Source organism: Sphaerodactylus townsendi, linkage group LG05 (genome assembly GCF_021028975.2).
Source record: "Sphaerodactylus townsendi isolate TG3544 linkage group LG05, MPM_Stown_v2.3, whole genome shotgun sequence".
In the NCBI taxonomy this organism is placed as follows: Eukaryota; Metazoa; Chordata; class Lepidosauria; order Squamata; family Sphaerodactylidae; genus Sphaerodactylus; species Sphaerodactylus townsendi.
Window position 1 is genome coordinate 81,536,160 of NC_059429.1, and position 537,139 is coordinate 82,073,298.

A 537,139-nucleotide genomic window follows, 5' to 3' on the forward strand; every position below is an offset into this window, starting at 1 on the left:
AGTCCAACTGAAATGAACAGTTTGTTTTAAAAGGCTCCTTCTAACATGTTGTAGGCAGCAACCATGAGTCTAGATGAAATTGATTCAAGGCCTCAGCCAATATCCTTTTTGGTGGGGGCAAAGACATACTGATTCCTGTGGCATAAGAGGTACATAAATTTTCTTTAGAATGCACAGACACATGTTTAGTTCATTGTTGAGCTAGAAAAGCTGACTAGCCTCTGGAATTTTTCAGCTGCTTGTCTATTTCTTCAAATAGATTGTAGTCCATCTGTAGATCTGCACGAATCTCTCGAGCATGAGTCTTCAAGACACAGCTGTTAAAGGTTGTAGCATGAATGGTGCTCAGCTAGCATTGTGAAGAGCCAAATCCCCAGGGAGCTGCTCATATCCAGCTCAGGGAGCATGTCAAGTTATTGTTTCCGATAAATGTTGCCAGCCTGGGTGGGTTCCAAGGCAACCAGGAGCACAGTGTGTGAAACAACTCCTAAAGGATTTGGCACTTTACAGGCTGACTGCATCTGTCTGAAAGTACCCTGAGAAAATGAATGTACATGGCCATGTACCACATTACCAACTGTTGACTCTGTTTTCACCAACATAAATGCAAGCCAAATTCCTAGTTTCCCAGCTATAGATAAGTTATGTTTTTCACAAGTGAAATGTGATGATTAATTCATCTATGCAAAAACCACCTGACAGAATGTAAAGTTGTAAGTAGAGACCTTAGACCACTGGATAAATACAGTGAGGCCTAATGAGACCACCACAAATGAGACCACCACATATTTTTTTGTATGGCATCTTCTTCATCTAGCCAACTACAACTTTGCCAACAATGTTATAGACAATTAAAAGCCTGATCACCAGCTGATTTCCTTCTCCATCTAACTCTAGTATCTTTAAGAGTTGCCGTTTGGTTCTGATAAAATCTGCAGAAACAAAAGAATGCTTGCTTGCAATGCTCCTTTTCTCTCACATCAAGTATGCCATATGATTGTACCGGTAATTTGTTTGCAATGTCCAGATTTTCTCACAACAAGATTATCTTTTGATTTTCTTGAAGACTTGATCATGAACTGCATTGCAAATAGTTTTCCGTCTGCATGCTGGAAGCACTTTGTATGGTATTTCTTTCTTGTCCTTTTCATAGCCAAGCTCCTTTCCTTGTGTGATGATGGTTGTTGTTGGATATATCCCAAAGAGAAATACTTCAATAGCTAAGGAAAACTTATTCCATGTTAGTTCAAAATGTTCAACTCATTAAGTTTCAAGGTTTATTCCTCCTAAATAATACACAGACAGAATTCATCCCAAATATTCGAGGTGATGTTGACTAAAGCTTTCCAGCTATTGAACCCCTTGCAGCCCAATCCGGGGGGTGGTTGGGTGGGAGGAATCACCATTTGGATTCATTTTTACCACCTCTGTCATGTAAGGGGCACCCCCACTGGCAGAGAGGGCAAAAGCACCAGTGACCAGGCACCCATGGCAGCAAAACCTAGAAGTGGGTGCCACTGTGGTGCAATGCTGGCAACCAGTTGGACACAGATGTGGGGGCGGGAGAGCTGTGGTGTTCCCAAGGTTGGAGCTGACTTTAGTTAGCTTTCATCTAGATTTTAGGGTCAGGACCCTTTGGGATGGCATGACTTTCAGGCTGCCAAGTTTTTTTTCTTTCAGCTGCCTCCCCAGGCTGCCTGGAAACCCTCTGGAGGCAACAAGGCGATGTGGCAGCAGCACCATCTCTGGCTGCCTCAGGCTTTAGATTGAGCTGCCCATCAATTTCCATTCTGTTCTCTGTTTGATCATGATCACTGGTAGTTGATTAGTTTGGAGGAACACAGCTTCTAAATTGAAAGTCTAGGAATTTGAAATGAAATTAGTCAAAGATTTTTTTTAGCCATGGTGGTATGCACATTCTAGAAATATAAATATTTTTGAAAGTAAATTTTCCTGATTGTGGAGAGTTTATCGCTAAAGGAGAAAGCCTAATTTGATTTTCCCCACCCCTGACAGAAAAGTGAAGAGCTGGGGCAAAGATTGCAAAAATGCATATGCCCAAATTATTCCCTGTCCAGATAGTTCACATGCTTTTTCTTTCTTTCCCTCTGTCTGTCTGTTTATTTATTTATTAGATTTCTAAGCCACCCATTCCCACAAAGGGCTCAGGGCAGCATACAACCAATAAAACAATATTAAAATACAATTAAAACATAAAACCATAAAATCAGCAATACAGTAACAACCCGATGTTCAAAGATGGCAACCTCCCTACACAGACCCATGGGAGACCTAAGTATAATATAATTATTCATCCTGGCTGGCCAGATGGAAAATCCTGGTAGAACAGCTCTGTATCACAGATCCTGCAGAACTCATTTGGATCACGCAGGGCCCTGATTTCATAGGGAGCTTGTTCCACCAGGTAGGGGCCAGGACCAAAAAGGCCATTGAGGCCAGTCAGACATCTTTTGGGCCAGGAATTTCCAGAATGTTCACCTCCAAAGATCGGAGGGACCTAATTGGGCAATATGGAGAGAGGCGGTCCCTCAGATATGTGGGTCCAAGACCGCTCATGGGCTTAAAGGTTAAGACCAAAACCTTGAAAATGGCCTGGTACTCAATCAGCAGCCAATGCAGTTGATGAAGGACCAGAGTAATATGGTCCCTGCTCGAGACCCCAGCTAGGAGTCGAGCAGTTGCAAGCTGCATGAGCTTCACTTTCTGGACCAAATTAAGGGGTAGGCCCACATAGAGTGATTTACAATAATCCAGCTTAGAGGTGATCATTGCATGGATTACTGTGGCAAGGTCAGAAATAGAGAGATATGGGGCCAACTGACAAGCCTGCTGAAAGTGGTATAAGGCCGTCTGGGCGGTTCTAGAAATCTGGGCTTCTAAGGACAACTTGGAGTCCAGAATCATGCCCAGACTGTGCACTGATTAGGATAGCTGTAATCCCTCACCAGCTAAAGCAGGCAATCAAAAGCTGACCGGCATCTCCCCGTGACCAACCCACAGAACCTCCATCTTCGCTGGATTCAATTTCAGGCTGCTCGCTCTCAACCAACCAGCCACGGCCTCAAAACAGTACTGAAGAGTCTCGGGGGCTGAGTGTGGGTGGCCCCCTGTCATCAAAACTAGCTGGGTATCATCTGCATACTGATGACACCACAGCCTGAAGCCCCAGACCAGCACAGCCAGGGAGCACATATAGATATTAAAGAGTATCAGGGAGAGGATTGCCCCCTGTGGCACCCCAAAATCTGCGGAGTGCTGATGGGAGCTCTCCTTCCCTAACATTACTTGCAGCCCCCTGTTCCATAGGAACAAATTTTATCAGCATAAAGCTGTTCCTCGTATCCCAGCCTCCACAAGATTGTGGACCAACAGGTCATGATCAATAGTGTCCAATGCTGCAGTGAGGCCAAGAAGCACCAACAGTGCCTCCCCACCTCGGTTAAGCTGGAGCCAGAGCTCGTCAATGATGGTGAGCAAGACCGTCTCGGTCCCATGACCAGCATGGAAACCAGTCTGGAAGGGATCCCACACCTTGGCATCATCCAGAAATTCCTGTAGCAGCTCAGCCACCACTTTCTCAATTATGCTAGATGTGAAACCGGCCAATAATTGGCCAGATCTAAAGGATCTAAATTTGGTCTCTTCAGAAGAGGGCGGACCACTGCCTCTTTCAGCCAAAGCATCTATTTGTAATACAATTTAGAACATTTGTGAAAAAGTAACCAAAACGTGTGTGTGTGTGTGTGTGTGTGTGTGTGTGTGTGTGTGTGTGTGTGTGTGTGTTCAAGTGTACTCCTGGTGTCAAATTGTGATTCAAGCAAATGCACAGCTCATCATTGGTGTTTAGCTAATGTTGCTGAGAATTCATTAGAGATCTCTGCCCTCCATATGAATACTAAATAGAACATTTAAACTGCTTCCTGAGGGGAGCGAATAGTGGTTCCCTCCCTCCAGGTTTGCCCTAAGTCAGCACACTATGTGGTTTCAACCAGCCAGCCATTATTTACAGCTAGAATATCTCCCAAGAACACAAGACAATGAATTCAGATCACTGCCATGGAAACTGGCAAGGAACAAGTGGCCGGCACAAGCAGCATTCAGTCTTTATGCTTTGGACGCCCAACTGAATTCCCAGGTGGATGAGATTCTCATAAGGCTTGTAAGCTGCACTGCTGAAAATGCCTTCTCTGGGGCACATATGGTACAGTTTGTGTCATTCAGTCATGACACATACTGTCATTCATGTTTGTGCCAAGCAGAAAGTATATGTTGTCTGCAATTTGTTCGCCTTCATACCACTAGATCATGCCTGACAGGCAAATATCACTGAAAGGGATTCTTTTCAGTGGGCTGTGACAAATCTTGAAAGACAAGGGACAACTGGGTTACGTAAGGATAACTGATAACCTCTGAAGGGCTAATCTGAAAACCAACAGAGGTTATTGAGCCAATCATGCTGTATTTGTTAATATGCTTTAGCTCCGTGGTTGCTTTTTAGGAATATCAATTTATGAGAGGAAATGATGTGGTGGCAGTGACAGTGTGATATGATCAGTTAAATCTCAAAGGCGATGTAATAAATTCCTACACAAATGTATCCAAACAATACCAGATACATCTGCATTATTTAAGGGGGTTGTTATCATAGTCTCATGCACAAGATTATTGTCTTTTATGCTAAAACCAGACCCCAATCCTCACTGTCCACAGCTTTCCTGTATAACAGCTTAAACATGACTAGCATGTTAACCCTTAACCTTCTCTTCCAGTTTGTTGCTAGATGGCCATATGTTCATCTTTGAAATCTGCCTGGAGTCTTCATTATCAGCACTTAAGTATCAGGCAAAAATGTTTTGTTTCACCATGCTTTGACCCTGAACCTTTCCTGTCTTGTATTCTGCTTTTTGGTTTATGCCAAACTGTTTGTCCCTGAAGTCACTTTGAAAACATTCCCTCCTTGCTGTGCAGACAGCAGGAAATGTTTTATTTTTCCCACCCAACTTGTGACAGCTCTCACTTTCAGTTTGTGCAGCTCACACCCGTCATTTTCTATTGCTTAAGGCTTCTCTGTGCTGCCAGCCACTTGCAGAAGTTTCCCATGGATGTTTGCTCTGCTTACAGCTCATCTGCCTGCCATTTTCATTTGTAAAGTATATGAATAAAGTTAACTTTTACTGCCAATTCCACGCACGTGTCAGTTTCCCTTTTTAAAAATTTTCAGTGAGGTCTTCAAAGCTACGAAGACTCAGTATGAATCTAGTTCTCATTTGAATCAATTTGTCAAAACTAATTATATTCATGTACTTTTCAGATAGAAATAGTGGGCGGATGAGCTGCAAACAGCAAACATCCATGGAAACCTTCTGGAAATGGCAGGCGGTACAGAGAAGCCGGAAGGAGCAGAAAATGGTGGGCACTAGCTGCACAAACGGAAAGTGAGAGCTGGGGGCGTGGGAGTGGACAAACAACTGTTTTACCTTGAACTCTTTTTTCCCCATGCTGTGCAGACAAAAAAAGCCAAATGGTTCTTTTTAAAACGTCTACAATGAGTTTTATTTGTGTTGTGCAGCATGGGCCTGTATTTGTTATTCATTTTGAAAATGTATGGTTTGACATTAATACTCTTTGACCATTGACTGGTTTGGGCAAATTCTTCTGGAAAATTAGGATATAAATATTTTAACATAAATGAAATACATTTTACCACATGTACAGATCTGCTGCCATAACAAATCAATAGCCAACACTGTGCAGTACAGGAACAGTCAATGGACGCAGATTCTGCTGAAGAGCCTCTTTCACTTTGCCTGATTTCAACCTGAAAAGATGCTCCTATTTGCAAAAAAGAAATAAATGGTGATTGGTACAGCAGCAGCTCAGCTGTAATTAATCACCATGCCAGCTCAACCCTGCATCGCCCTTGAATTCTCTTCAAGCTAATTGTAATTTTAATTTAATTTCACAAAAATGTTGACTAACTCATGAAGATGTCCCTAAGTGCAAAGGGGGCAGTGGCAGCATTGGGAGCAAGTGGGCCTGGATTAATCATGCAGTCAACAAGGCATAAAAGCATACAACGCGTTTGTCAAGATTCTGTAAGCAAATTTACAGCTGGTTGATGGATTGTTTTTTAATGTCCCCTTTTCCTCTTCTTCGAGGAACCCATATTATTTGTTGGTGCAAAGGGTACTATAGACAGGATTTTGGTTTATGATGTCCCAGCAAAGTCAGTTTATCATGACTGCCCACAGGATGCTTATTTTTACATTTTAGAGGAACAAGAGTCAAAGAAAACCCTGTTCATAAACTCCACAGGATTGGAGGGTCTTTGGGATATGTTTTGCCCTCTCTCAGACGCAGTAGCTTCAGTAGCAGGGATCTGAGGAAGTGTGGATGACTGAACGTGAACAAATTTCTTTTTCTCCTCCATTCTTATTTATATATTCTTAGCTCCTTTAAAATGTGCCAATATATGGCAACGCTACTTCTTAGTACACTGAGCAAGCAGATTTTAATACAACTCAGCTAAGATCAGCTCTGGAGACCCTAATCAGTGTGCTCCCATTGAGCTGTCCTTTATTTGGTCTTGCCTAGTTCTGCTAACATGAAATCAGCTTTTGGAGAGTCAAAAACACAGATGCAACATGGCAGTTTAGGAGTAGAAGATGAACTTTGAACTGTAAACAATTTAATTTCAAGATATTTGGCAGCAATGAATTTGCTCAAGGTATTATCAATGAATTTGCTCAAGGTATTATCAATCAAAGAATCACCCTTCTCTGAGTCTTTGGGAAAGTGCTTTTCCTTATCCTGCTCAGGCACTTGCTAGATGCAGTAGGTAAGAAGATGCTGTGAGAAGAGCAAGCTGGATTCTGTCATGGATGCTCCTGAAGTGAGCAAATCTTCACCCTGTGCAACATAATCAAACAGAGTCTTGAATTTCAATAACCACTGTCTAGTAACTTTACTGATTTTAAGAAGGCATTTGACAGTGTGCACAAGGAATCACGATGGAACATCACAAAAAATGACATCCTCCAACACTACATCAACATTTTCCTAAACCTATACCTGAACTCCAGCTGCTGCATGAGAACTGACAATGGCACTACTGATTTTTTTTAAATATTGAGACTGGTGTAAGACAGGGTTGCATCCTCTGATCATTTTTTGTTCCTTCTCGTTGTGGACTTTGTTATGAAGAAAGTGATGAATTGAATGAATATTGGCATTCAGTGGAAAGATCAATCTTGGCTCAATGACCTGGACTTCGCTGATGACATCGCTCTGCTGGCTGACACCAAGGCTGATTCCAGAACATGACTACTAACCTGGAAAGGAAGGCTGAGAAGATTGGTCTCAGGATCAGCAGTGACAAGACAAAGGTTATGCAGATTGCAAATGCTCCCATGAACATACCACTTTTGGTCAGTCAACAACGTATTGAAGAAGTAGAATCATAGAATCATAGAGTTGGAAGAGACCACAAGGGTCATCAAGTCCAACCCCCTGTAATGCAGGAACACACAATCAAAGCACTCCCGACATATGTTCATCCAGCCTCTGGTTTAAAACATCCAAAGAAGGAAACTCCACCACTCTCCAAGGAAGTGAATTCCACTGTTGAACAGCCCTGATGGTCAGGAAGTTCTTCCTTATGTTTAGGTGGAATCTCTTTTCCTGCACCTTGAATCCATTACTCAGTGTCCTACTCTCTGGAGCAGCAGAACACAAGCTTGCTCCCTCTTCAACATGACATCCCTTCAAATATTTAAACATAGCTATCATGTCCCCCCCTTAACCTACGCTTCTCCAGACTAAATATCCCCAGCTCCCTAAGTCTCTCTTCGTAGGGCATGGACTCCAGACCTTTTACCATTTTTGTTGCCCTCCTCTGGATCCATTCCAGCTTGTCAATATCCTTCTTGAACTGTGGTGCCCAGAATTATGCACAATATTTTAAGTGAGGTCTAACCAATGCAGAATAGAGAGGTACAATTACATCCCTTGGTCTTGACACTATACTCCTGTTGATGCAGCCCAAAATCGCATTGGCCTTCTTGGCCGCTGCATCACACTGCTGACTCATGTTTAGTTTATGGTCTAGTAAGATTTCTAAATCCCTTTCGTATGTAATGTTGTCAAGCCAGGTGGCACCCAGCCTATATCTGTGGATTTCATTTTTTCTGCCTAAGTATAGAATCTTACATTTATCTCTGTTGAAATTAATTTTGTTAGTTTTGGCCCAGCTCTCCAATCTGTCCAGGTCATTTTGAATTCTGAATCTGTCCTCTGGGGATATTAGTTACCCCTCCTATTTTGGTGTCATCTGCAAATGTGATTAGCATGCTCTCTATTCCATCATCCAAGTCATTGATAAAAATATTGAAATAGAACAGTTTACTTACTTTAGTAGCACACTGGCTTGTGATGGAGATGTCAAAGCCAATGTGAATTGTAGAACTGGAAAAGAATCGGCAGTGTTACAGAGCATGCACCAAATCTGGTTAACCATCTACCATCAATATTAGGATGAAAATATGACTCTTCAGCACCATCATCGTACCAACTGCAATTTGCACCAGTGAAACATGGAAGACCACTGCAAAAGCCCAAAAAGTTGAACGTATTCCAGCAGTGGTGCCTTTACAAGATTCTTGGAGTCACTTACCCTGACCAAATTACAAATGAGGAAATTCTGCACAGAAGTGGCATACAGAGGCAGCAGGACATTGTGACAGAGCAATGATTGCATTTTGCTGGGCACATCCTATGTCTACTAGGTCACCATAATCTGAACTCCGCAATGCAATGGCTACCATCTGGAGGAAAGTGAAGGCAAGGTAGAACACGGAATACATGGTGCCAGACCTTCAAAGAAGACCTAAACAAGGCTCGCATCTCATGGAATGAAGTTGAACTCATTGCAGCCAACCAAAATTGTTAGAGAATGCTTGTTGCCCAATAAGCCCAGATTCACAGGGAGAATTAAGTCTAATAGCAGTATCCTCAAGCATTATGGAACACATGCTGAACAGCATGTTCTATCTAAATGCAGAGATGAATGCTGCAACAAATTAACAAAGACACTTGAAATATTGTTCTTGAGAGCTGATTTCAAACAGTACCTGGAGACCTTTCCATTGTGTAGCTATGTTGCCCCCCTCCCCCTGGGATTTAATTTGCAGATAGCTCACTGATCCTGTGACTCAGTGACTTTTCACTACAATTGTCAAGTATGGGTATAAGTCCTATGAGAAAATCCATACAGACATTTGAGCACATACCAGTGATTAATTCTACAGTGGAAATATATATATACCAATTTTTCCCCAAAGGTATTAAAAAGGCTAACAAACATTATGTTGTGGTTCCTTTCAGGAGATGCACACCAGCAGCCCTGCAGGAAATTAGATGCCCCTACCCCCCAGAACAACCCCCCCAAGCCCTCCCCCCACCCCAAATCTCCCAATATATCCATCTTTTCCCAAAGGTATTAAAAAGGCTAACAAACATAATGAACCAAATAATGTCATTAATAAAAAGACGTCCCCCAGGAAAGTCCTACCCACTGACTCTATGAAAACCAAACTCCCAAAGGAAGCAATGCTTTCCACTCTCAGCAAGAGCACAGAAACCAGATCCATTCACAACACAAATGTCAATTAACATCAGCATCAACAAAAGACACTTTAAAAGGGAAAGGCCTTCTTAGCAGAAAGCAGGCTTAGTGGAAAGCAGAAGCTTGCCTCAATGCTGATGATAAGACATCAGTCCTTGGGGAGCCACACCATCCTGGTGAGTGGGGCAGTAAGCTCCCATTGAAAATGAAAACAATGGGGGATGGGGGCACCCACTTTGGGGATCCATAACTTTGGTCCCCCTCAACCAAACGTCATCAAACCTGAATGACATCATCAGGAATGTCTCTGGAGGAGACCCTGAAATTTTGGTGCTGCTAGCTTTAAAAATGCACCCCCTAAAGGCCAAAATGCAAAAAACCACCAAAAATACAAAACAAATCAGACGGACTTGAATTTTTCGGTTATTCCTGAATATTTGGGCATATCCGAATACATTATTTGTCTTATTCGGACATACAGATAATTTTACGTGACAATGACCAAAAGGCACATTTCACCTGCATGTTCTCCTGTCCAAGCTTCACCTTAATTCAAAGCATTTCCATATTCTTTCACAGTTTCCAACTCCTCTCAACAGAGCTTGTGCTAGAGAATATTCTGATGTTAGATTCGTAGGTCTCTCATTCAGAAAGAATGATCAGATCTGCTTTCTCTTTAAACTTCTAGCTGTTATTGGGTGGAGGGGGCAGATAAGATTGGTGCTTGAGGAATATGTGTAGTCTTACTCTATTCTTGATATCAGTTGATTACTGCTTCTGGTCACACAATCTCATCCAAGAGTTCCAATCCTGGGGGCCCCATGCTAATTAAAGATGGGCATTCTAGTCATGGATCCATATTTCACCTAATTTTTAAGGAAGCAACAGAGCTGTCTTTAAAGAAGTACAGGATCCTCCCACCTTTCCCCAGTCTCACAAGACTTTCTCTTGCACTACTGATGATCATCTGGGTAGTTCACAGATCCTACTATCCAGGTTATCAGAGGTCTTTCATGAAAATACTAGGAGGTCAATCACCCTGATTCTCTGTACCCATGGAATGGATCTGGGTGGTAAACTCACATTCCTCACATAGATCTGATGTGGAGAAAAATAAGAGAATGGTTTTTGCAGCTTGAAGAAAGGAATTATCATTCCATTTCCATTTGAATTGAGGAACTTTGAGAATTTTTCATCATATTAATCTCACCTCTGTGAGGCCCAGTACCCAGACTGAACCCCTGACCACTATTCAATCTTGCTTCTATCATTGCTTGGTGATCTGTTTGGACTTCCAAGGTTCAGAAGGACTGAGGCAGGCTCTCTTCAGCAGAACAGCAGCTGAAGGACTGAGGCAGGCTCCCTTCAGTGTTCAGCTGGGGAAGATACAATGATTTACTTTGGTGCATTTTAACCAGCTCTATTGTGCATTTCTCCCAGTGCATAAATGAAGGGATTTTTGTGCAAATTGACATTGAAATTATAGTGTTGAGAAGACCCAGACCTGTCAAGAAACAAAGCCCTGACCCCCAGGCTGTCTCAGGAGTGCTGCCGATTTCTCAGGCACTATTGTAACAGCTTTTGTTTCTTTTTGGATGGATGAAAGAATTTCCCCTTCCTCCCACTTAGCTCCCAGCAGGTAAAAATCTGGGGATGGCAGAAATGGCTTGCAAGATTAATGGGAACACTTTCCTTTCCCTTGGTGATAAATAGAAAAATCCACAAGTGAAGAGAACTAGAGAGACACAAACAACTCCTCCACCATCCACCCACTTCTTTTTTTCCTCTATTTGACTTAAAGCACTAACATCAGGCAATGACACAGCCCAAAAAAGAGGAATAGGAATATGAAAATTAAGTTTCTGCTCATAGTATCACTAACAATCTGGCATGTTATCCATAATGTCACATAACCCCCCCCCCACCCCCCCACCCCGGTTGGGTGCACTTTCCATATATCCATAGTTTTCACATTGTTTTTAGGGATTTCTTGAATAATAGCAGTAAGACAAGTAATTACTGATGGTGGAGATGATTCCATGGAAGTCAACTTTCCTACCTGCTACTTATTTTCTCCGGCAATGACTGGACAAAGGGAGATATTGGGTGTTTTCTAAGGCACACATTCAGTTCGTGCAAGAGGCCTAATAGACCTGGCTTTTATGTGAATTGAGGATGCTCTTGAGACTGTATCTCAGAAACCGCTTTGTGCAAAGGTTTTGTGGCAGTCACCTCAATTGTTCTTTAAGGTAAAAGTTCTGGAAACCTATGAACTATTGTCTTCTGCAATAATAAGAATTTGCAGCTAGTTTTGCAGCTAGGCAGTCTGTATGTACCAATACAAGACAGTAAAAAATGTGGAATGGTGAAACAGAGTGTTGAACTGGAGCATGGAACATGATTTGAATATCCTGCTCTGCCAGAGAAGCTCACTGGATGAATATGGATCTGTCACACTCTCTCACAGGCTAGTTGCTGTGAGGATAATATCTCCCATTGTCCAGTCATTGTCCAATCTACCTCACAGGGTTGTTGTGAGGATATGGGGAAGGAAGGGACAAAGATGTAATAAGCTATTTTAGGTCTACTTGAGGAGAAAAAAAGGGGTATTAAAATTAAGTAAAATACTTTGCCTTAAAGAAATGAACAAGCAGAGCTTGAGATACCGGGATTATGAGACATACAAAATGAATAGTATAATGGCTTGTACACATATTGATGAAACAGCACACAAACTCTTTGAGTTACACAGAACTGTTTGTCAAAATCAAGAACAAAAAAGGAGCTGCTAACTCCCGGGTACATGGAGAGAGATCAATTTGAGAATAGTTCCAAAAGTAATTTTTTTCATCTTTGTCAAAAAGCTTTTAGCTAAAGTTTTTTTTTGAAAAATGTTAAGCAGCTGGGGGTTTACAGATTGATGCTTTGCCTAGTAACACAGTACATAGTATTTGAGATGCTAAAATGTTTCATGATGTTGGTAATTCTTTCTAGTAAGAGATACCTTTTTCTTTACAGCAGAGGGCATGGAGGGCAAAACACAGCAGAGCTTATCCAGGCTGGCAACAAAAGAAAGAACCAATTCATAGTTTCTAACTAATAAGAGCAGTCTTTATTAGTGAACTCCATTCTGTATAGAAAAGTCAAGTCTAATCTGTCTAGTCAGATGATGAGAAAGGCTGTTTGCATCTCTCTGCACACATGGTAGAAGATGGAGTAATGTGCAAGAATGATGGGGTGTAGAGAAGCGGAAAGGAAGAAAGTTCCCTGAGAGAAGCAATCTAGACATCAAAGGGATAGTGTCAGAGCAGTAACAAAAAGGTGCCCAGTGTTTTGATTCCCTCTAGCTATCTGACTCACTGATCAGACCTCCTTCGTCATTGAGGCACGAGACAGTGTGAAGTCCTTCACTTCCAACATATGATTAGAGAAGCACAAGTATGAAAGTAATATAGAACAGAAGAAAAGTCACGCTGGATAAGACCAAAGCTCATTAAGTACCGCAGTCTGCCTCTAAGAAGCACACAGAAAAGACAAAACTACAACATAATTATCTTGCCTGTGTTTTATAGCACCTAATATAATAGGCATGCTCCTCTCATACTGGAAAGGATAGAGAGCCAAGGAACTAGAGATATGACATCACTATCTCAACAGCTCAATAACTGAAGTAGAAAAACATACCATTAAAAGTTGAACAAAGATTATTTCACTTAGACTACATATCTCATTTAATTGGGTCAACATGGCTATCAAAACATCCTGACATGTATTCAAAGTAAAATTTGAGCCAATTGGTAGGTGACAAAGGCAGCTGTATGGCCCAAAGTGTTTGGAAAGTGCAATCCTATACATAGCCATTCAGCCTAAATCTACAGAGTAAATCTGCATGGGATTTCATTATAAATGTGGCTGGGAATCCAGTTGACCAATAGGAAATGAATAAAGGGAGGATGCTATTTCCTAACAGGCAATAGTTTACTGTTTCCATATGAAGCCAGAGCTTTTTGAAAATATAAGCACTAGATTACCTTATGCTGCTTATCCACCCCTAAAATATCTGTGCACCTCAGAAGAGTTAGAATCATCCTCAAGTTGCAGCTAACTTGTGATGACCTTGTACGGTTTTCAAGGTAAGAGACAAACAGAGGTGGTTTGCCATTGCCTGCCTCTGGATTTCCCTCATGCGATCCTTTTCAAGTATAAACCAGGGTTGACTGTTTAGGAGCCAAGATCTTACCACATTGGGCTAGCATGGACCAGGTTATAGAGGAAAGGAATTAAATTGGTTCAGTCCATGAACCAGTCAGAAATGTGACCAAAGTAGATAATTACTGGATTACATCAACCCAGCTACACTCTTCCCCTCTCCCGCACAGCCAAGCTCTCTTGTGTGCTTTATGCTCACAGCCTACCTGCCTTGAAAAGCAACCAGGTTGGCAGACCTGACCTGCATTCTAGTGGGGCTTTGATACCAGTGGCCAATACCAGCAGAACTATTAGTACAAAGAGATTAAACCAACCGTGCTCACTTACATGGTTACCGTGGTAACGCCTGTTCTTTACAGTGTGTGAAACACTCCATTCGTTTATTGATTGAGCCCCAGTCAAATTCAATCACAAGTGAAAATGGATTTTTTAATGCGACTATTAGCTGCTTTTGAAAGGCAAATTGAGTTCAGTTATACCGAGTCAGCCATCAAAAAACAATTTACCGTCAGCCAGACAGTCCAGATCGGAGCCTGACTCTGGCAAAAGTGCGGGGAGGTGGGAAGATGGGAAGGAAAAAAGTGGAAGAAATCTAGGAAGATGGAAAGAGCAGAATCATTCTGAGCAGGGATATGGCATTTTGCATCTCAGTTGTGTGCTACTTTGGCTACCCATTAAGCTCTGATCCAGTTTAAACTGAGAAGATAGAAGTGAGCAAATAGGCTTCAGTTTTCTCCTGCCGATGCCACTGCTAAATTTCCATCATCCAATTAAAGAAATCTTAGTTGATTAATCATTGTAACCAGTTCATCATTTAGTCACTTAACACTACTTACATTTACATATGAATAAAGCATCAATTTTGAAAGGGGGGGGAGCATTCTCCTTTGTTTTCAGGTGATGCAGTTGTCTCAGTATGGCACCATCTTAAAGGATGCCTTCCCTTCTGCCTGACAGTGAACAAGCCAACCCTTTTCTAAGGCAGCAGCTGCCATCTGTGGGTTTTGTAAGTACTCATATTAAAAATAATTAACTATTTAAAAATAGATTGTTTAGCTCATCAGGGGAACCTTTCTATTTGATCAAAAGGCTTTAATCTAACTATTTCTCAGTTAAACCCTGCAGTCCTATTAAATGCCCATGTAGATACTAGAGTTGTGGGTCAAAAGTGATCAACCAAGAAGAAAAGAGAGGCTATTGTCAATTACAGGGGAAGTCTGAAAGAATCTGTAATTTCTTATCCATTTGGTTAAAGATGGAAAAGCAAAAAAGTAAGATCTGGAAGAGTTTGTGAAAGCAGAGAGAACATGAGAAGATAGACACAACCCATAAGTTACATTCAATTATTTCATGGGCAATTCATTCTAAGACTCTGCTAAATTTGTTGGTATAACTATGATGATCTATTATTTTAATAGAAGTACTACAGGTAAAACCATTGATGATAGATGGGTTTGCACTAACAGTGTAATCCTAAGGTCACTTTCATTTGAGTAAACCCCACTGAATAAATAGGATTCTGAGTAGACCTTCTTAGTATTGCTTTCTTACATTGCATCCTATACATTTATTCTAGAACTGCTTATTTTCAGTACAGGAGTGCTGTTTCACCTTGTCTCTGTAGCTGGTGAACACATTGATTCATTTGGTAATCTGTTTTATGTAGTCATGGAGTGGGTGCATGCCAACCTGACCTCCAGTACACACCTAAGATGTGCATGCATTCATGAATAATCATCCTCTAAATTACCCTTCTTCAAGAATCGTTTTATGGGGATCCATGCTGAATACTAGTTTTACTGCAATTGGTGGAGGATGGAACAAATTCCTTAGACACTCTCTATTTTTCCAATACATAAAAATGATCCATGTGCAGATGGCCACAATTTGGTAACAGGCAAAACAGCTTATAGCCTGGAAATTCTGGTAGTCTCTAATGTCCTACTGGATTCAAATCTTTTTCTTCTGCACACCTAAACAATTAGCAGAAATATATCAAGCTTTTATTGGTATTTATTGGCCTGTCAGAAGGATATTTTGCAGGTGAGGTTACACAAGGATGAGAAAAACCTCTCCCATAGAATATCCCCTTCACAGGCAGCTATGCAAGCTGTTGCTCCTCAACAGAAAACAAAGCTGGTAATGATGTTTCCAGTGGAAATCTGTTGGGTGGCCACATGGAATAGGCCAAGTCTTCTCAACAGCAGCACTAGGAATGTGGAACCCCTTGTCTGGGAAAATCAATCTTGTACCTTCTCTGATGACATAAGCATCAGGCTAAAAAAGTGTTATTGTGGAAAGGATGAAATATACCCTGAATATACCATAGCTTTCTTTGACTAGGAGGCCCTTTCCGCGCTGCGGAAAGGCTTCCCCTGCACCGGCAGGAATCCTGCCGGTGGAGGGATGGGGGCCGTTCGCAAGGGAGCGTGCAAGCTTCCCCGTCCCCCCCCCACTCACCTCGTCATCCTGCGTCACCCTGCTGGACTACTAAGACCCGCCCACGCTGCCCTCTGACCTCCAGGGGTCGGACGACAGCGAGGGAGGGTCTCAGCAGTCCAGTAGAGTGACGCAGGATGACGAGGTGAGGGGCGATGAGGTGAAAACAGGCGATGGTTCCCGGCGGTGCCGATTACGCGACCAGCGCCCGGGCGTGGGCTGCCTTTGTTTTAAAAAACCTCCCTCCAGGAGGGAGGTTTTTTTTGGCTGGCCTGACACCGCTCTGGGGAGGTGGAGGGAAGCCAGGTCAGTGCTACTGCATTTCAGCTGCGCCGCCTCGTCGCTGATACGGCGCCTTTATTATGGGGACAGCATTTTGCCATCCCATAAAGCCGTAGCATTATTTGGGCCATGTGGAAACAGCCAGAGAGTCATTAAAACGTTAAGTTACTCCAGGCAATGGGAAACAGTTTTTGTTTGATATTCGGTTTGACAGCAGGGACAAGCTTCAGAGTTGACTCCAACTGTTTGGTGAGACACTGTCACAAGGCCAGGATGCATGGTTTTCAGTATCTAATGTCAAAGTTAAAAAATCCATTGATGCCATCCCTGCCAACTCTCTCCCTAGTTGCTAGGAGCGGGTGTAACAAGAAATCCAATGTGGTTCATTGTTGTAAGGGGAGTTGCAAATCTTGCTAGCAAGTCTCCAAGAAGTGAAATCTTAGTCCAAAATGTTTTGCTTAAGCAACAAATCTGCAGGAGAGCAATTAAAGTGTAACAATTTTATTAAAGGAAAACAATACAGGTACTAGCACACAATAACCAAAGTAGCAGAACACACACAAAGTCCTAGGATGTAAGCAGTATTGTATTAGAAGTGGGGTTGCTTGCCATGGAGAGAATGGAAAGTGAAAACAGCGTTTGAGGAAACCTGTCTTTATAAGAAATCTTGCTGTGATGGACATTCGCCCCCATGGTGCACCAGACACCTTGTGCATAATTAGCCATAGTTAGTATGTGAAGTGGAATTTGTATTGTTTGTACTACTGCAACACCCCTTATTTTTATAAACTGGTATATAGGTTTTTTTCCCTTTAAGGTATTAGAGTTGAATAGTTTCTATAACCCATTGTATTGTTTACATAGACAGCCATTGAGACAAACTCATGCCTATATTTCATAACTCTGCCCCCAGCTGGAATAAGTTGAGCAGTGGGAAGCTACTTGTTAAAGAAACATTCTTTTCTGAGCATAGATTTCCTAGTCTGGGTTGGGAATACTTGGCAATTGGGTGGTAGAAGGCTAGAGATGGCAGGTTTTGGGGATGGGAAACGCTTCAACAGGGTATAAGTCATACAGTTCACTCTCCAAAGCAGTTATTTTCTGTAGGGAAACTGATCTCTGTCATTTTTCCTAGCATGAGCTAGATAGATAAACTTCACATTTGAGCAGCTATCTGTAGGTTTCAGCCAAACTAGGCCATCTGCCTACTGTCTGCTATGGCAATCCCTAACAGCAGTAATCCCCCAATCACCTGTGAGCCACCACTCAAGAAGAGTTCTTCTGTTCTAAGGACAATTCGAAAACAGCCCTTTTGCAAGGACATTGGGTTTTCTTATTTATTTATCTGCCTCAACATTTGCAGAATTTACATTACACATTACTCAGCAGTAGCAGCATAATTCTAACAAGCATCTAGAAGGTTTTGCATTCTCCTTCCCAAAGCCTCTGATCTGATTGAGAACAGATCTTAAACTCTTGTCTGCAGTGGAGGAAATAGTATCATTTTACAATTATTGTCATTCAGACATTATTTATTTAACCTCAAGCCACATTATATCGACAGCAGAATTGCTTTCATTTTTATATTTGATGGCTTACTTATTGAGCAAGGTTTGAGTAATTTGGCCTTGCAGACCCTATCATAAATGCTATTTTCAGATGTACACACTGAAAGAATAAATAATAATGCTTTGGGAATTTTGTGCTGTTTCAAAAAATAGTTATTTAGTTGGCAACAGCATTTCACCTTCATCCTTGAGGAAGAGGTAGAGCTACAAATATACGATTTCACATTACTTAGAGGTACTGATTGTTGTATCTAGAGCAACAATGAGCACATGGCTCATAGTTTTAAAATATGGCTTCACAGTTTTAAAACAAATGCAGAATTTAATAAACAAGTTGCTTTTTGGCAGAAAGTTAAAGCAACAGTTCATTTAACTTGCTTCTAGGTATTCCTTTTTGGTTCTTCTGGTCCACTGTATATCCTGGGAAGGAATATCAGGTTGTTCATCCAGAAGTTAATTCCAAAATACTGGCCTGGATCAAGGATTACATCACTTTTGGGTTAATGATGGAAGTGACATAGCATATTCAGAGCAACAGCAACTTCATCATTGTGGCCTCTGTATAGTCTCAGATGGGACTGCTCTTGTGCAGGCCAGCCATAGAGCATTGTAGTTTTAAAAGCTTTTAGTCACTAATTTAGTCTCCTTCTGCAGTCACAAGCCTGGGCTAGCTACTCTTCCCTCCCAGGATCACGTGATTAGGGAAAAGGGGTGCACTCTCTCCCTTCAGATCTCCCTTCGCTGCCGAGGGGAGCCACCACTTGAGCTAGATGACAGTTGTAACAGGGTGTTTACATTCAAGGCGAGGAAGAGATATTATCCCACCACTAGCCACCAATTGAAACGGAACGTGTGGCCTACAATCAAGGTTCCCACTAAACTGACCAGTGGGGTTTCCTTTGCTGCCCAAAATATCCCAGGCTAATGTTCAGGGATCTTCTTTTTACTCTGCTGCCACCATTAAAGAGAAGGAACTAGGAATCCCAACACTGCTGCTGGCTGCCAAATATATAAAGAATCCCACCTCACATTCGCTCTTGGTCTAAGGGGAATGTCCTTCAGAGTCCCATATACAAAAATGGAGGGAACTCAAAATTGGCTGGGATTCTAGTCTCTCGACAGGCACTCTTCAACCTCTCACACACAAATGCAGGCTGGCACGAGGGTAACTTGAACACAACGAATTAAATTTATTTTAAAAACAAAAGAAAGGCTTCTTAAACTGGCTCAGAGAGGTACTAACGCTTGATGGTTTCAGAGAGGTTCTTTTCACTTAAAAATTACAGAGCTTCAGACGTTACTTAGGTTTTACACACAGAGAGACACATGCAGGTGTCTCTTCAGGAATGATTTTGCTTTAGATCTACTAACTTTCTTCACAGACAGACACTAGTCCTTTCTGATCCACACCCCACTGAATACACACATAAACATTCTATGCCCTGTGAGATTCTGGCATACAAAGCCTCCCTCTCTCAGACTAATCTCAAACTGGCCTCACTGCCTCTGGATTGGGCTTTCCCACGACTGGTGTTGTACTGGGGTAGGACAGACTCTAGGTCTGGACAGTGTTTACTGTCAAGCCACTGACCTGACTGCCGCGTCACTTTGCACCAAACTCAGGGCCTCCTTTCTCTGACAAGCCTCCTCAGCTTCTAGAGTGACTGGACTTCTGTCAGCTAACACTGCTGAGACAGAATCTTCAGTTCAGATCTGACAGACTGCTCTCTGTCAAACTCTGGCTGTTCCTGAATCTCTCTCCCAATCTTGACTCCTTCTGATCTCTGTAACAGAATCTCTTCAGGAAGAGTGTACCTCCTGACAGGCTCTGCTCTGTCTATTTCTACTGCCAGCAGTCTGGCTCCCCCTATCCCCAGCCATAGGCAACTGTGCCTTTGCTCAACCAATCAAATGGGGTCCTTAATATAGTGGAGCCTGCTGCCTTAACTCTGGCTGTTACTAAGGCCTTTTCATTAGGCCTTTTACACACACCAGCCCTTCAGTGTGGGGCAAGTCTGTTACAACAGCCCACAGCAGAAGTGTGTGCCTGCAGAGAGACACTAGACACAGTTTTTCATCATCATGACCTCTGTGCAGTTCCATGTGTGAGAATGGCATGCTTACATGTTATGGAGGTGGGTGTGGTGCTAACTCATCTTAGCCCTGGCATTGATGTCCACAGCATAATGCTTAACGAAAGTCAAAGGAGTGGACCATGTAGCCACTCAGCATATATAATTAAGATCCACGGGTTATGTAAAAGCCATAGAAGCTGCTAGGTAGAGTGCACCCTAATGGCAATTGGGCAAGAAACCCTAGCCTTGCAGTAAGCCATTCAAATTGCAGATGTTATTCAACAACATAAGGTGGGAAAAGGTGCCACAGATCTCTTCCTCTGAAACACAGAAACATGAGCAGTATCCTTTCTAAAGGATGTCATTCTGGTAATATATATAGAGAGAGCCATGTGCTCATTCAGGGAGTGCATAGTCCTGCCTCAGCGGACCGAAAAACACTGACAGGACTACATCTTATGCAAGATGAAACCAAGACACCACTTTAGATAAATGTTCAAGGCTAGCCCTCAGGACTACCTTGTCAGGGAAAAAAACTGCCTGAATGGAGGGTCACAGCACAGAGCCTTCAAATCACTGATGCTGCGTGCAGAGGTAATGACCACCAGGAAGGCCATTTTGTATGATGAAAACCTCAATGGACACAAAGCTAAGGGTTTGACTGGAGCATGGGTGAGATGTGTTAACATTAACGTAAGGCTCCACTGAAGTACAGAGGGTTTAACAGGCGAGTACATGTTATTAAGCCCTCTTGGAACCTCTTGGAAAGAGGTGGAGAGACTAGTGAGCAGAAGCTGACCCCGTCGTGAAAAGCAGATATTGCTGCCAAATCTACCTTAATAGAAGAGTTGATTTGACCAGAGCTCTTTAGAGAGAATAAATAGGAAGAAACACTATCAACATGAGTAGGGATCCAGCCTTTTAGATTCAGTCCACTCAATAAACCTATTCCATTTAGCTAAATAGGATCTCCTAGGTGAGGACTTTCTGAGAGCCAGTGTGGTATAGTGGTTAAGAGCAGGTGGATTCTAATCTGGAGAACCAGGTTTGATTCCCTACTCCTCCACCTGAGTAGCAGAGGCTTATCTGGTGAACCAGATTTGTTTCCGCACTCCTAAGTTCCTGCTGGGTGCGTGTTTGTTGGGGAGGAAGGGAAAGGAGCTTGTAAGCCACCTTGAGTCTCCTTACAGCAGAGAAAGGTGGGGTATAAATTCAAACTCCTCCTACTCCTTGAAGCAACCAACACTTCCAGAACCTCATCTGGCCAACCTGTCAGGATATGATGAGCTTCCTTAAGGAGTGGAAACTCTTTGCAGACTACTTACTGGAAACATATACAAGTAAAGAAATAATGGCAGGATTCAAGATTTAAATGAAAACAGCAGATTGGACTAAAGTAATTTTATAAGGACTAAAAGTGAAAAATCTGCAGATTATAACCAAAAACACAAGACTAGGTTTGCATTAGGATCCATAATGAGGTAGCTGGAAGTCTCCATCCATCCATCCATCCATCCATCCATCCATCCATCCATCCATCCATCCATCCATCCATCCATCCATCCATCCATCCATCCATCCATCCATCCATCCATCCATCCATCCATCATGCATCCATCCATCCATCCATCCATCCATCCATCCATCCATCCATCCATCCATCCATCCATCCATCCATCCATCCATCCATCCATCCAGTGATGTGGTGTTTTTTTTTTTACTATTATTACTATTGGGGAGGGGAGATCAGATTTGGGCTTTTTCCCCCTTCTTTCTGTATGTGTTGTCTACATGTATAAAATAAATAAAATTTTCTAGGAAGTGAGGAGCCAGGCAGAGAGGCATCATCATGATGATGAACCTGACCAATGCTCAGAAGATCTGCTACCAGGGGTAAGCAAAGGTGCCTCCCGTTGGACAAGTTCCAGAGGGAACTGAACCAAAGCATCCTGGACTGGAATGGGGCAATCAAGATGAGACTGGCCTTGTCTGACGTAGCCTTGGCAATTACCTTGAGTATCAGTGGCAAGGGCTGGAAGACATACATCACGGGTCCTGACCAACTGATCTGGAAAGCATCTCCCAAGGAGGAGGAAGAGAGAGAGTAGAAGGGGGAAAAACAGGGAATGACAGAAAAGGAGAGAAGGGAAGCAGATAGAGGGGTGGGCAACTTGGAAGTCATGGCAAGGAGGAAGAGAATAACCCCTCAACAGTCAAGCTGTGGGTCATACAGGTGCTTGACACCTCATGGCCTCAGGACAGTGGGGCCCAGGACGGGCAGCCCATCGCCTGGGCAAGGGAAGGAGGAAAGGCAGAGGGCTCCTCAGAGTGGGCTGACACAGGATTTCACCACAGCTGTGTGTGTGTATTCTGCAAGTCTCTCTTTGTTTCTCTCTCTGTATTTTAGGTGCTCCTGGAAATGTCTTCTTACTCAAATTCAGGTTTAGTGTCGTTTGGCTATCTTAATCCTTTCCAGGTATGCTCCTTGTTCCCTAGTTCTAGGGGAGATTTACAAAGAACTTCCTTTCATTCCTTTGGAACAATCAAAGTATGTACACTACACATTACGCATATACCAAATTTCAACTTTCTGGGTGTTCAGGAAAAACCCTTAACCATTTGGGATTATCTTTTCTGTCCCATGTATTTTTTTAAAAAAAGGCTTGCAGATGCCTGCCTTTCAGAAATGTTTAATAATCAGCATGTTTTGCAGAGGCCTTTGTTTCACTTGTGTAATGGGAATTTCATGCCTCCCAGACATACATTGGTTCTTGTCTGTAACCACAGCATGCAGGAAGAATTAACTGTAGTCTATCTGACACACACCACTGATTTCATATTCTTAAACTATCCCAGTGAGCTGCTATTGGCTTTGTGTGACTTGACAGGATAGCTTTCACTCTGGCCTCTCTCAGTGTTCCTTCCTCCATACTGCTGCATTGCCCCTTCTGTGATGATTTTATATACATTTTATTACACCTATCTTCCAAAAAAAAAATCCTGAGAAGATCAGAACAATGGTATACTTCCAAGTTCTTGCAGAACTTGAATCTGAAACTTCAGATACAGTTGCCAGAATCTATTCAGCTGACAGAAGCTACCAAGGTACAATGCTGATTTAGTAGCACTAGAGCAGGGGTCGGGAACCCGGGGCTCGCGAGCCTCATGCGGCTCCCTCTCACTTGTACTGTGGCTCCCAGCACGGCTGCCCCTTCCAGAGGCGTACCAGGTCCAAGTGGTGCCCGGAGACAAAAAACCCCTCCGGGCACACCTCCTGCGGAGCTCCACTTACTCGTGACTAAGCACTGCAGCACTTACTCCTTCAGCCTGGCCTCCTCAGCAGCCACCCCGACTTACCCAGGCTTACTCAGGCTAGCTCTGAGCTGCTGCTCTAGGCAGCCAGCCAGCCTCTATGACTTTCTTAAAGAGGCAATTCCCCAAAAGATTGCTTAAAGGGGAAAGCAATCTTTAATCAATCTTTGGAGAATTGCCCTTTTAAGAAAGTCACATAGAGGCTGGCTGCCAGAAGCTGAGCCTCAGAGCCTGCCGTGGGAGGGTAAGTGAGGGAGAGGAGGGGAATGACGGCCAGCTGGCCATTTGGCGGGGGTGGGGGGTGGGGGGTAAGGGGGGGCAGGAGCCTGCTGGGGAGGAGGCACTATCCCCTTGTTTTGAAAGGGGGGAGGAGGTGCTCTGCCGTTGGCAGCAGCTGGAGCTACAGAGCTAGGGCTGGCTGGGGGTGGGGAGGCACCGTGGGGCGAGGCGGGGGTGAGGCTCCCCAGCTGCTGCCACCGGGTCCAAATGGCTCTTTGGGTAGCAAAGGTTCCCGACCCCTGCACTAGAGGTAGAGCTTCCACGGGGACATCTGGGGACAAATGCCCCAGGCAGCCACTGTTCAGTCACATGGGGGGGATGGAAAATCACCCCCACATAGTCACACCCCACCCCAGGGCAGCAGTGCTCTAAAAGCCCCATGGCCCCCTCTGCCCCCCCTCTGCCCCCAGCAAACCCTCTCAGGCTCCCCTGCCCCCCACCCCCGCAAGGAAACCCAGGCCCATGGAACAGCTCTGTGGCCCCTTCCTTGCCTCCCCCCACCCCCATGAGGAAGCCAGGCCCTGCCACCCCCACTCTAACCTACAGCTTCCCACCTCCCTGCACCCAAGTCTCATTTTCTAACCTTCCCCCACTCCTATCCTCACTTTGCCTCCCTCCCCAACCCCAATACTAACTCCCCACCCTCATACTCACCTACCTTCCCCCAGCCACTTTCCACCCTCCCCCACCCCTAGTCACACCTTCCAATCCTCCCACCCAAGCCTGACCTTCTAATGCTCCCCTGCCCCAAGTCTCACTTTGCCAATCCTCCCATCCCCGGCCCTCACCTTGCCACTCTCCCCAACCCCAATACTAAACTACCAACCTTCCCCACCTTTATACTCACCTACCAACCCACCCCCTCCCTAGCCACACCTTCCAACCCTCCCACCACCCAAAGCCTTACCTTTCAACCCACTCCTACCCCAACTCTCACCTTGCCACCCTGCCCCACCCCAACATTGACCTGCTAACCCTACCCACCCTCATGCTCTCCTACAACCATCCCCCACCCCTAGCCACACCTTTCACCCCCACCACCTAAGTCTTACCTTTCAACCCTCCCCATGCCTCACCTTGCCACCCTGCCCCACCAGAACCCTCACCTTTCTGTCCTCTCCCACCTGAAGCCTCCCATTACACCATCTCCCAATCTGCCACCCCAAACCTGCCCTTTCAACCCTCCCACCACCCGAAGGCACTCTGTTCCATCCTCCTCCATTCCAGCCCTCACTACCACCCTCCCCTCACCCCACTCCTCTCCACTCTCTACCTATCCTCACCTTCTGTCCTTCCTCAAGCCACACTCTTCAACCTGTCCCATCCCTGAGCCACAAATGCAAATCCAGGTAAGTGCCCTCCTTGAACAAGTGTGAAGTGGGGGCTGCTACAGCCCCACTTAGGCCCATTGCTGGGGAGATCCTTCCTCTTCCACCTTCCACCTCTTCCACAATTTCATCTCCCCAGCAATGGGCTTTGCTGCTAGTAGATTGCTTGGTCCAGGTGAGGGAGGGTGGCCGCCCATGGAGGGTAGACTCAGATTTTGCCTGGGGCTCCATTTTACCTAGCTATGCTTTTGAGCAGCACTTACTTTTTCATTCCTTCATTCCTTCATTCATTAACCTTTAATGGCATAGAGTAGCACTTGTTTTTATATACATTTTAATGTATGATTGTATATATGTTATTGTAGACACAGGACTGTAATACATTACAATATCCTTATCAGAAGGTAAGAGGGATGTTGCAAAGAAGGATTCAGGATGCAGAGATGCAATACACATTGTAATAAGCTTGATTAGAGCAGAGGAGAAATGCTTAGGGGTAGAAAATTAGCATCTGTAGTGAGATAAGAATCCTGTGTCCCTATTATTCCACAAACTATGGGGAAAATGTGTGCCACAATTTCTCCAAGAAGCTGCTTAAACATCTTATCAGTGACATGAGCACTCACATGTCACCACAATATACCAACATGTTTATGGCTGATCCGGAGCAGCACTTCCTCAGCTCCCATTTGCTAACACCCCTGTTGCACCTGAAATTTACTGATGACATTTTAACAATTTGGACAAATAGGAAAGAAGCACTGAAGAAATTTCATCAAGACTTTTGGCAACTTCTAATCCGAGACATGAATCGATCCATGCAAAAAAGTTCATTGTCTAAACACCAATGGAAGCATAAAAACCACTTTATACCTACTGATCACCAAACATATCTATATCCTTACAATCACCACCAGACCAAACAATTCATTGTCTATAAACAAGCTTCAGCGGCATTTATTCCAATCCCTCAGATATTCTCACCTGCAGCATTTACAACAGACATTTTTTGGAATTACAGTTCCCACCTGAAGTAATAAGGAAACTGGTCAATAAGGCCAGAATGATATCAAGGGATAACCTGTTGCCAGATAGGCCCAAATGAAACAACAGCAGAACCTCACTGGTGGTCACATACAACTCTCAACTCATACTGGTTCAACACATCATCAGTGACCTGCAACCTATGTTGACTATGATAATTCTCTCTCACAGGCATTGCAAGACAAACCTTTTCTTGCTCACAGACAGCCTCCTAACCTCAAACATCTTCTCACCCACAACAATACCCATCCTAACATGAACACAAAGATGCCCCCATATTTATTCTGACAACACAAAAAATCGACATAACAATACCAGTCATGCCAAATTCATTCACTTGTTCATCTTCCAATGTTATACATGCTATCAAATGTAATCAACGGCTCCTACTCCCTATATCAGACAGCAGGTCAGTTCCTACACAAAAGCATAAATTACCATGCGTTCAACATTAAAGACCACAATACTCAAAAACAAGCGGAAGAACATTTTAATGTTACAGATTATTCCACTCCAGACCTAAAAGTGGCATTCATCAAACAGAGAAGCTTCAAGAGAATATTACAGTGTGAGATTCCTGGACTTGAGTTTATTCACAAATTCAGAACTATGGACACCACACACCCCAGGGCTGAATAGGGGCACTTGATTTATCTCACTATGGATGCTAATCTTCTGCCCTGAAGTATTTATCCACTGCTTAATCAAGCTGAGTACAGTATGTGTCGTACTGCTGCATCCAGAGACTTCTTTGCAACACCCCTCCCACTTTCTGACTGGGATGTAAGGACTCAGAAATCTCCATTCCAACTTCTGACGAGAGTGTCGATGCTTGAAGGTTTATGCCCTGAAAATCTTGTTGGTCTCTATGGTGCTACTGGACTTGAATCTAGCTGTTCTACTACAGAGTAACATGACTACTCTGAAAGTTTGAGGACACCAAAATAGCAGTAGTCCTGGCAGAGGCCTAAACCTGCTTCAGCTTGCATGCTGTGGCTGTGAACAGCAGTGTGCATCTGAGAGCCATGAAACTCCCATTGCACCTGTGATGTGAAGTCCTTGTAATTTTCCCGAACAACCACAAGGACTTTGTAATGTGCAGGTTTGCATAGGGACTGTTAGGAGAGGAACATGCTCAGAAATCACTTCTTACATGGAATGATCTTATTCTGCTCTGAGGAAACTGACATGAAACAGGACTCTGCAGAGCCCTTGGCATTGTACCAGCCACATTCTATAGTGGTATCCTGCGCCCAAGGCGGGGTCCCCACTGGGACCCCTGTTGCCAACCCACCTTCCCCTGCCCAGATGCTGGAACTTCCGGCCTCACTCCCATTGTCCGGGGCGTGGACTAAGTGGGACAGCCGCTTTAGCCACAGCTTGTGCCAGCTGCCCACAGCTGCCCCCAGGGTTCGCAAGAAGCTAGGGAGGGAGAGTAGGGTAGCCCCCCCTGCCAGCCTGTGGACTGCTGGCTTCTCCTCTCAGTTCCTGCCCCCTCTGCCCGACTACCAACTCTCCTCCTCTCCAAGACCTTCCTCCCTAACGTCCTCTCCTCTCCTTCCCTTGGACTTCCCCACCGTCGTCCTCCTTGTCCCTTCATGTTTTTTCCCTCTTCTTCCCACACACGCGCACACTCCCTCCTTCCCTCCTTCTCGTCTTTCCTCTCCCCCGTCGTGCCGAGGTTCCTCCCTTTTATCCCTTCTGCAGCCAACCTCCGGGTTGAAAACCTTGCCCCTGCTGGCCCTGCTTGTCCGGCCCGGCCTCTTCGGCATGTCGCTCCCCGCCGCCGAGGCCCCTGCCTGCCTCATCAGCTGGCGAGAGAGCAGGGAGTCGCTCCGCTCCTTCGTCGCCGGTGCAGCGACAGGACTCCCCTCCCGTCACGACGCCCCGTGTCATGGGGGATGCGCCCGCTGGCCACAGGCAGGGGCGCAAGTCCGGGGCAGGGGTGGGGGCTACCCCCGCTCCCGGACAAGTGAGATGGGTGAACAAGCCTTCTCAGAAGTATGTTCCATTTTATTCTATGGGCCTTACTCCCAAGAAAGTGTTCTTAGAAATATAGCTTGAAACAATGGGAGACCTGAAACAACTACACACATAAGCATGTGTTTTTGCTATTTAACTTCTAGCCTGATGAAGAGTTTTGGGGACCTCAGAAGCCTGCATTCAGGATATGCTGATTGTTCTTAATAAAAAAAGTATCAAACTATTGTTGTTTTTGGATTTTTTCATCGACCAACATGGCTACCTACAATTTAAATCTATCGTGCTGTAGCAACTATTTTAAGAAGCCTGTGGTGCAGAATAACATAGTCCAATCACAACCACATCTAATTACACAGAGGGGTAAATCACTAAACATTTCTTACAAAGCATCTGAAATATAATTTTTAAAAAACCATTGCCAGTCAGCAGTTTTCTCAGCTGCCTCAGAAACGCCAAATATGTTCAGTAAGATGAAGCCTTCTAATGCAAATAGGAGAAGAGACATATTGCCAAATACTATGTGCAGCAGCAGCAGAAAGGAGATGGTATGCATGCAAAGACAGAGATACAAAATGACCAACACCAATAGATATAATGGGCAAACAGTAGAGCACAACAGGAACCACCCTATCAAGGCTGTTAACAACCATATACAAGGTAACAGTGTAAGTGTTTTAACAAATAGATAAAATGCAAATAGTGATCAAAAATAGCATATACACACAAAAAGCACAATAGCAGCTATGTCTCTATATCAGCAACAAGCTGTCAACCAGTAATATACTATACCTCAAAGTCCACTTATTATAAATCCTGAAATGGGTATGGCCATATGTCCCAAACAGTTCACAAGTATATCCAGCCCTCCAATGGCACATAATATTTGTTATTGGTGTTACTACACTTTGTATAAGTGGAAGAATCCAATCTTCCAGTTTAACACAGGATAGTAGAGAAATTAATCTCCTGGGTAGTTGGCAACCACACAGAACAAAGATCTATAGAGAAATTAGTCTCCCAGATAGTTGGCAACCACATGAAGCAATCACAGGAAGAATACCATTTGTGATAAGACAGCATTTTCTTAATCTTCAGTTCAACTGGTAAAGCTAGTCTCACATATAGGGGTCTGTTAATCTTTTCTGCCCTCCCCCACCCCAAGCCTCACCTTTCCACCCTCCCCCAAGCCACTCATTTCCACCCTCCCGCCCAAGTCACAGACTCAGGACCAGGTAGGTGGGAAGTGTCATGCTGGGATCAGGGGGCCACTACAGCCCCAGTAAAGCCTATTGCAGGGGGAAATGCTTACTCCCCCCCCCCATTTGCTAGGGCCCATTGCCTCTCCCCCCACAATGGGCTTTGCTGCTAGTACAAATATAATAACAATAATAGATACTATATAGCTTAATAAATACTGATGAAAATCAATAAATACAATAAATAGGCAGAGAAATTGGTTCATTTTGCCCTTAACAGAGATAACTGTCATTGGAAAATGGATTCTTCATCCAGACTTCTGGGTTCTCTCCAATTTCCCCAAATCTGGGTATCTGTTCCCTCCCAACACCACTAACACTTCTAACACTTTTCCCATCAATTATAAGTAAAGTACATTGCAAATAAACATTGTACATATTCATTGATTTTTTTGTCAAAGAGTAGTGCTTAGTAAAAATTAAATAGAATGGCACACTGTAGGAAATTCCAGAATACCAATGCCCAAATGCAAAAAGAAAGAAAGAAATTTAAAAGGCATTTGTCTTAAGGCTGCAGCTTCAGTTGATTTGATTTTGTTTTAACAACTTCCAAGAGTACATTATATGGCTTCACATGTGTGCAGTTAGAAGGAGGGGCACATGCCCCACTCCACTTAGAATAGTTCTTCACAAGATTGATTTTTCATTGAATACCTGTGCCCTTGTAGTGTTTTTAAAAAGTACAGTTCTCATTTACTTACAAATACGGGGGCATTAATAGGCCTCTTTTGCATCATGATGGTTCTTCCTGGCAATCTTAGCTGAATAGTATGGGGAAAGCAAATTACTAAAATGTTGTAATTTCCCAAAGTTTCCATCTTTCCCATTCTTTATCCCCAGAAACCATTTTCCCCAGGTGTTTTGTGCACACACAAAAAAATCAATTCTGGCAAATGAAAACCTTGCTGGAAAGAATACAGATAAGGATTTGAATTCAAAAGGGAAATTATTTCTGCAATGATTTGACCAGATGTAGCACTAAGCTCATTTCGTCTTCCACACACCATCTGTTCAGTGTTTCTCTTTAAAACCTATACTAAAATCTTCAGTTTAATGAATTCCAAACATTGGTTTGGGGCCCACCAGCGAGTTGCAGGATTCTTTGTCAGTATCACCAAGCATGTCTTGAGACAGTGTACAATGTAAGAGTCTATGGATATCAATCCCAAGCCAAAGGAGAAGATTAGTGTGGTGAAATGAAACTTTACCCACTGTATCTCTGTAAACATCACGCCTCAGCAAAATAAAGCTGGAAAGTGAGGGGGGGGTGGGGGGGTGAACAGAACCTGAAACAGAAATATGATACTTTAAACACTAGTCTGCTCATCTCTTAAGATTATCAGAGTGCAAATTTGAGATCTAGGAAGAAATTATTGCATTTATTGCTCATTTCATTGCATTTATTGCTCATTTTATTGCATTTATTGCTCATTTTATTTTCCTTTTTTTAGACAATTGATAGTAAATGATTAAAGTTTAACATAAATGAACATATACAAATACACACAATACAAACAACATATTTTGAATCATTGCCATCACCTGAATTAGAGATATATCTGTCTCTGGATTCTAGATTTTCTGTCTCAAAAATGTTCTTTTTCAAATTTGTTTGCCTTCTGTGTGTGTGTGCATGCATGCATGTGTGTGTGTATGTATGTGTAATAAAACTGAAAAGGTGAACTCATATTTAGAGTCTAATGCCTTAGAATCAACAGCTCCAAAGTCAGAACAAGGTGGCAGTAAGCTTATTTTGCCACAATCTATAGGTGAGTTTAAAAAAATGACATTATTTGGTTGTAGCTCCTTCATGGAGTATATGAATAAACCTGGTACAGGGCCAGAGGAGGAGCGAGGGGAAACTGTGCCTAGGGCGCACACATGTCCTGCACTCCTGTTGCGCTCCACCTGCCCCCGCCCCACCCCGGAATGCCCCCACCATGCCCCCTCCACGGACTGGCCATGCCTCCACCACAGCTTCGCCCGGGGCATCACGCCCTCCGTCCTGTTGGTGGTACGCCACTGTACAGGTCAGTCTAGACCATTAGGCAAACCTTGGCAATTGCCTCTCCAGAACAGGTGCTAGTTTGATGGGTAAACAAAAGACCCATGTTGATCTGCTCCCACTTCCTCTGGGCTCCTCATCGGCCTCCATTGTTGTGCTGCTGAGAGGCTGTCACTTCCACCTGTGTGCCCAGCAGGGCTGGTGGAAACACAGGAGGGAGAAGAAAGGTGAAGCTACTGTGCCTGGCTATGCCTGTGCAAAAAAACCCTGCTCACAAGGAGGTTCCACCTAGACAATGAGGAAGAGTCATGACTGCTATCTGGGCCAGCCCACCCTCTGAACTGGTTCCCTGCCCCCCCCTCCCAGGATTCCTATCCGCTGTGGTGTTCTAGGAGGCTATGCCTCTACAAGCTGTGTTGGCTTCCTGACTGCTGTTTTCACTGTGCCTTCAGGCCACAGGAAACAGGCAGGTCATTATCAGGAGGGCCATATTGCCAGTCCCTCCATGCTATGTTCTAACTGCCCTGTACATAAAGGGGAGACCCTTCACCTCCAGACAAGGCCTCTCTTACCTTTTGGTATCCTAAGCTGTCAATCCAGTTGGGCTGCCCTACTCACTTTTCTCTGTATTGAATTAAGGTGTCATAGTTTACCTTTTTTTGCAGTCAAGTCACAGCTGACTATGACAAACCCATAGGGTTTTCAAGGCAAGAGATGTTGGGAGGTGGTTTGTCATTGCTTCCCTCCATGTCATGATCCTGGTATTCCTTAGAGATTTTCTATCCAAATACTTGCCCAAGGTCCCCTGATTTGAACCTGGGTTTCCCAGGTCCTATTCTGACACCTTAACCCTGGGGTGTCAAACATGCAGCCCCTCTGAGGCAACCCCTTCTTACTCCTCGCTCACCTGTCCTGATAGCCACTCCACCACACTGTGTACTTGCCAGTTCAGGCACCCACTTCATCCCACTCCTGATCTGGCCTGGCAAGCCAGCTTGAGGGCTTGCCAGCTGAGGGCTTTTCCCCACTTCAAAAGTGAAAGTGGAGGGGACCCCTGCTCTGTGTTCGGTGTGCAGTTTCAAAAGGGCGTACTTCCGACCAGGATCCAAAATGACGTGCACTGAGGGGGGGAGGAGCAGCAGAATCAGGGTTACTGCTTTGTAGCTGCGTTGTCGTGGCTGGTGTAGTAGGGAGTGCTGCAGGACCCCGGGGAATTTGCCTTGAGGAGCGTGCATCTAATGGTGGGTGGGGAATTGATCTGAGCCAGCCATCCCCCTCACCAGTGCTGACCACTTCCCCCAGTTCCATTTTGGCTGGTAAGCCTGCTGCAGGCTTGCCAGCTGAGGCAGCCACCTTCCTCCTTCACTTAGCCTAGTTACATTTATGTCATACCCAGTCCTTGTAACAAATGAGTTTGATATCCCTTCCTTAACCACTATACCACATTGGCTCTCACAGTTCACCTAGCCTGCCCAAAAATCTTGAGTGAGCCCTGCTCGGATGAATTTTTTTTTGTAAGTCAGTGGAATTTGTTTTATTTTAAAATGTGTGCAGAAAAACAAATAACACCGGTATATATCATGCTAGATCTAATTTCAACAGGCTCAAATTTAATTTTATTATGTTGTTGAAAGCATCAGGGAAGGTTAGATTCACTGTCAATCTGGAGATTCTTTTCCCAAAAAAGAATCCCTGCACACACCCTGCAGCAATAGTAGCTCAATACAACTATCAATTGATAACTACATTAATATCACCGCCCAGAGCCCCTAGAGGATGGGGCGGTATAAAAGTTTAATAAATAAATAAATAAATAAATAAATAAATAAATAAATAAATAAATAAATATTGTAAACCCTTCAGAGAAAGGCCCTACCTTTTCCCCATATATTTTCCTGTAAAACTCTAGATACATTGATACCACTGTAGAAACATTAATAATAAAAATAATTACAATGATGATGATAATGATGATTGTTGCTATTGTTGCTGCTATTATTGTTCATTGTTATGAAGGGGATTTGGCTCTACGGTAGCCTATGTGCTTTGTCTGCATAAAGTCACAGATTCAGTCTCTGTCATCTCCAGTTAAAGGATCTCAGGTAGCAGATTTTTTTTTCTACCTATGATTTTGGAAAACGTTTGCTTGTTCGCACAGGCAAATATTGAGTTAGCTGAAATACTAATCTGGACTACACAGCTTCAATTTTTTTAATTGTGGCAGTTGTTGTTTCACCATGTTCTTCTCCTATACTGCTTCGTATATCCCATTCCAGTTTATACGATTCTGTGATTAGTTGAGGCCACATCCATAGTAGCTGGTCACTAACCTCAGCGAGTGTGAAACTGACCTTTGTGCTTGTAATAACCAAATTGCAAGATCATAATAAAATCGAGGATGTTTACTGATACAAGCAAGTTCCAAGGGAAGGTCTGTACAATTTTCAAACCAGTGTTGGCACAGAGCTGTCCAATGGTTGGCCACCTTGGAATTTAGATACACAAGGTCAGGGATGTAGGTAAGGGGGGGGGGGTTCTCGAGTTCAAACCCCTCCCATTACATGTCTGGCTTGAAACAATGCATGGAATGGAACAGCCGGAAAGCCTTCAGTCACCGAACCCACACCATAAAAAAATCTATACCTACATCACTGCACAAGGTATCGTATATCCAGTGGTAGGATTGAAATTATGTAACAACTGGTTCTGAAAGGACTCAGTGGTGGGATTACAACCAGTTCTCTGAACTAGACAAAAAATTAATTTCCGGTTCTACCAAATAGGTGCAAATAGGCTGAATCCCACCACTGCTTATATTCATCCATTTCTTACCACTTCAGAATACCAAAACTGCACACTGCAGCCTAAGGATGAAAGTCCCTAATCCAGATCTCATCTGAGCCACAGCCTGTGATATAAATATAACTATAGTTTTAGAGGGTACCCATGTTCAACACCAAGATTCAAGTCTGTTACCATGTTAGAGATCAACAAGATTTTCAGAGGATGAGCTTTTCAGAATCAAAGCTCCCTTCATCAGATATGAGTAGGAACGGAGATTTCCTTTATATCCCAGTTAAAAGGTGGGAAGGGTGTTGCAAAGAAGGAACTCAGGATGCTGAGTGAGGTATGTTGAGAGAACTGATGAGATAATGGATATAAAACAGTGAGAGAGATCACTTTATAAATGCTAAGGATTATAACGTTTTCCCTGTACAGTTTAGGTTATTTTTTGTTTGCCAAAGAGTAAGACCTAGCTGCAGCTGAAGGTTTATTAGAAACTGTTTGTCTGTGATTTAAGAAGTATTATTAGCATAAGGCATCTAAACATTTATTCACTCCCAGTGTCCAAGAAAGAGAAAGTAAAAGCCTGATTCTCTCACATAGTATTGTTCTCATCTGGGGAACATTAAACATGACTGCTTTTAGCTGGGATAAAACCAAGCACTGTAGAGAAAAAATTATGCCTTATCATAAAATAGATGCATGCCCATTCTCTCAGGTTTTGTTATTATGCATTACCTCCACAAAACACCAGCCAGTTTATCATCTGAGAAAGTAAATTCTTTTTTTCCCCAGTAAAGAAATTGATTTTTTTGGATGAAAAATTATAAAAATTATGACCCCTTTGTGCCAAACCAACAGCCTTTCTCCTAACCCCTGTCCTGTCTACCTTTCCTTTCCTTTTTAGATATTATAATTGGTAATGAACAAAGAATTATGGAAGTTGCTGCTAAGTATTTTTCTGTAGCTTTGAAAATTGATGCTGAAGTTTTAACATCTCTACGTTAATGTTATGTTTTGAATTGTAACTATAAAATATTAAAGTAGTTAAGTGTTTTATCTAATACCAGTTAGTTTTGTATGTTCTGTGTCTGCTAACTACTATTTAAAATAGAAGCACTCAATAGGTCTTAATTTACTTGCAAAGCTTTTCTTGTTTCAGTGATATCAGAGAGATGTTACCTGTAATGATAAAATCCAAAAGCCCATGTGCTTTTGGGACAATTCCTGACTAAAGAATGCTATACTATGCACCACCACCCAGTTTTCTGCATAACTGTGATATTACTTCCTTCCCCAGGTTTACAGTGTTGGTCTGCAGTAGAAAAGCTAGATTCAACTCTTGAAATCTTATACCCAAAAAATCTCTGTCTCTACAGTGCTACTGGACTTGAATCTAGCTGAACATCCTTTCCTGTATGCCATCAAGGAATCTAGAATTGACCAAGAATGACCTCTTGATGCTACTATCAGTGTACAAATCCCTTTCAAAAGAATACAAATATATGTTGCTCTGGAGATAGGTAGGGAAGCCAGCCTCTAGATGAAACCTGATCTCCCAGAATTGTAGCTGATGTCCAGACTACAGAGATCAGTTCCCTTTGCTAAATGGACTCCTTACTATGTACTGAGTTCCCTGTCCTCCCTAGGCTCCATTCCCAAATCTCCAGATGTTTTCAAACCTAAATTTGGCAGGGCCCTGCCCTAGCACCCTAGAGGGAAAAAAGCCTCCCACACTACAGAATAGCGATATGATAAATCGCAGTGATTTATCCTGTAAGGGAAGCAATATGCCCTATTGCAAAGATCCAATGTAACATTCAACCTAATCAGTTAGAAAATCATGCAATTCCCTAAGCTCTGAATATGAATTAGGTCTCTTGCAAATAAGTATGGCTGAGCCAAATTTTAATGAAAGTCAGTATTCACATGGAGAAAATAAATCACCTTTTTCCTGAGAAAATGGGACCTCTCCCTCTCTCAACAAAGCACTTGTCAATAGAAGAGGAAAGATTCTGCTGACATCACGCTGTGGAGTGCCTGGTTTAAAACTGTTGTAGCTGTGACTGCCACCTTAACTGAAGAGACCAGCTGCTTCCTAAAGATCACTAAATGGAACCATCCTTTGCAGTAGCATAACCATGGCAGGTGTGGGGGGCTAGAGCAGAGGTGGGATGCAGCCAGTTCGCAACGGTTCGATGGAACCGCTTGTAAAATTTTCTTCAGTTTGGGGAACCGGTTGTTAAAGATTAACTTGAACTCCTTTGATAAATCTTCCTCAGTTCTGCCAACTGCTGGTAAATGATTAACTTCAACTGACCCAGCAAGTCTGTTAATGATTAATCCCCCTCCCCTCCATGGGAGTTAGTGGTGTGAGGCTCTGTTTTAAGAAGTATCCAATGAAATCCCTTGGAGGAGGGGCATACAAAGCCTCAGTTGCGAGAGGAGTGGGTGAGCAGCAGGAACACCAGGAGATAATTGAGCTTGTTCCTCCTGGCTATTAAAGTAAGTAACTGCATTTTGTTAAACGTTCCACCCTGGTGCCTTGGGGATGGGGAGGGCAGAGTTTGGCCAGTGCCTGGTTTCTGCTGGCAAAAGTTCTACCCTGGTGCCACGGGGATGGGGAGGGCAGAGTTTGGCCAGTGCCTGGTTTCTGCTGGCAAAAGGTTCTGCCCTGGTGCCCTGGGGATGGCGAGGGCAGAGTTTGACCAGTGCCTGGTTTCTGCTGGCAAAACGTTCTGCTGTGGGGATGGGGAGGGCAGAGTTTGGCCAGTGCCTGGTTTCTGCTGGCAAAACGTTCTGTCCTGGGGATGGGGAGGGCAGAGTTTGGCCAGTACCTGGTTTCTGGTGGCAAAACGTTCTACCCTGGTGCCCTGGGGATGGGGAGGGCAGAGTTTGCCCAGTGCCTGGTTTCTGCTGGCAAAATGTTCTACCTTGGTGCCATGGGGATGGGGAGGGCAGAGTTTGGCCAGTGTTTGGCTCCGTTTTGCAAAACTGTCTACCTAGGTGGCATTGGGGCGCAGTGGGGAGATTTTGCCCAGTGCCCCTGCTGCAGTACCGCCCACCCTGCTCTGGACATCCCTTCACCCAGAATGCCCAGACCACGCCCCCGCCATGTTGTGCCCCACCCTGCTCCGTTGGCACTACGCGGCTGTTTGAATCCCACCACCATCGGAGCCTGTTGTTAACATTTTTGAATCCCACCACTGGGCTAGAGCCCTGAGTGCCACTTGGCCAGATCCCCAACTACACCCCTGTCTGAACCCCACATGGAGTTCAGGAGCAGGAATGCAGTTGAATGCTGAGCTGGCTAGTATGGGCTCACCCTGTCCTGAAGTTTGGATTTGGAGCTAGATCAGCCCATTCAATGCTGGGCTTAGCTTGCCCAGGTCCAGCTTCAAACTGCAGGCTTTAAACTTTCAGGTTAAAGCTTGACCCAAGACATGCTGTGCCCAGGATCAAACTGAGAAGCCTGGCTGATTGTCGCCAGCTGTATACTGTTGGCTCTGCCCCCAAGCTCCACCTCTGGGCACCATTATAGTTTGTTACACTCGTTGGAGTGAGTGAGAACCTATTTAGGAAAAGAAGCTTCCAGGATGGCTCAGCCCAAAATGAAAACATTTTGATCCTGTTTGCTACAGTTGGCCTGGCAACATCTCACCCACCCATCCTTGTCTTCCTTTTCTTTTCTGGATTGGTCAAATGCAGCCACAGTATTACAATTGTCTATAGATGGTAAGTGAGAATGAAGGCAATGGTTCTTGCATCTGTCACATGGAAAATCACAGTAAGGAGTCCTCCACCAGCAGGAATGATGCTGGTGGAGGGGAGGGGGCCGTTCGCATGGGAGTGTGCGAGCGGCCCTCGCAGAGGCCAGCGCAGAAGAGGCAGTTCCGCACAGAGCCGCCTCTCCTGCGTCCCCCCCCACTCACCTTGTCCTCCAGCGTCGGTCTGGAGGGCTGCAGGGACCCGCCCATGCTGCCCTCCGACCTCCAGGGGTCGGAGGGCAGCGTGTGCTGGTATCAGCAGCCCTCCAGACCATCGCTGGAGGACAAGGTGAGTGGGGGGGGGGACGGGAAAGTGGCGCCTTCGGCATGGTGTGTTTCACACCGTGCCGATGGGAAGGCACCGCTTTCCAAAAACCTCCCTTGGGAAGGGAGATGGAAAGCGGCGCATTCACACCACTCGGGGCCGCACAGGGCGGTGCTGCTGCATTGCAGCAGTGCCGCCTGTGCGAACAGCTGCCCAGGGACCAGTGTTTTTCCATCCCTGGGCCGCTTTTTTTGGCCCTGTGCAGAAAGGGCCTAAGTGAGAGATTATACAGTTAAGAGAATGACAACAGTAAAACAGGTCAACAAGGTGACTTGAGGGACAGAAAGAAAAATGCAAGGCAATTTAGTAGATAAACTTAACAACATTCCTGAAAATCTTCCTGAAAAATAAAAAGATTGGCCCCAGTGGAAGCAAGTTAAGATTTCTGAGTGGTTGTTAACTGGTTAGTAAAACAAGCTATATCCAGGCTACAGTACAATGATCACAAATGGGCCTTGTTAGTTTACCATCACTGTAATCACAAAAGCACAGATGTTGGAGGCTACAACACCCACTTGCACAAGTATTGGAGTTGGAGCCTGAGCTGGAAACAGACATGGAGATGGAGGCTACAGTCACAATAACAGTGGAAGATCTGGACCCAACCCAAATGGCAAGGTTCTAGTAGTTTCTGGAGACCCCAGTCTGAGCTCAAAGGAAAACAACTTGAAGAGTGGATGGGGCAGCAACCTCCAGCCTTAAACATCAGAGAGACAGATGGGGATGGCCATTGGAGCTGAAATAACCAACAGAAAGAATAAGAAGAATATACCATTTGTAGCCAAGCCATCTCCCAGGCTGAGTGGCAACAGCCCAATATACTGTGGTTGGGAGGATAGCAGATAAGTAGTGCAATTATCATTGTTCTGGAACTGGATGGGTTAAAGTCCCTGTTTTATTTCTCCAAGAATATGGAGGACTGAGCTCTCTCAGTAAACAAGTGCATGTTGAAAGCACTGGGGAAGCACTTCAAAGCTGATCGGCTGTTCGGAACTGATCGGCTACCCTCTGTTAATATTGAGAATCCCAGCGTGGAATTACCATCAAAAACTCCCTCTCTGCAACAGTACTGAGAGCATAGTAGCTCACTATCTCTGATTGGGTGACTGTTCCAGAAGGGTATTGGTATTAGTTATCCCCTGAGGTTAGGTTTGTTAATTGCCAACTATTAGGGTTTCTTTGTTATTGTTGAGTGTTTTTAAGTACATTTTTAAGTAAAATAAGTAAATTATTGAAGGAACACCCTATGATTTTATGTTCAGGTGGGAAGAGTGTTGAATAATTCTGGTGTAACTCCAGTTAAAAATTGTATGGGGCTTGAAGGAGGGTGCAAATATGGTCCATTTTAGGGAGGTCAGTAGAGGGCTAGGGATTCCACTAATTATGGGGCTGGGAAAATATACTGGGGGAGGAAGGCTAATTGAGAGACAGAGGGGGAGATGTAGACAAGCTCTCCTCCCTTCTTTCACCCTACCAATAGACATGTGTGTGGTAGGCCTAGGACATTATACTCTAGGACATTATACTCTTCAACACTGGTGTTGTGCAATACCAGTTCCATAAATAATAAGACCACAACACTACAGGAGTGTCTCATGATGCAAAATGCAGACTTGGTGTGCATGACTGAGACCTGAGAGAAGGCAAAACAGTTGCCCTGAAAGAACTTATCCTGCCAGGTTTCTCAGTCCTCCACCAGTCTTGAACTAAGGGCCAGGGGAGGGGGTGGTGATTCTCATCTGGGACGATTTAGGACAGTTCCCACCCCAATGATCACCAGTATTGATTGTGTTGGCCTAGTGTGCTAGATGCTGTGCCAGAGTGGACCTTGAGGTACCCCAAGCTTCTTGTTCTGGGAGACTTCAACGTACATGTAGATGTGGCCACATCATCACAGATAGTGGACCTGGTGTCTTCCTTGGCAGAACTAGGACACTTCCTGGTTAGTATGGAACCTATACACCAAATGGTCCCCATGCTGGATCTCATCTTTGGTATGGAGATAGATGTGATCTTAATCTCCATTGATTGAGTGCCCTGGTCTGACTACTTTGCTCTGAATGCTTGAGTGCATGTCATTGTGCCTCCTTGTCTAGGCGATGGGCTTATTTATGCCAGTCTGTGGAGACTTATGGTTCCACTTGGTTTCCGGAATGCCCTGAATAATCCAAAGCCTACTGGTGGCTCTTGTGATGAGCTGGTTAAGGACTGGAATGCTTGACTCTCCAAAGCCTTTGAATTTATCACACCCTGATGTCCTCTTTGCTCTCACACCAGCTAATGAGCTGAAGGGTGCTTATTACCATCTGTGATAGGAAGAGAAATGGGATTGTTTTGACTTATTTTAATGTTGGTTTTATGTGTTGTTTTAAACTGAATATAAGCTTCTCTGAGCTTGGCTATGGCCAGGGATGGGCCGGATACAAGTTTAATAAAGTTAAAAAAAAGAAGTGCTAAAATATTTAATATAAACATGCACATGTGCCTGTAGAAGCACAGAAACTACAAACTCATGGGGAACATCAAAGTCAAGAATCTCCACAATGCACCATAGTCATACAAATATATTGTGCAAATGTGGCATAAAGTCCTCAAGGAGAGAGTCACAATGTCCACAATAAGTCCAAAATTAAGATGAGCTCACTGGTTTTTTTTCCTGTTTTATGAATAAAAACCACTTCCTCAGTATAAAAGTTCCAGCTTGCCTGTTCAGTTTTAAGGGACACTGTCTTTCTGTATTTAAATCAAAAGAATGCAGCTGAAAGGCTGCTCAATATTATGCACTCAGCTTAATCATAAATTCCAAAGTAACACCCATTTTTCTCATACCTAAAATCTTACTAATGTTAGATATTCATAAGTAAGCATATAAATATACACAAATGGATAAATACAATAAATACATTAAATACAATAAATATATGTTATAACAAGTCATTTTTTAAATATTCCTGTCATGTTAAAAAATGAGCATAGCCATAGTTACTTCCGTAGATTTAATCAACAGCAGGTTTTCATATTTAACATTTGTCCCATCAAAAAAAAGGCTGAGATTGAGTGCAGGTAGTTTTTCATTCTGAAGTTCACTGTGCTACACATGCAAACTTATGTCAGTTAATGTAAGTTAATTAGTGGCAGCTGGTGGTTTGCATTTCTTTCTGATGTCATCATGTCTCTACTCTGTTTTTATTTTAGGTCCATGCACTACTCATGAAACTACGAAGGCTGCAGCACAATATGCAGAGTATTTAAAGGGACCGTGCATGTTTGTCACTAACCAAACAGTTTTGTGCATACCATTTAAAGGAAACTGGCAAACTCTATAGACATATTAAGACCCGTTGGTGTACTGTTCTAAGTTAATGAATCCACCTGGCTTTCATCTGTTACATATGTCTCCTGATGTCGATATGATTGAACCCCTTGGCCTTATATCTATACAGTACAAAAGAAGAATGTCATTTTCTGAGTGCTCTTTTTCCACAAAGTGCTGTACTAGTGGAAGTCAGGATGGGGCCTGACATCAATACAGGGAACTGAGGTGCAAGTTCTCACATCTGCCTATGGGGAGGGGGTAAGCTATCTTTCCTCTGATATGTTAATGGACCTTTCCTGCTCTTTCGTTTTCTTTGATGCTTTCAACTATAGCTGAAGTAGCCAAAACCCTGACGCCGACCCAGCAGGGCAGGCAGCAGATAGCTGGACACTATCACTGTGCTGTCCTTGAGATGCTGTGCTGTCCCAAACATCTTCTTTTCCGCTGTAACATTCCCACATTTCATGAGAACCAGGGAGAGGGGATTCTGGTGGGAAAATCAGGGGGATAAAGGTAACCGTTTTACCATAGCCTGCCAGAACTGGCTTTGCCAAGCCAGGTACCAGCTGAGTTCAATAAAGACTTCTGATCAAGTATCCAGAGCCTGTTTATTGACTTCAGTCTGAGACCTGACAGTGAGCATCAAGATGTCTGTTTGATTTTTCAGCAATGCTCAATAATTCTTGTGTGAATGAACCTGCAAGATAGTCCTGTATTTGCGCCCAGATGGGCAGAGGTTTCATCTGGTGAATAACCACAGGACACGTCTTGGAATTAAAATGGGCTGCAGCCCTTTTTATTATTAAGGCAGAAGCTGGGCAAGCAAGAGGAGCACATCTGTCAGCAGCCGGTCAGCACCCCTGGCTGACCCCCTGGCAACAACCCCAATCCCTATTGGGGAGGACAGAGAGGTACTGGGCCACCGGGGCGCCAGCCCTGTGTGGCTCCCTAACTGCTGGGGTTCGAATTGCAGAGGCTTCCGCAGCATGCGCCATGAGCCCACCCCTCCCCAAGCCTCTTATAGAGGCCCCCAACTGTGGCGAGGTCCGTTGTGCAAGCTCGGCCTCCCCACCAGGATGTGCTCCTCTGCCCAAACCACCAAGGCTGCAACAAATAGAGCAGCAAACCCTTCCATTTTTAAAATAGGGAGGGTTGGTGGGTCAGTTTGCTCCAGGCTTTGAAGAAGGCTGGAGCAACCATGTGCTGCCTAATATATAGCCTCCACCCCTCCATTCGCGCGTATCACACAATCAGGCCGGGTGTGGCACAGCTGCCCAGCCGGCCCAGGGCACGCATGCTCACTGCTCCGGAGCTCACCATGTGCCCTGCCCCCGTCGCAATTACGGCCTAGTTGAATCTAGTGCCGTTATTTAGTAATATACATGGGAACTGAATCACATACTAACATTTTTTTTAATCTGGCATGTGGTGAATTGCTTCCATACCCATTTAAAATCCATGGGAGATATATGATCTCTTTAATGTTAATCGAAAGGTCACATACTGAACAGTGGCCACAACTAAAGTGCCCCTTAGTCATTTCCATTGAAGCAGGTCTATACACAAAATCCGATTTTACCAGTTTTTGCCTTAAATTGTCCAAAACCTACATGAAGGCAGGAGGCATATCCAGGGATATCAGCAATAATATGGTAGTGTTTGAATATTATGTTTTTAATTTTGCCTGCCAAGGGTGTGAAATTAATGGCACAGGTAATATCCTGTTCCAGTTTCCTTTGCCAGAGCTACACAAGTAAGCCACATCTCCACCCCATTACAAGAATGGATTTTTTGGTTTTTCTTTTCAACAAACAGAGGTATATATGCAGATGCTCTTCTGTACAACATGTGTGCTTTTAAAGGAATGGTGCTTTTAAAGGAATGGTGAACCATATATATTCGTGCTAGGAGCTGAACTCTCATGCAACTAAAATGTAATCTACCAGAAATTATTTCTTTCATGCGTTTCTGTCGTTGTGGATATGAACCCCTGTTCAATCACATGGAAATATTTATTTTATTTAATTATTTGTTAGATTTAGGAACCGCCCACCCCTGAAGGGCTTTGGGAGGTGTACAATAAATACAAATACAGATACAACAATACATAATAAATTAAAATTCATGGTTCAGTTCCATAAAACATATTGAAACATAGCAGCATAAAAATGGTTCCCCCCAGTATAAAAATACCCACACAAATAATAGGGAACATTTTTACGTCTTGTTAAAGAGTTGTCTCAGCTTGTTTCAGAGGCATAGCAAGCAACCTTTACCTCAGGCTGGATTTCAGGAGAATTTGTATTTAAGATTTTAATCTGGTATTGATTTCTTTGTTGGTCTCACTGTCACTTGCTTCCAGCTAAGGTGAAGAAAAATCAGAGCCAATAGACACTAATGGAAAAACTAGGAATGACTGACAAAAGACATATTTTGACATTATAACATCTTCACTTCTGCTTGTCAATGGATTATGATCCTCATATTTTCCTAATAATAAGTTCACAAATGCCAGCAAACAGGTGTTTGTCAAGAGTGAATAATATACACACCAGTCCTTTTGTAAAGTGCACACTTGCAACACATTGTAGAAACAGATGAAGTGCAATGACCCTGAAGCTACTTTGAGAAAAATTAATACATGGGGAAAGCTCCTGTCACAGCACAGCTGGTTTTCTTGTGTTGCTACAGAAAGGTCAGTTCCCCCGGCCTTGTAGGTCTGCCAAGATATCCCTTCTGCTGGCAAAATGGCTCTGGTCTTCTTAACGCTTATGTACATTGTTGCTGTAAGTTCTCTCCTAGGATCTTCCTCCCCTCCTTTTTATTTTATTCTATTTTTGTGAACCAGCACAAAGGCTCATTCCCATGCAGTTGGGGACAGAGGAAAGGAAAAGATCAGTGACCAGACTGGAGAACCGAAACCTTGTGGATATGGAGAGATGGCAATGTATTACGGTGGCACAAAAAAGGGGCATGCTGCTGAGAAGCTTATAAAATAAATATAATGAGAAGTACAGCACACACTGGAACAAGGGAGTCAACAATATGCCTTCCATTTCCAGCTCTGATGCTCTTTGCTTCTGTGACCTCAGATGTATTCCTTTTTTCCCTTCTCTCTCTCTGCTTCTGGTCTCTCTCCCATTGTGTGAGTCCAAACAAAGCTTGGTCAAAAATGTATGAGGGCATTTGGTTGTAAATATTTGTCTTGCCATCCAGCATCTGGCTTGTCTCTCTAGCACTTGGGGGGAACCATCTGCTATGTGCAGGGCTGATTCACTGGTCCATTTGAGGCCACGGCAGCTGCACATCAGGCCATGTGATGAGCTGAACCAAGATCCTAGTTTGCAGTGCTATCACAACTGTTTAGAAACTACCCTGACACGGAAACTTTCTTCGGGCTCAACGCAGCTCACAGCTGTAACAAAACCAGCTCAGCCCATGGCAGAGTAGTTAAAAGTTTGCTAAAAATGGGGCTGTCAACGACAGAAATGACCATATGAATGGCAGTGGCACAGCTAGCACTTGGGAGCTGGGGCAAGGCACATTATTTCCCCTGCACTCCTATTCTTTGAACAAATACATTATTTCAAAGGTATGTCTATATTTAACTCTAAACCTACAGTTCTTTTTTCCTAGTTTTCATTGCTGGTATCTACTTTTTTGGTCCTGTGCAGCCCTGCAGGCATTGTGCAACTGACAAATAAAAACCCCAAAGCTGTAAAGCCTTTTTCACTGCATAATTTATTACACAGCATGAAGAACAAATTACATTTTACAAAATGCAGTATATTAATGTAACTAAATATTTCCACAGTGCACTCAATAACAAACATGAACCACGCCCCTTTGGCAAGTTGTGCTGTATCTCTTGCGATATGGAACAGCTCTCTGCAACCTGACTTTGGGTAAGGTCCTGGTCAGAGTATAGACCTATATTAGCAGGAACTGCCTGGATTAGTTCTCTTGGTCTAGCTATCACAGCTAAATGTCTCACCTCTGGTTTCTGAAGCAGCCAGGGCTGGACCTAACAGTATCCCCAGCAGTGCTCAAGAGTAGTTTCAGGATGGCAATGCAGATACACTACCAGTCTGTGGCTTCTTCTATGGAGGAGGGGCTTATGGTGCAGTAGTAGCGCACAGCAAACACTTGCCAAACCACCACAATGAGAAAAATGTGACAGACAGAAAGCCAAAGACCAACTGCCCTGTCTTGCATTGTGGTCATTCTATCATTGGGAAGGAGGAACCACCAATCAGAAACAAAGCACTTGTACTTTGCCTTTCACACTTTTCTGCATTTTCCTCGCTAGCCTACCAGGGAATCCAAAATGGCACCAGAGAACTAGAGCATAGCAAAGACACTCCTAAACTCAGATTCCAGATTTTATGTGACAGTCTGGAAATGACTGGAGTACAGCCTAGAAACGGCATCTGTCAGGAATCAACTTTAACCACATATTAAGCTGATTCCGCATGGGCCTAAAACAGCAGTGTGAAAACGGTGTGAAAATGGTGTAAAGGGGTTTAAAACGGTGTAAAAGGGTTTATACTGTTTTCACACCGTTTTCACACCGCTGTTTTTGGCCCATGCGGAATCAGCCTTAGTTTCACAAGAGACATTGCAATCTAAGGGACATGAACTGCCCTTTAAAATCACCAACAGAACCAAAGATCTCTGGTCTGCCCTTTTCCTCAGACTTAAGTAGGGCAAATCTGGAGTCCTGCTTGTCCATGTAATTGAAAAGGAATGCTTAAGAATCAGTGCAGCAGATAAGAATACCATGCTGACAGTGACGCTTTGAGACAGGAGGAGAGATGACAATGATAAAATGTGTCAATTTGCAACCAACTTGTGGCAATTCTATATGGGCTTTTCCAGCTAACAGATAGGCAGAGGTGGTTTTCTATTGCCTTACTCTGCAAAACAACCCTGGTCTTCCTTGGTGGTCTCCCATCCAAGTACTAACCATGGCAGCCCCTGCCTATCTTCCAAGCGCTGTCTAGTCAGGGCTGTCCAGGCTGCTACAACAAAAACAATGAGGTATTGTGGGTTTTTCAGCTTGTGTGGGTATGGTAGGGTAGTTTTTGCTTTTAACATTTCAACTGCATCTAAGGCTGGCATCTAAGGAGGCATATCATGGCAAGATGTTTTTCTTAGTGGCACAGAAAATGGAGAAACATGTCTTGCTGTGACATACCTCTGAAGATCAACAGATGCAATGTTAAAACTAAGTATACACGAAAATACAACAGTGTGTTGCATCTACCGCTTCATGTGCTGAAAAGTGCAAAACAAACAATAAAGTGCATACATACAGTGAAAACAAGTGCAATAATACATACAACTGCACTCTGTGTGCCAAGCTAGGGGACAAAGCTCTTAACTGTTAGAATTTTACACTGTTAAAGTATCCGTCCAGAGGGGGATATGCAGGAATGTGAAAGTCTCACCAAGAAATATTGACCCCAATTATGGCTGACATCTGAAAATCTCATCTGAAGAAGATGATTCGAAAACGGCTAAGATAGCGCATTCCATTCATCTTACACAGACAGAGTCTGCACAGACAAGTCTGTCTATCTCTCAAGTATTACGTTTATTTATTCAACTTGGGAGGGCAGAGTTTCATCCAATTGAAAGTGCGGTATGTTCATGCATGCATCTTGAGAACTAAGAGCTTCGTCCTGGAAATATCAAAGACATAAGGGATTGCTGTATATATTAAATGAGAGGACATTGTTGTAAGAAACCGGAAGTACTGCGTGTGAATATGGACACTTTAACAGTGTAAAATTCTAACAGTTAAGAGCTTTGTCTCCTAGCTTGGCACACAGAGTGCAGTTGTATGTATTATTGCACTTGTTTTCACTGTATATATGCACCTTATTGTTTGTTTTGCATTTTTCAGCACATAAAGCTGTAGATGCAATGCGCTGTTGTATTTTCGTGTATACTTATGCCTCTGAAGATGCCATGCAGATGCCCTCACTAATGCAACTTCAGTGTTTTATACATATGCTAAAATGGGTGGATTCCACTTAACACATGCAAACTACACTTGCAAATTGAACCCTTAACACTTTTAACCAATGCAAATGGTTCTTTCTCCCACCCTGGACATTCCGCAGGTATATACACTCCATTTGCTTTACTACCATCAGATCCTCTGAAGAAGATGCCAGCTATAGATGCAGGTGAAATGTCAAGAGAAAATACTATTGAAACACAGCCATAAAACCTGGAAAACCCACAACACCCCATCTTTTTTCTCTTTGCAGTGTTCAGCTTCCTCATGAATTTTGGCTGTATCGTTGTGTCCTGTCCTGTCAACATTGTTCTTGTGCAAAACATAGCTGGTTCTCCCCTCTTCTTATCAATAACTGCCCAGTTTAATTTTAAAGCCCAGTTCAAGAAACGAAAGGTGTTTTCTCTTGAGATACATCAATGCCACACTGGAACTTCAGTCTGGCTGGGGTTTTGCTATAGCTAGTTCTTATCATACTGATTAAGTCAAGCTCTGGTAGAAATGAATACGGGACTTTTTAGGTGGAGAAACCTGACATTATATGAGTAGTAACAGATGGCTAATTAAGGTGAGTATACTAATTTACAAAAAGTTCATTAGTCATGCAGCTATGACTACTGCTACTTAGTCCATGCGAGGAGAAGGTAAAGTTCCTGCCAATTTGTATGTGCTAACCCTTCATTTTTAACTGAATTGCCCATTTGTTGGATAACAAGTGGTCCACTGGTATGTCAGAATCGCAACCAGAATTTGTGACTGCAACTTGGGGAACTATGTTGGGTTTTTGTAACCGTGCCAGTTTAGGGGGAAGCAGCGTATACCTCATCTATTTTTGAGGTCTGAGTGGCAAATCATGTACAAGAACTAGCCGACCTGTACTACAAAAAAAGGAGGAGGCAGGCAGAGCAAGTCTCAGCTATGAAATCCAAGACCTGCATTGCACTATATTATCCTCTGTTCTGTTGTTGAGATAGTACAGGTTAAGCCTGGTTGGTCAAATGGCATTTGAAATTCATCAGAATTCAGCCACCCAGGACACATATGAAGCTCCAGGTCAGACCAGCAATCTTTCCCAGCATTATTAAGTTTGACAAGAGCCAGGCATTTGCTTCAGTTAGTTAATTTGGTTCAGAGATATGATGTGATCTCACAGTGTAACATCTCAAATAGCTGGTTTTTTTCAATTAACTCTTCAGTAATTCTTCAATAAAGAACCGCCATTTGGAAAGTCAATCAAACAATTCAGAAAATTTTGGATGAACTTCACCGTACAGCCATTATGTCAGGCTACCCTAGATGATAAAATTTGGCTGAAAAGTACCTGAATGTAATTCCATGGTTGGGACATTGGGAGCATGCATATCCCACTCTTTATGTGTACCCTATAGTGTTCCCTAAACTCTAGTGAGACTATTTGTTCATTCTGAGAATTTCCATGGTAATATTTTTATTAGGACTTTTTAGAAGAGATAGAAATAAAGAACAAAAAAAAGAAGGGATCACAATTTCCTTTGCACTAAATATACTCAACGTTAAACATTTACCACTTGCTCTCTAGCTGCAATAATGAAATTATAATTGAATTAATGTTTAATTATTATTACTATTTAGTAAGATCCACACTTTTCTCTATTATGCTCATTGTGAGAATTTGGCCACCATTTTGGTTGTCCTGGTAACACACAATTAGATGTGTTGGCTTAACTCTTGTGAAAATAATATCATCAGAGTTTGGGAACTGGAATGTGAAGCTTGTGATGGTATTTTTAAAGAGGCCTGGGGAAGCAAGAAATTAAGAAATTTTCCTCTAGCTTCCAGGCAGGGGTGGCAGAGAGTCAGACAAAGGGAGAGCAGTTGGTGGCTTGATAGCTGGAGAGAGACAGCTGGGAGTTGGTGGCTGTGAGGGAGGTTGTACTGCAAAGGCAATGGTCTCATGTCATCTCATTCATTATTGAGATCTGGTTTTAAACCAAAATTAGAAATTGGTTTGCAAATTATGTTTACAGCCACTCTTGGTTTTGGTGCACCTGCACAAATCACCCCTTCCCTGGTTAACAGGTTGGTTAACATTAAACTGGTTAACATTAAACCTGGCTAGCCAGGAAAGGGGGGATTTCTGCAGGTGCACCTATTTCTCAGCATTATGCACATTCTAGGCCAATATCAGATAAATATATTTAAAATGGTCCAATTTTTATTTCCTTTTGTCTACTTATTGGATGCCTTCAAAACATCTGAAAAACCACTTTTATTTAAAAGCATTTCCCACAGAAATAAAGACCAATCTTGTGCTTCAAGAACAGTTTGTGATATTTTAAACTCCTTCTGAAAAATTTAAAACATTTTTAATGCCACTTCTCAACAAAAATTTCCCTAGGCAACATTCTTTTATAGCTGCATTTGAAATACTATGACCCATTGATCACTGTAGATCTGTAAAAACAGCTGAACAGTGCAATCTAAGGCTAAAGGGCTTCAGCCTTGTCAGTTCAGAAAGAAGAGGACTAAGGAGGGACATGAAAAAGTTGTACAAATGGCATAAAGAAAGGAGTTTTTCTTTTTCTCTTATAATACAAGAACTTGGAGTCAACCAGTGAAACTGATTGGCAATAAATGCAACATAAAAAAGAAGGTATTTCTTCATACAATATAGAATTGACTCATAGAATTCACTGCCATAAGATGTGGTGGTGACCTCTGGTTTAGATGGCGTTAAGAGGAGATTAGACTGATTCCTACAGAATAGCTTTATGATGGAAAAGCCCTTTCTTGACCCATTTTTCAATGATTTCATTGTAAACCTGCATCTACAAGAAGACGCTAACATACCACATGTCAGTCCCAAGAAAATGTGAATTTCAGAAAAACTATTGCCTTTTCTTTTGGTTTGAAAATTATTTGTTTGATGTTCTTGACAAATGTAGGTGACTGTCCGTTGCAGGGACCTGTCCTTATTAAGAGATAAATCCTACATGTACAAACTGTTTAATCCTAGAAGAAATGCAGAGCTAATTAGCATAATAAGGAGTATGTAGACTTAAAAAAATGGTAGCCTCATTCACATTTCCCACTCAAGTTAGGTTATCCAGACTTGCTGATGTATCTAAGATTGTTGGGCTGACTACTTAAGCAGGAGAGTTCGGTTGATAATGGAAGGCAGAACTCCTGATGTGTTGATATTCCATCCTTTGGAAGGCAGGTTGTATCACAGAGTTTCTGGATCTTCTCTGCCTTTTCTTCCAGTGGTGGGATTCAGCAGGTTCACACCACTTTGGCAGAACCGGTTGTTAAAATGCTGCTTGTATCCAACTTGTTAAGTTATTTGAATCCCACCACTGGGACCGGTTGTTAAATTGTTTGAATCCCACCACTGTTTTCTTCACTTTTTCTATCCATACTCTCCAGAACACCAGGCATGCCCAGTTCTTCCTCAGTACTAGGTATTCCTTGTTGAGCATTTTGTTGCTCTTTTGCCAGCCCCATCAGTTCCAACCAACTTTGCTATTTCATGGCCACAACACTAATGGGTGTGGGGGGGGGGGGGTTAAGGAAAGGCTTGGCTTGCACAGAAAGGTTCCCAATTTCTCACATACACCATATCAGGGTCTGTTCTAAACCCTGGTCATAAATGACAGTCCTGATATTTGGTCTAGATACTTCTGCTGTACACACCCACATTTTCCTTCACATACAGACAAGCACGGAATAAGACAGTTTATGATTGTGTTTCTCTAGATGATACTTCTGCGGTACACACCCACATTTCCTTCCCATACATACAAGCACTGAGTAAGGCAGTTTATGATTGTATTTCTCACAGGTAGGTGTTCTTTGTCTCATTTATGACAAATGTAATTTACAAACCCCATCTACATGCTTAACCATTTGATAACATTATTGATTTGAAAAATACTGAAAATGTGAGGTGAATATTCTTGCAGAAGGCTTGGAAGGTCAGAGACCTTGTCCACTCCTCTTTTATCTCTCTGTAGGCAGATGCTCGTTTCCCAAAGAGTAATTGACTTGTGGAATTCAGTGTCACAAGATACAAAGCTGGATATTAGTTTAGCTGGGTTTAAAAGAAGGTTAGACAGCTTTGTGGAGGAAAAGCCCATCAGTTGTTATTAGCCAGAATGGCCTAAAAGCATCCATTCAGCCACTGTTGGAAACAGGATGGTGGACTTGATGGTTCGTTGATCTTACCCAGCAGGATTCTAAGGCCGTTTCTGCACAGCAGCAAAAGCAGCCTCGGGACCGATCATACAGTCCCATGCAGGTAGTCCTGAAGACAACACATGCAGAAATTAGGAGTACAAAAACCCCAAGCAAAGGCAACCACTGAACTTTTCCCAGAAAAATCTAGTTTACATGAGTTTCAATTTATTCAGTGGTTACTACCTGAGCGGATTAACCTTCACACTATGGGTACCAACACATATAATGTTGCTTTGATTGCTTAATTAGATAAGAGCCTCATAAATGGGTCTGTGAGTGGGAACTGACAACAGCCAGGCCTGAAAAGAAGTTGAGGGGGGAGTCAAAGGGCCCCAGGAGATCATTTTTCTCCCATGAATTGTTATCTATGATCACATTGCCTCTGATTATGGGGCTTTTTACATGTGTAAATGAGACCATCCTTCCAGTTGTTACATGGCAATCAGAGTCAAATTACATTCTAGCTGTTTACTTTCTGTGTCCTTAATTAATCCGGCTATTAGACAATTAATGAAGCTTGTTTGGTGAGAAACTCTCAGTGTTTGGGGAAAAGGAGACCTGCATATGAATCTATTTGTGGCGGTGCCTGGGGAACCCTCAATATGACAGTTCAGATTCTCTCAGTAGCTTCCTTATATTTTGAATCAGAATCTTGGCTTTGCTGGAGTCCAGATTTACATTAGGAACCAATTTCAGTTGTATTGTAAGTTAGATGCAAACATCACAGTAAGGGATTCATAGTTTGCTTTTACTGTATAAATGAAACATTCTTCCAGCCAGCTTTGAGAACTTTTCAAAATTTATGGTTCACTTTGCACAGCACAAATAAGACTTCCTGAGGATGGAAAAAATGGCATCTTCGGGAGGAACTCCACACAGCTTTTTTCCCCAAGATATCCTTGGGATGCCTTATTTCAGCTCAAGCCACCCTATTTTGAGGATGCAAAGCTACTGATCTTTTTTCCCCCAAGTTATCTTCAAGTTGTCTCCTCTTGCTGTGCAAAGCTCAAGAGTTGAGAAGATGTCTTATTTTTCTTGCCTAATCATTAAACCTGCCTGGTCCGTTTCCTCCACATCACACCTGACATCTTACGGTGCTGCAGGGATTCTCTGTGCCTGCCACCATTTGCTGAAGGTTTCCTCAAGATTTGCTCTGCAGGCTCTGCTGCAGGGATTTTCCATGCCTGTGGCTATTTGAATTCCGGCAATATATAGTTTCCCCTTTTTTAAAATTTTTGATGAGCTGTCTTTAAAGACACAATTTTAGAATCCATGCCAATTTTCATATCAAAGACAGCTCATTGAAATTTTTCAAAAGGAAAAACTATATATTGCCAGAATTGGCAGGATGAGCTGACTATAACGATGTACGTTTTGGGTTGAAAAGGTGCCTAGCAGTGGACAAGTGCCTTGGGGGAACCTTCAACAAATAGCTACAGGCATGGAAAATTCCTGAAGCACTGTAAAATATTGAGTGCAAGAGCTTCAAACTTAGGTGAAAGAAATGGGGGGGGGCATTTTAGTTGTGCTGTGCAGAATGGACCTATGTCATCATTAAGGAGCAAGCATGCTGTAGACATTTTTTAATGATGTTTGATTCCTCTTGAAAATAGAGATGTTCATCCTTACCTCAAAGTCACAGCACTGGAGCAACACTTAGAAATCATTGGTTGGTTATTCAAATAGTTTGGCTTTGGTTTGCAGACTGATAATTAATACAGAACTGATGAAGGGTTTTTGTGCCAAAAGATGCGAGCTCCCCTATCTAAGGTCAGTTTATACAATCAGTAGAATCAGGTAGTAAAGCCTTCTGTGGAGTATGTTTTTCAACATTGAGCAACAAATCTCCCTGCATATTGTAGTAAAGAAGCATATCAGAGAACTTAACACACTACTTTTTTTTCAGAAAGTGGGACATATGTGTGTTTCTGCATGCTTATACGGTGGCTTCAATCTTCCATCTTACAAGCATCTGATTCTCTTCTGCGTGCCTGCATAGCTAAAAAGATAGCTCCTTGAATTTTTTTTTAAATAGGAAAACTATATATTGCTGGAATTGGCAGGACCACATGAGTACAACAATGTACTTTTCAGGCTGAAAAGGCACCCAGAATTGGAGCCTGAAGTGCAAACATCCTGGGGTAACCTTCGGGGTAACCTTCGGGGATAGGCGGCCTATAAGTTTAATAAAATAAATAAAATAAAAATAAATGGCAGCATGGAGAATCCTTTCAGCTACACCCAAAATTTCAGGTGTGAGCTGAGGGTGAAACTTATCAGGGAGAAAAACGGTGAGGCGGGAAACAGCCTTTCCCCCTCTCTGATGCCTTTGCTGTGGAAAGCACACCAAAAGCCACCTCTTTCTAAGGCCCTTTCCGTATGGGTGAAATACAGCTACCCAGGGACGGCAAAAACGCCATCCCTGGGCTGCTGTTTGCACAGGAGGCAATGATTAGTCTAATGATCCTGGCTGCTTGGGAGCAGCGTGAAACCGCCGCTGTAAACCTCGCTCGTTGAGCAAAGTTTTTGCAAAGCAGTGTCTTCCCATTGGCGCAGTGTGAACTGCACATCTGGGAATACACCGCTTTTTCCACCGCCTCCCCTGACCTTGTCTTCCAGTGTCGCTCTGGAGGGCTGCAGAGACCCATCCATGCTGCCCTCCGACCCCTGGAGGTCAAAGGGCAGTGTGGGCAGGTCCCTGCAGCCCTCCAGAGCGATGCTGGAAGACGAGGTCAGTGGAAGGGGCTCTGTGTGGAGCCGCCTCTCTGGCTGGTGGGGGGGAGTCAGGGCTGATTGCAGGCTAGTGTGCGAAAGGCCTCCCAGCCTCCACCGGCACAATTCATGCCGGTGGAGGTTCATTTCCGTGTGTGTGCGGAAAGGGCCAATGTCCCCCAGATGTCTAATTTTGGGTGTGCAGAATGAAAAGAAGCAATTGCCTCTTTTTAAGATGTTCCACAGGTGTCTTTTTTTGAACTGTATAGAATGGACCATTATCATGAAAGCTACTTCATCTAGAGAAAAGCAACTTTACGAAAGGATGATTTGGAGTGGAGAAATGTGCCACTGCTTTTCTCCTAAAAACCTAACACACATCCTTCACTGGTACTTCCTCAAAAGTATATGCATGTTCATGAGGAACAACTCAACACAGAGAAAAGTAGTTTGTGATTGGTTGTGGCAGTGGGACTGCAGTGAAAAAGTTGCCAACAAGAAAAACTTAAACACTCCCTCCACTTCTTGGCTCTCTTAACTTGCTTGCTCTGGTTGCTTTCCTTACAGAAGCAAAAGATGAGGCTTTGTTACACTTGGATGCATTCATTAGACATTGCTGACTGCTACTGCAGCTAAAATTAAACTGAGCCTTCGACTGAGCTCTACTATGCATCTCCTCAAGTTTTCTGCCCAATGTTTTCTGCTCCACAATCCTCCCCCACCCATTGGTCAATCTCTCTTACGTTGGGCTAAACCTCTGATGACTAAATGGCATGTTAGCCTAATGATCAAATTGCCATAATCCCAAAGGAATAAGAAGAACTAATTCAGGGAACTCATTTACATACTACAGTGTTTCTGGTCTGTGAACAGGGTGTATGTGAGTAGTTTCCATAGAAACTGGCACAAAAGAAGCTCACATGAGTTTCCAATGCCTTTTCTTCTTTTCGTGCATAAATTCTCATTGTTCCTGTGAAGATAGTAAAGGCTTTTTAATCAAGGAAGCTTGCTACCTAGGAAGCGGAACTGGAATGAGAAGAAGGCATCAGAAACATGTGGCATAGGGGATGTAATGCAGATGCATTCTTCTTATACCTGTATTTGGAATAAGAGGACCAGATGCACAGTAAGGCAAGACACTTATAAGGGCTATATTGAAATGGGAGTATAAGCAGACATGGTTTGTCATACAGAGTGTGGAGAAAAGCTGCTGTGCATTCCAAAAAATGCTTCTACATAACTATTGAAGGTGGAGCCTTGCCTACTGTGATGGACGTGACGCCCTTGTCTTAGCTACACTGTCTACTGAAAATTACAGGTCCTGTGTAATCCCTCCTAGCTGGAAACAAAACAGTATTCCTCCCATCTTTTTTTAACCAGGTAGTTGAAATGACCCCACCAATTATTGCCCTATAAGTCTTTCAATTATTTTTTAAATTATTTCTTAGAAACTATATGTGCACCATTTACTTAACAAGCTGGAAGAGTAGGCAGATGTGATCAATTTATCTGACCTGAACAGGCTGGTTTTAGGAAAGACACAGCATAATGAACCATTGCATGATCTTATTTGCTTTAGTTCAGAAGTACACACAAAGTTGAGTAGCCAGCTTTAGGTGGCATTTGTGGATCTCTCATCAGCCTTTGAATCTATTGATTGTGCTAGATTATGGCATAAATTTAATAAATCTAGCATCAATAGAAGACTTTTCAGGCTGTTGAGGGAACTTTAAGCTGATACCAATGTTAGGATAACAGCAGGTGCATTAGAAAAATTTATGGAACCAATCTTGTTGAGGAAAGGGGTTAAACAGAGTTTCTTTCTAGTCCCTTTCCAGTTTAATTTTTATATCAATGAAATAATTCGAATACTGGAATTTCCCACTCTAGCTGGTCAGAAGATACCCATTTTCCTTTATGCTGACAATATGGCAATCCAGTCCCTTACCAACGTAGGACTAAAAAGAATGCTAGCTAGTCTGGCTACCTAATGTGATAAGGAACACCTAAAAGTGAATTATAAGACAACAAAAATTATGTTTTTGGTAGATCTAGATTTAAACATAAATGGTTGTCAGGCTCCACCATTCTGGGCCTGCCAAAATGCACAAGACATGTCCGGGCATGTCTGGCTGCAGCTGGACTCATATTAGCATTGCCCAAGGCCAGAGGCCCTGCCTTTTGTTACTGCAGTAATGTAGTGATTGGAGTCCACCGACTCTCCCTAATAGCCCCTTCCCGGGGAGAAGCCAAGCCATTCCCAAAACAATGTATCTACCGCAACTGTCTTCAACTGTCCTTTCTCATGCTGATATGGGGGGAATGCAAAGGTGGGGGTTAACTGACAGTAACTGTAAGGTTTATACTGGGGCCAGGGAGCTGGGGCTTCAGTCTCAGCTGCCTGGCCATAGGGGTCAGACACAGTTCTAATAAAGCTCCTAAAGCCATTCTCAAGTCTTGTTATTGACTGGGGTACCAAACCCTTACAATGGTCCATCAGTAATCATAAGCACAGACTGATTCAATGCTTTTATTGGCCTGGAATAGGAAGAATTGTGGCAGACTTCTAAAAGACTGTGATGTTTGCCATGGGACAGATGTTTGCCAAGGGACAGAACTGAAACAAAACTGCAGACTCTGCCTATTATAGACATATCATTTATGAGAGTGTCAAATCATTGGTCCATTAAATAAGCCCACGAAGAGAGGACACAGAAGCATCTTCACACTAGTTTGCTTCACTACAAGACAAGTGGTGCCTTTGAGTGATATCAGGGCTTTCACTGTAGCAGATGCCCTGCTGTCTCTTTTCTTCAGACTTGGTTTTACTAATCAGACTGTAAGTGACGTTGAAATTTCCTTTATGCCCACCCTAATGCAGTGGCTTTGGCAGGGCCGAAGCGTGGGGAAACTGTGCCCAGGGCACTCATGCACCCTGCACCCCTACCACACCCCTGCCCATCCCAGAATTCCCCACCATACTCTGGAACACCCCCAGAATGCCCACACCATGCCCCCACCACACTCTCACACCATGCCCAGTGCATCACGCACCTCCCCCCAGCCGCCCCCTTGGCGCTACGCCATTGGGCTTTGGGCCATGGGTAGCATGAAACATGTGACTTCCATCCCATATCATCCAGAAATGAATTGCTTAATAGAAAGGTTCGATGGAACTCTGGGGAGGATGATCAAATCATACATTGCAACACATCCAAATGACTGGGACACCTACAACACCTTCTGTTTGCCTACAGAAAAGACCTATAGGAGAGCACAGCCCAACTGATCTACTGAATAGCAGATTCCACATGGGTCAAAAACAGCAGTGTGAAAGCGGTGTAACAACCATTTTAAACCTTTTTACACCGTTTTAAACCCTTTTACACCATTTTCACATCACTGTTTATGGCCCATGTGGAATCTGCTAATGATTGGCATGTGCAAGGCACCTTCAACATAATCAGTGAGGTATGGGAAGAAACAGACATTCCTGAATCTGAGACCATCATGCAATATGTGGAAGAATCACAGAATATTCTGTATGAAATGCTGGGAGCTGCAGGCAAGAATCTTTATTGCATACAGAAAAAGAATTAGTATGATGCAAGGGTCTGAGACAAAAAGTACCGGTGTAAGAAAAATGTCTTGAAACAGGAGACCTGAAAGATTTTGTGACCTAAAAGGGAAAACAAATTTCAAACTGTCTGTGAAAGGGCCTTTTCAATTGTGGCTAAGATGACTGATAAAAAGTACTTTGAGAATGTGTTCTCTGAGGGTGATAAAGATCAGCTGCACCATGTTAATATGTTAAAATCTTACTTTGAAAAAAGTGAAATGGTTCTCCTGGCTTGTAAAGAGGGTGAAATAGGACAAGCTCTGGAGAGATGGAGGGAAACCTCACCTAGGGAGGGAGTTGGGACTGTAAACATTTTCTCTGCTCTCACTGATGAACAGTTAGCACAGGTGAAGATTATCTTGGCAGAATATATGTTCTCCTCCAAACCAGGGAGCACTCAATTAATTCAGCACAAGATCACAGGTAAGTTTGCCCCAATATCCACAACCCCTGAAAAAACCCCAAAGAAATACTAGACCTAGGGATGATGGTGCAACATCTGATTCTACCTATTATGATACACCCCATCTGATACATCCCTTGGTTTTTTTATTTTTGTTTTTTGGTGAGAGGTGGTGGTAGTAATTCATTCATTCATTCATTCATTCATTCATTCATTCATTCATTCATTCATTCATTCATTCATTCATTCATTCATTCATTCATTCATTCAACTTAATAACCCACCCACACCCTAAGGGCTCTGGGCAGTGTACAAACAGTGCATAACTACAGTACATAATAAATAAAACAAAATATACATGTGATATTGAAACCTTAAAAACACAGCAGCATTAACACAACCACCAATTCCAGAGCAGGGTTTCAGTTGAATCAGAAACATCATTATACTGAGATAAGCAAAGCACATAACTGTCCCAGAAGCCCTGGCAAATGTTAAAATAGGGTAGGGTGAGGGGCGTCAGTGAAGAATTCATTTTCTTCTGCATACCTCCTGTTTCCTTTGCATTCCATAATATCAGTCCCATGTTCAAAGAATCTCATGATCCCGGGGAAATAATTGATTAGATAGGTTTCCCTTTGGTGTGAAGTCCAAATGAGCATTTTGCTTTTTGACTGGGCCCAGAGAAGCTCCCTTCTTCATCTTTGGCTCCTCTTTTGCCATGATCTCTTCCACATGCCTGCTGTAGGAAAGGTCTATGGAAATGAGGGCATCTGAAATCTTTTACATGCTCAGGCAGTAATACAATTTTTGTTTTTACTTTCTGTATTCTTTATTGTTCACCACTTACATTGCCTTTATGTGTGTAAAAATCCCTTCCCCCATTTTTACTGTGTTACTTTCCCTCAGATGCCTGCTATTCAAGTGCACTCTTCCAACTATGGGTGTAAAGGGGAAGTGGGATCTTCTCCGCAACCTCACACTGCATGCTGTCTACATCAGGAGGAGGATTATTGGCTGGTAATGATGACAACCTCCAGGTGGGACCTTATAGCTCATTACAGACTACAGATATCAGTTACCCTGGAGAAAATGGATGCTTTGGAGGGTCCATATACCCCACTGAGGCCCCTATGCCCCACAGGCTCCATATCCAATTCTCCAGGGGTTTGACAACCCTGTCTCCCATCCCCTGCCAGGGAAGACCTGACCCAGAGAAGTCCATTAATATACTTAAAAGCTCTAGGTGATACTAAGCTCCATGTTTTCCCGAAAATAAGACAGTGTCTTATATTAATTTTTGCTCCCAAAGATGTGCTATGTCTTATTTTCAGGGTTAGGGTTAGGGTTAGGGTTAGGGTCTCATTTTTCTGTGTTCTGTTCGTCGGACATGCTTCCAAACAAAAACTTTGCTACGTCTTGCTTTTGGGGGATGCCTTATATTTCACACTTCAGCAAAACCTCTACTATGTCTTATTTTCAGGGGATGTCTTATATTCAGGGAAACAGGGTAGTAGCCCTTCTGCAGGGTATTTTGGTCCAAGGGTCTCGACTGCCTGCATAATCTCTCTTCTCTCCTCCTTGGAAGAACTCTATAATTCCCGAAGCCTAAAAAAAGCCCAAAATATTCTGAGGGACCAGTCTCATCCAGCACACTCTCTTTTTGAACTGCTACCATTTGGTAGGCGATACAGGACTATCAAATCTAGGACAAAGAGGCTTAGAGACAGCTTCTACTGTAGAGCTGTGGCGATGCTGAACTCCGCGGCTTCGTGTTGATGTGTTTGGGGCTGTGTAGGGATGGGTGGAGGAAGGGCAAAGTGAGGATGGGGTATGAGTCTGAAATTGTATGAGTATGATGTATTGTATGAAATTGTATGAGTATGGTGTATGAGTCTGAAATTGTGTGCATCGAGGAATGCTGCTGTAAATTTCGTTGTGCGTGCACAATGACAATAAAATGCTTATGCTTATGCTTATAATGTGCATCACTGAAACAGGTAACTTTAATACTCCCTTTTTTGCAGTAGCTCTGTGAGGTTGAGAGAGAATGACTGGCCCTAGATCACCACATGAACTTCATGGTGGAAGGAGGATTTGAACCCAGGTTTCTTATGACACTCTAACCTGTAATTCATGTTGGTCCATGAACAACTGGTGTGTTTCCTTCCAGCATTTTGATGTCAACTCTAGTCAATTATTACAGAAATCTAAATACTGACACTGAATATATGAATTGTTGGAACCAGTATGGACAGGCAATAGATGGCCTTCCCCTTTGTAACAGACTAATTAAACAAATGCACTCCAGTTGATGCTATTGGCTCCTGCTCAACTGACAGCCACATGATCTCAGCTGAGATGCCTTTTACAGCCTTGGCCAGCAGATTTTGGCTCCCAGTTCCACCTGTATGTCTCCTGCCTAGAGATGGCATTTTTAAATATATTTTGATTTCTAACCCATCCTTTCCTGACCAAGTCAGGCTTAGGGCTCATATTTACAATTCAGTCTTTAATACCACTCAATGCTAAAACTCTAAAAGCTATAATGGTGCCAAACATATCACATTGTGGGAATGTCGGGGTGGGGATGGGGGACAAAGGCAGGCATCAGAACTCAGTACAGGGAAGGCAAAATACCATAAATTCATAATATTTAGGTAGAAAAGAAGGGCCGGGGGAGATTTGGGTAGGCCAGTTGAATGAAACAGCACCCAAAACTTCAATCTGATCTGCTACTCCACCAGGAGCTAATGCAGCTCACAGAGCATTGGTTGAACGTGCTCCCTCTACAAGGGACCCAAGCTACTGCATTCTAAACACAGTTGGAGTTTCTGGAGCAAGGGTTGTCCTGCATAAAGTGAGTTACAGTAGTCTAACCTGGAGGTGGCCATTGCATGGATCACAGCAGCAAAGTCAGGGCGGGACAAGAAGGGGACCAGCTGCCAGACCAGGCACAGGTAGAAAAATGCCACTTTGCCTACATTAGTGACCGGTTCCTCCACTAAAAAGACATCCAGAGTCACACACACATATCCCAACTCTTGACAGTTGGTGCTAGTGTCAATTGCACTCCATCAAGAGTTGGTAGTTGGCACTCCAATCCTAAAACTCTAGAGCCTGCTTGAAACTTTTCAGTTCTGAGAGATGCTAAGGAGTGACTGGGTAACAGTTGAGTATAAATAAGGGTTATCTTGATGTACTTGGGTTTTAGGTGATTGCACTATTTAGGTTGTGTACATTTTAAAGTTTGTAAACCACTGTAATTCCTGTGATCCAGTAGAAAAGCAACACGTAAGTATTTTAAATAAATAAATACACTGTGTTGCCTACAACTTACCCAGCAATATACTTTGAAAGCATCTGTTGTATAAAAACAGCTCTTCCACCAGTTCTACGTGTTCTCTCTGGTGGGATATTTCACTAAACTAATTTGGGAAAGTGGATTTTACACTCAAGAACCTGTACAAGACCCACATACAAATGTCCTTGTGTTATGCCCATGTCATATCCACAGCCATGCCCATTTTTTGTTCCTTGATTTTCTAATGAGAGTGTAACCTCAGCTTGTGGGTTCTGTGGGGCAGTACTTGGAATGAGTTGCAACAACAATTTTTAACAATAAAATGGTTTACTTTTCTTTACAATTAACACTTTTAAAACATCAATATTTAACGTTACAATTCAAGGTCCTGTTCAGGTTGCATTTCAAGTCCTTCTATTTACAGTCTACTGATATTGCCAAGTCCAAATCTTCTTTGCAAGTTGGCTGGCTCCTGAAGACTCCAAGGGCTTGATGAACAGGTTGCAACATGATGAAGGTCTCCAGGGCCAAAGCTTCTCGCAGACGGCCAAAAGCATGACGCCGATGGACATCGCAATCATTGCACGACGATAATGGAAAAAAAAAAGCTGCTCACAGACAGATTATAGCGGAGGCTGCGGGCGTCCCCAGCCCCGCGAGAAATGTGACGGTTCGCACTGAAGCGCTATGCGAAGCGGGCGGCCAAGGACGCTATGCCTGGCGCGACTCGTGAAGCCGCAGGCCCGGACCGCCATGCCCTACGCAGGGCAGTGCGATGGACAACGTGACTGCCCTGATGTCCTGCCCGCCCTGTCTGTCAGCGCCTCCCCCCCAGCTACTCGTCAGTCCCAGTGCATGGTCTGGGAAAGGTGCTTTGGCCAAGGCGGTGGAAAGCACCAGGGACAAACGTGTGTGTGTGTGGGGAAAAGGTGACCCAGCTTACCGCTCTGGCAGTCGCCATTTTGAAGACTTGCCCCTCTTTAAGCGGCTGTTCGCCAAGACGAAAGGCAAGGGCGCTTCATGCGCCACATGGGGAAAAAGAGTGGTTTAAAGTGCCAAAGCTGGAATAATGGCGCTTTCATGGCTACCGTTTACGCGTTTCTCACAGGGACGGGCGCCATCGCGATTCGCGCTGCGCTAAGCGTAATGCTCCTCGCTATATGTAGTTCTTTACCGCTTCCATCGACGCCATATTTCACCTGCAAGGAAACGCCCAGGAGAACTCTCACCCATTACAACCACAAAAGAAAACCCTGAAACAATAAACTCCAACATTTACAACATAGCAAAAAAAAAAACAACTACCTTCCCAGTAGTTTCCAACAATATTGCAATTACCTTAACAAGGTGTTAAGGGCTTATAGAAATCAAGGTCCGAGTCTGGTAGCCTTGTTCTTCTGCAAAAGAGCTCTTTCAGCCTCTCTGCTGCTCCGAGTCTCCACCCCCTTACTGGGTCAACCCATTCTGGGCCAATCCATTCAGGGCATGGGGGTTACAAGAGCACTACAGATGAAGGAAGGGCTAATATATCTGCCTACCTCACTTCATGTCTTAAGATGATTTTCCTTATCCCAGAGGACCTGGGCAAGAAACAAAATGTAGGCTGTGAAAACATCCATCAAAACAAATCACAATTTTGATCATTGTGCTGTTTGCAGCTATTTTGATCACACATCCTAGATAATTAGATTCAGTCTCATCCTGGTTTATCTAATAGCCATCACAATAAAATAAAAACCCAGCTTCATCCTTTATGAATGCTTCTGTCTAAAAAAAGAAGTTATGAAGCAACCTTTAGACTCCTTCTAGACATACGGAAGCTCTTTATTGAAGAATATTTCCAGTGAAATATTATCTACCTTTCCAAAGACAGAGTGATGTGACTACTGTGGCATAAACAATATGACAGATTTTGCCTTTTCTAACAGTGAATTGCTTGTGAGGGAAGCACTATTCTCCTCAGATTTTCTGAAGATTATTCACCAAAGGATTCCCTGTCTCCAGACTGCCAAAAAGCTCCCTGAGATGAGCTCTCAATTGTACGTTTTATATTATCACAGTGCCAGTGGCTTCAGTTGATCAGGGTGAATGCTGATGACCCATCTGTATGACAATAAGCTTTCTGTCTGTTACTTCTCTTTTCTACTGTTTGTGAGTCTTAGAAGAGCTGTCATGAATTAAAAAGTTAAATACATGACAGATATTTCAAACTTCCAGATTCTATTTTGATCACACATCCTAGATAATTAGATTCAGTCTCATCCTGGTTTTCTTTTCCATTAAAGATTCAAACAAGTTAAATAAGTTTTTCCCTTTCTTTTGAAATGTGGCTTTAAGTGAAGAGAGGTCATGGGGAACTTGGGTGACAGAAGGACTGACATTATTTAAAGACTAGCAATAAAGCCCATTGTGCAAAAAATTACAATGGGCTCTAGAAAACTTATTCTGCTGGGGCAAGCGTCATGGCCAGGAGCATAACTGCAGGAAATAGAGGCCGGGCCAAACAAAGAAATTGTGCCCCCCTCCAGACATCCCAACTTTGATAATGGGGCAGCATAGTGCCTGTGATGCTGGGGAAAACTCTGCCCATCTCAATAGCCCACCCCCACCCCACCCCCACCCCAGTTTGCAAAGCTGCATCCTGGCTTTGAAAGGGGAGAGCTAACAGGGTGCCTGAGAAAATGAAGAAAGTTCTCTCCAACTCCTCAAGCACCTCCCCTTGCAAAGCTGACTCCCAGCTTTGCAAAGGGGGGAGGGAAGCTGCTGGCTTATTGGAGAGTTGGTTCAGGCAAAAAATAGGACAGCACTGTGAGGACCTTTAATGGAGAGTTGGCTCAGGCAAGGAATAGGACAGCCCTGCAAGGACCCAAAAGCTTTAAGATGTGTTACTAACTGAATTAGAAGGATTGTGGGAGTTGCAAGCCAGGCAGCCCTCCTTTTATTGGAAAACTGAGCCCTCTGGACTACATCTTCCCAAGTCCTTTGCTTCAAGGAGTGAGTCACCTGAAAAATGCTGGGCTTTTATAAAGTAGGAAGTGAGATTCCAATTGTCCCATATCCTGGAGATAGTGAATGCATGACCAATTCTGTCTAAGACAAAAACAAATCTTCCTCTTTTTTCACTGTTGAGAAATCAGGATAGTTTGGAGACCAGAGAGTTAAGCAAAGGAAGGTGAAGTTTCTCTGTCTTTCATAGAAGAAAAAGAGGGAATTTTAACAGATGCAGTTTTTGTAATTTCTAATTGACATTTTTATGACCAGTTAAAGTACACATATGCACATGAAAATGCTCTGTGCTGAATCAGACCATTGTTTCGTCAAGGTCGATATTATCTATTGAGACTGGGAGTTGCTCTACAGGGTCTCAGGCCTCTCGTCCTTTCTATTTCTGCAGCCTGTTTTCCACTTTATGAAGCCCTTGGCTTACATAAACTGAGAAACAATCCGGGGAGTATACCTGCTATGGGGCTTCTCACTGCTGCCCAGCTCTTTCCTTCGCTCGACTCAGGGCCAAATGGTTCCTCACAAGCCCAGGGCTTTCCCATAATCACCACTTAAGCCTCTGCAAGCTCTTCCATAGTCTCTTTCACACATGCACGGGCAGCCTCCATTTCCTGCATTCGGATTGGCTGCATTTTGCCCCATTCCCACCACTCACTTTCACTATTTTAGTTTTAAATGACTCTGAACACAAAACAGGTGCTGAGAATCGGCACCCTTGCCCCCCACCCCCATCTGAAATTCTTGCGTGTGTGATGGGATCACTGTCCTCCACCCCCTCCATCTAAAATGTAAATCTAAAATCCTTGCATGTGCGAGAGAATCACCACCCTCCCATTTGTGGCACCTGCACTCACTGCTTTTCTTCCCAAGGTTTCTCCCTCCTATCTAAAAACCAAGGTTTCTCTATTTTTTTCATTGCAATGTGGGGAGGATGCCTGACAATTGATGGGGCATGCAGGGTGGGCCAGAATGGCAAGGCAGGAAAACTGGCCCCATTTCTGCTTCCGGAGCAACAAAGGGGCATTTCAAAAGAACCTCAACCTTTGCAATTCAGGAAATTCGTGGAGCAAAGCTAATGCCGTGGGGTGGCTCCAGGGCAGAAACATGGCAGCCATGCTGCAGCACCGGGGGCAGTGCAAAACTCCTGATTGCATCGGGTCATTCCCTGTGCCAACAGAGGGGCAATTTCGGCATGCAAAATCAGCCTTTTTTGGATAGCAGCAGGCATCTGTAATGTAAACAATAGGACAATCTGGCCAAGATTTGAATAAACACATGGAATGGATTTGAGGTTCTCTTCAGCACAAAGTGCCCTACCTTTAAACACTAGAGTTAGAGCCCCACATATCACATTACCTTCCTCTAGCTTTAAGAAATAGCTAGCCTAAATTAATGTTTATATAGATGGACTTGAGGTGGTAAAAACCTCAGTCAAACTGATTCATAATTTTCAGGTGGAACATATTTGTGTTGTGTGAGCTCCCCTAATGTTATCTCAGGGCTGGGTGTAGGAAGTACACCATGGTGTTATTTCATTTAAGTTCCATATTTGAATTAGGACAATAGATTTAACTGGTCTAATTCCTGCCATGACAGTTCACCAAGATTCATTGAATGATTTATTATTACAAAACAACGTATGTTATTTTATGAGGTGAGGGGCTCAATGATACAGTGTCTGATTTGCATTCAAAATGTTCCAGGTTTGACCCCTGGCATCTTCAGCTAAAAGGATCATGTTATAAGTGATATGAAAGACCTCCAGCTGAGAACCTACAGAGCTCTTACCTGTCAGAAAAGATAACACTAATCTTGACAGACAAATAGTCTGAGTCAGTTCAAACATCTTCAGCTGGAGAGTTTGTTTATTTATTTAGGCACTTATAACACACTTTTATCCCCAGTTTGGATACAAAGCTGCTTACAACATTTCTCCCATAAAGTTGAAAGTGAAAGTGTCATAAGGAAGAATTTTCTCATACTATTTTACTAAAATTGAGGCTATTGTCCAGTCAATATTTCCCAACTTGTGAAGCCACTAACCTTTCAGTCTTGAACTGAGCTACTGAAGTCCACTGAAGTCAGTATGTTTAGAAAGGTGTACTGGATTGTATGTATATTGGCCACCAGATTTATGCTACCATTCTCAGAGTGAAACAACATGCAGGCTTTACATATATCTCTTTTCTAACACTGTGTGTATGTGTGCAGCTTTTCATACCAGAAAACATAAAACGTGGAATAGCCCTTAAGGAGCAGTTACAGCTTGAAAAAAAAACAGTGCACTTTAGTGGGTAGAGTGTTGGACAGAGAGAGGACACTCAAATTTAAATCCCTGTTCAGCCACAAAACTGACCTGGTAGCTGTGGGCTAATGCTATCGTTCACTACTTCACAGGGGTTTTGTGAGTATCACATGAAGGTGACCATAAATATCACTACTCTGCATTTTTGAGGGAAAGGCAGAATAGTATTATCATAACAAACATAAGCAATTTCAAACTCTATTTGTTTGGAGTATGACTTGGCTGTTGATCTACAAAACAAAACTGCAATATCACAAATGCTTTCAGTGTTTTCTCTGAAAACGAAACCAGCACAACTCCTAAAACTTCTCACCATTCAGAGAAGCAGGAAAACCTTCAACACTAGGGAAAGATGAAAATGTGTTATTTTATTTGAAGGCCATTTTTAAAAGCAACATTTTCTGGGGTTTTCTTGTCCTCTCAAGAGGTAGTCAAGTGTTGTCTAGGCTGATTGGCAGCTGTTCGCCAAAGTTCTAGAAGGGTCTCTTCCAACATAACTACTTGAGCTTCTTTTAAAAGGAGATGCAAATCATGTGCTCTGCCAGCAGGATATAAGGCAACTTCCTAAATTGTCTCAGCTGTTCATATAATTGTAATTTCTCTGTACACACAGACTGCTGAATTAGGACATCAGTCCCAAATCAACACTGTGGAACAAGCTCATCCATCCCTGTTGATTTTTTAAAGCTAGAAACCACTGAATATAGGTAAAAGTTGCATTTTTTTCATGTTTGTCAATTGTTTAAAAATTGCAAAGCATCTGGATGTGAATATTAATTAGATCCCATAGTACAGATTATGAGTAAGCAACACCACAAACCTAAACAGAGTTATACTCTTTTAAGCCCGTTGAAATAAATGGAATTAAAAGGATACAACTCTTAAGTCTTACATTGCAAGTGAGTAGCTTTAAATCCAGTCCTGGCTATTACTCTTATCCTAACCTCATCCATCCTAGGAAAGCTCCCATAAATCAAAGTCAGGGGAAAAAACCCCACTTAGCCAGCTAAATGCCTTTCCTGTAGTGCCGTTGTTTTCATTTCCTCCTCTTTTTAAAAAAATCTCAGTAAAAACATAATTACAAGCCTTTTAAAAAATCCCAACAAATTATAGTGACATACTTTAATTATCTCTGAGCAATAGAGAACTAAATTACACAGCCAGGGAATCTGAGGTTACCTAAAAATAAAAGGAAGAAGTCTCATTAAAAACTAATTGCATCTTTTGCCACTAAAGGGAAATTTTAACACAATTTGCCTTTGAATCACTCGGCCATTTATGAGAGCATTTGTGAAAATCTGGTTTGCAAACTGAGACAGAGAGACTCTCCAGAAGATCTTAGGTTTGCAGGAGGTTTGCATGGGAGCAGCAGTGGCATAGGAGGTTAAGAGCTCGTGTATCTAATCTGGAGGAACTGGGTTTGATTCCCAGCTCTGCCGCCTGAGCTGTGGAGGCTTATCTGGGGAATTCAGATTAGCTTGTACACTCCCACACACACCAGCTGGTTGACCTTGGGAGCTCTCTCAGCCCCACCTACCTCACAGGGTGTTTGTTGTGAGGGGGGAAGGGCAAGGAGATTGTCAGCCCCTTTGAGTCTCCTGCAAACTCTTCTTCTTCTCTTCTTCTTCTTCTTCTTCTAGTTAGTTACTCACATGGCATAGTGATATTCAGATAAAGTTGCCTTGATTAGCATACCTGTTTTTCTGCGTACGTAAAAATACTTTTTCTGATTTTCTTATTTTTAAAGGGGGAGAAGGTGAAGGAGAAGCTTTTCCAATATCAAAAAGGCATCACTCGTGGCAATAAAGTTATATACGTTCCTAACACCACCAAAAGAAAGGACTAGAAGCACAAAATTCTAGATGACCAGTTGCTATGATTGCCAGAAAACAAGGCAAGGTGCCACTGAGAGGACTGTAGCAACATACTTGTTTAAGGAGTCCAAATATGATATTGTGAGGGCAAAATAAATATTTGTATAAGTGCCTTTCAAGATCTTTGCCTCTCTATTACAGAACAATTAGGAACTATAACTTTCAAACTAGGAACACTGTGTGGATCAAACATTGGGTCCTGGCACCACTAGTATTGGAAGAGAAAAAAGCTGGGAATTATCTATTTTTGAGGTGGCTACAATCACAACCCACAGTTCTTGTAGTCTGAAGAGCCAACTAATGTTAAATGGTCAAGTTTTTTGCCAGTCACCTGGGCAGATCAAGCATAGGGTGGAGGAACCGAGATCCATTTTGGATTTTTTTTAAAGCACACCAAGGTCTTTGCTAGAACTGCTTTTATTTTTCTGTTCCTGTTGCATATTCGTGGGAAGCCAAGTGCTGTGATGACATGGGAAGGAAAAACCACAGATCAGATGGCTGCTCCACCAATTTAGCTTTCCTGAAGTTATCCTACCCCTTGCATAGCATTCTTACTTAGGATTGCCTTCCTTGATTGCCTTTTTACTTCTATTTTGTGGTGGGGTGTTTATTGGATTTCAGAAAGCGAAAGTTTTACTTCCTTCTCCCCTCACAAACCTCCCCCTTCCTCCGCCAGGTCCCAGTGTGATAATAGTGTAATTATTTCAGGGAGATTATTAGCATTAAACCTAAGACCTAGTTTTGGGAAGCAGTGTAGGTAACTCTGTTAAGCACTGTTAAACCCCACTGATTTTCACGGGAAGAACTAAAACGCAATCCTTTACCTGGGAGTAAGTTCGGTTGCTGGCAATGGGGCTTGCCTCCTAGGGTCGTGATTCACCCATTCAAAGCATTGCACAGTTGCTTCACCAAGCCTACTCCGGAGTAACGCGTGCCTTGGAGCCAACCGGTTTTTCTAAACTAATACCTCAGTATTCAGGTTAAATTGCCGTATTGGCACTTTGCGATAAATAAGTGAGTTTTGGGTTGCAGTTTGGGCACTTGGTCTTGAAAAGGTTCGCCATCACTGGCCTAGGTGATCTTGAAGGCCATCTGGCCCTCCAGATTTCCTGCCAGTCAATTGCCAGCCTTCTTCCTGTTTATTTGCCTGTTTGTCTTTGGCTTGATGTAGTGTTGCAAACCTCCAGCTGGTGCCTGGAGAGCTCCCAGAATTACAACTGATCTCTAGAGCATGGAGGTCAATTTCTCTAGTGAAAATGGCTGTTTTTGGAGAGTGAAATCTAAGGTGAAATCTACCCCCTGCTGAGTTGCCTCCACTTCTCAAACCTGTGCCCTCCACTCGTTTCCCCTCCAAAAAAATCTCCAGGAATTTCCCAACCTGTAGCAGGCAATCTTAGCCTCCGCCCAGTTGATCTGTGGTAAGCCTATTTGCAGTCTGTGCATCCCAGGCCTGCCGGTCATTACCTTGCCAAGATTCATACCAGATTCAGAACCTGACATCATCAGTGGCCACTGGCAGTTACAACAGCCTCTTCAGGATTGTAAATAGAATTTGTTTCAGTGTAGTCTGTGTATATGAGCCTTGCTTAGCTATCCCAGTTAGTAACAATTAATTCTGCTTCCACACACTCCGCAGGGAGCGGGGCGGGGTGTGCGTATGTGTGGAGTTGTGGATTTGCTCCATCATCTGCCAAAGTGCTCCTCCTTATCTCTTGCTTTCCCTGATTCTATAATGTACCTCAGCCATTCTCATGTTCATATCCATCTTCTTTATGCATTTATCCAATTCTGCTGATTCACACATCTCATTCTTCTCAGAGAAGCCAGAAGAACTGCCTGACTGCTCCACTGCAGGCCCAGCAGCTGATTTTTGTAATGCCACAATAAACCCTTTAGTAAGATTTTGCATGATACGTTAAAATGGGAAGTTCTGGGATCAGTGGCAAAGTTTTCTATTAAGAACAGCTGCAAACTCAAGTAAAGACCAAGCCATAACTGGCATATTGGCATTGGGAAGGGATTTGGTATTGTGAGGATGAGTGGCTGCTGGAGCACCGCTCCAAGACCCACCTTTGAAAGGCCTCATATGGAATGGTTAAGAACAGCCCAGCTTAATAAAATGGCACCTGGAGCTTACACCAGGAATACCCCACACACACAGTTGTGCCCCAGTCCCAAACTCCTTGCCCAGAAAGTCCAGGGTGAGGCACAGTTGCAGGCCAGCAAACAGGACTCACTCCATGGGAGATCAGGAATGAAGCGAGCCAGGCTTCCCTGTCCCCATCTCCACATGGAGGGCTTTTTTGAGCCCAGCTGAGCCCAGACTGACCATGGGTGCTGTCAAGCTTCCAGCTTCATACTGTTGGCTCTGCCCCCCAAGCTCCCCCTAACAGACTCACCCCACTCCACCCCCCAAGCTCCATGAGATGGCTTGCTCCACTCCCAACCATCATGTAGAGATGGGGGTGGGATGAGGCTGACTGGCCTCTCTCCCTATCTCCACATGGAGATTGGGAGTGCGGGAAGCCCTGCTCACCACCCCAAATTCCCCACAATTGCGAGGGGGTGGTGCTGCCTTGCTGTGGGTCCTTGGGAAGTGGTCACGGGGGCTCCAGCCCTTCACATCCCCAGCTATACCACTGCCCCAGAGTTTGGGGCATAGTGGGGGGCATAATGGGGGGCACTGCCCTACTCTGCACCCCTGGGAAGTGGGTCTCAGGGCTCCAACCCCCGTGCCCCCTAGCTATGCCACTGGAACAGCCTACTTAGCCAAAATAGGAAATCTGGACATCTTAGAGTCAGGCTGGACACTATATGCTGTGCTCACTGCCTTCTTATGTCAGATTGATAGAAGTGAAATAGTCAGTCAATTTGTAGCCTGTTTTTTTTAAAAAAAAAACCAGTAAACTTCAGGTCACTATGTTGGCTCTTTATTTCTCCCCCCTGTTTCACAGAACACACAAAAGGGAGAGAGGGACAGTGCACTGGCCTTGCCCCCACCTCTGCCTGATCACCTGGTTGCCTGCAAAGACTGCACGGAAGAAGTGGCTGCTCAAATTCTCCCTCCTGTGATCAGTAATGTCCCCAAACAAGTGTTGCTGATCACAGGGAGGGGTATTGGCATGGCAACTTCCTCCACATAGCTACGCCCGCAAATAACCAACCAACTGCACGGAGGTGTAAGCAGGGCCAATACACTCATTCCTCCTCTCTCTCCATTCAGTGGATATTGGAATTGTTATGTGAGTGACGACAAGGCTAATGCTTAGCCACTGCCTCAAGTTTCATCCATGACTGGTGCTTTCGAAAAGCCCCTGAGAAATCTCCCTAATCTCATTGACAGGTTTAAAGTCACAGTTCCTCAGATGTTCTGCTCAGGCCTGAATTTGTCTTCCTTTTGAGAGAGTGATATTCATTGTCTATATCAGGTTGTTTGAAACCCCTCAGGCATGTTTTGCTACTCCTAAGAATTTTTTCTTAGCTTATTCTTTGATCATTGGATTGAAAAGGAACCGCCAAATTCACCTCAGATTCAATAGAGATGTCATTTATTTATTTATTTTCTCACTTCATTTATACCCCACCTTTTCCCCCCAAGGTGACTTACATGAGTCTCATGTCCTCCATTTTATTCTTACGACAACCCTGAGAAGTCGTTTAGATCGAGAGTTGCGACTGGCCCAAAGTCAAGCAGCAAGCTTCCATGGTAGAGAGTGAACTTGAACTTCATTTTCCCAGATGTTAGTCTGGCATTCTAACCACAGCACTAATGAATGACCTGTCTAATCCAAGGTTTAAAAAAGTTTAAAAGAAGTTACCAGTGACAGGAAATATTGGGACAGGAAAAGCTAGAGATCACCCTCCATTTGTGTCACAGTTGCTTCAATTTTCCCTGCCAAGATTTGCCACCTAATGGAATAATGATTTTGCTGTCACTCCCACTGGCTGTGCCAGTTCTTCCCCTTGCACACACAAACCCCTTGCCAACAGTGTCTATCACCCTCTGTCAAAGAAGAACAGCAGCTAATTTTACTCAGACTGTCATACTCAAAGCAGGGGGAACAAATTCACAGAGAAATGATTTTGTTTTTCTTTTTCCTATAGCACTGGCCTAATTGTGTCGCTAAGTCTGTAATTTGCCTCTCACAGAGCCAAATTAATGATAGGCCCCACACTGCTGCCTTGCCTCCCCCGCTTTTCACAGATGAATGTGGAGACATGCACACACAGCCGGTGCCATCCCAAGATTTACAAGCCAGTGATCATAAGGAAGAACATGCTAACAATGGTCCCTCCTAGGTGCTTTGTTTTCCCTCCTTCGTGGAAATAGTGTAAGGTGATGAACAACCTGCTGAGATATCCCACTGATAAAACATTACCACTGAGAATTATAACAGTACAGCCAAGATGTATTAATTAATGTGCAATAGCATGAGTGACCTGTTGTGACCTTTTGAGACCACATCTTTCTATGTCAGACTAATAGTTCTTTTTAATGTATCCATTTCATACAGACTAAGGATAGATGTTGGATCAACAATGCCGTCAGCTGGAGATGTGCTAAGTCTGTGAGCAGGGTTAGGTGCTGCCTCTAGTACAATGGAGCCATTTGTGTGATGCCACTAATCTAGATACCTAACCAAGCACTGAAACATAGGATCAGCCTCTTTGGCTACTACCCTGGTTCTATGCACACTTACTGGGTTTCCATTTACATATATGGGCCTTTCAAGTAACCACTTAGAACTGGGATGGAACGCCATAAAACTGCAATAGTGATGTTAAAATCTATGGGATTGCTTAGAGTCAGGGAAGTGAGCAGCATAAAGAGCTAGTATCATATCTTTGCTAAGAAATTGACCATTAGGCCCAGTTTCAACTTCACATAGGCTATGAACTCCTGGGGTGGGTTGGCTAGCCATTCTCTCTTGAACTGGTGCCGCCTACTCCCATATGAGCAGGGCGGAGCGAGGAGGAACTGCGCCCAGGGCATGCATGTGCCCTGCACCCCAGCCATGCACCTGTCCACCCCGCCATGCCCCAGCCACACCCTTGCCACGCCCCTGCAGGGGCACACGTCCGGTGTGTTGCGCACCCATTCCCCTTGGCTCTACGCCACTGCATATGAGTCAACTCAACCACTCCAATCATCTTCCAAACACCTGAGTGCCCCCACCATCTGAGATTTGATGAGTGGCAATCCAAGAAAGGGCCTTCTTGGTTGTGGTGCCAAAACTTTGGAACTCCACTGTGTAGGGGAGCCAGCCCCCAGGTGGGACCTGGGGATCCCCTGGAATAACAGCTCATCTTTGGAACATAGGGATCAGTTCCCCTGGAGAAAACCGATACTTTGGAAATGGAGGGATGCAATGGCATTGAATTACACTGAGATCCCTGTCCTCCCCAGGCTCCATTTCCAAAGCTCCATGAGTTTCCCAACCTGGATCTGACAACCCTACCTCCCCCATCCCCCGTTGGTGGCCAGAGGGGATCTAGAAACTCTATCCCTGGAAGAGTCATCTGCCTGCCTCTATTATTGTCTTCTGTGAGCAGGTGAATACTTTTGTGTTCTGTTTGGGCATCCCCTCACAAACTTTATTAGTTTTCCTCAATGTCTGTACATTTTAATATATTTATTTTTGCTTACATTGTGTTTTATTTTTGTGTGTGTGCATGCGTGCACGTGTGTAGGATCCAAAAATGGGTAAATAGGCAGCAAGAAATGTTCTAAATGAAAAAATAAAACTCAGTCCTGCCCACTCTAAAATATAACATTAATATTAATTTTTATTTACAAAATTTATTCCCAGCTTTTCTTCCTTCATCAGGATGCTAAGGCACTTAGCAGATTAAAACATACATAATAAAATACATATAATAAGAATGTGTCTTAAAAACAAAAATACATTAAAACAGAAACCAAGGTAAAATACGCACACACAAAACAATTAAAATAATTAAAAACTGGGCAAAAAGAGAGATCACTGAGGGAGCATCAGATGAAACAAAACAGTTTTGTTTTGCTTGGCTGCCATAAATTGGCAACAGGAGGGGACAAGCAGGTCTCTCTAGGGAGGGTATCCAGAGTTTTGGTACCATCACTAAAAAGTCCTTCTTCAGGGATGCCATCTGCCTAATTTAAGAAAACAGGGGCACCCAAAACAGCTGTAGATAGTCCTTCAGGTAATCCAGTCCCAAGATATGTAAGGCTTTATAATGCTGATCTACCATACTGGGTTGTTGTAAGAAATCCTAAAATGATGCCTGTAATCTTAACTGAACAGTACATTTGTTGCCTACATGCCAAGTATTATTAAGTTAGTGGGTCAAAATGTCAATGTGTTTAATTTCCCAAAAATGAATCTCCCCCACCTCTTTGTCTCAATTCCACCCCTTCCTTTCTTTTTCTCCCCAAGACCCTCTTGGTTATATTTAGCTTCCATGAACCTTACACAGGCTCTGCTGGCAGTATTAAGATCACCTCCTTCCCCTGTGAATCATGATCAGCATCTTTATTCATTACACAAATTAAAACCTCCCCATCTGCTACAGCTCAGACAAAAACCTGCAGCCTGGCTGTGCCAGGGCAGCCAAGTGGGGCTGCTAATAAAGCCAACCCTCAGAGCAGCTTCCTGATTTCAGTTGTGGGACTGCAGCCAAGAGCCATGGGCTGCAGAAAACTTCCTGCAGAAGGCTTCCCTTAACAACTATTTTTGGGATTTTAGTACTATATTCAGTCATCCCCTCCATTTAAGTACAATAGTTTTTGAGCTGTAAAAGGGGAGAAATATCTGCAGGTGTCTTCAAAGTGAGAGAAAATCTGCTTTGGGAGATCTCTGTTATAACTTCTTCATTTTCAGAAAGGGTTATGAGGACCCATTCAAAATGAATCCAGCTCGGTGCTGGCACTCATCACACTACTGTTCCCAAACAAGAAGCAACACAGAGTAGGCAAGGTGGCCAATCACATTGCATCTGTCTCTCCGGGTGCAGCAGGAGTCATTAAAAACGCTACTGGAGATTGCCCACTCAAATGTTTGCAGATGGTTGCCAATTTCCTGGGGAGGAACTATCCTGTCCTTTAATAAAGGTTTAATGGAATGTTATTTTCCAAGTAATATTATTTACCTCCATGCCATGAAAAGCTTCCGCTACTTATTACTACACATTAAAGGGGCAGGATATTTTTTTCTCCAGGCCTCTTAGCAACCCCACCATGAGTCTTAAAGGAAGAAGTTTGTTCAGTTCACATGTTGTTATTCAGTGAATCAACTTCATTTCAAACAGAATATGTTCAGTCCTTTTTATTCATTTAAATATATATGTATTCCTCCTAAAACAGGGTTTCAGGGCTGCTTATAAAATACATGTAAGAATATATTTATAAAAACAAAGAAATAAAAACAACCAACAAATTTGGTTAGGCTATGCTAATCAAATTTGCTGTTGACACCAAAATAGGAGGGATAGCTAATAACCCCAGAGGACAGAGTTAGAATTCAAAATGACCTGGACAAATTAGAGAGCTGGGCCAAAACTAACAAAATGAATTTCAACAGAAATAAATGTAAGATACTACACTTAGGCAGAAAAAAATGAAATGCACAGATATAGGATGGGTGTCACCTGGCTTGACAACACTACATGCGAAAGGAATCTGGGAGTCTTAGTAGGACATAAACTGAACATGAGTCAGCAGTGTGATGCAGCAGCCAAGAAAGCCAATGCACTTCTGGGCTGTATCATTAGGGGAATAGTGTCTAGATCGAGGAATGTAATTGTACCTCTCTATTCTGCATTGGTTAGACCTCACCTTCAAGAAGGATATTGACAAGCTGGAACAGGTCCAGAAGAGGACAACTGAAATGGCAGAAGGTCTGTAATCCATGTCCTATGAGGAGAGACTTAGGGAGCTGGGTATATTTAGTTTGGTGAAAAAAGGTTAAGAGGTGATATGATAGACATGTTTAGATATTTGAGGGGATGTCATATTGGTGAGGGAGCAAGCTTGTTTTCTGCTGCTCCAAAGACTAGAACCAGGAGTAATGGCTTCAAGGTGAAGGAAAGGAGATTCCACCTAAACATCAGGAAAAAACCTCCTGACGGTAAGGCCTGTTCGACAGTGGAATTGTAAGCCCTCTGACCAATCCTATTATATATATATATTATTTCATAATATTTTCCTGTTAAACTACATAGGCAGAAGCCACCTCTCATATTTTTGTGTGGTTAGCAGAGTGTCCAAGCTGAAGGCAGACCACAGCAAGGTCAAAACTACTTTAACAAAAGCTGAGTTAATGAGTTACCCCAGCATATCCTGGAGGCCTCATTTTGTTTGTGGGCATGATCTTGATTACCACACCTTGCTATAGAGACTGTTAAAGACAAAGAATATGGAAAGCCAACTTGCTATCAAGTACCGCACTTCCTATCTCTTCTGGAAACCAAGTTAGCAACAAAGGGTTGCTTCTTTGCATCTCCTCTTCCCATTGTTATGAGTTTTCCTAAAGCACCCACCTTTCCCCGGTCTAATGTCTCAGCCCAAAATCAGAGTTACTTTGCCTAAAGCCAGTCTGTGCTTCCTGATATAATCTAGGACCAATTGACTCCCATTGTCCCAAGGTGTAGAACAATAGAAGAGTGACTAATTACCTCAGCACCCCCAAGCCCAGCATGGGAAATTCCAGAGAATTTAGAAAAAAGGAAACTTAAAACTCACTAGTTCCGCCTCTTCCTGGGCAAAAGAGTATAAGAGGTCAGTTCACCCCAACACATGTGCTCTTACTAGCCTGTACCTTCCTTGGTCTGGTCAGTTTGAGACATGAATTCGTCCTTCATTGGGTTCCTGTGCTGGCATGGAATCCCTGCCTTCTACTTCTACCCTTCTAAGAATCGTTAGGTAATGTATTACCCCACAACAACCCCCATTCCCTTATCTATTATCCAATCTATCTTTCAAACCTTTTTTTATATACCAGGAACTTGAATGTATGCGTCCTTATGACTTGCTGTGTGTGTGTATTTTTGAACAAATCTATATAAAACGTTTAAACTCAATTTGGACTCTTGCTTCTCTGTGGAATATCCATTGCTAGAATTCCTTCCTCGTATTATGCAGTCTAAAAGATCTCCTCTCGGCCCCTCTCACTGCCAACGTGAGAGCTCATTCCCCTTTGCTACTTTTAAAATCCTATGTGTGCTGTTTACACTTTTAGCAGCTGGTGGAGAATCCCTTTAATAAAACCCTTACCCCTGTTAAGGCCATAACAGAATGCACTACCTCAGTGTGGTGGAGTCTCCTTCTTTGGAGGTTTTTAAACAGAGACTGGATGGCCATCTGTCAGGAGTGTTTTGATTATGTGTTCCTGCATTGCAGGGGGTTGGACTTGATGGCCCTTGTGGTCTCTTCCAACTCTATGATTCTAGATTTCCAATTAGGTAAATAGCCCATGACTGCCCATTTACACATCTGGGATTCCAAACATGAATCTCCTACATAATGTGTGGGGTCTACAATAGAAAAAAAATGTTTAGAAGAAGGAATGTTGAATATTTCACAAATGAAATCATGAAGTATGTTTAGGTAAGAAGAATGTCACTAGCTGTGTTGCAGGATTCTGGAACCTCTATTTAAAACACTACTTAGATATGATATGCAGCCCACATATCATATCTATTCATATCTTAGATATGATATGAAACCCATAGCATCAAAATGTATGTTGGCTGGTTGAACAGTAACTTATAGGACAAGCTACTAAATCAAAATGTTGCTTTCCTGCCATCTGCTTCATCCCACTTTCAATACCTTCATCAGTCTGATCTCTGGTCCCATCTCAGCAAGGTGCAGATAGATAGATGTTTCTGCTTCCCTTGGACATCCATCATGTAATTCCGCCATTTCTTTGATATTCATCAAATGTTTGTCCATTCTTGCAGGCCACTGACAGGCTTGCAATTTCATCTAGCTGCACAGTTTTCCAAAGTAACTTTCTTCTGTTCTGTACCCACTCAGTTTAGAAGCTCTCTGGGTCACCTTGGGCCAGTCATATTTTCTCAGCCTAACCGACCTTACAGTGTTGTTTTGGAGCCAAAACGAAGCGATAGAAACACCAATATGCTACTATCAGCTCTTTAGAGAAATGTGAGATACAGAGACACAGATACGCAAGTGCGTTCTTCTAGCAAGTTCCAGATGAGTGACCTATTGGGTCCTAGCAATAAAAAATAAATAGGAGTTTTGTGGCACGTTAAAGAATGCATCTTTATTTCAGAATAAGCTTATGGGGGCAAGAGTTCTCTTCATCAGATACACATATAGCAGTAGTTCCTAACATGGAGCCCATGGGCACCATGATGCCCACTGACACCATTTATGGCACCCATCAAGAATTATTTAGGAAATGAATGAGGCCAGGTAGGGCTTTTGCCCAGCAAAGCTTCTGACTGAATACTGGAGATTTTATTGGCTGTGTAGATTTTTTTTTTTAAATACAAATGTTGCTTTGGCTGCAGTTGCCATCACAGCACAAGAAGCTACATTGTGGCTGATTTTTCATGGTCAAAATGCCCCATGGTAGATCTGGGAGTTTACCCATCACAGTTCTTTTTGCCCTGCTTTTGATGCTTCACTGCTCCCCGGTTCTTCCCGGGATTTGATGCAAGGCTGGCTGTTATGCCCCAGGTGTTTCTTCACAAACCTGGTGCTTTTCCATTTGCACCGCAAGCTCTTCTGCAATGTCTTCCACGCATGTGCAGGCAACCTCCGTTTCCCATGTTCTGATTGGCTGAATCTCCCCTCGTTTCTCCCAATCACTTTCACTATTTTAGTTTTAAATAACTCTGTACACAAAACAGGTGCTGAAAATTGGTGCCCTTGCCCCCCTGGTCTAAAATCCTTGCGTGTGCGAGAGAATCACCATCTTCCACCCCCCTCTGGCTAAAATCCTTGCATGTGGGAGAGAATCACCATCCTCTCATTCGCAGTGCCTGCACATGCCACTTTTCTGTCTAAAAACCAAGGGGTCTTCCTCAGTGGTTTTTTCCCACTGCAAGAGGGTGGAGGAGGGTGCAGATTCTCATCACCTGTTGATTGGTGGGGCGGCCCAGAGCAGAAAGGCAGGAAAAATGGCTCCAATTCTGGCGCCAAGGAGTTTTTCACGACAGCAGAAGTCACCGGAGCAACAAAGGAACATTTCAAAAGAACCTCACATTGGTAGTTTTTTTTAATTCATGGAGCAAAGCCAATGCTGCGGGGGGCAGCGGGGCAACAACATGGCAGACACGCTGCAACACCAGGAGCTGTGAAGAACTCCCGACTGCATTGGAGTATTCTCCGTGCTAACAACGGGCATTTTGACTGTGAAAAATCAGCCTGTGTTACTGAAGTTAAGCAGTGGCAATCATTTAATGACTGGCTTCAACTACTGGGGCAGCCATTTTATGGCAGCCATTTTGTTGCTGTACCCACCATGCTGTGTCAGAACTATAAATGTGCCTTCAGGCTCAAAATGTTTTGGGACCCCTGAGGTTCTGGGTCCTTTCTAGGCAAATATTTATATGTGGGTTTATGGTGGGGTTCCCATCATTGCCTCACCGAGTTGCACAAGTGGGAAAGAGTCTGAGGGTGGAGTTTGAGGAGGATGTGATGTAACTTCTGGGTGATTCTCTAGGGCTAGGTTGCCTGCTATAGTCTAAATGGCCTTGACCATAGAGACTAAAATTCCTAGAGCACCACTATTTAGAGGCCGTTTCTGCCTTTTAGTTAATGAGGAATGGGAAATTGGGGCTGGGAGTGAGTAAATAGAAGTCTAGGCTTTGCAGAAAGAAAAAACCCCAGATATGCCCTTATCTACAACCTCATAACCTCATATGTAAATATTAGCCTAGAGATGACCCATCAAATGAGTAGGCTTTGAAAGCTGCTGCCAGAATAAAATTCCAGTACCACAAGACTTCTGTTCATATTTCCTATCAAAGAAGTTCAAATCAGATAGAGCAGCATGCCAGAGCATTTTGACTGGCACACAAAGTCAGCTCTTTGCCTAAGCAATTGAAGCAAGCCCCTGAGATGCTTGTGGCAGTGCTGCTGGAGATGATGGCATGAGAGAAAGTGATGGACATGACTCATGTCCATCATTATCTCCTGGATCTGTGCAGATTCCAATCGGGCTCAACAAGAACCCCTCAGGTTCTGCCAGGAACACCGGGGTTAGTCTTGCTCCCAGTGTGGCTGGTCATGTGTGCCAGCATACCAGCATCCTCAAGAGTCAATTTTGCAATGTGTGGCATGCAGGTCAAAAATGTTGCCTACCTTTGGAGAGATATTAGTTCAAACTTTTCCTTGGCCAAGAGCTGAACCAAACCTTCACAGAAAAATGGAATTCCCCCTTGTACATCATCTTACCCTGAATGCCCAGGACAAAGCACAGAATATAAATATGAAAAATGCATTTATTGTTAGGAGGTATCCAAATGAAGTAACTGTACTGAAATTTTTTCAGACTACTTGAAAACAAACAAAGAATCCATTGCTTGAGAAAAAAAATATCGGAACACAAAACTTGCAAAGGCTTATATATTTCCTAACCCTTCTGACTAACTCACACTTCAAAGAAAGAAACAATACCTGCAGCCACTAAAGGGTAATCAATGCCAGAAGGAGAGTGTCTACTCACTATTTGTACATGCTAATATTCCTTGCCATGTTCATGAATTGCCTTGTCTTGTGTAAGAAAACATTAATACCTATGAAAGAACAACAGGCTTCCATGACTCTTCTGAACTAGCTGATCTATCACACCCAATCGGAAAATGATGAATGTGGAGGGATGGGGTAATTTTTTTCTTCCCAGAAGCTCTTTTGACAAGTCTGATCTTATCAAAGTTTCAGGCTTTTCATTATCTCAGGGTTTTTTCACAGTTGCTCTCAGCCCTGCTCTCTCCTTGCCTTGGCAGTGGCAGAACATTCACTTTTTCTTGTACTGATTGATTGTGTTTGCGGTCCCAGCCAGACCTGCCTTCAAAACAGACAGCACCTTGTTTCCTTTAGCTGGAATTCAGGAAAGAAGACAGGCAGATTTAGAACCCAGACCTTGTCACACATTTCAGAACTGGCCCACTCTGACGTTGAATACCCAGCTTGGATCAGCAGAGAGCATGCTGTACTGCAGCTTGAATAAGAGTTTTCTTGTAACCATTTAGTTGAGAGTTGTACTATTTATGTATGCAAGTGAACAACAGTGTGAATTAAGCTTGTGGAATGTAATCTACATTTACAGGAGAATTGTAAATGGTATTTTCACACACTTTAACACACACACACTTTAACACACACACACTTTAACACACACACACACACGCACACACACACACACACACACACACACAAAGTTCTACCAATCCCAGGCATATGAACATCCACATATTCACCATCTGCTGACCGACAGCCAAAGTGACTCACCTCTTTTTCAACATTTAAACCTTTCTTTCTTTTGTTCGATCTGATTTTGGGACCCATACAATTGCTAGCCACTTCTCATTACCTGATGATTTTCCATTCCACCAGGTAGCCACATACATCAGGATACCAGTTCTTAGGCTTTTGCCGAAGGCTTAGATTGGATGCTCATCAGGAACACATTTTGCAAACTCAAGACTATTAGGTAGCTCTCATACTTGATGGCTTTGGTCATGAATCATGGACATAGATGCCACTGATTCACTAGGACTTTTTCTATTTTTTAATTTCTTTCCTGACTCCCTGTGCTTTAGTAGGAAAATGAGCCCAATCACAGCCCCAAAGCAGTCCTCGTCAAAATCTGTAGAATTCCCCTTGAAATAAGCACAGGTGTGAATTTTCCTGGAATCTGTCAACAGGGTGGTTTTTGTCATTGGGAAGCATAACTTGACCTAAGAGATTGTGTGAGTTTGGCAGCTCCCAGATATGTTCAACAGCACTGACGGTTTGGCCCACTAATTGGATTTAAGGAATGGTTTTGAAAACAAGAAAGTAGGATTAGGGAATAAGTCCATTTACTCACATTTGGAATGTTTCTGTTGTTTTTTCCTTTTGTTTTAAATCATTTACCCAAGTTGATTACTTGTGGACAAGCCCCCATTTTGTGTGATAAGGTGGTTATACTGTCAGATTAGGGTCTGGGAGGCCCATATCTCTACTCTGCCATGAAAGTCTATGTGACCTTGGACCAGTATCACACTCTCAACCTGACCTAACTCACAGGATAAAATGGAGGAGAGGAGAATGTTATAAGCCACTTTGGTCTCCAGCACAAAGGAAAGGAGCATAAGTGAAATAAATAAAATATTGCTTTTCTTTACAGAGCAAAAACATCATTCCACCCCCCACCCCCCCACCCCCTGTGCAAATTGATCAGCTGGTCTTTCCCTCTATGTATCTACATGAGCTGTCCATCTCCTTACAGTGACCTTGTGCGAATTTTTTGTCCTGACTTGACTTTTTATGCAAATATGTCATCATTTCTTTTATGCAGGTTATAGTCTGCACCTTTAGCTTTTCTATTTCAAGGGCACGCTTTTAATAAAAGCTTTAAAAACTCTGCTGGGGTTTGCTGCATCTCAGACTCACGTGCTTCCTAGCTGCTTTGTCCCTTAGAAAAAAAAATTAGTGGCTGAAAATAAGGGTAGGGGGAGGAAAACTTCCAGCTTCTTCCAGAATAGCTCCCCAATTCTCTGGAGTAATAATCCCTAAATCACTAAAGGTGGGGCTGTGGATTATTTACCCTATCGGTCCAAGGGTTAATTAGGAAAGGCAGAAGGGGTTAGAAGGGGGTAAGATATGTAGGCCTGTCTGTTCCCCTCAGAAAAGGGCTTAGCTGGACCAACACAACTGTCCACATCATTAGTCTACTTTGGGGAGACCGCAAGTTAACTTACTAAGAAAGGAAATCCTTATTTGGAGTGGGAGGAGTGAATCTAGGGTCAAATAAATAGGTAATACTACCTCAGTGTGACTCGCACTGTTTCCTAGTGCATCTACTAAAATTAACCTCTAGTATTTCCTACAGGAGTTTTGCCATGTTTTTCCAATGCTTTAAAGGCAGAGGTGGGATCCAGCAGGTTCTCACAGGTTCCCGAGAGTAGGTTACTAATTGTTTGTGTGTGCTGAGAGGGGGTTACTAATTGGTGATTTTGCCACGTGATTTTTGCCTTCGTTACGCCCCTCCTCTCAGCAGTAGCGCACAGAACTTGAAGCAGTCTAGCAGGAGGTGCGCCTGCGTGCATTCGTTTCCCGCCCAAAGACTGGGGCAGCGGCTGCGTCCTTGCCACAGCCCCGCCCAGGAATGTCCCGCTCCCGGAATGCCCGGCCACACCTTTGTCGTGCCCCGCCCAGCCCCATTGGCACTACACCACAGTTTGAATCCCACCACCATGGGAACCTGTTACTAAAATTTTTGGATCCCACCACTGTTTAAAGGGATCTATGCAGCATCAGAAAGACATTTGATTAGCTGTTGGTTTTTGTGTTTTTAGCTGGAGGAGATGTATTTTTGTTCCATTCTCCTCAAAGGCTAGAGATTCTACCAGATTCGAGCCATATCCTGTGCCAACTGGAGTCAGTATAAAATTCTGTCCAAGATGTGGACAGGGGTGTTGTTACCATGCTGCCTGGTAACTTTTAATAGCTTCAGACCAACCAGCTATCGGCAGCGCAGGGGAACAGAAACGGGACCCAACACAGAGAGTATAGTGAAATAATAATAGGTTTTATTGAGATGCTGACCTATGTGTCAGCACCTCCACACCACCGCAACTGCCGCAGCCTAGCAGCTTTACAAGACCTTAAAAAACCCTTTCTCCCGCCGGGAGTCCAGGGGAGTCCAGGACAGCCCACCACCATTCACTAACAAAATACAAAGTAACCAATCATGCATTTGCAATACATGGGAACCAATCAGAGTTCGATGGGCAGCCCCTTCTTGGATTTCGCGGCTAGAGTAAGGCGAGGCGATGACATGTACACTGGCGGGAAGAACACAAAGGAGTCCCTTGGGTGCTTGGGGTCAGGAAACGAAACTTGATGACAATGGCCCCCTTATCTGCCTGCTGGTGAGATTAGGCAGGGTGAGGCACTTCTTCCAGGGTCCCCTTTGTCAGCGTCCATCAAGAGTTTTACAAGGGGCAGGCTCAGGTAGAGCAGGGGTGGATTCCTGCCTTGAGCCAAGGAGGTTCCATGCAGATGCAAATACAGAGGATACAAAAGATAACTATAAATCCTACTTCCTATCTAACACAGTTGGCTTCTGCCTACCTAATACAGAAAAGAAACATAGTTTAATCTTTATTCAGAACAAAGTCCAGAAGTGGAATAAATTCACTTCTGGCTCCGCTATCAGTCTTAAGATCATGGCCTGAAAGATCTATCCCTTTCCTATCCCCAAACACACTCTTTTTTAGTATTCATTTTGGCCTGATTAAGAATTCTAGAAAAAAAGTTTGTTCACAGTGTGATGCTATTGGTTAATCTTGATAAAAGATATAACACAACTTTTGTTTGTGTATTATGAGAAGAGTTCTTAACGTGTAAAACTACATGTCATGGAGAAAGCTAGAAGCACCCTTGTCTCTAACATCTAGTGTTTTAGGTACAGATATATTGTTTGTGTTGAAAAGCATTGCCATATGGACGTCAACTATCATTCTGAGGTAATTCAAAACAAAAACAGGTTTACCTATCAGCTACTATTTGTGAGGCAAAGTTTCAGCTCATAACCTTCCTGGTTCAAGCCAGAGTACTTGAGAAATGATCCCTATCTACTGCCAGGCTCTTCAGCAACTTGCAAGCTCTCCCCACAATTTTCTATAGTTTCAAGGTTCCAGACTTCCCTTTATGTTATGATTCCCGTGTGCAATAGAGCTGTCAGCTTAAAGGTAATGCTAAAACTAATGCTGCCCTCCCCAGACTTTAAAAAACAGTTCATTCGCTATAAATGTATTGTCCCACATATTATAGCTTCACTGAAGAACAATGTTGAACCAAAAACAAAGCCCAGGTTCTATGTTTTTAAATTTTCAAATCGTATTTGAGAAAGGCTTGAAAGCATGACTTCAAAGGAATGCCACCCTCAAAAGCCTTAAAAACCAAAAGGACATCTCATTTGAAAAATCTCCTGCCTTTTAAACAAAAGGTGACATTTAACTTTACATATGAAGTCCATTCTTATTTCCTACTGATCACTGTACTGTATGGACACTTCACCCTCCAATATTTATAACTATGTAGACATTAACTTTGAAAACTGTTTTTTCTGACTGGTTGATTTTTTTTACAAAAGTATCTCTCTACAGAGGAACAGAAAATCCATACTAATAAGACACAAGCTTTCACTTAACTATGTCCAATCTGGCTAAACTTAAATCAGTCTTTGACCATTCTATGCTGTGCCATGCACAAGACCTGTTTTGTTTGTTTGTCTGTTTGTTTGTATTTTGCAGATTTTGTATAATTGCATCTGCCTAATTTAATTTATGTTTCTTTTGTTTATGTTATTTATAGTCTGCCATTCTCACTAGTTGGACTCAAGGGGGATTATACAAAGTGAGTCTGTACAATGAAAGGAAAAAGTATTGTTAGTCTCTGAGATGCTACTGGACTCAAATCTATCTGTTCTACTGCAGACCAGTATGATTACCTTCTGTAAATACCAATTCCACTATCTCAGTTTCCAATCTGTAAAATGATAGTGATATAGCCTCATCCCACAGAGATGGTATATAGATAAATGAACTTAGCCACCTTTGTGATCCTAGTTTCAGTATGCTAAACACAGTAGTATAGACCACCGCCACTAATAATTTATCTAAGTAACTTTGTGAATAATTTAGCACAGTGCTACTCTATTGCATGTGTAGAAAAACCTTCTTGAATAATTCAGTTCTGCATAGTTTGCAGAAAGTCAGGGGAGTGGGAGCCTTCCTGGCCTCCACAGGCAGGCCATTCCACAAGGTGGGGGCCACAACAGAGAAGGCACATGTATGGGCAGATGTTGATTTGCCCATTTGCAGCTTGGCACCTGCAGAAGATCTTGGTCAGATGAGCAAAGCTGTCATGACAGTGCTTGCGGGGGAGGGGAATGAACAAAAGCATATGCTGGAATCAACTTAGTATTTAAGGTACTGGTGGACTCCTGTTTTAGTTTACTGAATGAAAATACAGGAAAAGAAATGACTCAGAAGAGCTGCTGCCTATCCTTTCTAAGCGTATCAGTGTGAGAAGCAAAAACAACCTTAGGAATGTGAGCTTCATCGTTCATAGGCATGCTCAGCAGGAACAGATTTTCTTAATGAGTCCCATTCAACTCCCACCTATCTTAACCTGTGCTCATATTGAAACAAGAAATCCTTACTCTTCTATATTTTTCTATATTTAAGAAGCACATACACACATATTTCCCATCTGTAGCAAACAATTTGCACATGGTTTCTCCAATTAAGCTTTTGCTGCAGAGCAAACTCATGTCACGCTTTTCTTGCAAGTATAACAACTGGCAGAGAGGCTGATAAGAATTAAGGCCATGACATGGAGGAGGGGGATCCCCCCCCCTCACACACATACACACTGCCAGTTTCCCAACTACAGCTACTATTATTCCTGCAGAGGAACCATCTACTTCCCTTAAGTGCTATAATTAGACTGGGGAAAACATGATGGATTTCCCAGAAAAAAAGCATTCATTATCATTGTCAGAATTGCAGTATGGATTGTGGTCATGCAAGTGTCACCTTGTGGTGATAGTTCAATGATGGAGAATAATGCAAGCCTCCACCCTGTTCAGCTGCATGGCCTTGTGGAATGTTTTTTCTCAAGCATTCTATTTTCAATCTAGGAGGGAAGGCAGCATAGTAGAGTTCAATCTTGTCAGATCTTGGAAGCTAAGCAGGGCTGGTACTTCGGTGGGAAACCATGAAGGAAGACTACGCAGAAGAAGGCAATGGCAAACCACCTCTGCTTCTCACTTGCTTTGAAAGCCCTTTGCTGGGGTTGCTATAAGTCAGTTGTGACTGGATGGCACGCACACATATATTTTATGGGTTTGTTTTAAACTAGATGTATATCTTATGCTCCATCTCCTTCACCTGCTCTACCAACATCCACTTGTCCTCAAATTGGCTGCTATGCCACATATCAGCAGGCCAGTGGCATAGGTTCCTGTGGTGGCGTGCTAGCAGGTGGGTCAGGAGGTCATGGGAGGAGGTAGTCAGCTCCTGAAAGTATTTCGCCCTGAGTGGAAATACTCAGGCAGTGGAAGAATGTTATGCCAGCCCACCGTATCTCATAGGCGCACATGCAGAACTGAAGTGCCCCCCCCCCCCACTAATATGGACTCACCCGAAAGGCCCAAAGGAATACAGGATTTGGCTACCAGTACTTAAAAAACACTAGAATTAAGACATTGGTTAATGAACACCACCATGACTCAGGATGTCTCTCTGCAGGAAGAAATAAAATGGATTGCAAATGAGTACTTAAATGCACAGGCAAACTGCTATGCAATTGATTATGCAACTTCTGTGTTACATACAAATGCTAAAATGGGGGAATTCCACTTAACACATGCAAATTACACTTGTAAACTGCACCTTTAACACTTCTAATAATTGCAAGTGGTTCTTTATCCCACCCAGGGTATTTTACAGGTATATATACTCCACTTGCTTTACTGCCATCAGATCCTCTGAAGATGCCAGTCACAGATGCAGGCAAAACATCAGGAGAAAATACTACTGGAACACGGCCATACAACCTGGAAAACTCACAACATCCTAGAACACAGGATGCCAATTACAATCCAAACAATCATCTTCCTTCGGTGCTGTGTGGTTTCCGGGAGTGTCCAGGGTGGGTGAAGAAACATTGTCTGTGAGTAACAAAGAAGACTGCCAGTGTTGAAAAATACTAGAGTCAAGACAGTGACTAATCAGCTCCACACAAACATAGGATGACTATAGACAAAGGAAACAAAGGCCAGGATACTTCTATTCAGATGCCCGCACCTATTGACCTGGCTGTCTTCTTTGTTACTCCCATGCTATAGACTTCATTGTTACTCATACTTCTATTCAGATGCTCCCACCTATTGACCTTGCTATCTTCATTGTTACTCACAGACAATGTTTCTTCACCCACCCTGGACACTCCAACAGGTATATATATTCCACTTGCTTTCCCAACATCAGATCCTCTGAAGATGCCAGCCACAGATTCAGGCAAAACGTCAGGAGAGAATGCTGTTAGAACACGTTCATACAGCCCGGAAACCACACAGCACCCAAGTGATTCTGGCCGTGAAAGCCTTCAACAATACAATCATCTTCCTTCTCAGCAGCAGCCAATCCCACACCCCCTGCACACAATTGCTGCTCCCCAGCCCTACAAAAACCAAGACCAGAATATCGACGAACAAATTAGGTAGGAACATGGCACAGGACTTTGTCTCAGAGCATCTTGCTCTGTAGATTTAGTGAGCAGTGAAGCACTTTTTTAGTGAGAAAAGCACAGTAGGGCACTTAGTACTAGTGGGTAGGAACTCAGCACATACTCCCAAGGGGGAGAATAAAGTCCATACTGTATTGTTAGCATGTAGCATTTCAGAATCCTAACAGGTACCCATCTCCAGAGGTTTGACCTGAAGTTGACAGGTAAGCAGGGCCAGGAAACTATAGAAAATTTCCTGGGTCAACTGGTGTGCGTGTGGTGGTGGTGAGATATTTTCAGCCCCACACCAGGCTGTAAATCATTCTTCTGCCTGAAACCCACCTCCCAGAATAGAGCAGGGCTCACTGGTGGTTCAACAGGTCTGGCAGGAACAGCCACTGGGAACAATGGAATATTATGGAATGCCCATTGGATTTAATGGGAGGTGGGAATGGCACTAAACACACACATACACAGAAGTTTGGTAGTGATGTAATAATTGCAGCAAGAATGATGATCATGCTTATATGAAGACTGCAGATTGCACCAGGGAGACCGTTTGGTTACAAACACTTTTGCAAATCATATTAATGGATAACAGCACAGCTTATAAATATATGCGGGAAAGTTAACAATTCTAGCAAGAAAGGGCCTCCATTCATTCAGTACTAGAAGACACACAACTTATTGGATGAAGTAAAATCAGAAGCAACAGTTTGTGCTTTGTGTTCCCTCAATGCAAGAGGAAGGGATATTCCCCTGGCTTTCAATTTAAACACTCTCTGGCATAATTCTTCTCCAAATGCAGCCTTATAGTACTTTTGGAGACGCCTTCCCTTGCAAGGGGAGGGAGTAGAGGAGGCCATGGAGCAAAATCTAGGGAAAATGGAGGGAGGGGGGAGACGAGGCTCAGATTTTGCCCCAGGATCCATTTTTCCTAGATACCCCTCTGGATCGACTCCAGAATATTTCCTGGTATTGATGTCAGGCTGACTGGACGGTAATTGTTTGGGCCCTCTTTTTTCCCCTTTTTGAAGACGGGGATAACATTAGTGGGAGGTGGGAATGTCAATCGACTTGCATGGGCTCCACCAAAATATTTAACTGCATACAAAAGTTACAATGAATGAGGAATGGATTTAGAATGATGGTCTCCGGGCACAGATTGGAATCACAAATCTGGGGTTGGAAAATCAACTCCTAGAGAGAATGATGGATATTGGTGGATCTGTTGGCACTACTGCATGTCACCAGTTGCCTCCCAACTGCACTGCCTGTGGGCTGGCCAAAGAGTGCCCCCGGCAGCACAGCTGAGCTACCAAGGGGTACCTCACCAACCAGTGAGCACCAGATATCTTAGGCTGGGCACAAACTCCATGTCATTTCCCTGTGCCCCTTTTTTGGTGATTGCAGCCTTTGGATTGTATGGGCCATGGACCTGTTTGGGGTCACTGCCAGTGGGAGATTACCTGGGCCCTTGCCAACTCTTTCACCTGTCTTGTTAGTCATGGATCTGTTCCTTTACAAGTTGTATGGGAGGGGGGATTCCAGTGGACTAGGTCCCACAGGTTGTGGCCTTGCCTATCCCCGTTCCTTGTCTTGACATATACACATGTCTTGGTTCCTGGACCTGCCTGTCTTTGATCCCACAGGGCCTTGGTCTCCTCAGACAGAGAATTTTACCAGGCAAGAGCCATGGCTGAAAAGTTCACAAAAAATGAAGCTCTTGCACATTGCTTTGTTACTCTGCTCAATGAATAGTGCCTTATTTTGCTATATAAGCCTCACTCCAATAAAATCCACCTTCTACCAGCAAAATATGCCATCCTTAGCTGAGCAGAATGGTAGGAATTAATGGTAGGGGGAAAGTCTGTGGGGAAAGCCATGGGGTGAAGTTGGTGTAGCCACTGGCCTTAAGTCTCTTGACAGGTCAGTCTCTCTGTGAGTCTCAGTTGTGGCACAGAAAATGGACACAGCTCACCTCGTTTTTCCAGTTGCCTGGTTAGGACTGAATGCGCTTTCCTGTCTCATACAGGGAACCAGTCTTTAGTGCAACACACTCATGGCCTTTGTGCTGTTGTCTACTTAAAGTGCTGCTCAACTAAGCAAAAAGGTAAAGTGATGAAGATAATAAATTATGCTCCTCTTGCTGCACAGATGACTTGCTGGCCCTAGGGAAATCATGAATCACGCTTTGCAGAGACTGTGTTCATCAGTTTCTATTATCCTAAGTCTAGCCAGAGCCAATTATACTACATGGAATGGCAATTGAACTCTTCAAAAGATGTGGTTTTAACCAAATCCAACTGTATATAAATGCCTGGCTTTTGAGTCTTGAATTTACTTATTTTTCTCCCTACCATCTGGCTCTATTCCAGACTAATTCAAATACCTCTTTCTGGTTAGTACATTCGAATCTAAGGTCAGTGATCCATGGCCAGCTCTGCCCTGCCCTTGCCCTGCTGTGGCACAGAAGTTGTGCCAGAAGTGCTCTCGGTTTCATGGGGAAAACAAGAAGCACAGGCGGGGCAAGAGGAAGTGTGCCACAAGGAGGAAGCACATCGGGACAAGATTTTTCACCCTGAAGCACTTCCAGTCCCAGCACGTGCCAGAGAGGAAGTGCTTTGGGACAAGATTTCTTGCCCCAACATGTTCCAGGTGCCAGTGCATGGCAGCTGCCCCAGGGGTAATTGGCCTAAATCATTCTGGGTCTTTCAGCTAGTTTATCCATTCCATGCTCAGTGAAGGCCAGATCTGGTGCAGCTTCATTGGAACTCTATGTGGCCTTGCCAGTTTTGCTGTAGTGAGAGTTTTCTCCAGGGACTGGTTTCAGGCTTTGCGCCATCTGTGTCCAATTGGACCTGGCATTTCCATTAATGGCCTTTTGACCCTAATCTCATTTTGTTACTTCCTGCTTACCGAGTGACTAAGATTTCTCATGGCTAGTGCAGCAGTTCTAATCCAGGTTCTGCAGCAATACACTCTCACTGCTTTTTTCAGCTGACATGTTTGGAGGGGGGCAAAGGTATCAGCAAATGTGGGGGTACAATATTGTCATTAAAGGAGACTGCCTGACATGTCTTACTATTCCTGAAGTGCAATATCTGGGTGGGAATCTGGTAATATTCCCCCGAGAGCCCCTCGGGGATTGGGCGGTCTATACATTTAAATAATAAATAAATAAAATAATAAAACTAACTCACAGGATTGAGAGAATGTTCATAATTTAAATTCTATAAGAGAACAGAGTGATAGTTTTAATGTCTGTGAAAAAGTAGGAATTTTATCACATTGTTTATTGTATGTGTTATCCTGTTTTATTGCATTGCTTTTTAATGTTGGGGATTAAGTTATTGTATGCAGTTATTGTATTTTATGTATTGTATGCATTATTCTATTTTGTTGTGTTTTTAATTATGGTTAATTTAATTGTGCAATCTACCTTGCATGTCAGTGAAAGGTGGACTATCGATGATGTAATGAAGGAAATAAAACTGAGAAAGACTTGGGCCCCTTCCGCACATGCAGAATAATGCGTTTTCAAACCACTTTCACAACTGTTTGCAAGTGGATTTTGCTATTCCGCACAGCTTCAAGGAGCATTGAAAGCAGTTTGAAAGTGCTTTATTCTGCATGTGCGGAAGGAGCCTTGCTGAGAACCCTGACATGTGCTTATGTATACATGTAAATATTAAGTTAGGAAGGGGGGAGGTGTTCTGATCTTAGGGATGCCAACCTCCATGTGGGGTCTGGAGATCTCATGGAATTACAACTGATCTCCAAATGATAGAGATCAGTTCCCTTGAGGAAAATGGATGTTTTGGAGGGTGGACTCTATGGCCTTGGTCCCTCCATTGCCCAAACCCCACCTTTCCCAGGTTCCACTTCCCAAACCTCCAGGAATTTCCCAAGACAGAGTTGGCAACTCTGACTCCCTGCTCTTTTTCTACAGTGGTAGAGGGTCCTACCTGTGGTACACACCCAGATCTCTCTGTAGCTGAAGCCTGGCCAGAATGATCACATGCAGGCAATTCACTTTAGAGTGATTAGTTGTGATTTCATGACAAGGATGCAAGAAGAACCATCTGAAGTTTTGCCCTATGAGGCACAACTAACATTGACACCCTGAACGTAATGTTAAAACCCTGGGGTCCCTGTTTGCTTCCAGCCCCTCCAGTGATGTGTGCTGTGAAGTTTACCATGGCTGTGAATCCATCTTAACGATAAAGTAAGCTGCACAGCGGGAGTAAGGCCAGCTAAGTAGGTGGATGGAGGGGGAGCTGGAGCTCAGTCACTTGGGAAAGTTGCCCTGTTAGGTTGGGAACCCCCTGCTGAGGTAAGAGGATTTTGAAATGCCAGCAGGAAGAGAGGCTAGCTGGTGCATTAACCTTCATGAATGATGACGCGAGTGTTGCTAAATTAATGCCAGACAAGTTGCGTTACTCCAGCTATATATACCTTGCAAATAGGAAGCTGTTATGTTGCACCTTTGTGTACAGTCATCCGGAGACAAAAAGACCACCTGGGGTGAGAACATAATTAAAATGCTAATAAACTTGACTCAGAGTGAGGCTTTTCTCTTGGTGCCATCCTAGGGGATGCATGTACCATTCTGCAACAGTAACAAGAAGCATTGACTGTAAACAGGGGCATGAGAAAAGAACCTTTCAAATGTTTCCCATTTTGGGAAGGAGGGGCAGCATGCATTCTCCTCACAGATCACTCTGCTGATAGAACATTGCCTCAGTGGCAAAGTTCTGAATTGAGTGCGACCAGTTACAACTGCTAAAAGCTGTGACAAGCAACCCAGCAAAGAAAAGGTAGTGGTCATTTTCACAAGGATTTTTCACTGCAGCTTGGCTCATAACAATATCATTTTCCCCCTTCACCTTACCCGCAGGCTAATTATGCACTTGTGGTCTGCCCTGTGTTGCTGTATGTTTCCTTCGAGGTAGATTTTCTATTGCACACAGGTTTCCTCTCCTCCCAAACTCACTGTGCTGCACATCTGATGATCCCTCGTGGTTTTTGAAAATGGGGAAAATGTGATTATTTCCCCATGGCCTGTGCAGGGAAAGTGAGGCAGAGCAACATCAATTTGCCCAGCTTCAAGTTTTCTGCTCTTCTCTGCCTTCCCCTGCCCATGCAGGAGCAGTTCTGCCCACTCCTTAGCAGGTATTCAAACGGCTCACCAGAAGGAAAAAGAGCCAGCATTCATCCAGCTGACCTGGCAGCAGGGCCAGGCAAAATGGCAACTTGGCTCAAAGCAATCAGTGAGGTCTCATCACATTTAAACAGAGAAATGTGGGGGAAAACCCAAAATGTGGGGAAAACGTGGGAAAAAACCCAGGTATGTAGGGCATGGATAAAGGGCAGAGGCGTAGCACCAATGGGAATGGGTGGGGTGCAATGCCCCAGGCAGAGCCGTGGAGGTGGCATGGCCAGGCTGCAGAGGGGGCGTGGCGGAGCTGTTCCAGGGGCATTCCAGGGTGGGGTTGGCGGTGCTGCAGCAGGGGCGCAGTACACATGCACACCCCAGGTGGAGTTTCCCTTCAATCTGCCTCTGACAAAGGGCCATGGTATCATTTGGTAATTGTTGTTCAGCTGATTTCCTCTCCACTTTCCACCATGTCTTTTCAAACCACCTTTGTGCTGATGTTTCCAGAATGGATTAAACTGAAGATTTTGGTGCAGTCTGTACATTTTACTGCACTTTTAAACATCTCCCCACATCCAACCACTTCCATGCCCTCATGAGCCATCTTTTTTTTACTTGAGTGCTCCCATTTTCTTTGGCTGCCCTTGCCATTTAAAAGAAGAAAAACCATGTTAATCATCTGCTGCAGATGACCATACACTGAGTTTCTTAGGCGATGGGTCCTGTCTTACAGTGGAATGGTATGATTGGCTATCAATGTTCCTATTTTCTATTAGGATTAATGATGTACCAACCAGGGGAAGGTGGTCTGAGATCCACACTTGTTTGTTTACTTTCACACCAGTACAGTTCCTGATTCTCTGGGACACCAGGGACTCACAGAATAGCTGGAAATTGGGGAAGGGCACAGGGAGTAAGACAGCATATCTGATGGTGGTGGCAGCTACTAGAAAATTAAATTTCAACCCCAGTGGCTTGGAGGGGGAAGACATTTTCCATAGCCAAGGATGAGGGACTCAGAAGGTGAGACTTGAGTGATGATTTATGACATGGCATTTGCGTGTGCATGAAGAGAGAGAGAAGCATAGAGCCGAGTCCTCTTCCCTTCTTCTGATCTATTAAAGGTCACAGTAAGTCTGTATTGTGAGTTAGGTTTTCTTAGCCAGGGGAGTGGGCTGTTTCAAAATGCACCACCAGATCTAAAAAAGGTACAACACCACTTCACATTATCCTGTTCTATTGATACAGCATATGTCCAAGAGAAATAACAGTGGCAGTGCATTGCCACCTCTATGATGATGAAAGAGATGACGGAGCTAAAACAGGATCCTTCAGCAGATCATGTGCAATGAACAGCACAATTCGCCAACTGAGAAAAAGCCGAGGAACAGAAAGGAAACCAACCATGCAAATGGCCAATGTGGTGAAGCGAGAAAGGAATGACTGATCTTCACAGGACTACTGTTTCCAGGAGTGGCATGCTGGAAGCAGTGAAGGATCTTTTATTTTAAAAAATCAATTTTTAGGAGGACTTGTAAAACAAGTCTCTTTCCAAAGGGTTTTTGTTATGGGCTGTGCTTTTGCATTTTTGCAGTGTATGTGATATTTGTATTCTGAAACTATTGTTCAAGGGAAATTGAATTTGTTTTTAGGTTACTGCCTTATTTGTTTTCCAGGCATACATATATTTATATTTCACCTTCCTTTGGGGATTCAAGTTGACTAACAAAACGCCCATAGGCAAAGGATACATTAAAACTTGTAATAAAACATCTATACATATGACCCTACAAATAAATACCATATAGCCCTGTTTCAGCCCTCCTGCACAATTCTATAGAATCATATACCCATCCATTTCAGATAAAGTCCTTCTGACATAGGATCTGTTTGCAAACCTTCCTAAAAATGCAGTTTGATGATATCTTTCAAACCATCTCTGGTAAGCTTAAACTATTCCACAAAATTTGCACAAATGTTTGAACATGTTCTAGAATGTGCAGAGTCTGTGCAAGGGCACAATCAGAAAGTGATAACTGGAAGCATGTAACTGGTGCATAAGTACTTACAGGAAGATGCAGCCCTTCAGATCTGTGGTCCCCAGATCATAAAGGACTGTAAAAGGAAAAAAAATCAGTCTTAAATTGAATGCAGAAGCAAACAGGAGATAAATGAAATGTTTAAGAACAGTTGTGATATGTTCAAAGTGCTGAACTACAGACAATACTGGCCTCTTGTATTCTGCACTCGCTGAAACTTCCAGGTCATTATAAGGTCTGTTCTATGTACAGTGTTACAGTACTCCAGTCTGAAGGCTACAAGGAAAATTTCAGTGTGAATAGTAATATTTTGTTTTAGCTGGCGCTCTAGAAATGTTTTCTTGTAGGTATTTCTTTCCCAGTTATGTTTTGCATTCATCACCAGCAGAGAATGTACATGGCAAGAATAGTGCAATAAGTAACCCCCCCCCTCCCCACACATACACTAACTTAAGAGAGTCTGATAAGATCCTTTGGGTAATCAAACTTATGGACAGCAAACACTCCTCCAGTGATATGTGGCAGTGAACATGCAAATAATAAAGGTAGTGAAAATCAGTTTCCAGGTTTGTTTGTTTGTTTGGATGATGCTGGTGATAGTTTTAAATATTAGCCACTGTGACTGGACTCATTACATACTTGAAAATCAGAACAGGGTTTTAATATTTGACTGGAATAGACCACAGAATCCAGCACTTTGCAGAAGGCAGTACCCTAACCAACAGTACAGATGTTGTCCATGTTGCATTGAAACTAGTGGTAAACAGATATTTGCCTCAGTTCCCAGATCTTTACATCCATTTGTGGGTCCTCTGCATGCACTTTGTTCTCAGAATCTGACACTGGCATATCAATTGTCTGTTTCATTTGGAGGAAGGAAAGGTGTTAGAGCTTCTCTGCCCCCAAAACAAAACCAAGATGATAGGCCGCTGTTGGCACCAGTCATCTATTAAAGAATATGCTTACAAATCTGATCCAGCAAACAGCTATGTAGCTTTATAGCTCTCTAGGGTTAGTGATATCCACAATGGCGCCACTCTTGTGATTCCTGGGACATTTTCTTCTTGCCCAAAGCATCTCTGCTTTAAAGGAAAAAAATCAGTCTTTGGCTCTCTTCTTCCTTATTGGAGGAGAAGATGCTAGGAGGACACCAGAATTCAGAACATTTGGATCTGCAGAGACTCAAAATTTGGAAACAGTTGCTCCTATCTGAGGGGGATATGTGACTAGGAACCCTCCAACATTTTGTGACTGGTCCCAGCCCCACAGCAACCATTTTATGGAGGTACCCAATAACTGTTCTCAAAATCCAAAGATGCTCTAGCTCCGTGGTGGCGAACCTTTGGCACTCCAGATGTTATGGACTACAATTCCCATCAGCCCCTGCCAGCATGGTCAATTAGCCATGCTGGCAGGGGCTGGTGGAAATTGTAGTCCATAACATCTGGAGTGCCAAAGGTTCGCCACCACTGCTCTAGCTGTTCTAGTGCAGACCAATATGATTACCTTCTGTAAGTACCAATTCCACTATCTCAGTTTCCAGTCTGTAAAATGGTAGTGATACAGCCTCATTCCACAGAGATGGTACATACATAAATGAACTTAACCACTTCGTGCACCTGAACAAAGATTTCAGAAAGCTCCTGAATTCATAGGTTCTTCCATTTTTACAGATGCTTTCTGAAATTGAATTTACAGGCAAAGAACACACATGAGGATCTAGGGTGGTGATAAACCAAGCTGATAAAGTTATAATATTCTATGTATGACCACAGCATTTACTTCTGTAAAGGAACACTTTCTTTGCCTTTGATTCACAGACCAACATCAAGTAAGACAATACAACTCCTGAGTGCAAAACCATGGTTTTTATTAGAAATAATCTGGTATAAAAATGATCATGCTCTACACATCGTCATCGAATAAGTCATAAACATCCAGGCACTGAACTTTTGTTTTTTTTGTTTTTTTTGTTTTTTATCTTTTTTGATTGGTCAGTACATTAAAGCAGACATATTTCAATCCATATGGTCATCACATACATTAATTTACCACCTATAGAAATCAGCACTTGAACACAGTCTAGGTTTGTTTTCATTTTTTGTTGTTGTTGATGGTTGAGGGTTTTTTAAAGGAATTTTTACTATTTTCGCAACACAGAATTTGGTAAGGAGGAGAGGGGGAAGACAGAAGGGAAAGTAAGCAGACAGGGATGAGAAAATTAAAAATAAAGGAAAAATGGGAGAAAGAAAGACTCTTCACAACCACAAATCATCTCACAAACTTTTGGGAAAAAGAGAAACTTAACCTTACTTTTTTTTCTTTTTTCCTTGTTGCCAAGATATAGAAAAACAAAAACAAAAAAAGTTGCTAAAGATCTGCCACCTTCTTTCCCTGGGTATGGTGTTCACCCTCGTGGCCTGTCCTCTTCCTCCAGTAGAAGGCAAATAACTCACATGAGGGTGGTTTGTTCTTCTTGTTGCTGTTGGCAGCTATCTTCTTGAAGACCTGCCTCTCAACAGCCCAGCCATCAGAATCAGGCACCCCTGATGCCTTCTTGGAATCCTTTTTTCTTTCACTCCCTCCCCAGCACCACAATATCTGTGTGGAAGGGCTTAACTCCATTTTCTAGTTCCTCCATTTCAGCAGCCCTTTTCTGTGGTCAGCTGCCACTGGCTGTATTTAAATTGCATGGTTGCTATAGCTGACGTAAGTCTGTTTGGTAGCCAGAGCTAGAAGAAGAGAGAAATCACAGTTGTATTATTAATTTTTACTGCTTTCCAAATATGGAACCTCAAGTTAATATTCACACCATAACAGAAGACCGTTATCTTAATAGTCCCTCTTATGGACTGATCTACAAAAGTGATTAATAGGTGATTAATAGGTGAACTTTGTCTTTAAGCTGCCAATATGGCAGGAAACAGGGGAAGTGTGATTACCGGTAATCAAAATCCTGGCATTGTTTAACCCCCAGCCAATTACTTTCTTCTCACATTGAATTCAAAATGGTCTTTACAAACACAAACTGAACTTATGTTCTTCATTGGGCATGATCATGACTGTTTTCATTGAACTTGTATGAACAAGGAAGCTGCCTTATACCAAGTGAAAGCTTTGGAGCATCTAATTCAACACTGTCTACCCTAATTAGCAATGGCTGGCCAAGAGCTCAGGTGAGAAGTGTCTTCCCAGCACCTGCTGTTTCAGATCCTTTAAATGGAGATGACAGAGATTCAGTCTGGGACCTTCTGCAGCCAAAGCAGGTGCTATGTCAACGAGCCACAAGCTTTCCCGTAAATTTTTATTTTTATTTGTAACCGGCCTTTTTGCCTTCATAACAGCCACCAAGGCAGCTAATAAATTAAAGCGTACTAATAAAAGTATATCTTAAAAACTATTAAAACCAACAAACCCCCATATCATTAAAGCTAGATCTTATATACATGCAAAAACATAAAAACAATTAGAACTTTAGACAGAAAAAAAGATGTATTGTCGAAGGCTTTCATGGCTGGAATCACTTGGGTGCTGTGTGGTTTCCGGGCTGTATGGCCGTGTTCTAGCAGCATTCTCTCCTGACGTTTCGCCTGCATCTGTGGCTGGCATCTGATGTTGGGAAAGCAAGTGGAGTATATATACCTGTTGGAGTGTACAGGGTGGGTGAAGAAACTTTGTCTGTGAGTAACAAAGAAGATAGCCAGGTCAATAAGTGAGGGCATCTGAATAGAAGTATGAGTAACAATGAAGTCTATAGCATGGGAGTAGCAATGAAGATAGCAAGGTTAATAGGTGGGAGCAATGCTATCTTCATTGTTACTCCCATGCTATAGACTTCATTGTTACTCATATTCTATGAGTTACTCATACTTCTATCAGTAACTTCTATTCAGATGCCCTCACCTATTGACCTGCCTGTCTTCTTTGTTACTCACAGACAATGTTTCTTCACCCACCCTGAACACTCCAACAGGTATATATACTTCACTTGCTTTCCCAACATCAGATCCTCTGAAGATGCCAGCCACAGATTCAGGCGAAACGTCAGGAGAGAATGCTGCTAGAACACGGCCATACAGCCCGGAAACCACACAGCACCCAAGAAAAAAAGATCACTGAGGGAACACCAAATGAAACAAAAAAAAAGCCTTCACTGGCAAGCAGAAGATGGCAACAGAAGGAAACAGATGGATCTTCCTAGGGAAGGAGTTCCAGTGTTTCGGTGTTTCAAGCAAGAAGGACATCTCCCTGTTATCACCCCACCCTCAGTGTCAAAAGGCACTTGCAGCAGGGCCTCCATAAATTATTGCAGTTGTTGTGTAGTTTCATAAAAGAAATAGGTGGCCCTTCAGGTATGTTGGTCTCCAACCATGAAGGGTTTTAAAGGTCAGTATTAGTACCTTGAATTGCATCAGGAAATGAATTGGGAGTCAGTGCAGACAGGCCAAGACTTAAGTGATATGGTCCCTATGACACACTCCAGTTAACATCCTAGTAGCAGCATTTTGCACCAAATTAAGTTACTGAACACTTCTCAAAGACAGCCTCATGAAGAGCACATGACAATAATCTAATCTAGATGCAACCAAGACATACATGAAAGTGTTCAGATCTTTTCTAACCAGAAAAGGTTGCAGCTGATAAAATAGAAGCTGATAAAAGGCACTCCTGACCACACCTGCCCCCTGCTTATCCAGTAGTAGGCCTGCATCCAAGAGCATCCTTCTAGAACTGTTCTTTCAAGGGGAATGCAACCTTATCCAGAATGAGTGTCGTCATAAATCCTGGGTCAGAACTTCTGCCCACCAGTAGCACTTCCATCTATTGGAAATTAACTTCAGATTATTAGTTTCCATCCATTCTAAAACTGCCTCCAATTCTAGGTTTCTACTTCCTCCTTGAGATCAGCCAGAAGCACAGAATGGAGTTGAGTATCATCCATATATTGGCAACAACCCAACCCAGATTTCTGGATAACCTCACCCAACCATTTCATGTAGCTGCTAAAGAGCAAAGGAGAAGCTTGAGGGATTCAACAGGGTTGCCAGATCTAGGTTGGATAATACCTGGAGATTTTGGGAGTCAAGCCTGAGGAGTGCAGGGTTTGAAGAGGGGAGGGATTTCAGTGAAGTATAATGTCATGGAGTCTACCTTACAAAGCATCCATCTTCTCTAGATGAACCAATCTCTGTTGCCTGGAGATCAGTCTCTCAGGACAACCAGTCTAGGGATCCTCAACATCACCCCAAAGACCACCTCCATCAACTCAGCCATGGAGAGTGTTAGGCAGCAGGGTGGTTAGTACAACAACAGAATCCCAATCCTGTCTCCCTCAAACTGAATTGCTTTACTTTGCATTTGAAAAATAGGGGAAATCTGAAGAGAGGAAGTGGACTGTTTTATACCTGGGGAGAAACTATCACATACTGCACTCCTTCAGTGGGGGGAAATCAGAGAGTGAAGGAGAAATGAGAAAAGACAATGTAAGTTACAAATGAGCAGCAGTGCTTGGAGAATAGGGCTCACACTGAGCAATTTACTTTTCCCATGGGGTGTAATATGCATTAAACTGCAAGAGATAAAAGAAGGAAGAAGAGGGGGGAAAAGAAATTATTTCCCTAGTTTTACTTTAGGCATTGAAGTCTGTGATGAGTTGCTCTTAATTAAATACCCACTTCCAGATGGGAAGCAGACTCTTGTGAGATAATGGATTAGCATCCCTTATGGATATGAGAGCAGGACAGCCAGCCTTCTTGTATTTGTCCAATGAACAAAGACGAAAATGGGTCACACTTGGACTACAAGAAAACTTTAAAATGGATGGGTGGAGGAACCTCACTACAAGGATAGGATTCCACAAATCAGCTAAACAGGAATGGAGTTCTCAAAGTGTGCAAGACAGTCCAGATGTACACCCTTCTAAGATCTGCAGCTTGAAGAGATTTTGTTCTGAAAAAGTACAAATCTTCCAATAATTAGGTAATTCCACCCATTTTAACCTGAGCAGCTTCTCCACCTACCTTGTGTTATTCCCTGTTCTCTGCTCTCTTAATACAAACTCTAATTAGTTTGCTTTCTATTTTATCAGGACTTCGTGAATCTGGGATAGCATTATTTTATTTATTCTATTAAATTTGTATACTGCCCCTTCCCTTTCGGGTTTGAACAGAAATGTCTTGCAAAGTACTTTGTAATATATTTCCTTGCTGAATTCCCAGTCCCTCCAGTTTGCTTCTAATCTGGTCAGTGCTGCTCAGTTTTAAACCTTCTTGCTCTTTCATATTATAGAACACTGAATTTTATTGGATTACCATCAGCCTTGGCATGTATCTTCAAGCTTTGCATTGTTAGTTTTATCTTCATTTTGCCTTGAACACCTGAAGGAAAGTTCTTTTGTGAGAGCTAAAGTTTGATTCAAGCATTTTAAGCATTAATTGGTTTAGGAAAAATATCACCTGTTTTCTGTGCCTTTGTATTTTAGTTCACCAAAAAAGTTCATAATGTAAAGTTTGCATAGTAGGACCAATAACTCTTTGTCCACACCATTTCAGAGCCTATGAACAAACTGACCCCTTGGTTGTGGTGGGTTTTCCGGGCTGTGTGGCCATGGTCTGGTGGATCTTGTTCCTAACGTTTCGCCTGCATCTGTGGCTGACATCTTCAGAGGTGTATCACAGAGGGAAGTCTGTCTTCCCTCTGTGATACACCTCTGAAGATGCCAGCCACAGATGCAGGTGAAACATTAGGAACAAGATCCTCCAGACCACGGTCACGCAGCCTGGAAAACCCACCACAACCAGTTGAATCCGACCGTGAAAGCCTTTGACAAAACTGAACCCCTGTTCAACACAAAGTATTCAGAGTACTTGAAGCCCCATAATTAGGGAAATGGTGCTATCCCTGGGCTGTTTTGGGTTGGGAAGATGACACAGGGGAAAAACAGGAGTCCCTCCCTCTCTGAACTGTGGTCCTAAATCTAAATTGGCTTCCTGTATACATGGGAACTTATTTCACACAGGCCAGGTTTGACTGTGAGATGATCAGAGTTGGGTCTGGGAAGCCAGAGCCAACTACCATGAAAATCTTTGAGTCTTAGAGCCCAATCCAGCTGGGCGGGGGAAGCAAATGGCCTTAGGAAGTGGCAGAGGGCCACACCAACATTTTCACCCCCTTTACCAGTATAAGGGTCATCCTTGCCAGCGGAAGGAACAAATGAATCAGCATCTGGCTGCCCCGCCCCCCCAGCTCTACAGCAGACAAACTTGAAAATGAGCACTGCCACAGAGCTATGCTGGTATCCAAGCAGATACCGGCATGGGAAGGGCAGGCCAGGATGTTCCCGGGAGTGGAGCCAATGTTAGTCACCTTCCACCATTGTTTCAGCCTGGGAATGCTGCTCTCTAGGCCACAGAGTTATGTTGCAGTTTTGTAAAGCATAAGCCTGTTTCACCTATGGGGCAATTCCATGGCACCCAAAGCTCCCATGGAGGCAGCATGGCAGAACCTTCGCAGTGCTGTCCCCATCCACCTCTGTGGTCCCCCCCACATTTGGATTGCAGTGTTAGATATATTAAGATTTTAAGAAGCTTTAAAAAATGGAGGAATGGAGGGAGGCAAAGATCTACCTACATGCCAAAGAGAAGAAAATAGTGCTCAGGTACAGTTTTTAAAAGTATGATTGGCTCCAAGATGAAAATATAAACTAGACTTCTGGTATTAGCAATTTTGATTATATATATTAAACCTAAAGAAAGTTATCTGGATAGATGCAAAGCCAAGAGTGCTTTTATTTTATTTATTTTTATTTTATTAAATGTATAGACTTTTAAAGCTGACTATAACGTCATTTTTTTCCTTGCAATCATTTCCTTACACTCAAGCCTTAACTTTTTCTTCCCCCTGCCTGGTTTGCACTATAGGACTGGCATCCTGTCATTCCCTATACTGCTGACTCTAGAAAGTGGGACAGCTGTTTAATTTCAGACAGTGCCTCCCATATCCTGAATTTGAAACATCTTCTCAGCCTTGTCTGGCAAGTCTAATGCAGGAAGCAGAAGCTGAATGGTGTTGGTTTTTCTCTACCTGTGATGATGTCTTCCTGACAAATGAACCTTATTGAAGATTTCAGTCCCTGTTACCCTCAGATAACGATTAGATGGGCCATAAGAAATTAGAGCTGACAGTGCTATTTGTTAGCCACAGTGTTTTGGTAGCCAATCTGACTGCAATCAAGCCCTGTAAATTATTTATTCTCTTGTTTATTTAAAGATACATGACCTGCCATTGACAGAGTGAAAAATGTCCCTTCCTTCGCCTGCTGACAACCCCATAGCATCTCTTGTCCCCAGCATTAACCATGCAATTGCTGTCTGATATGTTCCCCAAGTTGCCTTAGCATTCATGTAACAAGTAGTGCCAGCTTCCATTTGGACTGAGCTGCCACATTCCAAATGTGAAGCACATGAGATTCTGAGGTGACACGGATGGGTGGCTAGCTTGTCCCTCTTCATGGCTCTCTGTCTGAACTAGAACATACCATCAGAGGTAGGTAATTGATTCAGACAAGGGCCTCCCTCTGAAACCCAGCATTTTGAAGTGCAATGTGGAAGAAATGCAGTTGGCAATCATGGCTGGGCCCTATAGATAAGGACTGAGAAACTCATGCCTACGTTCTGTAATCTCTTCCACAACAGGAGCAAGATGATCAATTGGAAGCTGCTTATCAAGGAAATGTTATCCTTTTCTGAGTTCAGGCTGCTCACTCCGGGTTGGGAAATTCATAGAGATTGGGTGATGGAGCCTACAAAGGGCAGTGTTGTGGAAGGGCTTGATATATTGCCGCAGAATCCACCCAAAGAACCATTTTCTCTGTCACCTGCAAATCAGCTGTAATTTTGGGAGGTCTCTAAGTCCAAAATACATCTTGCTCTTCTGAGCAAGATCCATCAAGTCTGGGATCTGACATCACAACATTTATTTTCAGGCTGGGAAATTATTTTAGATTCCTTAACATCTGCAAAAAACATTTAGGCGTCCAGATTTTTCTAGCTGTTTACTGTATTACTGAGTATGTATGCTTTTATAGAAATAAACTGATTTCTATTCCCTGTTCTACCACTGAAGTCTTGCATGGCCTTGGTAAAGACACTGAGGGGAGGGGGGGGGGTCAAAGTCTTCTAGATGATTAAAGTGTCATTTCAGTGGAAGTTGTCAAACGTAATTCATGAGATGGTTCTGATGGAAGGGCTGCTTCACACATCACAGTGCATAACACTGTGCATACATTGCATGTGATGATGACATGAACAATAACATCTGAAGGTGATATGCATACACTGAGATATGAGGGCAAAGAACTAAAACTCCTTATAGCAGCCTCAAAACCTATCCAATAGAGACGAGCCTCTGATATTGACATAACACTTCCAGCTCTGGTTCGACTATGATATCTTCTAAGGTCATGTTGACACTGCAGCTATCTATCCACAAGCTGGTGTGGTATTTATTTATATTCTTATATCACCATGTGTCTCCACCATCTGCTCCATTCTGAATGTGCATTTTCTCTTCCCTGTGTCTTCACATGCAGCTTTATGTCTGCTCTCTCTTACCATTAATTTTTGCCTAGCAGCCCTTTCCCATAAAATCAGATACAGAGGGAATGGCTATGTTTACTTGAATGAGGGGAAGGTATTTTGTATAAGATCCAAGGTGCTTCTTTTGTTGTTATTTCATGTGCTAAGAATGGGAAGAACTCTGCTGGGATAGGCAGGGGGCCCAATGTGGTCCAGCACACAGCTTCTATCAGTGGAATCCTAAAAACTGGCCATGGAGGCAACAGCTGTCTCACATGGATTGCTTCTCAACAAGTAATCAGTCTTTTCAGATGTGATTGCATACAGCCATGGATAAACTTAGCTGCCATGAGTTAGCACAATCTTATGTAGGTTAAAACCAACTGACTTGTGTTGGAGTAACTCAACATAAAAATGGATGATTCGTCCAGGCCCTGTGACAAGTCTTTTTCCCTACTGAGGAGATGCATACAGCCTCCTAACATTTTTGGTATTTAGGTTTTTTTTTAAACTATAAACCTTCCTCTCAGCTTCCAGGTATTCTACAGGTAGTGAGCGTATAGGCTGGATTAATATATATAAAAAACTAAGAAGATTTATTTATTTTCAGGTTGGCTTTAATGGAGCAAACCAGCAGCACTGGTTTCCAAGCAGACAAAGCAGAAACCTGGCTGAGAATTTAAACTGGTTATGTCTTTAGAGAGTAATTAGACTTTTCTACAATGCTTTCAGGCACGAGCAGACTTTTAATGACTAGCCACTAGGTTGGATTCTCTCTCACACCCAGGACTCCCATTTACACTAGCCTGCCTTTTACCCAGAGTCAGAGTAAATTGTACAAGGTCTGCTCATCACCAGAGACAGGCCCAACCACCAAGCACTTTCTTTTCTCCTAGAGGTAGAGCTAAACAACTCTGCCACCACCAGGCATGAATGGCAATTGAGGTGGCAAAGAAATTCTTCTTAGCCTCCTTAATTGCCCTCTCATAGATGTTTATAAACGTTCTAAATGAGTGTCTCACCCCTTCATCCTGAATATGTCGCCATACTTGCTCTAGCCATCTCAGTTCCTGTTTCATCCTCCTCAGCTCCTCTGTGTATCAGGGGGCCAGCCTGGCATGGGGATGGAGAGGGCGTTTTGGAGCAACAGTCTCAATTACTTCTGAGAGTCTGGTGTTCCAGCTCTCTATCAGTTCCTCGAGAGAGTCGCCAGCAGGTGGAGATTTCCACAAAACATCCTGGAACCTCACTAGGTCCATTAAGCTGCACAGGTGGGTTCAAATAAGTCCGTCGGCTAAGCAGGGGGGATGCAGCAGTCTCAACTCGGGCCTTGAAAATGAAGTGATCAGATCCCAGCACTCTATCTACTGAGGATAAGACCACATTCACACCGGCCGCAAAGATCAGGTTGAGACTGTGGCCAGCTTGATGGGTGGGACTCTTGATGGTGATAAGTGAAAAACCTAGGGTTGCCATGGATGACAATAGCTCTGCAGCTACTGAAGAAGAGGCAGCATCAACGTGAATGTTGAAGTGACCCAAAATTATTAGATTGGGGGATCTCAACACCCACTCCGACACCACTTCTAAGAGCTGTAGAAGGCTACTCTGTGGTGCACTAGGTGACCGGTACACCAACAGAGCGGCCAGTCTCTCCTTGGAGTCCCACTGCAGGCCCAAACACTCTATGCCTATGATTGATGGAACCGTGGTCGTCCTGAAGGGGATCAACTTCCGGGTGAGCATAGCTACACCCCCCCCAAGCCCTGGGTCCAAGGTTGATGGATGATAGTATACCCAGGTGGGGTGAGTTCTTTCAGGGCAACAGTTTTGCCCTCCCTCACCCACATCTTGGTAATGCAGGCCAGGTCCATATTTTGATCTACAAGAAAATCATAGATGGTTGCTGTTTTATTATTAATGGATCTGGCGTTCATCAACTTCAATGGCGGAGCAGGGTTAACACCCCACTTGCAACCTGCATGTCTCGGGATAGGATGTAGGTCAGACAGAGATTGACCATTCTCATATCTCGGTCTCTGTCTATAATATGGCCTGTGCCAACTGCCCAAAATGATTAGATTTCTGGGATTGGATGTTTCTGGATATTTCTGTGCCATTTTTTTACTCCATGTATATTGAATTTATATGCAATTCATCCAAAAGCAGGCAGGCATCAGGGTTTTTTTAATAGCATTTTGATCAAGTTTTGTGAGTATGATTGGGGAAAAGGAAGATTGCAGTTCAGTCCCAGGTGTAAATTAAAAAAAAAATAATGAACTCTGATAGGATGCTTTCTTTCACCACAATGTGCATATAAATATAAACCTCTATCATGTTCCTTCTACATCAACTTTGTCTAAACTAAAATGCCTCTGATGCTTAAAACTTTCCTTTTTCTGTGACTTAATGTATGGACTGGTTAGCTTTTCAACTAATGCAGAAACAATTGCATCCCAACACAAACAAAATAAATAAAATCCAGATATCTGACTAAGAAGGAGTTTGGATTTATATCCCCCCTTTCTCTCCAGTAGGAGACTCAACAGGGCTTACAATCTCCTTGCCCTTCCCCTCTCACAACAAACACTCTGTGAAGTGGGTGGGGCTGAGACAGCTCCAAAAAGCTATGACTAGCCCAAGGTCACCCAGCTGGCATGTGTGGGAGTGCACAGGCTAATCTGAATTCCCCAAATAAGCCTCCACAGCTCAAGAGGCAGAGCGGGGAATCAAACCCGATCCCTCCAGATTAGAATGTACCTGCTCTTAACCACTATGCCACTGCTGCTCCACTAAGAAAGAAATAAGAATATCATTACCTCTGTAAATGGACAACAGTTTGTAATGTCTGATTTCTCTGTCCACTGTTTAATACCATGCCTAATTTTGAACAGGTAAATGTGTGCCTCTGCAGGTGTGTATAGCATGAAGCATTGCTGCCGTGGTTCTGTTATTTGTCTATACTAATACACAAATATTTTTAGTGCAGACAGTGCTGGTCTGATACGCACTGAAGCAGGCCTAAATCACAAAGCATTTGTAACTCTCACAGCAGTTTACACTGAGCACTTTTCATCTGCAGATCTAAAAGGCCAAGGCAAAGGCAAGCCTAGTGAGACAGATGACTCATAATCCGATTTAATAGAAACTTTACCTGTGGACTGTCAGGGTAACTACAGGAAGACAGAAGAGAAGGGCAGACATAGAGAATTAAGCTGGTAGAAAAGTAGTTATTAAAAATGTAGCTAAGCCACTAAACTACCTGCTTCCCTTCAGAGTTGGTTTCTTTAGAAAAAGACACACAGTGAGTTTTGCATAAGCAGTGTTCATTGATTGTGACACTTTTCTTGTTGGATCATAAGCCTAGGAAAAGTCTAGAAAGTGCCTTTGAATATTCATGCTGACTGCTTAGAGTTTCATGATTGGAATAAGTGTGGGCCTTATATTTTGCTGTCACAAGCTTATTTCCTATGGTATCAGTAACAGCAAAGCAGCGCCATCAACATACTGCACCAACAGTATCTTATGAAGCTGTGTGTAAATGTGCAAGTAATGTCCAAGCCCTTTTGGTGGATTTACGCTCAGACTACAAGATCAGAAATGGAGCACACATGCATTGCGTGGTTTGACCTTATCATTCAAAAAACCAGTGGTTGTGGCAATGAGAGTAGAAATGTTTGGTATCATGATGGCTTAGTGACTTCAAAACAGCAACATGTTTAACACCCCAAAGAGTTTTTGGGAAGTCCGTTTTGCAAGCTGTTAAGGCATGCACCCTGCAGCTATTCTATCCACTTTTTCTACGCAATTAGTCCATTAAAAATAAAATAGGATCTTTCACCACGATCACAAAACAAGGTGGTAAAAGATGTGCAGTAGGTGACTGAGTTTAACACTTCTGTATTAATTCTGCTTGTCTTTTCTTTCTGTGATACTGACTATGATTCCAGCTCTATGACCCTCTGTGGCAGCTATACAGTAATAAAAATGGGCTGGATCTCATCTAATTTAACCCCAAAGTAGTGCTTTTCTACAAGGAAGCCAAAAATGCTCAGTATCCCATAATGAGCTGAGCAATCATGCATGGTTCCTTTAACTCAATACATAAGAGTGCTTGAAGTGTTTGGATAGCATAGTAAGTGGACCAATACATGAGCTCATATTTGTAATATGCAAAAATAAGCTATCCTTTTTGCTTGCAAAGATTTTGGACGATGACCTCAAATAAAATCGTCCATTTGGCACTGACAGTGTAATCCTATGCCACATTTCTCCAGTCTAAGCCAACTGGACTGGAGTAATTCTGCATAAGATAACAATGTAAATTTAACATGCTGATGCTTGCCTTTAAAGTTCTAAACCACCTGAAATCAGAGTGTTCAAAGAGCTGCCTGTTCCCATGACAATTCTGACCCTCAGTTATTATCTTCGAAGCTACAGAGACCCTGTTCTGATAAGGTGGCTACCAAAGAGAGGGCTTTTTATGTTATGGTATCTTGACATTGGAACTCTCTTCACTGCCATGATTTTCTCACAATGTTACTGTTTTGTGTTACTAAAAATATGGTGTGTTACAAACATCTTTTTACTGCTGGTTTGTGATCATATTTTAATCCAGTGTTTATTGCTGGACTTCTTGCTGCTTTAAAATGTTTCTTGGTTTTATTCTTTGAATTGAATAAGATTGGAAGCCTGTGTGCTCAAAATATAAATATTTTGGAAAAAACACGTGAATGAATAACATGTAGTTCTGACTTATTAGTTTGCTTGGTACAGGTACAATCCAATCCCACCAGGAAGCAATTAAAGCAGTACCATCCCATTTTTCACAGAATGCCACTGTGAAGCTAAGTGTACAAATATAATTGTAAAAAGGTCTCATTCAGATTTTCCAAAATCAGTGGTGCTTTACAAGGAGTTCGACCTAGGTTGATTGTCTTTCAGGAGGCAGAACTGAAACTATTATTTGTGTGAATGAGTGTGCAGAAACAGATTTACAAAGGCAATAACCCCCACTGCTTCCACTGAAGGCAATGGGAGTTTCAGGTAATTGGTGCCTCAAAATATCTGGTCTTGCTGGATTCGCTATACCTCTAAGCACTATTGGATTTTGCTAGGGTTCCCATCCCATGGGGGATATAGGGGGAGTTGCCATGGAAACAGATTGCTATGGGAAAGTATGCCTCATTTCCCTTACATTTTTCTAGGTTTGGCAGCACATACTGCATACATATACTGAACAGAGATGGGAGTGCTATATAAACAGGAGAGAAAATAGCCTCTGTCACGGTGTCACCTCATACATCTCATGGGCAGTGCTCTCCTTCCACACCAGACATGCAACAAGCAAGAATGCACGCCCAATACAATTTCTTCAAACCATTATGTGAAGGGCCAAGAACCTGCTTTTGGTTCTTTCAAAATATCACCCCTCTACCATAAATCCATTAGGAAGCCAAACAAATATTACATGGTCAAGATTCTTCTCCTGTGCTTTCCAAATTGTAGGAGTTAGAAATGACCGGCTCATGTGGCACAATAGCTAAGAAACCCAACTTGGAGGGGAGCAATTGAAGTCCTCAATTCACACCTTCTATCAGCCATTAATTCACTGGGCAAGCTCAAGTAAGCCAGGACCTCACAGCTTAAGCACCTTGGTGCTGATCTACTTTACAGGGGTTTTGTAAGAATTACTAAAACAAACATGATACAAATGCAAAATACCTTTATTAATGTTGGTTTCGGAATCTGACCCTTATTCCTTCTATAGATGTGTGTTGTGCCATCAAGTTGCTAGAGTGGCTGCTTTAAATTAGTTGCACACCAGAATTTTGGGACAGGGTTTAGGTACAAAGTGAGGGTAGAAGCACAGAGTTAGGAATAGTACAGTAACATCTGCCCCTTACCTCTCATTCTCTGACTTATCTATGTGCTGGGTAGGGTCGGCCCTGCCCCCACCAGCAGCAGCAGATCACCACTCCCCATCCCAAAGCAGTATGATGTGATGGATGGAGACAGTCATGATTGATGGTACATTCTGGTAATGAATAAGTTCTTCCATGTGCACCACTGGCATTGCACTTATGATTCACTCCAATCCCATAATGAAGAACTTCAGAACAGCAGCAGGTGGGGTAGTGTTCCCTTCCTGCTTCCATGAAGGCATTATAATGCCATAGAGGAAACAAATATAAATGAGATAATTTCACGAGAAGACAGGAAGGATAAAAAAACACTCTCCCCAGTTTTACAAAATTTAAAGTGTTTTTAAAAAACATATTTATTGCAGACAACCCACACGTTATTACTTCTCCAGCATCAATTAGTTTTTCAAACTTTGGGGAATGTGACACTTGCAAATATCTGACTTTGAGCAAAGTATTCCATGACACTTGCTTGGCTTGGGATTTTGTTGATGATATGGCCCCATTGATCCCAACAGCACAGTAGCAACCTCACACAGTAAGGGTGCAACTGTGTGGATAGGTTCAATTATGTGGATCTTTCCAGGGAACAAGCACTCTTGTTCTTGCTCTGTGAGTTCATGCTAAAGCAATTCCTACATTGCCAGAAATGCAAGTAGATGGGGCCAGTGTCAAGTAGAAATTCAAAGAATAGAATACAAGTCTGGAAAAAAGTGGGATACCTATGACGTTAATCCCAGAAAATACAATAACTATTTAACTGAAAATTAGAAACCCTAAGGAAGATTTTACTGTACTTTGAAGTGCTTGGTGCTAAACAGATTGGTGAATTCTTGCTTCCCCCTATAATGTGTTTCTTGCCTCACTTCAAGAATTGTAGCAAATTTTTTGCCCTATAAATGTTTTTCTGAGGGTACAATTAGATAAGGTGCTGGAGATATGTGGTTAGGTCTCCAGACATTTTAATTTTCTTTAAAAGTAGCCACAAGGAGATTTAGACTGAGGCCATGCAAAAGCGGGAAGGTTAATCCTTTCATCCCATGCTGCTACTTCCATGAAAGCGATCACCCCTCTCCCTTTAAACCGCTAACAGCAACTTGAAAGGAGGAGATTTCTGTTGGGGACAGGGAGGAAGACAGATTTCAACACTCCGCAAGCCAACACTGTAGTTTATAGTTTTATTTATTGCTGCACTGCATGATGTTGAGCAGCATAAAAACAGCAAACAGTTTTAAAAAGAATGGCTTCGTGTGCTATTTCTGGTTTTATTTTCACTACTTTGACCATGTTTTCTATTTTGACTTTACTTAATTGATCACATTCTGCAAATTCAATGTTAAGATTCTGTCCATGAGAATCCTGCCTCAGTATATATAATGTTGCTAGTAATATAAAACTGCCCCCCCCCCCAGATCTAGAAACTCTCCATAGTTTAAATGGGAATATGAGCTCTTTTACGAACAAATGGGAACTAGTGTGGTCATTGTGATCTCCTAAAAGCTTCCTCTACAACAGTTTCAGTCACCTGCTGAGCTGTTATTCCATCTGGGTGGTCAAACAGTATTGTTCAAAGGGCTTTAAAGCTGCATCCTGAATATAGTCATATGGGATATTTTAAAGGTGAGGGAAAATCATAGACATCAGTGGACTCAGAAGCTTACCTTGTGTTTCAAGATTTTCACACAGTTCTGATTTGGCCTCTCCATTGGGGCGGAAGCCTCCTTTCTGAGTAAATTTGTTGGACATGGTGGCTGCTGTCACAACAGCTTTGAGGCTGCGCTTCCGCTTAGGAACATTTTGCTCTGGGTGGAAGAGGATGATGTAGACCTTGGGCATGTAAAGCATGCCCAGGGAGACAGAGGCGCTTAGGCTCACTGAGATGGTCAACGTCGTGGTCTGAATATACATCTGAAAGACAAAAGGAAAGAGAGGCTGCTCAGAAACCACTCTTCAAAAAATGACAACTTTCTTTGTTCTCTGTTTAATAATCATTTGGAGAAAATGAGCATAATTCCAGAGTCTGAGATGGTGAAAACATTGCTGAGTTCATAGTTCAATAAACCTAAATGGAAGAATGAATTAACAGAACATATACATCTAGAAACATTTCAGAAATGTGTGTCCCCATGGCTGACTGGTTTCATTTAATAGTTTTTCTATTGGTTACCAAAGTCCCCTTCACCCACACACTGAAAGCTACAATACAGGGTGTGACATTTTGGACAGCAACAGAATGGAGGAAAATCACCCTTTGCAAGCTAAAATCTTTCCATCCGTGGTAATACTTTGGTGGACTTTGGTAAGCATTCATTACTTCGGCCCATCCCATTCCATTTCAAAGGAAAATGATTTAAAAGACACCTGATATTCAAAATGGTCATTTTGATACAAATAGATAACGTATGCTCATTCTTAACCAGCATTATCTACAACCCCCCATTGCCAGTTCAAATATGAAGGCCACAGCTTTCAACAAGAGGAATGGAGTCTTGGGCTTCAGGTGGCAAATATTTGGATTAAATGGACATTGAATTCTCCAGCTGTGAAATGTTATAGTTTAGAAATCCTTTAACATTTGCATTACCAAAGCCTAAATAGCAGCGCTGTTGTCTGATGAAAGAATACTTCATGAATTTCTTAGTCATATACTGTTTAGGTCATCTACTTGACTTTAAATTTAAATACTATTGCATATTACCAAACCTCAATTACTGAAATATGGAAGAAATTATGACATTGTTTGCAATTTAATAAGCGAACACTGTCTTTCATTGCTAGGAGGAAAGGCCAATGCAAATGTTTCGATTTTCATTCTATGATATTATAGTAACATGCTAGGAAAAAACTTAAAATAAAATTAGTATTCTTACCTTGAAGTGAATAATTTGAACAGAAGTATTAGGTGATTAATCTACTAGTTAAATGTTGCAGTTCATTGAATAGTAATAAAGAATGCTCATTATCCTTGAATGTACTGTGGGCTGTAACACAGTGTAATCCTAAAAATGTTTTTCTGGAAGTAAGTCCCATTTAAATACACTAAAACAAGATGTGAGTAAACTTGCTTAGCATTGCTGTCACACACTATGATAAGAGTTTATTCTGCATGACATTCCATTTGTTCTTTAAAGGCATATCAAGTTGATAACATAAACAAAAGGATAACATAAATAAAAGGGGAGGTTTCCAAATACATACATAATCACTCTGTTCCCTACAGGCTGCATTGAATTTCTGCTTATTCCTTCCACACAGATCTGTATTTGCATAGACATAGACATCTATCATGTGTTTTGCTTTACTAATTCACCCTCACTCCAGGCAGGTGCTTATCTTCACTCTGACAGCATTGGACACAAATATGGGGGCGAGATATGTGTGCAGTCACTGCCTGGGTGTGCATTTCAATCCATCCACCAGTATCCATACCTCATCCCTCCTTGCTGAATAGGTGTGCAGAAGAAGCCAGTTCTCCTTTCAACAGGTAATTCTCATTCACCAGCTCACTTCCTGAGCCGTTGTAATGTTAGTCACATACTACATACGACGTAGCCTTTCTACAGTCAAAACTAATTTCACGCTCACTGTCCAGGACTAACGGTGACAGATGTTTTGCAAAATGAAAGCCCATTAATCTGACTGTAGAATAATCCATTTTTCTTTGGAAAGGGCCTGGCAGGCATCTTGCAAGTAGGGGGATGTGTGAATCAGATAGTACCAGAGAGGGAAGTTCTCTTCATTTTGCCTAATCAAAGTGATGAGGCAGGGCAATACAATCCTTCAACATCCCAGACCACAAGTCATCCTCCTAATGTGGCCATTGGTTTCCCCCTCTTTTTAACTGAGTACAGTCATGCAAAATCACTCACAGGTAGGGTTGCCAACCTCCAAATTGACCTCTAGACTACAGAGATAAGGCCCCTGGAAGGAATGGCAGTTTCTGAGATTGTCTCCTATGTAGAGTTGCCATCCTCCAGGTGGGAGATGGAGATCTCCTGGGATTACACTAATCTTGAGGCAACAGAGACCAGTTCATTTGGAGAAAATGGCCAATTAGGTAAGTATACTCCATTGCATTATGCCCAACTGAAGTCCCTCCTCTCTCCCAAACCCCACTCTCCCCATGCACTGTTCCCAAAATCTCCAGGTATTTCCAAACCTGGTTCTGGCAATACTAATGGCATCCCATCCCTGCTGAGTTCTCTGCCCTCCCCTAACTCCGTCTTCCCCAGGAATGTCAAAACGTGGAATTGGCAACCTTATCTGCAAGGCACCAGAGGTGACTCCAGCCCTTTCCGCACAGGCGCTGAGCGGGGGTACATCGGCATAAATTATGCCGATGCACCCCCCTGGGACTGTTCGTACAGATGGCCCCAGTAGGGGCACAGGTGAGGGCGCAGCCTTTGCACAGGCTGCGCCTTCCCCAACCAGCTTACCTGCTCCTGCTGGCTCCCAACGCATTGTGGAGGCCAGGGGACATGCCCCCCTGACCAGAGCAACGGCTCTGGAGACAGGGGCCAGGGGGCGTGTCCCCTGGCCTCCACAACGCAACAGAAGCCAGAAGGAGCAGATTAGCCAGTTGGGGAAGGTGGGAAGGAAACGCCACCTGCCATCCACTGCCGTTCGAATAGCAGCAGGTGGAAGGCGCCACTTTTGAAAAACCTCACTCATGGAGCGAGGTTCAAAAGTGGCGTGTGTTGCAGCGGTGCCTGTTGTGCAAACACCTCCCCAAGGACGGCATTTTGCCATCCCTGGGGTGCTGTATTCTGCCTGTGTGGAAACAGCCTCAGTTAAATAAAAAAGAAATTGTAAGTTAGGAAAAGAAGTTGCAATGTATATTCAGGGGTATGTGGGATGAGAGAGGCAAGCTTTCATATATAACGAGCTTCACAGTCAGAAACATATGTCTGTCGGTATGTTTATACATATGCAGGGATGGGAGTCAAATTATTTAACAACCGGTTCTAATGGTGAGATTCAAATAATTAAACAACCGGTTGTTTACAAGCATCATTTTAACAACCAGTTCTGCTGAAGTGGTGTGAACCTGCTGAATACCACCACTGCATATATGTAGCACAATATATGCATGCATATGCAGCACAAGCAAGCAGGGGTTATAATGCAAAGTCTGACAGAATAATATCAATCAGACTTCATGGAAAGCTTATCAATATAACCATCATTCAAGTTTACACCCCAATGACAGATGCTGAAGAGGAAGAAACTAAAAGGTTTTGTCTAGGAAGAAATTAATTACACATCTAAACCATATGTGCTAATAGTCATAGGTAACTGGAACCCAAAAGTGGGAATCAAAGTAGAACCAAATATTATCAGAAAATCTGGGCGAAAAGCACAAAATGAAGCAGAAGAGCAACAACAAGTTGTTAGTTAAAAACATCTTTCAGGGAACCAAACAGATGATTGAATACATGGACACCACCAGATGGCCAATACAGAAATCAAATACATTACATAGTTGGAAGCAGAAGATAGAGATGCTCCATTCTCTCTGCTAAAACAAGACCAGGATATGATTGTGATACAGACCCTGAATAGCTGATATTGAAAATTAGAATAAAGCTGAAGAAAAAAACCCAAAACATTCATAGTGCCAAAATACAATCTAAACAACGCTCCTGGGATTAAAAACCATCTGAAGAACAGATTTGCAGTACTAAATTCAAGTGAATGGCAACCAGGAGAATTGTGAGTTGAAATCAGAGTTATTATGAAAGAATAATGTGAAAAGACTATTCCTATAGCCAAAAGAAATGAAAAACTTCAATGGATGACTGGTGAAACTCTTAAAATTGCCAAGGATGTATGAGAAAGAAAAGTAAAAGGTGGCAGAAATAGAAGTCCAGTAACAGAACTGAAGAGAACAAAAAAAAAGATCACGTTTTCTACAAGATCCAAGAAATCAAGGGGAAATGTGATTAGGCATACTAAAAGACCAAGAAATACATTAACTGAACAGGATAGATGAAAGAAAGGATGGAAAATATACTGAAAAACTATACAGAATAGATGAAAGGATGACAGATTCCTTCAAAGAAGAATCTTTTGAAGAAGAACCTACAGTTATAGATAGCAAACTGAAAACTGCTTTAAGAGCAAACAGGAGAAAGAAATCACTAGCAGTAGATGAAATGTCAACACAGCTATTTTAAGCCACAGAAATGAAGCCCATAATAATCTTAAAAAGATTATGCCAAGAAATATTGAAAACAAAACAAAAGCTGACAGACTAAAAACACTCACTCCACATTCCAATTCTGAAAAAGGAGATGTCAAATAATGCAGCAACTATTGGACCATAGCATTAATTTCTTACATGAAAAAATGATGCTCAAAATCTTACAACAAAGGCTGTCAGTATATGTGTAATGCAAAATGCCAGATGTTCAAGCTGGGTTTAAAAAAAGGAAGAGATACTAGAGACTGTATTGCAACTTTATGTGGGTTACTGGAGCATATGAGAGAATTTCACAAGAAAATCAACTTGAGTTTCATGGCTTACAGCAAAGCCATTGATCACACAAAAAGTTGTGGTTGGTTTTAAAAGGAATGGGTGTGCCATTGTTTTGATGTGCAACCTATACTCTGAACAAGAAGCTACTGTTAGGACTGAACCTGTAGAACAGAATGGTTTCCAATTAGCAAATGCATCAGACAAGGATGTATTTTTTCTCCCTATCTCTTTAATCTGCATAACATATAAAGAAAACCGGATTAGACTGAAATGAAGGTGGAGTCAAAACAGGAGAAAGAACTATTAAAACAATTTGATGGTGTGATGTTCAGTGTCACGTTCCATTGCCGGTGGGAGGCAGCAGCCACATGCTGGCAGGATCGTCCCCCCACCAGGGTAAGGATCCCAGGGACAGCAAAAATGCCGACGCGGCAGCACACCTTTCCCAAGATCAAATTCCACTCTTCCCTTGGATGGAGTTCTGAGACTGGGAAAGGCAGCCATTAGGGATCTAGAAAAGATCCTTGTGTAAGGATGTGTTACTAGTGAAAGCTGGACAATGACAAAAAACTCACTGGAAAAAAGCAAATCCCTTTGAAATGGGGTGTTGGAGGAGAATGTTATAGATACCATGGACAGCCAAAAAACAAAGTAGGTTCTAGATCAAATCAAGCCTGACCTCTTTCTGAAACCTAAACTACGGTACTAAACTGAGGCCTTCATACTTTGATCACATTATGAGAATACAAGAGTCACTGGAACAGACAATAATGCTAGGAAAAATTGAAGGTAGCAGGAAAAGATCCAACATGAGTTGGATTAGCTTAATCAAAGAAGCCACAGCCATCAGTTTACTATCTGCCAGTACAGTGTTGCTGCTCATCTTTAGTGTAGCTGAAGTGAACCTAGCATTGAATATGGAACATTGTTAAGGATTCATGGGAGAATTAGGCAGATATCTGGGCCAGACATTTGCACTGGAGATGTACACTGATTGACTGTCAAGGGGATCCTATCTAGGTGATTGAGATACATTCCCAGAATAGTGCAACTGCTTAAAATAACAAATTGCTGTTAGAAAGATATATGTAACCAGCCTGCTCTATGTATCCACTGTCATCTGTGAATTCTTTCCTTGATCTTTACTTTATGGCTTCACATGCTTGTTGACAACTAGGCTTCCCCTGGTACTCCTATATTGTGGGAACTGTGTTATATTCATTATTTTGTAGGGCAGGGATCCAGGTGGCTTTCTCAAGCTATCTGCTGCCAACCTTGGGCTGCCTCAGCTCCAAAATCTGTTTTTCACAAACTCTTGGGAAAATGAGAGGGGGGTTCTCTATGTAGGATAAAGGGGACTGTGGATGCCAGCTTTGTCAGAACTGGTTTTGTCAAGTACGGTGCTTCAATGCCTATTCAATAAACACTATGGATCAATACTTCAGAATCTGTTTATTGGATTAAGGTTTTGAGACCTAACATTGACACAATTGTCTTGCACCTCAAAGTTCAGGGCATTTATTCTGTACCTCTGTACCTATGATTTCGTGATTAAGCAGCAGCAATGAAAACCAAACTCAGGAGGATGGTGAAGCATACAGATTGGGAAGAGAGGGGTCTGTTTTTTCCCTGAAGAATTTTCTTTTCAAATATAACCACTATGAAATATATTCTTTGTAGGAATGGGTGAAACACTTTATAAAGAGAAGGTTTTCACACTCTGCTTTCTAAGAACTGTGCAATATGAAGATATTGTTATCATGCAAGACAATCTACAGCATTAAATAATAATTCCTGCATATTCTGCAGACCTATACAATGTGTTTTCAAACACTGTTTCAAAACAATGTAAGTGTTTAATTTTATCCCCAAGTAAACCACTTCTGCTCTGTATGTTGCTAATACAATACTAAAGTGCTCAGTGTTTCAGTGCTGTTAAGTGTATCCCAATCTGTTTCTATATCCAAATAATAAATCATTCATTTACTGCAAAATATGTGCTCTTCATTTTCAATATTTTCCTACTTCTTAAATGGCAAACACTGAGACATACAAGAAAAAGGGTACAGAAGTTTGCATCTCTCTATCTCAGTCTAGTACTGGGCATATTTGCAGTTGTGTCTGAACAAAATTAAAGCATTTATGCTTTTAAAATTTACAAATATTTGGAACAGTACAATTTTATATACTAATACAATTATTGATGATGTACTTTTGCCCTTAAAATTACATTTGGTAAGTATTACATATGTTGACCAATAGTTCCTTTCTGACCCAGCCCCCCCCCCCCTGTTTTCTAGAGAATTTACATCTCCAAACAGGTTACTGGCAATGTTGTTCAGATTAGCTAGTGGGCCGTTCATGATTGCTAGTGTTGTTATTGCTGGTCTCACAGAATCAGTTTGACTGCATGGTTGAGCACATAATCACATCACAACATTTTCTATGTATTGGTCCTTTGTATTTAGTAGTCCAGAATACATGGTGTGCTTCATTTTTCTCATGTTGATTTAAATGTATTCTGCCACTCTCAAAAGCAGCGGGATTCGGAGATGGTAAGCTGACTCAGAAACCATAAATCCCATAGCCTTGGGGAAGTCTCCTAAACTTACAAGTGGAAGACTGTGAATCTGAATCATATTCCTATTGTGCTTTTACTGGATGCAAAGGAGAGTGAGACTCCTGTTCCTGTTCATGTACAGAACAAGGAAGTTTTCCTCACCCTTGCATTGCAAACTTTCATTCAAAGGTACAGGAGCCCCCACCCCAGCCCCAGCTAGATTGCTCTGTCCATGGATCACAGGATTCATAGGCAGAGCAAGCTCTTCCAGACTCCCCCCATCCCCAGCAAGATTGCTCTGTTCATGGATCACAGGGTCCATGGGCAGAGCCAGCTATTCCAGCCCCCATCCCATCCTCAGCAAGTTTGCTCTGCCCATGGATCACAGAATCCATGACAGAGCAAGCTCTCCCGGCCCCTCCTCCCCCCAATCCCCTTTGAAATGACCTGGTGCAAAAAAATGTTGTTTGGTCATGGTGGGGGAGGGCGGTCACCTATGGGAGGGGAGAGGGGGCACAAAACTCAGATTTTGCCCCAGGCTCCATTTTTCCTAACTACGCCTCTGGTGTGGGGGGATCACATTTTCCTTCTTTTGTGGTTGTCAGAAACTGATGTTTTCAGGAACAAGATATTAGGCAGTGTGGGGTTGTAAAACACAACTCCTTCCTCTCCAGTTCAGAGCTTGGGTTTGCTTGGGTGGCAGAGGAAAAATTATATATTGCTTTCTTTCTAGCAAATGGTTTGGCTTTCTTTTGAGCGATCTGGAGCTATTTTCTCTGTCAATAGTCTTCTGCAAGACATCCACTTATAGTACATGGGTTTTGTTATGTAGAGTTAGCAATACTCTGTATTGCCTCAGCTAACATATAATTCTCTATAAAGTTTGCATCTACCTGATACATTACTAAAGGGCTAGGGATGTTGTTTTTTTTACCGTCTGCCTCTAACTACTAGTAAACCTTTACTGTCCAACTGGACAAGCCTGAACATACCTTGCCTTGGGAGTCAGTTGACTTTAGATTGCCTTTGTTAGGGTAATTCTATAATGGAAAACGCAGTTTAGTCCCTAGAGCTACCAATTTCAAGGTGGGGACTGGAGTTCTCCCAGAATTGTAACTGAACTTCAGATTACAGAGATTAGAGCCCCTGGAAGAAATGGCAGCTTTGCAGGACAGACTCTAAACTATACCATAGAAATGGAAGTCCTAGAGTGGCTGTGGAGGATGGATGCTGTATGACCTGGGTCTCCTGTGGTGTATCAGACGAAGAGGTTTTTTCCCAAAAGAAAAACAGTGCTCAACTGGGGGAAAATGGATCAGAAGGTACAGTAGGGGAAATTCAACATGGAATAAATAAAGAGCTAGTACAGGAATACATTAATACTTTAAATGAATTCAAATCTCCAGGGCCTGATGAACTACATCCCAGGGTATTAAAAGAACTGGCAGAAGCAATCTCAGAACCACTTGCTATAATCTTTGAGAACTCCTAGAGAACAGGAGAAGTCCCAGTTGTCCCCAACTTCAAAAAGGGGAAAAAAGAGGACCCTAACAACTACCGCTCAGTCAGCCTGACATCTATACCAGGAGAGATTCTAGAGCAGACCATTAAGGAGACAGTCTGTAAGCACTTGGAAGGGAATAATGTGATCACTGAAAATCAATAAAGGTTTCTCAAAAGACGAATCTTATCCTTTTTTTTGATAGATTGACACACTTGGTAGATGAAGGGAATGGTGTGGATGCAGTATACTTTGATTTTTGTAAAGCCTTTGACAAGGTGCTCCATTATATTCTTGTGAGCAAGCTGGAAAGATGTGGACTAGACAATGCAACTGTTAGATGGATTTGTAATTGCAGAACATAAAGAGTGCTCACCAATGGCTCATTTTCATCCTGGAGAGAAGTGAGTAGTGGAGTGCCACAGAATTCTGTCCTGGGCCCAGTGCTATTCAATGTTTTTATCAATGACTTGGATAATGAAATGGAGGGCATGTTAATCAAATTTGCAGATGATATTAAATTAGGAGGGGTAGCTAATACCCAGGAGGGCAGGGGTAGGGATCTGGTCATATTAGAGAGCTGGGCCAAAACTATTGAAATGAATTTAAACAGAGATAAATGTAAGATTCTACACTTAGGCAGAAAAAATGAAATGCACAGATATGAAATGAGTAATACCTGGCTTGACAACACTAAGAACATAAGAACATAAGAACAAGCCAGCTGGATCAGACCAAAGTCCATCTAGTCCAGCTCTCTGCTACTCGCAGTGGCCCACCAGGTGCCTTTGGGAGCTCACATGTAGGATGTGAACGCAATGGCCTTCTGCGGCTGTTGCTCCCGATCCACACCCTGGTCTGTTAAAGGCATTTGCAATCTCAGATCAAAGAGGATCAAGATTGGTAGCCATAAATCGACTTCTCCTCCATAAAATCTGTCCAAGCCCTTTTTAAAGCTATCCAGGTTAGTGGCCATCACCACCTCCTGTGGCAGCATATTCCAAACACCAATCACCGTTGCATGAAGAGTGTTTCCTTTTATTGAGTCCTAATTCTTCCCCAGCATTTTCAATGAATGCCCCCTGGTTCCTAGTATTGTGAGAAGAGAGAAAAATTTCTCTCTGTCAGCATTTTCTACCCATGCATAATTTTAGTAGACTTCAATCATTATCCCCCCTCAGCGCCCCTCCTCTCCCAAACTAAAAAAAAAGGAGTCCCAAAGCGCTGCGCCCCTCTCCCTCATAGCCAGGAAGGTGCTCCAGTCCCTCAATCATCCTTGTTGCCCTTCTCTGCACTTTTTCTATCTCCTCAATATCCTTTTTGAGATCACGGCCGACCAGAACTGGACACAGTACTATAGAGTGCGGTCGCACCACTGCTTTATATAAGGGCATGACAATCTTTGCAGTTTTATTATCAATTCCTTTCTTAATTATCCCCAACATAAGAGTTTGCCTTTTTCACAGCTGCCATGCATTGAGTTGACATTCCCATGGAACTATCAACTAAAGAGCAGCCTAAATCCCTTTCCTGGTCTGTGACTGATAGCACTGACCCCTGTAGCGATGTTATGTGAAGTTTGGATTTTTTGCCCCTATGTGCATCACTTTACATTTTTTGCTACATTGAACTGCATTTTGCCATTTCTGGAGCCCCACTTTCACCTAATTTATCAAGGTCCGCTTGGAGCGCTTGGCAATCCTTTGTGGTTCTCACCACCCTACATAATTTGGTATCATCTGCAAACTTGGCCACCACGCTACCCACCCTAGCTTCCAGGTCATTTTATGAATAGGTTTGAAAGGGAAACACTGGTCCCAAAAGCGGATCCTTGGGGGACACCACTCCCGACATCTCTCCATTGTGAGAACTTCCCATTTACACCCACTCTTTGTTTCCTGTTTCTCCAAACAGTTTTGAAATCCATAGGAGGACTTCCCTCTTATTCCCCTCATTGCTGAGGATTTTTCTCAACAGTCTCCTGGTGAGGAACTTTGTCAAAAGCCTTTTGGAAATCCAAGTAGACAATGTCCTTGGGTTCACCCTGTCCACATGCTACTTACCATTTTACACCCTCAAAAGGAACTCTAGTAAGTTTGTAAAGACAGGATTTGCCTCTGCACCAAAAGCCATGCTGACTCTCTTTCTCAGCAGGTCTTGCTTTTCTACATGTTTTATAATTTTATCTTTAATGATAAGATTCTACTAATTTACCAGGAACAGATGTCAAACTGACTGGCCTGTAATTTCGGATCCCCCCTAGATCCTTTCTTAAAGATTGGTGTGACATTGGCCATCTTCCAGTCTTTCCAGGGATGGAGCCTGATTTCAGGGATAAGTTGCATATTAAAGTGAGAAAGATCAGCTTTAAATTTCATGCTTGAGCTCTTTAAGAACTCTTGGAGTGTTGGTACAATCTGGAGCCCAGGGGATTTGGTAACATTTAGTTTATCAATGGCTGCCAGAGACTTCTTCCTTATTGTCTACCACTATCTTCCGCTAGTTCCTCGGATTACGCCTCTAGAAGCTTTGGATTTCAGGTGCAGAATGTTCCTCACCTCACTCTTGGGTGAAGACAGATTGTGCAAAGAATTCATTCAGCTTCTCTGCCAATCTCCCTGCCATCTTTTAGCACACCCTTTGTTCCCTTTGTCATCCTAGGGCCTACCACTTCCCTTGCTGGCTTCCTGCTTTTGATGTACTTGAAGAACTTGTTTGCTGCTGGTCTTGATGTTACGCAGCCATCGCGTTCCTCATAATCCTTTTTTTATCCCTTACAGCTAACTTGCTTCTCTTTTTGCCACCATTTGTGATTTCCCCTCTCATTATTCCTTCCATCAGCCAAACTGGACTTTTACATTTTTCTAAAAGACATTTTCTTTTTTCTGATAATTTCCTCAACCTCTCTTGTTAACCATGGTGGCTTTCTTTTGGACTGGGTGCTGCCTTTTCTATCCTGTGGAACACATTCCAGCTGAGCTTTTATTACTGTGTTTTTAAATAACCTCCAAGCATCCTGCACAGTTTTGACTCTCTTGATTTTCCCTTTCAGCTTCCTGTGCACTATCCCCCTCATCTTTGAGAGATTTCCCTTTCTGAAGGCGAATGTAACTACATTAGTAGTTGCCACTTGTTCGCATGCTGAGATACTGAATCTGACAGCATTGTGGTCGCTGTTCCCTATCGGCTCAACAACACGCTGTTCCCTATCGGCTCAACAACACTACATGTGAAAGGGATCTGGGAGTCTTAGTAGACCACAAATTGAACATGAATCAGCAGTGTGATATGGCAGTCAAGAAAGCCAATACAATTCTGGGCTGTATCAATAGGAGTACAGTGTCTAGATCGAGGGATGTAATTGTAGCACTCTACTCTGATTTGGTCAGACCTCACTGGTCTGTTCAGTTCTGGTCACCGCAATTTAAGAAGGATATTGACAAGCTGGAATGTGTCCAGAGGAGGGCAACCAAAATGGTAGAGTCTGGAATCCATGCCCTATGAAGAGAGACTTAGGGAGCTGGGGATGTTTAGTTTGGAGAAGCAAAAGTTAAGAGGGGATATGATAGCTATGTTTAAATATTTGAAGGGATGCCATGTAGAAGAGGGAGCAAGCTTGTTTTCTGCTGCCTTAGAAACTAGGACATGGAGTAATGGATTCAAGATGCAGGAAAAGATTCCACCTAAACATTAGGAAGCACTTTCTGACTGTCAGGGCTGTTCGACAGTGGAATTCACTTTCTTGGGGAGTGGTAGAGTCTCCTTCTTCGGAGGCTTTTAAACAGAGGCTGGATGAACACATGTTGAAAGTGCTTTGATTGTGTGTTCCTGCATTGGGGGGGGGGAGAGAAAACTAAATGGGGAAACAATGTTATAGAACAGAAAAGTGAGTTCAGAGATATCCAGTCTGAATATATACCCGAAAAATGCCTTATCAGTATTTCTGAGTGTGTTCGGGTATTCAGAGTAGTATTCAGGATTCTCGGGAATACTGGATCAAGTATATTTCTGAAAGTAGTCATGAATATCCAGGGCCATAGTTTTAAGGATCCCAGGTCTGCTTTCCCCCCTGTAACAAGTTTCTCAATGGGAAGGTGGCTTGTAGCTGTGGATGGTACAAGTCTCTCTTGGCCTATGGATGGAGATTTGTGGGTAGCACAAGTCTTTCCCAGGCTATGGAAGGCAGCTCTTGGTTGATGTAAGTCTCACCTGGCCCAGGGACAGTGGTTTGGAGGTGATGAGAGGCAGAATGCTATCCCTGTGGTAACCAGATGTTAGGCACTTGGAGACACAGGAAGGAAGAAAAGACTTAGAAAGGCAATACAGGGAAGAAAAACTGGCAGCCCTTGTCTTCTCTGTGAGCAATTCCTACAAATGCCAGGTGGTGACAATGGTTGAATCAAGAGAAGTAAAGAAGGTCCTTCCAGGTGTTGGGTACTTGCCAGACAGAGACCTGGGATGGCTACTAGTTCCCAGATGGCTCAGGGGGCAAGGCAGAACAGGGCATGCATGTTAGGGGCAGTTCCACCATAGAGGGAATGGAATTACCGATGTTGTGATATCACTTCTGGGTGAGTAATGTGATGGTGTCTTGTGTTATCCTAAGAATCACATCCAATTGATGTGCAGCATCGCATGACAACATTTTCCCAGTCACTGTCTTCCAAATATTTCTTCCCCACCAATATTAGTTGCTGGCAACCCTAGTACAGGCTGAGAAAAAGCACAAGACGTTTCTCCTGGCTGCATCAGGAGAAATAAGGTGATGGCAACCCCTTCCCTTCTCCATTCTGAGGCCTTTTAGGTCCAACCTAACATGGTGATGGAGGCACTGATGCCTCCCCCTCCCTCCTGACCCCCTCCCCCTCCCTTGCATGCCACCCCTCCCTCCCCCTCCCCCTCCCCCTCAAACCGGTCAGACCAGCCCCAACTAATCCAGAAAAGGGTTCGCAACCGCATAGCTAGTGGGTTTTTTTCCTATTTATGTGAAAGCCTTTGATCGACTCCAGCTCCTTGATTCCATAATTCTACTATGAGGACCTCTGTGAGATGATGAATAGAATTTTTTTCAAATCCCATGTTGGTGGCCACAAGCTTGCTAATCTCCCCCCCTGCCCCCCGCCCCCCGCCCCCACACATATATTTTATGTTCCTCCTATGCATTTAAAGGCTGTATGACAATCAGAAATCCAACACATATTTTTTTTCTGGCATGCAGAGATTGTTGACTACCAAACTGCCAGGTTTTGCTCAGTTGTTGCATGCATAAGAGTTCTAGCAGAAGAAAAACACCAATCATAAAACAGAATAGATTGCATACTTTTTCTCAATTTAACCTGCCTCACAGGATTGTTGTGAAGACAAAGTAGATACCATAAAACTTCATTTTGTCATGAGATGAGCTAGAGACACAAAAAACAATTACTCCATCTTAATTTGACATCTTTCATCAGATATGTCAGTGGGCTACTGGCTTTTCTGATGTCTTAACAATAGAGAGAAGAGCAGAGTGGCCATCAAAATGTAGTAGTGTTCAGGGTGAGAGCCTGCAAATCTTAATACTAGAACTGTTCTGTGGCCTGGTGGGACATTTTTTGATGAATCATTTTCTATATTTTTCTCTCTGAAACCAAAAATAATATGTCTGCAATTAAATGTTCCTTGGGGAAAGATGTGTTCTCAATGCACACCTCAAATTGGTAACAGGAGATGAAGCATCATTCTACTCTCTACAACATATTCATTAGAGAGTTATATCCTCCCTAATCAAGACAGCTATAAGATGACAATGACTCAAGGGAACAGAGCTAGGGCATAAGGTGATGAAATTTATCATACAGTAAAGTTCTTTGAAGAGAACACAACGTAATCAGCAATGGCTGCATTGAGATAGCTACTCTGGCTTCCAAAATAACAGTATTTTGTTTATGTAAAAACTACAGATGTTCCTCTAAATTATAGCACAGTTTCCAATAACCTGAAAAAAATGTTCTTCTCCTTTAACTGAGACTTAATCCACTCTGACCTGGATGGCTCATGCTACCCTGATTTCATCAGATGTTGGGCATTAAGTGGGGTCAGCCTTAGTTAGTATCTAGATGGGAAACCACCAAAGAATCCTGGGGTTGCTATGAACAGGCAAGGAATGGCAAACCACCTCTGTTCATATCTTGCCTATGGGGTCACCATAAGTCAGCTGCAATTTGAAGGCACTTTTCACAACCAGTGTGTGATTATGGGCAGGTGAAGCTTTTAGGGAGGTAAATAACATCTCATTAAGCCTCTGTTAAAAAGACAGCACATTTTTCCAAGTCATTGGCAACCCTAATTAACAGCAATTTCTCACAAAGTTAATTATATCTTAGTGAAAAATTAATACAGTTTACAAGGCAGGTTTTTTGTAGGAAACATTTGGTAGCATTTAAGTTTTTCATCCTCTCTCACTGCATTATCATTTATCATTTATCCATGTAGATATACCCTGTTTCCCCGAAAATAAGACAGTGTCTTATATTAATTTTTGCTCCCAAAGGTGCGCTATGTCTAATTTTCAGGGGATGTCTTATGTTTCCGCTCCACAGCTGCATGCTCTGGTTGACGGGCATGTTTCCAAACAAAAACTTTGCTACGTCTTACTTTCGGGAGATGCTTTATATTTAGCACTTCAGCAAAACCTCTACTACGTCTTATTTTCAGGGGATGTCTTATTTTCGGGGAAACAGGGTATGTGGTCAGTGACAGGGGAAATGCAGGGATTGGTTATTTTATCCTTCTCAAATGATCCTAAAGAAGCATGTTTGGTGGTCACATTTTTGACAGGAGCCATTGTTTGGTCCAAATGCTCTTTCAAAAGGGGAATGGCTGCAATAGACCACTGGGCACTTTTGCAGCAGCACGTGAGGTGGACTGTGGATAGTACAGAATATACCAACTCTCAACGTTGCTGAAGGGGGAGGCAGCAGTATTCCTTAGCACAGTGTGATGCAGGGTATCACACTGGGTAGCTACTCTGGGGAACATGCACTAAAAGGGGAGGGAATGAATAACTGCGGTTCAGCTGTTAATATTTAATCATATTTAATAAGCTTAAGTCTAACCCAATGTTGGTTTCTGCAATTTCCTTTTGGGGCTGTGGGATCAAAACCTATACTTCCCAACACAACAGGTAAGAAGGTGGATTGTGCTACCTTCCTGTTTACATTGTATTGTTTTGTATGGCTGGACATGCATACAGGCTTTGATTCTAGAACACTGCTGGAGAAAATCTGCCTTAGTCCATTTATTTCATCAATCATACCCTTTATTCTGTAAGTAAGAACCACTAGACAAGCTTGGACAAAGTATCTGAGCCAATTCAGGATTACAAACCTTGCTGAGAATCCCACAGGCATCTCTGCAAAAACTTGTTCGAAGATTTTCATTCAAATAGTCCACGATGAAATGTCATTAGTTGCATCAGACTTAAGACACAGCAAGATCCGTGAGTAAAGTTTAGCTTTCGATTTGTGGAGGTGAATTTTACCTGCCCTTAGTGCTATACTACTGCCAATTTCCTTTCATTTTCAAATTCTGCGCTTACATTCCCAATGATTTTCCATTTTTAATCTTTACAAACTGTGACACTGGACTCCTTACCAAGTGAATGATACACATTTTACACACTCAGAGTACCTACCTATTAATCTTTGTCAGTTTGAGAATGGTCAGCTGACTTCTACCCTGGCTTAACTCCCAGATGTTTTTTCTAATGCATCCATTCCTTATCCTTTTGCAACTTGTCAAAAACTACTTATCTTCTACACCAAATCCAAAGGTTCATTAGAAGTTGAGGAACTCTTTCAGTAACTGTACAGTGCACCTCAGAACACACAGCCCTTAAAAAAAAACACCCAACCCTCATATCTTGAGACTCTATAAAATCTAGAGAGCTAGTCATCTTGGCCAGGATGCATATAACAGGTAGAAGGTGAGAGATTAAGATCTGTTGAGGAAAGACAACAAAGGTGGTGCTTCTAGCTATATATCCTTGTACTATCTTTCTTTGCACATATAAACACTGATCACATTCAGGGGACTTATGGCCCCATCCAGGGGCGGGGAAGAAGTGTAGAATCCACTGGTGAAAATAGCATGTAGCCACACCAGTAGACTTTCCCTCCCTGAGGCACTTGCCCCAGCAGAGGGGCGAATCCACTGGTGTGCAGCTACTGCCATTCTCCCCAGTGATAGAATGTGCCACAAGATGCCATGTCAGCATCTCTGCAGTGAGGGCGTTCCAGGGGCATGGTTGGAGGAGGAGCTGACTTTAGACAGCTTCCTCCTAGCCATTTGCCTTGCTGGCCGGTGACCGGGACAGCTGACCTATGCCTCCAAAAAGGTGGAATAAGTTTATTCAGCCCAATAGGTGCTTCATGACAGTAAGGAGGCTTTTCAGCATTTAACAACTCCCCATGCCACTGGAAGCCTCTTTTGGGGTTGTGGCCCAGAACAACTGCGGTGCCATGGCCAGGCACCCAGCCCCTGGATGGGGCTGCCACCTTACCAGAAGAGATGCATTTGAACAAGAAAACCATACAGATATTAAGGACACAATCCTAAACCCACTTTATTTACTGCTTAGGATAGCACCAAAGCAGTATGCTGGTATCTGAATTTAGGGTTGAGATGCCTATAGCTAAAGGGATATATTGGTACAGTTTTCACTGTCTCTATTGGTCATGGCAAACATTCCTTTGCTACTCTGTCCTTTACTCTTGCTAACCCGTCTATCTGTTTAGTTATTCCTTTTAGGTGCCAGAGACCAGTCCCTACAGTTACAGCCAGATAACTATTAGTGGCACCCAGCTGAGAACTTGGGTGTATGGAACTCACATCAGTTAGTGGCCTTCTTCCTTTTTTTGGTTTGCTAATCTGTGTTTGCTTTTGCGCAGTCTGGCATTTCCAAGAAGAGCAATTAGTGTCAGGTTGTGCCAACTGCAGTGTCTCCATTGATATGGTTTGAGCCAGAGACTGGGTGCGACAGTACCAGAGCCTGCCTGAGTGTCACAACATCTAACACACCACATATGCATGCATGATTGGCCTTTGCACATGCATGTTGTATAACACTTGTAGTTTCACAAAGGACTATGGGAGATGTATTTTCCTCATGTCACTAGTTAGCATTAGCATCTGTCTTTATTCCTCCTACCTATCACCCACTCCATGTCTCTCACAAATGCGAATCTCTCACATTCTGGTGCTTCAGAATATTGACCCCATTTTAGATGCAAAGAAAGGACTCAGCAAACACTAAGATTTTTGAAGAAGACCATGTGTGTGGGTTTGCAAATAAAATAGAATGTCCTGCTACCTAGCCTACTAGATACATCCAAAATTTTCCCCCTCGCCCCCTCTTCTGGCTCAGCATGTACCCATGCAAAGGCATGTGATGTTCCAGGGCTGGGCTTCACATACTCTCCCTCCCAGATCCCGAATGACCTAGTTCAGCATGACACCATGTCCTTTTGTTAATTATGCCCAGAGATCAAACAGCTGCTCAGTAACTCTATCTGGCTGCACCATCATCCAGAGCTGTGAGATCTGCTCTCAGGCTTGTCCGCAACCTCTCAGAAGGAGTCAGGAAATCACCTTCCCAGCTGCCCTTCAGAAAACAATGCAGGGTGGTTATATTTAGGATGGGGTTTTGATGAATATACTAAGACACTGGGACTCTTTGTTTTTTTAAATTTTGGCATAAGCTGTCTTGAGCCACATATTAGAAGGTAAGTCGGGATATGAATGTAGCAAATAAATAAACAATAAATACAATATTGAGTTATCTTAATTGAACTGAGGGCATAAATCTCTCAAGCGAATGAATTGGTTCCCTTGGGTCTCTTTGTAAACGTAAACTATCTGTATTGCACGGGAAAAGCAGATGGAACAGTTTTCAGAGATTAGTTTAACCTTATAGTTATTGTGGAAAATTTTTGGTTTGCAAGAAGTAGAGTTGTTTTATACCACACTTTTCTCTACCGTCCTCTCCCCACAATAGGCATTTTGTGAGGTAAGTAGGGCTGAAAGTGTTCTGATAAACCTGTTACTGGCCCAAGATCACCAAGAAAACTTCATGTGGAGGAGTGGGGACTCAAACCCAGTTCTGCAGATTAGAGTCTGGCACTGTTAACCGCTATCCCACGCTGACTCTCACCAGGTTCGGCAAATATCCCTGTCTTTCTGCATAAAGTGAACCAGCGCATTAGAAAGAAAGCTTCATAGTCCCCTTTATGATACCTGTGAACAATTAAGTTCCCACATGAGTATCTTCTATGTAGAAGATATGACTGTTATATACAGAAATGTCAACCAACCACCCGGCTGTTTTGCCTTGGCATAAATATTAGGCAAGGAATGCTAACTGCACACAGATATTTCAAATACACCTCAATTTGTCTATGTTGTGAAGAAGTCAAAGTCCACAGACCTGTGCACACCCTCCTTCCTCTTCATCTCATGCACAGCACTGAAATGGCAAACTAACAAGATTTCAGTGTGGTTACAAAATTATTTGGAAGCAAAAAAATACCCGCAGTTTGTATAAGTAGTATCTTAGCCATGTTTGCCTAGGCACAGGAGCTCAGTTTGTTGTAGGCAACTGAGCCAGTGTGTGGATCAGAGGGGAAGGAAGGAAGGAAGGAAGGAAGGAAGGAAGGAAGGAAGGAAGGAAGGAAGGAAGGAAGGAAGGAAGGAAGGAAGGAAGGAAGGAATGGCAGAGGGAGACAGGCAGAGGAAATGTATGAAATGGGCAGATAGAAGTGTGAAGAAGACAAGCAAGAGACCTGGAGTGAAAACATTCAACAGACACTGCTCTTTTGAATACAATCTGTTTGTTTAGGCTAGGATTACCACTGGCTAATCTGCACTTAGCCATGTTTTTCTTAAATCAGGCTTCCTGTACCCTTAAAAAGAAGAAATTCAACTGGTGATGTATTCCTGATAAGGGAAAACTTTGCGTACTGAGAGAGAGATGATAGCATGGATACATCCCAAGGAAGTAAGGCTCTTCCTGGGGGCTAAATTCTGCAGGATTTTTGGAGATACTGGAGTGTGTGTGTGTTGGGGGGGGGGATACTTAAGAGGGAGAGAATAGTTACCTGACATGTTAATGTTTACTGTTTGCCAATGATCTTTAGAATTGAAAGTGCTTGTCTCTTCAGAAATGTGGGTAGAAGGGTGACACGGGGCCAAGAAGGGAGGAATGGCAGAAGAGGTTGGTCCCCTCAGTGGGCACCATTAAGCCAAAGTTTTCTACAGCCCATTGTATTTGTTCGTACAATGGGCTTTAGTGCTAGTCTTTACATAAAACAACATCAGGTGTAACCATAGTGTTGCGTGTAAGAATGCAGGTGAAAGAACAGAGATCCAGGACATTAATTCCAAGTTATCCATCTGTTCTCAGATTTAAGAGAGCAGATAAAATGTATATCTAGATGGTATTCTACTTCTTTTCAGATTAAACATATAATTAAAACGAAAGGTAGCTGTATTGGAAAGGTTATGCAAAACCTGGTGGCCATGGATGTATATTAAGCTCTTTGAAGCAGAAATGTGGAAAGGTCATTCAGTAAATTACAGGCTACTCTGTTCCTTTGGATCTTCATTTTGTGTTACTGAGTGGACAATGAAAAGAACTCCCATTTCTTGACCCATAGCAAATTAATTATGCAAGTGCTACTTGGAATAAAACTTTGCATTACATAACAATAAATATACCCAATAACTTCTACGTGCAATCCTGCATAAATTTACTGAAGCAATTCAAAAGTAAGAAGACCTGTTACAGAAAATCAACATAGGAATACATCATACAAGCTCAGAGTGGTGGTTCATATAGTTTAGCATCCTGTTTCACAGAGTGGCCAATTAATTGTTCTGGAGGGCCACCAAAGATGACATACAGGCCAAGGGCCTCTCCTAATGTTGCCTCTTAACAACAGTATTTAGAAATTTGGTGTTTCTGGTTATGGAGGTTCCCATTTTAATCATCATGGCTAGTAGTCATTGATGGACCTATCCTGCATGAATATGTGTAATCCCTTCTAAAGCATCTGTGCTTGTGGCTATCACTGCATTCACATACAGGGAATTCCACAAATTACTTATTGAGTAAAGAAGTACTTTCTTTGGATACTTTCCTGTTTGTACACAAATGAGATTAATAACTATAAGGTGGAAATGAATAGGAACTTTCACTTTAATTTATTTATTATACAGTAAGTTGAATTGCCCAACCTTGATGACCCAGAAGGTAAGAGGAGCTGGCCCTGGCAAAGATATAGAAGGGAGGTCACCAAGAATACCAGAGTCACTATGCAGAGGAAGGCAATGGCAAACCACCTTCATTAGTCTCCTGTCTTGAAGACACTGCTGGATTGTCATAAATTGCCTGCAAACTGCTGGTACTTCATGCAAACAAGTTGCATTAATACAAACCATAATTGCGGGGGGGGGGGGGGGCAGATGTTCTGCATTTTCTTACTTTTCTCTCTTTCTCTCTGTCATTTGCTAAAATTTAATTGGTGATTTCCTGTTGAATCAAGTATTATAGAATTTGTAGTATTTTATATATATTGCAGTTTTGATATTTCCATTCCTTTAAAACAAATTTTACATATATATTTTTTAAAAATCTCTTTCTGAAATCGCTTAATAAAATTTAATTAAATATAGAAATACTACTAACAATGTGCTGCTGAGAGGGGTGCATTTGGCGACCTTCTATCACAGGCTCAGGGATACTAATAAAAGTTGAAAGGCAAGAAGCACCTCTTAATGAGCAGAGCTGGAGAAGGAGAAGGAAGGATGTGCAGAGTGGATGCTAATGGGTTTGTGTAGGCAGCAGCCACTGATGCTCCCAGTGTAGCGCTTTCCAAAGCCTTCAAGCATTCAACTTTAAACAATAATGTTACCTCCTTTGAATACTTAAGCATCCATTGGGCATGATGCAATATTTCTAAGGCAAACACTGCTGTTTCTAGAGGCAGGCTGTAAGACTTCCAATAGAAGCTATCTGTGGCTCATACTGTCACTTTTCCAGTTGTTGCAGAACACAACGAAGTGCATGTTGACCTGTCCCTTACTACATAATGCTTGATAGCTCCAGGTTGGAGAAGCACATTTTAAAAATATTCTAAACCAGGCTACTCAACAAGGTCTTCAGGGGCTATTTTCTTCCCCAAAGTGGGAGAGAATAGGAAGTTGGCATGAGAAATACTCAGATCAGCTGCTTAGTTGTATGCCAGTAGAGCGTCCAATGCTGATCTAGCCCTGCTGATCCTCATCCCTAGAACTCCCCAATCAGACTTCTATAATGTATTGAGTTCTCTGTGGGGCTACCCTTGAGGGTAATGGGCAGCCCAATCCGGGGGCCCTGGCAACCAGGGACAGTGCTTCTGCCTTTCAATCCTCCCAAAGCAATGTTTTAAGTTGTGGAAGGGGTGGCATGCAAAAGGAGGGGAAGGAGGGAGGAAGGGAGGGGTGGCATGCAAGGGAGGGAGGGAGGGAGGGGTGGCATGCAAGGGAAGGGGAGGGAGGGCTTTCTACACCATCTACAGAGGGCTTTCTGGTGGCATGGGCAGAAAGAAACAGACCAAAAAACCACTGCCCGAAAAGCCCTCCATAGGGCTTAATGGACTTACACCACCCCAAAAGGTGGTGTAAGTCTAGGACCCCCCACCCTGTTTTGAGAAGCTGGGGGAAGGCAGAACCTCCTTGCCCCCACACAGTTTCCAGCCAGGCTCATAATGGATGGGGCTGCCCTGTTTCCAAACACAGTGTCGCTAACCAAGCCACCAACCTTGTGAGGTGGTCTAGGAATGCCCTGTCAAGAAGGGGTGCTTTCCACTGTGTTTGCTAGAATCATCTACAAGATAGGATTTCTGCCTGGGAAAACCCTCCCCAGCATCAGCTATGCAAAACACCTTGCTGCACCTTTCTCTAAGGAGGTTAGAGAAAGACAGTGCCTCTAACATGGGAAGGCCGTCCCCATCTCCAATTCTGAATCATATACCTCCACAGAAACAAAGAATATGCTAAATTCATTCATCAAAGAAATTCCTGCATGACATTTGTACTAAATATTAAGCTTATGCTTCCTGAATAACTTCTCCACAAGACCACCTCCCCCTATTGGCTTTTGTCCCAATGCTGATAGTAAATTAGCTTCATCGCAAAACAATATTATCCTGGCACTCCTTGGTTTGACCAATCAAGTCTAAGTGCCAACTGCTAGCCTCCACTTAACATGAGCATCTAAGTACTTAACCTTTTCTCTCCTCTCTGAACAAGCTAGCCTTGCCTTTGTCTGGGATATCAGGGTCACTTAGGACCCCAGCCCCCATTACTCCAGCTCCCAATGTTCAGAGTCTTTCTTGGACACATCTCTGTTTGGTTGATTCTGTCCCCAATGGGTTGTTTCATCTTCCACCAGAACTCAGTGCAGGCCGCTGACTCTGAGACCTAAAGATTCATCAGAATTTGGTAAAGTATCACCTTTAAAATCCCCCAAACCCTCTCCCTATCTCCAAACCTATCCCCTCAATGCTATCTATTTGTTAGGACTGTGTGAATTCTCTGCTGCTTTGCTTGAATGCTTGTATATTTTTATTATTTTTCTTCAATAAATCTGTTAAACTTTTACTCTGTTCTCCTGCAAATTTCTTAACAGAAACTGACACAGATGGAAAAGATTTGAATTTACCCGGCCCATCTTTAAACAAGGTCTGCCCTTGCTAATTCCCCCACTCTAAAAGGGGCAGACCTTAGCATTTTGGGTAATAACACAAATTGCAGTTCCAAGCCAAAAGGGCTCCCTCTGATGGTTAAATTATACTCTTTGTAGCTGCTGTCTGACTACAAGGAACACAAATTAGGTTAGAGGAACCTAGACACAACTTGTCAAAAAAACATAACAACTAGCTTGCCTAGTTATTCTCCTAGAGACCAGTAACACTCATTACTGTAGCAAATATCAAAGGCATCAGTATACACTGTTTTCAGTTCCTCACCCTGTGCAATAGGGAGCTTGAGGTCACTGGTGTATTTCCAGGAAAGTGGGGATTCAAACATGGGTCCTTTCAGATGCTACTCCATCATTCTACCTGCTACAGTACACCATCTACACAATCCTCTAGCAAACTCCTCCATATATCCTGTTGCATACATATCTGTATGGGTATATTATTCTCCTGCTTTCTCAAAACCACTGTTAAAATTGTTTCATGAAAATGCTCTACTGTCTCCAGATGTGTCGTTGTGTGCTGCCTGTAGAAGTGATGAGTACATAATGTGTGTATGTGGGGCATGGTTGCCAAACAGGAATGCAATGTACAGAGGCAGGGACTGTGTTTCTCTTAATTAAAATTTATTTGTTAATCAAGTTTAAGCCCTCCCAGTGCAGATAATCTTAATTGGCTTTAATTTCCCTGTACAATCAAAACCTCTATTCCCATTGGTTGATATTATGCCTCTTTTTCTTCCTCCCTCTGTGTTAAAACACCATGGGGGTATTGGTTATCTAGGCAGAGTGCCCAGCTATCCCTTTTTTATTATTTATTATCACGAGAGCCCTCACTAAAGAAACAAATGGGACCAGAAGCACCAATGTATTCCCCTCCGCTTCCCATATCTGTGAAAGCTCAGGCGATAAACAGTGAAATAGACAATGGTGCTGCTATTTGGCTTCTGCCTTATCAGCACAGGAAATTGTCTCTTTCTTTAGATCTTCGGTTATTGCTATTTCTGTAATCCACTGGGATCTGTTAAAATAAGAGGCTCCTTTGAGAAAGGGCTTGGGGGACTTGTTAGAATAATCTGCTGCCTCCATGTAAAGTTGTAGACACAGGGTGGGAAAAATTAATAAAATAACACTGAGATCTCATCAGCTGCTCCCTCAGGGGCAAACAATAAGGCAATTTCACTTGGGCACACAGATCAAGCAATGCTTCTGCACAGATGCTGTGAGGAAAGAACTGGAGTGTAATTTTAGCATCTGAAAGTGCAGTGCTTGCTTATAAGAGGGCACATGCACACACCTTTAGGGTTTTTGAAAGGGTACCTGAATAGAGGACTGTCAGACTAGGGAATATAATAATCTAGCACCTTGGGGCCCCACATGAGTTCTGAGCCCCCATCTGCAGTGCCTGCCTTGAATATTTTAAGAGACAAGTCTTAAAGAAGATCTTCTGCAAGAGACAAATCTTATGGAAGAACCGGCATGAAGCAATTTATCCAGCAAAAGGGGATGTCCACTAATCCAGACCAAGAATCAGAATGATTCTATTATGATTCTATTATCAGAATGATAATAGATTCTATTAGAATGATAATCAGAATGATGCTATGATGCTATGATTCTATGATCAGAATGATGCTATTAACCCAAGTTGTATTTTTCAGTCTCCCTGATGAACAGGAAAATCCTAGGCTTTTGCCTAAGATAAGCGTTTCCTGAGGGTCCTCCAGGAACCTTCCCAGGAAGATTAAAAAGCCAGCCTATATCTGCTACAGCTACTGGACTTTGTATGCAGAATCTTGTTTGGGAATGGTTGCCAACTTCCAGGCGAGATCTAGAGTTCTCCTGAAATTACAACTGATCAACCAGAATACAAAAATCAGTTCCACTGAAGAAAATGGCAGCTTCAGAAAGTGGAATCTCTATCACATCTTTATTCAGTTCCTTCTCCTCCTCAGACTGCAGCCTTCCCAAACTCCAATCCCAAATCTTCAGAAATTTCCCAATCTAGAATTAGCAGCCCCATCTACAGGGATGCTCAACTCAGACCCAGGTGACAATGGGTAGACTCTTGCTTGTCTCTTCCTATGCCACCCCAGCAGTCTCACCTGATGGCAACATATAACATGGGCTATGCCCATCATTGCTAGTTGAGTCTAAGGTGAATGATACAAGCGCAGCCAACAGCAGTGTGGACAGATGCAATGTCAGACAATTTCACATTCAGAAACCCTGTGGGCCCTTCAGGGCAGCCAGACTTGCTAGTAGTCCCTAAACTTTGCATTAGTTGTATTGTTGAAGGCTTCCATGGCCAGATTCAACCGGTTGTTGTGGGTTTTCCGGGCTGTGTGGCTGTGGTCTGGTTTGCATTAGTTGTCTTTAAGGTTTGGCCTGAAAGAACTGGAGCAATTGCCCAAGAGAATTAAAGTTCCTTAATATCTATAGAGAAGCTTGGCGCCAATGAGGAACTTCAGAGGTGGACTAGGGAAATAAATTTATGCAAGCTCCCTTCCTACTCAAAACTCTCATCAACTTTAGCAGACCAAACTCCCCCCTCCTCCCCCAATCTTCCTCTGATTTTTTTGCTCCTTTCACAAACCTCAGGTAGCTTTTTGATGACACAAATACTTTTGGAATTACATGTTTTCATAACTTCTCAACAATTAGAATGTTTGATGATTCTTAAGAATTTGTAATTTCTCCTAAGTGTTTTGTTTCCTTTTGGTGTTTGGTGATTAAAAAGATGAAGAGTTTGGATTTATATTCCACCTTTCTCTCCTGTAAGGAGACTCAAGGTGGCTTATAAGCTCCTTTCCCTTTCTCTCCTCACAACAGAAACTTTGGCTCATTCCGCACATGCAGAATAATGCACTTTCAAACTGCTTTCTGTGCTCTTTGAAGCTGTGCGGAATGGCAAAATCCACTTGCAAACAGTTGTGAAAGTGGTTTGAAAACGCATTATTTTGCTTGTACGGAAGGGGCCTTTGTGAGGCCCGTGGGGCTGAGAGAGTTACAAAGAACTGTAACAAGGTCACCCAGCAGGAATGTAGGAGTGTGGAAACACATCTAGTTCCCCAGATGCCACTCAGGTGGAGGAATGGAGAATCAAACCCAGTTCTGCAGATTAGAATCCACCTGCTCTTAACCGCTACATCAGATCTAAAAAGAAGACACTGGACTAAATGCTATGAACCATGAGGAAGAACCTCAGGGAACAGAGCTCTTCTTCTCTATTCATTTTCTGAAAAGCTGATCTTTGGGTTGTGGATGTGCAACTTGTGGCTCCAAAGCTACATGCAGCTCTTTTGCTGATCTACAGTGGATCTCTACTCAAGTAGACGACAGGCCAAGCAGAGCAGTGGAGGAGGCCAGGTCTGGCCCACAGGTCACTGGTTGATTGCCGGTGGAGGCCACAGTGCTGGGCAGGAGGGGTGGCCAACAGGGCACCCAGCATTGAGGGTAGGATTGGGATTGAAGGTTAGGTTTACTTTTCATCAGATGGCAGCAAAAGACAGGGAGACAGGACACCTCAGGCTCTCGAAGCTGTGCCCCATCAGCAGCTAGACTTCCCTGTGTTTTGGTCTGGCAGTAGGTTCCTGGCTGATGGAACCTCAAGTGGGTTCCTGGCTGGTGTTCCCCCCAGCAAAACTACAACAGGGGTTGTTTGGTTTCTCCGGTACTGCCCACCTGCTCTGTTGGGAAGGCAGTGAGGAGAGGGGGTCGTTCATTCAGACTGGTTTGGAGAGCTCCCCAGGGCAGCGTGTTTCATTTTGTGTTCAACATCATTATTGACCAGCAGTCGCTGCCTTCTCCAGTAGACCTTGGCCAGGCAGTCTTTGATGGTCTCTAGACAGGGTGATCCTGTGGCAGTTGGTAGATTAAGAGCAGAGGAATACTGCCTAAAACCACCATGAAGAACAGCATGGGAGGTTACTTTGGGGACCACATAGATATAATAGGTGAGAGGTAGAAGGTTACAAAATGATGCCTGGGTTGGAGAAAGTGGAGAGAATGTTTTCTTTCTCCCCTATAGTACTACCAGGGGGGTGACATTGGGCATCCAAGGGTTTAGATTTAGTAAGACTCTAATTTACACTCATTTATTTATATAATTCATCTGTACCAACCATTTCTTCCCATGGGGACCCAAGCAGCTTACTTGGCTTTCATTTTATCCTCACTATAACCCTTTATAGGCTGTGCTACCTTCATTATAAGGCTTGAATGTTTTCTGGCTCCAGTTTTTTGAGGGGGGAATGGCTCTTTTGCCAATCCCAGGGGGGAATTTTCCAAAATACAGTAGGGTGCACAGCACTCTTGAATTGGGTGGCATAGAAAGCACCCCTCATTCAGGGGCAGAGGCGTAGTGCCATCAGGGACATCCAGGGCAGCTTGTCCCAGGCGCTGCGGGAGGTGACGGCGCCGGGCAGGCCATGGCCACCATTTCAGGCAGTGGGGAAATGGTGGCCACAACCTGTCCGGTGCCGCCACCTCTTGCTCTGCGGGAGCTGGTGGTGCTGGGCAGGGAAACCCTCTCTGCCCAATGGAGCAGGCAGCCACCTGCTCCGTCGAGCGGTGGGGAAATGGCGGCCACGGCCTGCCCGGTGCTGCTGCCTCTCGCTCTGCCTCTGAACCTATTGATAAAATATCAGTCAAGATGGAGGGAGGCAAAGAAGAAGAGTTTAGATTTATATTCCACTTTTCTCTCCTGTAAGAAGTGTCAAAGCAGCTTACAAACTCTTCCCTTCCTCTCCCCACCACAGACACTATGTGAGATAGCCAGGGCAGAGAGAACTGTAACTAGCCCATGGTCACCTAGGTGACTTCATGTGCAGGAGTGAGGAAACAAATCCAGTTCACCAGATAATAGTCCACTGCTGATGTGGAGGAGTGGGGAATCAAACCCAGTTCTCCACATCAGAGTCCATCACTCTTAACCACTACAGCAAGCTGGCTCTTCCAAAGGGACATAACTTTACAAATGCTGGAGGATGAGGCACTGAAGCAAAGCAATGCATGGTCATTCCCACTCCTACCTCCACCCTCCACCTTTGGCTTATACACTTGTAAGTAGGACAAATAATACAATTTCTCCACTGCTCTGTCATCCAAAGGCAACCAAACCTGGTAGTGCTACCTAGGAACTTCTCATCACTAGGGGAAGTTGGGACTGCATACCAATATCCTTTCTACACAGTGTTCAAGCATTAGGAAATTCATCTTATTTCAAAAGAAGGGCTTCTTTTGTCTCCAAAATGTTCTCCACGTATAACAGATCACTAGAAATCCTTATAGAATTCGCTTTACTACCTACTACCTGTTAATGCAACTGCAGACTTTGCAAGTACAGCTAGAGACAAATCTACCTTCTTTCTCCACCTTCCCTCTCACACACTGTAATTTGTTTTATTTACTGAACATACCACCTGATGAAGAGTTTCAGAGCATTCATATGCTTGCACACTGTTTTTGTTGTATTGATTGGTCCTCACGAAAGGTATTACACAACTTTTGCTTTTGGAATTAAACTCCTACAAAATCCCAGCTCCCATCTGCCACAATGACCTTCTACTCACTTAAAAAACAACAGCCTCCCCAAAGAAGCAATTTATTTTCTTGTGAATAGAAAGTTTGATGCTCCTCAGTTCTTTACTTCAAGGTGTTTGTCCCTTGTCTCTCGTTTAGAGAGCTTCTGTCCCTCTGCTGGTAATTAAATGTGGTTGTACAAACGTTTTCTGCTGCCCTGTTCCCTCAACAATGTTAGTCAGCTTGCTACGTAGTCTCCTTATTATCCACTTCCTTTTTTGTCTTAATTAAACCTTAATGCTAATCAATGGAAAAAAGTTCAATGTATAAAAACTAATAATTCAAAAACCACATACAAAATGCTGCTAGGTGCACAAACTATTTTGAGAGGTGTTGTGGAATCCCTCTGAATGGTATGCAAATACCTTTGCAGTAACATTCTGTTACTTAGAGAATTGTAGCTATCACGAGATATGACTTCTATGATCACATTAATACTTCACACAGAAGCTGTGTGACTGTTTTTCTGTAACTGTTTTTCTATATTAAAAATGCACCAGCCTAAAAGATGAGTTGGAGACCAGCTATTTGGATTCTTGAAAGTGAAAGGAGAACTAAATTTTCCTGGTGCTCGGAATGGACATGATTCCATTAATATGCCATGAAATACAAGAGTGGACACATTGTTTAAAGGAGCAAATTGGATTTTAGAGTTCTTCTGGGTTCATTTGTGGCGTCAAGCAGGCAACATAAAAAAGTCCACACAGACAAATTCTGATGTAAAATTCATGATATGGTTATTTGAAATGTTCATTCAGCCTTGGTCACCGTGTTCTTTTCCTACAGACAAATCTATGAAACAAGTTTGGCAGCTCTTCCTCAAAAAATGTATATAGACGGCCAGTTCCCATGTGAATGAGTTCACCGAATCCTGATAAAAAGTCATCCAATGAACATAATAAACATTTTCTCAGTACAAGGCATCAAACTTCTATTTGGGATTAGAAAGTGAAAGGATTATAAGGTAAAAGGAACTTAACTCTCACTGGATTCAATAGATTCAGAGAATCAAAAAAGGACCATCACTAATTTCACTCAGGAGAAAATTATCTTATATGAACCACAATAAGCCACAACAAAAACAGGCATAAAGTATGCAGAGAGAGCAATTCTAGTGCAAGGGAGAGCAATCCTAGTGACCAGTTATACATCGATCAGTCTCCTAATTCTAAGTAGGAATCAGTGGATATCTACTGAAAACTGATCTACCTTTCAGTCACTTATATTTATCTAGCTATAGTTTAGATATTATCAACCACTCACTTTAAGAACATGTTCTGGACATTCTATGCATGTTCTGGACATTTAGTTGCACTGCATCATGGGTTTGGGAGTCCACAATTAAAGGTTAGCTTGTCATAATGAAGATTATATATGCTGTCTCTGAAAACTGCTGGGGCTGTTCAGTTTTCAGAATGCAACTTCAAGGCTACAAAGTGGTTCACCATCATGGAAGCATATCAAACCAGTTACAAAAGGACTTGGGAGCCCCAAGGTCTCCTGGGAACTGTAGTTCCTCAGGCTGTTTTTACTGCAAACAGGCCTTTTGCAGCCTGAAAAAGTTCAAGAAAAAGGAAAGGAATTAAGGTAAGTGTGAGAAGGGGGTGGGGGGCTGCCACAGAGGGGCAGGGGAAAGAGGGAAAGAGGGAGGGGCCTGGGGGCGATTTTCTGCACCCCCAGGTGCACGGCCAGTGCATGGCGCACCCCCACCTTCTTGTAGCTCCGCCACTGCTCTGTGTATCTCCGTCAGAAATGAGATGGATAGCTACAAAAATTGCCTTTTCTGTAGAAACATCTCACTTATGGAACTTCCTCCCTGTAACAATTCATCTGGTGCTGGCTTTGTTTTTTACATTTTATTGCCATAAGAGGACATTTGTGTGCTTACAGATATAGGGTAATTTAGTTTTTCTATGCATAATTAGCATTAACAGTTATTTTGCTGGCTCAAACCATGTTTTAAATGCTGGTTTTAGCATTAGAATCTATTTAGTGCTGCTCATTTATTGATGTTGGTTTTAATTTAATGGGTATTGATTTGTTTGTACTTGAATTATCTGTCTTGTCATTAACTGCCTGGAAAAGTCAGTTGAGAAGTAGTCAAGAAATATTTAAGTTAAAAGCTACATGAACATTTAATGGTTTTTTTGTTTTCTTTTTGGAACATGTCACTTTGGGTTTGGGGGGTTCTTTTGCTTGTTGCACTACATCTTACCAAGTAAACCATGACCATTTTAAAACTAGCCTTGACACAAGCTTTGAGATTGTACAAAAACAAAAGTGAGCTGAATGAAAAAAGAGCTGCAATTAGAAAGTGTTTTTATATTAGGAGGTATAGAATGATCATAATCCTTCGCAAAGGATGAAGATAAGAATGTAGAACATTCATTGCCTTGAGGTTAAAAGAAAGATCCCCAAATGGAGTGTTACTGATAGTTGCCAACACCAGGCTGGGAAATTCCTGAAGATTTGGGGGTGGAACCTGGGGAAACTGAGGTTTGGGGAAGTGAAGGTATAATGCCATAGAATCCACCCTCCAGACCAACCATTTTCTCCATAACCTGGAGATCAGTTCTGATTTTGGGAAATCTCCAGGTTCCACCCAGAGGTTGAAAAGCCTTGCTACAGATTCCTCGAAAATCAAATGGTCATTTAAAAAATTTAAATACTTCTTTAAAATGTCAATTCAAATTTCATTATATTAGGAAATCAATGGTAACTCTAGCTTTTGGGGGAGGGGAAGGGTTTAACCGTTGCAACAATAAATAATGGTAAATAGCCCAACTTTACAGCAGTTGAGTATCAACCATATCAAGAAAGCAAAAGCACAATCTGAGCAGGTTTGTATGTCGCTGGAGGAGAAATGCACTGGGTGGCTACTCTGAGATTGCTGCTTTTTTCGTGGGTACACAAAGGGCCAGAGAAATCCTTTATGGGGAAGGGCCATTGTGTGGGATCCAAAGGGAGCCAGGAACATTCTGTGCTAGCCTCTAATCAGCTTATTAGCAACCGAATAGAAGAGGAGCTCTGCATCCTACAAGCCCCCAAAGTGAGGCAAAGCTTCTTGTCGAACTGCAACTTGACAGCCTGCTTTCAGCAGCCCTAAATTATCCCATGACAAGCTGCAGTGAGGAGGTGAGCAACCTTGCGCATAATCTACAGTCATTATCATTTCCATTTTTATTACCCACAGTATGCTGAGCACATTAAACTAGCTTTAAGGGGAGCTTTTTGTTTTTGAAATAATTTCTTCAGAAACCTCATTTCTTATTAGCATCTCCCCTGCAATTGCATCAAAATGGAAATTCTGCTAAAGGCTCACATTTGTTTAAATTTCCCAAGCCATTCTAAGTAGACCACTGCAGCTTAGAACCAATTTTGCCTCTCAATCATGAGACTGAGAAGCAGGTGAAACCACTTACAAGGACAGGTCGTGATATCCACACTGAAGGTGTCATCTTGATAAGAGATGGCTGTATTTTCCAAAGTTGGGGGTAGACCCTTTTGAAGGGGAAAACCACAAAGGTCTCATTGCATTTTCATAGAAAGAAAGATTTCAGCGTAATGTAGACTTCCTAAAAAGACTTCCTTTGAGCCAGGGTTTGGAGCCAGAATATATATTTAATGCCAGAAGACTGGTCTCAAAGCATATGCAAAAGAATATCTCTGAAAATATCCATTTACTTCACGGCTTCACACATTAGAAGGGCCATTTAGGGATGCCAACTTCTGGGTGTAATCTGAGAATCCTCTGGTATTACAGCTCATCCCCAAATTTTCCCAACTTGACAAACCTACCCCCATTTCCTGGCAGCAACCAGGGGTATTGAGCAACCCAAGTGCCATTCAAAGCAGAGTTATACCCTTCTAAATCCATTGATGTCAACAGGCTTAGAATTGCATTGCATGTATTCTTGATGAATGCAGAGAATACATACATCTAAGATCAGATGTAAAGTCTTGTTGTGACAAATCAGTATTTCCTACATATAAGATGTGAAACAGATGCTGTAACAGCTTACTGCCACACAACTAGGACAATCAGCAAACAACACCGAGCCTGAACTGCCTCCAAGACAGTCTCAAACAAGGCATATCTCTTAACTGTTCCCTCTGAGTAGCACAAATTCTAAGGGCTGAGATTTCCCGGAGCTGCAGATGCCTCCATGAAAGCTGAGCACACCAGGGGCCTACTTAGTACAAAGCTCTTTTGAAAACATCAGGTTGTTAAGTGTCACAAAGACAATATAGAAAAGAGACATTGATACCATAGATACCACACAGAAATAGATAATTACTATATCAAACTCTGTTTTTCCTTTTGGAGACTGTGTCTCACCCACACCGCTCACAAAATGACACTTCTAAAGGATAAGAGAAACACAGGGTAACACACATACAAGCACATAGAGTAACTGAGACGGCTTCATTCAGTTCTTCCAAGCAGAAGCTTATGATACATGCCTTACAAAGCTAAAGAGTAAACCCTTTTCCCCCACATGCTCCTTAGATTCCAAAAAGAATTTCACTTCAGTGACTCTAGTGACTCTAGTAGTGACACTTCAGTGAATCTAGTGACTCTAGGCATTTTCTGAACTGAGGATCAGCAACAAGGGCAGCCATAACCTGATGCCTTTACAATAGCCATACATCTATAAAAGATTTATTTATTTTATTTATTTATAATTACATTTGTATACCGCCCCATCCCCTGAGGGCTCTGGGCGGTGAACAACAAAATAATATTCCAGAAACAATAATAACAATAAATAATCAATATAAATATACATATTTAAAACATGAAACTACAGCATTCCACTTGGCGTCCAGGATTTAAAACTAACAATAAAAACCCCTCCCAGAGAGTGGGCGGTAGATCTAATTACAGCTCCCAAGATGTTAAAAGGGAAAGACAAAGAGGGCGCTCACCCTCAACAGCTGGCCTCCCCAAAAGCCCGGTGGAACAACTCGGTCTTACAGGCCCTGCGGAACTCTCCAAGATCCCGCAGGGCCCGGACAGCTGGAGGAAGAGTGTTCCACCAGGCAGGGGCCAGGGCCGTAAAAGCCCTGGCCCGGGTGGAGGCCAGCCGTGTCATTGAGGGGCTGGGAACCACCAGTAAAGGGACATATGGGGTAAGGCGGTCCCGCAGGTACGAGGGTCCCAGGCCGCGCAAGGCCTTAAAGGTTAACACCCATACCTTGTGGATGATTTGGAATTCCACTGGAAGCCAGTGCAGCTGGCAGAGTACAGGCTGAATATGGTCACGGTAGGCACCTCCTGTAAGTAAACGCGCCGCTGCATGCTGGACCAGCTTTAACTTCCGAATCAGGCGCAAGGGCAGGCCAGCGTAGAGCGAATTACAATAGTCTAGCCTGGAGGTGACTGTTGTGTGGATCACAGTGGCCAGGTCCACTTGGGAGAGGAAGGGGGCCAGCCGTCGGGCCTGACGGAGGTGGAAAAACGCAACCTGGGTTGTATGGGCCACCTGGGTCTCCATTGAAAGAGACGAATCCAGGTGGACCCCCAGGCTGCGAACGGAGGGGGCCGGTGCCAATGAGGCCCCCTCCCACACCGGATACAGCCCATCTGTGTTTTGTCATATGCTTCTTTAAGGTAGCTTCATCAGGGCTAGACTGACTGCAGAAGCAACCCAAGTGACTACTTAGGGCAACAATGTTTTTAGGGTCACTATTAGGTGGCGTGTGCAATGCAAGAGATAAATACTGGGGCACATCACTTGGATCACATGGAGCAGCTATTTGAGACAACAAAATGGTAGGAAACAACAGTGTAACCTGCTATGAGCACAAAAACACATACAAAAAGCCGTATTGGCTTTTTCCATCTTTTGCTTTTACTGATTTAAAAAATACAGGTAGAGATCTCCCCCCACCCATGTTTTTTAAGCGCAGGAGGACTTGAAAAGCATGGATGAAGGTGAGAGACAGACAAATCTCCATGCTTCGCTGAACTTGCTCAGTGCAGCATGGAGATCTGCCCCATCCGGGCTTTCCAAGCTCTCCAGGGCTTGGAAAGCACCAGGGAGTACAATTCTTTTCTACCCCCTCCGCCCCCCGGGGCAATATTTTTAATAATAGTCAAAGCTGTTACCAAAATTTTCCAGTTTAAAAAAATTTAAAGACAAAATGTACTGATCATTTTTCTAATTTCTCATGCCTAGCTACAATTCAAGCAGTACTAGACTAGGCCTTTTTATGCTTCCTGTGTAATCCACAAAGGAAGAACTCACAGATATTTCCTGGAGAGGATGCACAATTTTACATGTATTTCTGGAACCTGCACATTGCAACAGAGGAGATCTGTTTCTCTAGCTTTGCATGTTACAGGAGGCGTTAAAAGGGGAAAGTGTAAGCCAATCAACACCTTTTGAGTTACTGCTTGATTGCAATATCCAAAGCTACCCTAGTTGGTATCTTGAATTGGAAGTCACAATATAAATGTTCCATATGTGTTTTCCTACCTTTTTGTGTTGATTTGTATCCGAGTTATGTTCCTACACCCAGGCATTTCTAGATTTTTGTCAACTCATTTTAGAGGACTTTTCCACAGCCATGAAGCCTACAACAAGATCTTGGGCCAGGCTTTACGGCTACTAGGTAAGAGACCTCCAGTGATTCCTGATCATACATACTCTGCTGTGGGAGATTGCTGCTGACCTAAACTGTGAGCATTTAGGACGAAAGGAGGTAGAACAGTGGAGGCTATTGGTTTGTACTCACTGCCGCCGCCACTGAAAGTGACACAGAAGTCCATTCTGCACAGCTGAAATAAGATGTCCTAAGGACACACACACACAAAAAGTAATCCTGGGAAGGCACTCCACACCACTTTTTTCCCAATGTGTCCTTAGGATACCTTATTCCTGCTCAAGATGTTTTAAAAAAAACACTTCAAAATGCAGCTTTCTCCCTAAGCCCCCTGCAAGACATCTCCTGTGCAGAATGCAGAGCTCAGGAGGCATCTTATGTTTCCCACCTGACCATTTTGCTCTCTTGTCAGTTTCACCCTCAGCTTGTGCCCAACGTTTTGTGTGCACCTGGTAAGATGTTCCCTGCCACCATTTGCTGAAGACTGCCCCAGGATATTTGCTCTACAGGCTCCGATCCTGGATGTCTTTTCAGCCCCAAAAGAGCATAGTTGCACAGTAAGGGGGAAAAAAACTCTTGGTCCTCAGAGGGCAGGTCACCCCAATGCTTTTCTATGGCCGGAAGACCCATCTTCTGAGCAGCTGAATTTCTCTTCTGTGTATCTGCGAAGCTACAAAGATAGCTCCTTGAAAATTAAAAAAAAGCAGGAAAACAATATGTTGCCGGAATCAGCAGGACCAATTGAGTACAAATATGAACTTTTTGGCCTGAAAAGGCACCCAGGATTAGAGCCTGCAGAGTAAATATCCTGGAGCTATCTTCAGCAAATGGTGGCAGGAGAATCTTACCAGCAACACACAAAATGTTGGGCACAAGCTGAGGGTGAAATTGACTACAGAGTAAAATGGTTGGGTGGGAAACAGCCTCTTTTTCCCGCTTTTGCTGTCTGGAAAACACCAAGAGGCTGCCTCCTTTTAAGATGTCCTCTGGACGTCTTATTTCAGGTGTGCAGACTGAAAAGAGGCAGTCGCCTCTTTTTAAAATGTCCCACAGAGATCTTTTTTGTGCTGTGTGGAATGGACCATTATTACTGAAAAATGTATTAAGAACAGGGATGCTTTCTGAGTAACCTGTTCCCAGGCAGAGCACCTACAGTGTACAAACACCAATATGGCAGAAAGGTTTCCAAACTTTTCCTAAAATATTGGAAAATATAGTTTTTAAAATGTCCCTATTTTAACAAGAGAACACATCCACACCATAGTGGCTGCTGCAGAAAATGATATTTTAAAAAGACCACTGAAATATTAGGAACTGATGCTTTGCTATCTTTACCTAAATGAGACTTCCACAGGAACCCCAAGCAGCTTTGAATATGCAAACAGAGCTTGTGCAGTATCCATAACTGTTGGGCTTTCCACTCACTGTCCTTAATAAACCTGTATTTCCAACAGATTTATACAGATGTCAAGAGACATTAGGTCAAAGATGCTCAGGGCCCCAAAGAATGCTTTTCTTTGTGTTGCTAATAGAGCATGAACGGACAGATTCTCAACAGGACCCAAGCAGACCTCACAATCTCTGGCTTTATGCTGATCTACACCAGCTGTGAATCAAGCTTAATGCACTCCCTTCTCCACTGACTGCCAAGTTGTGTTTAACATTGGATTAGCTAATGCGATTCCTCCGGGTCACGTTCTAGCACAACCTGATCTGCCACTGAAGACAAGACCCTGGAGAGCTTGTGACCAGAATGATGGAATTATTTCGTTTGCTAGCTGTGCTGCTGCACGATATGCCATCTCTCCTGCTGCATTTGAATCTGTCACAGGAACTCATTGTCACCAAAACACCCAGGTGTTAATTAAATCCCAGCAACACAGTAATTGAATGAGGAACTACACAGTTCAATGAATACGCAGAAGCTCTTTACTATCTTCCTTGCCCAGATTTCTTGGTTCCAGGTTCTCCTGCACAGTCTTCTACAATGGAGCTGTTGGTTTATGAGGGTACCAAGCACTGGGTTGGCCAGTAGGGGGGTCCTTCTGCCCCTGGTCCACTGCTTGCCCCTCAGTTATGCCTGCTTTTTATTGCTAGAGGACCAAGTAGGCCTCATTGAAGGGTGTTGTGAGAAGCAGGATCCTCCTCTGCTCTCCAGTTCTCTGAACAGGATCAGCTACCACATTCTTGGCCCTCTTCTGAGCACTCTTTGAATAACCAGTGGGAGGCCACACCCTATTTGCCATTTCCACCCCATCTATGTGACCGGGATATACTGGAGATTGGAGGAAAACTCTCATTTGTCTGGCCAGGTACCACTCGCCTCCATCCATCTGGCATTATGCCAGATGCCTTTCCCCAGTACCTGTCAGCCAAGCTGCCTCTCACTTCAGAGGCCAGCCCCACCCACCACATACAGCCCCATCCCCATCAGAGGTCTTCTAGGTTTCTTCATTCCTCAGGAGCCATCCCTGCAGCCTACCTGCAGCCCATACTCTTAGAACCCCATCCTGATTGACCTGTGGCTCAGGCGGATGGTCCCAGGTCAGCCTCACTCTTAACCAGGCAAGGACAGTCTGTTACCATTCCAACAGAGCATGGAATGGTTGGTGGAGCAAGAGGGTCCACTATCTGCTGTCATCATGGAGGGTGAAGGAAGAACTTACTAGATGTAGCTTGACTGGTGTCCTGACCCCCAACAGTTTGGTCTTCACACAAGAAATAAGAATGAGGTCACAGTAGTTGTATCTATAGAGTTAGATGGGACCCTACTATTCCCTTTTGACTTATTGATCTAGGACAGAAGTCTGCAACCTGCAGCTCTCCAGATGTTCATGGACTGCAAATCCCATCAGCCCCTGCCAGGATGGCCAATTGGCCCTGCTGGCAGGGACTGATGGGAATTGTAGTCCACAAACATCTGGAGAGCCACAGAATGCAGACCCCTCATCTAGGAGACCTGGCTGGATGCATTGGTAGCACTGAGGCAGAGCAGAGGGCAGTCCAGCTGCTAGGGACGCCAGTATCCTGGTGGAATCTGGGGACCCTTTGGAATTACAGCCCAGGTTACAGAGATCAGTTCCCCTGGAGAAATGGATGCTTTGGAGAGCAGATTATATGGCCGTGTACCCCACTGAAGTTCCTGTCCTCTCCAGGTTCTACCCCCAAATCTCTAGAAGTTTCCCAACCTGGAACTGGAAACCTTACCCCCACCCCCACCACCACCACCACCACCACCACCACCACCACCACCACCACTGGCCCAGGGAGACCTGGCAACCTTACCAGCAGCTCTCACGTCTAATAAGCCACCAAAATAATACAGAAGCTCTGTTCAACAGTTACAGTGAACACATGTATAATCTGTGTATATTGTACACTTGATTTTCTCTATATGTGCACTCTATATGTGCACTTCATTGCATGCACAGCTGAATGTGTGACTGAAGCCCCACATATATCCAGGTACTAGTTTCCTATTTCATTTGTGAAGTGAACACACATTGGCTTTCTTACAAACAAGTACATAAATGTACATTCTGCAAACATATAAACTTCTATGTGTTCATACACTGGGAAACAACAATTAGACAAGATTTGTTTCAAAATATTCTTTAGCCCGGTTTAGAAAAAGTGAGTAGTGAACTTAGTCACCAAAGAAGAAACTGAATGAAAGGAAAGGGCAGCAAGCCTAAAACCAACACTACATACAGTAAATATGTGGAACTCCTTACCACAGGATTTTTAGACTGATACTATTATTGGATTCAAAAGAAAGATTTGATATCTAAACGGAAGAAACCCAGTAAGGAAAACGGATTGTGTTACACAAAGAACAGTTGTGTATATTTTGATGTTTGCCAGGGGTGATGTAATAACAGGGTTACTGCAGGGTTCTGGCCTGGGTAAAGTACTATTGAACACATCCATCAATGACTTGAAGAAGAAAAGTAAAACAAAAACACAGGAACATCCCAAGGATCCTGCCGTAACAAACCATAGATCTCTCCAGTCCAGCATCCTATCTCCCACAGTGGCCAAGCAGATGCTCCAAAAGACCCCAAGTAGGGGCACAGAGACCAAAGGCTCTCTCCTCTGTTGCCCCCAGTAACTGGCATACAATTTCACATTCAAGTGTTAGTCAGGAAGGGCTGTTAATTCTTGCAGATAAAAGATCATAAAATTGTGGTTGGATAAATCAAAACGAACAGAACTGTCTGCTTGTTGACTATGCCTACCCCAGAAAGCATCTCATGTGTGCTATTCTCGCACTGCTTTTACTGTGCAAGATGTTGGGGTTTGTTTGATACTGGTATTGCTTTGATTTGTGTTTGTCCTATGCTGCCACCACCTGATAGGGTGGTCCTTCCTTCAGCCTTTAGTAGAGAATCTGAAGATGGCAGAATGATACAGGCATCTTCGAACAAAATCTAACAGTAGGCTCTTCTCCACCAGAAGCATTAAAATAATGGATCTGTGCAAATGAATGGTAGTGCTCTTGCAGATATCTCATTCACTTTATGAAAGAAGCTTTATAGGAGAACTATATGAGAAGATCCCCCCCCCCCCGAGGCACCAATATATCTGTGCTTCTATAGACACTTTTACCCCACATCAAACAAGCATTACATTCTCATTACTTTGAAATACATGTACAGTAAGGGTGTCATGTAAAGAAAAGAAGGTCTCAAGGAAGAGAGGATCAACTTCTGATTCATTCTAAAACTGACCATGTACTTAATGATTTACAAGGCACTAGGATGAAGAGAAGTGAGGAGAAAATACCCTAAGCAATGCAAGGAACTGCAGGGAACGGAAATGTTTGAAGTCGTGATGGGATTAAAATAATTTAATAACTGGTTCTGGCGGTGGGATTCAAATAATTTAACAACTGGTTGTTTACCAGCACCATTTTAACAACCAGTTCTGCTGAAGTGGTGTGAACCTGCTGAATCCCACCACTGGTTTGAAGGCAGTTCTTAACTGCACAGGGAGTGAATCTGCTATGTATAGAGAAGGACCCAAACTCAATCCTGGGCATCTCTAGTTAAAAGGCTAAGGTGATAGGAAGCACCTCTACCTGAGCCTTTGAAGAGCTGCTGTCAGTCAGAGTAGACAATAGTAACCTCGACAGAACAATGGCTTGGCTCAGTATAAGGAAGCTTGATGTGTTCAAGGGTGTTTAACATGTGATGAGAGCAAAGGAGCAGTGCAATTTGCTTCATTGTTCTTTTTGGAGTTTTTCAGTTTACTCACAATTCACCTCTGGTCTGTGATCAAGTTTACTAAGTGCCAGGAAAGATCTTTTCTTTTCTTGTCATCTGCAGCACACAGGTGATACTCCTAGGTTTACAAACTCAGCACCCAGGAGAGCTGCCCTAAGTTATCCCTCTTTCTCTACAAGTGATAGTCTCTGAAAACAACATATTGCGTAGACGCTGCAAGCTTCTATTCCTGGATCTAGTGGCCTTATAGTGGTGAATAGTAGCAGTGGCTAGCAGAGTTTTTTTAACGCACTAGGCATAACTGTTGCCACAGACAAGGGTTTGTCTACATGGTCTGGTCTAATTTTCAACAGACTAGATCAACAGATGAGCATCTGTCCCTCTAATTCAACACTGTGACTATGTTAATGCTGGGTCCCCTACCAACATGTGCCAGAAGGTAATGATGGTGCTAATGTAATGGGCATGTCTGCACATTTACATTTATGATGCTGTTAGATTATTCTCCCACAGCTCACTCTACATGCATTCTAGGCTCCTGCTACTAAACTACAAAGCCCCCAAAAGGTTGGCAAATTTGGAGAAACATTCAGCTTGTCCCGTCAAGATGCATGATCCTCTGCACCTTCAAAGAAAAGAGTACTAAAATTCAAGACTAAGATTACTCAGGAAGCATAAGATAGAAAAAACACTGTGAGATCTACACATCCTAACAAGATGTCAGGAACTTCAGGATCTAGGATGTGCTGTAAAATGCTCTGTCAGTATTGGGTTTATGCTCTTTATGGAGCTGTTTCTATATGCTCAGTGGAAAAGGTAATCCGAATTCTACACGAAAAGTAACCAAATATAGGTCAAATTTGCATACATTTGCTTATCTTGCATGATTTATTCTGCTTTTGATAGCCTAGGGGGTAGGCAATTATGCAAACACTGAAGCTCCCCTATCAAATCACTTAACTCCCTCTGTCTCCCTCTGGCTTTTTAGAAATGCCAAGTATTACCAATGCATTTTCCTGTTGATCTCTGAACCATGAGGACAGGAAACATGATTTTATCAAAAGAGTGAAAGCTGAGATTGTTAGGCTATTCTATTCTACATCAGATTCTAAATCCTATACTTGTACAGTACTGTCGCAGAAGTCACTCCTGCCTTTGACAGTTCTATAGGACATAGAATCATAGAGCTGGAAAAGACCATAAGGGCCATCAAGTCCAACATGCTGCCATGCAGGAATACACAATCAAAGCACCCTTGACAGCCACCCAGCCTCTGTTTAAAAACCTCCAAAAAGGAGGCTCCACCACATTCTGAGGCAGTGTATTCCACTGTCAAGCAGTTCTTACCATCAGGGAGTTCTTCCTAATGTTTATGTCTCTTTTCCTGTACTTTGAATCCATTACTCCATGTCCTAGTCTCTGGAGCAGCAGAAAACAAGCTTGCTGTATCATCAACATGGCATCACTTCAAATACTTAAACGTGGCTATTGCGCCACCCCTTAACCTTCTCTTCTCCAGACTAAACATACCCAGCTCCCTAAGTCTCTTCTCATAGGGCATGGATTACAGACCTTTTACCATTTTGGTTGCTCTCCTCTGGACCATTCCAGTTTGTCATTATCCTTCTTGAATTGTATTGCCCAGAACTGGACACATGTGACACATCTCCAGGTGACACATTTCCACTTGCTATCACTGCCTAAAATATCTACTCTCCATATGACAGGAGGACAGGAGGGCATGAGGACAAAAAAGGCAGAAGATTTTGCAATAAAATAGCAATGGAAAGAGATAATAATAAGGTAGCAGAAGGGGAAATAACAAGAGAAGACTGAGAAAATCAAAAGCAGTAGACAAAAAGTCGGAAAAAACAACAATTCTATTGCATCATAATACCAGTGAGTCACTATATCAGGTACAGAGTTATATAGCCTGCATATTCACATATACCACAGATATTTCATTATATGTGTACCTGGGGAAACAAATCAGATCTCTTAGTAATTTCCTCCCTCTTCCCCATGCTCGATTTCCATTACCTTCTCTGCTGACTGTGATGTCCCGAAGAAGATGGGAATGAAGGCTAACCAGACGATGCAGGTAGTGTACATGGTGAACCCAATGGGCTTGGCTTCATTAAAGGTCTCAGGAACCCCTCGGGTCTTTATAGCGTACACAGTGCAGGTCACCATGAGCAGCATGCTGTACCCAAGCAAACAGATGAGGGACAGATCTGAAATGTCACACTTGAGGACTCCCCGGGCAAAACGGGGGTCCGTAGTCCGCTGGTCCTCATAGTCAATGATAGAGTGTGAGGGATCCACAATGAACCAGATGCAGACCCCCAGGAGTTGCAGAGAGATGAGGCTAAAGGTGATGACCAGCTGGGAAGCGGGACTGATTAAGCGAGGAGCACTGACTGACTTTTTACCCTGCTCAAAGATACGGTAGATGCGGTTGGTTTTAGTCAGCAAGGCAGCATAGCTGATGCTCATGCCCAGCCCCAAGAAGACACGCCTCAGTGAACAGGTGCCTATGCCAGGCCCAGCAATCATCAGAAAGGTGGTGGCATAACAGAGAAAGATGCCCGTCAGCAGCACATAGCTGAGCTCTCGCCCTGAGGCCTTTACAATGGGCGTGTCATTGTAGCGCACAAAAGTCACCACCACAAAGAGAGTGGCAATGATGCCCACAATGGCAATGAAAACTGGCACCATGGCCCAAGGGGAGCTCCACTCTAGCTTGACAATGGGGATGGGGATGCAGCCTGTGTGGTTCTCGTTGGGGCGCTCACTGAAGCGGCACACCTTGCAGTGGAACTCATCATGCTGATACTGGTACCCATCGCAGCGCTCACAATGCCAGCAGCAGGGAATACCTTTCACCAGTTTCTTCCTCTCTCCAGGCTTGCATGGCTGGCTGCAAATTGAGGTGGGCACCTGGTTGCCTCCTCCGGGCCAATGCAGGCGCTCCATCTGCAGTAGAAACAAAAAGAATCTTACTAACCAAAATGAGCTCAGCATGCTAGGAGCAATGGCCAGACCAAACAGCCCATCCCACCAGGACCGTTTGCTTCTACCAGCAATATTTATCACTCTGGCACTGCTCTCTTCACTTTAGCAATGGCCCCTGGTAATTTAAACCTCAGTCGCAAATAAACAAACTTTTGTACTAAACAGAATTAGACTTTCTTCAGAGAATGCCAGTCTAGCATTGCTCCCTTAGTCTCCCACCTATGCAGATTTGCAGCACCTCTCCTCTTTCAACTTTGTGACACTCTGCTAATTCCAATGCAGTCTCTCTCTGCCCTGAAATATTTTTTTGCAAAAGGTCCTGCTAATCAACTTTACTTCCAAAGTGACCTAACTGACCTACACAGTAAACCACCCACTAAAAAGAACATTGCAAGCCCTGTTCTCAAGGCGCTTACCCATTGCAAGGTCAGTGGCAGCCAGAGGCAGCCATGTTTCCTGACTGAAGAATGTCTTCCCCTTGAAACTGTTCTATTTTAAAGGGTTTTAGATGCTACCAGAAAACATTTTTCTTCAACCAGTTTTTAAATCAGGGTTTGTTTGTTTTTAACCATTTGGGAGACATTTTTACCTCACTTTCTTACAGCCTGTCCTCTGTTTGTCAATAAATGTGTTGTGCTGCTGATTTTACTAACTGTTGTTTTCAGCATGGATCATTTTAGTATCTGGAATTGCTTTGTTTTAAATTAACTGCATTTATTTTCTTTCCTTGTTCTGGATGCTTTGAACAGCATAAATACTCTAGTCATGCCACTTTTATGACACATGGCCTAGTCTATCTATGATTTTCATCCCTAAACTAGACAGGCCTACATTACATAGGGTTGCCAACCTCCACGTGGGGCCTGGCCAGCTCCTAGAACTAAACTGATCTCCAGATTACAGAGATCAGTTCCCCTGGAGAAAAGACTGCTTTGTAGGGTGCAGTCTATGGCATTATAAGCTTCTGAGGTCCTTCCCCAAACCCCATCCTCCTTAGGCTCCCCCCCAAAAAAATCTGCAGGTATTTCCCAGTCCAGAGCAAACAACCCTAATATTTCCCATGAATGCTCCCTCCTGAAAGGCTACTCTTTGTTGTTGTTTTGTTCTGAGCTGCACAAAACTCTGTCACCATTCTTTAATTAGAACTGAAATGAAATTCTGGACAAACTCACAACTGTATAATATTTCAGAATTGGGATTACAGTTTCTGAAGGGACAAACATTTTTAAATTTTGTTGTCAAAATTTAACTTTGTAGAATGGTTAGGGAGGACCCCAGCCATGGTCAGCACTTTTAAGTACCATTACATTCACTGAGAGTGTTAAATGTGTTCTTAATTCTCTTCACTTGAAATGGTGCTCTTAAGTCCCTTTATGAATAAAGTTAATAACATAAGTATCAACCTGCCAAGGAAAATACTTTTACACCTTTTATTTCTCTAGAGACCTCAGTTCTGACCTACATATGTTACAAAAAACCAACTGACACAGAACAATAAGCAATAAATTTTGTTTTTAATTTTGTTTTTAATTATCACTCTGTATGATGTTTACAATGCTTGTGCACAAATAGGCCATTTTGACTGGTACACTGGCTAGTGGTACTAAGAACATAAGAACATAAGAACTAGCCTGCTGGATCAGACCAGAGTCCATCTAGTCCAGCACTCTGCTACTCGCAGTGGCCCACCAGATGCCTTTGGGAGCTCACGTGCAGGATGTGAAAGCAATGACCTTCTGCTGGAGCTTCTTGCAAGCCCAACAGTGTTTCTTAAGGAAAACACAGGAGCTTCAAGTTTGGTCTCCTCACAGACTCTAGGCAAATCCAGACTCTGGTTAAAAGCATGCTTACTTTTAAATTCAAGTGATCAGCCCAGTGCCCAATAACTTTGTACTCAGGAGTGGTATTCTTGATCTGGTACTGATAGATATCATAGCGGCCTGGGGCATCTCCATTCTCGTTGAATGTCACAGGGGTCCCAGCAATTCCTGCAAGGCACAAAGCATTTATGTTGGAGAAAGAAAAGAACTGCTGGCCTGAGCTGTGCGTCTGATCTTCCATGGAAGTTCTCTCTCTCTCTCTCTCTCTCTCTCTCATTTGCATAGCATCAGTGGGAAATCTAGTGCAATTGTAAGCCTATGTTAAAACGGATTTCAGTGGTTAAGCAAAGCAAATCATGTACTTTAGTCTCCCACTAAAATCAATAGGGCTTAAACATGTTTAATCTTAAATCTTACATCTTACTCAATGGGGCAAAGTTGTTTTGTGCCTTCATTACGTGGCCAGAAGCTGCTCAGTAAATGCAGTTGGATAAGTAAACTAGCCTTACAGAATTGCCCAAGTGAGACACTGAAATCACCCTTCCTATCAGTATTAGAGGAAAATAAAGAGACATAGTTAGAGAAAGAGAGAGGCTCAGCTGCTATATACACAAACATTTCCACTGTAGAAATAGGGCCATATTTGCATGTTAGTTAAACTGCTTTGTTCTACTCCATATAAAAGGTCTGTCCAGGCACTGAATGAGGTACTTCTATTGTGGTGAGAATCTAGCCCACAGTCTTGTCTGAAATATTTAAAAATTATGTCTTTGTCACTGGCAACTTTATTTATTTATTTATTTATTTATTTATTGAACTTATATACCGCCCCATCCCCAAGGGGCTCTGGGCGGTGTACAACATTAAAAAGACAATATAAGCAATTAAAACATTTAAAAGCAGCGAAAACCATAAGATATTTCCAATAATATAATAAACTACAGTAAAATAGATGGCGTTCAGCAATCTGCTATTGTTATTCTGTCCCTTCCCTAAAGGGGGAAACAGTATCCCATATTCCAATCTAAAAATCCCTCCCCCTTCCAAAAGGGAGGAGTGGCGAGTCTGAGATGACAACTGACCCCGGTATCAGAGCCGGGGGCAAAGGGGGCAAAGGGGCACCATCAGCGGCTGGTTCCTCTGAAGGCCCGGCGGAGAACAGCTCCGTCTTACAGGCCCTGTGGAACTCACGAGGTCCCGCAGGGAACCCGGACAGTTTAATGGAGGGAGAGCGTTCCACCAGGCGAGGGCCAGAGCTGTAAAGGCTCTGGCCGTGTGAAAACCAGCCCGTGTCGCCCGAGCGTGCCAGGGACCACCAGTAGATTGGCCTCCACTTTGATCCCGAGAAGAGGCTAGGTGCAGGGGCGGTATGGGGGCCCGATGCGGTCCCGGAGAATGCGGCGGTCCCCGGAGCCAGCATAAGGCCTGTAAAGAGTCAGCAAGACACCAGCACCTTGAAAGTGATCGAATTCCACGGGAAGCCAGTGCAGCTGATGCAGTATAAGGCTGGATATGTATATTGCCCAGGTGGCGCTGCCTGTAAGCGAGGCGGCGCCCGCTGCGTGCTGAGACCAGTTTTAATCTCCGGATCAAGCGCAAGGCCAGCGTAGAAGCGAGTTACAATAGTCTGAAATCTGGAGGTGACCGTTCGCGTGGATCACAGTGGCTAGGAGTCAGCTTGAGGAGAGGAAAGGAGCCAGCCGCCGGGCACAACCTGGAGAGTGGAAAAAAGCAGCCCAGGTTGTAGCGCTGGGCCCACCTGGGTCTCCATTGATAGAGACAAATCCCGGGTGGACCCCCAGGCTGCTTGAGCGGAGGGTCGGCGCCAAAGTGGCCCCACCTCCCACACCGGCGGCTGGAAAGACCCTCCCCTTCACGGCCGAGCCAGAGGATCTCGTCTTCGATGGATTCAGTTTTAACCTGCTCTGCGCCAACCAACCAGCGACGCCTCCAGACAGTGCTGTAGAAGAGCCACAGAGGCGGCGTATACCTCCATCAACAGAACGAGCTGTGTGTCATCTGCATACTGATGACAAATCCAGCCCGAAACTCCGCTACCAGCTGAGCAAAGAGATTAGCATATAGATATTAAATAGCAGCGGGGATAAAAGAAGTGCCCCTGGGGTACACCGCATTTAAAGCGGGCACTTCAGGGAGGCTTGATCCCCGCACCTCACTTGCTGACTCCGGCCCCGGAGAAACGAGACAATCCATTGAAGGACAGTGCCTCGCACTCCGGAGGCAGCCAGGCGGTGGGTCAAAAGATCGTGGTCGACCACGTCAAACGCTGCGGTGAGATCTAACAACAAGCTGTCAAGCTGAATACGGAGTGTATCTGTGACAGCGACGAGAACAGTCTCCGTCCCATGCCCAGCACGGAAGCCGGACTGGAAGGAGTCAAAAGCCGATGCGTCATCCAGAAACCCTTGAAGCTGCTCCAACACCACTCTCTCAATTACCTTCCCCAGAAACGAAAGATTCGAGACGGGGCGGTAATTGGCCAGATCGCTCGGATCTAATTATGGTCTTTTTAAGAGTGGGCGGACCACTGCCTCCTTCAACCCATCCGGGAAGACTCCTTGCTCAAGGGAGCCATTGATTATACTCAACAGATGGGGTCGTAGCTCCGCCTGGCAGGTTTTCACAAGCCAGGACGGGCACGGATCCAGAGGACAAGTAGTAGGTCTAACAGCAGCTAAGGTTCTGTCAACAGCGGCTTCAGAGAGCAGGGAAAACTGGGCCAAACAAGGGCCCGAAGACAGCAAGGGAGTCTCCAGTTCACTAATTGTAGCCAACGTGGGTGGAAGGTCATGGCGGAGCGACGCGATTTTGTCCGCGAAAAAGCTCATAAATGCCTCACAGCTAATGCTCAATTGAGAATTTGAAGATCTCTCCGATAAGGAGGTCAATGACCGAATTATACGAAACAATTGTGCTGGGCGAGAGCTAGCGGATGCGAGGGAGGAGGAGAAGAAAGCCCTCTTCACCTCCTTCGTTGCCACCTCATAGGCTTTCATAAGCGTCCTATAAGATGTTCGCGCAGCTTCGTCACGAGTTTTCCTCCACACTCGCTCTAGACGTCTAAGTTCCCGCTTCATACGGCGCAACTCCTCAGTATACCATGGAGCGCGCCGTGAGCGGGGGCGTAGAGGACACCGGGGGGCAACAGCATCGATGGCATCGGAGAGACGGGAGTACCAGTCCTCCACCTGCTCATCGAGCGTGCCGGCGGGTTCAGGGTCCCGCAGAGCATTCAGGAAGCCAAGTGGATCCATAAGTCTCCGCGGGCGGGCGTAAATCGGCCCGTCGCCTAGACGGGGGTGATGCGGCAGGTCCACCCGCACCTTCAGGGCATAGTGGTCGGACCATGGCACTCTTTCAGCAGATTTCAAAAAAAGTAGTCCCAAATTCCGGTATTGCCAAGTGAAATGCCTTTATTTTTAATCAATTCCAAAAACCAATGTTAAAACCTCCATTAGTACATATCCCCCCCCCCCCCAAAAAAAGAAAAAAATCTGTCTGACTTTAACATTCATTAGTAATACATAAATGATGAGAAGGGCTGAAATGGAGTTTTGGGGAACATAAAGAGCACGCACAAATCTCTAAACAGTCTGCATACAAAACAAGAGGCAATCAGATCCAGAGACCATAAATCTAAGCTCAAATTTTATCAGTTAAAATCTTAGGGGGCACCAACTGTGTGAACTTAGTGACCTTTATTTTGCAGCAGAACAAAGGAAAAAGAGGTTCATGACAGGGTTACATGAGGTATTGGGGCAAACGAAAAAAGAGACAGATAGAAGGGCTTTCCCCTCCCCTTGTCATTCACTCAATCAGCTCCAAAAGGCACCAGGCAGCCTGGCTTCCCTTTCCCTCTTAATCTGTCTGCATGTTGCTACACCTCTGCTGGATGCTCATGCACATTTTTCTTCTGAAGCCATTGAGCAGTAAATCCATACGCACTGAAAGTACATCTTGATGCTGCATCATTCACTCACTGAGATAAGTAATTCCCTCTCAGTACTCAACTACAGCGCTTGCAAAGGAAAATAACGACACATTTATATAGAGCCAGGAGAAAGTGCACTTCATGAAGTTGCAAGGATGAAAGCAAGCTGAATAAAGAGCAGGTACTGAGAGTGACGTTGCTGCATAACCTTTTGGTCCACCTCTGTGCAACTGTCCCTTTCGCATCCCACAAACTGCGTCCAGGAGGTCACGTGCCCTTCCCTCAGAACTGGGAAAGCACTATTCAGCCCTTTCTGTCTCTCTCCAGAACATTTTGATCTCGCCTTTCCTCTAAAGAGATTAGGGCAGCGGGGGCCCAATCAGAAATGGGCATTCACAGAATTTTCAAATCATCTCATTAGACTTTGAAATGGTGGCAGTGCTCCCAGTCAGACCTGGGGACACCGCCATGTCTTAAACTGCCCTTAAACTTAAGATTGCCACCTTTTGCTGGTCCTGTTCCTATGGTTTCTGAAGTTTACAACTGAGGAATGCACATGACGCTGTCACACTGATTCAGACCCTTGGCCCATCAGTTTTGTCTACTCAGCTCTCCAGGATCTCAGGCAGAGGTCTTTCATTTCACCAAATATCTGATCATTAGCTCAACTCTTGAAAGCTCATATCCTCAAAACCTATCTAAGGAGCTACTGCACTCAAATTTAACTGTTCTCCCTGATCCTTTTAACTGGAGATGGCAGGCACTGGAGCCAAGACCTTTGGCAAGTAGAAGCTCTATCACTGAGCAGCAGCGCTTCCACCATGAAGATCAAATGTTGAAGAAAGCATTGTCAACTAATATCTTTAAGGCAGGTCACTTTAAAGACAGAGAAGAGATTCAGAATAAATGTGTGAAAATGTATTTCACATGTGTAAAAATGTACATCAGGCCTGCACAACTTGTGACCCATCAAGTCAAACACCAGCCATATATAACAGCCTTTCAGGAACATAGCAGCTAAATGTGTGAGGGAACGCTGCAGTGTTTGAGCCCCTCCTTCTCTCATAATACTGGAACACTGGGTCACCCTGTTCAACTGAAAGGCAGCAGATTCAGGGCAGACGAAAGAAAGCCCTTCTTCAGGCAACATGTCACTAACTTATTGAATTTGCTACCATTGACTGCAGACAAATTTTAAAATTAATTAGACAAGCTGATGGTGGTTACACCTGTTGGCAACTGGCCACAACAGCTAAATGGAGTCTTGATCTATTCCGGCAGGGTTCTTACTTATGTCCTTAAATGACTTATGTTTCCTAGTGAACTGGGGTTACTAATATAGGAGAAAGGGGGCATGGAGCTGCTCATAGGATTGGTGATACCTGACAGTTTGATGGGTCAAAAGTTAGGGAGGCCTGTGGCTAGGTTTGGCATTTTACACCGCTTCTCCCCTCCACTGCCCCCAGGGATTAGAAAGTGAAGCTTGTCAGGGCATGGAGATAAAGATAATTGCAGAACAAGCTATTGTTGAGAGCACAACTACAGGTGTAAAAGATGGCAGCCCAACCTTCTGTATATACTCAAAAACCTCCCTGCAACATTCCTGACAGTAAGCAAGACCAGAAGTTGCAGATGTTGCAAGTCTGCATTGTTTAATCCCCTGCACAGTTTGCAGGCAAAGGATCAGAGGCTGCCCTCAGTAAAGATCTCTCTGCCAACATCTGTGGTCCACAGTCAATGGCAGGCAGTCCTGAGTGAGGCGGCCAGCTGCTCTCTTCAAGTTCTGTTAAGCTGATCCCCACAGCAACACCTGCAGTCACAGGCAGACCCAGGCAAGTTTAAAGGCAAGCTGAGAGGCAAGACAGCTAGCTGCCTTTCCCCATTCTGGTTCTGAATGCCTTTGCGGACAGCTCATTACACTTGATGTACACAGAGGATGATTAGCATTGACATCCCTGTCATTCATGTGCAAAAGGGACAGTCACAGAGGACTGCTGAAGGATGCAGCCCGGGAGGAAAAGGAGTGGGGAGCAGGACACAGCTCTTAAGTAAAACAACAGTCAGCACCTGATCATGTGTTTGCACCAGCTGCTCAATAACCAGAAACCAGTGGGCAGACACTGGGAACAGTTTAATCTGTCTTCCCCCTTGAGCTGTGTTTGAGAGTTCTGCGTCTCTTCCCTTGGGGTGGCACATGGACACACAAAAACACACTAGAGCAATGTAAACATGGGTTACCCCATTCTTAGGACAGTACCAAACAGATTCAAAGTGCACTTGGATCTTTCTAAAACTTTAGACAGAACCAAACTGGTCTCCCCTTTCCTCTCCTGTGTTTTTCTTCCTTTGAAGAACAGGGCCTAAAAAGAACATAACAACACCAGAATACAGAAAACCATTCTCTCACAGGATGAGCGGAAGGGCTGCTGGAAGCGGCCCCAATAGGATTTTAACATTTTGGATCTTCTTGATATCTCTTTCCAAACCTCGCCCATAGATGAGTGGGCTTTGGAATGCATGGACAACAGTTGGAAAACTGATTGCAAGCATCTCACAGAGCTCTCTGATAGGCTTCTTGTGTCTGTCATGTGTACAATCTTCAAATCACAGTGCTAGACTATTTGCAGCTTGATCTCAGGGGGCTTCAGTATAACAGCAAAATCCAAAGTGTTCCACGGGAGCAATGCTCCCCAAGTTGCACCTTTGCATTTTTCATAGATTTTCCAAGAAAATGCAAACTTAACTTTTGCTATATAACAAAATGCTCAGAATACACCCACAACATGCTAAAACTGTTATGTGTATGGGAAAAAATCCCCTTCATAAAAAGGGGGAACTACTAAGTGGTATCCTAAAACATAAACCAGTTAAAAGTCAGACCACTGAAGAGAAGAAACCCAACTGCAGACTACAAAGCAGACTACAAAAAGGTCTAAATGTATTTATCCACAGAAGGATGTGATCAGATGAGAAGGACTATGAAATCTTTAATTACAGTGATTTATTTTGCAAGTTGCCTCAAACCAAGGCTTTTCGCTGTTTCTTCCCCCAAAAGTTTATCTTAAAACAAAATCAAACAAATTGCATAAATAAAATCCAATAACAGAAGAAAGCAAGAAAATCAAACAACCTGATAAGGAAGGAATAAATAAAAGGGACAGATTGCAGAGGGGAGATAAATAGATGTAATAAGAAAGAACAGAAATATATATTAAGGAGATTTAATGTAAGGAAGTGATGACTTTCTAGAAGATGTTAAAAAATCACTAATCAAGGGAGAGGGAATATATTCTGCTAAAGAAAAGGAGTAAAAGTGGAAGGGAAGTAAGGAAATGCACAGTATTTAAAAGGGGATTGTTTGTGTGGGACTTTAAGAAGATGTAAGTTTGGTTCTGGCTTGGCCAATGTGGATTCTGCACGGGCCCAGGCAGTGGCGTAAAGGCAGATTCTGAACACGGCATGCCACTTTAAAAAATCTTTACCTCTGTTTCTGGGGGTCAGAGGGCAAGGGGAGTGTCCCCTTGTCCTGATGGAGCTATACAGGGACATGGAGGCAAGTTTTTTTTAAAAAAGAGCAGTGCACAGGGAAACAACGGCATCCGCCTGGTGCCATTCGCTCAGCACCGGGTAGATACCACTGTTTTTCACCATGGCGGGGGGGGGGGGGGCAAACCAGTGAATACGGCTTGCGCAGAATCCACCCAAGTCTTTCCTGGTTAATCCATATGGACAGGGCTAGAAAACCCTGAATATCTTAGTCAGCTACATATTATTCAGTCAACTAAATGCAACTATATATTATTTAGAATTAAAATGTGTTTCTAATTCCAACGTTGTGCATTAGTTGGTTTGTTCCAAAGGTCCAGTGAAGTCTGAGATATTATCTTCAGAGAGGGAGGAGAGAAAGTAGCAATCACATTAAACTCTGGTTTATACATTTAATCTGGGCAAGGATGCCATGATAACCTGCGGAGGTCTAAAAATGTACTACAATTGCATAAATCCTTCCCCTGGAAATCATTCTGTAGCCTTGAGGACAATCCCGTCCACTTGGACAAACCTGAGAAATTGACGCTACGGATGTATTTGAGCAACTCTGCACCATCTACTGGATCCATCTTAGGGCAGAGGCCAACCTTCCCAGGGCATAAGTTCTTGTGCATGTTGTGCAGTGCATGACCCATGGCATAGACAGCATCGATGACAAATTGCACCTTCCCCTCCTGCTCATAGGCAGAGTCCTGGCCAATCCGCTCACGATCTGAAACAAACAAAAAAGACACAGCCTTGGTTCTCTGTCATGTTTATGATGGAAGTTATAGTCCTGGCCATGGTTATATAGCTTCTGCATGGTACTGATGGCAAGATTTTAGTTGTCTCAAAATTTCGAAATTTTGCCACTGTCTGAGTGAGCAGCTTGGTGACTTTTTTTTGCTCTTTCCCTTGCAATAAGTATTCAGCGAGGCATTGTTCAATGCAGAAAAGATGCACTGAGAAAACAAAATGCAGTAATTCCTGGGGAAAAAAGAGCAAACAAAATTATTGCCTGAAAATGTAGGAAATAAAGGACTATTTACCAACCTAAGACAGAGAGGTTACCTCCATAGCAACGAAGTGTTGTGCTTGTCAGTAAAACACTAGCAATGCCACAGAAGTATCTAGCACAGCACATTGTTTCCATTACCTTTTAGATTGCTTTCAAATGGAGGAGCAGGACTGGGCATTTTCTTACCTGAACCTTAATTTTTTCACATATTATCACAGATAAAGGCTCAAAGTTAATTTAAGCATTGAAGTTAATTTAATGCTTCTGATGGTATTCTATGATGTTACCAGTTAAATTGTCCAAAGGCCTTTGAGATAAGGGGGCACAAACAATGGTGAGTCTTTTATGGTCAGTAGGTGGCCTTTATCAAACAACTGAACTGAGAACCTGTTTTCTGCAGACAGACTTTCCCGAGCCCTGCTCACTATCAGCCCCTCAAGGAGTCCAACAGGGAATGGGCTCTTCCCACATAACATTCTATCTTAAGTTGTTGTGTTTTGCATTATCTCACTGAAAGCACAAATCCCCTGCCCCACATTTAACAGTTTGTTCAGGTGGTATTGATTTTTGATCACCAAAACTATCCGTGTGTTGCATTCTGCTTGGGCCTGCTAAGTGTATTCTCATTTGCACATTATGGCCAGACATTATGTAGTCTCTTTTTAAAATAGGTCTATTCCTTGTTGTCCAATGGCTTCCAAAAACAAATTGCACTGCTTCACAGAGAAGACACGGTGAGGCTTTTAGTCTGTTTTCTGCTGTCCAGAAAGGCCATTTAGTCTGTTTTCTGCTGTCCAGAAGGGAAGCACAGTTTTCTAGATCACCCATAACATTAAGTAAGATGAATAGAGAGAATCTTATTTTCATCTTACCAATAAGTTTCCCAGTGGAACTATAGATAATTAAAGTTCTGTTAACTGCATAAACTGAGGATGTTGCAATACACACAAGGAACTGCTTTACTGATTCAGACCATCAGTCCATCAAGCTCAGTATTATCTACTCAGATTGACAGTGGCTCTCCAGGTCCTCTTAACTGGAGATGCCAGGGATTGAATCTGGGACCTTCTGAATGCAAAACAGAGCCTCTTCCACTGAGTCACAGCCCCTTTCCAACATCCCAAATTCTACCACACCAGGTATTGCAATGAATTAGCAGAGTAAACGATATAGCAGAGAGGCAAGTGTTTTGTTTTGCAGAACTTTGCTGGATAACAAAATAAAGTTACACTAAATAAAGAAACAGCAAACTCAATCTATGCAAGTGCTCAGTCTGGGTATATATGCAGGCTATCTGTGCCTGTGTGTCTGTTTCTCCTCTTTTTCTGGAAGAAGAAAGGAGAGATCTTTCAAGAAGTTCATATGATTCTAGTCCTGTGACTTCAGCAGTTAACTCATGCTTGACTGAATGAAGCAGGCACTTGTAAATTCTAGCACTTGCTTTATAGATTGCGCCCACATATGCACTCTTGTAATATAATTGAGTTGGCCACAGAGAACATTTTTTCTTGCGCTCCCAATCTGTGTGCCCCAGTCACAGCCCAAGTAGTTGAAAATGCAAATATTATTCATCTTCTGGCATCATCCATCTCACCACCAGTTGTTCAGTCTCTCAGGCACTATCAGCTGTGTCAAAGGATGGTCTGTACAACATCCATCAGTTCCAGGATGTGCTCTATCAAGTCTTGCCACTGCCAGACACTCCTTCAGCTTTACTCCCATCCCTGTCCTTCTCCTCCCTGGCCCAGCTAGCCTGGGATTACAGGATCCTTCAAGCATATGGTAATTACTCATGACAGCTGCCTGCCTCTTCCTGTCATAACCATTCTTAATGGGACTTGAAACATTTTAATCATTCAGCAAAAGATACGATTAACATTGTGTACTATTAATCAGAGCTAAAAGAGGAACCCCCTGTGCTATGGTGTGGTGTAGTATTTTGCCAGGAAGTAATAGCCAGAGCTTCCCCTGACTCCCAAAGAATGTCCCTCTCCACAGAATTTCGTAGAGAGGAAGAGTATTTGAGCACATAGCAATAGGACTCACAAGGCAGCACAGACTTCAGAAACTGGGAACATTCTGAAATAAAAAAGGCACTGACCTAGCAGAAGTGAGACAAAGGACTGTCCATTCTCTAGGATCTGTAATTATCAGCTGTTGGGAACTGAGGATCTAATTAGATTTGGAGACCCATGGTCAGACCTTCCCAGCATTTAAAAAATAGATAGCAGAATTGCAGGTGCCCAAGATTCAGACTGCAAATATGCAGAAAGGGGCAAGGAGTGTAACCCTTCCCCCCAACCCACCCCCACACATACAATTTCACCTGCTAAATCTCCCCCATCTCCCTCACATACATCCTGTACACATACATCCTTTTTTTCCTTTCAAGGCTAATAATAGTGGGTACAGAGGAGGCTAAAATGGACAACTATGCCGATATGAAAGAGATAAACTCCTCTTCCATCCTCACCTATGACCCAAATCCAAGTTGGTGTCCCGTAGCAGCTGTTATATCTATTTTTAAAGGATAGGAAGATTGATGACAAATCTCCCAGCTTCACATCTGGTTAGGTTCAGATTCTGGTACAAAATACATATGCAATTTACAAATGGCAGCCACATGTTTTAAACTGCAGCTTCAGTCTGCAAAATGTACAAGTAAGCACTGGGAAAGGATTGAGCTTCTGAAGGTGTGTAATTTTTGTAGGCAAAACCTGAAATTTATACAATTGTCCAGTGTTCAAGAGGACACTATACATGTGAATGTGGTATTTAAATCTGACCCCCAAATGTGGTTCAGGGGATGTCTTTCTACTCCAGGTTAAACTGAACTGGCTCTGTTCTGTATACTTTTCTCCTGGATTGATTAAAGTGAATTTGCTGTTCAACATCTGCAGCAGCATCAAATGTGGACTTCCTTGTCCCCTCCCACCTCCTCTCCCATCCAGAGGTTTCTGCATTTGACAGTAACAAAGGTAATATGTGTCTAGAACAGGGGTAGGGAACCTGCGGCTCTCCAGATGTTCAGGAACTACAATTCCCAGCCTCTGTCAGCATGGCCAATTGGTAGGGGCTGATGGGAATTGTATGGCCAATTGGTAGGGGCTGATGGGAATTGTAGTTCCTGAACATCTGGAGAACCGCAGGTTCCCTACCCCTGGTCTAGAAAGTGCTCTCTACAACCAGCAGGTTCTTTCCAGCAGTATCCTACAGACCACACTAATTGTGCAGAAGATGTTTGTGGAGTGGGTAACCCTCATGTTACCCTATGAGGTGTGATGATTTGTGTCAAAGGAAAAGGAGACACTTCTGTGCTCTCAATTTGAGGCAGTGAGATCAAAATATAGCCAGCGAAATTTTTCATTAGTCATTCAAACTCTCCCTCTCTCTAACAATGTCATCCTAATCAAAGCTACACCCTTCTAAGACCTTTGACTTCAATGTACACTGGAACCTCAGTTTTCGTTGGTAATTCGTCGGCAAAAACCGAAACTGATGAAAACCAAGGCTCCCATTGGCAAGCAATGGAGCCTGCATGAGTCACCGGTTTTCGTAGCGGAATTAGCGCACATGTGCAGATGAAAAACAGCGAAAACCAAAGCAACCGACGAAAACCGAGACAAGATTTTCGCCCAAAGAATCAGCAAAAACCGAAACCGACGAAAACCGATGTCAACGATAACCGAGGTTCCACTGTACTTGGATGGGCCTAACTCTGTTTAGGAAAGCTCATTGACACTCAGTTTATTAACATTTAAGATTACGTTTTTAAAATGTCAACCACCAAAAAAATATTAAAAATAAAACATATTATCAAAATCATTCTGCTTCACTCCTTAGTAATCAATGCTGGCCCATGTTTCAGAAAAGTCTTGCATCATTTCTGCATCAGCTTGGGTTTTTCATTGAAGCTCTAAAGAGTGTTTTCAAAGCAGAGGAGGAGGCCTCTTTGTATTCATTCACTGTTAATGATGCTGTTTAAGTTTCAAATAAGCTCAGACGACAAACTTTGATGACTCATAATGTGAGCCTTTAAGCCAATGAGAATTTTAATCTGTTTTGCGCTGTAATATGAGAGGAAGAATTACTCTCCCTCCCCTCTCTATTTTTTCCTGCCCATCCCTTCTCAGCCAGTTATTTCTGTCACTGCAGCCCTCCCTCTCCTCCAGGACATTTGAATGTTAGGATGTCAGGCACATAGAGAACTACATTTCCCAGGCACCTTGGCATCAGGGAAGCTGGTCTCAGCAATGCTTAAGGTGCTGGGAGAGAGGGAGGGAGGAGGAATACTCCCATCATTGCATGTTGCTTCAGCAGCAACCAAATCCAGTGTAATGGATATGGGAAGAATACCTGGGAGAGGTGAGGGGCTCATTGGGTGCTTGGAGGCTCGTGGAGGTCAGAAACTCTTCACCATTCCTGATGACATCACTAGGACTGTCATTGGGATTCCAAAGTTCAGAACAGGACCAGGTGCCACCCACATTGTCCGATCCTCCCCCAGAGCACAGTTTACCAAACATAAATCAAATTTATCATTATTCTTGATTGTTCTAGCCTGATGTTGAAAGTGACAGCTGACTGACTAGTGATTTAGATACAATACATGGAAGGGAGATATTTCTATGCTATAGAAAGCTCAGACTATTTACAGTTGTAAATGTTGTTTTATCGTCCATTTCTCAAAAAAGAAGAAACATCTTGCTCCGTATCCATGTAGGAAGAATACTGGAGAGTTGTGGTGTTTTTTGTAATATCTTTGTGCTTATAAAATATGCACTGGGCAAGGGAGGGCATGCAGACACTCTGGCCCCTTCTGCACAGGCCAATAAACCCAGGGTAACAACAGGATAAAACCCATTTTTGGGGGGGACTTTGCATGGTTCCTGCCCTTAATGTGAGTCCACCCCGCGTTTCCTCCCCAAAACAAGTTATTCGAGAATCATACTATCCATGATTCTTTGGTGTTAATCCGGGTTGTAGTCGATCGTGAGCAAACGGCTGCCCTGAGTAGCATGTTACTTGGCTGCACTTCCCTCTTTTCCCCAGTCCCTGCCTCTCTGCTGCGAAGCTATGCAGGGGCGCAGGGGCAGCAGCATGGCTGTGGAGGTCCATGCCTGCCTGGCCCCATAGCTACACAGCAGAGGGAGGTGTGTGTGGGGGAAGGAGGGGTAACATGCCTCCGTGCAAAGGTGCCACAGCAACCCATATTGCCTCCACCAGCTCTGTTCACTGCCTGCACAGAGGCATGCGAATGCCCAGACAGCAACGTGGGTTGCTTTACCCTGACTGCAACCCACTGGTCTTTGCCTGTGCTGAAGGGGCCTCTGACAAGCAGTGAAAATCTCGGAACAGCACCAGTTCCTTCAGATCAACTTGCAGGTACCCAGCTGCTATTCCTACCCCCTTGTTTCAAAAACTCAGGCTTCTATTCTTTCTAAAACTCTTTCCTTCACTTCCTGTACAAGTGTAATGCAGATTCCTGCAGCATGCAACAGCCATCAAAGATAATTAAGGAGGCACCTATCAAGCAATATAATCGCTTAAAGAGAAGGTTTTTTGCTTCACTGTGCAGCACTGTCAAATCCTGCATGGTGAACTGTGTCTCAAATGCAATAAAACTGAACAGAGCAGTGCTGCTATATTAGTTTGCCGTAACAAACCCAGCAAGCCTTCTTGTAGCACCTTAACACATAAGGCTTGTAATTTGTTAGCTGATGTTCCCCAAAACTAGGGGTTGCCCACAGTACCAGGCATCAGAAGTAACCCCTGAATAGCAACCAAGATTGCAATCATAAAAGACTTAATTAGGAATAAGCCCCACTGAATTCAGTGAGACAATACTTTCAAGAAACCTAGGCTGCAAATGAAGAAGGACAAAACAGAGGAAAACATTTAGAAATCCAAGCATTTGAGTGTAAGGGCAGAAAGAACTCTTGAGGAAATGCCAAGGAGCTTTAAATGGCTGTTTTAACAGTCTAACAATGTTTTAAGTAATGACTCCATTTATAGGTTAAAGTGATTACAGTTGCAGCTGAGTATGTATTCACAACATTCCTAATTTGCAAGTGTTTGGTTTTTGTAGTCTAGGTCATGTAAATTTTACTTTTAAAGGGAAAGGAAAGTATAAACCAAGATTGTTCTTGAATATTTTTTCCTGAAGTACTGAAAATCATGAATAAGACACTTGTCTCCTTTACGCTCCATGTTATCCCTTGCTTCAGAATCACATGAAAATATGGGGATATAAATAGAAAAAGCCCCTAGCAGTGTGTCTTGCATAGCTACCCCTGGGTTCACTGGGATCTGGCCCATCCCAGGAACAGGAAAATGGGCCACTGTCCTGGCTTCTGCCCTGGCCAGGAGGCCAGTCCACCTTGGATGAGGCTGGCCAGGTGCCACCAACATCCCCAATAGACTGGTAAGGGCCAGAATGCCCTCCCAGTAGGGACACATCTTGGCCTGGCAGCCCTGGCAGGACCATAGCAGGGGAGGATGGGAGAAAAGCCAGACAAGAGAGCCAACGTGGGGATGGGGAGAGAGGAAAGATTCTGCCAAGCCCTGATGGCACCCTTCCACTTTCCTCAGGGCAGGTCCAGGGGCCATGCAAGGATTGGATTGGTCATCTTGGAGAAAATTTAAGGCGATCTCCTGGAAGCAGGCCGGGGAGAAAGTGACTGGTCATCTTGGAGAAAATTTAAGGCGATCTCCTGGAAGCAGGCCGGGGAGAAAGTGACTGGGCGGTTCCCATGTCAAGAGGGAACTGAGCACCACAGGGGACAGGAGGAACTAGGCAGAGCAACCCCTCTCCCTACTCTGAAGCTTCACCAGCCCTCAGGATGACAAGCTGACACTGCCAAAAGGTCGGGACCCATACCACAGTATAATAAGCACATTGCCCCAATTCTGTTCTGTAGCTTCTGATAACCAAACAGGAGAAGAGGAAGAAAATGTGACCTTGCAAAGATACCAACACAACAAAAAAGGAAATATGAACAACAATATAAACATATAAATTACATAGCTCTATCTGTCTCACATTGATTATTGTGATGGATAGTAGTAGAGTCTGGCCAGATAGATCCCCATTTATGGAACTCTCCTAGGGAAGATTGACTTGGTACTTTCTCTGGGCATCAGGCAAAGTCCTCAGTAAAACTAAGGTAGATTATGAAAAGCTATAGAAGATTTCTCTAAATTGGGTGAATGTGCAGCAATGTGGCAAACGAAGTTTGGTGGTGCACACTGGAATAAAAAATCCTAAATTTAAATATATACTAATAGGGTCTGAACTGGCTGTGACCAAGACTGAAAGAGATCTTGCAGCTGTAGTGGAAAAGTTGATGAAAGTGTTAATTCATTGTGAGGCAGCACTGAAAAAGTCAAACTCTTTTCATCATCCTTTCGTTATCAAGAAAAGAACTGAAAATAAAACTCAGTATTGTAATACCGATGTATAGAGCTAAGATGGATTCTCATTTTGAATTATTCAGGGGTTAGAGCACCTTTTCTTTAGGAAGTTTTGAAAATGTTTAAATAAAAATTATTTAGCAGGGGAAAAAAAGAAAGGCTAAAGAACCTGGGATTTTTCAGTTTAGAAAAAACGTTGGTCTTTGTGCCCTGTTGGGCAGCTGTGTGAAACAGTATGCTAGACTAGACGGATCACTGCTTTGATCCAACAAAGTTCTGCTTATGTTCCTCAGCTTTCTATGGATTTTACGGTATTGTCTTGTGCACTGCACTTAAGCAGCCTTGGATGACATATTTGGAGATAAGCAGCATTTAACATTATTAAAATAAATAAATCAAAATATCACCCCCACCCCCCACCACCCCATCTTGCTAATGCTTCAGCTACTGGTAGAATACACAGATCACTTGAAGAACTGTCAGAAAGGCTTTTCTGATGTCCTGGTGGAGAAAACAGTCAATACCAACCACTCATACTATACATAGCCTACTCAACCAAGACAGGTGACCTTCAGGAATTCCTAAGAGACAACTATTGGAAGAGGAGCTCACTTACATGATTGATTCAAGAGCAGTCAACATAGTTTAGCTCCAATTTTTCAAGCACCCAGCTGGAAGTAATTGAATGATTACATTTCAGAAGCCTGAGCTTAACATAGAGATGATGACATGTTTTTTCACGAGTTCCTCCAGCATCATCACCGAAGCACTGTAAAATATCACCAGAAGTTGCAGATTCAAGTGAAGGGCCAAGCGGAGACAAACCCCACTTGGCCACAGAAATGATGATGGATAATGATTGCTCTTTCTTTTCAAATAGGAAAGATATCCTTGCATCCACCTCCCAATGGCAAGATTTTGTACCTTAGCGTTCCTCGAAACATAAATCAAATTCATAGCACTAGACATTTTCAGGTATCTGAAAAATCTATTTATGCTCGCATTTAAGCTTAGAGATTTCTATGCTTACTACTCCAGTGGGCTGCATCTATATGCAGAAGCCACAGTATCCTGAAAGAACAGGGAGGTTTTAAGCACTAAAAAAACCTGCTCTTTGCTGCACAGATACACCTTGTATCTGAGCAGCAAATTGGTGAAATAACTATCCAGAGAAATTTTCCTGTGGGAAAACAAATCATGGAAGGGGAAGGCTTTTCCTCTCCTTGTGGTACCATCTACTGCTTTTCAAGAGTTAGTCCCTGCAGCTGCTGAATAGCAGCAAGGAACACAAATTGGATCTGGAAACCCTTTAAAAACAGTAACGTGTAGTTTGGCTCACAGCAGCATGCAGTGCACATATCTTCTCGCTGACATGCCACTTCATCCCAAATCAGAGGCCCATTGGACAAAGTGGGCAAAGTGGGCAGTTGCCCAGGGTGTCCCCCTGTGGGGGGCACCAAAAAATGCAGGATTGTTTGTGGGATTTTTTGTATTTTCAGTGTTTTTCTGTTTTTGGCCTGCAGAGGGTGCAGTTTTTAGGCTAGCAGCACCAAAATTTCAGGGATTTTTCGGGAGACTCTCCTGATGATATCACCCAGGTTTGGTGAGGTTTGGTTTATGGAGTCTAAAGTTATGGACTCCCAAAGGGAGTGGCCCCATCCCCCATTGTTTCCAATGGGAGCTAAGAGGAGATGGGGGCTACACCTTTGAGGATCCATAGCTTTGGACCCCCTAAACCAAACTTCACCAAACCTGGGTGAAATCATCAGTAGGGTCTCACGAAGATACTCTGAAATTTTGGTGCTACTAGCTTAATAATTGCACTCCTAACAGCAGGCACCCCCTAAATTTCCCCAGATTCTCCTTTTAAATCCCCCCTTCCTGCCAATGCTTGTTTTCTTTCTTTTATTCTCTCAATAAAGGTTTTTGTTGTTATTGTTATTGTTATTGTTATTAAATCCACCCCCTTCGGCATGGATTTAAAGGGAGAATCTGAGGTCCCTAGTTTAAACATTAAAAGTGATGCTGTTTCAGGGTGGGGGAGAATCCACCCCAAGACAGCATCACTTTCAATGTTATTTAAACTGGGGACCCCTGATTCTCCTTTTAAGGTGGATTTAAAAGGAGAATCTGGGCTCCCTAGTTTCAACACCATTGAAAATAATGCTGTTGGAGGGTGGATTCCAGCATCATTTGTTTAAACTAGGGAGCCCAGATTCTCCTTTTAAATCCACCTTAAAGGGAGAATCTGGGGTCCCCAGTTTAAATAACATTGAAAGTGATGCTGTTTCCCCCAATTGGGGGGACTGGATATAACACCATAAAATGTTTTCATAGCAGTAATAAAACATTTTGAAAGCATTTTGAAAATGTTTTCAAAAAATTATTTCTGCTGTGTGGCATGGCCCATTGCTGTGTTCATGAGTTGGGACATGTTCTATTTGTGAGTTGGGACATTTGTGAGTTGGGACATGTTCTATAATATGATTGTGACTTTGAAACGACCTGGTGGAAAAAATCATTGTTTGGTCACGGTGGGAGAGGGTGGCCGCCCATGGGGCGGGGGCCTCAAACTCAGATTTTGCCCAGGGCTCCAGTTTGCCTAGGTTGCCACTGTCCCAAATCCATGCACAAAACAGCAATCACTCTGCAGGCAGCCAGACGACTTTGCAGTAGTACAAAAAAACTCCAGAGCTGCACAGATGACACCAAGTTGCAGTCCCATTCTCAGCCCCTGCAACCTTCACTTTAGGGTAGGAGCACCATGCTCAACAGCTAATGTACCATTCAGAGGAGACACCATAACAAATTGACAAAGAACTGACCAACAAAAAAAGATTATATTGATGTGGTAAACCTACAGCCCATTCTTCAAAGTTATAAAAATGTTCTTGGACTACATGGAGATTATTCATGTGAAACCCATCAAGTTATCCTTTCTTTCCCATTATTGACAAGGACTATTAATCTTCTCCCTCAGCTTAGAGGCCTTCCTGCATTCATCCTTCAATGAGCAGATACGCTACTCTATCTTGTCAAGATAATTACACATTTTTCAAAAAAGGTTGTAATATACTTTAGTCCTGTGCAAGAACCACTGGGATTTTCCCCTAGCCTTTTGTTGCATGGGGCTTCAGCCTCATATACAAGGTGCTATTTATCTAATATACCCAAACAGTGAACACTGACATTTGAATGTACGTAGGCACCTTTGTAATCTGACAACGACAGTAAATCTCGTTCATGTATTCCATATGACACTCATAGTGTGGCCCATAAGCATAATCATGTCTACTGGAGCATACCCACTCTGTAGATAAACAATTTGAACCAGAGTCTTGTGATTACTGTTTTCATTTTTCATTTTAAAACAGTTTTGCTTTCCATCACAGAAAAAAGCATATTCTTTTATCAGAATCTACATGAGACAAAAGTACAATCAGTTTTTTAAAAAGATACTATTGGGAAGGCAAAGGCTTCCTTGTACTGCCAAACTCTTATGAGGTGTCAAAATATAATGAACATTGCCCACTAGTGCTTGGATTAACTATGAATATTGGGTTGGATCCAGTATAGAGTTTCTGTGGTTGCAAGGACTTTCACCCACAGGACATGTTGCTTTCCACACAGGGACAGGCTTGCATTGTTCACCCATTGCTGGAGTTACTAGTGATAAAGTATAGCAGCCATGAGCTTTCCTCATAGAAGGCTTTTCTGCATTTTCCACATGCTGGTCCCTTGACATCAGCCACTATGGCTTTTTCATTCAAAATGGCACTAGACTACTATTATCATATCTATGTGAAAGGCAAGACATTTTGGCAATGCCTCACTTTTTAAAGAGCTGTGCAAGCACGCAAGTGGAGGAGGTAGGCCGAACTGTCGCAAGCACATTGTATAATGTAAAAGGGGCAAGGCCCAATGACCACTGCTGTGAACAATGAAAGAAATGACTGACAACAGTTTTCAAGAGCCTATTGTATTTTTTTGCACAACAGGCTTTATTGCTAATATGAATATAATTTATAACAATATGTATACCAGATTATATGAATACTCAGCTTTTATTTTTTCCAAAAGTAAACCTCTATCTCCTTTCACTGCAGACATATATCTTTCCACTTATACCCCTGCAATGGAAGGGACTGAAGGCTTACCTTTTTAAAAATGAAAGCTGGGCATTTAACTAACCTGGTACACATATGGATACAATATTATATCTATATAATGATACTCAGGAATGCTAATTTTTAAAAATTAAAAGTCTCTGGAAACGGGGAAAAACAGTGACTGTGGGAACAAGATTAGGAGAAATGGCTGCCACATGGTCAGGAAAATGCTAATTTTCCATCCAACATAGGCCTTTTCCCCACTTACCTTAAGCCCCGCGCTACTCTCCGCAAGTAGCGCGGGGTCCCACTGCACTCCCCATGTCAGGGGCGGCAACAGCGCAGCCGCCCCAACGCTGCCGCTCTTGCACCCGCTCAGCACGCGGCATCCCTGGCGCTGGCGAAAACGGCGCCTTTGGATGACCCCGCGCAGAGCGCGGGGTCGTGGGGATGCCGGAACGCGCGCCAGGGATGCCGCGGGCTCAGAGCAGCGTGCAGCGATGGCAGCAGCAGGAGAAGTGGGGAAAGGCCCATAGTAACCATCCAGGCTTTACTGTGATCCATTCCCAAACTTTAGAAGATTTTATTGGATCCAGGTTTGAAAAAAATTGGAATTAAACTAAGGAAACCCAAGGAAGTACACAATTAGGGAAGCAAGAAAACAAAAACTCAGCTGCCCAATAATATTGAACCCAAGGCAAAAACAACCCATTACTTTGTTGGCTCTCCTCTCCTTAAGCATGAGATGTCTATTAAAATCCCCTTCCTGGGGGCTGTGGGATTTGGTGGTGGGGGCATTCTGGGCTGCCCCAGATAGCAGATCCAAGGAAGTCACACTCCGCATGCTGAATTCTCTCCACCCATGGAAATGCTACTCTGGATCCAAGCAATTCTTGACAGTGCAGGAACTACAAGGAAAGATCCAGGACAAGATTTCAATTACAATAAAAAATCCTTCCACAGTCAGAGTATACTCAGAATCAGGGCTGCCAAAAAATGTCCTGGACCATTAACAGAATTTTACTAGGGTGTTATCTACCTATTTCCACATATGTATTAACCCTCTGTTAAAAGAACAGGACTTTTTTTTTCTCCAGGCCAGTTGGCAACACTACCCAGAACAGGATCAAAATTGTAAATCAAAATTGACAGACATATTGGAGCTGGATTTCAGATGTACAACAAGCTCAAGATTTCAGATGTACAACAAGATTTCACTTTTTAATGCTTCGAAGAAGCCAATCAGGACTCTAGAAAAGAAAGAAAAGAGATAATAGGGTTCTAATCTCGTCATAGCATTATTGTTTGTCATTTGCCCCCTTCCCCCAGCAAGCAAACTAGGACAACAAGGTAAAATATGGCATATTTTGGGATCTAGTTCTTGACGCAGGAATCATTCTGGCTCCTGTTCTATCATTTCCCATTGATGGAAGATGACTTCTGTTGGTAAAGGGGGTATGTAGTTTTTGTCACCTTTCTCCATCCTCCTCCATCTTTCTCCTTTCAGTCTCCTCCCCCATCCTTTCAATTTTGAAGATCCCCTGTTCTTCAAAAAAAATGTTCAGGGGGCCCCAGTGGAAGAGACGGATTTGGGACATTTAAGTTCTCTGAGTTTTGTGCTACTCATGGTTCCTTGGATACAAACTTTTGTGTTACACATCATCTTGAATACTCCCAAATTAAAACAATGAATCAATTTAAACAAAACAAATAAAAGTAAAATACAATATTTCTGTTGCATTATAAAAATGATGCAAAATCATGTTCTTTTATATAGATATTTTTATGTGAAGATATTTTAAGGACAGACTTCTGGTTCATTACAAAAATCAGAGTGTTTTCCTATCAATCAAATCTAATGCTGTCTCCAAATAACTCTGATGCTAGTAATTCCTATTTGAAAAGTATTTGATCATGAACAGGTTCCCATCTCATTTTAAATCTAACACAACAAGCCAAAATACAAATCACATTGCTTTGCATTGTCTCATAGGAAATCAAATGAACCTCTCTCGCCTTTTAATATGATTCTGACAAGTCTTTCTACCATAGGATGATATCTAAAACAATTTTCTGAGGGACAGAACAGGCAGGACTCAAGCACGGAAGGGGGAAAGGTAAACACTTGGGGAACTAGGCGGATTGGCTTGGACATCAAGCCCCCTATCATATCTTCTATTAATGCTACCACACAATATTTTTTCCATCTCAAGATTGACCCACAAGTCTACAGATGCTGGGTATGTAGGAATCAGGGGAGGGGCAGGCCCCCAGCAAGGTTCAACACAGTATCCAGTAGGGCTGGGGCAAGACACCAAGTCCCAGAAGTGACTATCCAGTGTACCTTAGGGTCCTGCGGCCAGTAGAGAAGCAGTTATGGCTGAAGGGACACAGTCAAGGCCAGCTGAGCAGTCAGAGAGCCAGTTGTCAGGCACCCAGTTCTGGGTTCGCTGCAAGGAAGGGAAGGGAAGGGGGCAGGCAGCCTAGGCTTGACTGAGCTTAGAGCTCAAACTGGGAAAGGCAAAAGCAGTGGGTCAAGAAATGGCATTCACACAGATGCCCACTGGACCCAGGCCCTGTCATCAAGGAAAGCCCAGTCCCCAGAATTGAGAGGATGGAGGAGCTTGCGGTTGCCCCCACCCTAACCTCCTCCTTCCCAGGTAGCTCTTTCAAAGGCGGGCCAGGGAGAAGTCAGAAAGAAAAGGAAAGGGCACTTATCAGGTTGCAAAGAAGAGGAGTGGCATGTACATGGAAGAGGGAGTAACCCCCCCCCCTTTGAAGTTCTGAGGATCCACAAGGACACTGGTCAGGAAAAAATGACACCTGGAAGACAACACAGCCCCAGACTCCATCCCTGTCAAGGGAGACAGTCATCTATATTTTTGGTTTATATTGGAAACAGCTCCATGAACAAGGCATTCAAAAGTCAGCTTTAAAATAAATAAATTTATTTATTTAAAATATTAATATCCCACCTTTCCAGTAAATCCTCTAAGGCAGCTTATGTTCATTAATCACTATAGAACAGTCTAGTGTCATGATAAAGCATAATGATCAATAAAACAGTAAACAGCAAATGTATAATAGAATCGTAATCTTATTTGGCACCTCTAGGGAAAATATAAATGGCTGTGAACTGTGACTTTAAGTGCTGAAATCCCCCGTTCTGTCAGCTGTTCGAGCTTGATGCTATGTGGTGCAGTCTGGGAAGTCTGATCACCAAATTCAGTTCTTTGAATGGGGGCATGGAGACTGCCCTGCCTTATTTCAGGGCAGAGCAGCAAATCCTCCTACACTGGAGAGCCTATCAGAACACCTTTCAGTGCTGCTTATATATAACATAGAGTCTACACCTTTCTGCAAAATGCCAGCGTCTACTTAACAGGGTTCTTAAGGCTGAAATAAGGTTGGCACTAACAGCAAGGAAATGCACATTAGAAAACAGAGTCATGCAATGGCATGTTCCTGACAGAAACACAATAAATCTCTTTGAAACTCACAACAGATTAGGCCAGCAGAGGGAATGTGACCCTGCTGATTATAATAACAGGGTCATGCATCGTTCTACCTATCTGATAATTAATTTTCAAGTACGCAACCAGCCTTGCCAGGCACCCCTCTGAGAATAAACGTAGCTATCTTTTCAAGCACTGGATGAGAAAAGATTAGCATCAATTCTGATCACATCCCAACTCTGGAAGAGACCTTCGGTATAAGTTAATCAAATGCAGTCACTATGTCATTCTCCTGAGAGCTCAATTGATGGCCCCTCCATACCACCACCAAACTTTTGAACTGTGACCTTGCCTGCTGTGAAACATATCAGGGAATGATAAATGGCTATGGACACCAGATGGGCAGCAGTAGAGGACCAGGCACAAGGAAAGACCTTGCATTCTCAGAGTGGCATTCTGTGGGGGCATGCAAGGATAAAATATTACTTTATTATCTTCTACTCAGACATTTGTTAAAGGGGATCACCTGTGCTAGCTCAAGCAAAAACCTAGAATCCTATTCAGAGAGTTGCCTTGAAGCAAGATGAATGGATAATGCAATCTGATCAAACATTTTCACACACTCCATATCCCCCTACTCGGCCTCGGCTTCTGCAGAGATGAATTTACTGGTGATGCAACTGGCCTCCACCCCGGCCAGGGCCTTTACTGCCCTGGCCCCAGCCTGGTAGAACGCTCTTCCTCCAGCTGTTCGGGCCCTGTGGGACCTACATGAGTTCCGAAGGGTCTGAAAGACAGAGATGTTCCACCGGACCTTTGGTCGCTGATTGTCCCCTCCCCCGCTGCAATATCCTCTTATATCATTCAGCCGATGGTTATATCTATGTCAGCCCCTCCCGGCGGGAAGCATAGGGGCTCTGGGGCACCACCTGTAACTGGGGTTTTATCTAGATTAGATTTTATTGTATTTAGCTATGTATTGATTTTATTGTATTACTTTTGTTTGTTTTTGTTGTAAACGGCCCAGAGCCCTTTGGGGATGGGGCGGCATACTAAATTTAATAAATAATAATAACTATACATCCAGGCAGTCCTCCCATAGAAGCAACAAGTGGAACTTTAATTAAGTGCAGTGTAGTTCAGGAGGAACTCACCAAAAACCCCATATGCTAAGGAGCACAATACTGTCTGTGTTCATCTTGCCAGCCCTGGCATGGTGGGGCTGGCAAGAATGAGCATTGGAGTGCATACTTCACCCCCACCCCGGCATGCTTTTCAGCCCTCCATTAGGTGAGAGGGTGTGGTGGTAGGAGGGGCATGGCCTTTTCCAGGGCCATTCTGGCCTCTCAGTATGCCCCTAGTTGTAGATCATCTGCTTTGCATGCAGAAGAGTTCATTTTCAATCCTTGGTGTCTCTGATTTTAGAAGTATTAGGTTGGAGATGATGATGTAGACCTCTACCTAAACCCTAAAGAGCTACGGTGAGTCAGAGTAGACAATAGTGACCTTAATAGACCAATATTCTGGTTTGACATAAGGTAGTTTCATTTTTCATGTTCAGATGAGTACAGAGTCAGCACAGCACTGGTGACTTATGAATCAGAACATTTGACTCTCAAGACAAGCCCACCTTTGTACCACACAAAAAAAAGAGTCTCTGATTACCTGTTGGATAATGATGGAGATGCAGTACAGTATTAGAGATAATTATGATGAAAGCATCTTCTGACTTTCCAGTCTAGGTGGGCTTTATAATGGCCTAAATCCCATCCACCCCCATTTTTATAACTACATGGTCTAAGCAAGGGGCTATACATGTTTCATAAATTTAAAAGATCTTGGTCACCTTGTACTTCCACATTGCAAAGAAGAGTCCTGATGAGATGACCAATATCTCTCATATAGAGAAAGTTAAAAATGGAATAATTGTTCCAGGTGAGAGATGGCAAAGGCAGAGGTCAAAGAGATCTGTAAGACTGGAGCAATATTTCTCTTGTTTGCTGGAAGAATGAGGAAAATGCCTGAAGGAAAAGGATGGAAGGAGGAGGCAGAGGAAGGACTTTGCTGGTTCATGAAGCTATGAAGGGCACTGACTCCTGTAGCTGGAAGAAGAGATACATTCAAGCAACACACAGCACTGATTAGAGCATAACAGTTTGAAGATGTCCTAATTGTGTCCTAGAGCACAATGAGTCAGGCAACAGAAAGGAGTGACAATTGGGGAACCAAATGTGAAACGTCAAAGCACAGCAGTTGCTGTTACTACAGAGACACACACTCTTTGTTTGCAGGTTGTAAATTGTAACTGAAATGAATTTTCAAGGCTGAAACAAGTAGTCACTAACCCTTTCCTTCCTCCTTCTGCCTACCCCAAAAGGAAAGAACACAGCCAAGGCCCTAAGATGGAAGAAACATCATTGTATCACTGGCACTGTGGGTTGTTCTGGTATTTGGACAAAACCTCTATAGTAAAAATGGCTTCAACAATAGATCTTTTGGCCAAATACTAGTGTCCCTGTGCTGTCAGCAATGTGATGCCACTCCTAGATTGTGCTGAGCTAGGCCTCCCTGTTGACGGTATGTCCCATCCACACCCTGCAACATACTGTGAGCTGCCTTGAGCCCTTCGGGGATGAGGTGGCCTATAAATCTAATTAATAAAATAAATAAATAAATAAATACATACATACATACATACATACATACATACATACATACATACATACAAACAAACAAACAATTAGGACATCAGAACATCAGAACAGGCCTGCTGGATCAGACCAGAGTCTATCTAGTCCAGCACTCTGCTACTCGCAGTGGCCCACCAGATGCCTTTGGGAGCTCACATGCAGGATGTGTAAGCAATGGCTTTCTGCTGCTGCTGCTCCCAAGCACCTGGTCTGCTAAGGCATTTGCCATAAATCTGTCCAAGCCCCTTGGACAGGGGTAGCTAATACCCCAGAGGACAGGGTCAGAATTCAAAATGACCTGGGCAAATCACAATGCTGCGCCAAAATTAACAAAATTAATTTCAACAGAGGTAAATGTAAGATACTACACTTTGGCAGAAAAAATGAAATGCACTGGCTGGCTGATCCCTGGCTTGACAGCAGTACAGGTGAAAGGGATCTGGGAGTCTTAGTAGACCACAAACTGAACATGAGTTAGCAATGTGATGTGGCAGCCAAGAAAGCCAATGCAATTCTGGGATGCATCAATAGAAGTCTAGATTGAGGGATGTAATGGAAGAAGAAGAGGAGGAGGAGGAGGAGGAGGAGGAGGAGTAGTTTGGATTTATATCCCCCCTTTCTCTCCTATAGGAGACTCAAAGGGGCTGACAATCTCCTTGCCCTTCCCCCCCCTCACAACAAACACTCTGTGAGGTAGGTGGGGCTGAGAGAGCTCCAGAAAGCTGTGACTAGCCCAAGGTCACCCAGCTGGCGTGTGTGGGAGTGCATAGGCTAATCTGACTTCCCCAGATAAGCCTCCACAACTCATGCAGCAGAGCTGGGAATCTAACCCGGTTCCTCCAGATCAGAGTGCACCTGCTCTTAGCCACTACACCACTGCTGCTCCTCTCTATTCTGCACTGGTCAGACCTCACCTACAGTACGGTGTCCAGTTCTGGGCACCGCAATTCAAGAAGGATATTGTCAAGTTGGAATGGATCCAGAGGAGGATGACCAAAATGGTAAACGATCTTTAATCGTTTAAGAGGAGAGACTTAGGGAGCTGGGTATGCTTAGTATGGAGAAAAGAAGGTTAAAGGGTGACATCATATCCATGTTTAAATATTTGAAGGGATGTCATGTTGAAAAGGGGGAAAGTTTGTTTTCTACTGCTCCAAAGACTAGGTAGGACAAGGAATAATGGATCCAAGGTACAGGAAAAAAGACATTAGGAAGAACTTCCTGACAATAAGGCTGTTTGACTGTGGAATGCACTGCCTCAGTGTGTGGTGGAGTGTCCTTCTTTGGGAGCTTTTAAACAGAGGAGGGATGGCCTTCTGTCAGGAATGCTTTGATTGTGTATTCCTGCATGGCAGGGTGTTGGACTTCATGGCCTTTGTGGCTGTTTTAACTCTATGATTCTATGAAAGCTGCACCAGCTGGCAGAGAACATTAAGTTGATGATCAGCAATGCCAAAAAAGTTTGCATGCACAAACAAAATGGAAGCATAATTTCTTGTTCATGTTCCCAGTTTTTAGAGAAGCAAAACTATAAAATTGGAACTGCCCTTCAGGCCAAGTTCTGCTGCTGGGTTTACAATTCAAAGCCCTAAAGGGAATTACCAAAGGTCAGGACCCTTCCCAGACTGATGATGGAGACAGTATTTCTATAACCCTCTGGGAAGCAAAATCAACAAGCTCCATCTGGTTGCATTATTTATTTCAGTCTGGGCAGCAATGAAGTGATTTTCCCCCTGTCTGTTTGGTAAGCAAACATTCCACAGACAAATGTGGAGATAATTTATTTGCTGTCAAACTCAAATAATTTAAAGACACTCCTCAGATTGCCGAATTTCACCTGCCTCTGCAGAAACAATGCTCTTAAATTATTTTCACCTAATGCTAAGTTATCATTAAGATGAAGTGATCAGCAGCTTGTAGAACTTAATAATGGAGCCAGTGGGTCGCTTTATAGCATTGGAGATTTTCAGAAGATGCTAGTGCCAATATCTTTTGTAATGATCAGCCTTCCCAGACCATGAATGTGAAGATGCAATGCAAATATAAATATAAGTATATATCTCCAGAGAGTCTGAGGCTATCATTAGGTCTTGGACCCTTAAGCCAACAAACGAACTCTGAGGTATTGATCAGAATCGTTTATTGAGCAGGCATCGAAGTACTGCACTAGAAAAGTCCATTCTGGCGAGGCTGGCATTCACAGTCCCCTTTATCCCCCAAGCGAGCCTCCCTGCCATTTTCCCAAGAAGTTGTGAAAAACTATCTTTGGAGATAAGGCGTCCCAAGATCACAAGCAGATAATGATAGAGAGCCACCTGACTTCCTGCCCCAAGAGATAAAGAATGGGACTTTTCTCATGGGACTGGGGTGTCATGGAAAGCCTAGTTATCTACAAAGCATGTGAAGCCATCAAGGAAAGATCAATGAAAGAATGCCCCAAATGGCAGTGGTTGCATATAGCAGGCTGGTTATATATATCTTTCACCAGCATTGATTTGTTGTTGCAAACAGTTACATTGAGTTAGGAATGCATCTTAATCACATAGATACCATCCCCCTGACACATTAAGAGCAAAAGGCAGAAAGAGACTGAGGAGGGGATACAGGAATGATGGAGGGCCATGCCTGAGTTAGAGGGTGTTTATCTCTTTCCTGCTATTCTACTACTAATTAGAGTATTGAACTAGGGACTGGGATTCAAATCCCTACTCAGTTATGAAGCTTATTGGGTAACGACTGAACTAGTCACACTCACTCAGTCTAACCCACCTTGTAAAGTTGTTTTGATGATAAAAGAGAGATAGAGAAAACCATGTACACCATACTGAACTCCGTAAAGAAAGGATAGCAGGAAAATGTGATAAACAGACAACATTCCATTATTCAAAATACCTTTCCAAAGGTGAAATTAGCTCTTCTTGGGGAGAAAGTCATATTCAATCCTATGTCCCTGCCTTCCCCCACAAGCACAGCTAACTGATGCTTGGGGAGGGCATTTTAAATATTGGAAAAGGCATTTGAACAAATATGCCCTTTCGCCCAGTGATCCTTTTGCAATCTCCAAAGGAGCAACCTAAGTCTTCTGGAATCCCCCCAGGGGATGGGGCGGTTTATAAATCGAAACAATAAATAAATAAATTAAATAAATAAATAAATAAATAAATAAAAGCATATCCTAGTTATGAAATTTGTTTTTGGGCCCAATCTGTGTTTTTATGATTGATTTTTTTAAAAAGACAAAGGAACTTTCCCAAATATAAAGGACAGCAATGGAATTGGGGTATAGACCAGTGGTGGCGAACCTATGGCACACGTGCCAGAGGTGGCACTCAGAGCCCTCTTTGTGGGCACGATTGTCACCCTAGTTTGGCCACTCGGCAGTGGCATAGCACCAAGAGGGTGAGGGGTATGCGATGCATACCCTGTGGGGCATGGCAAGGGCAGTCCAGGGACGTTCCAGGGCAGGGCAGGGGCAAAGGGTGCACACGTGCCCCAGACAGAGTTTCCCCTTGCTCTGCCCTGGCACTCGGTCTCTAAAAGGTTCACCATCACTGGTACAGACTATGCATGAACAAGAAAATAGCTATCAGTTTAGCCATATCAGAATTGTTATCAGAATCAGATTAAAGAGCATTTAAATACTCCACATATATTAGTTCTCAATAACCTTTCAACAGTCCCTTGAAGCAAGTCATGATCTCCATATGAAGATTGGTGGCTGTGAGAATGTGGGTTTTGTTTTTTTGTTGTTGTTATTACTCTTTTCTCCTTATTCCTTTTCTTTGGATGATGCATTGTATTTGTTTACAGGCCTGGAGGTTAGTCACCTTAATTTCTTTTTTTGGCATGCTGGTATAGCAAGAATAATAATACATGGGACAAGAGGGGACCTGCAAGAAACTTGTAGGGAAGGGGCATACGCCCACTTTTGTTCCTCCACCTCCCCTTTCTTCTTTGACTCTCACTCTTCCTCCATCCCATCAACCCTTCTCTTACCTTCTTCCTCATGCCTGCCACTCTCTCTGCCCCCTACCCATCACTCTCTAGTATTCCCTTTCTGCCCCATCCCATCTCCCTCTCTTTCTGCCCCTACCCACCACTCTCTCTTGCTGTCTGGTTCTGCCCCCCACTTATCACTCTGTCTTTATCCCTCTTTCTACCCCCTATTTCATCAATTTCTCTTTCTCTTTCCCAGTCCTCTGTCTTCCTCTCTTTGTCTGTCCCCACCCCCCACCCCATGTTTCAAGCTTCCCCTCAACATTGCCCCTTGTGGCAGCTTACTCAGAACTGCTCTGGGTCTGCCACGGCTTCTTTCCTCACTGCCAAAGCAACTGTCAGGTTCCTGGGTGCCACTGCCACACCCTCAAAAGTATTTAACTAGGGAGAAATGTTACCCCCGCCCCAATGCATTTTTGTAACATTTTAGATTTTTCTGCAAACCAAGGGTGTCCCCCAAAGGTTGCTGAAAAATCTGTTTTGGGTAAGTGTGGCCTTGATGTGAGGATTTAAGTATCCACAAATAAGAACACACTTGGGAAATAGTACATAGTACATAGACAATTAATAATGATGACACCAATTGGGGTCATCACTGAGATTTGAAGCAGAAAAATCCTCCTGAATGATGACCCAACCATTACATTATACTAACTCAAGCTCCAGCTAGTTTTGATTCCATATTTAAATGATAACCCATCCCAGGTAAATAGGCTAAAATACCCTAGAGTAGATTGATGTAAGAAAATTGCATAAATGGCCCTGTCAGTTCCCCAAATAAAAATTGCCTGGATAACATACAACACAGAGAAGTGATTTAATCTCAGTATGTTTGCGCAAACAGGGAAGGTATATGTATAGAATTGCCCTGGCTTTCCTCTGCTGACATGGAACACATTAAAGCCATAAAATGCTTAGGTCCAAAATTCTTGATATGTGTGCCACGAGTCTGACCAACCCAACTTGTAGTAAGAAAAATGATTGGGGGAAATCAAACAAAAATGACCAGTAGTAACCCAACCCAACTTTTAGTAACATAAATTATTGGGGGAACTCGCTTTCAAAATGTTCACTTGTTCCTTATTTCTCAGGAGCACTGTGCGGGGGCAGGAGGGGCTTCAAGTTTCTCTTCCACTTTGTTTTTACTAGCAGAAATGCCTAGGTCTTCCTTCCTTCCTAGGAGTAGCAGTGGCATAGGAGATTAAGAGCTCGTGTATCTAATCTGGAGGAACTGGGTTTGATTCCCAGCTCTGCCGCCTGAGCTGTGGAGGCTTATCTGGGGAATTCAGATTAGCCTGTGTACTCCCACACATGCCAGCTGGGTGACCTTGGGCTAGTCACAGCTTCTCGGAGCTCTCTCAGCACCACCCACCTCACAGGGTGTTTGTTGTGAGGGGGGAAGGGCAAGGAGATTGTCAGCCCCTTTGAGTCTCCTGCAGGAGAGAAAGGGGGGATATAAATCCAAACTCTTCTTCTTCTTCTTCTTCTTCTTCTTCTTCTTCTTCTTCTTCTTCTTCTTCTTCTTCTTCTTCTTCTTCTTCTTCTTCTCTCTCTCTCTCTCTCTCTCAGCACTCCCAAGCCCAACAGAGCAAAAAAATACCCTGATCATACTTGTGACTGCAAGTCAGGTCAGGCACCTGTGACCCAGCTCATGACACATACTGTGTATTTTGATCCTTAGAATCCACTACAGTGCACAGAAACCAAATCATAAGGTAGAAATGAGTTTTTTCTGCAAGTTCTCATCTGAACCAAACTGGAGCAATAACAAACTGACAAATTTCATGTGACAGATAAATATAGGTCTGCATGTCAGCCTGGAGAGAAACTTCCATTCACTGTTATACATCTATGGCTGCTGTAGAGTGCTCTGATCCTTAAGTTTTGATGGTTGCCAGACACATGCACTGACCCCCCCCCTCCCCAAATCACTTCTTACAAGGATACAAGGCAAAACGATCATAGCATCCCCCCCTTTCTATTGACAGAATCTTTTGGGCTGACTTCAACAAGAAATAAAAAGCACAGACATTTCTTTTCACAGTGCTGATAAATAATGGGCCATTTTCCTGAGTTTGACGTTGGCCTCCACATCTGATTTCACTCCATGAAAAACAACATTCTTCACATTAGAGAGGAGAGAGCCATCACTACCCAGGCGGGTTTTATGCGAACATAGCAAGTTGAGCTCTTGCAAGGTGTTTAAAAACAAGCCATGCTGTGCCAAAGCAGACATCCATCACCTTGGACATTTTGACAGCAAACTTGACCACCTGGGATGCCTAATACACAGGTATCGTTTGGCTCTGTCTAGTTGTAGCCATGCAATGGTCTTTTCTTTCTGAGAAACTGTGCCATATATTTTAAACACCTTTTAAGTTATTTTATGTTATTCTGGTCTGTCCTTTATTCTCTGACTACACATACTTATATACCTGCCAACTTTGAATATTGTTTCATGTATTTTGCAAACTGGGCTCAAATCCACAAAATATTATGCCATGATAAATATGCCTTTAAAGTACCACAGGCCTCTTTGTTGTTTTTGTTATCAACACACTAATACAGACTATACCTGTGGAATTCCATCAATAAAATGACTCACAGGGAGCCTTTTGAACTACCTCCATGGTCATCACACACAAAGTGAATTCCTAGATCATGTTTAATAACAGGGAATGTCCTGAAAGTCAGTGTGGTATGGGACATACATTATTAGACTAGGAGTCCCAGGGACAGATCCCCACTCTGTCACAGAAGCTTGCTAGGTGACCTTGGACCAGTTACACATGCTTAGCCTAACCTAGGTGTTTTCCCCACAACCAATATATCCTGGGATAAGGAGGTGAAACATCCCAGTTTGACCATTATTTCCGCATGGCTTCTGGGTTGAACTTGGACCCTCCCTGAGAGCATTTCCTGACAAGAAAAGTAGTGAAAAACAGAGAAGGAGCATCTTCTATGCTTGGCTGCTTTTGTGGGACTCTGGATCTAGTTTCTTTCACACAAGACCTGTGTCAACATGACACATGAACAGACTTCACACAGGATCAGGGTTGCCCTTTGGGAACCCTGAATTAACCTGAGTTTTTCCAAAGAACACCCTATTCCCTTAACTCCACAGCAGTAGAGTCTTGGCATCACAGGAACTAGGATAATAGGGTTATGGAACTAGTTGTTTATTTCCATTCATGCAAACTAAAACTGGTAATATGGCCTATATGGTATAGTAGGTAGAGGGTAAAATTAGGACTCAGATCTGGGTTCAAATTCCTATTCCACCAAGACCCTTATTGGTTGGCTACTTTGAACCTGTCACTGTACTTCTCAGAGGACAGGTGAAATTTAAAAAGATGCAGATAATAGACAACCTAGATGGAGAACACTGCTCCACACACTTGTGCTGAAAAGTACCATATAAATAAAATAAATAAATAGTGCATTCTCCTATCGCTTTGGGGCAGCAAAAATGAAATGAGCAAATGATGACTAAGATATACAGCAGATAGCAGTGGTTGTGCTCAATTCCTCACAAATGCAAAGACAGAAAGAGGAATATGTTTAACAGACAGTAAACAGCCCCCAGCCCCACCACATCTTCTTAGCCTGAAAGCCCAGACACCTTTATCTGTCTTCCTTCAGCAAGCAGACAGCCAATCTCTCCCATCTTCAGTAAACATGCCACCTGCAACCATCACCTCAACAACGTTGCTGTCAACAAGAAAGATTCCTTGTGCACCTTGTTTACTGGTCTAATCCCTTGCAGTCACTTTTAACAGCAAATAGCTGAAAATACACATGACAACATGATGATAGTAAGGCTGGGCCCACCATCCGTCATGCACATACACATGCACACACACTGTTCATTACAGTCATCCCAGGACAGGAAAGAATGTGACAGATGCATCTATTGTTGCATACACAGCCACAAAGTTAGCAATACTGATTCTCTTCTCTGATATGTAAGCAAAAGGGCAAAACTGTGTTAAATGCTTAGAAGACCAGGCCCGAAAATCAGTAGGCAGCACTATTTGAAACAGATGTAGAATTTAATAAAATACATTTCTTTTCAGCACAAGGCTAGAGCAACAGATCACGTCATTTGCTTCTAGAACTTCCTTTTCAGTCCTTTTAGTCCACCAGGAATTCTTGAAGATATCATGCGATAAATCCAAGCCAGTCTAAAATTCTGGCCTGGATCAAGGAATGAAGTTGATATAGACACTACGGTGCTTGACGGTTTTACTTCAGTATATCATGGTTTAGGACATTGGATTGTGATCTTCACAGACAATGTTTGAGTATCACATCCCAAGTCCATATATTATTTTCTGCCAGCATAAAATGATAAAATCAGTGACTCACATATTCTCATTTCAGTGAATCATGAGCAATATTTGACTTCTACAGGAAGGGAGATTGAAGATTCAGTAGGGAATAGAATCTGCTAAGTGCAGGACTAAGGTTCAGGCTGGCAAAGGAGGTGATACAGACATAGAGTGCATGGAGAAGAATTTGTTCCCTACCCCCCACCTCAGTGCAACTTTGCTTCTGATCTGGAATGACAGAAGCCCTGGTGCTGGGCACCTCATGCCTCCAGCACCAATTAAAACATTTCACTCTATAAAAATATCCAGACATGGAAAATACAGTGCAAAATCATTGTTAAAAGGAGAAGAGGAAACCCAGAGAAATCGGCTGCCATGTAAATGACTCCCAATCTTCAAGTCCTAAGTACAGAAAGTGACTGGAACCTCTCCTTTATCTCTGCGTTGTCACATCCACTCACCCTCCTCACCAGACACTGTGGCTCTGTGTAATCCATGGGTGCCACAGCAGCTCACAGGAGAAAACAGAGAAAGTGGCAGGGACAGAGCAACACGTTTAGATGTCTGTCTCTGCCTGTCTTCTTGCTCTCCTATCCAGGATGTATCCAAAGTGCACAATCATTGCTTAAAGGCCACTCTGTGTTCCCTGCAGCCACCAGGAGGAGATTTCAGGTCCTTGCCTTTTTGGTCCTCAGTTCTCATATTCTTTAATTATAAACTAAGAAGCTGGTTATGGGTTAATTATGTATACAACATCTCTGAACAGGAAGCTGTGCAAGTAGAGGCATGTACTCAGATTCATGAGTTCTGCTGACAAATATATCAAAGAGGAGGTGGGATTGTAAACAGACTCTGAAGTGGAAAGTATGACTTGGGAAGGAACCAGGATCAGCCAGGTATGTGAAAGGCAAGAGCCCCTTAAGTCTGCTTCTAGATGGGGGCACAGAAACATGTCCGTACTACAGTGGCGGCGGCAGCAAGTGATATGGGAACAGTTAGGAACAGCATTACAGCTGCCAACCTGCAGTTGTCTGGTGTCCTCCTAGAATTTTAACCGATCTCCAGAGCAGTTTCCCTGGAGGAAATGAAAGCTTCAGAGGGTAGAATTATATCCCTACTGTCCCCAAACCTTGCCCTCCCCAGACAATCCCCTCAAATTCTAGGAATTTCCCAACCCAGAACTGGCAATCCTAAACAGCAGCCATATTCCCATGCTCTGTACTGACTTGCTGTACTACCGCCTACCCCACCCATGCCCTTCTCTGTGCATTGTGTAGCCCCCCCCCCTCACACACAAGCATCCCTTGAAAGGGCTTTCCCCCTTTCTTATCCTCAGCCATGCTGCATCACTACAATGCAGCTTGGTAAAAGGTATATGCAAACAGAAAAAGGCCTTTAAATTGAGAAAAGGGGAGGACTCTGATCTTAACGTTACCATTTTGAAGGTAAAGCTTACCTCCATCTCTCCTCCACAGGGTAACTATGGGTTAGCAACCAAAGCCTCAGGCATCCATAGCTACCCTGCATTTTTTCTTATTTTGTATAAATAGCATTTCTATTTTCGGTAGTACAACTGGTGAAAGGATCCAGTCTAGTCATATGTGGATTATGTCCAAATGTTCCTCTTTAATGTGATGCTTCCTGCTGTCAATGCAAGGATGAATCCCTCATGGAAGCAACTTAGATGGGAGGAGGTCTCTTTCGTCTGGAGAAAGGTTTTGAACTTGGCTGAATATAGCAGTAGGATACAAACCACCATGTTTAATGGAGCATTCTTAAATGCTAGTGGGCATATGTGCATGAATACTAGCAAAAGATGAAAGCTGTGAGTTGAACAGACTCAACCTATATATACCCTCTGTCTCTTTTAATCTGGGTCTGGCAAAATATCTTTGTGGTGTGTGTATACCTGGAAGATCCTTTTTATGTTTCTTGGGTCTGTGAAAGGGAAAAGCTGTCCAAAAATAAGTATATGAGTAGAAAGAGTGATCATGCACATTCTGCATCATGTGCATCATGGACGGCACATATACATTCATATTTGGTAGTACTATATTTGCACACGTGATCCCAATCACTCAATAGCCAGAGTTGCATGCCTTCTGTTCCAGTTACTGCTTTTTTGTTCCTTCAGCACACAGAACAAGCCAGCATTCCCAACTGAGGGCAAAGCATTAAATGCCAAGTAGGTACCAAGCAGAGGCAGCTGGAGCACTTTCCAACTGTCAGTTCCTGTTTCAGAGAAGAATCAAAGGCAACAATACAGCAATAAGGAAAGAAACTGGGCTAATCTGAGAGACTGAAAGAAGAAACCAAATGAAACATTTTTAAAGCAGCCCCAAGTAGTATGAATGCCTTGAATATTTTATGTAATCATCTAGTGGGAGTTCGGGGTACATTTCCATGGTATTGCATCCCTTCTCAGCATAGTTCTACAACCTGTTAGAATACATTTTTAAATTCATTATTTTAAATGTGTCTTTGTGTGCAAAGATGCACACAAAAATGCAGAGAAAGAGCTGCTAAGATAGATCTGGAGGCTGCTGCTGTAGTGTAATGGAAATTTATGAGCAAATGAGGGAAGTATTAGCATGGCATGGAAAGAGGAATGATAGTAATCAATGCAAAGGAAAACTAATGCACTGGAGGGAGATGCATGTTTAGCAAGGGAAATGGCAGACAGGGCGCTGGGGAATGCACCCAGTGTGTCAGTTTCGTCAAATGTGGTTTTGGTGTTATTTAATGATCACAAAGAAAAATAAAGTAGTTCCTTGCTTCATCCACTCTTTTCTGAAATACTCTCTCTGGGCTTTTCAAGCATCCACTTTTCCTCCCAAGTTCTCTCTTTTATGCACCACAAATCATGATACAAAATGACACTCCTGTTTCACCATCCCAGCTACCAAACATCCCTACTGATGTAGAGACCTATTTTAATCTTGTTCTATGGAAGTCTGGTTCTTCAAACTTTGCCCTCTATTCCCTTTAATCTAAATCTGACATTTTATCTTGCTTCAGAAGATCCACTACTTTCCCAGATTTCTTAATTCATAAAGAGCAGCTTCAGCACAAACGACTTTAATCCAATCATCATTAACTAATCTCCAAAATTTTACTGCTAAGGTTTTCTTTCTCAAACCACTAATGTGCAGATTGCACCCAGCTCTATTTCTCTTTAACAGTTAAACCGGGTGGGTCTGTGGAAGTCCTGAGCAGGGGCCTGGAGAAGGTAAAGGATAGGTGAGTGCCAGTAAACTAAAGTTCAGTCCAAACAAGACTGAGGTGTCCTAGCCACCAGAAAGGGGGCAAGTCCCATTAACCACAGGGTCTGACTGCAGGGGCTCTCAGGTCACGGTCCAGGGTCCAATAACACAATCAAAGATAAAGTCAGAAGGAATCCTAAGGTCTCGGTTAAAGTTATATATTCCAAAAGACAGAGTCAAAAGCAGTCTAAGGGTCAATTAACAAGAATGGCTAAGAATTGGCAAGGCGGGCAGGGACACTGCAAAAAAGTTGAGCCCACACTGACTGCAGCCTCTTTGAAGCCTGAGATAGGAAGTTTTCCTCCAGGTGCTGTTGGTTCATGACAGCACTGGGGCTAGGGTTGCTATCTCTGGATTATGAGATTTGTGGAGATTTTGGGGGTGGTGCTTGGGGACCATGGGGCTTGGGAAGGGGAGAGATTTCAGAGGGGTATACTTTCATAGAAATCCCCTCCCAAAGCAGCCATTTTCTCCTGGTGAATGGATCTCTTCTAACTGGAGACCAATTATAATTCAGAGAGCTCTCCAGATACTCCCTGGAGGCTAGCAACTCTAACTGGTGATTTATCAGTCTCTTCAAGCACTTTTTAGCAGAGGCAAGGCCAGAGGTGCCAGGTGCACAGTCCTGTGCCTAGGCCATGCCTAGGCCTTAGCCCTTTGCCTCCTCTGCTGTTGGGGCACTTCAGGAGACTGTAGCAGGTCTAATTGTAGGCAAGTCCATGGTCGAGCCTTCAGGTCTGAAGACTGTGCGGCCTCAGGGGACAATATCAATGTTGACTCAGGACCCCTTATGGGAGACCCTGAAACACCACCCTCATTGGAAGGGTCTGCCAAAGTCAGTCCTACATATGAGTTGTCCTCCTCTTCCTCTGGTAAAGACTTATCCTCCATACTACATCAAGGCAACTCATGACACCAGATGATGTTGGTCAATAGAAAAACTTCTAAGGGACTGAAGGGACAGCCTGTCCTGGAGGGGTTTGCATTCTCCCAAAAGAAACAGTTTCATAGTTTGGGGGTACCACTGGATCCTGGCCTACACTACTACTTAAGTTCATAAAAGATCTGGAACTGGAGCCGAGAAGTATAGTGGTCAGGTTTGCAGAAGACACATTATTCAGAATGGTGAAAAACAGTTTGACGGTGAAGAGTTTCTGGAGGATTTCCACAAATTGGGTGAATGGAGTATTAATAGAGAGACATTTAGTAAATAAGTTACAATTTTGGTTACATTTACTTGAGAAAATGACACCTCGTAAAAAGAATGCCCAAGCATAGGGCCTGATAGATATACTGCTTGGGAATTCCTGGCTAAAATTGACTTAATGTCAGAAACTATACTGGATACCAATAGAAAAGTGAACAAAATAGATGATGATTTGAATAACATTAAAAAGGAAGTTGCAAAGATTACTATTTTGGAACAATGTGTTAATCATTTATTGAATGGCTTTAAAACCATGAACATCAGGATGGATGGTTTGCAAGAAAAACTCACAACTTAGGAAAAAGAGAAAAAGAGAAACTCAAGATTTACTGTTATTGGAAATGAGACAAAAAGAAAGTTGCTTAAGGTTTAGTGCTATACATGAGTTAGATAATGAGAATGTTACTCAATGAACGATACAGATTCTGTGTATTGTCGAAGGCTTTCACGGCCGGAATCACTTGGGTGCTGTGTGGTTTCCGGGCTGTATGGCCGTGTTCTAGCAGCATTCTCTCCTGACGTTTCGCCTGCATCTGTGGCTGGCATCTTCAGAGGATCATGATCCTCTGAAGATGCCAGCCACAGATGCAGGCGAAACATCAGGAGAGAATGCTGCTAGAACACAGCCATACAGCCCGGAAACCACACAGCACCCAAGATACAGATTCTAGCTGATTTTCTGGGAAAATCTGAAAATGAGATGAATGTAGAAATTAATGAGGAATTTAGGATTAATTCAAAATTTGCTGAAGAAAAGAAAATCCCCAGAGATATTTTAGAAGGTTTTCTAAGAAAGTCTCTTAGAGATGAAACATTAAATGACCACTGTGAAAATAACTAAAAGTAAATGGGAAAGTGGTCACAGTAATGAAAGAGATTCCTTATAAACTATTGAAAATGAGAAAAATAATAATGACCTAATAGAAGTTTTAAAGAAAAATAATATTTACATTAAATAGGAAATCCCAGAAGGCTTATTTTTCCAATTTGAATGTGTGAGAAGGAGGATTTTAGATGTGCAGGGGGTTAAAGACTTTTTGCATAAACATAAAAAAGAGTTATGTCAGAAGTACTGGAAATTTGAAGTAACCTAATATTTATGGCAATGTTTCAGAAATTGAATTTTGTGTCTTGGAATGTTAATGGTTTAAACAGTCCAAAAAAGAGAATAAATGTTTTTGGTTATTTAAATAGGATAAATTTACAAGTAATTTGTCTTCAAGAAACACACATTGTGATGAAAGCCATTAAAAACTTAGAATTAACGAATGGGAAGTTCTCTGAAAAGAAGGATAAAAAATGTGGGGTGATTATTTATGTTAAAAAATGGCTGAAACCTACTGCGTTATATTCTGGTCCAAATTGACTTTTTTGTTGGTAAAGATTGAGTTTAATGGAAAGAGGGTATTAGTGATTGGGGTGTATGTACCAAATCAGGGGAAAAGTTCTTTTTTTTTAAGACTTGTTGAGTAAAATTTTTCAGTGGTCTTACATCATTATTTTTCTGGACGGAGATTTGAATGGGGTAATTGTGCTAAAGCTGGATAAGTCAGGTAGAGAAAATATAGTTAATGATAATGAGCAAGGGAAATTGCCTAAATCTTTTTTTTAGTTAGTAGAGGTAAGAGACATATGGAGAGATAGGAATAGATTAGTGAAAGATTTCATTTTCTCTTCAGAGAGACATAAATCATGGTCTAGGTTAGATATGAATTAGGGCAGAAGCGATATAATGCTAGACATAATTAAACCTGAGATTTTTTTCCAGCTCTCTCTCTCTGATCATAGACCAGTTACAATGGTAAATACAAACTATGGCCCTTTCCACATGGCCAGCGAGTGCCATGCACCCCCCCAGGGACCATTGAAAATGATGCTGTTTGGGGGTGGATTCCAGCATCACTTGTTTAAACTAGGGAGCCCAGATTCTCCTTTTAAATCCACCTTAAAGGGAGAATCTGGGGTCCCCAGTTTAAGTAACATTGAAAGTGATGCTGTTTCCCCAATTGGGGGGACTAGATACAACACCATAAAATGTTTTCATAGCAGTAATAAAACATTTTGAAAGCATTTTGAAAATGTTTTCAAAAAATATTTCTGCTGTGTAGCATGGCCCATTGCTGTGTTCAGATTTGTGAGTTGGGGCATGTTCTATAATGTGATGGTGACTTTGAAACGACCTGGTGGAAAAAAATCATTGTTTGGTCATGGTGGGAGAGGGTGGCTGCCCATGGGGGGGGGCATTAAACTCAGGTTTTGCCCAGGGCTCCAGTTTGCCTAGGTACGCCATTAATCCCTGGTGCGCTGTTTTCACAGCTGCCACCCCTGAAGTGAGCAGTCCTGAGGCTCCAGGAGCATAAATTATGCTGGTGTGCAGCTGTTTCTTTGGCCCGTGCAGAACGGCCCTTTGTTAGTTTGGATTGGGGTTTATTATTAGATGTGTTAGAGAAAAGGGGTTGTGAAGAGAAGTTTATTAGTTGAGTTAGGGAAATTTACAAAGAGCAGTGGGCTAGAAATATCATTAACTGGGATCTCACCCAATGTATGATTAACAGAGGGATTAGACAAGGTGTCCTCTCTCTCCCTTACTCTTTATAGTAGGTCTTGAAACATTTAACAAAAAAATTAGGAATCATGAAAGTATTAAAGGAGTGAAAGACAAACAGGACATTTTCAAGTTGAGATACTATGTTCATGATCTAGTTTTGATTTGACCCAATTAATTAAGTAGCATATGTGAAAGAAAATTTAAAGAGTTTTGGAAAAGTTTCAGATTTGAATGTTAACAAAGAAAAATGTAAAATATTAGTGAAAAATATGGTTGGTCCAAAAAACAGCAATTAATGGAACTGATGATGACAACAAGGTAAAATATTTAGTAATTATGGTATCTACAACTAATTTAATGCTTTTTCAAAACAGTTATGAAAAATTATGGAAGGATGTGAAGAATGATTTAAAAAGTTGGGAGATATTAAAATTATAATTGATGGAAAAAATCTCTGTAATAAAAATGAATATTTTGCCTAGAATTTTATTTGTTTTTCAGTGCATTCCAACAATTAACTCTGACACACCATTCAAAAGCCAGAAAGAGATTTAACAAAATTTATAGGGAGTGGTAGAAAGTCCAGGGTTATATGTAAAATATTGTGCGATGAAAAGAACAGAGGGGGCACGATGCTATCAAACCTTAAATTGTATTTTGAAGCTACATGTTTAGTTAGGCTAAAGGAGTGGTTTATATAACAAGGACCAAGGTAACAAGTAATTTCTCCATCATTCTGTTAGGTTTGCTTTGTTAAGAGTCAGGAAGAAATATAAGCAAATATAATCTTCACCTGCTGCTTTGAGTCTCACTACATGGTAGATACTTATCAGATAAGAATAGATGGATATGGTGTTCAGATATAGTTGAAAAACAAGTAAGAAGTGGAAAATTAGAATAAATTAGAATATAGACTAGGTGATAAACGTATTAGGGAGAAATTGTGACTTTTGGTTATAAAGACAGCCCAAGAATTGTTTTGATAAAGATAAGAAATCTTTTAAGATTGCAACAGACATAGGTGTATTAGAGAATCAATGATTGAAGATGGATTTACATTTGATTTAAAAAAAAGATGTATGGAGTTTGCCCAGCTTTAGATATGGAGAAGGAGAATGTAAAGAATTATATAATTAGTTGGCCTAGAAATGTGGAACGTAATATGATAGACACCTGGAAAAAATCATGGACCAAAGATTTAAGTTTCACTAACAGTTACAAAGAGAATTATTATAAGATGTTTTATTGCTAGCACATAACACCTCACTAGTTGGCTAAGATCAAAAAAGGTTCTGACAGGTGCTGGAAATGCGGAGAAGAAATAGGTACTCTATTTCATCAATGGTGAACATGCAGGAAAGCTAGAGTTTTTTTGGCAATAGATCCATAAAGTAGTATCAAAGATTTTGAATGATAAGATGGAAATGAAGCCTGAAATGTATTTGCTAGGTATTTTAGTGGCAAAGAAAGGTAAGAAATATGCTGACCTGTTTAAATACTTATCTACTGCTGCAAGAACTGGAAAACTTCAAAGATTCCAATGGCAATGTAAAGTCATGGAGTTTGTCATATTGGCTAAATATTATGATATGATAAATGATATGGAATTCAAATTAGAGTGGAAAGAATGGGCAGGTTACATTGTACAAGATTATAATGGGGATTATAACATTGTAGTTGGCTGTGTAATGCTAAAAATAGTTATAAATATAACATTACAAAAAGATAATTATATATAAGATTGAAGGTAGTTGGTGAAGGTAACTGGAAGCAGAGTTCAATGTTTTTAATTGAAGTTTTTCTTAGTAATGTTGGACAGCAGTATTGTCACGTAATATATGTTATATATGTCACATCATTTATATTGCAACTGTATGACAAAACTTATAAAGGAGACATTCAGAAAAGAAAGGAGTCTGAACTTGCTGAGACTGAGGGGGAAAGACACCTTGAGGTCAATGAAAATATGAACCCAATAGGATAGGTCAATGAAAATATAAACCCAATGTGCAGCTACAAAATAGGTGAACTCTATGCTACAGATTATTGGGAAAGAGATTGAGAATAAAACAGCAAATCTTATAATGCCTCTGTATAAATCGATACCGCAGCCTATTTGGAAAACTACATAAAGTTCTGGTCACCCTATCTCAGAATGGGCATTGCAGAGATGGAAAAAGTCTGGAAGAGGGCAATCAAGATGATTAAGGGGTTGGAAAATCTTTCCTGTAAGGAAAAGTTGAAGAATCTGGGATCTCTCACTTTAAAAACTGAAAACTAAGTTATGAAAGTTTATAAAATTTGGCATGAGTAAAGAAAACTTTTTCTCCCTCTCCCACAACATTTGAGCTCACCCAATTAAGTTAATGGACAGTAGATTAAGGATAGACAAAAAGAAATACTTCTTTATTCAACAAGTGGTTAAAATGTGGAATTTGCTGGCAGAGAATGTAGTGATGGATATTGGCATGGACGGCTTTGAAAGGGAGAGTCATGGAGGATAGGTATATCAGTGGCTACTAGCCATGGTGGCTAAAGGAAACTTTTGCATTCAGAGGTAGTAAACCTCTGAATAGCAATGGTAAGAGACAATGTCAGGAGAAGACACTATGGACTCTATGCTAGGGATGCTCATGCTGGCCTCCAGAATTACAGAGCTAGGGATCCCCCAGAATTACAGGTCTCTATAGTCTAGAGAAAATGGATGCTTTGAATGGTAACACTAGGGCATTGAGGTCCTGGTTCTCCCCAGGCTCCATCCCCAAATCTCCAGGAGTTTCCCAACCTGGATCCGGAAACCCTACCACCCCATCTCCCTCTGGTGACCAAAGGAACCTGGGCAAGCCGACCGTATACCCCAGTGATGGCGCACCTTTTCGAGACCGAGTGCCCAAATTGCAACCCAAAACCCACTTATTTATCACAAAGTGCCAACATGGCAATTTAACCTGAATACTGAGTTTTTAGTTTAGAAAAAAACGGTTGGCTCTGAAGCACGCATTATTCAGGAGTAAGCTTAGTGAAGCAACTGTGCAACACTTCAATTGGGTGAATCACGATCCTAGGAGGGTTTACTCAGAAGCAAGCCCCATTGCCAGCAACCGAGCTTACTCCCAGGTAAAGGATCATGCCAAGGTCAGCCTAGAAGTGTGTGTGGGGGGGGAGGGAGATTTTCCACCCCCCTCCCTCATGATGAACTCTGTGCGTGAGTGCCCACAGAAAGGACTCTGAGTGCCAACTGTGGCACCCGTGCCATAGGTTCTCCACCACTGGTATACCCTGTGGTTGGACCTCCAAAGGAATTCGCTTTTATAGCATGAGGGACCTTTTAGTAGCTCCTACTAATTCACCAGCTCCAACTGTTTCTCAGATAGTGTGACCCAGCCACAGTGAGCCATGCTCTGATCACCATGCTCTGGTTTAAGGTCCTCAGTGAAATAGTTTGGGGCCAGTATACCTAAAGGACTATTTATGCCTTTAGGATGAGCCTCTTAAGCACTGTTCTCTGTGAGTTCACCTTCAGAGGTGATGTGGGGTGGTGACTAGAGACAGGGCATGTTCTGTGGTGAAATTTCACCTTTAGAATGCCCTCCCCTTGGTGGCTTGCCTGTCACCTACTTTTCTTTCTTTTAGGTGGCTGGGCAAAAAACATCCTTTTATTGAAGCTTTTAATTAGGAGTTTAATCTTGCTAGCTTTTTGATAGTATGATTCTGTTTCATGGCTTGTTTTTAACTTCTTGTTTAAAAATTATTTTTTTTGATGTGGTTTTAATTGTAAGTTGTCTCAAGCAGGACTCTGAAGAGATGGCACAGAAATAGCTAAAATGAATAAATATTAACAATCTCCCCATTCAGCAACCAGATCCAGTGAATCCTCCAGAGAACTCGGCATTTGCATCTGATCCACCATAGCAACCATTATCTCCTTCAGAACTGAGAACTGCCTGCAAGCTCCAAATGGACAGTGCTCATGTGCATGGCCAGTTAAGCAATGAAACTTCTCTTTGTTACAAGCTGAGGAATGGGAAATCTTCCATTGATTGATGCAATATTCTGAGAGATTCTTTCACCCTCCCTAGATCCTCCCCATCTCTTTATAGCCCCTTACTTGTACACTTCTTGATGGTGCTTCCTTTCTTCAAAGCATGGCGACTCAGCTTGCAATGGAAGTTATCCTCCCAGAATTCAGCAAACCAAATATTCCGACGGTTATTATCCAATGTCCTACTAGAAAAATAGCGATCAAAACCTGAGAGAGAAAGAGAGAAAGAGAGAGAGAGAGAGAGAGATGATGATGGAATCATGAAGGTTGGGAGTCAAAACATATGGAAGCTGATGTCTCTGAAAAGAAAACCTACCACTTTGGCTGTCTGCAAAGGTAGAAACACTCTTTTGCCTGAAATACCATGCAGATAAATAGGACTGGAGAAAACAGAATTTCCATTATAAGCCTAATCTACTGACTAGTGAATAATGAGGACCATGGTTTAAGTCACATGTTAAATTTGCAACACAGATTTCATCCAAAATAGAATATCTGTCAGTATTTAAAAAGAAGATAAAGGGACCATTCTGACCCAGATCCTCAACTCACTTAAGCTGGGTTTTTCATGTTACCCAACTAATCAAAAATGATTTGGGAAACAGTGAGGGTCTGGATTTGTTTTTTATTCCAAAAGCATTGGGAGGGGGAGTGGAACCTGACCTTTTTTTAAAAAAATTGCCTGTATACCCAGGTAAGTAGCTCAACATACTCTTTTAACAATATGGTTCTAAAAAGTGGTAATTTTTATTAATGTTGTTAAAGGTGTACTTGCCTTTTCCTTCAAAGAGCTCAAGGCTGGTGACATTTATGCTGAGAATTTTAGATATTAAATTGTAAATTGTACATCATATGATATTAATTGTTGTTGGAAATTGTTCTAAGCTGCCCTGAGCCTGTCTTGGTCAGGAAAGGGTGGGTTAGATGTCAAAGGAGTAAATAACTATATCTCAAGGATCTACCATCAGACATTAGTCAAGATCAGACCTGCTTCATATTAGCCACAGCTATGCTCCATGAATTGTATTACAAAATATTGGTCACTATATAGAGTGACACTTGTTGAGTTTCTTTGTGTAGGTACACAGACACTGCAGTTCAGAACTGTGAACTATCTAACTCATAGCTGTCAAACTCATGGCCCTCCAGATGTTATGGACTACAGATCCCATCATCCCCTGCAGCATGATGCTGGCAGGGGATGATGGGAACTGTAGTCCATAACATATGGAGGGCCGCAAGTTTGACACCTGTGATCTAACTGAATGCCCTGCATGGCAGCAAGATCCTAATAGCACATAACTTTACCAGATTAGCTTGCATTGCTCAGTTTTTAAAGTGCCATAAACAGGTAGCCAGAACTGAAATGCATTATTCTAAAATGCCCTGGGGTAAAGCAAATGTTTAGGCGGCTCCAGAAGTAGAACTGAGTCACACTTTTCAGCAGAAGGCCAAGCCTTCCAGGCTTAATATAAATCAGAGTGGACAAGGAGGGGGAAGAGAGACCTTCTTATTCCAAAATGTATCAATCAATGAGTTAGTTCCTGAATGTGAAAGGAAAAAAAAATGGAGAAAGAGTTTGTGGTTCAGAGTTTCAAGACATTTACAAAAGGAATACTCTCCCTCCTCAACCATGTCATTACCCATCATATGCTTATTTCCATAAATGCAAAAAAGACGAGAAAACAAAAAGAAGAGTGCATAAAAGACTCTTTAAAACTATAAGATTTTCCTTCCATGAAGTATCTTTCAACTTGTGAAGAAACGAAGGAACCCAAGGGATCTCCAACCAGAGATTTTTCAGTGCCACCATACACCATCAAATTGACAGGAGATCTAGGATCCAGCCTTGGGTGTACAAGGTTGTTAGGGAGTGTAGGCATCCCTTTCTGAAGTTCATTCCAGCCACTCTACCTCTCAAAAAGTAGAGCTGTAACAGTAGCGTATAGGCAAGACATGGGTCAGAACCTTCTGAATTCCCATGGTTTTCCCAGGGTTAAATAACAAAGAAACTGGGGGAGAAAAGACTGACAGTAGCAAACATATGATAACATTACCACAAAAGTATAGTTGACATGTAACAAAAAAAAACTGAAAAAATTGGCAGAATGTTTACGGTTAGTTACTTGGAGAAGTTGGTTTAAGATATATTTATGTGCCCTTCAGACATTTTCCCTGGGGCCAGGAACCAAGCCAAACTCGTTGCACCCACACACATTGTGGGTTTCAGCAACTGAAATCGGCTGCTTGACAGATAAGCAAAAATGATCAGGCAGCCTCAAAACATTTCTTCGTAAGGGACAAAAAATGAATATGGTTACTAGGACTACACTAGATTATGTTGCTCCCTTACAATTTTCATGATATCAGAGGCTTAATTAACTATACAGATTTCAGTCACGTAGAATACAAATCTAATTTCCTTGGTATAAGTGGATATCAGAAGGGGGTAAGGAACAGACAGGAAGGATGGTGAATTTGTCTCCCACTAGGGTTCTGTCTAACACAGACTTATTAATTGAATGGATCCTTCATGGGACTTGGGGCACTTGATAACTCTTCCCCTTCTAATGAATGATACCTCAGCTAATGAAGCTATAACTGTGAGCTGAATCTGTCAGTACAGGTACATGGATGGAATTTGGTCAAACAGAAAAAAGTAATACCATTATGAATAGGAAGTTAAGTCTTATCAATTTGGTGGCTCATGAGAACTGTCAAACCTCCACTTGGACAATACATCTCCACTATATTCTTTCAGCCTCTAGCTCGTACCCTTTCCTCACCTCCTGATTAATCATCTGTTCTGCCTTCAAAGTGATCTTGATTATGCATATTTGCCATACTCCCTCTACAATGAAGCTCCACCTTTTATTAAGATTTTTTTTGTAAGCATTTGGTTCACAGACTAAAACCTCCTCCCCCATGTCATAAACTTACATGAGGAATTCCTTTGTTGTAGATTGGTCGAATTGGAGATGACACTGGAGGTTATCAAACCCAATTCTCTGCTCAATGTAGATCTCCAGGTGCTGTCCAGACTCATATCATGTGTCTGCCACCTAACAGGAAAAGTTTCCACTTCTTGTCTTGGCCAAATAACCCCCCAACAGAATATACTGTATCTTTGTTTGAGCTAAGTAGAATACAGGATGAATTGAAGTCTAGTGGTTCTCAGGCACTGAATCCAAAGCTACCTTCATTTATATGAGTTTTTAAAAGCTGATCTGAAAACTCATTGATTGTCAGCTTTTAACCCTTATTAGAAAGGTGGACTATAAATTAAGCTGATAAGTAAACAAATAAAAGTATAGTTTTTTATCTTTTGTTTATTTTGGAGCATTTTTCTGAGCTTTTCAAACATTAGAAGGTATGTACTTGGGGCTAGTTCAGCCAAGATATCTTGACTTCCCATTTCTTCTTGTTGTTTGCTCAGAGAGTGTCAGTACTGTTGGAAAGTAACCTAGAGAATGAGTTTTACCAAAAAAATAGGTTTCCAGAAATCTTGCTCAGGTAACATCAGAGATGGGATTCAGCCGGTTTGCACCGGTTCTGCCGAACCAGTAGCTAACCAACTGAATCCCACCATGGCACCACCCCAGGGTGGTCGCCAATCGGCCACCAGCCCAGAGGCGTGAGGCCCAATTGGCAGCTTCCCTGGGGTGGTGCCAATCGGCAGCTGCCCTGGGGTGGCGCCATGGCCTTTGGGGGAGAGCCAGGAGGCTTGAATTTTCTATTTTTATATTGTTCACAAGTTTTAGAAGATTTCTGCATTTTACTTGTAAATATCATGTAAAGTCTGATTTGCCTTATATAATAAACTAGAAGTCAATCCCATTTCATGGCCTAGTAAAATTAGTGGGGATAGGGGGGAGGTGCACTGTGTTACCTACCTGCCTTCTCCACCCCCCACCACTGCAGCTGCTTCTCTGCCCCCCCCAACTCACCTCTCTATTTGCTGCCAGCAGTAAGAGGGTTAAGAGAGGGCATGGGGGAATGGGGAGCGAGCTGGGAGGGCAGCGGGCATGTTGTTGAGGGAATTGGAAGAGAACATGTAGAAATAGGGAAGAGCAGTGGGAGGTGTCTGGTGGCCCAGGGCAGCGGCAGGGGTGTTTGGTGAGCCAGGGAAGCACTGGGAGGAGCCTGGAAGCTGGGGTAGTAGAGGGGGTGCATGGCAGGCTGGAGAAGTGGAGGCAGTGGTGGGATTCAAAGAATTTAACAACCAGTTCCGGTGGTGGGATTCAAAGAATTTAACAACTGGCTGTATACAAGCACAATTTTAAGAACCAGTTCTGATGAAGTGGTGCGAACCTGCTGAATCCCACCACTGAGTGGAGGGAGGTGTCTGGCAGGCTGGGACAGCGGTGGGCGTGTCTGGTGGGCAGGGGAAGCACCGGAAGGTGTCAGGGGGAGCAAGGCAGTGACAGAAGTAGACCTGGGAAGTGCCAGGTGTCCAAAGGACAATTGAAAAGGTTTGGAGGCATCAGGCAGCTTGGGGAAAAGGTGGAAAAGGAAGCACAGAAGGATGGGCCAATCTCTGCGCAGGACTCTTACAGCTTTGTTCCAAATGAGTCCTTCACAGGAATTTGTAGATAGTTTGTTGTCGCAATATTCCATCTGTTAGCCTTTTATTGTTTAGGATGAGATCCCTTTTGAAGAATAAATCTATCCATATAAAGTTCATAAGGTTACTGCATAAGGTTTTCTGCCACAAGAGCTAGGATGGTATAGTGGTTAAGAGCAGGTGGACTCTAATGTGGAGAACCGGATTTGATTCCCCATTCCTACATGATTTGATTTGATTCCTACATGAGCTGTGGTGAAGCAGATTTATTTCCCCACTCCTACATTCCTTTTTTATATAATATTTTTATTATTTTTTTCAAATATAGCTTAAAAACAAATAAGAAAATATAGAAAGAGGAAAAAGAAAATACCTTGGGCTTGTCACAGTTCATTCAGAACTTTCTCAGCCCCACCTACCTCACAAGGTATCAGTTATCAGAAGAAGATGAAGGAAAAGGAGCTTGTAAGCTGGCTTGAGTCTCCTTACAGGAGAGAAAAGGAGGTTATAAATCCAAACTCTGCTGCTGCTGCTGTTATCTAGGTCTTTGCTCATGGTACCATTATTGTTTCCTCAACTCTTTGGCTTTTTTGAAAAAGGGTTAATAATCATCTTTAGTGCATAGTAAACAGGGAAGGTGTTAGCAGTTTCTACTATTTTCATAGATTTTGGCCAATTGGAGAGAGGCTGGCAGTAAAGGGCAGGAAGTCAACCTAGAAAAAACTCCATACATACCAAGGAGTTCATTCTTCATACCCCTTGGTTACCATTTGCTTACAATTTTTCTCTGCTTTTGCCCAGGGTATTGAAGGGCAACTTTGAAGTCCTTACAGTCTTCACATTGAATCTTACGAGCAACCAAGGTGAAACTGATCCTTTTCTATTTCAGTGCACGTTCCAAACACAGATCAGTTCAATGGTGTCTAAGCCCTTCACTAAAAGATGGATGGGCGGGCAACCCTTCATGATCACATAAGTGAGATTGCACAGATAAAGCAATTTTCTCCACAGGCAGGGAGTATGTTTTGAGCTATACAGACACTGCAAATGCAGCACTATGGAGAAAGAGTGAATTTTTCAATGGGCTTTTGTTGATGTCCTTCCTAGGGCCTTTAGATAGAACTGGTAAGCGTAGAAGTGATGACTGCAAACTGATAGACACAAGAAGAAAAGAATAAACACTTGGGCTTTGAAATACATGTCTCTGTGGGTAGCAAGAGAATTTCAGAATGTTCTAATTGATACTAAGTGATATATCTGTCCCTCAGAGGTCTAGAGCAGATGTTAACTCAAATTGCAAATATTTAGATTAGGCAAGGCCAGGAATGACAGAGGAAGAAATTAAGTCCAGAGGATAATATGATGTGCTAGAATGCAATCTAGACAAAACACAGATAATTCAAAATGGAAAAAATGACACTCTACTTCAGATCTCTCTTGCTCCTCCCATTTGTTTCAATGAGACACAGGAGAATTTCTCACTGGACTATGCTGACAGATCCAGAATCAACAAAAGATATCTAGGTGATATTTGAACACCATTTAGAAGAAGGAGCTGATTTCTGAATATACTTGGGTGGGGAGTGTGTATGTGTATAAAAGGTATACCACTTGGGTTCGTGTGTGTATATAAGTGTATAAAGGATATGCCAAATCTTTTTCAGCACCCAATTTTCTTGCCTTTTCAATTAAGAGTACGTCTAAAAAGCAGAATGAAAAACTTCTCAAAGCAAATAAAATGATGCTTTAAGCCCTAGAAAAAGGATTTACAAGCAAAAAAAGAACAAACATAGACAACACTGATGGGGATATGTTTGCTAAAATGCAGAAGGACTCGCTTCAAAAAGTTTAACCAGGTATTGAAACTAGTGCCTAATTTTTCTGCAAAGCCAACCCAGGGACTATGGGAGCATAAATAGACCATTCAGTGTAAAATCCTTAAAAAATGTTCATATAGTTATCTTCATTGTGAAAGATGGGATGATGAGCATAAAAGACCACATTTAATCAACAATGAAACTAGTAAAAGGACTGGTCAAAATGTCCTTGAAGTTATTTAGTTATCTAGAAACTAACATATATATTCTATGTGGCTGAGCAAATTATTGAAAGAATGTTCCAGCTAGTCAAGCATCTACATTGTTTGGATGTTATTTCAAACTCATCCATTCTCCTTTTAAGTGCTATTTCCCTCTGCTCTCAGTTCAGTTGCCCACACTTCCATTTAATCTGATTTAATAGTTTTAAGACATGACATTTCTATTGAAAATTTTATATTATTACAATCAAAAATATAATTAAAAACAGCTCCCAAATCTGAGAAGGAGGAAATGCTAATGCATACCGAAAGCAAGAAGACTGGTATTGGAATGTCAAAAGACAAATAGAAACTTTGAAAAAATGCAAAAAGGGTTCCTAGAGGTGAGAGATCTATTCCCTATATGTTCAGATATTGCCAAGGATCTGGCTTTTGTCACTGTGGCTGGCAGAATACAAGGGCAATGATTGCTTATCAGGACATGCAGAGTGTTTGGGTCATACCACCAAGGGAAGATTGGAAAGCCAAATGACCCCCATTCTTAGCAAGTTGTCATGTGAGTTTGACCACAGCAACTGGGCATGTCAAGAAGTAACACCTCAAATTTTCGACTGAAGGAAGAGGAATTGTTAATTATGTATTTATTACACTCATGGAGATGTCCTTTGCTAATGCACATGAGTTAACCTCCCACAACAAAGAAATGGTACATTTTACTGAATATCCCTGACACCATCACCTCCAATTATAAGCAACAGCCCTAATATTACCTTCATTTACTAACCTTTCATCCAGTTCAGCTGTGATCTGTCACTGTCAGCAAAGTATCATGATAATTACTGGGCTGTTATGGAGGAATTTTCTACAGTATGTGTGGAGGGAGGGGAGGAGGGTTTCGCTAGCAAAAAGAGGAGGTGCCATGTGGTCCAGTATATCAGAAACTTGCTCCTCATTATGCTCCTCCATAGGCATTACAGCTTCGAAGATCTACAGACATCTCTTTTAAAATGTTCTCTGGATATTATTTTCATGAAAAGATGGAGGGGGAGAAACCATTGAGAGGTTTCTAGGTAAGCAGCTTTGATTTGTACAAAAGATGTAGTTCAAATTCAGTTAGGGTTGGAGATTTGGATGGTCCAAATCTGGATTTTGACTGAATCTGCATTGATTCGGACGGATTCGGACGAGCAGGGTCCGAATTTGAGCTGTCCGAATCCCATCTGATCCAAATCCATGGGATTCGGATCACCAGTCAAATTGCGTTTTAATTTGTTGGGTGTTTTCATGTTTTGGCCTGCAGGGGGCGCATTTCTAAACATATCGGCACCATAATTTCAGGGTATCATCAGGAGACTGTCCTGATGATACCTCCCAGGTTTGGTACAGTTTGGTTCAGGGGGGCCAAAGTTATGGACCCCCAAAAGGGGTGCTCTTATCCCCCATTCTTTCCAATGGGAGCTAAGTAGATGGGGGCTTCCCTTTTGAGAGTAAACAAAATAATCCAGAAGGTAAATGATTGCTACAGCACAATACCAAAATATCACCAATATCTGAATGTTGCCCATAGCAGGGGAAAATGACTATATAACATTGGCCCTTTCTGCATTGGTGATTCCGGCCCGGTAAAACATCGTTTAGGGGGGACACTTCACACAGGCAACGCTGTGAAAATGATGCAGTGCCGCTCTTTCTCTTCCCAAACGTTGTTTTCAAACCTCACTCGGGGAGCAAGGTTTTCGGAATACACTGGCTTCCACCCATTGCCAAGTGAACAGCAGCAGGTGGAAGTCGGTGTATTCCCTGCGCAGGCCCCAAACGGCTTCTTACCTTGTCCTGGCTTCCGTCATTCTGAGGCCGTCGCTCTGGCCATGGGGGCATGTCACTTGGCCTCCTCGAAGCGACGGAAGCCAGGGAGAAGGTAAGAAACTGTTTGGGGGGCTGCGTGGCTGTGAGGAGCCTGCTCCGCCAGCTGCGCAGCCTGTGGGGCTGTTCGTGCAAACGGCCCCAGGGCTGGCATCGGCATGAATCATGCTGATGCAGCCTCGCAAATCTGGCTGTGCAGAAACAGTCACTGTGTTAGCTCTATCATGTTTTAAAACCTCCACACTCCTCCAAACCTTCAACAGCAGCAAGCTTACAGACATACCTCTAACAGATGCCCTCTTGGGCAAGATGGTAACAGATCCCTCAGCCACCTCTTCCAGATCTCTCACTGGGGCAATTTTGGAGCCCCAGCTGTCAGACCCCATCCAGATGAAGTGCCCAGTCTGATTAGCCCTCTTGGCAGCCATCAGCACATTCCTGTAGAGAGATCAAAGAGCCCATCTGTGGAATCATCACGTTCAGATTAAGGTAAAAACCATAGAACAAAAAGGAAATTAAAGCAGTAAACACATTTACTGCAAGCAAACATGGACATCACATCAGAAAGCTGATCATTTAGCTACTAATTTACCCTGTACCATGAATATTTGCCACATTAGACTTAGAGCTTCAGGTAAATTGGGAAATACTGTGTCATATGATTTACATTGGCTGACCGTAACCTATTTCCAAAACCCATTTGGGATCAGCACTTAGGAATGCAGCACACTCAAGACACAACTATATCAGTCATTTCTCACGTTCATTGTGCAATGGTCCCACACTCCATATTCACAGTGCAAATGGAGGAACATGAAAAGTGTAGTCAGACAGCGTCAGTCAGACAGGACTAGGTACATAATGTTGATGGAATGCTCTCTAGTACAAGGCTAATGAAATTTTCTTTCCAGTACCATATCACCCTGCTACCCAGCCTATTACTTTTTGTGAAGTTGCTGGCAAGACTTAGATCATTATTGCTCACAAGCATGCTGTTTTTGATGTGTTTAGTAATGGCCAAGTCTCCACTAAGCATAATCCTGCATAAAGGATGTGTTTCTTATTTAAAATATTAATGACCATATATTTTGTGAGTGACCTTATTAATGACATAGCAGCTAGACCTAATGCAAAATTATTTCAACAGAATCAGAATTTCCAGCTAGATCCTGCTGGATGTCAGGAATATTATCACATAAACTTCCCAGATCTGAAGTTTCCTTTCTGGACACAGAGTTGTTGCAAACAGATGGACATCATGACACACATGTACAATAGAGCCCTCTTGTACTAGACCAAAACAATGTGTTTGTGTGCTCACATGAAACTACCATCAGATTCTAGAAAATCCCCTATTCAGTTCATGGAATCCATCATATTGACCTGGAAATTGCAACAACAATTTTCCTTTATTCCAGAACTCAGCAACATATCTATTCTCTCTTCCTCCAATTTCTCCATCTATAAAGTTAAAGTACCTGAAGCATAAGAAAAACGCTATAGGAATTAATGAAGTAGTGGCTGTAAATTGCTTCACCTGCTTAACACTCTTTGTAAACATTCGCTCTTGCAGCCTATTTTCCTATAGGCATTGGACCCTCCTATTTATCTATTTCATGAAGTCAGCTTCAGTGAAGGTAGACTCATTAAAGGGAAACAACATCTTTGCTACATTTGGCTCACTAAGGGACAAAGGAACAAATCTGAGAAAAGTTAAGAGGGTCTGAAGCATTTTTAATGGACCTTTCTGATGTCAAAATTGTATCCCTATCCAAGAAAGACAGCAGTAAGTGCTTTGGCAATAAATTAAAAGGTTGTCTAGCTCCTTTGAGGCTCAGTGAAGGTCTTTATGTCCTTCAGTCCATAACACACCATGGGCCTTATTGCATCAATGGTATCTAGTGAACTCTCTTGCCATCGAGATGTGTCAAATGCTTTACTGAGAATGGAGATGAAGGCAAACTGAAAGGCACTTCCATCCCAAAAAGAAATCAAACCAGCCCAATCTGAGACTGGTGAGAGTTGGGTTCAAATCCCCATTCAGTCATGAAGCTAAATGGGTGGTCTTGATAATCATCATTATTGATCAGCCACAATAGTTGGGAAATCCAAAATGACAAGCCCACACATATTGCCATAAGCACCAGGAGGGAGGGCCAGATACCAGTTTAATGACTCCTTTGATTTTGGGAGCTTTGTACCAAGTGGATTTGATCAGCCTGAGACCAAACAGCAGGACTGGAGAATACGAAAGAGGCATGGTGAGCCACTATGCTGGGACTTTCCAAAAACAAAAGGCTGCAAAACCATGGTACTGTTCCTGGTGTTTCTCTTGCTTGAGAAAAGCAAAACAGCTCCAAGAATGGGCTGTGTTACCTAATAAGAGAGGAAGGAGGAAGAAGAGGATCAAGCACATGCCTTAGGCAAAATATCTAAGGCAACAGGCATGCAGGGCTAGTAATGAATAAGGAGAAAGGGCTGAAATCATTGAGGAGCATACAATGGCAGATCCTTGGGGGGGGGACAGAGGGTGTTTGCATCCCGGGGGCCACTTGATCACATGGGGATCCATTTGTCCAGCTGCACCCCTCCCTCTTTCCCTCTTTAGCAGTGAGCCTCAAGGGATCAGTGTGGCACACTGTGCCATGGAAGATCCCTCCCCAGGGATACCAGGCCAAGTGCATATGTATCTTGGGGGGATGGATCTCGTGATCCAGGCACCACTTGCCAAGGTCATATGGGGGGACACATCTGGCCACCCGCCCCCTCCCACCCTGCCTCGCTGTCCTGCTGTCTGTCTCTCGCCACCTTGCTCATTCTTCTCTTGTTTGCTTGCTGTCCTGCCTGCCACCGCACTCCCTCACTGCCATGCTTTCCCGCCTGCTGCCTCAGTCTCTTGCCACACTGCTCTCCCATCTGCCACCTTGCTTGCCTGCTACTTTGCTCTCTCACCACCTTGCACCTGCTTGACCCTACTTTGCTCTCTCACCACCTTGCACCTGCTTGACCCTACTTTGGAGAGGTAAGGACATAATTTTTGGGGGGAGGGCACAATTTTGGTGGTGGGGTCTGTTGGGCATAGTTTTAGTACTTGACCCAGGGACCATTTTCTGGTGGTACACCACTGGCCCTCATACTGGGTGAGGGAGGGTGTGCGCACGTTCTGCTAGGTGCTGCTGGCCTGACTGCAGCAGGAATGTGAGGTGCAATGCAGCACTGGAAGTAAGAGTCCATGCCATGGTGATATGAGGCAAGCTGGGTTCCACCTGCTCCTCCAGGGAGTCACCCTGTTACTCGGCAGGGGCAGCGTCAGTGAGAGGGAGTAGCTGGGGAAGTGGGGAATGTAATCCCTTTGGCGTGTCTTTATCTCTGTGTCTTGTAGCCTTCTTGTGTTTCTCTCACTGTCCCTTATGTACCTTCCATATTATTAGAGAATAAATTTATTTGAGTTTGTGACCCAGCAAGCCTTTGATATAGTCATCATGATTCTCACTTGTCTTAACATGGGCTGTAAGGGTGGCATTCCCAGCTTCCCTCCAGGCTGGGTCCTTTCTCTTTCAGGGGTAGGGCCTCACCTAACAGGGTCTGGGGAGATGTGAATTGGCTTGGACCCGGAAGGGAGAGAGGTGATGGAGGGGAGAGAGGTGCCTTTCCTTGGAAGGCCCCAGAGGAGGTTAAGCAACTGGCAATCTGGGAGCTGTTTCTTCACTAACCTCCCTCCCTGTGTGCTCTTTCTTCCCTGCCCTCCTTGGCAAGGTTTTCCTCCTGACTTTCCTTTGCTTTCTTCAACTAGGGTGTGGAGGGGAATGAGAGATCTGGTACCCTAGATGGAGTTGTGGAACTTTCCAAAGAGCTGCTTGTATGCCCAAGCTGGGCGTTAATATTAACTTGGGGAAGATGGGGGCAAGAGAGAGAAGGCAAACAGAGCAAGCCATCCCTAAGACCCATAATGGAGAGAGGCAATGGAGAGAGGCGATGGAGGGGGGTAAGAAGGCTCAATTTTAGTTCTTACCCTGGCTTTATTTTCTGTAGTTATGTCCCTGGGATATACAACCACTTAGCTGCCGTGTGTTTTCATGTGAGTTTTTATTTTAAAAAAACCCTTAACAAGAAAACAAGAGCGATCAATGGAAACTTCATCAATAGCAAGGTTGATTAAAAAGTGATTAAGGAAGTGGTGGCAGCAAGACTGAATGACAGGCAACCCCCGTGGCCTCTTGAAAGTCAAGTGTTTTTGGAAAGTCATGGAGCATAAGGGAGGGGGAGAGAAATAGCGGAATCAGACAAGGGGAAAGAGCAAATGTGATTGTGATCTTGAAACAAAAAGCGACGTCCTGAACATGAGCCCAATTCCAATCACGATTTTCCTCTTATTACTACAACAACAATTATTTTTACTACAGCAGCATCTTTAATAGCCATTGTGTTATTGTGGTACCTCATAAAAGCTACCCTTTGGCTCGATGAACTTTGAATGTGTGAGTGGGAGAGAGACCATAAGCAAGAAAGCAAGAGAAAATTGCTCAAAGGCACCCAACAGATCAGTAGCAGAACTGGGCCCCAAAGGGTCAAACCTGAGACCAGTGATCCACCCACTATGTTGCTGAACACAGAGAAAGGAAAAACCTCAATAATATGTAGTTCATGTAAGCATTACCAGCCAGGATGGACTGGGAAATTGGCCTTGAAGAAAGGCCCTGCCCCCAGCCCACCCAGGTCCCATAAAGGAGGAAGGAAAGAAGGGAGAAGGAGCCAGCCAGCCCTGTTGCTCTGTGCCTGGCTGGTCTGGACTGACAGCAGCCTTCTTCAGGCCAGGCAAGGCTCACGTTGACCAGAAGCACCCTTCTAGGTTAGGAGGGACCTTCCCCAGGCTGGGCAAGACTTGCACTGACCAAGAGCAGTCTTCCTTAGGTTGGCCACAACTCTTCTACTTGAGTTGGACTGGTCCAAGGGGGGAGCAGGTTATCAACTCACTGGAAAATTCCCTACCAGCTGCATAGGCCAATTAGTCCCTGATTACCAGGTATATTCTGTTTAGGAGTTTCTCTTTTGAGCAAAATTTGATTGATGCTACACCCACACTGGCATGACCTAATTGGCCACTGAGCTTGTAGGGCATTCAGGAGTCATTTAGTTTATCCAGAGGCTTTTCTCCCTCTATGGGAGCAAATGAAAACAGAGATTGCCAGCAAATAAAAGCACTAAGAAAAAGACCAAAATACTGTTTCAAGAAACCATGAAATCTGTGATAACACTGAAAACCTCTTGATGAAAAAGAGGAAGCAACAAACTTAGGGCTTAGAAAATATTTAAGGTTATTTCATACAATAGGCTGCATGGAGATTCATTGTGTATATTAAGATACTGGAGATGTACTGTGAGTACTTTTCCAGCATCTACACAGATTTGACTGCCTATTTGTGCAGTGGGTTAATGTCTCTGTTCAGGGATTTGCTTAAGGAGCTGGCTCAGCGCAGCTTAGAAGAGGAGGAGGAGGTAGTGGTGCTGCTAATCTTGAGATGTATTCATTGGGTGATTTGGGTGATGTCACGCAATTGAATGACTTATATTCTGAAGGACCCAGACTCCATCCATCATCCATCCCAGCCTTGCACCTTCTCAGAGAAGATTTCCAGGTGCTGTTAATCAGTACATCACCACTGAAGACAATAGATTACAGTTCCAGCTAACACAAAATTGTTTTATTAATTGTTACACTGCTTTATACTTCCAGAGGATTTGGACTCACTTGTCCTAGATGGTCCAAAACTGGAAACCAAAGGGAAAATAATACAAATGATACAAAATAATACAATTATAACTAGTAACATAGGATGGTGGATAACTTGGGATGGTTTAGAGCACCAAGTGATGAAGAAAGGATTATGTATGAAGGTCAAGATGGCTGCAATTGATCCAGGGATGCTAGATTCTTTCCCCTGAATTAATTCTGAAAGACCTCTCATATGATGGGCTCCAACCCACTTGTTTCTCCCAAAGTGGCCTCATACTGTTTTCAAATACACAATGATTCTCTGCTTTTTGGGGAAGAAGGACAATGTGGTCTTTAAAATGAGTGTGCAGGTTGCATATCTCACTGTCCGCCTATGCTCCCCACCAAACCTCCTCCTGAAATTTGGTGCTGTGGGAACAGTCTAATTGTACAAAGAACAACAGAGGACCAGCCTCTATGCTGTCCTCTCTTGTACTTGGCCACGTGTGTTATGTTCCGCCACTGCCCTAAAAACCTATAATATTTTTTACTCAAAAAGTGATTGCATGGAAAAGGCCTAAGAGACGTATCTGTGTCAGAAGCAAACATCAGCCTATCTCGGCATAAAAAATACAAAGATTCCAGATGTGTAAAACTGCTGCCAACAGGGTGCAGTTCTGCAATTTACGAACTGTTTTCTGATAGGTAAATGTTTACAAACCCCTGTTTAATGGTGCTTGTCATTTACACTGGAAGGCAAATCCCTGATTTTCCTGGAAGGAAATGAGAGTAAATGACTGGGTTTCAGACATTTCTATTAACCAGCTTCCCAGTAACTTAATTTGCATATTTTATGTAAACTGATTGAAAATGTCAGTTTACTCATATTTGCATAATGTTTGCTGATTAATAAATTAGACTCTTCCAAAATCAGATATAACTCAGTGTAAATTACTAGGCTCAAAAACAAATACAATCAGAAGCATTCTGGGGGATTGCCTTCTTTTTTGTGTGCATTGCAGCTCCATTTATTCTGCGGGAATGGACCAGACTTTGGTTTACCATGAATGATGGAAAGTACCCAAACTACTCTTTTTATGCCATGGTCAGAAAATCCCAAGAGAGCAAGGATAAAAATTAAGACATTATAATATTTGTGGAGAATGTTAAAAGTAGAATGTGAAAATTATATTTCTCTCTCTCTCCCTGGATGGACTGACAATCTTGGTAGATGAAGGGAACGCTGTGGATGTAGGATACCTTGATTTCAGTAAGGTCTTTGACAAAGTCCTCCATGATATTCTTGCAAGTAAGCTAGTAAAATGCAGGCTAGACAGTGCTATTGTTAGATGGATTTGTAATTGGCTGACTAACCAAAACCAAAGGGTGCTCATCAATGGCTCATATTTATCCTGGGGAGAAGTGACTAGGGGGTGCCACAGGATTTTGTCCTAGGCCAGTGATGGTGAACCTTTTCGAGAGCGAGTGCCCAAATTGCAACTCAAAACCCACTTATTTATTGCTAAGTGCCAACACGGCAATTTAACCTGAATACTGAGGTTTTAGCTTAGAAAAAATGGTTGGCTCTGAGGCATGCGTTACTCGGGAGTAAGCTTGGTGGTAGTCAGTGGCTTTGCTTTGAAGAAACTGTGCAACTCTTCCAACAGGTGAATCATGACCCTAGGATGGTTTACGCAGAAGCAAGCCCCATTGCCAGCAACTGAGCTTACTCCCTGGTAAAGAATTGCGCTTTAATGTATTGTCGAATGTATTGAGCTTACTCCCTGGTAAAGAATTGTATTGAGCTTACTCCCTGGTAAAGAATTGTGCTTTAGTTCTTCGCATGAAAACCAGTGGGGTTTAAAGTGCTTAACAGGGTTGCCTATACTGCTTCCCCAAAACTAGGTCTTAGGTTTAATGCTAATAATTGAGCCCAGCAGCCCAGGCCAACCTAGATATGTGGGGGGGGGGTGACTCTGTTTGCGTGTGCCTACAGAGAGGGCTCTGAGTGCCACCTATGGCACCCGTGCCATAGGTTCGCCACCACTGTCCTAGGCCCTGTGCTATTCAACATTTTTATCAATGACTTGGATGATGGAATAAGGGGATGCTAATCAAATTTTCAGATGACTCCAAATTAGGAAAGGAAGCTAATACCTCAGATGACAGGATCGAAATTCAAAATGAGCTGAGCAGATCATAGAGCTGCGCCAAAACTGTCAAAATGAATTTCATTAGAGATAAATGTAAGATACTACACTTAGGCAGAAAAAATGAAATGCACAGCTATAGACTGGGTGACTCCTGGCTTAACAACAAGAATCTGTGAGTTTTGTAGATCACAGACTGAACATGAGTCAGCAGTGTGATGCAGCAGCTAAGAAAGCCAATGCAATTCTGGACTGCATCAAAAGGAGTATAGTGTCTAGACTGAAGACACGTAATAGCACCTTTCTATTCCTCATTGGACAGACCTCACCTGGAATACTCTATCAAGTTCTGGGCACCACAATTCAGGAAGGATTTTGATAAGCTAGAAAATGTCCAGAGGAAGGTGGCCAAAATGATAAAAGGTCTGGATTCCATGCCATATAAGGAGCAGCTTAGGAAACTAGGAATGTTTAGTCTTGAGAAGAGAAGTTAATGGGTGACATAATAGCCATGTTTAAATATTTGAAGGGATGTTATGTTGAAGATTGAGCAAGCTTGTACTCTGCTGCTCCAGACACTAAGACAAGAAGTAATAGGTTCAAGATACAGAAAAAGGGATTCCTTGTTCTAGTCTTCCTCCCATCACCTTACCCTTGTCTCACTCTCTCCTTCCCACACAATTCCTCAAAACCAGACCATTACCCTCTTACTTGATATCATCTTCATTGGCAAAGATGATGACAGCTCGAGCATGGGATGTCTCCAGGAGGCGCCGAATGATCTTATCAAACTCTCCTGCTTTGGGTTCCCGTGGAATCTTGACAGATTGTGCCACACACATGCTCCCTATGATTGGACAAAACAACAACATTAGAGAACTGAAGCACCCAAATAACCCAATGCCTGGGATGGCTCAAGAAAGCCACCAGAGGAACATCCTGACATAGCCCAAGGTCTCTTTCTCATACTCTTTTGTTGCTTGGTCTTCCCCTGTAGGGCACTGCAGTACTGTACCATCCAAGGAGGTTTCCTAGTATCAAATGAAGTGGGACAGGTGAGACAGGCAAGAAATTCATTCTTAAACATCCTGTTCATTGTCCTTACAGCGGCAAACAGGAATCCTATATTACCATTCCTTGATTGGTAGGTATTTTTAAATGCCTGCATCACTTAGAAGTATTTACCATTTCCTAGTTCTCCGAGTGGACAGAAATTACAGTGGCTGTACTGCTGAATTTAGTTTACTTTGGATAAGGCAGCCACAATACAGGTTCTCATTTTTCCCAGCCTCCCCATTCCACCCCAGGAAAGTTTCACCGCTGTAATTTTTACGTTCACATTTCATTTCTATTAAAAGTTTTAGACTTTAGGGCCTAGGGAGTCCACAGGTCACTGTACATGGGCAGTTAGTAAAGTTGATTACATGTTACCAACTGCGAGTACTTCACCCCCTCAGTCAGTTTGGTCTATCATAAGAGAAAGAAGCCCAGAGATTAACTGAGGGAACTGTTGATTTCTTTGCAGGTTTGTGGTGGGCCCAACCAGGGAGAAATTGCATGCTAGAATTTTCCCTTTAGGAGCTGTTATAAAGAAAGGGTTTGTTAAGCTTTAGCTGAGTTGTGGTTAAATATATGGTTTAAAGCTCTTTCTCCTGAGAGAGTCTGGTTTGCAGCAGCAAAGAAGTGACCCAGAGTAAGGATGAGAATAAAAGTTACTGTTACTGTTACAAAACAACAATATGGGTTTAACTAGTTTATTTAAATGAATGATCTACATCATAATTTATTGAAATATTCTGATGGGGCAGTCTGTGATAGGAAGCCTGTTAATGGCTGCCTTTGTTAGGCAGATCCATACTGGCTCCAAATTTGGCCAGCAATTGTAGCATTATGTGCTGAGAGGTGCCCAGTTACATTACCATACCCTGATGCACTGTAAGCCACTACCAGGTTTAGGTGATGCTGCTTAGCACCAACTGTGCTTCCTTCCAACTTACTCATCACAGGGTTGCCAGCTCCAGGCTGAGAACTTCCTAGAGATTTGGGAGATGGAACCTGGGATTTGGGGAAGGGAGGGAACTCATTGGGCATCCACTGCCCAAAGCAACCATTAAATTGGACTGATCTTCATTGTGTGGACATCAGTTGTAATTCTGAGAGCTCCCCAAACCCCACCTGGAGGTTGCCAATCCTGGTCCCATCATGAGACACAATGGCCTATTCCAGAGACAATCTTATACCATCACACTCAGTGTCTAAGGATCCTTATTAATCCTCCCACTCTATTAGGGTTGGAGATTCGGACGGTCCAAATCTGGATTTTGACCGAATTTGCATTGATTCGGACAGATTCAGACAAGCAGGGTCCGAATATGAGCAGTCCGAATCCTATCTGATCTGAATCCATGGGATTCGGATCACCAGACAAATTGCGTTTTAATTTGTTGGGTGTTTTTTCATGTTTTAGCCTTCAGGGGGCGCATTTCTAAACATATCGGCACCATAATTTCTGGGTATCATCAGGAGACTGTCCTGATGATACCTCCCAAGTTTGGTAAAGTTTGGTTCAGGGGGGACAAAGTTATGGACCCCCAAAAGGGGTGCTCTTATCCCCCATGCTTTCCAATGGGAGCTAAGGAGATGGGGGCTACCCTTTTGAGAGTCCATAACTTTGCCCCCCTGAACCAAACTGCACCAAACCTGTGGAGTATCATCAGGACAGTCTCCTGATGACACTCTGAAATTTTGGTACTGATACATCTAAAAATGCATTCCCTACAGGCACCCCCAGAAATTTGCCCAAGCTTCTTTGTTCTGCAGTGACTTAGCTGCATTGCTGTCAATGGGAAATTTCTGATAGAGGGCTATGGAGTGCACATTTCTCATGGTAAACCCACAAAATGTTCAGGGTATCTTCAGGAGAGTCTCTGGATGACACCGTCCAGGTTTGGGGAACTTTGCTTCAGGGGGCTGTGGAAAATGGGCCCTACCCTTTTTGGGTCCCATAGAATTGAACTCCCTGAAACAAAGTTCCCCAAACCTGGATGGCGTCATCCAGAGACTCTCCTGAAGATACCCTGAAAGTTTTGTGACCGTACCTTCAGAAATGTGCACCTCACAGCCCTCTACCAGAAATTCCCCATTGACTGCAATGCAGCTAAGTCACTGCAGAACAAAGAATCTTGGGCAAATTTCTGGGGGTGCCTGCAGGGGGCGCATTTTTTCACTTGGTCTCCCCAAAATCACCATCACTTCAGGGCACAAGTCCTTAGACACATGTCTGCACAAAGCAATCACACATCCCACGCTTCATGGCCCAACAGTGCCCCAAAAACATGGTCAAAAAGCATGGATCCTCATGGATCCTAATCCTAACTTTGGCCCTCCTCAACCAAACTTGGGGGATATGATCAGGAAAGTGTCCTGAAGATACCCTGAAATTTTGGTGTCACTAGCTTTAAAAAAATTTGTTGTAGACCCTCCATGTGCAAGAGCACTGAAACACACAAAAGAATTTTAAAGCTAGTGACACCAAAATTTCAGGGTACCTCCAGGAGACTCTCCTGATGATACTCCCCAAGTTTGGTGAAGTTTGGTTGAGGGGGGCCCAAGTTATGGACTCCCAAAGGGGTACTCCTTCCCCCATTGTTTCCAATGGGAGCTAAGCAGATGGGGGCTACCCCTTTTGAGGGTCCATAACTTTGGCCCCCCTCAACCAAACTTGGGGGATATGATCAGGAAAGTGTCCTGAAGATACCCTGAAATTTTGGTGTCACTAGCTTTAAAAAAATTTTGTTGTAGACCCTCCATGTGCAAGAGCACTGAAACACACAAAAGAATTTTAAAGCCAGTGACTCCAAAATTTCAGGGTACCTCCAGGAGACTCTCCTGATGTTACTCCCCAAGTTTGGTGAAGTTTGGTTGAGGGGGGCCCAAGTTATGGACTCCCAAAGGGGTACTCCTTCCCCCATTGTTTCCAATGGGAGCTAAGCAGATGGGGGCTACCCCTTTTGAGGGTCCATAACTTTGGCCACCCTCAACCAAACTTCACCAAACCTGGGGTGTGTCATTAGGATAGTCTCTTTATGATACTCTGAAATTTTGGTGTGGATAGGTCCAAAAATGAGTCCCTTGCAGGCACCCCCAGAAATTTCCCATTGAGAGACATGGAGCAAATTCACAGAGAAACAAAAAATCTCGGCCCCTTTCTGGGGATGCCTGCAGGAGGCTCATTTGTTGACCTATCCGCACCAAAATTTCAGGGCATCATAGAGAGACTGTCTTGATGGCACACCCCAAGTTTGGTGAAGTGTGGTTAGGGGGGCAAAGTTATAGACCCTCAAAAGGGGTAGCCCCCATCTGTTTAGCTCCCATTGGAAACAATGGGGGATAGGGGCACCCACTTTCCGGGTCCATAACTTTGGCCCCCCTCAACCAAACTTCACCAGACTTGGGGAGTATCATCAGGAGAGTCTCCTTAAGATGCCCTGAAATTATGGTGCTGATACCTCTAAAAACGCGCTCCCTACAGGCCAAAATGCAAAAAACACCAAAAAATAAAAACGCATCCGAGAATCTCGGATGCTGCTGTAATTTACACACCTGAACTGGGCCCGAACCCAAACTGGGGCCAAATTTTTTCCAATCTACCAACCCTACACTCTATCATGAGCAACCCATCCTACTCCCGTCAAACTAATTATGGCCTAATCAACTGTTGGCATGCAAGTTCATGGCAAGATGGGAGTGGGGGGTCAGTTTCTGAGATATGCCCTACCAGTCACTTCTCTATTTATATCATAGACCCTATAGTTCAGATTAAGATGATGCCAAATCTTAAATCTGGATTTTGATACTAACGGGGGGGGGGCTCTGCTCACCACATTCCTCTCTTCCTCACTCCCTAATCAAGTATGCATAGCAGTAAATAATGCAATCAGGATAACAAAAGCCACAGCCTTGGAAAAGCCACACCTGTGCTCTAGCTCACAAATGGTATGCAAATGCTACTCAGCCTCAACACAATTAGCTTTTCTGATTCCTTTCTTCCCAAGCTGATCTAATCATAACTTTTCCTATCCTACTACCAGATAACCACCAAACCTTACTTCAAATTGGAATGCACTGAGTTGTAAATTCATGAATTCTACCTAAAACTTAATCAAGAACTAGACTCTTCCTGGCTCCAACTTATTTGAGCCATTTTCCACAGTATTGTTCTCTCCTGAGAATGGAACCTTTCTTTGTCAAGGAAAATTGCCTCTTTTAGCATCCTCAGAAGGTTAAAATTTCCTATATCTAGCCCTCAAATATAAGGGCCCCTTGTCCTTTGGACACTGAGCTGCCTTTGGTTCAATTCCACTGTGCCCGAGGTGTCCCCCCCCCTCTCTCTCTCTGCTGCATCCAGCATATGCATTGGATCCTGCTTCTTCAGACCATCTTCTCCTAGAACTGGTAAATATCACCCATCCCACAATGATCTCTACTATTCCAAACCTATCTTTCACCTCTGTCCAAATTCTAGATTCCTTGAAACTGTGTGTGGGTGTTTTGTTAAACTGTGTGTGTACCTTTTATTATTTTTGTTCTTTAATAAAATTGTTAAACTACATTTGAATTCTGGTTTCCTGTGGATTTCTAAAGGGAAAATCATAGAATCATAGAGTTGGAAGAGACCACAAGGGCCATCAAGTCCAACCCCCTGCCATGCAGGAACACATAATCAAACCACTCCTGACGTATGATCATCCAGCCTCTGTTCAAAAACGAGGCAGTGAATTCCACTGTCGAACAGCCCTGACAGTCGAAAAATTCTTCCTAAGTCTCTTCTTTTTCTTTTATTAATATTCTGTTTTCTATACATCACTTATCCTATGGTTCTTTGACACTCTGTATTAATAAAACTTAAATTAAAAAAATTAAAAAGAAAGAAAATTCTTCTTAATGTTTAGGTGGATTCTCGTTTCCTTCACCTTGAATCCATTACTCCACGTCCTAGCCTCTGAGGCAGCAGAAAACAAGCTTTCTTCCTCTTTGACATGACATCCCTTCAAATATTTAAACATAGCTATCATGTCACCCATTAACCTTCACTTCTCCAGACTAAACATCCACAGCTCCCTAAGTCTCTCTTTGTAGGGCATGGAATTCAGACCTTTTATTATTTTGGTTGAGCCTCTGGGCACATTTCAGCTTGTCAATATCCTTCAAAAATTGCGGTGCCCAGAACTGAACACAGTACTCTAGGGGAGGTCTGACCAATGCAGAGTAGAGTGATACAATTACTTCCCTCGATCCAGACACTATACTCTTATTGATGCATCCACGAATTGCATTTTCTTTCTTGGCTATCATATCACACTGCTGACTCATGTTCAGTTTGTGGTCTACTAAGTCTACTAAGACTCCCAGATCCCTGTATAAATTGGTGGAGATCCCAAAACCCAGCCCTTCGCATTGCATGGTCTGTTTCCACTAATTCCTCCAACCAAAAGGGAAGAGACCAGACTAGTTCAGGTAACACAATCAAAGGACAGGCCTATTTATACTCTTTCCTTGGAGATATCATGATGCAGACCAAAAAAACCCACATTCCTTGTGATTCAATTACTGGAACTTGAAAAGTTCCTGCTTGTTGCCAAAGTGCCTGGCTAACCCCTTGGGAGGGCAGGTTGGTAGCAGCGTCTGAGTGGAAAGTGTCCCTTTCTACCATTGGCTGTGGAACACCAGCCCTAGTCAATATGCCCCCCACATTCCTCATTTGAACTTGAGAAGGGATCACAGTGATGATTTTTCCCTCACTGGGGTGAAAGCATTTTAAAACACTCAGATTCAGCAAAGGAAACAACATGAAGGGGACCATATCATCCCCACAGTTATTTGTTAAAGCCAAGTGACATGTCAAACTCTGACCTGGGTGGCCCAGGTTAGCCACATCTCAGAAGTTAAACGGGCTAATTTTTCACTTTTGAAATGCCCCATGGCATATCCAGGAGCATATTTGCTGCAGGGCTTCCCACCCTGCTTCTAGTTCCCCATGGCTGCCTGGCTCTTTCCTTCTCTCAAGTCAGGGCTGGTACGGGAAGCCCCAGCTAGTTCCCTACGAGCCTAGAGCTTTCCCAGGGCTTTCCTGTAAGCACCGAGCTCTTCTGCAGTCTCTTCCAGGCATGCGCAGGCAGCCTCCATCTCCTAAGTTCAGTTTGGCTGAATCTCACCCTATTACCCCCACTCACTTTCAATACTTAAAAAAAAAATTAAACAGAAAGAATCACCCTTCCCCCCCTGCAAACTCCTCACATGTGGGGGGGAGGGGGGATTCTCTTGTTTTGGTGGGGCAGACCAGAGCAACAAGATGGGAAAAATGGCCCCCGTGCTACTACCCTGGAGTTCTTCATGGTAGGGAAGCCCTTAGAGCAACACAGGGCCATTAAAAAATAAGCTCCATTTCAGCAATTCTGAAAGGTCATGGAGCTAAGCCAATGGTCCTGGGCAGCGCCGGGGCAACAGCGTGGCAAATACGCTGCAGCAACAGGGACAGTGCTTGCACCAGGGCATTTCCTGTGCTAACAGAGGAGCAATTTCGCCATGAAAAACCGGCCAGTGTCAGTTTTGACTAATGCTTGAATGTGAGACCACCAAAGAATACCAAGGTAGCTATGCAGATGAAGGCAATGGCAAACCATGTCTGTTAGTCTCTTGCCTTGAAAACTCTATTAGGCTGCCATAAGTTGGCTGTGACTTGATGGCACTTTATGGACTTACACAATTGACTTATCAAGAGATCCAGTCACAGGTATGGTTTCCTGTTGGAGAAACAGGTGTCAGTGACATCAAAAAATGTTTTTTTCCAGCTCCATCCTCTTAGAAAGATGTCTCCCTATTCACAGATGTGTTATATGATCACACTTATCCATACATCAGTAACCTCAAGGCTAGATTAGCAAGGCACATTCCACCTGGGGTTGTCCTTGAAGACTATCTAGAAGCTACTGGTGATAAAAAAATGCAGCAACCCATTTGCTATCTGAGATTAGCTGGCAGGATCATGCAATCCTACATCTTGAGATCACTTCACTGGCCACCAACTAGTTTTCAGATCAAATCCAAGGTGCTACCTAGCCCTTCATGACATGGAGTCCACATATTTGAAGGTCTGCCTGTCCCTATGCAGCAGCTTCATTCCTCCCAGCAGGGTCTGTGCCCCTTGACCTGTGCATCTGAGCAGCCATCTGGGCACAAGCCTTTTCAGTGGCAATCAATAGGATGGGACCTCTAATAAGCAATGCAGTCAGAGTAAGATTACAGAAATGTGGATCAAAGGAAAACATATTAGACAGAAATATATATGTGCAATTTTGGCCTTACAGTGGGATACATTTTCAAGTTAACATAATAACAACTTTGGCACTGGTTTTTGCCTGGCTGTTTCTGTAGTTTGCTGAACTACAATGCCAGCAGTTGTTGTGTCTTTCCTATGCTATTGCTCAATATGGATCCTTCCTGCAAGAAGTTCCCCATGGAAATAAAAGTAGCATATATTTGCTTGATGGGGAAAAAATACTTGATAGTTTTTACTATCTCTCCTTGAAAGATCTGGCTGTTTGTTGGCCAAGATGGGATATGACATGTGTTCCAGCAAAGCAACTTTACTGCAGCCTTTCCTGGATTGGTTTGACCTTCTGACCATAACAATTAAAACCTTTAAACCTAATCACTGAACCAAGTCCTGGGGATTTGTAGAAGGAGCTAATTAAAAATTAACAAGAAGAAAAAGAAACCAAAGGGAAAATTGGATGAGAAACTGTTCTGGCTTGCTGAGAATTAACCCCCAACATCTGTTTGCTCTGGTCTGCTCAAAAATACCAGTCACTCCTGCTCCATGGAAATTTCTGCAGAGGCCTGTCAGGTAGAGAAGGGAGATGAGATGTTTCAGGAGCTTCCAGATATAACTGATGGTCTCAATTTGCATGTGTAATAACAATATTGGTGCCTTACTTGCCATAAAAGAATCTCTATTTATGCAAAGCTCGAAGTAATTAGCACAGGACTATGGTAACAGAGACCTAACTCCAGCACTTTTTAGCTGAAGAAAGTGACTCTTTTCAACAGAGAAAGAAAATAAGAAAAATAATTACAGCAAAAAAAGCAAGAGGTCCTGAATATGTCCAAAGCCCTTACTAATATTGGAGACTGTTTACTGATGGTACCAAAGGGCACCTGTTGAAATTTCACTGACTTTGTGTTAGCATCATCTTTCTAAAAACCTAGTGACAGAGTTCAAGTTGGTCTGTAACCATGCTCTTTGGCTTGAAAGCAGATTTTTCAATAGCTAATTGTGGCTCTATATAGACACAGGAGCACTCTTGCTCTGTAAAGGAACCTGTGCCTTTTTGTTTTACCTAAACTAGCCTGGTCAAACCTATGTTTTATTTCAATGTCTTTGAATTAATCTTTAGTGATGAAAGTTTTACAGCTATCCTCCTCAGAAATCCTCCTTTCATCACACCCACAGTAATACAAAGATTAGTATCGATAAATATACAATATGATATATTAAAAGGCCCTTCCAGCTTTATAATTCTTTGGATCAATGGGTTGCACACCAGAGCAATGAATAGAGAGGTGGTCTATCACTCTCATTACATTGAGGAGTGGTTTTGGAGCAATTCACCACGGCTTCAGGGCAGGAGGAAAATGCCTAGCCAGCAATAGACTGCATGAAGACAATGAAAGAGAGTTTCAGCCTGTGTTCCCCAGTACCGAGGAGCATGTCTTTTTAGCGCAGTAGTTCTCAACCTGGGGGTCGGAGCCCCTTTGGGGGTCGAATGGCCCTTTCACAGGGGTCACCTAAGACTCTCTGCATCAGTATTCTCCATCTGTAAAATGGATAAATGTTAGGGTTGGGGGTCACCACAACATGAGGAACTGTGTTAAGGGGTCGCAGCATTAGGAAAGTTGAGAACCACTGTTTTAGCGGGTATGGCAGAATTGTTACAACTTCAGATTTCACTTATCACCAAATCCCTCCTTCTTTGTCCAATAATCTGCAGGGCTCTCATTTTCCAGACCCACACTCAGCCCCTCAGCAGACTTAGAAATGGCAGTCATTCTGGGTCATGTCCCCAATCATCCATCCCAGTTTCTGGAATATCAGTGCTGCACCTTCAGTTGAATTAAACCCAGCCATAGTCTCCCTGACAAAACCTGATTTGCACAAATTCAAACAAAACAAAATAATTTCTTGTTATTATAACAGCCAGAGAGTGAACAGGGAAATGGTTTTCCATAGTGAGAAGAACCCCTGGAGGTAGGAGGTTAATGGAGAGCAATTCATGAATAACCATGAGTAACAACTATTTATGAAGGGAGCACAAGCTTAGAAATATCTGATATTTTAATTATTTTGTAATGGTTACAGGCGAAATGAGTGACAATAAGCAAAGCCTCCCATCAATGTAGTCTCCTTCTTCCAAATTCTATCAAAGAACAGTCAACTTTAAGAAACATCAATCAAAATGACCTCATGGAGATTTCTTAACATTGGGCAACTTTAATAGTCTCAATTCAAGCTTATCAGCTGATGGCCAAGTAAACAGGTGAACTATTCAAGTGGGTAGTTACGGTATTATTGCATGCACATTCCCACCAGTTGCCAGGTACCACTTGTAGGTAAACAAAAGGACTGCGTCTATGAGAGTTGGTACAATCAAATTATAATTCTGGTTATCAAATGAAAAATGTGAAGTTATAAATCTAACTTCAGTTTAAGGCCACAGGGGATGCCCATACAGAACTTGTTTTAAGGACTAGCTATGCTTGTGCCTCATTTTGCAAATGTTCCTTCATATTGTGGCTGGTGGGAATAACTGTAGGGAAAGGCAAGTTAGCATGCTATCGGGATTGACTGGGAATAATATGAGGAACCCTGGGTGTGGTTTTGCCAATAAACACCCCAAGAGTCATGAAAAGTTTATTTTTAAAAATTAATGCTCATACATAAAGACCATCTGTATCAATGGGCCCAAGCCACAGAAGAAACGAAATAAGGCTGTGCACATAAGGGGGTTCATTTTATGCTAGTACGTTTACATGAGCCCTGCCCTTGGGTTACTCCCAGGGCATTGCAACCTACACTTTTGAACTTAATCTAATTATTGACTTGCTTTGTAAAGCAACCAGTGCTTAGTGCTAGCTAACTAGCTAGCTATTTGTTTGTTTCATCAAACTTACATGCTGCTCTCCCCCATAGGACTCAGAGTGGCTTACATTCAAGATTAAAATAAAATATATTAATAAAATATATTAAAATACAGATTAAAATAAATAAAGTACCATAAAATACATTAAAATAAAATACAGTAAAATACAGTACACTAAACCCTATAACTGGCATCATTCCTCACAACCGTTTCCTGAGGAGAGACTGGCTGATGTTATGCAGAGGCCAATTGATGCAATGGCCTCAACCAAATGCTTTAGTTTAAAGTTTCAAAAGTACTATTCTTGCAAAGCCCATTTCCTGTTATTGCCTTATTTTCTCGCTTGTGCCTTCTACTTGCAATAAAGCTGGTTTTGTCTAGCAAACCCACAAAACATTCAGAAAGTCCCCAGCTTTTTCTGGCCCATGACTACTTCTATAAGCAGCTATATTATTCTTTATGTGAGAAAAGCAAGGCAAATGGTTAATGCACTTTTTCCTATTGCAATTTGGCTGCAAGCAGAGATGTCCAGGAGAAGAAAGGCTACCCGATTTCCCCAGGAATATTTCTCATGAATGTTTCAGTATCCAAACTGGAAGGAAGACTCTGGCCATATGAAAAAAAAAGTCCAGTAGCGCCAGCCATGTAGACATGTCCAGGTAAGAAGTGAACAATTTGCACCTTCATGTATGCTGTATCTCCAACAAGAACGCAGCAGGACCTTCCTATCTCTGACAGCAGCTTCCCAGGCGGTTTTGTCAAGTGGGAAACTGGTCACGGTATGCTGGTGTGTTCTTTATATAATGCTTTAGGCTAGAAGAGTTAAGAGACCGTAACTATCCATCTCAACACCTTGGCTTAATCCCTGCATGTTAGCAAGGGTGTACAGAACATGAAGACAAGAATATCATGGTAGCGGGTTACTGAAGGGCAGAGATAAACAATAGATCTGTTTTGAGAACAGGCAGCTCTGGAGATTTAGCATTTAATAGTTTTGATATATATTATGTTTCCTTTTTGTGTTTGTACTTTATATTTTCTTACTTGGTATAATAATACAAAAGTTTTAAAAATATAGGGATGTAACTGTGCATATGGAAACAAAGACAGGAAGGCCTTCCTTATCATCCTTTGTTTATATGAAAGTCAGTTCTGAGAATTATGCCATGCTCCCGGGCTGTCATGCTGGAGCACGACTGAGGAACTTTGTCCAGTGAATCACAGGGATGAAAACAAGGAGGCAGTAGCCTACTTCTGAGAACTAGTTTCCAAATAGGTAATAATCAGAGAGAAAAATGGAGTTTAAATAGCTAAAGCAATGGCCTTTTTTCCACACAGCAGAAATAAAACATCCTGCAGACATCTTTAAAAAGATCCGTTGTGGCTTTTTGTGTTCACTCTTTACAGACAAAAATAGCGTTACCAGATGCTTTTCCTGCCTGCCACCCGATTGCACTCTTGTCAGTTTCATAGTTGCACCCACCATTTTCTCATGCCTCATGTCTGACCCACCATTTGGTGAAGGTTTGTGATGAAGGTTTCCTCTGCTTGCAGCTCATCCATTGTAAAAAGTACATGAATAAAGTTCGGTTTGCCTGGCAATCCTGCACATGTGTCATTTTTCCTTTTTGTTTGTTTGGTGGGAGATGTCCACTAAGCTATGACGTCTAAAATATGAGCATATTGCAGATTCTTGTGTTGTCATAGATTTGCAAACATCTCTCTCAAAACAAAACAAAAAAACGGGAAAGTGACATGTGCATGAGATTGCCAGGCAAAACAAACTTTATTAACGTGCTGTTTACAGTGAAATCACGTGCAGATTACCTGAAAGCAGAGGAAACCTCCATCACAAACCTTTACCAAATTGCAGAGACAGGAGGCTCCTGCTGAAGAGGGCAGAAAATGGTGGACGCAACTGCAGTGAAAATGAAAGTAATAGGAGAGGTTACATTATAATAGGAATAGTTACATTAGTGCTGCTTAAAATAGTGTTTTTAGGAGTCAGCAAGGAAATACAATTTGAACAACACCCTCTTGCCACTTGCCCGGTAGGCAAACCCATCAACGTAAACAAAAGACCTTTTGGACTTACAAACTAACAGGATTAAGGTGTGTCAGGGCCGTTGGAAGACAGCATCCTACTTTCCCATTGGACTATTCGAACTTTCATTCACAAAACCTCAAGCTCCATTGGATTATTTGAAATTCCCATTGACAGAATCTCAAGGCGCGGATCTTCAGGAAGAGGGTGCAACCTTGCAATGTTCCCCCTGTTATCAGCATACCAGAAAGAGACTTTCCTTTCCCTTTTGTCTTCTCTGTGATTGCCCAACGATCTTGAGATTACACCAGCCGTAAGAATCAGCCAGGACCCATTAATAAAACTCTAGGGTGTTCTTAATGTTTCCTTTTGTTGTGACCTGTTTGTATTATGTGGCAGGGGACTGCCTCCTTCCTTGCTTGTACTATGGGGCTGGGGACTTCCCCCTTTCCTTTTTCTTGGTGTAAAACTGTATAAAAGGTGTGTGTTTTGCTCTGCCCAGTGTGGTCTTGCCTGGAAAGAGCTTCGTGTCAGAATAAAGAATCCCTGTTGGATGATCCTCGCCTCCATGTTAATTCATTGCCGCCAAAGCTGAAATCACTTGAAATCACTCTGAAATCACTCTGAAACTTATTGGGGCGGCCGGTAACACTAGTGCCCAGTGTAGTTTATTCTTGTAAGATGCATTTTTATTCTTATAAAGGTAAAGTTTCCCATTCAGTCGTATCTGACCCTGGGGTACCACTGAAAGCTGTGATTTTATAGGCAAGCCGCCTTTGTGGGGTAGTTTGCCATTGCTTTCCCTGGCTATTCTTTACCCCCTAGCTATGAGCTAGGTACTCATTTCCCAACCAAGAAATGGATGGATGGCTGAGTTGACCATGAGCCAGCTGCGAGGATATCTGACCCACAGGGGGCTCGAACTCCTGACCATGTGAGTGGCAGTGCAAGAACTTAACCACTACGCCACATGGCTCCTCTTTATTCTTATAATGGATGGATACTTCCTGTGTTTGATGAGATAAGCTTACAGCCCAATTACGGTATAATTTATGTATTTTAAGCCACTGCCATCAGTTTTTAACAGCTATTAATTGTTTTGTATGGGATGCTGTTTTTGTTTTCATTGTTCTATTGTTAAATTGTATTGTTTTAATTGTGAAATACTGGATTTGTTTTGTTGACATGATTTTATGAGTGTAAATTGATTTTATATTGTAACCTGACCTGAGCCCCATGGGGACAGGGTGGGATAAAAAATCCAATCAATCAATCAATCAATCAATCAATCAATCATCAATCAATCAATCAATCAAAAAGCCCTCTGGAGGCAGCAAAGCAGCGCCACAGTGGTGCTGTCCCTGGCTGCCTGGGATTCTGGATGGGGTTGCCCAACTAACAAAAGCTTAGGCTAGGATAAACTCTGATGCATCACTGGACTCTTGTTTCCTTTTGCTGATACAAAGCAGCATGGCTGCCCTTCTGGAGTTATACACACAGTAGTGGAAATGGATGAGATGGTGGGGAGCAGAAGGGGGGCACATGTATGCATATTGAACAGTGTTTGTGGCAGCATCAAGGCTAGGACAAGCTGCACTCTGCCTGGCAGGAATAGTTTCACAGCCAGGAGTGAAAACGTGAGCTGTGTTTGATATGCTGGTGCCTCACTATTGACTGAGTAGGTACCTGCAGGCTGTTGCTGCCAGAACCAGGCATCAAGGCTAGTTAAGTTTTTTTTTTCACGTACATGGAAGGGAGAACTGAAAAGGAGCTTTTCCTTCTGTGTAGATGAGCAGGAAAGTGGGACTATGTGAAGGACAGCATCCTCTTTACCATACCCCCACTTGCATCTCCCAGTGGGCAGGAGAGATCAGATGTGCAGAACTGGTAAGCTTTAGATACATTAGCAATCTGTCCATTTTCATTTCTTTTCTTAGTCTGCACTCTAGTCCTGTAATCTGTATTTACTTTGGAATTTTGCCAGTATAATTTGTATTAGTGAAGAGAAAGCAACTGTCTTGGTTGCCACTATACACTTTGCTGTACCTCACAGTATGAAAGCATTGGTACTAAGCTAGAGGGGGGGCATGGGTGGGCATGGATCATGAGGCAGTGGAAACCTACTGGAAGAAAAGGCTCTGCACCCACTACAGAGGTGGTTGTGAAGCAGCAAGGGATGACCACTGGGACCAGTTTGGAAGCTCCTCAGCCCGCAGAGGCATGAACTTCAATTTGCTCTTCCCCTGGATCCCCTGAACCCCAGGAGCAGCATCAGAGTTGGCTGTACAGTGACCTACAGGGCCAAAAGGGAGTGCTTGCTTGGCAGCCATACACTCCCCTAGCTTCATCAGCGAAGAGGAGTGTTTGCAGAAGCAGGATTGACATGATGGCCAGGTGCCAGCTATTGTTAGATTCCCCATTCAGACAATAAATCACTTGATGGGTTCAAGGCTTTTACTGAAGACATGTCAGGAACATAGAAAGAGGGTTCTGGTGAAAGCCGGGCCAAATTCTCGATAATATGAGTGCAAGGTCCCCACCCCCACATGAGAAGTAGACAGTTCACACTGTCAGGCTTGGAGTCTCTGCTCAGCCACAGAACTCCAAGGCCACAGCTAGAAGTGATAAAACTGCACCTGCAAAAGTGAAAGTGATCCCCCCGCCCCATGGCACCATCATGGCAGCTATCTCTAGCTACTAGGGCAGCTCCCTGTGAAAAGAGGCTGGAGAAGAGACTGGGGAACAGGAGGTAGCATGGAAGCAACAAATCTGCTTGCTGCTGTCTGAGCTATGTGCGTCTGCATATTGACCTTGGCCTGGACTCCTGTATTTGGGCTGTTTGGATTGCTTTTGTTTGGACTTGATGCTGTTGAGTAGGCACCATCATTGTTGACTTTGGACTGCACTTTGACTATGAACTGTGTGTGTAGGATAGACTGGGTCTCGCTTGCTCAGAGGTTGTTTGCATGAACATAAAGCAGGGGTAACTTGTTGGGCTCTGGGACAGAAGCACAATTGTGGAAACCCACAAAAGATGCAACAGTCTTTGCAACAATGGGCTAAAATTGTCTCAGCACAATGTTAAAATCAAAAAGTGACCTTTCAGCTGTCAGGTAGTATTTAGCACTGCAGGTCTCAAGCAGAACATATTACATTCTTCCACTTGATGAATAATTTTCAGCTAACTGAAATGTGTGGGACATTTTTATTGTAGGAAGTTTAAAAATCTTGCACTTCTCATAGGTTTCTATTGAGGTATCTTAGCCCAGTGGGAAACTGAAAAGCTTGCCTTAGGGAATCTTTTTCCATTGGTAGGTGTTTCTTTTAGGTACTACCCAGCTATCCATAAATGTCTGCCACTAAGAGGAATGACAGGCATAATCCATCTGTTAAGGGCCAAACTAGATGTGACTGCGTCCATGGGTCCAACCCATAGATGTTGCCACCATAGTCAGCTCTCATCCAGGCTTTCACACCATGGGCACCATTACCAGTCCTCTGCACTTATGCCATCCAGAAGGGTGGTTTAAGTCCATTTAGCCCCAGGGAGAGCTTTCAGGCAGCCAGGGAGGTGTTTTGGGGTTTTGCCTCCCCGCACTACCTAAAAGTCCTATGGAGGTGGTGGGGTGGTACAGCAGCAGTGCCATCACTATCTGCCTCAGGTTTAAGGGTAAAGGTATTCCCTACAACTTTCCCTTCATAATTTGGTGGTGGACAGGGCTAAAAACTTCACTTTTAGAAAAAATAAAAGCTGGAACTTCAGAGATAATGGCAATATATCATTCAAATATTAATTAATTATAGTGCAATTGCAATTAGTTGTTTTTTTTAAGAAAAGCATTGTGGTAGCAATGATTTTGAATTTAAAGAATTCCTTTTCCATGGTTGTCTCAGTATATATATATTTAAAAATAACACATGCATGATTCTCAAAGGTTCATGAACTGAGACAAAAAGGCAAAATAATGAGATTCAGGACAAAACTGTGAGAGTGGTAAAACTAGGACATTTGCCCGTACAGGACTAAAGGATATACTGGGTATGGGTTTTCAAATACCACAATGGTGGCTCTTCAATTACAGTTTAAAGCAAAGTAACCACTCCCAATTTATTGGCTGTTCCAGTCTACAGGTCAGGAATAGGAAGATTATATTAGCTGCAGCCTGCTGGGAATAGGTAAGGGAAAGAAGACAAGGAGATTAAATCCACTCGTAAATAACAGGATTTGCATACTTAAATTCTGGTATTTGTCTTTTCTGAAAAGAAAGAAAGAAAGAAAGAAAGAAAGAAAGAAAGAAAGAAAGAAAGAAAGAAAGAAAGAAAGAAAGAAAGAAAGAAAGAAAGAAAGAAAGAAAGAAAGAAAGAAAGAAAGAAAGAAAGAAAGAAAGAAAGAAAGAAAGAAAGAAAGAAAGAAAGAGGCGGGCGGGCGGGCGGGCGGGCGGGAGGGAGGGAGGGAAGGGAGGGAGGGAGGGAGGGAGGGAGGGAGGGAGGGAGGAAGGAAGGAAGGAAGGAAGGAAGGAAGGAAGGAAGGAAGGAAGGAAGGAAGGAAGGAAGGAAGGAAGGAAGGAAGGAAGGAAGGAAGGAAGGAAGGAAGGAAGGAAGGAAGGAAGGAAGGAAGGAAGGAAGGAAGGAAGGCTTTGCAGAGATGGAAATGCTATATTAGCCTATTAGCTAAAAGTACAAGTACTTGGTGGCTCCCAAAAGACAGACAGACACACAGACACACACACACAGAGAGAGAGAGAGAGAGAGAGAGAGAGAGAGAGAGAGAGAATGTACACTGTACTGTTATTAAGCCCCTGATGAGGAGAGAGACAGACTAGGTGGGGCTCCTCCTAATATTCTACCTCACGAATATTTCTCTGTCCTCCCCTCCCCTTTCCCATTTTGTGGAATAGCTCATTTGCTCAAAACCATCCTCCAGAGACTCCAGTTCTGATTCTTGTTTTCTATCCTCTCTCCTGCTGTGTGCCTTCTAATAACTAGCACTGGACAGCTGCAGAAGAAGCAGTCCCAAAGCAATGAGTGATGGCCCTGAGCATTCCAAACCAATTGGTGCCCTGGGATTCTGGGGGTTGTACCAGAATGTATAGAATACAGCCAGAGACAGGTCTTGACTTTACAGCCTTAAACAGGCCAGAGAGAGAGGACAGTTTTTTTAAAGCACATGTCTATATTAAAGCCAGAAAGAGAGCCAAAATCTAAAGAGCAGAATCCCACAGCTTCGCTGATACCTAATCTGCATCCCACAAATTCTACCTGCCAGTCTGTGCCATGTAATTTATATTTTAGATAATAGCCAATACCTTTTATTTACTAGCTGGGAGCTGGGCCAAATTTGCTGCTTTCCCCCTTATGGGGAAGCATATGGACAAAGAGGCAATTGGATCAATAGATTCCAAAACTGATAGGTCAGCATCACAAGGGAGCCAAAGAGTAGAGCCTGAGTAGAAAAAGTGGGTAAACACTTTTCTTACACACATTAGAACATGTTGGGGCTCACATCACCTCAGCCCCCGAACAGGCAACTCTTTAAGGAGCTCCAGCAGCTTATGACTGTTTCCATGGCAATAAAGAGGCAAATCCAACATCAGCTGCAGTTTGCAAACATTGTAAGCTCAGGAATGCCAGCATTTCCTCTATGCGGACATTTGTATTTCTACACATGCAAGTGAGTGTCGTGTAAATATGCACACCACAGTATGGAAACAAATCTTGTACACACGTAAACATTTTTTCTGCCATGCATGCAATAATTTTATATTTAAAGGTATATGTTGTTTTTGAGGTAGACACTTTCCAGAAAGTTAGCTTGCTACTGAATGCTACACTACATCATTTTAGGAAAAAAATGAAAGATTATTTACTGTATACATTATGAAAATCAAACAAATTGTTTTGCCCAATTTAGTCTACATTTGCTAATGACAGTGAGAAGCTAGGAGATACAGGGCACAGATGGCCTACCTGCTTGTCCTAAGATCTTAGTAGGCAAACTGGCTTCAGAGATTTCAATTGGAATGTCCTAATAAACATAATCTTTGCAACCATATTGGCAAGAAACCATTTTAAAAACAAATGAAATGCTTTGAATGCTGAAATCAGTGTCTATTATAAGTTTCTTTGTTCTTTTAAAGGCACACAGAATATATAAAACCCTAACTCTCCATAGGACATCGCTGATATTTCTGTGCAATAACTTCCATCTAAATGGATGGCTTCTTCAGAATGTTATCTTCACATCAGTGAAATGTTTCACATTCTAAATATAGGTGGAAGAATCCAAAGAGCCATTCAATCCCTTTCTTCATTGAGTCCTGATGATATAAACAGGATTTCAAAGGCTCATCTAGCTGTGCTAGTTTCAGAAGATTTTTGTCTACTTACAGCAAGCATATGCTGAATATCTGCTTGTGCCCTTCAGCAATATGTGGGAATTATGTCATATAGCCCAGTGTTGTGAACTAGCCATCAAAGAACCAGTTACATCGTCTCCGATTGCAAAATGGGGCTTGAGTAAAAATTAGGTTAGTGCATGGACTTTTTGTCTACATTTGGGGATTCGCACTCTGGACAGTTCTGTTGTGGAATGGAAAGGGTTACCTTATACTAAAAACCAAGACAACACCACATAATAGAAGAAGAAGAAGAAGAAGAAGAAGAAGAAGAGGAGGAGGAGGAGGAGGAGGAGGAGGAGGAGGAGGAGGAGGAGGAGGAGGAGGAGGAGGAGGAGGAGGAGGAGGAGGAGGAGGAATGTTGTGGAATGGAAAGGGTTACCTTATACTAAAAACCAAGACAACACCACATAATAGAAGAAGAAGAAGAAGAAGAAGAAGAAGGAGAAGAAGAAGAAGAAGAGGAAGAGGAAGAGGAAGAGGAGGAGGAGGAGGAGGAGGAGGAGTTGGAGGAGTTGGAGGAGGAGTTTGGATTTATATCCCCCTTTCTCTCCTGTAGGAAACTCAAAGGGGCTTACAACCTCCTTGCCCTTCACCCCTCACAACAAACACCCTGCGAGGTAGGTGGGGCTGAGAGAGCTCCGGAAAGCTGTGAGTAGCCCAAGGTCACACAGCTGGTGTGTGTGGGAGTGCACAGGCTAATCTGAATTCCCCAACTCAAGCTGCAGAGCTGGGAATCAAACCCGGTTCCTCCAGATCAGACTGCACCTGCTCTTAGCCACTACGCCACTGCAGCTCCCAAATGGCTATGCTGGGGATCATTGGACCTGCATGGACATCTGTGTGGGTTGCGGACTGTGATGAGAAGGACAATTGCCACAGCAACGCTAGTTGTTTATAAAAATAGAAGTGCTTTCCCTTATCTGCTTGAGATTTGGCAAATTGGATAAAGGACGCTATGGATAAAGGTGCAATTAGTGCAGATTTCATCCTATCCCAATTTAGTGGGAGAACATTGTAGCCAGACATTCATTTTAACTTGGAACAAATAACTAGTCAGAATTAAAATTAAATAAGTGTAAAGGAAAATATTTTAATGGAAAATGGATAAAAATGAAAACAAAAATAAACTATTGTTCATATCCCTGCAAGTCTCATTTGTCCTCTGGAAGAGTCATTTCATTAACCTCTCCTATTTTGCCTTTCTTACTATGCTATAGATCCAGCCCTGGCTCCAATGAAGATTCTTTGACAGGCTGGCTTACAATCTTTCTTGGCAGAGAGCCAACAGATGGCTTTTTCACTTTCCCCTGCAAGGACTCCTGAGGTTTACATCAATGTAGCTGCCAGAAAGGGATGGATTCAAAATCCCTAAAGCTGCTAGACTTTCAATAAATGATGGTTTTACAGAAAAGCATGCCAATAGTCCTTCTGCAAGCAGCCCTGAAATACAGTTTTTCCCCCTACGTCAAGATCTTTTTCTGTCCAAATGCATCTTCCTATGTCAGTTCTAGCAGACTATTACAAGTTACCTCACAGGTCCCAAGTTGAGAGAGTCATGGGAACAAAGTAGCAGGCAATTAGGTGCTAATGAAAGGAACCAATGGTCGAATCAATGTAACAGTAATTTTACCAAACATGAGCAAACATCTGTGTTTTAATAGTGTGGCAGCAGAAACAGACAGTCCCATGTGCTAGATTTTCTTACATTTTATCTCTCATCCCATTTAAAGAATTACTGCATATACATAACACCTACTGACACAAAAGAAAACATGTGTGTATATACACACACATTTAAATGTGTGCTACCTTGCTGTGATTACAAACTGGTAAATGGAAAAAACTCTACATATGCTTAGGGGCATTCTCCTCCAGGTAGTTAGCAAGTACAGCTAACATCGCATTTTGACTCAACTGTGTACTGAACAACTATTTTTAAAAGCCATGTTAATGTAATTACTTTATACATTATATATACCTTGACTCATTCAAGTTTCACATCCCTTTAATTGATTATATTGCTCTGCCCTTTTCATGTACAAGTTCTGGCCTATTTTGAAAGAGGGCTGAAATATTTTTATCAAGGTTTTCCTTTCATTTTTTCAACAATGGAAGAGGAAGAGAAGTTGAGGGAATGGAGAGAGAAAAACAGAACTGTTCTACCTCCAATAAAGACACTATTCTGTCTTTTTTTTGGTGGAATGCAGCAGCAAACAGATGCGGAACATTTTATTTATTTTATTTATTTATTACTTAAACTTTTAAACCGCCCCATCCCCGAAGGGCTCTGGGCGGTGTACAGCACAAAAATATAAATACAGTTAAATAAATTACTAAAACCATTAAAACAGCGATAGCAGTAAAAGAGGCGTCCGCCAACCCCAATTTTAAAATTCTCCCCGGGAAAAGAGAGGGGGAGGGGGCGAGCCTTGTTAGATGGTAGGCCCAGGTGTAGAGCCAGCTAGGGGCCAAACTGGGGGGGCACCATTCAGCGGCTGGACCCTCCGAAGGCCCGGCGGAACAACTCCGTTTTACAGGCCCTGCGGAACTCGTTAAGGTCCCGCAGGGCCCGAACAGCCGGAGGAAGGGTGTTCCACCAGGCCGGGGCCAGAGCCGTAAAGGCCCTGGCCCGTGTGGAGGCCAGCCGCATCATTGAGGGGCCAGGGACCACTAATAAATTGGCCTCCGCAGAACGAAGAGGCCGTGCCGGGACATACGGGGTGATGCGGTCTCGAAGGTACGAGGGTCCCAGGCCGCGTAAGGCCTTGAAGGTCAACACCAATACCTTGAAGATGATCCGGAACTCCACCAGGAGTTCATCAGCGTATGCAGAGTCCCTCACTGCCTCTGCTAAAGCCCTTATGCTAATTCTTCTTTAAAGCTGGGAGCTGTTCCAGCAGCATCCAAATTTAGAAAGAGTTCCAAGGTGTTCCACCCTGAGGCCAGAGGTATGTTGGTTGGTGGGATACAAATCGGCAGATAATTGGAGTGGAAAATTCTGCCTTTTTAACATATTATGACCTTGCACTTCCCTGGCACTACAGCTGCTTGAAAGGTAGGGACAAGCAGCATGTCTTTTCTGTTGCAGCAGGAAGAAGGTTTATTTTATTTATTTATTGGGTTTATAGACCGCTCTCCCCCGAGGGTCTCAGGTTGGTCTTCAAAATGTCAGGGAATGATTCTTGGCTGTTCTGCTCCTGCTGTTCATGTATATCTTGGGCCTCTGTTCTGTGTAGCATGCTGCCAGGGGTGTATCTACCTAAAACAGTGTCTGGAGAAAACCTGGGTGATGCACCTTCTCCCAGAGTTGTGCACCCCTCCAGCCGCCCACCCACCATGAAGGGTACAGTAGAACGCTGGTGCATTGGTTTCACCCCTGTTTGCTATTTGCATGTGGAGAGTGTAAATGGAACAAGCTGGCTCACCCCACCTGAGAGGAGTAGTGGCAATGGGGACATCCGGGCAGCTTGTCCTGGGTGCTGCCATTGCCATCATATGTCAGGGCGGGGCTGGAGAGGAGGGTGTTTGGGGGCCTTTTCGGGTGCGGGGTGGGGAGGAGCAGGGGGTGGGGTTCATGGCCAGCTCATGTCCCGGGCGCAGTTCCTCCTCCCTTCGTCACTGCCCCAGCCCTCTGTGCACATGGAGGGGGGAGCAGCAGGGGCCTTTTCAAGCTGGGATGTGGCCTGGCTGCAGGCTTAGAGCTAGATCTAAGACTGTCCTCAGACAAGCTCAAACTGAAGCCAACTGCTCTTCAGTTTCTAGCTGTATACTGTTAGCTCCAACTCCCAAGCTCCACTGCTGATCAGGTGGAGTTTGGGGGGTGGAGTCAACAGTATAAAGCTAGAGGGACCAAAAGCAGCCAGTCTCAGTCTGAGCTCAGCTGAAGCCAAGCTCAAATGGGCCCTTGCTGCTCCCATCTCCATGTGGAGATCGGGTGTGGCACAACCAACTTTCAGGTGGAGATGGAGGCAGGGTGAGCCTGGCTGGCCCTGTTCACAATCTACACATGGAGCTCACAAATGGGAGGTGCTCCACTCACTGGTCTTCAACTGCACTCCTGAATGGAGTGCAGTTGGGGAGGCAGGATGGGGGGCAGCCACAAAATGCACTCCCAGAGCTCTGCAGGGCCTGCAGTTTACCCCCCTGCCCCCTAGATATGCTACTGCAAGTTTCGTATTGATCTACTCCTTCCCTCCTTCATCCCTATGTAGAATGTCTTGGAAGAATGGTGACCTAGATTCTTCAAGGTTTTTTTAATTGATTCTAAGATCTAATATGTATGTGTGTAGATAAATACTGGTATTTCTACTCACCCCTTCCTAAAACTTAGTGGAAGTCATACAGTCTGTATAATTCCCCATTTGCAATTCAGAATTTATGAATATTCAGTTAAAATTGGATGCAAGGTGCCCAAGATGGCACTCAATCAATGCAAAACTCTAAGGGCTTTGAATGAACTGCAGCATTAAACTCTGTAACGGATATGGGAGAATGCACTCAGTCAATAACGAACTCCCAAAAGACTGAGTCCTTTTATGTCTCTGAATCCAGTCATGTGAGTTTCACACTGCCTAATGAATTATGAAGTTATGAATTGCCTAGTAACAGTCGGCAAATAACATCTATCACATTAATGAAATATAAATTACCCAAATTTGAATATCCAATTGTAAAGTCGTATAATATAAATGCGCAAAAATGCATACTTTACTTGTCAACACTGCACAGTTATAAGAAAATTGCCTTTTTATCAGACTGTATAAACCAATCAAATATGTATGTGTCAAATGGCATAATTAAAAGAGTGCAAATGATTTTTTTTCTGACTGTAAATAAGGCATTTTAGTATAACAACAACACAAGTCAGAGGTCTCAGTATTGGCTTCCATTTATCATCTATGGATACAGGCCTTTTAAAGAAAATAAATTACACTGTTCCTATAGCCAAAAGAAACGGAAAGCTTTAGTAGATGACTGAGGACACTCTTAAAATTGCTAAAGACAGACAAGAAAGAAAAGTAAAAGGTAATAGAAACAGAATCAAAAGTCTAAATGCAGCATTCAAGCGACTTGCACATAGAGACAAGAACTATTGTAATAACCAATGTAAAGGAATAAAAGAGAACAATAAAAATGAAAGAACAAGAGATCTGTTCCACAAGATCTGAGAAATCAAAGGGAAATTTAAAGTATAATTAGGTATGCAGAAATACATTAACTGAACAGGACAAAATAAAAAAGGTGGAAACAATGCACTGAAGAACTATGCAGAAGAGGTGAAAGGATGATAGATCCCTTCCAAGAAAAATCTTTTGAAGAAGAATATACAGTTTTAGAAAGTGAAGTGAAAGCTGCAGTGAGAGCAACAAATCAACACAAGAGGATGTGATACCAATAGAGTTATTCCAACACAGAAATTGTCCATCAAAATCTTGACAAGAATATTCCAAGAAATACATTCCACTTTCCCAAAAAGGAGACATCAAAGATTGCTGCAAATATCAAACCATTCAGATTAATTTCTCATATGAGTAAAGAGATGTTCAAAATCTTTCAACAAAAATCATTGCCATATATGGAACAAAACATGCTGTATGTTCAAGCTGGATTCAGAGGAAGAAGAGAGACTAGAGATCATACTGCAAATTTATATTGGTTACTGGACCATATGAGAGAATTTCAGAAGAAGTTCTAGATCAAATCAAGCCTGGACTCTTCCTGACACGAGTTGACAGCGTAGGCGCAACTGAGCATACACAGAGTGCGGCAATAACCACTGGAGCCAGGGAGTTCACTCAAGGAAAGGATGTATTGACATTGATACAATATATACAGTTTAAACGGACAGAGCCTTCGGCTTAGGTCCTGTCCCCAGCAAGGAACATGCTTAACTGAGTTAGCTTACTTATATACTACTATGAATACATTACTTAGCGCGTATGAAACTAGTACAGTCAAAGGTCACATGACTCTTATATATAGCTGATGCAATCATGCTTAGTCATTCCCTTTGGCTGACTGCTTTCAGTTGGTTGTTGGCATCGTCTACTGAGTACGTTGACAGCATGTGAAATATCTGGTCTGCTAATGGAAGCAATAGTACGCGTGCAAAGATCCCCAGTTGCACTTCTGCTTAGAGACCAAGAGTCAATCCGCCCACATTCTTGTGTCCTGTCTAGTTCTTGGAAACCTACTACCATGGGTGTTTGCTTGCTGCTGGAGGTGAGTTTCAACCATTTGTGATCTTCTCTCCAAGAGCTCTCTTTTATTTTACCTTCTTGGTGCAGTAATAAACCCTCAGCAGTTTGTACAAATTCCATGCTTAGGTAGGATTTTATTTCACCTAGATCGCGCACTTTAATGTGTTTACTTAAAGTCTGAAACACTTTGTTCAGTTCCTTTTCAGTTTCTGTTAGGATTATGATGTCATGCGAATTCCACACTCACTAGGGAATCGTTTCTTGTGCACCTGGTTTCCCTGTTTTATAGTGACACAGGAATCAGTGGCAGCCAACTTTGAAAACCCTCTTTCACCGAAACAACAGGTCATCTAAATGGTTTCTCCACATATGTGCTGGGATTGTTTTTAAAACCATAAAGAGCCACAAGCCGTTTCAGTAACCAAACCTGGATATTTGTTTTACACCTGTAACCAGGTGGTGGTCTCATTTAAGATATATCTCCCTCATCCACCTTTGCATTCAGGTAGGCGGTTTTACACCACATCTTAGAAAGTTGCTTGGGGGGGCATGCACCCCTTGTTCCCAAAGCAATAGCCAAACACAACTCCTGATTTTGATTCTTACCTAGCTGTAGCAAAGCATTAGGTTTTCAGGCGAAAAGTCCTCAGGAAAATTTTGTTTGAAACCTTGAAGGCTACTAGCCTGGCTTTAAAAAGCGTTTCCACCGATAACTAAAAGCTTTCTTTTATAGACCCATCTGGAGTCCAACAAGGAGTTCTTCCTTTCTTGCATATCGAACCTCCAGTGAAAACATCTAGGTCAATTAAAGATTTGGAACTCTGTGCTCCCACTAGCTCAAAACCATCGCTTTTGCTTCCAGCTTTCATCCCTGTGCAAAACCTCTTGATAGTTGTTTGGTTCAAGCCATTCGATCAGTATTTACTTTTGCTTAGAAAGCGATTCACCACTCCATTCTCTGTTTTCATTTTGCTGTTTGCTGTGTCCTTACTTAAAACCTCTGGGGGTGGATTTCCTCTTTAGTGGCACGATGCAGGACCTTGGGGGAATGTCGGTTCTTTCTCTCTGAATATCACTTTCTGAGTCCGATTCCAGCTTTAGAACATTTAGGGACACTAGACTCAGGCCTGTCTTTCACTCTCTACCTCAGAAGAACTTTCACTTTCGAGCTCTTTGTCTCATTCTCTCAATATGTTTATCAGCGTATGGCAGAATGACAAGATGGACTTTCTTTAGCGTAGAAAGCGGGGAGTCCTAGAATTGCTATGCAGGCCAGGACCAACCAAGGAAATGCTTCTCAAACTCAGCACTTCCTGGAAAATAGTATACGACCATTGGGTAGTGGCCAGGAACCACCAGAAAGCCTTCATGCACCGCCCCTTGGAGGCACCGCCACAAACTGGAAGCCTTTTGTGGAGTGCACTTTTAGTTTTCTTTCTGCTGGAGGCACTGAGAACATTGGCATATGAACCGAGAGTGCATGGAAGGTGGTCTAGCAGGTGCCTTACCATGCCAGCTTTCCTAGGTCATACGGGATGTCTACTTTGGAGTGCTTAGCTGAATAATCTGTTGTTCATGAGCATGCATTTACGAAGTAAGCCCATGCCTCCACCAGCTCTGACTCATCCTTTGCAGATTGGCGTCCTAGCATGAGCACAGCGCGTGACCATTTGTTTCAGTATTGCCCCAATCTTTCTCTCTGCTAAACCATTTTTCGGTGAATGCACATAGGCATTGAACCTCGAATCTATCATTACTCGTTTGTTTCCCAGCCACTCAGTAGAATTAGTTATCAGAAATTCTCCGACACCATCTAATTTGACGATTGTTTTCAAATTCAGCCATCCAAATTGTTTTACATATGCAGATCCTTGTATGCCATAATTTAAATTACCATGGAAGGCTTCACTTCTTCTTTTTTTTAGAAGTAATAGGGAGAAAGTAAGGCGTGTGGTATCAGATCCACAATTACCGAAACAGTCATATTTGGCACCCCCGATGGAAGTTTCACCATACGATTGTGCTATATCGCGAAGTGCAACCAAAGCGAAAGAGTCCTTAGATTACCCACATTGGGCTTTGTCTTGCCACTGGACGCGTTTCACTTTCCCACTCAAACACACTACGCACTCTAGAAAACAATCACATTTGGCAAATTGCATCACCTGCCACATTTTGTGCTGTTTGTTTGAGTACTTTTGGAAGCTCACATGCCCACATTTCCTGTGGAAGAGTTTGTGCACACAATTAGCTGGAGTGCGCAGTGGGTCATTTACCCCGCACTACACAGTAGTTGGAACATCACAGGTCACAGGGGTGTTACTGTCCACGAATCAATTTATAAAGCCCTCTGTTGCTTTAATACACCTGTGCGGCTACAATGTCCTCTCATCCCTGGCTATGGGAGCACCCTGTCCCAGTAAAAGTAAGCATACATACCCATCCAGGTGCCAACCTGGACGGCTTAATAGATTATGCGCCATACTGGTATGCGTAACACGTTCTGCAGGGTAATCCCCATTGCTTCTTGTAAAACACTTCTCCTTGGGACTGCATAACAGCTGCAGCGGCTGTCAGCAAGAGTCGCTTCTCCAATATCCGGTTGCCCATAACTGAGCTTCTGCAGCTTAACTTTTGCTCCTTGCTACTATATGTTTCTGTAGACCCGGTGTCCAAAAGCCACGTAGATTTTGGTGCTTGGGTAGTGCCGTTACTGCCAGAAAGGCGCTTCCTTTCCCGGTCCTCTGCGCAGCCTCCGTTGCTTTGACCTCTAGGTTAAGCTATCGCTTCGCTGAAAGCAATTCCTGCAAAGCTAGGTGGTTGAGGTTGCTCCACAGGTGTAACATCTCCGCGTAACAGCATTCGGCTTCGCCAATTTGTCACCTCGGTCCTTGCTGATGCTGTTCACTGGAAAGTGCTGAGGGTAGGCACGTAAATCCCCTTTGCCCCTTCTGCATTCCAAAAGCCTCCTCGGACACGATAGATCCAATGTTAAATCATCATCCTCTGGCAATTGACTTTGTAAAACCACATCCACTAATGGGTCCTTCATTGTGTGCCGAGAGAAGAGAGCAAAATCAAAGCTTGCAGATTATTATCGTAAAAGCCAAACCTCTATCGGACAAATCAGCAAGAGTGCTCTCATTTGTTGTAGGATGGGAAATCACATTGCCTTCATGCAACTTGAGATTAAAGAGTTCATTTACGCACCAGAATCCTCCAGCTTAGAGCCCGCTGTTGTCCTCTGCGTACAAGCTCTTTCCAGAGCGATTAGCACTAATCAGCTGTTCCGGTTCTTATCTCGCAGGAACACCAATTTGGCTGTTTTCCACTGCTAGAACAATGGCTGCTCTTGGCTTTCTACTCCATCTAGCCTCCACCCTCATCATCATCGTCCATATCTGGAGCTTTCTGTGCAGCTGTCCAGAGTCCTTCCCGGATGAGGAAGCATTTCATTTTTCTCCACCCATGAGACGTAATTGGACTCATTGAGACCTTTCAAACAGCAGCCCCATGAGTAGGACCCGTCTATGGACTACACACCGCACTCTTCGCCTCCGCCTTCACTAGGCAATGTTACTTCCTACCGTAGTGCGTTGTACGAGTATGCCTAGCAGCAACCTGGGGTCCCATAACACGACGCCGGAGTTGAAAGCTGGTAAGTATGACTGAGCGAATACACAGAGTCGCGGCAATAACCACTGGAGCCAGGGGGGAGTTCACTCAAGGAAAGGATGTATTGACATTGATACAATATATAGCCAGTTTTAAGCCGGACCAGAGCCGCCCGGCTTAGGTCCTGTCCCCAGCAAGAGAACATGCTTTTAAATTTGAGTTAGCTTTACTTATATACATTATAATGCATTAAATACTCAGCCTTATGGCTAGTACAGTCAAAGGTCACATGACTCTTATATATAGCTGATGCAATCATGCTTAGTCATTCCCTTTGGCTGACTGCCAACAGGTTACTGTAGTTAGTCCTTCAGCAGGCAATTAAGGCAATCAAGGGTTTTGCCATGCAGCTGTTATACCTTCAGCTCCTGACACTTCCTAGAAGCTAAAATGGCCAAAATTGAGGCTATCATACTTTGGTCATATTATGAGAAGTCAAGAATCACTGAAAAAGACAATAGCTAGGAAAACTTGAAGGCACAGAGGAAGAACCAACATGAGATGAATGGACTCTATAAAGAAAGCCACAGCCCTCACTTTGCAAGACCTGAGCAACATGGTTAATGATAGAACATTTTGGAGGATGTTGAGTCATATGATCGCCATGAGTCAGAAGCACCTTGACAGTACTGAACACACCCAAATATAGAGAAGGTCATATCAACACTCACAAATATGTTACCATCTGAAATGGTCGTACTAGTTGCCTTCCAAGGCAGTAACTCTGATCAGTGAGAAATCTAACCTCAGGATCAGGACTATTTCTACACCATGAGTCTGCCTCATGCTCCATTCACTTGGAGGGGTGGACTATTGGTTCCACCTCTCCAATAAACAGCTATTCCTAGCTATTTAAGCAACATATATGCAACTGAAATCTCTCTTCCCCCCCCCCCTCACCCCTGCAAAGCCAGGTGATACAGTAGTTTGGTGGATAGTTTGGCAGAGTACAAGGTAACAAAGCCAAGAACAGTAAGGAACACCTACTGACTCTACAGGCCATCTAATTCACCTAATACACAACTCCAGACTGACTTTGCAAGAAACCACTATGTCAACTGTGTCCCCATATCCACTCAGATGATGGTGTTACATACTTAAGAGTATCAGCTGTACCATTTTGAAATGATCTATGTGCTCGTCATCCAATGTGATATATGCTCAAGTCCTGATGTTCTTTTCTGGTTATATCTGAATTTCATGTCATTACATATCAGCCAGTACTTCCTACCCATTGTTTCTGTGTGTTTTTTCTGTCATAACCTCACATATAAATTGTACATTTTGAGGAATACATGCATCTGATAAAGGAGATTCTACTTTTAAAAGCTCATACTACAATAAACATGTGTCAGTCATTAAAGTGTCTCATGGCACACGTAACTAAACAGGCACATATTCTTTCTGTGTCAGCCTCCACTCCATCTTCCTCCTCTCCCTCTAAGGCTAGTTGAGTTAATATACAGGCAAGTGTCAAAATTTTGCATGCCATGCTCTCAAACACTAAGCACATTAATGTTTCTAAATAAATATTTATGGAAGATCTGTTTACCGGTAGTTATAATAGTTAATAACTTTTGATAAACTCGTTCTTTCCAAAAATTGAATAAACTTTTTTTAAAAAAGCTCTTCTTGTGACAATGAATTTTGTGCAGTAATTCTGTGTTCCAGAAAGAATTTAGCAGCATGAACTGGCCCTGAGGACTGTAAGGAAAGAGATATATAGAGTGCCTGTTGATCAGAGAAATATGTAGTGGTGGTGAAGTGTGAGACCAGAAGAGAAAAACATAATTTGATACCTTTAGGATTCTGAAGACTTTGTCCTATTGTCAGATATGCAGCTTGGTTAGAGCCATCTGGCCATTAGTAACATTCTTCCCTGAAAGTAACAGCATCATGGGAGTTTTCTGCCAGTATTTTGCCTGGAGTCTGGACCCTGGCTGTGACTGCTGCCGCCTCTGCCGCTTATCTCATCAGCCAGCGCTGAAGGCATCAGACTTGGTGCAGTCTTTAATAACCCAGAAGCGTGCTGACAGGAACACTTTGTTAACAGTCTCTGAAATCTAAATCCACCTTGCCTTTCACCCTCCTATTCATTTTCCTCAACTCCTTTGAAATTTATAGCCCAGCAACACACTCAGTCACATTTCCTGGACTAATGTACATCTCCTGAGCTCTAGCTAATATACAGCCCCAACGCTGCAGCAGAGAGGGAGCAAAATTCTTTTGCCCCCTATCCGACCACCAGAAACAGAAGCAAAGAGTAAACATCCCTCCTTCCTGCTTGTAAATCTTCAGGCATATTTCTGGCAAATGCTGGTGCTGAAGGGTATCAGACCTTTTGCAGATTATGAGGTTGCAATAAAGCAAGGAAAAGTAGAGGTTGCCTTCTTTGACAGCAAGGAGACACTAACTAGCAGCTACAAATATGGAACATAAAGAATTGGTCTACACCCATGGTGGTGAACCTTTGGCACTCCAGATGTTATGGACAACAATTCAATTGGCCATGCTGGCAGGGGCTGATGGGAATTGTAGTCCATAACATCTGGAGTGCCAAAGGTTCGCCACCACTGGTCTACACTATGATTAAACAGGGACACTGAACTGAGTCAAGTGATGCTCTTGAAGGGTCTTCATTCACCAGGAGAAATCAGTTCAGGGGGATTTATCTCCCAGGTACAATAACTGAGGGACTTCAAGGGAACTGATAACAGTTTGGGCAGCATCAAGAATTTTCACTGGAAGAAATTCTACATAGGATAAGATATCATCTTCCTTAAATCTAGAGTTTGTTGGTTCCTCTTCAGCCAAAACCTCTGAGAAAGCGGAGACTGCTTTAGTAAGACTCTTTAGATGGAGATGGCAAAGGCTGAACATTGTGAGTTTGAAGTAGAGGAACTTCCTCAAAGCTAATAGGGTTGTAATTTAATAAGCCTGGAATCAAATACCAAGTAAAGTACTCCAGAACTGTATGGTTTACTTATATACCCACAACCTAACTACCCAATACACTTTTTTTGCATATGTCCCTAAGTCTGACCAACGTGCATAATTCCCAGGCACGTGGGAAGCCAATTTGAATTATGACCAGAATATTGAGAGAGAGAGAGAGAGAGAGAGAGAGAGAGAGAGAGAGAGAGAGAGAGAGAGAGAGAGAGAGAGAGAGAGAGAGAGAGAGCTTAAATCCTGAAACAGCTCTAAGGAGACACTATTTGCCACTCTGGAGAAACTTAGGTTTTTCAAATAGGACAAACAGCAGTTCAGCTTAGGAAAATAGCATGAAGGAGAAGGATTAAGCTCTTTGTGCTTGCATGTTGTGACTCTGATTTGAATTAGATCCCAAGCAATTTGTAATACAGTTCCAAGCAGGGATTCCAGATTGTATTTGTTGATCTGATCCAGGGACATATCCAAGAAAAGTGCATCATATAATCAGACCTCAGAAACAGTAGTAGACTTCATCATGCTATTAGTGCCATTTCTTTCCTTGTCCAGTCTCTTTCCTCCTCGCTACTTCATTCAGTTTGCCTTCTGCGACAGAGTTTATGCTACAGTATAGCATGCACTTATGTGTAGGTAGAATGTTGTTAATATGAATGAGATTTATCTACACTGGGGTAGAATTGGAGTTAGACTTTGCTGCAAGAGTTCTGTAGCAGCTTTATTACCTAACCTCGTCTGTGGTAACTAAACATTCTTGAACACTTCCTTTTTCATGTCCTGTTGCCAAACTCAAAGAGAGAGCCAATGTTTCAATGGACTGTTCACTGACTGTGTCTGTTTGGCAGGTTGCTCCACCACAATCCTTTCTACAGTGAAGTTCACAACAGCTTTTCACCCATGCACCTTCTCACACAGCCTAATTGAGTTCTGCTCCTTCCCCTACCTTGCTGAACTACCACTCTGCTTGGCAGGCAATTGTTTAAAGAGGTTACTCCCACCACCATGACCAAAGACTTTTCTCAGGCCTTTGATGGCCGGCCAGGGCACGTGGTTGGAGCACAAAGGCCAGCTCAACCTTATATAAGCTCCAGCTGACCTCCCCCTGGTGATGCGCCCCGCCCTTATGGGGCATGGCCAAGAGGCCCTCATCCGCCCTTACTAGGGCGGATGCTAAAGACCTCTTCATGCCCATCTGGGCAGCAACTTTGGTCACGGTGGTTCCCGGCTGCTCTTTTCTCAAGCTTTTTTTGATGGCGATTGCTATTGAACACTATTGTTCTAAATTATATTGCTGATTCATTAATAAACAATTCCTGATTTTTTTTTTCATTGGAATATCTCTGTAGCATAAAGCCATTCAACTGGGTTTTACTTTTGTCAACGACAAGAATATCACAAGCCCAATATATCTTCTATAAATTAAAGGAGAAGGAGGAGGGCAGCCTAGTTCATGTTTATCAAAAGGCTACATAATTATGGAGAGTAAATGGAAAATGCATCTATGAATCATGGACACTCAAAATAGGTGCCTGTCTAACATAAGAAATGTGATTTCAACAATTATGTAAATCTAGTCTAATTAACTTTTTCTCATTTGTTATGAATCCTACATCAATTAACTCTAGAAATCTTGTGTTTATTCTTGGTTATTCCCACCCCTCATGTCTTATTCCCAGGCTAATTTTGCATTATTTCTGGTCTTTGCAGTATTAGTCAATTTAATATCATTTATAAACTTAATCTGCCTGATGTTTACTTTTCCTTCCAGGTCACTTAATACAGAAGTTCTATAACAACAGGTACATCTGTCCATTCCTTTCAACTGATTAAAGTGATCACATTCCTCTGGTTAGAATCCACTTCATATGATAATATCTCTCCTTCAGGATGATATAGATGCTCACCTTTAGCCTCGATTACAGAGTTTGGAACTCACCTACAATTACACCCTATTACAAAACCTCTTTCCAAAATTGGGTTGGATGCAAAGTTCTGTAAGTTTGAATAATGGAACTTGTCTGGCTCCTCCTGCCCACTAAATCCCTCTGAAATTCTGCTTCTAAAGAATAGCATAGAGGACAAAATGAAGGCTAGCAAAAATAAAATCCTATTTACTAATGGGCATGCCTGCATAGGTGCCTTTATGCCAGTTGAAGAGCACCTTTGGATCCAACTCATTATTTTCAACTAATATAGTCACATTGCACAATCCCTCCCCAAATGATTATCATACCTCTAGTAATAATTCTGGCACTATTAAGCGAAGAGCTGTTTCACACATGCACCAAATTCATTTCTTATCCCTTGAATCTTCAAGGATAGCATGCAACAAAATGTGCAAAACCCTTATGAACTGGCATCTAATTGTACAAAAATAATGCATAAAGTTACTTCAGAGGACTTTTGACAATATATTATTTCAGACGATTTTAATACGTCAGACCATCTAGCTGCTGTGATTGACAGCAGCCCTACAGAATCTCAGGTGGCAAAAGGTGTTTCCCAGCATCTGCTAATTGGAAACATAAGGATATTTGTATAAGATACATGAATTCTACTATTGAGTCACAGCCCTCCCCCACTAGTCTAAGGATTAGTCCTCCCCTTCTTTCCCAAATTGTTCTCAGGATGTCACAATCAGGTAAGTCCAGATAGATGGACATTGGAACTTTTGTGCATCTGAAGTTTGAATCAACTTTTTCCTCCTCTGTCTCTCCTTCCTTTTGAGTCATTGTAAGCCACTGGCAAGATTCAGTTTCTTTAATTCTTTGTGCAGTGCTTAGTAGTATCTTCAGCACTTAGTTAATAATAATGGTTCAGATTTCACAGCTATTCCACATCTTTCTGAAGAGGTACAATGAGTCATCAAGCTCACACTAACCTCCTGACCCTGCAATGTAGAGATCTCCAATCTAGGTTCAAGACTTGATAATTTGTTGAGATCCTTAGCTGGGCTGAGCTACAACAATGCCTAGAATGCTAGAGTACCAATTTGAAGCACTTACTGTTCTGAAATAAGTCATCTTTTCTGGAACATAAATAAGTGAGCGTTGAAAAATTGAGAAAATACTTCAGAAAAATGTAACTTTTTAAATCTATGGAAAAATGGGGGGTCCTAAGAAGCAGAGCAAAAGAGCTAAGAAGGATTCCCGCACCCATCTTCTAGCAGCCACTCATGTCTCTGCCACAGGAATGATATGTCAACCGCGGAAACATGTTTTATTCTTCTTTTCCACTGCTGTCTCTCTTGCAAATTTGTTTTCATAACATTCCCCTAAATAGTTTGCCTATCAATTCCAGTATTTAGTGGCTCTGATGAAATTTACCATACAGGAAAAATAGGGAAAGCAGCTTTCCAAGCATATTTCTGGATCTTCTACAGAGAAACAGTTTCTCAGATCTGGCACATCCAAGTATATTTTTGAAGATTGTAAAGTTGAAGTTATATTATAACTGTAATTATGATAACCTGAATATGTGTAATTGCTGTACCTATTATCACAGGATCAGGAATTACAAATCACTTATCACAGCAGGAGGTGTTTTGTTTTTGTTTTGTTTGTTTTTTGCATAAAACTGAGATCTAGGAAGTTAATTCCATTGGTGATGATTATTCAAGATGAGCAAATGGCCCATCATTATCACTTATAAGGCAGATATGTAGAGCTTTATACAGGCACAGTGCACATTCTGTGAACAGAAATTCATTGCACCATCCTGCACACATGCCTTTAACCAGCTGCAGCAGGGGACTCCAATTTTTATGATCCTGCAGGCATCTTTGAAATTCACGCACATGATGAATACACAAACAGAATTCACACACAGCTATAACATGGATGCCATTGGAGGCAAACTCACCCACAAAATGTCAGGGAGTTAGGTTACACATCATTTTAATAGCAATTCTTCAACATTTCAGGCAGAAGGTCTGTTTAACAGGATTTGTTTTTAAATAAACACATGGTTTAAGACAATTCTTTGCATAAAAACAACATGCCTTCAGTCCCACAGTGAGGATTCTTGCGCTGTAGTAGAAGCTGCTGCCAAAGCAACCTTTAAAAAAAAATCTGCAAAGCCAATCAAATCTCAAATGGCCAATCAGGAGCCCTTCTGGGCAAAAGCTGCCTCTGGCCCTGCCCACTTTTGAGAAACACTTGGTGGGCATGATGAAAAGGGCTAAGGTCACCAGACTGGGAAACCCTGCACCCTCTCCAAGGACAGTGCTTCGCTTTGAAAGAAAGAATGGCATCCATTCCCTTTTCAAAGAGATGTAAAAGGTTAGGAGCTCACTTAGTCTCTCCATACCTAGAACTTCCATCCTGAATTCTGTTCCTTTGTCATGTGATCGTTAGACTGCTGGAAAATAATATAGAAATATTCCCTTTAGCCTACCCTTCATCCCTTATTTCAGGCAGTGTACCTGGTTGTCTCTCCCCCTGCCTGCCCCAATTTTATCCTCACAAATACCCTGTAAATAGACAGAGACAGAGAATGGCTCGAGTCATCCAGTTAATTTGTATGGTAGAATTAAAATTTGAATGCAGTTCTCCCTGGTTCTAACCCTAATCACTACACCACTCTGATGATCTGAGAGAGGGAATCCCTCTGAATATTACTTGGTCCAACAGATGATAGTTGACCTCAACCAAACCATCTAAGAATCTAATCTGTAAAAACTGTAGAAGCCATGATGTTGGCTATATCAGTCATGTTGGCCAGAAATAGGCTAAGATGAAAAGCATGGAAGGGGGAAGCTGACAGGCACCTCAGTTTCAACTCCTACCCATTCCCTCCACCACCACCAGTGTTATGCATCTCACACACACCAACATTTCCTCTGAGTAAAAATGTGTTAGGAATCTTCTGAATTATTCACAGTGTCAATTATTCAATATAGCTCTAGCAAGCATGGCAAGCTTATTGAGTACCATCATAACTTGATGCTCTGATCTCAGCAGATTCCTGAATCATTCAAGCAATTTTTCTGATGAGCCAAGTTCAAGCAGCCCAACAAAGCTCATAATTTTGTACCATAAGTACAAAATGCATACTGTTTGGCACATTTGTTCATTTTCTTCTGCCTACAAAGTTTATTATGGACAACTACTGTTATATGCCAAAGCCACCAAGACTGGTTTCTTTGGCATTTCCCACAAGTTGCTGTTTTGCTATATTCTAAGAAAAATACTTCTCCTGAGAATCAGATAAGCAAGCACTATAGAATTGATTAGAAGGACAAGTGTTGAAATTGAAGTCACATTTCTTTAATAAATGTTTGGCGTACAAAAACCTGCAATAATACTGTACACTATGCTGAGGAATGGTCACATTTTCTCAATGGAAATTACATGCTTCCCAGCTGTTTGCAAAAATCAATGTGCCAAGCCTGCATGCTCACCAGGGAAAATGAAATCAAAATAAAGAAATAGATCAGTCTGAAGACTTGTTTCCAGGAGGATGAATGCAAACTGTGGCAACCGTTTCTGCAAAAGAAAACTCAGGTGATAATGGAATACCTCTATATACCACTCATACAAATCTTATCCATTGGCACAGCAACTCTATCCATATGAAACTACAGGGGTTGGAATATGGAAGACTGATTTGTGATGGGTAAATCTCTCCCTAGCTCCCATCAGAAACCATTCCATTAGGGTTGTTAGGTTTGTGTGGGCTTTTAAAAGAAAAGCTTGCCTTGTTATATGCATTATTGGGAAAAGAACCAAATCCTGACTCATAATGCTGGCACATATGTACTGCTGGTGCCATATTTGCACATAAGACACAGGTATAAGGTCAAAACTTGTCTTGCACCTTTGCCTTCTCCCAGCAGGTGCAAATCAAGCATTTTCAAAGCTATGCAATCATACCCAGTAGCTAGAATGGCTCTGAGGAAGAGTACCCTGTACCACAGAGAATAAAATCTAGCAGTATGTCAGTTATATATTTGTAGGGAACACAACACAGAAATGTCAATCAGAGATGATGACATACAGTATAAGGATGGGCTAAATATTCTGGTCGTATGGTGTTCCTGTCGGATAGGCATGCTGATAACTTCATGGTGAACATACTGGCCAATCAAACTTACCTCTAATCAAATTCTACAATCTACACATGACCTGAGCCTTAGACTGCCTCTCCTTGATGTCACTATTAGAGTATACAAGTAGGAACCCACAAGGATTTGCAGGAGATAGCATATTTCCTCCTTCCCCTTTATTTTTTCTTTTTCTGAAACCACCTACTTTCTCTTCCTTTTCTCCTGCCTGGGTTGCCAACTTTCAGGTTGGGCCTGGAGATCTCCTGGAATTACAACAATTCTCCCACACTACAGAAATCAGTTCCTCCATATGATTGCCAGATCCAGGTAGGAAAATTCCTGGAGAGTTGGGTTGGAGCCTTTGACAGGCAAAGTTTGAGAAAGGAAGTGACCTCAGCGGGGTACAATGTCATAGAGACCACCCTCCAAAGCAGCCATTTGATCCAGGGGAACTGATTGCTGTCAGCTGCAGACCACTTGTAATTCTAGGTGATCTCCAGCCCCCATCTCGGGAGTTGGCAACCCTAGTTTCATTTCATTTCATTTTAACCTTTAATGGCATGTAGGCAACCCTAGTTGCCATGGAGGGAATATTTTATTTATTTTATTTTTTATTTATTTTTTCAATTTCTATACCGCCCGATCCCCGAAGGGCTCCGGGCGGTGAACAACATAATATAAAACATAAAACATTGAACAGGAGCAAATCCAGCACACAATACATAGGCTCCATCAATAAAACGTCTTAAAATACCTAAAACCAGCGGTTAATAATTAACATTTAAACATTTAAACAAAGGCGTCCAGCCTCAATTTCAACCCACCCCAAAAGTGGGGGACGGCAGGCCCCTCAATATGAGGGGCTCTGATGTACCAGTGCCAGGGCAAGGAGCAAGGAGGGGGCACCATATCAGTGGCTGGGCACCCCAAAGGCCCGGTGGAACAGCACAGTCTTACAGGCCCTGCGGAACTCACCAAGGTCCTGCAGGGCCCGGACAGCTGGAGGAAGGGTGTTCCACCAGGCCGGGGCCAGTGCTGTGAAAGTCCTGGCCCGTGTGGAGGCCAGCCGCATCATTGAGGGGCCGGGGACCACCAGCAAATTGGCCTCTTTGCTTTGGTGGGTGGAGAGTACAGCATTATACCCTGCTGAGGTCCCTCCCCTCCTCGAACCCCACCCTCCCCAGGCTCCACTCCCAAATCACCAGATATTTTCTAACCTGGAGTTGATAACCCTACTCCTTCCCCCTTAACAACCACACTACCTTTATCTCCTTTCTGGTGATTTCCTCGCTGGCGATTTATCCCAGGACAGTCCCCCAAAATATTGAGGTTTCCTCGTGACCTCCCCACTGCCAAACCTTGGAACACAGATCAATCCCAGCTCTGTCGCTCCCCCCCCCCTTTATCCCGCATTCCCCCCCAGAACCTGGTTGATTGTACAACTTTTTTGCAGACACATTACCAATCCAGATTCGTGGGGAGGTTCAGGCATCTGATTGCTTTTCAACTTCCCACTGTACACAGTGACGCAAATGCTTCCAGCCAATCAATCAGAGTGTGGCATCCAATGCGCGACGCGTGCACAGGTTTTTTTTTAGGTTTCATTTTCGTTTCACTCGGCTTCTAATGTTCTTCTGATTTTGTCTCACGTTTAACCACTCTGACGAGGGAACGAGAAAACGGGAACACTTGGTAATAAGACTCTCTAGTTCTTTGTTTAACTTACCGGTATAGCTCCATGTGAAAGGGATATCTTTCTTATTTTTTACAGTTAACAAACTATTAAAAGCCGATGTTTAACCATATGGGGGAAATGAACTATTCCTAAGAGACTGTGCAGGAAGGTACAAGGGCAAACTAGTCTGGATCTGGACAGTTTGGCAGCCATTAATATTTAAGTGGTCAGAATCAGAACTGACAGTATAACAGACTCTTTTTGAGAATTCTTTTATTTCAAACATCAACTTTATAATACTTTATACTGGTGGCAATGTGTGGCTGTGGCAGAGAGGGAATTATTGCATTTCTGCGCTTGTGAAGAGGCACTTCCCTGACAGACAGGCTTGACCTTGGCAGCCTGGTGAATTTTCAGCTGCTATTACTGTGGTAAACAACCATAACATGAACCAAACCAGTGGGCACTTCAACACATCTGCTGTTCAGGACCTATCTGCAGAGTTACTCTCTCCATGTACTGACCCTTCCCCAGTCATGAACATTGAAACTGAAAGCAAAACGCAGCCGCACACATCCACCATCACTCCCTTCCCACAAAAATGTCACCAGGCCTTGTCGGTTCTGATTCCAGACTCGGAGGTAGTGTTGCCACAGAGTTTCAGGTGAATCCTAGAACTCCCCACAATGCAATGATGTCACTTCCAGTCACACAACTGAAAGTGACATCAAAGTGTCATAGGACACTGTCCCCCCTACTGACCTATCGAATCGAATGGTGACAGAGGAACACGCCTGATGGCAGACAATTTGGTCAGCATACTGAGAGGGAAGTTAATTTATTTTGATTGATTACATTTCCAAGACTAGCAAGGGTGGTCAGGTTGATTAACATGCATCCCTTGTACTAGCAAATTATAGAGTTTAAGAAAATTCAATTGATGGAGGAATAATTGACTGAGAATGGGTCAAATGTATTGGGGCAAACTTAGCCATGTTAGTAGGCACAATGAATGGCTGGGGTGTCAGGACTGAGGATGGTGAAAAGGCTTATGTAGGTGAAGGAGTCATCTAGACAGACAAGAGTAGGCAGTAGAAGAGTTTACCTTCTGCAGGCCAGGCTTTTAGCACCTACATTATTCATGGTCTCTCAACTGTTGTAGCAGGAAGGGGAATTTTCTGAGTGATACTCCTAATATCTTAACACAAAATCCATTTAGTCACAACACCGCTTTGAAGAGAGAAATAAAGCAAGGAGACATTACTCCCTCCCATGGTGACAGCTGAGGCTAGCAAGGAGATTAATATTCTAATTTGCTTCACCCCTTGGCACATTTGAAAATCCAAGACAATTATGTGAGCGTAAGAGCTAACCCAGTGGACCCAGCAGACAAGCCCTGCTTTCTGGTATAACCAGGAATGATGGGAGTCTTGAATCTGCTATCAGCGTTGGTGTGCCAGAAATAATTCTACCACAACCAAACTAACAAGGTTAGACTTCAGACGGCTGACTTTGTTGACAGCTGATTTAACATTGTGCAAATGGTTTTATATGAAATTTAAGATTTTCCTTCTTTGTTGGCTCCCTTTCTCTCTGCCCATTTTTGCTGCTACTACTACCTCATCTCAAATTTCAGAGTTCCCTTTCTTGGATATCTGAATGGTAATTATAAGTAGCTTAAGAGGTGGTCAAAAGGAGGCGCTATCACAACTAGTGATGCTACCCAATTTTGTTGGTCCATCCTTTCAACTAAAAAAAGTTTCAATGTATTGTCGAAGGCTTTCACAGCTGGATTCAACTGGTTCTGATGGGTTTTCCAGGCTGTCCCACCAGAACCAGTAAAAAAGTTTCATTTCTCACTGGTGCAAATAAAGTCTGTCATTATTTTATGCTATTTTGTTTTCTTGCACTGAATTTTTTCCCATTCCATTTATGAGCTTTTAATTACACGTTTGTATTATTTTAGCATATGTGACATGTAAATGATATTAAAATCATTCTAAATGCTTTTGGGAGCACCCACAAAAATAGGCAAAATGAAAAGGCTCATAGTACATGAAAAAAAAATCATCTATGTCCAGGGACTTACCCACCCTCAACTTGTGGGTGCTGCAGCAACAGTAAAGCCTTTTGAACTACTGCTACTGCTGGGCAACCTGGGGCTAGTCACAGTTCTCTCAGAATTCTCTCAGGCCCACCTACCTCACAAGGTGTCTGTTGTGGGGAGAGGAAGGGAAGGAGTTTGTAAGCTGCTTTGAAGCTCCTTAAAGATAAAGAAAAACCAGCTCTTCCTCTACCTCTTCAGCGGAGCAGCAGCCACAGGGAGAGGCAAAGAAACACTGAAACATTGTGAGAGCCTGACTTCACCCTTGCAAAACTTCACCCTCACAAAACCCTTACTCTCCTGGGTGATGTGCTGTGAGCAATATGGGGTGCTTGGCCAAGTATGTTATTCAACCGCCTGCTTGTGGCAGTGTAAAATGACAGCTGCTGGAAGGAAGGATTAGAAGCTGTAAACCCTTTTCTTTCCCTTCTGTGTTGACACCACAGAACACTGGGATTGTCTATAAATCTCCAAGGATGGGGTTTTTTTCTGTTTCTTTTTGCCGTCAGCATCTAGGAGATGAGTTTGCTGGAGTTGGTCAGAGTTGCTGAAGTTGCCGGAGCTGCTGGAGTTGCTTGAGGAGTGTTGTTCACATGCCAAGCCTTCCCTTTGCCAGTCTGAGTTCCCCCCATCACTGTTGCCTGAAGCTTTGTTTTTGCACCTGGCTTCATTTTCTGCAAGTGCCTTCAGGATCACTGTGTAGAATTTGCTGGTTTTCTGGACGGAGTTGAGAAGTATTTGTTTTGAGCTTCTGAATGGGAATTGTGCCTGTAGCTGCTGTTCTCTTAAGTTATCTTGCCTTCATTGTCAGCTGGACAAGCAGGACATGCTCAGCTAATTAAGAGCTTCAAGGTCTTGTTAAACTCTTTGGACCCTCTCTGCTTTTTTCTATACTCTTTTCCGCAGAAAGATGTAAGTGCAGTCAATAGCGATGTGGCAGAAGTGTGTGCTTCCACAATAGAATATAGTCCCGGAGGATTATGAGCAGAATATAGAGGCTGTTGCCAGGCCCAGTGAGAGAGCAGCGGCTTGCCAACAGTCTGGCTGGCCTGGTTTGGTGTTTGGGACAAAGGCAGGATGGGTGGGGGGGGGAATGAGGAGGCTGTTGTTGGGCTGGGGTGACCATCACTGTTCAGCTGGCCTGGCTTGGTGTTTGGGCTAGGGAAGGGTGGGCAGGGGAATGTGAAGTCTGTTGCCAGGCTCAGTGGTAGAGCAGCTTGGTGTCTGGGTAAGGTACAGCATGGCTGTTACCAGACCCAGCTTGATGCTTCTGTCTGGCAGGCCCAGCTTGGGCCAAGGGGAGGGGGCGGGGTGGGAGAATGCGGAGGCTGTTGCCAGGCCTTCTGGCTTCAGTGTAAGGATTGAGGGTCTGTACCTATATGTGGCCTGACAATTCCAGCAACTGATTCTAGCATAAACATAGGCCTGTGCGGGTGCTATTGGGGATGCTTCTTTGAGATATCCTGAGAGTCAGGGTGCCTTTTTTTACTTCTCATCTTCTTCTTGCTCCTGTGGGTCTGGCTAAGGAGCAATCTATGGGGCCAGAGGAGGTCATGAAGTAGATCCCTATTAGCAAGGTGACAGGTAATGGAGATATGGCATTGGGGGGAAGACTGGCTAGGTAAGGGAAATATGGCCTAGACAGTTAATGATTGTGTCACACTCCAATTCTCTCCCACCCGTTGGTTTGACGGTTGCCATGTTAACCAACTCTCTTGTCTCCAGATACTGCTTACTGCTTTTAAATGCCAGATCAGTGCAAAATACATCCTTCCTCATCCACAATTTAATTTAAAGATGGTGCTCTGAATACAAAATACTTTGATTCAGTCCTTTTGTCTTGATCAGATCTCCTGTTGAGACTTAGATTTACAGCACTGTAAATGGAGGGGACCTATTAAAATGGTCCACCTCCAGGAGCTAATGGATACAGATGGTTTCCAGAGTTCTGGGGAGGGGGGCTCCAGCTGTTAAAGCCTTGGCTGCTCTGTGGAATACAGAAATGACCCAGGCAGTTAACACAATCGCTCCTAAGTGCCCTCTCCATTGTAGATCCCATACAGCTCCATGGTATACCCTGTAGCTGAAAGCTGTGAAACACTTTAGAAGACTACTAGAGTGCAGTTGGAGGTCAACTCCCAATGCACGCAACAGAAACCTGGATAAGCCTACAATCGGGTACATTTTGAGGTAGAGAGGACAAAAGCACAATATTTCACTGCCTGTATTCAATCTTCTCTTTGCTGCTGAGTGAAGCTTTTCCAGGTGATTTGGGTCTTGCATTCTGCAGTTTTCGTTGATTTAATATTTTTGTATTTTGAATTTATTTATTGTACTTTGATTGTTTTATACTTCATGAAAACTGCCCAGAGAGTTTTGGCTATAGGCGATATAGAAATGAAATAAGTAACAACAGCAATAACAGCAGCAGCAGCAACAACAACACTGCAAACAAAAAAAGCTTTTCACAATATGGTTGAACTAAATCAATCAATCTGGGCCTAGGGAAGAAGCCTCTAGGTGGGGCTTGGGTTGCCAGCCACATGGCTGGAAATTTGAGAAGATATGGGGATAAGACATTGTGCAATGTGGTGACATCACTTCTGTGTGAGGACTACATCACTGTATAAGTATTACATCACTCTATAATTTTTTTCCAGTCTCTATGCTAAGTACCAGGGAGCCAATATGTTACCCAAAATGGTGGGGTCTGCCCAGTGGTGGAATTCAAATAATTTAACAACTGGTTGTTTACAAGCACCATTTTAACAACCTGTTCTGCCGAAGTGATGCGAACCTGCTGAATCCCACCACTGGGTCTGCCCCTTTTAGCGTAGGGGCCTTTAGCAAGGGCAGACCTCACATAGTGAGAGGCTGGGTAACTATTACAAGATCTTTTCCACCAGAGTTTATGGAGGTGGTTTCTGCAAGAAATCTGCAGGAATCCAAACTTTTAACAATTTTATGAAGAAAAAGTAAAATAAACATATAAGCACACAAAATGGTCAGAGCACACAGAGAATTCTCACAGTCCTAGGATATAGATAGACTTTAAGGCTATAGGTCTAGACTAGGTCAGAGTTTGGGGAGAAAATAAGCAATAATTGCCTTATCCTGAAGAAGTGATCGAGAGATCAATGTTCACACTGAGCTCCAAAGAGATGGGGTGAAAGCAAATGACACTCAGCACAACTGAACCAGGGTCCAGAAAATGCTGGGCACTGACTTCAGGGTGGACAGCTATTTTATAGGGAAAATCCAGCACTCTGGCCATGCTTAGAGACCTGATCTTCCCAGGACAAAGGTGGCTCTTGTTCTCCAAAAGGGGGACAAAAGGTCGGCACTTGGCTCAAAGGTCTAAGTATGGGGAGTGACTAGAAATGATTAATTTTGGGGTGGATGTCAGTACAACTCTGGGATAATGCCAGTGCAGATGAAGATGGTATTTTGGAGAGGTTCGTCAGGAAACTAGAAAATGGGATTAGTTCATTGGACAATGACTGAAAGGAAGTCTTGATAATGCTAAATTTTTGTATATCCATGTGCTTTTTGTCTTATAGAGGCAGATCTTCTGGCATCGAGGTGAGGACTGGTTTTCCCAGGATGGAAACTTTGACTCTTCCCAATTGATATAGGTGAGGTAAGGCAGGCTATTTGCAAGTTCATGTTTGCAGAAAATCTTTGCCCAGAAGGTTTCTGCCTTAGTGTTAACACTGAGTCAATGCAGGGGTGGTGTCCATCTTGGTACTGCATTGCTAGTCCACCTCTAAGGTTGGCAGGATAGAGAAACTGCTGTCCTAAAAACAGATCTCCCCTACCCATCATGGGTCTGTCTGGTAAAAAATGTGGTTGGTTAACATACTGGACTAGAAGTGGTTAACATAGAACTGGGAAAACCTTCATTAAGTGCCAGCAAGAAAGGGGGCGCACAGCTGGGAGTTTGCTCATTATAAACTGGCAATCTCTACATGCAGCCCAGAGCAGATCTAGAGTGGAATCAAGGACAAAGTCCAATTTGTTTGAAGTGAGACTGAGACAGATCCAGTCATGCATTTTTGATGGATTGAGTGGACTTTAAGTATAGAGTTCAGCAGAAAATATGTCTAGTCTCCTACACATACAAGCAAAAATTAAGAAGGCAATGGCAAAACACCTTTGTAGGTCTCTTGCTTTGAAAACGCTATGCAACCATTGTAAGTCAGCTTGACTTGCTGTTTATACCCACACACTAATTCAAGGTGCTGGTACTGAGCATTAAAGCCTAGGTAGTATGGGACTAACATAGCTTTAGGACTGCCTACTTCCATATGAACTTACCTGACCACTACAATGATCTTTGAGGCCCTAACTTGGGTGACCCCACATTCCGAGACTAGATGAGTGGCAGTCCAAGAGAGAGCCTTCTGAGCTGTGGCGCCAGACTTATGGAACTCCTCCCCGGGGATATCCGCCTGTTGCTTTCTCTATGCCAATAAAGGCTTGCTTGCTTGCCTGTTGCTTTCTTCCACTGATTTGATGTTTTGTGTTGTTCTATCTGGCACTCTCTTAATGATGCCTCCTTATTTTGCAATTTTTTGTGTGTTTTATAGATACATTTTAGCATTGTTTTAACTGGTTTATGATGTACTTTTGTAATATTGTGTTTTCAGTTGTTAGCAGTTCCTGATGGAACAGAAAGGCAGGGTACAAATTTTGTGAGTAAACAATAAATGTAGAATCTATAACATTTGAAGTTGTCCTACAATTGAAATCCAAGCAATCATTTATATGACAGCCACTCCTGTAACTTTTCTCCCCAGCTTTTACAACAAGGTTCCGTTAGACTGCAAATGACTTGGCAAGGCAGGGCTCTTGGGATTCCTCTTGTTATGGTGGGGTTAATGTATGTTGTCAAACATAGGTCAAGGTTAATCTCCAGCATTAAGGGCTCTGTGGGAGCCGCTGAAGCTCACAGAAGCACACCAGTAAAATGCTCTCTTGATTGCAGGTAGATAATAAGATTTTACTGCCTCCAACATCAATCAGTGACCAGTTTGACTGGGGCTGCCTACTGAGATGACAGCTGTACAAGCTTCAGAATCAAACAACCTGGGAAGGTGTCTTGCCAGGCAAGATACACAGGGAGAAGTGGCGACTTAGTTTCTTCTTAGAAGGCAAGAGAGGCAATGGTAATAAGTCTCTCTCTCTAACCTAGCTTTTGGAGCTCTCTTACTTTACTTCAGGCTTAACTGTATACTGCCAGGGTCAGAGCCAGTGTGGTGTAGTGGTTAAGAGCAGTGAACTCTAATCTGGAGAACCAGGTTTGATTACCCACTCCTCCACATGAGGGTGGACTCTTATCTGGTGAACTTGGTTTGTTTTCCCTGCTCCTCCACATGAAGCCTGCTGGGTGACCTTGGGCAAGCTACAGTTTTCTCAGAACTCTCTCAGCCCCACCAACCTTACAAGGTGTCTGTTGTGGTGAGAAGGAAGGGAAGGAGTTTGTAAACCACTTTGAGACTCCTTACAGGAGAGAAAGGCAGGGTATAAATCCAAACTCTTCTTCTTTGTCTTCTTCTTGCATACATATTACTTGATCTGCAATCTATGGCTTTGCTCACCTTCTTGAGATACCTGCTTTGCATGCTTTCTGCTTGGAGTATGTTGTTTTAATTGTGAAGCAATATATGCAGACATGATTTTGTATCTGGAAAATATTGTTCAGCAGCAGAAGACTTGTAAGAACTTGTCGTTACTGTACATCGTATGAACAGGCAATTCCATGACTGGCTCCAAGTCTGATGTCTATCCAGCTGTTATTTACCAGGTGCATGAGTTCTCAGGAGTAGTTAAGGACTTCATAGCTGTCATGACTACCCAGGGAGTGTGCCACTATGTCATTCATCCAGCATATACTGCAGGCCACATTCTGAACCAGGTATCTCTTGTGGGTAGATACATGGTATATGAGGGGAAGGAAAATGGTTTTGATGGCTACACTGTCATGGACAGATGATTTTCTGATAAGGTTAAGGCCTAAAGTGGTCCTATTCCTCTACAATGTTAGATACGGTTGAACCCTCCCCTACTGCTGCCTACCAGCACTGGAATTTAGAGGTTTGCTGCTTCTGGATATGGAGGCTCCAGACTACAGGCTACAGACCCCCAAACCAAATTGAAGAATTGGATATTGCCTTCCTGGAACAGATGACTAAGTTTTCAGAAAGGAGAGAAGTAGTAGCAATAGGAGGTTTCAGTTATCCTAATATTGGTGACAGTCAAACTCTGTCAAGTCTATAAGGCCCAACAGATTCCTCACTTGCCTTTCAGACAATTTCATGGTCCAGAAAGTGGAACAGGCAACAAAGGGATGAACTATTTTAATTTGTTCCTAATAAACAATGATGATCTGGTTAATGGGGTAGAAGTGGTAGGATCCTTAGGTGGTAGTGACCATATTCTCCTGGAGTTTGTTATACAGTGGAAAGGGATGCCAAGCTTAGTCAGACTCACTTTCTATACTTTAAGAAAGAAGATTTCAGTAAATATAGGAAACTACTGGGTGTGATCCCACAGTTAAGAATACTAAAAGAGAAGGCAATGGATGAGAGTTTTTTAAGTTAGATCAGTCTTGAAAGCACAATTTCAAACAGTTCCAATGAGGAAAAATGGAAAGTGTCTAATGAAACCAAAATGGATACCTAAAGAACTTTCAATTGACCTGATATTTAAAAGGGACATGTACAACAAATGGGAAAGGGGGGAAATCACCAAAGAGGAATTCTAACAAGAAGCCAGGAGGTGTAGGGGTAAAGTCAGAAAAGCTAAAGCTCAGAATGAGCTCAGCCTTGCCAGAGAGGCTAAAAAAATTTAAAATACTTTTTTAGTTATGTCCATAGCAAAAGGGAGAAAAAGGATATGATAGTAGTTCTGCATGAAGAAGATGGCAAAATGCTAACAGGGGATGGAGAACATGACTGCGTGCTCAGAAACCCCCGCGGTTAACGAAGCCCGGTAAGCCTCACTTTTCTTTTCAAAGTGGGGAAATGGCCTAAGAGAGAACAAAGCCCATTAACTAGATCATGCATTGGGTTACCATCTCTAGCCCTGGACCTGAGAAGACAAAGGATTTGTTAATGTATTTGCCTGCAGAGTTCCTATCAGTATTGTATTAACGGAAGACTTTTCCTCTGCCTAATCTCTCTTTAATGACCTTATTTACATTGCCATTGTTATGTAATTATGATTGACTCAGCACTCTGCCCATTTCTGGGCACTCTCAGCTTAGCCCATCAGGGCCAACAGTGCAGTGCTGCTAAATTTCTGTCCAGATACTGTAGATAGTCCATCACCAGTGTTGAACCCAGTTGAGAAATCTCAGAGAATTAGCAGACTTTCCAGCCTCACCAATATCTTGGAAATCTTTGAACAGTTTTAAAAGTATGTGGATAAGGATGATCTGGTAGACATCGTATACTTGGATTTCCAAAAAGCTTGAGACAGGTACTTCACAAAAGATTCCTGAGTAAGGCTAGCAATTACTGGATTACCGGATGTGTGCTCTTGTGGACTAAAATTGACTAAATGACAAGAAGCAAAGAGCAGGAATAAATGGACAGTTCTTGCAGTGTCAGGAAGTAAACAGTAGGTTCCCACAAGGATTGGTGCTAGCTAATTTGTTTATAAATTATTTGGAATTGGGACTGAGCATTGCAGCAGCCAAAAATCTCTCTAAAATGGTGAATGGAAAAGCAAACCATATATGGCAAAATGTGGGGAGTTAATGCGTGGGAAAGGTTTAAGGTGATGCCTATTGGAACAAAAATTACAATTTTAAATACAAACTGATGGGGTCTGAACTGACGGAGATTTAAAGAGATTGTGAAATTTTTGTCGAAAGCACAATGAAAATGTAGATCCACTATGTGTCAGTGGTAAAAAAGGAAACTCCATCCAAGAATTATTAGGAAAGAGGCCTTTGAGGAAATGCAAAGTTTCAGCCACAACAGAATGCCCTTGTATAAAGCTATGGTGCGGCCTCATTTGGAATACTGTGTGCAGTTCTCATTGTTGTATCTCAAAAGGAGGGCAACCGAGATGACTAGGAGATTGTAGCATCTTTCTTGCAAGAAAAATCTGGAAAATGTGGGACTTTTCAGGACTTTTCTGCATGCACATGTTACCACGGATTTTCCCAGCAGTCATACCTTGTTTTGGAAACATTTTCTGTGAAATCTTTGAACAGTTTAAAAAGTATGTGGATAAGGATGATCTGGTAGACATCATATACTTGGATTTCCAAGAAGCTTGAGACAGGTACACCTCAATTCCCCTTCGTCGTTTTTCTTTTTGTCTTTTTAGTTGCATTTATTTCACGTTATTGCTAAAAGTGTATTATTCTTCACAATGTTGGGATGTCAACTGTAGCGCAGAAGAACAATCCTCCTCCATTATTTCTTTTGGGCAGGCATTCTAGCAATGCACAGTTACATTGAAGTGGTAATTCAAAAAATTGAGAACTGCCTACATAAAATGGTAGCCAAGAAAACCTTCTGGTGCAGGTATCACTTTCTGAGGGTACAGAAGCGCATAGCCCCCCCCCCCCATTTTCTGGCCAAATTAGAACTGCAGTAACCCACAATTATTGCTGCAGAGTTCTCTTATTAATTTCACTCACTCCTAACTGGGGACACAGTTTATCTTAGCCTTAACATTGCATCGCTAGTTCAACATGACATTGACATAAAATTGATCAAACTGCCCCTGCTTCTTGTGCTCAAGGTTAACATCACAAGCTCTATGTGAAATTGACAAAGATGATCTAATTTCTCCTGTCTCAACATATAAATCATAGAATTATACAGGTGTCCCCCATGCAATATCTGTGCATTTCATTTTTTTCTGCCTAAGTGTAATATCTTACATTCATCTCTGCTGAAATTCATTTTGTTAGTTTTGGCCAGCTGTCTAATCTGTGCCTCCAGACTGTTCAATTAGAATCTTTCCAGGTACTGATGTCAGGCTGACTGGGAGGTAATTGTTTGGGTCCTCTTTTTTTTCCTTTTTGAAGATGGGGACAACATTAGCCCTCCTCTGGTCTGCTGGGACTTCCCCAGGAGTCCTCAAAGATTATTACAAGTGGTTCTGAGATTACTTCTGTCAGTTCTTTTAATATCCTGGGATGTAGTAGACCAGGCCTGAAGATTTAAATTCATTTAAAGTAGTCAGATATTCCTGTACTACCTCTTTATTTGTTCTGTACTGAATTTCCCCTACTGTATCCTCTCTTCCATTTCCCCCTGGTTGAGCACTGTTTTCCTTTTGGGAAAACAGTGAGGCAAAGAAGGTATTGAATAGTTCTGCCTTTTCCCCACTGCCCGTGCTCTGCACAGGGTTTTGCAAAAGGCGCTGTTCTGAACAGGGGCAGAAATGACGGGCACTGAGGGGTCGCGAGGGTGGCAGAATCGGGGCGGCTGCGTTGTCGCCGCTCCGGGAGTGCCGCTGGACCCCGCGTTACTTGGAGCGAGTAGCACGCAACAAAAGGCGAGTGGGGAAACGGCCTTAATCAGTTTAGAAAGGGTGTGAGGCAGGCACTTTGCAAGACAGATATTGGGTGAGGGCAAGTCCAGACAAGCTTTTACTTTGTCCTTGTTTGTGTGAGCAACGCTGAAGAACTGGAAATTATGCTTTAAAGAAATACAATCCAACTTCCTTTGAAACTGGGAATCAAACAACCTGGGAAGGTGTGTGAGCAAGATACACAGGGGAGAAGTGAGCGACTTAGTTTCTTCTTGAGGCAAGAGAGGCCACAGTGGTAATAAGTCTCTCTCTGCTTTACAAGCTTTAGACTCTCTTACTTTACTTCAGGCTTAACATACTGCCAGGGTCAGAGCCAGTGTGAATTGTAGTGGTTAAGAGCAGTGAACTCTAATCTGGAGAACCAGGTTTGATTACCCCTCCTCCCACATGAGGTGGACTCTTATCTAGTGAACTTGGTTTTATTTCCCTGCTCCTCCCACATAAACCTGCTAGGTGACCTTGGGCAAGCTACCGTTTCTCAGAACTCTCTCTCAGCCCACCAACCTTACAAAGGTGTCTGTTGTGAGTGAGAAGGAAGGGAAGAGTTTGTAAACCACTTTGGGGCGCTCCTTACAGGAGAGAAAGGCCAGAGTATAAATCAAACTCTCTTCTTCTTTGTCTTCTTCTTGCATACATATTACTTGATCTGCAATCTATGGCTGCTCACCTTCTTGAGATACCTGCTTTGCATGCTTTCTGCTTAGGTATGTTGTTTTAATTGTGAAGCAATATATGCAGACATGATTTTTGTATCCCTGGAAAATATTGTTCAGCAGCAGAGACTTGTAAGAACATGCGTTACTGTACATCATTATGAACAGGCAATTCCATGACTGGCTCCAAGTCTGATGTCTATCCAGCTGTTATTTACCAGGTGCATGAGTTCTCAGGAGTAGTTAAGGACTTCATAGCTGTCATGACTACCCAGAGTGTGCCACTATATGTCATTCATCCAGCATATACTGCAGGCCATTCTGAACCAGGTATCTCTTGTGGGTAGATACATGGTATATGAGGAAGGGAAAATGGTTTTGATGGCTACACTGTCATGGACAGATGATTTTTCTGATAAAGAGTTAAGGCCTAAAGTGGTCCTATTCCTCTACAATGTTATTAGATCACGGTTGAGACCCTCCTACTGCTGCCTACCAGCACTGGAATTTAGAGGAGTTTGCTGCTTCTGGATATGGAGGCTCAGACTACAGGCTACAGACCCCAAACCAAATTGAAGAGAGGTGGATATTGCCTTCCTGGAACAGATGACTAGAAGTTTTCAGAAAAGGAGAGAAGTAAGTAGCAATAGGAGACAGTTATCTAATATTAGTGATGAGTAAACTCTGTCAAGTCTATAAGGCCCAACAGATTCCTCACTTGCCTTTCAGACAATTTCATGGTCCAGAAAGTGGAACAGGCAACAAAGGGATGAACTATTTTAATTTGTTCCTAATAAACAATGATGATCTGGTTAATGGGGTAGAAGTGGTAGGATCCTTAGGTGGTAGTGACCATATTCTCCTGGAGTTTGTTATACAGTGGAAAGGGATGCCAAGCTTAGTCAGACTCACTTTCTATACTTTAAGAAAGAAGATTTCAGTAAATATAGGAAACTACTGGGTGTGATCCCACAGTTAAGAATACTAAAAGAGGCAATGGATGAGAGTTTTTTAAGTTAGATCAGTCTTGAAAGCACAATAATTTCAAAACAGTTCCAATGTGAGGAGAAAATGGGAAAGTGTCTAATGAAACCAAAATGGATACCTAAAGAACTTTCAATTGACCTGATATTTAAAGGAGACATGTACAACAAATGGGAAGGAAATCACCAAAGGAATTCTAACAAGAAGCCAGGAGGTGTAGGGGTAAAAGAATCCAGAGAAAGCTAAAGCTCAGAATGAGCTCAACCTTACCAGAGAGTAAAAAATTTAAAATACTTTTTTAGTTATGTCCATAGCAAAGGGAGAAAAAAGGATATGATAGTAGTTCTGCATGAAGATGGCAAAATGCTAACAGGGGATGGAGAACATGACTCTGCGTGCTCCAAAGAGCCCAGCAGTTATGAAGCCAGTAAGCCTCACTTTTCTAATATTTTCAAAGTGGGGAAATGGCCTAAGAGAACAAAGCCCATTAACTAGATCATGCATTGGGTTACCATCTCTGGCCCTGGACCTGAGAGGAACAAAGGATTTGTTAATGTATTTGCCTGCAGAGTTCCTATCAGTATTGTATTAACAGAACTTTTCCTCTGCCTAATCTCTCTTTGTGACACTTATTTACATTGCCATTGTTATGTAGTATGATTGACTCCAGCACTCTACCCATTTCTGGAGGCACTCTCGAAACAACCCATCAGGGCCAACAGTGCAGTGCTGCTAAATTTCTGTCCAGATACTGTAGATAGTCCATCACCAGTGTTGAACCCAGTTGAGAAATCTCAGAGAATTAGCAGACTTTCCAGCCTCACCAATATCTTGGAAATCTTTGAACAGTTTTAAAAGTATGTGGATAAGGATGATCTGGTAGACATCGTATACTTGGATTTCCAAAAAGCTTGAGACAGGTACTTCACAAAAGATTCCTGAGTAAGGCCTACTTAATTACTGGATTACGGATGTGTGCTCTTGTGGACTAAAATTGACTTCGTATTAAAGAAGCAAAGAGCAGGAATAAATGGACAGTTCTTGCAGTGTCAGGAAGTAAACAGTAGGTTCCCACAAGGATTGGTGCTAGCTAATTTGTTTATAAATTATTTGGAATTGGGACTGAGCATTGCAGCAGCCAAAAATCTCTCTAAAATGGTGAATGGGCAACCATATGGCAAATGAAGTTAATCGTGGAAAGGTTTAAGGTGATGCCTATTGGAACAAAAATTACAATTTTAAATACAAACTGATGGGGTCTGAACTGACGGAGATTTAAAGAGATTGTGAAATTTTTGTCGAAAGCACAATGAAAATGTAGATCCACTATGTGTCAGTGGTAAAAAAGGAAACTCCATCCAAGAATTATTAGGAAAGAGGCTTGAAATGAAACAGCCAATAACAGAATGCCCTTGTATAAAGCTATGGTGCGGCCTCATTTGGAATACTGTGTGCAGTTCTCATTGTTGTATCTCAAAAGGAGGGCAACCGAGATGACTAGGAGATTGTAGCATCTTTCTTGCAAGAAAAATCTGGAAAATGTGGGACTTTTCAGGACTTTTCTGCATGCACATGTTACCATGGATTTTCCCAGCAGTCATACCTTGTTTTGGAAACATTTTCTGTGAAATCTTTGAACAGTTTAAAAGTAATAATGGATAAGGATGATCTAGTGGAGCATCATATCTTAGTTCAAGAAGCTTGAGACAGGTACACCTCAATTCCCCTTCGTCGTTTTTCTTTTTGTCTTTTTAGTTGCATTTATTTCACGTTATTGCTAAAAGTGTATTATTCTTCACAATGTTGGGATGTCAACTGTAGCGCAGAAGAACAATCCTCCTCCATTATTTCTTTTGGGCAGGCATTCTAGCAATGCACAGTTACATTGAAGTGGTAATTCAAAAGGTGAGAACTGCCTACATGGAAATGGTAGCCAAGAAACCTTCTGGTGCAGGTATCACTTTCTGAGGGTACAAATAGCCCATTTCTGGCCAAATTAGAACTGCAGTAACCCACAATTATTGCTGCAGAGTTCTCTTATTAATTTCACTCACTCCTAACTGGGGACACAGTTTATCTTAGCCTTAACATTGCATCGCTAGTTCAACATGACATTGACATAAAATTGATCAAACTGCCCCTGCTTCTTGTGCTCAAGGTTAACATCACAAGCTCTATGTGAAATTGACAAAGATGATCTAATTTCTCCTGTCTCAACATATAAATCATAGAATTATGCAAGGTGTCCCCATGCAATATCTAGTAGAACTCATTTTCTGCCTAAGTGTAATATCTTACATTCATCTCTGCTGAAATTCATTTTGTTAGTTTTGGCCAGCTGTCTAATCTGTGCCTCCAGACTGTTCAATTAGAATCTTTCCAGGTACTGATGTCAGGCTGACTGGGAGGTAATTGTTTGGGTCCTCTTTTTTTTCCTTTTTGAAGATGGGGACAACATTAGCCCTCCTCTGGTCTGCTGGGACTTCCCCAGGAGTCCTCAAAGATTATTACAAGTGGTTCTGAGATTACTTCTGTCAGTTCTTTTAATATCCTGGGATGTAGTAGACCAGGCCTGAAGATTTAAATTCATTTAAAGTAGTCAGATATTCCTGTACTACCTCTTTATTTGTTCTGTACTGAATTTCCCCTACTGTATCCTCTCTTCCATTTCCCCCTGGTTGAGCACTGTTTTCCTTTTGGGAAAACACTGAGGCAAAGAAGGTATTGAATAGTTCTGCCTTTTCCCCACTGCCCGTGCTCTGCACAGGGTTTTGCAAAAGGCGCTGTTCTGAACAGGGGCAGAAATGGCCAGACGCGAGGGAATTACTTGAGGTGTTAGCAGAATCAGGAAATGCGTTGTGGCTCGGGGAGTCACGCTGGACCCAGCACGTTACTTGGGCAGTAACTTGCGCAACAAAGGCGAGTGGGGAAGCGGCCTTAATCCAGTTTAGAAGAGTGTGGGCAGGCACTTTGCAAGACGGAGGACTATTATATTCATACTAACAATAATTCTAATCTGAACCTTGCCAACATTTGTACACTAGTCAATACAGAGAATGGGCTCCCCATTTTGGCCTGGCACTGTTAGGCATCCCAAGGGTTGGGAGGATGGCTACACATTTCGTTGTCTTAAAACAGAGCCCCCACCCACCATGGGTCAATCTGGTAACACCCCTCCCCCAGATGGGGCTCTTAGTCATCAGCGCTTTTTAATAGATTGATTCATTATGTGATTGCAGTTTTAAGTACTGTTCATTTGATTGATTTTATTGATGTCAGTGCTATTATCCATTTTTATTTGTTTCACCGCCCTGAAAGTCCTTTGAACTAGGCAGAATATAAATATTTTACATAAACAATTATAAATAACTAAATACTACTTAAGCCCTTCTGTGGCTCTGACCATAGCAGTAAAAAAAAGGGCACAGCTGTTGATCCTGCACCTTTCGCCCCTCACTCCCTTTAATCACTTTCCCCTCAAACTGACATGTGGTCACCATAGACATAGCTAGTGAAGCCATAAATCTTGCACACAATGTGTTTCAACTCTAAACTTCACCCACTTATAATGCATATTGTTCTGTCAAACTGCTGATCTATTTTGCAATAGGAAATGAGCTGACTTTACAGAGTATGTGCTGTTGGTTTTTTGTCTGTGCAGTTGTCAGCATTTATCATAACACAAGGCAGCTGGCTAGTTGTTGCTGTTGCCGTGTGCTTAGAACTTACTAGATTGCTGGCAAAAGTCACATTCTCCAAGGGCGGGATAGGACAGGACATAGCATGCATTACTAATATACTCTTTCAGAACATGCTTTCAGAATATGATAATAAAATGAAATCATAATAATTAATATTAGCATATACAACGAGTCAATCATGGGAAAAAGTGTTATGACACAGAGTCTCACACAATTGGATAGGCTATGACAGATAGTATGGTGTAGTGGTTAAGAGCAGCAGGCTCTCATCTGGAGAACCGAGTTTGATTCCCCATTTCTCCGCATGAGACTCATACTCTAATCTGGTGAACTAGGGTTTTTTCTTGCTGCTACACATGAAGCCTGCTGGGAGATCTCAGGCTAGTCACAGTTTTCTCAGAACTCTCTCAGCCTCACCTACCTCACAAGGAGTCTGTTATGGGAATGGAAGTTAATTGTAAGCCACAGTCTCTTTCCACATAAACCTTTCAAAACATTTTGAGGCAGGAAAGAAAATGTTTCCTCCATGGAGTTCTGTATTGCTTTTTACCACCAAATGTTTAGCATGGTGAGAACCGCAAAAGATTGCGAAGAGCTCCAAGTGGACCTTGATAAATTAGATGAGTGGGCTAAGAAATGACAAATGCAGTTCAATGTAGCAAAATGTAAAGTGATGCACATGGGGCAAAAAATCCAAACTTCACATACATGCTACAGGGGTCAGTGTTATCAGTCACAGACCAGGAAAGGGATTTGGGTGTCTTAGTTAATAGTTCCACGGGAATGTCAACTCAATGCATGGCAGCTGTGAAAAAGGCAAACTCTATGCTGGGAATAATTAGGAAAGGAATTGATAATAAAACTGCCAAGATTGTCATGCCCTTATATAAAGCAATGGTGCAACCGCACTTGGAGTACTGTGCTCAGTTCTGGTCACCACATCTCAAAAAGGATATCGGAGAGATAGAAAAAGTGCAGAGAAGGGCAACGAGGATGATTGAGGGATTGGAGCACCATCCTTATGAAGAGAGGCTGCAACGTTTGGGACTCTTCAGTTTGGAGAGGAGACATCTGAGGGGGGATATGATTAAAGTCTATAAAATTATGCATGGGGTAGAAAATGCTGACAGAGAGAAATTTTTCTCTCTCACAATACTAAAACTAGGGGGTATACATTGAAAATGCTGGGGGGAAGAATTAGAACTAATAAAAGGAAACGCGTGATTGGTGTTTGGAATATGCTGCCACAGGAGGTGGTGATGGCCACTAGCCTGGATAGCTTTAAAAGGGGCTTGGACAGATTTATGGAGGAGAAGTAAATCTATGGCTACCAATCTTGATCCTCCTTGATCTGAGGTTGCAAATGCCTTAGCAGACCAGGTGCTAGGGAGCAACAGCAGCAAAAGGCCATTGCTTTCACATCCTGCCTGTGAGCTCCCAAAGGCACCTGGTGGGCCACTGCGAGTAGCAGAGTACTGGACTAGATGGACTCTGATCTGATCCAGCAGGCTCATTCTTATGTTCTTAATTTCCAACTTCAAAATATTTTAATGAATCCCCCTTTAAAATGATTATCTGGTTGAAACATTTTGAAAATGTCTTCAGTTGCTGTGTGAGCTATTTACTACATTTCCCATGCTTCTCTGCTTCCCTGAACCATTTTCTGAGCTCACTCAGTTCCCCCTCACCTGTTTATTTGCAACATTTCTGTTTGTTCTTTTATGGGGGGCCAATCTTCAAAGTATTTATACAAGGAGTATAGAATACAGCATGAGACTGTGAAGCATTAAAGTATCAATTCCGCACAGAACTCAAAAAAGGAAAAAAGAAAGAAAATATCACCTAACGGTGGACAGGAATCGTTTTGAGGGGGCAAATGCAGACATACATTGTTGTAAACGGGTGGGGGGCATTGAAAATGTTTTAGAAATTTTTAGGGGATTTGTGCTCAAAGGGCCACATTGAGTCTCCTTAAAGGCCTTCCCTTACAAGCAAACCAATTTCCCCAGTGGGAGCATGCACACAGTACTGGCAATCTACTTTAGAGAATTCAAACAATATTCAGCTTTCTTCCTGCAAGAGTGGGGTTCAGGCAGAAAAAATAGGCAACTGGATAAAAATATTAGACAGATAGCTCCATATTCCAATTAAAGAAATGCCTAAATTGGCATTATAAGTATGCCAAGCAACCACCACAGAAGGACTCAGGCACCTGTGATTATTTTTATTATTTTTCTCTAGACTCTGTTGGGTGTTTTGGAAGGGAAGAAAATGGGTGAAACCCTATGATGTCAGGCAGGCATCATGTTCCTGCATTTATGCATTGTGCTTCTAAGTGGTAGCACAAGAGTACACACCCATGAAGTATATGCAAATCCAGTTCAAAACAGCAGTTCAAAAAAACTCTGTGTGTGTGTGCTGCTCACAATTTGCAACAAAGTGTCATCTGAGCAGTGGGATGCTCATTCCATTCTAGTCTGCCTCTCATAGTGTATTTTCCCTACGAAAAGAGAGGGCTTTCTTTCCCGCCTTTTGGGAGTTCAATCCAGTCTTCTGGGGCGAAAGAAAGCTGCACAAAACAGGGTTGTCAGACAGCACTTCATAGTAACAGACAGAAAAGAGAGATGCTTCTCCCAAAATATGCACCTTCTAATGAGGAAAAATAAATGCAAATTCCTGTGCTGTTGAGGAAAAATAGAGCCAGAAGCTGCACTGTCTGGATATCAGATTTACACTCCAGTATACCCCCAGCCCCATAGCTAGTTGTGCTCTATTAGCATTTGCCCCAGCAACATGCCTCAATTAGGAATAGCTGGCTGCTCCCTCAATGGCATAGGGTCATTTCCATCACAACATATAAATCAGACAGCAGCTAATAACTTTAATTTAATTTAATTTCTCCTTCCCAGTGTGGGTGCTCCCTTTTCTAGTTTCTAGTTTCTTTCCCTTTCCAGTCCACATTCTTCCCAAATAAGGCAGCGTGAAATAGGTGTTTTAATTGATAAGTTGGATTGAACACTCCCATATCTAGGCAGATTCATTATTCTTGTCACCCATAGGCCCTGGGAGACTAAATCTTTTTTTAAAAAAAAAGTGGGCCAGATCCTACTGCCTGTGCTTGGTCAATATTCCTAAGTGTACTGCAAAGCAGAAAACTTTGATAAAAGCAAGCAGAGAATGAGGCTGCTGCACTGCCCATAGCCTGCTTGCACAGTTCAATATGGATAGGGTTGGTTTGCAAATAGAAGTTTGTTATGCTTTTTTAAAAAAAATTGCCTCTACAAAACCCCTTAAGCCACAGCCAGTAAGAAAAGTCCCCATTTTGCTCTGCTGTGTGCAATTACAGGAGTGACTAAAAGCAATTCTACAGTGAGTTTAGCATCAGGTTGAAGAAAGAGAAAGCCAAGCAAGCAGGTTGCTGCGCCTGCTGTTTCCCAGACAATGTGCTCATTTCAGCAAGGAGGGGGATACCAATGTGCTGCCCAAGTCCTTTATTCACTGAGGCTCTAACCTTTCTTTTGTCCTATCAAAGCCCCAATAAGAATGATACCCAGATTAGCACTACGCAGAGGAGGCTAGTAAGTGCAGCCTACTAATTGTACATACCCAAGGGTGCATGTGCATGAAAGAAATTAGAACAGCAGCACAGATGGCTTGTCATTTTGTTGGTGACTAGAAAGGAAAGAGACACAGTACTCTGGATTCACAGATGTTATGGTAGGGTGCCCAGAGCTTTAAGACACAGCCTGACCACTGTGGAATGGTCATCTTTTGTGGGGAATTTCTCTATTAATGATTATATTGAGCCTAGAAAAATCATCAGGACTGTTCAAATTATGTGGGTTTTGCACCATAGATAACTTAAACTGACTCACCAACAAAGGAAAATATGGAGTTTCCACTATAATAGGAGACCTCCTGCCCCTGGCCTCCAGTTTCCTACTGTTGCTTAAGGAATCAGCAGGAGAAAAATGGGGGAGCAGGGAGTGCCATTGCAGTGATGCCACAACACCACTTCTAGTTGCATAAAGGCACAAGAACAAATAGGCTGATCTCGTCAATGCAGTGGAAACCATACATTAATGTCCCAGAGAAGACGTGGGATAATTTCTCATGAAACATACTGCAAAAACTCCAAGTTTTTAAATTCCAGCTACAGGAAGCCCTAAATCTTCCTCCCTGGTGGGAGGTATGACTTTAAAGCTTCCCAGATTGCAAGCCTGAGTTCCTGACCTCACAACCTGAGTTCAGTCCCAATGGCACAGGCATATCTTGGGGGACAGAGGGTCTTGCAACCCAGGTCCCACTTGCTTCAGTCACAAAGAGGGTACATTTGGTCACCTGCCCCCTTCATCCCCACACAGAGGCTAGGAAGGGCAAGCAGTGATTTACCAGGCTGGCAATCAGGCAAGAAAGACAGGGCAGTGAGCTGCAGTCCGCAGGCTTCTCTCTCCTACCTACCTCCCCACAAGCTTGGAGGCCAGGAACTTGGTGCAGGGAGGGCCATCAGGCAGCACTCCCCACCCGCCTCCACCCCCACACTTCCACTTGCCACTGGGCCAGTGTACAAAGAACTTTGGCAGAGATGCTGGGGAGATGCATGGTGCTACCAGTCAGGCCGCAGCTGGCCCTGGGTGCCTGCACCTCGGAAGACCCCTATGCAACCAGTGGTCGAGAGCGAGTGGGCTAGTCACTCAATTGTCAACCTGCCAGTGGGCTGCCAACTTGCCGCTTTCCCATCCAAGTGTTTTTTGGCATTGCAGAAGGGGAGGGCCTCCCCTGGGGATGCTGCTGTCTTCCAAAATTGCAACAAGGGACATATCAGTGATTCTTGGGGATTCCATATACCCAGGCTGTGATATATGACTCATGTTTACAGGACAATAGCAGTCCCTTTCACACACCAGAATCTTTTACAGTGCAGATCTGCCCTGTAACCCCATCAAATATTTAATCAGGAAGGTAACTTATCTCCTGACACACATTACTTTTAGTGGCTGAAATACATCTTGAGTTTCATTTTCCTGGCACAGCAAAAAAAATGGGGGGGGAGATGAAAGGGGCCCATTAGCCCCACCATTTTGCTTTCCACACTTTCTTTCACAGCCGACATGACATGACAATCCCAATTCTAGACATTCAGGATCTGACCTAACTTCTCCCCACCTACTTTCCTACCCTGATCCTTAGTTCCATATCTTGCTTCCCATCCTTTCTGGCTCCTTAAGCTCTGGCTGTCCCACCCTCCATCTGGTCAGGCCAATAGGCTCCCTCCTTCACTAGGACTTCTTCTCATCCCCTGTTAGGATTCCTGTCAGTGACGTAGGTATGGATTTTGGGGGGGGGAGTTCGGGGGGGCATGGCCATGCCTCCCCAAGCCCCGCCCCGGGCCTCAGTGCTTATAACAGCAGCTCTATGAGGCCAGGGATGGCAGATGCCCCTACCCCTCCCCCCCTCCCCCCCACTGGCTGGGGTCCCAGCCGGCAGCTGGCAGTCCCTTCTACCCTCCACTCCAGATAGAGGAGTAGCTAGGAAAAATGGAACTTGGTGCAAAATCTGAGTTTTGCGGGGGGGGGGGCATGGGTGACCGTTGTGATGCTGGATTCCACCCCCAAACAGCATCACTTTCTTTTTTTCCTGTTTTAATATAATTTTTATTAACACTTTTCAGTTTTTAAAACAAATACCAACAAAACATTAAGTACACTATGAATATTAATGAAAAAATAATCCCCCCTCCCTTTATTCAGAATATTTTAAAAGAAAAAATAACTAAAAATCTTTACTAACTAGACTCACTCTTCCATCTATACCTATTACTTAATGCCCTCCTAATACCTAAATATACAATCTACCAAGAAGCCCCCTAATTTTATTCTATTCTACTTTCTTAATCAAGAAAAACTTCACATATTTATTCCCACCTAGATACAAAATAGCCCATCAACAGAACCATCAATATTGTTGTTTCCATCTATACCCCTACTGACTTTTTTTAAACTACGGAGCCCAGATTCTCCTTTTAAATCCACCTTAAATGGAGAATCTGGGGTCCCCAGTTAAAACAACATTGAAAGTGATGCTGTTTTGGGGTGGATTATCCCCACCCTGAAACAGCATCACTTTCAGTGTTTAAACTGGGGACCTCAGATTCTTCCTTTAAATCCATGCTGAAGGGGGTGGATTTAAAAGGAGAATCTGGGGAAATTTGGGGGGTGCCTGCTGTCAGGGGTGCAATTGTTAAGCTAGCAGCACCAAACTTTCAGGATATCTTTAGGAGTATTTTTAGGGTTATCTTTAGTATCTTCCAAATTTATCTACGGACAAACAGAAACTTTCTCCCTAATCCCTTCCCCTGGGTGCCTTTTCCCCCCCAGCCATCTGGGAAGTGCACCATAAGGTGAATGGGACACTAGGAATTTATACTAGTTATTGATACAGTATGTTTGGAACAGCCTTGCATTAACTGCCATTGTCAAATGTTTAGAACTGCCTCCACATTGATCATGCAGGAAATCCAAAGTTTCACAGCCACTGCTATACAAATATAGCCTTAGCCTACTGAAAAGAAGACCAATAAAAGATTCCTGAAATGTTAGTTCTCACTGTGTGCCACACTTCAGTGTTGGTTGTTTTTTCTTTTACAAACAGTACCTCCACATCCGCTGTAACTGTGAGAATCTCTATTAACTTACCTCTCTAGTAATATTGTTATGTCCTTCCTTCCAAGCTCACAACAGCATTTTAGATTTGCCATAGTTGTTAAATATATTTTCTGATATTGCAAACTTGAAATAAGAGTAACTGTGAGTTTGCTCACAACCACTCTATGATCGATTCTGCACAGCAAATGTATAATGGATTGCAGCCATTATAAAGGAACCTGTTTTCCTTTCTTCTGTTCACATGTGTGCCATGCAGGCAGTGATTGGAACCCATGGAAACAATCCAGGTTGCTTTTGTACCTTCACACAGAGACACTTCTCTTTTAAAAACTTTCCTGCAACACATGTGTAGCTACATAGTCATGCAGAAATGAACTCCCACAGCCATGCCAAGCGTCCCACAGTATGATCAGCTGCACCTGTGTAGCTGTGCATGTGCAATATGCAAAATAAAGAAAAAGGGGACTCCCTTCAAATGCAGGGCAATGACAGGCAGATTCTCCCTGACCATGGACAGTGTGGTGAAAGGAGGGAAATAAAGCACCTCTTGCCTGGCTGTTTGTGCAGGACCAGCCGCAACCTGGGATTTTTCAAAAGGATCAGTGGTTCAGTGATTTTCAAAAATCCCGGGTTGAGGGAAATAAAATGGGGCAGACTTGTTTTGGGGATGGGACCTGTACAAAGTCCATCCCCCCCCCCCCCCGGCAACAGTTTATATATGGTAGCATCCTATGCCCATTATATTTGCCCTGTACAGAATTGACCTATTTGAATCTGAGGCACCATTTCAAGTGAATTGCTTTAACTACCTTCTTCTTTTTCTTTTTACCATTTCTTGAGGGAGAATCTATAGCATTAATAACCTAGATTTGCTGTGTGTCTTTTTTCCCACCTCCAATTGGGGCAAAAACCCTGAATAACAATTACCTGCTTTTTCCTAGCATAGATTTCTATGGCTTTAACAGTAGTATGGCAAGCAGAAAAATCCACGGTGTTGCAATTTGTACTAACTTCATGGAAATCTGTAGATTTTTTTCCTGTCATGTTTTAATTAATGGCACAGAGCCTTTGTCAGAAAAAGAGATAGTAACCTTACTCATATCGGTGTATTGTCAAAGGCTTTCCTGGCCGGATTCAACTGATTGTGGTGGGTTTGGCTGTGTGGCCGTGGTCTAGTGGATCTTGTTCCTAATGTTTTGCCTGCATCTGTGGCTGGCATCTTCAGAGGTGTATCACAGAGGGCAGTCTGATACACCTCTGGAGATGCCAGTCACAGATGCAGGCAAAACGTTAAGAACAAGATCCACCAGACCATGGCCACACAGCATGGAAAATCCACCACAACCACTTACTCATATCATTTGCTCATTTAACAGCAGCCTATCATGCAGAAGTGCAGTAACTGAAGATTTTCCCTGCATGATGGAGAAAAGGTAAGGGGAAATGTCTCGTCTGCAAAGTTTGCATCAGGTAGTAGTCTAGGGTACAGGAACAAGGCTAGTAAATAAAGATACCTGCACTCAGTTAAAAAAAACCCAACAGGCTTCAGGTAAAATATTCAACATAATGAATTCATGGTAAATATCTAGAGACAAAGCTCTCAGCAACCAGTCTCCATCCTTATACACCTGCAACTTTCCCATCCCCCACAAATTAAAACAGATCTGACTCAAGGGGTTTCTTTGCCCTTCCCCACGTGGTCTCCAACGCCCCAGCATGGCTTCCAAAGGCCCTCTTCAATTAAGAAGCCCTGTGGAAGCTGCACTGGGGCAATGGAAGCCAGGTGTCAGGGAGAGGGTTGAGGGAAGGGGTTTCCTTGGCTCTCCTCCCCCCACTTGGCCTCCAATGCCCCAGGTGCTGGAACAAAGATTAAGGTGGCGGCCAGGAACTACAACTGCCAGAACTTGGTGCAGGCAGGTCAGGAAGGTCTGAGGCAGAGACGCTGCTACGGGTACTCCTGGCCTCACCATGCCCTCTGTCCAGGCTGCCCCTGGCTGGGGCTCTCTCTTCCCTGCCGGGGGTTTTGCAAAGGGGCAGCACGTGTTGACCAGGGGTGCTCCACCACTTCCACCCTCTGACTGGAGCAAACCTCAGCCTAGTGGCAGCAACTTCTACTCCTACTGCTCTCCTCAATTGGGGGGGGGGGGCAAATGCACCATCATGTTACTTGCAGGAGTGGCACCTGAGACTCAATCCCCCCCTGCCATCCCCCCTCCCCAATGCCTATGGGGAGAAGTGAGACTTCAATGAGGTATAATGTCACAGAGTTCATCCTCCAAAGCAGACATTTTCTCCCAGTGAACAATGCTCTGTAGTTTGGAGATTAGGTAAAATTCTGAGAGATCTCCAAGCCCGGCAGGAAAGCTGGCAGCCCAACCTGAAAGGAAAGATAGCATTCCACCACTGAAAAACCCATGTTTATGGTTGCCAGCTGGCAGCTGCCTCAATTCTGGAGGTAGGGACACAAAGACCAGGGCTGGAGAATAGGATCTTAATTGGTAGGGTGGACAGTATAAGACATTAGTGTTAAATGTATGTGATTGTTACTGCTCATTGAATCAGAAAACAGGTATCAGTACTCAGCAAGGAGGAATCTCACATGACATTCCATATTGTCATCCACTTAAATGGGATTGTGGGTAACACCCTTTCCTGCTGGGGTTTGTTTGTTCTTTTTTGATGGTTGTAGTTTGTTTCATTGTTGATGCTTAAAAATTTGTCCCTTTAGGGTGACTGTAATCTGTTTCTGAGTGTACACAAGCTCATGACAATGAAAGGAAAATGCAGAATAGGAGAAGGAGCAAAAGATGGAAGAGACCAGACAGACCAGGTGCTATAGGGAGGACAAAATAATAAAAACCTCATGTTAAGAATCCTCCTTGGCTCATATTCTTGCCTGCATCGAATTACACAACAGGATGGAATATGTAGCAGTAGATAATGGTGGAAATATAATAAAGGCTGCAACGTAATTAGGAGCTTCAGCATGAGCTACGCACAGCACTCTATTAATTTGGTATTTGTAATTTAAAAATTGCATAATTAACCAGAAAATATATTTTATTTTTTTACAAAAATATGCAGCAAATTATATAATAAATTACTATAAATGATAAGTTTTATTGTAAAATCATTATTATGATTACTCATCCATTACCATTACTCAGTAAATGAATGCAAGTAAGAAAAAGTGCATTACAAAAAGTTGCACTTGTAAATATGGCAAAGAGAAAAGCAAAAAAAAATTGGAAATATGCCCCTTTGCTTTTCTGTTTGCCATATTTATAAGCGCAACATTTCCCTGCAGCTTTTTCTGTGATTGCCCCCTACCTCTGCAATAGTCTCCCCTCAGAGATTCACTATATGCCTACCCTTTATAGATTTATGTGCGTGGCAAAGACCTTTCTCTTCACCCAGGAATTTGGTTAGCCTCTTTGGAAACCCTTTCTGTAGCTGCTGGTCTGAGGGAGTGGGGTGCAAGTGGGAGGTGGCCTTTGCTGCCTAGAGACACTAGTATAAAGCACGATGTAAATATAATAAACAAAAACATAAATAAATATACTTTCTTGTATGTATTTATGTTTAAAAGAAATAATAAATTTGATTATAATACTGTGATGTTTTCCCTGGTCAAGGCCATGTTACCTGTGTTCTGCCATGACTCTCTGTGCAGACACACCCATAGCTGGGCTTGATGATGCGACTGGTTCCACCTGGCTGCTGAATTTGATTACTTAACCCAGAGTTTGCAGCCCTGACCTTCCTGTTCTGGGTGCACCCTGTCCAAGCTGCTACAGCTGCTGGTTGTGTGCATGTGTGTGCATGTGCATGTATGGCTTGTCTCAGCCAAGGTAACTTGCCCTTGAAAGTCCAGGGCAGATCTCATCACCAGACAGACACTTCCATTGATTTCAGTGTAATCAGTCTTCTCTTTTTCTGTTCACAGACATGTTACTTTGCCACTTTTTTTCAAATATGAGAACAATTGTTGCCTCTATCCATGCAATAATAATTAGTAATTCAATATATGCAAGCGAATGTTGCTCAGTTGTGTGATGTTTTCAAATGTAAATTAAGCTGAATTTAAGCTGTTCAAAGAGAAGCTACTGGGTTCAATAATACTTAATTTGTTCAAAGTGCTGCAAGTTAAACTGTGTTTACTCCATGTTTATCTCAGAGAAGTTCATCCTCCATGATGCTTTCTTTATTTTAATGGCTCTTACCCATGGCTTTAGCCTCTCAGGGGAAAATGAGGTATCATGGATGCTTCTCTATTTTATTGATGTTATTTACAGTCAGTCTTTCTCACAGGAACTCAAGGTGGATTACACAGGGTGAGTCAGGACAATAAACAAATCAGACATTCATTGATGAATGCATTAAGATATTAGAAATTTGGAATCACCAGAAAGAAACACTAGTATTAACACGACGTATAAAGTAGCACAGAAATCACATAATTAGATCCTACTTAAAATAAGCTATACCCAGCAGTATAGACCACAAGTCCCAATCATGTATAAAAGTAATATTGAGAACCATTTTATACAGTGCAGTCCTATTACCTATACAGAAAGGGGTCTTGAGTAATTCCATTTTGCACGATTTGCCAAAAGTCAGGAGAGTGGGAGCTTTCCTGACCAACTCAGGCAGGTCATTCCCCAAGACAGGAGCCACAATAGAGAAAATGCATGTACATGCAGTTGTAGATTTTGCCCATTTTCAGGTTGGTACCCCCAGAAGCCCCTTCTGTTCAGACATGAACAGAAGGCCTTTCCACACGGGCAGAATATGGCGGCCTGGGGACGGCAAAAACAGGCCACCATTCGCACAGGGGGCGCAGCTGCAGCGCAGCCACACTGCCCTCGCTGGCTCGCCTCGGACAGCTAAGCTAAGCCATAAGCTTCCAGAGGCAAGCGCTGGAAGCTGCGATTCTCTTGGAAACGCCGGCTGGGAAGCGGCTTGCCATGCTTAACGGCAGCGGCTTCCCAGGCGCTTCCCCCACTCCTCCTTCCATATTGCCAGCTCGGCCAAGCAGATCATCACCGAGGTTTCCTGGAGACATCGCCCTGCCCTGCAACGCTGAAGCAGGCACGCAGGGCATTAGAGGTGTGTCCCTAGGCCCCGGCGATGCGCCGGAGGGCCGGAGAGCAGGTAAGTCCACCGGGCGACGGCGCCCAGCGGCGCCGTCTTCCCGGTTCTTTCTGGGACCATCCATGCGGACGGTCCCGCCGGCATCGCGTCGGCGTCAGTAACGCCGACCCAAGCCCTTCCGCCTCCGTGTGGAAAGGGCCAGAGTTGTTGTGATGAGGCATAGGGAGAGAGGCAGTTCAGCAAATAAGAGGGACCAAGATCATGAAAGGCTTTGTATGTATGTGATTCTGGTATCTCAAACTTGAATTAAAGAAATCCACCTCACCTTTCCAAGCCAATACTTCCTCCAGAGTGATCCCACCCAACTGACTCTTCTAGCCTTTCTGCAGCAACCATACCTATCCCCTGCCTACCCATTATACATGCCAGGCCACCCGGACTTTCCTCCCTCCACCTACCCCATCAACCTCAGTCTGCCTAATACCCACAAAAGATTCTACCTAAGATACTCCTCCTCCAATTATTCCCATCTAGTTTAACTTACTTTTCCCTTCATTAGCTTCCAATCCACCCTCACCCCTGTCTTCCAAAGGAGATCCCATCTGTGCCCACTTCTAGGTATATTCTGAATCCACTACTGAGAATCACTTACACATTCTTCTCTGCTGCCTCCACTATGGTCATAACTCTAGAAACTTCTCAGCATGGCTTGAGGCTCCATGGAGCCACAAGCTAACAATTTTATGCACAACACTGCAACAGGCATTATTGTCAGAAGTCATGTAAAAAACCATGGAACATAAAGGCTTAAAAACCTTTGTCTACTTTTAGCCCCACTCCCAGGTATAATGGGGGAGGGTTAGCTTTTCATACTGGACAAACACATTCATGAAGCACAATCCCTGCTTCAACCTGGAATAAAAAATGTAGACCAATTTTACACATAATTCTGTACTGTTGTAAAACAAAGATTAATAGATCATGATAGGCATCTACTTATAATAGGGACCTTGCGTTTTTCCAGATAAAGCCTGAACTCCATATTCCCCATCAGCCTTCTACCAGCATGGCCAATTGGCCATGCTGACAGAGGCTGATGGGAATTGCAGTTCCTGAACATCTGGAGAGCCGCAGGTTCCCTACCCCTGTACTATACCCTCACAAATCCAGAATATGCTCCCCAGGAATATTCAGAATAGCTTCCCTGGTAGATGCAAGTGCAAAATATCTGACCACACTAAACAATCCAATACATCGCAGAGTGTTCTCCCTAGCAAGACTAAATGTCTTCCATTCTGCAGTCACCCTAGGGAGATTTTCACAAACTCCATATTCTGCCCGATTGTGTTCTTGTGATGCTAACAAACTGGATACACTCATCCATATTATTCTTCACTGCCCCTTACACAAAGAAGTCCAAACATCTATCCTCAGACAACTGCTTGAAAATCAGAATGGTCTTTCGGACAAGGATTGGGTGAAGCTTGATGGACACGAAGAAAACAATAACCTCTATGGTGGCTTATTTTCTATCTACCATAATGGCTGACAGATCCCACTACACCTTTTCCACCATCAAGCCAAAGACATAAGCTGCTCTCTTGTTGTTGTAAATAATCTTTTAATCTACACATGGATTTTTATATTCTCCTTATATTATTTGTAAAATGCCATTAAAGGTCTTTGATTTGATTTGAATAAGGGATCAAGGGGGGTATGAGGGGGGTTTAGCCGGCAATCCAATAGTAAAATTGTGTCCCCATACAATCTTTGCTAGACAATAAAAACCTTCCATGTTCTGGAGCAAAAAGATGAAGCTCTAAATTATGTTTCAAATAATTTCATTCCTGATGAATTAATTTAGTATTCTACAACAAAGCTGAAGCAGGCAAAATAAGTTTCTCCTGTTTGATATTAAGAAAGTTATACCTTAATTTCCATTGGTCAGGCCTTTCTTGGCTAGTCATATATCAATATTTTATTTCGGTCAAAGACCAGAAAATATCAGGCTAGTCATATAAAATTTCATAGTATTAAGCATCCAAATGATGATGCTGGAACTAGAGGCTAACTTTGCCAGCTTTTAAATTTTTCACTGGAGAAAGACCCTTAATAGCCACTTGATCTCCAGTAATAAAATGATAATATGTATCTCTATGCTGGGGAAAGTTTATTAAGCTGCATATCAAGTTGATGTTAAAAGCTCAAGAGCATGATTTTTTTCTGGTCAGTTGGAAACCTTATAGTGGGCAGCAGACTGAACGTCAGTTTGGTGCCAGAACAGTTCAGAGCTAAGACCTTAGAACTTAATACGTACAATACTCTGCCATGGAAATCATCTCCCTCCTTCCCACACATCTGAAGTGCCTCGCTATTCAGACCACCCTTTCTCTCTCTTAAATATCTCCCCCCTACTAATTTCTCAAAAACTGTTGGCAGGCTGCATCTTACTCTGGAAAAGGTTCAATTGCTGCTCTTTAGTGTTTTGAAATCTCATTAGACATTATGTATCTGGGTAATTTAGCCTGCTTTTCAGCCAGCAGTGAAGTGCTTCTAAATCAGTAATTAATGCTTTTGCAGTAATAAAAAGGATCTGAACAAAAACCTAAACTTGCCTCTGCAAAAGATTGGGGCAATATGCAAAGCAAAAAACAGCCGAGGCTCTAAAAGGGTACAAGGAACTGGATGCATAGTCACAAAATGAATTTGATTTTAATATGGAAATTTTTGCATGGGCAATTGAATGTGATTTCAATAAGTGGAAAATTGGTCTCCCAGCTTTATTAGTAGAGTGAGACTCAGGGAATGTCATCTACCTCAGATATTGCACAAATCCTCTATGAACTTCAGTTTCAAATAACCCAGAGATGAAACATAACCTCTTTCTCCAAGACTTTGCCTACTAGATCCTTCCTTATTGAACCTCTCAGGATGGATGTGCCCTTTTCTAACTCTGATGCTGAGAGGCTTCAATCTAATTTTCAAGGTGCTTAGCAGAAGCCTAGCAGTAAATGATAAAGGATAGACAATTACTCCTAAACTGCCCAACGCTCTGAAGCCCTTCATATTGATCACTGCTGGAAATCTGATACTGTGTTAGAATGGACCAGACTCGCTACTATGTTGTCCTTTAAAGCAAGTATTCAGGCACAGTTTATGGTGGCCACCATAATAAGATCTAGACCTCAACCAGGCACCGATGTGCTGCCAAAGTTTCTAAGAATCCAAATGTCCTGTGCAACCCTTCCCTGACTATCAAATCCATTTCACTTTTTAGCCAGAAAGCTACCATTTCAAATATTGTTCTGGTTTAATAAGTGTTCTGCTAAATTTAATTTCCCTGAACAGCCTGTCCTACATTTGGAAAACTCTACAACTTATGGTTTATTTCTGCCTGAAGAGAGTTCCAAACAATATTTTAAATGCTGATTACACACTGGTTCAAAGCAAATGTCCTACCACAGCTGAGAAATAAAGCTGCACAGGAGAACTGGCTGATAGCAAGGGTATCTGTAAATTTATCTTCAAAAGTTTATTGTATTTCTCTAAGGTCAATCTTTGAAATAGATTTAGTTAATGATAAGTGCCTAATATTCCAGAATAGATATCCTTCCTCCATAACTGGCAATACCTGCCATCTTCTCTTAAGAGAAACTGATCTAGACTTCATGGAAGATATTTCAAGATTAAATTTATATACTACTGAAGAAATCTCCTGTGAACACCAGAAGCTACCTTATATGGAATCAAACCATTGGTCTATCAAGATTAGTACTTTCTACTCTGACAACTCCTCTCCAGGGCCACAAGTCTTTCACATCACTTACTGCTTGAACATTTTAACCGGAGATGTCAGAATTGCTCCTGGGACCTTCTGCATGCCAAGAAGATGCTCTACAGCTGAGCCACAGACCCTTCTTCTCCAGGCATAGCCCCTCCTCCAAACATGCTGCAAGCCTTCACATGGACAAACTGGCCACTGACCAAGGGAAGTTAGGTGCAGTGTTTGTTACACATGTGAGCACAAGGGAAACAACCTCTTGTAGACAGAATAACCTCTTGTAGACAGAATATCCACCAAGAAGTGCCAGAGACTTTCCATACCCAATGGAAAGAAATTAGTAATAAAAAGGAAAATAGTTGAGGGGTGGGAAGCAATAAAAACGTTAAAACACTATACACCACTGTAAAGTTACATAGAATTGCAAATACACAAATAGTAATTAGAATAATAAAAGATTCCTCATTATTATAGGCACATGAATATATTCTATTAAAACACAACATCCCTCCTTCAGATAATCAAAAGGGACAGAATAAATATGCACAGAGAAGTGCTGTCAATGCACACTCCTCCCCTGACCCACAAACATTTATTTAAATATGTGGAAAAGTCAAAGCATGTATTCTTGATATATTATGGGGGACTCTGGGTTCACAATGGCAGAGGGAAAACAGTATGTGTGTTTGTATATACACACATAGGTTTGATACAGACATTCAAATAAACCTGAGTAGACTGGAGAGGAGCTTGACACCATTATCCTGTTTCTCCGCATGTATCCATTCTACCCCCTCTCTCAGACATCAGCACAGGATAGCTTTTCAAAAACCATCTAGCACTTTTTGATGCATTAGGCTCCTTATTATGGACTGGTTTAAACAGTTCTTAGTAAGGGAATGTCTGTCTTAGCAACATGAAATTCAAACAATTAAATTATAAGATTTTGCCTCAGATTCTTTATAACAATTAAATACTTATAAAGAATCTGACAAGGGCTGATTTTGCACTTTCTAAATGCTCCGTGGCTGAGCCGGGGAGTGTACCTGCTGTGGGGCTTCTCACCCTGCTTGTAGTTCCCCACTGCTACCCGGCTCTTTCTTCGCTAAAGTCAGGGCCAGTGCGGGAAGACCTGAATGGTTCCCCACAAGCCCAGGGCTTTCCTATAAGCACCGTTTAAGCACTGCCAGCTCTTCCACAATCTTTTCCATGCATGCGTGGGCAGCCTCCATTTCCCGTGTTCTGATTGGCTGACTTTCCCCCATTTCCTCACTCACTTTCACTAGTCTGAACACAAAACAGGCACTGACAATCAGGCCGTTTCTCCTCCTCTCTCTGAAAAGTCCATGTAGTGTGTCACAGAAACGGGTTGTTTCTCCTCCCCTCTCTCTGACATTCACTGGCGGACCTACCTAGGGGACAAGGGGTACCCCTTGTCCCTGGGCGTGGCAATTTTGGTCACGTGGGGGGTCACGTGGGGGCGCCGAGCCAAAATATCCCCTCCCCACAGACTGCACCATCATCATGGAGCTGGCAAGCTGCTGTACACAGAAGTCGGTTCGGGCTGTCTTAGCCCCGCCCACTCTATACGGTGGCTCACTGGGTCAGTTCCAGCTCTCAGTTCATTAGCAAGCTCCACCTCTCTTCGACCCAGTGTGCGTTGCCTTCTGCCAGGGTCAGGGTGTGGTTGCACAGACAAACCTCCTCCCTTGCTGCTGACTGGCCAGTGGCCACCAGCACAGAAGGGAAAGAAAGGTGAGCAGGCCCAGGAGGAAGCCCTCGCAGCAGCTGCCTCGTCACAGCCTGAGAAAGGTTTGTTTTTGTCCCTCCATTGTTCCCCCCCCCCCCCCCCCCCCCCCGGCCCAACAACAGGCTGAGAGCAGAAAAGTTGGATTTTGGGGACCTCTTATTGATACCCACTTTGGCTGGATTGGGTTAACCGATGAGCTTAAAGGAAATATTATTGTTTTATGGGGTGGAGGGCAGGGCATTAAAGGCCAACTATTTTTGGTTGTTAGGGTTTTCCAGGTAAGCAGTTTGGCCCTGCCTGGTCTGCCAGTTTTGCTGCTAGCCTTTCGACCACTTTTAGGCCCGGGGACTGAAGATGCCACAATGCCCAGAAAGTCCCACACAACAGCTCTGTTGGATTCTGACTCTGAAAGCTGCAAAATACAGCGCCTGGTGTTTTAGGGATTAGAGAACCACAATACATTCCAAGCAAGGAGAAAATGCTCATTCCAAAGTGTGCTTTGCTCGGCTCCAGGCGACTGGCTTCAAGCCTCCGACGGGAAGCACTCATGGGGTGTGCCCTCCTTCCCAGCTCTGGGATCCCAAGCACAAGGGTCCAGGCGTTGCAAAGGCAGAGGCAGGCAGAAGCACCCGTGAACTCCCTTTCGGTGCTGTGGACTTCGCCCTGGAAATGGCTCCCTAATAAAAGAAGAGCGAGCCTCTGGGCATGTGCAGAATATGACCAGTCAGGAGTGCTGCTGGCATAAAGCTTAGCTTCTCCTGTTGGTACAAGTGGATCCAAAGGAGAGGAGAGAGACAAAGGACAAGCTCTAGGGGGGTGGGTGGGAGCAAAGTCTCTTGAGAGGTGGGCTCAGGTTTCTCGTGAGGGAGGTCGGGAGGAAGTGAATCCTCCCGGAGCCCAAATGGGAGTGAATCCCTCCCAGCCTCCCTCTCTCTCTCTCTCTCTCTCTCTCTCTCCACTCTCCCCTGACCCACTTCCCCGCAGCACATCTGTAGGACTGTCACTCAGCAAATCGGTGCCTTTTTTGTTGTGGGAACCCTCATCCCCCCCCCTTGCCTAATTGTGCCCCCCCCCAAAGGACTGGCTTTGATGGATTTTACTTTTCTAATTTCCAAGTTATGTTTCCTGGCGTTGCTCAGTCTGATGCATCAGGGGACAAATGCCCCTTCCTTTGGATCTGAAAGCTGTGAGACGCGGCCCCGCTGGCTCAGCTCCTGACCTTTTCACAATCAGTTTTTTTTGGGGAGGGACCCTGCAAGGTCTGTTGCATCAAAGCCAATAGTAAAAGAAAGCAGGCATCTAGGGGCACCTTCTGGGAGAGCCTAACTCAAGACTCCTCTGGCGAACCTGCTGAGATCCCTCTGCACATGCAGAATAATGTACCAGTCAACCTTTCACAATTGTTTGCAAGTGGATTTCAGATGTTCTGCACAGTAAACGATCCAGGTGCAAAGTGCACTGAAAAAAGTGGGATTGAAAGTGCATCATTCTCTCCATGCGTGCAAGTGGGGCTTAAAATGGTAAATGGGTTAAGTTTCCTTTACTCCCAGACAACAGTCATTCAGATCCCGGCAATCAGTCCAGTGGGATCCAATTTCCAAGTAGACTGGTGTTAGTGTGAAGCTATATAAGTAGACAGACACAGGTCTTTGGTGGTTATAAATATCTAAGGTGCATTCTTTCAGGTTATCACCTTATGTTCACTTACTCCTGCACTGTGGGAAGGCACTGGGAAAACCAACCTCGTTAGCAGAGTCTGCCTGGTAAAGGTAGTGATAGGATGTCTTGGTGTTAATGAAAGAGGAGTACCTACAGCTCCATCACTTCTCCCTCCTCTCTCCAAACCTTCCTACTTCTAAGGGCCAGTGGCTCCAAGCTGGAAGGGAGGAAGGTCTGTTGTTGCTGGCTGCGGGGGTGATGGGCCGGCGGGCACATCTCCCGTCATTCTGGAAGAGAAGAAACCATTTTTGTTCCTGGGAGTGGGCTAAAACAGAGACACAATGAGCAGGTGTTCTGTTTTCCAAAGACAGATTTTTCTCTTCCTGCACTTCCAACAAAAGTGCCACCTCCTGTATTCATCTGATTTGGGAATAAAATGACCTTCTTCCCACCCTGTGCCTGCTGTATCCTTCTGCTATTATCTGTGCTCTTTTACACATAAGCAAAAGACACACTCGAGTTGTCATCCTGGGCTTTTTTTTAAACACTAATTCTGTACAGTTAATTGTGTGAGTCCCTCTGTTGGTTAGGACTGTCAACAGATGTAATTTTTGTTGCTGATCAGATGAGCTCAGTCTCCTCTGCCTCCAGTGGCCAGGATACCGTTGGATAGCCCAGAAACAGAACGCCATAGCACGACTATTCCTTTTATACCAAGTGTGTTTCTAATCAGAAGAATAATTCTTCTGAACATAGAGGGTTTGTTTCTTCCATTATACTGCCTCCAATGGCAGTTGCTGCACATTCATGTTTACTTCCCTTTATAAGCATAAGAACATAAGAACGAACTCCTGCTGGACTCCCAGACCTCAGAGTCCATCTAGTCCAGCACTCTGCTACTCAAGAATGGGCCCACCAGGGTGCCTTTAGGAGCCTCAAGCATGCAGGATATGAAAGCAATGGTCTTCTGCCCTGCTGCTCCTGAGCACCTAGACTCAGATAGCAGCAAAGCCATCTAAACATCTTGTGGCAATGAATCCCAATAGAATATTTTCTACCCATCACATTGTAATCCAGTCCCTTCCCTCTAAAGAGCTGGGACTGTGGTTCCTCCTCATCTGCATTTTCTCTTGCCCAAGTTACCCAGTGAAGAAGAAGAAGAGTTTGGGATTTTATATCCCTTCCTGTGGTGGAGACTCCAAAGGCTTACACCCCTGGTCTCCCTTCCCCACTCACAACAAATTCCCCTGTGAGGTGGGTGGGACTGAGAGAGCTAAGAAGAACTGTGACTAGCTCCAAGGTCACCCAGCTGGCGGTGTAGGAGCAGCACAGGCTAATTTGAATTTCCAGATATGCCTCTCCACAGCAGAAGGGCAATCGAACCTGGTTCCTCCAGATCTGAATGCACTTTGCTCTTAACTACCATGGCTACTGCTGTAGTGGGAAGGCTTCTGCTTGTTGCTGGCTGGGGAGGGGAAGCTGCATGGGGTCAGCGACCACACAATCGACATTGAGTACACCTGATGGCTCCATTGCTCCCCCCCACCCTGGCAGATTTGGAGATATGAGAAAGGGGAGTGGGCACTCAACACAAAATGACAGGCATGGGATTTGGGGCCAAATCAGAAAAATACCTGTAAAGGCTGGAAGATAAAGGAATCTTTCTGCAGATGTAAAAGGTGATGCTTTATGGTTTTTTCTGTGAAGCATCTAGTAAAGCAACCTATGTGGAAGAAAAAACTCTGACATGATAGAAAGTTAAAGTGGAGGGGTAATTCTGTTAGGCTTGACCAACTTCTTGGAGAAAAAAAATCCTGTCCCTTTAATAGAGGCTTAATGGGTTACACATGATGTTAGTTATAATGTGTGATGGTGATTTAGAAATGACCTGGTGCAAAAAAATCATTGTTTGGTTGTGGTGGGGAGGGTGGCTGCCCATATGGGAGGAAAAGTACCAAACTCAAGTTTTGTCCTCCCAGGCTGCAGTTTGCTCTAGGTACTCCCCTGCATGACATTTTCACTGCAGTGGAGCCTCCTCGGAGCAACAAAGGGACATTCCAAAAGGCCTTCAACCCCTGCAGTTCCCAAATCACTGGAGCAAAGCCAATGCCATGTAAGTGCCGGATAGAAATGGGGGCAGACACGCTTGCAGCTGGAGTAGTGCAGAACTCCCAATTGCATTGGGCATTCCCTCGTGCCAACAGAGGGAGCAATTTCAATGTGCAAAACCGCCCAGGAAGATTTAACTCCAGATGCAACCCTAGAAGTTCAGTCTTGCTCAGTTTGGCTAGTGGTCAAATCTTTTCGCTAAAAGTTTCTGTGCATTCGCAGTTCAAATCTATAAATGATGGTTATAATTGACAACCATACTCACATCACTTCCCATTGCTAAAGCTTTTTTGTGGAGCACAAAAGTCACTTAGCACCTGCCTGGTGCTTTCAATTCATCCCAGGCCAATCCAAGGCATGTTCTGATCAAGAACAGGAAACTTTTCAGGAGACATCTGTGAGGTCTGTTAAATATCTACAATTTGGAGTCAATATACGAAGAAGCCAACTATCATCATAAATAAAAAACTGTACACCACAGGGAAATAGGAGGAACTAAGGCTCAGTGGAAGAGCATATGCTTTGCATGCAGAAGGTCCTTGATTCTATCTCCTGAAGTGAAAAGGATCAGGTAACATCATGTAAGACCTCAATTTGGGACCCCAGATAGTTGTTGCTACTGTATTCAACAGACAGTACTGGCCCCCATTGATGGATCAATGTATCCGATTAGGTATAAGGCAGCTTCAAGTGTTCAAAATATACTCTTGTTATTGTTTATAACTGGGGCTTACCTTGCACTCTTTCCCTCTAGCAATCTGGTGACATGTTATTCACCCTTTGTCCAAAGATAGGGTTGGTTCCAACCAGCTTTCTGCTGCTGGATGAGGAAGGAGGGATATCCTTTCACCACCCAAAAGGCTATTCTAAGGATCATGAGACCTGCAAGGACAAAAGCCATGAGTGACAAGGACTGTAGTAGTTGGGGAAGACGGATTGAAAAAACTTCCTGGATCTTACCATAGTATAGATTAGCTATGCTCAGTTCTAAAATGTGTGATGGTTACTAATGAGTAATTTAGGACAACTTCTTTATCATATGCTGCAGCTGCCTAAGTTTATGCACGTTTACTGCTAAATAAATTTATATCATTACTCCTAGATAGATGTGCCCTACAATGTAGACATAAAAAAGTGCACAAGAATGTCCCATGGTGTAGAGTGGTAAGCCGTGGTGTTGCAGTCCGAAGCCTTGCTCACTACTTAGGTGAGCAGCTTTTTTTTTTGGCTTCGGGTAAAATCTGCTAGCTTTCATGGCATTAAAAAGATCTTGGAAATTATCATAATAACACTGAAAAAAACTGACACCTTTTTGGCTTTTCCCATGATTTTGGGGGTTTGAGAACCCAAGTAGTAAACTCCTGCAATAAGTGCCACAGGGAGGGGGTGCTTGCAATTGGGGCATGAGGCAGATTGCTTGCAAAGAGGTTTCATATTTTACCTCCTACCCATGCCACTGGGGAACTGAAGAGGAAGAGGCGCGGCTGCCGTGCTCCCCCTCCCACATCTGAATTGGGCTGCCCATACCACATGAAGAGAAAACCACCACAGAAATGCCACCTCAGAAGAGAACAAAGAGGGCTTAGAAAAAAAGATGAAGGAGAATGGAGTGGAGGGAGAGAAGAGGATATCAACTAGGCCTGTTACAGAAGACACAGCTTTCAGACACTTATACACTGTGGAGAACGGGGGAGGCAAGTGCATGCCTAACCTTCCTTGTTCCAGATGTTGTTGCTATCCATGCAGGAGTGCAATGTTTCCATGGGACCTTCATGGTAACAATGGAACACTCTCTTATCCCATCCACGGTCAGACATACCATCCTATCATGATGGTTCTGCCTGACAAATGTAATGGGTGATTAAAGGCTACGCAAAAGGCTCCTTGATGATCCTTGCATTTTGAATAAAATATCTCATCAAGTCTGTGGAAAAGACAGAAAAATGATTATGGAAGCCCCCCCCCCCCCTCAATTTGAATTTGGGCAGAGAGCAGAAGGGGGAACAATTGGGGTGTTTTTCACTGCAGACTAAAAGCTAATGGGTGGTGTATTTTACCACAAGCATCTAGAGAGATGGTGCTGCCTGCTTTAGGACTGTTGCTGTCACACTGGGAATATCTCCCATCTCACCTATAATTCATAGATAGAATTGTTCCCCACTGCTTTTGTAATTCTCTTCTTCTGATCATTTCTCTGTTCAATTTTATTATATATAACCTTTGCCCAGGGGAGGGGGGGCTTATTCAATGGTCTTACCCCCATACCTCTCTAAAGTAAATATATAATCGAACCAGTTTAAGTAACTGAGGTGATCCCCCTTTCTCTCTCCTGTGTTTGAGATTATGACACTAGAGGCTTCTTTTCAAAAGTTCACCCAATTTTATTAAACTCCTCAGGGAATAGGATACACCAGGGAAAATTAGGTAAGAAGAAGAAAGAATCAGGACTTCTACTTACAACTATTAAAATGTCTTAGTATTACAGCTCAGATGGTATTTGGCTGTTTAAACAAGATGTCAGTTTGTTACAGATTTCTAAATTCTTTTAAAATAAAATAGAGACTTTTTTGTGTTATATAGTTTTGATTCAGAATTGCACTCAGAGGTTCATGTGTTCCCAAAATCTAGATGAAAGGAGTATTTACCCAATTCCTTTTCCCCTTCAGACTTCCACAATGTAGGATCACTTCAGAGCTTTTGAAATAAATCTACCTTAGAACTAGAGATGGGAATTCTTCTCCCACATTAAGTTTAAATGCCCTCCTGATTAGAAAATGGTACCTTTCTGACACCATCTCTCTTACTCAGCCAGTTCTCTCTGTCTCTGTTTTATAAATGCAGTTCAGGAGATGAATTATCTCTGTTTTTAGAACCTGGTCTAAGAATTCTTCTTGTCCCTCGGAGTTTATTCCTCTCTATGGATAGAGTGGAATCCTTTTCTTAAAAAAAACCCCTTTCCCTGTCAACACCATAGGTGTACACATAAACACTAAACACATCGAAACCTTCTGGTTCCAAGAATTCCCCCCAATAATTCAGTCAGCAGCAATGAGTTCTGAACTCCACCTACTCCCAGAATATTACTCACAGAAACAGGCTCTGTGAGAAATTAACCCTTCACAATCAGGCTTTTTCCTGCCTCTTCATCCTCTTAGCTTTGAAGTAACATTATATGGAATAGAGTTTTTATATGCTATTTTTCTTAGGTCTGGCACAGCTGCTTCACAGAAACTGTTGTGAGAGCATTAGAATGTTTGTTTGTTTGTTTGTTTGTTTTAAAAAGTTGTATTGGAACACTTGTATACACCTCTCCAGAGTCACTAAAGGTGGCTCACAATTAAAGCGGTACCAAGTGAACAGCAATAAATAGAATTAAAATATCATAAACAAAACAATTTAAGTTTAATAAGTTTTTTTTAATCATCAACAGATCTGAAATAACAACAAAACACTTTCAACACCCAGAAGTTTCCAAAAACATCTTCAAAATCCTGTAAATTCTAGAAATAAAAGACAGATATTTCAACATTTACTTCACATTTCAATATCATAATGGGAAATTTCATTTCTGGATTTATCATACATTATAGCTTTCAGGTGTAAAGTCCACTGGGCAATTGTTGTGTAATTACTTTGACCCATAGAATTGATGTCATTACATTACAACAACATTTACTAGGCAGAATACATTTACAGGGATTGGTTTAACATTGTCTTCTAATCACCCACACTGCCATCCTACATCATTTTACACTGTAGACTCTTACATTTTACACTCCAGTGAGCTGCACGCATTTTATCGGAAATCTTGGATGGATGGATGGAAGGCTAAGTCAATCTTGAGCTGGCTATTGGAAACCAACTTCTGTCAGGACTGAATTCCAGTGAGCTGAGCTTTGACTGCAGTAGTGCAGCTTACCACTCTGCACCATAGGGCTCTTCAGGTGTCCCTTGGAGACATTTTAAGTGTACATTCAGTGACCTCTGCTTAATGTGTGGATACCCAAATCTCTGAATATTCAAATGTGTGAGTTCTCATGAACAGCACACTTAAACAATGAATAATGTTATCTTGAAGCTGGGAAGCACAAGCTGACAACACTTTGTTGGTATAGAAACCAACAGTGTTTATCCAGCCTAAGTATTAATTTCCTGTGATGAATACTTGAATCCAAATCGACATACTCTGAAACTTGACTTCATTGGACTTGTTTCTTGGCAGTTTCAGCAAAATGCTACAGCAAATGCATTTAATTCCACTGGGTTACACTACATCTTTATTTAACCAATCATGGGTAAAATTCGACAGAGTTTCAGAACATCTCTGAAACAGAAATACCCCTTCTAAATTCAAGTAGGGTTCAATGGGCTTAATATCTGAATTCTGCTTAGGGATCACAGTTAAGATAAGTTCTACATTTATCAAACTAATAAAACCATACCAACACATAATCCACAATCCTGCAAATGTGTAGGAAACCAACTGATAGGGACGGGTGGTGTTGCGACATTTCCAATGTGACCAAAGCTGGCTTGGATCCAGCCAGATATTTTCACACAATCTTTCCAGTGCTCATGCTTTACTCACAGTCCATGACCCATTTTGTTTTTTGTTGTATTGCAGTGACCCATGATCCCCAGTAGCATAGCCTTTTGCATCCTCCTCCCTTTTGACCACTAGAGAATTGTGGTTTGACCTAAACTCACTAAATTTTAAAAAGAACAAACTTTTTTTAACTTATATTGAGAGCACAAGTGTTTGTTCTTCTAAACACTTGGTTCAGAAGTTAGCCTCTCAGATATATGGGCCAACAAATATTTGCTTGGGAATAACTTCAGAAGCTAAAGCATAAGTACGAACAGACTATCAGCTGGGGCCTTGCAGTTGCTCCAAAGAAAGGGCAAAAGAGCAGCAGTCAGAGCTTGTTTTATTTCCCTGGATGCTGTAGGAGTCAAGGCTGGATACTGCCAGCCACTGCCAAACTCTAGTTAATGTCTCCTCATGTGTGAAGAGCAATTTGCACTTGTAAGTACAGAATCGATTTGTAACTTTCCACTTTTCCAAATTATGAGAGAGGGCTAAAGAAAAGAGAATGGAAATGATGATCTTGCTTGGATGAAAGCCCATGCAATTTTCGGCTAAGGAGCAACAACATGCTGGCCCATCCTCTTTGGTGAGATTCACTCAGGGAAGATGCTAACCTGGCGACATGAATTCGAAAGCAGCCACTGTCTGCAGCGTACGACAGATCCAATGGCTGTATCACACCAGAGACTAGTTTTAATTTTGGGCCCCTTGTGCCATATGGCTAAAATTGGAATGCCAGCTTGACACACTGGCAGCAGAATTGTTTTTTCTAGAGTCAGTTGAAACCCTCCTTTCCCTGGAGGTTTTCTGCAAAGAGTCTTCTCCAGGCCTGACTCTTCTTTAATCTCCTTTCCCATCATCAAGTGATTCTTAAAGGCACAAAGATCTCATTACACTCTTCTGTAGTCAAGAGACTGCTTTGGCTTAGCCTCCTTTAAGCTGCACTTTATATTGATATTATTATTGTTCCGAAAGGTAATCATCCCCACCCTAAATGAGGTAAGGGCATAAACAATTCCCTGGACCACAGGCTGCAAGTGAAGAAGGGGACTATTCTAGAACAGACATTCTCTCCCTCCCTCCTCCATACAATACTTCCTGCTGCTAGTGCTTGTCATTTGGACAACAGATATTTGTTATTTCCAAGCTGTCTCTTTATAATTATCAATATCTCAGCAAAATATTAAAAGAGAATTAGAAGGAAGGTTGGTATTGTGTGAGTCAGCTTCCTTCTGTTACTTTGCCAACATACTTGTAGGAAACATGGAAGGGAGGGGTGAGGGAAAGGCACAAGATGGTGTGAGAATGAGAGGAGGCTGGCCATGGGTGGGAGGGAAGATCTGGGGGGCAAAGCTATGCCTACATGGCAAATCTGTCCCCTGCTCTTGGGCAGAGAAGCCACTAAAAGTTGTGCTGAAAGTGGTCTCATAATTTGGCCCTGAGAGATTGGAAAGATTAAAGCTGAGGAGGCTTGAGGAAACAGAGTCCTGCTCAAGAAATCTTGCTTACAAACTCACACTTGCTCCCCATCACGCAGAGCAAGCTTACATTGTGCATGATTGGCCAAGATATAGTCTTGTTCCCCTGGACTCCTCTCTTTCTACTCACTCAGCTTTCTGGGATTTTCATTATGTAAAACTTTTTAGTACTTCTTAAGTAGATTTGTGGCAGAAGTCACCTCTGTTTCTCCAATTGTTCTATCTCTCCTATTTCTTTATTAAATATCTCTCTATCTCTATTTTGGGGAGGGGAACCTGAGTTTCACACACCACATCCCTCCCACTCATCACAACATTGTTAAAGGGCTGGAATCTACATGCATGCTCGTCATTGCTTGTTGTCTTACTACCATGCTACAAACCCACAGCTGAACATATCAACTAAAAGTATTGTATTGAGCTGATGTCAGATGCTAAGAGAAGCTCAGCGTCTGTGATTATTATTTTCACACCTGCAAATGCATTTTACGAAATGTTGTAGTCACTGAAAGAGGAGACCTTTACTCTGAATTCACATTTTAGTTGAACTGTTTTTCACAGAGGGAGGATCGAAGGAAAGGATGGTAGATGTTTTTTTGACCATACATAGATTCCAACTAACCATTCCAGTTATATAACTCCTATCAATACAAAGTCAGCTATGTCAAGCAAGAGAGCTTTGTGAATATGTGAATAAGATGACTACTTTATGTCCAGACAGCTCCCGTCTCCTTTCTAACCACTACCATTGCACATGCTTATCAGAGAAGCATACCTTTGCATTAGGGAAAATAGTGAAACAAAGGCAGAATAATGGGGCTGCAGTGGTCTAATTGTTTTGCAGGGCTTAAGGTCCATGGAGGCACCTGGTTGGCACAATGGCCACTGTGGGAATAAACTTGGACTTGATGGGGCTTGAGTCAGATTCAGCAAGGCTTTTTCAAATGTTCAGATGCTTAAGTGTTCTTTAGCATCAGCCTTGTTGGACACATAAGCTACTAATATAGTGTTTGAGTCAATCATATCTTGGCAAACAAGTAACGCGAACAGTGTGTGGACTCTGGTAATCCTGCCTTCCCTCATATGAATTCCAGTTATTGGTAGCCTTGCACCTGGTGTCCCTGCATATGTAGACATTCTTAAGTATGTAGGCCAAAACCTATACAAACAAAGCTGTGTCCAAAGCTGCCACTCAATCATATTATTTTCCTTGCTGCTTCATAAATCATTCAGCTGGCACCTGGAAAGACAAAGAACTGGGCTTGCAAAGAACACACCATTAGAAGCTCCTTGGTTCCTACCTCAGCCACTCACTCTTGGCAAACCAGTCTCCCCTAGCAGCCAAATTGGCTTTCATTGAGCTACCTTTTTCCATGTGAGCATACTGGCGAGTAGTCCCTTTGTAACCCAATCGTTAACTTGCCAACCCACTTTAGCTGGCTGAGGCTTTTGTGAGGATCATAAAATTGAAAACAGTGGGCCTATAGTGACTGAGTCATAAAGGAATGCACGATGATAGCTTGGCGTATGTCCCAACATACTTTCCAGCCTTAGAGGAACACCCACAGCCAGCTAAGTTGGGGCGAATAGGTGCCAACGCCTCTTAAGCTGAATTCATAGCCGCAGCTGCAGCGGAAAGAGGGCACAGGTGCTGCCAAAGGAATTTTGGGCATGGCTCAAGGATCTACGCTTTCCAGTAGGGATCTTCAAGATAGATATGGAAAAATTCTCATTAGGGTACAATATTAATAGGATCATGTAACCTGACCAAGGAGAGACTGTAAAATTTCGGCACAAGATCGATGGATAAAAGTCATCAATAACACTCCTCATGTACACATCCCTGAAGTTTTCTACTCCTTTAAGAGCATTTTAGACAAATAGTTGGTCAAATTTTATGAATCAAAACAGAAGAGTTAAATCCAAAAAAAAAACTAGGGCAAGCAAGGAAGGTAGGCAAATAGATCTTAAAAAAACAGAAATGAATACTAATGGGTTAAGATATAATGAAGGATTTAAAGATTATTTTTAATACAATACAAGATTTCAATCCAATGCTACTAGTAAGGCAAAAAAAAGCATTACAATCAAAATGCATTTTTAGCCAGTAGGTCTTCCTCGAGTGAGTACACATTCATATAATACGCTCCCATAAAAGTAAAATTATTCAAAAATACCAAATTCAACATTTCTTGATATAAGATTTTAAAAACCTAAACACATTTTGGTTTTAATGGAAAATGTTTACTATTTGTATTGTATTTTAATTCATCATCTGTAACCCATTAGAACTCATTTCTGTTATTAGTAGGCCTGTTGGTTCCCCAGTCTGTTATTCAGAATCCTCTTCTTGGATTTACCTGAGTCACTATAAACCTCAAAATGGAATCAGCAGGAAAAATTCGTACAGTTGGGAATTTTGGAGTATGACATGTCACTCCAATCTGGCAAAATATATTTGCTTATCACACACAGTACTTTAGCTGTCAAGTATCATGGTATAGGGACATCAGTATTTTCTAAAATTACCTATCTCATAATTGGAAGAAAGCTCCCATTCTCCTGATTTATAGGAGCACTCTTAATTTGACTTATCTACTCTCCTAGCTTGAAGGGTTCTGCTTGAGATCTAACTTGGTGAATTCAGGAAATTCTGTCAATAAATTGACTTTAAAAGTGTTTCACTCCTTGCTGCCCACAGCTGTGAAACCTCTACTGAGTTTTGCTTTTGGTGTATAACTCCTTGCTTGTGATTCACAAAACAAAATTTGACCTTTGGTGAGCTGCTTATCCTCTAATCTGGCACAATGCTAATAAAAAATAATAACAGCAGTTGTAGATCAGGCAGATAGGGACCCAAGCTAGGGGATGAATGAGGAGACGGGAACCAGGAGGAGATCATCAATTCGTCTTACTTGCCAACTCCCTACCGATGATTTGCACTAGAGCCTTTTATTTCCTATGGCAACATTTCCACAATCCCTAGAGACAGAAAGTAGTTAATTAGGACTTTGTAACCCACTGCTTGTGGTGAAAGGGAGATGTGATCCAGATGTAATGCACCTCCAAGCATTGTGGTGGATGGACAAGCAAGCAGAATGGAGCTGAGCTAATTCTGCCTTTCATCTCCAGACATTGTGGGTTTGGGATTTTTTTGCGGCCAGCCTGGTGTTCAATTACCCTCTCACATAAATACTTTGATTCAGCAATCTGGACAGAACAGTTTCAAAAGTGGATCTTTACTGAATGAGGCAGAGTTGAGAGCAGATCCAGGCTCATTCACACAGCTTTTTCACAGATGCTGTTGTCACCTCCCTCGAGGTCTCTTTTTTTTTTAATGTGGCTTAATGCACTGTGGCAATACTAGCAGTTTCATCTCCACACATCCCAGGATTCTGGATGGGTTCAATTCCTGATTTTGAATTTGAGTGGTAGGGAATAGGTATGTTCCCAATCCTTTGCAACTAAGCGATGAGAGCTGACCAAGAAAGCTTTGTATATACATTATTAAGTGACATTAAGAAGTCAATAAAATATATCCAAAGTGTAACTTGTCAGAGAAGCTGCTCTTCAATCTCTGATGCCCGTGGTGAGGAGACTCTAACTAGAAGGGGAAGGCTACCTTACCCAACATGGCCCAGTAGAGGCTGATGCCGGGCCAGGTGAGTCTTGTGGCTAGTTCGAGTATTTCTTTTCCTTTCAACTGTAAAGGAACATAAGGTTGACAGACCTACTGTCCATGAAGTCTGCAGTCAACCCTCCACTTGGAATTAATGGGTCAGGCACAACTGGCTCCATTTTACATTGCATGGAGTCTTCGGCAGTGGTGATAATAACCAGCAAATATGATGCCAGTGGAACCCTGGGGACCATTCACACGCCTCCCCGCAGGTGTGGGTTGGTCCTTCCAGAGCTGCCGCTGTCCATGGAGGTATGCCTTCGCACAGAGGTGTTCTTAATTGTGTTTGTATCCATTTCTTTCTCTTCCTGTGCAGCTCCACAGGGATGAGGGGACATCCCCGTGGGCCATGGCAATGCCTCACGGGGTCAGAGAGCAGGAGTATGGTCGAAACTTTGTCCTGGGCGGAGCTGCACAGGGAAGAGAGCAGGTAAGTTTACAATCGCTAATGGGGGGGTGCCGTAACAGCTGGCACTCTTCAACCTGGTGCAGATTCACTCAGCACCGGATACTAAATGCAGTTTTTTTGGAAAAAAGACTCGCAAATGCCATTGTAGAGGTGGGTGGCAACCATAGCATCTGCACCCATGGAATGGTGTTTTGGTTTACCATTCCATGGGCACTGTCATTGGCCCGTGCAGAGTGAGCCTCCAAGACTCCTTGGAAGCCCCACTACCAGCTATTAGTCAGTCTCAGCAGTAGGTCTGCTCCTCTGGTCCCTAGATTAAATCGTTAAAGGGCTGAGTCATTTCTATGATAGTATACTTATACTGGAACTCTGGAAGCCAGGTCTTCCTCTACCGATATTACTATTTAAATTTTAAAAAAGGAAAACTATATTGTGACTAACGCAGGTGTTTACCCGGTCAGCTACCTTTTTCTCCTTCCCTCAATCCCTCGTTCTGCTGCGCTATCGATGCAGGGAGGAAGACAGGAAGGAAATTTTAAAAATAAAACTGAAAATCCCAGAATGCAGGAACTGCCTCTCCCACCATGGAATCCTGGAAGAACAGTAAGGGACACTCTCAAAAAAAAAATCAGGATAATGAAACTGAAACCTCTCCTCCTTTGAACTCCGGATCCAGACTTCATACATTAATTGTGTGTTGAATTACACATAGATAAGCTTCTATGTCTTCTTTGAAGCCATCAAGCCTCAGCCACTGTCATAGGAAGTTAGGATTTTAATGGAAAGTTGGGTGCTGTGTGGGAGCCTCGGGTTGTATGGTTGTCAGAAATTAGAATGATGATTTTTGAGATCAGAATTGAGATCCTTTGATGGCCATCAAAGATCTCGCACTTCTGTTATTCAGGAAATCATCATTCTTACCCAGTAGATAAAGGTAATGCCACGGTTATCATGGAAATAACAGACCAATACAAGGAAAAAAAATCAGACAAACTTTTGGACCCCACAACATACAAAAAAAAGTTAAAACAGGACCCAACCAACAAAATCTTACCAGGGAAAACTCAACACCTTGATTAAAAACTCCCTCAATTGATCCCCTATCATCGATTGCAAAACGCCTCTGCAAATCTGAAGCTCACCCCTCCTAGAGCTCTATGGACTCCCCAAAATCCACACAAGGACTCCACTCCACTCAGACTCCATTAGAGTGCAATTTGGATCTCCACTACATATAGGATTTGGCAAAGTTTCTAATACACACAACTGGTAATCCATATTGGACTTACTGCACATTACATTAAGGGACTCAAAGCTCACTTTCATTGAAAAAATCCTCAGCAAACTCAAACTCAACCTTTTCGCCCCAATGACAAACTGAGTCAGTTTTGATGTGGATGTCCCTATTCACCAAAGGTCCCCATAGCAGACACCATGACACTTCCATTAACCAGAAATTCACAAAAGACATCCACAGCCCTTGTTTCAACATTGGTAATGCTCACTACCAGCTAATCACTTCCCAGTGGGATAATGAATACTATGAACAGAAGAAAGATGGGGCTGCTATACATTAGGTATACCTCTGTAGCCCCATTCCTGTAATAGCTAATTTCTATATGGAACACTTTGAGAAACAAGCCCTGAAAACAGCACCAAAAAAAGCCCACCATATGGTTCAAGTATGTGGATGACACATTCACCATTTGGGATTAATGAGAAGAAGAAGAACTAAACAAGTTCCTGGACCATATCAACAAGATCCACCCAAACATCCACCCTTACTATGGAGAAAGAAAATGAAGGAAAACTGCCATTTTAGATGTTTTAGTCATCCAAGAAAACCAAACCAGCAATTGGGACACACGGTATACAGAAAACCTACTCACACAGACAGATATCTACACAAAACTCCAATCACCATCCAGGGCAAAAAAAGGAGCACCATAAAAAAACTTTGGTACATCGCTAAACAGAATCTGTGAACCTCACCTCCTACAAGATGAATTGAATCACCTAAACAGGGCCTTCATATAATAATGGTTACTCTAATACAGAAATCAGAAGAATTGCAAGACCAAGAACAAGCCACATGAACAAAGATAAAGAGCCATCTAGAGGGAAGAAGGTGTTCTTACCATACAATCAAGGGAACCACTGAGATAGGAAAACTGATGAAGAAGCACAACCTACAAAACCATCTACAGACCCACTAAGAAAATTCAACAGATTGCCGCTCAGCAAAGGATAAGAGGGATCCTTTAGCTACCAGAGGAGCTCTATCGTGATACCATGCAGCTGTGGGACAAGTCTATATAGGAACCACCAAACGCAGCTTACGGGTGACACGTATCAAAGAACACAAAAGGCACCTCGCAGACTATTTCAGCCAGAAAATCAGCAATAGTAGAAACACATGATAAACCAACCTGGACATAGAATATTATTTGAAAACAGAAATTTGGACCACTCGGAAAGCCACTACTGCCAGACTACACATAGAGAAGCAATTGAAACCATAAGCACATGGACAATTTAACAGGAAGGAAGAAACTATGAAAAGGAACAGAACTTGGCTGCCAGTGTTGAAAATACTAGGGTCAAGACTGTGTCAAACCAGGCTCCACACAAACACAGGATGACCATAGACAAAAGAAACAAAGGCCAAGATACTTCTATTCAGATGTTCTAAATTCAGTGACCCTATATCTACAGGGTTACTTCCCAGGCTATAGTCTTATTGTTACTCATACTTCTATTCAGATGCCCCTAACTATTACACCTGGTTTCTTTGTTACCTACAGTCAAGGTTTCCCACCCACCCTGGACACTCCAACAGATATATACTCCACTTGCTTTCCCAACATCAGATCCTCTGAAGATGCCAGCCACAGATGCAGGCGAAACGTCAGGAGAGAATGCTGCTAGAACACGGCCATACAGCCCGGAAACCACACAGCACCCAAGTGATTCCGGCCGTGAAAGCCTTCGACAATACATTGAAATGGAAAGTTGTTTATTTGTTAACAGGGATATATTAAATGTTGAATTTGTTCAGTAAATGGCTTATCAAGCTTTGTTTTAGAGGACTTACAGATAATAATGTTCTTTCATTCCAAAGTTAATTTGACTACAATATAACAGAGAACATTTATGCCCCTAAAATCAATAAACTTAAGGAATCTTAACTCCCATTTTGGATTGTGGCTTTTATTTGAAACAAATCTCACTAGTTTTGTTGCAGTGTAGAAGTCTGGGTTATAATCAACATACCTATTATTCTTCAGATCACTCTCCTTATAGTTAATTCTGTATTTATTTTATTTTTACATTTTGGTATCACGATCTTGGTCCAAAGGATCATGTAATTTGTTTACAAAATATGAAAATGTTTTTAAAGATAAAAACCAAAATAGTAAATATTGCAACAGAAAAAAACGGAGTTCTAAAAATAATACAATGAGCAAAAATTGCCCAAGCCCCTTTTTTAAAATTGTCATTGCATTTTAACCCAGCCAATGTTTCTAATCACAGTTCAGCACCCACCCACCCACCCACCCACACACACACACACACACACCACACACACACACACACACACACAGAAATGCACTCACAGAACACTGGAGTTGTCAAACACACTCGCCACCTGCGCATCAAAGGTTGAGTCTAGAAGCACTCTTAAAATACTATTTCTATAGGAATGTGACTCCATTCATGAGAGGCTGATCATTTGATCCTAGATCAGGGGTCTGCAACTTACGGCTCTCCAGATGTTCATGGACTACAAATCCCATCAGCCCCTGCCAGCATGGCCAATTGGCCAATTGGCCATGCTGGCAGGGGCTGACAGGAATTGTAGTCCATGAACATCTGGAGAGCCGCAGGTTGCAGACTCCTGTCCTAGATCAACCCAAATGCCACCATCAATATGCTCACTTTATCTGCTGCCCATGCCAGTAACATGCGTAAGAAAATCCTGTCTCACTTGGAGCAGAGGAGGTAATATTGGGCATTATCAGCACATTCACAGCATTAAATTATGTATGTCTGTTGACCTCTCTCAGAGGCTTCATGTTGAAGTTATGTCATGTACAATTCATCTTTCATCACATTTTAACTATTCTTACTGTGCATTCATTACAGTTGAAGTGTAATAAATTAATGGAATCTTCCACACACTCTCTTTTGATCCATGTTCAAGAGAGTCATTCAATCCTATATTAACCTGTCAGTTTAATTACAGCTTAATTAGTCTGGCATTTTCTCATAATTATTTAAATGGAGTAGAATCATCATTTTACTTTCTAAACAGGGTTTGTAACATGAAGAAACAGAGTCCTTTTTATTACCTTTACTATACGAGGGCACAGTCAGTGTGTTTAGAAAACCAATATAAGTTAAGTCACCCCACAATGAATGCCGCACCTGTTAGCAGGTAACAAGTACATTAGTATTACTCTCTTACTTCCCCCTCACCATTATACAGACCAGTCAGTCTCCGTTTTATTTTTTATTCAATTTTCAAATCCTCAAATATTTCCAGCTTTTTTATTTTTTGATTCAGTTTACATAATTGTGACTATCTTCCTCTTGTTCTACATTGCATGTTCCATTCAGTTATGAAGCAGCCTCCCATTTCTTCAGCTGTGACCTATCCTTCTGACCACCTCTTTTGTACATTTAGCATTTGTCCCTCTCTAATTCTCTCTTCTTATCATCATTGCATTGCAATAAAAACCAGCGCTACAAATTTGGTTTATACATTAGCTTTGATATATGGAAGATGGAATCTAACCACAAGGTTTCTCAACTACTGAAGGAAAAGCAGGGATTCTACATTGGAACCCATGACCTACTCTTGATTCCTTTGGTGGTTGTGCAAACAGCAACCCCCAAAATTAATCCTTCTGACAGAACCAGTGTACTCCCCTTGGTATGAACAAAAGAAAAATGCAAGAAAATCTTCTCTTACTTTCCTGGCTTCGGTTGGCTGTAGTAGACATCAGAACTAGATAAAGTAAAGAATAATTCTAGACAAAAATGTATTTCTACATACATTGGGGAAAAAGAGATTTACAATATAATCCTAAATCCTAGATCAATGAGCATAGAAGGAGCATCATTCTGTTTAGGATGGTACTGCTAGTCCCTCAGTTCTGTAATGTCAAGCATCTCTCTACAGATTGCAGAAAAATATACATTGATTATTTGGGATACCCAGCAAGAAATTTCTTGATAAAATGTGAATTGTGGTTTTAAAACAAGAATTAGACTGATGGGCATCAATGGATGGATGGAGTGAGGTGTTAACAATGTGACACTCAACCATATTTCCCTTATCAGAATTCGAGTGAAACAGCAGATGACCTAACTGCATGCCTGATAATTGTAATAGGTGGTATGGAGATCACAAATGTGTAGCTCAACATGATGGTAGTCAATAAAGTCACTAATCAATAAGTTAGAAGACAGTTTGTTCTGGATGGCATTGTAGTCCATTAATAGAAACAGGCTCACAAACTGGGTATCCTGGAGGGTCATATTTATTCATTTATTTATTTGTTTGTTTGTTTGTTTGTTTGTTTAATTTTAATAGGCCGCCTCACCCCCAAAGGGCTCGAGGCGGCTCACAGTCATAACCATACTCAATAACAGTTACATAAAAACATAAATATAAGTTAACCCGATAAAATGACACAATTACAGCAGCAACAAACATTTCAGCAGCAACAAATACATCAGAATTAAAGAAAACAAAGAAATAAAATCAGGCGCCCAATCTAAAAGCCGGGAGGGAAGGGCCAAGCCCAAGATGGAAGTCATCACCCTGCCAAGATGGAATATGGCAGCCTCTGGTGTAGCATGCTGCATCTCTGGTGTAGCATGCTGCATCTTTCACTGACACAAAATGCAATGTCAGCTATGACCTAAGATCCTAGTCAACTAACCATTTCAGAGAAAATGCACAAATCAGAATATTATCAATGCATGAAAAAAAAAATTTTGGTGGGGGGAGGTAGTGCACGCTTATAAGAGAATCAATTCAAAGTAAATTTTCTTGACAACTTCAGCCAAATTAAAGCATTCCTGATGGGTGCTAGAGATAGATGTCTATCATATAAAAGACACCCATATGAACACATGACAAAGTCCCCTGGTTAAAAAGACAGGCAAACTAGTCCAGCATCTTCAGTGCTGAACCAGATGCCCCTAAGAAGCCCAAATCCAGGCAAAGGCAACAGCCCTTCCCCACTGACTCTTGCAGCAACTGGTACTCAATGGCATTCTGCCTTTGAACTTCAAAATTCCAAATTTAATTGAAATCAATTTGTTTTAGCTTTGTTGAGAATGTAGCTTTGTTGGGAAGGTTTACCAAGGAATTACATGTTAAACTTTTCTCAACAAAAATATTGTGGAATAAATGTTACAAACATCAGTCCTGTCTATATCTTTTTACAGCTGGTTAGTTTAAAAGGTACCAAAAAAGGTACCAGCCAGCATGGTTTAGTGGTTAAGGTGTACACTCTAATCTGGAGAACCGGGTTTGATTCTCTGCTCTGCCACTTGAGCTGTGGAGGCTTATCTGGTGAACTAGATTAGCTTGTGTGCTCCAACACATGCCAGCTGGGCTAGTCACAGTTCTTCAGAGCTCTCTCAGCCCCACATATCTCACAGGGTGTTTGTTGTGAGGGGGGAAGGGAAAGGAGTTTGTATGCCCCTTACAGGAGAGAAAGGGGGGATATAAATCCAACTCTTCTTCTTCTTTATCTCAAAATGTTACTCTAAAGTACAATTTAAATGTCACATCCACCAAACACGTTTAAAAAATACCTCTGCAGATTGCAAGTTCTTAGTACTACATACAAAGATGCCCAATCACCTACTGCATACTTCATATGCAAATTGCAATCAACATAGTAGAATGTTCAAAAAATCATTCATTTGTATTCAAACAGTTCACATATATTCGACTGTGAAAACAGCTGATGGTGCAGATTTCCCAATCTGATTTCCCTTTCCCATCTGCAGTTTGCCACATTATTTAAGTATATAATGTGTTTACATTTTATTATTAGTCACTTACAAATGTGAGATGTCTCCCTCTGTCTCTCATTGCTTCCTGATGCAAAGACAGGCAAACTGTTCAGATCTCATGGGAACTGTAGTTTTCCTACCACCTCTCATCTAACAGATGTTAAAAGGCAGATGGCTGTGCAGGCCCAAAAAGAAGCACATGCAGATGTCATTGAATTATGCATCCTGACCAAGCACTAACAAAGTGGACATCTTGCTGGAGAAGCAAGTTAATTGAGCAGCAAAACATGCCTTCTGCCATCTTCATTTACCTCAGAAGATGGCTCCCTTACTTGACCAGACTCATCTGGACACACAGATGCTGTAGTAATCTTGAAACTAGACTGCTGAAATACATTCTATATATACCTGCCCTTAAAGACCACCCAGAAACTCCAGCTGGTTCAGAACACCATAACTTGATTATTATCAGGATTATTACAGGCAGAGTGTGTCTGTTGTACATGTTCCGCAGTCACTGCAATAGTTGCCAATAAGTTCCCACGTTCATTTCAAGATATTTACAAACCATAGGATTGACATATCTTAACGGTCATGTATCTTGTTCTGCTGCAGTGTTACAGGTGTGCTTACCTAGAAAATGTCTGCTGAAGGTGTCCCCCTACAAATGGCAGCTTCCCATACTGAAGTATTCTATATTGTGGCTCCCACTTTGTGGAATGTCTTGCCTAAGCAGATCAGGAAGGCAGCCCAAACTTCTATTGTCTTACAGAATATGTAAAATGGCAGTTGTTCAAGAGGGCACTTTTACAAAGGAAACAAAGTTGTAGTAAAATGGAATTGTTCAGGAAGATAATTTTACAAAAGGTCAAGAGATGTATTTCATGGCACTGTATATTAATAACAGCCCATGATTCAACTAGGCCATAATTGCGACAGGGGGCAGGGGGCACATGGTGAGCTCCAGAGCAGCGAGCATGCGTGCCCTGGGCTGGCTGGCTAGCTGGCTGGCTGGCTGGCTGGGCGGCCAAGCCACACCCAGCCTGATCATGCAATGCGCACGAGTTTAAGGGGTGGAGCATGCTCCCTATATATTAGGCAGCACACAGTTGCTCCGGCCTTCTTCGATGCCTGGAGCAAACTGACCCACCCACCATCCTTATTTTAAAAAGGGAAGGATTTGCTGCTCTATTTGTCGCAGCCTTGGCGGTTTGGGCAGAGGAGCGCATCCTGGTGGGGAGGTCGAGCTTGCGCACTGGACCTCCCCATGGTTGGGGCTTCCATTAGAGGCTTGGGGTCAGGCGGGCTCATGGTGCAGGCTGTGAAGGCCTCTGCAATTCGGTTCTGGTGGTGGGATTCAAATAATTTAACAAGTGGTTGTTTACAAGCACCATTTTAACAACCGGTTCTGCCAAAGTGGTGCAAACCTGCTGAATCCCACCATAGACAGATCATACAAATAACAGTGACCCAAGCTGAACCAAAAAAAAACCCAAACCAAGCCCCACAGAGCTGAAGTCAGAATCAGCTTAGCTAGTGGGAAGGGAGAACTTCCTGTGGGATTGGGAATCTCCCAACCCCACAGGCAGGCAGGAAAACTGAAAAAGCCTAAATTTATTTGGCTTTTTCGGAGCCAGGCTATTTGGCTCTGCCGAATAACCTGGGTTGGAGGGGGACCCGTGAAAAGAGCCAACATTGCTTTTTTTTCCTGGGGGCATGGGGTTTACAGTTTAAATTTACCAAATGATCAGCCCTAATAGAAATCTGGGGCAGTGCCTGCCTGCAGAGGGTAGGATTTGGGAAGGATTTCACATAGAACCTATGGTACTTCACAGTGTCAGCCCTCTGAAACTGCCATTTTCACCAACAGAACCAATAACTGTAGTCTGGAGATCATTTGTAAGTATGGGAGATCTCCTGGTCCCACCTTGTTGTTGGCAACCCTAAACTCCAAGTGCAAAGTATCCCCTTAGGAGCAGAGTTTTTAACAACGTCAGCAAAATGTTTAAAAGGCCCTGAGAAACAATACCCTCCCTTTGTACTCTACTTCCTCTTATTACAAGCATTGTCTGAGGATTGCCGTACATTCTCTTCCGCTTCTTCTCCCATCTCCCCAAACACCGCCACACTGCTATGCATATTAATAAGAAAAATGCTTAGCAAGATATACGAGCATGTTGCAGCATCTTAACCTTTCCAGTGCTTTTCCCTTGGCCGCTGTCATTCTGCCCCCTTGCCCATAAATTAGCATTAGCTCTTGTTGGAATGCAGGACCTGTTCATTTCTTTTACGATTTTGGAGTTAAAAGGCAGTTTCACCTTGGCTTGCACTGAGTGGGAATTGCTGTATAATGGGCTAATTGGAAATGACCTTAACCCACATCACATGGGAACCCCTGACTACTGAGAAAGCTGCCTGTTTTGCTCTGCTTCGTTGTTGGCAGCTGCCGTTGCATTGTAGAGCTCTCATTTACTCAGCATCTGAAAAAGCCTATAACTTCTTGTCTTTATTGCTCAGGATGTTGGCATTTTAAAAACTGAAATTCAATCTATTTTATGGGTTTCAAAAATTAAAAGCAATGATTTTTGTAGAGTGGAATTAGTGGTACAGGGATTTTTTCTTCTCAACATGTTTATTTATTTTTTCTTTTTCCTTCATCCTCCCTTGGTACGGAATCAGGTGCATGTTTCAATCAGGCCAAAAAATCTCAGATTGCGAACTCTAGCTTGGGAAATGCCTGGAAATTTAGGGATGATGCCTTGAGGGCAGAGTGTGGTTAGTAGAGTGAGGTCAGTGAGGATGTGATATCATATAATCCACCATGAAGTGTTGCTATTTTCTCCAGGAGAACTGATTTTTGTAGTATGTAGATCAATTGTTATTCTACAAGAACTCTAGGCCTCATTTGGAGTACCATCATACTTTTAAATATCCATTCACCCAAGAGAGCCCTTTCAGGTTGGACCAGAAATTGGGCTGTCTCTGTGGTTGCCCTGTAATGGAATAGCCTACTGGAGGTCCTATGCCAGATGCCAACCCCCTTAGCCTTTAGAAAAGCCTGCAAAACTGGAGGTCCTAGATTCAGAAAATACTTTTTTGTTGATAAGTGTCACATTTCTGGATTTTGAGATGCATCTGCATAATTGCAAATGGCTGGTGGGTGAATCTTTCTAAAGTTTTATTATGGTATGAGTTTTAGCCCTCTGTAAATTATCTTACACCATAACCTCTTGTTACTGTTGTTCCTCTTTTTATTTTTGTTCTTGTTAGCTGTCCTGAGCATATTAGAAGGGAGAAATCTAAATGTTTTAAATGCTTACAACCAAGCAAAGTAAGTTTGCCCACTTGTTATGGTCCCTGCTGCTGTGCCTTTAGCAGCATCCTGATACTAGGGAGACTTAAATAGATCTATCTTAAATAGATCCATGGGCTTTATCTTCACTTTCACCTATTTAACTGTAGGATGTCAGGACACCGTAAGCGTCACATGACTAGGATAATAAGGAACAAGCAATACTAGCATTTTGTTCTGCATCTTGTTAAAGAAATAAAAGAAGAAGAGTTTGGATTTATACCTCGCTTTTCTCTCTTTTCCCTTCCTCTCCCCACAACAACACCTTGCAAGGTAAGTGGGGCTGAAAGAGTTCGAAGAGGACTATGACTAGCTCAAAGCCACCTAGCAGGCTTCATGTGTAGGAACAGAGAAACAAATCCAGTTCATCAGATAAGAGTCTGGCACTCATGTGGCGGAGAAAGGGAATCAAACCTGGCTCTTAAGATTTGAGTCCACTGCTGTTAACCACTATATCATACTTGGTCTCTTTTCTGAACTAAGAACTGATGTCCAGTTGCCATTTTCTGACAACTCTAGGAGCATACCAAAGTTACAAAAATACACCCAGATTAATGGCTTTAGTGGGAAGGAGCAATCAGCAGAAACTGTTGCCAGCTCAAGTGCCCTTAAGTCTTCAAAACAGTGTGGCTGGATGCAAGCCACAGCTGCAGCTGCCATCCATTTCCCCAGTCTGTTTTTCTGTGGCTGTTTCATCTTTCACTTTGTCAATGGGAGAATCTCTGGGTTGGATTGGAGCAAAGCAACAGACCAGGCTTCTTTTGCACTAACTGCCCTTTGGAAGGACAGGCCTGAAGCAGGCCAGAGAACAATGATCCTGTAACAAGGTTCAGATTGTACCCAGGCAAGTCACAAGCATAATGAAATTTGCCATACAAACTGGGTTTCCAAACCATGGAGTTTTCCTAATCTGAAATCCTGGTTTGCAGGACAAGTCTGATGTATAAGGCTTAGATCCAGCACACCAGTATTGTAGGCAGTAGGATTTCTGCCCAAAGAGTATAATTTTCTTGCATTCCTGCCCCCATAGTAGTCCAAAATGCTTCTCCAAATGCTAATCTTAGGATATATGGTGCCCCCAGCAGCACTATGATAGGGGAGGTGAGAAAGGCATACTTTGTGGGCAGAAATCAGTCTATTGATGCACTGGATCCAAACCACAGTTTGCTTGGTTGGACATAAAAACTAACTATAGTTTGCAGCAAAAGCAGGGTGTACGAGACCTAGGATTCTCCAGACTCATAGTTTTCTCTTACATCTGAATGTAAATCATGCATGCAATTTGTATATAGACTGATTATATCAAAATCAGTTCCAAGTACAACTGACTTAACCTTCCTGTATGGTACCTGAATGTTAGGTAGGAATGTGCAAATAAAAATATTTTAGGGGTGTTGGGACATTCTGTTTATTAAACATTTGATTGGGTTCTTTAATTTTGATGTTATGTGTTCAGAGTCATTATTTTATTTGTGTGACATCCATTAATTTTAAAAAGAAATGCATTCTCACCAGCAACTCCTTCCCCTTGGATGAGGTTCTCCAGGACAGTAGTCCTTACCCATTACTCAAAACTGTAGACAGAAAGGAGAAAAGAATCCTTAGACTCATGGCAGAGGTTTTCTTCATTATTTTCCATATCCAGAACCATGATGTAGGTGGGTCTGGAAGCCTAATTACAGAAAAAGGGGGGGGTACTAAACCCTGGACACAGGCTCACACCTGAACCCTGTGCTGAGTTCATTCATTTCAGCACTTTTCTTCCAACTTAAGGAATTACTCCACAATATGTGTAGGTCAATGAAAATTTTAATAGCTGGGTTTTTTAAAAAAACCCCAATAGAGGTAAAATAAATGTGTTTCCACAAGGAAAATGGGAGAAGAAAAAGAGAGTTCATCATTCCTGTTCTGGAAATAGCCCCCACAGAGCTCTGGGGTTCAGTGGGAGTGATAACTCTGCAAGGCCACAAGTTTGATATGTGGCTATAAAGAGCTAGGAGCCATTAAACTGACCACTTCTGTATTTCTTATATAGTGTCTGTAGGGTTGGCAGCCCACTGCAGTTGACCAGTAGTTCTGTGGGGATACGGATATGTACGGTAAATCGGTGTCTCTTCAATACTGTATTATCATTTCCGGTGCAAAACTGTAAGTGGTATCATCATGCTGGGGTGCATACTCTTGGATTCCTAACATTGTCCCACCTGCAATGATATCAGTTCCGGGTTCCCACCAGTGCTGACAGATGCCAATCCCACCACATACCATTTTTTCCCACACCACTCTACTGAGTAGCGGAAGAAAACAGAGGCTGAGTACACAACATCTCCCACTGAAGTGGAAGACCTGGACATCCTAAATCTCAGCTAGGAAAGCTAGGTGAACATACTTGCATATGGAAAATAGATGCTCAGGATAAATAATACCTGCACTGATAGTGGGGAGTTTTTCAAGTGAATAAAGTTCTCCCACTGAAGGCTAATAGTTTGGGTGTTATTTAACTCATAAGGATGCCTTACTTCCTTAATTTCTGAATATACAGGCACAATACATACATCTAATATGTGGTAGGAAGTCAGGAAAGCATAATCCTTGCTTGTTCAAGAAACAGGTCCTGCACTTATATAATTTTTTTCCAGAGTTTTCCTAATATTGTCACATTCTGGTGCCGTTTTGTAGCAGCAAGCAAAATGTAATGAACCCAGCTGAAAGGGAAATAGACTGACACAAATGTCACATAGTAATGAACAAATACATTACAACTCAGTATCAGCCTTTCTCAACTACAAATGCAAGGGAAGAAGGGAACCTAGCAAAGGATAGAACAGAATGGAGGGAGAAAAATGACAGTGTGATATTGATGCAGACAGATGACTGAGGAACCTTGTCTTCTGTGAGCAATATTACTTGCCTCGCAACATTGAGAGTGCCTCATTATACAGTTCTGTGTAATACGTGCAGAATTGGGCACGTACACACACATATGAGAGTGCACGTTAATATTTCATCTCAGATATTGGGTGGTGTAACAAAAATATATCGGTAGAAGGCGTGTCTGAGTCATGCAAAGTTCTACATGAAGAAGGCATTTGTCCTTCAACAAGGATTCTATTATTTCTCATTTGGATTTCTGAAAGGGTTTCCAGCTTTTCAATGAGACCTTTTAGATTTCTATAGAAGCCTGATGTGTAGATTTTAGTTGGTGAAAATACTAATCTGTACACTGTGAAAAGCTTCACCTGCTGATTTGTGTTGATTAAAGTACTGTTAAAGGCACAAAAGCAGAACAGGTTAGACTTTTCTGAATAGTTGGCAACCCTAATTTCCATATCACCCCATGCTGAGAACTCAGGGTGCATTAAAGTTGGAATTTCTAGCACTTTCTCTGGCAGGCTCTTGTGATATTAACAAACAGAAATTCGGCAGGTGAAGCTTCTTCCCACCATGCATAGACAATAATGGAAAAGCTTCACCTGCTGAATATTTTCCAATGTCATATCTCCAGCAGTGTTCAGTAAACATCACCCTAGATATAGATTTAAGGTGTGGAGCAACTTGAGGTGTAAAAGAAAATATATTTCTAGTAATTCCTCACTAGATAAAGCCTGTCTCGTATCCTGAAGCAGAAATGTTTTACTCTGCAAAAATGTTAAGCTTTAAAATGAGATTCCAGAAAATATTGTAGCTTGAAGGTCAACTTGATAGAGTATCTGATAGGAAACAGCTTGAACACAAACTGGTAACTACAGTAATAAACATTATGTTATGAAAATAAACATTCACTCCAAAGATGTGGGCCTGGCATAAAGAATAGAAGTGCAGCTGCATTACTGAGGAGGAAGAACACAGAAACTGGAATGAAGCAGCAAAGAGAAGGGATGCGATATGCAGAATATTTTAAGACACAGGTGCTTTTGAAACATTGCCTCACATTTATGGGAGCCACATCAGAAAATTATGGTGGTAGTAGAAATACCCTCAAGTCGCAGCTGACTTATGGTGCCCTAGTAGGGTTTTCAAGGTGAGGGACATTCAGAGGTGGTTTGCCATTGCCTGCCTCTGCATAGCATCACTGGTAGTCTCCCCTACAAATACTAACCAGGACCAACCCTGCTCAGCTTCCAAGATCTGATGAGATCAGGCCAGACTGGACCATCCATAGGTTCGGTAAAATAACTGTGAAACCATGAATTAGTTAGTGTGATCACCTAATATGTATACTGTTCTACTAACTGTCATTAGCTAAGGCCCAGGAACTCAGAATTTGAAGATGCTGTATTCACCAGAGTCTTAATTGTGGTCCCATGTAATGTCTGAAAGCAGAAACTGCAACTTTCTTGCTTTCTGGTGATGTTGCCTCTCAGGCAACAGAGAGAAAGAAAGAAAGTCAGCATTTGTCTTGGCAAACTAGGATTTGAGTGATTGTGTATGAGATTAATCCTGGTTTCACAAACTAACCATATTTAAAAGAAATCATGGTTTTGTGTTATATCTGAACCAAATTTTAGCATTTGGAAGATACTTGTGGACTAGTGAACCCAGCCTTATATTTTCGTCCTTTCTGGAGTGGTGGGCAAGAGGCAGAGAGTGGAGTGATGTCAACTAAAGCAGTGATATGCTATGATGTCATTTCCATCACTACACTAGAAATGACATCACTACATTACGCTACTGTCATCATTACATTAGGAATGCATACATCTCTATGGTAAAAAAAAAAAGGATAGAGATAAGCACATTCCTAAAGCATCATGACATAATTCCTTGCTCCCACCCAAGGGTTCCAGTGGTTGTCAGCATTCAGCAAACAACCCTAGACTAATCTTCTGCTCAGTTCAGGAAAGAAAAAAACTAAAGAATTCCCAGCTGTCCAGACTTTGCTGAAAAACCTCTAGGGACGGAAAGTATCCTGCATCAGTTAACTGGTTCCATGGTCTATTTTCTTTATTTCTTTGGAGATTTTTCTATGCCACCTCTCCAGAGTCCTGTTCAAGGTGGCATACAATTAAAATCCTAAATTATCAGTATAAAAACAACAGGCTATTAAAACCACACTAGGACATAAACTCATCCATAAAACAGACCTCAGAATCAAACCAGACCATTAAACAGCTGGAAAGACAAAAGTCATAATTAGAAGCCAATAAAAGGTGGTCTGGTGCCTAAAATACAGTAAAGTAAACACCAGACAGTTCCAAAACCAAAGGGCCACCAAAGAAAAAGCCCTATCTCTTGCCACTACCAACCTCATATCTGAAGGCAGAGGTACAAAAAGAATTGCTTGAAAGGAAGATCTAAGTTGGTAGGATGGACAGTACAGGAGGAGGTAGTTCCTGAAGTACTCTGTTCCCCATGAAAAATGCAAGGGTCAGATACACATTTACCTCAGCTGAAATAGTAGCAGTTAACATCTGATAGATGGCATGCAATAGCAGTCAGGATCTAAAAGTATTTTCCACACAGCCATAACATCATCAGATCTAACAATATCTGAAAGGAATTGCAAATCTGCATTTGATACTGTCATGCAGCTATTAGTATTTGATAATATCAATCAGCAGGTAGAATATCAAACAGCAGTTTAGCATGAAGGATTCAGTATTTGGCAATATTTGGCAGTTGACACAGAAGATGCTGACATCTGACACACATCAATATGTTAATGATTTGACAGCAGACATGCAGTAGCAATCATAAGCTGGCAGCAACAATAACACTTAGCACATTTAGCCAATCAAAACATGAAAATGTTGATATCACACTTGAATTCTGAAATTGAAATGTCAAATATTGAGGTCAAATTTGAAAAATCACTGGAATTTCCAGTTTTGCATCATCTCAATACAGCACTAGTAAGCAGAGCAATCTGCTTTGGATATTTATTGATGACCTTTACAAGTATGTGCAATAGAAGCCAGAATGTGACCCATGTGTATTTTTAATTTTATGATACCTTGCAGATATAGTCTCTCACATCTGTTCTGACTTGAACTCCAGGTACCATCTTGTCTGAGGCTCATTCCGCACACGCAAAATAATGCACTTTCAAGCTGCTTTCACAACTGTTTTTGCCATTCCGCACAGCTTCAAGGAGCCCTGAAAGCAGCTTGAAAGTGCATTATTCTGCGTGTGCGGAATGAGCCTAATTCTCTGAGATACTTTTCAGTTTATTCAATCTGAGGATGTGGATAGAATCCTTGGAAGTTTGATGCCTAGCACCCTTCTGCCTGCCCTTGTCCTTCCTGGTTGCTTAAATCTGCCAGGCAGGCCAGCCAAATAAGTCAAAAAGGTAGTTAATGTTTTCTTAAGAGAGTGGGTCATCCCACTCTTGAAACAGACTGTGGTTTTCTCTTAACTCAGGAGAATAATTCTCAATAACTCAATAATTCTCAACCTGTCTCAAATTTTTATGGAGGTGATTAAATGGACTGTGGTTGGGCCACTCCTGGCTTTTCTGGAGAAGGCGAATTGTCTAAATCCTTTCCACTATGGCAGTGGTTCTCAACTTGGAGGTTGGGACCCCTTTGGGGGTCGAACAACCCTTTCACAAGGGTCGCCTAAGACTCTCTGCATCAGTGTTCTCCATCTGTAAAATGGATAAATGTTAGGGTTGGGGGTCACCACATCATGAGGAACTGTATTAAAGAGTGGTGTCATTAGGAAGGTTGAGAACCACTGCACTATGGGTTTAGGTCTGGTTATGGGACTGAAGCAGCCTTGGTAGCCCTGATGGATGGCCTTCACTGGAAGATGGATAGAGGGAATGCAATTCTACTGATTCTCCTAGACCTATCAGCAGTTTTCAATATCGTCAATCATGGTATCCTTCTGAACTGATTATTTGGACTGGGATTGGGAGGCACCATTTTGTTCCAGTCCTATCTAGGCTAGGTTTCAGAAGGTGGTGCTGTGGGACTACTGCTCAGACCCTTGGCATTTGACTTATGGGATCCTACAAAGTTTCACCTTGTCCCCTATGTTCCTTAACATGTACATGAAACCTCTGGGTGAGGTCTAAGTTGTCACCAATATGTGGATGACATTCTGCTCTAGCTTGCACTTCCAGCTGATTTCAGGGAGGTTGTAAAAACCCTGGCCCAATGTCTGGTTGTAGTTTTGGAGTGGATGCAGGCTAATAAACTGAATTCTCAAAAGATGGAACTGCTACTGGTGAGCAGAAGGTCTGGCCCAGGATTTAAGGTGTCACATGTTCTGGATGTGGTTATATGTCCCTTGAAGGAACAGGTCTGTAATCTTGGGGTGCTCATGGATCCCAGCCTAGTGCTGAAAAACAGGTGGTAGTTATGGCCAAGACTCCCTTTTACAAATTTCCACTCGTTAGCCAATTGTGGTCTTTCCTGACATAAAAAAAATTGGTCACTGTGGTGTATGCCTTGGTTACATCTAGATTAGATTACTGCAATGCACTTTCAAGGGGCTGCCCTTGAAAAGTATTCAGAAACTTCAACTGATAACAAGATGATGCAGCCAGGAGGTTCGTTGCACTTAGTCATAGGGACCATATTACTCTAATCCTGGCCCTCCTACATTGCTTCCCAGTTTGCTTCGAGATACAATTCAAACCGAATATACAGTTTGGACCAAATTACCTGAAGGACCACCTCCTTCCTAATAAACTCACCTGAAATCTAGGGTCATCTTCTGAGGCTCTGCTTCAGTTGCTCCTGCCTTCTGGAACTCTCTCCAGGGAGGTTTTTGTTTCTTCTGTTTCCATCTTCAGTCAACTGGTAAAGACTTTTTTGTTTTATGTATTGTCGAAGGCTTTTACGGCCGGATCATTGGTTGTGTATTTCTGTTTAGCATTTTCCTGAGTTACTAGCATCTGTGGCTGGCATCTTCAGAGGATCCTCTGAAGATGCCATCTTCAGAGGATCCTCTGAAGATGCCAGCCACAGATGCAGGCAAAACGTCAGGAGAGAATGCTGCTAGAACACGGCCATACAGCCCGGAAACCACACAGCACCCAAACTTTTTTGTTTTGTTTAGCATTCATTCAGAGATCCCGCCTTCCTGTCCAATGTTTCAATTACTGTTTTTATGTCTCCGTGTGTATTTTATCTCTGCTTTTATTTGTTTTAATGATAGGGGGGGTTGGAAATGGGATTTTTTGAAATTGGTTTTAAATGGTTTCAAAATGTAATTTTATTATGTATGTTTTAATTTGTGAGCTGACTTGGTGATGCAGGATATAATTTTTTATTAAAAGATTAATCACTAACCCTGGAACACTGGAACAAATAACTATGACAACCATAGACCGCATATTCAGGACAGCCAAAAGGAAGTATTTTTGCAGTCTAGTAAGTAGTTACATTGTTCTGGAATTCATTGTCAATAGATATAGTGATGGCCTCAAGGAGAGATGGCTTTAAAATGGAACAGACAGCTTCATGAAGAACAGGACTAGCAGTAATGACTAAAAGAAGCCACCATATCCAGAGGCAACATCAAGTGAAAGCCTTGGCCTCTGGGGACCTGTTTGTTGACTCTCCAGAGCTGTGGTGGTAAACCTTTGGCACTCCAGATGTTCCTGGACTACAATTCCCATCAGCCCCTGTCAGCATGGCCAATTGGCAGGGGCTGATGGGAATTGTAGTCCATAACATCTGGAGTGCCAAAGGTTCACCACCACTGCTCCAGAGTCACTGTGACACAGGATGCTGGACTAGATGGAGCCTAGTCTGATCCAGCCCAGCTGTTCCTGTGTTCTAAAAATGGCTTTTGCTTTTTGGGGTGACATTCCTAAGCAGAGAAAGCATCAGAAAATTGCCATTGTTAAAACCTAGCAGATTATGCAAAGCAGATTCAGTATTCCACTCACCTTCTCCTCACATTTACCTAATGTTTTCTGTTAGTGAAATGGGAGAAACCAGCTTAGACCACCAATGCAAATGCTTGTTCAGCCCTAGAGGAGTAGGATTCTCAGCAACACCCACACATACAAGCAAAGTGGTGGAGGGGTACGAAAACTTCTCTTGAGGGCAACAAATGTGCTTGAGTGATAATTCAAAGTGACAACAAAAAAAGGTTGCTTTTTCCATTATCCCTGTCTCTTTGTCAGACATAACATGGTATTACCACTGTGATAACAGTAACACTGTGATAACAATGCACTGCTGCTGCTAATCATTTGGAAGTCCCAGAAGGGACAAGAATTGAGGCAATAGTAGAGCCCTGTCCTTCTTTGGCACCCATATATTCCTGGCTACCACTCAACACCAGCCATGTGCAGCAGAATATGCCTCCAAACAACACAATATGCACACATTCAAAGATGCATGCTATAAATTATATCCCAACAACTAGCCTAGTTCTCATGGCCATTTCATATATACAGTCATGTGCATGACCATGCACAAGAGCTCAGAGAAAACCCTTCTCTTTACCTCTACAAATATCCAGCCATATATACATTTTTATCTTACCCTACCACTTAAAAAAGCACTAAGCACCCCATAAATGCACTCATCCCAGTAGAAGCTAATGGTTTTTACAGTATGTCATAAATCTATCATACAACAGCAACAAAAATAGAGTCACATTTGCACACTTATGTATATGAAAGTTCATTACAGGTAAATGCAAAAAGATTCATGTGCGTTCACACAGCTGGTCGATACACAGCCATGATTCACACCTGCATAAATCCAAACCCTGCATACCTAGTTAAACCATTCCCCATCAAGACAACTGCATCCTTATTGTTTTCCATCCATCTGTCTGGAAATCCATAGACATGTGCACATAAATAATGAGACCTGCCTGTCAAGTTAAAATTATGAAGAGCAGAGATTCCCAAATGGGCTTCTTTGTATATTAAAAGCACAGTCAGTTCTTAAAACCATAGTAGAAGAAGCCTAAAATTAACACAGTTCCTATTTATAGCCCTTTGATTAGAAGCTCGTCACCTCGAAGTTTTTATTCCCTTTACCCATTTATAAGGCCATAACACAGTTTGACTCAAACTAAATAGCCCAGTGTCCCATGGATCTCAACAGAACTTAATGTGCCATTCAGATGCAGTTAAATTAGTAATAGACAGCAGTCTGTGCACCACAGGGCTCTTGCTGCCTCAGAAAGCACTCTTTAGTTCCTATTCTGCCCCCCTCCCTCTTGGATGGCTTCTGCAGCAAAGAGCCAGGGGGAAAAGGCCAGCAAAGAGACAACGGCAAGCTCTAGCCACCCTAACTTCCTGTTACATAATTTAAGGGGTGAGGAGATAACTGATCTTGAGCTTATAACCAATAATAACAACATGCTCTTTAAGGGGGAACAGGGGGCCTAAGCTTTGAATTTTGCAGCCTTATTTCCCATCACCTCTGATTCAGACATACTGCAATTACAATGACTACAAGCATTGCCACAGCCAGCTCTCCATCATTAGCATAGTCAAGACTGGCTCATCTGTCTCAGTACAGTCAGAACTTCCATTTACTTCTTTGCTGTAACTCCTGAGGAGGGGGATTGGATGGCTGCCAGTAGCTCTCCAGGAGAGAAGCCCCCTGAGAATTTTCCCAGTAAGTTGAAGGGCCAATCTGCCACTGCCATGATTCTCAAAAGATGGAAATTCAGAGCACAGAGTCTTCCAATCCTCTTTATGTAGTTGATTGTACGGCACTGTTCCCTACAGTGATCTCCAAAGGGAAATGCTGGGAGGGGTGTAGCTCACCCTACTTTCTAGAGTAGTAATCCCTTCTAAGCATCCTATAGCAACAGTCAGCAAAATGCTTTCTCCTTCCTAACAAATCCTTGCTAAGTTTTGCTGAGCATGGAATTTTAGGACGTCCAAAGTCTCCAGACAAGTAAAAGCATCTGCCTTCAAGGATAATTTCACTAAATTGGGTGAGCAAAGCAATAGTGCCAACTTTATACTCAGTGAAAAGCCAGTAGAATTTATAAATGTTTCTTCTTTCCTGAAAGCTATCCAGGTTGGTGATGAAGATGGAGAGATAAGGGAGCCTTTAATTTGTCTTTTTAGTTTGCCCATAATAAAAATCCAGCATGGGGGAAGGTGGGAATAGAAGCTTGAGCATAACACTGAGAAAAAAATACCCCTCTCATTGCGATATTCTGGTCTGTTCCAATCCCTACTTTCTTAACAATTAGTGTTTGAAAAATAAAAGGGATTAAGCTTTTCTGAAAATTATAGCCCAGGCTTCCTAAGCGTAGCACCTAGGGGCATGAGGGCACCAGTCAGCACTTCTCCTGGAGGTTCCTGAGCTTTTCAGAAAGTGGGTGAGGCCTTTCAAAGTCAGGGATTGTTACTGGCTGCCCTCATTCAAAGAAAGAATTTTCTATTGATGCAGTAGCAGCAGCAACAGGTTCAGGAGAAGCATGTCACTTTGTTTTCCCTTCTCTTTATTCATCACCCCACGGCATAATTCCAAAGGTGCCCACAAGTTCAAAAAGGCTGAGGATCCCTTTTATTTGGGAGAGTTTCATGCCACTGAATGGCTGTTAGTTCTGATTATTTGGTGATGATGTAAAAGTATTCTGCGCATGCTCATAGTCACTCTTCGCATTAATGCTATAAATCTTCCGCTGCTCAGTTCCACCACTGAAAGTAGTTCTGGGGTAGTAACCTAAGAAGTCCTAATTCAAAATAATCTCTGTTTCTAGGAGAAGGCCAATGGGAGGAGAAAATGGATTAGAGGAGTGAATAAAAAGAGGAAAAGCAAAGCTGGAAAAGCTTAAAAAAGAGGGTAGAAAGAAATGGAGAAGAAAATGTTGAATAGAAAAATGTACACGACTGCAATAAAGATAGGAACAGGAGTTTAATGTATTGACAAAGGTTTTTACAGTCTGAACCAACTGGTATAGTGGGTTTTCCATGGCTGTGGTTTTTGCTTCTAATGTTTCACCTCCATCTATGGCTGGACTCTTCAGAAGCATGTCATGATAAGATATATTTCTCTCCATAGCAAAGTGTGGAGTGATTGTATGGTGAAGTATATATTTTGTCCCCCTCACAAGTAGGAGGAGGGGTGAGATTCATTTGCATTTGTCCAAGTGGCGTTCATTTGCAGTTGCATTTGAATGTCTTTGGTTTGGGGGTGGGTGGGGGGTTTTTAATACCAGGAGCCAGGTTTTGTTGATTTTCACACTCTTTTGAAACTGTCCCAGTGTTTGTGGATTTCAATGGCTTTTCTGAGTAGTCTGAAATAGTAGCTGTAAGAGTTGTCAAGAATGTCTTTGTCTTCAAATAAGATCCTATGTCCAGCTTTGATCTAAAATAGATCTGTTAAGGAATCCAAACAGGAGGACAAAGTGAAGTGAGGAGATTCCAAGGAGGAGAAAGGGATTGTAATGTAGAGTAGGGAATTGAAGGGAACATGAACCAAGTCTGCTAACATCATCATCCAACCCCTAGTAGGAAGCCTTTGCCAAAGCTTCCAGCCCACCTCCAGCTCAGCTTGAGAGCATCAAACTGGGAAAGACAGAAAAATAGAGCGTAAGAGAGGAAGTGGCCAAGTCTCACAACTAGCAACATCCATGAGAGGCAGGTAATTCTGACAATCCAAAATACCATCCAAAGAGTTCTTTTTACTACATGTGCAGATGTTGCTTTTATTAAATTTTATATAATTTTCTGCAAACCTGGGGTTTTCCTGGCTTTGCAAAAAGCATAAACCCCACTTTTCTGTATGCACACTTCTTGTGGATTTTTTTAGTCTACATTGTGGGACCACACATGCCTACACGGTGGTAAAAACACCCACGTAGGGCTCTCTTGCCATAAGATTCTTAACTGAGGTTGTGAGATGTATGTAGTGCCTGCACACAAATACTAAACATACACTTATGCACTACTCCCCCTCCCCTTTAAACATCAACTGTAAGCACTGGTTGGTTGCCAGCCAGATGCTGAACAAATGATTTATACTTCAGAGAATGAATCAATACAATATATGGACAAAGACATCTTTAATCTTTCAGAAGGATTAGGCTGCAAGGGGATGTCAGCAGCACTGCACAGCTTTTCAATTCAGTTTTCACTTTAGAAAGCTAGTAAAATGGCTTCCCTCCTTCTCCTTTCCCTTCCCACTACATGTCTCCACATTTCATTTCATTTTGTTGTCCAAAATTAAGAATGGGTAAGACATTCAGTTTCATACAGGGGGTAGATTCTTCTGTAATTTGTTAGCTGTTTAAGCTGCATTTTGGTCTCTGAATGTGCATTCTCACCTGGTAGAGGACCTGTCTCACTTCAGGGAGAACAGAACACATTTTCCTCCCCCATGGTAGGCTGACCTAAGGAAGCTACCCAGAGGATGTGGAAAGTCAGGACAATGTGAGACGGGGGAGGGGGGGTTGCAAGCCAAATATTTAGCAAGCCAAAGAAGATGAAGATCTACCAGCAGGCATGCTATCACACTGTTTTAGGTGGAGGTAATGCATCTCTGTGCTTGAAATCAAGTGCAATACATTATCTGCATAATTTATTTGATTACTGTTGATAATGCTGAAATTTCAGAGTGCCTTCATGTACTAGGATAGGCTCTGTAATAAGTGACATGAGTAGCCCCATGAGAAAGCAGATTGTGGAGGATGGCAGCCATTATGCTACCGATTCCCCGCTCACATAAGTACTGTCCCCATCTGAGAGCCAAAAGAAAGAATCCCCATTACCTGCTATCTTTTTTTAAAGCAGCACAGCAAGTCACATGAGCCAGTTCCTGAAGGTTTATTCACCATTTCTGGTAGCCTGTTGATACAGGAACTAAAATGGAGGCCACACTCTTGCAAGGGAAAATAATTCTGCAAGAGTTTTAAAAGATCTATAAGGAAAACATGGCTTGGCTTGCCAATTTTTAAAGAGAACTGAGGCAGCCAAGAGGTAAGAAAGGCTGTGTCCTCTGGTTTTCAGGTGTTGGCAGTGGCAGCAGCAGTGATGAACGGAGACATCTCCTGGATCCTGATGGTGATGAGAAAGGCAAGTTTATAAATATTTTTAATCAATAAATACTGTCTCCTCAGGAGGCCAAATACCTTGAGCTGCCACTGTCATAGCGGACAGGATGATATCTTATGTTAAATAACCAGAATGACAGATATGGGAAATAGATTTAATGTACAGAAGCCACAAAGTAGAAGACTGACTAGATCTGAAGGCATAGGGGCCTGTTTGCAAAAAATGGGATCCAGCTTTAAGAGTGTATCATTTTCCTGATCCTGATTCAGCATGTGCATGAAATCAGAGTTTGAAAGGAGGATAAAGCAGGTCACTCAAAAACAGAAGGCTTTTCTCACAGATTCAAAGCATAACTCCAGCAGTACAGAAAATGATGGTCACACAGTTGGTATGGTGGAATGAAGCACAGTAAGGAATCAGCCCAAGCTGAAGACACTGGTTAAGGTAGACTGCAGTGTCTGGATCTGTGCTTAGGGCTGTCAACTGGCCTGGAGAAAAATTCCCAGACCCTGTAACAGAGGTTTAATTATGGAAATGGGCAGCTGAAGCTTTTCATGGCAAATAGGTAAATAACATCAAATGGTAAACGTGTGTGTAAAGCACTGTCAAGTTGCAGCAGACTCAAGACAACGCCAGCAAGGGATGTTCAGGCAAGTGAGAAGCCTCCTCCTGCAGAGTCTTTCTTGGTGGCCTCTCCCAAATAGGGACCCTGCTTAGCTTCCGAAGATCTGATGAGATTGAGCCATATCATGCCACCTTCTCTCCCTTCAGCTGGTAAATAGCATCATATTAAGCCTTTGTTAAAAGAGAAAGGCTAGGGTTGCTATCCCAGTCCTGGCACCCATGGAGCTTTAAGAGACAAAGACATGCAAATAGGTGTTACACCAGTGCTATGACATCACTTTCAGCATGTCCCCAGAACTGACATTATTGCAACAGTGTGACTCGCACCACTACGATGGTATAAATTCCAGGTTACACCAAAAGTGACATCACAGTATCTGTGCAATTTTTGGCACGCACGCACACACACACACACACACACACACACACACACACACACACCACTGCAATTTTTCTTGCACCAGTATACCAAGGAGCAGCAGGGCACCAAGGTTGCCAAAGGAGAGGTTTCTCACTAGATCATGATTGCTGGCAGCTCTGGCCACATGGATAATTTGGCCTCAGCCAATTTTCTGATATGTATTAAAGAAAGAGAATGTGCTGAAGTTTTATGCCTCAGAGAGGCACTCTGTCCACTACCATGATTTCTTTCTTTCAAGACAAAGGATTTGGTGCATTTAACAAAGCAGGTATTAAACATTAAACTTTTTCCTGGTTGGATAATGCAGAGATGGGGAAATCTTTACCTGTTGATTTTTGCCTACCAGGCACAGATTGCTTCTGTATTAGAAGGTGGCAATCCTATGCCCCCGGCTAACACTCTTGGAATAGTCACTGGTGCACCATGCCATTATAGCTCATTGCTGGAGCTATTTGACATGCTCAGCAACAAGTTTGATTCATCCCACAATGAAAATCAAATGAATTATGCAGTAAATGTTGAAGCACCATCTACTGGTGCTGGAAGTATTCACACCCGTCAGGGATTCCTCTCAGCATTCTTTTACCATGACATTCCTACTCTCATTTGTTTTTCAATATCCTTTCATGACTGAGGATGGAAAAAATGGCTGCCCTGAAGGCTCATTCAAAGACAAAGAATCTACCTACCAGGTAAGTTCTAGAGAGTATCTTCTGGATAAAAACAGAAGACAATGAGCAGAACAAAATTTCCCTTACAAGATGGCTGCCCTTTCATACTAATTGAGGAGCAGGCCCTTGTGCCTATAATGCAGTACAGGATTCAACAAGGACAGGTTCTGAAATCCTTCTCCATCAACTTGTAAGGAAACTGACTTCTTCTTACAATTCTCCTACTAACACCTATATATTATATGAGTTGTTGTTTTTAAGGAAGGGTGACCTTCCATCAAAGTTTGGGTCTGTGGTTTTCACAGGGTTAGTAAACCATCAGCAAGAAAATGCAGTCACCTACTTGGTAAACCCACAGTCTATACTCTTCAAATATATTTGATCTGCCAACCAACAACATGACTATACATATACAGTCACTCACTACTCTCCCACAGATTCCCCCATAGATTTCTCTTTCTGCTACCAACACCACCTCATATTCCCCTGTTTTGCCACAGCCTTTAAGAGCATAAAACATCAACATATTCATAGCCATGCCTTAGGTTCTCAAGGTGTCTCCCAGTGTCTCTTACTGCTGCTTAACTGAGGCTCTTTCCTCACCGCAACGGTACAGGGGGGGGGGGATGTTGGCATAAACAATGCCGATGCGCACACACACACACACACACACTGGACTGTTCGCATGGACAGTCCCGGGAGGGCGGCAGGCGGCGGCACAGCCTTTGCACAGGCTGCGCCATCGCCGAACGCCTACCTTGTCTCTTGGCTTCCAGCTCGTCGCAGAAGCCAGGGGACATGCCCCCACAGCCTGGCGTGACGGCTCTGGAGTCGCAGGCCAGGGAGGCACGGCAGCGTTTGGAAGCCGCTGTTTTCGAAATGGTTTCAGAACGGTTTCAGAACGGTTTTGGAAACAGCGGCTTCACGCCGCTCAGGGGTTGCGAAGCCACTGCTGCTGCGATGCAGCAGCAGCGGCCATGCAAACCACTCCCCAGGGATGCTGTTTTTAGCGTCCCTGGGACGCTGTATTCTGCCTGTGCGGAAACAGCCTGAGTGATCATTACTGGCAAAGGCAGGCGAACTGACAGATATGGAGCAAGTTGCACATGCATACTCTCACACTGCCTCATGAGATTTGTACATTTCTCACACAGAGAAACACTTTATATTTGTCAGATTATTCCTATTAAATTCTATTTGGCTAACAAAAGAGGTACCTTGGGGATGTGATGCCTGTTGCTTCACTAACTTGTATCCTACCACCCTGCTCAGTCAAGTCTGAAGCCCTCCCATAGCCCAAGCAGCCACCCACTAAACAAAGTGCTTCTTCCACAAGTGGAGGAGCCATTACCATTGGAGAAGACTTCAAGACCAATTACACACAAAGTCTTTGCTGTGTAGTGGAGGCCGGTGTTTGCTGCAGCAATATTTCTTGTACAGAGGTATTTTTTGGAGCCCCACTTTCACTTTCCACTCTCTTCATGGGAAGCAAAACCACATATAACATGCTTTAAATCTTGCTTCACTGCCAGAGCAGGACAGAGCTTTGCCCTGGACATCTTCTCTCTGCCCATGACCAGTATTTCCACTCTCTTGCATCACTTTGCACATCTTCCTCCTCACCCCACCCCCCATGCTGTTGGCTCGTTCCTGCTTCCCTAAGTGCACCAATCAAGAGATCAAGAGATTGATCCGTCATATGTATAGTGGGGGGAGGGAAGAAACCTCTCTCCGTTCTGGTTCTGGAGGGTTTTCCGGGCTGTGTGGCCGTGGTCTGGTGGATTTTGTTCCTAACATTTCGCCTGCATCTGTGGCTGGCATCTTCAGAGGTGTATCACAGAGAAAAGTCTGTTTCTCACTGTGTCCAAGGCTCATTCCGCACATGCAGAATAATGCACTTTCAAACTGCTTTCAGTGCTCTTTGAAGCTGTGCGGAATGGCAAAATCCACTTGCAAACAGTTGTGAAAGTGGTTTGAAAACACATTATTTTGCGTGTGCGGAAGGGGCCTAAGTGATGCAGATGCAGGCGAAACGTTAGGAACAAAATCCACCAGACCACGGCCACACAGCCTGGAAAACCCTCCAGAATCAGTTGAATCTGGCCGTGAAAGCCTTCGACAACTCTCTCAGTTCTGTCTAATGTATATTCAGTATACTCCATCAGTACAGCACAGCCTTAGTTTCTAGGTGCCGTGGAGCCTTCCCCCTCTGCTTCTGCCCTCCCTGATGGCTGAGAGGGCTTTTAAAACTTTATTTCAAGCAAGAGGTTTTTTTTAACACAAGTCTGTCTCTTCTATTCTCTTGCAATGGCAGCAGAAGTACATAGAGAGAGTGTAGGTGTGTGTGCATTTGTTGCAGAGGGGAAGGGAGTTGGGGAGAGAATATCAGTTCTGTGCCTTTGAGGTTATTGAAGGGCGGAGTTAAGAGAACCAGGCCCAGCTGAGTTCAGCAGACAAACTACGCTGCAGGCTGTGACCTGCATCCTTGTGTGTAAACAGAGAAGTTCAAGGAGAGCCTGCTGCAAGCCTGCTGTGCAGAGATCGAGGTCAGTGTCCCCTGCATAACGAGCCCAAAATTAGAGTGGTAGGGAACAAGCCACAGTGTTTTGGAACCATCATGTTTATATAATCCAGTGTTTGTTAATAAGAAAGACAGGAGAACTCTTCAATAAGGGGGAAATCTGCACATACACATTCTCATGGGCGCAATAGTTGTTCTTCAAGGGAAGATGTACCTTTTCCTAGGCAATTACGTGGCCTCTGTCATGATGAAGAGCTTCTCAGACTGGCTGTTTTTATATGTTCATGACCTTATAGCCTAGGAAGCAACTTATATGTGAAACCTTGCACAAACAACTGTTGCACAGGTCCAAAGCTGTTCAGATATATTCAGTTCATACCTTGAACAAAAACGTCAAAGTAATGGTGTGAGGTGGCTTAACGTCCATGTGAACCAAAAATTTGATCACAGTACATTCCATTGCCAATAATACTTATTTTAAAGTTCTCAGCATTTTTGGAAGTTGGTCGCAATAAAATTTAATCTAGAAATCCAGAAAGCTGGTCCTAGTGAACTTCCCTACATTAAGAAACAGAAACCTGAACTTCCTTAAATGTAGCAAAACCCAAAGGGGGTACATATAATTGCCCCAGGGAGTAAACATGTATTTAAAAATGGGGTTATATAGTAATTAGAGATACAAGATGCACTCTTGACACTCTTCAGTTGTTCCCTTGCGTCCCATTACCTGCAGTTCCCAAATGATGCAATACGTGGTAACATGTTTTATACTTCTTGTTTGTGTGGGGCAGGGGTGGCCAACCTATGGTGCTCCAGATGTTTATGGACTACAGTTCCCAATTGGCCATGCTAGCAGGGCTGATGGGAATTTCAGTCCATAAACATCTGGAGCACTATAGGTTGGCCACCCCTAGTAGGAGGTTAGATATTCTGTCTCCTGGCTCATATAAAGTCACACATTCACAGAGGTGATACACTTCCCCTTGACAACTGTCCATGAGTCCTTGATTCATATATTGGCTTAATTCATATACTGAAAAGTCTTGGTTTAATCTCTCTCAAGAGAAATGCCTTCTCTTAGTGTCTGATCTTCCTAATACTCTAATGTAACTAATTTCTTCATGTAGATGCAGAAGAGACCAGATTGTAGCATCAGCAAGATCATACAAACCACCACTCCTCCACAAACAGTAGCAGTAATGAATTCAGCCCAGGATGTGCAATTAAAAGGGCTTAAGAGAGATTTATAGAAGGATTATTTCTGTAGGGCATAACCAGCATCTAACATTTGGACTCTGTGTAGACCTTAGAAATATGCAATTACAATAAGCTTGATTGTTGGATAAACACATAAACATTCAGGCTCTTTCCCAAGGTTGGAAAGCCTTCAGCAGCTGGTCTGACAAAGGGACAGAAGGGGAACAAGCCAGATCAAAACACTAAAGGGGAAGCTATTTGCCAAGGAAAGCTTTCAAGGTCCCGATCCTTGGCTTCATGGGTGAAAGTCTATCGTCTAGTAAACACTTTAGCCTCTTTCTGTAAGAATGGATCACAGGTCCATTTGCCATCATTTGTGCTAGAGCAGTTCCCCAGCTTTTAACAGCTATTTACCACAAAGAAATCCAGCAAGTAAAACTTTTGTACTATTGAGATATGGTGGGAAAAGGTTCTCCTTTTGATCATAAAGGTAAAGGAGCACAACCAGTCAACATGTGAGAACTAGATGTAAATCCAATGGGACCTTAGAGACCAACAAGATTTTCAGGATATAAGCTTTTGAGAGTCAAAGCTCTCTTCATCATTATATGAGTTGACCTTGCTAGCTTTACTGTTCTTTGAACTATTACACTATTTACACATATAATGTTCTTCCATAAGCCCTTCATTCAAACTGAGAAAAGAAGATCCTTCTCTGAGTCAGTGTTGCTTGGAAATGAAGCAGAGTCACTGTTGGTTGTTGGAATCAGTGTATAATGAGTTTGTGTTTTAAAAGTAGTTGTATCCAGAATTCTGGCATGGGCCACACTAATACTGTGCTGGGAAAAATGTTCACTATGTTAAGAATATGCAAAACATATCTACATTTTTATTTCCCCACTTGTTTTTTCAGAACCAGCAAATCTACGCTTGCAGTTTGCTAACTGGAAACAGAAAATCATGTACACTTGTGCCTTGCCTATACTGTGGCCATTCTGTACCAAGAGTTTTTCTACTGCTACAGTAATTATAACTTTTAAAAGCTATTATGCTCCCTTTATCCTTCACTGATGCAAGGGTCTGATGATATCTCCTGCTGTGAAGTGGTAGCAGACATGCAACTAGCACCCACTTGCTAGATAAGTATTTGTGTACTGATCCTTCCCAGCACAGTGCCTTTTTACAACACTCTTTGAGAACAGCACCGACTGACAGCAACAGCTTTCCTTCTTAGACAGTGTAGCCCAAAGAAAGTCAGTGTTTACCAATCTGGTGCTTCCAACAAAATGGATGTAGGCACTCCATGGTAGAGGTTTGAAATGACCTTTTGTGGCCTCAGGTCTGGCATATGACTAAAAAGATAAATGCATCACTTTACATCACGACTTCAATCATTTACAGAAGTCCTGTAGTGCGTAGTTCATCCCACAATGGGAGGAGTTATTTATTATTCATTCCATGCAGTTGTATACACTCTCTCTATCTTGTGGCTTAGGAGTTTATAAGAACAAAAATTGTACTTACCATCCTCTCTTGATTTCTGAATGAAAGCCTCCACTCCACTCTCACCATAGCTGCCTTCAGAGGCTAAGGTTGAAACATAATTCCACTTGAATGCTTTGACAATATCCACCATAGCTTGGGCCTGGTAGGTGTCTGAGGGGACAACACGGGAAAAGAAGTCGTATCTGCTATTGTCACTCAGGTCGGGGGCAGTGGAAGCATAGCTTATCTGGGGAATCTGTAAGAACAAAACAAAAGATCACAATATTAAATTGGAAAAATCCATAAACCACAGATTAGCACCTGAGCATCTCAACTCTAATGGACTGCTCCATGTAGAGGTAAATAAATTGCTGCTCTTTCTTCTTACAAAGGATGAGGGAGCAAATTTCCAGTGATTAGTATCTATGCCAGGTCAAGCAGTCTAATAATCCACTGAGTCTGGCTTGAATAATGTCACAACATTAGGAGGCAAGGAGCATAGCTACTTAGAACCGACTCCTGATTTGTTCTTTGATAGATCCCAGAACTATTCCTTTCTGAACTGTGGCACATATGACAAGAATTGTGTTGAACTTTTCTTTTATGGCAAACCAATGAATGCTGCTTAAAACTAGTTTGTTTGAAAATTATCAAAATACCTCTAGCTGCAGGCCCACTTCTCTACTGCCATGCTATCATTTTCCAAGATAGCGACCACAGTTTTAATGGAGTTTTACATTCATACTAGTTTCTGAGGCTAGGAAATGACCATACATTTTTCTTTTCCACTTAAACGTAGCATAGAGGAAAAATTTCAGGAATTAACAAGCATAGACAGAATTCCAAAGGAAATTTATTTGGACATATACTAACATATACTCCAGCTATAATGTCAAAGGTGACAAGTTACATTCCACTGAATCTAACCAGGAGGCCTTCATATCAGACATGGAATGTGAATGTTGTGCCTACCAAATGGAAACCAGTCCCTATTGGCTCCAATGTAAATGATACATTCAAAATGCAAGAGTAGGGCAATACCTTTGATTAACATTATAGAGCACTAAGCAAGCAGATAGATGCTTCAGGCCCCCATATCTCATAATCCAAAGCCCCAGTCTGCTTCCAGGATTTCTTCCAGAGATCCTTTGCACATAATGGGATCATAAGAATGAACAATGGGTGATGTCCATATTTAAATGCCTTCAGATTCTTCCAAGAGCTTTTCCACCATTTAACAGAGATGTATCAGGGGGAGGGGATGGCGCGTGGAGGCAATAACTTCTCTGGGTGCACCCTGCCCCCGCGCTTTCCCTGTGCTCAGGGGTGGGGCTTGGGGGCAAGGCTGGCTTCGACAGGCACCGCAGTGGCAGACAGAAGCCAATCTAAAGGCAAGGACAGGGCACCGCAATGGGCAGTCCAGGAGCTAGTCTGCTGCAGCGGTGCCCATCTGAGCCGCCCCCAAGCCCTGCCCCCAAGGGCCTGGGGAGGGAAGGATGTGGCTTGGATGGGTGCCATGGCAGCAGGCCAGCTCCTGGCAGTAGGCCAGCTCTGTTTTTAGGTGCCTCCCCTGCGCCAGTCCAGCTCTTCCCAGCCAGGTCAGTGTGGGGAAGAGAGGGGTTGGGGTGATCCCCCCCCCCACCATTGTGCCCTGCCTTTTAATATGCTGCCAGATTTGAATCACAGGATGGAGAACAGCAGCAGTTAAAATAAGATATTTTCTTCCTTTCTTAAAGAACATATTCATTTTTATTATCCCACATGAGGAGTTTGGGACACATCTAAAATAAAGCTGTTGTAGTTCTGTTTCTACCACAAAATTTGGCACCACAACAGAGGATGGCAGATAAAAGAAACTCTGGAGTCTCCCTCAAGAACAAACAAAAGCAGAAAGACAAATACCTCACCTTTTCATCTCTAAAGAATACATACAGAAAGGAATATTTTCAGATGAATTTGGGGCCCTGGAACTTGAGGGAGATCTGAAGGGTTCCCAACAACCAAGTTGGAATGTACCCAAAAAAGCAGCAAATAAAATAGATATCTGCCGCTTTGATTTCCCTCTTGTTGTGGTTTATATTTTGCTTAATTGGTGCAGCTGTCACCGCCTACCAATCTCATCTTCTCCCAAGATTTGAGTCTAATTATGACAGACTTCAAAAGAGCAACCAGGAACTCCAGGGATAACAGAGACAGATTTTTTTTGATAAAATATGGCAGCTGAAGATATCAACAAGTTACTTTGGCAGAAGAACTAGCAGTTTGGGAAAGTGAGAAATAGCAATATACATTTTCCATCCTAGCCTTCCAGATCAGTTGGACTACTTCCACTTAGGGATGCCAGTCAGCTGATGGCATGACATCACTGCTACAAGACCCCAGAAATGATGGCTTCCCTCTCTGGTTGTGACTACTGATTGTAGATTGAAACTATGATTCAGGCTGGATCCGAGCCCGGCGCAAGCTGCAGAGATCCCCTCCCCACCTCCATCGGAGCCCCTGCGGGGCCTTGGATGGAGGTGGGGAGGGAAGCTGGCCAGGCTGCACTCTGCACTGGGGCTTGGATCCAGGCTGGATCCGAGCCCTGCGCAGGCTGCAGTGGTCCCCTTGTTGTCCAGTTTTTATGTGTATTTCCCACCCTAGGCTTATACTCAAGTCAATAAGTTTTCCCAGTTTTTTTGTGGTAAGTTTTTTGTAGTAAAATTAGGTGCCTCAGCTTATACTCGAGTATATACAGTAAATCATTGTCTAGTTGGAAGCTATGTCCCTTTGAGCCAGGGGTACCAGATCTCCCACCTCCAATCAGTAATTCCATTTTTAAAAAAGAATATGCTTCAAAGTGCACCTTTTCCCCCTAAGCCACCTGCAAGATGTCTCATCCTCCCCACCCTGTAAAGCTTCGTGTGGAACTCCAGGGAGGCGCTCTTATGTTTCTTCCATCTGAAACCATTTTAGCTCCTCTAGAGTCCAGCCTTTCAATTCCCTCTGCTTGCTCCTGACATTTTATGTGCAGCTGAAGGAATTCTCCCTGCTGCCATTTGCTGAAGATTGCCACAGGACGTTTGCCTGACCAGAAGACAAAACAGTCAGGCAGGAAACAGCCTCTTTCCCCTACTGATTCCTGTGCTGTCTGAAAAGCATACCTTTGTCCTTTGTACATCTTATTTGGGGTGTCCAGAGTGAAAACAGGCAGTTGCCTCTTTTTAAGACATCCCACAGATATCTTTTTTGCGCTGTGTGGAATGGACCTTACTGTGGCAAAAAGGTAGGTGCAGCCCAATAAGTAGCATAGGGTGATTTCACAGAAGTTGGGGGAAAGTCACTTTTGGCTTGCTGGCCACAAAGAAGCAAGCCTCTTAGGGGCCAGTGTGGTTGCACCATCCCAGGACTTGCTGCAACTACTCCTCCACCCCACCCTGAATTGCACTGCTCATCTTGTAGCCTGTCAAATAGTACACCATGGCAAACTATCAAAAGCGGTCATATAAAACCATTACTTGTCAATAATCAAATATTATCTAATGTTAAATTTGACTGTATACCAGCCATCCAATATGATGTACTGTGATTTTCAAACAATCTTCCCAGGAATGCTGGGTTCTTTAGAACTTTGACAGGAGCTCCTGAATAAGAAGAGCAGCTAAAAGAAAGAGCACACAAATGCTGAAAAATATTGACCACAGATCATTGATACAATCAATACCATCAAATATTGAAATCAAATATATTCTTTGTCAAATGGAGATATCAGCTCTGGGAAATCACCATCAAAATTTGCAACAAAGAATTTTGCAGTGAATTTGGGAAGGCAAATTTGTTTTATCTCTAATTACTAGGAACTCATAGGCCTATCAATTATAGTGTATAATAGCATATGAAACCAGCATTTCTTCTCTCCCTGAGTTTGAGATATTATTCCCATTATGTAGATTTAAAACTCAACCTGAATTATTACGATTCAGATCAGATAATATCTTTCCTCACCCACACAGGTGCACCCTTGTACTTCCCATTTACTTGATGAGTCCTAAAGCTGATATCTAAGCAACCAGTTGAAGACTTGGACCCAGTAGGTCCAAGGCCAAATTGAGTTTTGACTCCCAAATCCAAAATTCCAGTGACAGAACCACAAAGGGGCTGTGTGGTTTCCGGGCTGTATGGCAAAATGGTTCTAGCTTAGCATTCTCTCTCCTGATGTTCTCATTTCTGCATCTGTGGCTGGTGCATCTTCAGAGAGATCACATGCAGGTGCCAAAGAGGCAATCAAGGGAGAGAATGCTGCTAGGAACCACGGCCATACAGTGCCCGGAAACCACCACAGCACCAGCAATCGCAGATTCCATTCTGCGAGAAGCCTCTCGACAATACAAGAAACACAATATTTTTAGTAAATAAATAAAATGTTTCAGATTTGCTCAAGGTGGCAACTGTATACTATCACTGAAAAAAATCTTCACAAAGTGACCCAATCAGAGATGAAGCCATACTGGACAAGAAGAAGGGGACGCCCTGATAAACTGCAACATCTCAGAAAGACAACATTCATTTCTTTCCAGAAAGGAGAAAAGGAAAACAAAACTGAGCCAACATGGCACAATCTATATATGACAGCAATTAGTCTCTTGTATTGATAGATGAAACCTTTCAATTTCAGTTTAAAATGGTTTGGGTCTCCTGAGCCCAGAGAACTCTAAGAAAAAAAATTAAGAAGAAAGCATAATATATAGTGACATACTGATGGATTCTACAAAGCACAAGTATGTTTAGGTTGTTATAAATAGCATTTTGGGGAAGAATTTCACATAGCTCTCTTCCCCAAAATGAGTTCAGTCCATTATATTCCTCTCAATCTAAGTTTTTCAAAAATCACTAAACTGGCAATCTTTTCCCATCCCCCCAGTCTGGGATGAAGACAATTCCTGCCTGCAGAGTGAATGCCAGCAGGCAATAAATGCTTTATTTCTCCCGATGAGGCCTCTCATTTTTGTTTCCACTGCTAGCACCCACCATTTTGTATCCTGCTGGAGATTCTCTGTGGAGATTCCCCATGGAGGTTTCCTGTGATTGCAACTCATCCATTTGCAATTTTGCTTTAAGAAATAGATGAACAAAGTTTGTTAAAGCGAGCGATCCACTGTGCATGTTGTTTTTCCTCTTTTTTTGTTTTCAGCAGGGTGTCTACAAAGCTACAGCAACACAATTAGAGAAGATGCAATATGCGTATGTTTGTGTTGCCATAGCTTTGCAGACAGCCCCCTCAAAACAAAAGGAAAAATGACAAGGGCATGGGATCACTAGGCTATACAAACTTTGTATTGTCGAAGGCTTTCATGGCCGGATTCAACTGGTTCTGGTGGGTTTTCCGGGCTGTGTGGCCGTGGTCTGGTGGACCAGTATACAAACTTTATTCATCTACTTTTTGCAGTGAAATAGCGAATGGATGAACTACAGAGGAAACCTCTGTGGAGAATCTGCTACAGCACACAAAATGGCGAGCGCCACTGTGAAACTGACAAGAGCTCCATGCAGCAAGTGGAGAAAAAAGATCCATTTTGCCTGGCAACGTTTGTGTTCTCCCATGCTGCAGAAACACAAAATCCCAAAATGGATCTTTTTATAATGTCCTAAAGACTGTGCAGAAGTGGACAGGGAGTGGACAGAGTCATAAGCACTAACGACTAAGTTTTCTGTGAGAGTTTTCCAAGGTTTGAAAAGACCTAGGTCATTTCCCCACTTACCAACTGCTGCGTGCTACTCTCGCCAAGTAGCGTGGGGTCCCGCAGCACTCCCCACTACAGGGGCAGCGACAATGCAGCCGCCCCGATGCTGCCGCTCTCACACCCCCTCAGCGCACGCCATTTCTGGCGCTCCTCAAAACGGCGCCTTTTGATGACCCCGCGCTCTGTACAGGGGTTGTGGGGAAGCACGTCAGAAATGACGCGCGCTGAGAGTGGCGCGCAGCAAAGGGTGGTCAATGGTAAGTGGGGAAACGACCCTAGTCTGAGGCTAGTCCTCCACAGTTGCTAGCCCCTCTCATCTGTCAGTTTCCTTCTTCTCCTCCCCTACTTCCCCAAATGTACTAAATTGTGAGATAAACGAAGGAAAAGTTCTTGGTCAGTACTTATTTCTTTTAGCCAGTAAGCCAAGAAAAATAAAAAGCTACAATTCTCATGCCTATTGTCAGCAAAAGGCTTCCAAGCATGCTCACATGTCTTTGTTACAGAGACCCAAGAAGAAGAATCCTCAGTTTTAGCCAGAGCTTTCTGTTGCCATTTTTCATTTTCTCCCTCTCCCTAACTGTTGTATGTTTGGGAAGGAGGAAGAAAGGAAATGGCAAGCAAAGAAGGCTGCTTCTTGGCTATAATGAGCCATACTGAAAATTGTTGCCATGCCTGAGGAAGAGATTTCCAACCTGCACAGTTAATTTTAAAGCCCATGATTGAATTCTGCTGCCACAACAAGTCTCTTGGGCTTGGCGTGGTGTTCAGAAAAGTTCTGTTTAGGTAAGAGACCATAAAAATCCAAAATTAAATTTAAAAAGGAAGAGGCCATTACTGGGATGAATAAAGGGTCATTAAATGGGAATAGCAAAAACCCCATCCAACCAGATACGTTAAGGCTGAAAAAGGAAAGCAGACCTAGTCAGAACCTTGGAGCAACTTTGGTACCCTCTAGCATCACATATGCAGTTGTCTTACAGATAAGAAGACCCTGTTTCACCCCTTGCTGGGTATTGCTTCTAAATCTAATAAATGAAGCAATAAATAAGCATTTTAAATTCATCAGCACTGTTCCACACTGAATGGTGCATTAAAATGATTCAACACCAAAGAATCTTACATTACTGAACAATTATACAGCAAGTGGACTCTAATCTGGAGAACCAGGTTTCATTTCCTATTCCGCCACATGGTCTGGTCACTCCTATACATAAAGCCTCCTGGGCTGATTTTGCACGCTAAAATTGTCCCTCTGTTGGCACAGGGAATGTCCCAAAGCAATCGGGAGTTTTGCACAGCCCCTGGTGATGTAGAATGGATGCCATGTTTCTGCCCCAGAGCCACACCATGGCAATGGCTTTGCTCCATGAATTTCCTTAACCGCAAAGGTTAAGGAAATTCCTTTTGAAATGCCCCTTTGTTGCTCCAGAGGCTTTCCTCCACAGCAGAAACAGGGCCAGTTTTCCCGCCTCACTGCTCTGGCCCACCCCACCAATGGACAGGCACTGAGAAGTGGTGCCCTCCCCCTCCCCGCCCTTGCAGTGAAAAAAAATGGAGGGAGAAACCTTGGTTTTTATAAAGGAGGGAGAAACCTTGGGCAGAAAAGCAGCGTATGCAGGCACTGTGAACAGGAGGGTGGTGATCATCTCACAAACGCAAGGATTTTAGTTTTACATTTTAGACAGAGGGGGTGGAGGACACCGGTTCCGTGGCACACACAAGGATTTTAGATGAGGGGGCGGGCAGAGGGCTCCAATTCTCAGTGCCTGATTTGAGTTCAGAGTCATGTAAAACTTAAATAGTGAAAGTGAGTGGGGGGAATGGGGCGAGGTTCAGCCAATCCAAACGCAGGAAACAGAGCCTGCCCGCGCATGCGTGAAAGAGACTACGGAAGAGCTCGCAGAGTTTAAGCAGTGCTTATGGGGAACCATTTGGGGCTTCCCTCACCATCCCTGACTCAAGCAAAGGAAAGAGCCAGGCAGGGGAACTACAAGCAGGGTGAGAAGCCCCACAGCAGGTTCGCTCCCCGGCTAAGCCACGGAGCATTTAGAAAGTGCAAAATCAGCCCTGAATGGCCTTGGGCTAGTTACAGGAGTTTATAAGCCACTTTGAGACTTATTACAGTTGAGAAAAGTGGAGTATAAATCCAAACTACGATTCCTACTCCTACTCCTTTTCTGTCTCTCTCTTGCACACACACACACACACGGCCACAGTGACTCCTTTACACAAAGATTATTAAAGTGGCAATGAATTCTTTGTTTGAATATTCTTCTCTTCATTCTTATTTGTCTCCAGCACATACATCCCAAACGTTGGGACAACCTCGAAATTTAGTAAACAGTACAACTGCTGCAAGTTTGCATGTAGCCTCTTCTGGGGCAGAGAATGACTGCTGATTATCAGTGTGCCATGATTTTGTGTGGAGACTGAGTAAAAGAGCTGATGAAGAATAACAGCATCCAACAAAGAAATCGTACGAGTGATTTTACATTTTGTAGATCATATTACTAGAATGGGCACATTGGCCATGAATTGAGGATTTCTTCCTCAGTTTCACAATTGAAAATGGCTGTATTTTGAGTAAACAATGTGGCTGAGGATCTTGGCCAAACAGTGGTAGATCCAACCATGCAGCTGAGCCTAAATATACTCCTTGATTTCACTGGAGCACAAAAGTGGGGCAAAGTTACATGAGGTCTTTTTTTCTGTAAAAATAGACTCTAATCTGATGCAATGAAGTTCATGACTATAGCTTCTGGGGTTCTTTTATCCCCCATTTATCACAATATTCATGGATAGTGAGCAGCTCTCCAAAGATGTACGCAGCAACGCTACCATCCTCACAACTATGTGGATATATACTGAATACAAATAAATCAGCTCTCACTGTGCTTAGCCTGAGGGGGCTTAGCCTTGCAATCTGTACCAAGGAAGTAGCCATCTGAAAACAAAGGAGGAAAACATGGAAGAGAAGATAAAAAGGGTTAAGTCAGTGTGAGGGGAGATTCAGTGAACACTATGAAATGCTATGTTAGGCCAAGATCAAAGCTACAGCTTCTCTCAACTGTGCTGTCAGCCTCAAGTTAATTATACACTCTCCTAATTATGGTGATTTACATAGAGCATTTGGCTGCTGCTTAAGATATTATTGTAACCTGCTTCAGCATAATCACATCCCATACATTCCAGCCCATGCTTTTGAAAAACAAGAACTGCTAAGCCATCTTGCAAACGAGACATTTGTTGCAAGGTGCATCAACGAAGCTTAAAAGGATGACCTTGCTATATTGGTAGCACTAGGTCTTCACCCATCCACCCAACCTCTTGGCAGAGGGAAAAACATGTAGGAACCATTCTTCCATAGAGCCCGAAAGCAGCCTGATTCAATATGAAAGCCCACTGTTTCAACAGAGAATTAAGGATAGACAAGGCTAACATTTCCTTGTACGTCAGTTGTCCTTGACAGGTGAATAGGAATTGCTTGTTGCCTGAGTCATAAGCACTGAAAACAAAGATTTCAAGCATTTGCAGAACCACTAGAAAGGAACGGCAGACATAGGTTTCAAACTTTAGGGAAAGCCAAACCAAAACCTGCAGGCTTTAGCCTGGCAAAACCGTTCTGTTTGATTGGGCCAGTACATTGTCTCTAGTTAAAGAGTGAAGACTATCCCTGGGGTCTGACATCAGCAGACTGGGGAAAGATACTCAGAAGGATTGTTGGCCAAGGCAGAGAGGGTTGCATTAGAACACAGAAATGCCAGTGTTCAGTAACTGACTATACCTGCAGCCCAATCGCACAGTGTTCCTGTCAAAATGAATTTTGAAAAAATATTCTGCAGCGAACAGCTCTCTAGAAATAACTAAAATTTAAATTCCAATTAATTCATATTCTTGTTCTCTTTTCCAGCTGCCGGTGTGCAGAGATGCACCTTTATGTGACTCCCAAGTCAGCAAAGTCCTGAGATCAAACCTCATGTTAGCATTCTATCCCTGAGGCTTCTTGGGGGAATGCAGTGCCTTGCTTTCCCCCATCTCATTTAAACTGATTCTTTGTCTTTCCATTCTTCCACTGAACATTTTCTATATTTTCCTATTGCTGCTTAACTTTGCTTTCTTATTTGCTCTCTCTCTCTCTCTCTCTCTCTCTCTCTCTCTCTCTCTCTCTCTCCCCCCCTAAATGTGATGGCAGCATTGTAACTGCACAACTGCACCTGAATGCTAAAAGAGCCTTGTGAAGTAGTATCTTCTTTTTTAACTACTTGCAGAGAAAGTGAGGGAAAAAGAAGAATGATCCAGCACAGAAGAAAGAGAGAAGGGTGAGAAATGAGAGGGAGAGACCCTTTGTCAAGGCACAAATAGGATTATTAGATGTGACAATCTGCTTTGTGCTCTCTTCCAAGGGGCTGTGATCTGCTTATTAGGTATCCTGCAACCAAGACTATTTATTTGATGGTTGATTAAAATTCTGCTCAGCAAGTAAAGCTCCCACGTCCTAATGATTTTTCCAGGACAGAACCACATTTTCAGTCTCCCTTTCTTCCCCCGCCATGCTTAAAGTCTGAAACAGTAAAAATTCTACAAGTAAATAAATAAATAAAAAGCCATGGAGGGATTAGGGCGGATTGATAGCAAAAGTATGAACTGTGCCAGAGTAAATGCATGGACTGAACGGACAGGCAAGCAGCAGGGTGTGAATTCATATGGCGACTGATTTGCAAACGAGCTTTTGGGAATGTGACTATGCAGCTTGGCTGCCTAAATGTATATCCATATAAGCCATTTCTACTGGCAGGAGTATGCGCATCAGGAGTCACAATTGTAGCAGGACTGGAAATGGAATAACACCCACTGCCCCTCCAAGCCTCTCAGTCATCACACAGTCAATATTCCATACTGCTCTATAATGTATTCTGACTCTGCCTGTTCATAGAACAGGTAGTGCCAAATGCTGTGTATGGCAAATTGTACCTTAAAGGATGTATTAAAAACCCACTTTGTTTACATGCTGCATTTCACAAACAAGAAACAATTTCACCTTCATTTACTTCATTTACACCCAACTTTCTCCCTAATAGCAGACCAGAGCAGCTTACACTGTTCTTCTCTCCTCCATTTTATCTTCACAGCAACGCTCTGAGGTAGGTTAGGTCAAGTGTGTATGACTAACCCAATGTCACCTAGTAAACTTGCATGGCAGAGTAGAAATTTGATTCTGGATCCTTCAGAACATAGCCCAAAACTCAACACCCTAATGGCTTTTTCTGTAAATGTGTTTAAATCTGTCTGTTTAAATCTCTGTTTGATTGCAGCATATAGCAAGCAGCATTCTCAAACACTAGGAAAAAATGTTCACTCCCCCACACAAATGCTTAAAATTGTACCATAGTTGTTTATTTAAAACATTTGAATTGTATCACACAGGATTGTATGTGTGTGTGTGTGTGTGTGCGTTATGTGGTTAAGTTGCTTTTGACTTATGGTGCCCCTATGAATTAATGACCTCCCAAATATCCTACCATTAACAGCTTTGGTCAGGTCTTGCAGACTGAGGGCTGTGTGGCTTCCTTTTTTAAGTGAATCCATCTCATGCAGGTTCTTCCTCTTTTCCTGCTGTCTTCAGCTTTTCCTAGCATTAGGATTTTGTACATGTACATTTTTCCATGGCTTTCTGGAAATTTTCCTTGTCACTTCCCCACCTGTCCTCTGCCATGAAAAAAAAAATCCAGCTTACAAAGTGTTTTTCTTGGCTGTCTGAAATCAACTTGGATGAGTGGGGCTTCTCTCTCTAGTATTCCAGTCTTGTCCTTTTTCCTGCCTTGTTCAGACAGCTGAGGAGATTTATGCTGAGTATTTGAAACTGGATCTGTGATGCTTTATGTGTTCTCACACTAGTGGTTGGGGGCTGTACTTCAATCCACTATGTTCTGAGGATCCCTCATATGATGATTGTGACCAACTAATTCATGCCATTGACAGTGCATGTTGCTAAATTTAACCACAAGTTAACCTCCCCTCCAAACTGGATCTGAGAAGTGTTTTTTAAAAGGTTCACACGCAAGCAGGTTCGGGAAAAACACGTGATAAGGGTGGGGGAGCGCCATAACTGGGATGAATCTGTGTTCGGCGGTTCTGCTGTGGGGAATTTTTTTGTGAAACTTGGATATTTCAAGTGAGTATTCCGGGATTAATCAGCAGTGGGATATGGCCATTGAGCTATGCCAAAACTGAAGTCACACTGCAAAATTGATGCCTCCATCTCAAAACACAACCTTTCCAGAGACTCACAAAGATTCCCATAGGGTAAAATAGACCTACAAAGCTGGAGGTGGGGGTGGGGGGTTGGTTTTTTAGATGTAGCTTTTGGGCCTCATTGAATTTTTTTGGTCAAAAAAATCTCTTTTCTCCCTTGTTTGGCATGTTCGAATGCACACCCCAAAGCATCATGGTTGTTTCCAGATAGACTGAAGGGTGTCAGCAGAGTGTATACAGCACTACATGAAAGACAGAAATGACACAGCCTCTCATGAGAGGTCTGCACTCAACAGACCTTGGGAAAGAAGGCCGGTTCTGGCAAACAAGAGATGGTAGAGCAGCCTAAGATCTTATAAGAATGCAGAACCTACTTGAATCATTCTGGCTTATCAAGAGTGTCACTTCACGAGGAAAATAATGAGAATCAATGTGTTCTGCAGCTTTTATTGTAGGCTGTTGTCTCAGTTCAGTGTTGAAGCACCTGTTGATTTGCAAGCTACAGTTTTTGTGCTCAGGAGGGGTTTTTCCTCCATTCTGTTTTGGATAGAGACTAAATACAATGCCAGATCCCAAAATGTCAGGTTTCACAGAAAATTCTTTTTCTTCTTTTTGTCTTGTGCCTTTTTTATCTTCCACTCTGCAATAGCCTAACGCTGTACATCAGCTATTTTCTCAGATAAAAGACAAAAAGTGCTTTTACATACATAAAAGCAAATACAATGTGGGAATACTTTTTTTTAAGGAAGAAAGAATAAAAATATCTGCTGTGCTTTGGGCTAAGGGATCACAAGTTCAGAATAAAATCTGAATATACCCTTCCTAAAATTAGGTCTGTTTATTCCCATTTTGCTAAACACTGGAGACAGGTTCACAAAACTGCTTTGCACATCATGACAACAAATGACTACCACACAGAGGTTGGTTGTAAGCAAGCACATGGGGAGCCAGTTAGCTGCAGCATCATACCACATGTTGAGATTAATGTTTTTTAAAATTCCTTTTTCAATAGAACAATACAATCTTTAAAACAAAAAACCAGCATTCAACAAAAGCCCCAGGGAAGAAAGACTGAGCTACATGAACAATAATAACTTGAGCTAAAGGGTGAGAAAGACAACGCCGCCAGGCTATCAGCAGGCAATTACAAACAAAACAAAATTCATGAATCAGTTGGGGGTATTCAGTTAATAAACAGAAATAAATAAAAATGGGGATAGTTTTTAGTTGGAAGCCTGGTTTACCTGTTTACTGGGGTTAATTTAACCACAACCCCCTCCCTTTCAAGCCCTTTGGTTCTATGAACTTGATAACACATACCACGACCAATCCAAACATGGTATGTAGTTGTTGTCACTCAGCAACCCTATGACATGTGATTCTGAGTTAGACCATCAGCCATCTAGCTCAGTACTTAATCGTGTAACTGGAATCAACTTTCACAGAAAAAAACTATTTCCCAAATCTATTGCTGTTACCGGAGATCTTTGAACTGGAGATGCTAAGGATTGACCTTGGCTCTACAGCTGAGCCACAGTCCTTCCCTGGCAAACCCTAGCATCTCAGACTTCCCCCAGGGCTCAGTTTGCAGAGTGGGGCCAGGAAGCAATGAAGGGGAGGCCCATGAGCTGGCCAGTGCTGGCAATCAAGTTTCCAAGCAGGGTGGAGTGAGGGGCATGACCATGGCTGCAGTCACTTGCTGATAGGGGGAGGGAAGAAGGTCACATGGCCTTTGTCAAAGATCATCCCCTCCCCCCACATAAGCAGGCTGCTGCCAAGCCTTCTCCCCTTTTCCTTCCCTGCCAAATAGCTGATAGAAATCCATAGCAATCTATAGCTGTTACACATCAACTGGTCCTGCTTTTCACTTATATCTCACTTTTCTCCTGAACACAGAGGCTCATTCTGCACATGCAGAATAATCACTTTCAAACTGCTTTCAGTGCTCTTTGAAGCTGTGCGGAATAGCAAAATCCACTTGCAAACAATTGTGAAAGTGGTTTGAAAACGCATTATTTTGTGTGTGTGGAAAGGGCCATAAAGTAATTTTTCAGTAACCACTCAGTAAAGAAATTATTATGGTCATATTACATGATGAGACACCTTAAGTTGATATACAATAACCTGGATAAGGCTATACAGTGATCTTTTTTTTTGGTCTGGATGAGATGAGTTTTAAATGAAATGGTCTTAGTCATTATACCACTATGAAGCCACGATCTGCTGACTTCCAGGGCATGATCCCTAAGCACATTGAGAACTTTGATGCAAATGCAATTGGCATGTGAATCTGGCTTGTTAAAACTCCACTGATTCCATGGGAGGGGGGTCCTTGACTGGATCATCTCAACGTTCCCTAAAGAAGTTCATCTTGAGCATAGCACCATGCTGAACAGCTTAGCATCTCCACAGTAACCATTTGTGCTGCAAAGCCAGTTTACTGATGCTTGAGGCTGCTTTTGCCCAGTACAAAAACTAACTAACCTGAATTACTGGAGAGGACACATGTATGTCCACAGGCTCATGATCAAATCATGGCATTGACTGACTTGGCTAAAGCATTGAATCACTGCCTGTTTGCCCCCTTTTTGCACATGACCAGTTGGATGGAACTTTTAAATGAAGAGCAACATCAAGTAGACAGTCCTGCCTGGGTTTTTTTTTCCAGGCTGAGCAGTCAGCATCTATTTGTGAGCACAAGATTAACCGGTTTTACAATCAGCTACTGAAGACACATAGGCCGTTTCAGCTTCCGCGCCAAAACAGCTGGTTAATACGCTGACGCCGCGAATTGCGCCACGATCCCAAAAAAAGCCGCTCACTAATAGACAGAAGGCGGAGCTGCGGCGTCCACAGACCGCGAATGCGTGAGACGGTTACGCCGCGAGCGACTTGAGCGCCGTCTGCTTGGTATGATGGCCCGCGCGCGACTTAAGTAATGGCCGTGCAGGTCAGCATCGGTTTTACTTTTGACGGTATTAGCCCATGGCGGCGCTGTTCGCGACGAAAGCGCTACTGGACGCGCCATGTAAGGGCGAAAGGAAGTGGTTTACGCGTTTTCTGAATACACCGCCTTCGCTGCCGGTTTAGCGTTTTTAGCGACGCAGCCGATTGCGCTTCATCTGCCATGTAACGCTTCGCGCCCTGATCGACGCTTCTTTTCCGCTGCTACGACGTTATATTTTGCCGATGCGCGAAACGGCCAGCAGAGAATACATAAAGCCGAAGCAAAGTCTCAACTGGAAAGTCTCAAACTTGTTTTTTTTCCTTTTTTGCTATGTGTATTTTAAAATTGGAGGTGGCAGTAGCGGGCAAGCAGAGGAGAAGGAAGCAGCTGCAAAAAAAGCTGTCTAGTTATGCAAGAGACTAATGTCATTGTTGGATTTTCTTGGATGTTCTGAACAATTCAACAACAATCAGCTTCCTATTTCTTGACTGGTGAACTGGACATAAGCCAAATCAGAAAGCACTGGAGGATAACTAATAATCACCTATCATATGGGGAAATCATGATATAATCACATTTCAACAGTTTTCTAAGACATTGTCTACTTTCAGTACATGACACTGTATTGCAAAATATACCATCACACTAAAAAACCTCAGCTTGTTACAGTTCCAATTACAGAATTATCACATGGAATATAATTGTGTTAATTGTCTTGACCCATTCTAAGGCTCTCTTCATTTTACACTAGTCTCACTGATGCATTTTATATAGTTCTTCATTTTTCTCATAACATAACAACCAAACATCTTCCTGATTAAAGACCTTAAAGGATATGATATTTCTTACTTTCTTTAAATTATTTCTTAGCCACTTCTTCATAGAACTGCTCCAGGTGGCTGACAACAGATTTAGAACAACATAAAACAATAAAAGCAATCAACAGACAATTTAAACTTACTAGACTAGGCACTGAATCATTTTAAAAAAGCTTTAAATCAGAATGAGAAAAAGTGAGATGGAAAAATCAAACAACTACCAAAGCACGCACACATAAATTCAGCACAAGATCCATGAAACAGTAAAAAAGACCAGTTCAGTAAAACTATTACAGCTAAAATACAGGGTGGTAAAATGGTCAACTTAACTATAGAGAAGCAAGCCTTTATTGGCATAGACAGCAGTAAAACAATAATAAAAACAGATTAAAAAGTATATACAACATAGGATATACATGTTAGGATGAAGGAAATCTACCGGCATTTAGTAATTTCCAGGAGAAAGTCTGCCACTATCATACAGAGAGAAGGATCAGGGTTGTCCAACAAGTAGTGTAATCTAAATAAATCGGGGAGGTCGGGTAAATGTAAGGGAGTGAGATTCACATACTTGGAATCTGATTTCCTTGAATCTGAAGAGCAGTGAAGTGTCGGTTGGAGCCAGAGATTCCAACTTGAGCCATCGTTACATGGGCACAATCTTAGCCTTTTCTTGTATTAAATCTGCCAGTGTATTAACAAGGCAGAAGGCATAACATTGAACCTGGCTGAGCATTATGGCTCTCCTTTGAACAGGGGTTTTTATTAAACAACATACAAAAGGTAGTGTGCCAAAGGTGGCCCCGTTCAAATGGGAGAGAGAAATACAGGGGGGGAGCAACGTTTTCTTGGCTGCAAGTGATTAAGGTGGAGAACTCTCTATCCAATAGTTGACCTTTTAATTTCCTATAGAAGCTTCTGAATAGGACAAAGGGCAAAAGTGGAATCCACTGACATTGATCCGATAGAGGCAATTTTTTTCTTCAATTATGGAAAAAACCAGGGGTTGGAATGGGTGTCAGAGAGCAGACGGTGGACCCAGGGAAGTTACGGTCCGAGAGAAAATGAATTACAGCATCCAGAATCTAAAAGTCACCTGCAGCCAAGCAGCTGATTCCAAGGAGTTTTGACCTACTCCCTCCAGACAGAAGGGGCTGCATAGAGACGCATAAAAAATTTGGATTGAAGAGAATTCAAGGAGTAGTTAATAGCTTGAATCCAAATTGGGACTCCGTAAAGCAATCTCGAGGTGACTTTGGCATTGAAAAATTTGGGGGCAGGAGGGATAAAGGAGTGGCCACTGCTGTAAAAGAAACGTAGTAGTGCTGACATACTATTAGATGTAGCTAGGAGAGCGGCCTTCCTCTGGGTTGCCCATGAAAGGTTAAAGGAGAATGAGAGGCCAAGGTATTTATAGCACTTAACCTGTTCGATTTGGGTGCTTCGTCAACTTAACTAAAATCCATGATAAATAAAATTATCTTTACTTAGCACTTAGTGGACAGCTTAAGAACCAGGAAAATATTCAAGAGGAAAGCATTCCACTGAAAAAGTGCCACCAACCCAAGAAGCCCTGTCTCTGTTTAACCTTTTCTCAGCTCTGTAGGCAGAGACATACAGCATAGTTTGTAGCAGAAAGGTTTTAGTGAAGTCAGTGTAAGAATAGTAAAAGGAAATTAATATAGACAAGTTGTTTTTGTTGTAAGTAATTATAACAAAACAATGTGCATGATTTTCACACATATTAGTGGAGTTTTGTAAAGGTTTTTCTACATCCTTGTAAGAAAAATATAAAGTGTAAAGTCGTCTGAGGGGAGACTAGACCTATTCCCCTGTCGTAAAGAAAGTACGTAAATAATCATAGCAGGCTATGCTCCTCAATAGAGCTTTTTGTGAACTTTCATTCAGTACAGCAGCATATAATTCTTTATAAACCATTTCTATTCATGAGTGACACCCTCTCCCATCCATTTCAGTTCAGAGGTGGACCTTCAATTATAGTCATCAATGGAGAATGTTCAGAAGAAAAATGTTTTTCCTGAGAGTGCTACATATTTCCTTTTGTCTTTTTTAACATAAAAAGAGGCATTTGCATTCTCAACCTGTGATATGGGAATTGTAGGTTTTCTCCAAAAGTGTACCAATAAGCTATAAAGATAAGATTTTCAAAATGTCCACAGAGCAACATTTATGGGGCTGGGAGTGGGGTGGGGGGGTATACTTTGTATATTGTAGCCCTGGCTAACATGCAAAATCATTTGATTTGTTTGCTGAAATTTTGAATGTACTGGATGCTTATGATGAAATAGTTCTAGATATCCCCTCTTTGCAGCCGCTACACTTGTATTTTGTATTGTATTATACATTTGCATGTGCTGCCCTTAAGGAAGAATTCTTAGCACAGAAGTGGTCTGTCATAGACCACCCTAGTTTAGGATGGGAAGAGGAGTTCTCCAAGGAGAGAAATCTGCCCCCAAGCCTCATCTTGACAGATCCTCCCAGGGAGGGAGGCTCTCTAGTACAGGGGTCTGCAACCTGTGGCTCTCCAGATGTTCATGGACTGCAAATCCCATTATGGGATTTGTAGTCCCTGAACATCTGGACAGCCACAGGTTGCAGACCCCTGCTCTAGTACCTTCCTCAAGGGACAGACCCATCACTAGCACTGCCTTCTAAGCCAGAAGGGCCCTCAGGCATGGAAACCCCAGCAAGGCCCTGCTCCCAACAAGACCTGCAATGGTCCCCCAAAGTACCCTAGGAGCAATGAAGGGCTAGGGCTGAACCATGGACCAAGTGCAGGAATGCGTGCCTGGCCATTTGAGACTTCCCCAGCCAGTAAGAAATGCTAGAAGATAACAATAAGTCATTATAGGATCTAGACCCCCAGTACTCCTCATGAGTAAAGCAGTTAACTCAGCTTGTTAGTAGGAGCATAACATCGGAGTCAGTGACACCTGTGAAGAAACTTCCTACATAAGGCTGCAACCAGTGTGGGATCAATTTGTCTGTACCCTACTGTACCCTACCAGTTGTCTGACTTGCTTAGCACTTGGAATCTTGCTGCTTGACCTTGGACTACTTTTGGACCATGATTCTGCACTGTGATACTGAACCCTAGACTTTTACTTTGGACTAGAATCCTAGAAATCTTGTCAGACTTGCCTCCAACCAGGTAAATAGGATATGGTCAAACAGGAGTCATCACTTTGTTTTACAAATTGCATGCATTTCTCTGCATTCCCAAGTCACTTCCATCAATCAATAAACATGAGCTAACACAGCAGCTGCCTTTCTGAGGACCTAGACTGAGGAATGTTAACCAGGTAGGTACAAGGATGGAGCATGCACTTAATTTTCAGTTAAAAATCACAAGCAGATCAACTCCTTTAGGCCAATGCGTTCTCCCCATAATATATCTGGATAAATTCATATATAGACACTACGATTTAGCAGCATCAGTAGCTATTTCTCACATGGAATGGCAAGGTTACACTTTCTTTCAAAGATCTGTCACACATCAACTCCAATTTCCCCCTCCCCAGATTCCATCAACATACTCAGTGTAGCAGTGAAGCGTTTTCTTTGATAACAATGGAAGGTGCCAATTTAATCGAATTGATTTCAGATTGGAGAGAATTAGACAATGATGGCAATTTTGTGTTTTCCCACTAGTCGAGGAACACAGGATGGAATTCTTGAACTTAAACCAGCAATTTGAGTCTCAGCGTGATTATCCAAAGCATCAGTATCAGAAGATTTTTTTTTTACAGGAGTTTCAGGGAGAAGCAGCACAAATAGGTCTCCTGTGGGGTACTTCTGAGTATGGATATGAAGCCAAGGCCATACACCCACTGCATCACTTATTTCAAATGATGAGCAATGGTCAAATGATCCCAGGTGCCACTTCCTTTTCTTTGGATGAGAGTTTATCTCTGTTTTGGGGGACTGTGAGCTAGATCAATTTTGATATTTGGCAACTCCTGAAAATCTTAGCTGGAGAACCCAAAGGGCATCTTCCCGACTTCCTCAACAGCAGCAGTTCCTAAAATATCTGCTCACTAAATTGTAGTAACATAAAGAAAACTGCTTGCAAATGCCTAGAAGTCCCTGTCAATAGAAGCCAGACACTGTTTTCAGTCACACAGACTTCTGTCATCAATTCGGAAAGCTGGTGTTCAGAGAGACAGATATGTTTAACTGATATGAAAGGCAATAGTAGTGTTCTTTCTTTTCTTTTCACTGGTCCTGCAAATTTCTTCCTGCTGCAGTCTCTTTTAAGACTAAGCTAATTTGGAGATGCAATAGATAGATAAAGTTTTCAATTTTCAGTGCAAAACTACATAACCACAGCTGCAAAGAAGCATCTTGAATAAAGCAACAGTTTCCAAGCAATTACCATACATCTGAAAATAAAAGGATAAGATATCATCTAGTGTTATGAGCAACAGCACGGCATCCAGCGCACTACAAAGCTGGTCACCATTTTTATGATAACAACAATAAGCAAAAGCAAGCCTGTTAGGAGTTTGCTGGAGAACAACTGATAAGTAACAACCTGGTAGTGTGTACAATAGGAGGATGATATGCACACTTATCCTAGGATGTCTTCTTAAGCACCATCAAAATCCATATCTAGTTTTATTAATACAATTTCAGTTGTGTTTTTTCTCTGCTCTCAGCCTGTTAAGTGGTCTAAGTGTTTCATTTGGTGTTAGAACACAGAATTTCCCAACCCAGAGGTGGCAACCTTGAACTCCTCCCTAAACTCCACCCAGCATCACCTAACTGAGGTTTCCACAATTCCTGATACTAGGTCACCCTTTCAACCTGAATTTTGCTCCTGGTGCCTAAAGCTCTAACACAGCGGTGGCACTCCATATGGCCATGCTGGCAGGGGCTGGTGGGAATTGTAGTCCATGATCATCTGGAGTGCCATAGGTTCACCACCACCGTTCTAGCAGCTTTCAACTTGCAAACTTAGCTACAGAGTTTTAAAGAAGTCCTTTTCAAGAATGTCTGGTTGCTAGGATATGAGTTCTGCTGCAAACAGCTCTGTGGCTCCTGGCTCTCCTACCACGGGACAGAAAACGTGGCTTGCAGAGGAAGCAACAAGTCTTTCAGACTTCAAACCAACTTTCAGTGATACTGGAATCATTCAGAGCATAAATAACAGAACACATTGTAAATGGTTTGATTTTTAGGTTTGTGTACCAATTATAATGCTGAAGTAGGAGCTCCTGTTTGAAATTTCCCCTCCTCCCAAATGATTCTATGTTTGTGCTGAAAAGAGAGTAGTTCTTGGGTATTTTTCTTCCTTCTCTTCTTTTTTAGGTGCATAGCAGTTGGGCATGCCTTACAGCATAATTTTAAATGAAAAAGGCTTGAGGTCTGCAAAAGCTCATGTTGCATTACCTGTTCATTAGGTGACACAAAATTAACATATTGTCGAAGGCTTTCACGGCCGGATTCAACTGGTTGTGGTGGGTTTTCTGGGCTGTGTGGCCGTGGTCTGGTGGATCTTGTTCCTAATGTTTTGCCTGCATCTGTGGCTGGCATCTTCAGAGGTGTATCACAGAGAAAATCTGTTTCACACTGTGTCTAAGTGAGAAGGGAATGTTTTAGTGGGGTATAAATTGTCATGTCCCCAGGTGGGGAACCAGTCAGTAAGTGTTTGGGTGGAACTTGCTATGCAAAGGTGTGGTTGAGTGCGTTGTGTTGCGGGTAAATACAATACACCCGCAATACAATACACTCAACCACACCTTTGCATAGCAAGTTCCACCCAAACACTTAATGATTGGTTCTCCACCCTGGAACATGGACAATATACCACACTAAACTTTCCCTTCTCACTTAGACATGGTGTGAAACAGACTTTTCTCTGTTATATACCTCTGAAGATGCCAGCCACAGATGCAGGCAAAACTTTAGGAAGAAAATCCACCAGACCACGGCCACACAGCCCAGAAAACCCACCAGAACCAAAATTAACATAGCTATTCAACTTGAACCCACTAGTTTCTAGAACCCATTTGGAAGAGGGGTTGCTTGTTTTTTGCATCCAGCTGAATCAAGTGCTGATTTTTTGTTACCAATGTGCACAATGCTTTACAGAGCACAAGAAGCTTAGTCCCTGAACCGAGGAGCTTACAGTCTAAAGTGTGAGAAAAGGAAAATGACAGAAGGGAAAAAAGATGGCCGTGGAGGGAACTGGACAGAAATCTGTGTGTTCAAGGGTGTGTGTTCATTCCAGTGGCCTGTACATGGGCTTGCTTCTTGTAAGAAAAGAAACAAAGGGATTGTATGAAATTTTACAAAAGTGTTTTCCAAGTGTGCATCTTCAAGAAAACATCCTCACAAGTGCAAAAACATTTTGCACCCAATCTAAAAAAGGATGAGGAAGAAGCAATTCTTCACCTTATTCAGGAAGGCTATCCAGAGCCATAGGCCAGCTGCAATAAAGGCCATGCTCTTCACAATTAACTGATGCTCTTACCTCTTAGACTAGGGCCTGTTAAGGTTGCCAGTGGGCATGGAGAAAAATATCCTGGCCCTTTAACAGTGGCTTAATGTGTGGGAAAGGATTGTTGAAGCTTTTTGTGGCATAGAGGTAAATAACGTCACCTGGTAAATAATGGCCCATTAATTCTCTATTGAAAGGAAAGCAGATTTTCTCCAGGCCAGTTGGCAACTCCATCAATAATTTAGAGACATTAAACTTACCTAATACACCAGAGGAAAAATGCATTTGATATGGATGAGTCATTCTACAAAGGATGCAGACAAATGGCCTTAAGATCAGGGACTGAAACTTTTTTAAATCTCCTGTGCTTATAACCTAAAGAAGAGTTGTGGAGAACTTAAAGCACTTGCCGAGGGTGGGGGAAGGGGGAAGGGGGGAGGGGCATATTTTTCTTTGGAAACACTTCACATGATCAGAGCCATTCCACAGGGCAAGCCACTGTACAGATAGAAAGACCTTTCAGATAGAAGCAGCTCTTGGCAATTACCAGGACATTTGTATCGCATATGAAGTTGCCCTAAGCTTATATGACTTTTGGATGAGAGATCATCACCAACAGCTAGGTTTTAAGTGTGGGGAAAATGACCTTTATGAAAGTATAACTTTATCAAGTTCAATAAAAAGACTGGGGTGAGGGGTGACAGTTCACAGTAGTTGTATGTAGCCCTTTTTCTCACAGTAGGAATTTGTTCTGAATGTAGACATATGACGGTGCCTTGTACTGAGTGCCATGCCTGTTTATCTAGCTCAGTGTGCCCTCTACGTGGACTGGCAGTGTCACTGTGAAATCACAGGCAGAGAGGGGTATTTACTAGTATTTCCAACATGAAATCCTTTATCAGAAGATGCCAAGGACCAACTTGAGATGTCTAGTAAGCAAAGCAATCACAAAACCACAGCAACTCACTCCCTATTTCTGTTCATACCCCACCAAGTCACAATTGTCTCTTCATTTTTCAAGCTATGGAAAATAAGATGATAATACACTAAAATATGGCCTTGGAAGCAGCTGATCCCCATCCCCCAATAATTATTAATTTCATGTTTTATTTTACACACCTGTGAAGGACAGGGGCTGTCCTGCCCCAAAGGAAAAATCAGCCACTCAAATGAGCCCATACTCCAGCATCCAATCACCTTCCAGAAGGGAGATGAAATGTTGAAGGAAACACAGGAGAGGGAGAGTTGAGTTCTGCCTCAAGACGAGAGCAGTGAGAACTCAGGTCTGGCTTGTGGAAAACAGCAGAGTGAAGGTTAGCTCTGCCCCATAGAGCGGCACAGCAGTTGAGCTCTATCTCTGGTAGAGAAGAGAGTGCTCAATTGTTATGCCCGTGTCTCTGGTGATGAGCAGACCTTGTACAATTTAATGTGACTCTGTGGAAAGAGCAGACTAGCATGGGTGGAATCAATAAAAGTCAGTTTGTGCCTGAAAGCACTGTAGAAAAGTCTAACTACTCTCTGAAGTCATTACCAGTTTAAATTTTTGTACCTCGATCAGATTTTTATTTTGTCTACCTGGAGACTGGTTTGCTCCTTTAAAACCAACCTGTAAATAAATAAATGGTCTGAGTTGTTTGTTTATTAATCCAATCTCAGTTATCTCAATAGTCTCCTTGTATATCACAAAATTTACCTCACAGCAGCAAACTCAAAAGTTACACACTTAGTACCTGTAGAACAACTGGAAACTGAGGGGAAGGTTTATAGTTCAAAAATCTTAGGCGGTTGTGTGTGTCCCCTCAGTAGGAAGAAAAGGCTGGTCAGAACACCTCTGTTCACAAAGAAGAGCGGCTGATTTAATTATAATTTCTATCATCAAGCCATTTGGACTAGAGCTCTTAATTAGGGTACTATAAAAACTACATAGGGGCTGCTTTTTAAAAAATAAATGATGCCTGCTGGCCTTTTTAATCTGTGCTAGGAGGCAAAATATATTTTGGCAGAATCAACCACATAACTCACTCATGAAAGATTAGTTATGGAAATAAGAAAGGATTGGTGGAAAGAAAGCTTGTAATGCCCTCACCAAGTTAAAGGCAGATATGTGCTCTTTAAATGTTTTCAGGAATCCTGTATTTACAAAATTACAGAGAGGTATCCAGATCAGTTTGCTCTCATGATCCTAAAGATCTCCCTTTTGTTGGAAGTGACACTGGAAGGACACTGTTACGCTGTTTCCTGCCTCAACCTACAGAGGGGGTTTTACTAGAGAGCTAGTGGCTAGATAGGGACCTAGGGATTTGACACCTTTACTCTATCATGCTGGTTCTATCCCTTTGATGTTAGACTGATACTCTCAGGGACTTCCTTCCTTCCAGCTTCTTCCTCAATCCCTTCTCCATTCTTATTCCTACCATGCCTAGAGAGAGGATGGATGCTCCACGCATCCATCTCCATCCAGCTAGATTAGGATAGCATAGTGACTCTATCTAACTACTTTTCTATCCAGAATGGAGTTCACTAATAAATACTCTTTTTATTAGATTAGAAACTACAACTGACTCCGACTTTCTTTTGTGTAAGCTTGCCGCACATTGGGATCCATCACGCACACACATGCACACGAGGTAAGGCTTCTGCTGTGCTCTAGCCACTCGTGCCGCTCTGCTAACTACAAATAAGGATAATCTCCAACGACCAGGAGCACTTATCCCAACACCTTTTAGCATCCCAACCAGATGTTCCCAAGAAAGGCAAACAATGAAGCTGCATGGTTTGCTGGTCTCTACTATTTATTTTAAATATTTCCAACCAGCCTAGCGCATCACTGGCTCAAAGGTATACTAGCATAACATTGACTATTCTATGCCCCAGAATCAGAAATTACTAATAAAAGAGCATAAGCAATACCAACACAAAAAGAAAAAAAGAAGTATCATATCTTAAGATCACTCACAACGTAGCATATTAAAACTCAGTTAAAATACAAATAAAATATTGTATGTTGTCCTCAAATTGTCTGCAATTTCAGGTTCTGGCAGGTTTCCACTGATAGTTAATCCCTTAAAGGAGTGGCCAATGCAGAAGAAGGTACCTAGCACCCTTATTCTTCTAGCATCCTCTCTGTACATAATAGTAAGAGACTAAGAACCTCGGTTGCATTTTCTATTTAAATATTTGGGTCTTTTTAAAAAATCAGTTTTTATCCATGGCTCAGGATAACATATTAAATATATATACATGAAACAAAGTGAAAAACTATCAAATCCAAACAGAGATTAACTGCCTACCCCACTACTGGCTTCATCTCAGCTACTAAAAGTCAGTCTTTAAAAAGACTTTGGGATCTCGCCAGGGAAGCAATTCTGATCAGACCATGCAGAACACAGCAGAAGCAGCAGAAGCAGCAACTGCTCGGTGCACTCTAGAGGCAGGCATATTTCTAGAGTTAAACATAATCCCATTTTTCTCAGCATGTGGGAAGGCGATGTTTTTAAGCAAGAAAATGATTGGAGCGGAGGGATTATGCAACTCTTCCCGCCTGCCATTGTTCTCTTCAAACTGGTTTTCACTGTGAAAAAAAACTGGCAAACCAATTTCTTCTGCATGGAGCATTTGCTTTGTGTCCATACATCACTCCTGCTACCCATCCACCCCAACAACAGCAGCAGTAGCTCTTGTGTGGTCACCCACCCATTGGATTTTTCCCAGCTCCAGCCTCCACTGCATTTTTTCCTAAACCTACTTTGGTACATTTTTTCCTGAAAAGTCATATGCGTAGTTGGTTGGGAGTAAGTGTGGATGGGCAGTTCAAGATTTCTTCACTTCTCCATCCACAGACAGTGAGAGTTCCTTTTGCACTGTCCATTTATCCTCCACTGTTGGCAAGCTTTTAGCCAAATTTGTATTTATCAGTAATAGATATATCACTACAGTATTGTTGCGCTATAGCCATATAGCTACCATATAAAAAAACACAGCAACCAAAAGCACTCCATTGGGGTGGGGTGGCCCTGATACCATAAAGAATACTGGCGTGCAGAAGCTCCATTGTCACAGTGGCCCTCTCCGGACACACAAAGCGACTCAGGTTTGACTTGTGTCCGTGGAAATCGTTACCTGAGCTCGACTCCTCCATTTCTCCGCACAGCAGCTGACTCGTGTCTCCGGAGCCGAGTTCAGAGGGCGGGATTACCTCCTCGCATCTTCCGCTCCTCATTCCCGATTAGCTGCCTTTCTATGGCGGGAAACGTGAGTGCGAGTCCCTTTTTTTTGTTTACCGACGTAGGAGCTATGTAGGAGGATTTTTTTAAAGGCGAGCTTCTCGCTGCCGCCACGAGTCTCCCATTCTGCACATGGCCGAAAATACTGCACTGTGATTGGCTGGCTGACAGAGTCGAGGTGAGGGAGATTCCGCACTCCGCCGGCTTTGGCTTGAGTGCAACCTGAGTTCACCAGGAAGTTCTACCTCCCAGTCGAGTTCAAAAATGTAATGGTGAGAGGGGGGCGAGTCGAGTCAGACACGAGTCCAATGCTACGGCTGTGTGGAGTACCCGGGTTGGACCCAAGTCGAACTAAGGGCGAATCCTACAGTGCGGAGGGGCCCAGTGAATGCAGAAGCATTCACGGAAGCAACGAGAGCAAATGGGGAAACATCTCTATTGTGTAATATCTAGTTTTTCCCAGAAAAAGATAGCCATATGTTGATAACTCACTTATAAGCACTACTCTTTCCACAACATGAAACTATTTATAATACTTTGCCTTTCAGAATATCACTCAAAAAAGAGATCTCAGTCACTTTATTTTCAGTCAGGATTTATCCAAGAGAACAAGGACTGTTTTCCACTAACTGTAGCATATTTTATGACCGTTTCTAATCCAGGCCCTAATTCAAAAGAAAATACCATGACTGTATGTTTATGATGAATATTTGACAGAATAGTGTTGTTGAGGGAAGATTCCACCTTTCTTTTAAAAGGAAAGTTATTGATCTATACTCCAGCAATTGGAGAGGACCACGGTGTTATTAAAGAATTAAACATTTCTTTAAGCTATAAAATGGAACAGGCTTTTAAAAGGAAGCAATATTGCTTGTCACATTCATGCTATAGGCAATGTTTAACTGATAGCTGTGGCAACCACATTCGATGCAATTGCCACAACAGTAATAAAATACTGTCTGGGAAATAATCATATTCTTCATGGTACATGTACTGTACTTTGTATGCTCGTAACATGTAGTTTTCCTATGACAGAACCATTGCCTTGAAGGAAGATGACTAATTGCTCAGCAATATATGAACTACACATTTATTGACAGTTTAGATACTGGTGAGGAAAGGCCTTTGGGTTCTGAGACTAGAGAGAGAGGGGAATTTATACTTTCATGTAACTTCAAAGAAGATGTTGCTGGTCTTCAGTGGAGCCCACATAGCTCAACAACCAAAACATCTCCAGCTGCAAAGCCAGAATTCCATTTGCTTCCATAGAGGGACTCCCAAAGCAGATTTGTACTCCAGCTTGCATAAGAAATGGGCATCATGTCAGTTCTTAGCTACCATTGCTCCAATATTATACTGTTAAAACAGATGGCTGCCTTTGGCTGCAGTCCTAAGCCTATTTATTTGGAGGTAAGTTCCAATGAAACCAATGAGACTTAATTCCAAGTAATAATGTTTAAGTTCAGGTCCTTGGCCCAAATTAAATGAAGAATGATGTTTTCTGCCAGGGAACTAATTATTTCCCAGAATGGGCCTAATCTTGTGACTTTTTATCTAGCTGCACAACCTTTACACATCAGAGTAATTCTGTTGATTTCTTTCTGTCTATGTTTGTGAACAAGGAGTGTTCACAAGAGTACAGATTTGAAGAATGTGGCCAGAAACCATTTTATTCTGTAGCCTCTCTCCCTGGCATTACGGGCCAAATCTGTCCCAAGTGTAATTTTCACTGAAGTTAATAGAGTGAATGTTGGGATATATCTGACCCCCTGTCTTTATAGAAGCAAAGGAAGACACGCAATAAATGTGGAGCAAAAGAAATAGGCAGCTGAGCCTGTGCAGCTGCTTCGAAAAGCTAACAAAGGATTGGAGAGTTTTGATGCAAGCTCACAGGAATTACCAGAGATAAGAGAAGCAGAAAGCAAGGGAGGGAGAGGAGAGAGACAGAAGGCGAAAGAGAGAGGAAACAAGATTCTCAAATCAGCACTTGTCCTATTTCATAAGCAAAATGTAGATCAATAAATTACACTCACTTTTCAAGATTTAACATGCTGAGTCCATAACCTTGTCAACTGTGATACATCAGCCAAGGAAGCAAGATGCCAAGCCAGGAAAATGTGTAGGTTTGAGGCAAAACATATGGGAGGAATGAGGGAGAAAGGAAAGCCCCTTTCACAAAGATAGTGAGCTTCCCCTTGGGATATAAAGGCTGGCAGTTTAAACACGTAACTTCAGGATTTTCTTTCTCCTAAGGTCTGAATACACTTAGTCCTCCTTTATTACCCCCCCCCCCACACACACACACACACACACGCCCCTTCTCTTTCTTTAAAGCATTCTTCATCTCCTTTATCCAAGTGAGGGGAATTTACATCCATTTTATAGGGCCAAAGACTAGTTTCCTTGGCAAAATGATCATGGAAATGTAAAGGAGGTACTTGGGAGAGTTTTGCTCGGGAAAATGAAGCTTTTCCCCACTTGGTTTAGGGAGATGGGGTTTCTGCCGTTTAAATGGCAACAAAAACAAAAACAACAGCACCCAGAGCAATAAATCAGAGCAGCTTCCAATGACAGAATGCAAAAGTAGAAAATCCTGTGGCCTGAATATAGGGGTTAAATGAAAGCTTTTATTTTAAAAACCAATGAAGAGGATTGAGCAACATTTATGTATGAATCATCAGGAGACTTAAACATATGTGGTGAATAGAAGCATAAAGATCCCCAGGCTAGCAATTCATTTGTGGTTAATTTGCTACACATCTCTCCATGGGTCATTTGTGCAATGGTTTGGTTCTAATGCACAAATGGTACAGGAAAAACTAACTAGCAAAGTGGAGGTATCCCATTGTGTGTGAAGTTTCCATTCCATGCTACACTGGAATCATGACAGTCCAGGGTACAAACACAGACTAAAACAAAAGTATTTTGAAAGGAGGAGGGAAAAGAGTTTTTATGTTAAGACTGGAATTCCTTTCAGATATCATGATTCACCACAGCTTACAAATGCTGACGAAACCCCAGTTTGTTGGATCATCTGCACTCAGTCCCCTTCACTGAATCATCTCAATTCAGAGATCTGAATAAAGATGATTCAGCAAGCTGGGGTACATTGTTTGGAATCAAACTGGGATTTCAAAGTAGCACATAACTGTTTTCCTGATAACAGTTAATACTAATTGTAGTTTTTTGTAATATCTGAATTAACAAGTCACCGTTTATTGAGTAGCAGTACCTTTTGCAGCTGTCCAACTATAGAGATGGTTGTATAGGGAGGATATCCTCCTTGCTGGGAACCAGGAAGGCGATAAGAAGCAGTCATTCCAGATTTATATACAAGCCAGACTTATTTATTTAGTCTGGCAAACTAATCAGAGTATATCACAGAAAAAGTAGCTTATTGTGATGTCTGAATGTAGTCCAAGCAGAAATATATACTCAAGACCAATTTCCACAGCAAAGATTTGCTGCTAGAAGTGTAATTCTCAGCATTATTACCAGAGAGCAGTTTGCCCATTGGACAAGAAGTCGGAACAGGGGCCAGTTGAGAAGCAAGGCTGCCACACCTCCTTGGAACAGGCTTTTCCTGCTGACTGCTCCCATCTAGCCTCCCTTTAACATAATGAAATTAGCTGGTAACTTTGGGGCCAAGCAGGAATTTTGGGGGGTTCTCTCTACGTGGCACCTTATCATTATAAGCATGTTCATACATTTGTTCACATATTAGGACATGAAGTGGGCATAGAGATCAGTCACAGAGATCAGTCACAATACTCTATCCAGAAACCACAGCCACAGATGCAGGCAAAACGTCAGGAGAAAATGCTACCAGAACATGGCCGTACAGCCAGGAAACCAACACCCCAGTGATTTCAGCCATGAAAGCCTTCAACAATTAACATAACCCTTATGTTAGTGTCAATTCACAGCAGACTTATGGTGACCTCGTAGGATTGTCAAGGCAAGAGATGTTTGGTGGTAGTTTCCCATTGTCTGCCTTTGCAGCCCAACCCTGGTATTCCTTGGAGGGTCACCCACTGAAATACTAAGCAGGGCTAACCCTGCTTAGCTTCTGAGATCAGACAAGATCAGGCTAGTCTGGGCCATCCAGAGTGAATTGCTATCTATGCTGGTATTGTTTGTTTGTTTGTTTGTGTTTTCAATTTATATCCCATCATGCTCAACTTTTAACAAAATCTACAGCATAACATCTTTATCTATTTATTTATTGGTCTTGTATGCCACCCTGCCCAAATGGGCACAGGGTGGCTCACAACATTTGTATAGTACATGACCAAAATCATTTAAAACCTAAGCAATATAAATGCATTTAAAACAATATTAAAAAATTAAAACCATTTAACTAATTAAAAATATTAACACCTTCCAACTTTATGGCATCAAGGAGTAGTATCAGAGGGGGGGAAAGGGGAGGCCAGACTAATGGAAAACCAAAACCACTTCAACCATATGCCTGGTGGAACAGCACCATCTCACAGGGCCTGCAGAGCATTCTACCAGGTTGGGCCCAGGGCTAGCCGGGCATCTTTTGAGCAGGGATTACCAGTAGGTTTTCATTTGCAGAGCATAACACTCTTTGGGGACATATCGGGAGAGACAGTTTCATTGGTACATTGGCCCCAGACCATTTAGTGTTTTGAAGGTAAGCACCAGAACCTTGAACCTGATCTGGTACTCTATCCAGAGCCAATGCAGTTGGCAAAGCACCTGTTGAACTAGTGCCCACCACAGGGTCCCTGTAAAGGTTCATGCTGCTGCATTTTGCAGCAGCTGGAGCCTCCTGAGAAGACCCAAGGGTAGCTCTGCATAGTCAACATCAGCAATAGATAGCACACTAAAATCCCAGTATTTTCTAACTCTGCCTTAATATGTGCATACCTACCTGCTTAAAAATGGAGGGGCGGGGAGAGAGAAGGGGAAACAGATAAATATATGTGCATCTTAATATTGGAATTCAAGAAATCAGAAGGAGTATTTCTCTAAACAGGTGTTTTTGAATTATCAGCTTGTTAACCTTATGAACAACTATTTGAACATAAACTGGAATAAATGCCACAGTAGTAGTGCTGATAATAACAGACTTATATAATAGTTTGGCAACTAATGAGAAGTCTCTGTGAAGTTATGGCCTCTGTGAGGAGACCACTTAAGTCACTTTCGTCTTGGAGAGTTTCTATCTTTCTGTAGTGTTTTTATCCGAGCCTTCCTCTAAGAAGGTAGGGGCTGTATATAGAGGCATAGCTATAACGGGAAGGGGTGGGAACAAACACTCCAGGAGGGCTACTCTTGAGTCACATGGGGGCAGAAAATTGCCCCTTCACCTCTCCTCCTTCCCTCCTTGGCTCGACCCGGCCCGCCCCTCAGCCCCGCCAGGCTGCCCAGGACAGCTGCCATGCCACCTAAGGTAAGTGGGACATGGGGGTGGGGGCAAGGAGGCCTTCCCTCTCCCCCACACCACCCCAAGAGGCTTTCCTTCCACCTCATCACCCCTTGACACCCACACCCACCCCTAGCCACCCCTTGCCACCCTCACCCCTGGTATGCATGATTGTTGTGCTATGATTTGATGCTGATTTGGGGGGGACTTAGTGCAAAAATCATAAGGATCCATGCAGATCCATGTTTTCCAAACAGGTTTTTGCATCATTGCAGCATCACGGAGTGTGGGATGTGTGATTGTTGTGTTCAGGCATGTGGCTAATGGCTGGAGTTGTGATGTGCTGGTGATTTTGGGATGACAGTGCAAAAATCATGAGGATCTGTGTTTTTCAAGCAGGTTTTTGTGCCACTATGGCACCACAGAGCGTGGAATGCGTGATTGTTTTGGTGCTGCCTGTAGACTAAGACATGTTCTATAGTTTCATGGTGGTTTAATTTCATTCCAATGCAAAAATCATATGAATTCATGAGGATCTGTTTAAAATCATCTTGATCCAGCTTTTACCCAGATTTGTGAGTTCGGGCATGCTCTATAATGTGATGGTGACTTTGAGATGACCTGGTGCAAAAAAACTTTGTTTGGTCATGGTGGGGGAGAGCAGCTGCCCATATGGGGGTGGGGGCAGAAAACTCAGATTTTGCCCCAGGCTCCATTTTCCCTAGCTACACCTCTGGATGTATACATGATTCTTAAATCCTCTATTTTATCATCACAACAACCCTGTGAGGTATTTTAGGCTGGGCCAGAAAGCTCCAAGATGGGGTGTCGATTTGAACCCTGGTGGACCCACTTCTAACCTAACATTTTAACTTCTATACCACCATGGCTGTCTGCACTTTGCAGCCTCACTCCACATGGAACACTATCCCAGGTAAGATTTTTAATACTATGAAGTAGTTATCACATTCTGCCTAGTAGTTTTTTGACAAAGTTCCTCACCAGAGACTATTGAGAAAACTCAGCAATCAAGGAATAAGAGGGGAAGTCCTCCTATGGATTAAAAACTGGTTGAGGAACAGGAAGCAAAGAGTGGGTGTAAATGGGAAGTTCTCACAATGGAGAGATGTAGGGAGTGGTGTCCCCCAGGGATCCGTTTTGGGACCAGTGCTCTTTAACCTATTCATAAATGACCTGGAAGTAGGGGTGGGTAGCGTGGTGGTCAAGTTTGCAGATGATACCAAATTATGTAGGGTGGTGAGAACCACAAAGGATTGCGAAGAGCTCCAAGCGGACCTTGATAAATTAGGTGAGTGGGCTCAGAAATGGCAAATGCAGTTCAATGTAGCAAAATGCAAAGTGATGCACATAGGGGCAAAAAAATCCAAACTTCACATACACGCTACAAGGATCAGTGCTATCAGTCACAGACCAGGAAAGGGATTTGGGCGTCTTAGTTGATAGTTCCATGGGAATGTCAACTCAATGCATGGCAGCTGTGAAAAAGGCAAACTCTATGCTGGGGATCATTAGGAAAGGAATTGATAATAAAACTGCAAAGATTGTCATGCCCTTATATAAAGCAGTGGTGCGACTGCACTTGGAGTACTGTGTCCAGTTCTGGTCGCCACATCTCAAAAAGGATATTGAGGAGATAGAAAAAGTGCAGAGAAGGGCAACAAGGATGATTGAGGGACTGGAGCACCTTCCCTATGAGGAGAGGCTGCAGCGTTTGGGACTCTTTAGTTTGGAGAGGAGACGTCTGAGGGGGGATATGATTGAAGTCTATAAAATTATGCATGGGGTAGAAAATGTTGACAGAGAGAAATTTTTCTCTCTTTCTCACAATACTAGAACCAGGGGGCATACATTGAAAATGCTGGGGGGAAGAATTAGGACTAATAAAAGGAAACACTGCTTCACGCAACGTGTGATTGGTGTTTGGAATATGCTGCCACAGGAGGTGGTGATGGCCACTAACCTGGATAGCTTTAAAAGGGGCTTGGATAGATTTATGGAGGAGAAGTCGATTTATGGCTACCAATCTTGATCCTCTTTGATCTGAGATTGCAAATGCCTTAACAGACCAGGTGATCGGGAGCAACAGCCGCAGAAGGCCATTGCATTCACATCCTGCATGTGAGCTCCCAAAGGCACCTGGTGGGCCACTGCGAGTAGCAGAGAGCTGGACTAGATGGACTCTGGTCCGATCCAGTTGGCTTGTTCTTATGTTCTTATGTTCTTATCAAATTCTGGGGCACCATGGTAAGTGGACTGGTAGCAGAGGTGGGGGGAATGGATGGGCTTGATTGGTGCTTCTGGACGTAATAAAATATCATGGAGCTGATCATACACTGTGGAGTTGTATTATGAATATAGTATAGGCCTGGAACTCATACCCATACAAAATGCAGAAATTAAACTAAAGTAATAGAATCAGTAGAATAGAAAAGGAATAATAGTAGCATCAACAACACAAATGATGCATTGCTAATAAAACAAAGCTTTGCAATACATTGAGGTGAAGAGTACCTTAGGCAAGAATGACAAAAGTGATTCTCTAAGTAGAACTGGAGGTTTGCTATAGAAACAAACACCAGTCAAACTTTGATGAGAACAGAAAACCTTTATCCTGCCACAACAGAAGTTAATGCTATTGGGCATTGCACCATCTGATGTGCTTTTGTTTTCTGTGGGAAAATAATGCTACTCTCCACATCACGGTTTTGATATTCCTGAACAGGATGATAAACATTTCTTCACTGATGCTTTCCAACAGAATGAAAGATGGTTTTTAAACTATGGTTCTAGGCAGAATGTGATAAGGGTAATGGGATAATTATGATCATGAGCCAGTTTGGTATGATTAAATCAGAAGGTTGTTTAAAACTGCAACTAAGTTATTTGATTCTTTTTTTTTTTTTGCAGTAGCAGGTCTAGTGAGATTTACGAATGTAACTAAAGGAATGAATCTATCCAAAGAATTTATTAAAGGATTAGACTTTGTTCCATCTAAAGCCTGCATTACCACATTACATAGTTCAACTATGTCCAAATGGAGCCATCTTTGTATAGGAATGTTCTTTAGGAGACAGATAATAAATTCCTATATTATATCCCACTGAATATGAATGCTACTGAACTCCTGAACTGCATTCCACAGACAGCTTGTATCTGTAGGTTAATGGAACCACTACTGATACTCACATGACCTCATCATCCTCTAGACTCACATACCATCAGGACTTCAACAGATTCACCTTCACTCATGACTTGGTTTTGTCCACATGGCAGGTTCACTTCCTGAATACCAGTGTGTAATGATATTAAGGGTAAATAAGCACCATCTGATATCAAAAGTTCACTGACAGCTACACATACTTGCCCATCTGGAGATGAGCCATTGTTTGCAGCCATGCTTTATGATGCAACCACATTTGTTCTAGTTCCTTGGACTGGGGCACACACCTGAAGGATTTACACCAGGCACTTGTAACACTATTATACCCATACAATGAAATAAAGATCAACGAGGTCAGTCTAGTACTCAAGAGAGTACTCAGGACAAAAAGAAAATGATAGAATACTGTTTGTTGTCACCAACAGCTTCTAGCTCAAACTACTTTCCCTTATTTACAGCCCCATTTAAAACCTCTCACCAGTCACAATAAGCCACCAAATATAGACACAAGCCCAGGGACAACTCTGTGGCAACTCTGGTCTCCATATCTATTCAGGGAACACTACTACCAGTTCAGTCTTAAGGGTGGGGTGGGAAATGCTCTCAGGGAGACAACTGACCTTTACACTGATGTATCTCAGCCTAACCTCCTTCACATGGTTGGTATAAGGATAACATTGATACGAGAAAAATCACATAAACCTCTTTGGATCCCCTCTGAGGAGAAAGGAGGGATATGGATAAAGTGACTCAGGGTGTCCTCGGCAACCTGGTCAAGCAGCCAGGAGGAGCCTCCACATGTAAGAGACTGAGACTCCCAGCTGGGTACGCTCTCCTTGTAAAGTCCCCTTTGGATGATTGCATTTTTCTCATCACGTAGGACATGAAGGTGATTGAGGTTGTCACTTGTGGGAGAATGCTGGGGTCCTTGTCAACTCTGTCCACTGCCCAGTCCACTGTTAGCCAGGACTCAGTTTCTTTAAAGAGGAGAGGGATGCTGCAGAGATGGTGCCTCAATTTGTGGCCCCACCTCTTCTCACCCCTTTATCTTTGCTTAGGAATGTTGCAGACATTGTTCAGAAATGTCACAATATTTCTTGCATTTCACTATTTTCTCACCACTATATAGAGTTACTGATCTCAAAATTAATTTATGTGTATATCTGCCAGCTGAAAACACAATGCACACTTCTGATGAACTGGCTCTAATCCACACAAACATATGCCATGATAAATCTGATGGTCTTTAAGGTGCTACAACACACCTTTTTTGTTTCTACTAAAACAGCTAGTTCCTTTGAGATCAATCATTAATATCTTTTTTTCTTTTGTTGTGGGTCAAGCCAAGCCTAGCTATGCATGCCAAGAAGTTGACTGAAAGGAAGTACAAGGAAAACTACATCTTTTCTGCACAGTTTATTGCAGATATTGATCCAATTCTCTTAAACGTGCGCTGGAGGCCACTGATTTGTGTTGTTGTTTTCTTTCCTCTTGATAAGTATCTAAGAGGCTGAACCTCAGCTGGGACAAAGCCGACTTCCACAAAGCTACCTCATTTAACTATCTGAGGACCTGAAAGTCATTGAATTATATGTGAGCTATTAACAAAATAATATTCCAGACAATTATAGCTGTCACAAAATAATCTCTCCAGCCGCCAGCAGACCTGCAGCAGGGCACCCAGCCATCTGCTGGTTCCAGCTTCTGCTGATGGCATCTATTGCAAAAGTGCATTTCAGCGATCATCTGACCCAGCAATAAAAAAAAGTCGAAGAGCAAAAGCAAACTGCTGCGTGAGAGAGCTGGACGTAGTGACCAGCAGATGTTAACAACACACAATTATTTCCCCATTTGGGAGATGCCAGCACATGTGCTAGGCCTAGAGGATCAGATTTCAAGATGGTCAGCACCCAATTAAGAGCCAAAATAGATGCTAGACATTCAAAATGCTGAGTATGGGTTGTGCCATGCCGACCTAGGTTTCCAAAATGTATCAAGTAAGTAGAGAAAAAAAGAGCTTTCTTGGACATCTAAAACTTGATCCCTTCTTTGAATCCTTCCTTCTATGCCTTGCCTCCTTCTTCAGTCCATCAGATACTAACCAATAATAAATTATAGCAGAACAGTCATGTGACACTGCAGGGGAAGGTATAGATTTTTTTTAATGTTCACCACTCAATAGGCAAAAGTAAAACCAAGAAAGGGGAAAAATTATCAAAAAGCAGGAATCAATTTTTAAAGTCTCAATATGCCCTCTGTATTTGCTAATCCTTAGTTGTTGAGAGAGCAGGTGAGCCACAGGAACAAGAAAGAATCAAGTATCAGAGGCAGGAGAATTGATTCTCAAACTTTTTCTTGGGAAGCCAAATGAAGTGAGACAATCAACTCACAACTGCATATGATGCATCCATCAGGAAGGGTTAAGGGAAAGAAAGATAAGGGTCCACTCTGTACCGCTGAAATGAGATGTCTTGAAGACGCAAAAAAAAAAGACATCCTGGGAAGGCACTCCACACAGCCTTTTTTCCAAGATGTTCTCAAGATGCCTTATTTCTGCTCAAGACATCTTTTTTTAAAAAAAAAGCCTTCAAAGTGCACCTTTTCCCCCTAAGTCTCCTGCAAGATGTCTCCTGTCTGTGTGAAATATAGAACTCAAGAAATGTCTCATGTTTCCCACCCAACCATTTTGCTCTCTGGTCAGTTTCACCCTCAGTTTGTGCCTGACATTTTGTGTGCAGCTGAAGAGATTCTCCCAGTCACCATTTGCTGAAGGTAGCTCCAGGATGTTTGCTCTGCAGGCTCCAATCCTGGGTGCCTTTTCAGCCCCAAAAGTATATAGTTGTACTCAACTGGTCCTGCTGATTCCAGAAATATATAGTTTTCCTTTTTTATATTTCCTTTTTTTATATTATATATATTTTTATATATTTATCTTTGTAGCTACACAGACACAGGAGAAAATCTTAGCCTCTCAGAAGATCAGTCTCCCTCCCATTGAAAACCATTGGGTTGACCTGCCCTCTGTACATGATGCCCGGGGGGGGGGGCGTTTCTTACTTCACAGTCCACTTTTCATTGGGTGGCAGACTCGTCTTCCGAGTGGCTAAGATTCTGTCATGTTTGTCTGTGTAGCTACAAAAATAATTCCTCAATTTAAAAAATATAGAAAAACTATATACTGCCAGAATTGGCAGGATGAGCTGAGTACAACTATGTACTTTTCAGGCTAAAAAGGCACCCAGGATCGGAGCCTGCACAGCAAGCATCCTGGGGATAGCTTCAGTAAATGGTGACAGGGAGAATCCCTTCAGCTGCACACAAAATGTGCAAGCTGAGAGTGAAACTGACGAGAGAGAAAAATGGTCAGGTAGGAAATAGCCTTTTTTTCCATCTGACACCTTTGTTGTCTGGAAAGCACCTCTTTTTAAGGCATCCCCTGGATGTGAAAGAAGTAGTCACCTCTTTTTAAGATGCCTCACAGATGTATTTGTATGCTGTGAGGAATGGATCACGGACTCTTACTCTGCCCTTCTTCATTCGCCTCCATATTTTCAGTCTTTTGTGGACATCCTTCAAACCTGCTGATCAGTTTGCCTTCTGAGATGCCCTGTCAATTTTCCCTTCAGTTTACCATGCACCAGTGCTCCACTGCTAGTTGTGGGGATTTGATTTTGATGTGGTCTGATCTATAATTAAGAGCTAAGGTAATTGGAAACTGAAGTCAGCCTATTATTCCTTTGCCAATAATTCTGAAAACACTCTGGGGTTCTTCCTTCTTTGGAAAAAAGCTTCAAGTTCTCATCTGATTGCTTCTCACGTTTACCCCTCCTGTTCTTCAAAACCTTTTTCATTTAATTTCTTGATCTGAAGCATCTACCAAGATACTCTGGCTGGTAAGTCTACAAAAAAGCATGGCCACCATCACAATGCAGAATACAGGATGTGTCCTCCAGGAGGGAGTCCAGTAGCTTATGAAGAGCTCAGATGATTTCAGTTTTTCAAAAAATTAAAGGAACATTCCAGTTCTTGTGGTGCTTGAACATCAAATGCACGATGTGTGAGCCAAATAAAGTCTTATGAAATATAGCTCCATTTAAACGAGTGAGTGATGAAAGAATAAAAAAGCGTTATGACATTTCCCTTGAAATGCACCAAAGCAAAAAGCGCTGTGACAGAAGCCAGCCAGTTAAAAGAATTGCTCTGAGCAAAGAGATACATTTCTGGTGCATCAAACCAACCCATATTTCAGAAGCATGCTAAACAAGAATTTCCATTAGAAGGGCAATGGGCCCATTAACCTCCTTAGCAGTCTTTTATAAGCCTTTTATTACACAAGCTAAAACTACATGTGAAGTTATGCATAGGAAGAGTTTCAGGATACTTTCTGAGCATCAATAGGGGTCAAACATAAATAAAACATAAAATCGGAAGAGACCACAACAGCCATCAAGTCCAACCCCCTGCCATGCAGAAATACACAATCAAAGCATCCCTGACAGATAGCCATCCCAGCCTCTGTTTAAAAACCTCCCAAGAAAGAGACTTCACCACCTTCCAAGGCACTGTATTCCACTGTTGAACAGCCCGTAAAATCAGGAAGTTCTTCCCAACGTTCATGTGGAATCTCTTTTCCTGCACCTTGAATCCATTACTCCTTGTTCTAGTTTCCGGAGCAGCAGAACACAACCTTGTTCCATCTTCAACATGACACCCCTGCAAATATTTAAACATGGATATCATGTCATCCCTTAACCTTCTCTCCTCCAAACATACCCAGCTCCCTAAGTCTATCCTCATAGGGCATGGAATCCAGACTTTTTACCATTTTGGACCTATTCCAGCATATCAATATCCTTCTTGAATTGTGGTGCCCAGAACTGGACACAATATTCCAGGTGAGATCTGACCAATGCAGAATAGAATGGTACTATTATATCCAGTTATGTAGCTACTATGGGGAAGGGGGACACTACGCCCCAGGTGCATGCCGTTGTGATTACGTGGGAGCAGAAAATCACCCCACACACCCCTCCCCTTCCTCCTCCTCGCCAGGCCTGGCACAAGCTGCTGTAGGGTGCTCTTTGCAGTTGGCTGAACTAATGTAGTGAGGGAGCGGGGTGGGGGCATGGAAGGGCTGGACCCCATGGGGGGCCACCCCCCCTGCACCCCCATTACCCCTGTCCTTCCCCATTTACCTTAGTTCAGCCAGCGGCCCAGCCAGGCTGCTTTTTCAGCTCACTGCTCTTTGCAGCTGGTTGTTCTTTGCAGCCAGCTGAACTAAAGTAAGTGGGGGTGGCAGGGGTGGGGTGCCATGGAAGGTCAGGGCCTCTTGGGGAGGGACCGCAAGGGGCTGGGACCCCGCAGGGGCAGGGCCCGGGTTCCATTTACCCCACACACACCACTGATTAAATCCCTCAATCTAGACACTAGAGAGCTGCTGTCCACTTTGGAGAACTCCCCAGTGTGTTTTCCATACTATACTGTCTGCTCCACTCTAACTAGGAAACCCTCATTCTTCTTAATGTGCTGAAGAGTAGATACTTGTTCCTCAAACTGCTGGACCTTCTCTTCCAAAAGAGCAATCAATCTGCACTTGCTACAAGTATACCTACGCACATCCTTCATCAAAAAGCAAACTCATCACAACTGTTGACAGCCACAACTCCCTAACTATCCATATTTAGGCCATAATAGGCCTTCCTTTTCAAAAAGTCTCACACTAAATTCTTTACAAAAGGAGTGTTAGCCTTGCCTGTTAGCTAAGCTCCTGCTCACTAAGCTACAGGGACTCCTAGCAGATGAACCTCTGCTCCCACTTAAGTCTTTAATTCACCTTCTACTCTCTTCTAAAATATTGATTATGACTGATTTAAGGATTCCTCTCCCAAAAAAGCTCACCTTTTGCTTTTTGTTCTGCTCCATTCTGCTGCCTCTCAGAGATTACAGCACATGCAGCTGCATCTCAGAGACTGCTCAAAAGAGCTGGATGGCAGTTATCTAAATCTGGTGACTCACCAGAAGACCTGTTTCTCAGAAACCTAACACAAACACATAGCCAAAAACAAAGAGGGCCTCCCAAGCCCTCAAAAAACATATACAAGCCCTCCAAAAGTACAAGCCTTTAAAAGTACAAACACATATATAGTTGCTTATATTTAAAGATTTAAGGACCACTACCCCCTCAATAAAAAACAGAACTCATCTTTTGCTCTCTGTTCTGCTCCTTCTGCTGCCTCTCAGAGATTATGGAATGAGCCACTGCCTCTCAGAGATTGCTCAGAGATAAGTATAAACCTTGCCTGTTAGCCAAGCTCCTGTTCACTAAAATCCAGGGATTGAGATTGAGACTGCTGCCTCTCAGAGATTGTTTAAAAGAGCTGACTTGCAGTTAAATGGAGCTGGTGACTCATCAGAAGCCCCACTTCTCAGAAGACTGAGGCAAGTACACAGCCAAAAACAAACAAAAAACCCCATACAAACAAAAGCCCTCCCAAGCTCTCAAAAAACACACAGGCCCTGATAAACACACACAGTTAAAGATTTAGTTTTGAGGATAACCCCCTCAAAAAACAGAGTTCACCTTTTGATCTCTGTTCAATTGCCCTCTGCTCCCTTTCACTGCCTCTCCTGAAAGGATGCGATGACCCCAAGGTACATTTTGTTTCTCAGACTAAATTAGGCTCCCATCACTTCACACATAAATATAGCGGATGGTAACATGAGATGATCCAGGCATGGAAATATATGTACAAAACAAAAAAAATGTTGCATCCTAGGACTTTTTGGGTTAATAATGGAAGCATGTGCCCAGGACCAGCAAACAGTACATAATTTATAGAAGTTATAAGATAGAGAGCCCTATCCTGGATAATTCAGGCTAGGTGGATCTCATCAGATCTTGAAAGCTAAGTAGGGTAGGTCCAGGTTAGTATTTGCATGAGAGACCACTAAGGAATTCCAGGGTTGCTATGCAGAGGAAGGCAATGGCAAACCACCTCTTACCCTGTGTGGTCACCATAAGTCAGCTGGGCAGCAGTTTGTATGCGTGTGTGTGCGCGCGCGCGCGTGTGCACACACACACATATACACTCATACACTCAAGATGCAGAAATGCAATATCCAGGGCTTGATTTGGTTTTATTTTGTTGAATGATTTGCTGAATTAAACAAATGTCTTGGAAAAGGTTGCCAGCCTTGGTACTCCAATTTCATGGTACTCCAATTTCAACAACTGTGCTTTCCCTGTATAGATTTTATGCTAAACTATTTTATTAACTGTAAACCTACCCTCTGCCCATGGCTTCGAATGATACATTCATCATCTAAAGGCAAACTCTTCTGTGGTATTTGTGGCCCAAACCAGATTATTGCAATGCAAACATGCACTGCCAGCAACCTATCTAATCAGATGCATAAGCGATATTAAGAAGGCTGGTAGTATACTGATAAACCTAGAATGAGAAATAAAGACAGGCATGCAACAGACACATCTTCAAAGATGGGGTTCTAAATATGGTTTCAATACATTTAGGACAGCATTGATATTAGGATATAGTACTCTATCTCAGTAAGCAATCCCCTTTCCCACACCTCTGGCTGCCTCCATTGCTCTGCAGCAACAGGATATCCAGACTACCCAGGCAGGTGTAAAGCATGTGACCTGCATCCACAGCAGTGTATCCATCTGTTTTATTTTGCATCTAATCAAGCACTTATTCTTTGTCTGATTATCCACCACAGGATCTCAAGTGGAATAGAAGGAATGAATACTTTTGGTAGGCAAAGAGGGGGGGAATGCTTTTCAAAGGCACACAGCTGATTCTGTTTGTCAGAAAGTATTTGGGAAGAAGGCAGGGAAACAAGACCAGTGAAAAGTTGCAAGGAAGCCACTGGAGAGAAAGAAAGTCTAGTCTCTGGAGTGGCTCTTGGGAGAAATGCTGCGGTAATTTGTTTTAATAATCCCAGCAAACAGCCAGGAAATTAACAAGTGAGAACAGAGTTAGAGATTAATCAAAGTTTTCCCAGCCCAATTGCCACCTTCCCATCTTAATGAAGGTTATTTATTCACTAAGTGATAAAATGTGGAATCAAATTAAGTGATTTTTGTCTCTCCCACACCACTTAGTAAAGCCATATGTCTGGCTGGATTATCTCTCTATACAATATCTAGATTGTGGAAACCTTGATGAGCTCTTGACATTTATATGAGAGTCCAAAAGGATGGCAAACAGTAATTCATTAAAACAAAAGGCTTTTGAGCCTGTTACTAAATATTCTAGATATACTTGGAAGAACACAGACTGCAATAAGATTTGCAAGGATGCCATGTAGTACTCACTGGAGTCTGGGAGTTTTCCATCTTTGCCACAGCATGGGAAATCCAGAATAAATGTGACCACAATAGCCTCCATAGCTCAGCCTACAAAACTGCTATCAAAGGCTATGAAGACTATATAGTATCTCCAGGTTTTAGACAGTATGGCATCCTTACCCATACAAGAAAGGAATAGGTGTCCTTGGTGGCAAGCACTTTGTGAATTACTAAAGACACCTATTGCATTCAGTCTACACAGTTCAATATTTCAAGGAGGAAAAGGAGATAGTTTCACCTCTAGCTTCCCCATTCTAAGCTTTCAGAGCTGGTATAAACCCTTTTTCCTGCAAAATAAATGTGGATTGTGCATGGTGTAGCAGAACAAAAAGACATATGCTATTATCATAGAGTTAAAAGAGACCACAAGGGCCATTCAGTCCAACCCTCTGCCATGCAGGAAGACACAGTCAAAGCACCCTTTGAGACCATCCAGTCTCTGTTAAAAAAAAGTCTAAAGGAGACTCCACACCCTCTAAGGCAGTGTATCCACTGTTGAACAGCCTTTACAATCAGGAATTTCTTCTTAATAATCTGATTTCTTCCCATAATCTGATTTTGCAAGTAGTCATTAGCCTGATCAAGAAACTATATCAGACACTGGCTCTCCCCTCTTAAAGCACAATGGCAAAAGCACCCAAAGTTGGAAAAACTTTCTGGTTGTTGTTTCTGGTTGTTGGTCATAGAGTTTTCTGACTCTATGGCTATGGTCTGATCTTTTTTGCTCCTAGCATTTTGCTCCTAGCATTTCACCCACATCTTTGGCTGGCATCTTCAGAAAGATCTTACTGTGACATGCCTCTGAAGATAGCAGCTATAGATGAAAATTACATGCTTTCCCTCTAAACCACTGTTTCTTCTTCCTGAGCTATTCTCCCTCTGTGTGTCAGCTCTAGTATCGCAGAGGCATGGTAGAGAAAGTTTTTGTAAACTCAAGCTACAGGAAACTTCCAGAGGCTTTCAACAGATGCTGCTCTAGGACACAGTAGCAAAGAGCTGGTTAAAGTGTATTCATAGCAATTTAAGGTTTGCCATAGTAGACATTGTACTGATTTATGCAGGGAAACTTCTCCCAGTCAATCTCCATTCCTCTCCTATGCACATATAAAGCACTGAATCATCAAGATCTTTTCCTCAGTCCATTATATTTTTTATTGATTGCTCTACAATAGCAACACAAATCAATAATTTGGGGGTCCACTGCTTTGCATGGCACCATATTTTTTATTAAAAGCACAATATATTACAGCAGGCATGTCCTTCACACTACATGGAGTCGAATAGCTCCCCCTCCCAACACACACACACTAGTATATTTCTTTCTCCTCCTACCCTGCACTGAGGTTTTATAGTTGACCATATATGTGAGAAAAGCTAACCAGAGAACCTTGGTAAAGATCATAACGTTACACCAGAGGTTCCCTTGGACTCCCTTGTTTTGCTTGTTAAACCAACTCCTTTCTAGGCAAGTTTAGATAGAGAACACTGTATGCAGAAAATGTATTTCTCCTGCATTCCCTTGCATTTCATCTGATCCCTAGAAGGACTAGTCCCAGGAGCATGAGACTCATATAACTGTGTGGGGCCAGGGGGTGTCCTCCCTCCTTTTCCATGCATGCAGCTCCATGGAGGGTAGCGGGCAATTTTATATCCTTTTCCCACCTCTCTCCAGCCCATTCATCCTCATGGCTGTTTTTTTGCTTAGATCCTGCAACCAGGGGGATAATCTTTCTTGAGTTGCACAGAGCTACAATGATGGATGGATGGATGGATGGATGGATGGATGGATGGATGGATGGATGGATGGATGGATGGATGGATGGATGGATGGATGGATGGATGGATGGATGGATGGATGGATGGATGGATGGATGGATGGATGGATGGATGGATGGATGGATGGATGGATGGATGGATGGATGGATGGAAGGATGGATGGAAGGAAGGAAGGAAGGAAGGAAGGAAGGAAGGAAGGAAGGATGGATGGAAGGAAGGAAGGAAGGAAGGAAGGAAGGAAGGAAGGAAGGAAGGAAGGAAGGAAGGAAGGAAGGAAGGAAGGAAGGAAGGAAGGAAGGAAGGAAGTAAGTTAAAGAGTTTACAACAATTGATGATAGTTCAAATTATTCCGCACTTGGCCAAGAGTTCATGATGATCAGTGGGAAGCAGAACGTGGTACAGACAGTGAGCTGATGGATAATGTGAGTGACTAGGGTATTTACCAGTCATCAAAGTTACTAATATCTTGCCATCAATATGGATTGCTCTGACAAGAATGTCTTTCCAAAATGTTGATTCACTAGCTTGTGGAGAACAAATTTGACTGTATGCAAACTGTGACTAGTGTTTATTCAAGTTAATCTATGCTTTGGTATTGCATCTCCTAGGCCCGTGGTGGCAAACCTATGGCACTCCAGATGTTCATGGACTACAATTCCCATCAGCCCCTACCAGCATGGTCAATTGGGCTGATGGGAATTGTAGTCCATGAACATCTGGAGTGCCATAGGTTCACCACCACTGTCCTAGGCACACTGGTAAATGTTTGGTCTGCAGACCCCAGGAAACATACATGCTGAAGTCTGAGAGGAAAAGAAAAATATTGTATTTCCCCCACCATTGCTCAGATGAGTAATGCTGACAATATGGTGGACAGGAGCAGATGTTTTGCCAACAATCTACACTATCACTTGATCCCTGCATGCCCAATACAGAAATGACCCTATGTTACTTGAAAGAATTGTACTTAACAGCATTTTATATATTAATGACACTTTACCTGTGCTCATTGTGCCATGCTGCCTTTTGTGAGTTGCCATATGTCTCTGAGTACCCACTCTGAACTTTTACACTTTAATTAGAACTTTAATTTAACACCTGAAGAGATACCTGAAGTGAGGAATATAGTAGTTAATAATTCAGTTTCACTTAGATGGGGGAAAAGGATACAGGTACAACATGTTTCTCATTAAAACCAATTGACATAAGAATGAATTGAATAATTAAACTAATTACTTTAATGTTATTAAAATGCAATGAGAACAACAGCTCCATCATAAACAGAGTTACATGCTCAGAAAAGTGTAACTCTATTTAGGAAAGCACAGCAAATCAAATACAGTGAAAAAGATAATGGAGACAAACAATTGTACACATACTTACAAAGGCACATAATGATCTAAATGTGTGCATGAGGAAACATGGGCAGAAATACTGACATCATTTTCAACCAGTGAAAGGCCCTTATGTTTGCTGATTCTCCCTTTTAGTGTAGTCCCAATACCACACAGTTCACCAAGATCCACTTTTCCTCAACAACATAATTTCATAGTCTGTAGCAGGAAGAAGAAATCAGGAAAATTATATGCATCCCCCTTCCAGTAGCAGAAGTTACTTGCAATGGTGAGGGAAAGACTTTGGCTTTAACCTAGGTCCTATGGCATCTGTGAAACAGAATTCCAGCAGCTATTGGTACAGCAGAGAAAAGCACAAAGGAAAGGTGGGGGTAGAGAAACACAAAGGCTTAATGAGTCCAGAAGGTTTGGTGGGTCTGATGGGTCTCACTGGCTGCCTCTTGTTGAAGGGAGACATCAACAGGTTGCACAACACCCCCCTCTCCTGAGGAGAATCTGTCTCACCTGCCATTTGCAGCCTTCTCAGTTTTTACCCGTGGACCGACCAATAAATGTCACAAACCTGGAATCACCAACTATCCCAAGAGGAAAATATGGATACATTGTAAAAAATTACAAATGCTAACTTATGCAAACATAATTTAAATGCAATTTTCCCAGTTTTGAGTTTTTATATATATATACAGTTTTATATATAACTATATATAACTATATATATATACTATATATAACTATATATATATACACTATATATAACTATATATATATTATATTACTCCGGTCCTATACCAACTGCACTGGCTGCCGATCGAGTACCGGGTCATGTTTAAAGTTTTGGTTTTGACCTTTAAAGCCATTCACGGCCTTGGCCCTGCATATCTAAGAGACTGTCTCTCCCTATATCGCCCTTCTAGGCCCCTCCGTTCATCGGAGGCGGACCTACTGGTGATCCCTGGCCCCAAGGCGATCCGGCTGGCCTCTACAAGGGCCAGGGCTTTTACGGCTCTGGCCCCTACCTGGTGGAACAGGCTTCCAGGTGAGATCAGGGCCCTGCGGGATTTACAAAGTTTCCGCAGGGCCTGTAAAACGGACCTGTTCCGCCAGGCGTTTGGCCAGCCGGGATGATATCAACTGCAACAAAAAGCAAACATCTGGCCTCCCGTGGGTTCATAAAAGGGGGAATAGAATAGCTGAAGCCATCTTTAGTTTAATATTTTATGTATTTTAATTAATTTATATATATGATGTTTTAACTTTTTATTTTGTTGGAAACTGCCCTGAGCCTTCGGGGAGGGCGGTATACAAATACAATAAATAAATAAATATATAACTATATATAACTATATATATATATATACTATATACTATATATAACTATATATAACTATATATACATACTGACTGGCCTAGTCAGTCAGCTTTAAGCTATAGCCCTTGGGGGTTACCGTGTAGTCAGGTAGGAGAAATGGCGAAATCAGCATCTTGTAATTGCATTCATTTTCTCCACATCACTCAAATCTGTAGAGAAGCCTGTGCCATTTGAGGGCATAGGCATGCCAAGTGTGTAAGTGGTTAACCCAAGTCGACTCAAGGATGTTTATCAGCCTGCCAGAAACCTTAAGACCAGCACTCTGGATACCTCCTCTTTGACTTTAAGTGTGAAATGAGATAGCTTTGATCATAATATTTCTCCACCATAGCCATTTAGTCACATAGAAAACTAAGCTACAATTTATCACAATCAGCTGCTTTGCATACTTGGGATTAAGTGATACCCTACTTCTGTACCAACTGAATTAAGTAGTAGGACAGTAGCAAAGCAAATTTGAAGTCATGTGAGAAAATGTTGGCATGCTGGAGTTACTTTATGAAAACATTGGGGGATTGACTAGATTCACATAGTTATGTATCAGATATCATATTCCAGACAGCAGATACAAAAGAGAGTACATAAAATCCAGAGAAAGATAAGACCGCCTGAGTTTGAAGCTGTGCAAAACTGTTTTGGGAACTTCTGATCATTCACAGTTAGCAATTCTGTAGCCACTACTGCATTCTAGTACAACTAAAAATATCTGTTGCCTATCAGAGTCAATGGATTGCTTTTCTCCATACCTTCCACCTCCTACTGGTGCTCCTCAGGTATATCACTAAAGGAATCACTTTATTTCCATAAGAAAATGAATCATCTTGGATTTTAAAGATACTTTGCTGAATAAGACTGCAGTCTTGTATAGATGAGCCACATTGTTTTCAGTGGGATTTAAACTACCTAGGCAAATGCAGGATTGCAATCTAATTTGTATTTAAAAATTGATTATGTAACATGTCCAACCAGTATGAACAGCTTTTGAATGCTGGAATTTCTCCTCTTGGGTCCCCCCCACCCCCACCCCCCACCCCCCGATGAATTACTTTTGCCCTGGCAAAGGGTTCTGAAAAGATAGTAAATAAAAGAATGGTTTCAAAAGCTTGAAGGAGACTGCATGGGATACAATGAGATTAATTTGGAGAAAAGAATGCTGGGAACATGTAGACACCACAGCCAGACTGCTGCAAAACCTCAAGTATATTTTTGCCCAATGCAAACTAGTGCTTGGAAAAGGCGCCTCATCTGCAAATTGATCCACTGATGTACAACTTTAATTAGTCTATGGCCTCTAATGAAGGGCACTTTATTTATAGACCAGCAAAATGACAGGATGCAGTCAGCACAGCTGAAGTTCTCTTGCTGAATATTTTAAAATATGTGGAATAGTGATTGGGAAGTTTGGGTGCAGTTTTGTTTCCAAATGCCTTTAGTAGCCCAGCTGAATGATGGCCCATATGCATCATCCTAGTACTCCTCCTGTCTCCCTTTCACTTTAACTTTTTTTGGACAATGGGGATGATGAAGACAGTCCTAAGACCTGTGGCTGTAGAAGGCTTCAGGATTTAAGAAGGTGGTGAAAACCACAGGAAATACAGTTTTAACAGTTCTTTATATTCTACCATAAATATGTAGACAGTGTTCAGGAATGTTCTACAGAAATAATTACATTACTTAGAGTTCCCAGCTCAGCATCTGCTGCAGCATATATCCATGGTCTGATATCACTGATAAACAAGGGTAAAGGAGGTAGGATCAGGGCGGTCATGAAAAACTGACATTACGTTTGAGCAAAGTTTTGCCTAGAATTTTCTTCCCTATCATTCCTCAATGTGTTGGCCTTTGGTACAGGGAAAGAAAACTGCAGGCTGCAGTTTTGTTTCGGGTATTGATTGGACTCAGGTTAAATCCCAAAGGCCAAGAGTCTCTTGGAAAAATGCTGACTAAAACCACTCCCTCCAATCTTGCTCAGAGGCTCCTGAATACTTAAAAAAGGAAGAAGAAAAACCCTGTTTTCGTTAAATTACTTTGTTGTACTTTATAATTGATTTTGTGCCTGTGTCACTTATGAGGATATGTTAGACCATCTCAGAAAACCACTTAAGCCATTTAATCAAAGTAGTTATAAGCCACTTAACATTTTCTGACCTTTTGCAATCTGTACAAAATACCCCACCCCATGTGCTAGATTTTGGCAAAACAGGCTGTAGTTGGGAACCCACTAATGAAGGAAAAGAGGGTGGGGTTTGACTCTGAAGACATACTTCAAGGCAGAGATAATAGTGACTTGGAATATTTCACTCATTGGCTTCCTGCTCATTATCTGGCTTTTCAAGTTTACTTTTAGTTGTCCTCAGATCGCTCCCTACATACCTGCTGCAGCTTTTGTGCCTTCCACAGCATAACCCTTTCACCGTGATCCAGGAATGCAAAGGGAGACACCCTCTGCATGAATTAAAATGCAGCTCTTGTATGTGGCATATCATGCAGCTGTTGTACGTTGTTTCTCCCTTTTCTTCTCCCCATACTTCAGAGCAGTCCTCAAATCCATACAGGCAACCAAACACCTCAAGTGTAATTTAGCATAATTTATACTGTGAGGTCACACAAGTATAATGAGATGCCGACAGTAATTATTAGGGTTGGGCAAGGAGAATGAATAATACCCACACTTTTGTTGTGGCAAATCTTTCTCTATCACTTTGTTAACAAGACTGCTACCAAACCCAGGAAGAGCAAGAACAGCAGTTGCTCTGTTCACCTGGAATAAAGATAACTATGCCAGACAGACAGCAATCTGGGATGGCTGATGGCCTCAGCAATGCTTGCTGGCACAAGCTAGTGTGCAAACAAGGAATGGCCATGTGGGTTTCAAGGAATAAGATCAGCCTTTATTCCCAGATACATTTATATACACTTGGTGGAGCCTGGAGACTACAGAGGCTGATTATGCACAAGGTGTCTCCTGTGCAATGAAGGTAAATGTCCATCACAGCAAGATTTCTGGTGTGAACATATTTCCTTAAGCCCCGCTTTCACTTTCCAGGATAGACCATTTCTTGATCTTGGCAAACCAGAACTGGCATTCTGTCCTCTTAAACACCACTAACGATTTTATATCTGCGTACATTTCAAACCCAAGAATCCTTTGCTTTTACCATTTCAAACTCATTATGAGGTAGGACATAAAAGTATAGGGATAACAGGCTGAATATAGTGGACTGGAAAGACTGAAAACACAATCCTGAGCAAAACTACTCAAAATTTTACCCATCTACACAATGGCACTTATTTCCTGGAAACACTGCACTGTGAGTGAATTAGTGAGATGATTGTCTTACTCCCAGGCAGGTACCCTGATCCTCAGGCTAGACTGAGAGTTACATTTCTAGAGAATCGTACAGCATACACAGGCCAAGATGCGCTGAAAGGGACAACATGACTACAGTACCCTCTGGAGAATATTCATTCTGCCATCAAAGGAGCTTGCAACATTGTTTCTAGACTAAATAAGAAAGATGAAAGCCAGGACTGTGCATTAAAACGACAATATTATCACCTTCTCTCAAATGAAAATACAGCTAAGTCTGATGCAAAATACACAATCTCATTCAGCTTCAGGGAGAAACCTAATGGTAAGCAATAGCACTCACATAGGTAGCTCTGAATTAAGCAGCTTGTTCTGTCTGAGGCCCACAGATTATTCTGTAAGTTTTCTATGGAGTATTTTAAAGAATATTTTCAGGAAGGTACATCCCATCATCAGCCGCACTATAATATCAAACATTCCTTATGATGGAATGGGCCTGCTCTAACCTGCAGGCCCTATTCCAGTGGTGGTGAACCTATGGCACAGGTGCCAGAGGTGGCACTCTGTGGGTACACAGAGTTTGTCATGTGGGGGGGGAAATCACCCCACACACACACACATCTATGCTGGCCTGGGCCGCTGGACTTGATGTGCGTGCACCTCAGCAAGCAGGGAGGACTTGGCTGGTGGGCCTGGTGCTAGAGAGGCACAGAGTGGTGCATGTGGGACTTGCTGGAGGCTACAGCAGGCTGGCCCCTGCTCGAGGGGGTTATTCAGGTTAAATTGCTGCATTGGCACTTTGCGATAAATAAGTGGGTTTGGGGTTGCAATTTGGGCACTCGGTCTCAAAAAGGTTCGCCATCACTGCCCTATTCCCAGGGGGTTCCCAACTCTTCTTGGAGGGGCCTCTCTCTCTCTCTCTCTCTCTCTCTCTGCCACCACCTAATCATTGTTGAAACAGATGAGCTAAGTTAGAAAACTACTGTGCAGAAATTGCCCCCTGGAAGGATCAGGAGGACCTACCAGCTTCCCTTCCAAATCCTGAGGCCTTGCCTCGATGTCTCCTGCTTTCTCACTCCTGGGCACTATGGGAACAATTTTTTGCCTGGTGTGCCCCTTCAGGAACAGCCACTTGTCAACTGTCAGCTTTCCCGAGAATTTTAAAACTGCTTCATCCAGGTGGCTTTGGTAAAGCTCTCCCCAGATTTGACATATTCGGATACTTCTCCAGAATGGACCTGAAATATATAAAAATCACAGCCTTGCACTCCAGATTAATAAATCCAGGATAATTACTGTACTCACAATCACTAACACAGATAAAAATGCCCACTTCAGCCATAAACAAGCATGGAAAGGTAGAGGGAGACTATTTTATTTAATCACTTGCTTAAATTGATTGTGCTGAGTTCAGCAAAATGAGCTCCTGTTTTACATGTTTGTGCTAGCTTGGTGACTTGACTGATGCTTGAATGCTTGGCTCCAGCATCAGGCTTCATGAAGAGTTGCTAAAGTGCTGAGTGAATATAATCTGCATGAAATGATCTTGAGTATGCAGCCCAAGGGGCAACACGTCGTCAGAAAGTGCTTTAAGGGAGAAATGGTACTGTACAAAATCAGATTCATGTGGAGAGCTGCACAGACACTCTCCTCATGAATCTGATTCTGTCAATGGCAGGGTAACAGCCTAACTTGGCACGCTACCTTACTTCTGTGGAAGCCACATCATTTTGCCCTGCATGTAGGGACCACAGGAGTGACTACACATATCTTCACACCTGAAGAGGTCATGACTATTCAGTGTTGTTGTGGTTCCTCACCAATGCTTCCCCAAGGGTAGCCCTGATGAGCAATTTTAAACTAATGGTCTGTACATAAAGGAAATGAGAAAGATCCCTTGAATTCTCCTTTTGGAATCAAGATAATTGGATTAGACCTTTCACGGTCTGTTTTTTTTCCTTCTTGCTCAGAGATAAGTTTTCAGGACTACAAACCATCAGACAGTGTGTGCCCTAGTCCACAAAAGTTTATGCCATGTCAAACCTCATTAAAATGCTACAAAACTTCTTGTTGCTTTTGCCTGCCTGTTATAATTCCTACTTCTTTGAACATTTCCTTAGTTAATCAGTAATAATGGGGAAGTCAGAGAATTCCAAATCTTGTATAACCTTGCCCTTCTCTGAATTCTACTGGGAGGAAGCAGAAAGAATGGATTATAAGAACACTACTGGACTAAGGAATACAGGAAATCATATTTACACTTTTTTTTTAAATCCACTATTTCTGTGAGCTGTGAAGGACATAAATAAAAGCACAATGGTACTGAAAAAAAGATCCACAGAATCCATACTACTTTATTCTCACCCACAGTTTACTTCCCCACCTTCTGTCTCCCATAGGTACTTTTAATCTCAACCAAACTCAGTACCAATGTAACTCTAGCTGTCAAAAAAGCACTTGGGGGAGATGGATCGCATGGTGATCCAGGGAAGTCAGCAAGGCTTTGTCCCTGACAGGTCCTACAGTCCAACCTCATGAGGTAGTTTAGGCTCAAGAATGAGAATGGCACAAACATCACCAAGTGAGCTTCTATTGCAAACTGATGATTTAAATCCAAGTATCCCAGATTTAAATTGTAATGTTGTCCCTATACCCCATACATTAATAAGACCAGTAAGCAGAAGAAAAGGGGAAGGAAGAAGAAAATGAGATGAGCTAAGTTAGAAAAACAATTGCTGTTGCAATGGCCCTACACTTTCCAGTTCAGTGAGGTAGTAGGTTCTGTCTGCTTTGAGAGGCTTTTGGCCTGGGGATATTTTGCTAGTTCATGTGCCTTTGCCTATTCTTGGCCCCAGAGAAAGCATTATATTCTGCCCTCCTCGGGAAACAATGGTTGATAACTGTGGGAATCTAGTTCAGGGCTTCTTGGTACAATTCACTTGAAACTTGGAAGATATTTAAAGGACAGGCGCCAGCAGCTCAGCTACAAGTTTGGTGCAATTTGTTCAAAAACAAAACAAAGCAGCCCTTCTAGAACTCCAGAAAAGTTCCCCTGAGGAATAACAGAGCTAAATAATATCATAATCCACCCACACCCACACACCCAATAGATCTGACTACCAAACTGGCATTTGGATGCTGTTAGTTAATTGCCATCAGCTCACTTCTAACTCATGGTGCTCTTATGAATCAATGTCCTCCAAAACATTCTATTGTAAACAGCACTGGCAGGTCTTGCAGACTGAGGACTGTGACTTCCTATATAGAGTCAATCCATCTCATGTTGGGTTTTCTTCTTTTCCAACAGCCTTCAGCCTTTCCTAGCATTATTGTTTTTTCCCAGTGACTCTTGTCTTCTTGTTATTGTCAGGAAAATAGAAAAAAATATTTTCCTGAGCCTGCTGCTGAACTACACTGCCTAAGGATGAGAGCAAAGAGATCAGTGTTGTCCAAAAGCCTCCACAAGGCTTGGAAAGAACGTGTATATACAAATGTACTGATATTTCACATGGTTTCCTTCTTGCCTTCATCCCTTTTAAGGTTTAATGTAAGCCCCCTCAATGTTGAATTTATTAGTTGCCCAATGTTTAGGATTATTTTTTAGTTAATTTAAGGTTTTGTTACTGTTAATTTAGGATACTCTTGCTTATAGGTATATGTAAACAAAGACCCCTTTGGATTTACAAATTGAATCTGATGACGGCACCCCAGGTATCCCAGCCATTGAAGAACGTGCCAAGATCACCATTGGACCATTTGAACTTTCTTTTGTTGCGGGACTGAGGCGCGGGAGCCTCAGGTCATAACTCAAGGAAGCAGCCCATCTGATAACCAGATTACTGGGTGAGTTAAACAGGCTCACTCAGTTTTATGAATGGACACTCTCCGCTCTCCATTTTAGCACTATCGTAAAGTCTCACAGGAATAGGCCTGACAGCGAGATCTCATGGTCCCATTCACAAAGTTGTAATTGTACCTTTTCTTTTATGTGTTGATGTTTCCTTATTGTTGCAAGGTAAGGAACCTGCCCCCTTACCTGCTCCCTTGCCCCCTTTTGATGTGTGTGTATAAAAGTTCTAGCACTTGGCTATGAAAGCACGATTCCCCTGTGCAAGCTGTAGGAAACACTTCCGAATAAAATACTTCGCTTTTGAAGAACGCCGGCTTCCTGCGCCTCACTATGTTGCCTGAGCTGAAATCACTTAATATTACTCGAGCAGAAGCAGTAACATTCTCATTATGTGACCAAGGTATGACAGCCTCAATTTAGTCATTTTAGCTTCTAGGGAAAGTTCAGGCTTGATTTGATCTGGAACCCACTTATTTGTCTTTTTGGCAGTCCACAATATCTGTCACATTCTCTTCCAGCACCAAGTTTCAAAGGAATCTTTCCTTGTTGTCCAGCTTTCATGATAATATATACAAATTAATAGGGAATACTATGATATTAATTAACTGGATCTTGGTTGCCAGTGGCACATCCTTAGATTGAAGAATCTTTTCTAGTCCCTATTTGGAATCTGGATACATGAAAATACCAATATTTTTCAGCTCCCTAATATCTGGGTATGAAAAATACCAATCATTTTCAAGGTACACATCCCTAAAGCCAATCCACTCAAGTTATAAGACTGAATTCATTCTCAGCCCAATTCTGCCTGTGTCTCATTTGTCTGCTTTCCTAGACTGCAGACTTCAGTAATGACTCATTCAGGGATTACCTTTCTTGATGAAACCTAATGCTGGAGCCACACATCCAGGGATCAATGAAATCACCAAGCTATCATACATGTAAAACAAGAGCTCATCTTGCTGAACCTAGCTCATTTCATTTAATCTCTCTTATTCTAGTTACTGTGGGGAACCAACAGAGATATAAGTGGAGTAGCAACAGGCAGAGGGGAAAAAACCCACAGCTTCAATGTGCCAGACCAAAGGTCCATCTGTCAGAGAACAAAATCAAATGCTGTTAACACTGCAAACCAATAAAATGACTAATTTGCATTCCAGTTTCTGTTGAGAACAAAGGCAAAATGGATCCTTTCTTGTTTTTTAAGTAAACAACTCTTACCATTGCTATAGTTAAATAATAAATTTTTAACCAAAATCACCTTTTGAATTGATGCAGGAATAGTTTTACAGCCTGTTTTGGATTGGGTGACACTCCACTAGAAGAATCAGATGTATCATTATGTAGTATTGTCCATGAAGAAGATGGCAGAAGTTGTCAGAGACTGCAGATTTTGGTTTACTAACTGTGGCTTCTCCTGCAGAAAGTAAACCTTGGCACTTTCACACATACCTTGGCAACAGCCAGACTGGACTATTGTAACACATCTGTAGGATTGCCAGGTTGCAACCCAGACCCTACCACCACCTGGTAGACCATCAGTATAAAATATTTATACCACACATTTCTTCATGGTTCAAGGTGGTTTAGAGTAGTTATTTTGTTTCATTTCAATTAAAAACCAAAATAAAATACCAAACTTTATATCTCTCCATATCTTCATGCCTCCATTAAGAGATGCCTGCCATTCAACCCCACCTCAAAAACCCTGCCAAACAAGCAAGCCTTGAATTGCCTCCTGGAGATCTTAAAGGAAAGGGAACCCTCCACATCTCTTGAGGGAGTTCATTCCACAGAGCAGAAGCCATGATGGAAAAGGCTAGGGTTCTGGTCAATGCCAGAATGCCCACCCTCAATGATGTAATAGTCAACAGATGGCTGCCTGAAGACTGTAGCTGACACTCAGTGGGAGAGCCAGTATGATGCAGTGAATGGTATGGTGGAGCAGGATCCTGGTTGACCCAGGCTCGAATTTCCACTTCTGTCATGGAAGTGTGCTTGGTGACCTTGGGACCTTGCAGACTCTCAGCCTGGCTTAACTCACCATAGAGTTTCTTTTGACTCCCACAGCAGTGTGATCTAACTTCCATGCCATCAGTGCTCTGGCACCCCTATGTCCCCATCCCATCAGGTACCAAATGGGGTGCCCTTGAAGATAGCCTGAAAGTTTAAGTGCACACACCAATCTGACTGGTCTTCCCCATCTTGGAGGATCAGCTATCCAGCAGCCAGTTCTAACCATTCCTTTCAACTGTAGGTGGACCAGCTGCCTTTAAGAAGAATTAGTAGACATTACTTTTGATCATGGGTAGACCAGTTCTCTGGAGGGCTGGTACCACTCACAGTTAAGAAAAATTGGTAGAACTGGTCTCCATAGAGACCAGGTCTACCCATTACTTTCACCCACAGGTAGACCAACTCTCCAGAAGGCTCTACCCCCTATTAAGAAATGGTAGATAGTGGTAGACCAGCCTTCAAAGTTGTAGCAACTTCCTGATTTGCAAAGGAGCAGCCTGGGTGCCTCTAGGCAAGTAATGCCCAGGGCTCTACCCTAGCTCGCCCCAACCAAAATATGCCAATGGTACTGGCTGGATATTAGGCAAAACAATCCCCAAATAAGTTTGGTTTCCCAGCAGGTAAATCCTAGGTAGAGTTGCTGGGTCTCCTGTTGGCAACCTCTGCTGCTACTCTGTTGGCCAGCAGAGGGGAAAAAACCCTAAAACGTCACCATCAGCAATGTAGTACCTCTCTAGGAATTGCCAGAAACTCCTTGCAAGACAAAGTTAACAAAGAGTTGCAGAAAAGATCTGACTGCACAACATTCTCATCCAAACAAATGCTTGTTTTTAATTAAAGCACCACAAAGGATTCTCTGTGGAACAAAAGACTGGTGTTGCCCCCTTGGGATCACCCTTTTAGCAGCACAATGATTGGACTTTCATTTATTCATTTTCACAGCTCAATTTAAAAGTGCATTTTCCAGGTTCTCCTTTCTGCTTTATTTTCAAGTCAATTGTTTCTTGTACCAACTTCTCCATTTGCATAAATGGCCCTTTTATCATCACAAGCTGAAACAGATACTGACAGAAGCAAGCAAACAGTAGTTGTTTCCCAATGGATTTCCTTCCTTTACTCCTTCACTGCCAGATCTCAGCTTGGGGCAATATATATATATATTCAAGGTCACATACACCATGGCAAAGTTTTGAAATATGAAGGTTGGGAGGTGCAGAAGTTGGCATCTAAGAACCACAATAAGAGCATTATGATGCAATATGGCAATGTGTTGCCTTCACTCAATGCAGTCTCATTTTGTAATCCAGAGAAAAGGGAGATTCTTGGTCTGTACCCTTCCATTTCAGTTACACTCAGGTATGAATTCTCCAAAGCTGTGAAATGGTGTCCTCCTCACTTCCAGTAATGTAACCCAAATCAGTCACTGTGCCCAGTCTGCCACAATAACTGCATCCATTTTCTCACATGTGAACAACCTAAGCCAATGTCACTGGGGTAGTTCACAGAATCATTTGGTCTATGTCCACATAGCTGTCAGTTCTGACGCTATAAAGCTTGGGGGTTGGGGTGGAGAGGAGCAGAACAGTTATTGAGAAAGTAATTTTAGTAAGCTTATAGATATATGGGGAAATCAATATAACAAGGCATGAAAACCAGTACAATCCTATCAATATGTATGTATATGCTATCAGGACACAACAAACTTGTGACAAACATAGCAAGGAGTTTTCAAGACAACTGAAAAGCAGAGCTGATTTGCCAGTACCTTCCTCTGCAGAGTCTTCCTTGGTGGTCCTGTTTAGCTTTTGATTAGATCATACCTTTCCATATCCCACAATCCTATCAATAGTAGGAACTCAGAATCAAGTACCTAGTTGAAGTTAGGGTATGTTTCTTCCAGAGACAACATTAACTGGGGAAGTAGCAGAAGATGAACCAGATGCCAGTGAAAGGTGGGGCAGCTGGAAATTTGGGGGGAGAAGTAAGTGAATCATACTTTACTTGATCTTGAAGAATACCCTTGTGTGGAGCAGCAGTGGCGTAGTGGTTAAGAGCAGGTGCATTCTAATCTGAAGGAACCGGGTTTGATTCCCCACTCTGCTGCTTGAGCTGTGGAGGCTTATCTGGGGAATTCAGATTAGCCTGTGCACTCCCACACATGCCAGCTGGGTGACCTTGGGCTAATGCTAGTCACAGCTTCTCGGAGCTCTCTCAGCCCCACCCACCTCACACGGTGTTTGTTGTGAGAGGGGAAGGGCAAGGAGATTGTAAGCCCCTTTGAGTCTCCTACAGGAGAGAAAGGGGGGGCATATAAATCCAAACTCTTCTTCTTCTTCCATGTTGGTGGGAGATATAGTTTCGATGGCCATCAAAATTGAGGGGCTTACTGAGATGTTACCAGGCAGATCTGTGGTAGGATAGGAGGCCTGTTTCTCAGACAGTTTCCTACCCATCCCCTCTAAAGGTGCCATAGACAGCACAGCCTAAGATGGATGCTGTATCCTCATATGGCATTTGGTCCCAATAGGAGGACTCTACCTGGGTAAGTTCCCAGTTCCCATATCAGTATTCATAGCAACCAGCTACATATTTCCTGTAGCCTCAAGAGTTGCCATTTGGATTACAGTAGTCATAGCCCTGGAAACAGCAAACCTGTTTGCATACCCACAAAAAAACATGATAATGCTAGTCAGCCTTGACTAGTCTTACCTAGCTTAATGCTTCCTCTATCACGTTCTTCTTGCCCTGATACCAGAGGATTCAACCGTACTCTGATTTGGAATAGCCTGGAGTTGTAATATTATCAACTCCAACCTAAATTTAATCAAAAGCTGGATGCTCCCTAGCTTTGACTCATCAAGCTGTATTGCCGTCTCTGGAGAACACTTCTCTTTGTGGGAAGATTGGCTGTCTTAGTATAGCTAGAGGGTCAAATTTTCCTATATCAAGTCTGCCCAAACAGTAGCCCTTTGCCCGGTGTTTTCTGGACTAGTTCTGGTTCGGTTACACTGTGGCCAACTCATTGCCCCTTCCTCTTTAAATCCAGCTCTGCCTCATTGAACCTTCTCCTCTTCTAGAACAGCTAATTATCACTCTTCCCACAATGACCTTTACTATTCCAAACCTATCTCTCGCTTTTATCTAAATTCTAGACTTCTTAAAATTCTCTTTGATTGTGCATTTTGCCACTTGTGTGTGTGTAAATGTATTATGTTACTATCCAATTAAATGTTAAAACTTCTACACTAAACTAAAACTGGTCTCCAGTGGCTTCCTAAGGAAGAAGACCCCTGTAAACTTTGGTCTTGCAGTCCATGCTGCTGGCATTTTAAGGTCTATTCCTAGCTAATTCCCCCATCTACATGGGGACAGACCCCTCCAATTCAGATAACACTGACTCTCCTGGACTTCAATGGTTAAGCCTGGTGATTGGTCAAACAGGGCATAAAACTAGCTGTTGTGATTCCACTGGTCCAAGGGTGTAAATTTGGGGTGTTCATTGGTGGATTCAGGGCTGCACTTTGTTTGGTGCATATGAGGACCTGAAACTCTATTGATACAGAGATCATGATCCAGGTTGTGAGTGGCTAATTGGGGAGACCTGTGAGGGAAGAGGCACTTGAATATTTATGAGATGACCACCTACCACAGGTGTTATTTAAATTTGATCTTACTCAGGTGATGGGCAAATAGTTCATTTGAGCAGACAACTGCTCTTGAATTAGATTTTGCAATGTGAGACACAAAAATGATTTGACTATTTTATCTTGCTAACCTACATCATTATCTTGCTAACCTACAAAAACCACAAGGTGTGAGGAGATTCGGGATGTCCAAGCAGCCTGTGCTGATGTCTTCCTGCTGTGCTTAAGGTGTCAAATGGACTTTCCTGCCAAGAAACCTATTTTTCACTTAGCACTCAGGATCTTTGCATTGTAAAGTGAAAAGATTAATTTATCTTCCCTTTTGGCATCCATTGACATTTTGTTGCCTTTCTGCATTCTGCATTTCTGCCACCTGTTCAAATCGAAAGTTCCTGAATTGAGATGATGGCAGTTTTTTGGGGTGCTTTTCCCCACTGCCAACTTCCATTTATGTGTATAGGCTATAGTAGCTGCATCAGATCATTTCCCAGTTGAGTCACTATTCGAAGTCTGAGACACAGCCATGTGGAGCTAAAAGCCTCACTGTAAAAAAGAGGGAAGGTGGAGTGGGATGGGGAAAGACCATAAGGGGATTTTGGAAAGAAAAGCGCGGCCGCGCCTCACACGTGGCCGTCATTGCAGGAGGGGAGGCCCGGCAGAGAAGCTGTCTGTTCGGCACCAGGTCAAAGAGTCGACATTGCGGCCCTTCTTGTGCATGTGCACCCATTCTGGCACATGCGCAGTCGGCCGCCAAGAAGTCATCTTGCCCAGAGAAGGGCAAGATTGACATGAATAGGGGTTGACGTGCTCTCGCGAGGCACGAGAGCACACCGTTGGTATGGTGGTTGGGCTAGGACTTATTTAAAGCCCTGCCTTGTGGACTTGCCCCATTTGGAGCCGAAACAACACGTTTTCCCACCCACCCGATCCCTGTTATTTTGAATGTTTGAATGATGTTCTTGTCATAGCCATTGGCAGGTTGCTCATGGGGGATGATCCACTGGTAGGGGGAGCTGGGGGAACTCCCCTGTTTAGCACACCTCATTAGGAGGTGGGGGTGTAGCAAGCTCTCAGTAGGAATGCCCTGCAGGGTGCTAAGAAGCTTGCACTCCTAGCATGAGTTGGATGGGGCCTCCAGTCATGGGCACTTCGCCGGTCTGGTCTTTGTCTCACTCCAATCTTTTGCTTGGTTTATTCCTCCAGCAGCTGGGCTGAGGAATTGGTTTGCTCTGGGGGACAGCACTAATGCTGCCCAGATACTTGGATCACCCCCCATGCTGCGCCACCTAGTTTATCCTATGCTTTCTGGGAAAAAAGTTCTTTGGCTATGGCCAGTTTTCTTATCCACTTAAATTGTGTTGGTGTGTTCTTTTGGAAAGGATAGCTGAGCAGGAAGGGCCATACATCTACCTGCAAAGGGTGTTTGTCTTGAATGCAAAGGTGAAGACAAGCCAGTGGAGAGAGAACTGGTCCGTTATGGTCTGGTCTGTGAGTGGTCTACTTTATCCCAAGGAACCTGGCAAATGACCCCGTGAGCATCGCAGCCACATATCAGCTGCTACAGTAGGGATCTGGGACTTATTCCTTAACTCACATGAACTTGTGCCCTGAGTCATTGTGAGAGCCATTACAGACCCTGACACACATACACGATCATACAGGTGATATGTGTGATTCATTGATGGTGCACGAGTGACCTCAAAAATGCATTCATTGACCAGCAAAATCTTTGGAACCCAAATAACCACACAATAAATGAGGAGATGATTATTTTTCAAAGGCATTCACTCAACATTGTAGGAGATGCACCTTGCCATAAAAATCAAAGCAGGAACATACCCTTGAAAGGGTATACTATGAAGGAAGCTTAATTAGCACAATGAAAATGAAATTAAAAAATGTCAAGGCCCTGACAAAGAATTCACAGAGCTGCTACCAAATGAAGAATCCTCATGTCAAATATCCCTTCCTTCTGTAAAGTGACTTTAGTTCTACTTACTCCATAACCTCATGTTAAGGCAGCCAGGGTATGTTTTCTTACTCCAATCAGCAGCAGCCAATGATATTGAGTACAGAGCTGCTCAGTTTGGTTCAGAAGTAGTTCCCCAATCACAAAGTGTTTTCAAAAGTTCAAACCTGTTCACTGAATTACTTCTTGACTATTCAGGCAGTACAGTGCAGCGTAGTCAGTGGTATTTCACACGTGCCCGTGGTATGTAATATGTGGAATTTCATCAGCGGTATTTCATACATGCCCAATGGCACTCCTCCTTCCCCTCTCCCCCAGAGATCTATGGTTGCTGCATGCTGATTGACTTATGATGATATAAACTAACAGTGAACAAATAAATCAGTTAGCAAGTGATTATAAATACTTTTAAAAGACCTACAGTCTGATGTTATTTACAGATACACAATTCTGTACAGACTTATGGGAGGCAGAGTTCCCCTGCATACTGTTTCATGATCCATGGCCCTGAGTAGAGTCTCAGTTACTGTATAGATGCAAAGACCTCCGTAAGAAAGAGAAATGAAACACCACCACCACAGGTATGAAGCAGCTGAAAAGCTGTTTGAAATGGTCGGGTCGGCTGACAGGTGCATAGATCAGTCACTTGATTCAAAGGTGACCATGGCTTTCTAACAAATAATGTTCAACTATTAATGTGTACATGAATGAAATTTGCAGCATAGATTGCTGAGGGGGACTGAGCAAATACACATTGCGATTAAGTCAAGACCTGGAGTAAGCCAAACTAGATACTAGGGAGAAAGAAGGAGAACACCAGAGCCGTGATTTTTAAATTCAGCTCCACATTCTTTCAATAGAGAGTGAGTCAGAGCATGATCTTATCAGCTGGTCTCTGTATGGGTTGAGGAAGCAGTATTTTATTATCTTTGGGACCTTCCAAGGGAAGTGGCTTTGGCCACTATGACAGACAACATAAGATGGAGATGTCCCAGAGTTATAGCAAATTTCCAGGTTTTTGAAGTCATTTCCCCTGAATAAAATGGCTGCTTTGGAGGGTGGACTCTCTGGTATTATGCCCTGCTGAGATCCCCTCTCCCCATTCCTCTTATCCATGCTTCACTCCCAAAACTCCAGGAATTTCCCAACTCAAGAGTTGGCAATCCTAAAACAAGACAAGAAGGTCACTGTTGTAAGTGGTATATATTACCTTTCTCACAAGGGGCCTCCAGTCAGCTCTTACTACTGCAAGCCGTCAACCATGATAACTGCACAGAAATAAAAATCAGCTCAATGGGATTAAAATGAGCCCTAAAAAGACATTTAAAAGCAAATCAGTTTAACTCATCTTTTCCTCCTCCTCCTCCTCTTCTCATACTTTGTTACCTTCTCTGTCTCCCCCACTTCCCCTAGAGAAGAAAGTATACTCAATTGTTTTTTGTCTCAGCAAATGGCTTTTAAGTTCCTCTTGTTCCCTCTAATTTATATTATTTTAATTCTTGAATAGCCCTCTCACTCATCGCATGGAACATTAACGCATTTTTTAAAAGGACCTAGGAAAATCAAACTCCATCAGCAATCTGTTTTTCTGTCTCAGCTAACAGCCTCCAGCTCTCCCAAGAGACCAGGAGTTTTGCTGCTGTTTGCTGGGTAAAGGGATTGGGGAACAGGAAAGGGGGAGAGACATAACTGTAGAGGAAAAAAATCTGAATTTCAAGATGCCATAAAAAGAAACAGATACCGTTTGCTCATGCTGAAACGGTGCACCTTGGGCAGAGAACATGCTTGTGCTTTGTGGATATTACATTGCAGCTGCTTCAGCATTTGCATTATATTTACATTTTTCTATGCTCTTCCCTGTATCTGTGCTGCAGCTAAGGGGTTTTTTGTTCAAACAAACTTTGTTGCCCAGGGAGGTTCCTATGTATAAATAGGTACTCAGCAAGAAAATATGGAAATTATGAAGTTCTCTGATTTTTGTTCAGCTTGTATAGCAGCGTGGATGAAACTGGAACAGATTAGATGTGACAGCAGTATTTTTTAAAAAAATGGTATGTGGGTTGAATATTGCTGTTCCCTTGCATCTGAACCCTACTGCCAAAATCATGGAAAAATCCACCTTTTTCCAAATTAATCTGTCTGGGCGCCATAGCTGCATCAGTAAGCAGCATGTATTATCCCATTATCTCCATCTTCACAATTTTTATACCTATTTGCACTAAACTGTCACAAACAGCCATCCCTTTCACACAAAACCATCTGCATCTCACAGTGCTAACACCCTTTTGCAACAAGCAGTTTTCATTCTTTTTGTATTGCACCCTCTGATGCAGTGCAACTGCCAAAAAAAATAAAGAATGTGTCAGCATAACCATAACCATACAATATGGGGTTTGAACCCACCTCAAGCTCATTTGGCGGGGTCAACTAAGCCATGTTGACTTACTTGTCTGTAATTGGGAGTCCTAGAATCATAGAGTTGGAAGAGACCACAAGGGCCATCAAGTCCAACCCCCTGCCATGCAGGAATACACTATCAAAGCACTCCTGACAGATGGCCATCCAGCCTCTATTTAAAAGCCTCCAAAAAAGGAAAGTCCACCGCTCCGAGGCAGTATTATATTTCACTGCCGAACAGTTCTTATTGTCAGGAAGTTCATCTTAAAGTTAAGATAAAATCTCTATAAGCTCCCTTTCAAGACCTTTGATACTGGGCTTGATTTTAGGGATTGGTTACAATATGGGCAATTACGGACTGCCAGCTGTTCCCCACCCTTGCCCTGCTCTGATGCGAAAGGTCAACAGAAGTGCTCTCACTTTCCCTGCAAAAAGCAGGAAGCACACATGGGGCAAGAGGAAGCATGTTGAGACAAGAAATATTGCCTGACGTGCCTTCTCTCTCAGTGCACCACAAAGAGGGAGCATGTCAGGACAAGATTTTTTTGCCCTGACACACCTCCTCTGTTGGTGCACCGCAAACAGGAAATGCATTGGGATGAGATTTCTTGCCCCAACACACTTCCAATCCCACCACGTGCCCCAGTGACGGTGGAGTAATCAGCCATCAGTAGGTTGTTTAGCAATTTTGTATCAGAATTTCTTCAGGACTCCAGAATGAATAACACATGGTCCTGGTGACTTAATACTGTTCATTTTATCAATTTTCTCTAAAACCTGACACATCAATTTATGGCAATTCCTTAGATTTATCACTTCAAAAGAATAACTCGGGTGTCTTTCTCCCCAATGCCTTTTGCAGCATAAACCAAAGCAAAGAATTCATTTATTTTCTCTGCAGTGTTCCTATCTTCTTTGAGTGCACTTTTTACTCCCTGTTGGTCACAGCTACAGTAACTCGCCTGCAGTTTTCTTGCATCTAATGTGCTTTTTAAAGAATCTATCATTTTTGTTATATCATGCAATGTGATTTGTTATATCACATTATTCAGTCCCTGTTGGAATTATAATATTACATTTTATTCACCAAAGTTTATGTTCCTTGCTATTTTCCTAAGTGGGACATGATGCACTGAATTTTTAAAGAGGTCTTGAAATTCATGGCTTCTCTCATGCTACAATTTAGCCATGTTGCCATCAGGATTTGGCCACTTGTTGACTGCCAATAATTCTAATTATAGGTAGTCAAAATTCCATGAAGCCCCCTTTGTAATTGTCTGCTACTGTAGTGGTTAGAGTGTTGTACTAGGATTGAAGAGACCTAAGTTCAAATCCTTACTTTGCCTTGGAAACTTGCTGAGTAACCCTGAGCCAGTTGCATACTTTCAACCTAACCTACTCTGCAGGGTTGTTGTAAAGATAAAATAGAGAAGGGGAGCATGTTCAAAGTCACTTTGGGGAGTAAACAAAGTAAATAATGGTAAATCTGTTTTATATGTTTGATTTCATTTTACCCAACATTTTTCACCCATTTGGGCTACTCTCAGGTCTCCCAGATTATAGTCATAAGAACATAAGAACATAAGAACAAGCCAGCTGGATCAGACCAAAGTCCATCTAGTCCAGCTCTCTGCTACTCGCAGTGGCCCACCAGGTGCCTTTGGGAGCTCACATGTAGGATGTGAACGCAATGGCCTTCTGCGGCTGTTGCTCCCCATCACCTGGTCTGTTAAGGCATTTGCAATCTCAGATCAAAGAGGATCAAGATTGGTAGCCATAAATCGACTTCTCCTCCATAAATCTGTCCAAGCCCCTTTTAAAACTATAAAGGTTAGTGGCCATCACCACCTCCTGGGGCAGCATATTCCAAACACCAATCACACCTTGCGTGAAGAAGTGTTTCCTTTTATTAGTCCTAATTCTTCCCCCCAGCATTTTCAATGAATGTCCCCTGGTTCTAGTATTGTGAGAAAGAGAGAAAAATGTCTCTCTGTCAACATTTTCTACCCCATGCATAATTTTGTAGACTTCAATCATATCTCCCCTCAGCTGCCTCCTCTCCAAACTAAAGAGTCCCAAACGCTGCAGCCTCTCCTCATAGGGAAGGTGCTCCAGTCCCTCAATCATCCTTGTTGCCCTTCTCTGCACTTTTTCTATCTCCTCAATATCCTTTTTGAGATGCGGCGACCAGAACTGGACACAGTACTCCAAGTGCGGTCGCACCACTGCTTTATATAAGGGCATGACAATCTTTGCAGTTTTATTATCAATTCCTTTTCTAATGATCCCCAGCATAGAGTTTGCCTTTTTCACAGCTGCCATGCATTGAGTTGACATTCCCATGGAACTATCAACTAAGACGCCTAAATCCCTTTCCTGGTCTGTGACTGATAGCACTGACCCCTGTAGCGTGTATGTGAAGTTTGGATTTTTTGCCAACATTCTGTGCAGTTCTCTATGACCACGCACCATTTGATAACACGTGTGATCATACTTGGGGTCAACTAATCAACCAACTAATCAGACAAGATGATTAGGCAATGACAAACCACCTCAGAAATCTCTTCCCTTGAAAACCCTATGGGGTTGCCATAAATCGGGTGTGACTGGACAGCACTTTCCACCACCAAGTTGTGAAGATCAGTTAATGGTCTTTTGAAAAATAAGAAGACAAGGACTACATAAGCAGCCTTCATGAACCTGAAATCTCCAGCAGCATTAATTAATCATACTTTGTTCAGGTATTTGCCAAAGGAAACTGTATGGCACACATGGTGATTGCATGCTGAAAGCCCTAGTGACCAATGTCCAGCTAACATTCTTTAAATAAATTTCATCTTAACCATAAGAGTCTATATCCTGACTGTTTAGCAGGTAGTTTGGCTGTGTTCTGCTGATAAATGTGTCTAGCTCTAGCAATCATTCCGCCATTAAGAACTGAGTGAAGATGTGATTTTATACTTTGGGTATGTAATCCACAGCCCCATTATCCAATCATCTACAATAACTGGTGTCAGGATGATATATATTAATATGGTTCTATATACTCTCCATTAACTGTTGGAAAGCAGATAAGTTGAGAGCATTAGTCTATACATGACAACCACGCCAAGGCTTCTGAGCATATCTTAACCTTATCAGAGAAGTGAAAGATGGTTGAGACTTATTATCAGCCTGCTTTTTTCAAAAGAGGAAGTCCTCGTTCTCCACTGGTAGCTTAAAACACTCTTTGTATTGGTGGAACATAAATTGGATCATCTTCATCAGTTTGGATATTGCCAACCATTAAGGTTTCATTTTTTTTTAGGCATCTTAAAGGAAGTGTTCATGCTTCTGAGTGCTTTGGGGTGTACCTCTCAACACAGTTCAGAATGTTATTCTTGTGCTGACCCTTGGAGTGAGTTACCAAGCAGATTACACAATATCTTTAACTGAACAAACTCTAGCAAGCAATAATACCAGCTTTACTATTTATTTCTTGAAATATTTCTGCCCCACTTATCTCCATAAAAAGATGCAAAGCAAATTACAATAAACAAAATGGATCCTGACCAAACCAGCAAAGTAACACGCTTTGTGCTGGGCAGGTCCTGAATTCAGCAGGTTGACTCATCCAAAGATGCAGGTCACAGCCCAAGGCAAAGAGCTCTTTGGTATTGGCCTTTGGCTCATGTTTCTGGTCCTACCTAAGTTTTATAGCTAACTGTAAGCTGGGAGGCAGGAATCAATAATCAGGAAAAGTGTTACAGCTGGTAAAGATGTTCCTCCTAATATTTCCCTCCCTTGACTGAGCTATTCTGCACACAAAATAAGAAACGAAAAGAGAAATCTGAGTTTACAGAGTTTACATATAAAGCAAGTGAAAAAGAAATCCCAACTAATTCAAAAATGTCCTCCATCACCACCATCACTTCCATTAACCGGGAGAAAAGGCTCACTTGCACACAATATTGGTGGCAATATTGCACAATCACAGCACTTTGAAGTGAGGACACAATCATAAAGATTAGTTCCATTTTTTTGTAAAGTGTAAGCTCCCACCATACTGCTTTAATGGTTTTGGTTCAGTTGTTTACAATAAAAAGTTAATAAGCAAGAGATCAGAGATTTTTATTATTTAATATTTTATTAGACACCAACGCTCAAAATCTCTAGCCAATCCACAGTTTACAGGCCCCATCAATGTTATATATAATGAGTATAATCTCGTTAAAGTTAAGCACTTCTAAATTCCATTGGTTTTAATGGGAAAGAGTTTACCTGCTCAGTTCTCTCACAGAAGTAAAATGTGTCCCTGTCAAGAGAGATGGTCACCTCTGAAAAAAAACAACCTGGCAATCTAAACATCGAAGTGGTTGACTTACAGCCTTTAAATGGGGATCTGGGGATAAACGGGGAGGACTCCTCAGACCCAGTACTGTTAATTAGGTATGTTCCCCTTATTAGAGCAGCCTGTTACTTCAGTTTTTTATCACTCAAGTGGGGAAAAAACAGACTCCAAAATTTGAGTGATACAAATCAAGTAATTCATTTAGGCACTATGTGTAACATACAAAGAAAGCATCATGGTAAATTCATGATACGTGAGTAAATGGTAAAAGGTAAAAAAAAATAAGAAAACAATACACACAAGTACAGAATCCACAAGGACTTGTGGAGTCTCTTCATTTCCCTTTGTAATTCCCTTCATTTCCCTTTCCCATACCAGTCTTCTTTCTGTCATCAGCAGCTACACTACAAGTTTGGTGCCTGTACCTCAAAACACACACCCGCACGCACGCACGCACGCACGCACACACACACACACACACGTAGCCCTGCAAAGATTTCCTAATAGTTACCTTATGTTGGGAAAATTTTCTCTCTATGATTCCCAGTTCTGACATAGCTCAATGCTTTGTCAATTGAGGATCTTTGAAGGGCTTGGTGTGGGGGCTGTTTTTCAAGACAGAGGAACTCAAATTTGCTGCATAGCTGCTGGTGACTGTCCTTACACGAACCCCAGTTTTGGTGAAGACTGGGTCAAGGGTCCAATAATTTGGCCTTGCATTTTTTTCTCCACTTGGGAGAAATTCAGAGGCAGATTGATGATATTCCCCAGGAAGGTCTGCACCGCATCACCACCTGCTTTCACCAGCCAAGACAGGCACAGATTTGAGGGGCATGCTGCAAGGATCCTATTGATATCATCCTAGAAGAGGGAGCTGAAATGGCCCAGTATAAGACTTGAAAACAGACAAGGGGCCTCCAGTTCACTAACTGCATCAAGATTGGAAGGGAGATCCTGGTGGAGCCACAAGATTTGATCTGCAAAAAAATTCACAAATGCCTCATAGTTAACTTTCAAATTTCTAATAGTTTGTGGCCCGAATAACCTTAAACAATTATGCCAGGAGAGAGCTGATAGATGTAATGCTGGCTATGCAGTATATTTTTTTCGTAGTCTCCACTGCCATCTCATAGTCTTTCATAAGCATCTTATAAGACACTCTTATCACTTCATCATGAGTTCTCCACCAAACTCACTCATCTAATCTCCTGCTTCTTTCTCCTTAGCTCTGAAGTATACCACAGAGCTAGTTTGGAAGAAAGACAAAGAGGACATTGGAGAACTATCCCATCAATGTCTCCTGACAGATGGTCATGCCAGTCTTCTACCAGCTCATCCAATGAGTCGCCAGGAAGTATTGGATTCCACAAAGCATTCTGGAAACCAATAGGATTTATAAGTCTCCACACGCCCATACCAGAAGGGCCTTCCGATGGGCCTTCTGGGACTAAAAGTCCAACAATGGAATTCTATCTTTACAGATTAGCCCCATATCCACCCTCATCCTGAAGACCAAATCCAGGGTGTGACCTGCCTGATGTGTAGGGCCTGATACAAACTGGGAGAGCCCCAGAGCTGCCATGGAAGACATCAGGTCCATGGCTCATCTGGAAGCAGCAACATCTGCATGGACATTGAAGTCCCCCAGAACTTCTTGCCTAGGGAACTCCAAGGCCTAACCCAAGACTGCCTCCAGCAGCCCTGGCTGGGTATCGGCTGGTGTATAAGGTGGCCGGCCCAGCATACCAGTCGCCACTATCTCCTCAGAGCCCTATGCTAGGCCTACACAATCAGTGCTTGGGATCTCTAGGATGAAGAGTGCCCCGAAAGAGAAAGACTCTTATATCAGCACTGCCTCCCTCTCAACCTTTTATCTTGGACTGATGAAAGACCAAAAAACCAAGGGGAACCAGTTCTTTCAGGGCAGCTGTTTCACCCACTCGCCAAGGTACTCATAGAAAGATCTGTCTTGTCTGTTTCTGGAGAAGTTATCCATAGATAGGGTCATGTTTAGAATTAGACACAGAGAATAATATGGGTTACAACAATAGGATATACATACAATGTGCAAGTCTATCTATACTAAGTCTCTATGGCTAGAGGGCTAAGAAAGTAGGGAAGAGACGAACCATAAACCAAGATGTATTGCAAAGATATTATTACCATTATTACCATCATTAACACTAACATACTGTTGTGACTTAGTGCAAAAAAGGGAAGTGTGCTTTTTTCCAAGGAAGGAGTTGAAATTGTTCCACCAAGGTTTCATGATATAATCCTGTCTTGCCACTTCTAGCTCTCAATCTGCCATAAGATTAATAGGGACACAGTCCCTGTAAAGCTGTTAGTTACGCAGTCGCCTGACACTCAAAAAGGCCTCCACCTGGACATGCCCTTAGCCTGTTGCTGCTTTCTTTTGCTGTAAGTTGTGCAAAGTAGTGTTGACTCAGCCAGGCTACCATGACATTCATTGCTCTTTCTTCCACAAAGGATTGCAGACTTTACAAACTAACCCCATCTGCCAAACAATTCTAAGAACAATATGAAAAGGAATGTTTTATTCAACAGTACCAACGACCTTCACAGAATTAACGCATTACTAAGAGTTGACTTGAACATCTCTCTCTACTGCCCACCAGAACTCTTTCAAATGCTATGTGCAAATCACCTGGGCATAACTTATTATGGCATCCTCCACATAGTGGGAGTCTTGCATGCATCAGAATGGAACTAGTACATCTAGGTCAGACTGAAGCAGTCATAAATGATTGCTGCTGGTGCTTCCAGACATACAGGCAGAAAGAGTGCTTGAGTCACAAACTGTACATGAAGGCTGCAAAACTCTTCCATGTAAGAGGTGATATAATACCTGCATATAGATGATAAAATATGAACATTTTCCACTGGTGTGTCCACACAGCAAACAAGTAGTGTAATATAGTTAACATATGGTATGCTCGAAATGTGGGTTGTATGTTATTTCTTAAACAAAAAGCGATTTCCACATAGGAAGAATATGCAATATGTACGAAGAGAGTCAAAGAAACTGGAATAATGGCCAGTCCTTTTCTCTGATGTCTCTTATCTAATAGTTTGAAATCCTACTCTAGACATATATTACAGGGGACATTTTTTGTAATGTTGACAGGTTCCATTAATCAACTTTCCAAGGGTTTTTATTGTGATGAATTGATAGTTTTGAGACACCTAGCAAAATCATGACTCACTGCATCTGGAATTCTTTCAGAAGAGATGTTAAAAATGGCTCTACATCCTGTTATTCACACCAGTTGCTTGACTTGCCAGAGGTCTCAGGTATAACTACACACTTGCACATACTACAGTAGGCAGAATGCACCAACCTCCTTCCCAAAAAATGAATTAGAGCCAAAAATGGCATCTCTGCTGCCAAGCAATATTATGGAAAACACAGATGAATATGACTTTAAAACTTCCAGACTGCCCTAGACCCATCTCCCATGTCGCAGTAATACAAGAGGTCACCTTTGACAGTGAGTCTTCCACTTTTTAACCTCTCTGCTTACAGTACCACACATCCATGCTCTGAAGAACTTCACAGCAAGATTAAGAGCAGATCTTTAAGTCGCTCACAATTAGTACTTAAACCTCTTAGTGCTAAAATTACAGGAAAGCTTTATGGGGTCCATGGCCCAGAACTTGGCAACTCTGTAATGATAGCTAAATGAAGACAGGGACTATTTGCAACTTGGAGGGGGTTTATGGCATATAGGGAACCATTCACCTCACTAAATGCTATGGCCTTTTCATCGTTTGTCCCCTACATTTACAGAGTTTTTTTCTCATTGGTAGCCATTGTAAACTTTGTAAGGATGTAAATAAATAAATATTTGGCCAGCTCACTGCACAATGATTACTCTTATCACAATTAAATTGGTTTATGTCTTTGGTAAGCATGTTTAGGCATAAATACTTTTGCTTAAAATGAACAGGGTGCCTGCTTCTCTTGTTGATAACATTCCGACAGAGTCATTAAAATGAAAGACAATAATCACATTCATAACAAATGTTCTTTAAAACTGACTGAAAATATTCATTTATATGAACCTGCCTTACATCAAGTCAGAGCATTCATCTGTCCAGCTCAGCACAGTCAACTCAGACTGGTAGCAGCTTTCCAGAGCCTCAGGCAGGGAAAGGTCTTTTCCCAATTTAGTGTCCCTGGGTTGCTGGCGTGCTAAAGCTTTCAAGGGTTACATCAGGCCCTGCCCACCACACTAACGCTCTTTTCTTTCAGTCCTCTCTGCAGGCGGTCGGACCAACATCTGGGTGATTGGGCACAGCATCATCTTGGGCTCAGCAGGACCGTTATGCTGCTTCCTCCGGATAGGGCTGCAACCTCAGGCTTCCAGACAGAGCCCGCATCTCTTGGACGGGAGTCAGAGGTATGCGGTGGGCCTCCCTGAGGCCACTCTTGGAGAGCCCTTGTCATCCACCTGGGAGAGAATGACTTGCCCTCTACAAAACGCATCGCCTTGTTGCAATCCATTCTGGAGGACTTGCAAATCATCAAAGACTGGCTACCTGGCACTACACTCTTTTGGTCAAAAACTACTAGAACGTCGATCGTGGCGGGGGGCCAGGAGCCCCCGGCAGGTGGATCTCGCCAGGCTGAAGATATGCAGAACTGTTTCACGCTGGGTTTTGGGGGCAGGCGGCAGGTGCATTTAGCACAAGGTCATCTCTCACAACATGGAGGCATTATTTCGCATGGATGGGGTCCATCTGTCCAATTGGGGCATGGACCTCTGGCTTCATAGCCTGCGAGATAGCTTGTGTGATTGGCTGAGAGAATAGGAGCGTTGGCAGGAGCAGGGTTTCACCCAGCTCTGTGGCGGTTTGCGCATGGGGGACTGATCTTGCCTGGGGAATCTGCTTGCTTGCCCCCTTTGGGAACCTCCCTATGAGGTAGGGGTGGAGCAAGCGTGGGGTCTGGCAGCCCTGCTTGGGTTGAGACAGCTTGCGCCCCACCTCAGCAAATGGGGGATTCTTCAGAATGCGACCCTCCTCCCATCTGGAATTCCCCCTTTCATTGCTGCCCTCCTTTTAACTCAAGGGTGAGTTAATTTTCCTCAAACAGCGGGTTTGAGGAAAGCTGCTTTGGGTCAGCCTGCCTGGCTGCCCAGCTATCAGATCAGACCCCCATGCTTCGCCACACTCTTCTGTCTTTCTGCCAATAAACGCTATGGCTATGGCCAATTTTATTACCACAGATAAAGTGTCTGCATTTATTTCAATAAGTTGTGTGTTTGTTACCATGGCAATCATCCCTCCCTCTGGGGGCAAAAGACTTTCCTCCAGTCAGTTTGCAGAGAACCCGCAAAAATCCTGGTCAGTCTTTAAGCAGGTGACTGGCTAATCCATATTATTTTATATAGAGGGCTGGTGGATCAGCTCACAATGAAAGCCTGAGTAAAGTAGCCTTCTTATATAGAGTAGTCACTACCTTGTTACCCAAAGTGGTAGGAAATTTCTTCCTTTTAGAATGGGGAATTAGCAGGAGCAGACTCTTGGCTTAGCTAGAGGATGGGTAACATGAGACCTTGATTGCCTATGTATACAAGAGCCAGCTTTCGCAAGAAACTCGCAGGAAAGTGAACGAAGTTTTTTTAAAAAATTAAGGGATAATGGGGGTACACAAGCACACAATAAAAGCAACAGAACACACACACACAATCTTATGATATAAACAGTTATGACAGGATAGATCTGGAATAGATGTGGAGTATATGGGGAGGGGCAATAAAAGTTATAGTCACCTGATCTTGGAGCAGAATGGTCCAATGAACAGAACTTCAGACTTTTCCACATGGGCCAATAAACACAGGTGTTCCACTCCCAACTGACCTTCTCTGAATATGTCAAGGGTGCAGCTCCACAAACCATTGAGGCATGTCCAAGATCCTCACACAATGGCTCCCCCGGCATATTTCTCAGAAGCGCCACTCAAAAGCCAAACCAGAGTCCAGAGGGGCAGTCTGGAGGAAACCAGCCCTCTCTGCATGAAGGGGCCAATGCTGGGGATATGGCCCAGCTCGGCCCTGACCTTCACCCTGGCATCACAACTACCCCTTTCACAGGGGAGACACAGGCTTTTTGGGATTCCCTCCCAAAGCAACCAGCTTGATTACTTGTGGAAGCCCTCCAAGGCAGTCCAGTGGGTGGGGGGCTCAGAGGCTCACCCAAGACAAGGGGAACCAAGCGCACCCAGGATTTCTTGGCCATGGGTCCCACTATCCCACTGCATGGGTCCCACCTTTTGTTCCCACCCTGCAAGGGGAAACTTAGCCCTGCAGGAGACTGGCCAGGTGGGGCAAGTCCTCCTTTGCAGATCCTATGTCTGTGGCAGGACACTCAAAGAAACAGTGCCCCTCCATCCTGGTCTACAGTCCAAACGGTTCCCTTGAAGGCCAAGCATCCACCCTCTGCTTTGCCTGCAGCTCAACTGGCCCAGTTGAAGCACTATGAAGCACTGGTGGATGAAGGAGAGGTGGCTCTTCCACTAGACATGGCATTATGGGATCCGTTGCTAGGAGTGCTCTTACAAACAATGTGTTTGTAAGAGCAGGTGCACTCTGATCTGGAGGAACTGGGTTTGATTCCCAGCTCTGCCCCTTGAGTTGTGGAGGCTTATCTGGGGAATTCAGATTAGCCTGCGCACTCCCACACATGCCAGCTGGGTGACCTTGGCCTAATCACAGCTTTTCGGAGCTCTCTCAGCCCCACCCACTCACAAGATGTTTGTTGTGAAGGAGGAAGGGCAAGGAGATTGTCAGCCCCTTTGCGTCTCCTATAGGAGAGAAAGGGGGGATATAAATCCAAACTCTTCTTCTTCTTCTTTTTTGTGTGGGAGAAGTGGAGGTGTCACTTCACTGATGGTGGGGATAGTGAATGGTGCTTTGGCTACCCCTCTCTTCCTCCTGCAGCCCTGTGAGGTTGGCCGGCATTGGTCTCCTTTTTTCCTGCCCGGGCTCATGTGCAGCTTCATCCCTTGGGGGCAAGATGCAGGGCCAGTGCCTGTAGTGGACATCTGCATGCCTCGCTTCACTCCACTCATTTGCCATAGGCAATATTTTCTGTAGATGCACTCCTAGGTGGCATAACTATTACCACTCTTTATCCTACTTAATAGGATGTTTCACATATTAATTTGTGTAAACAAGAGTCATGGGAGCAGAACTGAGGATGGATCCCCTGATCATGCTGTCTTACTTCTGTGTTCATCGAAACCTACAAAATCAACCTATGTGCATGCAGCTTGGGCATATGTTGGCTCACTCCATATGCATGCATACAGAGCATATACACCCATTGTTTGGACATGCACAGGCTCTCAACTATTCCCCTTTCCATGTGTTCGTGTCTAGATGGATGAATGCATGGACATTTTTTGCATCCTTCCAACCCACAATGCTTTTATTTTCCTCCAAGGACAGACATGTGAAACCATTTATAGAATGAATGTATTATCTTCCTATTCTTTCATACTTCTGTCCAATATTTCTCTCCCAAATCAACAAACTGCTGAAAAGTGAAGCAAGCTGTATTGCTGTCCTAGCAACTGAGCCAGGGTCAGTGATTAGGCAGGCGCTATGGCTGAGCTGCCAGAAAAAAAAACAGCCTGCAACACAGAGAACAAGAGCAGGTTGTTTCACAGACGAGGAAAGGTTCCCACTCATTTTCTGTACAAAGTGCCCTGGAAGGTAGTTGTGCTTTGTGCAAGTAAATAGGAAAATGAAAGAAGGATTCGCAATATCAATTCTGTCAGGGTCACTAGCCCCCAGCAGATCCTAAGGACAGACTTCCTGCAGTAACAAAGTAGGCATTTGCCTCCACAAGCTTACGCCACAAGAAAGTTTTGGTCTTCAAAAGGTCACATAAAGTCCACTGAGAAATTTAATATTTTGTGCCTCACTTCCACTCCAAAAATTAAGGTAGTGGGCAAAACTACATTTCTTAATTTATTTTAATTCAATTCTAAGCATACATCACTATAAATTAAAACAGCATATATAGAGCAGACATGTAGCCATGTCTAATTGCTGTCTAATTGCTATCAAATTGCTATTCAAAAGGTCATTGGGATTCCCATAACCTTAAGGAATTAGTGGAAAAGAAGCATTTTTGCCAGTTTCAGTGACTGGTCCTTGGAACCACTGACCCTGCTCAGTCATTTTACTCATCATAAAAAAGTATGTCTCTTCTGGGGTGAATATGGTTGCCTTAAGCACTTGCAGAGGTTAAGAGAGTCTTTGGGAGAATTGCTAAGTGTACTTGAGGCTACTAGCAGAGCATGAGAGGACTGGACTTGCTTCATTTAGATCATGTTTTACGTTGTTCACTTGGAACACTGGGTTGAAAATGTAGACATCTGATAAGCTAACATATGGCAGCAACAAGGAAATTCCATGACCTTCAGTATGAGCCTTTGGAAAGTCAGGCTCACAAACAATAAAAACTGGGATTTTCATCAATTTTCCCAGAGGCTAAGATTCATTGCTTCTTCACAACAAATGAGATTCTAGTCTAACCTGAAAACTGTTCAAGAGCAGTTGCTAGCATAATAAAGATGCCTCAGCAAATTAAGCGGTACCCCTCCATCTAAAAGAACCACGTAGCTATACAGCCATCGCAAACTTGGCTGGCACAATGATATTAGAATGTTGATGAGCAAACTGTCCTCCAACCCAACCAGGGTAAAATGTACCAGCATTCCTTTTAGCAGTAATGTGGTGAAAGGCTGGCACTGATTTTGAAATCATAGTCATACTCAGACTATGGAATATAGCACATTATTCTGCTCATCAGTTTTAAGCTGAAATTACCAAAGAGCTATGTCACACAACTGAGAGTATAATTCTGAAATCATTGCTTTATCTGAGATTTTAAAAAGTGATTTCTGCACCATTATGTGTAGTAAGTATCCCATACCAGAAAGATATACCCTATTTCTCTGACATTTTAGCAACATATTTTTCCTGTATCAAAATAACACACACTCCCTATTGATAATGGAGTATTTTGAACAAAATAGCATAGACGTTTATCACTATCCCCTGGGTATCAGAAACAATAGTCTTCCACTAGTTGCGGCAGTAGGTGGGTAGGAAATCAAGGCAGGAGGATTCTCCTGATATTGTAGCTATGAAAGGTAAATTTGGGGCAGAGGCCCTTCCTTTGCATGCCCCTAGAGCTAACTGCAACCTCCAGGGGTGGAAATTACCAAGTAGAATTGAAAATGGCCTTCCCTCTCATGCTGGTTTATAAATATTTTCATGCAGCCAAACTCTCATTCTTCCCCATCCCCTCATTCTCCCACTGCAGCTTCTGGGATACAAGCTACATGAACATTTCCTTCAGCTATAAACTGAACTGTATAATTCCCCCACCCCTCTCCACATGGAGGAACGCCCACCTCACAATATCTAATGATATCATAACCAATTTGCCAGCTTCCCCTCATATAAGTGGGAAATGCAAAAGAAAAAAATAACTCTGCTCCAAATACCATGGTTGTAATGAAAAGGAAGGGTCAGTGCCCACCTCCTCCAAGGGAACTGATTAAACATACTATTCCACTCCTCATTCCCCACCAAGAAGCAAGAGCCTAATTTTATATAATTATTGTTAAAAGCAGTTGCATTTTTTGCCCCAACTTAACAGTCACTGAAATTTATCTTAGCATCTTCAATAAGAAAGAAGAGATTGGACTACAAATCTTACACATGTAAAGTATGAGAGCATCTCAGGTAGAAAGAGGAGCCTTACCTTGAAGAGGCGCAAAATATTGGCCACCATAATGGAGACTGAGCTTCCTGAGGCTCCAATTACCCCAACCACACGTTCTGGCTTGGTGATGATAGGTGGTCCACCATTAATGCAGCGCACCTCAGTACTGTCCTTCTCAATAAGGGCCTGGACAAAGGTGAGTGACTGCTCCAAGGCATGGGTATCTCGAGAACAAGTGTCCAGGATGCGAGCCCCCAAGGTGATATTTGGGAGAAGGTCTGGATCATTGTTGATTCTGTCCAGAGCAAAAAGCATGGCCTCTAGTCGGTGAATCCCCTTCTCTTTCTTCAGCTCCCCACAGGCTTTGCCTTCTGAGCCTCTCCCATGTACAGGGAAGAGGCCTCCTAGGGTGATGTCCCCATCAAGGCGGATAGAGTTCACATGAGGGTGTCCTTGGCCTTTGGGTTTGGCTGAGCTAGTTGGCTGATACCACCAGCCACTGCAGATACTCAAGAGTAGACAGAAAGAGAGTTGCTCCATGCACAAAGATCCCCTGTTCTTCCCAGTCATTGCCAAAGACACCTTGAGATTAAACCCAAGCAATCTAAAGAGCCATGGAAATCAAGGACTCTTCACACAACTCCTTAGCTTTCCTGGCTTAGAAACTGGCTTGACATTGAAACTTGCCTAGTGAAAGATGAAACTTCAAAGGGCTGAGACTGGAGGCAGGAACTGACCAGTGGTCTTCTGAAAGGGAAAAACCATGGTTCTCTTCCCCTTTCAATTTCACTTTTCCATCAAGATTTCCAGTCCTCTCCAGTATCCATTCCAAGGCAGGTAGGTAAAGGAAGGAGAGACTGCCCAAGTCTTTTACTAGGTCCTTTTTGCAGCCCTCTGGAGGATTGTAGTAGCGCAGTTAGAGAAAGGCTCCAAGTTTTGCATAACTTTACATGAAGGAGAAGGGAGGAGAGGCAAAAACAAAATCTCCTTTGTTCCTTTTTCGACAATCTTTGAAAGCAAAAAACAGAAAGAGAATGAGAATCAAATGGAAGCATTAAAAAGGACATTAGTTATTCAGATCTTTTAGCAGGGAACTTGACAGGATGGTATATCTTAGTGCACAAAAGGTTTCAGGATTCACTTGATCAGAATTTCATTGTGCTTTGAATGATACAATGTTTGTACAAAAGCAACATATGAGGAGAAGGAATCCAGAGCCTTTGGAGGATACAATATTTGTATAAAAGCAACACATGAAGAGAAGGAATCCAGAGCCATTGGATTAAAACTTTTTCCCAGCCCCCACCAATTGAAGTCAATGGTGGGAAGTTTTTCCCATGAATGCTCGAGTGTGATGTAGAAGTCTATGGGCATTTTTGTGGGGCTCTTAGGGAGCTGTTTTTCAAGCTAGAGACACCAAATTTGCAGCATGCCATCCTTGGTTTCATTTGTAAATTGAGCATGCATTGTCCCTTTCTTTCAAAAAGACATACCGGTACATATTTACATGCATTCACTGTAACTTATGAACAAGGCTACAGAGTCTGTACAACTGAGTATCTTAAGCTTGCAACTCAGACTCAACTCTTTGTGCCTCCCTTAACTCATATTGTCACATTCCCTGGCCTTACAACCCACTCCCAGCTCCTCAGCAATACCAGCCCTATCTACCCTTCTCTTCCCATCCTGCCGTGTACACCACAACTGTTCAGTATGACCATGGCAGTGCCATTTTTGTGTAAACTCTGCCTAGTTAAATGGGCAATACCAATGACTAACTTTATTACCCTACACTGTGCTTAAACAGGACTTTAAATGTTTTAAAGGTTCCATTTAAGAACAGTGGGAGAGTACCAAGGTTAGTTGTCATAGCCCTGTCATCTTGGCATTTATCTTTTGAACATGATGGCCTCCTACAAAATGTGACCCTCCCTCCTTACAAGAACTGCACACAAAAATTCCAATAAAAAACCAGAAAAATCAGAGGAAGAGAGCTAAGATTCAGTGCTGACAAGATATCCATCCATAGGTAATCTCCCTTGAGGGGAGACTGTTATTAACAGTTGAGTGCAACTTTGGGGCCATAACCTCCTGGCCTTCCTCCTCAAGAAACAAGAAGCCCCTGAAGCTGTTTGATTAAAATGTGCTGACACTTCTAATATACACCAACATCTCAAAAATGAGCATCAGTGGAAGTAGAAAACACAAGAAATGGCATGATGACAAAACATTTTCTTTGTCAGCCTCACTGCATCCCAGGTCTGACAGGCTTTCACCATATTTTTTTTAAAAAGGCCTGGCTCTCCTTTTTAGGAAGTAAGTTCCACAAAGAAGTTATCACAACAGGGAAGGTCCTCATAGCGACCAGTACAGTTGCCATAGCTAACAACTGGCCAGAGTCCAGGCAGGGGTGCAGAAACATGGGAGATGCCATCAAGTGATGTTGTTACATCACTGTTGGGGAAACCAGGAAGTGACAACATATATATTGCTGGAAATTCTATGATAAAGCACAGAGTTTCTGTTGATTTCTAGGGATGCATGATGTCATATCCAGGTTTTCCCTGGAAATGATGTAATGTAGATGCCTGACAGCAGTTTTTTTCTGGCCACCAGAGTGCCAGCAGGCAATGGAAGCTAAGGGTGGGAGATTCACCATGCAAGCAGCAAGTTTAGTGTCTCTAAACGCAAAGATATTCAAAGGAAGGCCTCACTGGACATGTGACATGGAGGTGATATGAGGCTGTTCCATGAGCTATCCTAAGTTCAGGTCATTGGGGGCTTAAGAACATACGAAGAGCCTTGCTGTATCAGACTCCAACAAATCTAGTCAGCAGCCTCTTTTACACAACCACCAACCAGTTACCCTGGAGGGCCAACAAACAAAGCACAGAGGCAAAGGCCTTCCCCAATATTGCCTCATAGTCAAAGGTTTATTACCTCTGAATATGAAGATTTCCTCTATGCAGCATTGCTAGCAGATATTGATGCACCTATCTTTCATTAATCTGTCCTACCCCTTTTTAAATTCATCTGGGCTCGTGGCTGTCACGACCTCCACTGGCAGTACATTCCAGTATTTTGTTTTGTCAGCCCAGTACCTATTGTCCTCAACTTCACTGGGTTCTAGTATTATGAGAATGGGGGAAAGGGCAACATTGCTACATTCCAGGGCCTGGCCCTAGAGGTGTTGATGTTTATATATATATATCTAGAATAAACTGTAATGATCTCTGTGAATTGTTAATGAATAATTACATTTGTAAATTATCTTATCCATCTATTATCTATGAATTCCTCCTAGAATTCCTTTTGTTGTCAGGAGTCAAGGGAGTTCATAGTCAGACATGTTAGAAAGACAGACTTCAATGAATTCTGAGACATGATGAGAGTCATTCTATGGCAAGAATGTTGGTAGGGAGAGAAGCAAGTGAAGGGTGGGCGCTTCAAAGGCCAGAGCTCTTGATAGCTCCAGCCATCAGTATTCCAATAAGATGGAAATGTGGTGATACCATAGTGCCCAGCCTCCAAAGCTGCCATTGTTTGTCCCCGGGGAAAATGATCTGCATAATCTGGACAGCAGCTGAAATTCCTAATTGTTTAATTGTATGGTAGCTGTTGTAATTATTTGATTATTTTCATACATTCACCCAAAAGAAAGATGTCGTGGGTTCTCCTTCATTGGAGATATTTAAGCAGAGATTGGGCAATTATTTGTCAAGGGTGCTTTAGGTCATCTTGCATGGTTGGACTGGATGATCTTTAGAACCTTTCCAGTTTTTAAATTCTACTATTATTCTCCTCCGATTTATTCTCACAGGTTCGGTGAAGTAGTTAGGCTAAGAGTGCCTGGCCCATGGTCACATGCTAACTACCATGCTACGTTGCTTGTAAGAGCGGACCAAGCAGAGGAAAAGTGGGATTGAGTGGACAAATTTTCTCTCCTATTCTCCCAGTAATATTACATTTTGGGATATCCCAATGAAATTAGAAGTCTGCTTGCTTGAAGACTGGAGCCTCCATGTTGACATAATAAATAATTTCATGGTATGTTGGGGTTCACTGTAAATCTCAAGAATTTGGCTAGTATTCACCATTTAAGGCCTGAATCGCTCGCTCCCACCCCAATCTGAAAGGGGTCATGGGTCTGTGACTCCAGATGAGTACATCGGTGGAGTACAGGGAATGCTTCTGCGGAGTACAGGGAATAGTGCATGGCATCTGCTTGACTCTCTGCCCACATTTGGAAACAGCTGCTGTGGCGATGAGGGATACATAGGTCCCCAAAGTTAAACCATCCAAGACAGATAGCAGCTGGGCTGAGAAGCTTGCATAAGAAAAGAACTGCCTGGAACCCTCAACTAATTCCTGCTTTACATTGGACTTGAGTTGCAGCCAAAGACCCTCCTGGGGCTGTGCTGGAATTTGCTTTTTGGTTCTGTGCAGGGCAGCCCTGGTGCCTTCCCTGGTATCAAAGCAACCCCGAGTTCCAGAGTTCACCCAGGCTGCAGGCTACAGTTCTCTTTCAAAGCTCAGCAAGCAGCACAAGGGAATCCTGTCCACGAGTGCTGTCTTGACAGGCCCTCCACCTCTTACTTGCTTCCTTCCCCACCCAGTAGCCCTCCCATCCTGTCCCCTCCTTGCTGCACTTCAGCCACAACCTCCTCCTCTGCCGCCACTGCTACAGAAGCTGCAGCACTGCCACTATCCCCCAAGAAGCAAGGATGCCAAGTGCATATTATGCAGAGTTAACAGCAGTTCAAGTTGTGCTGCTCAGCTGTTGCTCAGTGCTCTTCAGAGACTTGGCACAGCACCTGCTCTATGCCAGGATAGCTGGAACAGGGCAGGTCTGGCAGAAGAGAGGAGGGAGCTTGGGGGCAGGCAGGTGCTGTGGTCATCCATCAGGGCCACCCTAGGGGCTTTCCCTCCCCACCTATAGCTAGGCCTCTCTGCCAAAATCCCAGCCACAGTGTACATATGATGCCACTCAGACCGCTCTACATGCCATCTGGGGCAGCTCCCTCCTTGCCCTCCCCACCCCCCAGATCCAGTCCTGAAATTTGTCTTGGGAGCAGATTGCTCCCACATATTCCTTAAGAACAATTTGACTCTTTACAAGGATTACAAACAAGTAAGAGGTTAGTAGCAGTTTTTTTTCCCTAAGTTGCACATTGTATCTTAGACAACTTCAGACTTTCACGTAGTTCTCATGCTGAAACAAGCTACAGCTTTGGGCAAGTCATTTCTCTAGTTGCCTAAATGAGAGATAATAGTTCATTATGTACCGTTCTCCGCAAACACTGTTGTGAGGATTGATTGCATGTTGTTTGTAAAGAACTTTGCAAATAAAAGGCCCTGTGTCACATTAGTATTAGGAAAATAAATAACTTTTCAGTACTAACTAGTAAAATGTCAAGATCACTTAGCAAATAGGAGATGAATGAAAGAATCACTAATGCGTGTATTTCAGGCTGTGATTCCAATAATGAGTCCAATATCTGACTCCCACCTACATCACCTTTGATCCAGAAACAAACAGTGACTCACCTAACCACTTAGAGAGATGTCAGTTCCTTAACTCCCTTCACTGTGATCAAGGTCAGTCTTCATAACACTGGTGTTTATGGGAAGCCTATTTCCAATATGAGCTTTAGATATTCTAGTGCTGAACTGACAGTGCAAATAATACATTGGGAGCCTAACAAGCAGTTCTGCATGCCAACTACCAAGACTGGAAGCCCAACAAAAGATTTTGCATACCACTGACCAACCCACTTCAGGAACGTTTTTGATATCATTTGAAATAATGGTCTAAGTTTGTGAAAAAAAATCACCTGACTGATTCACTATTTTATCACTGTGCATACACAGTGGAACCTCGGTTTCATTTGCCTTTGGTTTTCATCAGTTTCGGTTTTCATTGATTTTTTCAGTGAAAAATTTGTCTCGGTTTTCATCGATTTGCAGTAAGGTGCAGGGGTTTGCAGAGAAAAATCACCCGGACAAAGCTGTTGCAGGCCATGTCTGCAACTTGTTTAATGACAATGTCTTGCCCCATTTCAGACAAATCTTAAAGAGGCGTCAGAAACAGACCTCTTTGGACAGCTTTCTGGTGCGACATTGGTCCACTGGCTCTGAAGCTGGTCCTAGTGTTATTGTTTGTTACTGTTTTCAGCATTAAACACTATGTTTATTCACCAAAAAATGTGTTTTTGGTATGTTTTTTGGAGTGCCTAGAACGGATTAATTGGATTTACATTGATTCCTATGGAAAAGTTTGCCTCAGTTTTCATCGGTTTCAGTTTTCATCAATTCTTTTTGGACAGATTACCAATGGAAACCGAGGTTCCACTGTACACATTTTGCTACAATTATTTGTTATTTGTAGTCCCCCCCCCCAAATTGGACATCAACAGTGACTTATTTATTCTCATCTCCTCCAATTTATCCTCACAACAATCCTGTTAGGAAGGTTAGGTTGGGAGTGTGGCCCAATGTCACCCAGTGAGCCTCCATGCTCAAGGGGGAATTCAGACCTTGATCTCCCTGATCCTAATTTGACACTTCAACAACTTTCAACAAGTCCCTACTATAATTCCCTTTTTTCCATAATGGATCTGAAAGGCAGCATACATAGGATTCCCCAAGAGATTTTCCATGTGGACACTGACCAGTCTGAGACAAATTTACCCAAGCTGCAGTATTGGATGCCTTCCAGCCATAATCCAGAATCAAAAGGCTTGCCACAAGCATAAGAACTGAGGAAAGTTACTACGACTAATATATGTGAGGGATATATCTGCTTGTGGCAATGCTGATACGGTGAAAAGGACCCCAGAATAAGCCTCTTCCCTTTGCAAGTCAGCTGTTAATTACTGAACATAAAACAGCATCCCCATTCTTGAACAAAAGGTGAGCAGGATGCGAGGTCACAAAGAAATAGCTTTTTTGTTGCCATCTTCATACATGAGATGCATTATTATTGCTGAGAGTTCATTGGAGCCTTTTGCCTAAGACAATGAAAATTATAAATTCAGCTCCTTCCTTTTTACAATGGCCACTTGCCCTCAGAGTGCACATCACTGCAGGGGAAGCGACAGAAAAACAACCAACTGACTTTCCTATAAAGCAAGGTCTCCTCCTGCCCCTCCCTGGATTCCATCTGCAGAGTAGTAGAATGCTGCTAGGTAGACTGTGACACCATGGGACAAGTCAAGGATATTATTCCAAGACAAAGATAGGCTATACAAGCCCCACAGGTCATGAGTCAGAGGTGCAGCTGTTAATTTGCAATAACAAACTCAAGTTAACAGCCTTTGAATCAACAGTGGAACTCCTGAATATGCAAACAAGACTGCAATAATGGCACCAGGAGATATCTGAAGCTTTAATTAAGGGTCAATAGGTAGGTAGGCTAGGAATTCATGATGCATAAATTCTCAGCGCATTGTGTTAAAGTGAATGGGAAATGACTTGGCAAATGATATGGAGATGGTTCACTGAATTCACAATCAGATTCAAAGAAGACAACTGTGCTCACAGAAAACCTGCAGAAAAGATTGTCAGATGACCAGGAGAAAATGTCTTCTCTCTTTAACGGAGGCTTAATTTGCATAAAAGGGCAGTTGAAGCTTTTCATGACAAGTAGCTAAATAACATCACCCGATAAACTGATATTAAAGGGATATTCAGATAGACCAGTTAAAAGGTTAGCACCCCTATTTGCAAACCAAATTGAAAGTATTGTCGAAGGCTTTCACAGCCAGAATCAACTAGCAGTTGTAAGGGGGGGGGGCTGTATGACTGGTAGTTTTTGCTCCTAACATTTCACCAGCATCCATGGTTGGCTTCTTCAGAGGCATGTGAGACACAGCCCAGAACAGCCACAACAGCCAAACTGAAAATGTCCTGAGTTTGGAATACCAACAATATTTCAATTGAATTATGTAGCATTCAAATAAGACACGGACGTTAACCTTCAGAATTAGCCCCAGAACAATCATCACAGCACACACAATCAAGGCAAGGTATACTAACAGAAAAACTGCCAGGTGAACTAGAACATGAACTACCAGAGGCAACATTTGATCAACCAATAGCTTATTAAAGCTGCAATTGTCAGTTTGTTTACTCCGAGTTCATTTTCACTGAGGTCTGTCTTGGATAATGCTGTTGATGGCTCCCAGGTAAAAGTGAAGCTCTAAGTGAATCAAACTAAAGGGGTTGCTTGAAACAGCTAAAGCTAAGCTGTCAGGATAGAAAAAACTGCAGGCAATTAAGAAAACATCTGCCTTGTCACAAATTCCCAAGAAGAGCTTCCAAAAGGATGCTAACATCTGGAGAAAGTCCACAAGGGGTGAAAACCCGGCACAGTGCAGGACAAGAACGAATAGGAGAGGCTGTTATTAGAATGGGGATTGTGCAGCTCGCTGACCCCATTATACAATATCTGATCTCAAAAGAAAGAAGGGGTAAAACTTTAAATATTAGTATTCCAGGCACATAAAGGTTAAGGGGGTGGGGAAATCTCAAATTGGAAACATATTAGCATTAGCAGTCGGTCTCCTGAAGAGCAGCAATTAAAAAACAGTTCAGTGCTGAAAAGTGGCTCTCTAAATATGCAGCCATGGGGTTCCCTGCTTATTGTCTCCTCAGTAATCCTTGATCCTTTTTATTCAGCTTACAGATGAGGCAATTTTTCCAAGGTTCTCATCTCAACCTTTTCTAAGAGTGCAGTTAGGTTTTACTTGTTTCTTATTTTAGTAGTATTAGAAATACCCATGAAAAAGAAGAGATGCATCATAACAGAAAAAAACTGTAATGTAATACATTGCAAGGATAGCACATTCTAAAGAAGTACTGTTCATCTTCTGACATTAATGTCAGAAGCGGCTCAGGATTTCATGGCCTCCATGACAACTATGGGCCTGTCACAGGTAATAATTGAAGGCTCTAGAGGATTTTCCAGTCGATATGGTTGGTGCTCCTGTCAATGCCCTAGTTGACCTCTGGAATGAGGAGGTGACCCAGACAGTTGACAGGCTCATTCCCAGGTGCCCTATCTCAAATGTTAGAGCCCCGGAAGCCCCTTGGATTACTCAGAGACTGTGGGTGACAAAAGGACAAGGGAGATGGCTAGAGCAACATTGGAGAAAGAGTCAGACAGAAACAAGGGCAAAGTCTCACCTTAAAGTGTATTCCAAGGCAGTGATGGCAGCAAGCAGTGATGATGACACAAGCATTCTGCACAGCAAAAATGGCCATTTGGGGGACATATTAAAAAGAGGCAACTTTTTTTTGTCCAGAAAGCACAAATAAGACACCCTAGAGTTGTCTTTAAAGAAAAAAAAAGCTGCCTTACTTTTTTTTGGTCCAGACAGCAGCAGGTGTCAGAGGAGAAAAGGAGGCTTTGTCCCACCTGACTGTTAAGCATTCTAGTCAGTTTCCTACTCAGCTTGCACTCGACAAGTTATGTGCTGCTGAAGAGATTCTCCCTGCTGTCATTTGCTGAAGATTGACCCAGGACATTTGCCTTTTCAGCCCAAAGCGTACTCAGCTCGTCCTGCCAATTCTGGCAATATATAATTTTCCTATTTAAAAAATCAATGAGGTGTCTGCAAAGATACGCAGACACATCATGAGAATCTTAGCTGCTCGGATGACTGGTCTACCCAATGCTTCTCAATGGCTGGTAGACCAGTCCTCCACGGTCCCAATGCTTTTCAGTGTGTGGCAGACCAGTCCTCTGAGCTGCTAAGATTCTCATCTTACAACAGTCTTACAATGCAACCCAGAGTTAAGGCGGACAGCACCAGCACCGCTTGAGCACTGCACTGCTTGCTTCATAGGGCTTTCCCATGGCATGGAAAGCCTGAAAAAGTTTTTTTTTGTTACAAAACAACCTCCAACTCCCCCATAGGGGAGGATACACCATGAAAATTGCAGTATATCACCACCACCAGCTCTGCCAACATATGGGGGTTGAGAGGCCACCCCCTGAATGCCGCTAGAATGCCCTCGGGATGCTGGTGTAGCTGAAGGTGGTGTGCAAGCACTGGCACAAAGTCAGGCATTGTGGCTGGGTGTCATGAGGTGCCACAGAGGCCAGGGACTAACATATTTGCCCCTCCACCACCGTAAATGCCCTGGAGAGGGCATTTAAGCCAGCAGAAGCCCCCCCTCCCCCCGGGATTGTGCTGTTAGTCACCCTGTGGTTGACTTGCATTGAGAGCTGGAAAGAGGGAGTACAACTTAGATGATCCTCCTGGACATCTCAGAGACTTTCAATATCATTGGTCATGGTATCCTTCTGGACTGGGTTGGGAGATACCATTCTGCAGTGGAAAGTAAGGTTCAGAAGGTGTTTCTGGATGGACTTCTGCTCAGCCACTTGGCCTATGCAGTCCTGCTAGGTTCAATCTTTGTCATTTATGCTCTTTGACATCTACATGAAACCACTGTGTGAGGTCTTCCAGGAGGTTGAAAAACCCTGAACCAGTGCCTGGAGTCAGTTCTGGAATGGATGCAGGCTAGAGTTGTCAGACTGGTATCAGGGGATCCCCTACTTTGGCTCTCCGACCCCTAGAACCATTCAGCCAAGGGGGGGGGGTGGGGGACTAACTGGCAGTAAACTTAGGACAAGGCTCCAGCACCAGGATATGGTGATGTCATTTCCAGAATGCATCACAATTGATGTCATCACATCACCAACAACCGTGGGGACATTCTGGTATTTGAGCAAAACTCCATGGTAAAATCAGCTTCTACCACAGAGACGTTCCTTATTTTGGACTTGATCAAATAGCAATATTAAGTACAGTGAATTTTCAAAAGTCCAGTTCCATGTTATTTCAGCAGCATGAGAGTTGTTGCAGTGGGGATCTTTCCTACATATTCTTGTATCCCTGAAAAGGTGGTGGAAGGGAAAACCATCAGGGTTATTTTCTATCTCTCTCATTTTATATCCCACCTTTGAGGAGCTCAGGACAGAATATATTCCCATTCTATCCTCAAATAAGTCTGAGAGTTAGGTTAGGTTGAGAGATCTCCCAGCACGCTAACCATTACACTCCACTGGCTCTTTACACCAATGAATCACACTGTAAGGGTTGTCTTAGCCAAGCTGTTTTATACAATTCAACATCCACACTGAAGAATTAACTTCATGTACACATTTCTTCACATCTGCAGAGGACAAGCCTCCCTTGATTGGTGTAAGTCATCATTTTAGCTTCTGTTTCTAGAGAAAAGATTTTAAGAAAACTCACCTAGCCCTTTCCCCCACTTCATGTCGTACCCCCTAATTGTTGCTTAAAGAGCTAGCCCAAACATTTAAAGAAAAACATGTTGATAAACAAGTGGACCTGGGATCATTTAGAAGTACAACATCTCCTTCAAGCATAGAATTTCTAATTTTACTTTCAGATTGTCAGATTGGCCTTCTGGTATAGGTGAAAGGGACATGGTAAATTAACCCTGAACTGTTTGCCAGCAATCTCTCTACACCGTTGCTCACAATAAATTACCAGCAATTCATGCTATTACAATTTTCTTTCTAAAGGGAAGGAAACATCTCAAGGTATTTGTATTTTTTAACTTCCCCAGTGTGGAGGTTTGGTTGGAACATTGCTTTAATGGATCTATCCCCTGCTTTAGGGAAAAGAAAGAAATTAATATTAATGCCTGATGTGGGTATACTTATGAGGTTACACTTTTACCTTTGAAGGAAAGATGCTAAAAACAATGAAGTTCAAATGGAATAATAAAACCAACCCCTAATGGTCCACCTGACAAATGCAAATCTTCAACCATGCTATCAGCAGTACAGCTGATGGCCACTGGTGTAACAATTGACTAATTAAAGCTTTCCCTTCCACTTTTCTTAGCAGACTGTTTGCCACAGGTAGACATCTAGTGATCATGCAAGAAATCAGCTCCACAAACTGATAACAGATTATTTCTCATTCTGCTCTTGCCTATTCTGTCTATACTTCCTTGACCATGCTTCATTCACACATTATGAAATACACAGGTTGGGTCCAGGGTGCTCACCCTGTGTGCTGTCCAATTGTTACAAGTGAGTTGCAGATCCTTCCGAATTCCCATCCACGTGGTGCATATTTTGATTGGTGTCTGTGACACGCATATAAAAGGGGTATCAGCCTCCATCCCTGCACCATTTTCCCAATCTGCAGTTTTCTTGGGGATGTACCTTGTGCCCCAATATACATTGGCGGGTTTCCACAATAGGCCAAATAGCACTCTCTAGGACAGTGATGGCAAACCTTTTTGAGACTGAGTGCCCAAATTGCAACCCAAACCCCACTTATTTATCGCAAAGTGCCAACCCGGCAATTTAACCTGAATGCTGAGGTTTTAATTTAGAAAAAAACGGTTGGCTCCCTCTTCCTCCGCCCACCTGCTCTCGGAGGGGCCAGCCTGCTCTAGCCTCCAGCAAGTTCTGCTCGCACCGCTCTGTGCCTCTCTAGCATCTCTGCCTCCTCTGCACGCCCCCCCCCCCAGGCAGCAGCCACCCGGGGCACAGGCACCAGGCCCGCTAGCTGAGTCCTCCTTGCTCACCACGGTGCGCGCACGTTGTGCTCAGTGGCCCAGGCAAGCCTAGAAGTGGGTGGGTGGGTGGGTGATTTTCCGCCCCCCACATGACGAACTCTGTGTGTGCGTGCCCACAGAGAGGGCTCTGAGTGCCACCTCTGGCACCCATGCCATAGGTTCACCATCACTGCTCTAGGACCACTTCAGGTCAAGAAAGTGTGGGATTGTGGGCTAAAGTCCCTTCTCCATACACACCATAGTCACAGTCCAAATCAAAGATAGCATGGGCAGGAATGGAGGAGAACTCACAAACGACTGTTGCAAAACTTTAAAAAGTGTGAATAGGTCTGTTCTGCTCCACTCTATATACCTGATCAGCCTGCCTTCAGGGAGCTGACCTCAATCTGCATCTCTGATCCATGATTTTAACTCTAACCTTGGTTTAATGCCTCAGCCCATCCCTGAAAAGACCCCTCTTTTGCATGACGGCTAGAAAGTGGAAGTCATAGAAATATCAGCAGGTAAGGCAGCATGAGTGTTTTCTGTGTCATTCTTGGAACCCTGAGTTTTCTTTTAGGGAACTAGCAATTATTGTACCACAAGAAAACATAAAGCAATTCTGCTACTCCATATTCCTTCCATAAAGCTTGATCTACAACTGCACGATAATAATAACGCATCAGAGAAACCTGGAGGACATGAGGTTCTCTTTCAAGTGCACTTATCTGCCCACTTTATCGATATACCTGAGAGTACATCACAATCATCTATCCATTTCTTCTAATAGTCAACTCTGCAGAATAGAGTCGGGCATTATTCACATGTCACCAGTGGGAAGTAGAGAAAATAGAGGGAAATAGAGACAGACTAAATTCATAGGGAACCACCATTAGATATGCCAGCTTCAGTACAGAAAAGAAGTAGAGTATCATAATACTTGTAGCAGATGAGATGATACTACAAGTGCATGTGTGTAGAGGGATGCATTGTCCTAGGACTGCAATGGTGGGAGAAGCTGCTCAAAGGATGCTATCAACAAAAATTATTACAGGCATCAGCGTGCTCTTCCAACTGAATCTTGCAAGCCTGAGCCAAAGCCAGATTTTTCCTTGCTGCAAGCCACAGCCATTAACCAATGAGACTGCATTCTATCTTCCTGTATCAGAAATGAAGCTAAGATCTATGTGTTGTTCTAATCCTACTTCATCCTTTCCACTGGTGCAGCATTTCTCTTAAGGGAAGTTTAAATTTTCCAAAGAGTAGGCTCACTCCCATCTACTGAACAAGGAATACCAACACATGGTACCAGCTTCTCACTAGGACAAACTAGATGAGATATGAAGCAGATATGATTAGAATCACTGACAACTTTATTTAAAGTTGATCAGCAGTGTCACAACCTGCTCTTCACCATATGTAATTAGTCCAGGCGGAAACAGACAGGTACATGACTTCTGCTGCACTATCCAAGATGGTCTCTTCCTTCAAACATATATAGGTGTTTGTTTGTTTGTTTATATTTTAGATTTCTAGACCGCCCACCCCCCAAAGGCTCAGGGAGGTGAACAGCATAAAATCATACAATATCATATAAAAACTATTCATTAAAACCATTTAAAAACTAACCACAAGTAGTAAATGGAATTTATATATGATAGATGGCAGTAAAAACCTCCCCCCACCTCCCCAATTGAGCCCACTGGAGGCCTAAATCATCCGGAATCACCGTCAACCCAGCTGGCCAAATGCCTGGCAGAACAGATCTGTTTTACAGGCCCTGTGGAAGCTTTGCAGGTCCCGCAGGGCCTTGGTCTCCCTAGGGAGCCTGTTCCACCAGAGAGGGGCCAGGCTGTAAAAGCCCAGGCCCTAGTAGTGGCCAGCCAGATATGTTTCAGGCTGGGGACCTCCAGTAGCTTCTCCTCTGAGGACCTAACGGGGCAATATGGGGAGACACGGTCCCTCAAGTATGTAGGTCCAATGCTGCTAATAGCCTTGAAGGTCAGAACCAACACTTTGAACATGACCTGGAACTCAATGGGCAGCCAGTGGAGGTGGTACAGGACCGGTGTTATCTGGTCCCAGCTCAATGTCCCCATGAGGAGTCTGGCTGCTGCATCCTGAATGAGTTTAAGTTTCCGGATCACATTCAAAGGCAGGCCAGCGTATAGTGAGTTACAATAGTCCAGCCTGGTGGTGACCGTCGTGTGGATGACTGGCTAGGTCAGAACGGTAGAGATACGGGGCCAGTTGCTATGCCTGCCACAGATGATAAAACACCGTCCAGGCAGTCTGAGTAACCTGGGCTTCCAGCATTAAAGCCAAGTCCAAGGTTACTCCCAAACTTCTGACAGACCAGACTAAGTGCAATGCCTTGCTGTCCAGTGTAGGCAGGCAAAAGTCCACCAGTCGCTCCCCTCGACCCAGTCACAGAACCTCCGTCTTTATAGGCGGAGCCAACTCGCTCTCAACCAACCAGCCACAGCCTCTAAACATCGCTGGAGAGCTCCAGGGGCCAAAAACGAGCTGCCCTCTATTGTGAACATGAGCTAGGTGTCATCAGCCTATTAGTGACACTGCAGCCTGTCCTCCGGACCAAACTTGCCAGGGGGTGCATGTAGAAGAAGAAGGAGGAGGAGGAGGAGGAGGAGGAGGAGGAGGAGGAGGAGGAGGAGGAGGAGTTTGGATTTATATCCCCCCTCTCTCTCCTGTAGGAGACTCCAAGCGGCTTACAATCTCCTTGCCCTTCCCCACTCACAACAAACACCCTGTGAGGTGGGTGGGGCTGAGAGAGCTCCAAAAAGCTGTGACTAGCCCAAGGTCACCCAGCTGGTGTCTGCGGGAGTGTACAGGCTAATCTGAATTCCTCAGATAAGCCTCCACAACTCAAGCGGCAGAGCTGGGAATCAAACCCGGTTTCTCCAGATCAGAATGCACCTGCTCTTAGCCACTGCTCTTAGCCACTACACCACTGCTGCTCCTGTAGATGTTCTTTTCAACATGTAGGTGTTGAAAAACACTGGGGAGAGGATTGCCCCTTGCGGTACCCCACATATGGTGGGGCGACGCTCGAAGTTCCCTCCCCCTGATGCCACCAGCAGTCCCCAGTCTGGAGAAACAAGGTTAGCCAACTTAAGGCTGACCCACGAACTCCGATATAGGTGAGGCGGTAGACCAAAAGGTTGTGATCTACAATATAAATGCTGCAGTGAGGTCGAGCAATAACCAGCAGTGCCTCTATCCAAGTGGAGCCAGAATTCGTGCGACTAGTACCGTCTTGGTCCCATGGCCAGCATGGAAACCGGACTGGAAGGGATCCAATATGTTTGCCTCATCCAGGAACTTCTGGAGCTAATCCGCCACTGCTCACTCAATTACCTTACCCAAAAACACTAGGTTTGAAACTGGGCAGTAATTGACCGGATCCATTGGATCTAACCATGGTCTTTTTAGGAGCGGGCAGACCACTGCCTCTTTAAACCGACCCAGAAAAACCCTTTGCTCAAGGGAGTTATTAATTATTTTCAACAGGTGGCTCCGAAGCTCCTCCCTACTGGCTTTCACCAACCAGGAAGGGCATGGGTCAAAAGGACAAGTGGTGGATCGTATGGCAGCCAGCGTCCTGTCCACATCTCTCAGGTCGAGCAGGCTGAAGTGGTCCAAACAAGGACCCGAAGACAACCAAGGGGCCTCCAGTTCACATATTGTATCAACTCTCGCAGACAGGGATTGGCAGAGGGTCAAGACTTTGTCTGTGCAGTAGCTCGCAAATGCCTCACAGCTTAATGCCAATTCCCTCGATTTAGGACCCATAGCAGAGGTTGTGAGTGACCGAATTATTCTAAATAATTGTGCCACGCATGAGCTAGCTACCAAGGTAGAGGAGATAAAATATGCCCGCTTCCTTCACAGAACCCTAGTAGGATCTCACAAACGTCCAATACGAGTGTCATGAGCCCTCGTCGAGAACCTGCTGTCACACTCGCTCTAGCCATCTCAACTCCCGTTTCATCTGATGCAGCTCCTCAGGTGCATCCACAATCAACTGGGTGCATCCACAGGCAATCGTTCGTCACAATCTACTGAACTTTAGCTTCCCAGTTCTTAGGAGTTTGATGTGTGAAATCATGCAGTACCCCAGGGTCCCCAACCACTGAGCCAGCCACAAAATAGCTTACCATCAGTGAAACAGTGGATCCTTGTACTGCAGTGGCCACAGCTGTCAAAGCAACATTTAAAAAAAATCTACACAGCCTATCAAATCTGCAATGGCCAATCACAAGCCCTGCTAGGCTAGAGTTCCACCTAGCCCTGCATACTGGAAAAAACCTTTGGCAAGAGCCAGTATGGAGTACCATGGCAGCCACATGCAACAAGCTAGGGATCTCCAGAAGTACTCTCTAAAAGAAATTCAACACTTTTTCACAAGGTGGCCTGTGCTTAGTTTACTATTTAATCAATTAATCTGCTTCCTTCTTTATTACAGGTTTTTTATGGTTAATAAATGCCAGTGCATACATATATCAAAACATTGTACCAACTTAAAATGTGCTACTGTTGTCAGTTTATTCCTCTTTGCAAAAAATGCAATGGTCTGCTTCACTCGCATACTTTGGCAGCATGCTTCCTGGTGCAGTTTTGCAGATCTTACATTAATGAGAATTTGTGGGGGAGGGGGGAACCCACTCCATTTCTGGGAGGGGAGAATATATGTACAGTACCAGAAAAATGCAGGATAAAAATGAAATGAACCCCCAAAGGAGTTCTGGTCTGGATACACCCTCATATGTACACTGGAGTTTTTGTTTCCATACCTTCACTGTACCATCAAAATCACTGAAAATGATACTTCCAGCACAATTCTAAGCAGACTTATACCTTTCTAAGCCCAATGGACTCAGAAGATTGTAACTGTGAATAGGATTGCATACATAGCATCTCTTCCCTGGCTCTCTTGCCTTGTTCTCCTGAATTTCACGTATCCAAGGAACGAATATTCTAAGCCACACATATGCATCTTGTTTTTTAGTGCAGTCAGCTAAAGTTTTTTTCCCCTCCAGTTGTTTTTCACAGTGATATCAGGTACAGAAGAATCAGGTATTGGTACTCTTAAATTTACCATGAAAAATAAGTCAGAAATGGCATGCTGGTGTGAGGATTGGAGCATGAAATTACTTGGGATGCTGGTCGGTCTGAGTAACACATCAGAATTTGTTGCAACCAAGTCACAGAATAGCAAGTTCTCTTTCAACTCTCTCCTGTTACACACTCACATACACCTCCACAGTTTAGATTTCCCAAAGGGTGGGCTCATTCCTCCATGCTGAACTACATATATCAAAACATTGTACCAACTTCAAATCACACTCTCCTCTCCAAATCCCATGGCTATTAATCATTTCAAACACATGTAGTTCCACCAGCAAGAGCCCAGATCATGGGGCTGCCTCATTTAACATACTTTCTGATATTTGAATGGCTAGAATGGCGACCTGGAGATAAGTAACAAACAGGCAAAACCTTGAAGTATAGACATTGAAATTTTAGAGCAAAAATCTACAAGCAAAGCCAGATGCAATCCTTTTCTCAAATGTTATTTAACATCTATATTTGACCCGTGGTGCCACTGATTCAGAACTTGGGGCTGGGTTGCCCTCAATATGCCGATGTCACCCAGCTTTTTCTGTTGATGGAGGGCTGGCCAGTCACCACCCCAGATGTTTTGGTTCAATGTTTGGAGGCTGTGGCAGGATGATTATGTCAAAGCGGGCTGAAACTAAATCCACAAAGTCAGCGGTCCTGTGGCCGGGACAGGGTGCACTGGAGTCAGGGTTCCAGCTGCCAGTTCTGAGTGGTGAGGTTTTAACAACTGCCTCTTCCATCAGAAGCCTGGGGGTAATCTTGGAGTCCTCCCTATCTCTGGAGGCCCAGGTCACGTACACAGACAAATTGGCTTTTTTCCATCTCCACCAGGCTAAGCAGCTGGCCCCCTACCTGTCCCATGCCAACCTTCCCACAGTGATCCATGCAATGGTCACCTCCAGGCTAGACTACTGTAACTCATTCTATGCTGGACTACCCTTGGGACTGCTTTAGAAACTACAATTGGTCCAGAATGCAGTGGCCAGAGTACTCACCGAAACTCTGGTGAGAGACCATATAAGATCTGTCGTCTACTGTGTGCACTGGTTACCAGTTGAATTTTGCATTGTTTTCAGGGGGTTGGTGTTAACCTTTAGACTTTGAGTGTTCTGGGACCATTGTACCTATGGGACCACGTCTCCCCATAGTGCTCTTAGAGGACCCTCTGGTCCTCCAAGAGCAATCTTCTGGTGATCCCAGGCTCCAAGGATATACAGACAGCTTCCTGCTTGGTGGAATGCTTTACCAGTAGAAACTAGAGCTCTGCAGGACATTATCCAGTTCCACAGAGAATACAAAACTATGTTGTTCCACAGAGAATACATCTGAAGCTGATAACAGCTATGTAGAATATGTTGATCCTGACCCATATACTCCTCCTCTACAGCACAAATAAAACTTGTAAGACCAGGCAAAGTTGGGTTGGTATGGGCGATGTTGAACTCACCACACAACAGATGACAGAATCCCTGCAGTTTTCAGAAGTGCGGAAAGTGTTACTTTTCCCCTGCCTTCACAGGGAAAGCAAAGTAGATGGTCATGCATTACTCTTTGGGTTTTCTCACTCCTCCCCACCTTCCCTCACCCTAGTTCCACCATTTGAGATTAATCGGAAGGGCTTCTTTTTTTATTTGTTTCAATTCTAACAATTGGTTGATAGAGCAAAGGCCCATGCCAGCAAAGCAACGCTGGACAGAAGAATTTGGTGCAGTCAACCAGTTCCACCATCATGTTGCAGAGCAGTGTGATTGGCTATGGTTTGTCAGTCTTTAATCCACTGAAATAATGCTAGACAAAAGACCGGACACACACACAAAAGCCCCCAAAAGGGGGTTGAAAGAAGCAAGTAAGGCAGCGGCAGGTAGGCAAAATGGCAGATCACATTAGGAACTCTTTGCATCAGAGGACTTCTCTTTTGAACAGAAAACCACAGGGAAATACTGCTGCAAAGCACACAGCCACACCACAAATAGTAAGTGCACAAAAGGCCACATAATCAAAGAAGTGAGTTTTAGTGCCTAAGTGACCCTTGGTTCTTTAAGTGTCCTGGTTCTTTAAGTGTCCTTCTCAGTAATAGCTCTCTTACATCATCTGGGTTTATCCAAAGCTAAATTTCTATATTATAAAACTTTTCCATGGCTATGCAACCATCCCCACCGGGAATTCCATGCCTATTGGCTCTAGGTTGCTACATCATTACACAACAGAGGATACTTGAGATATATACCATGATGGATAGTTTCTGCTTCCCATTGTAAGTTCCAGTGTATGGTCAGAAGGGCCATGATAGAGCTGCTCTTCTGAAGTGAAGTTTATATGGATCAGGTGAGAGCCTGGGTTGGAGCATCCAGCACATCCTATGTTTACTACCTTGCATTCAATGAAATGAAGTGGAATATAGTGTGGTGACTACATAAGTAAGTGAAATGCTAATTAAGCCGGTTTTGTAGCAACCACTTGAACCTAACTGAGTTTGGTGCAGTCCCTGAAGCCAAGGAAGCACAGATCCACTTTCAAACCCCAGGCACAAGAGCAGAGTGGAATTTAACCTCATGCAAATTCTAGGAGACCCTCTTTTTTTTCTTTTTCCCATTTGGACAGTGGGCAGAACAGTTCTCCCCTGCCTGAGAATTAGGAATGAACAACACTGAGTATTTTTATAGAAAGGTACTGTATTATTTATGCAAGCCACAGAAAATTATTACAGAGGAGGAGGTGGAAGCAAAATGCATTCCCAGAGTGGGAGGCTATGCAGTACTTCGTGCTGGAGAACAGTTTAGTTGAAGATTATTTTGTACGTAACATGAAAGCTCAACGTGGCTGACTGGGCCAGATCCTTGCCTCTTCTCAGTAGTATATCACAACCAAAGACAATACAAAGGTGCTAATGACACTGGTTCAGGAATTAAAGTTTCTCTATTGTTTACACCACCTGAGGAGCCATTCTCTGCTACTCCAGAGAGTTCTGGTTTGCCAGGTGGGAGGGGCCCAGTCTAAACTCACCCTGATAAATTATGTACATCTGAACCTGTCAATGCTGCTTTGAAGGCCAAACTCCAAAGTATTTCTGACAGCTGGAGCTTTTAAGTAATCAGAATTACTGAAAGCCAAGTGTTGGCTGTGAGAGGAAGGGGGTCTCGAAGCACAGTACGAAAATCTCTTAGGCCATTTATTCCCATCCCAACTTACCCTATATATAAATCCTATACACTTCCATCAAAAAGCTCAAGCATTTCTAATCTGGGCAGGCAGAATAATAGCTATGTAAAGTGGACTGGATCCAGTAATCTATGGATGCAAGAATTATGGCAGATTTTTCCCATGTTCCCTTGTCAACCTCCGGGTGGGACCTGGAGATCTCCTGCAATTAAAATTGATCTCCAGATTATAATGATCAGTTCTCCTGGAGACAAGGAGAAGTGTGTGCTCCATGGCATTACACCCCACTTTCCCTCCCCAAACCTCGGCCTCCCCAGGCTCCACCCCTACTTTTCCAGGATTTCCCAAACCCAGATTTGGTAGCCCTACTTCCCACAAGCACTCCTTTCCAACACCAGAAAAGTTTATTCCTCAGGTTCCAGATCAGAAGGATACAGTCAGGAAGGGAAAAGTGATACTATGCTAACAAAAGAGGCTGAAAAGTTGACTTTACCCCACCCACTGCAGTGGGATTGCTCATGCCAGGTTGGGAAATTCCTGGAGATTTAAAGAGGGAGTTTGGGGAGGGGAGGGTTTAAGGAGGGGAAAGAGCTCGGCAGGGCATGATGCCACAATTGTAAAAGAGTAGATGGTGAGGTTCTGTGCCTCAATTGGTAAAAATGTCTACACAATTTCTTTAAGATTGAAGTAGATAAATATTCATGTCTCCCAAATACGTGACTCCTTCCTCATTCCAAATATATTTTGCAAATGATGAACTAGACCTGTGGTGGTGAACCTTTGGCACTGCCATGCTGGGGCTGAATTGTAATCCATAACATCTGGAGTGCCAAAGGTTCGCCACCACTGAACTAGACAGTCAATGTACTGGCACCTGAATCAGACCACTCCATCTAATGTTCTAGGTTCTTATTCTTTGGCAATTATCCAAATCATATGAAGTAACCATATGGAACCAAAGGAAGTTGTCATCTAAATGGACAGCTGATAGTATATGACAGGTGATCCCATTTCACAGTTACAACTAAGGCTAACCTGTAATGTACTCCTAAATAGAGTTCCATCTTTCTAAGGTCACTGAAGTCAATAAACTGAAAGGGTATAACTCTGCTTAGAATTGTGTTGTTAAATTCACACAAACCCTACATCACAAAGTAAGGAAATGGATCCAAAAGTGAGTCAACTCAACACTTGTTTTCAAAATCCTTCATTGCCCCAACCCCCACTCATGTTGGAAACTAGATGTGTATCTATCCAAAAATCCTAGTTAGGATCATAGATCAAAGAACTTTAGGTCTACATAGTAACTGAACAGATGGATCTATTTCCTGCCTTGTGGCAAATACAGCTGTAAACAAACAGTTTAAAGTAACAATTATACCTATTTTCATTGGCATCCACCTCAGGGATTTCACAAGCTCCCCTGGCAATTGGCCCCACTTCCCAAAGATGATTAGACAAGGAAAAGCCTTGATATTTAAACTATTGTTTATTTTTTAATTATGTCTACTTTCTTGCTTTTCAGCATGCACTCTAAATTCCTTGTGCAATCTGGGATCTTAAAACAGAACCTGGGTTCCTAAAACATTGGTTTTCAATTCCATGGTTATTTCTTTAATAAAATATGCTTCTGCTCCTCATGTTTTAGAGATGGGTTTGAAAACAGTCATTGCTACTTGCACTTAATGTTTTATTGAGAGTCAGTGTACTAGGTGTGTGCTAGCTGTATACGGAACGCAGAGTTTATATGATCCCCACCCAAGGGTTTTGCAGGTTAACGGGGCACCAGCACAGGATTTTTCCATTATCCATCTCTGATACCTTCATATTAAAATAAGAGTGTAGGGTAAAGTCCTTGAATAAGAATGGGAGAACCCCATTTTAGTATCATATCTTCTGTTGTACATATTGAATCTACAGATATATACAGAACTTGCTCATTGCTCAGTGTTTGCAATGCAGAGGGGCTTAATGTGGGCCTGATACAGGAAGAATGCAGACTTTAAATATTCTATGAAATAGTATGTCATGGTGGTTAGAGTGGGGTCCAGGATATCCTGGATTCATATATCCACATGGCCATGAAACTCACTGGGTGACTTTGGACTTTCTGTCTACCTAGCCTACCTCACAGGTTGCTGAAAGGATACAATGGAAAAAATGAATCCTGTAAGTACCAATGCTCATTCTTGAAGGAGGGTGGGAGTAAAATGTACTAATTAAATAGACAGGAGGGCTTTGGGCAACCTGTGCAGAAAGTTGCTAAGTGAATGCCATGGGCTTCAAGAGGCTCAAGAGACAGCAGCAACGCTAACTGTACTAACTAATGGACTTCATTCATTTTTCTCCCATGGTGTATTCCTATCGCTCTCTCCAATGTCACAATTTGTTCTTCCTCCAAATCCCAAATCATGTCAGACCTCAAGCATAGTTTTCTGAATATACTATGAAAAATAGTCCTTTTTAATCTGCATGCAGTGCGAGAACTCTTTTTGAGGAGCGTTTGGCTTTTATAGGTTTGGGGGTGAAACTGGTTACAGTTTTCACAAGGCTGCCTCTTTCCCAGAATGAAAGTGATTAGTTTTTTGTCAAGAGCATTTGTAATCACATCTCGGACAACAACAGCACCACATTGTAGATTCATATTTGGGCTTTGCTAGTCTTCTGGGTCATAATATGGCATGCCTATTCCCTGTGAGATGCATAGTAATGGGACAGGTAAGGGAACAAGAGCCACAAATCCTGGCTACAAGGCGGGGGGATACTGGCTGCTGAAAAAAAAGATTGGGGGAAGGGAAGGAGCTGCCACTTCTCAACCAGGCAGACTGCTTGCTAAAGATGCTTTCAGCAGTCCTTTGACCTTAGCACTCCTCTGGCAGAAAGAAGCAGCATTTACATCTAGTGATATTTGTACAGATAGATAGTGCTGTGTGTGCTATTCCTGACAAAACAGAACCATGCTTTTCAATCTCTGAGATAGAAATCGAGACTTGTAATAAGCCTGGAGAAAGGGAGGATGAACTGTACAAATCTAAGCACATTTTCTAAGGAGTAAGCCTCATGGGACAGACCTGAGTAGGATTGGGTGGGATGGCACTGTGTTTCAAAAACATTTCCCCTCATTTACGCATGTAACACAAACACAACACTGCACAATCCAACTTCTTAGGCAGTAAATCCCATATGATTAAGAACATAAGAACATAAGAACAAGCCAGCTGGATCAGACCAAAGTCCATCTAGTCCAGCTCTCTGCTACTCGCAGTGGCCCACCAGGTGCCTTTGGGAGCTCACATGTAGGATGTGAACGCAATGGCCTTCTGCGGCTGTTGCTCCCAATCACCTGGTCTGCTAAGGCATTTGCAATCTCAGATCAAGGAGGATCAAGATTGGTAGCCATAAATCGACTTCTCCTCCATAAATCTGTCCAAGCCCCTTTTAAAGCTATAAAGGTTAGTGGCCATCACCACCTCCTGGGGCAGCATATTCCAAACACCAATCACACGTTGCGTGAAGAAGTGTTTCCTTTTATTAGTCATAATTCTTCCCCCCAGCATTTTCAATGAATGCCCCCTGGTTCTAGTATTGTGAGAAAGAGAGAAAAATTTCTCTCTGTCAACATTTTCTACCCCATGCATAATTTTGTAGACTTCAATCATATCCCCCCTCAGCCGCCTCCTCTCCAAACTAAAGAGTCCCAAACGCTGCAGCCTCTCCTCATAGGGAAGGTGCTCCAGTACCTCAATCATCCTTGTTGCCCTTCTCTGCACTTTTTCTATCTCCTCAATATCCTTTTTGAGATGCTGCGACCAGAACTGGACACAGTACTCCAAGTGCGGTCGCACCACTGCTTTATATAAGGGCATGACAATCTTTGCAGTTTTATTATCAATTTCTTTTCTAATGATCCCCAGCATAGAGTTTGCCTTTTTTACAGCTGCCATGCATTGAGTTGACATTCCCATGGAACTATCAACTAAGACGCCTAAATCCCTTTCCTGGTCTGTGACTGATAGCACTGACCCCTGTAGCGTGTATGTGAAGTTTGGATTTTTTGCCCCTATGTGCATCACTTTACATTTTGCTACATTGAACTGCATTTGCCATTTCTGGGCCCACTCACCTAATTTATCAAGGTCCGCTTGGAGCTCTTCGCAATCCTTTGTGGTTCTCACCACCCTACATAATTTGGTATCATCTGCAAACTTGGCCACCACGCTACCCACCCCTACTTCCAGGTCATTTATGAATAGGTTAAAGAGCACTGGTCCCAAAACGGATCCTTGGGGGACACCACTCCCGACATCTCTCCATTGTGAGAACTTCCCATTTACACCCACTCTTTGTTTCCTGTTTCTCAACCAGTTTTTAATCCATAGGAGGACTTCCCCTCTTATTCCTTGATTGCTGAGTTTTCTCAACAGTCTCTGGTGAGGAACTTTGTCAAAAGCCTTTTGGAAATCCAAGTAGACAATGTCCACTGGTTCCCCCTTATCCACATGTCTGTTTACACCCTCAAAGAACTCTAGTAAGTTTGTAAGACAGGATTTGCCTCTGCAAAAGCCATGCTGACTCTTTCTCAGCAGGTCTTGCTTTTCTACATGTTTAATAATTTTATCTTTAATGATAGATTCTACTAATTTACCAGGAACAGATGTCAAACTGACTGGCCTGTAATTTCCCGGGTCCCCCCTAGATCCTTTCTTAAAGATTGGTGTGACATTGGCCATCTTCCAGTCTTCAGGGATGGAGCCTGATTTCAGGGATAAGATTCTTGCTCTTTTACTTTTTTTTCTACTTTAACTTACATATGTGTAATTTTTTCACATAAGGAATTTCACACAAGGAATTACATGTACTCTCATGTCATTTTTGAGGCTGAGGTGATATCACTAAGACTCATGCAAATTGCTGTAGTTTATTTGCCAGTAAATTCCTGGAACAGTAGAAGGTGTGCCACTGCAACAAGGAGGAGGACAACATAAGAGTTCTCACTAGACCCTGATGGCCACTGGATTTTAGGACCACCACAACAGTCAGCTTAAAAAGCTAATCAGGGTTCTGTAAGATTTTTAAAAAGACTCAAAGAAGTGAAATATTGTCCCTTTCGGTTGGAGTAATAGGGGTAAGACAACCTGCAAAAAGTTCATATAAGTGTATGAGAGACAGTAATCATCCCCTAAAGCCCATTGCCATTGTGGGCACTGAGCCAGTGTGGTATAGTAGATAGTGAATCATCTTTCAAGCCATGTACCTGATTTTAACAGCAAACTGGATAATCTTGGGCAAGTCACTGTATACCGCAACCTAATTTTTGTGCAGGGGTGTTCAGAGACAATCCCAGGCAGGGACAATCCCAGGCAGACTGCCCTGAGATCCTTAGAGTAAGCATGGGATGCAAACGCAATCAATGAATAAGTAAGTGCCTTCCTAAGACAAGCTTCTTATCTCATTAGCATAAACAAACAGGGAATGAACATCTTTCTGACAAGCTGAGCAAACTGAAGGTTTTGTGCACTGCAGAATGGGCATGGAGCTTTCAAGACTGTACTGTGAAAAGGTAGGGTAGGAATTTTTGATGAAAGACTTCTGCAGCAACTGTGTGATTGCCTTCTCCAAACACTGCCACAGAGGGGAACCTTGCTCTGATACTGACTGCATTAATTAACCACCTGGTTTCAGTACAGCAATAGATGTGATACACAAATGTACAAACGCACATGTTCAAAATCTGGGGGCAATTCTATCTCTCTTCAAGGAATCCTTGTATCTAAAACATGGGTCACACATGCGCCTATGTGCACATGTATGTACAAAGAATTTCTCTGCTGCATAAATAGTGCCTTTGTACACAGATAACAATGCTCTGTCAGGGAGAGTAGCTCTAGTCTGTGCATAGTTTCCTCAATCCCAACAGGTAGAGATTAAGACAGCTGTACCTGCTTGAGAAGCATAGTCGGAGGAGAGCGCTCTCTGAATGGAGATGCAGCTAGAATTCTTGATTGCCTTAATATGGTTTCTAGCTTACATTCATCTGCTTGACGTCTAGAAACTTTTTGTCTGATCTTTTATCAAAGGTGCATACAACACCCAGCATTTTTAATGTATCCTTTGAGGGGGCTGAGTCAGTTAAATAAAGCATCTCTAGTTTAGAGCAAAAAAATACATTAAATCCAGATGTCATTGAACATTGCAGTTTGGGGAGGGGGAGTAGAATATTTCTGTTCGTGTATCTGCTCCTGGGCTCTTGTGACATCAGTTACAGGAGCCCTGGGATTTGGACGTAAAAGGAAGAGTCAGCAAAGGAAGAGTCCCTATAGCACCCTAGAGAGCTAGCAAGCTATTTTGCTCCTTTGTTAAGATACTTCCCTTTGTTCATGCCTCTCCCTCCTTTGATCATGCTGCAATCTGAGCCAACAGTAGGTAAAAATATCATGGCAAGAACAAGAAAGCACAAATAATTATAGTGTAAAGAATTCCTGCTGATCTCTGGCTCTGAACAGCAGGACAGAAAAGGACAAATGGATGCATTCTCCTTACACGGGCAGAGCTGGGTCCTTTCCCACTTGCCACTCTTTCACTTCTGCTCAAGAAAATGTGCCTTGATCAGGTCTAAAAAGCCAAATTTCCCAATAGAAACCATCCCCAGATCTATCACTACCAATTATTTTCTGAAGAAATGTGGAGCCAATTTGCACCAGTTCCAAATCTCTTTGTTACTTTTCTCTCTCCCCTGACTGCTCCTACCAAATTGTGAGGTTTCCAGGAACTCTGTAGGAAGGAAGGAGAATAGAGAGTCTAAAACCTCACTGGCAGATGAATAATTCAACTGCTAGCAGCTTTTCTGGTGCATCCTCTCTGCCTGGGGAATCCTTCCCTGTGCTAGGTTATCCTTCTACATATTCCTGTCTTACTTTCTGACAATATCTTTCATGCACTTTGTTCAGAGTCTCTTCCCAACAGGCATCTGTCGTAATGCTTCATGAAGCACTCTCTGGGATTGCATAAAGTCAGGAGGAATATACAATTTGACAATACATGGCAAAGAGAGCCCCAATTTTTGCAGAAGGATTTTTTTTCTTTAGCCAGCGTTGGACACCAAAGCAAAGAATAGAGTCAGCTTTAGATATATACAAAGCATAACATTTCACAGGCTCTGAGTACTAAGGCTACTGTAGTCTGTGTTGATGTGGTGAGACTTTGGCCCCTTCCACACATGCAGAATAATGCACTTTCAATCCACTTTCAATGTGCTTTGCAGCTGGATTTTACTGTGTGAAATAGCAAAATCCACTTGCAAACAATTGTGAAAGTGAATTGAAAGTGCACTATTCTGCATGTGTGGAAGGGGCCAGAATGAGGAGGATGCTCAAAAGTGGATTAAAAGGCATTTCACTGGAATCACTGTTTTCACTGGACAAATTACTTGGAAGAAGCAAGCTTTAAATTAACTCTTAATAAAGCATCTATCTTGCAGGCTGCAGGTTTTTCTGTCATGATTATCAGGGATGGTCATATGATTCTGGCCTTTTACAAATATTATAACGCAGATGTACTAAGAGACCAATAGATACATGTAGATGTTCCTAATGTTGTCTGAAAGGGACAACACACCATTTTTTTACTTGCAGTACATGCAGACCAGAACCCCGAGGTCTGTGGCTTTCAAATTCTCAAAGACAACATGACAATTGTGTGCTTTGGAGACTCATAGACAGCATGCACTCCCATATATGTAGAAATGGCAAGCTTTCAGCACACACTATCATAACATCTCAAAGGGACTACCAAGTTCACCCATAAATTCCCAGCCATCCCCACCTCCTAATAATTAGGATTAGCAACTATTGTCCAATGTAAAAAATAAAGACTTTGGTCCAAACTGGAGCGCCAGCAAATCTCTGAAATACTGGGGGATAAGCTCTTCAAAGACACCAAGAACTATGAGTTAATTTCAGAGGTGCAGGTAGAAGCATATTGTGTGAAGAAAGAAAGAAAGAAAGAAAGAAAGAAAGAAAGAAAGAAAGAAAGAAAGAAAGAAAGAAAGAAAGAAAGAAAGAAAGAAAGAAAGAAAGAAAGAAAGAAAGAAAGAAAGAAAGAAAGAAAGAAAGAAAGAAAGAAAGAAAGAAAGAAAGAAAGAAAGAAAGAAAGAAAGAAAGAAAGAAAGAAAGAAAGAAAGAAAGAAAGAAAGAAAGAAAGAAAGAAAGAAAGAAAGAAAGAAATCCTCTCTCTTTCTCCCTAGGAAAATATTTGGAGATTTTGGGGGTGGAGCCTGAGGAGGGTGGGGTTTGGAGTTCAGAGGGTTATAATGAGTTCTGATCAAGGAGTTCAGAGGGTTATAATGGCAAACCTGTCTGAGCATTTCCGTTAAGGAAATGGTTGAAATGCTGCTGCCTCTCCAACACCCATTCCATTCCCCTTAACATTCCTGTGCTAGATTTCATCATTTTTCTCCCACTTTGGCTAATTACTGATATTTGAGCCAAGATAAGAGAAAAAATGCTAAATGCTAAATGCTAAATGGTGTCCAACGCTGGCTAAAGAAAAATATGGGAGTGCAACCAGGCACAGCTAGGTAGCATAAGGGGGCATGGTTTAGCTTCTCTCAGCTACATGTGTAGTACATTTTTGTTTTAATAAAAATGAAACTTCATCCATCAAAGATGGAGGTCCTGTGCTGGGTTAGGGGGCACCAGTTGAAGGTTTCCAGCTGCCACAACTTGACATGGTGGCCCTAATACCTGTCCCCTCCATCAAGAACCTGGGTGTGACTTTGAAGTCCTCCTTATTTAGGGAGACCCAGGTTACACATACAATCAAAGTGGCCTTTTTCCACCTTCAACAGGCTAAACAGCTGGCCACCTACCTGTCCCAAGCAGACTTGGCCACAGTGAGCCATACAACGTTCTCCCCCAGGCGGGATTAGTGTAACTCGCTCCACATGGGTCTACCATTGAGACTGATCTGGAAGTTAAAACTGGTCCAGAATGTGGCAGTGCAGCTCCTCACTAGCATAATTGTGAGATAGAATGTTATTCCTGTATTGTGCCAACTGCACTGGTTACAATTGGAATTCCAGATCGTGTTTAAGACCTTGATTTTCCCCTTTAAGACCTTGAGCAGCCTGGGGCCCTCGAATCTTATCAATTACAACTCCCTGTATCACCTTTGCAGGACATTGCAGTCCTCTAACAGTAATCTACTGGTGGCCAAGGACATTGGGTTGGCCTCAACCAAAGCCATGGCTTTTTTGAACCAGGCTCCAGCCTTGTGGAAACCTCTGTCAGCTAACACCAGGGCTTTATAGGATCTTACCCAGTTCTGCAGGGCTTGTAAATCAGAGATGTTCCACTGGGCTTTTATTTATTTTATTTATTTATTTATATTTCAAACTTATAGGCCGCCTCTTCCCCAGGGGGCTCGAGGCGGCTTCCAACATGGCTGTTCTCTGACAGCAACTCCAACAACATAACTTAACACATTTTGATTGAGGCCACCATTTGGCCATATTCCATCTGAAGCAAGTCTTCCCAAATGTCCAGTTTCCAGCTGGCACTTTTATTGTGCAGCTCTCTGTTCCTTTCCCCCATCTGAAAAATGTGTTACGGTTAAAAGGATTAAATTGGGACTTGGGGTAGTGTATGGAACGAACCATCTTAAAATGTATACATAAAAATTTAAATTATTTGTTATTGAACTTTTAACGTTTTATGTTTTAATCTGTTTAACCTGCCTTGAGTCCAGCTTCAGCTGGGATGGGTGGAGTAGAAATATAATAAAATAAGTACATTTCAACTATCCTCATACATATGTAGATTATTGCAATTGGTCCTGAATTTTTAAAAAATTTTGCCCCCTTTGTAGGCTAGAATATAGGCCAGAGCCCCCCCCTCCCCCAATAACTGCTTTTAAATAAAATGAAAGATCTCCAAATGATTCTCATTGCAGATCTCGCAAAGGGAAAAAAATCACATCTTGCTTCACCATGGATAATTTGCATATCATTTGGTTTGGTTCTAAGCGTGTCTGTCTCTGCTGTCTGCCTGCCTCTGCACACATGTCTATGCCATTAAGGAAACATTTATCTCTAACTCTCCCTCCCCAGTCTGGAGCATCCTGTATGATTGTCAAACTTCCAGAAGATATAAGTAAACCATTTATCATAGCTACCTACAAGCACACAGTCTACTGGGGAAGGTAATATGGCCTCTGCCTCTATTCCCTCTCCCAGTCTGCAGAGCTGCCTGTGTTGCATTGAGTACAAGCGAAATATTTACCCTTGTGTTTATTACACACAGCTCCTATGCAAATAATCAAATAGTGGATGAGCAGGAGCAACTGTCACTTCTACAGAACCAAGAAAGCTTTCCCCAGCACTGAGAATGCAATAACTGGCAGAAAATGAAAATGCTGTGCAAAGAAATTCCTGCTGGCAGACATGGATAAGGGTATCTGGCAATGTGGGATTTACCAGAATGTTAAAAGGATGATGACTGTGATCAGGCCAACACCTGTAGCATAGTTGGAGAAAACTGGTAGTTCTTGCTTTCTGCATCCCAGGGGCAGAATACAGAGAATCCTCCCATTAAGGCTCCTGCTCCCCACCAGTCCCTGCCTGGAGCTAACTTGAAATCTTACTGAAGCTGAGCACAAGCAGCTCATGCAGGAAAGAAAGAGGGGATTTGTGTCCAGTGGGTCTTGAATGAACTGTGAGTTGAGGGCTTTCAGATTGTCAGAGTTGGCTTTGTATAAAAGTTGCAAAAGTATGGTCTTATACCAGAGGCGGAGTGCTCCCGGGGACATGTGGGGTCACACGTCCCCATTCATACTCCAGCTGGTTGTGGGGGGACAGAGAGTTGCCCCCCACCCCTCCCCTCAGCCCCCCCACCCCACCCGGCTGATCATTCAGCCAGCAGAACCTCCACCAGCCAAAGCAGCAGCCTGGCTGGGCCACCACTGGGCGCCCCTCGGCCCTGCCCTGCCACTCCTTCAGTCAGCGTAGGCTCAGCCAGCTGAAGCAGCAGCCTGGCTGGGCCACCACTGGGCACTCCTCAGCCCCGCCCTGCCAGGCTATTCAAGGAGTGGCAGGTTCCTGCCGGCTAAAATTAGTGGGGCACGGGGGAGGGGGAGCCAGAGCACATGTTGCCCCAGGCACCATTCCCCCCCCCATGCATCTGTCTTATACTATCATAACAAATACGTGATCCTACAATATTAACAAACTGTGCTTTTCAGCTAACTAGTTGGAAAGACTTTTAACACGTGGACCCATTTAACTTACATCCTGCTGTAATCTATTGGGGTAAATCTAATTATTCAGTTCCTGTATAATTGAGCAATGCCCTCAAAATTCTGTGGGGCTGATGAGATTGTTTTCCATTTGAAACAGCGCACATTTCTGAATGAGTTCTTGCTAAACTGGTTTTTATTGGTTTTATTTAAATTTTTTAAATAACACCTCAGCAAAATGGCTGAGAAAAGTAGTAGTAAAGAGAGGTGCAGAGAAGAAAAGAAAGAAGTGGCAAACACCACTCACTGATGAGCTAGAAAGCATTAAAATTAACAGGCTTGTTAACCTACATAGCAAAGGTTAATGAGAAAGAAAAAAACTGAAGAATGCCTATCCACTACATCATGGATGGAGAAACAAATACGGCAAGAATCTTGATCAGATCAGACACCAGGATGCAGCAAACACATAGTTGTTTTGGATGATAATTCAGAACTAGGCAGTAAAAGAACCAAAAAAAGTTGGGGGTGGCTCAGGATTTACTGAACATTCCAGGGCATTTTTTTCCAACTTGAAATAACCTGGAAAACAATATTTCTTTAAGCTGGATATTCCAGTGTCCATACACATTTTTTAAATTCACCCAATCTATCCACAAATTACCCCGGTTTACCACTCTATCCACCCCACCCCTGTGGCAGGTATGGCATATGCCCTGGCCACCAGTCGAAGGGGACATCATCCTTTCCTGCCAGTCAGCCAGCCTGCCTCAGCTGCACCATCCTTACCTCACTCTGCCCGCCATCTCATTCCTCAGTGCCACTCAGCCACTGGTGGTGCCCACCCAGCCCATGCTGAGCTTCAGGGAGGGGCTCCCACTGCCCTTTGCCAGCATGAAGGTGCACAGCTGGCCAGCAGGAGGACTAACCCCCAGGCTGGCTAGCCGAGGGACACACCAAAGCCTTGTGCAGGGTTGCAATGTCAGTGTTTGCTGTAGACACTATTTTCAATAAATACAGAAAATGGCATTGGTCCGTTATGCACAGCTGAAATAAGACATCCTGGGGGCTCAGAAAAGATGTCCTGGGAAGGCACTCCACATAGCCTTTTCCTCAAGACATTCCTAGGATGCCTTATTTCTGCTCAAGACATCTTTTTTAAAAAAAACTTTTTCCCCCTAAGCTGCCTGCAAGACATCTCCTGCCTGGCTGTGCAGAATGTAGACTTCAGGAGGCACTTTATATTACCCACTTGACCATTTTGCTCTCTGGTCTGTTTCACCCTCAGCTTACATCCAACATTTTGTGTGCAGCTGAAGGGATTCTCCCTGCTGCCATCTGTTGAAGATAGCCCCAGGTTGTTTCCTCTGCAGGCTCTGATCCTGGGTGCCTTTTCTGCCCTAAAAGAGCATAGTTGTACTCAGCCGGTCCTGCCAATTCTGGAAATGTATAGTTTCCTTTTTTATTTTTTTCAAGGAGCTATCTTCATAGTTATGCAGGCCCACAGCAGAGAATCTTGGCTGCTCAGAAGATGGATCTACCTCCCATTGAAGAGCATTGAGCTGACCTGCCCTCTGCTGCACTCCAATTGGTTTTTTTACTGAGCAGAAAAATCTTACTGCACAGGAAGTCAGTCTTCAAGGACAGGTCAACCCAATGCTTTTCAATGGACAGCAGACCTATCTTCCAAGCAGCTAAGATTCTCATGTGTAGCTACAAAGATAGCTCCTCAAAAATAAACAAATATAGGAAAATTATATATTGCCAGAAATAACAAGACCAGCTGAGTATAATTATGTACTTTTGGGTCTGAAAAGGTACCCAGAAGTGGAGCCTGCAGAGCAAACATCTTAAAACAACCTTCAGAAAATGCCAGCAGGGAGAATTCCTGCAGCTGCAAACAAAATTTTGGGTGCAAACTGACGGTGAAACTGACCAGAGAGCAAAATGGTCAGGCAGGAAACAACCTATTTTCCCCTCTGATGCCTTTGCTGTCTAGAAAGCACCCAGAAGTCACCTCTTTTAAAGACATTCCCAGGATGTCTTATTTTGAATATGCAGAGTGAAAAGAGGCAATTACCTCTTTTTAAGACATCCCACAGAAATATTTTGTGTGCTATTCGGAATGGACCGATGTGTTGTTCTGTTCTGTAGCCAACATTTGCCACAATCTAAGGACCTTTTTTGTTATGGTTTATTTATCTATGAGCAGTAAGTGTGATTATATCAGTGAATGATAGCAGGCAGAGCAGGTTCTGAGTGTCACTCTTGTACAAATGCATCACAATGGGTGTCTGTTTCATTATATTATAACTTGCTGCTTGAGTTTACTTCTTATGTGGTTTATTTCATTTTCTTCTACTATTTGCTTGGCCTCTTCCTTGTTTTCAGATGTTGTCTAAATTAGAACTGATAGAGCATTCCTGTAGACTTATCCCTACCCTGACCTCATGGACTTCATCCCCAGCTAGGCTGACCTCAAGAGAACTTTGGAGAGAAGACTTTCTGTTAGAAGATACCTTTATGTTAGTTAAATTACCTGCTGAGTTACTGTATCCCCTCATGACTCCTCCTGTAAATGTGCAAATCAGGCATCAAGGTGTCAACATTAATTTCAAAGACTTCCAGAAATGCTGATATGGTTTTAATCAGTGGACATCAGTATTAAACATATTAGGAAGAGCAGGTCCCTGTGTGATCCTGAGACTCTGAAGTTGCAGTGCCCCTATATACAGCTGCCCTGAATCCCTTTCCTATCCATATAACAGAGGGCAGGGGGCAGGATTCAACTAAGGCAGATTAAACCAAGAGGATAAGGCTGCCCCATCCTTCTTTTTTCTCCTATTTTCCCAGTCATCATCACTGTGCTGTATTTATCGTAAACTTAGAATAGCAAACATATAGCAAGCAATGTGGCAAGAACTGGCTGAAGGTTTCCAGTGTCATGAGTGCTGACCTGTGTAGACCAAGCTGGAGACTGTTCTCACCACTCACAAGGAAGACCATGTAGTCCCCCTTCCCTCCCATCTCATTGTAACTGGCAAGCAATGCAATAGCCTCCTTTGACTGTCTGTTCTCTTAGTAATAGAAGGAAATTTGCACCTACCTCCTGCCAAGCTGAAAGACTGAAGCTGAAACCTTACAAACAGAGCAATAGCTTCAGAGTATTACAAGTTTGTCAGTAATACCATCATCAACCTTTAACAGGCATAGATTAAAATTTAGCACAAACCAACTTAACTATATCAAACACAAAATATAAGCATGATTTTAAAGGAAGTACAGAAAAATATACACATAAGTTATCAATCTGTTCCTAGGATCTCATATTTTAAATCCTTCAAATTAGAAGTAAGGATAAATATAATGATTAGAACATTGACCTTAGGAGATAGAATATTGGTCTGCAAAGACAAAACCATTCTAATTATTATTATTTAAAAGTTGTAGTATTTTGATTTTTTAAATATCATTGATAGGAATTTCGTAACCAGTACAGTAATTTTAGAATCTTGATCAGACAATAGAAACTGAATCATCTGCATCTTATTTAAAAATCTTTTGGCCTGCAGTATGGGCATAAGATATTCACTACATGGACATTCACATAATTTGCATTTCAGGATAAGTAAGCCTGATTCACAATGGCATAGCCTCTCATGTTACTGGGTGTGCTGGAATCTTCCTTGTAGTACATTAGAAGGGAAAGCATTCATACGTGGCAAGGTAAAAATCCTTCTTTGCATGGAAGCCTCTAAATTGTGGAAATAATGGGATATAAATCCCAACTGATTTTGACTGCCAAAAAAGGCAGATGAACATACAAATGGAAGAGTTGGAGAAAATTTCTGAAACTCCAGGTCCAAAAGTTTAATAGTTTAATACTGTTTAATAGTTCTCAGGATGGATCTTTCTTGAGAAACTAATGAAGAGTCAAACGGGATTCTGATTTGAGTTAACTGCTGTAAAATTACCTGGAACCACTGGGACCAATAAGGATCATTTTTAGGTGTATTAAAAGACTTTCAAAGCCAACTCTGTATGGATTTTGATCTAGTATTTGAAGGTGATAATCCAAGCAATCTCCATGCAGCTTTGACCAACTTCTACACAAATTGCAAAATAGGGAACACAGTTGGGGATCCCTAGTATTTTCAGGAGGAAGGAGGCTTGCACACCCTCAATAGTGTTATTATAAGCCAAAATCCACATAGGAATACCATTTAGGATTTGGAGTAACATTTTTGCATTAAAAATTTTCTCTTCCACTGGAATGAATTGATTACCATTCAAAAAATAAAATGGTTTTATTTGTGTTGTGGAATATCTGGCCAAATTAATGACAAGGCATCAATGAGTTGGCCATTTTAAATTGTTAGGAAAAAATGCCCAGACATTTAAAGTTTTTAACATGTTCTATTTCTGAATTGCCATTAAACCATTTCTGTGGATGCCACCCTTTAGAAAATAATAACTTTGGTTTTAGCATAGTTGATTAGAAGCTTGTTATCGTGACAATACTGATGAAAAGAATTTAGATACCTTTGCAGGTCAATTCTAGTTCATGTGAGAATCATTGTGTCATCCACGTAGAGTAACAGAGGGGTCAGGCAGTGACCTAGCTTAGGAGGTTTACCATTAATAGGATTTAATTTCAAAGCTACATCACTTATTTTTTCAGTAACAAATTCTGGACCGTAGTTAATCTTGCCTTCTCTGCCTCAAGCCAAAATAGAAAGTTGCAAGGATTCCAGGGTAAAGATTTTTGTTGCCAGTCAGGTAGTTCTTGGGGATATGATTTTGCAGTAGGCTGCCAGTTTTATCCACCCACCTCTGAGAAATCCAGTGCAGCTCAGCACAGGCTTCCCATAAGCAGCTTGTCAATGATATATTCAGACACTGAATACCTTAATACCATCGATCTGTTAATTACCATGTATTAGTATCAGTGTTTTCATGGAAAGGAGAGGCAAGTTGCTGCAATGAATGGTGACAGTGATGGAGAGCCATTCCTAAAGATTTCCAGATCCCAGAGATTTGGGGATCGCCATTCCCAAGTACAACAGCTCCACCATTGTGAGAGAGAGCATTTTTGAAACTTCCGAGACTTACAAATTCCTACATCTGCCTGACAAGCTGTCCTTGTCTTGAAGCCAGGGACTCTATCACTGTTCTTTGGGTTTCAACTGCCTAAATCATCACAGGCCTCTTCATCAGACTGGGTTTGCTGTCCACCCCCAGGTGTTAGTTCCCAGAAGCACTGCTCCTGGAAATGAGACAGTGTGGCTGCTATGCTATTATTAAGACCAGGCACATGCCATGCCTTTCAAAAAATGTTCAACTGTAGGCACAGAGCACCAATTCCCAGACTAAACGCATCACTCTCAATTTGTGTGGTGACTGGCAATTGATTACCTGAATTACAGCAGCACTGTCTCACCGGAAAAGGACCCCAGAATTAATGTATTGTCAAAGGCTTTCACGGCTGGATTCACAGTGAGGAATTCTGGGGTCTGGGGTGCTGTGTGGTTTCTGGGCTGTATGGCCGTGTTCTAGCAGCATTCTCTCCTGACGTTTTGCCTGCATCTGTGGCTGGCATCTTCAGAGGTTCTTCAGATCCTCTGATACCAACCACAGACAAGCTATGCTACTAAATGCGACACCCCTTCAGGCTCCACCTTCAGACTAATTCCTCACTACTACAATTGGGAAAAGTTCTAAAAACATCAAATCCTGCAGCAAACCTTGCTGGTCCCAACTAGGTGATCATCTCTGTACATACCAATAACTCAAAAAAATTCTAAAGCCATGGCTCCTCAGCAGCATCCAATTGGACCTGGAAATCCGAGCATCTACGTAGCCTTGCCTCCAAAGACACCCCATTGAAGCATTCTAAGAAATATAACCACATGAAGGCATCTGCTTGCATGTAGCCACTAATCCTGATCTTACGATGGGCTTCTGTACTCCTTTTTGTAGCATCTACCATCTGCCTAAGAAAAGCTACCATCCTGCATGCAAAACTATCCACTTTGAACCAATTATCCACTTTTAACCAATTTGAGGGGGCAGAAAAGGTACTTGTGGTTAGCTAATGAGAACCCAACATTTATTTTTAAAAGAATTTAGTTGACAGTGACACTGGTTTAAATGTTTGAAAACCACACTAATGAATCTTTACACGGACACTAATAATGAGGATGAATGAGTATAAAACCATTGGAATGATTTCAAAATAATTCTAATGTTACCTGTTATTCTTTTACAAGACCACCATTGTCAAATACATGCTTGTGTGGGAATAAGTGGTATAGAGGCAGAATCTCATTGTGCAGTTGTGTGATTGTCTATCAAATATATAGTCTAATCATAGCCATGTTTACTTAGAATTAAGTGCTGCTGATTTCAGTTGGATTTATTCCCAAGTAGAAAAGCAACCTTAGAAGGAAGAGAAGTACAATTGAACTCAATGGGTTTATCCAAGGGCAAATGCGTGTGTGGCCAAGAACACTTTCCTAAGAGTTAGCCCCACTGAGTAAACTTCTTCTAGGGCAGCAGAGTCCAGGGGGGGAGAAATTTCAGTGCTTGGCCAGGGCACTGTAGCTATACCTCTGCAATTTGCCAATGTAATCATATAAATTGGTCCTAAAAACAACAGTTTAGATAATCCGTGCTAATTTATACCAAAATGTTAAAAAAAAGAATGTTCATGTAGCTTCTTCAAGTACATGACTCAAGACCTGTCAAACACTAGCTCAGAATCACACCAATTAATCTCAGAACTGCCATTAACAGTTACAGCTAAATACTTCTGTGGTCTCCACAGTGCCAAAGGATCTATGCAGAGTACATAAATATTACGAGCCCAGCCCAGTGAAATTTATATTATAGCATATCAGTGGTGGACAAGGACAGGGTTTTGTGCAAATTAAAAAGAAGCATTTGCGGAATGACTGAAAAGAGAGTGACATAGCAGAGCAACCACATGTTCTGAATAGCATGCAAAGTATGGCATGGGGTGCTACCTTACAGCACAGGTTCTTGCACTATATTCCAAGAATATAGAAGCACCCTTGAAAATGTGTGAACAACCAGCAGCAACCCTTTTGATTGGCAGAGGGGTCTATGCTGAGGGGTCTCCAGGAGGAACAGGTCAGTTGTTGGCTTGCTCCCACCCAAGCAGGAACCAAGGGAGGCAAAAGCTGTTGGGGCTCACCCTGGTGACCTGCCCTGGAGTCTGTAGGCCTTCTCCAGCACCCATTCAGCTGGTGAAAGGCAAACCATGGACCAGCTAAAGCTACAGAAGTGGGACTCTTTAAATCACTGTTCGCCACACAGCTGGACAGAAAGGTGGTGGCAGAAGCTATGGGGGAAAACATGACAGTAGCGCCCTTTACATCCTTACCTGCTGATTGTGGGGCAGGGGCTGCCCCTCCCATACAGTTGATCAGCAGGTAGGAAAGGGCCGGAGGGTAGACAGATGGAACAAGAAGGAGGAAGAGACAATAGTGCCTTGTGAGTGGCATCTGGAAGCTCACTCCCACCTCCTCACAAGAGGAGGCAAGAACCTCCACAAGGCTTGTGTGACCTTTGAGGCCCCCTTTAAAAGCAGAAAAGGTCCAGGCAATGGCTATGCTATTCTAAGGGAGAAGAACCGAGCCAGCAAGAGAGGAGACAGACCCAATTGTCAGCCTGAACCCCTCCCCTTTCACTTGCAAGGTCAGAGAGGCCAGCCAGCTGTGCTAGTGGATCAACAGGAAGGTGAGGTCATACCCTCCTACACAAACACATCCATTTATTCTTATTCACACATCATCCTAGTGGGCAAGTTCAATATATACACTCCTGTGCATTCTCACTTTCCAACCAGTTATTTTACCAAAATGTCTTACATGTCAGTGAGCCAGTCTATTTGCTTTCTCTTTCTGAAGCTCTTTGCTGCTGTAGGAAAGAGAAGTATCCATAAAAGAGGAGCCTAAGAGACTAGTTAGTGAACCTGCTGTCTTTTACCTAGGAGAAATATCCTCTCCTCCTACAAACTGCATTGGATAATATTGTTTTCCTCTGCTTTGGGGGAGCTTCTTTTGTGGCACTGGCAGTCACTACATAATGTTAGCCTCAGTCTCATCAAACCTATTCCCATGCTTAGCAACCAACATATTTCATACTAAGGAAAGTGGCAAATGCTGTCACGCTTAGCAGGCTAGGAAATAGTGCTGACTGAAGCATTGCCAGGCTGGTATTTTGGTCATACATATTTTACTTACCTTATATGGAAGAGGACTGGGAAGCATGAAATGTCCCCCAAATCTCAACCAACCTTTAATTTGCTTCTTTTGTGACTGTGCAAACTTTGCAGCCACAGAAGGAGCTAAATTGTATTACAGCACCAGGTGATAAAACCTATCACCTATGGTGCAATCCGAGGGCTGGGGGGGGGGGATGTTATCTCCAAGTTATACCACATAAGGACCAGTTACACTGCTCAGCCCCACAACAATTCAACGGAGGCATAGTCCCCTGTGCCAGCATGGCTGTGGGTAGTTCTGGGGGCATGGAGTTAGTTGATTCCATAATTCCATTCAGCCCGGGAATGCCCCCTATCAGAGGTGGAAAATTATGCCTACAAAAAACACAGGGTAGCCTATAAGCACCAACTGTACTAAAAAATCAAGTGCCCTTCTACTTCTGTAACCATGTTCATAAAGGCCAGTGTAATTTAGGATGCTGACCACAGGTGCAACTAATCACCTCCCTCCCCAAAACCCAATCACAGCCCCACAATCCTTTAAAAAAAAACCTCTAGCCAGGATGTCTCACAATTCATGAGAGAGGATGCAAAGCATGGCACACTGTCAAGTCCCTGCCATGCAGGCATGGAACAACAAGGCACTTCGCTGGAAGGAAAAGCACAGACAGGGCACTTAGTACTTCTGAGCAAGCTCTTTGCACTAACATCCAAAGAGGAGCTTAAAATCTACACTCTGTGCATCTCCACCATTTCAGAATACTAACAGCTACCCCCTCTCCGAAGGCAAAATCCATGCACTAACAGGCAAGCATAGGCCTGGGTTCCAAACCTCCTTCTCCATTCCTCTTGCACATGGCTGGGAGCCACTGTGGCCATACCACACCCAAGCCCAGCTGCACTGTGGTTGTGAGGGAGTGCCATGAGCCATGGCCTCCTGGCACCATGGGCCCTCATGCACAAAGAGGAGTGGTCCATCATAGGTGCTCCAGGAGAGATGCCACAAGGAGGGCATCCAAGTTTTCATCTCTGAACTGGGTGGTAAGCTCGTTCCATTGTCCAAGCTTCCCGTCTGGACAGGGTGTTTTGGTGGGGAGGGGTTGAGCCCTCCATTCTAAATGAAGTAGGTTGCCACACAACCTTGAACAGGAACAGAGCCCTGTGCGGCAGTGACTGTGGTGGATGGATCATTAGCAGTCCCTAAGCACTTCAATGCAGAACAGGTAAGCATGGTTCAGATAGCAGCAGTCTGTGCCTCAGGGCAGACTTTTCCTCAGTCTGAGGTCTCAGTTCATCTCCTGGAGTAAAATATTGCACCCACCCAGCCCTTTCAAGTTCCACCTGCAACTCCACCCCACTTAGAAACATGTCATACCAGACAAGGCCTGTTGCCCTGCTTGCCCTGTCCATCACAGCCCAGCCATTGCTAAACAACACCTGGATGGTATGCTAGTGGGGACATTGATGCAACTGTGTTCTCAAAAACCCAGCTATGAACTCTTTCTTGCTGGCCACTCACTAACCAAACCTTTCAGGGAACTCACTACTACAGCTGCACTAGCAGCCAACTCAGGACTGTACTGCCCACATGTGCACACAAACAGTGACCGCTGCAGGCTGTGCTGGGAAGACAGGGAGTGTCACTCACCTGCCTTAGCCATTGGAAAATGCTCCCTTTAGCCTTGTGCTGGACTGCAAGGCTCCAGTGCAGCATAGAAAGAAAAAGAATCATTCCAATATCAGCAACCCAATGCTGGGACATGTTCTTTTCCCGTCCTCCCAACACAGTTGGCAATTCTTTCCCATTTGGGTTCCCCCCTCAAAGAACTGATGAATGGGAGGTCCAGTTTTATAGCCATGAAAGAGGGTATGTTAGAGTCCCGGAAATAAATAATCAAGACTCCATGCGGGCTTACAGATGGGAACAACCACCACTATCCATACAGCCACTTTTCCATTCACATTTCTGCCATTTTGTTAATGATATCAATATTGCAGAAGCCTTAGAGAAAGCCTCAAGCATAAAGTATAGCAAAGGCCCTCATGACATCATTATCACAACCAGCTGCAATCCAACTTTCATCACTTAAATATAGAATGCTTCTTCCTGAAGTTCATCTTCTTACAATATCCTCTCCACTATATTATGAGGAGCACACATTCCCATTGTAAGAGGATGAGGTTTCCCTCCCACCAACTGCTCTGGAAGAATGAGATGGTTGATTCAATAGCAGTCAACAGCTGTTAAGAGACCAGACCGCACATTGACATGAAACTAGGTTTCGACTCCCAGTTCTGTGCTTTCTGATCTAGTAGTATTGCCAGTTCCCCAGTTACTCTGTTTCAGTAGACTCTAATGCCATTCTGCAGTACCTGACTAACAGCCTGCATTATTGATAGCAACATAAAATGTTTTAGCTAATGAGGTAGCGTTGGAACCAGATATATGGCCCCGTAAAACCAGACCACCTTTACACACTTATTTACGCGCCCTGGAAATAGGTGACAGATTCTCCTTTCCTTCTCTTCTGGGAAACACAATCAAGAGAAAGTGCCTGCCTAGACAAAAAAAAAGAGAAAGATTAATTCCGATTAAATAGGAAGCCTAGAAAAAAAAGAGTCCTCCATCTCAGAACAGCATCCTGTATAGCCTACAGTGTGACATACACCCCTTCCTTGCCCACTTGAACAACCCATACACACATACACAATTTCCTCCTGCCAACGCAGACTACACTTTTCCAGTACAAGGCCGCCTCTAACACAGCTTTCTTATTTATTCTGTATGCCAGCCTTGACCCCCTCACACAAACATACTCATTTTCCAGAAGGGTAGCCATTTTAGACTATAGCAGCAAAACTAAACTGCAATCTTGTGGCACTGAAGACTTTATTCCAGCATAAGCTGTCATCCACTTCTCCAGATGTAATGAGTGGCTCCTCAGTAGGCAGGCCTTTTACGCAGGAGGAGTAGAGAAAACAAACCAACAACAGGGTCATGAGACTGTACTTCCCCTATTTCTAGGCCCTCTGACCTGAATCTGAGTCCCTAAACAATAGCTTACTTGGCTTGCACATAGATCCATCTCTTACTCCCTGTGATGACAATGGCCTCAGAATTGTATTCCTCTAGTCCAGCCTTAATCACAGCCCTCCCTAAAACAACCATGGAATCCTACTAAAAAAAGCACAGTTGCGTGCACAGTTAGCCACATAAAAAATCTCTCATCTCCCCTACCAGCCATACCTGTTGGATATGCAAGCCATATGCCTAGATCCAGGCAGGGTTGCTAGTCTGCAGCGGGGGCTCAGAGTTACAACAGATATACAGGTGACAGAGATCAGCTGCCCTGGAGAAAATGGCAGCTTTGGAAAGCATCTTGTATAGCATTATACCTCACTGAAGTCCCTCTCTCCCCAAATCCCACCCCCAATCCTCCAGGAATTTTCCAGCTCAGGGTTGGCAACCCGAGCATGTAAGAAGCAATGTAACGTAAGTCAGGACCACATAACTTGGTACCTAGCAAGTCAGCTCAAAATGTGACACATGATCCTCAAGCCACAACTTGTTTGGTGACTGATATCCCTCTGTTTTTGTCACCCCAGAATGTAGAAAGAAAATGATCATGCTTCTGGGCTACCAGAAGATGCACTCTGTTTCATAGGTCACAAGCTGCACAGGCCTGACATTAACAATGAGACAAAACCTTGATCCAAAATATTTCACAGAGACCTAACTTTCGAGAAAACACTTGAAAGTCAAGCTTAGGATCCAGAAGTGCCCGACGAAGCTACTTTATTACATCATGTACTTGCAAATATTACTGACAAGTGGATGTAAAGGAAGAGCAAAGGCAATATCCAAGGTAAACTCATTTAAAAGCTTCCTTTTCAGACTTATGTTTCAAAAGAAAGGTCATTATTGTTCTCTCTAATTCTCATAACAGAGAGCAAATGCAGAAAGAGATAAAGCAATTGGCCTGCGCAACAAATCAATAGGGGCATGAGAAAAGCCACGTCCGGTCTCTCTGACTCCCGTTCAATTGTCTCACTGCCTGGCCAACAGTGCTTCTAGGAAGCTGTTTTCAGCCTATCTCCATTGCCCTGCTCAAGCGGCAATGCAAGAGTTAATGTTGAACCAAACACATTTGGCTCTGCTTGTTCCTTGAGAGCACGGTGCATGCCATAGACCGCACTCCAACTACTGGGCACAGCAGTAGGTAAATGGCGCTTGGCTGCCAGGAGTAGATGACAGTAGCCTCAAAGTAAGGGAGGTAGAAATGTCAGCTTATGGTTTTTTAACTTCTCTCATTAAACGCTCCGCAAAACGGCCCCCTGAATGCAGTTTTGGTTTCCTCCAGTGTACAGTTCAGTGCTGTTTTCTGCAGACAGTGCAGTAAACAATTCACTGGGAAGTGCATGCAAAATGTTGACAGGCTTTAAATGAAGATCTAGAATCTATGACTGTCTCTGCTTATGCAAGGAGGTAGAGAGCGTACTCGCATTAGCACAGTGCAATCCGTTACAGAGGGAAGCTGCCGCTGCTAAGCTCACATTTGTAAGCTGCATTGTGTTGCAAAGTGGATTATCGTCCAGCATTTGCATCTTTCTAGTGAAACAACACTAGGGAGGGGTACAGCTAAGGAGCTCTTGTTTTTAAATAAATGGAGGAAAGCAACAGGATCTAGGACATGGGATGAAACAATCCTGGTGCCAGCTTTGCCTGTGTGTGTTGTGGAGACTTCAGGCCATCCTTCTATTGGGTGGCTTTCCCTCTCAGAAAAAGATAAGAATAAAACCAATCCATTTGGAAGAGGTAGGGTGAGGATTAAAGGCTCCATTCTTTAGGGTAACAAAGTGCTCTGCTGAAGGTTCCTCTGAAATGCTTTGTGTGCCTTTAACAATTGATAAGTGGTGTTCACAATGAGAAAGACCCTGTACTGAACTGAACTAATGCAGGTGGCTTATTGAAATGACTATTTAAATAAAGAGATTCTTTAGTTGACACCTAAAAAGGTCTTCTTACAGGTGTGAGTTTGTACAGTCAGCATGGAAACAGAATGGCCACTACTACATTCTGTCCCTGCAGAGGACTCCAGAAAGACCCTGAAAGCAAACTGCCAGTGGCTAAGTGGCCTAGGCATGCAGCCGGCTGGTGGCAGTAGTTGTTCACTGAACCCTTCAGTTCTGAAGAGCAAAAGAAGAGTGTTGGTTCTTCTATATTAGTCCCTGGATCCAAATCACAAAACTAAATGTAAGTCTCCTGTCTAGTGGACAAAGTTTTATTCCAGCACATTATTTAAACTTCCATGGACTAGAGCCCACTCCTTCAAATGTTCCGATTAAATCCTCACTACACAAGCATGTCATGTAGGAAGTATGTAAGAAACAACAACAGCAGAGCCCATGTGGCACGAAATACATGTGAGATGTAATTATGGAAAAGCCAAAAATATGTACAGTCACAAAAACAGACACCAGTTAAACTAAGCTAGTTAACATATTAATGCATAGGGAATACTAGGTTACCATACAATGAATAATGCATTTTCAAATCCATTTTCAATGCACTTGGCAATGGAATTTTACGCCATGAAATGGCAAGATCCACTTGCAAACCATCACTAAAGTACATTGAAAGTGGATTGTGCATGCTTTATTCAGCATGTGTGAAAGTGCCCCAAAAGCACAAGGGAGGAAATGAAGCAATTGGAGGAAGACCAGTGCCACAAAACTCTGGTTTCTTTTTCGGTGCTTTGATGATCATGGCTACCCTTCTGTAAATGGTATCACAAAAAAAGAAAGCCATAGTCCTAAATGATCCAAAATTAAATGTAAATGAGAACCTAAGATATTCCATAATATCATTCCCACAGTTAATCAACCACTTCACAGAAGGATCGATAATCAGGGGGAGAAAGCATGTTTTTGTTGATGGTACAATAATTTAAACTGCAGTTTATGAGTGTTAGCAAGGACCAGCAGTAAGCTAAACTGATGCAGATAGTGTGTATAATTATTACACTGGAAAAAAATGCCCCTCATGATAGCAAAACATGTAGATCTATGAGCTGTGTCAATCTCCATGCAGCTTTGGTGCAACTGGAATGCTTACTGGTTTTCTGGTGTGACCAGACACAAATGCAATGGGACTGGCTATTTCAGCTCTGCACCCAGAATGAACGTAGAACACTCCAGTCCTGTCAGCCTACATCAAGGGAGATTAGATGACCTGCTGAGATGGTGTTAACCGCGAGATCTCCCTTCTGGAAGAATCCCTGTGAAGAGGATCACTATAGCCTACAACCCTTACAATCCCATGAGGCTTTCATTGGAGATTGGTTCACTGCAAGTAAGCATTACACTTAGACAAACCACTCATCTCCTTACTGCATGTTATGTCAGAGGGATTGCTAGGAAGGAAGTCTCAGAAGGATAAATGGGAGCTTCGCCGCTGATAAATCACAGTACTACGTCAAACCTTGGATAAATACACATCGGAGTCCCCAGAAAAATATGTACACACATACAGGTACAAACTCCAGAGAGAATTGGAAACAGTGGAAATTAAGAGAAAAGAGGGGGGGGGACCAGCAAGGAATGGAAAGTAGTGATGGTTTCAAAATTTGCTCTGTCACCAGGATTGCTGGAGGCTTGCTTTTTAAAAAAAAATATGTTCAGATTTTAACACCTCTTATTTGCCAAGTTGCATCTGACTTTCCATTAGATGCAGACCCTGATGCCAGACATTCATACAGCAGTCTTATGTCCATAACTTATCCCTGGATAAGAATTCACTGACCCCTTACATAACTGCCATGCTACATCACTAACTTTTTCTGCTTAGGAACAGGGCTGGCCCAGGGATTTTTCATATCCTACAAGAATCCTGTGCGGCAAACATACTCTGTTCCACATATTTTGGCATGTGAGCATGGCTGTGCAGCCCAGTGCTGTTTTTCTTTGTGTGGAGTTAGCTGACATGTTTGGAGCATGCAGGAGAGCACAGCAGTGTACCCCTCCCTCCCTCATGGTGCAGCTGCAACTGGTACCAGCAAGAGAATGATGAGGGTCTAGCCACAGTCCAAGGAGGAGGAGCTTAGCCCAGGTCAGGCCAGCAACCCTATCAACCCTTTTGGCACCCCTGGAAAGCACATGTTCCAGGAAGCTGGCTCAGTGGACAGTCCTGTTTAGTTCCTGGGGGTGAGATGCAGTTGCCTGGGAATTAAGGAAGTCATATCATATCTGACTGAAGGAGAGATTGCACCTGCAGCAGCTATGATTTCAGCACCACGTTTTAGACAAGCTGCAGGCAAAAATGTCAGGGAACATCCAGACAGTTCCGATTTCAGGAACTAACACTGCAATCGTACAGTTACAGACTTCTAAGATAGGCTTACCAGATTGCCCACCACAGCAGGTAATCTCCTACCTCCAACTCCACATCCTCTTCTGCACTCTTCGCTTCAGTGATCGGGGGGGGGGGGGAAGCAGAGGTGGGATCCAACCAGTTCTCACCACTTCTCTAGAAGTGGTTACTAATTTTTTCTGAGTGCTGAAAGGGGTTACTAAAGCAACCTCCCTGCCCAATAGGGACTGGAGGTGCATGTATGCGGCCGCTCCCCTGTTTGAATCCCACCACCATCAGAACCTGTTATTAAAAATTTGGATCCCACCACTGGGTGGAAGTGATGTCACAAGATCATTTCCAGTTCTACTCAGAAGAAAGTTTGTGATGATCTAGGAATTCTGCAGATCTCAACTTTTTTTAACATACACACCAGGTAATTCCTATAGCATCACCATGTCACTTCTGGGTACAACCACAAGTGATGTCATGACTTTACTCTGCCACACATTTTGCCCCCACTGCAGTGAGTAGCCCAGCTGGCAGTCCTATTCTAAATCCATGATCTCAGAAAATTGTAACTCTGTTTAGGACTGCACTGTAAAAAAAACTGTTTTGGTGCTGTTGGTATCTCTTTTCTAGATGCACTGAGTGCTTTAGTCCCAACTGGCCTCTGCAGACCAATCAGAAGGGTATGCTTCCCACTGTGACTGATTTCCCACAGTGATTGAAGAGTGAATGTCCATGGAATCTTCTTTTTTGCAGGAAACCTGCCCATCATCCCAGATGTGAGTTTTGCAGTTCCAGTGGGAGTTTGGGAAGCACATGATACAGATTAAAGTCTGGGAAGTCACTATAAAGTTGTGAGTTCACTTCACTCAAACAGGATGCTTCTCCAGACAGAAAGAGCTGCTGAGACTTACTTTGGCTGCTGTTGCTGCCTTGGAGTGGGGCAGGAAGAGGGGCCAGCTCAGCACTGGCACCCAGCCCAGCATGGACAGGAGCCATTCAGTTGATCATTTGAGCAGGTCACATGGCTGGAGGAGGCAAGGTCATGGCCTTATATGGGCAGGCTGGGCCATTCCCATGCCTCTTCTCACCCGGGCTCCAACAGCTTCTCCCACTGACCCTCCCTCATTGGTCTGAGTTTTTTATTTATTTTATTTATTTATTGTTATATTTCTAAACCGCCCTCCCCCGAAGGGCTCAGGGCGGTGTACAGGTAAATAGGTAGAGCACATTAAAATCGGTAAACCAAATTCAGATAAGCATTAAATAATGGCTCTATATTATTAAAAACCAACCCCATTAAAATGCAGCGTTATAACAACAAATATATCATTGGCGTCCACCTACTAAATCCCCTTGGAGGAAGAAGGAAGGGGAAAGGACGGCATAGTCCATAGATGACATGGAAAGGAGGGCGGGGGAGCCATCAGCGGCTGGCCTCCCCGAAAGCCCGGCGGAACAGCTCTGTCTTGCAGGCCCTGCGAAATCATTAAGATCTCGCAGGGCCCGTGTAGCTGGAGGTAGAGCGTTCCACCAGGCAGGGGCCAGGGCTGTAAAGGCCCTGGCCCGGGTGGAGGCCAGCCGCATCACTGAGGGGCCAGGGATCACCAGTAAGTTGGCCTCTGCTGAACACAGGGGCCGATTTGGGACATATGGGGCAAGGCGGTCCCGCAGGTACGGAGGTCCCAGACCGCTCAAGGCCTTAAAGGTCAATACCAACACCTTGAAAATGATTCGAATTCAACCGGTAACCAGTGCAGGCGGCGCAACACAGGTGAAATATATTCTCTTGGCGGCACCTCTGTGAGCAGACGGGCCGCGTGACATTATGGACCAGTTTTAGTTTCCGAATCAGGACGCAAGGGAAGGCTCTGCATAGAGGTTTGAAAGTTGCAATAGTCTAACCTGGAGGTGACCGTTGCATGGATCACAGTAGCCAGATCCGTTTGAAAGAGGAAGGGGGCCAGCCGCCGGGCTTGATGAAGGTGGAAAAACGCAACCCGGGTGACATGGGCCACCTGGGTCTCCATTGAAAGAGACGAATCCAGGTGGACCCCCAGGTTGTGAACGGAGGAGGCTGGTGCCAATATTATAGCCTCTCCCACAATCCGGGCGGCTGGAAACTCCCCGACCCCTCCCCAACCTAGCTACAGAGGATCTCCTCGGCTCAATTTCTTATGGATCTCATAGTTTCAACCTTGCTCTTGCTTTCTAAACTTCACCCAGCAACCGGGCTTCCAAACAGTGCTTGGAGAGCCAACAGGGGCGAAGACTGCCCTCCATCAACAGAATGAGCTTCGGAGTGTCATCAGCATACAGGTGACAGGTCAGCCCAAAGCTCTGCACCAACTGAGCAAGTGGGGTCGCATATAGATGTTAAATAATATGGGACAGTAGCGCTCCCTGAGGCACAATTCACACTGAAGTGGGCACTTTCGGGAGTGTTTGGTCCCCACACCACAATTTGCTGAGTCCGGGTCCCAGAGAAACGAGGCAATCCACTGGAAGGACAGTGCCCCTCGCACTCCGGAAGCGGCCAGGCGGTGGGTCAGCGTCGCGGGTCGACTGACATCAAACGCCAGTGTGAGGTCTAACAACACCAGCAGCACCGGATCCGGGCCTCGGTCTAGTTGTGTATATCGAGTACGTCTGTGGACGGCGACGAGAATAGGTCTCCGCCGTCCCATGCCCAGCACGGAAGCCGGACCGGAAGGGATCAAAAGCCGATGTATCCTCCAGGAAGCCCTGAAGCTGCTCCAACATCATTCTCTCAATTACCTTCCTGCAGAAACGAAAAGATTCGAAACGGGGCGGTAATTGGCCAGACTACCTAGGATCTAAGGATGGTCTTTTCAAGAGTGGGCGGACCACTGCCTCCTTCAACCCACCCGGAAAAACTCCTTGCTCAAGGGAGCTATTGATGATGTTCAACAGGTGGGGTCGTAACTCCGCCCGGCATGTTTTAACAAGCCAGGAGGGGCACGGATCCAGAGGACAGGTAGTAGGTCTAACAGCAGCCAGGACCCTGTCAACAGCAGCTTCAGAGAGCAGGGAGAACTGGACCAGACAAGGGCCAGAAGACGGCAAGGGAGCCTCCAGTTCACTTATTGTCTCTAAGGTGGAAGGAAGGTCTTGCCGGAGTGACGCGACTTTATCTGCGAAAAAGCTCATGAATGCCTCACAGCTAGTAGCCAATTGCTGGTTTGTAGAGCCCTCAGTCAATGAGGTGAGTGACCGAATGATACGGAATAATTGTGCTGGGCAAGAGCTAGCAGATGCAAGAGAGGAGGAGAAGAATGTCCTCTTCGCCTCCTTCGTTGCCATCTCATAGGCCTTCATAAACGTCCTATAAGATGTTCACAAGGCCTCACACGAGATTTCCTCCACACCCGCCTCTAGCCGCCTGGAGCTCCCGTTGCTTACAAGGAAATGTGAAGCTCCTCAGTGTACCGCGAGCCAGTTTGGATCAAAGGCGCAGAGGGCTGGGAGCAACAACCTCAATGGCATCGGAAAGACGGGAATTCCAGTCTTTCACCTGCCCATCGAGGGTGCCGGTAGGTTCAGGGTACCGCAGAGCATCCAGGAATCCAGAAGGATCCATAAGTCTCCGCGGGCGGGCATAAATCCGCCCGTCGCCTAGACAGGGATGGCATGGCACGTCCACCCGAACCTTCAGGGCAAAATGGTCAGACCATGGCACTCTGTCAACAGAGGATATGACCATATCAATTCCTGACCCAAAGACCAGGTCAAGTGTATGCCCAGCCTCATGAGTGGGGCCAGAACTTACCAAGGAGAGGCCCAGCGTCGCCATGGATGATACCAGGTCCGCAGGCACTACACTCTCATTACATGGGTAAACACCGTGACCCAGGCTAAAATTCAGAGTCAAAAGCATTGGAGACTTCACTATGATTGCGAGAATTTAAGGTAGGATTCTGAACAGCCAGACATGAAATATTTGAGTCAACTTAGGGTCCACTTTTTGTAAACTTCAGCAGCAAGCCTAGCAAACAGCTCTATCATCAAATATTTAATGAACTGCAATAAAAATGGTGAACAATAAAAATGAACACTAAGAAAAGTAGAGTTTGGTTAAATATTAATTAAACTATTCTACTGCTGCAGATTGCAGAACACCCTTTTGGGAAACTAGTGAAAAGGAAAAGATTGTGCTCTGTTCTTCACATTAAATAACTGTGACAATTGACAAAATACAGCCAGCTGTTAAGACTCCAGTTCCATTTCATTTGGGGGTAAAGGCTTGGGGGATACTAAGGAAATGTGAGTTCTATTGCTAGAATCTGTATAAATTCACGGAGCAGAGAGACAGTTTAATTTATTAGAATTAATGAGAGTTTTGTCATTGACTTCAGTGGGCAATGTGTCACTCCCCAGATTACCATGTTCATTGAACTTTTCAGTGGGACTAGTTGATTCACATGGTTCAATTGTGTTTTTGACGCACACAGTGTTTACAACAACAATTCTGCAGTCTTCAGTAATCTGACCTAGATGACAGGCCTGAGCTCCTAAAATCTGATACGACTGGCTCAATAAGGACAAATGGGACATGGCCTACAATTATCTGAAACCATGTGTTTTACATAAACCATTATCCATCCTGTTGATTTTATTATGGTTGCTACCCTTGCAGAGATTTATCTGAAGGAAGTAATCGTTAGCCAATCTACACATTAGCCTTGATTACTATTCTTTCTGTAAGCCAAGCTGAGTGCTAGAGAAGATTGCTTGATGGCAAAGCTAGAGTAAAAAATATAAACTACTTTGCCTGTGCAAACGTCATAGGAGAAGAATTATCTGTGCACTCACAGAATGCACAATGCAATTGATAACGAGAGTTGTTGGCTATTTAAGAGTTACAAAATAAGGTACTAATTTTGACTGGCCCTAGCAAAACAAAAAGGAGATTTGTGGCATGCTAGATACTAACATGATTTAACAAAACTTACAAGGTTTATTGTAGCATAAAGTTTTGTAGGCAAAAGACCATAAGATGCATGAAGTGAAACCTTAGTGGGAGGACAGGGAAAAAATGTGAACCAATGGGGGCTAGACCCATGAGTACAAGAGAATCAGTGAATACAAGTGAGGCCATGACTCACCCAGTGCTGCAGTTAGTGGTACAGGAGGCAGTGAGGTAGAGAAAGACAGCATGACCAGTTGCTGGGTTGCATGATGCTCTCAATTCAGTCAGGTCAGGGTGGACCAGCGTTACCTCAGCCCACCACATCAGGCTGTGCAAGGCAAGCACACAGGGGGCAAGGCTGAGAGCTGTGAGGCTATTTCAGGTGGGCCCACACACAGCTCTGATCCTGCCTTCCTCGAAGAGATAATCACTTGCCCACCTACCCTCTGTTTTTTAATCTTTTTGGTTATATGTTTTTACTGTGTTCTTTGTTTTTGCTTCGCTTTCTGTCACAGCTTGTGAGTTGGGCATTGGAATGGATTCTTTTGGGGGAGACTGTGCTTGCCTGCCTCCCCATTATGTTCTGCCCAACGAAGAATGGTGTTCATGTCTTTGTCTTCTCCTTGCCTCACCGCATTCCCTCCTCAAACTGCAAGAGGTATTTTGAGTTTTTATTACTGGGACAAGTTGAACCTATACAAAAGAGATGGGTTTTACTTGAAGAAAAAGGGATCCCATTGCTGACACTTAAAATCAAAACAGTAGCAAAGAAGCTTCTTTACTGTCAGTGGGAAATCTGTCAGGAGCTGGGGAACCTGTGTTTTTGAACAGCTTAATCCAAGGGAATAATAATGCAAATGATCACGGTAACATTAGTAGGAGCACAACATGATAGAAAGTAAAAACCAAAGGGATGCAGTCATCTCAGCATATAAGCTCTAAAGGGAGGACAGCGAAGGGACATGTTGGAAAAAATGTTGCATTGTGTATCAAAGCAGGGCTCCAGACCTGGTAAGAAGTGTAGAGATTGTTACATCCATTGGGAACAGTGATCACAGTGCTATTGAGTTCAGCATTCTTGTCAGTGGACAGTTGCCCCTAAAGTCCAGAAATGTAACATTTGATTTCAAAACAGTGAACTTGACAAAACGAGATGAACAGTTTAAAGGAAGCTGAAAGGGCAACACAAGAGAGTCAGATCCCTAAAGGAAGCTTGGAAGCTATCTGAAACGATACTAATTAAAGCCAGAATAGAATGCATTCCCCAGGTTAGGAAAGACACTGCCAAATGCCTGCAGGATTAACAATCCAAGTCAAGGAAGCCATAAAAAGTACAATGAAATGAAACTATAGGTAGAATAGTGCCTAGCAAAATAAGTGTGAGTTAATAATTAGACATGTAAAAAGAGAATTGAAGACAAAGCATTTCTTTAAATATATGCAGAGTAAGAACCAGTCAGAGAAGCAGCTGAGCCTTCAGAAGACCAAAGAATAAAATATTGCTTAGGGACAATGGGGAGAAGCAAAATGAATTCTTTGCATCTGTGTTTACTGTGGAAGGATGGGGCTTGTCTCTAGGCTCACAACCACTATTTTCAGGAAGGGATTATGAAGAACTAAACCAAACTGAGGAGATAAGAGATGAAGTTTTAGACTTATTGGGGAAATCAAAAACTAACAAGTCTTAGGGAAATTTGGTGATCTACTAACTTGTATGTAACCTACCCTGTTTCCCCGAATATAAGACATCCCCTGAAAATAAGACGTAGTAGAGGTTTTGCTGAAGTGCAAAATATAAGGCATCCCCCGAAAGTAAGACGTACCAAAGTTTTTGTTTGGAAGCATGCCCGACGAACAGAATACAGAAAAATAAGACATCCCATGAAAATAAGACATAGCACATCTTTGAGAGCAAAAATTAATATAAGACACTGTCTTATTTTCGGGGAAACACGGTATCACTAAAATCAGTCTCTGTACCAGACATCTGGAGAATAGAAGATGTTATACCAGTTTTTTAAAAGTGGTCCAGAGATGGGAGGAAAGAGACCCTGGGGATGTATTGGATGATGAAAATGTAAATCTAGCATGCCACAATAGGTAAATTCTATGCTGGGGATTATTAGGAATTAGATTGAGAATAAAAAAGCAAATATTATAATGCCCTTTATAGATCTATAGTGAGGCCTCATTTGGAATATTGTGTGCAGCTCTGATCACTGTATCTCAAAAAGGACACTAGAGAACTGGAAAAATCACAGAAGAGAACAAACAAGATGATTAAATGATTGGAACACCTTTCCTATGAGGAAAGGGTGGTAAGTCTGGGTCTTTTCAGTTTAGGAAACAGATTACTAAAAGAGGACATAAGAAATGTTTATAATATCAGGCACAAGGTAGACAGAATGGACAGAGAACTTTTTCTCCTTTTCCCTCAATACTAAAACTTGAAGACATCCAATGAAGTTAATAAGTAGAAGCTTCAGGATGGACAAAAGAAAATAATTTGTGATTAAAATGTTGTGTTTGCAGTCAGAGGGTGCAGTGATGACCACAGGAACAAATTACTTTAAAGGGCGATTAGACAGATTCATGGAGGATACCTCTATCAGAGGCTACTAGCTGTGGTGACTAAAGGGACCCTCCACATTCAGAGGCAGTAAAGCACTGAATACCAGTGCAAGGAGGCAACATCAGAGAAACCCCTCAATGTCTATGCCCTATAGTTGGCTCTCCAAGGTAACTGGTTGTCCCCTGTATAAAATAGGATGCTGTGGACTAGAGCCCCTACATGGTGTAGTGGTTAAGAACAGGTGGACTCTAATTTGGAGAGCCAAGTTTGATTCCCTAGGAAGCAATGTCCGTTGAATGTTACAAGCAGTCGGCCCCAGCTCCTTGCCAGGGAATTGCTGTTACTGTTGCCATGTTCCCACCGGGCGCACCCCACACCATTCCAGAGGGAGAGAGTTCCAAATGTTTTTGTTGGGGTACCACTGCCACTGGCCCCTGTGTTGCACCGGCCCCTGCCACGAACCCCCACCGTCGGCCAAGCTCCTCCTGGAACAAGCTGAATGATATTTCAGAGGCTCAAATGGTATTTCAGAGGCTTGAGAACCTCTGTATGTAAATCTACCCAGGCTGATACTGTCTGAAGACTTTGGTGGGCTTCACCCAGGGGATCTCTGCCATCATCCCCCCCAGGCAGGTGTTGTCGTCGCTGTCGTCAGGGGGCCACTGCCACTGTCCCCCCTCACCCAGAATATCCAAAAGCCCTCTCAGCAATAACCAGCCCAAGAGTCCTGCCGCTCGAGCCGCCACCTGCCAGAACAAAAATCGGCTGGCGCTGTCTCTCGCATAGGGTATGTCGACTCATTGCGACCCAAACCAACTGCAGCTATAGTTCCAAATTCTTATAGTCCAGCAGGATGCTAAAAAATCCCTAAAAATTACTAAATGCTGGAGCTCTGCAAACACCCCTCCATGCACCATCTTAGCTTTTCAGTTAATAAGAATTTAAATCTCTCAATTTATGCACTAATATGCTGGTGTATTTTATCTGATTGTACAATAGTTTACTGATTGTTAGCCCCCCTGATCCTGACTTCAGTCAGGAAAGGGCATGGTAAAAATCAAATCAAATCAATCAATAAATAGCACGTAGATTGAGATTGTGGTTATGCAGGCCATGTATGACAACCTTAACCTTAAATAAGGCCCATGAAGCTCGAAGAGTATCTAGGTCAGTGGTTCTCAACCTGGGAATCGGGACTCCTTTGAGGGTCGAACGATCATTTCATAGGGGTTGCCTAAGACTCTCTGCAGTCATCAGTGTTCTCCATCTGTAAAATGGACAAATGTTAGGGTTGGGGGTCACCACAACATGAGGAACTGTATTAAAGGGTCACGACATTAGGAAGGTTGAGAGCCGCTGATCTAGGTCAAAGCATGAGAAAGGTATTGAAGCTATAGAAGATGAAAGGCCTCAAATGGCTCTGAGTACTGACTGGAACACATTATCTCACTCACAACTGCTGACCCTTCTTGCTCTTGTTCAGAGTCACTAATGAGCTGGTCTGGTGACCTTTGCCTGGCTGTCAGTTCTGCTTCAGGCAGGCTCTCCCCTGTTGAGCCTTCTGGACTCAACCTGCCCATCCTACCCTGTGAGTTCCATTATGTTTAAAAAAAAAAAGCTTCATAATGAATGGCCTGGATCCAAAGAGCTTTCACAGAACAGGAAGTGAGTTAAAATACCATTTGGTAGCTATACCTGAATGCTCCACTGTACAAACAAATATATCTATAAATAGAAACCAAGGGGGGAGTGTTACAGCTCCTCTCCTAACATCTAGTTTCCTACATGGAAGAAATTTTAATATGAAAAACCATTTTATCTTATGGCGCTTAATCCCATCTCAAGTAAGTCTTTGGATCCTTTCAATATCATACCACAAGCAGAAAGGAGCTACATCTGGGGGTAAAGTGTCTTTAAAGCAAATAACTCCAAAAAAGCAATCCAAATCAAGATGCACACTGCAAGGCAAAAAAGGAAATTTCAGCATGAACCATATATTCAAGGGCTCAGACATACTTTTGTAACACTCGAGCCATTTTTTATTTATCAGTAGCTTAGCTTCATTCAGAAGATTACTACTACAGAACTATAGTTCAGACATTGGGAGAAAATACTAAGTGCAGCCAAGTCCATCCAGCCAGTGCTCTGTTGACTTGATTACATCAGCATCTGTGGCATAAAGGAAGCTACCATAAAATGATTTGGCCTCTCCTCTTGCATTGGTTCTCTACCCCTGACCCTTTTCACATCAGTTACTTGGTTATTATTAGCCCTTTGAATGAGTACACCCATAAATGGGTAAATTCTTTGTGTTGCTGTTCTCAAAGAAGAGTGCCATCAATCAAGCACTAGCCAAGTTTCACTTGCAGCATCTTTAATCCTTGTGTTTATGTACTAGCCTGAAAACTCTCTGGTGGGTTATTCAAGTGTCAGGTAGAGTTGCGGCATGACTTTGATATGTTAATGGGATGATCTGGGAGTTAGAAAGAGGGAAGAAATATTGTGCCTCAGTGTCTGACTTGACAGTGTCACTTTGCAAACCTCATACCACAACCACAACTCTTCCAAAGCATCTCCTGTTTCCAGCTACAGCCACAAGACAAACCAAAGGCTGCCTTTGTACCAGTCATCTTTAAACTAAATACTCAGCGACCTTGGAGGAATTTTCATAGCTACTGCGAAGGCATATAGACCACTGTACAAATGTGCGTTCCTGCTAATAAAAATCCAAACAAAATCACCTCTGTTCTTTGGCTGATTTGGGTTGCTGTAAGGAGACTGCTAAAAATAATGAAAATTACAGTCTTCAACAAAGCTTCATTAATAGCTGCTATTCTAACGTACTGCTGTCTGATTTTCACAGTTGCACAAGGCAAGAGAAAGAGGAAGAAAAATGAGAAATGCTTCAGCAAATAATAAGATGGGGCTTCTCCAACCAGAAGAGTTAGTAAACTTTCCCATCATAGAGGATTGTCCAGGGGCATTTATATGCACTGTTTCATTTTCCACCAGTCACTGCACTGAAAGCTTTCTTTATAGTATATAAATATAAGTAGGTCCTGTTTACTTTTGTTGTTCCACTGTCTGCTCTTGGACTATTAATTTTTCTTGAACTCTGTGAAAGAATGCTGATTGTCAGAGGCACCATTCACACCCCCTCTGCATATGCAAGAGCATTCAACTTGTAGGGGAGGCAAACATTTTGCTTGTTCTGTGCAGAATGCAGGCATGAGGATTGGAGGTTATGTGACACATATACATCAGGGGAGAGAAACAAACATTTTGCTATTATTTTCTCTGAATGCAACTGAGCCACTGCATATTGAGGGAGTAGAAGGAAATGATTTCCCCCTTCCATTAAAGTCAGGATCTTTCAGCATGAGAAATGTGTGTTAAAGAAAAGTCTGAGATTTCTCTAACTGAGAGATTACAGAAGACCAAATATCTGAGCATCTTACTATCTTTAATTTTGTCCAAAACAGCTGTGGTAGATATAATTTGGATAACGGCTGTAGTGCTTGTGTGGAAAAACAAAGACTCGGGGCCCTTCCACACATGCAGAATAATGCACTTTCAATACACTTTGCAGCTGGATTTTACTGTGCAAAATAGCAAAATCCTCTTGCAAACAATGCTGAAAGTGGATTGAAAGTGCATTATTCTGCATGTGCGGAAGGGCCCTCTTTCTTAAATCAACTAAGTTGTTTCTTGATTATGCACTAGTTAACCCATTTCTGAAATTCCTCTCTGAGGATCAGGAGAGTCTGGCAAGAAAAATGTGCTACAGAACCAGACATAATGGCAACAACACAGAATTGGATAAAATCACCTCTCTCTCTTCCTCCTCTGCTGATGCAAACCATGTGCACATGAAGGAGGAATAGGTGACTTTACTTGATTTCCTGTTGTTAGTGCATCCCCCATCCTGAGGCAGATTTTGCTTATGATGCTCTCCTGATCCTTGAAGAAGAGGTTCAAAACATGCAGAAGACTACAAGAGGAAAGGTGGGGAAAGATTAGCTCTGCAAACTCATACCATGAACATTTCCAATGGATCCAACCCATTTGTTTGCATTGGAAGCCCTCCAAGTACAGCAAAGTGAGAATGGGTATTTTTACCTTCCCTTCAAGCCACTAACCCTCCTCAAATTTCAAAAGTCAGTGGATACTCATCAACTGTGTGGGTGCAAGATGAAGAAAGGATCTGCAGTACTAGGTGGAATCAGCAAAAATTGCTTCCTTCCTTCACCAATGGAAGTCCCATTCTGATGTCATAAATGCTGTTATGCTGGCAGAACAGGAGTTGCAGTGGCATAGTGGAGGAACTGGGTTTGATTCCCCACTCTTCCGCCTGAGCTGTGGAGACTTATCTGGGGAATTCAGATTAGCCTGTACACTCCAACACATGCCAGCTGGGTGACCTTGGGCTAGTCACAGTTCTTCTGAGCTCTCTCAGCGCCACCTACCTCACAGGGTGTTTGTTGTGAGCGGGAAAGGGAAAGGAATTTGTAAGCCCCTTTGAGTCTCCTATAGGAGAGAAAGGGAGGATATAAATCCAAATCTTCTTCTTCTTTGATTCCAATCAATTGTAACCATCTACCTAACTGAATAGAAAGCAGAAGACAGCACTGTTTTGCTTGACAGGTAAAAGGGGCAGTGGTGGGATTTAGCAGGTTCGCACCACTTCGGCAGAACCGGTTGTTAAAATGGTGCTTGTAAACAACCAGTTGTTAAATTATTTGAATCTCACCACTGAAAGGGGGACTCAAGAAATGACTGGACCATCTATTTGTTTAACTGCTCATAGTCATTTGCTGGAAAAAGGCACTCGAAGCTACATACAAGAAAAATTTAAAAAAAGTAAAGGTAAAGTTTCCCCTTCAGTCATGTCCGACCCTGGGGTACCACTGCGAGCAGTGATTTCATAGACAAGCCATTTTTGTGGGGTAGTTTGCCATTGCTTTCCCTGGCTATTCTTTACCCCCTAGCTATGAGCTAGGTACTCATTTACCGACCAAGGAATGGATGGATGGCTGAGTTGACCATGAGCCAGCTGCCAGGATATCTGACCCACAGGGGGGGCTCGAGACTCCCTGACTCAATGGTAGAGTGGCAGTGAAAGCACTCTCCCAACCACTCATGCCAATACCTGGCTCCTACTTTTAAAAATCAAAAACATGCTCATAATTCCTTAACTGTAATTGGTGTTCACATTTTGAAAAAAAATAGCTTTAAAGATTTCATATGGATTATGAAAACTCATTTGGTGCTTCACTTTCATTGAAGTTACCCATTTAACCCCAAAACAAAATCTCTTCCACCTCCCACAATAGTAAGGTGCCATTCTGTAGAAGAACAGGGGTGGAATGATTCATCTTGCATCTTGGAAATCTATATGACGTGGGAAGGAACCCTACTCTATTTCACAGCAGAGTAAATGGAGGCATGAAGCTACCGAAGATAGCAGCAATGCACACTGGAGGTTACATTCACATATGCAAAATCTCCCATACGCACATCACTTCAGTACAGCAAATTGCATGCACCCTATGTGTACACATTTCTTCCCTAAGAATGAACATGTTTTAGTGTCATTGTCTATATTTGATGCAGAAACCTGCCTCAAATGGAGCCTTCTGGCTGTGTACCCATGGCAAAATATATACAGAGATTAAGTGACATGCACATATGAAAAGGTTAATGTGGCCCTCGAACCATTATAGCCTCCTTAAAACATGGAATAGATTCCAGATGTCTTACTTTTCTGCCTACGACCTAAACCAAAAAGCTGCCATCTCTTTTTGTATTCTTTTTTTCAACCCAAAAATCAGAGCCTGCCAATAAAGTGATTAAAATCCATTAATTCTAACCTCTTGATTTCCCAGGCTGATAGCTCAAATGGGCAGAGCTACCACCTCCCTTCTGTTGCTTTGGCCATTGTGAATTGTGCCAGTGTCTCCCCCCGTCCCGCCAACCCTTTAAATTAGCCTGGGTTTTTTGCCACCTGCATTAATCCTTGGAAACGCAAGGGCAATCTTATCACAGCATAATATTCCAGTTAACTTACACTAGGTTTCCCCCCCTACCCCACCCCACCCACTTGAGAGGTTATTACAAGGAACTTTGTAAGAAAAATCCACAATGAAAGCAAAGACTGTTTTAAGCACAGCAAAACAAAACTGAAGGGGAGTTGATTTTTAAACTGCCTTGTGAAAAACAAAGCTCATGTATTCAACAGCCACATGTTTGCTTTTTCAAAAAAAAAGTCCTCTTTAGTCCTCTTCCGATGAATGGATTTTTTAGTAGTAAGTCAACATGCCAAATATTTAGAAGTGATTAAAATACCTAGCTGAATAAGTATGGTTAGTACTATAAACTCATATATAATCATGACTCAATTAAAAGACAGTTAACTGTGATCACCACTAGATGTGGTCCAGTTAATGTCAGTTATCTCCCAACGCTCCTAATACTGTTCTCTCTTATGAAAGCTCAGGGCCACAGGAGGGTGCTTGTTACTAATCATAAGGTTGGCAATTAATAATAATTAACTTCACAGTGCAGAATTTTTTTAAAGAGGAACACTTTCATCACTCACAGCATGGTCTGCTCCACTGGAGCTAGGTGGTTACCAAAGAGTTTAGCTCAGAACTCCAGTGCCTTGGAAGGAAAGAATTATACAATGGTGGTGTTGATCACCCTCTCACTGTCTCGGACTACTCTGCAAAAGATTTCCTGCCAGCTTTCTAAATCAAATCAGGTTTATAGCACATTGGAAATGAAAAGCCATGAGAACTAGGGAATCATAATAGGCAGATCATAGGATTTCACAATGAGAATGACAAGCAGAAAGACAGTTCAGGTATCAGATTTGTACCAGCAGAGAACATGCGCTCATAAAGGAAGGAAGGAAGGAAGGAAGGAAGGAAGGAAGGAAGGAAGGAAGCCTTAATTTCTGCTCTTGCCCAATGCAATGAAATCTTTAAATGAATGTTTGATAGCCTCTTGCTAAATAGGGCAACACAATATCCAAATGCCACTGTACAGAATCAGGTACCCAGGATTTTTAATCTGAGCTTTTCTTTCCTTTCTGTATATCTATGAACCATAATATCAACATGCTGGATGCCTGGCACCCTTTCTTTTCCAGCTAGCTGTTAGTGCTGGGAAGTAGACAAAAATTTCTGTGAAGTATATTCTGATGTTCCCAGAGTGTTTTCTTACTAGGCCATGAAGCATTGGGCATATACATGTAAAGTCATTAATTTCAGAGATTACTTTCATATTGCTACAAGATAATGATAGGCAAAAAGAGATTGAATGATCAAAGCAGCCATAAGCATGCTCAGGTGGCCCAAAAAGAAATTATACAGTTGGAAATGGGAACAGGCAAGGAGTAACAATTTAAAAATAGACATTTATTTTTCAATGTGTTCCACTGAAATATTTGAATAAAGGTTTGAAAGAAGAATGTTGGGGAGCCACTTAGTGGAAAAGTTAAAAGGCTGTGCACCTTTCTGGTGCCCAGCGGCAATGGTTTGGGGCTTTTCCAGGGGTAAACAGGCCAAGAATACGTTTCTGGTTGCTTTTCAGTTCAACAGTGACCAGAAGCCATCCATGAAATGCTATTTAAAAAGTGTCGTGTCAGTAAATATTGTCAAAGGTTGATGGGAGCTTTAAAATACTGGACTTATATTAAATATGGTACATCTCATAATTTTAGCATTTATAACTCATTTCAAGAATGGATTCATGCTTAAAACCAATTTTAGAACAAAAGGACTTATAAAAAATTTTCAGATGAGGCTTTCTGGTACTTTCCTCACATATTTCTCAGAATGTTGATCCCTACACAATATAAGAATGTAGGGACAAGACTGGCCATAGAATAGACACAGATGTATTTGAATGATAACACTCGTTCCCTGAATTCTTCAGAGATGAACAACAGAGGTGAGCTTAAGCTTATCTACTTTCCCTTGAAAACTGGTTTAATATATCTGGGGTTTTATTTCTTAGCTTTAGGTGAGGAGAGATGGAAATTAATAAGCAGAACATACAGTCATGATACTGTATAGCCCCTTTTATTCATGGCTGGTGCCTAGGATAATCAATTATGACATGAAGTTTTCTATTTGCTTCAGTGCGACCAGGTAAATCCTCTTCAACCCAGAGCCAAAGGGGAGTCAACAATTGCAGTGACTCATACTTGAGTCTTATAAGTGCTGAGATAATCAAATTGATAGTGGTGGTTTTCTGAGAGGAACTGGCTCCCCACCAGGTCTGAAATGGGCATGACAAACTTATTACAGCAAAACAAATGAGTGTGGGAGCTTTAATTCAGAGGGGACTAGATATAGTAGGTTTTGGTTTTATAGCCCATCAAGTTTCCTTTTATGCAGAAATCCAAGATATATATTTTATGGAAGCCCTGAGCTATCCCAAAGGAAAAATACACAAGATTATGCTTGACTACACTGTATGGGCAAAGCTTTAGTCTGGTGTTCTGAACAGCATCACTTTTCCTTAGCTTATTTAAAATGGAAAGGAGGTTGGGAAGATGGTCTGGTCTTTATGCCCCTATCTCAAAATGCCACCAAGCTGAGAGGCTTTTTTCACTAATTCACACTCAATTTGCAACGCACAGTTAGACTGACCAACTATAGGCAGCTGTTATTTACTGCCTGCAGTGAAAACACAGACCTTTGCCTTATGCTGCTGCTGAAGCCAGAGACAATCAGAAGTTAGTCACTCCTATCTTCTCATTGCCAAATAGTATGTCCATCTCCCCCTTGAAAGAAGGTAGGATTTCAGAAATCTCTGCTCAGAAATGCAAACTTCAAAATCAAATTATAGGTACCTTGGTTAGCTCCAAGCATTGGTTGTTATTGTCTGTAACTATTTAGCATTAGAGATAAAATTTTGTGGCCTCAGGGTGTTCTTTCTTCTGCAGAGGATATTAAAAATGCATCCCCTCCCCAAACAGATGAATTCGTTCCTGAGCCAGATGGTCAGGAGTTAAGCAAATCATTTTGTAGTTCATCCTTGGACGCAAAAAGCAGAAGGTTCATAGTCCAGAAATGTGTGAGAACATATCATTGAGGCAGCAAAACAGCAGAACTGTATTTCCTAATTCCAGAGGCAGCATACAGTAAAAGAGGCACAGCGAGACAGCTGATCTAAAGGAAGATGAACAGAGCACCAAGGGAGGGGGATAGACCACATTGCTCTTGGGTTTGCAGCTGAAACCTATTAATGAAATTAGCTGAGGATGGAAATAACCCACTGGGAAACCTAAACCATCTTCAGAAAGCATGGCACAGCACTAGATCACTCGAGCACTGTCTGGATCTCTTCTAACAATCTTTTTCCCCCCCCCCCCCCCCCATCACATTTCATTCGCTCACCCAACAGCAAAGAGGAAACATCACTTTCAGCTTTGCTGGCTTCATTTTCCCATGCTTAGAAGCTTTCCTGCTGCAGCCTAAATTGATGCAGTCTTTCTCCTCAACAACATTAAAACCAGTGTTTCCAACAAAATAACAGCTAAACATTCTGTGCAGGTGCTTTATAGAAACATACGGAGAAACTGCCAAGCTGGCCACTCATGGTGTAATACCTCAGCTTTTGCTGCAGCTCTGCCTCTCACCTCCATGATATCTAAATGCTGTTATATTGACCACAGTATAAAGGGAATGTTTTCCCACCTCTCCCCTCACTGTTCGGCCCTGCAGTCGCAATGATTCATTACCAGCCATTAGCAGGACCCTTGTGCTCATCCTTCATAGCCCATCCAATTCCTCCTCTTCCCCCCCCCCCCACGGCAGTGCCGATATGTCCATTAGCATATTCTCACAGCAAAGTTCCTTGCATGTGGTGAGTTCTTCTATCGCTGCAAGAAGTAATAAAGCCAGGACAATAGCAAGCTACAGACACAGGCAAATGCAGAACTACACGCCCCTTGTTAACTGCAATCTTGGTGGTCTGCCCCCCTCCAAGAGAAAGCATTTTCCTTCCTGCAATACAGGATGATCACCTGCTTTTCAAGTGTGCACTTTTACTGGGAAAAATATGGGGGGGGGGGGACAACTCCCAGTCCAGGCAAAGAGAGCAAACCCCTCCAAACCCCATTCACCAGTGTCAAGGCAAATTGGAAAACTCACCCTCAGAGCCCTGGCGAAGTTGGGCGAAATTCTCCCATCCCAGCGTTTTAAAAATCCGTGTCTCCCTGCTCCCTGCAAGCCTCACTTTCCTGAGAATCTCAGCGTGAAGCTATTCCCAGCACTTGTGGTGTTAAACTCCGTAGGGTTTGTTCTTTAAAAAAAAGAAAGAAAGAAAAAGCTCTCCCTTGCTTTCTGCCTAATAGCCAAGTGGATCACAGTTGTACTAGTCTCTTCCTTCTCTCCGAAATCAGGATGGGTGTGGGTCTTGCATAGTTTAGAAGACAGGTCAGAGTGGTGATTCTTTTTCTTTCACCTAAGCATAGCCAGAAGGCTTGCGATTTCCTTCTCCTATATGGTATTCGGCAAGCCCTTTCTGTGGCTACAGCATATTTCCTGCCTCCCTCCTCCACCTCCGGATAATTAATGAAGATTGTACGATCTAACCAGACTATCTGGAGGTGGGGGATTGAGTCGCCCCTCCCCCGACGAACGCACACGCTTGCTTCTCTCGAAGTGCCTTAGCGAAGCAAGGCTGGTCCCAAGGAGCTGTCCGCTTGGAATGGTGCTGAAAGAGTCACTGGTTCCAGAGGCGGTCGCTAGGAAGCTCGCGAGGTGGGGGGGACGAAGAGTCTTTTATCGTCCTCGGATCGTGCTGAAGAAAAGCTGGATTCCAAAGCCAACGGAGCTGAAACGAGCTTCGCAGTACACACCATCCAGCTGCCTTTTCAATTTCAAAGAAATCCCCAAAATTAACGCAACAGAAGTCCTGCTAGGAGAGAGTGAATGTGTGGTGCTGGGTGAAGCGGAATCCTCCTTGTCAACTCACTGGTGATAGAAAAGTCCCTAAAAGATACCCTCTTGTTCTTTCAGCCTTCAGGAGTATCAGCAGGAAGAGAATGGTCCTTTCTCAGAAAGATATATTCAGATGGGAGACGAGTAACAGTGGGGAAATCTACGGTCACGCTAAACTAAATTCAGTCTGATAACATCTGCTGAACAGCATGCACAGAAGCTGGAAAGGAGGGAGGCTTGGAAGTTTTGCATTAGGAGCTGCTGCTTCTCCCAGCCTTTTAAAGTAGTAGCACACCTTGGTATTGTGGGAGCTGGAGAGAAAACAAAATCCAAGAGATGCATGCTTTTCTGTATAAGGCAGGTCTTTCTTACAGGCATACACTCTAATGCAAAGCAAAATGTAACCATAACTTTTAAATTCTGAAATGTACACACAAGCACTGAACTATACACATGTACACACACGATGAAGAGACACTCCTCCACATACTTCTGAAAATGGACTTTTTAAATGCAAAGCTTAGAGCTATAGTAGGAAGCAGCATGAATATTGAGATCGGGTATTACATAAGATTAGAGGAATGTATTTATAAGCACAGTATTATATGTCTGAGCACTGTGTTTTTTAATATGCTGATGTAAAGATAATGAAAAAATAAGGAGTTCAGTTATTATACCATCTATCACTCATCCATTAAGCTTCGATAATTCAAATGTTTAGAAAGGTACAATCCTTATACAGAATCCTAAAATGGGATTCCTCTTGTGTTCTGTCCAGGTTTCTTCGGTACTTAAAATGAACCATACTAAAAAAATATGTTTATTCCAATCAAGACTTTGTTTCATTATCAGTAAAATGGGACTAGATATTATGACTTGTCTGTATGCAGTGGATCTCATCAAGGTTACAATGTTCATAAAACAACCAAGAATGAAAGCAACAGTATTCTTCCCCAAACTGTTGAGCATAGCTTATGCTTTTTAAACACACCTTGAGTTAATAAGCAAATTTACTGGCAGACCCTAGTGGCTCTGAAGTAGAAACCATGGTCTATCAATGTATTTACCCATAAGAAAGCCCCCTCTAGTAATCATCACTGACACAATTAACTATTTTGTTCCATCAAGGCAATGACTGATACATAAATTGGTGATGAAAATCCATCTGCCATCAGGGATGAAAACCCATCAGCTATATCTACTATCAGAATTGATAGATTTAGCTGGACCTACATTAGTCCCTTTGGAACAACAGTTCCCAGTTTACAGAAAAATAACAGTAGCCACCCCTATGTTCATTTGTATCCCAGGATAGTTAAATTCATATTAAATCTTTGACCATCCCACATTCTTTATGGTGAAATCACATCAAGCAGAGGAATCTTGTTGACAATATACTTTCTGTTACTGAATTAAATGGTGGAGTTCCCACATTTTTGGGATTTTGTGGAACTGGGTGGTACCTACAAAAATACCTAAACAAGGTCAGCCATTAGTGCAATGATCCTAACCCTTTAATGACCCCACATACAGTCCAACTGCAAAAGACTGTGTTAACTTCTACTCTTCAAAAACTAGTAATCACATTTCTCTTCCATGCAGTCCCCTTCACCACCACTACAGACAGTAGATTAATGATATTGATTGTCCCCTCAGGGTTTCTCACAACTCCTGCAGAAACATGGTACATCATCAAGACTGGTTATTTCAACTGTGATTGAAAGGCAAAGAATTCCCTGGGAATTATGAACTAACTATGTACAGGGAATAGATGGAGGTGGACCAGTCATCTCAAAGATACTATAACACTAGAGTCATGGCAGTACTTATCTGAGCTAGGGCCAGCTCAAGTAATTGTGTTGCTTTTTGCAACAAATTCAAAACATACATACAGTGTTTTGTTGTAGGGGAGGAGCTGCGTTTCCTCACTGAGAGTTTTACAGCTTCTTTCCCTGCACTGTACAATAAACAGGGAGAAGGAAATAGGCTTTCGCTATTTTTATTTGACTGAAATTAGAGAGAGCACCCATTGAGAACATGAGGGGGAACAAAGCTATCTACACACATTTGACCACGTTGTCCCAAGGGACCAGAGGGGTGAATTATGTTTTCCTAATTCTAAAGCCCCTGGTATTCTGATATCTCAGAATACCGTGTCATGGAAACGTGCTAAATGAGTTTGAGCCTGTCACACACTCTCAGTCTAACTTACCTCACAGGGTTATTGTAAGGATAAAATGAAGGAGAGAAGGAAGGAAGTCCCTTTGGGTCCCCATTGTGGAGAAAAGTGGACCATAAGTGAATTAAAGAAATAATAAAAATATATATATTTCATATTAGGTTGGGTCAACCCTGACTTAAGACCAAAGCTTCTTCTTTGGTATGAATGCTGTTTCAAAGGACCAGGTCTGTTCATATGGTGAAATACCAAAAAATAAGTTTAGATGATGCACAAGGGATTGACAGCAACCTTCTGGCTTGCAAATTTCACACACACACACACACATACCCCAACACACACACACACACCAAAATCATATACAACACTCTGAAACAGGAGAGTCACACAGAGGAAAAAGGGTGCTGCTGTAAATACCAAAACCAAAGTAACATGAAAGAAATTGCTGCCCTTCTTCCCAGCATTAGGATCTTCATGCTGGTTCCCAAATGCTCCAAAGATGAAGCACTAAATCAGAGGGCTGAATATTTGTCAGTTATTCCTGTCCCTCTGAGATAAATGCAGGTCAAGTAAAGATTTTCAGCACAGCATATAGTTCACACTAATCACCCTCTTGGCTTTTCAAACTTCTTCTCAACTATGTTTTTAAAGTGCATTTTCCAAGATAAGTAGGTCCATCTGCAAGAAAGAGGGGGTTGAACAAAGCAACAATAGCTTTCAACTGAAAAGAAATATTATGAGACATGACTGGTCCTCTCCTTCAGTTGAATTAAATATAGAAGTGGCCGCTATAAACACCATACTGAGATGCTGATCTCAGATTGACAGTTACAGAGCCTCAAGAGTAATGTTTGCCTACAAAACACAGTGGAGGCATCCCTATGCTCTCATTTGGAGAAGCCAATTCCTGCTTGGGGAGGGGGGCTCACCTTTGCCTATCTCAACCAGTGGCAGAAAACAAGATCTAAACTGACAACATCCCTGCACAGCATCCTTAAGCTCAGGAAGCAGATAAAGAACTCATCTAAAAGGTCAGTGAATAATTCCCTGTCCACTCCCATTCAGTCACTGGCATGTCTAAAGAAAACCATTAACAAGGCACTTAGGGCAATGCTGCTTATTTGTCATCCAGCAACCTGACAGAGGACCAACCTAGTTAGCTCACATGAATCAGAAAATATCCAATCACCACCTATTGCCTGAGCAACTGAAGAGCAACAGGTGAAAGGCAATGTTTCTCGGGTGATCAAGATACTCATTGCAAAGATCCTCACTACAGTCCTTTTCCAGGAAGGAAAAAGATCCAGGCCCACAGAGTAAGTTATTTGATGCTGAAATCCTAACACTTTCCGGGGAGTAACTCTGTTGAATAAAGTAGATCTTACTCATTGTCGCCGGCATACTATGGTAAGATGAGGTTTTATATGTTGGTCGTTGACCGTAAATAAACAATTATAGTTAAGTAGATCTAACTTCTGAGTAAATCTGACTCTGCTTGTTCTCTTAGTATATGGAACTCATGTCATTCAAGTTTTCTGGTCTAAAACATTAAGGAAAAGGATATGGTTTTGTTTAGGATTGGAATGCAAGACTTTTAAGAAACAAAAAAATCCCTTTCAAGTTCTAAATAGTTTGATCATCAGCTACAAAAGTCAAACACTATTTGAACTGGAGCCACTTTTAATTTTCTTTTGAACAGTGACAGACCTTCACATGATCCTGAGGGAGCAGACAGAGGTGATTGGAACATTTGGCCTTAAACTGGTTTGATTGTACTCAGCTCCAAAGGGCCCAGTTTTGCTATCACTATAAAATGGTAAAATTAATTTTCTCTTTGCAGAAAAATGACACATATCAGATGCATTATCCAAGGCCAAATCCATGATGAGTTTTCAACCAGAAGCTAGTACCCTGCTCTTTAGAAAAGTTATATGAATAACCATTTTTAACAGACACACCTTTACTTAAGTTCCCATGAGACCTCTTTCTAGCAGGATCTTTTTTCAATAAAGTTTTATCATAGTCTGTAGGCTTCATTTTATGTTTTTCTTGCTGACACTGCTTTTAATTAGTTTTAGTTCAATATTTTTTCTGTTGTATTGTTTTGATTATAAATTGTAAGCTGCCTTATCCATGTTTATGCAGAAAGTGCAGTATAGAGATATTTTAAATAAACAAAACAAATTGTTTACGTCTCCTTCTACCACTGATGCAGGGCTGTTATTCATGTAATACAGTGGTATCAGTTTAGCACTGAAGATGTCCAGGTTTAAGCCCTTACTTGTCCATGAACTTTACCAGGTGAACTTGGGCTAGTTACTTCTTCCATCAGTTGTAGCCTACCTTAAAGGAGTATTGTGAGGAAGGGAGAAGCTTATTGAAAAAATAAGATCAGCAGACAAACTGAAAGTCAGTGTTTATCCATCACTATTTGCAATGTGTAAATACAAAGTTATGCCAATGAAATAACTATTTAAAGACAATATGAAAAGATTCTCATGTACAAAAAGAATCCTAGAAGTTCCTACAGCTTGAACCAGTTGCTATGAAGGGCTAAAAGGAAGAGCTCAATGTTCATGATGCAATAGCTGGGCAGAATGTTTAAGAAATAGCTAACATTTTCTTTTCTCAAAGAAGCAAATACATCCCACTACCAAAAGTAGGGCACTGTTGGATCAGACCATCAAACACAAAGAAAATCCTGCAATTTATCTGCAGCTAGCTTCCTGGATAAAGGGAACAGAGAAGGCACCCAAGGAACCCATAGCAGCATGAAGCAGGTTTCTAAGGATGTGGTTCTGCGCAATCATGTAAAACCCCACTGAACTCAAGAAGACTTTGCATAGGATTGGGACCTACAGCTTTAATCCCTTTCCCATCCCATCAGTCCTGTCCCTTGAGGTCTGTTCATTCTGCAAAGTGGGTTACATCTGAAAGGAACCACTCCAGGCTCAAGGTGCCCTTTTGAACCTGCGTGGGCCTGATTTTCAGAGAGAAAGCTGCCATACCTTCTCTGGCTGAAACTAGGGAAGGATGCAGCTGTTGTTTTAGCTTCTTAGTATCCTAGAAACAGTGCCATTCATCATTAGAAGCCCCTTCCAAGAACACAGCTGAATCTATAAGTGCCATTTCCTTGTTTTCTCCCAAACCCCTGGTCAAGGCAACTCCCTGTACAATAGCTGTGGCTTATCCTTCTCCACATGTGCCTCTCACTGTCAGCCGGGAGCCAAATATCATCAAAACGTGTGTCAGAACCAGGAATGTCACAATACAATTAACATTTAAAAACCTGGCTCATCCTAGCCAACACTGTGCAGCTGAATGGCACCATGCCACCCCAGCAGAGACCTGTGCATGACAGTCAAGGAGGAAATGGTGTTCAGTTTAAAGAGAGACTGGCAGGGGGAGGAGGGGAAAGATAGGTTGTACAGCACTAACAACAGAGTGCATTTGCTTCATTAGGGCCAACTCAAGCAATTTGACTGGCAATGGCTTAAGATCCCATTTGTCCTTTGCTCTGCTCACTGCACTTGTTTCCTCCTCTGTTTGCAGCAAACTGCAGACATTTATCAAAGAATGCCAAAAAAATGCTTGCTGGAGAAGGCTAGGGTGAAACTGATTTTTCAAGCAGCTGATCATCGGGGGGAAAGAGGGGGGAAAGATGAAATACGCAAAGATAATTTAGTCCTGTCAGCAAATGGCTTGCCATAAGCAGCACATAATGCAATATTTATCATGTGCTAAAATTGATACAGCTTTATCATAGGCAAACAAGAGGGGTTTGAACAAATTGCCTCTTGCCCCTGTCTTACAAAAGAGGGAAACAGTCACTGGAAGATGAGATGGTTTTGGTGGGGCTCTAAAAATCCTAAAAATAGCTTCCCAGCACCGTTAAACACTGTATCACAGTTTGTATCAAGTAACTGAGCAATACCAAGTCAGTCAAGATATGGAATTTGTTTTACTGTTTCTAGTTAATTATATTGGATTGGACCATTTTTCTGGATATCAGTCTGTACAAGTGCACAATTGGGGCACTTTTATAATCACTGGATGTCACTTATATGCTGGCCTAAAACACCATGAGGGAAGCAAAGCTTCTGGAAGAGGACATTCCCATCTCCCTTACAGCCCACGGATCTCCCCTCAGAATTTGTTCCTTGGAGTCGCAGGACACTCACAAACAGCCTGAGAGAAGAGAATGGGACTCTAGGGGGAGGAACGGAAATTCTGCTAGTGTAGGTGGAAGAATAGTGTAGTTGGATACAAATCAAGGTGTGGGCCCCATTTGGAAATAAAGTGTACTCCTTACATTTGTATGTTCTCTAAGGGAACAAAATGTGTTTACTTTTAGCTAGATCTTTTCCATAATTTCCTAAGTTTGTACGTACCAGCTCTTGCACTGTGCACTGCAAAACATGCAGATGTATCAGCTCTTTCAGGCAGCATTCTAGTTGATTATCACTAATCAAGAGGTTACCCAGCACAAGGACCGATGCTACTAATAATGCTATTCCCTACTTGTTTAGTGGCAGTGAGATGAGATGGCTTAGCCCACATTACCTGCCAGAGATGGGAATGTATCCAGGGCAAACAAAAGAGCAGGTAAGAATAAAGAGAGCAACACTTGTCAAACTGAGATTCCTCAGAAGCTTTTCAGGAGTTCTCCAATGAGAATATCATTCATGGCAGACAACATTCCCAGAATGATAACTTGTTGCCCCCTCTGCAAATCACCCTACCCTAAAACATACAGCCACAGGAGAGCACCAGCTACTCTAGGCCATGCCCTGTTCACATAGGTTGATAGCAAGCCCCAAGAGTCTTTGCCAGGGCACCGGTAGGCCCATTAGATGATGAAGGAACAAAAGATGTGCTAAAAGATGACAGGGAGATTGCAGAGAAGCTGAATGAATTCTTTGCATCTGTCTTCACCCAAGAGGAGGTGAGGAAAATTCCTGCACCTGAACCAAGCTTCTTAGGAGGTGAATCCGAGGAACTAGCAAAGATAGTGGTAGACAAGGAAGAAGTTCTGGCAGCCATTGATAAACTAAATGCTACCAAATCCCCTGGCCCAGATTGCATTCATCCAAGAGTTCTTAAAGAGCTCAAGCATGAAATTACTGATGTTCTCACATTAATATGCAACTTATCCCTGAAATCAGGCTCCATCCCTGAAGACTGGAAGATGGCCAATGTCACACCAATCTTTAAGAAAGGGTCTAGGGGGGATCCGGGAAATTACAGGCCAGTCAGTTTGACATCTGTTCCTGGTAAATTAGTAGAATCTATCATTAAAGATAAAATTATTAAACATGTAGAAAAGCAAGACCTGCTGAGGAAGAGTCAGCATGGCTTTTGTAGAGGCAAGTCCTGTCTTACAAACTTACTAGAGTTCTTTGAGGGTGTAAACAGACATGTGGATAAGGGGGAACCAGTGGACATTGTCTACTTGGATTTCCAAAAGGCTTTTGACAAAGTTCCTCACCAGAGACTGTTGAAAAAACTCAGCAATGAAGGAATAAGAGGGGAAGTCCTCCTATGGATTAAAAACTGGTTGAGGAACAGGAAACAAAGGGTGGGTATAAATAGGAAGTTCTCACAATGGAGAGATGTCGGGAGTGGTGTCCCCCAAGGATCCGTTTTGGGACCAGTGCTCTTTAACTTATCCATAAATGACCTGGAAGTAGGGGTGGGTAGTGTGGTGGCCAAGTTTGCAGATGATACCAAATTATGTAGGGTGGTAAGAACCACAAATGATTGCGAAGAGCTCCAAGCGGACCTTGATAAATTAGGTGAGTAGGCTAAGAAATGGCAAATGCAGTTCAATGTAGCTAACTGTAAAGTGATGCACATAGGGGCAAAAAATCCAAACTTCACATACACGCTACAGGGGTCAGTGCTATCAGTCACAGACCAGGAAAGGGATTTGGGCGTCTTAGTTGATAGTTCCATGGGAATGTCAACTCAATGCATGGCAGCTGTGAAAAAGGCAAACTCTATGCTGGGGATAATTAGGAAAGGAGTTGATAATAAAACTGCAAGGATTGTCTTGCCCCTATATAAAGCAGTGGTGCGACCGCACTTGGAGTACTGTGTTCAGTTCTGGTCGCCACATCTCAAAAAGGATATCGAAGAGATAGAAAAAGTGCAGAGAAGGGCAACGAGGATGATTGAAGGATTGGCGCACCTTCCTTATGAGGAGAGGCTGCAGCGTTTGGGACTCTTTAGTTTGGAGAGGAGACGTCTGAGGGGGGATATGATTGAAGTCTATAAAATTATGCACTGGGTAGAGAATGTTGATAGAGAGAAATTTTTCTCTCTTTCTCACAATACTAGAACCAGGGGGTATTCATTGAAAATGCTGGGGGGAAGAATTAGGACTAATAAAAGGAAACACTTCTTCACGCAACGTGTGATTGGTGTTTGGAATATGCTGCCACAGGAGGTGGTGATGGCCACTAACCTGGATAGCTTTAAAAGGGGCTTGGACAGATTTATGGAGGAGAAGTCAATCTATGGCTACCAATCTTGATCCTCCTTGATCTCAGATTGCAAATGCCTTAGCAGACCAGGTGCTCAGGAGCAGCAGCAGCAGCAGCAGGCCATTGCTTTCACCTCCTGCCTGTGAGCTCCCAAAGGCACCTGGTGGGCCACTGCGAGTAGCAGAATGCTGGACTAGATGGACTCTGGTCTGATCCAGCAGGCTAGTTCTTATGTTCTTATGTTCTTATTCAAACACAGCATGCACCATAGGTAGGATTATTCCTACCATCCTCAGCAACAAGTAGGAATTCCATCATCAGAAGTGTAGAAGTTCTTAGGAAGTCAGTGGGGTAAAGCATTGGGGATGACATTGAGTCTGGGGATGACCTTGAGCCACCCAGTATCGCACCATCAAACTAATCACATAGATTAATTTATATCACAGCAAGGCTAAACTAGGGGGTAGAGTGGGATACAAAACAAAATATATACAGTTCTCGGACAAAGTTTGATATCTAAAAAAATGTTCCATGGAAATAGATCATTTGCAAATGACTGGGATAGTCCAGCTCTTCCTCCAATGCAGATACCCATGTTGTTGCAAACTGAAGGAGCGTCTATTGTTTACTTCAAATCAGTACTGGCCAATGGCTCTTGCCCATGGAGCATCATTGCACCAAACTCTAGCCTTTGCCTTACTATGTGCAGATTTCCTGCCAGAAACTCTGTAATCTTTTTTAAAAAAACAAATGTGTTTTTATTAGCCATCTTCTTAAAAACTCCAGGTTTCTGGACTTTTTCTGGTCATGAAGGTCAATTTGTCCATTAGCAGCTGAAGAGATCTTCATGAAGAATAAACATTCAGAATGGCTCTTCTGAACTGGAATGTCTTCTCACCTTCCTTGATGAACAAAAGGACCAAACATTCAATTAGGATTAAGGGGTATGCTGCCACAAAATCTTGCGCTGGTTGTCTAGGAATCAGCATGGGCTTTCCTTGCCAGAATGCACTTTAACAAAGTTTGATTGGATTTACAGGAAATTTGTTCTTGGCTAGAGAAAAGATGCTGGGAATGGAAGTCTTTCATACATGAAGCTCAAATAGCAATAACGTTACACTGAGCTGTCATATCTCCAGAGCTAAAGCCATAAAGAAGTCACATGGGGGTGAAGAAAAAGCATCTGGGGGATTGATAAACGCACCAAAAAAAATTAAAGTCCTTTTGCAGCACCCTGCTTCTCTATCAGCACCAAAAAGAAACCCTTTATAATAAGAATCACATCTTCAATGCACCAAAAAAGTATACCTAAGGAATGGGAAAGGACTGGCATTGTTCTGTTCAAAGCCTGTGTTACATAACAATGAAGAAGCAGGCATTAAAGGGCCTCTTCCCATAGAGAAAAAAAATGGTTGGGGGTGGGGGGGGGAGACTATTCTATTTTGTTCTCTATTTAATACAGAAAATAAAAAGAGACTAAATCTTCAGCTATTATAAACCACTAAAGCTGTAGCAGCTTACACCTCTAGAAGGAATAATAAAGTTTTCCAGCAAAATCTTCAGCTGACTTAACATCAACACAGAGAAGTCCATCAGTGTAATATATCCCCATTGCTAAAGCATCCTATCTATTACATTCCTGTGTATTCAGTCTTCCAGTGTACAGACAGATACAGATAAGGTAGAGATAGCAGACAGCAGAAGAGTTGTATGTGCATCAGTGTCACTTTATTTTTATTTTTTGCTGGATGGCACAGCATTGGGGTGGGCAGGTCAGACATAGGCTGAGTTGAAATACATATTTATCACAGTGATAGTGATGGAAAGTACTGTCAAGTCACAGCTGACTTATGGTGACCTCATAGGATTTTCAAGTCAAGAGATGTTCAGAGGTGGATTGCCATTGCCTTTCTCTGCACGGTGACCCTGGAATTCTTTGGTGATTTCCCATCCAACTACTAACCAAGGCTGGTCCTGCTTAGCTTCTGAGATCTGATGAAACTGGCCCAGCCTGGGCCATCCAGATCAGGACATTATCAAAAGATGATTTGTGTGAGTGAAACAGTCATTGCAGATCAAAGAAAAATTTCATATCACTTCGCATCACACAGAAGACTGATGGAAGAATTGAGAAGAATCTTTAAACTGAAATACAATATTGGGCAGTTGCCAAGTTGATTTCAGCACTGCTGACAGAGGAGGTGCTTAACCCTTTTACCACAGGTTACTACCTCCACCCCCAGCTGCTTTCTCACCTCCAGAGGAAAATATAGGAATTCTGTTCCTGTACTGGTGGCCAGGGGGGCTTATGTTCATGGAAAAAAACAGATATCCTATTCTACTTGGTGGGGAAATTAGCTAGGATAGATTTAGCAATTAATATACTGGTCCAATTAAACATTCTCGATACATGCTTGTACTGTATACTGATGACTTAAAGAAGTTGTTAGTGTGCTTTATTTTAAATACTTTACACTATATGGCAGAAGCACAACTTGTTGGTTCAGATACTACCAAACTTCTCTCCTGGAAAGTGTGTGTTGTTAAAGAACATCACTTGCAATGTTGCATTAATTATCAATGGGGTTTCCTCTTTAAATTGATTCTGAGTTTTCCTACTCATAAGAAAAAAATGTTTGTTCCAGGAGGGATGTTTGTTCTTGGGGAAAAAATAATGTAATGAAAGAGAATGCTTGGTGGAAATGGCTTTTTCTCCAGGTATTCTGAATAGTTGCGTTCTTCTACAACATAATGCATTTCTCTAATTACTTTTAGAATGTGAATTCTCCAAGTCTCTGTATCTGTACTATTACTGACATTTTAGTTTAAATGTTTTTGGATAAAATGTTGTGAAAAGCCCTAGCTGTTCTATTTTTGTTTTTGCCTCTTATACTTCAAACTAATAAAAATAAACATTTACAATCCCTTGACTTCCACAGAAGGATTAGAAATTTGTTCCAAGACAAAATATGCGGCCATTTCATCAATAGTTTCACACCCTGCACAATGAATCCTTCCAGTTCAGTCACTTTTCACTTCCTTTGGTGAAAGGAAGGGAAAAGATGTCAGAAGAAAAGCTAAGGCTGAATCACCCAGGCTCACATTCTCTTATGCACACCTGAATGGTGATGTCATTCACCTGCATAACATTACTGATACTGGGAGTACCAACCCAGTGGCCTCAGCTTATGGGGACAAATTTACCCTGCCTACCACCTCAAGTAGCAGCAGATCAAAGCAAAAATGGCTACCAAAAATGTGGTCAAAGCTGAGAAACAATAGAAGCAGAGAAGCTGCTAATTTTAGGCTCTCTATCTAAAATGGCATATTTTGCAGCAGAAAATAATGTTTGGCCACAGTTGTTCATAGCCATTTTCCTGTGAAAATATTGCACATGCTTTGGAACAAATTTCATCTAACTTTTATCTAACACAAAACTGCTGGGTTTTATTGTGGACCTTGGTTTGCAAGAGAGTCTAATTTCAGTCATTCAGACAGGGAATGTATCTGGGGATGATTGCACCACTGAAATGTCACTTACAGGGAACCAGAAAAAGTTGGTGACTAGGGGATGTGACCTGAGACTTATGGGACCAGGGGCCAATTCTGTGGCTCTGGCTGAAGCTTCCTAAGCTTGATTGATGACTTGAAGCAAAAGGCCCAGTGAGTCTGCTAGAAGTCTGAACCACCATCTGGACACCTCATGCAAATTCGGTGACATTTCCATGGTGCAACATCCCCAGATACACTCCCTGTCTGAATGGCTGAAATTAGACTCTCCAATTGCAAAACAATAAAGCCCAGCAGTTTTGTGTTATGTAAAAGTCAAGAGAAAGGTTCCTCAACAAACTTTTGTCGCAATCTCATAAATGTGCCACTTGTCTGAGTAAAAAGCAATTGCTTTCAAATAAATCACCTTCTAGCAAGCTTTTTGTGGCCCTTCTAGGACTATCTCATTTCCTCTATTGACACAATGCTGTAATAGCTGGATGCAATGAGCTATTAAAAGCTTCCATATTCCAAGAGAGGCAGAGCACTGGCGCGTTTCTGTTCATCTCAGGTGATCTCTCCATCTCCTAGTGTCAAACCTCAGGCAAACTAAACAATACACTTGTGGCACAGGTCACAGGTGTGTGACTGTATTCGCACTCCAATGTACATCAGGCCAACTCACCTTTAAAAGTGCTTGTTCATTCAGCACTGTGAAAGGGCAAAAGCAACTTCCGAGTTCCCTCCCACCCAGTTTTCACCACTGGAAAAGGCAGTAGGGGGCTTTTCACCCCCTTTCCCTGGCTGCATATGCCATCCTTTCAGCTAGTGAAAGCAAAGTGGGAAGGAAAACAGAAGCTCCTTCTCCCCCCTTGCAGTGACAAGCTAATGAGGGTTTTTTGAAGGTGAGTTCCCCCAATGTACATCTGACAGCCAGTTTGATCATCCATCCAAAAATGTTTTGAGCACATTGTGTAGTTACACCATCAGAAACACAAAGGCCCCTTCCGCACACGCAAAATAATGCGTTTTCAAACCACTTTCACAACTGTTTGCAATTGGATTTTGCCATTCCGCACAGCTTCAAAGAGCACTGAAAGCAGTTTGAAAGTGCATTATTCTGCATGTGCGGAATGAGCCTAAGAGAGTGAGAAACAGAGCTGTGTGTGGCACTTGGCTTCCATAGGGCTTAGGATTGATGCAGAGATTTCAGAAATAAAACAGCTCCAACAAGGAAAGAAGGAAATGGTGGCTATGAGGCAAGGAAGGAGCAGCAGCCCAGGTGATTGGAGCAGGTTGGGGGTGACCTGCCCCCTTAAATGATTAGCTGCAGGAGCCCAGTGTTACATTTTTACACATACATGCACACGCACATAAACCTCCTACACGACAGCAGCTGCTAGTTACCAATAATAGGCATGAGATTTCAATGGGAAATGAGTCAAAATGGGAAAAGTGCTTCCCCGGAAGAAGTCAGATGCCGCCTGCCAGGCCTTTTATACTGTAAATCACACTACCTCATTATATATCTCCTGCCTACTTGCCTACTACAGTGCTCTATGAAAAGACACAGAGATGCGTAAGAAGGAATTAACAACACAGAGGGGTGGCATGACAGTCTCCTATTAGGGCCTAAACACCTCCTGTTCTGGCAATGCTAGTTGTAAACTGCTGTGCCAACATTCCGCCAAGCAAGCAAGAGGGGGCTGAGCAGAGAACCCCCGGGAGGTTTGATTTTCCTCGACTCCGTGGCTTATGTTACTTTGCAATATCTTAATGCTGCCAAAGCTCATTGGAGCTTGCTGTGCAAAGATTTCTTTGGTAGACTGAAGCGCCGTCTAGTGCTGGAGCATAGCCTGCGTGGATGGATGGCTGGCTGGCTGGCTGGCTGGCTCATTCAAGCGGGCACAAAGCCCACGGCACAGACAGTCTGAGAAGCTCTAGGCACTCACAGACAATCCATTGCAGCTTTCCCTCCTGCAAAAGTTTCCATCCAGAGAAAATAATCTGAAGAAATATTGGTACATAATCTATACTTCCTGAAGTCAGAACAGGAAACTAATTCATTTCTGTCACAAGAGCAACAGCAGGAGAGATGGAATGGAAAGTTATAGCTTCCCGAGGGGCAGAAGAAAAAAAAATCAAAAGTCACATGGCAGTGGTGAAAATACCAAAGTAAAATAAAAGAACAGGCATTGCAATAGCACCCAGAGAAAGGTCCTTTGCAGATGTATTTGCTCAAGGGCATGTTATATTCAAAGACCCATGAGCACGTGATTATTATTTTTTACTTGTGACATGGAGTGTTGAAAAAATGCAGTTCTGTCAGAGATACTCCGTATGGAAATTACACAGTTATCCTCAGAAAACCTCAACAGAATGTAGTTAAAAGCAGCAACTGTAATGAGAAGAATGAATGGGGCAGTTTTCTTCAGGGTTACAGGTAAGCTCTAGGTCACAAAAGTGTCTATGATCAAGGAAATCAGAGGAAACCAAGGCAGAATAGAATTCAGAACCTTTCTGCTATCATTCTAACTATAACACATGAGCACAGTCAGGAAGCAGAATCCTTGGTGAGGCTATGCAGACAGTGAGGCTACAAAGATAAAACCAGACTTTATTCTCAGATACTGAGGTTACCAGGAGCAGGAAGCAAAAATAGCCTCCATGGTGTCCCGGACTGCACACAATTTTTATTGCAATTCACTATTGAGAACAAAGGGCTGTATTTGGGATGCTGCTACCATAAGTGTACAAACCTGTCCTCCCCTTCTGAAACTGTATAGCCCAGCCCCTCTCTGACAGCAATCCTACAAGGGCAAGACTGCAATTTATCTTCAATGACAGAGTTGCCTTGCACTTTTCAAGGCTTTTCTGTATATAAGAACAACTGCATGGGCACACATACTTCCCACCTGTCATAATGACAAGCATTTTCCTAATTTGAAATAGTTCCCTCTGCTTTATCCCTCAGGGGGACCACCCAGCTTCCATAATCTCAGCAGCAGGATTTTATTCTAGCCAATTATCAATTTACAGTCTGCATTTTTGCTGATTTTCATTTATTGTGATGTGAATGCCAATAGCTGCATTTATTTTAAAAGACAGAATAATCACGGAGGGTTTTCTTGCATCCTTCTATTATCTGGAAGTACACAGCTTGAAAGAAAGCAGCAAATGGTGTTTTTATTCCAACACGTCCCTCTAGTGGCAAAACCGCGGGTTAAAAAGATGTATTCTCTCTGATGCACCTCAAGAGTTCAACTGAGAGGTTTGGGTCCCTCCATAAAATGCAATTTCCAGACTCATGTAGCTTTAGTTTGCTTTCAGCCATGCAGAGAAAGGAGGGGGCATTTGGACCATTTTTGCTATTTGTTCCGCTTTGTTATTAGCCTTTTAGAGAAACATCTTTTTTAAAAATATATTTTTGCTAGACATAACCACTGCTCACTTGGGAGTCACTTTTATACAAGACAGTTCCATGGACTATCACCTTGCATTCTGTGAATTTCCCATGGATCCATTTATTTTAATTTGATATAATGCTATTTATGAAAGCGTTTTCCTATATTTGACTGTACATATCGTCTCCCCTTTTGCTACAACAACCTCTCCCTTTAGAACCCCATTCCTTCATTATGGTATGTCACAGCTCAGAAAGATTTTGTTGCTTTAGACAGTTTTTTTTAAATTGCATTTCCAGTTATTTAATCCTTGTCCTACTGTGTTGTTTATTAGAGTTCTTTGCTGTCTGGTTGAATTTTTTTTTGTATTTTGTAACTCATTTTTAGTCTGAGTGAGAAATGAATAATAAGAATAATAATAACAAGAACAATAATACTGTTACCATGGTTTAATTATGCAAAGGTCACATCCTGTACATGCAGTTAGCTTTCCAGGCTAAATTCTTCAGCAGAGAGCACCTTGTTGATATTCCATGTGGTTGTTGTGATTACCACTTTTTGCTCAGCATCTTTCTTAAACTTAAGATCTATATACACAAAAGCTGCAAAGGGGGTAAAATTGGCAAGACCCATAGATGGGTATGGGAAGCTATTTTGCTGAAAAAACTTACACTGACCAGCATTACACATTGCATTTGTACTGGGACAAAGCTTCCTGCTAGCTGCAGAGGTGAAGAACAAAATCTAGCCAATATCACCCCTTGCATCATATGTTGTCATAATGTACAATATCATGGTCAGAGAATTCTGAACATAGGCTGCAAAAGCAAGGGGTGAAACTTATACCTCTGGAGCCAAGAGGCTATGCAGGAGGAACTGACTACCAATGCAATCTTATGCAGAGTTTCTCCAAACTAAGCCCAAGTATTTTCATGGGTGCTGAATTAAGTGGCTCACACTGGCTTCTGAGATGCCATCTGCATAAGAGAAAAATCTTGTCAGGGCCACATGCAGGCTCTTGCCATCTTAATATATATTCTTGGAGTATAAGCAAAATGCTGAACACATCTAGTCAGCTTCCCCTTCTGCTCTTTGCATCAGTTGCTGGCTCACCCCACCCCCTTTTGGATCAAAGTGATACCAATCTTCATAGCGACACAGTGAAGGAACTTCTGAAGTTAATTAGAAAATGTCTAGTCCAAATCCCCAGGCAGGCATTCTCCACAAAGAGTGAATGCTACATCCCAGAAAGCCTGATGCAGCAGAGCACTCTAATAGCCAGGCCTGGGTATTGATCTCAGATGAGGGGGTGAGCCCCAGCCATCTTAGTGGAGTTAAACAAAGGGACTATTGAACCCATCTGTTAACCTTGGTTCCATTCCTGATTTTCAGTAGTTGAGCAAGGAGGACTGGATCCTGAAACATGTCACTCCAGTAATAAGGTATCTTCAGATGGCAAAGGAACATATCTAGCTCCCTAGTGTGTTTTTGTTTCATTTCACTTTTGCTTATGTAGATTTCTGCCTGAGTCCCCACTAGTTCTCAAGTTAGTGTTCCCACTTTTTCCTTTGGAGTTCAGCATATACCAGGAGTATTCTCAGCCCAACTACTATTCATAAAGAAAGACGGGATTAACCCTCCATTCCAAGCTGCTTTATCCCGCTCCACCACCACCCAGTCAGAGGCCCACACGTGGCGTGTCCAAGTTCATGATGAAATGAACAGGTATAAACAGTGAACAGAAATATCTGGATTGATTAAAAGCAACATCCTGGGTGCCGGCAGCAGCATCCATCTTTTACCCCCTTAATTCCCTGGTCAGCTTTCCTCCTTCACCTCAACCTGAGGGCAAACCACTTCTCCCTGACTACTCCAAATGTATTTATTCCCACTTCTGACGTAGCCCAAACCCTCAAGTCACCTTCCACACATAAGCTGCCTGTGCCTAAAGGAAAATTGAAAAATACATATTTCAACAAGTAAAATAATAAAAAAATTAACATCCCATAAACATAAATCATGGAAATAACAAGCACAAATACAATTTGAAATGCTGCAGAGTAATAATCCCCCTCAAATGTATTTATTTATTTATTAATGTAATGTTACCTTTTAACTCTGCAGGTAAATTCTCAAACATCAAAAAGCCAAAAACATCCAGGAAATATTTTACCACACAAAGAGCCTGTAGTGATGGGACAAGTGCACAATTTATAATGGCAGCTTTTTCATATCAAACACAGGCTGTGAGCTCACACACACATTGTATATGGAGGGTGCTTGCAGCTTGCTTTAGAACTCTTTGTCATTCACAGTGTCATCTGTTCAGCATTTATTACCCAGGCAATCCATAACACATCGGATACCACATTATTAAAGAACCAGCGTAACTGCATGTAGCGATCATTTGAGGAAGATGAATAATACATTTATAAATGATGTTGTCTCCAACTGAAGTGTAACCTCAATTGCAGGAGGAGAAGGGGAGAGGGGGAGAGAGAAGAAATATTCATTGTTTGGGGAAACTTAGATCAAGGTTTACGGCGGACATGGCAATACTGCCAGCCTCCCCCTCCCCCTCAAACTGAACATTGATTACACAAACTGTGGTATCGTCATTCCAAGTAGCCCATGATACAGAGCAAGGCAGGAAAACACATGTTATCACCTCATAAAATGTTGCTGTAGATTAGGGAAGAAAAATTGATAGCAGGATGCAACTACCACAACATTCTTGCCTCACTTGCACTGAAATCACTTCCCATCCCCCCTTTCATTGGGTAACATGAATCTTAAATACATGGAGAACAAGACTGCTTTCTTAGGCATTTTGCAGCTGAGACACAACAATACAGAGGTTCTCACAAGGATCACTCAGAGACTGGTTTCCTCACAACCAGGGAAATGGCATGTGGCTCATGACTAGCAACATTTTTTCATTCCACAGCATCTTTAAGAACATAAGAACTAGCCTGCTGGATCAGACCAGAGTCCATCTAGTCCAGCACTCTGCTACTCGCAGTGGCCCACCAGGTGCCTTTGGGAGCTCACAGGCAGGATGTGGAAGCAATGGCCTTCTGCTGTTGCTGCTCCTGAGCACCTGGTCTGCTAAGGCATTTGCAATCTGAGATCAAAGATTGGTAGCCATAGATTGACTTCTCCTCCATAAATCTGTCCAAGCCCCTTTTAAAGCTATCCAGGTTAGTGGCCATCACCACCTCCTGTGGCAGCATATTCCAAACACCAATCATACGTTGTATGAAGAAGTGTTTCCTTTTATTACTCCTAATTCTTCCCCCCAGCATTTTCAATGTATGCCCCCTGGTTCTAGTATTGTGAGAAAGAAAGAAAGAAAAATTTCTCTCTGTCAACATTCTCTACCCCATGCATAATTTTATAGACTTCAATCATATCCCCCCTCAGACGTCTCCTCTCCAAACTAGAGTCTCAAACGCTGCAGCCTCTCCTCATAAGGAAGGTGCTCCAATCCTTCAATCATCCTCGTTGCCCTTCTCTGCACTTTTTCTATCTCTGAATCTCTGAATAAGACTCCCCATTTCTATACTCATATTCCTTGGAAATTAACACTGTGGTAAGTTTAAAAAAGATTCTAGGGCCTTTAAGAGTACTGTTGATGAGACTTAACCCCTCCCTAGTGAGATATATGATTTCTGTTTAGAAGTTGAAGAAAAACCAGCAGTATTCCTGGACTGAATGTGTTTTACTTTCTGAGACTTTAGGGGTACAGGTTCAGAATAAAACAGTGATGGGTGTCATTCCCTCTATCAGACCTACTGCCCTTCCTAAGCCTTGCAGTAAGTGAGTAATTAAATACTTGGTTAGATAACACATTAAATGCAAGTTGGATCAATAAAAACCCCAACCAAACATGTGACCCAGAATTCATCTTAAAAAATAGAGGAAGACAATTCAGCTTCCAAGTGTGATGCAACAGCTTCAGTATTCCCTCACTTCCATCTCACATGCTGTCACTAGAAGAAAATGACCAGAGGAGGCTGTTTGTCCCACTACCAGTTCCAGGCATCTTCTGAGCAAATGTGTGGAACCAGCAACATGACAAGCAGCCTGCCTGCCCCTTGATGGCAATTTTCTCCCAGCAAAAGCATGTGTGGGGCAGAAGGGAGGGAATGCCAAAGCGCCTCCTGGCACTGCACAGCAGTTGGAAGTAAATTCGGTACACACACACACACACACACACACACACACACACACACACACACACACACTATTTTTAAAACTAAGTCTCCGGTAACACTTCAAAAATGAGTTGGGTTGAAGTCACTTGCTAAACATGAGTTTCTTTGGGGGGGGAAACCAACTCATATTTAATATATCATCTAAGCATATATTCTCTTGAAGTGTGCTTGACTTTTTCATACTGAAAAAATATATATTGTTTAATGTTGTATTCATTTAATATTGTAAAAATATTAAGATAGTCCATGCCTAGGTTGCACCTCTGACCCAGCTGCATCCAGGGTAGATGCCCCTATACTCCCATCCTACTGATTCATTCTCACATTAGGTAGTAAGGATGAGAAGAGAAGGATCAGGATGCAACTTAGTGCAACTCTTTCCTGTGGGAAATATTGGAACAAGTGCAGAATAGGCAAGTGGGATCAGAACTATTGCATTCCATGTTCTTTGCCCTCCCTTACATACATCAATATTTTCCTCTCCTGTCTCTGAATAAGTGCACACCATGAAGCCATCAGCCTAAATCACAAAACAATATGACCTTTTATCTATGAGTTGCCATTTATTTTCATCCCACTGTCTCCTTGTTTGGCAGGTAAATCAAATTGCTAAGCATGCCAACGTTTTAATAGCATATTCTATGCCTCCTCAGGAAAAAGTTACATTTAAAAGGTCTAGATTGGTGCTGACCAATCAGAATATGCATGCAAATCACAGTTCACATTTTGGTCAAAGGTATGTGGTCTCTTGTCTCACTCTAGTGGCTGAATCTGGTAGCAAAGATAAACAGCTCAAGAAATCAGTCCTTCACTCTATTCATCAAACCATTAGTATTATTACATTTTGTCTGACAAGATGCCCACACACTCACTTCAGTCAGGCAGTGGCCTGCCATTGTTTCAAGTCATGCTTAAACACAGTTGTTAAACAAATCAAGTTGTTAACCTCTCAGAAACTCAAAGTATATTCCTGTTCCTCATATCTTCTCCCTTTATAAATGTTTGCTTTGGCAGATCATAAAGAATATATACCAATTTCAGTGCTTCTCCACCAGCAGCCAAATAAGTCAAGACAGGATAAGTACAAGCGTTATGTGGAATATAGAGTCAGTTCTGGAGGAGGATCAATACAGGGGCAGAGGTCTGCAATGGCAAGGCATACTCTGGAACCAAGTGAATGGTTCAGCCAGAGCAGAACGTACATGGAGATCCTAGGCCAGAGGCAGAAAATCAAACACAAAAGCCAAGTAACTTGCCTAAGGAACAGATAATGTAAACTTATTTCTTTTCTTGTTGCTAACAAGTCACAGCTGACATAGCGATCTCATAAGATTTGTAAAGCAAGAGACGTTGGGAGGTGGTTAGCCATTGCCTGCCTCCACCACACAACCCTGGTATTCCTTGGAGGTCTCCCATCCAAATACTAGTCAGGGTTGGAGCTGAGAATGTGTGACTGGCTCAAGTCACCTGGCAAGATTGCATGGCATGAGGCGTGATCTGAACCTGAGTTTCCCAGGACCTAGTCCAGCACCTTAACTAGTACACCACACTGGCTCTCATAGTAGAAACCAGAAAGTGAAAATACACAGGTGCTGGAACTCAAGGTAAGGTATGTTGCTCAAACAAAAATGTGCAAGTATGTTTCTTATTTAAAAACATTTATACTCTACATTCTCAGTACCTCTGATCCATGGCAGCAACCTGGCTTAAAAAAATACTAAGATTAATACAAGGGTAACATCATCATCAAATAGCCATCAGTAAAATAAGCACAAGCACAATCAAATCAAACCAACTTTAAAAAAAATTAAAAACAGATGTGGCACCTAATAAAACATCAACAATCTTTGGGGAGAAAAAACAAACAGACCAGGAAGTACCAATGAGCTGCCAGGAAAACAGGGCTATACTAGGACACAAGGCAGAAGTACTGCTCGATTCAGCTTCTACTCGACAGCCTTCAGTGCATCCACAAAGGAGCACCAGCACATAGACAAGGAGGCCATGGAATCAAATCCCAGTTGATCCTGGCAGCCTCTACAAAGCAGCAATACTTCAAGTACCTTTCATTGCCCCTGTAAATTTAGAGACATCCACAGTAGTAATGGAGCATCCACACATTAGCTTCCCCTTGACTTTCTTTGCCCCAGCCAGCCCCGATGGCAGCCATTCACAGGCCCAGGCCAATAAGGGTTGTTTTTTTTTCAGTAAATCAGCTGTAACTCTGTAATGTTATAATGATCTGTTATGGTTCCTCTGAATTCCCAGCCTTCATTTTTTAAGTAAGTTTCTATAATAGTCCCTTTCATGCAGTCATATAAGGGAAAAGGTATATCTCTGTGACTAAAAGAACTACAGAATTAATTTCTTTTAAAGTGAAAACTGAAAATTATGAGGAGCTCAGGGATTGTTAAAAGACTATAGCCGTGGTGGCGAACCTTTGGCACTCCAGATGTTATGGACTACAATTCCCATCAGCCTTTGCCAGCATGGCCAATTGGCAGGGGCTGATGGGAATTGTAGTCCATAACATCTGGAGTGCCAAAGGTTCGCCACCACTGGACTATAGCAATATGTCAATGGCTGGTTTTTTTAAAGGCTGAAATGGCCCTCTGGTGGCGGAGGGAAATGGCATCCCCGGTGGACCAAGGCAAGGAAAATGGTGCTGACAAGGGCAGGACCTGCAAAATGTGCAGCTTCCCATCTGCAGGGCATATAAAGTCACTTTGACTATGATTTTCTAAAAAGGTCACACCATTGCAGGTTTAGGAAAGACCATAGCAAAGTGAGGAGAAGTACAGAAAGTGAGTGACATCATATGGATGCTCCTGGGCACCAAACTGGAGCAAAAATCAACTCCCAAATCAAAGCCAAGCTGAGGGTTCACTCAGTCAAACAGACACTTTATTTTCCATGCCTATTTCAGCTACGACCTAGTTCTGCCAAAATGACCAGCCACTTTCCCACCGGCCAGTTCTAACTGGGATCCTCTGAGACTGCTCAAAAGGCCTTAAAAGACACACATTTAGAGCAAGAACCACCTACCACAAAGCCATACATCAATATTGTATGAACATGCATAGATAAGAACACTCCTATTACATCAGTGACTGATCCAGCCAATATTTGGGCTGTGGTGATTACCAGCTGTTTGGGAAACATGCCTCAACAGTTAAAAGCCTATGGATGGCTGAAGCAGGGAAGAGGTGCTATTCTGACCATGTTGGCTGAAAGAATAATATTTGTACTTACATGACCTTTAGCTCAGCAGTGAAGGAGCAGCTCCAAGAGAAGCTGTATCTTGTAGAGCAGTTATTAACTTTGAAGTATGCAGCATCATCAGTGAATGCTCTCCAAGTCACAAGTAAAAGCAGGGGAAAGACATAAAAACAGCACTCCAGACAAGGCAATTTATAAGGCATATTTATGGTATCAGAATACCACGGGCACACATTCATCCCTTGTGCCTGATGGTCATCAGTTTGATTCCAATTGAGAAGAAACTGAGGATCTGGGATTTTACCTCCAGGGCAAGGTGAGAAGTAGAAAATAATTCACCTCAGTTGGATCTAAGAAGCTGTTGCAAATGGGGAGGAAGGATTGTCCAAAATCCCAAGTGAGTCTCCAAAAACTGGATGCCACACTAAGATTTGTGGATCACCCTGTGGGGAAAGCCATATAATACCCTCTGAGAATCAAGGAGGTAGCTTCCTGAGCTCTTTTTTCCAACAGCTGCCATGCAGGAGAGGAGCAAATAAGGATGTCCTTCAAACATCTGACATTCAGATATTATTTGTACTGAAGGAAGGAAATTATTGCTTGTTGCAGCAACAGCAAAAAAAAAAAAAGGAGGGGTCACGGCCTTTTACCCGGTATCAAAAAGATACCAGGTTTTCCCTCTTGGCAGGATTCTTTATACTGCTGCGCCTAACAACTCAGAGAGCGTGTCTGCACTCCCTACCTATTATGTGAAAGAAGAAAGAGCAAATGAATCTTTCATGGAATCCCGCCTTGCACTTTACTGAAAAGAGAATAGTAATGCTGCTTTTACCCATCCGTCTCTCAACAAGCAAATACTGATGGGAAGGAATTTGGGGAGGGCGTTTGGTATGAGATTTGAGAATCCTTTTGGCCCTCATATTGGCCCTCTTTAAAAACTAATGAATCAAGGCTAGAGGATCAAAAGATATGATGTTCATTCTTTCACTAATTAACCTTCCCAGCAACAGGGGGAGGACGGGAGAGGATGTATCTCCCTAACACTGTGCTCAGTGGGAAAGCCTGCATTCGGCAATTAGAACAATTTTCAACTCAGCTGCTGATTACTCTGTCATGTTCAAAGAAGAGCAGATCGTGCTCTGCCCAGGGCATCGTGCATATTCCATATAAATGGGGTCTGGTTTCCCCCTGTACAGCCACGGAAGATCTGACTGCCTGGTTTTCTCAGCACAGGAGTTTATAAAAAGCTCATAAAGTTATGGAAAACACAACTAGCAGCTCTAACATTATCAAATATTTGCAATACAATTAAGAATCTGAATGTTTGGGGGCTGCAAGCATTCTAGTTGGCAGTAATTTGGAACATTTCAGAATTTTTCCAGAAAATGCCTGTGACTGTATAATAGAAAACATGACAATGACATGTACAATTGTGTATCTCTGTTAGTTTTCAGACAACTGCATAAAGCCCACTCAATCAGGAAAGCCACTGAGCATTAAAAATTGTTGGCTATCCAAGCAATGTTTTTGCACCGCTTTGAGAGACAGTTGGTGCAATAGTTGAGCATAGTTTATAATGCTGTTTTCATTGGTTTAATTTTGGTTTAACATTGAACTGTATACCACCATGAATTTTCAGATAATGAGCCTTAAAACTGAATACGATCTGGTATGAGCATGCTTGAAGGACCACTTTTCCTTCAGATCTGCTTGCCAGTCAAGATCTAACCAACAGCTGTTCCTGATAGTACCCTTCTTTCAATTGAATGGTGTAGACCAAACAACTAATGCTTTAACTGGCAGGGTACACTGAGTCCCCTCCCTCATCACATTCCACAAACAATATAAAGAGCTGAGTCTAAGCCAAATGGCTCCTGCAGTCCCACTGAGGCTCAGCTTGCTCCTGATCTCCCAGGACAGTAGCCTATTTGGAACTGTTCTGGTAAGTTAAAGGGCCAGTATCTACCATTGAATAGGCCTCTATCCCCACACACACAGGACCCCAGTGGGTTTGACTGCTGAGTAAGGATTTAAAGCCACGCTTTTTCACTCCTAGTTAACAGTCTAGTCATGACATCACAATGGCTTTATTAGTTAATTTGGGAAATATATACCCCATTCTTCTACTTTTGGAAGTGACCCAAAGACAGACAGACAGACAGACAATATCATTTAAAACAGTCCCATGTGACAGGGCGGGTCGAAGGGGCTACCCTAAAAGGACTACTAGGGACCTGAAAAGTGGGCAATGCATCAGATTCATCCTGATCTTCCCTTCAAGGCAAAATTGCTCCTAAGAAGTCATGTAGTGGCAGCTAGTTTTTTCTTTAACTTAAAAATACAGATATTATAGTAAAGGCAACAAGTCTGTGTCTTAATTTTCCTCTTTCAGTTGCCCTGGAGGCCAGTTTTCTGACAGAAAGGCAGCAAATTCTTTAAATAAAATATATAAAATACAACATCCCCACCCCCAACCCAAAAGAAAACTATCCTTGCAAATCTGTTCCTGGAATCTCCTAAGAAAACTGGGGCTTGCAAAACATGATTTTGTATACTTTAGGAACCAGCCAATAGCTGCTCCTGTACACAAGAGATATGGCTTTTGGTTCAATATATATTCCCTAACCTGAGTCTATTAATGTACAATTCTGATGTGGCTGTAGCATTAAACTTGACAGTTATATACCACAGCCAAGTTGAGAGCCCCACTGGATAAGAACTGGTGCAAAACAGAGTTGACATAACTTTTCCATAACTGAGAAATATTTGTAGAAGTAAAAATCTGATGAATATTTGATTTTTCCCTTTTTCTGAGGATGCTACTGTGATCAGCTCTCCTTCATTTACTTTTAGTGTTAATCAATAGTGTTCTATAATAATAAATACATGCGCAAAGTGGACTAATGACTTTGATCAATCTAACTTGACTTGATGGCTTTACCATCTTATTTTTATACTGAATTTTACTGGGGGGGTAGGCTAGTTTCTAAACTGTCATTTCAGGATTTTTGTTGCAGATATTTTTTCCTGGGATTGATTTATTGATTGTTTTAACCTGTAAACCACAACAGGAGCAGTTGCTATGAGATGGTCCAATCATGTTTTAATTAGGCAATTCAACAATTAGACTTTTGATCTACAACCAAGTAATCCACAGTTGTGTTTTGATGGTTTTACACACCATGCCTGTTTTGTTTGGCCATTTGTCAGCTCAGGATATTCTCTCTCATCCAGCAGTAGCCAGAACTTTGCCAGCAGACCTTTCAAAGCCAGAGAAGAGCTTTGCATTCTAAGACCACTGAAATTGCCAATGCTTAGTTCAGCACCAGTGGGGGAAATTCTTGTCACAAAGTCTTACAAACTAGTCACCCAAGACAGGTCAAGGAAGCATAATCATTCCCATCTGAAAGACAGGGAAGCAATGAAACTAAGCAGCCTAGCCCAGGGTCATGCACAGAACCAAATTTAAAACAAATTAAATACGTTTGTTTGTGTCATCTTGCTGAGCTTGGAAATGTTTTTTGTTTCTGGTCTCCTGGGCTTGCAGCTCTCGGAGCCATGCTGTTACAGTAATAATGCAAGGCCAATAAGGCTTATTAAGCCCTGGAGGGAATCTCCTTGCAGCATCCAAGTCACAGAGCTGCCTAATAAGCAGTGAACGTTGGCCATGCTAATGTCATTAGTGGTGCCATTTGTTTTAGGCTAAATGTTGCACAAAGCAAAATCCGTTTTAATCCCAATTTAGAATGGGCTTGCGGCTGTCGCCAGGGGCCTATTTCCTCAGCTCGATTTTTTTTAAAAAAAAATAATCTTTTAGACACACTGGTTGCCAAAATTCCACTGAGAGCTTCCTTATGCTTCCAAAAAGGCTTTATGTCCGGTGATTGGCATGCACTGATGGAAGGAGAATCTGCAATGCTTACTAGTCAAAAGAAGAGTGGGCCAAAAATTAATCTAGAATAGGGACCCCTAAGTGTGGAGGAACCCTTACGGAAGGGATAAAAGGGACACAGGGGAGGAAGGGGAAAGGAAAGGAAAGGAAGGAGAGAGATGAGAAGTGTGCAAGAGACCTGTAAACTGCTTGCTAAGTTTGTCTGCTGGAAACTGCTAACCTCAGCCTGCTTCTTTGCTTTGTAAATAGTTCACCAGGGCGCTGGCCTACTTTGCAATGATAGTGGGGAAGGGAGACACCCACACTAATACTGACCTACCTTGTAAGATGCTGAAAGGATGACAGATAGTATCTGTGAAGTGTGTTGAACACTTAGGGAAATGACTGCCTATTTTCAAAATACAATTACTTTTCACCATGAGCATATCTGAATGTGAACTGATCTCAGTTCCATTTGTTCAAATGTAACCAAACACCACGTCCATTACAGTGGCTTCTATTCAACTAGGTCCTCTCACAGAGTGGTATATGCACAGCAGGACCTTTCCCACTTCACTTCTCTGATTCCCCCAGAAATGTTGTCCCTGAGGGATCAATGGATTCTCAGGAGCAGGATAATAGAAAAAGTAGAAGAGGAAAGGGCAGAAATCATCCCTCCTTCTTGCAAACACAGAAATGCCTTCAACTCTCATATTTTATGTCATCTATTAAATAGCCAACTGTAATCCAATCTGCAAATGCCTAAATTCTCAGATTGGGGCCAGATGGAGAGTAGGAAATTCCCCTGAGAACTTGGTGGAGTAGATTTGCAGAAAAATCTATAAACCTGTGGAAAAACCTTCAATTGGGCATCCAATTCCCCCCCAGCCAACTTGCTCAACCCCGGCTTCGCTGCTTCAAGAGAGGTGGTGATGGCAATGGCAGCTCCCCGCATCTCTCCTGATCCTAGTTTTGCCACCTCAGTAGTGGTGGTACATTTCCAGCTTGCCTGACCTTAGTTTCCTGGGAACTTTCCCGTCCTGATGTTCAGTGGCAACAGGAGCCATGCCAGGAGCCACACTGGAACTGACAGTGGCATTAAAGGGGGCAGGGAGCTGCAGCATAGCTGGGGACAGCCAGGCTGGGGGGAGCTGCCACTGTCATTGCCACCTTCATGGAGGCAGCAAATCTGGAGTCAGGGGAGCTGGCAGGTGCTGGTGAGGGCTGCAACCATGGCAAAGCTAGGGTCATGAGGGCTGAGGGGAAATCACACCCTCCCTGATTCTTGCATTACTTGTATATTTTAATAGCCAAGCCAGTCAAATCTGAGGATTCTTAAATCCTCAGACTGGACCTATAAGTGGACAAGACAGATCTTTCTACAAACTTGAAAAACATCCCAAGTTTGCAGAAAAATCTGTAATAAAAAAATACAATGGGGTATTTAAAAAAAACAAAAGGATAAAATAAGCCCCTGCAGCTTTAAGAAACAGATTCCCTCAATAGTTGTTACAAAGCTGCCACAACAGGCTTGGTTTCTGTCCTTAAAAGGTAGGGGAGGGTCCTGTCAAGGGATATTTTTGCATTTGAGAGAGGACACATTAGAGTTTGGTCCAGCTGCAACCACTGAACAACTTGCTTCCACTCAAATTGCATGGCTTACCAAGACTGACTGCTTGCTACTGTTCAGCAGCCAGGGGTGGAGCAAGGGAGAACGGCGCCCAGGGCACGCATGCGCCCTGCACCCCAGCCACAGTGGCGCCTGCCCTCTCGCCACCCCACAACACCCCACCACATTCCCTCCATCGCTCAGGGCATCACACCACCCCTGCCACCCCATTGGCACTATGCCACTGTCAGCAGCACAGACATCAGTGTGTTGTAGTGGTTAGATTTTCAGAGTAGGACCTTGAATTCCCTCTCTGCTGTGAAAACTCAATATGTGACCTTGGGCCAGTTCCATGTTCTCAGTTTAATTTACTTTCCAGGCAGGGAGAAAATGACCTTTGAGAACACCTGCATGCTTCCTGGTGGGCAAGTGACAGAAGGGCTGAGCCCAATCCACCCAAGTTCCACACAAGGCAAGAACAACCTGACTGAATGTGCTAAACTGCACTCTGATTGGTGTAGCAATTGGATGACTCAGAGAGGGAGTCTGAAAGGAAAAGTTTGAGGAGCTTTTGGATTTTGATTTCTTTGTATGAACATCTGCCTTTAAGAAAATTGCAAAAAAATCTTGTAAGAAGAGAGAAATGATGAGCCAAGCATCTTACTACCCTGTTTCTCTGAAAATAAGACATCCCCTGAGAATAAGACATAGTAGAGGTTTTGCTGAAGTGCTAAATATAAAACATCCCCTAAAAGTAAGACATAGCAAAGTTTTTGTTTGGAAGCATGCCCGTCGAACAGAACACCAGAGCATGCAGCTGTGGAGCGGAAAAATAAGACATCCCCTGAAAATAAGACATAGCGCATCTTTGGGAGCAAAAATTAATATAAGACACGGTCTTATTTTCAGAGAAACACGGTAGAAGACAAGCTAGTGTACACAAAGAATATGTTACAGAGCAATTGTTTACCTTGGCCAAGAACAAACAATGGCTCTATATAAAAAGGATAATTCAGATTATATAACAAATGAGGGGTTCCCATCTCCATGCAGGTCAAAAATCAGTTATATCAAATGCCATAGTCTTCCATAATCAACACTTCAAATAAACCCCAACCTAAAATGTACCTTAAGTTATGCTTAGTTCATCATGCCTTGTTGCAGAGAAATGTAGGCACCACCTTTAGGGATGCCCTCAAATTATACTGTCCCAAAGACAAGCTTGTAAAAATGCTGGACTTAAAGAAAACTTCATACATTTTTATTTCATACAATATTGGCAAAAATCAACAAGTTCACAGTTTTTAAAAGGATATTTTATCTTCCACATTATATATTCTTTTGGAAAATCAGGCCCATTATGCACAATGTGTCTGCCACGCTGCAGAGGCAAATGTTCAATTTGTATGGATGAATTTCCTTGAGCCGCACTTTCAGTTTCCATTCTCCCTGTGTCAAGCAGCACCACTTTAATTTTCTTCACTGCCAGGGGAGGGGGGGATTTGCCATTGAGTACAGTTTTGCCCCAAACATCTTCTCTCTGCCTATTGCCAGCCTACCTAGATTCACCCTCCCCACTCCCTTATGTTGCCATACATGCCTTCCCTTTCCCCTCCCTTTTTTGACTGGCTCCTTTCTGCTTCCTCCACATTCTGCCAGATCACTTTTCCACTGCCCGTTTACTGACCCTGACCCCACCTCCTCCCGCTGACTTCTATGTGCTTGGACAAACGAGGCAGAAAGTAATTTGCTTATAACAGAGTACAGGAAAGTAATGATTGGGAATCAGGAGAGCATTCCAAAAAGTGGAATACATTGTTCCAGGTGGTCTGCATCCTGCCATTGCTTCCTTCCCACTAGAGATTGGGAACTGTGGGTAGGTGGCAGGCAAGGAATCTTTTCAGATTTATTATCTCAATGTTTGCTATTTATCATACTGTATTATCAATATCTCCATATTAAATTATGCTTTGTAAAATGATGTAAAAGTGATGCTTTGGGGGGCATTTTCAGATGTCCAGATTTTTGCCTCCCCCCTTCCCCCTCCCACCAAAAAAAGCACCAACATGATTGCAAGGGGATTTCTCCAGCCATGATCAGATAAGCGCTTGCATTGCGCACACGTGCACAACTGGTGAAAAGAGCACTTGTCCCTGAAATCCAAGCAATACAAATTGCGATATTTGCTGCATAAGATACTTAAATTATTACAGCCATTGAACTAGTAAAATGGGGGAGGGGGATTTCCGGGAGAGAGGATGTACGATTACATCCAATGGGAGCACAAATGAGGCTGGGCTGGGCTGAACAAGGAGGAGCTGTCAGTCCAGCAAACATTATGCCGTTCATCCCCACAACAAGAAACATTGAACCCCAGAGTAATGCTTGTCCTGCTGCAGACAAGGCAAGAAGCATGGGAAGATAGAGCAATAGGTAATAACAGCAAACATCCTCCGAAGCACAGACTGCGCAGTGAATACGCTTTCTCGTCGCAGTAAACTCCCCGTGCATAATGGGCCTCATTCTGGATTTGATCACAGTAACAGATGAAGATCTGGAGTCCTTTACATCCTATAAAATTCTCTTGTGTGTGCGAACAAGGAAGTTTTCAGGCAGGAAGTCCCTTTTCCTGCATGCTTTTCACTGTGGCCACATCTGTTATTCTATGCATAGCCAGAGGGAAAGTTGTGCCCTGGTTGCTTCCGCTGACATACACCATTTCCGAAATGTGATCATGTTCTCAAACATCAAATCCATAGATTTCCAGAGGGGGAGAAGAAACAGACATATTCTTAGAGTTTACATTTTCAAATGGGTTCTCTTGTTTTTAACCTGCAGAATCATTTGATAACAGCAAATTCCCTTTCTCTTTCACTTCTTTTTGAAAGTGCTTGCTGGCTAAATTAACTACGACAGCTAGTGAACACATGATGTTCCCTCTGCTCCAAATATGACAATTAGAGAAAAGTCTTTACAAATTAGCAAGAACAAATGCTTCCAAGGGGAGGTTTAGCTATTCATATTCTAGTCTATCCACATTTCCCCAATTCTTAGCAAAATAAGCTTCTCTCTAAAATTTTGTTGACGGGTGGCTTTTAACCTCTCATCTCAGGGGACTGGAACTTTCAGATTCCAACTTGGCCATCCCTGGAAGTTAAAGAAATTAGAACTTTTCAAGGGTGTGCTTCAGGCAATTCAGGTTCCTGATTGGTTGGCCCCATGATTAACCAGTCTTCCATTCTAGTACTTTGAAGCACTCTTGGATATTTATCTGCTTCCTATAGGTCCCCTCTGCTTCCCATGGGTCCCTAACATCATCGGGACCCATTATTCTCTCTTTATTTCTTTTTAGGAGGGTTATGTAAGGGTTTCGTGGGACACTGTTTTAGGTTATAATTGCTGTTTATATTGCATTTATGTTTTTATATATGATGTTTTACATTGTGCACTGCCCTGAGCCCTCCGGGGATAGGGTGGTATATTAAATAATAATAATAATAATAATAATAATAATAATAATAATAATAATAATAATAATAATAATAATAATAATAATAATAATAATAATAATAATAATAATTAATACATGCCCTTGCCACAAAACCCCTTTTGCTCTTCCCGGAAAAATTCAGTCCTTCCTCATTCTGATTTACTTTTTATCCAGTTTCCACACACTATCTCATCCGTTACATTCATTTATTCAGGATATTTATATGCTGCCTCTTCAAAGTCCCGCTTTGGGTGGCTTACAATTAAAACTATGTAACAATAATAAAATAAGCTATTAAAACAAGTCTCTGGATATAAACAGCATAAAAACTATCCATAAAATAGAACCAGACTGTTAACAAGCTGGTACAAGAAACCCCTCATTAAAAGCCTGAGTAAAAAGATAATTTTGGTCTGGCACCTTCCAGAAAATGCAGCAAATGCCAGGCACGTCTCATAGGGGAGGGGTTCCAGAAGTAAGGTGCCACCATAGAAAGTCTTGTCTGTAGTCATCCCCTGCCTCACCTCTGAAGGGGCAAGGGCAGGGATACAGACAGCAGGGCTTGAGAGGCAGGTAGAGGCTGGATAATGTGGGGAAAGACAGTCTGTTAGGTCCCCTGGCTCCAAGTTGTTAGCACTTTGAATTGTGTACAGAAACAGATGGTTAACCAGATAGATGCACGGATCTTCTTGAAAACGCAATCATTTATTATTTATATACTTCACAACCAAGTTCCAAACTACTTGATAAAGATCTGCAATCATTTTCTGCTAAACACTATGTAGTAATCAAATCAATGAAGCAGACCCTCTCTGATGAAATCTCGCATTTGCAAGTTTGAGCTATAGTGGATTCTCATTTATGAGGGTTTTTAAACTGCAGTCCCTTGTGTACCATTTTTGCCAGCCTCGTAGGCACTCAGACGTGTGGCACATGGTGTACTATCCTGTAACAACCTCCTGTCTCAGTTAATGGCATACGAGCGATAGTGCCCTTTAACTACCTGGAGTAGAATGAATCGCACAAAAGTTGTTAAAGCAACTGAATTGTCATTATGCTGTTGCCTGGAGATCTGCCACATTCACTGATTTCTGGTCTGGACCACTAGACTAATGTAATGGAGCCAAGGGACAAGTGAGTGAAATCAATTGCCTGTTGATTTACCTTGACCTCATTTCCTGCTCTGTTGGAAATCATATTCTCAGAAAGAAGATGTATTGAATACAGGAAACTTTTGCTGTGTCTGTCAGCTTTTCCCAGAGGTTTGCCCATCCGTAGAATTTTTCAGATCCACACAGGGATGATGTTGCATGCTACTTTGCCACTGCTTTGGTCCTCACTGAAATGCAGTGAGCTTCAACTACTATGTAGCTAGTGTCGTAGTAACAATACAAGTGAAATTTTGCACAATCGTAAAGCAATGAAATCATTTCATTGCAGTTCTTAAAGCAATATAGCCCTATTTATTGTATTAAGTTACACAAAGTAACTCAGGCAGATTCCACATGGGCCAAAAACAGCGGTGTGAAAACAGTGTAAAATGGTTTAAAACAGTGTAAAAGGGTTTACACCACTTTCACACCATTTTCACACTGCTGTTTTTGGCCCATGCGGAATCCGCCATAGCAAATACACACTTCTTTACACGCCATAAAAAACCCTTTCACACACAAAGAAAACAAATGTGCCAGTTGATCATCTGTACTAATAGGTCACCTTCCCATTCTTCAGCTCTTCACACCAATGCCCAAAAGTAACGCTGGTTTGAAGAAGGAGTTAGGGGGGCAGAGATGCTTACTTCCACAACCTTGTCAGCGTGTGCAGTGATGGGAGCAGAATCACTGCTGACATCATAGCATTGTGCCGGCTCCCTGTCAGATCTGATGTGGCTTTTCTGTTTGAAAAAGGAACTGTCACTTCAGAGCCTCCTACCATTGCTTGGCAGGGCTCCTGTCACGCAGCAGATGTTGTGTTGGAAAAGAGCATAAAATGGTAGACTATATTACCTTGAGTGCAAACATCCAGTTAAACAACTGAGAAATACCATAAATGAAAAATAAACTGCTCACATTAAAGCTTTTAAAAAATAGTGGCAGGGCAGTGCTGCTGTTAACCCAATTAAAAATCCTGGATGAATCTTCCAGTGCTGGAATTGCCTGGTGGGAAAAGAAATAAAGCTGTTAGAGGGGTTTTTTCTTAATTACACACACAACAACAAAAATGAGGTCCTAGAATACTGTGATCCTGGTAGGGAAGCTGGGCCATCACTGCTGCACTATAGGAAGAACTGTATTATGAACAATTTTGAAATCTGAATGCCTCACAAATACAATATCTTCTCCCATTTAATGGTAACTTTGAAGGGAAGCTTGTAAATTACATGAAACAAATGGGAAGTTATTTGCAAATTAGCTGATTGCAAGAAAGGCCTGGGACAAGAAAGAATGAGCAGTTAAGGACAAAAAGTAGCCATAGTGGAAGAGGCAGTAAGCTCTAGGGCAGGGGTCAGCAACCTTTACCACCCAAAGAGCCACTTGGACCCATTTTCCATGGCCCCGAAGATCTACCAAGCCGGAAAGGCGGCTCCACATGGAGCCGCCTCTGGTTGAGCCCCTCCACTCACCTTTCCTTCCAGCACTGGGAGGTGGAGACGCTGGGCAGGGAAACCCCCTCTGCCCAATAGAGCAGGCTGCTGCCTGCTCTGTGGGGCAGAGAGGGGATGGCACTATGGGAGGCAGCGGCGCTGGGCAGGGAAACCCACTCTGCCTGATGGAGCAGGCAGCCACCTGCTCCGTGGGGCAGAGAGGGGATGGTGGCTGCGGGGATGGCAGAGGGGGGATGGCAACTGCTCTGGAGGGACACACCCACGCTACCCTCTGACCTCCAGGGGTTGGAGGGCAGTGTGGGCATGTCTCTCCAGCCCTCCAGAGCAGCGCTAGAATGAGAGATGAATGGAGGGGACGTGAAAAGCAGCACCCTCACACGTGGAGCAGCCTCCAGTTCAGCCCCTCCACTCACCTTTCCGTTCAGCACTGCTCTGGAGGGCTGGAGGGACACACCCACGCTACCCTCTGACCTCCAGGCTACGCGGAGCTGCAGTATAAGGCTGAAAGAGTTGCATGTGGCTCCAGAGCCGCAGGTTGAAGACCCCTGCTCTAGGGTCATAGTACTGGGAAAGGTGAGTTAACTCTCCCTGCCATGTCATTTTCTGATCCTAAATGGATCCACTCAGCTAAATTAAATCCCTTAGGCAAAAGACAAGCACACTACACTTTTTTGTCTGTTTTTTTCCCCTCCTTGGGCTCAAAACAGCTGGGAGGTGGAGAAATTTCCAAATGGAGTAAGAGTATTGGGGAAAGAACTAACCTCTTTTTCTCCACTGGAAGTGCCCCAGTCCTTGTCCTCCTCTCTTGCAGCTGTGTTTTACAGATCAGTTACACATCTGGAGATTCAACCCCCCCGCCCGCCCGTGCTATGTGTAGGTTGCCCCAAAGCCTATGGCAGCACATGGAGCAGAAACTAACCACTCTAAATTAGTACCCTATTCAACTAGTTAGATGCTATTCAACTAGTTAGATTTAACTAGTTAGATGCTTATGCTTAGTGGTTGTTGTAATCTGTTGTTATGGATGTGTGTGTTTTTTCTCTTTTTTTACTGGCCTTTGGCCGTATTAAACTATATATAAATTAGTACCCTTGATGCCAAACTGCTTCTGCCCCAATGTGGTCCACGTTTCTCCAGGAACCTCCTTTCAGAGTGACTCCGATCCTCCAGGTGGTGCTCTTTCCCTTCAGGAACAGCAATGAATCATGTTGCTGTTGGAACTTTTTCATAATTCTTACAGTGGCCTCCTCTCTGGCATCAAATGTTTATGCCCCAGTATTTCATAACAAAACATCAGCTTCCTTAAAGTACAGTTGAGAATTCAAGGTTAGCATGAATTTTCCTTGTTTTTAACGATGTTCAGAATTTGTATGAGTATATATTTCATTTGTGTTTAGCATGTGCTCTTGTGTTGATATAGGCTGATTTTGGATCATAATAAATTAAATGAATGAACTGATTTTCCTTCATTAAAGAAAGGATGTTGTATCAATTTAACTTGCCAGGTGAATTAAGTTGGCTTCTAGAATGGAAATACATTCTCCCAATATCCCCAAATGCTCAGAAGCAAAAAAGCTGCACACCCTGAGTGTACATTCTGTTTCCTCCTTGACCAACTCCTAACCCACATTCAGTTGCATGAACAGATCTTAAGAACATAAGAACATAAGAACAAGCCAGCTGGATCAGACCAGAGTCCATCTAGTCCAGCTCTCTGCTACTCGCAGTGGCCCACCAGGTGCCTTTGGGAGCTCACATGCAGGATGTGAAAGGAACGGCCTTCTGCGGCTGTTGCTCCCGATCACCTGGTCTGTTAAGGCATTTGCAATCTCAGATCAAAGAGGATCAAGATTGGTAGCCATAAATCGACTTCTCCTCCATAAATCTGTCCAAGCCCCTTTTAAAGCTATCCAGGTTAGTGGCCATCACCACCTCCTGCGGCAGCATATCTTTTCTGAAGTCTTCCATTTGTGAGGCACACTTTAGTTCTATCTCCCTCTAGTGACCAGAGTATACAACTATGGCTGCATTTAGAGGTCAGTATCCTAAAGAGCTGCCTGGTTGTAAGAGAGGGCAAGGAAGGTCACACAAGAAAGCCACACCAATTATATTCCTTGGTTATATTCTTGGTTTCTCCTTTTTAAAGGATTTTGTCACTCATGATGTTCCTGCTCTTCCCCAACTGTGTCATGTGAACTAGCAGCCATGGACAAAATCCCTATGTGGTTTAGCAGGTGTTAGGCATATTGCACAGGTGTGCTCCAAAAGATTTTGACCTGAAAGAACCTAAGATAGATTACAGGTTCAGCCATATATGTGAAGAACAGAACCTTGACTTTCTGAACTCATGATCTAATGCGACATTTTCCGATCCGAAGGTTTTAGCTTTTATCCCAATTACTCGTGCATACCAGCATGTCAGGGCACATTAAACCATCTGAGACTGTGTTAATTGAGATATATGCAGAAAGCGGAGGAGGCAGGAGGACTATGGGCTTGTCCAAACAGCTAGCCGCACAGCTGATCTTACAACACACCATGCAACACAAAGTAGGTAAGTATCACCAAAATAAGGCATGTCATGTAGTACAAAAACCTTGCAGCTATAGATTGTGCCTCTCATTTGTTTTGGCTGCTCCTTGGCTTGCTGCTGTAATAGCAGAAATTAGCCTGGGGAATGGGCCTGTCCCTGGTGCATCCTCTGATGATTAAAACAGTTGTTGCTGTATGGGTGTTCACTACAGTCACAAACATAATGTCTTCTGGACTGTTCTGAAGCATTTACTGTTCAAAAGTGATGGAGGAAAACCGAGACAAACTCTTTGATTTGGGGGAAATATGCTTTCGGGGAGCAAGGAATGGGTCCCAGAAAACAGTCATGATGGCACCATGTTGGGGATCACCATAGGCACCACGTTGGGAATTATTTCCACAGACCATCTGATACTATCTCAGTATCATCCTAAACTACTCTGAATCCTACCAATGTCTACTCAATGGGTTTTACTTTCAGGAAAGTGTTATCAAGACAACACTGTTTCGATCCCAGAGTCCATGTTGCACAGCATTGCTGTGTGTGACTGGCTACATAATAATCAACTACGGTAGATACATCACATTGAACATCTTATTCCTTTTATCAAAGCTTCAGTAACCATAACTTTACCATGCCAGAAAGCTGTCCAGAATCAGGATGGAAATTTGTAAAAAGAACACTTGCTTTTTGCCACTATTCCAAACCACTGACCAGTGCAGTACCAAACAAAGAGAACATCTAATCCCAGGCCAATCCAATCCCAGCTCTCATGTACCATCACTAATCCATGGGCACGAAGAATTCTTAGAATAGCTGTTCTTTATAAGATGGGAGCAGGAAAGGGAAAATGAATACTTCCTTTTAAGAATAATTAATGCATGACCCATAAAACCCCAGTTTGCAAACATGTGTTTCTGCCAAGCAGTTCGAAAGTAACACTCTAAAATTCTGTCCATAATTTAGAAGGCTTGGCCATTTTAATAGTTAAACTTGTTTCCAATTAATCTTTAATTGAAGCTTATTTTTTAAAAGTAAAATGCAACATTTGTTTACAGCAAGATCCTCTAACCTGCTGTGGAATCCCAGTTTGGTGTAAGGACTGATTCACATATTAGCAAATTTTACACAGAAAGAAATTTCATGGAGAAACAAAAGCAAAACTCACAGAAAAATATTATTCATCCACCACATTTGAATCGCACAATTTCCTCAAGAAGTTGAGAGCAATGTAAACACAACACCCTGTAACGAAGGTTTGGCAGAGAACATGACTTCCCCCAAGACACAAAGTTGTCCTGAGGACATTTCTGACCATAACAATATATTAGTTCTCCACTGTAGGCCATAAGAGAGAATCAGTTGTACTTATTGGATGTTCACTTCTTCCCACAGCACATACATAGAATAAACAGAAATACAAAAAAGATTCACATCAAGAATTTTTTCTTTAATTCCTATATTGAAATGCCAGACATGAGGACCAAATTCACTCAACCATTTTATGAAGTTACAGTGGGGGCTACTTGCTCTATCTGCTTGTTAACATAATGAGGGAAAACATACTGGCCCTAGCACCCCTCATCATTGTGTGGCAAAGTTGTACAAGTTGAAGCTTAAGTATGCAAAACTGGCTTTGAAGTCCACATTTTGATGTCATAATGGAAAGTCTAGCCTAAAACGAAGAGCTTTAAAAACATAATCTTGGAGACTGCTTCTAAGTCACAGTCCAAGATGCCCAGTCATTTACAATGTGCCCCACCCCCCAAAAAAACTGTACACAGTATTTATTGATTTGAAAAGCATGTTTGATTTGATTCCAAGAGAGATTCTATGGAGGAAGCTAGAACTGTTGGGAACAGATCCCCAGCTTCTATTCCTAATAAAGAAACTCAATTTGGCTAACTCATGCCAAGTTAAATATCCTAATAGAGGTCATTTATCCTCTAAAATACCAATCACCAAATGGATGAGACCATACTGTGTCCTGGCTCCTTACCTTTTCAATCTATTTTGACTGACTTGGTTTCTTAAGACAATAAATGGTCATCCTCCCAAATTAAGCTCCCACAATTCTCCTATACTGCTCTATGCTGATGATACCACTGATGGCCTTCTAAGATATTTGCATACTTTTCATAATGGTTGTTTGGAAAAAAACCTATTTGAAATATCAAATACTAGTGTTTTTCAAAAGTTGGAAACCTCAGAAATGGACTGTGGGGAATAAGATATTCGCCCAAGTTAAAACTTTAAATATTAACTGTACTATGCAGAAATCTAGAATTGTTAAGCAATCAAAATGTTCTTCTGCCCCAGTCAAGCATTTCTTTTTTTGTAAAGGGAATCAATTTGTCCTGGCAGCTACCAAAATCTTCGGAGCTAAAATCTTGTCCCAATTGCTATGCAGACTCCCTGTCTTTATAAAAGCATTTGGCAACAACACTGACAGAGTCCAGGCAAATAATTTTCACCAACTTCTAGGAATTTCTAAATGTGTGCCCTACTCTTTCATCTGTGCAGAGTTGGATCAATATCTCCTTGAAACTAAGGTTTGGTTAATATCCTTTAGATTCTGGATCGAAATCCATTTTAGAGTAAATTCAAATTCCTTAATGTTTCACCTTAAAAACGACTCCCAGAGTATTCCAGGGTTTTCCAATAGAGAAACCAAAATTTAACACAGAGGATTTTCAGTTGATTATTTTGAAACTTTTAGTAAGAATCACAATTTAGAGCTTTAAAGAAGACTTTTAGATTTAGAATACTCAAAGTTATTCCCTGTCCAACCACTGACATGCTCTCCTGAAATATTAAAACTGTCAATTTCCCATGGAAGAATGGCTCAATATTTTCATAATTTAGACATCCCTTCAAATCGTAGAACTTGTATGTTAGCCCATTTCAATGTCCTTCCCTCAAAGATACTGACTGGGAAATAACAGAAGATTCTGCTGCAGGAGAGAACATGTATATGTTCTTCAAGTTTCCTTGACACAATCCAACATATCATCTTGGATTGCCAATACCACGTAATACCTTTATCTTTCCCCTAATCCATTCTAAAGACCTCACAGCCCCCCCAACCCCCGCGCTGCTAGGCAGCATCAGCAGGCTCATCCTGTGACGGGCTGAATTAACTATTCAGTTAATAGGGCTACAGCCATAGGATCTCAATTTCCCAGCTCTGCCATAAAACTCACTGGACAATTTTGGTCCAGTCACTGTCTCTCAGCCTAACCTACTTCACAAGGGCCCCTTCCGCACGGGCCAATAAATACGGGTTTACAACAGTAAAAACCCCGTTTTGTGTGGGAACTTTGCATGGATCCCGCTCCTACAGCGAGTCTGCCCCATGTTACTTCCCCCATATTGGGTTATCTGAGAATCCCACTATATGCGGGTCTTTTTAAAAAAATCCCAGGTTGCAGCCGCTTGCGAGTGAACGGCCAGGCAGGGAGGCACTTTATTCAGCTGTGCTTTCCTTTTAAAAAAATGTCCTGACTTCCATCTGCGTAGCCATGCAGGTGCAAAGGGTCAGATCGTGAGAAAGCATGGCTGTAGGGGGTTCACTCATGCATGCCTGTGTAGCTATGCATCGGAGGGAGGTAAAAATTTTCAAAGACACGCCTCCATGTGAAGGCGCAGCAGCAACCCACATTGTTTCTGTGGCCTCCAGTCGCTGGAGGCATGCAAATGCGAAAACAGGGAAGCACGTTACTTTATCCTGACTGCAACCCGCTGCACACATGCTGTGCGGAAAGGGCCAAGGTTGTGGTGAGGAAAGTAGAGAAGGAAAATCCAGGTATGCCACCCAAAATCCCTTGGAGGAATGCAATAAATAAAATCATTTTTATTTTTTAAAAACTGAAATTTTAAGACACGTGTAGAAATGCCCTTTAGTAATTTGGTTTTCAAGGTCTAGTCCTCAAAACAAAGGTTGTGAGTCAGAGGTGTAGCTACAAGGGGGCCAGGGAGTCCGCTTTGCCCCAGACACGCACCTGGGGGGGCAGCAAAATTTTCAGATTTGTTTTTTGTATTTTTAATGTTTTTTTGGTTTTTGGCCTGCAGGGGATGCAGTTTTTAAGCTAGCAGCACCAAAATTTCAGGGAGTTTTCAGGGGCTCACCTGATGATACCACCCATGTTTGACGAGGTTTGGTTCAGGTGGTCCAAAGCTATGAACTCCCAAATGGGGTGCTCCCATCCCCCATTGTTTCCAATGGGAGCTAATAGAAGATGGGGGCTAAACTTTTGAGGGTCCATAACTTTGGACCCCCTGAACCAAACTTCACCAAACCTGGCTGGTATCATCAGGATAGTCTCCTAAAGATACCCTGAAATTTTAATGCTGCTAGCCTAAAAACTGCACCCCCTGCAGGCTGAAAACTGAAAAAACACTAAAAAATACAAAGAACACAAACGACCATGGGGGGCAGCAAAACTCAGATTTTGCACCTGGCTCCATCTTCTACGCCTCTGGGTATGAAGAACAAAGACAAAATCAAGGATTGTTCTGTGGCAGTATACTTAGATCTTAAACATTTATTTACGGCTCAAGATAAAATGGCTTTTTTTTAACATGCTCTCTAGGAGCCCTTCGGGGATAGAGTGGTATACTAAATTTTTATTATTATTATTATTATTATTATTATTATTATTATTATTATTATTATTATTATTATTATTATTATTATTGTTATTTGGGGGGTGGGGGGGGTGGGGGGTGGGGGGGGGGGGGGGTGGGGGGGGGGGGGGGTGGGGGGGGGGGGGGGTGGGGGGGGGGGGGGGTGGGGGGGGGGGGGGGTGGGGGGGGGGGGGGGTGGGGGGGGGGGGGGGTGGGGGGGGGGGGGGGTGGGGGGGGGGGGGGGTGGGGGGGGGGGGGGGTGGGGGGGGGGGGGGGTGGGGGGGGGGGGGGGTGGGGGGGGGGGGGGGTGGGGGGGGGGGGGGGTGGGGGGGGGGGGGGGTGGGGGGGGGGGGGGGTGGGGGGGGGGGGGGGTGGGGGGGGGGGGGGGTGGGGGGGGGGGGGGGTGGGGGGGGGGGGGGGTGGGGGGGGGGGGGGGTGGGGGGGGGGGGGGGTGGGGGGGGGGGGGGGTGGGGGGGGGGGGGGGTGGGGGGGGGGGGGGGTGGGGGGGGGGGGGGGTGGGGGGGGGGGGGGGTGGGGGGGGGGGGGGGTGGGGGGGGGGGGGGGTGGGGGGGGGGGGGGGTGGGGGGGGGGGGGGGTGGGGGGGGGGGGGGGTGGGGGGGGGGGGGGGTGGGGGGGGGGGGGGGTGGGGGGGGGGGGGGGTGGGGGGGGGGGGGGGTGGGGGGGGGGGGGGGTGGGGGGGGGGGGGGGTGGGGGGGGGGGGGGGTGGGGGGGGGGGGGGGTGGGGGGGGGGGGGGGTGGGGGGGGGGGGGGGTGGGGGGGGGGGGGGGTGGGGGGGGGGGGGGGTGGGGGGGGGGGGGGGTGGGGGGGGGGGGGGGTGGGGGGGGGGGGGGGTGGGGGGGGGGGGGGGTGGGGGGGGGGGGGGGTGGGGGGGGGGGGGGGTGGGGGGGGGGGGGGGTGGGGGGGGGGGGGGGTGGGGGGGGGGGGGGGTGGGGGGGGGGGGGGGTGGGGGGGGGGGGGGGTGGGGGGGGGGGGGGGTGGGGGGGGGGGGGGGTGGGGGGGGGGGGGGGTGGGGGGGGGGGGGGGTGGGGGGGGGGGGGGGTGGGGGGGGGGGGGGGTGGGGGGGGGGGGGGGTGGGGGGGGGGGGGGGTGGGGGGGGGGGGGGGTGGGGGGGGGGGGGGGTGGGGGGGGGGGGGGGTGGGGGGGGGGGGGGGTGGGGGGGGGGGGGGGTGGGGGGGGGGGGGGGTGGGGGGGGGGGGGGGTGGGGGGGGGGGGGGGTGGGGGGGGGGGGGGGTGGGGGGGGGGGGGGGTGGGGGGGGGGGGGGGTGGGGGGGGGGGGGGGTGGGGGGGGGGGGGGGTGGGGGGGGGGGGGGGTGGGGGGGGGGGGGGGTGGGGGGGGGGGGGGGTGGGGGGGGGGGGGGGTGGGGGGGGGGGGGGGTGGGGGGGGGGGGGGGTGGGGGGGGGGGGGGGTGGGGGGGGGGGGGGGTGGGGGGGGGGGGGGGTGGGGGGGGGGGGGGGTGGGGGGGGGGGGGGGTGGGGGGGGGGGGGGGTGGGGGGGGGGGGGGGTGGGGGGGGGGGGGGGTGGGGGGGGGGGGGGGTGGGGGGGGGGGGGGGTGGGGGGGGGGGGGGGTGGGGGGGGGGGGGGGTGGGGGGGGGGGGGGGTGGGGGGGGGGGGGGGTGGGGGGGGGGGGGGGTGGGGGGGGGGGGGGGTGGGGGGGGGGGGGGGTGGGGGGGGGGGGGGGTGGGGGGGGGGGGGGGTGGGGGGGGGGGGGGGTGGGGGGGGGGGGGGGTGGGGGGGGGGGGGGGTGGGGGGGGGGGGGGGTGGGGGGGGGGGGGGGTGGGGGGGGGGGGGGGTGGGGGGGGGGGGGGGTGGGGGGGGGGGGGGGTGGGGGGGGGGGGGGGTGGGGGGGGGGGGGGGTGGGGGGGGGGGGGGGTGGGGGGGGGGGGGGGTGGGGGGGGGGGGGGGTGGGGGGGGGGGGGGGTGGGGGGGGGGGGGGGTGGGGGGGGGGGGGGGTGGGGGGGGGGGGGGGTGGGGGGGGGGGGGGGTGGGGGGGGGGGGGGGTGGGGGGGGGGGGGGGTGGGGGGGGGGGGGGGTGGGGGGGGGGGGGGGTGGGGGGGGGGGGGGGTGGGGGGGGGGGGGGGTGGGGGGGGGGGGGGGTGGGGGGGGGGGGGGGTGGGGGGGGGGGGGGGTGGGGGGGGGGGGGGGTGGGGGGGGGGGGGGGTGGGGGGGGGGGGGGGTGGGGGGGGGGGGGGGTGGGGGGGGGGGGGGGTGGGGGGGGGGGGGGGTGGGGGGGGGGGGGGGTGGGGGGGGGGGGGGGTGGGGGGGGGGGGGGGTGGGGGGGGGGGGGGGTGGGGGGGGGGGGGGGTGGGGGGGGGGGGGGGTGGGGGGGGGGGGGGGTGGGGGGGGGGGGGGGTGGGGGGGGGGGGGGGTGGGGGGGGGGGGGGGTGGGGGGGGGGGGGGGTGGGGGGGGGGGGGGGTGGGGGGGGGGGGGGGTGGGGGGGGGGGGGGGTGGGGGGGGGGGGGGGTGGGGGGGGGGGGGGGTGGGGGGGGGGGGGGGTGGGGGGGGGGGGGGGTGGGGGGGGGGGGGGGTGGGGGGGGGGGGGGGTGGGGGGGGGGGGGGGTGGGGGGGGGGGGGGGTGGGGGGGGGGGGGGGTGGGGGGGGGGGGGGGTGGGGGGGGGGGGGGGTGGGGGGGGGGGGGGGTGGGGGGGGGGGGGGGTGGGGGGGGGGGGGGGTGGGGGGGGGGGGGGGTGGGGGGGGGGGGGGGTGGGGGGGGGGGGGGGTGGGGGGGGGGGGGGGTGGGGGGGGGGGGGGGTGGGGGGGGGGGGGGGTGGGGGGGGGGGGGGGTGGGGGGGGGGGGGGGTGGGGGGGGGGGGGGGTGGGGGGGGGGGGGGGTGGGGGGGGGGGGGGGTGGGGGGGGGGGGGGGTGGGGGGGGGGGGGGGTGGGGGGGGGGGGGGGTGGGGGGGGGGGGGGGTGGGGGGGGGGGGGGGTGGGGGGGGGGGGGGGTGGGGGGGGGGGGGGGTGGGGGGGGGGGGGGGTGGGGGGGGGGGGGGGTGGGGGGGGGGGGGGGTGGGGGGGGGGGGGGGTGGGGGGGGGGGGGGGTGGGGGGGGGGGGGGGTGGGGGGGGGGGGGGGTGGGGGGGGGGGGGGGTGGGGGGGGGGGGGGGTGGGGGGGGGGGGGGGTGGGGGGGGGGGGGGGTGGGGGGGGGGGGGGGTGGGGGGGGGGGGGGGTGGGGGGGGGGGGGGGTGGGGGGGGGGGGGGGTGGGGGGGGGGGGGGGTGGGGGGGGGGGGGGGTGGGGGGGGGGGGGGGTGGGGGGGGGGGGGGGTGGGGGGGGGGGGGGGTGGGGGGGGGGGGGGGTGGGGGGGGGGGGGGGTGGGGGGGGGGGGGGGTGGGGGGGGGGGGGGGTGGGGGGGGGGGGGGGTGGGGGGGGGGGGGGGTGGGGGGGGGGGGGGGTGGGGGGGGGGGGGGGTGGGGGGGGGGGGGGGTGGGGGGGGGGGGGGGTGGGGGGGGGGGGGGGTGGGGGGGGGGGGGGGTGGGGGGGGGGGGGGGTGGGGGGGGGGGGGGGTGGGGGGGGGGGGGGGTGGGGGGGGGGGGGGGTGGGGGGGGGGGGGGGTGGGGGGGGGGGGGGGTGGGGGGGGGGGGGGGTGGGGGGGGGGGGGGGTGGGGGGGGGGGGGGGTGGGGGGGGGGGGGGGTGGGGGGGGGGGGGGGTGGGGGGGGGGGGGGGTGGGGGGGGGGGGGGGTGGGGGGGGGGGGGGGTGGGGGGGGGGGGGGGTGGGGGGGGGGGGGGGTGGGGGGGGGGGGGGGTGGGGGGGGGGGGGGGTGGGGGGGGGGGGGGGTGGGGGGGGGGGGGGGTGGGGGGGGGGGGGGGTGGGGGGGGGGGGGGGTGGGGGGGGGGGGGGGTGGGGGGGGGGGGGGGTGGGGGGGGGGGGGGGTGGGGGGGGGGGGGGGTGGGGGGGGGGGGGGGTGGGGGGGGGGGGGGGTGGGGGGGGGGGGGGGTGGGGGGGGGGGGGGGTGGGGGGGGGGGGGGGTGGGGGGGGGGGGGGGTGGGGGGGGGGGGGGGTGGGGGGGGGGGGGGGTGGGGGGGGGGGGGGGTGGGGGGGGGGGGGGGTGGGGGGGGGGGGGGGTGGGGGGGGGGGGGGGTGGGGGGGGGGGGGGGTGGGGGGGGGGGGGGGTGGGGGGGGGGGGGGGTGGGGGGGGGGGGGGGTGGGGGGGGGGGGGGGTGGGGGGGGGGGGGGGTGGGGGGGGGGGGGGGTGGGGGGGGGGGGGGGTGGGGGGGGGGGGGGGTGGGGGGGGGGGGGGGTGGGGGGGGGGGGGGGTGGGGGGGGGGGGGGGTGGGGGGGGGGGGGGGTGGGGGGGGGGGGGGGTGGGGGGGGGGGGGGGTGGGGGGGGGGGGGGGTGGGGGGGGGGGGGGGTGGGGGGGGGGGGGGGTGGGGGGGGGGGGGGGTGGGGGGGGGGGGGGGTGGGGGGGGGGGGGGGTGGGGGGGGGGGGGGGTGGGGGGGGGGGGGGGTGGGGGGGGGGGGGGGTGGGGGGGGGGGGGGGTGGGGGGGGGGGGGGGTGGGGGGGGGGGGGGGTGGGGGGGGGGGGGGGTGGGGGGGGGGGGGGGTGGGGGGGGGGGGGGGTGGGGGGGGGGGGGGGTGGGGGGGGGGGGGGGTGGGGGGGGGGGGGGGTGGGGGGGGGGGGGGGTGGGGGGGGGGGGGGGTGGGGGGGGGGGGGGGTGGGGGGGGGGGGGGGTGGGGGGGGGGGGGGGTGGGGGGGGGGGGGGGTGGGGGGGGGGGGGGGTGGGGGGGGGGGGGGGTGGGGGGGGGGGGGGGTGGGGGGGGGGGGGGGTGGGGGGGGGGGGGGGTGGGGGGGGGGGGGGGTGGGGGGGGGGGGGGGTGGGGGGGGGGGGGGGTGGGGGGGGGGGGGGGTGGGGGGGGGGGGGGGTGGGGGGGGGGGGGGGTGGGGGGGGGGGGGGGTGGGGGGGGGGGGGGGTGGGGGGGGGGGGGGGTGGGGGGGGGGGGGGGTGGGGGGGGGGGGGGGTGGGGGGGGGGGGGGGTGGGGGGGGGGGGGGGTGGGGGGGGGGGGGGGTGGGGGGGGGGGGGGGTGGGGGGGGGGGGGGGTGGGGGGGGGGGGGGGTGAATAAATACAGATAAGTTCACGTCAGAACACAGGGATATGCTGAATAGATACACAGGCCTTCCCTTGCGACTGATCCGGAAGCTGAAGCTGGTCCAGAATGCGGAGGCCCGGCTTTTGACAGGTGGTGATTATTCAGATCATATCATCCCTGTGCTGAGCCGCCTGCACTGGCTTCCAGTGGAGTTCCGGATCGTTTTCAAGGTGCCGGTATTGACCTTTAAGGCCTTACGCAGCACGGGGCCCACATACCTACGGGACCGCATCACCCCTTATGTCCCACATAGGCCGCTATGATCAATGGCGGCTGAATTGCTGGAGATCCCAGGCCCTGCGAGGATGCGGCTGGCCTCGACCCGGGCCAGGGCCTTTACGGCTCTGGCCCCTGCCTGGTGGAATGCTCTACCTCCAGCTGTCCGGGCCCCGTGGGACCTTGGTGAGTTCTGCAGGGCCTGTAAGACAGAGTTATTCCACCGGGCTTTTGGAGGGGCCAGCCACGGTCCCACCACCACCCCGTTGAAACTGAAATCAAAGCTGCCTGTTAGGACCACCTGGCTGGGCCCTAATTTCACCTTGGGCCCTGCCTATCTCCTCCCCTTCCTTCTCTCTTTTTTTTTCTTTGGCCTTTAGATTGGGCGCCTGTGTGTATATGTATATATGTTTTTTACACAATCTTGCTGTTTTAATTTATTTATTGTTATTAATTGCTGCTGATTTTAATGGGGTGATTTTATGCTGTACTTGATTTGCTGTTAGAGCAGCAGTGTTATCAGGCAAAGCCTCAAGCCCTTCGGGGATGAAATTTTCTCGAAAATTAATAAATGGGAATTAAATAAATGGAAATACTCTTCTTTTTTTCACCTATTTATTGATCTTCAAGCACAGCACAAAAGCTTTTTTCACCATGCAAAAGAGTAAGAATTTTATTAACAATAATAATGTTACATAAACAAAACAAAACGTCTGATACAGATACAATTATAACAATTTAAAACAGCCAGTTGTTGATGCCTTTCCAAAAGAAGCTCCTCTCCTTGGAGCTACCAGTCATATACAATAATTTCTTAATACAGTTTACAATTTACGTTGAAGAACTTCTCTATTCAAAACTTTAAATACATAATAGGTCAAAATATAGGTCTTATTTCAGTTATTTTTAATGAGCAATACTAAATGTATCCTGAAAATTTTTTCTCAAAGGGGGGGGGTCCATTGATCTTTTTTCTTCAAGGTCTCACTTGTCTGTAACAATAATGATATTAAGTGTAGGTCCATAAACATAAAGATATTTTCTTACCAGTCAAAAATTAATGGTTTTTCTTTATTCTTCCATTTCTTAGCAATTACCATTCTAGCAGCTGTTATCAGGTAAGTAATTAATTTGGTATATTGGTTCATTTTTGGATTGTTATATAATCTTAGGAGGTAAAATTCTGGCGTCATTTTGAACTGAATTTCAATATTCCTTGAACTTGTTTATGTATAAGTAACCAGAATTTTTAAAAAATTTTTACAGTTCCACTATGCATGGAAAAAGATTCCAACACAAAGGTGAGTATTTCTTATCAATTTTATATATTATTAATGGGGTGAGGTCAAAGGCGTAGCTGGGCCAAACTGCGCCTGGTGTGCATTCTATATTTTCCGCCCCCCATAGCCCCCCGCGGCACCCCCCCACAGCGCCCCACTTCCCCTCTTCCCCCCTTCCCCCACTTACCTTAATTCCTTTCCTTTTCCGAAAGAACTTTTTCAGGTTGAAAAAAAGGCCTATTCACAGTTCAGGCTTAAAAATAGCTTGATGGGAACTATACTTCCCAGGAGATCTTGTGACCCCCAAAGGTCCCCTGGGGACTGTAGTTCCTCAGGCCATTTTTAGCCTGTACTGTGAACTGGCCTTTTTTCAGCCTGAAAAAGTTCTAGGAAAAGGAAAGGAGCTAAGGTAAGTGTGGGAAGGAGGAGGTGCCATGGGGGGTAGGGGAAGGGGAGGGGCCTGGGGTGATTTTCTGTGCTCCCCGAGGCATGCGACCGGTGCACAGTGCACTCCCTGGCCCCCTTGAAGCTCCGCAACTGGGTGAGGTACCATCTATGTATCATTTTATATATCTTTCCTTAATGTGCCAGGTATCTTCCAGGTTTGCTTGCGTGTTCAAAATACTTCTGTTTTGAACATCTTAATTTCTTCTGTATATCCACAGTTTCAAGCATATTTAGATGATTTCTTAATAGCTTGATCTGTGTTAAAATTGCTTTATTACGACAATTTTTATGCTGTTCGTCCAGCATTTAAATTCTGTCCATTATTTTCTTGGTTTGATCCTTTTTTCTTTTCTTTTTTTTTTGGCTATTAAGTTCCCTTTCATATAAGCTTTGCTGGTTTCCTACATTTCTGCAATGGGGATATCAGCTATATTATTTATCTTAAAAATTTGTCCATGACTTTTCAACATTTTTTACTACATCTTCTTATAGTAGAAGATTGTCGTTTACAGTGCAATCCAGATGGGGGGAGCCTGCGGTGTTCAGGGACTGCACAGCAAAGGTGGAACTATTCTGCCTCCCAAAGAGATTCCAGCAGTATGGAAAGGAGAGAAATTAAGAAATCTTCCTGCCACCCCACCTGAATTGTCCCATTGGGAAAACAGATTTACACCACACTTTTGTGTGGCATAAATCTGTGGGCTTGGAGGGCAGCATTCCCAAGCTGGATCACCAGTGGAAGCTGACTAGGGTCGGTTCCAATCCAAGAAATGCCCCTCCCTACCCCACTCGGATGCCAGCATAGTTCCCTGGCAGTGCCCACTTCCAGGTTTGGTCACCACAGAGCTGTGGGGTGCCCAGACACTGGCACATTTGCTCTTTCCACTAGCATGGATGCCCCTTATGCTGGTGGAGGGGGCACATATGTTGGCAGGGCTCTCCACCACTCCCAATTGCCATTTCTTCCCCTCCCCCATATGAAATGGGATCTTAATCTCCATCTTCCCCTTCTGCCTCTGTTTTGTTGCCAAGTTACTGCTAGCAGACTAGGATCTGCAATGGTCTTTGGTTGTGTTGTTTCACTTTCTACTTTGATGTCCAACGCATATCAATCCTTGAATATGTTTGATGTCTGTCGAAAGAGAAGGCATAGTCTCTAGTATCTGGATTTTTTAACCTCCAAGCATCTTCTGATTGTCACATTACCATGTAATTAAGCACATTTGGGGGGGAGTTTGGTTCTTTTGAACTTATCTTTTTTTATCCATAACTGCATTCATGACTCCAAAAATCATTATCTCTTCTTAAAAATCTGATAATGTTTGATAAGTAATTTTCTATTATTTTTGGTAATATAATTACCCTTGAAATGTTGATGTCTCTGGAGAAATTGCTCCAAAATGAAAGTAGAAAAGGAATCTTTTTAAAAAGGATTTTTTAAAAAGCACCATAAGCATGGAATTTTGCTTCACAGAACAATCTGCAACCATTTCTTAAAGAAAGCTCAGTGAATAAACACTCTCTGTCTCTGTATTCCGCTTGTGATAAGATCCATTTTTATCCTACCACCTAAAACAGATTGTACTAATATTATTCCATACAAGTAGTCTATCAGTGGCTTCCCATTTGGTATCTATTTAGGTATCCACATTCATGTCATGGTTGCTAGTGAGTCCAACTTGTGCTTAATTTTTAGAATGACAGGCCTGTCTGGGAAATCTTCCCCTTAATCTTTAATGTGCAAGAATTCCCTGT

At 43.3% G+C, this 537,139-nt stretch overlaps 1 protein-coding gene across 3 annotated transcripts; it reads right to left on the minus strand.

The window, feature by feature from the left end:
* Positions 1-98,576: 98,576 nt before the first annotated feature.
* GRM4 (glutamate metabotropic receptor 4) lies at positions 98,577-486,769 on the minus strand. Of its 3 annotated transcripts, XM_048498003.1 has the most exons (11): positions 485,813-486,769; positions 420,503-421,471; positions 341,349-341,565; positions 222,385-222,520; positions 214,094-214,248; positions 205,412-205,552; positions 167,806-168,006; positions 159,825-159,961; positions 156,999-157,934; positions 113,888-114,134; positions 98,577-99,459 (listed from the first exon to the last, which is right to left on the minus strand). In XM_048498003.1, exons 2-11 carry the CDS (start codon positions 421,031-421,033, stop codon positions 99,410-99,412), a joined length of 2,751 nt encoding a protein of 916 aa, XP_048353960.1. In that variant the 5' UTR covers positions 421,034-421,471; positions 485,813-486,769; the 3' UTR covers positions 98,577-99,409. The 3 variants fall into 3 exon arrangements, with proteins under 3 accessions (XP_048353960.1, XP_048353962.1, XP_048353961.1); XM_048498005.1 differs by lacking the exon at positions 420,503-421,471 and having other exon boundaries at positions 485,813-485,867; XM_048498004.1 differs by lacking the exons at positions 420,503-421,471; positions 485,813-486,769 and adding an exon at positions 369,766-369,872.
* Positions 486,770-537,139: the final 50,370 nt, after the last annotated feature.

Coding starts and splice junctions, on each gene's coding strand:
- GRM4 (XM_048498003.1), bottom strand. CDS start 421,033: ATGACTGGGAAGAACAGGGGATCTTTGTGCATGGAGCAACTCTCTTTC. Junction 341,566..420,502: donor ATATTTTGCGCCTCTTCAAG/GTAAGGCTCCTC, acceptor TTGTTCTTACAG/ATTCCCCAGATAAGCTATGC. Junction 159,962..167,805: donor CCGTAGCGTCAATTTCTCAG/GTTTGTCCAAGT, acceptor TGTGCCTTGCAG/GAATTGCTGGGACCCCTGTG.